At 42.7% G+C, this 576,716-nt stretch overlaps 2 protein-coding genes across 12 annotated transcripts; both read right to left on the bottom strand.

Annotated features, from left to right (window-relative positions):
• Nucleotides 1–24,905: 24,905 nt before the first annotated feature.
• On the bottom strand, nucleotides 24,906–168,573 carry PHKA2 (phosphorylase kinase regulatory subunit alpha 2). Of its 4 annotated transcripts, none has more exons than XM_073616453.1 (34): nucleotides 168,318–168,573; nucleotides 167,494–167,694; nucleotides 128,407–128,565; nucleotides 114,729–114,776; nucleotides 111,936–112,104; nucleotides 110,378–110,460; nucleotides 107,388–107,468; nucleotides 102,392–102,490; nucleotides 100,545–100,691; nucleotides 100,221–100,274; nucleotides 99,305–99,427; nucleotides 92,838–92,933; nucleotides 92,614–92,721; nucleotides 90,678–90,756; nucleotides 89,524–89,658; nucleotides 87,220–87,329; nucleotides 84,721–84,865; nucleotides 82,899–82,977; nucleotides 81,554–81,729; nucleotides 77,006–77,182; nucleotides 69,786–69,874; nucleotides 68,063–68,196; nucleotides 64,163–64,319; nucleotides 63,973–64,052; nucleotides 59,845–59,923; nucleotides 57,830–57,959; nucleotides 57,556–57,657; nucleotides 55,294–55,412; nucleotides 53,167–53,196; nucleotides 49,401–49,448; nucleotides 41,654–41,827; nucleotides 36,334–36,387; nucleotides 35,329–35,529; nucleotides 24,906–30,829 (listed from the first exon to the last, which is right to left on the bottom strand). In XM_073616453.1, exons 2-34 carry the CDS (start codon nucleotides 167,569–167,571, stop codon nucleotides 30,656–30,658), a joined length of 3,717 nt encoding a protein of 1,238 aa, XP_073472554.1. In that variant the 5' UTR covers nucleotides 167,572–167,694; nucleotides 168,318–168,573; the 3' UTR covers nucleotides 24,906–30,655. The 4 variants fall into 4 exon arrangements, with proteins under 4 accessions (XP_073472554.1, XP_073472555.1, XP_073472556.1 ...); XM_073616454.1 differs by having other exon boundaries at nucleotides 167,494–167,716; XM_073616455.1 differs by lacking the exon at nucleotides 49,401–49,448.
• A 13,323-nt stretch (nucleotides 168,574–181,896) lies between these two features.
• On the bottom strand, nucleotides 181,897–418,800 carry ADGRG2 (adhesion G protein-coupled receptor G2). Of its 8 annotated transcripts, none has more exons than XM_073616458.1 (34): nucleotides 417,688–418,800; nucleotides 380,931–381,049; nucleotides 358,850–359,449; nucleotides 301,518–301,547; nucleotides 290,335–290,385; nucleotides 269,041–269,094; nucleotides 266,267–266,329; nucleotides 264,886–264,969; nucleotides 263,546–263,611; nucleotides 261,125–261,208; nucleotides 258,840–258,923; nucleotides 257,521–257,595; nucleotides 252,462–252,542; nucleotides 242,728–242,772; nucleotides 239,861–239,905; nucleotides 233,426–233,448; nucleotides 231,485–231,504; nucleotides 229,917–229,967; nucleotides 221,900–222,009; nucleotides 219,097–219,139; nucleotides 213,200–213,681; nucleotides 207,454–207,583; nucleotides 205,382–205,538; nucleotides 203,782–203,925; nucleotides 202,462–202,590; nucleotides 202,305–202,344; nucleotides 200,420–200,532; nucleotides 199,868–199,992; nucleotides 198,353–198,624; nucleotides 195,663–195,762; nucleotides 194,167–194,447; nucleotides 190,417–190,518; nucleotides 188,292–188,444; nucleotides 181,897–186,282 (listed from the first exon to the last, which is right to left on the bottom strand). In XM_073616458.1, the coding sequence occupies exons 1-34, from the start codon at nucleotides 417,708–417,710 to the stop codon at nucleotides 186,119–186,121; spliced, it is 4,143 nt and encodes a 1,380-aa protein (XP_073472559.1). In that variant the 5' UTR covers nucleotides 417,711–418,800; the 3' UTR covers nucleotides 181,897–186,118. The 8 variants fall into 8 exon arrangements, with proteins under 8 accessions (XP_073472559.1, XP_073472558.1, XP_073472560.1 ...); XM_073616457.1 differs by lacking the exon at nucleotides 417,688–418,800 and adding an exon at nucleotides 417,471–417,617; XM_073616459.1 differs by lacking the exons at nucleotides 290,335–290,385; nucleotides 417,688–418,800 and adding an exon at nucleotides 417,471–417,617.
• Between the last annotated feature and the right edge of the window lie 157,916 nt (nucleotides 418,801–576,716).

The raw sequence follows: 576,716 nt of genomic DNA on the forward strand, positions 1-576,716 counted from the left end.
GTACTGCCCAAGTCTGTATAAAGTCAACCATAGATGGGTCGAATCTCATTCAGTTTAGCGGGGACCGGCCAACATTCAATCTATGTATGGGCTGGCTGGTTTTACTGAAGCCAATCCATTGATCAACTTCAGTATAACCAACCTGTTTTTTTTTTTTTTTTTGCATGCGATCACTGCTGGTGGCTTTAGCTGGTGGCAATGATCATTGTACCGCTGCAGGAGGAATTCCTCCATCAACACTGACTGTGTTGATGGGGAAATCAAGCAATTTTCTTTCCTTCCACCTGTGGTGAAGCAAATGATAGTAAATGTTTCCCACTGAAATAAATGTTTATCTGCAATAGTCCAGGAGTTATGCTATGTCTGGTTAGTACAGGTGTAAATTTTACTTAGCAGGGTTCTACTTTTAGGTTGGGTTCACACCTATTCGAATTAGATGCAGGTTTCTCCCCATCCAATTCGCATAGCGGGAGAATGTGACCGGCTCTCTATGGAGCCGGTTCACATGTCTCCAGGACGACTGCGGAGTGCACTGCACAGAAATGCTGTGCGTTTTTGCCTCCGTTTCAGGGCCAAATTCAGGCAAAGATTCTGCCCTGATTCATCCCTGAAACGGAGAACAGGGACGGACAGCGTTGGTGTGAACCAGGCCTAAATGTTTCTGCTCATAAAAGTGCATGTCTAATGATCCTGCTTTACACTCTGTAGTGGTGGTGAGATTCAACACCTGGCAAAAATAGACTCAGGACCCTGTGTATTTTCCTTTCTATATCACTTTCCTTCCCTCTTTTCTTTTGCTAGTTTGTTGGTTGCTAATTTCCTTTAAGCAACTATTCTTGGACATCATATGGTGCCTTGGATGCTGTCCCTGCGCCCAGCTAAATTTTAATCGGCCCAGTTGGGAACAGTGCCCAATTTCTTGCATTTACGCAGCTAGTTGACATGCTTTGTTGATTGTTGTTTTCTGTAGTTGATTTGGTCACTGGTTCTTATGCATATCTTTTAACTATGCGTCTTTAGACTACTAATTGATTAAGGACTTTAAATGTCTGATATCTCATCTTTTGTTGTTATGTGGAAAAAAATCAATAAAAACTGTTAATTATAAAAAAAAAAAAAAAAAAAAAGAGCATGTCTAGAATAAAGTTAGAGATTCTAAACCTGAATACTTGTTTGTATATGAACTCATGCCCTTAGGTGTTCTCCAGTTTATTACCAGGCTGTGACCGGTGGGGGAAGGTTACAGCTATTTATCCAGTTATGTAGAACATGCTAGGCAGCTCCACATTTATCCTTGTCAGTTCAAATTCAGACCTGTGATTAGGAAGGAGCAATTTTACTTCAACACAAAAGGTAGCAGCAGCAGGCAACCTGTCTGGTGCAATGAAGTTGTTCTAACTATAATCGGATCTGTTTAGCATAGGACATAGAACTATTCTCAGCAATGACACATCTATAGCCTAAACTGAAAACCACAAGACATCTCTGGTCAACTACAACGATGGATGCCAAATATTCACTGGAGATACCCCACTTCTTTCTGTCTATAAATGTCTTCCTGGTGATATTCAGTAAGTTTTTTCATTTTTGGTTTGTTCTTTTTTATAACAGGAAAAGTGACTTCTAAAGGGTCAATTGCTAAAACAGCTTGAGCATGTGAACCTGCATTACATTGAGACAATATGGACAGCTGAGGGGAATTTTTTTAAAAAGGACAAAGCTCATCACTGGGATTTAGATGCTAGTACAAATTTGCTGGGTTGGAGCAACTTTAGTAAGTTTCTAATCACTATGACATGAATTTCTCAGCCCTACTTGTATCTCAAGTGATATTCACCATATGATCAAAGCTATTATCACGCCTATTAGACCATATGTCATACTTGGTGTATTAAAAAGCTTTTTAAAGTCAATAGTGTTTTTTTTTTCCAGATAACTATTACTTTTCAGCCTAAAAACAAAAATTAAAAGAATGACTCTGCATTGACATTCAGATATTTTCAGAACAGAACATTGCTATTGGCAATATTTATTATCTCAAGCCTTCCTGCTATTTGTGTGTATTTGTAGCCAATAAAATTTAAGGAAACTATAGTATTCAAAAAATTGACCAAATTGCACATGCCAATGTATTCAGCTTAATGTGCATTATCAAAACTCAATTTTGATGGTCAGGAGAAACTTTAGTAAGTTTGTAATCACTATGAATCTCTACTTGTATCCCAAGTGCAGAAGGTAGACAGATAGATATATAGCTAGATCAATCAATCAAATATCATCATTAAAGTATGGAACAACAATCACTTAAACTGAAAACTTATGTAAAAAAAAATTAAGGTAAAAGTGACAATCACGACTCAAAATATGAAAACACTGTTATCTCTCCTTTATGACTATATTTGAATAGGCTATGAATGATACAACATGTTAGCTTATACAAAGGACTACATAGAACAGAACACATGCTTTATGCCTAGAAAGTGAAGCACTTTAAATTATTTCTCTGCATAGGTGGCCGGCTGACCTTGTTTCTGACCCAAATGCTATTGGAAATATATTCCTAATATTAGATACTAAAGAGGACCTTAACTCAAAAAACAAAGATTTGATATGTTATAGGGAAAGTTTAGAAATGTTAATTGCGCCTAAGCAGTACCCTGAAAAATATACCTTTTGTCTGGAATTCCTTGTACAAATAGCAGTGCGCTTCATGGTATGTGAGAGTTTGACTAGGTACTTCGTAGCTGTATACCTGCAGTGTGAGATCTAAGGTACTGCTGCCTCTAAATGCTAATCTCAGGAGATCTGGCATAAGTGTTGGCCATGTCAGTACTATGCTGCACATGGTTCTTCTTGTTGGAGGCTCTAACATAAGGATGCAAAGCTCTTCATCCACATAGATTTCCACCTCCACAGAGACACAGTACAGAGCATAGCATGATAATTCAGTAATGGTGAAAAGATCAGCTGTAAGGATCCCACAGACAATGCTGGTGACTAGTCACTTGCCTTTTTCTGCCATTTTGTAGGCACAGATTACAGAGTTTAATCCCTCTTGAATATGCTGATTGAAATAAATCAGCAATGCTACTGCACATTTACTTGTTAAAAGTGTTTTTGTGAATACCTGCATTATGCCACAGACTGAAAAATAAGTATTGGCACAATATTCACAGGGAGCATGTTGAAAGTGACCTTGTGCAGAGCCTTGGGTTTGAGTTCCATCAGGGTAAATAGTGCACTGAGTTTGTATGTTAGCCCTTTGTGTGTATGGTCATGACATTAGACTGAGAGCTTCTTCGGTGAGCAAAGACTGATGTAAAATAATCTATGCTCTGTGTACATAAATGCTGAAAAAATATGCAAATATGCATTTTTGCAGATCTCTCTGAAGCTCTGTGTCCTGGACTAGGACAGCTACAAAATGGAACAACCTTCTTTCGTTATGGAGGACTATACACCACTTTTACATGTAATCATGGGCTTAGATTACTTGGACATGTCAGTAACAGCTGTATCAGAGGAAAGTGGATGAAGCCAGTACCTGTTTGTGTAGGTGAGTTACTGTCTTTGAATTAAAGAGAGTGTAAGCTCCATAGTCCACTGCCAGCAGTATAAATGAGCTTGTGGTGTAAGCTCCATAGCACAGCCATTATTATAAGAAAGCACATGATGTAAGCTCCAAAGGACAGCCATAAATATTAGTGAGCATATGGTGTAGGCTTCATGGTTAATCCATCATTACATGGTGCAAGCATTATAACATCATCAGTATTAAAGAGCACTCCATAGTACAGCCATCAATATTAGAGCACACACAATGTAAGCTTCATAGCACAACTATCAGTAAAGTATAGATTAATAGCTACTTGTATCTTTAAAAAATTGATATACCATTGGAGACAGCAATTTTGCATTACTGCATCGTCTAGATAAACATCATAAATATCAGACACATTGAAGCAAAAGATTGGTACAAAGTTCGTACTAAGTTTTGGAGTATTCAAATGCCATACAACTATTTACAATAGATCACCACCACGGTGTACTTGGTCATAAGGAACTTTATAGGTAAGTGTCCCATCTGCCCCAACTATAACCTCTCTCCCTAGCAGTGTAGCTCTGTACTGCAGAATATCTCCCCTCTGTAGTACATCTACCCCTGCTATGTGCTGTGTCCCAAAGCTGTATTTTTGATTATCCCCTTTAGCCTCAGAAGGCCTGTGAACTCACAGGGGTGTGAAGAAGGAAATCCTGTGGCGTAGTTGAAAGTTTGGTTTAGGAACCACCCAATAGCTGACATCTGCATCAACTAATCAAAAGGCTAAATCTACAATATATGTACCAGCACTTGAGAGACGTCAACTACCCCACTGCAAGCGAACGATTACGTAACGCTAAAACCTCTCAAAGTTATCATACTGTTGTGTAGGGGGCAGTGACAGAAATATAGTATAAGGAAAGGGGACCTAACCAGAAATGTAGTACTGTGATATTAGTGCATTCTTTCTCCATTATCTCTCAAATCTGGCAGCAGTTTATGTCATGATTTTCAGCAAATACTGCTTTAACCATAGGGAAATGGAACTTGCCTTTAAATCACCTGTTTCTCTTGCACCCCTTTTCTTTTCCAGCAAATGGATGCCATTTGCCTACTGGTATTTTACATGGCAGTCTTCAAACCAGTCACAACAATGCGGTCATTACTTTCATATGCAACAAAGGCTACAAGCTATTTGGTTCTTCGTTAATCTATTGCAATGGAAAGAGATGGAACGGCACAATGCCTGTTTGTAGAGGTGAGAGATATATGCAAAAGAAACTCAAATAAACTGTCCCTTGAAAATAAATAGGTCAGTGGTGATCAATTTTCTTGATTTGATGGGCTTAAGTGTGGCCCTCAACATTACCAAAGGACCACACATAAATCTCAATGAATATTCAGTGTCAGAGCCAGTAGACACACAACAGGGTATAGTAAAAGACTAATGACATGATACATAATTGTTAGAGACTGCGGATATAATAAAAGAGATGGCCAGAGACTGCAGACATGGTGCAAAATATGGTAACAGACTGTGGACATAGTACAGGAGATGGACAGAGACTACAGATATGATACAGAGGATAGCCAGAGACCATGGACATGATACAGAGACTGTAGACATAGTACAAGAGATGGTCAAAGACTGTAGACATAATACAAGAGATGGTCAGAAACTGAAGTCATAATACAAGAGATGGTCAGAGACCACAGACATGATACAGGAGATGGTCAGAGACTGTGGACATGTCACAGGAGACTGTAAACATGGTAAAAGAGACAAGTTGCAAATTGGGCACCAGGAATATAGGATGTGGTGTGCGTTTCTACATATGTCATAACAATAAATATATATCTATATCTATAGATAGATACATCTGTCTATATATCTATATATATATCTATATCTATATATCTATATATATATATAAATGAACATCAGGTGGGTTACCCTCTTATCTTGATATCCTTATTCAATCAAGGCACCGTCAGGGTGGACTCCCAAAACTCCACCATAAAGGATAGAAGAAACACATGGAACGATGCTTGATGCCAAAAAGTGTCCTTTTACTGAAAAGTTAATTCATGGAATATTTCAAAATACAAGCAAGCCACTGTACAGTTCCGAGCACAAATCGCTCTTCGTCAGGCTTTTCAGGCTGTGTGTGAAAGGCCAAACCACACTATGTTCTTTTATCCACACCCAGTCTGATACACACCTGTGTTCACTTAACTATTTATCCCTATACAAAACACCTAAAACCATTCCAATATTTAACCCTACTGAATAGACCTACTACCCAAAAACCATCCTAAATTCCCCAATAGGGGATAATTTATAAGACAGGTTCATCATATTACATCTCAAATATCATCATCATATCACTTATGAACCAATTATATTATCTCATTTCATTAGCTCGGTGTTTTGCAAATATTTATCATGAATATACATATGTTACTATTCTTGTTCCTGTCTCAGAATTCTTCATGGATTCCAGTTGATATTCTGCTATCTATCAAAAATGGGGTTGTGACCTGTCCACTTGTGTTGTGTGCAGGCACCGACATGCCTCCATCCCATAAATTACGAAGCAATGGAGAATGAAAGCGGGACTTTGTGTGAGGCATGTCGGTGAGTGTATCCACATCACAAAACTAGTATAGTAGGATGACTAAAGACAATCCTGTATCTAGTGATGATACCGACAAAATATATTGCAAGAAGATAATGCATGATTTATTACAAAAAAAAAAATCATAAAATCAGATACATGATAAAAGAGATACATTTGGGCCACAATGGGGCATGTGGACATAAGTAGGTTTACAGACATGGTTCAAATGATGGTTATATATGTACAAAACATAGTAAAATGATATATCACATAATACAGTGAATAAAAGTATGCATCAATTGATGTTAACTCAACGCGTTTCTTGGCTTACAACCAATCGTCAGGAGTCTGATGCAGTGTAGCTGCGTTGAAGAAAATAACAATAACTATGTATCAGTGAAAGTATGAGAAAAAAATTGGCGTATACACATACAAGTTTATATTGATATACTCACAAGAAATGCATGGGTGAATGATAGCCCATACATTGTGATGCAGTGTTGGTCCGGGCACACTGAATCTTACCCGGGGTTGAGGCAGAGAGCGCGCTCCAAAAAGACCATCGGCCCCGACCGGCAAAGTGGCCGGAGCGCCTACTGGGGCCACCAAATGGGGGCAGGTGACGAGCCCCGGGAATAACTGCTGGGGATGAAAAAGAGAGAATTGGGATTGTGAGTGAATGGAGTGAAGGTAAAGGGTGGATGTGGAAGAGGAGACAGGGAGTGAAGCCAACTGGTAACAAAGTGGGGAAGGTGAAAAAGACCCATCACAAAGGGAGAGATGTATAAACCGAAGAGTGGGTGTGCAGATCCGGGAGGCCACTGCAGGTGTCAGTGGAGATGTGAAAAGTGTGCAGGAGATTACCTGTAGTGAGATAGCCGGGCCAAGTGACGTGCCCCAGATGGACATGGTGAACACTCGAGGCGCTCGGTCAGTGACGGCCGTAATATAGCCGAGGGTTAGGGGCACGCTCACGCCAACGTCATTGACGGACATAATGACGCGGCGGGGGGCGGGCGGCCAGAGGCATCAAACGGCCGATCCCCAACCCCGCAGCGCCACGGTCCTGGATGGTAAATCTCCTGTGAGCTCCGCCTATAGCAGCCAAAGGCGTCAGAGGCGGGGCGTAGGAGAGATGACGCCGATGCATCGAGGCCAGGGCCCGCCCCCGTCAGCAGTAGGGCGGGCGGCGGGTCGCGGGCTGGGCGCATCGCAACCCCGGGAAGAGAGCAGATGGGTCCCTGCAACCACTGCATCCTGAAAGTATAAAACAGATATGTGAAGAGTCAGGAAAAATTGAGTTTAAGGGAAATATAAACAAAAAAATGATAAAATGAGATAGAAAGCCTGGGAAGAGGCAGAGTTCATAGAATAAACAGGCCATATGAAGGCTTTTAGTCTCTGCCCGGATTGGAAACAGAGAATGGCAGAGAATGTATTATGGTAGCCACAGAATCTTGCAATGAATGAAATCATTAAGCAAGAGAGTGTGGATGCATTACTTATGGACTTGGATATATAGTATAACTGCGGGGATAACAGGGAATGAAAAAGTAGAGAATGGGAAACACGATGGGTCGGTAAAAGAATGAATGTAAAAAAATTATAGAACAGCTTTAGCCCTGAATTGAATCAGTTTATCTTGCCTGACTAAAGAGAAAACAAATAAAATCAAAAGATAAAAACGAAAAAAGCAAGGAACAAAGAACAAAACCACAGGACGAAAAAAAGAGACAACTTTAGCCCTGAATTAAATCAGTGTTTGCCTGACTAAAGGGGGGAACAAAACGACACAAATTTTTAGCCCTGAATTGAATCAGTATTATTATAGCTAAAAGGGGGAAATGGCAAAAATAGAAACAAGTAAAATATGCTAATGGTATCAAATAGCTGTGTTGGGGTAACTCTTGCACTGAAGTGAGTCAGTAAGCGAGAGGCGGACCGTAGGTCTCTATAACATGAATGATACCAAGGAGAAAAGGGAGACAGCAAAACAGACCAGGGATAGGGAATGAGTATAGAAGCATGAGGGGAATGGAAGAAAAAACGGGGGATGGGTAAGTAAGGCATAGTGGGGTGGATGAGGTTGAAGAGTATGAGCTAGATAGGTGGATTTTCAGGTCACAGGGAACAGGTGTCTGCCACCCTGGTATTCAAATATCAAAAATGGGGTTGTGACCTGTCCACTTGTGTTGTGTGCAGGCACCGACAATGACGTTGGCGTGAGCGTGCCCCTAACCCTCGGCTATATTACGGCCGTCACTGACCGAGCGCCTCGAGTGTTCACCATGTCCATCTGGGGCACGTCACTTGGCCCGGCTATCTCACTACAGGTAATCTCCTGCACACTTTTCACATCTCCACTGACACCTGCAGTGGCCTCCCGGATCTGCACACCCACTCTTCGGTTTATACATCTCTCCCTTTGTGATGGGTCTTTTTCACCTTCCCCACTTTGTTACCAGTTGGCTTCACTCCCTGTCTCCTCTTCCACATCCACCCTTTACCTTCACTCCATTCACTCACAATCCCAATTCTCTCTTTTTCATCCCCAGCAGTTATTCCCGGGGCTCGTCACCTGCCCCCATTTGGTGGCCCCAGTAGGCGCTCCGGCCACTTTGCCGGTCGGGGCCGATGGTCTTTTTGGAGCGCGCTCTCTGCCTCAACCCCGGGTAAGATTCAGTGTGCCCGGACCAACACTGCATCACAATGTATGGGCTATCATTCACCCATGCATTTCTTGTGAGTATATCAATATAAACTTGTATGTGTATACGCCAATTTTTTTCTCATACTTTCACTGATACATAGTTATTGTTATTTTCTTCAACGCAGCTACACTGCATCAGACTCCTGACGATTGGTTGTAAGCCAAGAAACGCGTTGAGTTAACATCAATTGATGCATACTTTTATTCACTGTATTATGTGATATATCATTTTACTATGTTTTGTACATATATAACCATCATTTGAACCATGTCTGTAAACCTACTTATGTCCACATGCCCCATTGTGGCCCAAATGTATCTCTTTTATCATGTATCTGATTTTATGATTTTTTTTTTTTGTAATAAATCATGCATTATCTTCTTGCAATATATTTTGTCGGTATCATCACTAGATACAGGATTGTCTTTAGTCATCCTACTATACTAGTTTTGTGATGTGGATACACTCACCGACATGCCTCACACAAAGTCCCGCTTTCATTCTCCATTGATTCTGCTATCTAGTATTTCCAACGGGAGCCTTTGTGATCAATCTGAAGAGAATATAACATATTCAAAATAGTCATACCTTCTAATCAATCTCGCACTGTACATTTCTAAACAAACAAAAACAAATCATAGTCTCTGTTCATACCATCAGGGTGCAGGGACTGTAATTTGTTAATCCACCAAACTTCACGTCTTTTTAGTTTCAAAATCCTATCACCCCCTCTTTTGTCATGGGGAATCTCTTCTAAAACCATAAAACGTAGATCGGTGTCTTTGTGATCCATTTCTGAGAAGTGACGCGATACAGGTAGACTTGATTGGGGATGTCTAATTGTACTACGGTGTTGTGCGATACGGTCTTTGATCTTTTGGGTTGTTTCCCCCACGTAAAGGAGATTGCAGGGGCATGTGAGAATGTAAATCACATATGATGACTGACAGGTATAAAAGCCGTTAATTATTATTTTCTTGTTAGTCCTAGGATGAGAAAAATTATTCCCTTTGATAACTAGATTGCATTGAATGCAATTAAGACAAGGGTAACAGCCTTTTCTTTTACTGCCAAGAAAAGTCATCTTTTTCTCATCCTGCCTCTCAGGTTTGAATTCAGATCGCACTAAGAGATCGCGCAAAGTTTTATTGCGCCGGTATGCCTTCATCGGAGTTAACTGAAACTCCTCTATATGAGGATAGGATCGTTTCAATATCGTCCAATGTTTTCTCAATACATTAAAGATCCTATCGCTATAACTGTTGAACTGGAAGACAAATGGAATTCTAGGTTTATCAGCTAAATATCTCTTCCTATTGGGGATTTCAATAGGGTTCAAAATTTTATTTAATTCGTATCGGGTTAAATCTTCTTGATTGCCCCGCTCCTTAAATTTACAGCACATTTCATCTAATCTTTCATCTTTAACTGTAGTATCACTCACTATTCGCGTCACTCTAAGAAGCTGGCTTCTAATAATAGAACTAAAGACATGAGGGGGATGATAACTGTCATATCTCAATAACTGATTCCTATCTGTGGGTTTCGTGTATATGTCAGTTTCAATCCGTCCCTGTTTTATGTATGCCCGTATATCTAGAAAGGGGACCGAATCTCCGCCAATATGAATTTTGAACTGAATATTTGGTGAAATACTATTAATCATCTCATCAAACGTTTTGAGTGATTCAATGTTGCCCCGCCATATGACAAAAATGTCATCTATATAGCGCCACCAAGTGGCGCAATGTTTCCGAAAAAGGTCATTCACAAAAATATGTTTCTGCTCAAAATCATGCATGAATGAACAGGCATATGGCGGGGCAACATTCGAACCCATGGCTACCCCCGTCAATTGCACATAGTACCGATCCTTAAAGAGAAAATAAATTATAAATTATAAATTATAAATTATCCCCTATTGGGGAATTTAGGATGGTTTTTGGGTAGTAGGTCTATTCAGTAGGGTTAAATATTGGAATGGTTTTAGGTGTTTTGTATAGGGATAAATAGTTAAGTGAACACAGGTGTGTATCAGACTGGGTGTGGATAAAAGAACATAGTGTGGTTTGGCCTTTCACACACAGCCTGAAAAGCCTGACGAAGAGCGATTTGTGCTCGGAACTGTACAGTGGCTTGCTTGTATTTTGAAATATTCCATGAATTAACTTTTCAGTAAAAGGACACTTTTTGGCATCAAGCATCGTTCCATGTGTTTCTTCTATATATATATATATAGATATAGATATATATATATATAAATAAAGATATACAGTATCTCACAAAAGTAAGTACACCCCTCACATTTTTGTAAATATTTTATTATATCTTTTCATGTGACAACACTGAAGAAATGTCACTTTGCTATAATGTAAAGTAGTGAGTGTACAGCTTGTATAACAGTGTAAATTTGCTGTCACCTCAAAATAACTCAACACACAGCCATTAATGTCTAAACCGCTGGCAACAAAAGTGAGTACACCCCTAATTGAAAATGTCCAAATTGGGCCCAAAGTGTCAATATTTTGTGTGGCCACCATTATTTTCCAACACTGCCTTATCCCTCTTGGGCATGGAGTTCACCAGAGCTTCACAGGTTGCCACTGGAGTCCTCTTCCACTCCTCCATTACGACATCACAGAGCTGGTGGATGTTAGAGACCTTGCGCTCCTCCACCTTCCATTTGAGAATGCCCCACAGATGCTCAATAGGGTTTAAGTCTGGAGACATCCTTGGCTAGTCCATCACCTTTACCCTCAGTTTCTTTAGCAAGGCAGTGTTCGTCTTAGAGGTGTGTTTGGGATCATTATCATGTTGGAATACCGCCCTGCAGCCCAGTCTCCGAAGAGAGGGGATCATGCTCTGCTTCAGTATGTCACAGTACATGTTGGCATTCATGGTTCCCTCAATGAACTGTAGATCTCCAGTGTCCGGCAGCACTCATGCAGTCCCAGACCATGACACTCCCACCACCTTGCTTGACTGTAGGCAAGACACACTTGTCTTTGTACTCCTGGTTTCCACCACACATGCTTGACACCAACTGAACCAAATAAGTTTATCTTGGTCTCATAAGACCACAGGACATGGTTCCAGTAATCCATGTCCTTAGTCTTCTTGTCTACAGCAAACTGTTTGTGGGCTTTCTTGTGCATCATCTTTAGAAGAGGCTTCCTTCTGGGATGACAGCCATGCAGACCAATTTAATGCAGTGTGCGGCGTATGGTATGAGCACCGATAGGCTGACCCCCCCACCCCTTCAACCTCTACAGCAATGCTGGCAGCACTCATACGTCTATTTCCCAAAGACAACCTCTGGATATGACGCTGAGCGTGTGCACTCAACCTCTTTGGTTGACCATGGCGAGGCCTGTTCTAAGTGGAACCTGTCCCTTTAAACTGCTGTATGGTCTTGGCCACGGTGCTGCAGCTCAGTTTCAGGGTCTTGGCAATCTTCTTATAGCCTAGTGTAAAAAGGATTACGCTGCGCTAGAGTGTGTTAGACATGCTACTAAATTATAGCATGATAGAACAACTGCGTCTAAATAAACGCATGTGGATGTGGGAAACACAATACCTCTACAAGGTAAGCGGACCTAATAATAGATAAATACGCAATACCTCTACAAGGTAAGCGGACCTAATAATAGATAAATACTATGAATACAAATGTGAAATATGACGAATGTATATAAACGCATCAAAGTATAAATGCAAACCCAAATGTGACATATGACAGATTAATGCATCAAAGTGCACAAGTACCAATAAGCATAACTGAATTACAGCATTACTAGATGCAGTGCAATGAATAAATGAATATAAACGCATCAAAGTGCAAATGTGCCAATATGCATAACTAAATGACAATATTACTCAAACGTGCAAAATATAAACGCAAAAAGTGCAAATAAACATACTGTAAAAAAGTCCTCAATGGAACCAAAAAATATAGTTCACCATGAAGTCCTACAAAAGATATAAAGGTGCCTAAACGTGATGTCCACTGGTGATACAATCAAACTTGCTAGTAACTCTCAAAGTGCCACAGACCATGCAATGGTGCAATTCGGTGACCCCAAAGGTAATGCGCTCACCTCAGAGCGTGTGACCAAGTCGTTAGACAAAGTCAAACCACGCTTGTGAACCACCCCAGGTTCTAAGTAGATCACAGGATCAGAGGCTCCAATGCAGTAAAGAGTATAAAGATGGGAAAAAAAAACTACATAGTATAATACCATTTTAAAATTTATTAAAAGATATAGATACTCTCCTCAAAAGGGGTACTCACAATATATAGGAGCGTCAGTGCACCGCTCTAAACATGGCAAGTATGATACTTTTTGTGAGGGTATGGTGTGTGTCTCCTCAAAAGGCAGCTCAGCTGTCTCTCGCTCCGTCCTGGCCCCTCCCCTACGCATGTTCGACACAGGGATCACGTGATTTTTTTTTTACACATGAACTGTGTGACACCAAATTACTTTTTGTTTTGTGTTTTTTTGCACTTAGCACTTTTTACATGCTCATATATATATTTATATTGTAATAAGTATGTTTATTTGCACTTTATGCATTTATATTTTGCACATTTCAGTAATATTGTCATTTAGTTATGCATATTGGCACATTGATCTAGTAATGCTGTGATTCAGTTATGCTTATTGGTACTTGTGCACTTTGATGCGTTAATCTGTCATATTTCACATTTGAATTTGCATTTATACTTTGATGCGTTTATATGCATTTGTCATATTTCACATTTGTATTCAGAGTATTTATCTATTATTAGGTCCGCTTACCTTGTAGAGGTATTGTGTTTCCCACATCCACATGCTTTTATTTAGATGCAGTTGTTCTATCATGCTATAATTTAGTAGCATATCTAACACACTCTAGCGCAACGTAATCCTTTTTACATTTGTCATTTGCACGCGTATGAGACGTTTTTAACACACACAGCTGAGTAGTGTTTTACTAAGTTTTGTGTGGCTCGTAGGATCTTTCCCATCGTTCTTACAGCCTAGGCCATCTTTATGTAGAGCAACAATTCTTTTTTTCAGATCCTCAGAGAGTTCTTTGCCATGAGGTGCCATGTTGAACTTCCAGTGACCAGTATGGGAGAGTGAGAGCAATAACACCAAATTGACACATGACACCGGGGAGGGAAAATGGCTAATTGGGCCCAATTTAGACATTTTCAATTAGGGGTGTACTCACTTTTGTTGCCAGCGGTTTAGACATTAATGGCTGTGTGTTGAGTTATTTTGAGGGGACAGCAAATTTACACTGTTATACAAGCTGTACATTCACTACTTTACATTGTAGCAAAGTGTAATTTCTTCATTCTTGTCACATGAAAAGATATAATAAAATATTTACAAAAATGTGAGGGGTGTACTCACTTTTGTGAGATACCGTTACAGTATCTCACAAAAGTGAGTACACCCCTCACATTGTGCAGGTGGGGGTGAAGTAGGGGCTTGGAGGGGCTTCATAAACATGTGTTTACTTAGCTCCCCCCTGTAGTACAGTGGATATAGGCAGCGATCTCTCCTATATCCACTGACAGCTGATACATAGTAACCGCAAGTGTTAAAATGTATCATTCATTTTATGAATGAATGGAATCTCTATACAGATTCCTCATTCATTCAAGTAAAGTGTTGCAGAGAAAAGAGACTATCTTCAGTCCCTTTCTCTATCTCAAAAAAAGAGTATGGGGGTTTGTTTAGACCTCTGATTTCTCACCAAAGACCCCCACCCCCCCAAAAAAAAGAAAATTAAAAAATGACCAAAAAAATGTAAATTCTAAATTTAAAAAACACAAACATAGTAAGACCCCCAGGTCTGCCCACACTCACCCCTCCAAGGTGATGTCCCCCCCCCCCATCGCACTCACCCCCCCACGGCTTCCTCAGCTTCTCCTCCCGGCCAACCCGATCCATCCTGATTGTCCCCAAACCCAACCTTTTACAAGCCAATTAGAGCCTCAGGCTCTAATCATGTGGCTTGAAAAAAAAAACTCATACAAACGTATGACTCCGGCACCCTGCAAGGGAGCAGCACCCCAGTGCCCCTAATTGACTGGCTGCTCCTGGTAAGACCCCTTTCACATGGAGCGGACTCTGTCAAGCAGATCCGCCTGCTCAGTGGGGGATCTGTCTGCTGATCTCCGCTAAGCAGGGGGATGACAGGTCCGTGTCCGCTCCTCTGATGCAAAGCAGACACGGACACAGCCCGCTGTTCTCTATGGGGTTGTTGGATGGAAATGGACTGCCTGTCCATTTCCACTGGATACCATCTGATCCGATCTGCTAGATGGATGGGGAATGGAATCCCCATTTGTCTGTTTTTAGCAGACTGGATTAGATGCAGGCTGGTGTAAACAGACACATGTCCATTTACATCAGTCTCTCCATAGAGAACAATGGGTGGTCCGATTGGGCCTGCCTGAAAAATGGACAGGCAGACCTAATCGGTGTGCTTGTGTGAAAGGGGCCTAAGGGCTTGTTCACACAGGGCATACACAGCATACCTTTGCAGGGACGCACAGGTGTTCCATGCATTTCTGTGCAGGCCGTCCCACTGATGTCATTTGGGAAGTAGCACCTGCACGAACAGAGCCGTTCCTCCCAATTTTACATCCATGTAGGGCTGCATGCATGTCCCTGAGCTCACACTGTCTGCACTCGGGGTCATGTACCCACACCCATACGGATGTTAGATTGGGAACAGCAGCTATGCTTTGCAGCCATTGCATCCCAATTGACATAAATGGGACTGCCTGTACAGGGATGCATGGAACACCTGTGCATCCCTGTGCAGGTAAACATGGCCCTCCATGGGCATACACTTTAGTATGCCATATGTGAACCATGCTTTAGTAGTAATTTAGCAGGAATTTTGTAAGTTACGTTGTGTTTATGTGCAATGTTAATGATTTTAGTGCATTTTTAGTGAAAATAGCGATATGATTAACATTTGCGCAATTATTGCAGGGCCCAAAAAAATCAGTAGCACTTTTTTTTTATTCAACAGGTCATGTGCTTTTAGAAAATGTCTAGTTTGAGAGGTCTTTTCAAATTCTGAAAGCTGTAAGTGAAAAATGTGTAACCTCCGGATTTTTACAGTAAATTGTTGTTATTTACAGTTTTGTGTACCTTCAGTTTTCACCATTTCACAAAAAGATGCAATTTAAAATGTACAAATATTTGTTATTTATTAACTCAATACAGTTTTAACTTGTATATTTACTAGGAATTAGGATATTTACACTTTTGTGTCTGTTCAATTGTCACCATTGCCCAAAAAGGCGCAATTTAAAAATTATAATCTTTTGTTTTTTATTAACTCTATACAGGTTAAGCTTTTATATTTAGTAGGGATTTAGCAGGAATTTTGTAAAATTAACTGTGTTTTTATCTGCTTATAATGGTTTTAGTGTATTTTTTGCCAATATATTGGTTTGATAAACATTTGCGCAAATACCACGGGGTCTAAAAATTCAGTAGCACCTTCTTTGTGTTCTAGAGGTCATATGCTTTCAGAAAATATATTGTTTTGAGTGTCTTTCACAAATTCTGAAATCTATACGTGAAAAATAAAAAAACAAAGGAAAAATTGCAAAAATGGTTTGGCCACCTGATTGTACAAAATGGAGCACAGGGCCTGGCCGCGAAAGGGTTAATGTCTAAATCGCTGGCAACAAAAGTGAGTACACCCCTAAGTGAAAATGTCCAAATTGGGCCCAAAGTATTAATATTTTGTGTGGCCACCATTATTTTCCAGCACTGCCTTAACCCTCTTGGGCATGGAGTTCACAGGATGCCACTGGAGTCCTCTTCTTCTCCTCCATGACAACATCAAAGAGCTGGTGGATGTTAGAGACCTTGTGCTCCTCCACCTTCCGTTTCAGGATGCCCCACAGATGCTCAATAGGGTTTAGGTCTGGAGACATGCTTGGCCAGTCCATCACCTTTACCCTCAGCTTCTTTAGCAAGGCAGTGGTCATATAGGAGGAGTGTTTGGGGTCGTTATCATGTTGGAATACTGCCCTGCAGCCCAGTTTATGAAGGGAGGGGGATCATGCTCTGCTTCAGTATGTCACAGTACACGTTGCCATTCATGGTTTCCTCAATGAAATTTAGCTCCCCAGTGTCGGCAGCACTCATGCAGCCCCAGACCATGACACTCCCACCACCATACTTGACTGCAGGCAAGACAGGCTTTTCTTTGTGCTCCTCACCTGGTTGCCACCACACATACTTGACATCATCTAAACAAAATAAGTTTATCTTGGTCTCATCAGACCACAGGACATGGTTCCAGTAATCCATGTCCTTAGTCTGCTTGTTTTCAGCAAACTGTTTGCAGACTTTCTTGTGCATCTTCTTTAGAAGAGACTTCCTTCTGGGACAACAGCCATGCAGACCAATTTAATGCAGTGTGCGGCGGATGGTCTGAGCACTGACAGGCTGACCCCCTACCCCTTTAACCTCTGCACCAATGCTGCAGAGGTCATACCTCTATTTCCCAAAGACAACCTCTGGATATGACGCTGAGCATGTGCACTCAACTTCTTTGGTTGACCATGGTGAGGCCTGTTCTGAGTGGAACCTGTCCTGTTAAACTGCTATATGGTCTTGGCCACTGTGCTGCAACTCAGTTTCAGGTTCTTGGCAATCTTCTTATAGTCTAGGCCATCTTTATGCAGAGCAACGATTCTTTTTTTTCAGATCCTCAGAGAGTTCTTTACCATGAGGTGCCATGTTGAACTTCCAGTGACCAGTATGAGAGAGTGTGAGCGATAACACCAAATTTAAGCCACTTGCTCCCCATTCATACCTGGGACCTTGTAACACTAATGAGTCACATGACACAGGGAGGGAAAATGGCTAATTGGGCCCAAATCGGACATTTTCACTTAGGGCTGTACTCACTTTTGTTGCCAGCGGTTTAGACTGTGTGTTGAGTTATTTTGAGGGGACAGCAAATTTACACTGTTATACAAGCTGTACACTCACTATTTTACATTGTAGCAAAGTGTCATTTCTTCAGTGTTGTCACATGAAAAGATATAATAAAATATTTACAAAAATGTGAGGGGTGTACTTACTTTTGTGAGATACTGTATATATTTTAAAGGTAGTTAAGTATATAAAACATTACAACAGAGTTCAACATTAACAGGAATAAAATAGGGATTAGTTACTAACAATGAGCATAAATTTAAAGTGGAAGTAAAGGCAAAACCTAACTAACTCTAAGCCTACTCTCAGCCACAATCTAAGCCTAAATTATCTAGCCCTGTAAGGAAAAAAAATCGCTATACTTACCTGTTCTGCAGATGCTCTGTTCCAGTCTCAGGCTGAGCTGTCAGTGGCAACTTCAGCATGTAGAAGTGCGCAGAAGAGGCAGCCGACAATGAAAGACCCATAATAACTCTAATGCCTCGTACACACAGACTTTCTGACAACAAAGCCATGGAATTTTGTTCGAAGGGTGTTGGCTCAAACCTGTCTTGCATACACACGGTCACACAAATGTTGGCCAACAATTACGAACGTACTGACGTACTAGACGTACTATGTGGTTTCTCAGCTCTTTAGCGCTACACTTTGGGCTCCTTCTGCTAATTTCGCGTTAGTAGAAGTTTAGTGAGTGTTGATTCGTGCTTTTGAGTTTGTTTCTGAATGGCCGTTCGTCAACCAGTACGTACGATAATGTGAACGTTAGTACACAGCTTTCGAGAGCCGATCATGACAGTCCATACAAAATTATCCGATGGGACAAGCACGAGAATCTTACCTGTACAATACCAGATTATATGATTTTGTCTGAAAATACAATACAAATAAACTACAACACATGACATCACTTCTGAGTTTTTAATCTATCATACGAGAATTTTCGTCACTTTAGTAGCCTCTTCAATTTCTACTTGCGACTAGCAAGCAAAAAAAGTCGGACGATCTGTCGTCTGATTTTCGGATCGTGTGTACCGGGCATTACGTCAGCTTGTTCAATTAAACTTTGACAACAAAACCTGGAAGCTGATTGGTTTCTATACAGAGCTGCACCAGATTATGCACTCTCTAGTTTTAGTAAATGAACTCCTGTGAGATATGATTTATCTCAAGGGAAACAACAGTAAATGGAGGAAGTGTATGTAGCTCGCATTGGATATTTCTGGCAGATTGTGCGTAATATGATTGTTGAATTTTGATTTAGGGTGTCTATAGAGATCATAAATTACCAAGTGAAATTCCACTCTTATGCCCTGTACACACGATAGGATTTTCCGATGGAAAATGTGTGAAAGGACCTTGTTGTCGGAAATTCCAACCGTGTGTAGGCTCCATTACACATTTTCCATAGGAATTTCCAACACACAAAGTTTGAGAGCTTGCTATAAAATTTTCCGACAACAAAATCCGTTGTCGAAAATTCTGATTGTGTGTACACAATTCCGACGCACAAAGTGCCACGCATGCTTGGAATCAAGCAGAAGAGCAGCACTGGCTATTGAATGTCATTTTTCTCGGCTCGTCGTACGTGTTGTATGTCACCGAGTTCTTGACGTTCGGAATTTCTGACCAACTTTGTGTGACCATGTGTATGCAAGACAAGTTTGAGCCAACATCTGTCGGAAAAAATCCCATGGATTTTGTTGTCAGAAAATCCTATCGTGTGTACAGGGCATTAGTCCAGTCAGATTTAGATGGCAGCTATCCTGAGATTCTTTATTGAGGCTCTTCACCCACTGCCAAAGGGCATTGGCAACTGAGTCGTGGGAAGTGTTGAGTTATTTGTATTGTCAATGTACATTGGGTCATGGGATGCATGCATGTTACTGGAGTATTGTCATTTGTTAACTAATCTGACCTGTGCTATGCTGATTGTCAAATGTATTTGTGACTGTTATGCCTCGTACACATGATCGGATTGTTGGCCAACAAAACCGTGGAATTTTGTCCGAAGGGTGTTGGCTCAAACTTGTCTTGCATACACACGGTCACACAAATTCACGCTTTTCTTTTCATGTTTTTCATTTAGCGCTTTTCAGTTTGCCCTTTTCATTTTGTGCTTTTCAGTTCGTTTCTGAACGGCCGTTCCGTCAACCAGCCATGTTGCGGAATCGGAGGAGATAACATGTTATTTATTATTGGCCTTGGAGTTATTGCTTTGACATTATTTTTTTGGTTGAATAATGATTTGATTTGGCATATTTTCTATATTTTTGGATACATAGAATGCACTTTTTGGTTAAGTTCTATTGGCAGATAGCATGTTTAATTTTATTTGTTTTATTTTTTTAATGCACAATAAAAAAATTATGGAGAATAATACTTGGCTATGTGTTTTACTTCAAATGACAGTTTGGGAGTAGGCAGTTATGTAAAATTGACAAGGGACAGCAACATAGTTAGATCATAGTTTGATCTTAAAAACTACGGAATATAATTCTTTATATCACTAAAAAAAAAAAAAAAGCCTTTGAAAATTTGTTTGCAATAACTCCATCAGCATCACCAACAAAGCAGCTTCATTATTATCCCATTAAAGAAGAAGAGAATTGTGCGCTGCATTTGGAGATTTCATAATTTGCCATGTCATGAATGTTAATTCTCCATTACAAACGCTAGTTTACAAGACCGACGGCTTCTGTTTCCGAGCATGCGTGTTTGTACTTTGGAGTTTTGTCTGACGGACTTGTGTACACACGATCGGAAAGTCCGACAACAGACATTTGTTGGTGGAAAATTTGAGAGCATGCTAGCCAAAATTTGTTGGTGGAAAGTCTGACAAAAAATGTCCGATGGATCATACACACGGTCGGACTTACCGCCAACAAGCTCACATCCAACATTTCCCATCGGAAAATCCGATCGTGTGTATGCGGCATGAGGGTGACGTCACTTCCCAGGCATTTCCCAGCCATTGTCGGCTTTCTCTTGCACGCAGCAGCCACCCCTGGAGACCAGACCGGAGCGGCTGAAGAACAGGTAAGTATAGTGATTTTTTCTTTACAGGGATAGATAGATTAGACTTAGATTTTGGCTGAGAGTAGGTTTACAGTTAGTTAGGTTTTCCCTTTACTTCCACTTTAAGTCTGACATTAAGTATGTAGCCTAGATAATGCTTGTGTCATGCTCGAACATCTCTTATACTTCCGACCACATCTCCAAAATAAAATTCTTATTTGACAACAATTGAATTGACAGTTTTTTTGTAGTCTTTGTCCACTTCAAGCACTCAGTTGGGTTCATAGAAATCTAAAAACAGCATCTTACACTTAAACCTACTGAGTTCCTAAAGTGGATACAGACTAGAGGGAAACTATTCCTTCAGTAAATTATCTTCACTGTTGCCTAGGTAAAACATTCAAATGAGCCCTTTTATAGATCAGGCACACAAAATGTTTATTTTTATATATTTATTCTTTTGTAGCTAATCACTTAATTGCTTCTGCCGTTTTAGATTCTGACATGATGAGTTCCAGTCAAAGAAAAACAATTGCACAAATGAGCAGCTCAGTGATCATGAGGCACTTATCACTTTCAGGAAAGTCATCAGAGGATCTTCACAGAATCTTTTATAACACTACACAAAATGAACCTGATAACTATCACAGTGATATAAGTTCTAGAAGTGACTCCACAACCATAATTAGGATTAAGCCTATCCAGGACGAAAAGAGTTCCTACCAACACAAAGAACTGTTGACGTTTTGGGAAAATCAAAGTTCACTACATCTGACACCTGGAGACAAACTAAAGTCAACAAATAAATCCAGTGCTGGAGAACGCTACTCTTCAATATTTTCATCTATACTAGAGTCACGTACAGAATCGCCTAAGATAAATGTCACCAACTGGTATAACTTATCAAACGTGGTACAAACTGAAAGACAAACAACAAAATGGACAGAGAATAAAACATTAAAAATGGTAACCATCCCATTTTCAACAACATTAAATAATTACACACTAAGATCTTTGGTTCCCAAGGAGCATGATCCAAATACTGAAAATTATGTATCGTCTAAGAATGTTTTTACAAGCTTATTTATTGGTCCCTTATCTCACCTGAGAACAACGCCATCCAAGGTAGAAGGAACAACTCGATGGACACAGCCTGGGGAGGTCTTTACCAATATTAATCACACACTTCAGTCGCATTCAGTAAGTATTCAGTCTTCCATTTTACATTTACTACGTTCACTTGTTGAAACAGTTATACCAGATGGCACCACAAATAAATCTTCTATGTTAAGGTCAACATATGGGTCACCAAAACATGTCACCACCAGTGCAAATCTAAAATACATTACAAACCATTCTGAATATGTCAACATTGAGGAGAAACCAACTGCTATTATCCCATCAATAACTCTAACAAGTATTACAGCCATCAAATATACTCAAATGTTACCTGTATCTTTTCACCAACAACTAACACAAGGTTCAATTTCTCAGACTAACAGTACCACACATGACAAACAGTATAAATACAATAAAGCTGTTTATGAAGTTACTGATAAGCTGCCAACACAAAGCTTGCTTTTAGCAAAAAAGCCCAGCAAAACCATTCATGGAACTGAGGAGATAACTATAACCACGCCAAGAGTCACATCTTCCACACATATTCCACATACAACTAAAGCCAATAGAAATCAATTACACCATGGTGCTCTCAAGAATGCTTTGAAGAGAAGAGTGCGGTGCTTTTATCCTCCAGTACCTACTTATGGAACTTTCCGGTTTCTTACTTTAAAGGATCCTCTCCCAAACCAGTATCAATACTACATTCAGTACTACTGTTATCCAGGATATACTATGACCCAAGGTGATGTGTATAGCTTCTGCATGGAGAATGGAACTTGGAGTGGAGCTACACCAATCTGTGAAGACCTTTAGAGAATATATAATGTACAAACACATGCATTTTTTTTTACAATTGTAAAAAGCAATAGTCAGTAAAATAAAATTTTGGTTATTATATATTATTTGTGTCCACGCTCATTTCTCAACAGCTGCACTTTATTGTCAAAAGGAAGACTGTCCTTCTCCTTGGCCTTCTTGTCCAACATCAGTGTCTGACCTCACAAATGCGCTTCTGGAAGAATGGTCAAACATTCCTGTAGACACACTCCTAAACCTTGTGGACAGCCTTCCCAGAAGAGTTGAAACTGTTATAACTGCAAAGGGTGGGCCAACTCAATATCAATAAGACCGGGGTACCATTAAAGTTCATGTGCCTGTAAAGGCAGGTGTCACAATACTTTTGACAATAGAGTATATCTATGAAAGTAACCATGGTTGTTACATAGGCCTGACTTCAAACGTGTGCCTTTGTTCATCCCTATTACATGGTCAATTGATGGGACATGGTGGAAAATAGGGACATCATGGTAGATTACTCTAAGTGACAAGGACACTTCTTTTCTGACATAATCCACAGGTTTGTGCTGTGCTTGCTAAAATTGTTCTTAGCCTGAAAACGAAAACAAATTAATTCAGCTACCACATCTAAGGACTGGTAAGCTGCAATATAGTACATTTGTTGGCCAACAATTACCAACGTAGTGATGTACAAGAGGTACGTGATATCTCCATTACGAACTCTAGTTATATATTTGGCTCGTACTTGATTCTGAGCATGCGTGGACTTTTGTGCAACGGGTTTGTGTACACACAATCGGAAAGTCCGACAACAAACATTTGTTGGCAGAAAATTTGAGAACCTGCTAGCCAACATTTGTTGGCGGAAAGTCCAACAACAAATGTTCGATGGAGCATACACACGGTCGGACTTTCCTCCAACAAGCTCTCATCCAACATTTGTTGTCGGAAAATCAGTTTGTGCGTACGGGGCATTAGAACAGTATCTCTTAATTCAATAAAGCTATAATATTAATACAATATACTTGCTAAAATACATATTATTATGTTATAATATAACATAAAAAAGTAAAATTATAATATATCATATTTTAAAATATATTATTTTAAATGAATACTGTCCGCTGTTTTTTTATGATAAGCATATCTGCAGTTAAATGCTACAATATCATTACCAGTGCACATAAGACCAAAATATTAAAATTAATACAGTACAGTTCATCCGTCACTGTTGCAGATCAATAGGAAATTAGGGCTCTTTCACACGGGGCGGATCAGTGATGATCCGCCCCGTGAACACCCGCTTGCTCAGCGGGGATCGCTCCGCCAATCCCCGCTGAGCAGAAAGATGACAGGTCCGTCGCTGCACACTGTGCAGCGACGGACCTGTCAGAGCGCCGCTCTCCCCTATGGGGGATCGGATGATGACGGACCGTAGATTCCGTCGTCACCCAATCCGAAAACGGATGGAAAAGTAGGGTTTTCTTCCGTTACACTTTTCGGATCAGAGCGGGTCGGATGTCAGCGGACATGTCACCGCTGACATTCGACGCTCCATAGGAATACATGTATGTACGTTTTTCATCCAAAAACGGAAGGATGAAAAACGGACATAGGGATCGTCAGTGTGAAAGAGCCCTTAAGGTAACACAAAGAACAATATTGTGCAGCAATCAGAACAGCTGGCAGATATACAAATATTTATTTATGCATTTATCAGAAGAGAAAAAGACCCAATTGACTGTATTTTTAAATGCAACTAGTATATGTTAAAAAATATATCTTAATAGCCTACTGTAATGCCATTTGCAGCAGAACTCTAGGGAAGGGACAAGCAGCTCTATAAGGCAATCAAGCTCTGTTCTGTGCTGAGCGAACATGCCGACAGAAGAGAACAGATTGAGGAGCGGGCTGACCTCATCAGGGTGCTGCTGCTCCTTTGTCCAATCTGACTCAGGACATGCTTTTGATTAAGCTGTTTAACTCCTGAAATGGCCATTGATAGTTACAAAACCCTAGTCATATAAAATATTCCCCATATATGTATTTCCACTGTGTATTTATGTGCTGTCCTGGAGTTCAGCTTTAAATAAGACAAATAGGGAATAAAATAAAAGCAGACACAACATGGGTAATATAGCTTTTAATGTAGGCTAAATTATAACATATTTCCAAAAAAGCATACATGATTCATTGTTTCTGAATGAAAATAACATTTATATACCACACCGCCCTAGGAAATGACCAGTAGCTAAAATATATATTCTTTTTTTTGTTGTTCATACATTCAATATACAGTACTTAAAAAAACAGCAGAGTAAAAGATCTACATTCAGAGTGACAGGCAGGTTGCAGATAGAACAAAGACATTTATATATAAGCAGCAATTTGAAAGACTAGAGCAAAGCAGCATCTTTTTACCTGACATCAAAGTGAGGTCTATGAATAAACCCATATTAAAGCAACCGCTACAGAGCACCAGTGAGAATTTGTCATCTGAATCCTATTTGTTGATCTATGGATTGCTGCCAGGGTGCAGACTCTGATACTATCTTACTTTATTGCTCCCTGTAATCTGTTAGCAATGTGACCTAAACACAGTCAGATACTACTCATGTTAGATGAAAGGTCTGACCAGGACAGGTCCCATTTAGGCGACTAATAACACATATTAATTTAAAACTCAAAAAAGCTCCCTAGCTGTACACTATTATTGTACCAGGTGAATTTCACTTTGCAGCAAAAAGGGTCGCTGGTTCGAATCCCAACCACGACACCATCTTCCTGGAGTTTGCATGTTCTCCCTGTGCCTGCGTGGGTTTCCTCCTGGTACTCCGGTTTTCCCCCACACTCCAAAGACATGCTGGTAGGTTAATTGGATCCTGTCTAAATTAGCCCTGGTATATGTATGAATGTGAGTTAGGGACCTTAGATTGTAAGCTCCTTGAGGGTAGGGACTGATGTGAATGTACAATGTATATGTAAAGCTCTGCGTAAATTGACAGCGCTATATAAGCACCTGAAATAAATAAAATAAATAAATAAATTGTGGCCAAACTACAGCAAGCAGCAGTTTAGAGACATGCTGTCAGATGTATTGTGTACAGACTCTTTGCTGACAATAGGTAACAATATATATTTTATGAATGTTTTCATGCAACAAAGTGAATGGCTTATAAATGGTCCCAATTAAAAAGCCACATGTCCCCACTACCTTTGTAAAACCAGGGCTATGTATAATCAGAGTTCAATGTGCCCATTCCCTTTAATAGAAAAATAGGAGGAAGACATTTTTTTCAAGGGAAATGTTAGTTGGCCCTACTGTTGTCCACAAGCTGTGGGCGGTAAAAAGAGTTCCTTTTACCTGCACCAGCTGAAGAAGTGGAATGCTTGAGGTAGTTTTAGCATGTTCACATTTCCTAAAGTAAAACACATTCTAATGCATGAAAATGCATTTCCACTAGTAATCCCATCCCAATCTATGTAGCCACATACTGCAGCTCAGCGTGTTTATGAAAAGCATAGCATGCAACATTTGTGTGCATTTATGCATGTTAAGCAAACCCACTGAAATCAGTAGTAATAGTAGTAGTAGTAAAGCACAAAGAAAACAATGACCACATCTGCACCATGAAAAATATCTATGCTGAGTGTTTTTGGCTCACTTGCCATAACGCATGTACAAAAAAATTGTATTAAATGCACAAAAACACATGATTATAAATGTAAGGCTCACACATGTGCATAAACACATGCAGTAATGTGTTTACAAATTGACAAGTGTAATAGGCCCATAAATACTTAGGAACAGCTTTGTTAGGTTGCAGACAAATTTTCCATTCTTTGCCTTCACTTTTTCCTGGCACCATGATCAAAAATAATTGTTGATCTGTCCAATTTAACCATTATAAAATTGAATGAACGTTTCGGGAACTAACATTTTTTGAGCAAAATTATAATAATAATATAATAATAATAATATAAACTGTGTATGGCCATCTTAAGCACCGTATATCTGCAGTTAAAGTGTTACTAAACCCAGGACCCTGCATTTACTATATCTGGCCCACAGTACACAAAACATGGAAATGCAATTATTTTAGTAAATATAAACTGCTATAAATACCTTTTCTCATCAGCAGTATCTTATGACTTCTATCAGTGTCCGACACAGCACTGGTTAAAGCTTGTAGGAGGAGTTGTCATTCTCCTCTGACTGCCTATGAGGCTGCATGACCCCTGACCCTCTCTTTGGAAAGTGCTGATTGGCTCTGTGCCGATCACATGCACCTTCTCCCCCCCAAAAAAAAAAAAAAAACTCTCTAGCAATACACACCAAACTGAGAATGTGCAGAATGCCTCCTAGGGCTTTGTACTCAGTAGATGGGTTAGGGACTGTAGAAGAAGGGGAGGATCAGAGAAGACAAGATCAAACAGCATTTTTACACAATGCAGAGGATTAACTCCTTAGGTTCCATAGTGAGTATAACAAGCATGCTTTGCTGAATATACAGATTTTACAGTTGTGAGTTTAGTGACACTTAAATAATTCACTGGTATTCTTAGAAGAGTTGATTACTCAGTAATGAACTACATGTGTAGTACTTTTATCCTTTTCTAGCCCTCGTCCACAGCAATTTTGTAGTAGATCCTACTAAACCTATTTCTGTGAGCACCTCCTTACCAAGCCCTGCACAGTGTACCTCCCCAAAGTTATGCAGAATATGTGCACTGCATACTCTATTCTCTACAATGGAAAGTCCAAGCCTGTTAGCCTTATAGACTTTCCATTTAGCTAAATGTGCATTCAGATGAGCTGACCATACCTGTTTAAGAGACCACCAGGAAAACCTCTGGACTGTTGTCCAAATTAGGCATCCTTAAAGGGGACAAAGTGAGATGAAAGATGAAACCTTTGATCACAAAAGTACGGGATAAAGAGAGTAGGACATACAAATAAACCCTATCCTTTGTTTACTTATATCGTAAGATGAACTTACATAGATGGGAAGATCCCTAATCTTTATGCTCACATGCTATGTAGACTACTGTCCATCTGTTTTATGAATGAAGATTCATGTACGACAAAGGTGACCCCAATAGTACTCATATCAGTAGACCAAAAATACAAGTGTATTAATTTTTACGCCATCTATGCACAAATTTGCCCCATCATGTGCCATTTACTGCAGGTTTATAGCACAAAAGTCCAAAGACAGCTGGTAATGAATGTCAAAGTCAACATATTACCGCAAAGATCACAGATTTACGTGCTTCTGTAAGCATACCCCATAGACTTAACTAGGTCACATAGCAGTATGACTGCATCTACAACCTGAAAATGTTTATGGCAAAAATAATGGGATATTTAAACACAAAACTATTGTATGAGGTCACTATAGGAAGAAGAAAGGAAAACAAGCCAATATCACCTCATCGACTTAGATTGTGCTCTGATAATACACTTTAATATCTTTTACCCACAGACCTCAGAATATGTTCATAGAGTCGTAACATGAAGCACAGCCTTCCTTAAAAGCATACATGCACTTGCACAACATAAATCTGTATGTAACTGTAAATGAATAGTTTTTAAATAAAGTTTACTGTGGTCATCATTATATTAACTATTTACATTAATTTAAAATAAATAAAAAAACACGAAAATTGAAATAACATACAGGCAGTAGTCCAGTCAAATTGTATGCTGTAAAAGTAACATAATAATAGGCACAGAGTTCATACAATTTACACAGACCAGTAGATTAAATAAAGTATGACTTCAGTATCCCAATAAAATTGCTGACTAATTTTAAAATAGCTTTTCTAACAAGATTCTCCTAAGGACATGCTTGACAGATAGTAATAGTATTGATAGCCCTCATTTACAAAAACTACTGCAGATGAATGGGGAAATACTGTTCAAAGCAACCAATGCAATTTCAGAAGGTATGTCTTCAGTAGAGGTCACAAAATGAAAGGAAAACTTTGGTTGCTACAGGCGGTAGAACAATGTTCTGTTTCAGTGTTTCTTGTCGATCCACTACCTCATTAGTGATGCACTCATAAAGATACCAGCAACATTAGTTCTTCACCCATAAGGACACTAGTTTCTTAGGTTCTATGAACAGTTTACTAAATCCATACTATGTACCATATAAGTAGACTGGTAAAATCTGCAAGTCTTCAACATTATAGGAAAATCTCACCCTATTAAAATATTGGTCTATTACATTACTGTACCATGTTTTACAATTATAATACCACAAACGACCCACATCTATTCTGGGTAGAAAGTCTTCTATGTTTACAAAAATGCTATACTTTACACTACCAGTTTTTAACTGTTTAGCTGTAGGGGAACCCTTGAATTAATTTTCAGGTCTCATGGAACCCCTGCTAAAATGACTTCATCAGGGACCAGTGTGAAGAATGCCTCTTACAATGGTTGTCAGTGTAAAGAGTGTCCTCCTTTCTTTGGAGATGTGTTTAAATTGCCTTTGTATTCATATACTGGTACTGATGTTGGGTACTTTCTATGCCACCCTTCATTTGGTGTCCTTGTATACCCATGGCCTGTGCCACTGTTTATTTCAAAAATCCAATAAAACTTTTGTAAAACAAGTGTCCTCCTTACAGTGGTGGCCAGAATGCCCCTTACATTGGTGGTTGGTGTAAAGAATGCCCCCCTTAGAGTGGTGGTCAAAAAGGTCACTTTTACAGGTAGTTAAAAAGATGAGAGGTACCATGATCGAGCTCTTTCATATGGTGTTGGCCCTGGAACTATGCAGACACCATGAGATGGGCAGTCAATCAGCCACAGCTCAAGGATCCCCAAGCAATCTCTGGAGGAACCCTAGGGCTCCACGTAATCCTGGTTGAGAAAGGTTGCTTTACACCTTAACGATTATGCTAAGGTGCATTGTGGGCTTCATAGAGTAGACTCTATACTAGTATTTTTTGCTAGAGAATAATTATCCCCAAAATTAAATGGTTCTCAAGATACTAATAAGGTTTAAAAGAGTCAAGAGCTCCCAAATAATTAAGAATATTGCCATGCATTTAGTTTAGTTTTGCAATGCAGGCAAAATTAATGGACAAATAAAATTGCATTGGTGTTTATTTACTCAAGGAGTAGAGCGTGTTTAATTTGCAAAGTGGACTTTCACTTACCTTAGTGAATAAGGTTAAGCTGTGCTGACTTCACACATTCAATCATGTGCAAGGAAAAATCCTTGCACGTAATTGAGCATTCTTTGCAAAGTTAATTTCTTCTTAGCTTCATCTGATTCACTAAGTGAAAATTAATTTTGCAAAGTGAACCTGCTCTACTCCTGTAGTAAATAAAAACCAATGTGTATTTTAACAAAGCTGTTGTACATTTTATGTTGTGAGCAAACCCGAAGTTCTGTGGGGCTGTGTTCCTAAACATAGCAGACTTTTTTCAGCAATTCCCCTGAACCTGTAACATGCCCAAAAATGACTAATTTGATGAAATAAGTACCGTATTTGCACTTAGTTACAAAGGAAAAGCTGGTACAGTGAGGACTATTTTGGGTTGTAGGAAAGCATTGGACTAGTTCAAGAGTTAACTTTTTCTAAAGTTTGATGCTATGTAAGTGAAGACATATTCTTCTGAAATGTAGGAAATATTGCAATAAATATTGTGTGTAAACTGAATTTTTAAATGACATTGTTCCCACGGCCCATGCTTTTACAAGAATAGTTCTTGGTTCATGTTATAATTAAAAGATTCCATTTGTAACAAGAATAAACAGGTAACCTTACTGAAATGCTTCTGAATGTGAAGTAACAGCTGCCCAGCCTTTTTCCTTTTACAGAAACAGACCAACTCATCCTATATGGTAGACTGACCTCTCACTGCATCATACAACTTGTACTGGGTAAAAAGTCATGTAGGTAATTGGCCACAGCTTTGGTCAAGTAAGTCATTGTACCAAAAGCCCCACTGGGAGCACTGTCATAGAGAAAGTTGCAGATCCCTGTGGCTGGATCTTGGTCGAGGTAAAAATCTCCAGCTCCAAGAGCTTTCTGTAAGAGAAAATAACAGAAGGTTTACAGTTTAACTTTAAACAAATCCGCATAAAGCAGGAAATGTATACCTAGAAGCAGGGCTTTTTTTCTCAGAGAATAGATGCAGGAACTCAACCATGCCCGCCACACACACATACCTGCCAAATGGCATCAAATAGTGCATACAACTCCTCCCTCCACTGCCCTCATCTTCTCCCCCCTCCTTAAAAGCTCCACCATCTGTCATATTTCTTACCTTTGTTGCAATATTAAGCTGAAGCACCTATCTGGCTGTAGTACCTCCCAGCATGCTATACTATACTACAGTCACTTGCAAGGTTGATCATGCAGTAGGAGCATCAACTGGTCACCAAGGAAAAAATGGAGACCACAGAGGGTGCAGCCTACCACGCACCCTCTCCTGCCGATGACTGCACTGAACCCTGGGCACCTGTTTTGTATCTCCCTTGTGCCTGTCCGGCACTCAGTGGGATCTGCGCAGGAGATTTGACCTGTGGGAGCTACTGGGGGATAAGCTATCACTTGTAAACGCAGAAGCTGGACTTCAGTGTTACCAAGTGATAGTGGTGAGCAGGGAGCAGAAGACCTGAGCCAGAGGTGGTGGAACTGAGTTCCCCCTAGTTCCTGCTGAAAAAAAGCCCTGCCTAGAAGTAGTATATTTAAGGCATATCATATAGACAGCCCAAAGATAATTTATTTGGAGTTTAGAATTACCCTGGAAGACAGGTTATACAGTGCCTTGAAAAAGTATTCATACCCTTAGAAATTTTCCACATTTCATGTTACAACCAAAAATGTTAATGTATTTTATTGGGATTTTATGTGATAGACCAACAAAAAGTGGGAAAAAAAAACAGATGCTCTCCATCCAATCTGACAGAGCCTGAGCTATTTTGCAAAGAAAAATGGGCAATAATGTCACTCTCTAGATGTGCAAAGCTGGTGGAGACATTCCCAAAAAGACATGCAGCTGTAATTGCAGCGAAAGGTTGTCCTACAAAGTATTGATTCAGGAGGGCTGAATACAAATGCATGACACATTTTTTACATATTTATTTGTAAAAAATTTGGAAAACCATTTATCATTTTCCTTCCACTTCACAATTATGTGCCACTTTGTGTTGGTCTATTACCTAAATTCCCAATAAAATACATTTAAGTTTTTGACTGTAACATGAAAAAATGTGGAAAATTTCAAGGGGTGTGAATACTTTTTCAAGGCACTGTATAATGCTGCTTCTTGATTTAAAATGTGAATTAAGGTCCCATGATATCTATTTGTTAATAAAATCTGCCATATTAAAGTGACAAGTGGTAGGGGGCTCTAGAGAACTAGAAACCTCAAATTGATAATATCAAAAAATAAGAACTACTAATCAAAGCAATTAAAGTGCATCATGCTGAGTAAATAACAATTCATAATAATGGTGATATAATCATAGATCAATTTTTCAAAGTCCAGTAGTAATCTTTTGTGCTGTGAATCTTATCTATAAGACCGTCACCAAGGCAAATCTTGTGAATATCACCCGATGGAATGTGAGTGAATTGCCTACTCACCAAATGGACACGACCTCTTTAATTAAAAAGAAAGGTTGCAACAGGCTGTTTTGCATGTATCTGTGGGTTTTGCTGGTCTGTCTCTGGAGCTGTAACTGGAAACCTTTAAGATTCTCCTTTCCACCGTGGGTATGCCATTAAGCAATAAACATAAAGCGGGACCACAGCGTGATAACGTTTAATAAAAACAATAATATAAAAACAATGCCACACTGGTTGCTCATATTTTATAGTGCCTTGTCTCGGCACTAGAAATGACAGCAAAAGCCACCATGTGGTGAAGTCCGCAGCCGCCCAGCCTCCGCTCGGAGTCTGGCGTGCGTTCCAACGTTGTGGTGTATGAAACCGGAAGTCGATGACCGGAAGTTTAGTGACTGGGATGCGCCTCGACATACGTTTCATTTTACCTCATCAGGAAGCGTCATCAGGAAGCGTCACTTCTGGTCACCGACTTTCGGTTTCATACACCACGACTGTGGAACGCATGCCACACACCAAGCGGAGGCTGGGCGGCTGCAGACTTCACCACATGGTGGTTTTTGCTGTCATTCCTAGTGCCGGGACAAGGCACTATAAAATGTGAGCAGCCAGTGTGGCATTGTTTTTATATCATTGTTTTAATTAAACGTTATCACGTTATGGTCCCGCTTTATGTTTATTTCTTAATGGTATACTCACGGTGGAAAGGAGGATCTTAAAGGTTTCCAGTTACAGTTCCAGTAACCATAGCGTGATAACGTTTAATAAAAACAATAATATAAAAACAGTGCCACACTGGCTGCTCACATTTTCTAGTGCCTTATCCCGGCACTAGGAATGACAGCAAAAAACACCATGTGGTGAAGTCCGCAGTCGCCCAGCCTCTGCTTGGTGTCTGACGTGCGTTCCACCGTCGTGGTGTATGAAACTGGAAGTCGGTCACTGGAAGTGACATCACCGGGATGTGCCTTGATGTATGTTTCATCTCACAACGTCATCAGGAAGCGTCATCACGTCAACGTCATCAGGAAGTGTCATCACGTCAACGTCATCAGGAAGTGTCATCGCTTCCTGATGACGTTGTAAAATGAAACGTACGTCGAGGCGCATCCCGGGTCACGTCACTTCCGGTGTCCGACTTCCGGTTTCATATACCACAAAGTTATCACGACATGGTCCCGCTTTATGTTTATTTCTTAATGGTTTCCAGTTACAGCTCCAGAGACAGACCAGCAAAACCCAGAAATACATATAAAACAGCCTGTTGCGACCTTTCTTTTCAATTACAGAGGTCGTGTCCATTTGGTGAGTAGGCAATTCACTCACATTCCATCGGGTGATATTCACAAGATTTGCCTTGGTGACGGGTCTTATGGATAAGATTCACAGCACAAAAGATTACTAATGGACTTTGAAAAATTGATCTATGAATGTATCACCATTATTATGAATTGTTATTTACTCAGCACAATGCACTTTAATTGCTTTGATTAGTAGTTCTTATTTTTTGATATTATCAATTTGAGGTTTCTAGTTCTCTAGCGCCCCCTACCACTTATCACTTTAACATTTAAATGTCAGCATATTACACTTTTCAGGGGAGCAGCTCCAACACTAAAATGACTTAGTTTAACACTTAAAAAAATTGATAGCGTGAGGTCCTTAACACAATTTAAAATCTACCATATACTAAAAATCATTCAAACTATATAAAAAACTTGTCAGGATCATGCTGAGATTTCAATTATGTTTTCCTAGGCCATTTTAATTGTGACCCCAGGATACTTTCATTGCTCCATTTCCACTTTTCTGTACAGCTGAAACAATGTATTATAAATAAGTAAATGGTCTTCTTTATATTTTTTTACTTGAAAGATAAGACATATGAAATAAATAATTGTTGCAATAAAGGCATTCTGTCACCACCCCTACCTCATTCCTTAAATTCAAGCCTAGTGATTTCTTAAAGTTTCTTAGGGCCCTTTCACACAAGCAGTCAGTCTGGATACGTCTGTCAGTTTTCCAGACAGATCCAGACTCAACCACAATATATGTCTATGTGCAGGTGAATGTAAAGTGACATACATTCGCTTACATCTCCGTCCGAGACAGAAAAGGTCTGCATCCAATGACAATTTTCCTTAACAACTGAGAAAAAAATGGACGTATACAGATGTAAACTGAACTGAACTGAAGACAGATGTACAAACTTATGTAAACTAATGTAAAAGGATGCAGTTTTCATTCTTTTTTTTTATCAGTTTACATGACGGAACAGATGATGCTTGTGGGAAAGGACCTTAATAAGTGATTAACATAAAATGGTCCTCTTATTGACAAAATGAGAAGGAAACAATCCAGCACTCGAGCTGGACCGTGCCAGGAGCTAGAAGAAATATATTTTAATAAACCATTGGAATCTTTCTTTAGAATGCCAATATGACATCTTTTAAGCCAGGCAACCTAATGAATATATATTATCAGTGGAAGAAATCCAGAGAAGGTATATTAGCTGCAGAGGGAAGACAATTTTCTTGGGGAACAATGAGAATCAACATACTGTTGAATTCCTCTAAAAGTAGACATGTCGACTATTATAGTATATTCTACTTTCATCTGTCACCTGCTGTTGCTTCTGCCTCTCCACTTACTTGTTGCCAAATGCATAATAACTCTTTCAGATTTGGAGATGGGAAGGAATGAGGTTTTGTATAAGGGTATATAGGCTTGAGGAGAGTTTAGCTGGTGGTAGGGTTCCTAGGATCAGAACTAAGAAAACATGTACATGTTGTAGATATCAGTCTGTGCTGTATAATCAGCTATGGTTAAGGACAAGCACACATCTAATTTTACACTGAAGGCTCTAAGACAGGCAATACTGGGAATTAAGATGTAAGAATGAAGAGAAAAAGAGGAACAAGTTTTGTTTCAAAGGCACAAGAGAAAGTATTCCATACCTGGTCCTGAAGGAACAGATCACTGGCCATGTGCACAATACGATCCACATGGATGATGCCTCCAATGCTATTCACTTCCATGTCTGACACTAAAGTGAGAACATGTATGGCCTCTACTAGCAGCTGCCTGTACTCAGGCTGAGGAACATGATTGAGGACAGACTCCACATGGACAGCAAACTTTATTTCACAAGCTGTCATCTATAAAAAAAATAAATCCATTATAAGGTGTTTGTAAAAATAATAGAATAATACAAATATCTATAAACGACAACAACAAGCTGAAAAAAATCAGTGTTGTGTTTTTTTTTTTTTGCACTGGTAGCCCTTAACAATACAGGTATCAAGAAGTCAACTTCTGTACACTTCTCAAATATAGCACCAGGTGGGACTATAGAATCATTTATAATTATTAGCTGCCATGAGAAATACAATAATTTGCTGCATATGGTCGCCACAAAAAACAGCTTATAAAAAGGAATGTTTTTGTTTGCTTAAATCGGAGTTCAACCCAAAAGTGGAACCTCCGCTTAACTGACCCCCCACCGATGCCACATTTGGCACCTTTCAGGGGGGAGGGGGGAACAGGTACCTGTTTTTGACAGGTACCTGTCCCCACTTTTGGGAGAAGGGGTCGGGGCGCCGTCCCTCGGAAGTTTGGCACCCTCCTCCTTTCCCCACTCCTGAGCCAAATAGAAAGCGCAGCGAGCTTCACACATGCGCAGTAGGGAACTGGCCATGAAGTCGAAAGGCTTCACTGCTGGGTTTCCTTACTACGAATGGCAGCGGCAGCACCCGATAGCTGGTCCGAAAATCAGCTGGGGTGCTGTCATCTGCCTTGGGCAGGTAAGTGTCCTAATATTAAAAGTCAGCAGCTACAGAACGTGTAGCTGCTGACTTTTAATTTTTTTGTCGGGGCCTGGAACTCCTCATTAAAGCTATATACTTTTTTAGTTTTATACCGTAATTTTAATTGTATTATTTACATTTTAGTGTTTAGTATACCTCTCTTGTGCTTGAGGATGGAAGAACATATCCATCAATTGACAATCCATGACACTGTAAAAAAAGTAATAATCACACAGTTAGAAGGAAAAGGTATAATAATAATATGTATAATTTTAAAGTATGAATTCAAACTAGATGTATTATCTTCATCTCATTTGTATTCTCTACATAACCCTTTGCATTGGTTTGACATGATTCATACATAACTAGAGATCATTTTTCTTACCAAAACTGCAAGATGTACCGTACCCACTAACATTAATACACAAGCAGAACACCAGCACATTTATCTTCTGAACCACTCTGATAATGGAAGATGTATAGCCATTGAAGGTTGACTAACTTTACTTAAAAGAGAAGTATGGCTTTTTTTAAAGAATCATACTTACCTAGGTGGTCTTATTCTCCATCTGTCTCCCGCCGGCTCTAACACTGAGAACCGAGCAATCAAACACCGCCGATCACTCAGTTCTCAGAGATCCCTGAGCAGAGAGCTGGTGACTGTCAGTCACCGCTCTCTGCTCCCCCCCCCACGCTTACTGGTGCTCTGGGCTGTTGAGAGGGCAGGAGCGGCCGGCTCAGGCTCTCAGAGGCCGGTCCAGGCTTGTGGGTGGATCCCACAAAGCTGTCAATATAGCAGAAAATTACTCTCCATTTTCATGCTACTCACGATAATTGGCTTATCTGCTTCATCTTCACACATGTCCTTTTTTTTAAATACAGCACCAGGTATGCTACTTATCATGAATGAATAGTGTCCCATGAACTGCTGGCTGTTGTGTTAGGTTGAAATCTTCTGTCCTCATCCCCTGGATACTCTCAAAGTGGTGCTATTCCAGTGCTGTGGGGATTGATATGAGTGGCTGCAGCTGTGACAGGCACTCAAGTGCTGATTATGCCCTGACTATACACCCTTCGTGCCCCCATGCTATATACATAAAATCTGTACTATTGGTCCCCACAATAAAAAGCACTCTATAATTAGAGGTTGGGTAGATGAATGGAAGATATACCTCCTCCATTCAAGATCTTCAAAATAGTCCTAAAGACCCCAACGAACACCTTTCTTCTTTTCATTTAATGACTTATTCATGACATCATCGAAGATATGCAGGAAGAGCATTAGAGACATCAAACATACCTGCCTGATGCTGAAAATTACAGCAAAGACCTCAAATACATTTCTCTTATGTTTTACATGCACTTAGAAATTCCTAATGATTTACATAAGAAGGATTCACCATTAAGGATGAGCCAAACACCCCCCGGTTCTGTTCGCACCAGAACTTGCGAACAGGCAAAAAATTCGGACAAACCCGAACACTGTTAAAGTCTATAGGACACGAACATGAAAAATCAAAAGTGCTCACTTTAAAGGCTTATATGCAAGTTATTGCCATAAAAAGTGTTTGGGGACCCAGGTCCTGCTCCAGGGGACATGTATCAATGCATTGGGAGCAGTGATTTTAATAATGCTTAAAGTGAAACAATAAAAATGAAATATTCCTTCAAATATCGTGCCTGAGGGGTGTCTATAGCATGCCTGTAAAGTAGCGCAGTTTTTCCGTGTTTAGAACAATACCACAGCAAAATTACATTTCTAAAGGAAAAAATTGTCATTTAAAACTGATCGCGGCTGTAATGAATTGTCGGGTCTTGGCAAGATAGATAAAACTCAATGAAAAAAACGGCATGGGTTCCAGGCCCTTTGGGGTCTAGTATGAATATTGAGGGGAACCCTGCGCCAAAATAAAAAAAATGGTGTGGGGTCCCCCCAAAATCCATACCAGGCCCTTCAGGTCTGGTATGGATTTTAAGGGGAACCCTGCGCCAAATAAAAAAAAAATGGCGTAGGGGTCCCCCCAAAATCCATACCAGACCCCTATCTAAGCACGCAACCTGGCAGGCCGTAGGAAAAGAGGGGGGGACGAGAGAGCGCCCCCCCCTCCTGAACCATACCAGGCCACATGCCCTCAACATGGGGGGGTGCTTTGGAGTCACCCCCAAAGCACCTTGTCCCCATGTTGATGGAGACAAGGGCCTCATCCTCACAACCCTTGCCCGGTGGTCGTGGGGGTCTGTGGGCAAGGGGCTTATCGGAATCTGGAAGCCCCTTTAACAAGGGGACCCCCAGATCCAGGCCCCCTCCTAGGTGAATTGGTAACGGGTACATTGTACCCCTACCAATTCACACAACAAAAGTGTCACGTGAGATCAGAGGAAGGTGGGGTCATTGAGTGGCCCCACCCTCAGCTATATAACAGCTGTCGTCGAGAAGAAGTGTCACTCAGTGGGAGCCTCCCATGAAGGCGGAGCTGTTGTGGCTTTTTTTTTTCTTTTTTCAGTCGGTGTGAGATGGATTATCATCGCGGGAATTTCTTTTTTTTTTAAATAAAGGACTTGTCCCAAAGTGTCTCTTCTCATTTTTACAATTTTTGACACTTTTTTTGTGAATTGGTAGGGGTACAATGTACCCCTACCAATTCACATGGGGGGGGTGGGATCTGGGGGTCCCCTTGTTAAAGGGGACTTCCAGATTCCGATAAGCCTCCCGCCTGCAGATCCCCACAACTACCGGGGTTGTGGTGGTTATCCCACAACGCAAGGGTTGTGGGGATGAGGCCCTTGTCCCCATCAACATGGGGACAAGGTGCTTTGGGGGTGATTCCAAAGCACCCTCCCATGTTAAGGGCATGTGGCCTGGTACGGTTCAGGAGGGGGGCTGCTCTCTCGTCCCCCCCTTTTTTCCTGCAGCCTGCCAGGTTGTGTGCTCGGATAATTGTCTGTTATGGATTTTAGGGGGACCCTACACCCTTTTTTTTCAATTTTGGCACAGGGTTCCCCTTAAAATCCATAACAGACTTGAAGGGTCTGGTATGGATTTTAGGGGGACCCCTACGCCATTTTTTTAAAATGTGGCACAGGGTTCCCCTTAATATCCATACCAGACCTGAAGGGCCTGTTTATGGATTTTGGGGAGACCCCCACGCAATTATGCCATTTTTTTCAATGATTTTTATCTATATAGCCAAGACCCGACCATTCTTTACAGCCGCGATTTGTTTTAAATTACTTTTTTTCCTTTATTATTATTATTATTATTATTATTATTAATAAACAGGATTTATATAGCGCCAACAGTTTGCGCAGCGCTTTACAACATGAGGGCAGACAGTACACTTACAATACAAATCAATACAGGAGGAGTCAGAGGGCCCTGCTCGTTAGAGCTAAAAATCTAGAGGGGAGGGTCAAGTGGAAACAAAAGGTAATAACTGTGGGGGGTGAGCTGATGGAGAAAATTAAAAAACAGTTGTTAGGTGTGGGTTTTAGAAATGTCATTTTGCTGCAGTACTGTTCTAAACACGGGAAAATGTACCACTTTACAGGCATACTGTAGACACCCCACAGGCATGATATTTAAAGGAATATTTCATTTTTATTGTTTCACTTTAAGCATTAATAAAATCACTGCTCCTGAAAAATGGCAGGACCCCGGTCCCCAGACACTTTTTATGACAATAACTTGCATATAAACCTTTAAAATTAGCATTTTTGGTTTTCCGTATTAGCGTCCGATAGGCTTTAACGGTGTTCCGCGGCTTTCGAATTTGCCGCGAACACCGCATAATGTTCGCTGTTCGGCGAACACCCGACTCGAACATCGTGCTCATTCCTATTCACCATCCATGACCAATGCCTCTTCATAGTTCATAAACAGAATATATTGGGTTGAAATTGAATCAGAGATGTCAAAAATGACAACAGTGTAATAATGCATCTTCAGCTTTCACTGTCCCTAAATTGCCCTTCCTGTGGAGTGCAATCAATAGATTTTTCTTCTATTCATCAGCATCTATTCCCTTTACTCAATTCATCTGTAGATGGGAAGAGGGAGAACAGTCAATAAAGGGTTGGCTTCAAGAATACACAAGGTTCTGAAGGCAGATGAGGCTCTGAAGACCTCTGACACTCTCTTCATCTTTGTAGAAGGTGAGCTTGTATGGAGGTTATAAGTGGCATTTTTAATGTTTATTTCCTGCTGGTGTCCCATTTTTCCCTTTAGGACCAGCAGAGAGTAAGCATGTTGGTAATTGAAATCTGGATTTCTGCCATAGGAATGTGGTGATTGCTGCATTTTCTTCTTATGGCAATGTGGATTTGTTTGTTGATGGGTCCAATATTAGTGCATATCTCAATAAATGACTCTGTTGTTGTAAGTTTCCATCCCCAAGCCTTCTTAACCTATTGCACTCCCCCTTGCCTAGGCAATAGGCCTGTTTGTGCATTTCAGCATTAGTAATTATTCGTAGTAGTTATCAAGGCAACATTGTAAATTGTGATAATGACTTTTCCTTTGCTATTATACTTTTTTATTATACTTTTCAATTGCTATATTTCTAAAATTATCTTAGTTCAGCATGAGGCTGCTCTTAGCAGACCTACTTAGCAGGCACCCCTGCTGTGCCTTCGCTATCTTCTTGCTCATGTACTAAATATAACAAATTATTACCACTATTGGCAATGAACTCTCTACTACCATTCCACCTTGTTTTGCTGAGACCAAGGATCTTAGTGTTACAACAAGGTTCAATGTAATTTGACCAGTGCTAATTCTGAGGCTTGTCTTTAGTTCTTTTATTATTACTTTAAGATGCGTGGTCTATAAGGCCTTGGTATCCAAATCTGTTAACTGGAATGCTGTCTAAGGATGCAGGCAGTTCAGTCATATATGGGATCATCACCATCATCACTGGTCATAGGATTTCAGTATTACAAATCTTATTGCTGCGTTTGGCTTCATTTACTTTTTCAAATCATAACATCATCATATGTGAGGACTTGACACCCTGCTAAGGTTTGATGATCTTTAGTCAACAAAAAAAGAGATGCTAAAAGGAGCAACGCAACGCACAGAGGTTTATTGAAATGTTAAACACAGATACACTGGGGAAAAAACAGCTAAAGCCTTGATGCATTTTGTACCAGCAGGTGCTTAGTTATATGGTCATATGATTAAGCATTATGATTAAGGACCTGCTGATGCGAAAAGCATTAGGCGTTAGCTGTTTTTTCAGATGTATCTGTGCTTTAAATTTCAATAAACCTCTGTGCATTGCATTGCTGCTCCCAGAAATGTTGAACAACTGCAAAATAGTGACATGGCCAAAAACATTGTTATGTTATGAATAAGCAAACAATACCATGTACTATATAAAGTATTTTAATATAAGTCTCTAGCCAATTTCTTTTCTTTCATATACTATTGTACTGTTCTGATATGCTCGTAGAAAATAGATTCATTTCTATTTCTTACCTTTTGAAGGAGGCTCCACACTTTCTGGTAAAAACCCATTGGTACCCTGTTGATGGCTCCATCAAGTCTTCTCCTTCTTAGCCACTGACCTTGGTGATCATCCCATATAAGCTGGGGTCCACTAGATGCTGTTGGAGACAAAGTTCCAGTAGGAGATGAAGGACTGCTGCATCTCTGAAACAAAACGTGAAAGCCCCATCAGTTATCAGCTTATATATAGACATGAAATCCAAAGTTCCGGGTTAGTAGGATCATCCAGGATTAGTAGTTCCATGAAGAAAAGTAAAAACTGTGATTTTCTGCAAGATAAAAAAAATTAACACACTGAAAAAGAAGAAAAGGAGAAAAGTATCATGAATAGTCAACCTGTGGCTTCCCAGTATTATGGAAGTACAAATCCTAGCATATCAGGTTAGGTAACTTATGGCACTGAAGACTCTAGAAGGCTAAATGCCAGCATGTCCTGATGTTTGGAAGGTCACATGATTATTTCCTCTTTACACACTGCATACACACTGCATAACATGTACTTCCTCTATGTACACAACTACACATTAAAGCGGTGTCCCCCCCCCCCAAAAAAAAATAAAAGCCAGCAGCTACACCTACTGCAGCTGCTGGCTTTTAACAATAGGATACTTACCTGTCCTGGAGTCCAGCGATGTTGGCACCACAGCTGATGTTTCCATCAGCTGTCGGGTGCTGCTGCCGCCATTGCGGATAAGGGAACCAGGCAGTATAGCCTTACGGCTTCATGCCGGGAACCCTACTGCGCATGCGCAAGGCCCCGCTTCTCTCTCCTACTGACCCGGTGACAGGGAGAGGAGGAGGGAGCCCCCTGGGGTCATGTCATGGGCCGCGGCCGGACTCCCAGAAGTGGGAATAAGATACCTGTCAGAGACAGGTATCCTGTCCCCCCTCCCCCCCGAAAGGTGCCAATTGTGGCACTGGAGGGGGAGAGGAGACATATGAGCGGAAGTTCCACTTTTGGGTGGAACTCCACTTTAAATGTAAGTAATGTAAGCTTTCTATACAAAAACCATCACTGAACCATATACTAAGGCTCCTTTCACACTGCCGTGACTTGAAAGTCGTGGGATTTTGCCGCGATTTTAGCGTGTTTTTGCGCGATTTCAGGGAATGCCTGTGTAAACTTGAGGTCTATGAACCTCGACTCACATTAAAGTGAACCTCGACTCACATTAAAGTCGGACCAAAGTAGTACAGGGATTACTTTGAAGTTGGTGTGACTTGAAGTCGCACAGATATGAATGGTACTCATTGGAAATCATGAGGTAAAACTTGTCATGCGACTTTGCAGTCCCAAGTCACAGGACAAGTCGCACAAGTGTAAAAAGGGCCTAAATCACACTCTGTAGCCAATTTTATCTTAATTACAGTTTTATTATTGCTATAAGCATATGTTCTAGGTTCAGTTCACAAACCTGTCTTTCTCTTGTTCAGCTGTTATTTCTTTTATACCGCACCTTAGTTACTTCATAACTCTCAGATCTCAATTCTCAATTCACAAACACATAACATTTTAAAACTTCAAGTAGATCTATGGGCAAAATGTTTTTTTTTTCATTTTGGATAGAGTAAGGGAGGGTTATAACCCCTGTCAGATTTTGTTTAGCCATCTGTGTCCCATTGCAGAGGTTTCTCTTCACTTTCTGTCCCACTGCCAAACAGGAAGTGAGAGGAAATCCCTGCAAATTAACCGGTTTTCGACCTCCCTACGTACATTTACTGCAGTGGGCCAGCCTCTCTGCCCAGAATCACATACTGGTGCATGATCCTGCACTTCCGTGTCTGGGGCGCGCATAACGCTGTGCATTGCACTGCCCCTGAGATTAGACACAGCGGAAGCCAATCGGCGTGTCGTTCAGGACACAAAAAGAATGGCAGTCTGCCTGTGTAAACAAGGCAGATTGTTGTCCCGTCAGACGGGAAGGTACTGATCCTGCGTTTCTGCTAAGCAGGAACACGAATCTTTGACTACCCCTAGTCAAAGCACCTCCCAAACAGTTAGTAAGCACAACTTAAGCATACATTAAACCCTTTAATCTCCCATGATGTTAACCCCATCCCTGCCAGTGTCATTAGTACAGTGACAGTGCATATTTTTTAGCACTGATCATTGTATTAGTGTCACTGGTTCTCGCAGTCCCGATATAAGTCGCTGATCGCCGCCATTACTAGTAAAAAAATAAGAAGAATAAAAAAAAAATTTCCCATAGTTTGTGGACACTATAACTTTTGCGCAAACCAATCATTATACGCTTTCTGGGATTTTATTTACCAAAAATATGTAGCAGAATACATATTGGCCTAAACTGATGAAGAAATTATATTTTTTACATTTTTTTATTGGGTATGTCTATAGTAGAAAGTACAAAATATTGTTTTGTTTTTTTTTCAAAATTGACATTTTTTTTTTTTTAATAGCGCAAAAAATAAAAACTGCAGAATTAATCAAATACTACTAATAGAAAGTTCTATTTGTTGGAAAAAAGGACACATATTTTTTTTGGGTACAGCGTCACACGCCTGCGCAATTGTCAGTTAAAGTAACGCAGTGCCATATCGCAAAAAATGGCCTGGTCATGAAGGAGGGTAAATATTCCAGGGCTGAAGTGATTAAAGGAATTTCTTGGGGACCACTAGGTCCCCAGATCTACCGTCCCTATTGGAAGATTTCCCCTCTATTACTTTTCTGGGGACAACCCAAAATTTGTGATTTTCGTTTACTTTCACTTCTAATGATAATGGTAAACAGGATAAATAGAGAGGGCGAATCTCCCTAATAGCGGCTCAGATAGCAATAGAAACCGACAGGAGTTCTAATCCCTCTCCACTCCATCCAAAGCTAAATTCTAAGACTTTAGTTATACTTTCAGCTTTGTAAGCGTTATTTTGCTGCTACTTGTACTATCACCATAAGTGATAATTTATCATCCCAAAAAGAAATCAATGTAAAAGTAAATTCACAAATATTACCACACAGGTCATCACCCTTTAACCCTTTTGCTGTCACCGACGTATGGCATACATAATCACCAATGGGGGGGTGGATAGAGGTTCAATGTGTGCAAATCTGACAAGCCAACTGTCAGGTGGACATCCCAGGTCCATTCTGTGTTTTTCCTTTGCAGTGCATTTTCAGATCGAAGGCATAATCGCAGCGATTCTGCCACAATCCCAAATCACCCAGGTCTGAATAGGGTGTTAAAGTTTTGCCTATGGATAATGTAGGGTACTTAAGTTTGTCACCATTTCAAGGGCACACACATAGTTTTAAGGTTAGAGATGTTAGGTATCGATTTATTCGGTGCAACTTCAACTTGTGTATTAAAAAAAAAAATGGGTAATGGATAATGGATTGCTTCTGTGTGCCCTTTATTTAACCTTAAGACCCCTTTCACACTGGGACGTTTTTCAGGCGCTGTAGCGTTAAAAAAAGCGCTTGTAAAGCGCCTGAAAGAAGCCTCACCTGCAATCCCAATGTGAGAGCCCGAGTGCTTTCACACTGAGACCCCTTTCGCACTGGGGCATTTTTCAGGCGCTTTAGCGTTAAAAAAAGCACCTGTAAAGCGCCTGAAAGAAGCCTCATCTGCAATCTCAATGTGAAAGCTCGAGTGCTTTCACACTGGGGCGCTGCGCTGGCAGGGAGTCAAAAAAAGTCCTGCAAGCAGCTTCTTTGCAGCGCTTTTGTGTTTTTGTCACCGGGCTGGGTGCGCCAATGGCCCGAGCCCTTTTACAACTGCCAGCACCTGAAAAAGGCCTGAAAAACGCCCCAGTGTGAAAGGGGTCTTAAGCGGCGCTTTATCAGCGTTTTTCGGGCGGTTGCAGTGTGAAATGGCTCAGGCTTTCACATTGGAGTTGCAGATGAGGCTTCTTTCAGGCGCTTTTTTTAACGCTAAAGCACCTAAAAAACGCCTGAAAAACGCCCCAGTGTGAAAGAGGTCTAATGCCCTGTACACACGGTCGGATTTTCCGACGGAAAATGTGTGTTAGGACCTTGTTGTCAGAAATTCCGACCGTGTGTAGGCTCCATCACACATTTTCCATCGGATTTTCCGACACACAAAGTTTGAGAGTTTGCTATAAAATTTTCCGACAACAAAATCCGTTGTTGGAATTTCCGATCGTGTGTACACAAATCCGACGCACAAAGTGCCACACATGCTCAGAATAAATAAAGAGATGAAAGCTATTGGCTACTGCCCCGTTTATAGTCCCGACGTACGTGTTTTACGTCACCGCGTTCAGAACGATCGGATTTTCCGACAAATTTGTGTGACCGTGTGTATGCAAGACAAGTTTGAGCCAACATCCGTCGGAAAAAATCCTAGGATTTTGTTATCGGAATGTCCGATCAATGTCCGATCGTGTGTACGGGGCATTAGTGTATTTTCTACTGAAATTTTGCACTTGATATATTGTTGAGCTAATGTCGTGTGACATAAAATATTGTAGCTTCCACCATTTTATCATTTTACTCTCCAGGGTCTCTGGTTTTGGAAATATATAAAACATTTTGAGGTTTTTAGGTAATCTTCAGTTTTCGAAATTATTTCTTTAAAGAAAAAAAAAAAAAAAAAGTGGTCCTGGCAGCAAAACGGTTAAAATAACACCAGGGTGGTAATAACTAAGAGCTTTAATATCTGCCTATGGAGAAGAGACAAAAAATGAGCTGTTTGAGGTCGTGATAAAATAACATTTTATGAGATAAAATAACGAATTCTGAGAAAATGGGGACAGATTATAGTTCACTTCGCAAATGATGATTATCTTATCTTTGTGAATTAAATATTTTCAGGAGAAAATTATCATGCCATAAAATAAATAGTGATGTTATGATAACGCATTCATTTTGGTGAATCAACCCTGTTGCAGTCTAATGCCGCGTACACACAGTCAGAATTTCCGACGGGAAATGTTGGATGTCAGCTTGTTGTCGGAAAGTCCAACCGTGTGTATGCTCCATCGAACATTTGCTGTCGGACTTTCCTCCAACAAATGCTGACTAGCAGGTTCTCAAATTTTTCGCCAACAAAACTTTGTTGTCGGAAAGTCCCATTGTGTGTACACAAGTCCGTTTGCACAAAAGTTCACGCATGCTCGGAATCAAGCAGAAGGAGCCGCACTGGCTATTGAACTTCCTTTTTATCGGCTCGTCGTACATCTTGTACGTCACCGCATTCCCACGCTCGTAATTGTTGGCCAACATTTGTGAGACCGTGTGTATGCAAGACAAGTTGGAGCCAACAACCTTTAAACATAAATCCACGGTTTTGTTGGCGGAAAGCCCGATCGTGTGTACGGGACATAAAAGTGTACATGTTCTCAACAGGACAAATGTACAGTAATTACAGTATATCCGAAGGTGCTCAAATTCAGTTATTTTGAGTTGTTGAGTGATATTCAGTTTATATCTGTGAAAAATCAAACCACATGCATTTTGGTCTGTCTTAACTGACTTTCTTGAGCTTGAATCAAGAAGAATGTAATCAAAGAGGATAAAACGATTTGATTGTTTGCGGCATGGCATAATGATGATTGTATTATATCTTTTTTAAGAATAAAAGATCAACTGTTTTAAAGTTATTATTTGATCATAATACTGGTAATAATACTAATTTAAAAAGTGGGCAGTTTTTTGGCCCCCTTTTTTTTTCTTTTCTCTCTCTTTCTTGAGGTTTTTCTATTTCTTTAGAATGTGGTGGATACCTATCTTCTGTTCTGACACAGATCAGATCCATGCCAACCCAACCCTGTTCCTAAACATACATGCCTTCTTATCCTCTTAACTCATATCCATTCTAATACTCGACAGACTATCATGATATGGGCTGCCTTGCCCGGTAAGACACCCTGTCCTAGATCGCTAGGTTTTACACAAATAGGAATGAATGGTATGAGACCATCACGGATCCTGAAACAGGCCCTCTTCCACCTTATACTAGCTTTGGATACTTTCTCTCCTTAATTCTTTCTCTACTGTACCCTTATCTTTATCACAGGGATATATTGTATTGTTAAAATATACTTCACCCTGTAAAGACCACTATGTAACAATTCAATTTGTATTTGAATAATTATAAATGAGATGGAAATTTTACATGTGAAGTTTCAATAAAATCTTTAAGGATAAAAAACAAACGTGTGTGGCAATGAAAATGCCTCTAAATAAAATTAAGTATTTTCTTCAATTTCTAAGTAAATCTGTAATCTGTCTTTGAAAAGCTGATGAGCGCCCTAAATACTTGTAAACTGAACTTACTCAAGCTTACAAGTAGTGTCAGTGATGAAGGAAGAAGGTGTCAATGATGAGAAGATGAGGTGTCAATAATCAGTAGGAGGTACAATAGAAACCGGGGCAGATCGATTAATTGAACAGCCCAAGCATCTTCTTACAGGGACTCCCCATATATGAGCTTCTCATCTCTTGTTTATGGGTAGCGCTAGTCAAATATGGCCCCTCTAAAGGAAACATATATGAATATGAATAGAGACAATGTAAATATAAAATAAATGCAAGTCCAAGTATCTTTTTGCAGGAACATGAAAGAAGAGGAAAACTTCAAAGGTGCATCTGGCTCTTTGATGTTTGGATATTGCCAAGAAAGATCTCCATATTCAGTGATGTGTAGTCTTATTAATTTCCTTCATTGAGATTCAGTGCAGATAGTGCCAACCGCTTTATTAAAGATATGGAGGGAAAGGGATGTCATACAACTCACACATATACCTGTCGTAGGTCAGATTAGCCCACTGTAGATTGATTCTGCCAGTAAATGGTCAATATATAAGAAGCGCACACCTCCCGAGTTTGAATAAAATCTATGTGTATATTGAATAGGCATGTTAAAACAGTATCATAATCACAAATGGCACCAAAGTACACACTGAACACTTATTTATGCTGGCCATTGAAATGAATTAACACTCAAGAGCTAAACACCCCTAGAGTTAATGCACATTTTAGACGTGTTTACAAACGTCAAGCGTTTTTCTGCCAAAACGCTGCTGCTCTTAGATGCCCTGGCAATGTTTTTTTTTTCTGCCTCTAAACTCCTCTAAATGCGTGCATGGATACATAGGCTAACATGCAGGGGCATTTAGAGGCAGAACAAAAATGCCAGACACCCCTAACAGCCACATAAAAAAATGCTCACTGTACATGAGACCTAAATATGTACCATGCCTTTCATTTTTTGTCCAGAGTACCTACGTTGCCTCTATGTTACTCAATACATATACCTCTTGGATTACAAGAGCACTGCAGCTGCTGAAAATGCATGGACTGCCTGGAAGGGCAAGGAAGACTCAGTTACAATAAGTTACTTGACTTAAATCAATCTCCTGTCAACTATTCCTAACGGTTCTCTGACAGATCAGAAGTTTTGGCTGGGTGCTAAACATCTGGTCTGCAGAGTATAACCATGTATCTGTATGAGAGTATCACGTGATATCACATGATTTAAATGTGTAGAGATATACTTTCATTGGTGGTGTGAGAAGTGGTGCTGCTTCTTCTCACGGTTGCATGATGTGCTGCCTATCCCCTATCCTTCTTGAATGTCATATTAACAGTCATATTTAGAATGAGACTTGCTGAATGAAGCCTATTAAAAGTATTTTTGCCTATAAAGTCAGAAAAAGAATACAGAGCCGATGATGGATATGCTGTATATTGTAAGTGACAGAAAAAGACAAGCCAGGAGAAAAATGATGAATTTACCGTAGACCTTGATGAATGGATGCTGCTTACAGTATGCCCATGCAAGAACTACAGAGGAACACAAAAATAAAGGGTGTAAACAATAATAGTACTAGACATGCCATGGAAGCCAATGGAACGCAGACAAGAGAAGGACACATAGACAGTAAGTAAGGGTTAGTATGTTAGCACAAAGACTAACATAATATCCATGCACTTGAGGTCACAGAATAACTTCAGCTCTCATTATTATCTCATGCTACTAAGGATAATTGTATATGGGTAACCCAATGTTACTGAAAGCAGGTCGATCAGAGTTGCATTAATGGTAGTGTCCATGGAAGCTGCTGAGCACGGGGGGATGAAAGAGAATGGAACAAGTGGTATTCTTTTTCTTTGTCTAGTTTTCAGCAAAACATTTATATGGAGAAAGCATGGTGTCTGTCAATTAAATATATAAAATATCAAACAGCGCAGTTCTGCTATGTTGATCCTGATGCTAGCATATCTTAAAGTGTTACTAAACTCAGGACCCTGCAATCACTATATCTGGTCTCTCATAGTACACAGAACATGGAGATGCAATTATTTTAGTAAATATAAACTGCTAAATACTTTTTCTCATCAGCAGTATATAGCAGTCTTTTGTCTTCTATCAGTGCCTGGTTAAAGCTTGTAGGAGGAGTTTTCATACTGCACTAGCTGTCCTATTAGGCTGCATTACCCCTGACCCTCTGTCTGGACAGTGCTGATTGGCCCTGTGCTGATCACTTGCACTCTCCCAAAAAAAAAAAAAAAAAACTCTCTAGCAATACACACCAAATTGAGCATGTGCAGCCTGACTCCAGTAACTCTCTTATCCAGACATGTTTTGGAGTCAGTGGAAGAAGAGGAGGATCTGTGCATACAGGATCAAACAGCCTTTTTTACACAATGCAGATGATTAACCCCTTAGGTTTCACAGTGAGTATAACTAGCATTCTATACTGCATATACAGACTGATTTTACTGTTGTGGGTTTAGTAACACTTTAAGAGAATCTGTCAGGAATGATCATTTTTAAGAATCTGAATAAACACTGCTGATAAAATAGCACATCTTATTTCTCAGGTCAGGTGTTTCTGCTGTTATTTAGCTTGTGAAGGCAGCTCAGTACCAAGCTTATAAAGCTTCCATGGAGGTTGACTTGTCTCTTGCTGCAACTTAGTTCTGATAATAGACACTCTGTCCATGCTGCTGGAAAGGGACACAACTGTCAAATAATAAAGCCTTTAGATTACTTTCAAGGAAACATGACAACACTTTTGTTAATACATAATTTTTTGATTGTCTGTTATGAGCACTGAGCTTAGGCAGGAGTTAGGAAGTCAATGAAGAAGGAAAATATGTCTCGGGAGCTGCACATCACACAAAACCCTCATGTAAAGAGTGGACTCCATCCAGGCCATGCCCCCATTATGTTTCGCCCCATCCACATGTCCTAGTCGTGGGATTCCCATGCTTAAGTCCCGTGGGTGGGGAAAACATGTTAGGGGATGTCCCATTGGTGGGGCAAAACATGTTGGGAGATGTGGCTCAGACAGAGTCTGGGCTGAGGCTGCTTCCACTCTTTACATGAGGGTTTTGTGTGATGTGCAGCTCCCGAGCCTTCTTTTCCTTCTTCACCTTCTTCTCCTTTGACTTCTATGGAACTGAGACAAGCTCTTTTCCTGCCTGCATTCTGAGAGGTTATCAGCATATAAGGACTTAATAGAGCCTTAAGCGGCACCCTCAATTTCTTTGTATGGGTTCACAGGAGTTAGGAAGGCCTTACTGCCAGACACACACTTAGCCTGCGACTCCTGCCCTAGCAAGGAGAGCATATGAGAAAATAATAAAACAAGTTTTAAGGGCACTATTATAAAAACTCAAGAATGAGGATGCAGACTGTATACCCAATGGTAACTAATTCTCTTAAAAAAATTTGAGTGAAATGGCTTTATTTCCTTCACCGATATCAGAGAAATTTAATTTGGTATTACATGCCACAGTTCTTAATTAACAATATACTGTATACGATATGGAAACCCCTTGCCTAACCTTTTTTACATACGGTATACGACAAAGACACAATAACTTTAAAAATACAATAAATGTCTTAGTGTGCTGTTCTCCTTAAATGCTGGATAACAAGGCCACTGGAGCAGATCTGTACAGCACATTTACTAAGGGTATGGGTGGGAGAGCAGGTGCCTCTCATCATGTGGCTGCTATTAGTAGATGGTGTGTCAGGGGACAATAGTTTGACTCTTGGGAGAACCTGAGAGTCCTCAGAGAGTAAAGACTAAGAGTGTATCTCATACAGTAAACATGCCCGAGGAGAGCATTGTAAATGAAAATCATGTCAGGTTTAACTAGCAAAATCCACAGAGAAACAAAAGTTTTCAACAAGCCAGCAACTTTGATAAAAACACTGGTGGGCATACAAGATATCCATGAACTAATAAATAGTCTTGATAATGCGTGTTTTACAATATCTTGACTGCAGACTGGACACATATGTTAAAACTTTTCAATCATGTTAACTGAAAAACAATACTTTGAAATCTACATATTGAACAATATGAGTGAAGATTTTCCCAGTTCTATTTGGCCACCCAAAATGACAACAATAAAGTTTGTCTGAGGAATTGCCAGTCTTACGAAGGCCATAGACAGTTCGAATCTTGACCGGTTCAGCAGGGACTGACCGATATTCAAACCATGTATGGGCAGGCTGAATGTACCCGAGGTGATCGATCGATAAACTTGGGTACAACCAGCTTGCCAGATTTTACATGTGATTATTGCTAGCGGCTATTATAGGTATTGAACCTGGAAGAACAGCAGGCTGAGATGTCAGGGGTGACAACCGAAGATGTCACATCGCTACAGTGGAGTTTACTAAAGTAGACGTTAGTTTAAATAGATTGCACTTCAGATCCCACTGCAGCTGGAAGGCAGCAGTCGTTACTGCAGGCTAAAGACTTATTTTGTCAATGGAGCCTTCAGCCATCTGTCATACAGTAGATGACACAATGATCACATGACCAGGAACCACACTGGTTTGTGATCATCAGTGACAGCCAGGACTGAGAGCCAGTAGACACATAAAGTATCAGCTGCTGGTTCTCAAAGGGAAGATGACTATTGACAGAATAATACACTGCGTTAATAAACAGATTGCAGACAGGAATAGGAAACTTCCTTATATCCCAAATTTAAGGCTGGCTACAGATTAACTGAAATTTCAATCCATCAACTGGCAGGCTGGCTGTACTGAAGTCGATACATTAATCAACTTTAGAACCACCAGCTTGTCGTTTTTTTCACACAATCACTGCCAGCAGCTATAGCCACCATCAGTGATCATTGTGTTCTGCCGGTGGGATTGTCTGCCCATGCTCCCCGCTGGCAGAACACAATAACGCTCAGTGTTTATAGGGAAATTGAGCAATTTTCCATAAAATGATGCACAATTGCATAATGTATGGCCTGCCTAACACTAAGGATATAATAATAAATAGTCAAAATGGGAAACTATACAATTATTAGGAATATAAAACATGTTAAAAATTAGATACTACGGATGTTTTTGGAGACAAGCTTGTTAAATCTAAAAGCACAAAATGATGTTAAAAGTAAGAACTCCACACCACCAGAAGAAACAAAGAGTGGAAGACAGGAATTAGGCCCAACAATAGATATTTAGAAATATTCACAATATTAAGAACACATCAGAAGTACAAAGAGCCTTATCAGAATTCACCTGATCATCAGCACTAAACCTCCTATCCATCTGAAAACAGAAAAAGTAACAACTTCATTACAAGAAAAAAATTAAGTAAAAATGAAATAAGAAAAAAAATCCAGCATTATTTAGATTTAAAATGGTAATATAACATAACTCTAATGACATTTTCGAAAAAGCAGCTGTTTCATCTCTACAGTCCCTGACAAAAGTCTTGTCGCTTCTCTATTTTGTAGAAACTCCTGCTATTAACCTGACTTTTAATTAATCAATTGGTGTTAGAAATAGCTCATATGAAAAGCTAAAGCCCTCTCAAATGATGTTTAATGCACTGAAATAAATTAGTTTCACTGAAAAAAAAGATTTATCATTTAATCAAGACAGGCAGGTCAAATTTTGGCAAGACAAAAGTTTTGTCGCCTATACAGAAATTGAACAACTTTACTGAAAATCCAAAAATATGTCAGCAAATTAAGTAGTGGTGCTGTGAGATCCAAATTTAATATCTTGTATGACTTCCATGAGCTTGAAGGACAGCATCCATGCGGTTTGGCAAGGATTCATACAATTTATTGATGAAGTCATCGGGAATAGCAAAGAAAACAGTCTTGCATGCCTCCCAGAGTTCATCAATATTCTTTGGTTTTGTCTTCCATGCTTCATCTTTCATCCTACACCACATATGCTCAATGTTGTTCATGTCTGGTGACTGGGCTGGCCAATGCTGGAGCATCTTGATCTTCTTTGCCTTAAGGAACTTTGATGTGGAGATGGAAGTATGCGATGGAGCACCATCCTGCTGCAAAATTTGGCCTTTTTTATGGTTGGGAATATAAGAGGCAGCTAAGATTTCTTGGTATTTTAGACTATTGATGTTGCCTTCCACCCTGCAGATCCCTCGCACACCCCCATACTGGATGTAACCCCAGACCATGATTTTGCCTCCACCAAACTTCACTGTTTTCTGGGTAAATATTGGCTCCATGCGGGTTCCAGTAGGTCTCCTGCAATATTTGCGGCGACTGTGGTGTATTTCAACAGAAGATTCATCTGAAAAATGCACCTTCTGCCACTTTTCCAGAGTCCATCCTTTTAGCAGGCTGTGGCCCTTGCCAAATGCCACACTGTTTTTCAATTGTCTTTTGTTTAGTGCTGGCTTATGGGCACTGATTTGACCATGGAGGCCATTTCGAGACAGAATCCAACAAACTGTTCTGGTTGACACAGGGACTTCAGGTGACCAGGTCTCGTGGAGCTCTGCTGCAGTGGAAAATGGGCTGGCCTTGGATTTTCGAGCCAACAAACGGTCCTCTCGAGCAGTTGTCTTGCGGGGTCGGCTTGACCTGGCCTTGTCCAAAACGTCTCCAATCTCTTCAAATCTTTTTTTTATCCTCTGAACTTGACGCTGAGACACATTGAAGGTGTCTGCCACATCAGCAGTGGATCTGGTCTTCAGCCTCTTGATAATCAACACTTTAGTCTCCGGGTGAATCTTAGGCATGTTTGCAGAGGTCTAGTTGCAGTTGAGAAGGTCTAGTGTACTGGTGTTCTTTTTATACACACCTGAGACCTAATTGATCCATTATTAGTCACAGGTGAAGCTCATATAACAAGGCGACAACACTTATGTCTTGGCAAAAATTGACTCAATGGGCTTTACCAAGCTGTGAATATTAGAATACTTTTTGTCAGTTTCGTTTTGCACTGAAACATTATTACAAAAGCTGTTGGGATTAAAATGACCCATTTCTTGTAACAAAATCTTGATTAGAAATATATTTTAGCGGCACTTCAGTTCAATTTGTACACAAGCGACAAGACTTTTGTCAGGGACTGTATATTGCTCTCTCTGCTGTATTATCAAATAAAGTCTAATGCATGACTGGTTATTTTTACACATTCACAAACTGCCCACAAATGCCACTTTATTTCTGTATTTGGTGTCTTTCTTGGGACACTAAACATCTATGCTTTATGACAATTTAGCCTGACAATTCCAGGAGAGTGGCTGTGGTTGCTAGGGAACACACAGGAGGAAATCCCATAGAGATCACTGATCCCTTTATGTATTCATGAAATGTGCCACATTTATTACATATTTATGATTTATTAAGGAGAAATAAATAGCGAAAAAACAAAACTCACTTGTTTCATTTCACTCCGTAGCTTAGTAATCCCGGATCTTTCAGTCTTGGTGACTCCTGTGTGTCCCATCTCATGGATTGAAATAGCCGGGCTGGTTGCACTTGAATAAATCGGACGCACTAAGGAGGTAGCAACAGACAATTATTCTGAGACAGCAAATGTTGCAGAACACTCTTTTAACTTTACTACCTTTACTATCAAGTAGACCCAGCAATCCTTATAGAGCGACACTAATAAATTGGAATAGGGCACCCTGCATCAATGTAAGCTGGCATTAAGGTCCAACTCTATAATTTGCCTATTCCTCCCTCCCACAGACGTCTAACCCATCTTGTCAGTTGTTCAATTTTCTTACCTGGTTAAAGCCAGCCATAGATGGTTAGAATCTCAGCCAGTTCAGCATGGCAAGTTTTTTTTTCTTTCAACTCAGCAATCAAATGGGGTGGAAAGGGAAGTTAATTTTATCCCAGAATTGGGCTTTAAACTGCATAAATGATATCTAAAACATTTTTCATTTTGATAGAGTTAGAAATGATTAAAATTCCATTTTTCTATTGTTATTTACGTCCCATTCAAAGATTTCCCTTCACGCTTGTTCCTGTAGGCACAACAGAAAGTAACCAAAAGTCTCTCTAAAGTGAAGTAAATCCCCTCATAGACTGTTGGAAAAATAGATTTCTCCTCTGTTCTGGTGACTCCAAATTTAGTATTACCCCTCACTTTCAGCCCCAGCGGTCACCAAGACAAATATAGAAGATGATTCCTTCAAACAGGGAAACAGACAGCAATAAAACCCTTAAGAAAACAAGAAGACGAGCACAGGAACCCTCAGAGTTATTCCATTAATATAAGAGTTGTGGTGGTATTTCGACAGAGTATCTGGATTCTGGACTAGCAGCTTCTTCAGACCAAAGGATTTCCAGTTTCCTTGGTTTGTAGCTAAATGAGTCTTATGCCCCGTACACACGGTCGGATTTTCCGACGGAAAATGTGTGATAGGACCTTGTTGTCGGAAATTCCGACCGTGTGTGGGCTCCATCACACATTTTCCATTGGAATTTCAGACACACAAAGTTTGAGAGCTTGCTATAAAATTTTCCGACAACAAAATCCGTTGTCGGAAATTCCGATTGTGTGTACACAAATCCGACGCACAAAGTGCCACGCATGCTCAGAATAAATTAAGAGACGAAAGCTATTGGCTACTGCAGCATTTATAGTCCCGACGCACGTGTTTTACGTCACTGCGTTCAGAACGATCAGATTTTCCGACAACTTTGTGTGACCGTGTGTATGCAAGACAAGTTTGAGCCAACATCTGTTGGAAAAAATCCATGGATTTTGTTGTCGGAATGTCCGATCAGTGTCCGACCGTGTGTACAGGGCACTAGACTGAAGCACAAAACTAAAAATGAATCACCCAGATATAAATTTATTCCAGTAAAAATGGGGTAAAATACATTGTCATAAAGCCAAAACTTTTGGGAGGCCATACAACTTCCCCTTCATCAAGGCTTGAAGATAAGGAGTGAATAAACAATGTGAATTAAACAGTATTAGAACTGGACAAGTTCAGAGTTTGTCAGCAGTTGTTAGGCGCTACACATTGAATACGGGTAGTGTGGTGTGAACAAACCCTTAAGCCCCATACACACGGGCAGAATTTTGGTAGACATTTTCCGGTTAATAAAAAAAAACGTCCGACATTCTGGTTGTGTGTATGTCGGTTGGTCTGTCTGGGCGGCTTCTGTCGAACGTGCATACTGGAAAACCGACTCCCGATTAGCGCTCTCAGCCAATGGCAGAGAGCGTTGATCGGAGTGTTCTGGTGGTGGGGGGGGGGGTCCCCAAGTCAGAACACAACAGCTCAGCAGGGGAGATCGCTGGACCAACTTTGCATGGGTAGTATGGGTTCGCATGGGTCTCCGGCTGGAGCTGTCGGGTTTTTTTCCTTCAAACCGATGGGTTGCATGAAAAAAAAACTGTAGTGTGTACCAGGCTTTAAACTGGCCACAGAAGTGGTTGCAGGAAAGAAAATCGAGCGATGAGGGGGGAATCCCTCTCGCAGAGCCGTCGTGTTCTCCCGGAAGGGGGGGGGGGTGAACACCTTGAATATTGCTAGTGTCTATCAAAAAAACAGAAGTGGGTGGACTGGACCTTGCATCCATTCATCAATTGCCTTTTGGACCACTCATTAGTCCACATAGTGACCATGCTTATTTATATCACTATGATTCAACATTGACGAACATATTCACTTACTGCTCCGTTCCACACCAAACTCCTTTCCACTCAAGATGTGATGAAGAAGATTCTTCATGTCAAAAGGACTAAGACTCATCAGGCTTTCTGAAGCCTCTTCACCTGAAATCACAGAATGCAGGACACATAATAAACAGACATGCCTGGGAAGGTTTAACATTTTTACTGTTAATGCACATCTAGTTATGTATGAAGCCTGTTAAGAAGTTATTTTCGTAATATCAGCAGTAAAACTGAATTAAAGCAAACTGGAGATTAAAGGCATGTGACTAACCTGAACAGTTTAAGCTGCGGGCTAGCTCCGTAGCCATCACCTGGATGATTAGACCAATCCGAAGCCGGAGCATTTCTCCAAAAAGAACTGGCTGGGAGCGGACATACATGGCCAGATACAGCATGATCTCCTGCAAAATGCACATATTAGAGTCTATTGGCTCTGAATATACTTATGCCGTGTACACACGGGCGGACTTTTCGACCGGACTGGTCCAACTGAACGAATCCGCCGGACAATCCGACCGTGTGTGGGCTTCATCGGACCTTCAGCTGACTTTTTCTGTCGAAAATCAGATAGACTTTAGATTTGGAACATGTTTCAAATCTTTCCAACGGACTCGAGTCCGGTCGAAAAATCTGTTTGTCTGTATGCTAGTCCGATGGACAAAAAAGGACGCAAGGGCAGCTATTGGCTACTGGCTATGAACTTCCTCATTCTAGTCCGGTCGTACGTCATCACGTTCATACCAACAGAATTTCGAACGGACTTTAGTCTGTTCGTGTGTGGGCAAGTCCGGTCGTCCGAAAGTCCGTCGTAACTCTGTCGAAAGTCCGTCAGACGTTTGATGCTGAAAAGTCCTCCTGTGTGTACGCGGCATAAGGTGTCTCCTTTATTAGGAGTGTCATAAAAAATACACATATACACCTATAATGACAGTAGAATGTATATATATTTTTAAGTAAGTAGTTGACATTTAAGTTATTCTTTTTCATGTAGGGTGCAATCTTTTAGTTATTGCAGTAAAGATTTTTTGAGCCCACCCAAAAAATGATAGGTAAGGTCAGAAGAGGTAGTAATTAGTCATTTAGTAAAATAAATCACCATCTTGCTTATTTCTAAATGACAAACAAATACCCACTATTTTAGAAATGATTCCTAAGTATCTATTTCAAATATGGGGCAACTCTGTTGACCTTATCTCCAATTTTTTGGGGGGAATCAAAAATCTGAATTCCACTTCATACCCAGAACAAACAACTGCACTGTGCAAGATCATTCAAACCACCCTGAAGAGGTGGTCATTGAGCATGACCACTTACTGTATCCAAAAGAATACATATTATTATTACTATAGGTACCTGCAGTATACAGCACTGACAATTTACGCAGCGCTTTACATATATATTGTACATGGGCTTCTTGCAACTGTACAGATGTATATAGAGTATATGCAGCAGAATTACTTTGATCACTTTAAAACTGCATCCTTTTTTCCTATTAAATATTACATTTGTACCAATCTCCTGCATGGCATTTTATCCCGCTTTTTATTCCTCTCCCAATCTTCTGAAGAAATTTTGCTTTTAGTTTTGGATATTATTCTTTACCTGCTGACTTTTCTTTTGAATCCTTGAGTGGCACATGTGCCGAGTGAGTAACCCCCTATGTTTAATTAGCAGCAGGGCAGCTACTTGACACGGGACCCGGAAGCTAGCAGCAATCACTGTAGAAGTGGTGCCGACTACAGTAATTTCCAGATTCAGGCCACATACATACTTACATTGATCCAAGCTGGGCCAATCTTCCCTGCTGGCTACTGTATTCTGACAGCCAAGGGAACGGTGGCTGTCAGAATACAGTAGCCAGCAGGGGAGATTCCCCCATCCATGCTGTTTCTCTTATTCAGCCTGTGGAGGTTAACTAGAGAAACTTAACATGTATGTCAAGCCTAAATCAGCAGCAAACAAGCAAAATCTTCCTTCTATTGTTTTAATACTGTGAGTGTTTTTATACCATATATGTATGCTCATTACTTTCTCAGTTCAAAATTACCCTTGTTTTCAATACATTTTCATGGTATTATTTTTAGTTGAACACTGCATCTGATTTTATTCAGTCACTTTTCCCCCAAGATTTTTCTTCCCAGCTTCTTCTGATTTTTAGATCAAAGTTGTTGGAGCCAGGTAGTGCTGCATATGGCATATCACATACCACCAAAGACACCTCGCGGACGATTGTATAATGGGGTACATTGCTTTCCCAGCACGGGGAACTCTCCCATGATGTCCTACCTGTGTGAGTACAGCAATACTGATATCCTGTCCACTAGCTTCGTAAATCAAGGCAGCCAGCTCTTCTGGAGGTAAAGGCCTATGTGGGAAAAAGTAACATACGCATGTTTCCAAGACACTTTCCTTCTCAACACCATACTTTAGCTTTATACAATTTACATTTCCAATGTATTATTGAGCTAATCATTTCTTCTTTTATTACACAACTCAAATGATAAAATACTTGCACAAAACCTCCATTTTTTTCTCCCTGATCGCACCCTTATATTTTACTGGTGTGTGATGTCTATTACAAACGGAATTTAAAATATTCCTGCACACTATATACAGGGATGTGGGAAATGATTATTACTCAAGTAATACACAGGTTGAACAGGATGGACTGTTGTCTTTATTAAACCTTACCTACTATGTAACTTAAAGTGGTTGTTAACCCACTTTCACTACTTCATATAATCCTTTCTGTTTCCTAATGACAAGTGCTCCTGTCTGTGTTTTTTTATTAAAAAAAAAAAAAAGCCTCCTTTACCGTTTTTCAAAGCGATTCAGGTGATCATGTGACTGGCCGGTTCTCTCCTCTGCCCAGCTGACAGCTGCAGCGGCGGGGCCGAGAGTCCCCCGCTGACGTCAGTCGGGATGCAAGAAGGAGCGAGCTGGCCAGTCACGTGATCGCGGGGAGCCGCTCTGAAATACGGTAAAGGAGCCATTTTATTTATAAATCACACAGACAGGAGCACCTATCATTAAGACACAGCGAGGATTATATAGGATATGAAAAGTTATTTGAGCAGCAGGAGTGAAGGGGGTGGGCACTGACACGAGCAGACAGGCAGGGAGGGAGAGGGGGAGAGAGCACAGAGGAGGACAGAGCAGGGCTGCGGATGATGGACGCACGTAAACTGACCACGGTGTCAGGGCTCAGCCGCCATGATAAACCGTGGTCAATTTAAAGAGGGGAGGGTATAGCCAGGCAGGATCAGCCAGGTTTTTTAGGTGATACAGGGAGCCAAATGACACAGCACAAGCACTGCGCTGTGTAACATGCTTTAAGGGAACAGGATCAATCTTTTTTTTTTTTTTTGGGGGGGGGGGGGGGGTTAACAAGTGCTTTAATATACTTTCTTACTGACAGTGAAAATCCTTCAAGCAGGAACTGAAGGCTATACTTTTATAACTACATAAATGTAAAGTATCGCACAGATACACAAGGCTGTAACAGCTGTATTGTGGTTCTGTAAATAGCTATTTCAGACATGTACCTCGACTCCCTTTATTTTACATAAAGTAATTTGGACGTGTTGGCAAAACACGATAATTTATTAGGCTTTGCAGGTTTATGTCTCTTTAGAGAGAAATGGGAAGAAGAGAGCCGACAATATGCAGTGGAAAATGGGAGCTACCAGACAAGGAGGGGGAGATTTAATAAAACTGGTGCGCTCAGAATCTGTGCAGCTCTGCATGATAGTCAATCAGCATCTAGTGCCCCCGGTACACAGGATCCGAAAATCAGATATAAAATACCACTTTTGAAGCGATCGTACGATAATGTGAATGTTAGTACACAGCTTTCGAGAGCCGATCACGACAGTCCATACAAAATTATCTGATGGGATAAGCACGAGAATCTTACTTGTACAATACCAGATTGTACGATTTTGTCAGAAAATACAATACAAATAAACTACAACACATGACATCACTTCTGAATTTTTAATCTGTCATATGAGAATTTTCGTCACTTTAGTAACCTCTTCAATTTCAACTTGCGACTAGTAAGCAAAAAAAGTTGGACGATCTGTCGTCCAATTTTGGATCGTGTGTACGGGGCATTACGTCAGCTTGTTCAATTAAACTTTCACAATATAACCTGGAAGCTGATTGGTTTCTATGCAGAGCTGCACCAGATTATGCACTCTCTAGTTTTAGTAAATGAACCCCTGTGAGATATGATTTATCTCAAGGGAAACAACAGTAACTGGAGGAAGTTTTTGACAGTTGCCGATTGAAATTAGTGGGCATTCACCAGACTGGGAATTGTTTGTTTGTAGATCCCTCTGCAATGGATGTTATGTACGTCCGAGTTAAAAGCACACATATTCATCCAATATGAATGCATCTAGCTCGCAATGGATATTTCTGGCAGATAGTGCGTAAAATAATTGTTGAATTTTGATTTAGGGTGTCTATAGAGATCATAAATTACCAAGTGAAATTCCACTCTATTGCCCCGTACACACGATAAGATTTTTCGATGGAAAATGTGTGATAGGACCTTGTTGTTGGAAATTATGACCGTGTGTAGGCTGCATCACAATTTTTCCATAGGAATTTCCATCACACAAAAATTTGAGATCTGGTTCTCAAATTTTCCGACAAAAAAATCTGTTGTCGGAAATTCCGAGTGTGTGTACACAATTCCGACGCACAAAGTGCCACGCATGCTTGGAATCAAGCAGAAGAGCCGCACTGGCTACTGAACTTCATTTTTCTCGGCTCGTCGTATGTGTTGTACGTCACCGCGTTCTTGGCATTTGGAATTTACGACCAACTTTGTGTGACCATGTGTATGCAAGACAAGTTTGAGCCAACACCCGTCGGAAAAAATCCCATGGATTTTGTTGTCGGAAAATCCTATCGTGTGTACAGGGCATTAGTCCAATCAGATTCAGATGGCAGCTATCCTGAGATTCTTTATTGAGGCTCTTCACCCACTGCCAAAAGGCACTGGCAACTGGGTCGTGGGAAGTGTTGAGTTATTTGTATTGTCAATGTACATTGGGTCATGGGATGCATGCATGTTACTGGAGTATTGTCATTTGTTAACTAATCTGACCTGTGCTATGCTGATTGTCAAATGTATTTGTGACTGTTATGCCTTGTACACACGATCGGATTGTTGGCCAACAAAACCGTGGAATTTTTTCCGAAGGGTGTTGGCTCAAACTTGTCTTGCATACACACGGTCACACAAATGATGGCCAACAATTACGAACGTAGTGACGTACTACGTGGTTTTTCAGCTCTTTAGCGCCAACCTTTGGGCTCTTTCTGCTAATTTCGTGTTAGTAGAAGTTTACTGAGTGTCGATTTGCGCTTTTCTTTTCATGTTTTTCATTTCGTGCTTTATAGTTTGTTTCTGAACGTCCGTTCGTCAACCAGACATGTTGCGGAATCGGAGGAGATAACGTGTTATTTATTATTGGCTTTGGAGTTATTGCTTTGACATTATTTTTTTGGTTGAATAAAGATTTGATTTGGTATATTTTCTATATTTTTGGATGCATAGAATGCACTTTTTGGTTAAGTTCTATTGGCAGATCGCATTACTAATTTTATTTGTTTTCTTTTTTTAATGCACAATAAAAAAATTGTGGAGAATAATACTTGGCTATGTGTTTTACTTCAAATGACAGTTTGGGAGTAGGCAGTTACATTTTAAAAAATACAATGTAAAATTAACAAGGGACACCAACATAGTTGTATCTTTGATCTTAAAAACTGCAGGATAATGGTGTTGTGGTAACTTGCACAAATAAAAAAAGAAAAAAGCATAATAATATTATTCTTGATATCACTAGAAAAAAAAAGCCTTTGAAAACGTGTTTGCAATAACTCCATCAGTATCACCAGCAAAGCAGCTTCATTATTATCCCATTAAAGAAGAAGAGAATTGTGCGCTGCATTTGGAGATTTCATAATTTGCCACGTCATGAATGTTAATTCTCCATTACAAACGCTAGTTTAGAAGAATGACCGCTTCTGCTTCCGAGCATTCGTGTTTGTACTTTGGACTTTTGTCCGACGGACTTGCGTACATACGATCGGAAAATCCGACAACACACATTTGTTGGCGGAAAATTTGAAAACATGCTAGTCAACATTTGTTGGCGGAAAGTCCGACAACAATTGTCCGATGGAGCGTACACACGGTCGGATTGTCCGCCAACAGTCTGTCATCGAACATTTCCCTTCGGAACGTCCGATTGTGTGTACGGAGCTTTAGCTTCACTGTATTCCTTGTGTACTTTTTTTTTTTTTTTTTTTTTACAAATTGTACACTGTGGTTGTGGAAAATTAAAAAAAAAAGTTGATTTAAACAAATTTTGTGAAATTCTATTTATCACTTACGATGTAATGGTCTTTTCACGAGGTTCAGGGGGAAGACCCACTGTTAGCTGCTTTTGGTGTGACAGGATATCAGTGCATGCCTAGTGGGAAGGAAAGTGGCTGTTATATTATCTTTACAACTACAGAATCTGATTTGGTAATGTTTGGAGAAGTCATATAGTAGTAATAAAATAACAATGTTCTGATATACCTCAGCAAGCACTTCCACTCTTTTTTTCAGCAGCCCAGAGATGTAACGGATCAGACCCCACTCTCGGTTAAGTCCGGCTTTGCTGTATAGCTCACTCAATAGGCAGTGCAGGGTGACTCCACATTGTCCATTCAGATTGGTATCCCAGTCTAGTCCTCTGTATGGAATTAAAACAGTCTACTATTATAGGTGTACTATGTGTTTTAACCAACATTCTACAAACACTACTAAAAAAAATGCATTATTGCTTATTTGCACTGCTGCTCCTTGCTAAAAACAAATCCCTCAATGTTTTTTTAGAATGTAGATAACAATGAATAATGAAAACCGATGGGTTGGAGTATGTAAGAATAACAATGGATAATGAAATTTGATGGGCTGGAGTATGTAAGGAATTGTGAAATAAAAATAGGTGACATGCTACTTGAAGCACACAGAAAGCACCTTTAAGGTTCTGAATACTGTATTTATTGGTGTATAACACGCACTTTTTCACCCTGAAAATCGGGTGCAAATAGCGTGTGCATGTTATACGCCAATACTTCAATTTTAGCTGCCTCGGAGGGGACAGGGAGGGGGGCGGGACGAGTGCCGTCAAATTACATACAGTGAAAATCCCCTGTCTACTTGGCGGCCTCTGTAATAGGAAGTCCTGTCTCCTGGGAAGCCATTGGACCACTGTTCTGTCTATAATAGGAGATTCTCACTGTATGTAATCTGTCGGCGCTCGTCCCGCCCCCCTCCCTGTCCCCTCTAGGCTGCAGATGGGCATCAATCAGACTGAACTGATGGCAATGGTAAAGGCTGCTGCATTGAGACAATGGTGAGGCTGCTGCATTGATGTCAACAGTGAGGCTGCATTGATGTGCACTGATGAGGCTGCATTGATGGCACTTGTGAGGTCACAGATGGGCACTGATCAGGCAGCATTGATGGCAATGGTGAGGCTGCAGATGGGCACTGACCCTTATTTTGCTTCAAAGTTTCTTATTTATAATTTATGTTTTTTTCCTGAAACTTCCCTTTTAAAATGAATGTGCGTATTATACGCCTGTGCGTGTTATACGCCGATAAATACGGGTACGTATACGTGTGCATTTTATGGAAAGGGCCAGGGTTTTTTTTCTGGTTTTTGGTTCTATAATCTTTAATGGATTAAAAATGTGTATTGAAAAACGCAAAATGCACCTGGAATATGCAAACTGCATGTGTGTGTGAACCAGACCTTAAAGCGAGAGTAAACACTGGTTGCTCACTTGTACCTACAGGTAAGCTTTATTATAAGCTATTAAGTACAAGGAATATCTCCTAAACTTGCACCGTTTAGGAGATATTCACTACCTCTGCAGTTGGTGACGTCACCAGCACATGTGCACTGTGCTCTGAAGGGATGGCATGTTGTCCCTTCAAAGTGCGCCGACGCGACTGTGGTTCCCGTGTACATGTGCGGGAATGACATCATTGTGGTTTGGCCATTGAAGTAGACGGAACCCACGAACCTGGAAGGAAGACTGGATGAAGATGGCAGCCCTCTCAGCAGTGACAGCATGCCCCTCGAGGGCTTTGTTTTAAGGTAATTCTCTACTAATGTGCTTGTATGCGATGCCTACTAGTACATTATGCCATTACCTTGCAGGGGGAAAGTTTTTTTTTCCTACTTTAATATCGCTTTAAAGTGTATGTATAGCTAAAACATTTTATTTTAGTCTTGGATAGAACAGGCAAGGGTTACACCCTTGTCAGTTTATGGTTTGTGGTCTGTGGCCAGTTGGGGAGATGCCCCTTAACTTTCTGTCCTGAAGATGTAACATGAAGTAAAAGAAACTCCCTACTATGTCAGGGGAATTCTATTCTAAAGCTTGGTATACACAGATTTTTTTTTTCTTTTCATTCAGCCAGGATAAAAATTAACAGATGCCCCCATCCATACACGCGAGGTAAAAGAAGGAATCCTCTCGGCTGTGTGATTGTATTCTGACAGCGGGACTCCTCCGTTGTCAGGATACACTGATCAGCACTGCAGCCAATTGGCTGCAGCAGCTGATCGAATTTGAGTTTTTCAGCATGGCTGTTAGACAGAAGTCAATCTACCAATTGACTTCTGTCGAACAGAAAAGACTACACAAAGATCTAAATTCAGCTGGTCCCTGTTAAGCTGGGCAAATTTTGACCTGTCTGTACCCAAATTACAGCAGATGTTACTGGAACAGGTGTTCCCACTAGAAGACTACCCTCACTTTTTGTTCTTGTAACATTTTTACTTTTCTATCACTGTCCCACTGGCAATGGTGACCACAAAAACAGAGGGGCGAATCTTTCCAAAAGGACACAGACAGCAATAAAAAGTTGGCGGGGGTTTTAATCCTTACTTACTCTTTCCAAATCTAAAAAAAAAGCTGCCATAGCAGGTGCTTGTCTCTGTCTCAACTAGGCCACTTTGTTAAAAACTTGCTGAACCATATTTTCATGATAAATTTGTAGGTCCTCATTTTTGCTATATGACAGATAGTGAAATCAGCATCCTTGCTAAATGAATGAATGAAAGCTAATTACATAATAATCCATCAACTAAGTATAATGCTAAAATTACAATGTATTTTCAGACTTCTGACCAAAGACTGTACTGAGGAAATGAAGATAGCATTTTCTTGGGTGTCATCTAGTTTGTATATTAGCAACCCTCATAATTTCTGAGCTCACACTCACATTTATAAGTAAAATCTCTTGGAAGAATCTAAGGCAGGGGTAGGCAACCTTAAAGTGGTGGAGATCTACCTGAACAATGTGGGAGAAGTCAAGGATCACCGGCCACACAGTCACCCAGTGTCCCCTCCTTACACCTGTTTAAACCTCTAATTGCTGTACTACTGAGTCACATTTGCGTGCATTGCATGGCAATCAGGAGTTTAAATTGGGTGGTGAGAAGGCAATATATCTCCTCCTCGCCACCTGTCAAAAACACTCGGATCACTTTTCAGAGGAGCAGCAGTGCTACCTGCACTTGTGAATGAGCCCTTCATTGCATTTGGCAGCGGCACCCTTAGGGCTCCTTCACACATGAAGTTGGGGGGCCTCATTCACTGGAAGGGGTTTAATGCTTGGCAGCTGCTACACCCACCAACCATGACAGGGTGTATAACTCCTGCTGTTGCTGTAGCATATGCACAACCTTGGCCACTGTAGCTAAAGGTTGTGCGGTTGGGGCGAATGTGATAAAAACACATCTTATTATGGAGTTTTACCACCCCCCAAAACTGCAAATGTAAATGAACCCTTACCTTACTTACTTACTGTTCTGAGCCCCCTATAAGGCAGCTTTCACAATGATGTGCTGTGGTTTACCTGCACTGTGGGTGCAGCGCAGTGAATCTGCATTGGTGTGAAAGCAGCCCTATACTATTATTCCCAGTGTATTTCTTCACATTGACCTGAAGATCTTTGCTGCTGCTGGCACCAATCTGGAGACCAGCATAAGAGGTGGGGTGCAGTTGGTATCACTCCGCAGGGGACAGGAGCCAGCACTACAGAGGAGGCATCAGCTTTTGTGGCTTTTGCTCCCTACTACAGCTCCAACTTTACAAGTAGTCCCTCTGCATTGCACTCTAATGCTCTGGAATTAGCGGGTCGTCAAGCACAGTCGGAGATCTAACAATCACCTGTCCGCGATCTACTGGTCACTGACCCCCCGATCTAAGGCTTCCAACCAATACTATTTTCTCTTTCCTTTGTAACATTTAGCACCTGGCTAAACAACTAATCTCATAAAATCTACAAATTCTTTTTCAATAATTTTTATTATAGATTAACAGAAAGGTACAATAAGTACAGCATCCATTGCTTGGTCAGTCATGACATATAGGGGAAAATCTACAATTGAAATGGCAGTGTGTTGTAACTTACTTTATGACATAGAGTATGTACAGTATATCTGCCTGATCCTGAAGGGTAGGGCAATCTTTAAGTTGTTCCACCAATTTCTGACAGTCGACATTACCATGCGAATCCCTGGGTAAGTTTAGCTCGGGTTCTTTATTCTGTAAAGAAATCAAACAGTAAACTGTGTAAGCATATTGATCTTAGTTTATGTGTTGTTTATTGTAGTGGTTCTCAACCTGAGTCTTCAAGTACCCCCAACGGGCCATGTTTTGTGCACTTCCCTTAGATAAAAGAGCTCTTATCAATACCATGTCATTGATATTGATTTAAAGCAGCTGTGCACAGTAAAGAAAAACCTGAAAACATGGATGGTTGGGGGGGTACTCAAGGACTGAGGTTGATAACCACTGTTTTAATTAACTAAACTCCAACCAGCTATACTTGCATGCTGATAGTCTAGATGGGTATCACAATGAATTTTATAATATCTGCCCACCCTTGTACAGAGGCACACTCCGCTGCAGAAGTGAGAAGATCGCATTATAAGGGGTTCTGCATTTTTTTTCTTTTTTAATTCAACATACAGACATCTCACTAATTCAAAAAATACATTAAAATTCAATGTAATATATATATATCATAGCCCCCTTTCAGATACAAAAAAAGAATGCTGAACTACAACTCTTGCTAATTCTTTTAGTAAAAAATGTACTGCGTAAAACAGATATTTTCAATCATTTGCCTGTGCAAACACTCAAATCCGCATTAAGAGGTTCTCTGTTTTTTCCCAACACATAATTGCATGCCTGTGTTCACTTTACTGCACTGTACTAGACTTTTTACTGACTTCATACTTTAGCAAATACACCCTATAGCTTGAAGACTTTGGAAGAAAACTAAGTTAGTGAGCGTTAAATTATTTATGGGCAAACAAGTTGATTAGTACATTTTAAGGTAATTGCAGGAGTACCAGGGTTATTACATGCAACTAAATCTTCTGTTACAAGGGAGACAAACTCACCTCCAAGCCAGCAATGGTTCATGGTCTATCACTTGCCTGTTCATCAGTTGACACTCCTAAAGAAACAGAGCACACACTTTGGGGAAGATTTACTAAAACTGGAACACTCAGAATTAGGTGCAGTTGTGCATAGTAGCCAATCAGCTTCTAACTTTAGCTTGTTCAATTAAGCTTTGACAAAAAAAAACCTGGAAGCTGATAGGTTTCTATGCAGAACTGCACCAGATTTTGCACTTTTCAGTTTTAGTAAATCAACCCCAGTATGTCCAGGCATATACGACATTAAGAACCTTGACGTGTTTCGCCCATACAATTTAATCATAAGGCTGCCTGATGATTAAGCTCTGTATGGGTGAAACACATCAAAGCGTTTTAATGTGATAGATCTGTTGCTGATCTGTTAGTATCTCCAAGCCCAGATATGCTACAGTATGTGCATATTGTCTGTTTCTTTTGGACTGTCAAGAAGAAGCAGCGAATTAGTAAAGCTATACAGGAAAAGCTGCAAGTATACTAAAATAAGAAATATACCCTCAAATGACCTTAATCCCTGTAAACCACTGCAACCAGAATCCTGAAAGTACCCTACAGATTTATTACGAGTGTTCAGAAGCCTGTGCATTGTGACTTTTTTTTAAATTGTGCATTCTGTATGGGAATGACAGTAGGAAGCCCCCAGTGGAGGTGTTGTCCGGTTAACAGTCTGGCAAACACAACTGAACTTACCTGAGGTTTGTGCATTTGGGGAACTTCTAAAAGATTTAAAGAGCGTCGGTGACCGCTCAGATTTTTAGCAGGCAGGAACAAAGAAGAGTCTGAAATGATGAAATCATTATACAGGTTGGTATTGTCATACAATAAAAACAATACATAAATGATACATAATTAGTATCTTAGTAAATGGTGCCTATTTATCAACAATTTTTGATACTGCTATGAACATTTCAAAAATGTTGTCCCTCTTTATTAAGCTCAGTTCACACTAGTCTGACTCCAAAGTCGCACGACTTTCAGTGCAACTTTGAAGGTCGACTTTGATATGATTTTGATGCGACTTTTTACACTTTGTGGCATTGAAGTTGTATCAAAGTAGGACCAAAGTACTGAAGGAACCTTTTCTAAAGTCGGACAGACATGTGTAGTATCAGTTAAGACAGTTCTCATAGGGAAACATTGAATTTCCCGTCATCCGAGCTGGCGTCTCAGAAGTCGAATCCCATGTCACACCAGTGTGAACTGAGCCTCAACCCTATTTGCCAGTGTATAATAAAAGATCTTTCACTCTTCCTCAATCAGATTCCTCCCATCATTCTCCTTTACAGTGAAGGAAACTGCAATCTTGTTTGATCTGCAGTTGCCATATGCACATGTGATCGTTATGGCACCGGCCATTTTACAGTTTGGTTGGGAGGACAATCAACTGACAATTCACATTTATGGCATGCCTTGAATGTAACTGTTTTGAGAAACAGTTAGGGCTCATTTACACTTGCTTTGGCTTCAACACACATTAAAGTGTTTACGGCTTCAACACGTTTTTATGCTGTGTTTTTGATGCTTCGGTGGTGCTCCAATGAAGTTTCGGTGGTGCTTCGGTGAAGCTTTAGTGACGCTTCAGTGATGCTCTTTTGTTGAAGCTTGGTAGATGCCCTGTGTGTGTGTGTATATCTCATACCTGCAAATTTCTCCTAAACAAAGTGAAGCTAAATCTGAATTAAGGGCTAGTTTACACTTGCTTCAAAACAAGGCTTCGGACAGGCTTTGTTAAAGCTCTCTGAACGCCAGTCAAAGCTCCTGTCACTAAATAAAACGGTTAGCTTACAGTCCTGTTTACACCTTGCTTTTGCTTTGCTTTGTTTTGGCTTTGCTTAAAAAATTATACCCCATGTCGCTTTAGTGGGGCTTCAAAGCCTCCATAGAATTCTATGACAAAGCTCGCTTGAGGTACCTGCAGATTTTGAGAGGCTTTAATTCTGTTTTAGCTTCCCTTTGTTTTGGAGAAATTGCAGGCATGAGATATCGACACACACACACAGGGCATCTAACAAGCTTCAAAAGAGCATCACCGAAGTGTGTATTGAAGCTGAAGCAAGTGTAAATGAGCCCTTACTGTTTCAGACATAAGACCTTTAAAGGGATAGTTCACCTTTATCACAAATCTGCCTATGCAGATAAGGGGCATCTATAGATAAAAACAAAGGGTGCAGCGTTGACTAAAGTTGAATAAAGCCCTTGCCTTATATACCTTATGAAACTTGACGGGAATACTCCCAGAATGTTGCTAGGTACTCTCAGGACATTGCTAAGTGAGGCCTAGTCATCCTCCACCATCACAGGAATGAGCTCTCAAATGCTGAGCTCAAAGCTACTGCATCAGGGGAGAGAAAGAGTATGTGAGAGGGTTTGAATCAGAGAAAGAGCTCACTCCTGTGATGGTGGAGGTGAGCAGTGACGACTAGGCCTCACTTAGCAACGTCCTGGGAGTATTCCAGTCAGTCTCCATAAGGTATGTAAATGACCCACACCTATAGCAAGGGTATTATTCATTTATAGTCAGAGCTGCACAGTTTGTTTTAATCTACAAGCTTCCCTTACCTGCATAGGCAGGTTTTTTGTAAAGGTGAACTATCCTTTTCAGGCTAGGTTCACACTGCTGCGAATTCTATTGCGAATTTGAGCCGTTGCGATCGCTCAAATTCGCAAGTCATTTAAATTACATAGATTAACATTAGTGCCGTTCACATCGACGCGTTGCGAATATAACCTGCGTGAAAAAAAGATCCTGTGCGAGTTTACTGCGTTGCGTTGCGAATTTAGTCTCCATAGACATCAATGTAAATCGTTCTTGAATCGCATTGATTGGTTCACATATGTGCGAATTCCACCACACTACTCTCCACAAAAACCAGGAAGTACACAGGAAGTTAAGACCCTTTTTTTTTTTACATTATGATTCCATTGGCTAGACTATCAATCGCAGCTATATCCAACTCCTGAAATTCGCGGTAAAATCGCGGTAAAATCGCGGTAAATTCGCGGTGAATTCGCGGTAAAATCGCGGTAAATTCGCACTGCAGCAGTGTGAACCTAGCCTAAGCCTTATTCACACCAGTGTGCAGAGATGTGAGTTGTTCTGTAAGGGCACAACGAAAATAATTGTTTTTTATGTGCCCTGTTCACACCACTGGTTTTACATCTGCAACGTGTATAAAACTAATTGAAACTCGTATGAAAACTGATGTAAACTTGAGTCTCTGCAAGTGAAATCTGCGCATTTTTTCCATCAGTTTGTCTGCGCGTATGGTGTGAATGAGGTCTATTACTACATTCACACTGGCGATTAGGGCCAGTGTAAATTGTAGCGGCAGGAATCTTCTGATTCCTGCTGTGGCTTTCAGCGGCTAGGTGCACATACAAAGTGCATCCAGCAGAATCACCGCAGGTAATCACTGGCTGTATGGACAGCCGCAAATACCTGCAGTCGCATTACAGTGAACAGCTGCTGAGAGTCGCAGCAGGTATCGCTGGTGTGAATGTAGTCTAAAGCTCTACTGTACTTTTAAAAAACTGTAAGCCACAAACTGATGATAAATGAAAACATCCTATGCCCCGTACACACGGTCGGATTTTCCAAAGGAAAATGTGTGATAGGACCTTGTTGTCGGAAATTCCGACCGTGTGTAGGCTCCATCACACATTTTCCATCGGAATTTCCGACACACAAAGTTTGAGAGCTTGCTATAAAATTTTCCGACAACAAAATCTGTTGTCGGAAATTCCGATCGTGTGTACACAAATCCGACGCACAAAGTGCCACGCATGCTCAGAATAAATTAAGAGACGAAAGCTGTTGGCTACTAACCCGTTTATAGTCCCAACGTACGTGTTTTACGTCGCCGCGTTTAGAACGATCGGATTTTCCGACAACTTTGTGTGACCGTGTGTATGCAAGACAAGTTTGAGCCAACATCCGTTGGAAAAAATCCATGGATTTTGTTTGTTGTAATGCTCCCTCATCCCAATGGAAAACTCTGTGCCAGTCTCAATGCTGCAGGTAAAGACCACTGTACTATGCATGAGAGAAGTGGTCTCTCTAAGTTTACCATGACTGCTACCATGTTACTGCTACAATGCTCACACTCTCTGCTCATTTGCACACTGTACTTGTGACAATATGAGGAGGGTGCGTTGGATCTCAGTACAAACTCCTCTCATACAAATCAAAACAGCGGCCTTATGACTAGCTTTGAATTTTGAGCTGTAGGAAATGTAAAGCTTACTATTATCATGCACTCTCTGTTTAGGCTCTGTTTCCACTAGTGCGACTTTTCATGCGACTTGGGACTGAAAAGTCGTATGACAAATTGTATCCCATGATTTCCAATGAGTACCGTTCATATCTGTGCGACTTCAAGTCGCAGCGACTTCAAAGTAGTCCCTGCACTACTTTGGTCCCACTTTGATGCGACTTGAGGTCCATAGATACAGGCATTGCTTCAAATCGCGGTAAAAAGTCGCGGTAAAAAATCGTGGCAAAATCGCGCGACTTTGGGGACGCACTAGTGGAAACATAGCCTTATTGCTAACAATATTTTTTTTTTTATCTCAAAGCTAACAATATTTTTTAATGACAAATTGGGCTTTAGGCTATGTTTCCACTAGTGCGTCCCCAAAGTCGCGCGATTTTGCCGCGATTTTTAACCGCGATTTTACCGCGACTTTTTACCGCGATTTGAAGCAATGCCTGTATCTATGGACCTCAAGTCGCATCAAAGTGGGACCAAAGTAGTGCAGGGACTACTTTGAAGTCGCTGCGACTTGAAGTCGCACAGATATGAACGGTACTCATTGGAAATCATGGGATACAATTTGTCATGCGACTTTTCAGTCCCAAGTCGCATGAAAAGTCGCACTAGTGGAAACAGAGCCTTAAAGGAAACCTGTACTGAAAGGATGTGAAAATGTGGAAGCCCCTATTGCTAACATGCCCTCTCAATACTTTCCAAGGCATCAGTCCAGAACAAATAAGCAGATCAGGAGATCAGACCTTCTGCTAACTTTCCTTTCTGCAAGCTTGTTCCAGATCAGTGACTCAAATTAATGAAGTCAGAAACAGCCAATTAGCTGATTATAAAAAGGAATGCAGCAATGGCAGACCATATATGCCAATCAATATGTTTCCTTTAAAAAGAATGTTTCAGCTTATGTATTTATTTATTACAGGTACTTATATTGCGCCATCAATTTATGCACATATTTATTATACAGAGGGGAAAATAATTATTTGATCCCCTGCAGATTTTGTAAGTTTTCTCACTTACAAAGAAATGAAGGGTCTATCATTTTTATAACAGGTGTATTTTAAATGATAGAGACAGAATATCAACCAAAAATCCAGAAAAAACACATCATACAAATGTTATAAATTTAGTTGCAGTTCAGTGAGTAAAATAAGTATTTGATCCCCTACCAACCAACAATAATTCTGGCTCCCACAGACTGGCTATAGTATGTGCTCAGGTGGTACACAGATAAGTCCTGTCAATTTAAGAAGGTGCTCCTAACGACAACTCATTATGTGTATAAAAGACACCTGTCCACAGAATCTCTTTCTTCCATTCAAACCTCACCATCATGGGCAAGACCAAAGAGCTGTCAAAGGAAGTCAGGGACAAGATTGTAGACCTGCACAAGGCCGGAATGGGTTACAAGACCATCAGCAAGAAGCTTGGTGAGAAGGAGACAACTGTTGGAGCGATTATTTGCAAATGGAAGAAATACAAAATAACCATCAATCGCCCTTGGTCTGGAGCTCCATGCAGGATTTTGCCTCATGGGGTAAGGATGATCATTGTAAAAGTGAGGGATCAGTCCAGAACTACACGGAGGAGCTTGTGAATGATCTCAAGGCAGTTGGGACCACAGTCACCAAACAATCCATTGGTAACACAATATTCCGCCATGGATTGAAATCCTGCAGCGCCTGCAAGGTCCCCCTCCTCAAGAAGGCACATATACAGACCCATCTGAAGTTTGCCAATGAACATCTAAATGATTCAGAGAGGGATTGGGAGAAAGTGCTGTGGTCATATGAGACTAAAATTGAGCTCTTTGTCAATAACTCGACTCGCCAAGTTTGGAGGAAGAAAAATGCTGACTATGACCCTAAGAACACCATGCCTACAATCAAGCACGGAGGTGGAAACATTATGCGTTGGGGCTGTTTCGCTGCTAAAGGTTTAGGCCGACTTTGCCACACTGAGGGGCCAATGAATGGGGCCATGTATTGTAAAATCTTGGATGAGAACCTTCTTCCCTCAGCCAAAACACTGAAGATGGGTTGTGGATGGGTCTTTCAGCATGACAATGACCCAAAACATAAAGCCAAGGCAACAAGAGAGTGGCTCAAGAAGAAACACATTAAGGTCCTGGAGTGGCCTAGCCTGGCCTAGTCTCTAGACCTTAATCCTAAGGAAAATTTATGATGGGAGCTGAAACTTCGAGTTGCCAAGAGACAGACAAGAAACCTTAAGGATCCATGGAGAAAATCTGTAAAGAAGAGTGGACCAAAATCCCTCCTGAGATGTGTGCAAATCTGGTAACCAACTACAAGAAATGTCTTACCTCTGTGCTTGCCAACAAGGGTTTCTCCACCAAGTACTAAGTCATGTTTTGCTTGGGGATCAAATACTTATTTTACTCACTGAACTGCAACTCAATTTATAACATTTGTATCATGTGTTTTTTCTGGATTTTTGCTTGTTATTTTGTCTTTATCATTTAACCTCCTTGGCGGTATTCCCGAGTGTGGCTCGGGGTGAAATCTCAGTACCATTAGCGGTAACCCCGATCCACACTCGGGATTGCATCACTGGACCTGGAAGAAGTTACTTACCTTGTCCCCATGATCCTGCGATGTACTCGCGCTGTGTCCGGCGACCGGACCTTCTGCCCGATGCTCTGTGTGTCCTGGCTTCCGTTCCCTACGAGCGTTGCGACGCAGAGGGGTGGAACCGACGCCAATTTTAAAATGTATAAAACATAACACACACAATACATTGTAGTCTTATTGGATTACATTACTTTTTCAAATCATTTGACCTCAGTTTGTCCCCAGTGCTTTGTCCAGTGCCCTGCCTGAATCCATGGCATCCAAAAAGCGTGCTTCTACATCAAAAGCGGTTTATGACCTGCTTGAAAACAGCGATAGCGATACAGAATCTTTTTCAGAATTGAGTGATAGCGATTCGTGGGGAAATTTGTCATCAGACACAAAAAGTGATTTCAGCGACGATCCTGCGACTGAGCTCAGTGATGTGCTGACTTGGTGCTCTATTGACTGCGATACAGATCACGCAGCGCCCCCAAGATTCCCATTTACTGGAGAACCTGGTATGAAAGTGGACGTTGAAGATGACAACCCCTTGGCATACCTACAACTATTTCTGACCGATGAGGTTATTGAAAAACCGAGACAAACCGGTACCAAGAGCAACAAGCTACTACGCATCGGAAGTTTTCAAGAAGTAGAAAGTGGGAACCAGTGACCAAAGATGACATTTGGAAATTTCTGGACCTAATAATACTTCAGGGAGTGGTGGGGAAACCCTGCAGAAATGGTATTGGACAATGAATAAATTACTTGCCACCATTCTTTGACACGGTCATGTCAGAGTAAAAATTTTCCCTGAAAATGAAATATTTGCACTTCGAAAACAACAAAGAATTTGATGAAACTACTCATCCAGCACCAAAACTCAAGAAAATTTGGGAAGTACATCAAATGATTCTGAAGAATTTCCAGGCAATAAGATAAAGCTCTATTTTAGTGCAAGTATGTTTGCTCCGTCTGTTTATTTATTTGTTATCATCACGATTGTCTTGGGATGTGAATGCGCCTTTGTTGGACCATTTTTAGAACAACACTCACCACTCGAATCACTTACTTGGAACTTCAAGGCCTTTAGATTTGGCCATGATAGAGAGAATATCCCGGGTGGAGTGCAGGGCACTGAAGGCAGACTGATTTGATGAATTAGCCACTAAAGGGGGCAAATGAGTGGTAGAAGCCACACTTTGCTGTAGTTGATTTATGTACTGGTCCAGCTCATCTTGTGTTTCATCTGAAAAAAAATAGTCAACATTTACTTTTCCAAAAGGCAATACTGCTTTTGTGATGGGACTGACATATAAAATTAGAGGCAAATAAATATATATTTTTCACAACAGTCTGCTGCTCCGAAACCACCCAAATGGATGGCAGTAGCCCCAAATACACTTTGTATTGTTATAAATCAGTCTTGTTTGCATCTAATGATGGTGATTCCATTATCTTCTTGATCAGAAAAAAGCTAAAATAACTCTGGATGCCCAATTTACTCTTGAGGACCTGGTAACGGAAAGAGGCATCTAATAGTAAAGCACTGGGCCCTGGTGGCCTCCCTATTGAGATAAAAAAAAAAGGAGCCTTCTTCCAAAACTACTTAAGACCTTGGAGGGGGCATTAGCTAAGAGAAGCCTCTCCCAATATGTGTACCGCCATAGTGATCTTTGATATAACAGGGAAAAACCAACTGGATTTTACTACCCCAATCTTACCGACTTATCTTACTACTGTGCAGACAGTAAGGCCCCATTCACACCCGAGCGTAGCGTTTTTGAGCGTTTTGTCACATGTTTTGTCGGGCGTATTTGCGTGTTACCATGCAGCGCTTTCCGGCGTTTTTGAGCTTTTACTCTTATTTTATTAGCCAATAAGAAAAATTATCATCTGTTTCATCATTTGTTGCTATGTTTTTAGATTTTGTCATCTGCTTCCTGCTCCAAAAACGCCCAAATCTGCCCGATTCGAGCGACAAAAAAGGGTCCAGAATTTGTTTGAGCTTCAGGCGACTTGGAGTGGAGATGTGAACCATCTCCATAGAGAATAATGGATTTTTTGCGTTTTGTAGCTTCAGGCTTCAGGCTTCAAGCTACAAAACACTCAGATGTGAATGGGGCCTAAGGTTTTTCTGACAAATCGCTTAGTGACAGAAATTTTCTAGATTTTCCACAAAGACTAATCCGAATTCAAACCCAACAGTTCAACTAAACATTGGTAGGGCTTTCCAAAATTTACAGATACCACATTGAAACCCTGGCAACAAACATTGTTTCCCTCTACGCCGTAGTATTCTACACAGATTGAATTTAGGCATTATATTTATAAAATGGATGCAAATACTTGAGCATTGGACTCATTAAAGTGTCACTATACCCAGGACCCTGGATTCACTATATCTGGTCTCCCACAGTACACAGAACATGGAAATGCAATAGTTTTAGTAAATATAAACTGCTAAATACATTTTCTCATCTGCAGTATATAGCAGTCTTGTGACTTTTATCAGTCTCTGGTTAAAGCTTGTAGGAGAAGTTTTCATTGAGGATGCAGGACCCCTGACCCTCTGTCTCGACAGTGCTGATTGGCCGAATGCTGATTACATGCACACTCCCAAGAAAAGAAAAAACTATCTAGCAATACACACCAAACTGAGCATATGCAGCTTGTCCCCTGGCTCTGTATTATCCAGAGATTGTTTGGGGACAGTGGAAGAAGGGGAGAATCAGAGGAGACAGGATCAAACAGCCTTTTTACCAGTGTTGCCAACCGCCCGTTAATTTACGGGCAGCCCGTAAAAATCACCCCATTTTCGGGGCGTCCGTGAATGCCCGTTACGGGCAGCCGGTGCCCGTAAAAAAGATGGCTGCGGGCCGGCCATGCAACTGCGCATGCGCCGTTCCGAAGCCTGCAGGACTCGGGAAAGATCGTACAAGCTCGGCAGGCCGGCGCATGCGCAGTCATGTAATGACGCCGCCTGGCGCCATTTTTGAACAGAAGCCGCCGGCCGCCGCTCGATCTTCAGTTCTCGGCGGTTCAGCGGGGGGAGCAGGAGGAGCCATGTTACCGGGCCCGGCCACGGCAGGACAGGTAACAGTCACTCTCTCCTCCCCTCTCCCTGGATGCTCTCCCCTCCTTCTTCCCCCCTGCCCGGAGCTCTTCTTCTGCTGGTTCCAACTTCCATATACACCCGATCACCCGGATTCCACTCTCCGTCTCCGGTGAGTACATCCCAGCCTGCCAGCTTTGTCTCCGGCGCTCTCTCTCTCACTCTCTGCGGGGTTACCCACTATCAGGTGGGCACCTGGCACTGCCCATGTCTGCTGCTGCCTTTTGTTCTGCCAGCCATGCCTGCAGTCCGAACCAGTGCGGCGTTCCCCACTGGGTGGCCGGGGCTGGGGTGACCGATGTGTGCCGGGGATGACCGGGGCTGTGCGGTGTTCATGTCTGCAGAGCACACTGTGCATTGTGATGAAGTTACTCTGATAACGGGATCCGTTGTGTGTGTGCTCATGGCTGTCACTGTGCATGGAGATGTGTGTGTATGTATATATATAATGTGTCTGTGTGTATATCACAGTGAGTGACAGCCTCTGACCATCTCCTGTGCCCGCAGCCTCTGACCATCTCCTGTGCCCGCAGCCTCTGACCATCTCCTGTGCCCGCAGCCTCTGACCATCTCGTGTGCCCTCAGCCTCTGACCATCTTGTGTGCCCGCAGCCTCTGACCATCTTGTGTGCCCGCAGCCTCTGACCATCTCGTGTGCCCGCAGCCTCTGACCATCTCATGTGCCCGCAGCCTCTGACAATCTCGTGTGCCCGCAGCCTCTGACCATCTTGTGTGCCCGCAGCCTCTGACCATCTCGTGTGCCCACAGCCTCTGACCATCTCCTGCCCAGTGCCTGCAGCCTCTGACCATCTCCTGTCTGCAGCCTCTGACCATCTCCTGCCCAGTGCCCACAGCCTCTGACCATCTCATGTGCCCACAGCCTCTGACCATCTCGTGTGCCCACAGCCTCTGACCATCTCGTGTGCCCGCAGCCTCTGACCATCTCGTGTGCCCACAGCCTCTGACCATTTCCTGCCCAGTGCCCGCAGCCTCTGACCATCTCCTGTCCGCAGCCTCTGACCATCTCCTGCCCAGTGCCCACAGCCTCTGACCATCTCCTGTCCGCAGCCTCTGACCATCTCCTGCCCAGTGCCCGCAGCCTCTGACCATCTCCTGCCCGCAGCCTCTGACCTATTCCTACATCATGTCTGCAGTCTCTGAGGTAGAGTCGGGAAAGGAGTCAAGAGTGGGAGCGCCGCCGGGATCATGGGGTCACGGGAGAAGTCAGACGTGTGTGGACTGTGGAGAGGAGACCATAGGAAAACCAGAACCACCAAGCTGGAGCCATCTGACTGAGCCCTGCACGATGCACCTGAGAGGAGGTCAGTGACAGCACTGGCAAGTCAGTCTAGGGGGGTTGCTGATGTAAGGGGGAGTGAATACAATAATGTAAGGGGCACTGATATAAAGGTTTCCCCCTAAATTAGTAACTCCCCTTACCTTAGTGTATTCACTCTGCGGAAGGTGGTCTCTGGTCACCAGAGTGCCCACCACATCAGAGTTCCTGGCATTCCCCTTTACATCAAAGTCTGCAGGATTGCCCCTTACAGTGCAAAGGGGAACTCAATCTGCGGACCCTGATGTAATTGGGAACTCTGATGTAAAGGGAACACAGTGGACTCTGATATAAGGTGGTCTCTGGTCACCAGAGCCTCCCCTTACATCAGAGTTCCCCCATAGATCATGATCTGCAGCGTTCCCCTTTACATAAGAGTTCCCTTTCACTGTAAGGGGGATCCCTACAGACTCTGATGTTAGGAGGGAACCTAGTGCTAGCTGGGTTATAGTAACCTGACCTTCATGTCAATGGAGAAATATGTTTTTTGACTTTTGTTTAGCTTAAACACATTGCTAACAGCACTAGCTATATGTTTATAGTTCAAATATGTATCCTTGCACTGTTTAGCACTGAAAATAGTAATTTTAGGTACTTTTTTGCAGTGCCAGTAAAAAATGCAGATCTGCCAGAAATTTTCATGATTTTTGCCAGTAAAAAAGTGGTGCCGTTTGTAAATTTTGTCATCCTGCCAGTAAATTTCACTTCAGGGGGTTGGCAACACTGCTTTTTACACAATGCAGAGGATTACCCCTTAGGTTCCACAGTAAGTATAACAAGCATGCTTTACTGCATATATAGAATGTTGTGGCTTTAGTAACACTTTAAGTTTAAGGAAACTTCATCTGGGCTGCAGATTTTGTGATGTTGTGTTTGTAAAACAATGGGAAATGTGTACAGATCCTGTATTTCAGTGCTGTGATTTCATACATACTTAGTTACCCTTTCCCTTTTTTACATTTATAATGGTGTTGGAGATAGACTGTAAGCTTCTTTGGGTCAGGTGAACAGGGACATAAGTGACAGGTTAAATGATCATTGTAAAGCAGTGAGAAAGATGTCAGTCCGATCTGAAGAAATAAAAAATGAGCTCCAATGCTGAATACACAGACCCACAAAAAAAATGAAACACTGTTTCTCATAACAGGGAATAAGGATGCCATTTCCTACCATTTTCTGTTGGCTCTGCTTGAAATCCAGCCAATTCATATTCATAGTCATTGTCTGGGCTATAGTATCCCTCACTATCTCCATCGAAAAGCTTTTCATCACAGTCAATATCCAGGAAACTCAGATGAGTGAAGAACGAGGTGGTAAGGAAATCAGACAATTTCCCCTGTTTTACCCTGAAATAAAAATTATTTTATGAGTTAGACCTGGAGAATCTTATACATGTATCAAGGGCAGAAGGCAAAACCAGATTATGTTAGCCAATGAAAAAAAATGTCAACAGCGCTATCCTGTCTACAGTATAAAGTCAACCTTTCATGAGGGGCTGCAATGGCTAATTCTTCTGAAGATGCTAGTTGCCTGGCTGGCTATGCAGATCCTCTGCCTTCCATACTTTCTGACCACTGACCTAGAACAAGTATGCAGACCAGGTAATTCTTAGAAAAGTTACTTTTAGATTTTTCTTGTTCCGTTTTCAAAAGAAACTTGCTTCCACCATCCATGATAAACAGCGTGGATGGAGGAATCTCCTCTGCCAGTTATGCCACATACACACGAGCGAACTTTCCATCAGAGTAGACTCTGACAGTCTTTTCGACGGAGTTCCGCTGAAACGGACTTGCCTACATACGATCACACCAAAGTCCGATCGTTTAGAATGCGATGACGTACGACGGGACTAGAATAAGGAAGTTCAATAGCCAGTAGCCGATAGCTGCCCTTGCGTCATTTTTGGTCCGTCAGACTAGCATACAGACGAGCGGTTTTCCCGATAGGAACTGAGTCCGTCGGAAAGATTTGAAACATGTTCTATTTCTAAGGTCTGTCAGAATTTTCGAAAGAAAAGGTCCGATGAAGCCCACACACGATCGGAATGTCCGATGGAATGATTCCGTCGGACCTTTTCTGCCGGAAAGTCCGGTCGTGTGTACGCGGCATTATTGTATTCAAGCAGCCAGGACACATGTGAATGCCTGAACATTGACTGCAACTGATAAGATACATTTACTATTCAATTGAGAATTTTCTACTCAGCTCAATCGATTTTTGCCGACAGGGCCACTCACACTTTGAATTTAAACCAATTTCACAGGCAAAATTCAAGCAGTGTATGGCTAGATTTATTATCTGAAGCTTCAGCCTTATTTACAAAGGCATCTAAAAGGAGTCTGTTATCGCTTGTTACAGCAGCTAATAAATGTCTCCCTTTTTCTGCATTGGGAGATCTATAAAGAAAATCTGAGTAGTTGCTTTTGATGGCGATAGCTACTTTCTAAACACATCATGACAAACAAGGCTTGACTTTATGTTTGTGTAAATACATCTTTAAATGCAGGTTATGTACCTTGCTCCTCCAAAATATCCATCATCAAGTTTTCTAATAGTTGACAGAATAGCGGGGTCTATGTCAGAGCCATCCTCATCTAGAGAAAATATACAAAAATGTATTTTTTGTTCATTAAAAAAATAAACAAGATTCACAACAAATGTACCTAAAAAACCCACTTAATTTACTGGGGGAGATTTACTAAAACTGGTGCACACAAAATCTGGTGCAGCCGTGCATATTAACCAATCAGCTTCTACCTTCAGCTTGTTCAATTAACTGCTTGCCGACCATCCCATGCAGATATACTGCTGCGGGGCGCCCGCTCTGCGCTGGATCGTGTACAGTATCTGGTATCTGCCCCGGCTGTGCTGCAATTTGTTACAGCACAAGCCAATCAGTGGATCCCAGACAATGACTGATCGACAGGACCTGCTGATCAGCTCCGCCATTCAAGGAAGGGAGCTCTGCGTTGTAAACAACACGGAGCTCCGAACACTGACAGGTGACAAAGCAGGGAAAAAAACAGCAAGATCGCTTAGTAAAAGCAGCACATAATACACACATTACACATTGTTAGACACACATTTAGCCCCTTGATTGCCCCTAGATGTTAACCCCCTTCCAGCCACTGTACACTAGTACAGTGACAGTGTATAGCAGTGGTCATCAACCCTGTCCTCAGGGCCCACTAACAGGCCAGGTTTGCAAGATAATTGAAATACATCACAGGTAATATAATTTGCTGCTCAGTGATTGCAGTATTCTAGTCTGCATCTCTCCAAGGTAATATAGAAAACCTGGCCTGTTAGTGGGCCTGAGGACAGGGTTGATGACCACTGGTGTATAGTATTAGCACTGATCACTGTATTAGTGTCAGCATTGATGTCAGTGTCAGTTAGTGTACCCCCCCCCCCCCCAGCCAGCATCAGCTAGTGTCAGATTGCCCGCCATCACTATCACAGTCCCACTATAAGTCGCTGATCACCACCAATACTAGTATAAAAAAAAATCCCAATATCTATACCAGATGCTATAACTTTCACGCAAACCAAATAATATACACTTATTGGGTTTTTTTTTTACGAAAGACATGTAGCCAAATACATGTTGGCCTAAATTCAAGGTGAAATTAGAAATTTACATTTTTTATTGGATATGTTTTATAGCAGAAAGTAAAAAATATATGTTTTTTATACCAAAAATTTCAATTTTTTTCATTTATATTGAAAAAAATATAAATATATTACAACAATGATAAATATCTAATTTGCATACAGTGTTGCACGACTGCGCAATTGCCAGTTAAAGTAGCACAGTGCCGAATAGCAAAAAATGATCATGAAGAGGGTAAAATCATCCGGAGGTCAAGTGGTTAAGCTTTGACAATAAAATCTAGAAGCTGACTGGTTACTATGCACAGCTGCACTAGATTCTGTGTGCACCAGGTTTAGTAACTCTTCCCCACTATGCCTAGCCACTGATTCCCTAAACTATATATCCAAAAGGAGCATCAAATTAAGTAACACTGCAAAGCTCTGTGTTGTAGAATCTCTAAAAAGAAAGGCAAGTTACCCAAAACCCAGCATATAACTTAACTAAACTGTAATGTAATCTGAATAGAGAATCCATGAGCAAGAGTGAGAAACCTTTGTAATGCTTGAAGCCATTATGAATAGTAAGTTTACTGTAGGATCTATCAAGCATTAGTAGAAGCCAGCAGGCAATTCAATGTACTTCACCCACTGATATATATATACACACACACACACACAAACACACAAACCAGTTATTAGTATTAATACCAGTTTTGTTAAAAAATACTTATGAGAGTAATTACTGAGCATGTAATGGGTAATGGGAAACGTGACGGTAGGTCTTCCTGTCATTCTCCAGCAAGAGGTCAAGTAAGCCAATTCAGTTCGGAGCATCTCAACAACCATTTTGCTGTCCAAAGCTAGATAGAAGTGGTTCTGGTCTGTAAACTGTGGAAGGAAAGAGATGTCATAGAACGCTAACAATGCACTGTACAACCTAGTTCATGATAGATATAAAATGACCAATTTTGGTAGACTTCATCTGTTGATGCAGTCATATCACAACCACTTCAGAAGCCACCTGCATGATACTAAATTACCTCCGTCAGGAAATACACGTGTATAACAAAACTTGATAAAGAACCTACAGCCTAGTAATAAGGAGGAAAGTACAAAGCCATTGATGTATTGACGTCAGCCTCATCCATCTCATAGAACCCAGTTTCCCCATTAAAAACCCAAAATTGCAAGACCAAACACAAATTTGGCTTTGGTAAAGCAGACCATACATGGATTGACATTTTGCTGAACCAACCAAATTTTGATCCATTTATGGGCAGGCTGGTGGTACAGAAGTCGATCTACCGATTGACTCCTGTAGAACCACCCTGTCAGGTTTTTACTGTTCGATTAGTGCCACCGGCAGCGCCGATCAATGTATTCTGAAGGCAGGGAAGTCTCCCCACAATACACAACACAATGACTCAAAATTCTATCAAGAAAGCCTAACTGTCCAAGTGATGTACAGGTGCCACATCCCAGTAATATAGACAAAGAGCAAAATGGATTGGGGTGGGAACATTTGAGGCACCAACAAAACACTTTAACATTTGACTGAATATATGAAAATGTTTTATTGATACAAACATGTTAAAATATTATGTGAAGATAAAACATGTTGCAGACACAAACATTTCATATCTACAACAGAAGATTGCGATATAGCCTATTCTGATTCAACATATCATCACAGCAATACCCCTACAGGTTTCGACTAAAGGCAAGTCTTCTTCAGGGGGTTCTTTTTGGAGCAATACAATAAATTGGTGAATATTTTTGTAGAAAAAACAGCTACAGATGCTGGTACCAGCTCAACACACATCCAAGAATCAGGTGTAGAGCAGTAATCAACCATGTGTTACAGGGGGGTGCTCACCCCCTGTAACACATGGAGGATTGCTGCTCTACACTTGAAAAGACAGATTCCTTTTGGCCAACATTATCCATCTGGAATTGCGTTGCCGTCCCCACATGAATTTGCCCTGCCCTACAGTGGGCCATCTGTGATCCTTTTAGGGACCAACAAGAATACCTTACCTTGAATTCCCCCCTGATTCTTGGCTGTGTGTTGAGATGGTACTGGCATCCGTATCAGTTTTTTCTACAAAGATATTTGCCTATTAATTTATTCCTCCACAAAGAACCCCCGAAGAAGACGTGCCTTTAGTCGAAATGCGTAGGGGTATTGCTGTGATGATATGTTGAATCAGACTAGGATATATCTCAATCTTCTGTTGTAGATATGACATTTTTGTGTCTGCAACATATTTTATCTTCACATATATTTTAACATGTTTGTGTCAATAAAACCTTTTTTAATATATTCAGTCAAATGTTAAAGTGTTTTGTTGGTGCCTCAAAAGTCCCCTCCCCAATCCATTTTGCTCTTTGTCAATACAATAACTCAACGTGAATCGGGCCGCTGGTTGAACAAAAAAATAAAAAATAAAATAATGTATGGGCTGTCTTATGCCACGTACACACGATCGGACTTTCCGACAACAAAACTGTGGAATTTTGTTTGAAGGGTTTTGGCTCCAACTTGTCTTGCATACACACGGTCACACAAATGTTCGCCAACAATTACGAACGTGATTACGTACAAGATGTACTATGTGGTTTTTGAGCTCTTTAGCGCCACCCTTTGGGCTCCTTCTGCTAATTTCATGTTAGTAGAAGTTTTGTGAGTGTTAATTCGTGCTTTTCTTTTTGCGTTTTACATTTAGCGCTATTATTATTATTGATATCACTTGAAAAAAAAAGCCTTTGAAACCTTGTTTGCAATAACTCCATCAGTATCACCAGCAAAGCAGCTTCATTATTATCCCATTAAAGAAGAAGAGAATTGTGTGCTGCATTTGGAGATTTCATAATTTGCCATGTCACAAATGTTAATTCTCCATTACGAACGCTAGTTTACAAGACTGGCCGCTTCTGCTTCTGAGCATGCGTGAACTTTTGTGCAACGGACTTGTGTACACACGATCGGATAGTCCGACAACAAAGTTTTGTTGGCGGAAAATTTGAGAACCTGCTAGCCAACATTTGTTGGCGGAAAGTCCAACAACAAATGTTCGATGGAGCATACACGCGGTCGGACTTTCCGCCAACAAGCTCACATCCAACATTTCCTGTCGGAAAGTCCGACCTTGTGTACACGGCATAAGACTTTTGTAACTTTTGACTTGGTTAACATAATCAAAACTCTAATTATACAGATATACTTGTTTTTTTATACCCACCTGAGGAGTAAAAGTGAAGATCTGATTCCTAATTGTGTACAGTTTAGATGTGCCCAGGACTCCAATGTGGCGGTAAGGACGTCCACTCAGTTTCATGGCCCTATTAATGCCTGTAAACGTGGGCAGAGTAAGATTTTTACTACATGCACAATATTACTTGGTTTACGACCATTGGCAAAATCATTTCTCAATGGTCCATTAAACTAAAAGAACACAAGCTGCTTTATTGCTTATTTCTGTCAATTTACATGAATCAACCTGCATATATAGAGGCTCATTTACTAAAGGGGTTGAGAAGCTTCACGCAGTAAACTGTGTTCACTTTTTCTTCAGTTATCCAATCAGATAGAACGCACATTCCTCTTTACCTATTTCATCTGCACATGATTGGATAAATGGAGTGAATATTCAGACAATGTATTGTGTAAAGGTTCTCAGCTCCTTTAGTAAATCAGCCATGTGCATCGATGAGCATTTTCTGTGTTTATTGAAAGGTTGCCTATGATGTCTACTTGTGGTAGAAAAGTGTTTAACCACAGAAGGAGAAAGGAGGGAGCATGTCCCCATTAGACCATTTGTACTGCTGTCCTGCCTGAAGACCCAAGGCTGTTAACCACTACAGTGCCGGAAGATTAGATACAGGAAGAGGACAGGCATTCCCGCAGTGATGATGTCTTCAGAATCCAGATGCCTGCACAATTTGAGTCATACTTCATTACAGGTAAGTGATGTGACTAAAGTTGTAGGGATTTTATTTTATTTTTTTTGGAAACTTCAGCATTAATGCAGCTCTGTGTTAATTTAATTAATAAATCACAGAGGACACAGAGGACAGTCAGGGATGATCGGTTGGACAGTTGCAAACACCGATCTCCATGTATAGCTTTTTAGCTGACAGCCACAGGAGTGAGAGGAGGAGAAACGTCTGTCAGCTGCTTCACTGAAAACTATACAGGGGGATCAGTGTTTGCAACTGTCTCCCCTGCCGCAACGATTATCCCCAACTGTCAACCAGGGACAATCATCCATTGGTGTAGTGTGGGTCACAGTGCCCCCCCCGGGGCCCGTGTACAGTGAACACCCTGCACACATGGATGATACGCCACTGGCTTTAATCCTTCAATCATCTAATCAGGTGCAATTTAAAAAAATAGTATTGTTTTGGTATTTGCATTTTTGATATTAATAAAATTAGGAAATATTTTATACTGCACTGTGTCCCATGAATTACCGTATATACTCGAGTATAAGTCGAGATTTTCAGCCCTTTTTTTTGGGCTGAAAGTGCCCCCCTCGACTTATACTCGAGTCACCACCGTCTGCCTACATGATCAGCGTGTCATGTAGACAGACGGCGGCCAGCGTGTGAAACATACCATTCGGCGGCCATTCACTGTTCAAAAGCCCCGCCTCCTCCTCGTCTGTGATAGGCAGAAAACTCAATTTCCCAGCAGTCAGTGTACAGCCTATCACGGACATTCTCTCATCTTCACCTGGGTATGAGGATGAGAGAATGTCCGTGATAGGCTGACCGCTGAGAAATTGCAGCTTTTGTACAGTAGAATGGCTGAATTGTATTATGACACGCTGATCGGTGCAGAGCGGCACATGGAGGCATGCACAGGATACAGGTAGGATGCACACATACACAGGACACATGCACACATACACAGGGACACATACACAGGGACACATGCACAGGACACAGGTAGGTGACACATACACAGGACACATGCACACATACACAGGGACACATGCACAGGACACAGGTAGGTGACACATGCACAGGACACATGCACATATACACAGGACACATGCACAGGACACAGGGACACATGCACAGGACACAGGGACACATGCACAGGACACAGGGAGGTATACAGCTGCAGATGGGCATTGTTGACCCTCTTTTTCCACTTACAGTAGCTGCTGCATTTCTCACCCTCGTCTTATACTCGGGTCAATACGTTTTTTCCATTTTTTTGTGGTAAATTAGGGCCTCGACTTATACTCGGATTGACCTATACTCGAGTATATACGGTACATATTTCTGCACCACACACACAGAAAGTATGTAAGAAGCCAATATTACAGGGTCTCTGATTCCTCCTGTATTGAATTGTATTGTAACTGTACTGTCTGCCCTCATGTTGTAAAGAGCTGCGCAAACTGTTGGCGCCATAAATCCTATATAATAATTATAATAAAAATGATATGATTGCTGATGTGACTGTGACCTGCACTGCGTGTAGAATGTTTACTGGGCCAATAAAGGGCACTGTAAATATATTCCCTACCACTTACCCAATTTTGCATAGAGATGACTCAGAATTCTTGCAGGCTGCACTCGGAAGGGTCGAATATCACTGAAACTTTGAACATCAATGTCATGTTTCTTTAGCATTTGCTTTATTTCTTTGGATTCAGCCAGAACAGAAACTATAAAGTTAGAAAGATAAGACAAAAACGAGAAGCAGTGATATTTAAAAGAATAATATTGTGCAAAAATAGCTTACTTAGAACCCACAGGTGTGTGAAAAAACATCTGCATCCCTTATACCATGCCCATTGGTTGGCAGTTCCATCTAAATGTGTGTATACGGGTCCCCTACTTGTGTGCATTCAAGTGCCTTAAGGGAATCCGTGAAATATGGAGGTTGCTGTTACTGGCTACCTTCTCATTTTTAGTGCTGCAAGCAGCACTTCCTGCTTTCTTGCCTAGGTGAGAATGTTGTAAGGCCCCCATTCTCTCCTGGGATGTCCACGTCACTTCCTAGAAGGCAGCAATTTCCTGAGGGGCTTATGGCAAGATTCTGCACATGCACAGATGTGCTATAGGTCTCTAAGCCCTGGCCAAGACCTGCGGCACAATCTTCACAAGTGCTGGGAATAGCCACGAACACGCACACATAGCTAGTGTTTAAAAGGTCCCAGATACCAGAACCCAGCTCTGTGTGTGCCCATGTGTGGGAATTCTCTGCGTATGCACAGATCTGCTGACAGGTCCGAAAGACCTGCCAGAGACCTGTCACACATCTGCTCATGTGCAGAATATGTAAAGATGGTGGCACAGGAAAGGAAAAGCATGAAAGGTCATTGCAGGAGTGCAGTTCCTCTTTAAAGTACTGAAGCAAAACAGTCAGCATAGCAACCAGGCAACTAGCACCTTTTTTTGAGGAAAAACTAAATAATTCATTAATTGTATTAATTCCAGATTATTTTTTGTGCAGATTATGCAAAGCATAAAAAATGTGCAGACTGTAAAATATAAACATCCTTACTAATAAACCGCTAAACTGGCGCATATCTTAGATTGTAAGCTCTAATAAGCAGGGCCCTCCGATTCCTTCTGTATTGCATTATATTGTAACTGTACTGTCTACCCTCATGTTGTAAAACGCTGTGAAAACTGTTGGTGCTATATAAATCCTGTATTATAATAATAATAATAATAATACCTTGCACTACAACATCAGGCTTAAAAGCAGTTGAAAATCTTCTATTTAGAGGGTCAATTTCTCCAGGAGCTAAAAATCCCTGGAAACCAAGAGCACAAACAGACCTTAACAAATGAACTGAATATTTAAATATTTATATTATATATATACAGTCAGGTCCATAAATATTGGGACATCGACACAATTCTAATCTTTTTGGCTCTATACACCTCCACAATGGATTTGAAATGAAACAAACAAGATGTGCTTTAACTGCAGACTTTCAGCTTTAATTTGAGGGTATTTACATCCAAATTAGGTGAACGGTGTAGGAATTACACTAGTTTGTATATGTGCCTCCCACTTTTTAAGGGACCAAAAGTATTGGGACAGATTAACAATCAAACTTTCACTTTTTAATACTTGGTTGCAAATCCTTTGCAGTCAATTACAGCCTGAAGTCTGGAACGTATAGACATCACCAGACGCTGGGTTTCATCCCTGGTGATGCTCTGCCAGGCCTCTACTGCAACTGGGTTTCTTCCCTGGAGATGCTCTGCCAGGCCTCTACTGCAACGTCTTCAGTTCCTGCATGTTCTTGGGCCATTTTCCCTTCAGTTTTGTCTTCAGCAAGTGAAATGCATGCTCAATCGGATTCAGGTCAGGTGATTGACTTGGCCATTGCATAACATTCCACTTCTTTCCCTTAAAAAACTCTTTGGTTGCTTTTGCTGTATGCTTCGGGTCATTGTCCATCTGCACTGTGAAGCACCGTTCAATGAGTTCTGAAGCATTTTGCTGAATATGAGCAGATAATATTGCCCGAAACACTTTGGAATTCATCCTGCTGCTTTTGTCAGCAGTCACATCATCAATAAATACAAGAGAACCAGTTCCATTGGTAGCCATACATGCCCACGCCATGACACTACCACCACCATGCTTCACTGATGAGGTGGTATGCTTTGGATCATGAGCAGTTCCTTTCCTTCTCCATACTCTTCTCTTCCCATCACTCTGGTACAAGTTGATCTTGGTCTCATCTGTCCATAGGATGTTGTTCCAGAACTGTGAAGGCTTTTTTAGATGTTGTTTGGCAAACTCTAATCTGGCCTTCCTGTTTTTGAGGCTCACCAATGGTTTACATCTTGTGGTGAACCCTCTGTATTCACACTGGTAAAGTCTTCTCTTGATTGTTGACTTTGACACACATACACCTACCTCCTGGAGAGTGTTCTTGATCTGGCCAACTGTTGTGAAGGGTGTTTTCTTCACCAGGGAAGAATTCTTCGTTCATCCACCACAGTTGTTTTCCGTGGTCTTCCAGGTCTTTTGGTGTTGCTGAGCTCACCGATGCGTTCTTTCTTTTTAAGGATGTTCCAAACAGTTGATTTGGCCACACCTAATATTTTTGCTACCTCGTTGATGGGTTTGTTTTGTTTTTTCAGCCTAATGATGGCTTGCTTCACTGAGAGTGACAGCTCTTTGGATCTCATAATGAGAGTTGACAGCAACAGATTCCAAATGCAAATAGCACACTTGAAATGAACTCTGGACCTTTTATCTGCTCCTTGTAAATGGGATAATGACGGAATAACACACACCTGGCCATGGAACAGCTGAGCAGTCAATTGTCCCATTACTTTTGGTCCCTTAAAAAGTGGGAGGCACATATATAAACTGTTGTAATTCCTACACCATTCACCTGATTTGGATGTAAATACCCTCAAATTAAAGCTGGAAGTCTGCTGTTAAAGCACATCCATTGTGGCGGTGTATAGAGCCAAAAAGAATAGAACTGTGTTGATGTCCCAATATTTATGGACCTGACTGTATATATATATATATATATATATATATATATATATATATAGAGATAGATAGATAGATAGATAGATATATCTATCTATCTATCTATCTATATATATATATATATCTATATCTTTTTTCTGGATACCTCAGCAAGAAGAGATCCCAGAATATACAGAGACTGTGCCCACAAATGTGGTGTCTTCCCCAAGGGAATACGATCAACTGTATGGGGGTTGTGATGCTCCTCTTCAATCTAAAGAAACAACCAATAAGATCAATCGTTAATAGTGGAACCGTCATCTGCAGTGAATTATACTGTTTTATTTTATTATAATTCCATGAAAAAAATGTTTTTAATGTTTACATTACCTTGTCATATGGGACTGCATACAGTTCAGGCATCAGATGAATTCCATGTTTACCTCGAATTATTATCCCTTCTATCGCCTCTCTGTATTCCTGCACCTGAAAAGCATAAGGGAGAACACATGAGTGAGCACAGCTCCCTCTCTTGCGCTGGCCGAGGAGATTGGCCCCAATATTTTCAACTACGTCATTTTTATGATGGATTGGGAAAGGAGCAGCTTTGTGGGGATCTGACTATGTTTGAGGAGCCGTGTCTTTCTGACCAAAAATGCCCACTTGTTCTTTCTAAAATATATGGAAGCCTTCAGTCACATGCATTCCCCCACTACCCTTTTTATACCTGAGACTGGGAGCAAAAACTAGGCAATGAGTTGGCTCCTGTGGAATGGGATAAAGTCTTCTCTCTTTCATTTAAATCAACTTTAGCTTCCCATTCCCAGGAGCGAAATGATAAAAACATAACAAGATGGTATCGCTGTCCGGCCCTATTAAATAAAATGAATCCGGTTATACCAGACCAATGTTGGAGATGTGCTGAGCCCAGTGGTACACATCTACACATGTGGTGGTCCTGCCTGGTAATAAAACCATACTGGTCAGCTATATTTCACCTTAGCCACCTGATTACGGGTAAGATCTGGCCAGAGACCCCAGAGGTTGCCCTTTTATCCTTGATTCCGGGATCAATTACATCAAATACAGTAATACCTCAGATTGCGAGTAACACGGTTTACGAACGTTTCACAATACGAGCTATCACTTTTTTAAAATCCTGACTTGGTTTGCGAGCGTTGTCTCGCAAGATGAGCAGGATTCAAGCCAATGGGGTGTGCAGTACCGCATTTAGCCAGAGGTGCGGGGGAGGCGGTGACACTCGGAGCTGCTCGGAGACACTCTGAAACACTCCGTTCCCGTTCCCGGCGGCTCAGAGCGGTCTCCGAGTGTTTCCAAGTGTCTTCGGCACCCCTCACCTCTGGCCACATGCGGTACTGCATACAATAGCAATCACTGTGGAACGAATTATCTGAGTTTCCATTGACTCCTATGGGAAAACTCGCTTAGGTATATGAGTGCTTTGGATTACAAGCATTCTTCTGGAACGAATTATGCTCATAATCCAAGGTACCACTGTATATGTGAATGGGTGGAGGAAGTAAACTGTACCATGCGAATGTAAGAGTTGGTAGCTACAGCCAACAAAAACGATTCTAAGTTCAGGGAGGTTTGGACCACGTGGGTGCTTTTTATGGAATCCCCTATATTTCTGTCTTTTATGAGTTAAATGGACACTGGCACCCCTCCTCAAATAGTCATAGCTGTTCGACCTTCTTGGTCAGACACCCTGACTTACCAGACATTAATGTGCATGCATATAAATCTGGAAGCCTGGTTTGGCTGTTTCCCCCTTATTGGACGCCTGCTAACTTTTTTTCTCTTTCTTCTCTCTCCTCTTTTTTATTTTTATTAATTTTGATACATACATAATTTTGAAACATCTAGAGAAGGGAGGGTAGAATAGGTGCCTGTAAACTGGGCTTGTAGCGTGTGACGCACTTGAAGGAAATGGAATAACATAAGGTTTGGAAGACTGAACTCAGCCTTCAAGCTATCAAATGTTTTAATATCTCCATTGTGAATAACATGGGACAGTAGGTAAATTCCTTTAGAAATCCAAAGTGCAGAGTCAGGTACCTGGAGAAGTTCCGGTAGTAGCTTGTTGTGCCATAAAGGGGTATTACTGTGCAGTAACGGACAGTTCATCTTGGACATTGCCAGATCCCACACCCACCTATGCTGAAATAAAAGGCCGGCTCGATGCGGAGAAACCAGTGAGCCCTTCAAGCGTCTTAATACATCACAAAAGGGGTGTGGGAGCTGCGGGTCCGCTGGACTATACACAAGGGCTAAGTATATGTGTCTGTCAGATTTGTCTAGATGATAGAAATGAGATAGCTGTGCTGCTAAGTAGTAGGATCCAAAGTCTGGGGCAGCAAGGCCCCCCCAGTGACGTCGGACGTCAGAGAACCTTCCAGGAGAGTTTGTGCCTACTGGGCCCCCAGATAAACGATTGCAGCAGTGTGTCTATCATTTTAAAGTATTTATATGGAATATATATCGGCGAATGCCAAAGCACATATAAAAAAATTGGGTAGTAGTATCATCTTAACTAGGCCGAGAAGGCCCATTACTCCCATCGGCAGTCTTGCCCAGGTTTGGGTCTTAGATTTGATAAGTGGGAGCAATGGTTCCACATTCAATAAAATATAATCCACTATGGATCGGGAGACCTGGATTCCTAGATGTTTAAAGGTGTTAACTCTAACCAAAGGTAGGTCAGCCTGGTCCCGTGAGGGGGGGGGGGCACATCTAAGGGGAGAATCTGGGACCTGTCCCAGTTCATCTTAAGTCCCGAAAATCTACCAAAGTTTTCGATGATCTGTAGTGCCATTAGGAGGGATGGGCCAGAGTCGTTTAGGTATAATATCATATCATCTGCGTAGAGTCCCACCCTCTCCTCCACCGAACCAGCCGTCAGCCCATCGATATCTGGAGGTGCCCTGAGGGCGACCGCCAGAGTCTCCACCGCCAATGCATAGAGGAGCGGCAAAATGTGGCATCCCTGGCGCGTTCCCCTTGAAAGCGGAAAAGCTCCAGAAGTCCAGCCATTGGCCACCACCCTGGCCTGTGGGGCGGCATAAAGGATAGTGAGCCTCTCAATAAAGTTGGGGCCGAACCCGAAGCAGCGAATAGACTGCCATAGGTAATGCCACTCAACTGAATCAAAGGCCTTGGCCGCGTCCAGAGAAACAATTACTCTAGATCCGATTCGTTGGTGGGAGGCTTGAATATTCAAAGACGCCTGGTGTTAAAGGCTGTATTTTTGGCTGACATAAACCCCGTTTGGTCTGGATGAACCAAGGAGAGAATGACCGTATTTAGACGCATAGCTAGGATTTTAGCTAATATTTTGTATTTCAATATTTTTATTGAAAAAAATAAACAAATTTCAAAGTAAACAGACACATCAATAGAACAAAGTCGATTTCTTAGATTGTCAACATGGCAATACAGAAGTACAAAAAATGGGGATTCAGTCAGCACAAAAACAATAACCTAACTGTAAAATACAAGCAGCTGGACACTGAAGGTAAACATATAAACCCTTTACAAGTACAAAATAAATAAGCAGTACAGCGCTAAAAGTGTAACTAGAGGACTTAAAAAATGCTCATAGCATAAATATATTGAAAGTCCCCTTATAATGAAGAAAATGGAAAGAGAAGAGTTGACAGAGGAGATTCTTTCTGTCAACTCTTCTCTTTCCATTTTCTTCATTCTAAGGGGACTTTCATTATATTTATGCTATGGGCAATTTTTAAGTCCTCTGGAAGTAGAAGGATGCATTTTAGCTACCCTAGTAAGTACAAGGTACCAACGCAGGAGTGTTTTGTAGTTGGCCTCTATAAGGGTGGTATTGATGGAAATTTTGGATAGCTTATAAGCGATATCTTGCCACTGCCAAATCAAAGGTAAGGTTCCCTCTCCCACTGGTCCATATAGGTAAGTTTCGTATCTGTCTCAGTAAGGGAAGCGTATATCACAGATATCTGCTCCCTCTGTAAGCCTCTGGCTTGGCACGACAACTCAAATGTTGTGAGTGTAAGGGGTCTCACCCGTAGATTAAGTTTAGATCTGGCGAAGGATGCCATTTGATTGTATCGGAATATTTCACTAGGAGGCATTTGAAACGTGTCCTTAAAATGCTGCATAGCATATATCTGATCTCCACTAAGGAAGTAGCTGATTCTTAGTAACCCCTTATTAAGCCACCATTGGAACAGTCGTGGAGTCAAGCCAGGTGGAAACTCCGGGTTACAAAAGATGGGAGCTAGTGGTGTATGTGGGGATGATAAAGGACTGCAGTGGCGTGTTCTGTTCCAGATTGCTAAAGAATGTGATAAAGCGGGGCATAACATAGGCGGGCGTAAATGACTAGGAAGCCACATTAAAGATCCTATAGCAAAGGGATGGCAGGAGAGTGCTTCAATGTAGACCCATAGGGGGACTGAGCCTTTACCAGTGGTATAAGCTAACAGGGCAATCTGGGCTGCTTGAAAATATGCCTGTAGATTGGGAAGACCAAGTCCACCCACAGGTTTAGGTGAATAAAGCGTTCGTTTTTGTATCTGAGGCCCCTTGTTACCCCCACACTAAGCGCAGGACTTCAGCCTGCAGACGTTGTATGTCTCCCCTCGGGACTGCCACCGGTAGAGTTCTAAAATAGTAAAGGAGCCTAGGTTGGAACGTCATTCTTATTGAGTTGACTCTGCCAAACCATGCGAGGGAATAATCTGCCCAGCAATGAAGATCCTCCCTAAGTTTTTTAAATAGTGGAGGGTAATTTGCCTTATAAATAGTGTCAATAGAGGATGTCAACCGGACCCCTAAGTATGGGAGGGAGTGGTGAGTCCATTGAAAGCTATAAGTATTCTGAAGAGTCTGTATTATAGCAGGGGGTAGTGAGATGTTAAACGCTATTGTTTTTTGGTTATTCAGAGACAGGCCAGAGAGTTGTGAGAAATTGTCTAATAGGGACAGTAAATTAGGCAAAGTTAACATGGGCTTTAGTGACGTACATAAGGACATCATCGGCAAATAATGCACATTTATGTTCCTGTTGTCCGCAATTAATTCTGTGAATTTTAGGGTGTGAACGAATCGCCATAGCTAGGGGTTCTATTGCCAATGCAAAAAGCAAAGGAGAAAGTGGGCATCCCTGCCTTGTGCCACCCTTAATAGGGAATGACAATGATTTATGGCCTCTAATGGAAACTTTGGCTACTGGGATGCTATATAATGTTTTCAGTAAGGAAAGAAACGAAGGGCCAAACCCTAGGGTCTCTAGAGTAATAAAAAGGTAGTTCCAATTTAGGCTGTCAAAGCCCTTATTAAGATCCAGTGAAAGAGGCAAGAGTTTCTGGGCCAGTGGAGCATCCCAATCGGAACGCACCGCTGAGATCAATGTTATGGATCTACAAATTTGATCCAATGTCTGACGTCCTGCTATAAATCCCGATGGGTCCTTATGTATGCACTGTGCTAAGAAAGTATTAAGGCGAGAGGTCAAAACTTTCGTTAGGATCTTTAAATCGCAATTTATTAGCAAAATTGGGCGGTAATTACAAACGTCAGTAGGGTCCCTGTTGGGTTTAGGAATGACACTGATATAAGCCTTATTTTCATCGAAAGGGACTGTACCTCCATCCCGCAAGGAATTAAAATAAAGAGCCATATGTGGAACCAACTGTTCAGAAAATTTTTTGTAATAAGGGTTGGGAAGACCATCGGAGCCGGGAGATTTATGGAGTGATAGTGTTTTGATAGTGTTGTAGATCTCCTCACCCGTAAAAGGCTCATCCATAAAGTCTCTATGATCATCCGCAATGGACGAGAGGGGGAGATTCTCCAAGAATTCCCTGATGGATGGAGGGGTAGCATCCCGGGGGCTTTCATATAATTCAGCATAAAAATTATGAAACTCCCTAAGAATCTTTTGGGGGTCTTGAGAGAGATGGCCGAAAGTCTAATTTTAGGGAGTGCCATGTGTGAGTGTCTAGGGGTAAGCTTATGTGCTAACAAAGAACCTGGGCGATCTCGCCAGGTGAAAAACTTGTGGTTAGTCCAACGTAATTAGCTAATATTTTGATGTCAGTTTGTAAGAGCGAGATGGGCCTATATGATTTGGGCAGCTGGGGGTCTTTGCCAGGTTTGGGAATGAGCACTTTAGTAGCTTCATGCATTGATTCTGGAAGGGCAGATGACTCAAATATTGCCCGTAGAGGGCAAGGAGCCTGGAGACTAATGTCTCAGAAAAGTGGATATAGAATTCAAAGGGTAGGCCATCGGAACCCAGGGCTTTGGCTTTTGCGAAGTGTGAGATAGCAAGGTTAATGTCATCTGCCGTGAGTGCAGCCTCCAGCATATCTACCTGCTCAGTGGTTAATTTGGGAAAGCGTGAGAGTTAACCAGCCAAATTAGTTAATTCAGGTGATATAGCCCGGGGGGTTCAGTTTTAAAATTCTGCAATTATAGACCCCAAAGCTATAAATGCTATTTTAAATAATATTAATAATTGTTATCATCATATCAGCCACAATCCAGGATATTGGAGCTGAACCCTCATCTACTTTACAGCCATGGAACAGATATTTTAGACTCTGTTTGATCTGCAGTTGTCCTGGTGCTGCACATGTGATCAGCTATGACACCAGCCATTTGATGGCTTGACAATTTGATTGAACGCTAAAATAAGCACACTAGTAACTGTAATAATTATTATCAAGGGCATGCCTTCAATGTAACTGTTTTGGGAAGCAGTTAAATTAGCAGGTTTCATTTCGCTTTATTGAACATTTTAGAAAGGGTAATAAGAGGTGTTCACCGTTGAGATGAAAACTTTTTTTTCTTACCTGAACTTGGTCTCCATTAAAAACTCCATCAATGACTAGGTATGTCCAGAACACAGGCCACTCACACTCAATGTTCTCAAACAGCTTCAGTTCTGTGGAGTCGTAATGTAATCTGTTTGGGTCCTGAGAATATTTAAAATAAAAAAATCGCTTATTTCTAGACATGGTCCAAATGAAGTTAAAGCTACTGTTTTGGTTTTTTTTGCTTAAAAAATTGTAGTGGCCATTATTTTATGGCATAGACGTGCTTCTAGTCTTCCATTTAGTGGCAACACCACAGCATTTGACAGCCAAATAGGTCTGGAAATGAAAAATAGCTTAGTTCCCATCATACAGTACAAGCTTTTTAGGCAATGTTTGATGAGGTTAAGATAACACAAAAGATATAGGGGCTAATTTATTAGGCCTTATACACACAGACATTTAGAAGTTCAGATAAGCTCAAATGTTATATTCACAGTGTTTCTATGTGCCCAGAAGCTGCAGGTGGTGCCTACAGCCAGCCATATAAGTGAATGGCTGTACTCATGTACAGTAAATGCAGATGATCCTGTGCATAGGCGTTTATCCATGCATGTGTGTATTTCCTGAAAGTGCAAAATCTGCTTTGCTGGATGGCAAGCCAAACATGCAACAAGCAGGATTTTCTTTATGCGCTTAGACTAAAATGTAGAGGCATGAAAATAACCTTATAGAGAAGCATCCGTTCAAGACCTAAATTCCTGTTCATCTTCCCACCAGTAAAGGAAAGATACCAGTGTATGCATGGATGAAACAAATAAATATCCTACTCTGATCTGTCCCTTCCTCTGTGTTTGTCTTGGACGGCCTTAGGAATACAAATTGTTTTAGCTTAATGAAATATCACACACATTGCATTCTAAACAAAGACTATCACATTTAATCTTTAGTTTACCTCTCTTGGAGTTTTATATCCGTCACGCAAAAATCTACAGCAGCCATATCTTCCCTATGTAAAAAATAAAATATTGATAATGACAAACATACAACTGTCAATTGTTTTATAAAGAAAGGCTATTTTAAATAAATGGATGTGGCAGCTATAACAACAGCTATAACAACAGGCAACACTAACAGCAAGGAACAAAGAATAAAAAAAAAACAAAACGTATGCAGTAATGCAATGTATTAATATTGGATGAGGTCAATAAAATGCACATGCAAATGCACACAAATGATTGCACAATTATAAAGATTGAATATTCTACATATATCATACTTGCAGCTTTGTGAGGATTTCATTTTTGGTCGCATTCACAAGGGTTATATCTTCCACTGCAAATGCTGGATATGAAATGATAGACAGCAGACCAGCATCGATCTCTTTGGAGGTGGATGCTCGAGGTAACATAGAGTACAGAATAGACTGAAAAGAACAGGACACATATGTGTAAGCTCACTTTCCATGGAAAAGGTATACTTTACTCACTATGGAACTTTAACAATATAAAGGACACAAAAAAAAATCAAAAATATACACTAACTTTAGTTTTATTATTGTTACTATTATAAATTTGCATAAAGCCAATACCTTCCACCAAACTGCATAAATTAATCAATAGGGGGGTTTAACAATAAAGGTAGACAAAAAACAGATAAGAATCTTGCCCAAAACAGTTCACAGACTAAAGTACAAATTGTATTCTTGTGGAGGGAAAATCGAATTCTTGTAGAAGGTAAATTGTATTCTTGTAGATATGTACTAGGGTTGCACCGATACTGATACTAGTATCGGTATCGGTGCCGATACCGAGTATTTTCCCGAGTACTTGTACTCGGGTAAATGCTCCCGATGCTTCAGCTGATACCTTTCACATACAGAGTCTCCCAGAAGTCATTGGGCGGAGTGGGTGGAGAAGTCGGAGCGCGAGTCCTGGCACTGGGAGAGCAAGTCCTTGCAGCGGAAGGTAAGTTTATGGAGCAGGGGTGTGGGTCGCAGCCGCGGCCTCTATGTTGCCATAACTAACAGCTCTGAGGTCATCCAGTGCGCCCGATACCTGTAGCTCTGTTTGATTCCCCCGGCTCCATTCAACAGCAGCTGGACACTCCATCCTACTGCCTGCAGCTCGGTGCAATGACTCCCCATGACTAGCCCCTGCATGTCATAGCAGCCTGCAGAGTGTCTGCTGTTCCATTGTGGTCCCCTCTCCGGATACCGACAGGACCTGGTTTCCACCTTATAGACCGGGAGATGATTAGTTCCATCTCTCGTCCATCGAGCAGGTTATCGTTCCCCATATGGTTTAGGTCGTCCATTCTCCACGTCCTATGAATAAGCCACCTGGATGATATTAACCCCTCCATTCCTGGATGTCTGTGTGGTACCACTGCTACATGCTTTCATGCCTGACTGATTGCTGTTACCTTCCTAATATCCTACAGTGTTTTATAGACTTTTATAGTACCATACCAGTGCCACCTATCAGTGCCACCTATCAGTGCCGCATATTAGTGCCCATCAGTAAGTGCCACATATCAGTGCCCATAAGTGCCACCCATCGTTACTACAAATCAGTGGCCATCAGTTAGTGCCACCTGTCGGTGCTGCAAATCAGTGCCCATCAGTTAGTGCCACCTATCAGTACTGCAAATCAGTGCCCTTCAGTCTTTATAATTATAAAAAAGATATCGTTAGTCTGTATTGTGCTTTGAAAACCTTCACTTGACATTAAAAAAAGTATTGGTAATCGGTATCAGCGAGTACTTGGAAAAAAAGTATCAGTACTTGTACTCGGTCGTAAAAAAGTGGTATCAGTGCAACCCTAATGTACTTATGGGAAGCATACGACTGTCTAGTTTTTAAAGATGGTGGTACTTTTGCACATCTGAAATGTATTCATTCTTAAGTTTAACAAGATAAAAACATTTAGAGTGGATGCTAATTCTAGCAAGATGCAAGATTTTAGCACTTTTAACCTGGGAGTGTTTGACATCTTTTTGTAAATTTTTACTGTGCCAACCAACAGACTACACCACTCTGTAATTGAAAGGGGCTGGTTTTGCTAGGAAAGCATTATGGTACAGTATGTCTCATAAGCATAGTATATAGGGTTCTGTAATGTTTACCTGGCAATGTTCTACATCATCCGGTAGGACATGGATCACTGATCTAGGACCTCCATGAGCACCGAACAGGTCAAGTTCATCAATAGCTTCAAGAGCAGCCTACAAATGGAAATAAATCAATTAGATCAATGAAACTGTATGCCATAAGCTGGTGACACGTACTACAATATAAAGCCTATACCATGCATTAGTAAATTAGAGCTGCTTTATACAAAAAGGAAACAGCGGAGTATTGCCATCGAGGTAACAGTATTTTTCTAATACATTAAGGAAATATAAAGATAACAATGGTTTGCATGAGAAAATACATGTAATTCTGTTTCTTTCAATTGTAGTTCAACATAGGAATGATTCTTTTTACATGGTGTCCACAAAATAAGCCCTTGCTGGACACATGAGGAACCACCAGGGGTGATTTACTAAAGGACAGTAGAGAATGTTTACTTTAAAGGTGAATTTTTACTTTGCAAAGAGAATTTTTACATATGTTAGTCAATAAGGTAAACCAGGTGAAAATTCATTTTGCAAAGAGTACCTGAATATGTGCAAGGAAAATTAGAGAACTGGATATTTACTTGCAGGTGTATGTAAATATTTGCTTAGTTTTTTGCTGTCTCTGTCCCTGCTGGGGGACTCTTCCCTCTATTTGTTATGGCAATCATTGTCACAAAGACAGAAAGTGTGGGGAAATCCAAAATCTGAAAGTTTGTACCAGAGCACAAAGGAAAATGCTTCAATTTGGACACCTGTGGATATAGTAACTCCCTAAGGTAGGAATTCCATTCACTTTTGAAGAGACCACCCCTCATTTTCTGTTGTTTCTTCAAGACCGCAAGTGAAGGACAATTTCCCCAGTGAGATACAGTTAGCAAAAAAAATAATAATCTGTTCAGGGATAGTAAATGTTTAAAACATAGGTTAAAGCTTCAACCCTAAAAGATGTTCTTACATGAAGCTAATTACAGTATGTGACAAAGAATTGTTTTTTGGCCCTACAGCCTCCCTTCTTTTTCCCAAGAATGACTGCAGATGTCATAGCTATCTACTGTTCATCTGGTATACTAAAGAAACTAGCAATGCTTTGTATTGTACAGCAAATATTAAGGTGGGTCTTTAATGAGTTCACAGCTCACCAGTTCACAATTCCTGATTTGAACCTTTGTTTAAAAGAGAAGTGTGGCTAAACTTTTTTGGTCATACTTCTGTTCTAGGTCACAGAAGTGCACTAATTTCTGCACTCTTGTGACCCAGATTCAGCTGAGAGCGGGCTAAAGCCTGCTCTCGGTTAATGTCACAGAGCCGATCCAGGCTCTGCAAGAATCCTGACTTTAAGATTCGGATCTACCCAGATGCCTGATCGGCAGCTGCCTGCCTCTTAGCATGCCACTGAGAGCCTGAGCCAGCCGCTCCTGTCCCCTCCAAATTCTAGCACTCAAGTGAGTGTTGGAGCAGAACAGAGACAGTGGTGATTGACAGTCACCGCTCTCTGATCAGTAAAGCCTGGAAACTGAGTAATCAGCAGTCATGTGGTTGCTCAGTCCTTGGTTTTAGAGTCAGCAGGGGACAGCTGCAGCATGAGACCAATGCTTCTGCCATATACAGTGCCTTGAAAAAGTATTCATACCCCTTGAAATTTTCCACATTTTGTCATGTTACAACCAAAAACGTAAATGTATTTTATTGGAATTTTATGTGATAGACCAACACAAAGTGGCATATAATTGTGAAGTGAAAGGAAAATAATAAATGATTTTTATTTTTTTTTTTTTTACAAATAAATATGTGAAAAGTGTGGTGTGCATTTGTATTCAGCCCCCTTTACTCTGATACCCCTAATTAAAATCAAGTGGAACCAATTGCCTTCAGAAGTCACCTAATTAGTGTCAGACTAGGAGCAGATAACAGGTAACAGTTCAGATGTGTTGATTGTGCAAAGAGTTCAATAAACAAGAGCACAGAGCAGGTCAGCTGGAACTTGTAGTTCACTGCTGCAGATGAAGGTAGAGGGGGGCTGGTGCTTGTGGTTCACCGCTGCCGATGTAACAGGAGGTTGGTTGGGCAGCCAAGTAGTAATGCTGAGTGTGGCACTACAGTAGAATCAGGCAAAGCGTAGTCTAGACAAGCTGGGTCATACACAGGTATGACAGTACCGAATCAGAAGCGAGCAAAGCAGGGTCAAAACTAGCCGGGTCATACACGATATAAACAGAGTGGATATCAGCTGGGTCAAGCAGGAGCACACAAGGTAACGCTATCACAAGCACTGGTGGTATGCTGATACAGGTGATTTAAAGGTGAGCTGGCCAATCACCGTTGTTTCCCAGGCAAAGGCTGTGTCAGGTGAGTTTTGCTGGGTCTTAAAGGGATCCTGGTACTGACAATTAGTAAATAGAGTCCACCTGTGTGTAATTTAATCTCAGTATAAATACAGCTGTTCTGTGAAGCCCTCAGAGGTTTGCTAGAGAAACTTAGTAAACAAACAGCATTATGAAGGCCAAGGAACACACCAGACAGGTCAGGAAAAAAGTTGTGGAGAAGTGTAAAGCAGGGTTAGGTTATAAAAAAAATATCCCAAGCTTTGAACACCTCACGGAGCACTGTTCAATCCATCATCCAAAAATGGAAAGAGTATGGCACAACTGCAAATCTACCAAGACATGTCCATCCACCTAAACTGATAGGCCGGGCAAGGAGAGCATTAATTTAGAGAAGCAGCCAAGAGGCTCGTGGTAACTCTGGAGGAGCTGCAGAGATCCACAGCTTGGATGGGAGAATCTGTCCACAATATAACTATTAATCGTGCACTCCACAAATCTGGCCTTCATGGAAGAGTGGCAAGAAGAAAGCCATTGTTGAAAGAAAGCCATAAGAAGCTGCGTTTGCAGTTTGCGAGAAGCCATGTGAGGGGCACAGCAAGCATGTGGAAGAAGGTGCTCTGGTCAGATGAGACCAAAATTTAACTTTTTGCAAAACACTTTTTTCAGAAAACTAACACTGCACATCACCCTGAGCATACCATCCCTGCCATGAAACATGGTGGTGGCAGCATCATGTTGTGGGGATGCATTTCTTTAGCAGGGACAGGGAAGCTGGTCAGAGTTGATGGGAAGATGGATGGAGCCAAATACAAGGCAATCTTAGAAGAAAACCTGTTAGAGTCTGCAAAAGACTTGAAACTGGAGAGGAGGTTCACCTTCCAACAGGACAACGACCCCAAACATACAGCCAGAGCTACAATGGAATGGTTTAGATGAAAGCATATTCATGTGTTAGAATGACCCAGTCAAAGTCCAGACCTAAATCCAATTGAGAATATGTGGCAAAACTTGAAAAGTGCTGTTCACATATGCTCTCCATCCAATCTGACTGAGCTTGAGCTATTTTGCAAAGAAGAATGGGCAAAAATGTCACTCTCTAGATGTGCAAAGCTGGTAGAGACATCCCCAAAAAGACTTGCAGCTGTAATTTCAGCCAAAGGTGGTTCTACTGAATACAAATGCACGCCATACTTTTCATATATTTATTTGTAAAAAAAATTTGAAAACTGTTTATCATTTTCCTTTCACGTCACATTTATGTGCCATTTTGTGTTGGTCTATCACATAAAATCCCAATAAAATACATTAACGTTTTTGGTTGTAATGTGACAAAATGTGGAAAATTTCAAGGGGTATGAATACTTTTTCAAGACACTGTAAGTGAGCATTTATGTTTTTTTTTTTAACTTCCCACACTTCTCCTTTAATACTTTTAAAATAGTATATACTTGTCTCTCCACTTGTTTTCTGATTTGCTTATTTTTTTCTACTTTTGAATCTGACACCTAAAAGTCACGCACTTCTTCAAGCAGAAATGTAATGTCTATCAACAAGGCAAGTTTTAATAGCTTTATAATATAAGGTTACAGAACACAGAATGCATGAGCAGCATTTCCCTTGGAGGAGGTATTCAGATTACTGAGTTGTTGTAACATCCCCAAAGTCCTTGCAATTCTGGCTTATGGCAAAAGAAAAACAGTTCCAAGAAGCTGGCAGAAGAGATACTCTGTAAGGGGAAACCTACTCTTTTCCTCCTTGTAGGGTTCCACTCCCTAATGCTGCCTGTACTCTCTCCCTAACAAGTCAAGCTCTATTTCTGACCTATTCCCACACTGCAGGCACATGCATAATGAAAAAGCAGGTATTTTAGCACAATTCACAGGATTTAGGAATCCAGTAGAGGATGCTGACCTCCCCAAGATGGCCTCCTAGAGCCCATAATTTGGGAAAAACATGTCTCCAATGGTTTCCTGCCAGCCTGAAGAAGCAGCACAGTGCCATCTTCAGGTCAGCATTCAAACTGCAGCCCAACAACTGCCTACGTGCAGGTGACTCTGGATAGACAAAAAGTCACTTTTGTGCATTAGTGGCCACAGCTCCCAGCAAAGCCTCAAGCTGTTCCTGACAGCGCTGAGCTGTCTACAAACGCTCTCGCACTGTCAGTATCACTATATCACCATCAGGCCTTTCCTGGATCCCCGGCCACTACAGCACAAATGTGACTCCCAAATGCCTCTGGTGCTGTCCGCAAGTGGGGCTCCTGACTGTCAGACTCAGTGCAAGGCTTCGCTGGGAACTGCTCAAAGATCCAGGTGACTTAGCAGCCTAAGGAGGGAGGGTGGAAAGCAGATAGTGGGATTTGACACTCATGGAGGTGTTGGATACCTAACAACTTTGCTTTACTGCAACAAAAAAAAAACCCCCAAAAAACTAAAAAAAAAATAAGAAAACAAGTTTGTACACAAGTATGTATTATTTTTGCTGTAATGAAAGATGGGTTCAAATTAAGAAGTGTAAACTGGTAACGGGGTCTCTTTAAGAATCATGAGTCCAATCAACTGTAGTTTATTTGAAAATTGCATTCAGGTTTAGGATAATAGGGTTAAGGATTCTTTATCGTGCAGAAGTGGCCTGGGTGTACTGGTTGTCTAAACTTTATTAAAAACAATCTGTCTTACTTTGGCCATTCCTACAGAGCTGGCATTGAGCTCAGGAATTCCTTGGTTTGTTTTGTCTCCTCTTTCCCACATTCCATAATCCTGAGGATGACAAAATTTAGAATTGTTCATTAGCAGAAGCACAAATCAGGACATTCTGATTATAAATGATTTATTGTTAAGCAGCAAAATATAATAACGCATAATGTGAGAGGAGAAAGTATACTTGTAAATTATGCTATTATATATTGTCATTTTTCCTCTCGTTGGCTTTGTTATATTATTCATTACAACCAACTTCTGTTTCTTACAATAAAACTACCATATTTTTGCCTTTAACCAAAATGTTATGTGGTACAATATTGCAATGGACTCTTGATGTACCTCTATGTGACATGCGTAGCTATATTTACCCTGCTGCAAATGCAGCAAATGAAATGATCTAAAGATCTCGTGCATGTTAGCTTGCTTGGCTAAAAAAGCAATTGCATAACAGGAACCTACTAAAAACCTGTCTTTTATATGGATGATTTTAATCAGGCTCTACTTACATTCCCTGGGTTCCTCCACCTTTCCCATCCACTTCCAGGCTATACAACATGCCCAATATTTCAGTGTAACCTTCAACTTGCAAAAGGTTGGTGGCTGATTAGTGAAGTAAGCGAACACGCAGAATGTGGGTAAATCGTGCTAAATCAAGCCTCCTGTAAAGAGAACCTATCACTTTGCAAGTATGAGCAAAATAAAGGTTCACTTTAATGGAAACACTTCTATGTATTTAATAAAACCACTTCCCATGTAGCTCTAAAGTTCCACTAAAACCATATACAACTACCAAAGTTCTAGCTTATTTAGAGCTTACTTAAAGTGGATGTAAAAGCTAAAAGTTTTTTTTACTTCTCTCTGCTTTTGGTGAAGGAACCCAGATGAGAGCACTGAGCATATATAGTATAACATCTTTATTATTTTAAGAAAAAAATAAATTAAAACCTTTGCAATCACTTTAAGGATACAAAGTTAGACTAAGCTGATTTTCATAGACATTAAAACTGATTTCGTCATCTCAGTGGAGGGCAACCTAGCAAATGATAACGAGTATGAATGACGGTCAGAAGTAGTTAGAAAATCTCTGCAATCAATGATGGACCATTCTCTTCAGTGACCAGGAAAACCTTTCACTTGAGTTGACATAACTAAATATACAAAGCAAATGCTGAGAAGAGAAGTATTCCAAATTGATGGAAATTGATGGACCAGGTTTTTGCTTTGGGTTTCTCTTCATAAAAATTATCTTTTTTGGCAGGTAAAAAGTAAAATCGAAATCATCGTACACACGATCGGACTTTATACAAACTTTCCCGTGGATTTCTGTCCAAAGGGCGTTGGCCGTGAACTTGTATTGCATACACACGGCAGGACTTTTTAGGCAACAAACACAAACGTAGTGACGTTTCAACGTACTGACGACACTTCAAAAGAGGACGTTCAAATCTCCGGCGCCAGCCTTTGGTCAACTTCTGTATTTTTGTCTGATCTTTTGCATTGGTTCTGAGCATGCGTGTTTGTACCTTGTACTAAAGTCCGATGGTTTTGTGTACACACGATCGGACTTGCCGACGTCGGACTTTTTTTGCCGCCAAGTTTGTCTGTTCGCACAGCCAACATTTGTCCGATGAAAACCGAAAAAGTTTGTCTGATGGAGCGTACACACGGTCGGATGTTGCCTTAAAACAGCTAATTTGCATGTTTGTTGTCAAAAAGTCCGATCGTGTGTATGGGCCTTAAGACTGAGCATATATAGACAATATAAGCAGGCACTGAGAGGTGCACAGAGGTAAAGAAAAGAGAATTTTATAGCTTTACTCAAACATTATAGCACAACACCGGCATGCTGAAAAATATATTTGAGAACAATGGCTTATTGCTCCTTTGTCTATAGGGAAATGGAAACAAAAAGCTGCATCCATCTTACCAGTCATGGCAAGTATCAGTCTTCATCTGAAGACACAAAGGTATTTCTTAGACCATTATTCTTACGAAGACATTTAGGAATTTAAGCAGAAAAATTCCAGACCATCATAGTTAGCCCTGGGAAGTACTGGAGATGTTGCAAAATTGACTTCTATGACAAGGATCTGGAAAGAGGTTAGGAGCACCCCTTGTGTGACCCCAACTAAGGGATAAATGGACTGTCTTGGTACCCAAAGATTACAATGGTATTTAAAAAAAATATATAAAGTTTTAATAAAATATAGTTAAAAAAAAGAGACATAGGTCCATAGAGATAAAACGCATCCGTTTCAAAGAAATGTCAAAACTTCTTAACATTCCTTAACATTCTAGGACAAGATGGGTAATCAGTGTGAATAACTACTTTATTGTGCCAAAGGTCATTCTTTCACAAAGTCTTCACAAAGTCTCATCTTCCTTCCCATAATTATTGTCCAATGAAATTGTAAATGCAACTCTGGTGCAATTACACCTATATTGTACCTTGGTCTGCCGCCGGCCCCCACTGTAAGTATTATACTCACATGTCCTCGATCCATTCACATATCACTGATGCTGCAAAGTACCAGGAAACTTCCAAGCTCTTCTTTCAGCCCTATGGAGAGTTCATACTGTTTGCTCTGGCAAAGCAAGAACTCTGCATAGAAGTTTTTGACTAGCTGCTCTGTGGCCTCAAGGGAGATATCTCGCTGGATCAGGGGCACATGAGTATTACACTTCCAGAGGGGGCTAAGGCCAGGTAAAGACACAATATAAGCGTAATTTTACCAAAGATGCAGATAAACTTTAGGCATGCTCTGTGGAACCAATACATAGACACACACATACACACCAGGTTGACATACTGTACTGCTGTGAAATATGTTGGTTAAAAACTCAACTTGTAAATGAATAAGGTTTGTAGTGGTTTGCACATATACTCACAATATATAAGACTAGAAAGTGCCCTTTACTAAATACATGGTCTGATATATTTGAAAGATTTGAAAACGTTTACTTACAGCAACTTTATAAGCAGCTTCTATATAAAATACAAGATTCTGTATAAAGGCCACTTCATCCAGTGTAAACACAATACGAAGACCTGTACCATGGAGAAATACATTAGACACACTATTAGACAATAATTATTATGATATACTATGTAGGGTTACTTTACAAATGTTCTCATTGTGGCTATACTAGCTACCCTGCACTGCAGTCTAATGCAAATCTCTGTAAATTAGCTCAACAACTAAAATGCCATTTATTATTAAACTCTTGAATACATGTAAAAGTCATAATCGTCTTTTCCGAACAATTGTAGGTCAACTGGAAGGTCTACTGATATGTCTTATTTTCAGACACTATATACTAATATATATTAGAATGATCCAAAAAGAATGTGCTAGATTGCATCAAATGAACGTAATTAATAACTAAACCAGAGCTTTTGTGTTTTATGCTGTACATGCACCACCCCTCATCCAAACTGCTGACGACGCAGTGAAAGAAACAGCTTGGCTTTTCAGTTCAGCTTTGGGTTTCACATTCTGAAATTTATTGATTTGTGAACTGGTAATTCAATGGAAATCCTATAAAGATTAATGGTAAGGCGTTTTTTATCCAGGTTCCCAGAGGGGAATGTTTTTTTCTCAACAAAAGTGGAGTTATTTTTTAACTTCCGTTCTGTCAAAGGCATTAAAGGAGAGTCCTACCGTGTTTCTCCAAAAATAAGCTCAGGCCTTATATTAATTTTGTCAACAAAAAGACAGTAGGGCTTATTTTCGGGGTAGGTCTTATAATGCCATGTGTTGTCTTCTCTCCCCCTCTCCCTCCCTGCCTGTCAGGAATCTCCAGAGGAACCATATAAAAGTGCTTGTAAAATACTAGAATCCACTCTATTACAGTATTATATAATGTATACTGTATGTTTCTGTAATCTAATTGTGCCACATACCTTCTTATAGCACCGGTGGGCGCTTTCGTGACCCACCGGAGCTCTGCAGAGGGAGGGGGCCCGAGATTCCCCGCTGACAGCTTGGAGAAGAGGAGAGCAGTGGGAAATCAGCTGAGCACCGAGTGGCACTATACTGAAGGTATTTGGCACAATTAGAGTACATAAACATACACAGTTTACATTTTATACTGTTGTAATAGAGTGGATTCTAGTATTTTACCAGCACTTTAAACTAGGGCTTATTTGCGGGGTAGATCTTATATTGAATATCTCCCCGAAAATCACAGTAGGTCTTATTTTCAGGGTAGGTCTTATTTTCGGGGAAACACGGTATGTAAGCAACAAGGCATCAAGGTACTTCCTGTGTAACAGTGATGTATAATTGCATATTTGCTTCGAAGACCTTCTAAATCCATGTAGTACATAATTAAAAGTTAAAAAGATTTTTACTTCTAGTAAAGATAAATAAAACCTCATTCTGTGACCGTAGTCCATTCACCAAGGCAAACTACTGTACCGCCATTTTTAAAAAAATAACCCCTGGAGTGCTCAACACTAACTTTCTAAGTTTTTATCTGTGGAACTAACAATGTTTTCCAAAGAAAGTTGATTAATACTACCTGCAGCTGTCATTTCTGCTAGGCAAAGCAGGAAGAGTGAGGTAGCATCAACCTGTAGATGTCCCCATTGGTCATCTCCAACAACAGTACTACACGTAGAGGTGTTATACTTGGCATGAAGACAATCTTTTGTACTCTGAGAGTGCTTAAACTTTTCAACTTTATCAACCTAATAAAAACAAATCATCATAAAACATTAGTTCATAAACAATATTTTCTAACCAAGTACATAAGGATCTTTGAGTTCTGGTAGGTTAAAATGTACTGTATGTCTAGCCATTTTTTTTTTTTATTTTAGTTTTTACATACAGTTAAGAAATTCTGTCAGTTTCTATTGCTGCGCCTCTGCTGGAAAGATTCACCCTATCTAATTTATCTTCCAAAAAAGAAAATTTTGGGATTAAAGAATTTTACAGTTGTGACCTGAAAAATTAGTGAGGGCAGTCTACAGCTGGACATACATGCATAGATTTCTTTGGTTCAACCTCAAGATGGAGGAATCTCCTCCGTTGTCAAGGGCACCCAAAGATTGAATTTCAGATGATTCAGCGGTAATTGGCCGAAATTTGGGCTGTGTGTGTGGCAGCCTTAAGAGGGTAGTCCTTATCACTTTGGTAAGATCTCCTTCTCCTTTTCTGTTGTGTGTCCACAACAGGAAGTAAATGGAAATCTCCTCAATGGGACACAGACAAAAAAAAAACTGTTGATGAAGGCTTTAACTCCCAACTCAGTCCAAAACTGAAAAAAAAAGTTTTTGCTATAAAAACACTATTATGTTGGAAATAATTGCAAAACAGAATACAGAAACATTTGTGAAAGTAATCCTTGACATATTACCATCATAAACTCTACTTTTTACTCGACAATAAAACATCTACTTATAAAAACTGGAGAAAATGAATTTAAACAATTTAAAAGGAAAAAAAGTTTGTATACAAATACAGATTCTACAATAGCAAAGATGTCAGTGACGATTTTGTCAATACACAAAAACCAGCTCAGTTTGGAAACACAACAAGAGGCATAAAATAGTGCGCCATATGTAAATTGAAACCACTGTTTTACAAAGGGGTTGATTTACTAAAACCGGAGAGTGCAAAATCTGGTGCAGCTCTGCATTGAAACCAATCAGCTTTCAGGGTTTTTTTTTTACTTTGAAAGGTTTTTATTGTTCCAGGTTTTTATTGGCAAAGCTTAATTAACCAAGCTGAAGTTAGAAGCCGATTGGCTACCATGCACAGATACTCCAGATTTTGCATTCTTCAGTTCTAGTAAATCAACCACATAGTGTACCCCATTTCGAACACTCTGGGGTTGATTTACTAAAGGCAAATCCACTCTGCACTACAAGTGCACTTGAAAGTGCATTAGCTGTAAATCTGAGGGGAAGATCTAAAATCGGGAAAGCTCTGCTGATTTTATCATCCAATCATGTACAAGCAAAAATGCTGTTTTTTTTATTTCCCTTGCAAGTCCCCCTCAGATCTACAGCGACTGTACTTCCAGGTGCACTTGTAGTGCAAAGTGGATTTGCCTTTAGTAAAATAAACCTCTCTGTGTCACTCACAAGAGCAGTTGGAAGGCATGGCTTGCATGTTGACCAACATATTAAAGAGTAACAACCCTTTGTTATTAAGTACAATTGGTGCAGTGCAAATGATCAGTGGTAAGAATTCTAGCCTTACTTGCAGTGTTGTTCCTGAGTTAAATCTCTGCACAAAGCTATAACTGCATGGAGTGTGCATGTTTTCTTTGTGTTAGCCTGTTTTGGTTTCCTGCCATAAAACAAGTTTTTCAGCTTCCACTTTGGTAGCCTATGTGTACTGTAAAGTTTTTTGTGTATTGTGTTGGCATAAATTAGCCAAGTAAGTAGTGCGTTCATGATTCCCTGCAATTAAAATCTGCGTAGCTCAACTAAACCTTCTCCCAGCACTGAACTGTCATCTTTCCGGCCTTCTAATCTCTACATTAAAAACATAGCAGGAGATCTGGGGGGAGCATAGTGAGGAGAGAAGACTGAGACAACTTGGCTCTGTGCTAACCTCTAAATCAGCCATTCTCAACCAGGGTTCCATGGAACCCTAGAGTTCAACTGGAGGTTGCTAAGGGTTCCTTGAGTGTGGCTAACTGTCCTCCAAAATAATGGTGCCTGCATAATTCCTGGCAGATCTTTTTAGCTGTCTGGAAGGGTGGACATTTGACCACCAGTGTAAGGAGGTTATTCCCCATGACGATGAATGTCGGAGGCATTTTCTCCCATAACTCCTGGTGAATTAGCAGGGGTTCCGAATTCTTTTAAGGGTTCTTCGGGGGTAAAAAGGTTGAGAAAGGCTGCTCTAAATCAACCCTTCCTCGCTGTGGCCCCTACTTGCAGTATTTTATGCTTTTTGTGCTTTCATCCCCTTTGAAGACATCAGACCAGACATGTGCTCCAAGCTGGGAGGTCCTCACCGATGCAGAGCAGTGCTGACATGGTGATGTCAGTCCACTCTATGGACCAGTAAACTAAAAGAAAGACACCGTGGCAAATCTTCCACTGGGGGATACTAGTTCTGGTGACCTGGGGGTCCCCAAAAAACCCCAAAAGGGATTTTTCACTTCCTGTTTGGCTATAGGACAGGAAGTGAAGAAAAATCTCCACAATGGGACACAGATGGCAAAAAAAATGTTGACAGGGATTATAACCATTCTTTACTCAATCCAAAAATCACAGGCATTATCCATTTTTCTGCAACAGTTATTTTCTGCCATTCAAAACACCATCACAAACAGAAAACAACAGAAGTAAGTTACCTGTCTGAGCATGCAGTGCAAAACCCCACGCATCAGCTTCACTACACTCTGTGAAGGCAAACAAAAGATGCTTTAAAATGAAACAGTGGACCATTATATGATAATATGACAATTACTCCACATCTGCAAACACCATAACCAGTACAGTAATAAGAGTTGTAAAAAAAAATATTATTACATATGAAAATCCTATATGTACTTCCCGGTGCTCTAAAATACCATTTAAATGTTAACTATAAACATGGTAATTGTTATAGAGTGATTATTCCCATTTATAAGTAAAGAAAAATGATTAGTTCAATATACATAATGTTATTGAGGTGTTTGACTGCCCAATATGTGTCCCAAAAATCATGGCAGTCAAAGGGTTAAAACAAGCTCATAGCAGCGAAGAACAGCAGCAAAACCATTGCACAGAGCAGGTAAATATAACATGCTTGTTATTTTATTTAAAAAAAAATGAAGTTTTAATATCATCAAAAATCTGCAGCTTCTGAAAATCAGTTTGAATGAATAAGAATTACTAAGTCTTCGTCAGGAAGTGTATCAGGTATGAAAGCAAATAATTAGAAATTAAAATTATACTCTGTTAAAATATACCCTAATTAAGCAATAAACATTTCTAAGCTGATCAACCCTAACATAAATGTTGAATACTTGTTAACTTAATAACATTATTTCCAGGAATTAAACATAAGCAATCATTTTATTTCACATTCAGCCCCTCTAGTTTATTATACTGAGCGTCTTTTTTTCACTTTAAAAAGTATAAGGCAGAATCAAGTTGTTCTGTTTTTTCTGACATCTAGACAGTGTTAATTTTGTTGACTAAAATTTTTTTCGTCGACTAATTAAACACTATTTTAGTCGACTATAATACAACTTAAACTAAAACAATTCAGATCACTAAAATATGACTAAAACTAAAATGGCATTTTAGTCAAATGACTATGACTTAGGCTCGGTTCACACATATGCGATGAGGGAACCAGTGCGATTCCTGTGCGGGTTCCCGCACGTCTCACGCAGGTAGTTCACACTGCCCTATGCGGACCGCTGCAGGTGTGTCAATACAAAGTTGATTGACACCGCAGATCAGTTTGCAGATCGCAGTGCAAACTGTGAAATGGTACAGGAATCAGATTACATGGGTGTGAACACCCATGTGATCCCATTCCAGTGCGGACCAAAAAAAGGGTCCTGCGCCATTAGTGTAAACCCAGCCTAAAACTAAATTGAATTTTGATGTCAAAATTAACACTGCACTACCACATAAGAAAAAGTAGGGGGCATCTACTAAGCTGCTGAAAGAAAGAAATTAAGAAAAAGGCTTTTCTTTTTTTTTTCTTAATATTTAATGCTGGTAATATATTCAGGTAATATGTGCAAGGGCAATACAGCCAATAGAGTTTACAGTTTTTTGGTGTTTTTTTTATATATATATATATATATATTTTACACTTCTGTTTGTCAAAAAAGCAAGATTTGTGTATGTGTTCCATGATACGTGGTTTTATTTATAAAGACCATAAATAATAACATGTTATTAGATTTTTACTCCAAGTATATAATGAGTTTCTAATGCATTTCTAACAAGTATTGGCAGCACAGTGGTGTAGTGGTTAGCACTTTCACCTTGCAGCAAAAGGGCCATTGGCTCAAATCCCAACCACAACAGGAGTTTGCATGTTCTCCCTGTGCCTGTGTGGGTTTCCTTCGGGTACACTGGTTTTTTCCCACCCTCCAAAGACACGCTGGTAGGTTAATTGGCTCTTGTAGAAATTGGCCTAAGTATGTGCATGTATGAATGTGAGTTAGGGACCTTAGATTGTAAGCTCCTTGTACAATCTATATGTAAACACTGTGGAAATTGACAGCGCTGTATAAGTACCTGAAATGAATAAAAGTTTGGAAATTCTAGAGAAATGCTTAAATAATGCATTACAATTTGACTAAACCCATTAGATTTTAGTCAACTAAAATACAACTTAAACTAAAATAGCATTTTAGTCAAAAGCCTATGACTAAAATTAAATTGAAATTTGACGTCAAAATGAATACTGCATCTGGAGAAATATAATCTGTATTCTACTGCTTATACTACATGATGTCAGAACCTTCTGTTTGCATGTATGGAAAAAATACTTTAACCCCTTCCCGACTGCCGCATGTCGATATAGGTCGGCAGAATGGCACAGGCAGGCAAAAGGGCGTACAGGTACGTCCCCTTTAAGATACGGCATTGTGGGCGTGTGCACCGGCCGCATGCTCCATGTCCGCCGGGTGCCCGCGATCATGTCCCGGAGTGGAAAAATGGGGAGATGCCTTTGTAAACAAGGCATTTCCCCGCTCTGCCTAGTGACATAACAGAGATCACTGCTCCCTGTCATCGGGAGCAGTGATCGCTGTCACGTGAGTAGTAACCCCCCCCCTTAGAATCACTCCCTACGACACACTTAACCCCTTCATCGCCCCCTAGTGTTTAACTCGTTCCCTGTCAGTGTCATTTACACAGTAATCAGTGCATTTTTATAGCACTGATCGCTGTATAAATGACAATGGTCCCAAAATAGTGTCAAAAGTGTCTGATGTGTCCGCCATAATGTTGCAGTCACGATAAAAATCGCAGATCACCGCCATTACTAATAAAAAAAATTACAATAACAATGCCATAAAACTATCACCTATAACTTTTGCGCAAACCAATCAATATACGCTTATTGCGATTTTTGTTACCAAAAATATGTAGAAGAATACATATCGGCCTAAACTGAGGAAAAAAATGGTATTATAAAGGAGAGGGGAGGAATCAAACCAAAGCACCACACCACAGTCCCCTTTTTTTTTGTCTGAGGAAAAAAATTGTTTTTTTTTTATATATTTTTGGGGGATATTTATTATAGCAAAAAGCAAAAAAAATTGCTTTTTTTCAAAATTGTTGCTTTCTTTTTGTTTATAGCACAAAAAATAAAAACCGCAGAGGTGATCAAATACCACCAAAAGAAAGTTCTATTTGTGGGGAAAAAAAGGACATCAATTTTGTTTGGGTGTAACATCGCACGACCGCGCAATTGTCAGTTAAAGCGACGCAGTGCCGAATCGCAAAAAGTGCTCTGGTCCTTCCGGGGCTGAAGTGGTTAACAGGATGCAATGAGAACTTTCTGTGCTGTCCTATACATTATATATCCTACCAACGCTGTGCTGTATACTCTCTTCTACTTAATCATTATGAAACATTTCAGCAAGTGCACTATAATTGCCTTTCTCACCATCTACAGAATAGAAGCAAGTAAGGATATGCAATACTGCTTGCAAGAAAGGATAACAATATATAGTGATGATTTGGATGGGACTATTTTTCTTTCTCAGCAAAAATGTGTCTTTCCAAAACCAGCATGTGGTTTAGATTTACAGATTCTTTTTTTTTAAAGAAATCTGTATGACTCAACTATGGCACTGGTACGTTCACACAAGCAATTCCAATTATGAATTGCTGTTTAATGAAGTGCAGAAACAATATTTAAAAGTAATTTTTCCATATGAGTATAACAGCGAACACGCACAGTGCATATTTTCTTAGAACATTTTTTCTCCAGTACACTCACACCCTAAAGCCAAACACAGACAGCATAACAGCGAGCCAGGATCCCATTGCCAGAGACCTTAAACACAAACCAATATTTTCTAGGGTTTGGATAGAGTTTAGGAAGTGTTAAGGTTCTCAGAAAATATTCTGTCTGTCTTACTCCCAGCATATGCAGAGTGTAAGCTTGCCACCTCAACCTCCGCAACATCTCCAAAATACGTCCCCTCCTAACCAATGACACCACAAAGCTCCTAATTCACTCCCTGGTCCTCTCTTGCCTCGATTACTCCTTACTAACTCCCTCCTCACTGGCTTACATTTAAATAGGCTATCCTCTATTCAGTCCATGAATGCTGCTGCCAGACTCATTCACCTTACAAACCGCTCAGCGTCTGGTACCCCTCTCTGCCAATTCCCTCCATTGGCTGCCACTCACCTAACAAATTAAATTCAAAATACTAACAATAATTTACGGAGCAATACACAACTCTGCCTCCAGCTACATCACTGACCTAGTCTCAAAATACCAACCAAATCATTAACTCCCAAGACCTCCTGCTCTCTAGTTCCCTTGTCATCTCCTCCCACGCTTGCCTCCAGGACTTCTCCCAAGGCTCTTCCATCCTTTGGAATTCTCTACCCCAATCTGTCCAACTATCTCCTACTCTGTCCACTTTTAGGCGATCCCTGAAAACTTTTCTCTTCAGTGAAGCCTATCCTGCCTCCACCTAACAACTGTGCTTTTATTTTAATTCACCACAGTCATTATCTTTTGTATAACTTGACCCTCCCTCCTAGATTGTAAGCTCTAAGGAGCAGGGCCCTCTGATTCCTCCTGCATTGAATCGTATTGTAACTGTACTATTTGCCCTAACTTTGTAAAGTGTTGCGAAAACTGTTGGCGCTATATAAATCCTGTATAATAATAACAATAATAATAATAATACAATGCTTGTTTTGTCTAGAGAGGATCTAAGTGAGAGTAATACTTACCTTAATCTATGGCCAATTCCCTATCTGGTTGGTTATGTCGCTGTCCTAACTAGTGTCATTATCTACAATACAGGACCGCGGCCACCTCTAACTTTGCTCTGAAGGTGACAAGACTGAAGGCCCACCGTATTCTGGGGCAGAGGAGCTCACAGGACTGTGAATTATTCTATTACTTTTTTTAGACCTATCCTATACAAAACAAGCATTATATCATACATATGTGTTTGGACCAGCCCAGAGATCATCTTTTAAACCTCTGCAAAGTTTTTATTGTTATGAGATTACCCTCACTTTTTATTCTGGGGACAAATGTCATCAGGATAGAGTGAGGGGACATTTTATATTGTACAGTTCTTACTGGAGCAGTAGAGGGAATATATCCCAATGGGGACTGCTGTTCCAATGACAACTTACAAGGGACAGATCTCACTTCATTTCAGATTATTCCAACGGTGGTGTCATAGATACAAGAAGTAAGGGAAAAATGCCTAGTGAACCATGATAGCAGTTAAAAATTGAATCTGCTTCAAGATTCTGAAAGCAGTTAAATGCTAATCTGCTTTAAGATTCTGAGAACTTTCCTTGACCTGCCTTTATAGGTTTGTCTGTCCATTTTTACTACTCTGACACCAACCAAGCAAACCAAAGGGTTACAACTGTGGGTTCAACGCATATTGTTCCCACAAAGCCTTAGCAGAATACATCTTTCAGTATCGTTCCCTAAGTAGAAATTACAATTTAAAACTGTCCATACAAGGGGCGTGGCCAGCGCGGCATGTGAGCAGACGTCTAGTCACAGAGCTCCCGCAGTGATCCTGATTTGATCCGGTTACCGGCACTCTATTACCCCCGTTTTCGGCTAGATCGAACGTGGAGAACCCCCTGCACATTCCGCGCCCGCTCCGGTGTACCAGAAGGGCATGATGACCCGTGGACAGAGAGGAGAAGGCTCCAGGATGGATCCTCAACATGGCGCCGCTCCGCCGTCCACACAGAAACGTGACAAGCTGAAGGAGGGACAGCACAAGCAGCTGAAAGGCTCTAAGGATGGCTCCGCTGATCACCCTAAGGACATGAGGTACTATGCTCAAAAACTGTCTGAAAAACCAGGCCTAGATGCAGCACAGTCACTAAATGAATGCCCTGACTTTAATAACACTGAGGAGGAAGAATGTATGGAAGCACAGGGAGCAGGGGCCATGTTGATGCAGGGAGAGGATAGTGAGGCTATAACTGATGAGCCTGAAGAACATGAGGAGGAGGAGGGGGGTGCACAGCCCACACTGGCAGACATTTTAAAAGCAGTTAACAAATGTACAGCCTCTGTAAACAATCTACAAGTAAGATTTGGCGGCCTCAAGGAGGAGGTTAGTCTCATCAGACAAGATATCCAGAAAATTCGAGAGCGTACCACTGCTGCAGAAAGCAGAATAAGCGAGCTTGAGGATAAACTACCTACACTGATTAGAGACTCCCAATCCACCACACGTCTAGCAAGAGCTACGGATACCCGCGCTGAGGATTTTGAAAATCGCCTCAGGCGCAATAATGTGCGCATAGTTGGCTTACCGGAAAAGGTGGAGGGCCGTGACCCCACGCAATTCATAGAACAATGGATGGCTGAAATATTCGGCAAGGAGGCTTTCACTCACTTGTATGCGGTGGAAAGAGCTCACAGAATACCTGCCAGACCTCTCCCGCCAGGAAACCCCCCCCGCCCAATACTGGCCCGTCTCCTGAATTATAGAGACAGGGAAATTATCCTGAAACTAGCCAGAGAAAAGAGGAATGTCCAGTACAATGGCACGCGGATTTCATTCTACCCAGATTTCTCAGCGGCAGTCCAGAAGAACCGCGCGCGGTTCTCAGAAATTAAAAAACGCCTGCAGAGAGTACAAGCCTCTTATGCAATGTTATATCCTGCAAAACTCAAAGTTACATTGAGAGGCAGAGCATATTTCTTTGAACACCCGGCGGAGGCTGCGGATTGGCTAGATGCTAATGAAAATGAGCTTCGTCAGGATAGGAGACCAGAAGCGGAGATAGACTGACATCCCTAACAAAGGCCCGGGGGTCTATCCTTTTCTTTTCCCCTCAGAGGAGGGTTGTGCCGGAAACATATATTGATTCACTCTCCACAAAAATGCGAGTTCGATGACAAGATGGATCATGGCATTGTACTTCCCAGCAAGTACCAGAAAATATGTCATTGTTGTTTGGAGGGACCGGTTGTCCCACACAGTTTCGGTATATCAGTTGACACACCGGTGTCGTGGATTACAAAAAAAAGTTGCCTTTCAATGCGACAAGTGCATATTGATGGATAATCCAGGTCAGAAGAGGCACTTTTGTTTGATTTATGCACCGTTGTGCATTTTACGATACTTCTACACACAAGTTTGTTCCAGAGCAATCGAGGTATTACGGTCCTTGGATAGAGCGGTAACTTTCTTTTTCTTGCATTGGCAGTCTCGTCACTTCTTGGCCCCTGCTGGGTACTGCGTGGTGGTCCCCCCCCCCCCATGGGTGGGAATCAGGGGGGCTCTATGTTGCTTTACCCTGTTATTTTCCAACTAGACACCCAACAATGACGACAGTAACTGTCCTTTCTTGGAACATTCGGGGTTTGCAGGACCCCCTAAAGCGGACGATGGTATCATCCTTATTGAGGAAACGTCTCCCGGCTATATGTGCTTTACAAGAGACCCACCTTACTGCTGATTCTCTGTCATGCATTAATTTTAGATGGGTGGGTAGGGCATACCACTCCACTCACACCTCTTATTCTCGGGGTGTGAGTGTACTGGTGCCTGGCTCCATAGATTTTGTGGAGTTAGATTCTGAGTTGGATGATGAGGGGAGATATGTATTTTTATGTTGTAAATTGTTTTCCTTTAAATGTATACTGGCATTTGTATATGTACCCCCGCCATACAATAATCTGGTGTTGAGGTCCCTGGTGACGTTCCAAATGAAGTATCCGGAGACACCACTGTATGTCTTCGGGGACTTCAACAATTATACAGACGCAGTACTAGATAAGCACCCGCCTGTGATGGGGGGGGGGGGAGTACACCGCACGGCTCTGGGGAAATTTATTGAGGAGGTGGGATGGAGGGACCCATGGAGAGCCAAAAACCCGGGGGTAAAACAGTTTTCCTGTTTCTCAAAGAGTTATGCATCACTATCAAGGATAGATTTATGCCTATGCTCTAGTGCAGCTGAACGACACATCTCTGAGGTGACTTATGCTCTTAGGAGTGTGTCGGATCACTCCCCACTGATAGCAACTCTAGAGGTGCGCCCCCCTTCCACGATGGCAAAAGCCCCATGGAAAATGAACGCTTTTTGGCTGAGTCTCTTCCCTTCCCATGAGCAGATAGAATCTCATATAATAGATTTTTGGCGCCTACATGAGGCTGACGACCAATGGCTTGTGAATTGGGAAGCCTTTAAGGCTGTCCTGAGAGGCCTATTTATAACTGAAATTCAAGCTGTTAAGAGAAAGACACATGCTCAGAGGGAGGGAATTGAAAACATGGCAAAAGAACTGGAGAGCAAATTTATCACAGATCCAACCCAGAGTAACAAAGAGGCGTGGCTCTCTGCGCAAGATGCGTTGTATAAAATCACGACATCTACAGCAGAGAGAAAGAGATTTTTCCATAAAGCAGCATATTACGAGGAGGGGGAGCACACTGGACGCCTGTTAGCAACCATTGCCCATGCCCATCAAACTTCCCCCTCAATTGGGGCGTTACGTACACATCTTGGTGGGCTGACCAATGCCCCGGACCAAATCTTAGCAGAACTAGTGGAATTTTATTCCTCCCTCTATGAGTCTAAACAAACATATACCCTAGACTCCTTAACTGAATATCTGGATAATATTCAGCTCCCCTGTTTACAAATGGCAGCTAGGGAGGAACTTGACGCCCCTTTGACTGTTGAGGAACTGCAGTTGGCGACCAGTTTGTTCCCCAATTCCAAGGCCCCGGGTGACGATGGACTCCCCATCGAGGTATACAAACAATATGGCGAGCTTATACTTCCACGTCTATTGAAGGTATTTGATGCAGCGAAACAGAGTGGCAGCCTCCCTCAATCAATGACTAGAGCAAATATAGTTTTGATACTAAAACCCAATAAAGACCCTCTCGACCCGGGATCATACCGCCCTATATCTCTTTTACAAACTGATGTAAAGATATTAGCCAAAGCATTAGCAATCCGCATGAATAAAGTCATATCCAGTATAATCCATTCGGATCAGTCCGGATTTATGCCCCAAAAGTCGACCGCAATAAACCTCCGCAGACTTTTCCTCAATATTCAATCCCAGGCGGACAATAGGGGAGATAGAGCGCTGCTGTCACTGGACGCCCACAAGGCGTTTGATAGCGTCGAATGGGACTATCTATGGGCAGTGATGCGAAAATTTGGAATTGGGGAGGACTTTATCAAGTGGGTGCAGTTACTCTACTCGTCTCCTATAGCGGCCATTAGAGAGGGAGGAAGGATTTCATCACCCTTTAAACTATACAGGGGTACGAGGCAGGGGTGCCCCCTGTCTCCGCTCCTGTTTGCTATGGCTATAGAGCCCCTAGCGGCTACGGTACGCGCTAATCCCTTGATACAGGGTTTTAAATACGGAGACATTCAGGAGAAGGTAATTATGTACGCAGACGACACCATGCTGCTACTGGGTGATACATCTAACTCACTGACAGAGGCAATGAGTGTGATTAAACAGTTCGGGAAATACTCAGGTTTAGTTATTAACTGGACCAAGTCCTCTCTGCTGCTTCTAGACCGTGACCCGCCCACAACCCAACAAAATATGCAGGATATACCAGTCTCGACATCCTTTAAATATCTGGGTATACAGATTACAGCCCATATATTAGACTATGTGAATCTTAATCTAACCCCATTGATCAATAGATGTCGGGATCGGGTCAAAGTGTGGAGTAAATTAAAGCTGTCCCAAGTGGGCAGAATAAACTTAATAAAGATGATTCTTATGCCACAACTACTATATGTGCTCCACAATTCTCCAATGGTTATTACTCTGAAAAAGTTTAGAATCATCAACTCCCTCTTCCGTTCATTTATATGGCTTTCAAAGCCTCCTAGAATTAAACTAGAACAACTACAACGTCCTAAAGACAATGGAGGTTTGGCATTGCCTAACCCCTGGGTGTATTATTTAGCCTCCCAGCTACAGCACATTGCTAGAGCCATAGGCCCCGGGGAGGACCTGGAGATGAACCTGAGAGACCCTTCGGCCCACATACTCCGGTTCACTTCCAGGAGAGAGGTTGCGGATGGATTAGAGGCCTTACAATATAACAAATCTAATAAACTTTTCCCAACTTATGCACTTATGCAGAAAATCTGGAACAAGGTCAGGATGCTACAAGGGGTGGAGGGCTTTACCAGGTATAGCCCCATCTGGGAAAACAATCACTATTCAGAAATAGCTAAAATACCCTACGGACCCAAATGGCAACAATACGGGGTGTCCCATATGGTACACATAATTGGAGACGGTAAATTGAGACCCTTCTCGGAGCTCAGGGAGGCCTTTCAATTGCCGGGCTCTATGCTCTTCTATTACAGACAACTTAAACATGCAATAGATGCACAAAGGGGCCCCGATATTTGGAACCTGCAACCCACTCCTATTTTCAACCACCTACTTGCCATAACCACCTATAGAGGTTTTATATCTGACTGCTATACCATGCTTCTGAACCTTTTCCTAGGGGACGCGCCTCTGAGGGTCGTGTCCCACTGGGAACAGGATGTTGGCTCCTTTGAGGAGGAACAGTGGGAGGAAGCCCTGCTGGCGGTTTCCACGTGTTCATTAAATGCTGCTCAAAAGCTCTCACAGCTCTATATTATTTCCAGAGTGCACTATACACCGGCTAGACTGGCCCGTATGGGTTTGGGCACTGATCCCACCTGCACCAGATGCTCCAGAGACCATGGAGACCTCATACACCTCCTGTGGAGATGCCCAAAATTGCACCTCTATTGGAACGAGGTCATTAACACCATTAATAGAGTTTTCCAAATAGTGATACCTTTGGATCCAAAGCCATGTCTGCTGGGGATTGTGGATGATCTACTGACTGAGGATATCCTTAGACAGGCTATCAGAAGAGCTTTGTTTCAGGCCCGCCTACTTATCCTCAGGCACTGGAGGTCCACGTGTCCTCCCACGGTACAAGAATGGATTACACAAATGGGGGCCACTATTCGTATGGAAAAAATTATTTACCAGCATAGGGGAGCGACACAAAAATATGAGAAACTATGGGCTCCATGGTTGGATACACCAGGTCTAGCGCCAATAGATTTGATATATGATCGCTTATTCTAAAAGCGGCCCTCATTAACCTCAATTCCTATGGGATATATGTTATGCACTATATAATTAGTCAGTATGCTAAGAGGTAATAAGCAAATGATCCATTGGAGGAGTGTGGATGGCTCATGGAAGGATTTTCCTGATGAGAGGATGTGTTTTCTCCTTTCTCCTCTTTGTTTTCTCTTTATCCGATGCAATGGAGTATGTTCCCCCTTTTTTCTGTACTTATTTTTATATATTGTTTCCGCTCCTTACCCTAATACATATGTAAAATGTGACTTCTGCCATGTAAACTACTGTATGTGCTCTGGAACTGTATACACTTATTCAATCTTAATAAAACTTTTTGTTTGAGAAAAAAAAAAACTGTCCATACAGGCATCCAATATGGCTGGCTCAGCAGGGACTGGCTGAATTTCGATCCCCTGTTGGAAAATTTCTGCTCGATTACACTGCAGGCCACTGATAAGTGTATTTTGGCAGTAGGGAAATCTCCCTGCTGTTAGAATTAGGGTTGCACCAATATGGCACTAGTATCGGTATCGGTGCTAATACCGAGCATTTGCACAAGTGCTTACTCCGATACCTCTTGAAAGTCAGTGGGGGAAAAGAAGACAGAGGGGGCCAGCGCGCCATCAACATTCAACAATACGCTAGCAGGTAAGCTGTCTGGGGCAGGGGTGCAGCCGCTATTTTTTCCCAAGAAGAATTATTCCGTCAGGATGGGCGACCTGACTTGGTAAATAAAGGGACGCTCTGTCAGAACACTGCAACGCCCATCTTGGCACGCCCTGCACTAAGCCGCAGTAGGCCTGCAGTCAGAAGATGGGAACTGACATCTTGTTACACCCAGCCCATATGGTGAAATAATTTCATGGGGGCGTTGCGGTGTTCTGATAGAATCTGACGGGTCGCCGATTCTGGACTATTTGTCTTGGGAAAACAACATAAAAAATATATTATAATATTTATTATTATTTATTTTATAAGTTGTAGTGAGGCCAATCTGTGCTCATCAGTTATGCCAATCAGTGCTGCCTTTCAGTGCCTGCCCATCAGTACCACCTATCATTGCCCATAGGTGCCGCCTATCAGTGCTCATAAGTTCCACCTACCAGTGCCCATCAGTCAGTGCCACCTATCAGTGCTCATCAGTGCTGCATTTCAGTGCCACCTATCAGTGCTGCATATTAGTGCCTCCTCATCAGTGCCCTTCAGCGCCGCCTCATCAGTGCCCATCAATGCCGCCTCATTAGTGCCATTAGTGCCACCTATCAGTGCCCATCAGTGCTGCACATTAGTGCCTCCTCATCAGTACCACCCCATCAGTGCCCTTCAGTGCCGCCTAATCAGTGCCACCTATCATTGCCCATCGGTGCTGCATATTAGTGCCACCCTATCAGTGCCCTTCAGTGCTGCCTCATCAGTGCCCATCAGTGCCACCCCATCAGTGCCCTTCAATGCCGCCTACCAGTGCCCATCAGTGCTACATATTAGTGCCTCCTCATCAGTGCCACCCCATCAGTGCCCTTTAGTGCCGCCTCATCAGTGCCCATCAGTGCTGTCTCATCAGTGCCACCTATCAGTGCTGCATAAGAAGGTATCATTAGTCTGTATTGTGCTTTGAAAACTGTCACATTAAAAAAAACGGTAATTGGTATCGGCGAGTGCTTGAAAAAAAAAGTATCGGTACTTGTACTCTGTCTTAAAAAGTGGTATCGGTGCAACTCTAGTTAGGATACAAAGACGCAGTGGGGAAGATTTCCCCATCCACAGTGTGTGTGTGGATGGGAAAAATTGCTTCAGATCTTTCGCTCAAACCACTGGTTGAACGAAACAAAGGACTTCTCTATGGCCAGCCTTATGCAGGGGCTTTTACGTACAATGGATGATGCAAGCATGTGTTCCTCTAATAAAGAATAAGGCTAACACTGCTTGTCTGTGAAGTCCTATTGTTGCACTGAGGCCTGGCCTACACTAGGTTTGTGAAGCACAGAACACTGTCATCTGTTGGTGCGCACGCATTCTTTAGCGCATAGTGTTACCTATTTATTTTTTAATATATATCTCTTAAATTCTATGGCTGGGTTCACACTTATCCGATGCCAGACATTGCATGTAAATCGTACCGCATTGCTGTGCACATCACATGCGATGTCTTTGCGAAGCAAACTGAACTTTACAGTTTGTATGGCTGAAATTGCATCGCATTTCCACCAAAATGGTGCAGGACCCTTTTTTTGGTCCGCACTGGAATCAGACCGCATGGGTGTATAGACCCATGCGATCCGATTCCACAATCCACACTGCATTCCGCAAACTGATTTGGGGGTGTCATTAACTTTATGTTGACACCTGCAGCGGTTCGCAGATGTCAGTGTGAACTGCCTGTGATTCAGATGCGATGCGGGAACCCACAAAGGAATTACACTGGTTCCCGTATCGCACCATATGCTGAATATATTTTATACATCTCTTAAACTCCAAATAATACAGAAACACAAAGTACCATACGTCATTCATGTAAGTGAATCTCTGGCACAGGCTTTTGTCTCGGTTGAGAAGAATTATTAGAATACTGCTTACAAAATAATAACAATATATAATTACTATTCAATTTTATCACTTTCTATTTTATTCCCTCTGTGATTAAACTATTGGGACAATTTCCCATTGTATGCAAACATTAGTGGTAAATTTATGCTGAAATTTTTTTGTTGTACCTGTTCTAGCTCATAGGCTTTGGCTTTATCTTCATCCCGGTCGGCATTCTTCCTGTAGGCCATTCCCAGGCCCCACACAGACAGGATGCTGTACACATTGTCTCGTACCCAAGCATCATTCTGTTCCTTACTAGCAGGGAGCAGTCCAGTAACTGGATTCTATGGAAACACAAAGAAAACATATATTAAAGTTAGGACACAACTTGCTGTTTTAATTGCCATTTAAAGTGGACCTAAACTCAAACCATGAAGAGATGTTATAGGAAACATCTGGAAATGTTAATTGTGCCTAAACAGTATCCTAAAAATTCAAGTTAAAATCAAAGCTCTGCCCATCACAATGTACTATAACCATCACAAGTTTGTTATGATTCCCAAAGCTTTACCATTTTTTCTGTTTTATAAATTTTTATTGAGTTTTCAACATTTTACAGATAAGAAAACATTGAAAGCATAGAAAGCCACACAAGATTATCATTCAACACAACAAGGCGAGTTAAGGGCCATACACACGGGCCGAATATCGGGCGGTATTAGCTGGTTCAACAGAAACCAGCCAACATTCGGCCCATGTGTACAGCAGTCGGTCCGACAGAAGCCGGCCGAACGTCTTTTAAAGGGGCATGACCAAAAATGGTCTGCAGATCGGCATCCGGTCAGCGCTCTCAGTCAATAGTTTGTTCTGTTCAGAACACAATAGCTCAGCGGGGGAGATCGCTGTACTAACTAATAGTACAGCGGCTCCTCCTGAGCTCTTCAGTTTTTCAGCAGGCTGAACGAAAAGAAAACTGCTAGTGTGTATCAGACTTTATTAATTTGTTACAACAATCAGAATGTGCACTACAAATAACAATCCCAAGAATATTTTATCTTGGAACTGTAGCTAGGGACAGATACAACCTCTGTGGTAGGCAAACAGAAAAAAGAAAATAAATAGTATCTAGAAAAGATCAGCAGAAGGAAAAAGGGGGAAGGCCAGGCAGGGGAACGGGTAGAAGTAGGAGAGGAGAGAAAAAAAGGTGGTGATGGTAGGGGGAGTAGTATGAGAGGAGAGGGAAGGAATAACTAGTGGTCACTGGAATGGGGTCTCAATGTTGAGGGTCTTATTAAGAAAATAATATTGACAAGGGTACAGTCAAAGTCTACGGGTAAGTAGTATGTAATCCAGGGCTCCCAGAGTTTGTGAAATTTTGGATAGGCTATCATCCAGTATGGTCAACATTTTCTTATATGTCATGCACAAGTTAATACAAGGCTTAAGCTCCTCAAAAGAGATATTTGTCTGTCTCCAGGACCTAGCTATGGTTTGTTTTGTGGCAGTAAAATTATGGGTAAGAGACTACACACTCCTGAATATTGAACCCTTGTACACTCTGATCAAGACTAAGACACAACATTGGGCTCGACTACCCCTGGGTGTCATGGGACGCATCAGTCTAGTCAAAATGATACTTCTCCCAAAAATACTCTATCTGGTGTGGCATGCTCCCCTGTATATACCACAAAAATTTTTCAAGACAATTGAATCTATTCTCAATTCGTTTATATGGGGACACAGCAGACATAAATTATCCTGGAAAATACTTAAGAACCCAGTGACATTGGGAGGAGTTGCTCTTCCAGATTTTCAGGACTATTATCTTGCCTCACAATTATCCCACTTCTATCATTTTGACAAGAACGAGCTACCAAGGTACCAACTACTAATCTGTGAACACCCTAATAACCCTGCTCATACCCCACTTCAGTCAGTCCTAAGGGCCCCATCGACAGGACATACCCCCCAATACAAAGCAGGCATGTTGACACATCATCGAAGGGTGTGGCGGTTGGCACTACAAAAGCTTGGGACTCCGCTGATTCATTCCCACACCCCCCTTTGGTTCAACACACGCATGCCTGAGCTGTTGTCTATCCCAGACCCCGAGGTTTGGATACGCAACGGAATCTTGTATATTCACCAGATTATGACCACCACGGGACTTAAAACATTCCAAACACTAAAAGATGAATTCTCACTTCCCAACCACCTCCTTTTCAGGTACTTACAACTTCGCCATGCTATAGAAACTCAGTTTGCTGGTTCTAACCCATCCCTTATAGTCCCCTCCATAGTTGACACGATTACAGGTGCCGAGCCAGCCAAACTAATCTCTACTCCGCCATCCGTCTTCCCAACTCCGTAGCCTTGGCCTATAGTGCTAAGACTGGATGGGAGGCGGACGTTGGACTGATTGAGGATGAGGATTGGGATGAGATCTTGGAAGACGTTAAAAAAGTTTCCCCTAAACTGTCAGACCGCCTAACACAGTTATATATTATACATAGGACATATCTGACTCCTCAGAGGTTAGTGCGCTTCAAACCCATGTATAATCCAGGATGCCGACTATGCGACTACACCCCGGGCTCCTTCTATCACCTCATATGGTCCTGCCCAACTATTCAAGCGTATTGGATACAAGTAATACGCTTCCTGCACGATCAAATGGGCTCCCCGGCTACCCTAGATCCTAAGATGTGTCTACTCGGCCTGCTACCTGACTTAGATGCTGACAAATCCCTCCGTACCTTTTTACATGAAACGCTATTCTTGGCGAGAAAAGTTATTGCCCGTAAATGGATGCAGGCCCTACCCCCCACAATCCAGTGTTGGAAAAAAGAAATCAATGCCACTCTCCCATATAAGAAGCTGATTTATGTACATAGAGGATGCCCGCTTAAATACGAGCAGGTCTGGAACAGATGGTTGGAGGATGGTGAAACATGTACTTGAAATGTTGTCATGTTCATCTCTTATCTTCTCCTCTCCTCTCCCCCCCCCCTTTTTTTCCCCCCTCTTCTCTATCATGTACCGGCTTCATGTCCGATGGATATGTTATCCTATATCATGTAGATGACTTCATCTACTCATGTATATATTACTGATTTGGCCATGTTGGCTTATGTTATTCTATGTACCAAGCATATATTTTCTTAATAAAGTTGGTTTTCTAATTAAAAAAAAAAAATTATGGGTAAGTAAACAGATTTCTAATTTAGTAAATTCAAAACATTTTTTTGATTCAGAAGGGCTTCCATCTGTTTTTTTTCATTGGGGTCTATCTAGAATACTATAAATTATCAGGCAAGTGTGACACCAAAAACAACAGTTCTTCAGAGAGTCCCACTACATTAGTCTAAATGTGCCCTCAGCACTGCACCCACTAAAGCACCAGGAGGAATACCCAGGTATCGTGTGTGAAAGACGGAAGGGTACCAATTAACATGACATTAACAAATTATAATTGGCTTCAGTGGCTAGGACGTTAATAGAACTCTTTGATTTGTTGGACTAGATTTCTTGTCAGCATTTTTTCTCTAAAATTTCCTCCCCATGCACCCCTGACATAGGCTCCTTTCCCTTAAATTTCTGCATGTGTGAGCAGTGCAGTACTGTATCTTGTGGCCATGTGCTCCACCCTCCTGAAACTATAATCCCATCTATCTACCCGTTGCATTAACTGCGCACGCATCCACTTTTTGTTGAATGGCCATTTTCTCTGTTCTTTTGACATGCCAGCGCTGGATGTGTTTTCATGTAATACTGTGGTACATGCTGGGAGCAAGAAGAAGAGGATGGCTGTGTTTCCACATACAGCGGGACCATTTAGATTGAAAGTAGCCACCCTAATAAAGGAAATGTCGGCTGAAAATGTTTAAATCTTATTTTCCATGGCTATAATGTCCCACACCCCTGTTAGAAGGACCACCGATAGCAAAAAATACAGGTACTAAGGCCTCATGTACACAAGACGCTGTCATTCTCTGCTCTGCAGACGCTTCTAGACGCAAACGCGGTAAAACGCCGCTAAACGCGGCATGCAAATGCGGCAAAACGGGCGTTTCCTAAAAGCCAGTTTCAGCTTTTAAAAACATGTGTTCAGCAGAGTTTGCACCGGCGTCTCGTGTGCATGAAGCCTAAAGCCTAATTTTCTTTAACTTGCGTTTAGTGTCACTTTAAATCCCTCTTGGAAAACAGCAGTGCACTTCCTGTGCCTGGAGCCTAATAGATGTAAATCTGCATTGCATCCAAGACTGTTAATCTTACCAGATTTGGAGAGAGATCTGGTCAATTCACTATTGAAATCTGATAAATACCTTTTAACTCCCAAACACCCATTATACAACCCAGTCCGAATGTCAAACTTCCTTTAAAGTAGAAGTTCACCCTAAAACTAAAATCCCTGCATCTACTGACATCCATGATCTAACACTAACCTATCTAGCCCTGTAAAGAAAGAATCAGTATACATACCTTTTCTGAAGCCGCTCTGACCTGGTCCCACGCTGAGCTTTCAGGCGTGGCTTCGCTGTGGAGGCGGGAGCAGAGGACACAGCTGACAATGGAAGCCCCGTAGTAACTCTATGGGTGACGTCACTCCCCATTCATTTCACAGCTGTTGTCAGCTGTGTCCTCTGCAGAGCTTCCACCTCTGAAGATCGGGTTGGATCGGCTTCAAAAAAGGTATGTATACTGACTTCTTCTTTACAGGGCTAGATAGGTTAGTGTTAGATCATGGATGCCAGCAGATGCAGGGATTTTAGTATTAGGGTGGACTTCTACTTTAAATCTAATGCCTAGCATACACGGGATGAATGTCAGCAGACATCGTCCAGTTCAATAAAAACTGGCTGACATTTGGCCCGTTTGTATGTCAGACGGTCTGTGGGATGAGCATGCTGGAAAACCAGCAGCCGACCAACTCCCGATCAGACTGGGGTGTTCTGGCGGGGGGGGGGGGTGTGTGTCTCCCTGTTAGAACACAACAGCTCACCGGAGGAGACTGCTGTACTAGCAAACTATTGTGTGTACCAGGCTTTATGCTGAGTACAGATGGCTCAGTTTTTTTTTTCGTTCAACCAACAGGTTGAATGAATAAAACTGGCTTGATTCCCCCCCATCCACACACTTGACATACATGGATGGGGTAACCTTCCCCCGCTGAGCTATTGTATTTTAACAGCAGAGGGACTTCCCCACCATCAGAATACACTAGAGCTGCACGATTCTGGCTAAAATGAGAATCACAATTTTTTTGCTTAGAATAAAGATCACGACTCTCACGGCGTAACATTTTCTTTCACATTATACAAAAAAATTTGGGCTAACTTTACTGTTTTTTTTTTTTTTATTAGTAATTAAAAATGTATTTTTTTTTTTTAAATTGTGTTTGAAAAACCACTGCACAAATACGGTGTGACATAAAATATTACAACAACCAACATTTTATTCTCTAAGATCTCTGCTAAAAAAATATATATATATATATATATATATATATATATATATATATCATGTTTGGGTGCTCCAATAAATTTTCTCGCAGAAAATAATGATTTTTACTTGTAAGCAACAAATGTCAGAAAAGGTTTGGTCTTTAAATGGTTAAACTTCCCTCATCTACACGCCAGATTTCTTTCCTTTAAAATAAGAACGAAAAGATACATTGTTTCTTCTTATTCATTGTAATAAAACTTGGCAGGCTGCCCGGATTTTATTTTGTCCAGCTGTGAGAACTCTCTGCAATTGTTAGAAAGATCGTGACATGCTGTTTTGAAGATCGCGAAGGGAAAAAGATCGCGATTTTGATTCTTAAAGTGGATATAAACCCAATGTCATCCTTTCTAAACTACTGCCATAGGGGTTATCTATGAGGATATACATGCCTACTGCATGTATCTTTACCTGTCAAATGTCTCCCCTCTGTCTGTTATGAGACCCGAAAAACTGCAGATTCTGTGGGTGGGTCTGTTGTCTGGAGCTCGGTGGGTGGAGTCCTGATGTCAGTAGACTCCCCGCCCACCTCTACACTCTCCTTGTCAATATGCATTTTCTCCTGTGTATTTATAACTGAACTTCTGCTATGATCTCGAACATCCAGTGAAAAGACAGGAAAGTAACCACATGACTTCAGCATGCCCAATCATGCTGAGGTGTGGAACAGCCAATCCTGGGAGAGCTGCTGAAGAAAGGAGTGGGGGAGGAAATTAAAAAATAATGCATGTCTTAGGCTAGTGTACGAGATGTAAATCACCTGTCACTCACAGCAAGGGGGAGGATTTGACAAAGTTTTTCTCAGTTTGTCAAGATTTATCTCTCTGAACAATAAAATAGGATTGCTCAGAGATGGATTAACTCTTTGTGGCAAGACTGGGCTCAAATGATAGGAAATCTTATACTCTACATTATGACATCAAAAAAAAAAAATTCGGGTTTACATCCACTTTAACGAATAATTGTGCAGCTCTAGAATACATTGATCAGTGTTGCAGGTTGTAGCCTGCGGTGCTGATCGAGTAGGAAAAATCCGATATGTCAGAGGTACAGAAGTCAATCAGTAGATTGAATTCTGTAGGACCTCCTTGCCCATACATAGATTGAAATTTGGCTGGTCCCTGCTGAACCAGCTGAATTTCGATCCATGTATGGCCGCCATAATACTTTTAAAACTTGAATTTTTCTAAAGGTCTCAACTTATCCTATTTAATAAATCCAGCAATTCTAGGTATAGATTTTTTTAAATGTGTGATTGTTTTGATAGCTTTAATCAATCATTACTATATATCACAATCTTCAGGGTTTCTTCAGTGACGCTCGTTTATGATTATTAACTCCATTTTCACTATTTAGATGCATTGCAGGTGCGTTGGTATTACTGTCTGGGCCTATTTTAGCACCTCTGGAGCCTGTAGGTGCACCCCGCATTTAGGACGACTTCTTCAAAACAAAATGTTCTTGTTTTCCTGGTTATTATTATTATTATTATTATTATTATTATTATACAGGATTTATATAGTGCCGACAGTTTATGCTTTACAACATGAGGGCAGACAGTACACTTACAATACAATTCAATACAGGGGGGAATCGGAGAACCCTGCTCGTTAGAGCTTACAATCTAGGAGAGAGGGTTATAATAATAAATTCTGTATAATAACGCTTTTTAATATTGGGCGAAGGTGTGAAAAACCTTGTAGGAGAAGATTATTCCTACTAATGAACAAGAAAAAATTGCACATAATTATACAGAAAAAAAGCCACCTTTTTACCTGTGTTGTCTATAGGCATATACTGTACCTACTGTGCCCAAACCTGCCCTGGAGGACACATTATTGGTATATTGTATCCAGACTAGGAATATACCAGCAAGATATCTTTATGTGGTCTTATTCATTATTAAAGTGGATGTAAACCCGAATTTTTTTTTTTTTATATATCATAATGTAGAGTATAAGATTTCCTATCATTTGAGCCCAGTCTTGCCACAAAGAGTTAATCCAGCTCTGAGCAATCCTCTTTTATTGTTCAGTGAGAGAAAAACTTTGTCAAATCCTCCCCCTTGCTGTGAGTGACAGGTGATTTACATATCTCGTGCACTAGCCTAAAACATGCATTATTTTTTAATTCCCTCCCCCACTCCTTTCTTCAGCAGCTCTGCAAGGATTGGCTGTTCCACACCTCAGCATGATTGGGCATGCTGAAGTCATGTGGTTACTTTCCTGTCTTTTCACTGGATGTTAGAGATCATAGTAGAAGTTCAGTGTTAGAAATACACAGAAGAAAATGCATATTGACAAGGGGAGTGTAGAGGTGGGCGGGGAGTCTACTGACATCACGACTCCACCCACCGAGCTCCAGACAACAGACCCACCCACAGAATCTGCAGTTTTTCGGGTCTCATAACAGACAGAGGGGAGATATTTGACAGGTAAAGATACATGCAGGAGGCATGTATATCCTTATAGATAACCCCTATGGCAGTAGTTTAGAAAGGATGACATTGGGTTTACATCCACTTTAAGTAAAATTGCAATAAACCACCAGCTCGATTTCTACAGGGAGCTATTCTTCACTATGAATGGCTATAGACATGGACTGAATTGCTGAAAGACTAAAATGTTGAAAGCACAGTTCCCTCTGATTCTGCCACAAATGATACTTCCCATGCTCCAACAATAACAATATATGACCTCAAGATAAAACATCAATACACAATGGCTTCCTTGTGGTCAGGAATGCAAAATGTTCTAATCCTTCTCTGGCCGTAGGCAACGTTCTGTGGCTTTGTAGTCAAGTACATTTTTCCAGACATTTGACTAACATCTTACTTCCAAAAAAAAAAAAAGAAAGAACAGAAGAGTACTAATAACATTGTAAAAAAGGGATAATAGCAAATGCAGCATTGCATTGTTCAATTAGTTTAGTAAATAAATGAATACAAAAACACTGTTTTCACGTATTGTTTCCTATGATTAATTCAAACAATGAGATCTTTTTATCTGGTAACCTAGGAACAGTACTAACATTGAATCCATTAAGGTTCGCGGAGCTCAACCACACCTTGTTGATACATTTGTTACTACAAAGCTGGCTCTACATGGATCAGGATTTCAATGCATGTATGGACAGGGAGGTTGTACATCTACAGGATCAACTTCTGTTCAACCGCCCTGTCAGATTTTCCATGCTCGATCTGCGTTGTAGGCTATAGCCTGCAATGCTGATCAGGGTATTCTGATGGCAGGGAAGTCTGTCCACTGTAAGGCCTCATGCACACTGGACATTTTTTGCCATTTTTATAGCAGCTGTTTTTGGCTGTAGACATTTTTTTCTACAGTCATTAAACTCCCCATCATGTTATCCAATGTGTCCATGCACACATAGGCTGTTATCAGCAGTTTTGGGCAGTGGTGTTTTTGAGCAGTAAAAAAAAAAAAGCCAAAAAAAAACAAAACTAGTGGGTATTGAGAGACGTTTTTCAGCTTTAAAAACGCTCTAACGCTGAAAAATGTCGATAAACGTTTAAAAACGTCACTAACGCAGAACAACACTAAAAACGCTAATAAACGCTAAAAACCTCTATTGCAAAAATGTTGAAAAAAGTTGAAAAACTCACTGCAAAGCTACTGACGTTTTTATAACGTTATTTTAATGTCCAGAGTGCAAGAGGCCCCAGAATACAAAAGCTCAACTGGGAGGATTCCCCCAATTCATATTGAGTGTGTGAAAGAGTCTGTTTTTTTTTCGTTCAATCAGCAAAAAAAACTAACTAACAGTTACCGTAATCTATAAATCTCTCTGCATCTGGGCTGTATGGGCTGTAGCAACAATCACAAGCTGAACACTGGAAATAAACACATAATAAAAAGATGAAAGAACAATCATCTTTGTCTGAGCATTGATCTACGTTTGTCCCAAGCATGTTTGAATTGAAATAGTATTAAAGCAGAACTAAAGGCAATTTTTTTCATTTTGGATAGAGTAAGCCCCTATTAGGTTTATTTTTGCCATCTGTGTCCCACTGGGGAGAGTCCCCTTCACTTCCTGTGTTATTTCCAAAACAGGAAGTGAGAGAAAATTCCTCCAAAGTGAGAGAATCCTTCATTATCACCGGGGTTGCCAGAACTACAGTGTATTCCTATTTCTGTTCTGGGGGGAACCCTAAAACCAAAATTTGGGATCTTCTTTTACTTTCACTTGCAGCCTGGGTTCACACATATGCGAACACAGACATTGCATGTGACTCGCACCCACATTGCTGTGCCAATCACACGCAATGTCTGTGCAATGCCATATCAGTCATACAGTTTGCATGGCTGAACTCGCATTGGATTCGCACAAAAAAGGTGGAGGAACTTTTTTTTTCCCGCACTGGAATCAGATTGCATGGATCTGATTCCGGTCCGAATCCACAGTTCACACCGCGATCTGTGAACAGGTCTGGGGTAGGGTGACCACATTTACAAACTGCTATTCAGGGACAACCCCCCCCCCCCCCCCCCCAGCATGCACCAGTCGGTGATGTCACAAGGGGGTGGTGCCATCATCGGGTGGCCCCGCCCCTTACCTATTTAAGAAATGTCACTCGCAGTCGGCGGGTGGCCGTGCTTGAGAGTGGAGCAGGGTTTATATGCTACTTAGTGCCTTAGATAGAAAAAGCATTTGTTTCATGTATGTGAGCTCAACATTGCAGTTACAGGCGGCCACTTTGTTTCAAAAAGTGTAATTGTTCTTTCAATGTCAGGCTAAGATACATGAAACAAATGCTCTTTATATCTAAGGCAATAAAGTTGCATATAAAAAAACCCTGTACTTTACACCACAAAAGGAATACAAATGACCTGAGGGATCTGGAGTAAACACTGGACATACACCGACCTACCTGTCCACTACACTAACCTACCTGTCCTCTACAATGCCCTACATGTCCAGTACACTGCCCCACCTGTCCACTACATTTCCCCACTTGTCCCTACCTGTCCACTACATTGTCCTACCTGTCCACTACATTAACTTACCTGTCCACTACACTGCCCTACCTGTCCACTACATTGTCCTACCTGTCCACTACATTGTCCTACCTGTCCACTACATTAACTTACCTGTCCACTACACTGCCCTACCTGTCCACTACACTGCCCCATCTGTCCACTACACTAACCTACCTGTCCACTACAATGCCCTACCTGTCCAGTACACTGCCCTACCTGTCCACTACATTGTCCTACCTGTCCACTACATTGTCCTACCTGTCCAGTACATTAACTTACCTGTCCACTACACTGCCCCACCTGTCCACTACACTAACCTACCTGTCCACTACACTAACTTACCTGTCTCCTACACTGCCCCACCTGTCCACTACACTGCCCTACCTGACTACTACACCAACCTACCTGACCACTACATTGACCAACTTGATCTCTACACTGACGTACATGTCCACTACACTGACCTAACTGACCACTACACTGACCCACTACAAAGACCTACCTGATCACTACACTGACCTACTTGACCCAGTACACTGACCTACCTGACCCACTACAAATACCTACCTGACCCCTACATTAACCTAGCCGTCCACTACACAAACCTACCTACCCACTACAAAGACCTACCTGCTCACTACACTCCTTCCTGCACTACTTCCCCACACATGTACAATCCAGGTAGATCGGTGGATTTTGCTCACCAGTCTCCAGGGCCCCCATGATGATCACCCATCGGATGAGTGCTCTCCCCCAGCCGCTCCTCGTTATTCCCCGCCGTATGCTCGTCTGCACTAAGCACTGCCCCTCCCCCTCATGCACACACGGGCCACCCGAGTCCCGCACCTGAGGAATCATGGGGAACAGGCTCTACCACAGGAGTCCCTTTGTGGGGGGAGGGTGCTGCGTAGCAGTGCCTAGCCCCAGGATATGCCTTATTGAAAGTGTACAGTGGGGCTGGAGGAAGCACTAGTTGGCACAGTTGGGTCACTCTTGGGAAAGCAGTCATAGCAGCACAGAAATGATGTTGCACTCGGAAGAGAGCACTGGCTGCCCCCCCACGCTACACTATTGGGGCTGCCCAGGCCAGATGACGTCATCAGCAGATGCAGAATCGCGGACGGGCTGCATCAGTTTCATTCCAGGACACTGTATTGCCTCCGAATGAAGGTGCCCGGGACAGACCTGCCAAATGCGGGACTGTCCTGGGCAATCCGGGACATCTGGTAACCCTAATCTGGGGGTGTCATTAACATTGTATTCAAACAAACATTGACATCATTAACATTGTATTGACAGTAACTATATTTCAAACTGAATGGGTTGTTTTACAAAGGTGATCATTTCCAATCACTTTAACTTTCCTAATTCCACTAGATTCTGTCTATGGTTTTAGTCAAGGTGGGAGAGAGAGAACGCAACCCAAAAGTTTATAGAGGTTTGTTTCAGAATCCACGAAAAAATTAAAAAATGTTTTGGCCGGAGCTGCACTTTTCTTTAATGATCTCATGTATGACATCAGACCGGCACAATGTACAATCTACCTGCTACTATCAAACCTGCTTTAGCATTTGCAGCTATTCGTTTTAATTTTAGACTATAATCTTTTTTGGACATAGACGTTTACATTTTTGTGGGGTTTTTTTGTTTGTTTTGTTTTTAAGCTCCTTTACGTCGTTAGAATGTGCAGGGCTGTAGAAAAAGCTGGTACAATATAAACCTATAATAAATACATGGAACTAAATCCTTTACTGTACATTTTAATTTGTGTTTCACAAGAATATTATATCTGGAAGCCAAATCAATTGCAGGGATGCCATTTTCAGACTGACCACAAATCATTCCCATTTCACCAATTAAAAATGCTCCAGTAATTTTTAAGTATTTGTTTTGTTTCAATCCGCCCTTTTGTGACTTTGCTGCACATTGACAGCTGACAGCTGTTCCAGTCCTCCCAAATGTATCTGTATCCAGGCTTTATCGCTTGAGCTTCTTACTGGTCTGACAAGCTCTTGTTAATACACCAGTAGATCATAATCTCCTAGTTTATGGTAAATACACTGGCTTTGTCAGCCACACAAACCTTGTATGCAATTAGTCAATTAATAAAGGAAAAAAACAAAAATGTTTAAGAAAAAAAAGGTATATATCTACTGTAGCAAAAAACTGTTTTTGCTGTACTCAATTTTTTTTTTCTTCTCATTTTAGATGTTGGTGCAATGTTCTGGTAGACTACGGAGTAGATGTTGGTGCAATGTTCTGGTAGACTACGGAGTAGATGTTGGTGCAATGTTCTGGTAGACTACGGAGTAGATGTTGGTGCAATGTTCTGGTAGTCTATGGAGTAGATGTTGGTGCAATGTTCTGGTAGTCTACGGAGTAGATGTTGGTGCAATGTTCTGGTAGCCTACGAAGTAGATGTTGGTGCAATGTTCTGGTAGCCTACGGATTAGATGTTGGTGCAATGTTCTGGTAGCCTATGGAGTAGATGTTGGTGCAATGTTCTGGTAGCCTACGGAGTAGATGTTGGTGCAATGTTCTGGTAGTCTACGGAGTAGATGGTGGTGCAATGTTCTGGTAGCCTACGGAGTAGATGTTGGTGCAATGTTCTGGTAGTCTACAGAGACCTCAGCTGTATGACATTTCGCAGTAAGCAGATGTTATCGGTTACCTCCGTCCAGCTTTAAACATCAATTTTACCTTGATCGGTCACCTTCTTAGTATCAAATGATGGGCATAAATGTCAGCGACTCTATATTCAGGACAAGGTACTTTCTTGAACAGAAGAAGAACGTTCCTTCCTGTCGAATGGGAAACATAGCCTGCTGGGTCCTGTGAGATCCTGTTCTCCCGTTGTGTACAAAGGGACCCTGAAACTGGTCCTACATGGCTCAGTGTTTTTTGTTCAGCCTGCAGGCTGAACGAAGAAATCTGAATCAATTGCCTCATCCACCTCAAACGTGTGGAGGGGGGAATCCTCCCCACTGTGCTATTGTATTCTGACAGGGGGGAGACACCTCCGCTATCAGAATACACAGATCAGCACGGCACCCTATTGCCTGCAGCACTAAATGAGCGGTTTCTATCTAAAGCCTTGTACACACGATCGGATTTTCCACCAAAAAAAAAACGTGTAATTTTGTGCGAAAGGCATTGGCTCAAACTTGTCTTGCATACACATGGCCACACAAATGTTGGCCAACAATTATGAACGTAGTGACGTACTACATTGTTTTTCAGCTCTTTGGCGCCACCCTTTGGGCTCCTTCTGCTAATTTCGTGTTAGTAGAAGTTTTTGTGAGTGTTGATTCGCGTTTTTCATTTTGCGCTTTTCAGTTCATTTATGAATGGCCGTTCGTCAACCAGCCATGTTGCAGAATCTGAGTAGATAACGTGTTACTTATTATTGGCCTTGGAGTTATTGCTTTGACATTATTTTTTTGGTTGAATTTGATTTGGTATATTTTCTATATGTTTGAATGCATAGAATGCATTTTTTTCTATTTCTGTTCTATTGGCAGATAGCATGTCTAATTTTTTTTTTTTTAATGCACAATAAAAAAATCGTGGAGAATAATACTTGGATATGTGTTTTACTTCAAATAACAGTTTGGGAGTAGGCAGTTACATTTAAAAAAATACAATTGTAAAATTGACAGGGGACACCAACATAGTTCTTTGATCTTAAAAACTATGAGATAATGGTGTTGTGGTAACTTGCCCCCCCCCAAAAAAAAAAAAAAAAAAAAAAAAAAGCATAATAATATTATTCTTAATATCACTAGAAAAAAAGCCTTTGAAAATATGTTTGCAATAACTCCATCAGTATCAGCAGCAAAGCAGCTTCATTATTATCCCATTAAAGAAGAAGAGAATCGTCTTTGTTTCTGAGCATGCTTGTTTGTACTTCTGTACGACGGACTTGTGTACACATGATCGAAAAACACGACAACACCCATTTGTTGGCGGAAAATTTGAAAACCTGCTAGCCAACATTTGTTGGCGGAAAGTCCAACAACAATTGTCCGATGGAACATACACACAGTCGGATTTACCGCCAACAGCCTTACACCGAAAATTTTCCATCGGAAAATCCGATCGTGTGTATGAGGCTTAACAGTGTGGGTGAACAGAAGTCTATCTGTAGATCAACCTCTGTTCAACTACAGTGGGCACTCATTGATCGAAATTCTGCTGGTCCCTGCTGAACTGTACAATATTTCAATCTATGTATGGCCAGCTTAAAGTGAATTTCCACTTTTGCAGCCAGTAGGGAAAACACCAATTTTATATTTGTTACATTTATTTATTTCAAGTATTTATATAGCACCGACAATGTACACAGAGCTATACATATACAGTAAATTGTACATTCACATCAGCCCCTGCTCTCAAGGAGCTTACAATCTAAGGTCACTAACCCACATTCATACATACACATACTTGGACCAGTTTGGACAGGAGCCAATTAATCTTCCAGCATGTCTTTGGAATGTGTGAGGAAACCAGAGTACCCGGAGGAAAACCACGCAAAATCCATAGTTACATAGTTAGGTTGAAATAAAGACACAAGTCCATCTAATTTGACCTATAATTCAGACAAGTGGAGCTGGTTTCTCCTGAGATTCCAACCACGTATGAGCAGGTGGAATGTACCCATCGACTTGGGTGCAACCAGCCTGCCAGGTTTTACAAACAATTATCGCTAGTGGCTGCTTTAGCCAACTTCCCCCATCCCTATAGTTGCAAGAAAGAAATTTGCTCTGTGCATGGCCTGCCTAGTGTCATGCTTGGGATTTGAAAAGACAAGCAGGTGGAAGCACTAACCCCTTAGATACTGTGCTGCCTATGTTCCCATTCACACAGCATTACTGCAAAAAAAATAGCAAAAAAAAAAGAATAATAACAAAACTGTTGCTTACATTTTTATCCACTCTTGTAAAAACGAATGTGTTCCCCTTGTAGACAATGTTAAGGACAGGGCTGGGGAGTTGACGTTTACCATAATTAACACTATTGTTACTATGCTGGCAGATCTTATCAGTTGTAAAATAGATGTAAACACTGCCTGTCCTAAGAAAGGATTATATAGCTCAGAGTTTTGGTTCTGCATTGTACGTTAATGAAAAAAAAACAAAGCTGGCCTTATATGGCTATTTAAAAAAAAAAAACTAAAGCAAGCCATAGATATACCATTTCCTCAATTCCCCCATCAACACAGTCAGTGTTGATGGGGAAATCCCTCCTGCAGCGCTATTGTGTTCTGCTAGCGGGGAGCCTTCCCTACCGGCAGAACACAATGATCACTGCTAGCGGCTATAGCTGTCAGCAGCGACTGCAGGCAAAAAAATCAGACAAGCTGGTTGTACTGAAGTCGATCGATGGATTGACTTCAGTACAACCAGCCTGCCCATAGATGGATAGAATCTTGGCCGGCCCCTGCTGAACCATCCGAGAATTGATCTCTCTATAGCCAGCTTAACAGATTCCTCCATCCACATGTGAATAGGAACAACAGAATAAAAAAAAAAAAACATAGTGAGGTTTTCTTAAATTTGACTGCAAAAGTGGAAATACACTTTAAGGTTTGCACTCTGTAAAAGACAAGGAGAGCGGCAATCCTTAAAGTGATTGTAAACCCTTACAACACACTTTTTCTACAGGTAAGCCTATAATAAGGCATATCTGTAGCTACCCTGGATTTCTTCTAAACCCGAACGGTTTAGGAGATATCCCCTGTATTTGCATGTGCCAACGTCATCGGCACATGCGCACTGAAGCAAACTGAAGCAATGGCACGTACGCGGCGTTGCTTCAGTTAGACTGTGCCATTACCGGCGGCTTCTGCGCGCATGCGCGTCATCGCGCCTCTGGCCATTTATAGCGCCGGAGCCCCGCGTTACCCAGAAGCAACTCTGGGAGCGATGTCACCGGCCGGAGCGGTGAACGAGGACTGCTGTGGGGGCTTTGAGTTAAGGTAAGTAATACATATCGAGCTAGCATGCTATGCATACTAGCTCATTATGCCTTTGTCGTGTAGGTTTTTTTTTTTTTTTTAATTTATGTTTTTGGGTTTACAACCACTTTAAACTTTTTAGAACAGAATCACTGATAGAATCAACATGTGCCTGTTGAAACAGAGTGACTCATCTAGCGATCTTGAGTGCCTGATCACTGTACAAAGCATGTCTAAATATTAGACGACCTTGGAGCAGGTCCACATTCCAACCTTTAACATCCCCCATGCAAAAAAGATTCCGGGTGGAATTCAATAAATCATTTATCACACTTTTCCAGTGGTATTGGCCCTTTAAACAATCTTATTTCCTGAAAGCCTTGCGATGGTTCTGCAACCTATATGACAGATTCGGGCAGATCTTATTTGCATTACTATAACAATGTGTAGCTGGGGGTGCAACAAATTCAAAAAGAATTACTGCCAGTTCATAGATAACAAAACTAGATAGGACCAACTCAAACAGGCCAGAGCTAATGCCCAGTACACACGATGAGAAAAATCGGATAACAAAAATCGCTTTCGAAGCAATCATGCGATAATCTGATCGTTAAGATCTGGACAGTTCATCCAAGAATATCCAAAGGCACAAGCACGAAAACTTTTTACCAGATCGTACGATTTTTGTTTAATCAGTATTTATTTATTTTATTTCAGGTACTTATATAGCGCCGTCAATTTACGCAGCGCTTTACATATACATTGTACATTCACATCAGTCCCTACCCTCAAGGAGCTTACAATCTAAGGTCCCTAACTCACATTCATACATACTAGGGACAATTTAGACAGGATCCAATTACAGTATTAGTTTTAAAAAAATTGGAAGACCAAGACTGCATATGCTCGGAACTGAAAGAATACATTACAATACAATACAACACATTACATCACGACACCTCCTGAAGTTGTATTCTGTTGTAACTTTAGTTACCTCTTCATTTTCGATATGAGACTAGCATGCAACAAAAAACAGTTGATCGTTGTTATCTCATTTGTACGAGGCTTACAGGGGGTTTCTTTCATTAGTAATGTATTTACTCCATTGGCTGCTAGGATGCAGGCCACCAGTGTCCTACTAACCAATTCTGTGGGGGTGAACACTGCAGTGGGCGAAAGCCTTATTGGGATGTTTACAGACTAGTTCCCCATCAGGTCTATCACCGTTGTAATTGACAGTGGAAGGCAAAGAGTTAGTCCCTGAGATTTCCTCATTATTATTATTATTTTTTAAGGTACTTATATAGCACCATCAATTTACACAGCGTTTTACATATACATTGTACAGTCACATCAGTCCCTACCCTCAAGGAGCTTACAATCTAAGATCCCTAACTCACATTCATACATACTAGGGACAATTTAGACAAAAGCCAATTAACCTACCAGCATGTCTTTGGAGTGTTTGAGGAATCTGGAGTACCCGGAAGAAACCCACGCAGGTACAGGGAGAGCATGCAAACTCCAGGCAGGTAGTGTCGTGGTTGGGATTCAAACCAGCGACCCTTTTTACTACTAGGCGAGCGTGCTACCCACTACACCACTGTGCCGCCCATAAGTCTCTGTCCACCCAACTTACTGGCGCAGCAACCATGGAATTGAGTTGTTGGATGGGTGGAGCCTGATGGGGGGACTTTACACATTAGTAAAGTAACATTACAAAAACATATGCCATTGCAATATTCACTTTTGGACATCAAGCTTATATCTGGATGGCTGGATGGTTTCTGATGAAGACGTTAAAAAAAAAAAAAATCAAGGAACAAACTGCGCTACTAGCACACCTAGGGATAATATCTACAGAGAGGATCGGGCAGTTTGTATCTTCCATTGCCTGGAGTTTAGCTTTTAAGCCCCATACCACACATACAGCTAGCCCCACCTGCCTCTAACCTTTGCCATCAACCCTACATCATTTTCATCCACCTAAATCTGCGGGTTCTGCAGTCCCAAGTCTTTTTCAGGTATCAACGTCACTGCCTGTGTGATATAGTCATTACCTATTGGTTGTCCAGTGGCAGGAACCTATCAGGATCAACAATAGGTATCTTAGTGGTGAGGACAACGCAGGGGGGCGTGGTTGGGGACCAGCCTATGCAGGCACATCTCCGCTGCTTGACAGATGGGTCAGTCTTCCAGCATCTGCCAGTATTGTATGGACTGACCCTTTCACCCCCAGCTGTTCAGAAGGATGTTCTCTCTTAGAAAGGCCTTCTGTAGATTGCTCATTCCAAAGCTACCAATAAGATCTAATCAACAGGGGCACAAGCTATTTCCAGTAGGCAGCTTGGTCCTAATGTGTAACTGGAGCATCTATTATCAGCACTAAGCATCTATTTATATACAAAGCCGGCTGCTATTTGCTGCTAACATCTCTTATTTACACGGCACACAGGTCAAATTTCAAGGAAGGTACGTGAAGATTAGTGAAGAGCTCGCCAAAAACTCCAGCCAGAGGTTGTGTATGCCAAACAATCTTTCATTTGAATGACAGCAACACACACAAACCAAAAGAAATACGAAAGGTTGAGTAACATACAGCAAAAAAAAACAAGCAAAGGTTCAGATTGCTTTAAACTGAAAAAAGTTTAACTACAACATGACAGCCTTAGGCACTTTATTTAATACACAGATATACTGTATATACTCGAGTATAAGCCGAGTTTTGCAGCACATTTTTTTGTGCTGAAAGTGCCCCCCTCGGCTTATACTCGAGTCAAGCACTTTTCTGGTGCAAAGAATGACATTTTCCGAACCGACTTTGGGGCCCCTTATCTCGGGGCCACTTGGTGCTAGGAACCCCAGATTTGGTGTGCAAACCCAGTGGTACCAGCACTACAACATATTCAGTTGGGGTTCCTGGCACCAAGTGGCCCCGAGATACGGGGCCCCAAAGTCAGTTCGGAAAATGTCATTCTCTGCTGCAGAAAACTGCTTGACATTTTCTGAACCAAATTTGGGGCCCCGTATCTCGGGGCCACTTGGTGCTAGGAACCCTAGCTTTGTTGTAGTGCTAGTTCCTCTGGGTTTAAACAACAAATTTGGGGTTCCTAGCACCAAGTGGCCCCGAGATACAGGGCCCCAAAGTTGATTCGTAAAATGTCAAGCAGTTTTCTGCAGCAGAGAATGACAAAGCTGGGATTCCTAGCACCAAGTGGCCCCGAGATACAGGGCCCCAAAGTCGGTCAACTGTGTCCAACTGCAGCAATGTCATTTCGGGACCCTTTGGGTCCAGAGACCCCAAATTTTGGCTGCAGCTAGGGGGCATCTAGGAACCTTTAACTACCAAGTTTGAAGTTCGGGGGACCTATGGCTGCACAGTGAGACATGCAAAAGGGTACAGTGAGGCTGCAAATGGGCATTGTTGACCCTCTTTTCCACTTACAGTAACTACGCATTTCTCACCCTAGGCTTATACTCGAGTCAATAAGTTTTCCCAGTTTTTTATGGTAAAATTAGGTGCCTCGGCTTATATTCGGGTCGGCTTATACTCGAGATATATACGGTACATATAATACACTAAAAACAGGTTTACAGAGGAACTTCACTCCCATCCATGTTTTTTTAACTCGTTGTCCTGGGTCTTCCGCAAATTACATACTCACCTGCCCAGTGGATCCAGAGCTGTCCTGCTGTGATCCATCATGCTTCTGCCGCACACCTTGCCCCACATCACCATCTTTGTTCCTGACGTCATCTGGAATCATGTTGGTTTAGGCAGCCAACCTCAGTGCTGATGGGCACCAGGCCTGCCCTCCTCCAACCACTGTGATTGTACAGTGAAGCCTCCTGGGATATGGGGCATCTCAGGAAGCTTCAGAGCTGCAGATACACCATTCTCACCTAGAATGTTGGTCAGGGGGCCAGGCAAAACAAAAGTAAACAAAGGAAAAAAAACTTTCATTTTAGATTGCTGAGGTGGGGAGGAGAGCAATAATGCCCAAATAATGCCCAGTGCATCCAGGGGGTGAAGGTCCACTTTAAGTACCCAGCAGACACAGTCAGCACTGCTGTTAGTAGTAATGATCTAGGCCAGAGTTATATGGCAATATTTGTAGCTATTGCAAAGCCAAGAATACTAATTATATATATTGGAATCCTTAGATGTGGTAGCTGTATTCATTTTCAGGTTAAGCACATTTTCTGCAAGTCCAAAAGAAATGCTAGCTGATCCTTTGTGCAATGTGAGTAGTATATTTGAGCGATCGGTCTCCTATGACTGCCCATTGTCACAGTCATAAATATAAGAGATTGATCTTCTTTCTTCTCCTCCATTGACTTGAATAGCAGTAGCAGGTTCATCACTCAACAACTGCTCATTTAGGAAAAAAGTAAATAAATTAAGTGAATTTATAGATAAACTCTGGGATGGTAATGAAGTCATGAAAACTGCATATGTATTTTTTTTTTTTTTTTTTTTTATTAAAATGTCACAGTTTAGTAAAACACATACTGGGGAAATGTACTAAACTAGAAACAGAATCTGAAACATCTGTGCATATTAGACAATTCGTTTTTAGCTTCAGCTTTTTCAAATAAGCTTTGAAAATGTAAACTAGAAGCTGATTGGTTGCCAAGCACAACCGCTCCTGATTCTGGCTGCTCCAGTCTTAAAGTGATACTAAAGTCTTTTTTTTTTTGCACAGGGCAGCCTGGATCCTCCTCTTCTCGGGTCCCTCTTGGGTGTTCCTGGCCTCTCCCTCCTGTTGAGTGCCCCCACAGCAAGCAGCTTGCTATAGGGGCAACCGAGCCACAGCCCTGTGTGTCTATTCAGACACGGAGCTGCGGCGTGGCCCCACCCCCTCTTTCTCCTCATTGGCTTAGTGAAGTTGATCTACAGCAGCAGTAGGCAATGGTGTTTCGCTGCTGTCCCAGCCAAGGAGAGTCCCGGACAGCTGAGCCTCTCGTGCAACATCGCTGGATTGAGATGGGACTCAGGTAAGTATTAGGGGGGCTGAGGGGGGCAGCTTCACACAGAATACAATAAGATAAAAAAAACAAAAAACCCTTCAACCACTTTAATACATTTCCCCCACTGTTTAAAAAGTGGTGAAATTGTAGCTGCATATGTAAGAATCTGTAACCCCTACGCACTGGAAGGAGGTATCTCAGAAGCGGCAATATAATTTACTATGGGCAGGACGTGTGTCTGGTGCCATTAAAGGGGGCCTTTAGGTCTGAGACTCCAAGGTCTGCCCACTAAAGCAAGCTGTGACATACATACATCACTGCTCGCTTTCTAAAGAACTAAAGTGGGACAAGTACAAGACCGGTGGTCAGGGGGATGGCAGGCATAGTGGCCATCCATCTTATGAATCAGATCTAAAGGGAACATAGGGCTTTTCCTGTATCAAAAAAACTGGCTGACCTGGATGACTTTGAAGTATATTTATAGAATGGTCGCTGGATGAATGTTACAAGCATTCACCCTGCTGTAACAAATTTCCCTGGATTTTGCCTATAGGTCTATTTCTCATGATCATCAATTCTATCTAGTGGACATAATGTGGTACTTTCCTGAAATGCCTCAACTAGGATGCAATACTGCATTATGCCCACTAGATGGAACTGACAATCATAAGAAATAAACCTATTAGACAAAATATGGGGAAGATGCAGTCTCACAAGAAAAAAATATTTAAAGGCATGGAAGCAACTTTATACTCACCTAATAAAAGTTCTGCCAGGAGCTCAGCTTTATAACATGTATGTATCAGTAACAAACAATCAAAATATTTGTTCTCATTTGGTCAGCATATTTTTGACTCTCGTAGGCTAAATGGTGCACAGAACATTATCTACTAAGATCGTAGATGATAAATGCCACCCAGCCAGACCATTTTACAGTAAAACTGCGTTCTCAGCTTTCATTGTGTCCTCGAATGAACTTTTATTTTCTTGGCTCCAAGCACAAAGCCATGACTCAAGGCACACAAAGCATATTGATTTCTCCTGAATACTCTGGAAATATTCTGCACTTCTATCCAATATACCATGCAAGCCAAGCACCAGGAAAAGACATGGACCACAGGAGAAAAAATCTGCAACATTAAACTACACAAAATGTAATGTGGTTGCTCAAATATTTCCACCCTTAAACAAATACTGTGTTGAAACACACTTTTGAATTTATGACAGCATTGAGTCTTTTGGGGGTAGGAGTCTATCAGCAAATCTTTGCCCACTCTTACTTCCAAAACTACTCCAAATTTTTCAGATTGTGAGGGCACTTCCTGTGCCCAGCCCTCTTCTGGTCACCCCACAGATTTTCTATTGGATTCTAGTCTAGGCGCCACCTGGGCCATTCCAATACATTTAACTTTTTTTGGTGAAGCCATTCTTTTGTTGATTTGGAGGTTTGCTTTGAGCCATTGTTGTGCTGAAAGGTAAAATTACTCTTCATCTTCAACTTTTTAACATGGGCCTCAAGGTTATGTGCCAAAATTGACTGATGTTTGGAACTGTTCATAATAAGTCCTTTCACCTTGACTAAAACCCCAGATCCAGCTGAATACAAATAGCTCCAAAGCATAATGCTGCCACCACCATACTTCACTGTGAATATGGTGTTTTTTGGTGATGGGCAGTGTTGGTTTTACACCAAACATACAATACTTTTTGGAGTTATGGGCAGTGTTGGTTTTGCGCTAAACATACAGTACTTTTTGGAGTTAATCAGACCATAACACATTTTCCCAAATGCTTTTGGCAGACTTGATGTAGGTTTTTGCAAAATATACCAGGCTTGGATGTTTTTCATCCATTCAACCAATACTAACCAGAAATGTCTGCAGCAAACGCATACAGGGTGTGTTTGGGGACCCACACCAGTGCTCAACCACATATCATATTAGGAAATAGCGGCTGTGTCCTTGTAGCTGCGTGTCCCAATAGAAATGAATGGGACACCAGTACGGCGATGCACCTTTGTATCCAAGATGGTAGCACCAGCGACCTGCAGCGGTAAGAAGAACCGACAGCGGCAAGACAGCGCAGGACCCCAGGCATTGGTAAATACGGTACCTAATTTTTTTAAGTCAGCAGTTACGGTATTTGTAGCTGCTAATTAAAAAAAAAAAATCAATCTGGATCCTCTTTAAGTCAATCAATTTCAAAAGAGCAAAAAAAGTAATCCAGACCTGCTAGTTGAATATAATTTCAGATGTATTAAACAGTTTTTGCTTTGTGCTTAGAACATACACAATACAATATGTACAATTTTTCCTGAAATAAAACCACATTCACAATTTTGTTCGTCTGAGAAAAATTCTCCATCCTGCGCCTTCAAACGTTCTCATCACAGCGGTCAAAAGTGATTATTGATTTTAGCCCACAAACCATTAGAAAATCGAACGTTTTGTATATAAAGATAATGATTGAAAGAAATTCTACTGGTGTATGGCCAACTGTGGACCCCAGCCCAGAAGCAGCTGAATTCCTTTTTGACGTTGTCATTGTCTGAAAGATAGGGAAAGGGAATGTGCTGCGGGGACATCTTTTTGGCTGGGTTTTGCTGTACTGAGTTGGCTTGAACAGAAGGTGGATAGCAGAAGCCAACATCTCAGAGGGTTTCCTAGAAATCTTTTGGCGCCCCTCACACTGCTCTGCTAGCAGCCTGGTTGTAACTAGTACCAGATACTAGAGCAGGCAGCTTGTCGATGTCATGGCACCATACTCTCCATTATCCTTTTAATAAAGAGAAATATTTGGGCATCAGATACTTTGATTCTAGGGAGCCCACATCTGTAGGCAGTTCTATTATGTGTGCAGGTGCCAACCTGTATCCCTGCCCTCACATCTAGGTGGCCAAATATTCAGGCCTGGTATATTCCATTAACAAACATTTGTACTGAAGATTAGGGGATTTGTGCTACTGGATTGTAAGGGGGGGGTATTTTGTGCTGGGTGAGGGGATTTTGAGGAAGGAGAGAATTTGTGTTGTTGTGCTAAAAGGATGGATTTGGGAGGGGGATTTAGGGGAGATTTGTTCTAGGTGGGGAAATTTGGGGAGGGGGGGATTTGAGTTGGGAGGGGGCAAAGATTTGTGCTGGGAGGAGGGAGAATTTTTGCATTTTTGTTTGAGTAGAATTTTGGCTTACAAAGGGAATTTATGCTTGGAGAATGAGCATGCAGATTGGTGCTGGATTATTTTTTTAGGGGGAGGGGATTTTCACTGAGACTTGAATTGATGCTCACACATCAAGTGGGGGGGGGGGGGGGGGTTGCAGTTTAATGACCTTGTCCAGGCACTGCTAACTACTCATCTACTCATATGAGGAGACTTTTTATCTGATAACCTTTTGCGACTCGCACTTAAAGACCAACTCCAGCCAAAATACTTTTTTTTGTGGTTTTGAATAAAGTGGTGAAGGGTTACAACCACTGACACTTATTTATTGGTGCCAGTGATGCCGTTTGCTCGAATCCAATTTCAGTTAAGTCTAAATTTATTCTAAATGGGACCCCAAACACAGTGCGATTTTGCCACGATTGTCGAAAGACAGAATCATGCATCAAAACGCGCCTTTAAAAACCACATGAAGCTTGTTGCCCAAAAAGGAGCAAGAGCGTTTTTTGGCTGACAAATGCGCAAAGGCCAGGCCATTCAAGTTAATGGGCTGCCCTATGTGTGATACATGGAATCACCTGAGAATTCCAAAAAATCATCAGGGGGAACGCTCGTTCCTTCTATGTGAATGGGGCCTTAGAGGTATTGCTGCAAGGTACATGTTATATGATTGCTCTTCCATATGCTTGTTCTTTGAAATGTGAAGATTTACAGATTAGACATTATATGCAGAGTGGATTAAAGTGAACTCCCCCTCCCAAACCAACAAGTGCACCTACATATGTCCATGTACCCTTCTGTCTATGTTTCACCCTTTTCATGCTTCCTCTGGTCTGCCTGTCCCCTCTCTTCTGTGCTGCCATTTTTCAAAATAACATCATTGGTGGCTGGTCCCCTTCCTTGCTCCCTGCTGGCCCACCCATGGTGTATACGCCTCATCCCACAGCATTATGAAGATGAAGTGCTTGGTGTAATGCACCATGTCTTGTGCATGTGCCACTCGACATTACATTCATCTGTTGAAGCCTTCTGTCTGAGATCTCGCAAGACCTCGGGGGTAACTTTTATTTTCTTTTATAAAGGTTTTTTAATTTTTTTTTATTAATTCTTTATTTAACAGGATAGTGTCCAACACACCCCATTCAAACATATTTAATGACAAGATCACATTACAGAAGATGTGTAAGCAGAAAAGTCACCGTACATCATACCAGAAATGATAATGTACATGAACAGAACAAATGCTGATGGGAACGTAGGACTAGATGCGGACCACAACATTTTATATTAAATAGAAATTGGGAAAGGGTCAGGGATATGAAGGTAGAGTGGGGGAGAGAGAGGGGGTGATAAAGAGAGAGGGGGTGAGTGAGAGATGGAGAGGGGAGAGATAGAAGGGGGAAAGAGGTGGGGGGAGAGAGAGGGGAGGGAGTGAGTGAGAGAGAGGGGGTGAGAGAGAGATGAAAGTGGGGTGAGAGAGGGGGGTGAGAGAGAGATAGAAGGGGGAAAGAGGTGGGGGGAGAGAGGGGGGTTGAGAGAGAGGGGAGGGGGTGAGTGAGAAAGAGGGGGTGAGTGAGAGATGGAGAGGGGAGAGATGGAGGGGGGTGAGCGAGAGATAGAAGGGGGAAAGAGATGGGGGGAGAGAGGGAGGTTGAGAGAGAGGGGAGGGGGTGAGTGAGAAAGAGGGGGTGAGTGAGAGATGGAGAGGGTAGAGATGGAGGGGGGTGAGCGAGAGATAGAAGGGGGAAAGAGGTGGGGGGAGAGAGGGGAGGGGGTGAGTGAGAGGGGGTGAGAGAGAGATGGAGTGGGGTGAGAGAGGGGGGTGAGAGAGAGAGAGGGGGGGTGAGTGAGAGATGGGCTCCCCTATCCCACCATACTACACCAGGAGACTCTCCCATCCCCCACTCAAAAAAACCTACACCGGACTCGCTCCTTTTTACCAGCTGTGTGCAGCGAGGCTGCTGAGGCACAATCACAGGCCGGGACTCCAACTAGTTCTGCCATTTGAGCTACTTACAGGGATTGGAGGCTGCCGCCATCACTACCTCCTGCTTCTGCTTCACTCCCCTATCACCAAACGATTTGTCCAAACACCTGATGTCACCCCTCTGGCGGGTGTCACCTGGGTGCGGTCTGCACCTCCCGCACTGACGTCACTGCTTCTCTGCAGTCCTTGCAGTGTCCCTTCCTGAAAAATGCTGCCCAAGGCAACACCTGTGGATGGGGATCAGGTAAGTATTAGGGGACGGGGAGGCTGCTGCACACAGAAAGTTTGTTACCTTCATGGATAGAATGTATGAAGATAAAAAGCCTCGAGCCTTTACAGTCACTTTAGTTGAACAAGCTGAGTTAGAAGCTGATTGGCTACTATGCACAGATGCGGCAGCTTTTGCACTCTTCAGTTTTAGCAAATCAACCCCATTGATTTGCATTGTGAGAAGGAACAGTAAAGCATAATCATTGTGTATCACTGCAAAGCAGTGTAAGCAGTGTAAGAACCACAATTTGACTTGGTATCAGCCTTTTGCAATCTACTGCACAGTAGCGTTTAGAGAGGGGGATCAGCAAACAAAAAGCCAGTCAGGTATGCTTCTGTGCAAGGAGCATGATGATAGGAGGAGAAAGCAGAGTGACAGGGAGATGAGCTCATCAGTGTGCTGCTCCACCTTTCACTGTCCAGTTACATGGCGGGGTGGAGAGGAGGGAGCCCTGGTTCACACCAGTGCGACTTGTCATGCGACTTGACAGTTCAAAGTTGCACCCCATTTGTGGCAATGGAACTGTTCAAATTGCTGCGACTCAAGTTGCAGCGATTTTGAAAAAGGTTTCAGTGCTATTTCTGTGCGATTTCAGTGCAACTTGCATTGACATCTATTAAATTAAGTTGCACAGATATCAGCAAGCTCAACATGAAATCGCACTGCTTTGAAGTCGTGCGACTTCAAAACTGCACTGGTCTGAGCCAGGGCTGAAAGTGAAACTGCAGCAAAGAACGATCAGGTCCCTTGCCCTGACATGCCTGACTTTACTGTGGGACAGAGCTGTGTTCATTTCAGGACTGGAGAGGCAGAAATACAAACCCTTTGGCAGGTAAAACTGCTCTCATACATGTATTTCCTCCATGTATGTGGCTATATGTCTGAAGTCCATCTTAAAGTTTGTTAAAATGACATGAATAGCGTTCTGGAAATGATTCTAGCTCCAGATAAGACGGATTCACTCACCACAAGCAAAGTTACTGTACATGCACCACATTTCTGAGACATCACATCGTATATATTATTAGACACTTCTCAGCTGTCACTTCACAGAGACGTGGCTGTCACATGACACTTTAAAATCTACACAAAAAAGGGCGTGGGTTTGGAATTGCTAACTTCAGTTTAGAGCCCATAGTGTATTACAAGGGTATACCATATGGAGCTACAACAACAGTTTTTAGTAAAAAATCTAAGGATGAGCTTATGTTGGGTCTGAACCTGGATGTTAGCTGCCATTTCTGGGTCCCATGTGCCCATATAAGGTCAATGACATCATGAGGATCCTCCGTCCCTTTGTGCGTGTCATTTTCCGGGTGGGGAATCCTTGGCTGCAGCTCGTTGGTCAAACAGTGACCGGTAACTTCCAAATTCGGAGCAAACCCAAACGCATCACTTGTACAGTGCCCTGAAAAAGTATTCACACCCCTTGGAATTTTCCACATTTTGTCATGTTACAACCAAAAACGGAAATGTATTTTATTGGGATTTTATGTGATAGACCAACACAAAGTGGCACATAATTATGAAGTGGAAGGAAAATGATAAATGGTTTTCCAAATTTTTTACAAATAAATATCCGAAAAGTGTGGCGTGCATTTGTATTCAGCCCCCTTTACTCTGATACCCCTAACTAAAATCTAGTGGAACCAATCACTTTCAGGAGTTACCTAATTAGTAAATAGAATCCACCTGTGTGTAATTTAATCTCAGTATGAATAGAGCTGTCCTGTGAAGCCCTCAGAGGTTTGTTAGAGAATCTTAGTGAACAAATAGCATCATGAAGGTCAAGGAACACTTCAGGGATAAAGTTGTGGAGAAGTTTAAAGCAGGGTTAGGTTATAAAAAAATATCCCAATCTTTGAACATCTCACAGAGCACTGTTCAATCCATCATCTGAAAATGGAAAGAGTATGGCACAACTGCAAACCTACCAAGACATGGCTGTCTACCTAAACTGACAGGCCGGGGAAGGAGAGCATTAATCAGAGCAGCCAAGAGGCCCATGGTACCTCTGGAGGAGCTGCAGAGATCCAAAGCTCAGGTGGGAGAATCTGTCCACAGGACAACTATTAGTCATACACTCCACAAATCTGGCCTTTATGGAAGAGTGACCAGAAGAAAGCCATTGTTGAAAGAAAACCATAAGAAGTCCTGTTTGCAGTTTGCGAGAAGCCATATGGGGGACACAGCAAACATGTGGAAGAAGGTGCTATGGTCAGATGAGACCAAAATGGAACTTTTTGGTCTAAAAGTAAAACACATGTGTGACGGAAAACTAACACTGCACATTACCCCAGTGGAGTAGCGTGGGGGTTGCGACTTGGACCGTGGCCCCGGGCGCAACATTTGGGAGGGCGAAATTCCGCAGCTGTGAGACTGTCACCCCTGGCTCTGTCCTAATTTCAATCTCCTGTGTCCTCGTGCTTTGGCTGCCATGTTTAATCTCAGGCTGGCCCCTGGCGCACTGCGATTGGGCAAATGGGGTCACGTGCAGCGCTGGGGCTGGCCTATCCTCGATCGCTGGTGAGTAGGGCTGGCCTCAGCTTAGCTTTGAGCCACCGCTGTCTTCTCCTCCTCCTCTCCTCCGGACCAGATCCCAGATCGTTTTCCCGTGATGGCAGGCAGTGTGGTAGCCCGCAGGGGCAGAGCGCAGATGGAAGAAAAGCAGGTGAGAGATACCCTTGTGAGTCTTGTTGCTGGCCTGGGGGGAGTGGACACGGTCTGGGGAGAGGGAGCAGACAGCCAGCCAACCTGGAATCAGGTAAGTCAGTGTAAGAATCAGGTAGGTTAGTGTAGTGGTCAGGTAGGTTAGTGTAGTAGTCAGGTAGGTTAGTGTAGTAGTCAGGTAGGTTAGTGTAGTGGTCAGGTAGGTTAGTGTAGTGGTCAGGTAGGTTAGTGTAGTGGTCAGGTAGGTTAGTGTAGTGGTCAGAGTGTAGGAACCAGGCTGGTCAGCACTAATGTAGGAAGGGAAGGGACTTGGGGAGTGCTAAAAGTCCACAGGTTAGGGGGTGCAAATTTCTTGCCTTGCCCTGGGCACTGACAACCCACGCTACGCCACTGCATCACCCTCAACACACCATCCCCACCGTGAAACATGGTGGTGGCAGCATCATGTTATGGGGATGCTTTTCTTCAGCAGGGACAGGGAAACTGCTCAGAGTTGATGGAAAGATGGATGGAGCCAAATACAGGGCAATCTTAGAAGAAAACCTGTTAGAGTCTGCAAAAACGTGAGACTGGGGTGGAGGTTCACCTTCCAGCAGGACAACGACCCTAAACATACAGCCAGAGCTTCAATAGAATAGTTTATATCAAAGCATATTCAAGTGTTAGAATGGCTCAATCAAATTCCAGACCTATATCCAATTGAGAATCTGTGGAAAGACCTGAAAATTGCTGCTCACAGACGCTCTCCATCCCATCTGACAGAGCTTGAGCTATTTTGCAAAGAAGAATGGGCAAAAATTTCACTCTCTAAATGTACAAAGCTGGTAGAGACATCCCCAAAAAGACTTGCAGCTGTAATTGCAGTGAAAGGTGGTTCTACAAAGTATTGAGGAGGGGGGCTGAATACAAATGCACGCCACACTTTTCACATACCGTATTTATCGGCGTATAACACGTGACGGCGTATAACACGCACCCCAAGTTTAGGAGGGAATTTTAAGGAAAAAAACTTTTTAAGGAAAAAAAAATTACATTCAAATGCCCATGAATGCAGCCTTATCAGTGTCCGTCTGCAGAATTTCAGTGTCATTTGCAGCATTTCTGTGTCATCTGCAGCCTTTTAGTGCAGTTTTTAAATATGGCGTCGGTCCTGTGTCTCTCCGCAGCTCTCGGCTGCTTTCGGCTCCTCTCTTAGTGCTGTGGGCGGAGCCGAGCACCGCCGACATACATACATACATACATAGTCGAGTGTACTCGGCTAGGTTCGGCTAGCTCCGCTCACAGTCACGCCCAGTCCCTGTGTTATGTCCATCATAGGGCGGGACTGGGCGTGACTGTGAGCGGAGCTAGCCGAACCTAGCCGAGTACACTCGGCTATGTATGTATGTCGGCGGCGCTCGCTCCTCCGCTCACAGTCAGTGGGGGATCGGCGTATAACATGCACCCGCAATTTTCCCCTGATTTTAAGGGGAAAAAAGTGCGTGTTATACACCGATAAATACGTTTTTTTTTTTTGTAAAAAAAATTGAAAAACCTTTATCATTTTCCTTTCACTTCACAATTATGTGCCACTTTGTGTTGGTCTATCACATAAAATCCCAATACAGTAAAATACATTTACGTTTTTGGTTTTAACATGACAAAAGGTGGAAAATTTCAAGGGGTATGAATACTTTTTCAAGGCACTGTTAGTAGGCCAATGTCACTTTACTGTTAGTTCCAGGGAAAGCTCTAAGTGAAGGTTTAGACATGTGACCTCAGACTAAGCTTAGAAAGTCAGGCCCAGAGAAAAGAGTAGACGAAGGGACAGCATTACTGGGTTAAAAGAGGAGTGGTGGACTGGTGTGGAGAGTTGGTAGGATGCAGGAAGGAGTGGTACTGACCTGACTGGTGAAGTGGGTGGACGAGACAGGTGGGGTCTGTAGGGGGTTGTATCAGGGTGGTCTCAAGAAAGTTTCAGTAGGAAGACGACAGACATCAGAGACCCCCCCCCCCCACACCCACCCACTGCTGTATTTAGTGGTGGTTTTTGTTCTTACGGGTTTGACCTTTTTGGGGATTGGGGATCTGTCATGAAGGCTGGTGGGGTTCAAGGCCCTAGAAGTTAGGCAGTAGTGAAGGTCAATAGGTTGAGACCCGTCTTGGGTAAGGCTTCCCCTAATTTTGAACCTTTATGGCAGTAATTGAGTACCTGGCCCTGTCTCCAAATTGGTGGGGTGCAGATGGAGGCCTACTTTATGGGTCATAGGTATAACTTAATTGCCTACAAGAGCCTTGAGACTCCAGTATGCATTCAATCTCTTACTGGTTTATGTTATGCATATTTAGTATTTATATTGGTTATTTTATTTTGTTATTTTCTATTTGTTAAATAAAGTGGCTGCTGTGGCTATTAAATCCCAGTTGGTGTCAGAGTGTCTTATTTGGTGACAGGGTTGGGTAGTGCAGTGGCCAGGCAGCTTGGGAAACCCTGAACTTCATTTTTTATACCCTATTGATGCCGCTCAAAGCCAGGGATTCTATTTCCATGATCCACAGAAATGAAGGGGGCCCATCCAGAGCAAGTGAGGATCAGTTTCAGCCTACATGTCTCCACCAAGTAACCAAAGCCCCCCCCCCCATGCATTTTGCCCCACCCACCAGGGCTTAGGCCTACGTTTAGCCCCCAACCACTCCTCTGAAGAGCGATCTGCATTCAGATCGCTTTTCAGAGGCTAATGGCAGGCGGCAAGGCGGAGATGTGATGCTCGTTTTTGCCGGACAAACACATTGTGATTCTTTTTGGATAGTTTGACATGACAGCACCAAACCACCTCTCCATCTCATCCAATTAGGGAACCTTTTGCCAAAGCTTTATCTGAATGGCGCCATGCCAAATGTTCATAATCGCTCGGCATGGGACGCTGAAGCAAGTGGAGATGACTGGAGTAGCAGTGTCTATTTCCGGCTTTCCAGGGGCATTGGCCAGGTATGGTCTAAGCTGGGCCAATGTAACTATAAATAAATGTACAATGCCTGGAATTCTTCTTTAATACAGAAATGCAATGGCGTAAACGGCAGGAGGTGGTGAAGTGAATGAGACCGTACCACAACCACATGCAATGCAAGTGGTCAAGGTGTGGTTGGTTGGGAGGGTTAAAACAGTCAGTAAGGAGGCTCCTCTTCACCACCTGTCAAAGGTCCTCACTTTTCACAGGTATGGCTGCATATCCACACGTATGAACGAATCCTTAAGCTACAGAAAACAGGTAAATATAAGGCTGTGAACTGTGAAGAGGCCATGAGTCTCTCTACTGATTTGCTGAAAATAGAACTATGACAGAGGCCTCCTCCAAAGGAAGGAGAATGTTTCCCTGAAGGAACCCCCGGGAAGGTAATCCTGGCTGGAGCCGGTCTTCAAGTTCTATAAAAATCAGCAGTGTCATCAGAACATCAACAACAACACAAGAACAGAGTCACCACAACAGAGCAATCCCATTCTTTTCACTTAATGATAAGCTCATCCTTCATGTTTACATTTTAAACAAAGAATAAACAAGATTAGGACTTTATATGGGGACACAGGGCGTCCCAAGCCCAGTGCTTCCATCACTATTTACTGGACGTGGGAGGAGAGTATATATGCTCTCCTTCCAGTAGATCCTTACATTCCCCATGGCTAACACCCCTGCGATCACTGTGTACTATTGGACCTCAACTATTCACCTAGATACTGTAGGTAACTTGTTGTTAGCATTCCCCCCCTCCTCCCTCCCCCCTTATACTTCATTTCATTTTTTTCACAGTTTGCGGTTCACATGTTACCTTGGTCTTTCACTATATTTACTTTATATTGCCCTTTTATATTGGGGCCAAATTAAGTCACCTATATCACCTTTATCTGCCCTTCATTTATATTCTTCAGATCTGCGCTTTAGCCGAATGACGGCTACAGCGCGGACCTACTTTGCCAGGAGGGCGTCAATAGACGTCCTCCCATGCTCGATTGACCTGCGTGCCCCCTGCAGGGCGCACGCGGCGTTCTCTGTGATCAGCAAGTCTATGAGACTCGGCTGATCACAGATTGGAGTAAAGGGTCGATCCTGACCCCTTACCACGTGATCAGCTGTCAGCCAATGACAGCTGATCATGTGATGTAAACAGGGCCAATGAGGAGAAACAAAAAAGCCGATCACCAGCGGCTGTCAGAGGGACATCGGTCCCGATCAAGGAGAGCTGCCGCCAGCTCATCTGTGCCACCTGCCAGTGCTACTTACCAGTGCACAACAGTGCCGCCTACCAGTGCCCACCAGTTCCACCTACCAGTGCCCACAGTGCCACCTATCAGTGCACACAGTGCCACCCATCAGTGCCCACAGTGCCACCTATCAGTGTCACCAATCAGTGCCTCATTAAAAGTTCTGCCCATCAGTGTCACCTACCAGTGCCCATCGGCGTCACCTACCAGTGCTCATCAGTGCCACCTATCAGTGCCACATATCAGTGCCCATCAGTGCCATCTATCAGTGGTACCTATCAGTAACACCTATCAGTGCCCTTCAGTGCCACCCATCATGGTCCATCAGTGGCATCTTATCAGTGGCCATCGGTGCCTCCTTATCTGTCCCCATCAGTGCCGCCTTATCTGTGCCTATCAGTGCCGCCTTACCTGTGCCTATCAGTGCCCACCAGTGCAGCCTATCAGTGCCCACCAGTGCCACCTCATCAGCACATATCAATGAAGGAGAAAAATTACCTGTTTGCAAAATGTTATAACAAACTATGAAACATGATTTTTTTTTTTTAATTTTCCATCTCTTTTTGTTTGTTTAGCAAAAAATAAAGACCCCAGCTGTGATTGAATACCACCAAAAGAAAGCTCTATTTGTGTGAAAAAAATGATAAAAATTTAATTTGGGTACAGTGTTGTATGACCGTGCAATTGTCATTCAAAGTGCGTCAGCGCTGAAAGCTGAAAATAGGTCTGGGCAGGAGGGGGGTTTAAGTTCCCAGTAAGCAAGTGGTTAAGTACAGATTTTCATTATGGTTTGGTCCCAGCACTAGCAACACTCCCTTCATTTATTAGCTACTCTGTTTTATATCTTAATTTATAGTTTACACTTTTCTATACACATTTTTTATAGATGGTTAGGCTCGTATGAATCCCATCTATTTCGAATATCCATGGCGATTAACTATCGGGGACTGCTGTTTTCTCCTCGTATTCCACCATATGTGTCGGGGTTTCCCACCTCAGCTCCCAGGGCTGAGTGCCCTTTCCTGGCCGGCCTCCAGCCCTCTGCGCTTGCGCCCAGTCTCACTAGCATGTCTGTAAGTAGCATTTGATAATATTCTCCTCCTCTGCCTATAGACAGATCTTATATTACACAATTTCAACTCTTAGTCATTTTAACAATTCTTGTAGACACCTATCCTGCATCTGCTCCTGAAGAGTGGCAGAAGCCACGAAACGCGTCGAGCTATTAGATGTCCCCTGTGTAGACATCGCAAGATTTTTTATCATTCTACCCTTCATACAAATTTGGATTGTACCAACTAAGAAAGGCTTTGTTTATTATTTTGTGGAGGCACGCAACAATGAGTTTGGTTTTTACAATGTCTATAATATAAACTAATATGTTACTATACTATTATGTCACTAAATCATTTGTATACAATAAATCTTATCGACTGTATATTGTTGTGCATCATGCAATGTTTATAGTTCTAAACATATTATGTACCCGCCAGACACATTTTTGTTGTGATATCTCCCTGGTTGCATGCTTCACACAAATCCCCAACCTTTCCTCCCATGTACATTTTAACCACTTCCGGACCGCCGCACGCCGATATACGTTCTAAATGTGGGGAAGAGGAATATCGTTATTGTGGCAGCAGCTAGCGGCCATAACCCTGGTATCCTCTTTTTTGGCCGGTGGTCCGCTTTCTGATAATAGTGGACTCTGCGGCGGATTCACCACAAGATCACTTTTATCGGCGGTGGGAGAGAGGCCACCCCCCCTCCCGGTGTGCTCCGGATTGGATCCTCTAACATCAGTGGCATGGAGACGAGTGAGAGGAAGATGGCCCCCACCCGTCTCCATGCCATTGCAGGGCAGAAGTGACGTCAAAACGTCACTTCCGCCCATCGCTCTTAAAGGCCATTTTTTTTTTTTTGAAATGACAATTTTTTTTTTTTTTTTTTGAATTTTAGTGTAAATATGAGATCTGAGGTCTTTTTGACCCCAGATCTCATATTTAAGAGGTCCTGTCATGCTTTTTTTCTATTACAAGGAATGTTTACAATCCTTGTAATAGGAATAAAAGTAACACAATTTTTTTTTTTAAAGAACAGTGTAAAAATAAAAAATAAAAGGTAAAATAAAAAAAAATAAAAAATTTTAAACGCGCCCTGTCCCACCGTGCTCGCATGCAGAAGCGAACGCATATGAAAATGGTGTTCAAATCACACATGTGAGGTATCACCGCGATCGGTAGAGTGAGAGCAATAATTCTAGTCTCCTCTGTAAATCAAAACATGCAACCTGCAGAATTTTTTAAATGTTGCCTATGGAGATTTTTAAGGGTAAAAGTTTGTTGCCATTCCACGAGCGGGCGCAGTTTTGAAGCATGGCATGTTGGGTATCAATTTACTCGGTGTAACATTATCTTTCACAATATCAAAAAATTGGGCTAACTTTACTGTTGTCTTATTTTTTAATTTAAAAAAAGTGTATTTTTTTCCAAAAAAGTGCACTTGTAAGACCACTGCACAAATACGTTGTGACAGAAAGTATTGCAATGAACGCCATTTTATTCTCGGGGGTGTTAGAAAAAAAAATGTATAATGTTTGGGGGTTCTAAGTAATAATCTAGCAAAAAAAACTGTTTTTAACTTGTAAACAACAAAGCCCTTAAGTGGTTAAATAAACCACCTTGTGCTAAGTGATCTTTGCTCCTAGACGGGATTTCATGAATCATTTCCCTGACTCCCTGACAAGGCTGATTCTGTTGTGTTCAGGTCTGGAAAACTGGTCATACATGGTTCGAAATTCAGCTGCTTCTGCAGGAACTGGTCGAATTTCGATCCATCTATGGCTGTTCCCGTTCATGAGAAGTCAGTCAATAGATTGACAATCATAAACCTGACTTGGAAATGTTTTGCTTTGATCAGCGTATGGAGCCAATCATGTGCAGCACTGATCAGTGTATTCTGATGTCGGGGGGAAGTCTCCCCACTGTCAGAATACAATAACACAGTGGAGAGGATTCCTCCATATCTACCCTGAACATGTGGATGAAGGCATCCGTTTAATTTTTTTTTCGATCAGCTCTCTAGCTGAATGGAAAAAGCTGAGCCATGTATAGCCAGCTTTACAATAACAACACTAATTGTGTTGTGGTACCCATACACATTTCAATAAATAACTGTTTTCTTTTCCAATTAATCTTCCCTAGAAGGAATAATCAATCGATCTATAGTAGACAACTCAATCAACTGATATGCCACAAACGGTAAAGTGAATCAGTCGATAGTTAGGATCAGAAGTTATTATTTGTTTCTCTGTTTCTACATTGATCGAATAATATTTAAGCACTTTAGGACTGTCCATCTGCATTGTACTGCGGACGGGCGTCTCCTACAGGCACCGCTGGCTTCTTCCCTGTTTAGGGCGCCTGTACCTGTGCCCCCTGGTGACTGATTTTGTTGGCAAATCCCAGCCAATGATTCCTGGCCTGGAACTGCTGATTGGCTGTGTCCAATCACAGCCCAAAGCCCTGTGCTGACAAACAACACAGGGCTCTGTACAAAGGAAACAATCTCTTTATTTCTTCTCCCTGCATAGCAGGGAGAAGGAACAAAGAGATTTTTAGTAACAAGCAGCACATATTACACACATTAACACTTGTTAGGCACACACCTAACCCCTGGATTACCCCGAGATGTTCACCCCTTCCCAGCCAGTGTCATTAGTACAGTGACAGTGTATAGCAGTGATGGAGAACCTTGGCACCCCAGATGTTTTGGAACTACATTTCCCATGATGCTCACCTACACTGCAGAGTGCATGAGCATCATGCGAAATGTAGTTCCAAAACATCTGGGGTGCCAAGGTTCACTATCACTGGTGTATAGTATTATCACTAATCACTGCATTAGTGTCACTGGTGATGTCAGTGTCAGTTAGTCAGTCCCCATCCAGTGTCAGTTAGTGTCAGATTGGTCATTGTATTATAACAGTCCCACTATATGTCGCTGATCGCCGCAATTACTAAAAAAAAAAAAAAAAATTACAGTATAGATATATGTATATATATATACCATAGTTTGTAGACGTGATAACTTTCACACACACCAATCAATACACACTTATTGTGATTTTTTCTTTTTACCGAAGACATGTAGAAGAATTAATTTTTGCCAAAATTTATGATGAAGTAAAAAATATTGTCTTTTTTTCCAAATTTTCAGTCTTTTTTCATTTACATAATAAAAAAAATGCAGAGGTGATCAAATACCAACATAAGAAAGCTCTATTTGTGTGAAAAAAAATGAAATAAATCTTGTATGGGTACAGCGTTGCATGACCGCACAATTAAAAGTTAAAGTAGCACAGTGCTAAATAGCAAAAAATGGCCTGGTCATGAAGGGGGTAAAACCTTCCGGAGCTCAAGTGGTTAAACTGACCGCACACTATACAATCTGGTTGTACAATCTCCTTCAGATCTACCATCACCTATGTAGTGTAAGGCTGACTATACACAGTTTTCATTCAGCCAGTTCAAACAAGGTGACTGGAGGAATTCCCACCTGCTACGACTTGGCTGCAGCAACTGAGTGAGAAACTATTTCCAACATCTCCCTTTAACAGAAGTCGATCAAACGACGGCCATGATGGGGACATCCACACACTAATCTGACTGGTCCCTGCTGAACTAGCTGCATTTCGATCAGTGTATGGCCAGCTTTGGGGCCTGCCTGATTCAATACATATATGATATATATATATGTATTATTGTTTAGGTTTGTCCCATTACAAAGTTTTGGTAAATGTCAAGGATGATGTTCTATGATTGTACAATCAGATTGCATAGTGTATGGCCAGATTTATGCATTTGCAACCCCATTCTCCAAACATAAAATACAGCATCGGGATAAAGCTGGTCATAGATGGATCAAAATGTGGCTGGTTCAGCAGGGACAGGATAAATTTGGATCCGTCTATGGCTGTTTCTGCAAGAGAGATGTCCATCTTATGATCCGTTTCTCCTGAACTGGAATGCTGTACATTTTTCATTCGATCGATCAGGCTGATTGGCTGCAGCACCAATCAGTGTTTTCTGACAGTAGAGGAGTCCTTGCTGTCAGAATACAATATCGCAGCAGGGGGATTCCCTTATCCACCTCCAATGTGTGGATGGGGGAATCTGTTCGTATTTTGATTTTGTTTTTTTGATTAGCCATCTGGCTGTAAAATAAAAAAAATAAAAAAAAATCCTTCTCTGCTCAGCCTATATTATTATTATTTATTATTTCACACTGCAGCACACTCCTTGGTGAATTGCTTTTCAGAGTGCAGCTAAGCAGCGGCTTCCAAGCTTTAAGGAGGTGATCTTGCCATCTCCTGAATGCTTTTTTGCAGAGTTTTCAACAGGACTAACGAGCCACAACTACACGGCAAGCATTTGGCTAATAATAGGAGTTATTACATACCATCCTGGCATCAGCCAGTGCCATCTTCTGAATGAGACAATGAATGTATATAGAGCTCCCTTACCTGATTGCAGAGAATGGTTTGTTGGATTAGCCTGGCGTAACCGTCCAGCCGAACCCCAGAGTTGCTCCGACTCCTCATGTTGGCAGGCAGGCAGATCCCTTGTCCGGGGTCATCTACTGAGCTACGCCCGATGTCCTCTGCCTCTCAGGGACCCGTCCCCATTCATTCACCACTCAATGACAGTGGGAGGCAACTGGTGACCTTGTTCCAAAATAAACAAGAGCTGTCAAGAGGGGGCCAGGATTAGTGCAGCCGCCTGTGCCTGTAGCCTAGTAATCATCACACTACCCCAGCACACCATGGAATTCTTGGAAAGCAGCCTACAACATAACCTGAGCGACCTGCCTTTATTTATTATTTATTAATAATCATCCTGCCCTGGTGTCACTGAGCCCATCTATTATTATTTATAATCGTCCTGCTCTGATGTCACTGAGCCCATCTATTATTATTTATAATCATCCTGCCCTGATGTCACTGAGCCCATCCATTATTATTAATAATCATCCTGCTCTGATGTCACTGAGCCCATCCATTATTATTTATAATCATCCTGCCCTGGTGTCACTGAGCCCATCTATTATTATTTATAAAAAATGATCCTGCTTTGGTGTCACTGAGCCCATCTATTATCATTTATAAATAGCCAACCTGCTCTGGATTCCATCACTACAATGGCATGCAATGTACAGCACAGCTGATCACTATATACAATGTATGCTCTCTCACTCTTATCCATGTATTTTTAATAAAGAACACAGGATTAAAGCACAAATACCTAGGAAACTATCCAAACCTGGATCTGCCATAGAGGAATGTCTTACCTGGCATAGCACAGGGTGACAGTTCAGAGCTCAGCTGTCATACAGGTTCTGTGTACTGCCCAGTCCCATCATACACCCATCAGGAGGACAGGGGGAGGACTGCCATACACCGATCGTCACCCAGGATGTATAAAACACAAATGGTTTCCTGTGATCGCTCTGTGTCTTCCTCCTATGGCTCAAGCTATGGCCGCTGCTGTCATCACTTGTCTGTGTTCGGTGCTGTTCCACACTTGGCCAGAAGAGGGCGAAGGTATGCGATGACAATAATCTACGTGACAATTTTCTGTAGGCTGAGGTCCTGGAAGGGAGATAAAGAGGAAGCGAAAGTGAATGGTGGGGGAGGGGCTGGAAGGGGACAATAAACAGGTGTCTGATTCATGGAGTGTCATAAGGCACAGACTGCTTTATTTGAAGGGACAACTTCTCTGTTTGTGGCTTGGGACTGATGTAGGTTTGGTGTAAAATGACATTGTAGCCAAATAAAAGTATTTGAATTGATGCATAAGCTGTACTTTGTGCACACAGGGGTTCATTGTAATCCCCCATTCTCCACTCACCTGTCCTTAACCACCTGACCTCCGGGAGATGTACCCCCCTTTATGACCAGGCCATGTTTTGCGATACGGCACTGCGTTACTTTAACCACTTCAGTTTTACCTAGAGTTGCCACCTCATCCCTTTAAACCCGAACACCTTTGAATTACACAGATTCTGAGGCTAATTAAATGCAGATAAGGCACCAAGTGAGTTTAATTACCACCTTAATCAGCCACAGAACCTGTGTAATTAATATGTGTTCAGGTTTAAAGGGATGAGGTGGCAACCATAGTTTTACCCCCTTAATGACCAGAGCATTTTTTGTGATTCGGCACTGCGCCGTTTTAACTGACAGTTCGCGGTCGTGCGACACTGTACTTGAACAAAATTGCCGTATTTTTTTCCCCACAAATAGAGCTTTCTTTTGGTGGTATTTGATTATTTGTTTGCGCTATAAACAAAAAAAGAGTGACAATTTTGAAAAAAAAAAACCAATATTTTTTACTTTTTGCTATAATAAATATCCCACATTTATTTTTTTAAAAACAAATTTCTTCCTCAGTTTAGGCCGATATGTATTCTTCTACATATTTGTGGTAAAAAAAATTGCAATAAGCGTATATGGATTGGTTTGCGCAAAAATTATAGCGTCTACAAAATAGGAATTAGACTTATGGCATTTTTATTATTATTTTTTTTACTAGTAATGGCGGTGATCTGCGATTTTTATCGGGACTGCGACATAGGGTTACCACATCATCCCTTTAATCCAGGACACACATTAATTACACAGGTTCTGTGGCTGATTAAGGTGATAATTAAACTCACTTGGTGCCTTATCTGCATTAAATCAGCCTCAGAACCTGTGTAATTCATATGTCCTGGATTAAAGGAATGATGTGGCAACCCTACTGCGACAGATCAGACACTTTTGAGACTTTTTTGGGACCATTGACATTTATACAGCGATCAGTGCTAAAAATAGGCACTGATTACTGTGTAAACGTCACTGGCAGGGAAGGGGTTAACACTAGGGGCGATCAAAGGGTCAACTGTGTTCCCTGTGAGTGTTTCTAACTGGTGGGGGGGGGGCTTACTGGGACAGAGATCATTGTTCCCAAACACTGGGAGCAGTAGATCTGTCATGTCACCTGTCAGAACGAGGAAATGCCTTGTTTACATAGGCATTTCCCCGTTCTGCCTGTGTACAGGGCAATCGCGGGCCACCAGAGGACATCGAGTCCTCCCGACCCGCGGGCACACTCCCATATAGCTATGGCCGGTCTTAAAGCTGTTAAGGCTCATTTACACTTGCTTTGGTTTCAACGCACATTAAGGGCTAGTTTACACTTGTTTCAAAACAAGGCTTCGGACAGGCTTTGTTAAAGTTCTCTGAATGCCAGTCAAAGCCCCTGTCACTAAATAAAATGGTTAGCTTACAGTCCTGTTTACACCTGCTTTTGCTTGGTGCTTCGATGAGGCTTTGATGAGGCTTCATGGGGCTTTGGTGGAGCTTGGGTGAGGCCTCAGTGAGGCTTCGTGGAGCTTCAATGAGGCTTCGGTGGGGCTTCGTTAAGGCTTAGGTGGAGCTTCGATGAGGCTTCAAGCGAGCCTTGCCATAGACTTCTATAGAGCCTTTGAAGACACTTTGAAGCACCACTGAAGCTACATGGGGTATACTTTTTGAAGAAAAGCCAAAGCAATGCAAAAGCAGGTGTAAACAGGACTGTAAGCTAACCATGTTATTGACAGGAGCTTTGACTAGCGTTCAGAGAACTTTAACAAAGCCTGTCCGAAGCCTTGTTGAAGCCAAAGCAAGTGTAAATGAGCCCTAACGGCTAGTTTACACTTGTTTCAAAACAAGGCTTCGGACAGGCTTTGTTAAAGCTCTAAAATGCTGGGCAAAACCCCTGTCACTAAAAAAAAAAAAAAATGGTTAGCTCACAGTCCTGTTTACACCTTGCTTCAGCTTTGCTTTGCTTTGCTTTGCTTCAAAAATTATACCCCATGTAGCTTTAGTGGTGCCTTCAAAGTGTCTTCAAAGCCTCCATTGAAGTCTATGGCAAAGCTCGCTCGCTTCAAGCACCACCAAAACCTTAACGAAGCTCCACCGAAGCCTCATCGAAGCACCAAGCAAAAACAAGGTGTAAACAGGACTGGAAGCTAACCATTTTATTTAGTGACAGGAGTTTTGACTGGTGTTCAGAGAGCTTTAACAAAGCCTGTCCGAAGCCATGTTTTGAAGCAAGTGTAAACTAGCCCTAACCTAATTGCGCGGTCTTGCAATGCTAAAAAACCTTGAGCCTTTATAACCTCTTTAACCACTTGTCCTCCGGACGATTTACCCCCCTTCATGGCCAGGCCACTTTTTGCAATAAGGCACTTCGTTACTTTAACTGACAATTGCACGGTCATGTGACACTGTATCCAAATAAAATGTATGTAATTGTTTTCCACAAATAGAGCTTTCTTTTGGTGGTTTTTGATCACCTCCACGGTTTTTATTTTTTTGCGCTAGAGACATAAAAAGACCAACAATTTAGGAAAAAAAATCTACATTTTTTTTTTTTCTGCTATAAAACATATCCAATAAAAAATGTAAACAATCAAATTTCTTCGTGAATTCAGGCCAATATGTATTCTGCTACAAATTTTTGATAAAAAAAAAACCCAATAAGGGTATAATGATTGGTTTACCCGTACGTAATAGCATCTACAAACAATGGGATATATACTAGAATGTTTATTTCTTTATTTTTTATACTAGTAATGGCAGCGATCAGTGACTTATAGCGGGACTGCGATTTTACAGTAGACAACTGGATACTAACTGATACTTTTGACACTTCGCCTGGAACCAGAGACACTAATACAGTGATCAGTGCTAAAAATATACATTGTCACTGTACTAATGACACTGGCTGGGAAGAACAACCTCAGCCCCTCCAAGAACAACTTCAGCCCCTCCAAGAACAACTTCAGCCCCTCCAAGAACAACTTCAGCCCCTCTGACACACCTGGTTAAATAAAATTACTGCAAACACATTTTAGGACACATGTGGTAAATACTGTTATCCTGGCTGTGGATTATCACCAAAAATAGACACACACCTGGTAGTGATAAACAAGTTGAATATATTAGCACGGTTTAAAACATATGGAAACTTACAACACTGTTAAACCTTGCTACAAATAACTAATACATTAGAAAAGACAACCTTCAATATTTAGCAACTGCAGGCATAGAAAGGGCAGTAATCTATGTGCCCTTAACACAGGCGCTGAGAGGGAGGAGCAAAGACTTGTTAACTTCTCAACTCCTTCTGGGCCGCAAAAAGGGGTTACGCAAGTACAGTAAGCACAGTTCTGTAATGTTGCAGGTTCTGAGGTGATGAATACTAGTGTCTTCTGCTAGCAAACGGTGGGGCCCTTGTTTTAAGAGTAGGTTTATACAAGCTTGCATGGAGCAGTAATCATCTAGTATGTTCCGTTAGGTAGAGATTTAAAAGGGCAAACTTCTAGAGATGGCAGCTCCAAACAAGCATCCCGTGACACTAAAAAGGGAAATTGGTGTCTGCATGCAGTGTCAATACGGTGTCAAGAAGGAAGTTGGGTTTACACCTGCTCACCAGTCCTCTGTGCGATGACACAACAATAGTGCCAGGTGCTGGTTCAGGCTCCTGATGCTCCTAGCCATGTTGTAAGGCACTGGATCTCTTGCTGATGGCCGATCGAGATGACTGGTAGCGAAACTCACAAGGTGAAGAAGCAGCGGCCGACCCGATACTCGGATGGGTATCTCAATCCCTGAAAGGCGTGGGTCATCTCTGCTGAGCTGAGTGGTGCTGGGCTGCTGAGTAGGGTCCCTGGACTAAATAGTAGTGGACCACGTGGCTGTCTCTGCTCCTGGCTCCCCTCAGGCATCCTCACTCCTCCGTCTCCAGGCAACACTCTCCTGGCAGTCTCTGGAAAAACTTGGCTTTCTCCCCCTCTGATGCTGCCAGAGTCTCTCTCTCAGTCTCCTCAGTCTCAGCAGTTTTCCTCACACCTGTCACCTCACCACACTCTCTCTCCCTCTCTCTCTCTCTTCAGACCGCTCTCCTTATTTTCCTCACAGACTCTTTTTTTCTGGGCTTCAGAATATTCCTCCTCCTCTGTTGGGGCACACAGTCCTTGGTGTCAGCGTGTGCCTCTCTCTTCACTCTGGCACCTCATACACTCCTCCTATCCTCACTGTTAAGTGTCACTGTGTCCCAGAAAAGGACTTTTTGAGCCTTGGTATCTCCCTCTCTTTTAAGCAATCTCCTCTCCTCTGTCTCCTGTCAGCACACTCTCTCCCTTTTACCTCAGTACTTCCCTTATCCTCTGGAGTTCACCAGAGCTTCACAGGTTGCCACTTCCACTCCTCCATGATGACATTGCGGAGCTGGTGGATGTTAGAGACCTTGTGCTCCTCCACCTTCCATTTGAGGATGCCCCACAGATGTTCAATAGGGTTTAGGTCTGGAGACATGCTTGGCCAGTCCATCACCTTTACTCTCAGCTTCTTTAGCAAGGCAGTGGTCATCTTGGAGGTGTGTTTGGTGTCGTTATCATGTTGGAATACTGCCCTGCAGCCCAGTCTCTGAAGGGAGGGGATCGTGCTCTGCTTCAGTATGTCACAGTACATGTTGCCATTCATGGTTTCCTCAATGAAATGTAGCTCCCCAGTGCCGGCAGCACTCATGCAGCCACAGACCATGACACTCCTACCACCATGCTTCACTGCAGGCAAGACACGCTTTTCTTTGTACTCCTCACCTGGTTGCCACCACACATACTTGACATCATCTAAACAAAATAAGTTTATCTTGGTCTCATCAGACCACAGGACATGGTTCCAGTAATCCATGTCCTTAGTCTGCTTGTCTTCAGCAAACTGTTTGTGGGCTTTCTTGTGCATCACCTTTAGAAGAGGCTTCCTTCTGGGACAACAGCCATGCAGACCAATTTGATGCAGTGTGCAGCGTATGGTCTGAGCAATGACAGGCTGACCCCCCACCCCTGTCCTGTTAAACCGCTGCATGGTCTTGGCCACCGTGCTGCAGCTCAGTTTCAGAATCTTGACAATCTTCTTATAGCCTAGGCCATCTTTATGTAGTGCAACAAATGTTTTTTTTCAGATCCTCAGAGAGTTCTTTGACATAAGGAGCCATGTTGTACTTCCAGTGACCAGTAAGAGAGTGAAAGCGATAACACCAAATTGAACACACCTGAGACCTTGTAACACTAATGAGTCACATGACACAGGGGAGGGAAATGGCTAATTGGGCCCAATTTGGACATTTTTTTGTACTAATTTTTGTTTCCAGCGGTTTAGACATTCATGGCTGTGTGTTGAGTTATTTTGAGGGGACAGTAAATTTACACTGTTATACAAGCTGTACACTCACTACTTTACATTGTAGCAAAGTGTATTTTGTTCAATGTTGTATTGTATGCTGTTATATAAAATATATACAAAAATGTGAGGGGTGTACTCACTTTTGTGAGATACGGTATCTGCCTTGTTTACATTGGCAGATCCCTGTTCTGTGTTGTTTACTGACTACCGGCGGGTGGCAGAGGACATTGAGTGCCCGGCACCTGCAGATCAGCTTCTGCTGTGAATATTGCCTGCAGATCAGCTTCTGCTGTGCACTCCCTACAGGTGGAGGTCCAGAATCACGTATATATACAGTACGTGATCTGGTGCACGGCTGCTGCTCTGTAGCAGTAAAACTGCCATAGGGTGATCAGCAAGTGGTTAATGTACAACTAAAGGCAAACTTTTTTTTGTATAGTGTAAGGGAGGGATATAACCCCTGCAAGGTTTTGTCATCTGTGTCCCATTGTGAAGATTTCCATTCACTTCCTGTCCCAGAACAGGAAGCGAGAGGAAATCCATTCAAAGTGTGCCTGGAAATTTTACACTCTATTTCTGTTCTGGTGACAACCCACTCTCTTTGATAATCACCAGTTCCACCCAGTTCATACAACTGCTCTGGGGTGGTGTGGGGGCGGTGTGGGGATGGCGTGCACTGAATAAAAGTACTTGCATGCAGTATCTTTTTTCAGCGCAGTGCAAAGCAATCCACCGCCTCGCACTATGCAACGGCCAATGGAACTTCATGAAACATAGCTCCCAACTGTCCCTGATTTCAAGGGATTGTCTCTGATTTAGAAAAAAAGGTCCCTCTCTCCCCTTTCCCTCCTCATTTGTCCCTCTCTGCTCAGGAAGCTTTAAGAACCGAGCGATCAGCGTTGTTTGAACGCTCGGTTCTTAGTCTTAGAGCCGGCAGGGAACAGATGCAGCTTTGGACCGATGCTACATCCACCTAGGTAAGTATGATTATGGAAAAAACAAGTCTGCATACAAGTTTGTATACCCTTGTAGGTTTTTGAGGGGTTTTAGGTCTAAGTGGTCTATTTATAAAGCATGCGTTGGAAGAACGCCACAAGCATTCATCTAGACTGCACAAATTTCCTCGTATTTCCGCTAATAATAGGACTTCTTATGATTGTTAGCTCCATCTAGTGGCCATAATGTGGTACATTTTTCTGAAATATCTCAATAAGAAAATACAGTGGAACCTCGGATTACGAGCATAATCCGTTCCAGGAGTATGCTCGTAATCCAAAGTACTCGCATATCAAAGCGAGTTTTCCCATTGAAATCAATGGAAATGAAAATAATTCGTTCCTCATTGACTTCAATGGGATGCAATACCGCATGCGGCCAGAGGCAGGGGGGCGCCGGAGAGCCTCGGAAATGGCCGAAAAGGCCCGAGGACACTTCGGCTGACCTCGGTAAACCTCAGAAAGACTTCCTACCCGAGATTTGCCAAGGACAGCACGGCCTTTCCATGCATTTCCAAACGGCGCTGATTGGCTGAATCGGCCTGAATCGTGCTCGTTTTGCGAGACAACACTCGCAAACCGACTTACGATTTTTAAAAATACAGTGCTCATATTGCGAAACGCTCATTAACCGCGTTACTCGCAATCCAAGGTTCCACTGTATACAGCATGTCGGCCACTAGATGAAGCTGATGATCGTAGGAAGTCATAGTATTAAAGAAAATACAAGGATAAAATGTGCAGCTGGGGTGAATGTTTGTGACATTTGTACAACAAATGTATGTATGGTAACTCATATGCTTAGGTTTGAATAGGTCCATAGAGTTTCCCTTTCACATTAAACTGCAGTGCATAGTTGTAAGGCAGGCCATACATGAATCATTTTTTTTTTTCATTCAACTGGTTGAATGAAAAAATATACCCAATTCCCCCATCCACATCAAGTGCCAATCAATCACTCCCACTTAGTTATTGCATTCTGACAGAGGGAACTTTCCCACCATCAGAACACCTTGATCAGTGATGCCAGCCACAGCCAGCGGCACTGATCATTTGGGAAAAAAACAGGCTAACAGGCTGGTTGGACAGAAGTCGATCGGTAGATCCAACCAACCTGCCCATACATGGATCGAAATTCAGTCGCTGCCTGCTGAACCAATGGATTTAGACCCATTTGGGGTCAGATTTGTCCACCGCAATGTCGGAGTCCCGCTAAAAATCGCAGATTGCCACCATTACTAGTAAAAACAAAAAAAAATCTAGATCTAACCCGTAGTTTGTAGACACGATAAGTTTTGTGCAAACCAATCAAAATACTCCTATTGCATTTTTTTTTTTTTTTACCAAAAATATGTAGAAAAATATATATCGGCCTAAACTGATGAATAAATTTGTTTTTTTTATATATATATATTTTTTGGATATGTATTAAAGCAATAAGTACAAATAATCGTTTTTTCTAAATTGTCGCTCTTTGTTTATAGTACAAAAAATAAAAAACGCAGAGGTGTTCAAATACCACCAAAAGAAAGCTCTATTTGTGGGAAAAAAAAGACTTCAATTATGTTTGGGTACAATGTCGCACGACCGCACAATTGTCAATTAAAGCGACGCAGTGCTGCATCGCAAAGAATGGCCTGGTCATTAAGGGGGCAAATTCTTCCAGGGCTGAAGTGGTTAAATATAGTGTCTGGGGGGATCCTCTTAGTCTGCCTGAAAAGTGGGTATAGAACCTACTGTAGCAAAACTGATATTTCTAAATATCACATTTAAATTGCCGGCAATACCATTGCCAGCAATAGAAAAATGTTTTAAAAAACGGCGTGGGGTCCTCCCCAAAATCCATTACAGACCCTTATCCGAGCATGCAGCAGGTCAGGAAAGGGGGGGGGGCAAGCAAGTGCCCCCCCTCATCCTCCTGATCCATACCAGGCCACATGCAAGGCTCTGCCCCCCATCACCCCAAAGCACTTTGTCCCCATATTGATGGGGACGAGGACCTCTTCTGGGCGGTGGTCATGGGGGTCTGTGGGCAGAGGGCTTATCAGAATCTGTAAGCACTGGAAGCATCTTGAAGGTTGTTAAGGATGTAGCGGCTGGCTTCAAGGTCCCGCTCCTTAACAACCAGCCATTCACTGCTCCCTGATTGGGCAAAACTTTGCCCAATCAGGGCTTAGAATGCACTGTGCAGCACGCAATTTTGGGTGTTCACCGAACAGGTGAGCAGGCGATGTGCAGGCCAAATGTCAGGGCTGGTCTCTCAGCCCTCCCTTCCCAGTGCTCAGGTTGCTCAGCTGTCAAGTTAAGTGTCAGTAGTCATCGTTCCACAGTGGCTCACCTGGTGATCATTTCCTGCTTGTCAGTCCAGCATACAGCCAGCCCCGTTTGGCTATTTAAACTGCCTGGTTTATTTCTTCTGTGCCTTTGCCTTGGTCAAACAGACTCTCTGTTGTGTTCCTGTTGAAGACTTGCCTGGCTGACGTCCCTTCTGGTTTCTGATCCTGTCTGCTGCCTCCGACTACCCTGATTTATGACTTCCTGATTTACTACCTTGTTCTGACTACCCACTCTGGTTACCGTACCCTGGCTTTGACTACATTTACTATTTGTACCATTTTTACCATTATAATAAAAGGTGTGATTTTTACGGCATTTTCTGTCTCCATCTGATTCATGGTTCCTGACACCAAACTTTTGCTCAGCCTGAACCATTCACCCAACTCTATACATTACTGGACACAGAAGGCTGCCACCTTCAGGTGAATGGACACTATCCAAAAAGGCAGGAATCCCAACCCCTCAGCTCAGCTAATCCTCAGTTTTGTAGCAAGCAAAGATGAACATAAAAGGGGGGAGGGGGGGGGTCTATGTGCCATGAGGTGTATTCCAAGAAAATAATTTTACAGGTAAATCAAAAACCCAAAATTTGTAATCATACTACCAGTGGCAGCTGGTGGTATATTTCTGGGGGGGGGGCAGCAAACTGTGCACTCACAGACACCCCCCTTTCGGTCGGTTGGATGGTTCCCAGCCCGGAATTTACCCCATATATGGCACGGGCGATGGCTTCCCCTTGTGTCTCCTCCCTCCTCCTCCTAGGCCAATTGGAAAGCTTCTCCTTTCGGCCAATAGGGAAACGGGTCTCTCTGATTGGCCGGGAGGAGAATCGTGTGACAATAGCGAATATTCATTCACTTTTGTCACACAACTGGGTGGGTCGGGGGGCCAGTGCTCTGCGCCGCCGAGCCCACCGTTTTTTGAAGACTATTAGAGCCTCTGGCTCTAATCACGTGCTTCAAAAGAAAAAAAAAACCAACTGGAATCCACGCTCCCAGCGCCCTGCATGTAGTTTAGAGGGCCGGACGCATGTATAGGGGGGGCGGTGCCGTGCGCCCCGGATAGACAGCCACTGCATACATCACAGAGAATATATGAAATAGTGCTGCACAGTACTCAACCACAGTATTATAATATATTAATAGTATATTATATAATATATATAATGTAATAATATTCCATATCTTGGAGTTCAGTAAAGGACACAGTGACTTTATTCTTAGACCATGGGTTATATGCCGTTATCGTTAGGTAATTGGATAATGGCAAAGCTTTGTTGGGAAAGCCCTCTAGAGAATCTATATAACCCCGCCCACTCCGTGAGATTCCAGTTTTGTCAGCAAGCAGTAACATGATTGTGAAGGAAAAGAAGAGAGGTACTTGTGTCCTGTACTATACTTCAAGGTATGGAATTTATAGGTAAGTCAAAATGACTATTATCGTAAAGTGGAATTTCAGTAATTTTTCATCTTTCCATCTATTAAATCCTCTGCCCTTGTTTTAACTTGGGATAGTAAAACATTTTTTTTCTGCCAGTAAATACCTTATACAGCCCACTTCCTGATTCTTGTCTGGTAAAAGAACCTAGACTTATGACATCATGCTCGCACGCGAGAGAGTTTACCAGGATGGGAGGGGGATGAGTTATAAGAGGGCCAATGAGAGCTGCAGAGCTGGAGGTGTGCCTCTGTGTAAATCCAGGAAGTGAACAGGCAGCAGCTTCAGCTGCCCACAGTTAAAATGGTTGCAGCCAGACTCAGAGGAGGGAGATTTCTGCAGCATATTTGGCAAGTACAGAATCACAGTATATATAAAATAATATGCAAAGTGGTTGGAAGAAGGCTTCAGAATTTCAAAGATGTTTTTATTACAAATTATGTGAGCAGACTGCAGTTCCTCTTTAACAATGCAAGACACAGGACCTTTATTCTTAGACCATGGGATGTCCCCAAGCAATAATCTGAGGGGTGGGTAAACTGGGTCAACAGACTCAAACAAATAGCAACCCTGCAAAAACGTTTTGAAAATGTGAACAGAGATGGTGGTCCCACAACTTGTGAAAAAAACAGGTGCTTGATGCTGAATAGGCCCAGAAAAACCTTGACATCTTAGGGTGAATGGACCCAGGTAGGGAAGGAAGAACTCATTCTTAGATGGCACACACCCTAGCAAGCCAAGATATCCACTCAGCTGGGTGGAAGAGAAGGGAGGAGTTCCATAGAGGGACCAGACTGGAAAAGAACTGAAAAGGAATCAGTTCCAAAGGAAGACATGGCAGGTAGGCAGAGATGACCATTCTGATGCCATCCATAAAGTGAATCAGGTATTTATAGACACCCCAATTTTTGAGGACATTTTGTCCTCATGTAGCATAGGAAAAATAGATGGCTCACAGAAGTAAGGGGAGTCCAGGCAGAGCTACAGCTGCAAGGGGCCAGAAGGAGAATAAGGCCCTATTTTCATAAAGAAATCTTATATTGAGTTAACGCCAAGGTTATGAAAGGGAGCACTGTAATATGGGAAGAGCACTTAATAACGTCCCATAGGGATACAGAAGGCTGCAACAGGCAACAAGGAGAGCCAACTTTGTAACATAGGGCAAATAAGCCAGGATGTTAGGAAAAGATTCACCTGGCCAAATAAAGACCTGCATACAACCCAGGGCTAGGTGTTTGGCAATCCCAAGCCAAGGATGCTTCATGCTGGTAAATGGAACCAATTTCCGGGTAGAGTTTTCAACTAAATAAGTAATTAGTAACTATCCCACATGTTAGATTGTAAAGTATGGGGGAGAGATATGCAAGCTTCTCTGAAGGAGTGGCACCAAACCAAATGTTGGAATGTGTTTCACTGGTGATTATCAGTGAATTAGAGATGATGGTAGATCAGCTATACAGCAGAGGGTGTTTTGTAAGCAAGCTAGGCAAGTGCCAATAGACTGCATGTGGAGGGAAAAAAAGATACTTAAAGAGGGTATTTGACAAAAAAAACAAGGGCAATAAGACCCCTACTAAGCCAGTGAATGGAGTTGACCATTATAAAGGATCATTTCTTTAAGGCGGCAAGAGCAGAATGGCTTCTCACTCAGCTCATAAGGCAAGCAACCTGATAGTCTGCAAGCCTTGTACACTAAGAAAGGCATATTTAAAGATAAGAGCAGTGTCTTAAAGTCATAGGCAAAGCTTATAAGTGTAAAATGGCGTCCAAATAATGAATATAACCTCGCTATTTAATGAGGAGGAGGGTACATATGACCGTGAGTGGGAAAATTTCAAACATTGTCTGTCTCCAAGAGTTTGTCAGCATAATCCAAGAGGATTTCTGAAATGGGAGGGGGGGGGGGGGGGAATGTGAGCATGTTCTTGAACACGGGGTCAGCCACAGAGTCTTTCTGAAAGAGACCTGAATAGGAATGATGTGAGGTACCATTGGCAGTACAAGTGCATGTGCAGGAGTCCGAGAAAGATGCTTTTGCCCAGTTCTTATAAAGGCTCCAAAAAGGAGGATTTGAAACTTGTTGTAGCTCTCTTATAAAATGTTGCTAAAGGACTAAAGATTTGTTCAATCTGGAGATAACTTAAGTATATGGGTCAAAAAGTTAGACTCCTATAAATCTTGACCTCATTGTACCAAATAAAGCCATGTCAGTAGATGTCCTAGGGTGAAAGAGAACCTGAGTCAGCAGAAGGTTTCTAAGTTGATCCAGTACACCTAGAGGGTTTATCACAAACAGATGGCCTTGCACCCGAATATGATGCCTGAAGGGGGCGAACAGAATGTTTTTATAAGGTAGAGGTGGACATGTCAATAGGGAGGTATGGATTATAGATAATGAAGTTGGAACCCCCCTTCTCATGATCGCCACCTCAATGTATTCCTCAAGGGAATTTCCAAAGAATAGTTAATCTCCAATGGGGGTGCAAAAAAGTCAACTTTCCTGAGCAGGGTTAACAGACCAAGCTCTAAGCCATAAATGTCTGCACATATGAAAAAATAAGAAGATACATTCTGGTCAATCATAGTCTCCATGGTGTCTACGCAGAACTGTAGGGCCAATAGCAAAAGCTGTAATCTTGCAGAAAGCATAGGGTTGTCTATATCAAGAGACAGTTCACTATTAAGTTCTCCAGCCCAGTTCGCCTTAGTTTGGGAAATAGATAAGGTGGCAATAGTTCCTTAGTAAGTGAGGAGATTCATTAGCTAAAGTATAACATTAGTTGTCAAGTTACATATTGCACCTCCTCTAATAAATCTGCTTGTAGGTGCACAGAAAAAAGCCATGTATTTCCACTTTAAACTAATCAAATCATTTACAGAGACTTAGTAACTTTAGCCACATAAGGCAAATTAAAATTTATTCAGCAGCAACAAAACAAAAGTTAAATAGATACTCCAGCTGTTTAGATAGATTTCACTAACTGCATTTTCCAACATTGATTTTAACAGTTTTTCTATGCAACGATTTTGAAAAAAAAAAAAAAAAACATTTATTTATTCAGTCATCAGCATGCCATGTCTGAGTATGAACAAGTCCATGGATGAATATACTTGATACAAAGGTTGAGTTGTTAAAGTGCTAATTCCGAAAAAGTCAACTTTCAGTTTAAAATAAAAAAAAATTCCAAATTGATCCATATGAAGTTATAGGCCAGTATGACAAATTTCAGGTGTTGTGCAGCCAGAAGGCATATGGGGTACAGACAGTCTGAAATTATAACCCCAGAGAATGTTGTCTGATGAGATCCATTAGGTAGGAAGTCTTCATTTGGTTCTTTATTGCTAGCACAGACATAAGCCAGAGGCACGGTTCATTACTTTAGGTAGCTTGTCTGCCTTATGATTGTCAGATGAAGAGAAAAGATCTTTAAAGTGTTTGATCAGTCCAAACCTTTGCATTGGCCGGTTCTGGATACAAATGTATTACTGATAAAATTAATAATACATAATAAAATATTTCATGTAACAAAATTAGTAACAGCATTTAATTATTGTAATGATACATAAATATTATATAAATAACATAGGACAATGCTTTAGGACTGCTGAAAGAGTAACTCCACTTTTTGAACACTTTTTTTGGCTAGGCCGATATTCTTAGCCAGGACATTCAAATAGTCTCCTTTGCAATTAATAGTTATTGCCTATATTTGTTATGTTTATACAAGGCATTGGAGTTTCTACTATGACCAGCTGATAAGATTCTATTAGTAAGTATAAGAATCAGTCATCAACAGTTAAAACCCTACTCTAGTCAAAAATGAGCATCTAACAATTTATTGGTAATAATGTATCTGTTTTCTTTGTGCATTCTGCAAAAGCACATTCATTCATACTGAGGACGGGGGCATTTTTTGGTGTATCCCCTGACACACCAATTTTCACATACTGAGGAGGACGGGTCACAATTACCCACTCTTTATTCTTAGGGGGAAATGTACCCTCACTTGCCCCTGTAGTCTTCACCACTCTGGCCCTGGCATAATCCTGTCATTGTGCAGAGACTTGTGGGCAGGAATATAATAAGCCTACCTGCTCTATTACCAGCTCTGCTTCCCAAACTACTCAGTTCATGATTGCCCAAGGACAGGAATAAATTGCCAAGAATCATTGAACATGTAGTCCCATGCAACAGAAGGAAGGTATAGCAGTGAAATCAGTGGCTCGAGAATGACATCACAGGTAGAAATATTCTGTCTCAGATTCAGAATACTTTATTAATCCCAAAGGGAAATTATTAATATACTCAATTTATTATTTTTTTTCAGAGAGCAAAATAAAAATGTGTAGATGTACTACACAGGATCAGAAGGCAGTGATCCCAGAATTGGGCTAACAGTTCACTATGGAGTGTTAAATCTGAACACCAAGTATGTTTTTATTGCATACAGTAACATTGGTCCAGCTTGGACAAATGTAAGTATGCATATCTCAGACCTCATGAGGGATCATTGGAGAAGGTGACAATCACAGATAACACATTATAATGTTTTTACAGTTTCCATGAGGCAACAAGCAAAATTCCAAGACTCTCAACTGTCCCCAGTAGAAACTTTAAGTCCCTGTATAACCGTGATAAACCAATAGATTACAAAGTTGATCATTTTACTGCCCCGGACCAGAATATCAAATACAAAAATGTGTATAAAAATGCAATTAGCTTTTAAGTTAAAATCCCATTATTATCTATGGTATCTGTTACATACCCCTAGCAGGCTCAGGCAAAGCTAAAATCATAAAACTTCATTCCTATTGACTGAATGGTGCTTTCTTTAAATGTTGCTTAGATAAAAACATTATAACGGTATACAATGTTTTTAGGAATGTGGTGCTATTGCTGACAATGTAGAATGCTCATATGTACCAGATATTAGCCTAACATTTATATGTGCAAATATGCAAATACAGTTTGTGTTTTTTGCACACAATATCCCAAACAAAGACCTTGCATCTTTTTTATCGTACCAATATTTTTTACACATCTAACTCCCAAATCACTAATAACCATTTATGTAAAAAGATATTAAACTTTCTGGTAGATGGCAGTGTTGGTTTTTGTTTTACCTGATCACTTCAATCAGGTACTTGATTGCAAGTATTAAGAAAAAAAAAATAAGAAGGCCTACATATTATCACTTAATATTACGAAGCTTCTGATAAAAATGAACATGCCACTACTCCTTCCATAGTAACGTCTGGTGAACATCTCATAGCAGGCACCTCAGTGTACCTGACTATGAGGTTGATTTACTAAAATTAGAGAGTGCAGAATCTGGTGCAGCGGTGCATAGTAGTCAATCAGCTTTTAACTTCAGCTTCATTATTTAGGTTTGACAAAAAAAAAACTGGAAGCTGATTGGTTTCTATGCAGAACTGCACCAGATTTTGCACTCTCCATTTTTAGTAAATCAACCCCTATATCTTTATTTTGTGTCATATATGTTTCTGTGTTCCATCGGCATAAAACTTCTTACTTTAAATTATGCAATGTAAAGGGAGGCAGGGATTATCACAGCATTTAACTTTGTAAGTGCTTATTTACATTTAGCATGAGCCAGGGCTATTGGTTGTTTCCAAGGGGGCACATAGGTGCCTGCCATCATCAGAAAAATTATAGGCATTACTTTATTAGGAATAGTGACAAGTTCACTTTAAAGGTAATCCGTATTGAGATAAAGAGGCTGTCACTGCTGACTTTCTTGTGAAAATGATAGTCACCTGGCTGTTTCTCACCTCATTACTTTAATTCACAGCCCTGACAAGCATGATCCAAATAAAACATAGATCAACATAGGTATTGATTTACTAAAGGCAAACAGACTGCTTCACCTCATTTACTAAGCTCTGGAGCAACTGCCCTTGCAAATTGCATAGTCTATTTACCTTTAGTAAATCAGCCACATAATATCTAGGCAAGTATCATTTTGAAAATTCAGTAATGACAGACTACGTTTTTTCTGGGTACAGGTGGTTTGCTATAAAGGTGACCCTACATGGAAGGTCCGCCTTAATGATAGCTCCACACCGCCTGTATGAAAAAATGTTACCTAAACACAAAATAGAACATTTTAAGAATAACAAATGCTTTGGAACTCAGCTTCCGATGCTTCTGGGAGGTGCAAGTGACGTCACATGCCTCATTGGTGGAAATTGAGAGAGCTGGGTCATGAGATCCCAGAAAAATATGTCCATCACAATGAAGAAGTACATTCTTGTGGGATCTGGAGCACTGAGCTCTCCTGTTATGCAATGGTGACCCACAATCAATTCACCTGTGCCTCCCTGAAACAGCAGTAGCGGAATCCCAAGATCTATGATTTTTTTTCAATTTTTAACCATTTTTTTTCCCAGGGGGTGCAATGCTGTCATCTACTTTTTTGTAGAAGGCCTGCTTCAAAGGATATTGCTACCCAGATTAATTTTGTCTTGTTTTCAGGTAAGTAGGTACTTTAGAAAGCAGGTGTACATTCCCCCTAGATAATCATTTTCACGATGAATCAGGTTTCCTCTGCATATTTTGATTTTCTTTTTAAAATGACAGGCAGTTACAATTACCACACAAGAGGAATGCACCATGCTGTGTCAATTGCAACATGTAAATGATTGCCAAGGGAGAACATGCACCTGTTTCCAGAGTAACTGAGTTTTAAGAAATCTGCAGTTGGATTAGAAACTTTTTTGGCTATTTCATACATCTCACAGATCTAGTTTTCAACATGAAACTGTACATCTATAATAAAACTGACAATATATAAATTAAATATATATATATATATATAAACAGTAAAGGAGAATATTATGCGTTGAGCAATGCATCAGACAAGCAACACAGACACAAATGAATATGTCCATGTCTTCTGTCCACCTTGGCTAACTCCAAAGACACTTAAAAAAAAAAAAGAGGAGCGATTGTCCTATCCAAAAAAAGTGAATTTCAGCTGTTCTTGATAGTCCAAGGCAGCTACGTTCAATGAATGTAGAAATAGGACAGCCAATGTTTCTCACACATGGAGAAATAACATTTCAAGTCATAGGAGTAAAAAGTAAAACTAGATTTGATCAACAAAATGCACACTGCCACGGTTAGTCCTTCTCATAGAATTTCTCCGGTCATCTCCATTTCTGGTGGCTGGTCTTCCTGGAAACTCCTGCAGTTGGACTTCTCCATTCTGAGGCATGAACGTAACTCCATTTCTTTCTTTGAAAACATTGCCTTTAATGATAAAATATATGCTTGTGAAAAGACAAAACTTTAGGGGTCTTTATAAATGTTTTAATTCAAGATTTACACATCATTCACCCACAGCTGCAAACACAGAACACAAATAGGACAGTGAATGCCATTGTAAGTTGGCAGTTTCAAGTGGCACCCTAGTAAGAGAACCAACATGTAACCAAAGTAGGTAATGAAGAGGGATTTGGAATTATTTTACTGCACAAGGGAGAGATGCTGTGTATTTGATGTCCACCATTTACAGGTTTCCCTGTTACTCAAATTTTACAACATTATCCCATATTCATAAATGCAAAGCTGAGTAAATTTCACATCTGCTATTAACGCCATGTAGCCTGTATGCCGACTGGATTGGCTGTGTGCTCAATCCCCCCACTCAACTCCCCCTTCATCAGCCTCTCCCCTCCGCAGCTGGCTCTGTGCAGGCGATTGTGTGTGTGAGCATTCTGCCCCCTTCCACCAGGTTGTGCCTTCTGCAATGGATTATGGAAAGTGTAGTCCAGAGGGGCCACTGTACAATAGAAGCTAATGGGACTGCAGACTCTAAGGCCCACAATTCCCTGCCACAAGGAGGAGGAGGGCACAAAACTTTTCCCTGGATAATTACAGGAGATTGAGGCACACAGTACAGGGAAACCTGTGCATGTGGACCTGTTTCTGTGCATGCCTAAACAGAGAGCAGAGCCTGGTGTGTGGGGACTGGAGCTGGGCATACTTGTGTTCACAGAGTCAGAGGACAGAGCCTTTGAGGACCAGAGCATCAAACTGAGCCACAGAGAGTCGCTGTAATTTGGGACCAGAACAGGCTAGACTTGTTGCTGTGTGTGCCTACCTCAGTGAGGACCTGAGGACTTGATTTAGAAGACCTGATCATGGGGACTGAGACTTCAGGGATAGCAGAACACAAAGTGATCTGGACCAGAATCCTGTGTTCCAGGAGGGGTGAGCTGAACCATCTGTGCTTAGCTCAACATTAACACAGTCAATGCAGAAGAGACTGCCTCTTTTTCCACAGGCTATCAGCCATGCATTGCACACTCTTAAATGGATAGCTACACATGCACCATCTTACAGAAGGGCCCCAGCGACAGCTGGCTTCCATTGACAATTGGGTGCCAGGTACTTGTAGACACCTCCAGGGTTACCCTTTTGTCAGGAATGTATACATCCACCCGATATTGGAGCTTTATGTGTAGTGTGCACACGAGGACCTTTATTTCTGGGTTAATTGATGCTGATACTTTTAACCCTGTTTACACCAGTTAAATATTGGGATAGCATCACTACAGTTCAACTGATTGCCAGCGTATGGATCAGCGCTCATTTTATCTAGTACAGCATCTTTAAACCTGTTCGATTGCCTGTTTATTCATGAATCCATGCATTATTTAACTGAATTTCCTTAAAACTTCCTTTCAGTCTACTATATAGTTGCTTGTGGCCTGTTTTCTATGCATTGTTATAGAGTTGTAGCATACTAATGTTTAGGCTTCATGCACACTGGACGATAAAATAATGTTATAAAAACACCAGTAGTTTTTTCAATGTCGTTTATTAGCGTTTTTTAGCGTTTTTTTAAATTTTTTTTTTTAATGGATCAAAAATGTTAACCGCTGGTGAGCCACGGTTTTGAGCGTTTATCGGTGTTTATGAGCGTTTGGAATCTTTTGTGGTCAGAAAAACGACTCCTGAACGCAATTTTATGGCGTTCAGAAAACAGCCCATAAACTCCACTGCTGATAAACGTCCAAAAACGTGCACGGACACATAGGATAACATAGAGGGGAGTTTATGGGCTATTTAAAAAACGCCCTAACTCCCAAAAACGGCCGTTTATGAGCTTCAGTGTGCATGGAGCCTTACGTTACACTTGTGTGTGAGTGGGGTCCGAGCAGCTTAAATAGTTGTGGCAAAACAAAGAACCCAGCATAGCTAGCGGTTCCTGCAGGGGTAAGTGTTACAACCAAAAAAAGTATAAAATGACTTACCATTGCCATTGGGGTGCATTAAGTATTCATTGGATACTAGCAAAGTCGTTGAGTTTGAGTTACTTGTTGACTGAATGGAGTTGCTGGAACTACTGGACACTCCCTGCTTGGAAGTTTGTTTCTTTAGTTTATTTGTTGCTGTTTTACTCCAGTCTAAATGCAGCAAATACAAAATGCTTATGTTACAAAAAAGGAAATTTTGTAAAATGATATGAAAACTATTTAATATATGTGTGTGTATAATTTTATATATATATATATATATATATATATATATATATATATATATATATATATATATATATATATATATATATATATACTGTATATATTCTTTTTTTAATGGAATATAATATTTTCTTAGCACCAACACTATCTCTCCTTGAATTTTGACCTCCAACCCTTAGACCTTACTGAAACTCCTCCCAGCTGACCCTGATAATTTACAAGGACCCCCCTACCCCCTTGACCACAGACCCCCTCACATACCTATCCTACACTCCTCTCACCTTCCTATTATTTCTTTCCTGCTAGGCCTCTCTCACAGCACTCCCCACTATACTGGCTATTTACAGCACAGTGATGATATCACTGCTATTTTTACAAGGTAATATTTAGGTTTGCAAAGACATTTGTGCACACATAATTAGTTTGGGTCTATTGAGGATTAACAGTTATATGAATGTTTTTGTGCTTGGAGTTTAGCTTTAAAGTCAGCAAATCCATGTTTAATTTCCTTTAGATTTTCAAACATTGTAACTGGATATGCTTTTATTGTGATATTTTTGAAGGAAAACTCCAGCCCAATCTTTTTTTAATCTTTAATCAGAGTGATGAAGGCTTAAAGCCTCGTACACACAATCGGATTGTTGGCCAACAAAACCGTGGACTTTTGTCCGAAGGGCGTTGGCCCAAACTTGTCTTGCATACAAACGGCATGGAGTTGTCGGCCAACAAATACAAACGTAGTGACGTACTTGTACTTGTTTTTAGTGCCACCCTTTGGGCTCCTTCTGCTAATTTCGTGTTAGTAGAAGTTTGGTGAGTGTTGATTCATTTTGCGCTTTTCATTTCGCGTTTTTCAGTTAGTTTCCGAACAGCCGTTCATCAACCAGACATGTTGCGGAATGAGAGGAGATAACGTGTTATTTATTATTGGCCTTGGAGTTATTGCTTTGACATTATTTTTTTGGTTGAATAATGATTTGATTTGGTATATTTTCTATATTTTTGGATGCATAGAATGCACTTTTTGGTTAAGTTCTATTGGCAGATAGCATGTCTAATTTTATTTGTTTTCTTTTTTTAATGCATGTGGAGAATAATACTTGCCTATGTGTTTTACTTCAAATGACAGTTTGGGAGTAGGCAGTTACATTTAAAAAAATACAATGTAAAATTGACAAGGGACACCAACATAGTTGTATCTTTGAACTTAAAAACTAGGGGATAATGGTGTTGTGGTAACTTGCCCAAAAAAAGAAAAAAAAAAAAAAGCATAATAATATTATTCTTGATAACACTAGAAAAAAAAGACTTTGAAAATGTATTTGCAATAACTCCATCAGTATCACCAGCAAAGCAGCTTCATTATTATCCCATTAAAAAAGAAGAGAATTGTGCTCTGCATTTCGAGATTTCATAATTTGCCGTGTCACGAATGTTAATTCTCCATTACGAACACTAGTTTACAAGACCAACCACTTCTGGCTCGTCCTTGCTTCCGAGCATGCGTGTTTGTACTTTGGACTTTTGTCCGACAGACTTGTGTACACATGCACAGAAAATCCGACAACAGACATTTGTCCGCGGAAAATTTTAAAACCTGTGATCCAACATTTGTCCGTGGAAAATCCGACAACAATTGTCTGATGGAGCATACATGCGGTCGGATTTTCCGCCAACAGCCTGTCATCATACATTTCCCGTCGGAATATCTGATCGTGTGTACGAGGGCTTAAGCCTCTTTTTTTTTGCCTTTGTCACCATCAGGGAATTTTTATGCCCACTTCCTGTTCTGTAGACAGATACAGCAATGAAAACAGCTCTAACCAGCCCTGCTCTATCCAAAAAAAAAAGTTGTCTGGAGTTGAAGTTTATGTATTTCAATCAGTTAAAACCTTACCAGAGTTTTCAGCCAGTCTGAGCTTTCCACAGCAAAGATATCGTCTCCATTGTTTTCGGACATTTTCCTTTGCCACACAGTAGAAGAAAAATATGAAGAAACCTGAGAAAAATATGTTATTGTTATATGATAAGAAGTTTCTAGGGGCTATAGTATTACCTTATTACCTCAAGGAGTAGTGATCATAAAATAGGGGCGTGTAACATTGTTTAACAATTTTAGAAATTTAGAAGAAGGCAATCTTATGTAACAAGAGCTATAGTGTTAAAGAATATGTTCTCAAGATAAAGGCATTTACCTCCGTAGATGATTAGCTTGCACTGCCTATGCAACTGGGGCTTTGAAACCTGCAATCTTCCTCCCCTTCTTTCCTTAGGGACACCAGGATGGATCAGAATGATTCAGATTGGTCAAAGTGGTCACGTGCCAGTGCTCAATGCTCTGATCTGCCTGGGCATCCCAAGGAAAGAAGGTGAAGAAGGTCACAGCTTTTAAATCCCCTGACTGCTGTACTGACTGAGTGAAAGCTAATCATCCACTGAGATAAATGCAGCAAAGATCAGGGGCTGTTTTATAACCAAATATGGGTTAATTGTTGGCAAATTCAACCTAACCATCCAAATGTGACAACCAATTAGCTTAAAGGAAGGTTTTTAAAAATAAACTTCCTAACTAAGGTTGTCCATACATTATACAATCTTAAGGGATAAATTCACCTTTTAAAAAAAATAAATACATGCACATAATATTTTTTATTACATTTTTTTTTTATCTAGAGCCTGTAAATCATTACGCCCATGATCAGTAGATCGCGGGTGCCATACAGGACTCCTGTAGACCTGTCAGTATATCTATATGCTCTTACCTCGTATGGCCAGGCAGATACACACTGACAGGAAAAGAGAATGATTTACCACAGTGCTCAGCAGCACCATAATAGTTAATTGAGTACTACAAGCCAACAGTAGCAAAGGCTGTTGGGAGTTGTAGCTTTCTAAATCACAGAACACTGAATGCATAATGTGGCCGGGCAAGCAGAGCCCCACTCAATCACATTTTCTTCAGATAATGGCAGCGAGTGGGGGGAAAAGATGGGCTGGGGCAATTGTAACATGTAATACCCTGAAAATGGGTATAATATGTTACAAAAGGTGGTGGCCAGGGTTGGTCTTGAAAGCCTATGGAGTAGTGCCCCTGGAGCGGCAGCCCAGGTGTGCCATAAAATCACTGTGAGTGGCAGTCACTTTGATTTGAGGCACCACAGTCACTGCACTATAGAACACGCTTTTTTAGTACCTGCCTCTTGGGCTGGGCCTTTTGGCTAGGACCAGAGGAATTTTTATTCCTGGCCGGAGGGCCTGGTCATTGTTTTACACAATGGCCACCTTTTTCACCCTCCTCTCCACTATTCCTTTCCCACTTTTTATTTATTTTCTTTCTTTTTTGATTGAATCCTATGTTTTGTCACGTCTTGTACACGTTTGTCTCACTGTGTGACGAGTAAGGACGGGTCCTCGGGCCAGCCCTGAAAGTCTTGGGAAGGGGTGGACATGGCCTTCTGGCTTAGTTCGCCCTCTCTCATGGGGTCTCCCTTTGGGGGAGCCCCACCTAGTACTTGGGTGGGTTCTGTTTCAGCAGTCCCTCCAGAGAATGGGGTCTGTCTGGTTTCGGCCATATAGACTATTGTAAAGTACCTTTGTCCCCGTCTGGAGCCTAACGCCCTGGGGGATCAGGGAATTGGCACGTCTGTGTACCCGTTGCACTTTTTTCTGACCACTCTTTATGTGTGTGCAAATTTTTTTGGCACCGGGTGAAGTTTTTTGGGTGTGTTATGCACACCATAGGCTTTCAAAAAAAGAAAAATAATATGTTACAAAAGGTGAACTTATCCTTTAACCACTTCAATACCGGGCACTTAGACACCTTCCCGCCCAGGCCAATTTTCAGCTTTCAGCGCTGTCGCAATTTGAATGACAATTGCGCGGTTGTGCTACACTGTACCCAAACAAATTTTTTATCATTTTGTTCCCACAAATAGAGCTTTCTTTTGGTGGTATTTGATCACCTCTGCGGTTTTTATTTTTTGCGCAACAAATAAAGACCGAAAATTTCGAAAAAAAAAAAAAGTTTTTCTTTGTTTCTGTTAAAATTTTTTGTAAATAAGCACGTTTTCTCCTTCAATGACGGGCACTGATATGGCTGCACTGACGGGCACTGATACGGCGGCACTGATGGGCACCAATGAGGTGGCACCGATGATGGGCACTGATAGGCGGCACTGATAGGTGGCACTGGTATGCGGCACCGATGGGCACTCATAGGTGGCACCGATGGGCACTCATAGGCGGCACCGATGGGCACTCGTAGGTGGCATTGATTGGTACATATGGGTGGCACTGATGGGTACGGATGTGTGGCACCGATGGGCACTGACAGGTGGCACCGATGGGCAATGACAGGTGGCACCGATGGGCAATGACAGGTGGCACTCATAAAACATATTGGGGCATTGCTGGAACATAATGGTGCCAATCAGTGCCCATTTGTGGGCACTGATTGGCACAGATTGGGCACATTGGGCACATGTGGATGGCCCTGGGGTACATACCTGGCCATCCACATGTTGCCCCTTCCCTGGTGGTCCTAGTGGCGATCCCTGGTGGTCCAGTGTGGTGATCTGAGGTGATCTGAGGGGGGGCTGCGCTGATAAACAATCAGCGCAGACCCCCCCTGGCAGGAGAACCGCCGATCGGCTCTCCTCTACTCGCGCCTGTCAGACGCGAGTAGAGGAAAAGCTGATCAACGGCTCTTCCCATTGACAGCGTCATCAGCCGTGATTGGACACGGCTGATCACGTGGTAAAGAGCCTCCGCCGGAGGCTCTTTACCAAGATCGGTGGAGCGGTGTGTCAGGCTGACACACCGCTCCACTAATCGCCGCGATGCGCGCCCCCGGGGGCGCGCAGCGGCATGTTATCCTGCTGGACGTCATATGACGCCCAGTCAGGATAACGGAACCACTTCCCGGACATCAATCCGCTATAGGGCGGGCGGGAAGTGGTTAAACTACCGTATGTAGTGCAAGGGCCTGCCTGATTGGATACAAATTGAAAGTGTTTAGGTTTGACCTCATATTATATAATTTTTGGGAATTCTAAAGGAAAATTGACAAGACAATTGTATAATAAATGGCCAGCCTAAGAGTGGACACTTCTAGATGCCTAGTCATTAAAGCCGTCCATAGACGGTTCGAATCTCAGCAGGAACCAGACAAGATTTAAACCATATTCATTGGCAGGCTGAATGTACCCAAAGTGCTCGATCAATCAACTTGGGTATAACCAGCCTGTTGGATTTTACATGCAATTATTACTAGTGGCTATTTTAGACAGAAGAGATGTTTCTGAAAAATAAGGTGGCATATTGTGGTATCTGCTCTTAGCAGGACTTTTGAAAGTTTGAAATGGAGTTTAATGAGGAAGTAATATATTTAAAACCATCCTTTTGTGAGTTTAGTCCAATGATGCAGACATTCAAATTCTCACATTTTTTTTATTTTTTTTGTTTAAATATTGTTAGTATAAATGCTGTCTTTGCAGAGGACAGAGGTGTATGACTCACAAACCTGACTTAGCAGAATTACACATACATTGGTTTATAAGAACATCTCAATTATAAAGATTGTAACTTTGTACTGTATTAGTTGCAAGGCCCAAGGTTTTCACACTCGAAGAACTGTAGATGAACAAACCTTGCAATGAGTTGAAGATGGCGAACAAGTACTGGATGACAGTTTTCCCTGGTCCAAAGGAAAAGAAGCCAAGGCCCCATGTAATACCAAGAAGGCAGGTAATGCCAGCCACACTGCGAACATCTTGGAGCATGGTTTTTCTCTGGTAGCCTAGCTGCTTCTGTTTTTTAATGCGGCAGAGTTGTATAAGCACCACCACAAACATGCTGACATTCAGCAGGAATATTATGCAAAAGTATCCAACCACTGTGATCCAGTATATAATGCTTTGCATCCAGCAGCTGAAATGAGAGGAAACACGTGGCATTTGTGCTATTATTGCATGTAAAATTATCATTTAAACGGATGTAGAACTGTGTTTTTTTATATAAATAATCTTACAAATTAGAAAACTGGTACCAGCCCATTGGTGAAATAGTGAACCAAATGCCTAATTAGCTAATCAACAACCAGGTCAGCCATATTCTTTTCTGGAATTATTCTGAATATTGAAAAACAACAATATTTCCAGATTTTATGCACTGCCCTGGAAAATATAGTATTTACCCAAATACTGTAGGATTTCCATCCTCCTTTTCTTGTTGTAAAGGGGTCTTTGGATACCTACTTGATGGGGACATCTACTCTAAGGGTGACCAAAGATTGATCGGAATTCGACCGGTTCAGCAGGGACCAGCCGAATTTCCATCCATGGACAGACTGGTTGTACAGAAGTTGATCTATTAATCGACTTCTGAACAACCAGACTATTGGGTTTTCCCCTAACAATCAGTACTGCCAGCTTTAGCTTGGTTAGCTGTTAAATAAGTTACTGTCATCACTATTTGCTTTACCGAGCTGTTCAGCAATGTGCTGACATCCCAAGTACTGATGAATGACTTTTCTAAGGCCTGCCATAGATGGTTCGAATCTCAGCAGCAATAACAGTCAGGCTGTACCAAGTTGATAGATCGATCAACTTGGGTACAACCAGCCTGCTGGATTCACTTGTGATAATCTCAAGCAGCTGCTATAGCCACTAGCGATAGCCACTTTTTTTCTCCTGGCGGGGGCTATTAAACTCAGTATACAACATTTTTTTTCATCAAAGCAAATAATACATGAAAAGAGCCTAAAGCCTTAACTTGCTGATTGGAAAAGGTCAAATATTCATTCATACTAATATTTAATTTATTTTGGGTGCATTTAGTTGCTTATATACAAACAAACTCCAAACCTGAGTTTCCAGGCCTTGAGTGAACTCATAGTTTCTTGAGTTGAATTATTATTTACCTGAATAACAATAGTTTGCAAAAATGTATTTTTTTTAAATTATAACCATATTAAGGAAAAGAAATACAAAATCAATACATTCCCTTTAGCATACCTTAGCCAAAGAAACAAAAACAATACAATTCTACATATACATAAGACTTTTTGTTTTACTGAAAATGTATTCAAACTTGCACCGCTAGTATAAGCGCAATATTTAAATTAAACAGATTTTCTGTACTTACAAATAATCTGCTGCCCCATTTGGATATGGTTCACTTATTTGAAGCTCATACAAATCTTTGTTAACAGCAAGGATAATTGCCACCACCACAGCAGGAGCTCCTGGTACAAACACAAATAGTAAGTGTAAAGATCAAATGCAAACCTAATATATCTTTGTATGTTTCAAGGCAATGCCATAACAATTTCTTATAAAATGTGCATGGTTGTTTTGGGTATGAAAGTAAATAGGGAGCATTAGCTTTACTAATTGGTGTTAAACCTCTGCGGAGAGATCACTGCTTCCACACAAAGAGCATGGGTTCTTCTTTGTAGCATGCTGGCACAGGACAGGCTTTTCTACTCAAGTAAAATGTATGATTTCGTACATCTTTTGTTTTGACGCAACTGAATTGTATTTAACTGCTTTAACCAAGAAGTTCAACTGGGCTTTAAATGATTTAGGGACAGGTAACTTCCTATTTCCAAAAAAAAAACCAAAACAACACAGTACTGAGAGAAATATGAACACTGTCACTTAAAGCACTGAAGCCATTGGAGTAGCATTCAAGATGGACAGCTAGCTAGCATGCTCAGAAATATAAGGAATAGCAGTATACCAATTTTGTTCAAGCTGAAGTCACCAAATACACAACTGATACACATATATGGGAGCTGTTTTACCTGCTAAATGACCTGTATTTTTGTCCATCCAGTTCTGAAATTTACACAAATTACCCATCCAGCACAACACTGTCTGGCTGGGCAGGTAAACACATTCAGGGATGAAATGTGAATCGATTTCAGCCTTTAACAGCCAAGAAATTGGCTGGTAAACTGTAATTTCCTGAAATCGTAAGTGACGCCATTAATGTGACGTCACCAAAACTGGAAGTGGCCTTACACACCTTTCTTCTTGACTTTTTTGAGTTGTAAGCCTTGTCACATCCATTTTGGGACTTTTGAGCTAGTTTTGACACCTTTTCTGCCTCCCTGAGCATTGAAACGAGAAGCAGCACTTACATGAGACCACCTCTCTGTCACATTGCTCTAACCTCCTATCAGCCTCCCCCATGTTAGACATACTTTCTGGTGTATTTTCCCAAAACCAAGTCATCAGTTTTACCAGGGAGACAAGATGTCTGACTATGTATTTTAGGTAACATATAAAAGCACTGATAGTGGACCAGAATGGTCTAATTTTAGTGCACTCCCATACAACAAGGAGCATTGTAATAGTCAAGCTTTTGAATCAGAGGTCTGTATCCCCAGTTTCCATGTTATACAGCCTCAATGGGAATATCCCAGTTGCATTACTTTTTTTTATAGCTGAGATTACCATGATATAGTTTGTCTTTCTGACCTGCTTCTAAGTATTCCACCTTTCCTAGGCTCAATTAAAGTCCTTTTAAGAGGTTGCTGTGCTCAGGCTGTTTTTCATAGTGAAGTGCAAAATATTTGAAAAAATCATGCCCAAAAACAGCCAAGCACAAGAGACCACTGCTAAAATAATTAAATTAAAGTGATATTAAAGAAAATTTTTTAAAATAAACATGTCATACTTACCTGCTCTGTGTAATGGTTTTGCACAGAGCAGCCCGACCCTCCTCTTCTCAGGTCCCCCACCAGTGCTCTTGGCCCCCCAAGCACTTGTTCTGGAGGCACCCAAGCAGGCTTGCTCCTGATTCGCTACTCTGCTTGCCTATCCATACACAGAGCTGTGGCTTGGCCCTCTTGCTCTCCTCATTGGCTTACTGAATGTGATTGACAGCAGCCAATGGCTCCCGCTGCTGTCTCAGCCAATGAGGAGGGAGAGTTCCTGGAGAGCCAAGGCTCTTGTGTACATCTCTGGATCACGATGGGGCTCAGGTACTGTAAGTATTAGGGGGGCTGGAGGGCTGCTGCACAGAGACGTTTTTGAGCCTTGAGCATTTAGAACCACTTTAAACCTATAAGCAGAAGGTCAGTAGCTCTTGCTGTTCAGAGCAGGCAGGGCTTAGCCATCAACACTAGCTACTAAAACTGAATTCAAGGCATTTTCAAAAAATATCAAATAATGCAGTTATATATTAAGCTATAAATACATATATTATAAATGCAACAGCAGGAAATAGGAGAGGTAGACCAAGAGAGGATCTGGGAGTCAGAGAAAGCTAAAGCGGGTAGCAGATCCAGGAGGCTGGAGGAAGTCAGGAAGTCTATGAAAGTGTGAGCATACCTGGGGGGAGCTAAAGAACCCTATTTGGAGACCAGGAGTGGGCCCGTCCAGTGAGGTACTGCAAACGAGGCTGAGTGAGCCTCAAAAGCTTCTATTTGTTTCTATTTCTCAACCAAAGTATTGCAGAATTATACATATAAAAGTGGTATAGCAGCCTCAACATTGCCCATATATTATAAGCACTTTGTTGGACCCACTTGAAGGCTGCTAGTCGTGGTGAAAATGTGTCTTTAAAATAGTCTCCTTGTGAAGCTACACATTCCACCAAGGAAAGTAACTAACTGAGCAACTTTCCCTATAGTATCTGGCCCATGGAAAGACATTTTCTGAAAACTACTAATAACATTTAGTAGTCATTTACTGGTTCAGTGTTTCAGTTGGATACAACTCACATTTACTAGAGTATTAGCCACAGGTACACAAAGATATTGATAACTCATAATTTACAACCTTCACTGTTAGCCTGAAGATAAGTTAAGAGTACAGATTACATACCCCAACCAATGATGCAGAACTTCAACATGTATTTCCGTATATAGGTGTTGAAGACTTTTACTAGAGACAGATACATGTGGAAAGCTTCAAGACCCATCCAAGTGATAGAAACCAGGAGAAAGTAATGTAGAAATGCAGCTACAGAGATACAGAGGCCTGGAACCTCACTGTACATTGCAATCCAGGGATCCATCAAGAATGTCAGATTCAAGCCAATAAGGGCAGCACACAGCTGAATTAGGATTTTAGATGGGTAATCTCTGCGTATTTTCCTTGAAAAAAAAAATACATGGTTAATGCAATACTTTCAGTTACAGTTAACAAGATGAAAGCCACATATTTATCAGACTGCCTGTTTTTGTTTTATAACATGGGGATTCACTTGCATAGAATTTCCATCTTCACATTGGTTATATATGGCTGCCCATACATTATACAATCTTCTTGTACAATTTTCCTTTAGATTTACCAAAACCATAAAACATGAGGTCAAACCTAAACTCACTTTCAATTTGTATGCAAGCAGGCAGGCCCTTACACTGCATAGTTGAAGGTTAATCTAAAGAATATTGTGTAATGTATGGCCGGCTAAATGAGGGTTTGTTTTTTAGTGATTCGTAGTTATAGTTTGGTAGCGCTGCAGTTACAGTCATTGAATATAATATTAGTATTTCTTTCATGCATTTACGGTTTGAGCTATAGTTGTAAAGAATGGAAATGTTACATTAGAATTTATAAGATGGGAAAGGGTTAGAAAACCTATTTAGGATATTATTACTGTGATCCCCTTGGGAACATTTCCCCTCCGTCTGGTCGTTGATATAGGAAGAACAGTAAAGAAAAGCAAAGTCTTTCCAACACTGTTTAGTAGAACTAGGAAGGGCTGGGGGGCTCACAGTATAAATAGTTACACTGAGGTGTAATTATTAAAGCCAAATACACAGTTCACAATCACAAACACGTGCAGGAAAAATAAAAGTAAATGTTTGCACATGCTTGCACATGATTGGATGATGGAAGTAAGCAGAGCTTCACATTATTCACCAAGTTCTTTGATGAATTTCCTTGCAGAGTCCAGGCAGCACAGTGGCTAAGTGGTTAGCACTTCCGCCTAGCAGCACTGGTTCAAGTCACAACCATGACACTACCTGCCTGGAGTTTGCAGGTTCTCCCTGTGCCTGTGTGGGTTTCCTCCGGGTACTCCGGTTTTTCCCCCACACTCCAAAGACACACTAGTAGGCTAATTGGCTCCTGTCTAAATTGTCCCTAGTATGTGTATGTATGAATGTGAGTTGGAGACCTTAGATTGTAAGCTCCTTGAGGGCAGGGACTGATGTGAATGTATAACATACTGTATATGTAAAGTGCTGCGTGAATTGACAGAGTTATATACAGTAAGTACCTGTAATAAATTAATAAAATAAACTGTACTTGCAAAGGGAATATTTTATTTGCCTTTAGTAAATCTACCCCCTTTCTCCTTCTTTTAGGTTTTCAGGTAGGTCCATTACTTACTCGAAGGCAATATAAGTTACAAGAGTCACAGAAAGAAATATGGCAGAAAGACCACAGCCAATATATGTGATGAAAGTCAAAATCAATTTGTCCTCTGGGCTTACAGGGTTATTAGGAGTCATGTCCTGAAAAAAAATAAGCACATATCAAAATATAAGAATAAATAGGAAATCGAGCACAGTTAGACATTTAGGCACTCTGACTAAAACTAGCGGAAGACTTAGAAACAGGCTAACTCATACAACATCAGCAGAAATGTAAGGAGGATTATGACCGCAAAGTCCTTTTTTGCCTATCCTACCTGTCCCAAACTGTGTTTACACTGCTCTCTGGTTTTGGGGTAATAAGGGAGGATCACATAATCAGTGCAGTCATGAATAGCTTAGCTATTCCCAGGTGGCAATAAATCATTTTAATAGATCATAGCTTTAATAATTGTATAATCTGTCACAATTATGAGAGCAGAAAGGGTCCCAGATCAACAAAACGTATAGATCTCACAGGATGTATAAAAGGAAATGAGGTGCAGTATATCACATAATCATTCCTTACCAATAGTATACCAAAGCTGGTTAGATGGTTGCATTTACAAACTGTCTGGCTTTGATTATTCTGTGTTGTACTGTTCAATGTACAGCCCTCTGATGACCAGCCACCATTTCCACCTGTGAACAAAGAGTCATTAATGCAAATTTTGTCCCAGATAGTCACTTCATGCATAACTCGATAAACTGCAGTCTGGAAATAAAAAATAGGACATGGCAGTTATTGTTTTGAAAGATGGAAACACAATCTCTAAAGCTAAACTTTCCAAGTCAAAAAGTAAAAAAGCCAATCCACCAAAAACTGATAATCACATTTTGATCAGAAGCTGAAGCATTAAGCTAAATCTATGACCTGGTTACTCCCCTCCTATCTCTCAGATCTGACATGCTCTTGTTACCCATACTTTCCTGTTCCCTGCCATACCTCTGCTAAGTGATTTTTTCCTTGCACTTCTTTCTCATGCCCGTTGGTTCTATATCATCTGTGTTAGTTGTGTCTGTCTACCCCTCATATGTTGCTTCCAGTGTTGAGCCATACGCCCTTGCAGTGCCGGTGCTATCACTAGGCAAAGTAGGCAGCTGCCTAGGGCGCCAGGCCATTGGTGTTCCTACTCTCTTCTCTCTGCAGCAAGCAACTAAGTCTCAGCATCAGCAGGCAGCCGCTGCTCCGTTCGCATATAGTGTCAGAGGCGCAGTGGTGGCGGAGGACTGTGTCTGTGTCCCGACTCCCGAATAAATAGAATCAAGCAAACATTCATTGATGGGTGCTGGTAAGGCTGCATTGATGGGCGCTGGTAGGATGCATTGATGGGTGCTGGTAGGCTGCATTGATGGGTGCTGGTGACACTGCATTTAATGGGCACTGGTGAGGCTGCATTGATGGGTGCTGGTGAGGCTGCATTTGATGGGCGCTGGTGGGCTGCATTGATGGGCGCTGGTGAGGCTGCATTGATGGGCACTGGTGGGCTGCATTTGATGGGCGCTTCATTAAAAGGTGGGGTATACTTGGGCAGGGCAAAGGGGGTGGAGTCAGGGGTGGAGCCAATGGGGGCAGCAAAATTAGGTTTAGCCTAGGGCAGTGGTGTCCAAACTATGGCCCTCCAGTTGTTAAGGAACTACAACTCCCATCATGCCTAGTCATGTCTGTGAATGTCAGAGTTTTACAATGCCTCATGGGAAGTGTAGTTCCGCAACAGCTGGAGGGCCGTAGTTTGGACACCCCTGGCCTAGGGTGTCAAATATCCTTTCATCAGCCCTGCGTCCTACAGGCAAACACAAAGTCTAACAGCAAGGGTGTTTCTATAGGCCAAAGACTGTCCCAGAAATAAAACCTCTGCTTAGACCCATGGTTGGATGCCAAATCTCTATTTCAATTTTTTTCAATTTTTTTATTTTTTTTTACTTGTTGTGCCTATTGATTTTTGGTTATAGCTTGATTTAGGGCTTAGCTGATGAAACTCTTTGACACTCAACCATAGCTTTCTCCCAAGCTGGTTATTATAACCCTGACCGAATTCTAGACTATGAAATGTGCTATCAACAGTACACTTTCATTTGTGACTACATGCTCAGAAGATGTGGAGGATAAGGGGCATCAACAATCAAATCATATCTACCAGACACCATGCTCTTTATAAGGCAGAGAACTTAACAGGACAAATTACAGTAGGAACGTTCTGGCCAGATGGGCAGGTTGTCTGTGCTTACCTACTTTGTTGTGTCTATTCCTATGCCTTAGTTTCAATAATATTTCCACCTTTTGATGAACTTAGCTGTAATGACTAGCTACCCACTTTTTCTTCCATGCCTGAGTCGGTAAAAAAATAAAACCAGGTGCAACCATCCGGAAATTTAAAGCAGCTTGCTAAATATGAAATAATTTGACGACTTACTGTTTTTGGTGAAGTCCCAGAACACACACTTTAGTACACCCTGTTAAAACAAGAATAGAAATAAAAAAAAATAAAAATAAATAAAGTTGTTTTTTTTTTTAAAGTGGAACTTTTTATAAGTATCAATAATTCAGGTATTTAAATGCTTCATACTTACTGAATCATTACGGGTTGAAGTCTCCAGCGTTACAGTAACATTCTGCTTTAAATTAGTAATTGATAGATTTGCAACACTTGCTGATATCACATTACTAACCAAGTACTGATATCCAGTGAGGGATGAGTCCTGGTCCAAAGAGAACACAAACATGTATAAGATTTTTAAATCATCCACATTTATTAATGATGAAATCTATTGGAATGGTCAGTTTACTAAAAAAAAATGTTTTAATAACTGGTCTCTATGACGGCTTGCCCTATTTATATGTAGTCACAAGATGTTCAAGAAATACAAGACATTGACTTTTAATAGGTGCTTGTCTGGATATGAAAATATCAAGGCAAGTTGGACTAGATTAGACTTACGTTTTTTACAATTAGGTGACAATCCCTAATGTGTTAAGGGGAACTAAAGGTGGTCTCTCTTGTCTCAAATCTTTAGGATATTTAATAGGTAAAAATTACAGTCACTATAGTTTTTCTTTAACATTTTCAATTTAGTTTCCAACATACTTTATCAGGAACAAATTAATAATAAAAAGTATTTTCTTGATAAAGAATATGCTTTCCTGAAAGCAGCTTCGGCATCCCAACTTGTGTATCTGGGTCTACATGCCCAGTACAGCAAAAATGTTAACTACTGGTATCAGTGACACTTGGGGTGGTACTGAAACCACAGGTACAAAATGATTAAATGCTTTAAAAAAAAACAGGTCTTACTTAGCCTGGAATTTCAGTAGGTGTTCGGAGCCAATGACAAATATTTAGAGACAACAGTCTTTCTGACTGCCAATGTGCCTATTTCTGGCTATACAATACAATTTTAGGAGGTTTTGGGAGCTTTCCATACATTTGCATTCAAATAAACTTATTTCAAGAATTTAACCAGTTATAGCAATCTAAAACCCACTTTTTGCAATCAGTTCCCAGTTCCAAAAAACAGTAGACCAAAATGGGGGTGAAAATGCCTTTTCAGTGGAACTGCCATGAATTTGATCAGTTTCCAACAACTGACTCTCTCTGATATTGCTAAGTACTGTAGTGTGCAGGCCACTTATAGTGCTCAAAAGTATAAAGAAACAGGGAAAAAAGCAAAGGCCTTGTCACTATGGGGAGTATTATACAGCACAGAAGATTTCTGCAAGTGCTGCCTCTAGTATCCAATAGGATTACATGTACAACAGCTCTATTTTGCTTTTGTCAAGTGTTACTAAACTAGAAAGAAGGTAAAACAATTGATTTTTTTCTTAGACTGTCTATGCAATCTTTACTATTTAGGGAGTAAATTGAAATGAATGATGGGTTGCCAAAATCTTACCACAAAAAATGAAGCCTTTGCAAAGTAGTTAAACTGTACTCTAGAAGCTATATCTTTATCAGCAGCCGACAAGTCATTTAGTAAGGTGGCAGGGAGAAGGACGGATCCAGTACTGTTTTCTGGCAACCGAGAATCCAAAGTAACCTTTGAAATAAAGAGTGATAATATAAATATTACTAAACGACACTTATTAGTACAAGTCAGACTTTGTTAAAGGGCAAGTTCACCTTTTTAAAAAAAATTATAAATGCACAAATTTTTGCAGGAAAAAATATGTGTATTTATTATTTTTTCCATGGGAGCCTACAGAGTATTGCACCTACCCGCAGTCACAGGTGGAGCATGTTACACGTTACAGTCCAAATATGAATGTTACATGTAACATGCTCGAAAAGTGAACTTATCCTTCAATTTTTTTTGTTAAAATTCATGTCTGGGCAAAATAAAAGAAAGTGATGCAGTACATGTCTGCAATAAATGCGCTTCCCATGATTTATTCTTTTAAAAACAATGCAGTACAGAAAAATGCCTGATGACCCTGTCAGAAATCAAGTGAGCTCTTAGCTTCCTGTTGATTGAAAATGCTTCCTCTGCACCAAGATGAGTTTTTAGCCCTGCCTGTTCGTTTCCCAGCAAAACAATGCTGCTGTAGTGATTCTCAAGAGGCTGCCTATAACTGTGTGTATGGAATAGACTATTGGGAAATGTAGTCCTGGGGGGGAGTGCATGCCTACATGAATAGGAACTGAATTTCTAGCAGCTGCCCTTCTAGCAAAATTATTTAACACTGTAGCGATGACATGAATTCAGAACATATGTGGTATGGGCTGATTTTTTTTTTTTACCGTTTTTACAAATTCAAGCAACCCTGATTAACTTGTCTGATCTGTGTAGTGACATTCTCCTTTGCCTGGGTGTAGTAGCAAATGACTCCAATACTTTGTAAGTCTAATGCCCCGTACACACGATCGGACTTTTGGACAACAAAATCGTGGATTTTTGTTCGAAGGGTGTTGGCTCAAACTTGTCTTGCATACACACGGTCACACAAATGTTGGCCAACAATTCTGAACGTGGGAACGCGGTGACATACAAGACGTACGACGAGCTGAGAAAAAGGAAGATCAATAGCCAGTGCGGCTCCTTCTGCTTGATTCCGACCATGCGTGAACTTTTGTGTGACGGACTTGTGTACACACGATCGGACTTTTCGACAACAAAGTTTTGTTGGTGGAAAATTTGAGAACCTGCTAGCAAACAATTGTTGGCGGAAAGTCTGACAGTGAATGCTCGATGGAGCATACACGCGGTCGGACTTTCCGACAACAAGCTCACATCCAACATTTCCCGTCGGAAAATTCGACCGTGTGTACGCGGCATAAGACAAAGTATGTGCGCAAAGCATAGTAGTAAGATAACTAGCATCTTCAAAAAGATGTCAGCAAGCACAGCCTACATATTTCTCTGGATATAGGTGTCCTTTAAATTATTATAATCAAGTTATGAAATCATAGTTTTTATACGGAACAATCAAAAATGATTTATGATTTTAAGCCCATGCTAGGTGGTATATAATTAGCTATGCACGTGAATATCCTACCTGTAAACCAGAAGAAGACTCAACACCAAATGATGTTTCAGGAAAATCGCTGGCATTTACTTTATTTACTGCTAGAGCCAAGTACTGAGAGGTCAGATTTATTGATTGCCCAGGAAAGTTCAGCTTTAAGCCAATTTTATCCACAATTTTGATTAACCTATGAGATATAAAGAAAGTATAATCAGAAGGGAGAAAATGGCAGCATGGACACATTATATTGATTAAACAAAATTGCCTCAGTACTCTTTGCCTTGAGAGATTTTTTTTAGCCAGATACTTTAAATAGTTGAAAATCCATTGTAAATTTGGTGTGCATTTGAAGGTTCTTTACTGTCATCAGGGCCAGTTTTAGATAAAGTAGGGCCATAAAGTAAAGTATGCAGGGCAAGTTGCATGTAATTCAATTGAGTTATTAAGCAGACCATAGTTTATTTTTTTTTTTTTTTCGGTCTACTAGTTGTTATAACCCTTCCTTACCCTATCCGAAATGAAAAAAAAAGTTTTGCCCTCAAGTTACTGGGTCCAGCCACCTGTGGCCATTATGAAGGGTTCTTACTTTCCCTTTTGGATTCTATGTGTATCATTATGGATAATGCAGCAGGAGGAGCTGAAGAATGCAATGGTGGGCAGAAACTCCCGAAACTTCTAGGTGGACACAGAGTCAGGAGTATCCAACACTTATAAAAGCCCAGGCACCATATATAGGATATCACTTTTAGGTGTACTGACCCTTTACACTTGAATCAATATCACAATTGCACTTCTCAGAGTAAATAAGACTACATTTAATCCTGCAAACCCTAAGCATTGTTGTCTGGTGTGTAAGTCAACTTCTATGGGCCCTGGTGCATACGTCCTCATTTTTGAAGATTGTATCCGAGTGCTTTTTCCACATATACAAGTTTGATATATTTCAAAAAGATAGCTCCATAGCTCGAGTTTCAAGCAACATATGACTCCTACGTTTACTCTGCGTATGTGCTATCTGCAATGAGGAAGGGTAAGCTGGCTGCCTCAAGCAGTGTACTTATTCACCAATGTTATTCTATGATCACCTTCCCTATTCAACAGGCCTGTGATCCTGTCAGGGTATATATTATTTTTCTGGTTCAATAGTATTTATTGTTTTAAAGAAAATACAGCACAGGGTGAGCCCATGCAGTCCAAAAAGGGTATGTATTATTTGTATCTATTGGGGGCTTGGAGAGTATTCCAAACCCCCACTCAGCAGACCTGAAATCCCAGGGAAGACCCAAGGAAGTGATGTCTCTTTTGAGTGCAACAGGGTAGCGGGAAAACCCAAGGTTGCCTGATTGAGGGATTGCAGCAAGCATTGTACCACCAATATTTACCACTATACACTATTATGTATTCGTTTTTTTGGAAAAGAAACATCTAAAATGTATCTGCATGATGAAGAAGGACCTTGATCAACATTTCATAGGTTTTTGGGTATATGTCATGTCATTGTTTCCATGGCATATATAATGATAGATTTCATCTTGCAGAAACTTTCAAGAGCCTTCTGCATTATAAAAATCTATATGACATTGACATACCCAAAAATGCAGTTTATACAGTAAGATGGTAGAATATTATTGGGTCTATGGTAGGGTTGCCACTTTTTCTTTAAGCCAAACCCAAAATCTTAAGCGACACACAGTAAACTTTTTTTGGTTTTAGTATACAGTACACTATAGGATTGTAACAGACCTCGGACACTATTGGGTACTCCAAAGAGAATAGTAATGCTGGGCACATAGTGCCCCCTCACCCTCCTGTCAAGCCCCGTTGCGAGCCACATTCTTGTCTTAATAATGTGTCCGGGTTTCAGGTGGACTGAAACCCTGACATGATTCAAAACCCGGACTGTGCAGGTGAATCCCGGACAAGTGGCAACCCTAGTCTGTGGCTAGTAACTAGCCCAGATTTTCCAAAAATAGTTTTTCAGCTGTGCTGCTGGTAATAGATCTGTGCTAAGTGAATTTAAAGCCAATATGCAAAACCATGGTCCTCGGAAAAACAGTTTTGGGACTAAGAAACTAACTAGCAAGGGAAGCTGGAATAAATACCTCACGGAGTCGCTTGAAGAAAAATTCTGAGATCTGCTTAAAATGGAGTTCAAAATTCCAAGCATCTCTTTTGCAACCTCAGAAGTTACTTCTCCGGCTAATAAGTCTTCCATGTGTGTCAAATCCTTGCCTACAAATAGACAAATTCAGATTACTGGAAGTCAGATGATTGTTCTGCCTGTGAATCTCTTCTATGGAACAAATTATTTAAAAAGCAATACAGTCACATTTCATCTACATACTGTAAAAACTGACATGAAAAAACGAGTTACTGACACAAAAACACAAAAAGTAGAGTAGAGTCACCTATAAAAAGGTTGTGTAGGAAATAAGAATGTTGTCAGATGAGCCTTGATTAGATCTCATGTACTTTCTGAGTGCTAGAATAATACCTAAAGGGAACCTGTCATATGAAAAAAAAATGAAGGCTGTCACTGCTGAGCACTTCTTCTGGGAAGTCTAGTTGCCTGGCTGTGATACTGACCCCCTTCATTACGTAACTTTCAGCCACTGACCCAGAGTAAGGGTGGCCATACATTATACAATTTTCTTCTAAAATTTTCCTTTAGATTTACTAAAACCATATAATATGAAAAAAAAAAAACTTTGGGTGTGTATATATATATAATATATATACATACAGTGGAACCTCGGATTGCGAGTAACGCAGTTTACGAGCGTTTTGCAATACAAGCTCTTTTTTTCTTGAAATCCTGACTCGCTTTGCGAGCGTTGTCTCATAAGACGAGCAGGATTCAAGCTGCTGGGGTGTGCAATACCACATTTGGCCAGAGGTGCAGGAGCGCCGGTGATGCTTGGAGACACTCAGAGACGCTTGGAGACACTCAGAAACACTCGGAAACACTCCGTACCTGAGTGTCTCCGAGCTTCTCTGAGTGTTTCCAAGGGTCTTTGGCGCCCCCACACCTCTAGCCACATGCGGTACTGCATAGACAAGCAGTGACTGTGGAACAGATTGTCGAAGTTACCATTATTTTCTATGGGGAAACTTGCTTTGATATAGGAGTGCTTTGGATTACAAGCATTCTTCTGGAACGAATAATGCTTGTAATCCAAGGTATTACTGTATATATATATATATATATATATATACAGTGAGCAAAATTATAAACGCAACACTTTTGTGTTTGCCCCTATTTATCATGAGCTGAACTCAAAAATCTACGACTTTTTCTATGTACACAAAAGGTCTATCTCTCTCAAATATTGTTCACAAATCTGTCTAAATCTGTGTTAGTGAGCACTTCTCCTTTGCCAAGATAATCCATCCACCTCACAGGTGTGGCATATCAAGTTGCTAATTAGACAGCATGATTATGTCACAGGTGTGCCTTAGGCTGGCCACAATAACAGGCCACTCTAACATGTGCTGTTTTACTGTATTGGGGGGGGGGGGGGGGGTCAGGGAGGTCCGAAAGCCAGTCAACATTTACCACCATTTGCCTCACGCAGTGCAGCACATGCTCCTTGGCCTGTGGAATGTTGGTCCATTCCTCTTCAATGGCTGTGCGGAGTTGCTGGATATTGTCAGGAACTGGAACACGCTGTCATATACGCCGATCCATAGCATCCCAAACATGCTCAATTGGTGACATGTCCGGTGAGTATGCTGGTCATGCAAGAACTGGGATGTTTTCAGCTTCCAGGAATTGTGTACAGATCCTTGCAACATGGGGCCGTGCATTATCACGCTGCAACATGAGGTGATGGTCGTGGATGAATGGCACAATAATGGGCTCCAGGATCTCGTCACAGTATCTCTGTGCATTCAAAATGCCATCAATAAAATGCACCTGTGTTCATTGTCCATAGCAAACACCTGCCCATGCCATAACCCCGCTGCCAACATGGGCCACACGATCCACAATGTTGACATCAGCAAACCGCTCATCCACACAATGCCATACATGCTGTCTGCCATCTGCCCTGTACAAAAAACCGGGATTCATCTGTGAAGAGAACACCTCTCCAAAGTGCCAGACACCATCGAATGTGAGCATTTGCCTACTCAAGTCGCTTACGATGACGAACTGCAGTCAGGTTGAGACCCCCGATGAGGACGATGAGCATGTAGATGAGCTTCCCTGAGTTTCTGACAGTTTGTGTAGAAATTCTTTGGTTATGCAAACCGATTGCTGCAGCAGCTGTCCAGGTGGCTGGTCTAAGACGATCTTGGAAGTGAAGATGTTGGATGTGGAGGTCCTGGGCTGGTGTGGTTACACGTGGTCTGCGGTTGCGAGGCCGGTTGGATGTACTGCCAAATTCTCTGAAACGCCTTTGGAGATGGCTTATGGTAGAGAAATGAACATTCAATTCAAGGGCAACAGCTCTGGTGGACATTCCTGCAGTCAGCATGCCAATTGCACGCGCCTTCAAAACTTGCAACATCTGTGGCATTGTGCTCTGTGATAAAACTGCACATTTTAGAGGGACCTTTTATTGTGGCCAGCCTAAGGTACACCTGTGCAATAATCATGCTGTCTAATCAGCATCTGGATATGTCACACCCACATGTGAGGTTGATGGATTATCTCGGCAAAAGAGAAGTGCTCACTAACATAGATTTAGACAGATTTCTGAACAATATTTGAAAGAAATAGGCCTTTTGTGCACATAGAAAAAGTTGTAGATCTTTGAGTTCAGCTCATGATGAATAGGGGCAAATACAAAAGGTTGTGTTTATAATTTTTCTCAGTATATATATATATATTTATATATATCTATATATATAGATAGATATATATAGATTATATCTATATATATCTATCTATATATAAACACTTTTTTACATTGTTTTTTAAAAATTCCTGAAATCGTCTTTGATTCACCTTTTGTAATTACCAGAAATCTGTCTGAAAAGTGATTTGTCACACAGTTTTTTGAAGTTAAAATTAATCTTGCAATTCGGCTGCCTACTCTGTAACCTGAAAGGAGGCAGGATAGTGCCAAGAAGAGCCTGATTTACTAAACCATATGCTCATAATCTATGTTATTTTACTAAAGATGATGTAAAAAACTAAATGTAAAAATGTCAAAGTCTATGCTGCATGGTACCAAAATGCTCTGGCAGCACAAGTCTTTCTGAGCTTTTCCTTTGTTTTCCCCTAATCAGAATATAAAGCACAAAACCAGCTTTATTTGTAAATTTTTATGTTATGTAGGCATCTGGATTGCTGGATGTAGAGTACACCTGCACACACATAAATTGCAAATGTACAAGATATCCTTATAGCAAGTTCTCTCTACTCTTTTGCTTTTTAGTACATCAGGCCCAGAGTGTGCATAATTTCAGCTCCGAAAAATCATTATAGTTCTTTTTTGTCTTTTTATCTCTTGTAACTAGCTGCCTTGTGATTGTCTACCACTGAATGATTACTTCTTTCATTTTTCATGTTTTTTTTTACATGTTCGAAATAACCTAAAACAAACTAATTAAAAATTACACAGCATGCCAGGGATGAATGCTTCACTGTTTGAACATAGCTTTATAAACTGTCTGGTAAGTTAAAAGCTCACAAATACTGTATTATGTGTTGTAACTGCCGCTACATACGTAACTACATAGCTTGAGTTATTGACGTGGTAAATCATGAAAGCTGTTCAGTATGTGCTTTACAAAATGGATTTCAGATCTTGTTTTACTATAAACAAGGCAAAAAAAAAAAAAAACACCAGCATTTACTGTATGTCTGAAATACACTACTTTTTTTTGCACCAACTTTACTACTTATTCAAACAGTATGATGCATGTATATAACCTAATTATAATTTTTTTTTTCACAATTATAACATAGCATAACTTTTAAGCCCATTTCAAATGGGCATCATCCATTCAGTCACGTTTTTTCTCATCTAAAACAGATTCAGTTTGCATCAGTTTGGATCAGTTAACGGCAACCTTCCGTTTAGTTCTGTTCTATTTACATCCGTTTTTCATCAGCTTCTGTTTTTTTAAATGAAATTAAAGTGCAGACTTGTTCTGTTTAAAAAAATGAACCTTGACGAAAAAGCTGATGTAAATGGAAAACATCAATTTAAATTTGTTTGCCCATAGGAAAGCATTGCTGTCCATTTTGTATCTACAGTATTAACAGATGGATAAAAAAACAGAGCGCCCAAATAAAAGGGGCCAAAACCAGTTTTGAAATAGAATTTTTTTTTTCTTATGCCCCATACACACGAGCGGAATTTCCGCCAGAAAAATCTTGGATGGTGTTTCCGACAGAATTCCGCTCAAGCTTGGCTTGCATACACACGATCACACAAAAGTTCTCTGAACTTTTGACCGTCAAGAACGCGGTGACGTACAACACTACGACCAGCTGAGAAAATGAAGTTCAATGCTTCCGAGCATGCGTCAAATTGTTTCCGAGCATGTGTGGTTATTGCATACAGAAGAACAGAATTTCTGATAGGAACTTTTTCCGACGGAAAAAAAGAGAACCTGCTCTCAATCTTTTGCTGGCGGAAATTCCGCCTGCAAAAGTCCGATGGAGCATACACATGGTCGGAATTTCCGACCAAAAGCTCACATCGGACTTTTGCTGGCGGAATTTCCGCTCGTGTGTACGGGGCATTACCGTAAAAACCTTTTCTCTGCTTTCATTAGTGAACACAGCTCTGCTTTAGACAATCACCAACTGGGTATAGTCCCACCTACAAGAGTAGAACACTAATTGCTTACAGCTTCTGAACCTCCTGCAGGAACTTTCAGCCACCATCACATCATAGCAACTGAGCACTTGGCCACAGCTCCTATCTCTGGCATTCTTCTCAACCGCAGCCCAGCAGTAACCTCACTGCGAGAAACCCCGGTGTCCTATTTGCTCCAATACATTTATCACCAGTGCAATGAAGAGAGGGAGCAGGGGATGGGGCATGAGAGGATGAGGGGCAGAAAGAACACTACTCACCACACCTTCAGCAATAAACTTGCCACCAGTTACAGCCTCCGCTGCAGTGACTGAAGACCACCACCAACCAGAGCCGAAGTGCTGAAGGCCTGTGAGGGGGCACTATAACTGTCTATCAGGCTGGCCAGTTATATGTGCCCTTCAGGACAAAAACCCTGCTAGATGCCCCAATGGGTGACTGCAGCTGAGCCTGCATGTGGCAAGAAACTGCATGTGCTCTGTGGTTGCAACTAGGGAGACTTCGAGGATCTATATTTTTTGGCCTGTCACCCAGACAGTAACTTGCATATAGTAAAACTGAAGAAACTTAGGATTTCCCGAAGGAAATTTCTATGTCCTACTCTGAAACTCAGCAAGAGAGCAGAAAGTCGCACACCAATGATGTTAGGTCACTTCCAACTTTAGTAAAGCCAAACACAGCACACAACAGCCCTGCCTAGGATGGCCCCTCTCTAATGTTTTATTCACTACAGGCTTGATTGGGAGGGGCAGGGGGGTAGGTTTGACCATCAGCAGGGGCTGATCCCTGGGCTGTCTTTTGTTTTTTAGTTACACCTAGTCTCCTGCAGGTAGCACCATACCCAGTTTGTGATTATCTAAAGCAGTGCTGTGTCATCCAGTGAACAAAAAAATAATATTTATAGACCAGCTTTTAAAATGATTAATATTTAATTCTACTGTTACCTGTCTAATGATTAAAACAAAGAAATCTGACATCAATTTAGTATTTCAACCAAATAATAAACAATAATAAACACACTCGTATTGTTTTTTTGTTTTTTTTACTCTTAATAGAAAATATTACTATTTACCTAAATCTACTGATTGGTTTGTAGTGCCGGATGAAATGCTGAATTCAGGTAAAGTTGTACGAAGCCCAGTGGAACCAGTCCTTTTGGGATAAGTACTAGACTCATTACTGAGAGATGTTGTAGGCACACTGATAATTTTTGGGCTCGATATTCTGTTAGATGATGTAGTAGATCCTTTGTTGCCAGTTGTTTTAGTGCTGCTGTTAATGATTACAGTAGTTTCACTGTTAATCGTTCTATTAGAATCAGTAGAGGTTATTGAAACAGATTCAGTATGCCATACTGTGGTGTTAGGTCCATTTTTATTAGTTGTAAAAGGTTGACTGTTAACGGTTGTATGTGTAATATTATTAGTGGTTGTACTAGAACCACTGGTAATGGTAACAACAGTGTTGCTGTAGCCTGTAGTTTTAAGTCCTGTGGTGGTGATCCCAGTGCTACCAGTGCTGGGTTCTTTACAGGTAAAGTTCTGTGTTCTAAAGCTGAGAAAAAAACAAAAATTTAGGGAAAAAGCATGTTGTTAGCAAACATTATGCAAGATTAATCAAATTTTTTCCTTTGTAAGTTAAATTTTAAAGCAGAACTGACGTTTAACTATAAGGAACAACGAGTAGGCAGGCTTTTATTGCAGAAGAAAAATGCACTGCAATAAAATACCCCTACCTGACCGCTCCCTGTCTTCTCTGGTGCTGCAAACTGAGCTTCGCATACACAGCTCAGTTTATAGTGCTGGACAGTCTCTGAGTGCCAGGATGGCTAGCTACAGTGCATGCACGCCCCCCCCCCCCCCTCCCATCCCCAGCAGTATATGAATAGACCCAAAAACCAGCACGCAGAAGACGATACACTTGCTTTAACTAGGGTTTGCATAGTCTTTAGGGTATGTGAACCAAAATATGGGGCTATGAAAATGGATCTCTCAATAATTTAAAATATAACTGACATGACATGTGATTATTATCAGTAACTGTACCTTGATTCTATGGGGTTAAATTACTAAAACTAGAGAGTGCAAAATCTGGTGCAGCTGTGCATGGTAGCCAATCAGCTTTCTAACTTCAACTTGATCAATTCAATTATAACTAAGGGCTCTTTTTACACGGGGCGGTCCGCCCGACGGACTGCGTTTTGATCAGGGGATTGATCCGCTGATCCCCGCTGACCAGGCAGATGACAGGTCCATCTCCGCTCACTGTGCAGAGAAGGACCTGTCAGAGCCCCGCTCTCTATGGGGTGATTGGATAGCAGAAGGTGTTAGCGGACATATCACCGCTGACATCCGCTGCCCTATAGGAGTGAATGGAGGCTCCGATCAGGTCCGCCTGAAAAACTGACAGGCGGACCTGATCGGAAAACCTATGTTAAAGGGGCAAAACTTTGTTTTTAGTTTTGTATAGAGTGGAAGGAGAACGTTTGTCAGTTTTTATTTCTGTTTATGTCCCCGTTACAAAGATTCACCCTCTCTAATTGTCCTGTTTACCATTATCATTGAAAGTAAAAGAAAATCCCAAATTTTGGGTTAACTCCAGAAAAGTAATAGGGGAGAAATCATACAATGGGGACACTAGTTCTGGTGACCTGGGGGTCCCTAAGAAATGTCCTTCATTTGTAGGGATTTCCTCTCACTTCCTGTTTGAGACAGGAAGTGAGGGGAAATCTCCGCAATGGGACACAGATGGTGAAACAAAATCTGACAGCGGTTAAAACCCTTCTTACTCTATCAAAAAAAAAAGTTCTACTTTGACAATAAATCCTGGAAGCTGATTAGTTTCTATGCAGAGCTGCACCAGATTTTGCACTCTCTGGTTTTAGTAAATCAACCCCTAAGTTTGGATTGCATAAAGACATCAGCAAAAAAAAAATCACACTAGTTGTACCTAGCTGATGTATTTGTGATTACCTTTTTAAATGCAAATAAATAGACTAAAATCCTTTATTTCCCCATTAAGTTGTTCTGTATTGAAATCATATTCGTACCTAATAGGACTGGTGACGATGATGAGTTTGACAGACTGGTGAAGAAGCTATGGGAACCTACTTGGCAATCTATTGAGGTCTATAATTGTAAAAAGGTTGAGAGCCCCTGCTCTAACTTTTCTTTTTCTTTTACTATTTAGGAAGGGGGATGATTTCTCAAAATCAGCCATGTTACCTAGAAGGGTACTTTTTTGTTGTATATATTTACAAGGAAAACATGATGATCCAAGGACTGGTGATGTGCTGTGCACAACCTGCATGGAGGTATTTTTTTTTTCTTTCAACTTGGTGTTAGATTTTTCCCTGCTCCAAAACATACTGTTAACACTGTATACTTATATTTTAAACCGTCTCTACTGTGCATAAAGTAGGGGTGTTAATCTTTAAATGGAATGGAATAGAATTACTTAAAGTGTTACTAAACTCCGGACCCTGCATTCACTATATCTGGTCTCCCACAGTACACAGAACATGGAAATGCAATAATTTTAGTAAATATAAACTGCTAAATACCTTTTCTCATCAGCAGTATATAGTATCAGTGCCTAGATAAAGCTTGAATGAGGAGTTTTCATACTGCACTGGCTGTCCTATCAGGATGCATGACCTCTGACCCTCCGTCTGGACAGTGCTGATTGGCTCTGTGCTGATCACATGCACCCTCCCAGGAAAAAAAACTCTCTAGCAATACACACCAAACTGAGCATGTGCAGCCTAACTCCACTAACTCTGTCTTATCTGGACCTGTTTTGGAGTCAGTGGAAGAAGAGGAGGATCTATGCATACAGAATCAAACAGCCTTTTTACACAATGCAGAGGATTAACCCCTTAGGTTCCACAGTGAGTATAACAAGTATGCTTTGCAAATACAGAATGATTTTACTGTTGTGGGTTTAGTAACACTTTAAAGTATATTGCTAGCCAACAAAATAATATTTTTTTTCTTGATAGTGCAAGAAATTGTTGGATGCCTTGTCAGTTTTTTTTCCACTTCACTTCCTTTCCCGGAAATAGTAGAGAAAGTGAGTGCACATCTCCCCAAAGTAAGCAGAAATCCCTTTTTAGACAATTGCCACCAGGGATGGTGAGTTTAGTGGAAGATTTCCCCTTTTCTTCTGATCTGCTGACTATGACTTCTCTCAAAAGACCAAAAGCACTTGGGTCATCTACTCACACTGCAACGGGATCATCGGTTGCCTCCTTCCGATATCCACCGGGCACTTTCCAGTGATGGAGTCTCACTCCACCAAAGAAAAGCTGGACACATTTCCCCCCTGGCACTGTCCAGTAAGCTTCACCAGACCCACACCAATTACAGGACTGGGCCCCCCAGCCGAGAACGCTGCAACTCTTCTAAACACCTTTCTCCTGGCAGGGGAAAGCAGCATTAAAAACGCTCCTAAAGTCGTGTTTTTTTCAAACACATCTAAGTGCGTCAAACATTTTGACGTTCATTCATTTCATTGGCCAAAATAATATTTTGTTCTGGCTGTTGAAATAAATACACCGAGCTCTTAGGTACATTTAGACGTGTTTACACATGTTGTTTAGGGACATTTTTTTGCGGCAAAAGTCTCTTCCCCTGAGGGGGGGTTCCACGTTGGTCCTGGGGGTTTTTTTTGCCAAAAACAACCCTGCTTCTAAACATCTGTAAACACCTATGTACGCATGGACACATAGGCTAATATAGAGGGGCATTTATAGGCAGAAAAAAAGTTAAGCATTGTTTTTGACACCTACTCCACAAGAGGCCAAATAAACAAAGAAAAACCTCTAACATTTACATAATATATTTGCCAACATCATGGGTCAGCATGCCTGATCAGCTTTCTGTAGACCACCATTGCTCTCCTAAAACCTGGGGTCCAAATAATGAACAGCTTTTCTGGTAAAGAGTCTAGATCTATCCCCTCCCACCACTTGTGCCTCACTATTATTCCATTTCTATCGCATGATGGGCAGCCTTATTGACCAAAATTGAGGCGTGAGAGGCAAAGAACCACAGAATATGGGGAACACACAGTGCTTTATAGGAAATATGACTAGGTGTGAAGGCACCTGGAGATGGCTCCATTCTATGTAACTGGTTTAATATAACTTCTTTGCACATATGCATTATTACCTGTTCAAAAATTTGGCATAGACAGGAATGGTGTTGAGAAACTGACACATAGTTAAAGATTAGGCGTCTAATGGCAGTAAAATACTTACCAGACTGTCAATGCTGGTCAAATGCTAGTGACCTGGCTGCCATACTAATCCAACAGCTATAATACTTTATGAGCCATTGGTGTGGCAGAGCAGGAGTTCTGCCATCACTTTCACAAAATTTGCTGTCCACTTGTTCTAGGTCAATGACTCAAGAAGCTGAAACAGCCAGGCATTTTCAGACAGAAGTTACCAATGACATTCTGCGTATTTATTTTCAGTATGTTTACTTTAAGGCTTTGCGTACTTTAAATTAGCCCCATTCACATCGGTCCAATTTGACATGCGATTCGACAGGTCAAATCACATGGCAAATCTGGGCCTATTGCCGGCAATAGGAGTGTCCCAATCAATGTGACGTTAACTTTGCAGCGCCGCACCGATTTCCAAAAGTAGTTCCTGCACTACTTTTGGCGACTTCGGGGATGATTTCAATAGATATCTGTGCATGAACCTGCACAGATGTCTTTCAAGTCGCCCCCGAAGTCGAACTGAAATGCAGCTTTGAAATCGTGTGAGTTCAGATGAAGTCGCACGATTTCAAAGCTGTGTTCAGTGTGAGCGAGGGCTGAATCTTATTTTGTATATGCAAGTCTGAAAAGCATAAGGTCCAGCAGGCATTTAAAACACATTTATTTAGTTTTGAGTTAATAGTGTGTTTACCTACAGTCAGCACTCCCATTAGGATCTGTATACAGCGCTACCAGACTGAATCTAAACAGAGTTTCAAAGGCTTTCAGAAAGCTTATCAAGGCATCAAACTTTTTATAAATTCTTAAGCCAACAGGGTGAAAGGAAAAATATAACAGATTTCTCCATCAGGCTGTGGTGCCGGCTATTGTATTCTGAAGGCTCCTGGCAGTCAGAATGCCCAAACAGTTCAGTGTGCTGTTCAGCAGACACAATTTTCTGCCTGGATACTGGCTACTTTTTTCAATTGAAGGATGTCGGCTGAGAGGGGCCACCTACGCAGTAAATTTTGGCTGGTTCATCATGCTTATGATGATTATAGAGTACTGCTTGGACCTTGAAGAAGGGGGTACATTGACAATACTCAATTGTTTGTTGCTGGTTCATCAGGAACCAAATGAAATTTGCTCAGTGTATCACCAGCTTTGCTAAAACTCATTCAGATTGGTGTTCATGAGCTGACATTTACTAAAACCTGAGAAAATTATGAACTCTACAATTTCTTACCTCTTTTTGAAAACGCTACTTCTGGACTGCCCCTGGCTTCAATACTTTGAGACATACCCAGAACAAGCATGCAGATCAAGAGTGCCAAAGAGTGAACTTAGAATCTTAACCTGCATACTTGCGCCAAGTCAGGAAGTTAGAAAGTACCAAATCCACTGAACCACTACAACAGCCAGGCGGTTCAGGTAAGCAGTGCCCATTTGTATTAGTCTGCTGCAGGAGAATCAATTTTTATATATTTTTTGTATTTAATCATAAATCCATGCAAATTTCTTGGTAGTTCCCTTAGTTACCTTAAAAAAAAAGTTTTGTGCCATTTCACATCCATGATCAGATATACTAAGATTGAGAATTTGCAGCCAAAAGTTTATGTACATCTGATGCTACCTTGTCATTTATATAAACAATAATCAATAATTATATTTTATCCTATCTATACAAAGCTGATTTTTTTTTGTTAAATGATCTTCAAATTGCACAGAAAAAAAAATCTGGAAAAGCGTTGAGAGACTCACCACTCAGGTGACTGTCTGCATTTCTCATCACAGCAGCAGTATTCTAAAAATGAGATATTAAACATTAAGGCAACACTTGTCTACAGCCATAAAGCTATTTAGGATTATTTGGTACAACATGAAGATTTGTGTAACCCATAGACACCCTATTTTTTCCATCATCAGATTATAGCAACCTGATCTCTGATTAGTTGGTATGAGCCGTTGTACACTGTACTGCACTTTTTATCTTTTCAAATAAGCCTGGGAGTTTTAATTTTATCCTACATGTGCCTAAATTTAATTGGCCTACAAGTAAATATGTAGTAATGAATATATTCAGGGGTTTGGAGGCTAAAGGTTTCTACAGACAATAGAGAATGTTTGCCCCATCTGGTCATGTAGTTTCATAAGTCCGTAGGCCTTCCACAATGATCAAGTCTGCATGGAGTAGAACACATTGACCGGGATAAGTTTTCCTGTCTGAGGCTTTTTTCAGCCATAATTTAACTCCATACAGGGACCTTTGGCACAGTTAACAGCATCTCCGGCACAGGTACTTGATATATAAGTACTGGTGCTTGAGGATGTGGCTGGGTCAGCAGGGGCTGCTGCCTGCCTGTGTTCTCCATCTCAAGTTCCCCCTCCTTCAGTCTCCAGTGTAAGCCAACCCTCCCCAACCCCATCAGCCTCAATTCAAACTAGAGAAAATCCATAGAAACCTGCTCCGCCCTTCTGCCTCTTCCTCTGCCTCGCCATGCTGGAATCAGATGGCTCCAGATGTGAAAGGTGCTTTGGGATGTGAAGGGAGGGGGGTCCTAATGTAAAGAGGGCTTCAGATGTGAATGGTAGGCTCCATATGTGAATGGGGTTTTCAGATGTGATGGGGGCTCTGATGTGAAGGGGGATAACCTGATGTGAAAGGGGGGGGCTCCAGATGTGAATGGAGCTTTTGGATATGAAGGGGGACTCTGACGTGCAGGGCTGAACCTTGATGTGAAGGAAGGCTCTAGATGTGAATAGATGTGAAAAGATAGGGGGATCCTCATTTTCACAATTGGTTGCTAACCACTAACGCTTCTGACCAAAAATGTCCTTGTCTCAGCAGTTACTGACCGACTTTTTAATGAAGATCTTTAGAGTAGGCTGAATGGCTTATGTAAAGGAAGAGTTGCATTTGTTAAATAATTGTGTTCGGTATTTCACCATGTCCCCTTTTAGCCCTTAACATTGTTAGTTCAATCTGGCCAAATCCACCATCTGGTATCAAAGCATCAGACTATTTTTTATTTGGGGGGGGGGGGGGGCAGTGGGGCGGGTAGTGGGAGGTGTAGAAAAGGGTCATGTTGGGAGGTACGTAGAGAGGGGAGACAAGAATGGGGGGAGGGGGTCTAGGAGGAGGGAAGGTGGTGGAGTAACTACATCTATTTTCTGAGAAATAAAACCTGATTACAATTGCTTCCTGTGAGTCAGGGTTGTGCTCGCAGACAGAGCTCCACCATCCTCTATAGCCTCAAACTACACTACACATGCTTCTTATAGGAATTTTTCTGTCCTTTCAACATTTGTTTGCAATAACATTAATTTGGCATGCCTGACAAGCATAGTGTTTGCAGGCATCTTACTGATTTTTAATGCAAACACCTAGCGATATATATCAATAACCTGTTATCTTGTTTCACTTGTTCTTGTGTCTACAGGCCACAAAATACACTATATTGTCAAAAGTATTGGGACACCAGCCTTTACACGCACATGACCTTTAATAGTATCCCAGTCTTACTCCATCGGGTTCAATATTGAGTTGGCCCACCCTTTGCAGTTATAACAGCTTCAACTCTTCCAGGAAGGCTGTCCACAAGGTTTAGGATTGTGTCTATGGTAATGTTTGACCATTCTTCCAGAAGTGCATTTGTGAGGTCAGGCACTGATGTAGGACGAGAAGGTCTGGCTCGTAGTATCGGCTCTAATTCATCCCAAAGGTGTTCTATTGAGTTGAGGTCAGGACTCTCTGCAGGCCAGTCAAGTTCCTCCAACCCAAACTCGCTCATCCACACTTGCCAAAAGTATTGGGCCACCCCTCCAAATCATTTGGTGGAGGGGGGGTTATGCTGTGGGGTTCTTTTTAGGGGTTGGGCCTGGCCCCTTAGTACCAGTGAAGGAAACTCTTAATGGACCTTGCCATGTCTTTATGGACCTTGCTTTGTGCACAGTCCACAACAGGAACAGGAAGGAGCCATCCCAAACTGTTCCCACAAAGTTGAGAGCATGAAATAGCCCAAAATGTCTTGATATGCTGACACCCTAAGTGTGCCCTTCACTGGAACTATGGGGCCAAGCCCAACCCCTGAAAAACAACCCTGCACCATAACCCCCTCCACCAAATGATTTGGACCAGTGCACAAAGCAAGATCCATAAAGACATGGATGAGCGAGTTTGGGATGGAGGAACTTGACTTGCCTGCACTGAGTCCTGACCTCAACCCGATAGAACACTGTTGGGATGAATTAGAGTGGAGACTGCAAGCCAGGCCTTCTCATCCACATTAGTGCCTGATCTCACAAATACGCTTCTGGAAGAATGGTCAAACATTCCCATAGACACACTCCTAAGCATTGTGGACAGCCTTCCCGGAAGAGTTAAAGCTGTTATAGCTGCAAAGGGTGGGCAAACGCAATATTGATCCCTACGGACTAAGACTAGGATGCCATTAAAGTTAATGTGCATATAAAGGCAGATGTACCAATACTTTTGGCAATATAGTGTATGTAAAGTGATTAGGCAGAATATTTAACAGATCTCAGAAGGAAAACGGATACCTACCAACAATATTCGTTGCATTTATGGATAGGCTGAGGTTTAGGTTAAGAAAAATAATCTCCAATTTACAAATGGAAGTATTGTCATTGATTAAGATACTGCATCCACCTTGGCTGAAAGACAAAGAGAAGCAAGATAATCCGTTTTAAAATAATATAAAAATAAATACGTCAGCTTGAGAGGAATTTGAACAAAAATACAGTGGCACATGCTAAACTTTTCCATTCAGTGTCTCAAATCTCTGTTTACCCCAGGTTCAGAGTGCAGACAATTTTCCTATCTCATACAAGACAGACCTTCCTACATTGCTCTACCATGAACATAGAAAAAAATGAGGCTGAAGCATGTATGCAGTAGGCAGAGGTCCTGGCCAAAACTGCAGGTAAATTGGTTTTCAATTTGCAATTTAGATGTGGTGGTAAACCCCTCACAAGGGCACCTATCACTCCACACTATGGAAAGTATACCTAAACTGGCCCATGTACTGACGGTGAAGTAAAAACTACTCAGTTACTGGACTCTCGCAAGAGATGCAAAAAACACACATGAATGCAGCTCTGTATTTCATAATAAATCATTACCTGTATTCTTAAATACTACTAATGTAAGTAACTCAGTTTGATTTGGTATCAGTCTTTTGCAATCCATTGAAGAGCTGACTGATAGAGGAAGGGGGAGCGCAAGAAGACAATCAGGTGTTCCAAATGCAAAATGCTGGCAGGGAACATGCTGATAAAAGAAGAGAGCAGAGGGCTGACATTATTGATCTCATGCTGCTCCTTCACCGTCTAACCAACAGGCTAGGAACAGGGTGAGATCTTCAGTATATAACTTAAAGCAGTAGTGAAGTCTTAAAAAAACAATAAAGTAAATGGCATAATGTGGTAGTAAGCACTGCATACTATCTCATTATGACAGACTTACCTGTATAAGGTACCCCTTCCATCTTCACCCAGTCTTCCTTCTGGGTTTGGGGGCTTTGGCAGAGCCGTGATAACGTCACTCCTGTGTATACACACACAGGAGTCACGATCGCGACACATTGCTCTGGATTGACGGCACATTCATTTTGCCCTGAATTCAGAGCACAGTGTGCATGTGTTGGTGACTTCACTGGCTGAAGAAATTGTGAAAATCTCTTAAAACGGTGCACGTTTAGGAGATATTCATTGTACCTACAGGTAAGCTTTATTATAAGCTTATTTGAAGGTACAAGTCACCAAGTAGTGTTTACTACCACTTTAATGGTTACTGAGAAAGTGGTGTAACAGGACTGTGGTGTCTAGTAGGGATGGGCGAACGTTTCGGCCTGATCATAAGTTCGGGCCAAATTTTCGTTGTTCGGTCGTTCGGAGAACAGCAGAACAAACGGGTCGTTCGACCATTTGTTCGGCCCCCCGAACCGACCACAATGCTTTGCGGCGCTGAACAGTGCATTGCAATCCCTGATTGTCTGAAGTAGTGAAAGCTTTAGCCAATCAGGGCACAGAGCACTGGCATCGTTTTGTGTGCGTTACTGCCAGTTTAACGCCAGATAGTTCTGTGCGTCATTGTACGTTTGGCACATTATATTGCAGTAGATTATAGTGTATCTGTGGAGTGTGTTTGTGTAGTGTGAGTACTCAACTTAAAGTGCACCAAACACCTGTTTACATTGATTACAGTGCATCTACGTACAGATTTCAACTTCTTCTTTACATTTGCTTATAAGGACCGTCCTCTCCCTCCCAATAATGTCTGGGAGGACAACAAGGAGAGGCAGACGTTCCCTTGGCACTGTAAGGGGGCCAGCAACAAATATGTCCACAGGCAAAGGTGGACATGGTGGTCAGTCCTCAGGAAGGGCATCATTTCCTCTGTTTAGTGAGTTTGCCCATGCTATCCAGCCACAGCATGCAGAAGAGGTGGTGGACTGGCTTAAAAAAACCTTCCTCATTCTCCTCATCCTCTGTCACGCAAGCAGAACAAGTGTGCAGTCCCCTGCAGTTGCCAGAGTGGATAAACCTGCCTCCTTGTCCACATGTATTCCTGTCATAGCCCCAATATCAGCCATTGAGGAGTCAGCTGAGTTATTTGACCACAGCGTCAGCCACTTGCTCCTTGATGATGCCCAGGCATTACTGGATTCAGATGTTGGTTCTGAGGTTGAGGATGACAGAAACATGAGCCTAGAGAGAGGGAGAAACACTGGTAGACAAATTGGCATTCATGTTCACCAAGCCGCAGTGTATTGCCAAGTTATCTCCAGTGGTAATGATGAAGATCGAGGAGATGGAGATTATGATGATGATGATGACGTCACTGATGTTACTTATGTGCCAGATAGAGCAGAGGAGGAAACTGAAGGTGAGGCAGCACAACCCCAAGGAGGCCGACATCAAGAAAGAGTAGAGAGCAACCACCCTATTCCATCACATTCTGCAGCTGTTATCTCCCGGCCCACTCCCCAAACCTCAGCTGTCTGGGCCTTTTTCAGCACATCTGCAGCAGATTGCACTGTTGCTATCTGCAAACTGTGTCTCAGGCACATCAAACGTGGCAAAAACACCAACCATTTGCGTACCACATGCTTAACAAGGCATTTAATGTCCAACCACTCGGCCCCTTGGCAAAAGCCACACAAAAGGGGCACAAATCTGTCCCTCCTCCTACTCCTTGCCCACTTCAGTCTGCCCCTGTGATACCGAGTCATTACCTCTCAGCAGCCTCCACTGACAGGGATGATGGTATAGCACAGGGTGTCCCAGATCCTAGCAGCACATCTCCAGCAGCACACCACCAGCTGTAGACTGTAACCAGCAAATTTCTCTGCCCCATCTGCTGCAGCAGAAAAAAAAATACAGTCCCTGCCACCCACATGCCCAGCGTCTGAATGCAAGCTTGTCAAAGCTGTTGGCTCTCCAAATTCTGCCTTTCAGCTTGATGGATTCTGCCCACTTCCGTGAATTCGCAGAATGTGTTGTACCACAATGGCAGGTTCCCAGTCGCTACTATTTTTCACGTAAGGCCATTACATCTCTCTACCATCACGTGGAAGGGAATGTTCTGGCATCCTTGGGCAAGGCAGTCAGCCGTAAAATCCACCTTACTGCTGACAGCTTCACAGTACACTGGGTAACGCTGCTTGCAACTCGAAAGGATGCAGGACAGGGCTCGGTGCTGCAGCTTGTTGTGCCCCCACGTCTCCATACAGCTGTTGGTGATGATGCCAGACCTGTGAGCTCTACCCCCTCCTCCTCCTCCGCCACCTCCATGCCCTCCTCTGCAGAATTGTCATATGAACATCAGGTACCCCCTAAGCGTTCAAAGGGCTATTCCCAGAGTCAGGCTAAAAGGTGCCATGCAGTGCTTCAGCTGGTGTGTTTAGGGGACAGGAACCACACCGGAGCAGAGATTCTTGCAGCTCTGCAGGGACAGGCCCAAAGGTGGTTCACACCACGCCAGCTGGAGCCAGGAATGGTGGTGTCCGATAATGGCTCAAAACTTCTGTCCGCCCTTAGACAGGGAAAGTTGACACATGTGCCATGCCTGTCACATGACCTCAATTTGGTGGTGCAGCATTTCCTAAGTATGTACCCAGGGTTGCAAGATGTACTAAACCAGGCCAGAAGAGTTTGTAGCCATTTCAGGCGGTCATACACAGCCAGTGCTCAGTTGGCTGAAATTCAGTGGGAATTCCACCTGCCCGTAAACCGCCTGAGTTGTGAAATGCCCACCAGGTGGATCTCAACTTTGGGAATGCTGCGGCGGCAATACATGCAGCAGAGGGCCGTCAACGAGTACCTGTGCCAGTACGGCACAACGACAGGCTCAGGCCGCCTTTGGCTTTTTATCCCCGCGCCAATGGCTGATCATTAAAAATGCATACACTGTATTGTCACCATTTGAGGAGGCCACAAGGATGGTGAGCCGTGACAGTGCATGCATCAGTGACACAATCCCTGTTGTGTTCCTGCTGGAGCAGACTCTGCATGGCATTATGGACATGGCACTGGAGGCAGAGCAGCAGGAGGAAAAGGAGGACTTCCTTTCCTCTCAAGGCCCACTTTATCCAGACACCATCATCCCTATGTCACAGAACACACAGGAGGAGATAGGGGAGGGGGGTGAGGAGGATTCTGGCACTGTCATAGGCTTCGAAGAAGAGGAAGACATGCGTCAATCTGTAAGCGATGATGTTCCAGCCCCAGGACCCTTGGGAGTAGTACGTGGCTGGGAGGACGAAGCTCCAGATGCTGTCATCCTGAGTGACCCCGAGGAGTCTGCTTCTCAAGCCTCTGCAAATTAGAGGCTCATGGGCAACCTCATGCTTCAAAGCCTGCGAAAGGACCCAAAAATACGTGGCATAAAGGAGAAGAATGATTACTGGTTGGCAACCCTCCTTGACCACTGTTATAAGGGGAAGGTCTCAGAACTCATCCCGTCTCCACAGAGAGTGCAGAAGATAAAATCTCTTGAGGACACGTTAAAGAGGATTTTATTGAACATTTTTCCTGACTCCAGTAGGTTACAGTGTTATGGAAAACATAGTTTTGAGTCTTCTGTTGGTCAAGAGAGGAGCGTTGGAGAAGGCGCCCACCTAAGTGAGGCATTTCGGAATTTTTTTAGTCCTCACCACCCAGGGCTGTCAGCTTCCACATCCCATCGGCAGTGTCTACATCACATGGTGGACGATTACCTTGGGGCCAAAACAGAGGTGGGAGCTTTCCAGCTGATGATCCACTGACTTACTGGGTCATGAGAATAGACCACTGGCCAGAACTTGCCCAGTATGCTATTGAGTTGTTGAGCTGCCCTGCATCCAGCGTGCTTTCAGAACAGGCATTCAGTGCTGCAGGAGGTTTCGTTACTGATCATAGAACGCGGCTGTCCATAGACTCTGTGGACTGTTTGACTTTTTAACAATGAATCAGTCCTGGATTACCAGCTATAAAGCCCCTGATGCCGATGTCACTGATTAAGTCTTTTTGGGGTGTGGAATCTCTGCAGGACTTTGAGGCTGCCTAGCTTTGAGGGTGTTCAATCATTTCATCTGGAAGAATGTTTTTGGTATAGGTTTCATGTGCACAATTAACACCCAAAGACCAATTTTTCAGCACCTGGTTGACAGGTGCATATCATTGCAATTTTTTACAGCAAGACCAATTCTTGCTTTTATCAAGAGTACCTTTATAGTGTTATGGTGGGAAGGTGCCCCCGACACCCAAAGAGTAATTTTTCTGCACCTGTTTGACAGGTGCATATCATTGCAATTTTTTACAGCAAGGCTAATTCTTGCTTTCATCAAGAGTACCTCTATAGGGTTATGGTGGGAAGGCGCCCCCGACACCCAAAGACCAATTTTTCTGCATATGTTTGACAGGTGCATATCATTGCATTTTTTTTTTACAGCAAGGCCAATTCTTGCTTTCATCAAGAGTACCTCTATAGGGTTACGGTGGGAAGGCGTCACCGACATCCAAAGACCAATTTTTCTGCACCTGTTTGACAGGTGCATATCATTGCAATTTTTTACAGCAAGGCCAATTCTTCCTTTCATCAAGAGTACCTCTATAGGGTTATGGTGGGAAGGCGCCATTGTTGTCTCATCATACACGCTGGCTCCCCAGCTGTTGCTGAGCAAAATAAAGGCAACTTGCAGGGAAAATGTCTTTTCTTTTTGGCTTTATAAATGCAATTATTGCTGCAGTAGATTCTAGACATGGTACAGATCTGCCACTTTACAGGTAGACTTTCACTTTAAAAATAAAAAAATCACTGCTCATTTAAAAATGAAGTTTTTCACAAACTTTATTTTTATTGATACATGTCCCCCGGGGCAAGACCCGGACCCCTATAACCATTGTATGCCCAATTACTTGCATATAAGCCTTAAAAATTGGCACTTTTGTATTTTGACGTTCGGGTCCCATTGACTTTAATGGGGTTCGTTTTTCGGGTCCAAACTTTTACGGCGTTCGAAAGTTCTGGTGCGAACCGCACAGGGGTCCGTTCAGCCCATCCCTACTGCATAGCAGGGCTGTGTAAATCTTAGGACTGAATAGATTGAAATGGTAATCCTTTAGCAGATAAAACAGCTTGTTTATATACATTTTAGATGTCTGCATTGAATTCAGCTTTAAATTCACTTTCCTGAGTGGTGAAATACTCAGGAGAACACATAGGTCAGAACATGCACTTCAACCCAAAAAAAGATAAAAGTCCTTTTATATCTGTTGAAATATGAAGCAAGCTGGGACGGATGGACTGACAGCTAGGACTAACAGTTGGCTTTTGTCTGTATGGCCCTAGTTGATATCTCTCAGCAATGCTTAACTGAACAGAATCACAGCCTACTAACCTACAGCGACTAAGAGAGTAGCATCTTTGCCTGGGGCCTTGGTGCGGAGGTTGGTCAAAAAAATGCCCCAGCCTCCTCCCTATTGCTAAACGTGTACTCAGCAGTGTGAACCCTCTTCTTCCCTCCAGCTGCCACTAGCTAAAAACAGAGATACTTGTTGCTTGTGTGTGTTGCTGAAAAAGAAAGTTAGCAAGCCTCACCAATGAACAAAGAAAAGAGTGCTGGAACCCATATGCAAGTGCTGGAACCCATACTTGTTGTTAGGACCAGTACCTCATTAATGCTTAACTGAACAGAATCACAGCCTACTAACCTACAGCTGAATCGACTAAGAGAGTAGCATCTTTGCCTGGGGCCTTGGTGCGGAGGTTGGTCAAAAAAATGCCCCAGCCTCCTCCCTATTGCTAAATGTGTACTCAGCAGTGTGAACCCTCTTCTTCCCTCCAGCTGCCACTAGCTAAAAACAGAGATACTTGTTGCTTGTGTGTGTTGCTGAAAAAGAAAGTTAGCAAGCCTCACCAATGAACAAAGAAAAGAGTGCTGGAACCCATATGCAAGTGCTGGAACCCATACTTGTTGTTAGGACCAGTACCTCATTAACGCCACACATTTGTAGTAAGGCTATGGCAAAAATATTGTGCTAAAGTAGATCTGTATATATATTTTTTTTAATTTAAATAGAGTTGGGGGTTAGCTTTTCTGTCGGGTTTTTATTTGTGTTTGATAAGCATTTCCATCACTAGGATAAGGAATGGGGGAAATCCTTTTCAACAAGAACACATATGAATAAATCACACTGTTAGCAAAGTAAGTAAAGGTGGCCATAGATGACAACAGGACTTTTTCACTGTGAGAATACACTGATCAGCCATTGCAGTCGATTGGCTATAGCTGCTGACTGAAAAAAAGTTGGACAAACATTACTCGGAAGGGGACTTTGTAGGCACCAATTACCATAAAAGTATATAAAAAGTACAAAATTCTTTATTTAAACATAGGTTAAAAACATTGAGCAGAAATATAAATCAACATTTTCAATATGTGAGAATAACCACACATTTGGAGCTCTTAATCTGTCACAGGGGCAACAGAGCCCAATGGTAAACCCTACGCGTTTCAACTCATAGAGTCTTCTTCAGGGGCTTCTAGTGGACAGAAACAGTAGTGGATTAAAAATCAACAAAGGATTAAGCATCTTTAACCCCGCTAGTAAGTATCCAGGTGCCCATATAGCACTAGGAAGCTCAAGGGATAGGAGCTCAATAAGGAACCAATAGCCAAAAGGTCTGAAGTTATTTGTTATGCACAGCTCGGCCAGAGACAGATATCATTCAAGGATGCATCCTAGAGGTCATATAGTCAGGGGATCATACACTACATAAAGCATAAGGCCGGATCTGATGTGCAAAACCTTTCAAAGAATGGTCTCAAAATGAGCCAATCCTTGCTGAACTGGCTGAATTTTGATCCATCTATAGCCAGCTTTAGGGGAGGATCAGTGCTTATGTCACTGTGCATGTAATGGTTTCATTGTTACAACAAAGGTGTAAAATGTAAACATATATACATGTTTCACATATTTAGATGTTTTAAAAATACAAGATGCATACAACTTTTAATCACACATGAGAGTGCGGAGCAAGAAACATTTTGAAAAAAAAAGGAACAAAATATACTTACAAGGGGAGCAAAGTATAGTTTATTCGCATAGCCACAAGCAACTTTTCTCCACTAAAAACACATAAATACATGAAAAATATTATTAAGCTTGCAATGCTAATCAATATACAATATTATACAATACTTAAAGAGGTCCCAAAGCCCTAAAGTATTTTTTACCTTAATGCATTCAAAAAAATTGCACAGAGCAGGTAAGTATGACAATTACAATTGAGTATGACAATTTTAATTACCAAAAAATTGGAGGCTTTAATATCACTTTAAATTAAAATGGAAAGTAAAAACAAAACTGCAAATGAAAATGCTGATAACTCTAGTTTCACCAAACAAAGCCTCATTCACATGGATGCTTAACATCTCCTTTGTGCTGAGGTGTAAAATCCCCTGTGCTTTCTGAGAGCTTTTCCAGGGAGCTGAATGCCTCCAAAAAAAGTGAATAACTATATGCAGCCGTGCTTGGGGAAATGCCAATGTCTTCTACATCAGCATTTACCCACAGATGCATGTATGGTGCTTCTCCCCAAACAGGAAAGTGGTGCCTTTGGGGGGAAGCACCAAATATGCTTGTATGGGTAAACAACACTAATGCAGAAATCTTCAGCGGTTACCCACGCACTGCCATGTATGGAAATTTCCTTGAATTAACAGCTGTACGCATCAAGTATGGCTCCTGCCAGAAAGATCCAGGTATTTGACACCTCTTTACACAGGAGCTGCTAAGTGTCCATGTGCATGAGGCCTAACTCTTTCCTGTAAAGACCTTCAGAAGTTCAGGGGAGTAGCACTGAAAGAACAGCAGCCAGCAGCACTGAAAATTGTAAACTGCAAGTGCTGGGGAAAGCATTTTCACAAATAGTTTACTCAGGAATGTTTATTTTATTGTGCTCAAAGAATGCTGAGGGTTTAATACAACTTTAAATGCTTCACAGTACCAGCAGCTAGAGAAGTAAATGAGGGCTTGATTTAAAAAGTCTTTTACTGCTTGTCATATACTGTATATGTAACTGTATTAGGCTTGAAGCTCCAAAATTTTCGACCTCCAAAATCCCATGGTGGCTGTTCGCACATGAGCACTCAGGCACCTGTAGCTCAATACCTGATATTCTCAAAGCTACATGAGCTATTTTTCAGGCAGATTTGGCCCCATAAACTTAAATGGAAACCTGCTAATGCTCAAATTGAGTTTTTTGGGTGTTTTTCAGGCATTTGTTTTAGTTTGCCTGTAAGAACTGGTCTTGTCCTACTACTGTTTTCATTGGCTAAAAACAAAATGCCTGAAGCTCGAATACACATGTACAATACTAGCAATACACTTCTAAAATCACTTGTATATGCATGCAAAAAGACTCCTGAAAATGCCTACAATACATTCTGCTCAGGGGTGAATGCAGCCTTAATGTCCATAGTCTGTGCACAGGGCACTTTAATATCTGAAAATGCTAATCTGTATCATTTTTTTTTTATACAGTTTTCCGATATATATAATTTTGCATTAATAGCTTTTTGACATCACCTAACTTTGGCAACTGGAATAAGCTACTGAAACGGGAATAAAAATATGTACTTACTTTTTTTCATCTGTACAGTTCTGCAACAAAAAAATGTATATTAGGTATAACTGTGAAAGTTTGTATCATATTGTGGTTTGATAGTGCTGCGGTTATAGCCTATATGTGTGTATCTATTTGTGTTCCGCACAAGCTACAGAAAACATAGAACAAAATATTTCAATCTTTGCAGACAAATAAAAATAAATGGTGTACAAAATGTATAAAGCTCGAACACACAGACTCCTGTAGTGTATCAGGCATTTACAGGAATTCTACAGTTCTACAGCTCTACAAAAGTTCGGGATGAGGAAACTCACCTGACAGTGGTAAAAGGGTTGGTGTGATTTGAAGCCCAACTCCAACCAAACTTTATTTTTTCAGTTTCAAATAAACTGGGAAAAGGCTAAAGTCTCTATCAGGTTTTATTGTCGGTGTTATTGTTGGGGAAGTTCCTTCCTGTGGCCCACAGGAAACCACCAGCACCTCCTTTAAGCTAGCTGAAAGCTTGGCAAATGCTTTGTTTAATATTACTGTACACTGCTTTTCAGTCAAAGGTTTAAAGACGAAGCTTATGTAAACAAGGTCCAAAATATGATGGTCATGGCACCGACACCTGCAATCTCTTTCTCTATCATCTCTGCCAAGCCATCTCACCCCGTTGTTGGATAACCCATCCTTTCCTGTAGGTCCCCATTCAGATGCTTTTCTAAGCTGGGATAAATCTTTTTTACCACAAGTACGGCATGTTCTGGATGCAGACTCCCTCATCTAATTTTTACAGCTATCAGCCCTACATGGGAACCCTAGGGGCCTTTGGTTCACATACCTACAAGTGCAAAGCTTTTACTGCTTTCTTGCACCTAAAACTGATATTCATCGCTCTCTTACTCTGTTCGAGCAGCTCTGTATTTCTCCTACTTCCCCTGACCACTCCAATTCCAAGATATATACCTTGCTTTTTTCAAAAATAACACTCAAACTATCCATTTCTTGCACCATTAAAGAACATATTTCAAACTGAAATTACTCACTACCTCACCCCTTTCAGAATACACCATATTTTCCCATATCACTTGGACTCTTGTTTGCACTGTAAGGCCTCCACGGGCCCTTATTTGCATGTCTGGGGGGTCTGTCCATAACATTTGGGACTCTGTGATTCATCATTATAACATTATAACATCTTTTCTCAGGAATTGGTCTCCAATACTCCTGAACTTCCCCTTTTAACCCTCCTTCCCCTATTGTTTCCTCAAGTGAAGAACTCTCTTTTTTATTTTTAGTTAGACAATTGATCCCTATGCATTGGAAATCTTCTACCATTCATTTGTTCCCTGAATGGCTTAAAACTCTCAATGATATTATACATATAGAAGAATTGGTTGCTAACAATGATGATACTTTAGAGAAGTTTACTCAGGTTGGTGTGGATCATGTTTAAGGACCCTACTCCACTAAAAAACTTTTTGGAGGACCTTCATTGAAACCTGCTGTTATGGTCCTTTTGTTTGATTAATGTTTTTGGTCAGTGATGTTGTTCATGTCACTGTGCAGACCTGCAAAAGTTTGGAGTACATTTTGGACTTATGTGACTCTGCATAAACTTTGTCTATTCCTGATCTGCACTTCAGGTCAAATTTAGAGTTGTAGAAATTTATTGGCATGATCATTGTTTTGGAAAAGGTGAAGATCCAACTACTAATGTCTTCAGCTACTAACTCGTCGGCAGATAAAACATTTTTTTTTTTAAATCTTTGAATGCTTGATCTGGATTTGTGAGGTGCCATCAAATCCTGATCTTTCCCATCCTCTATTTTCATTTTATATATTTACCCATAGTAAATCCATACAAGTTGTCATTTATACAATGATATTTGCTTTTATACTTTTCCAACATATTGTATAGAGAGTGCTTTTACCGATACTTTTTGAATAACAAAAGAAGAAAAATACACTTACGCCTTGAAGAATAACTTCATAAACTGTTGAGAAACGAAAACACACTATCAGCAATTTTGGTAGGCTTTGATGACAATTCTTCTCCCTAATCTAATTTTACAGACTGCACGATTTGATGGTCCAGCCCACCTATTCAAATCACCATTGTTTCCTCCTAATAGGTTGAAATTGAAACCCCTCCCCTCACATATACTTCCATATGGTTAATAAAGATATCTGTGTATTGCCATCTGCATGCATTCCTGCTAACGCAGGTTCTTGGTACTTCTAAGGAGATCAGGGCAGATGCACCATGGTCACTACCATTGAGGGAAATGAAACATTTAGTCAGATCTGTGTATTTAATCACCTTTAGCCACATTTGTTTCAATCAGGACTGGATTAACGTAGGGGCTATTGGAGCTGCAGCTCCAGGCCCATACCTTAATATAGGCCCAGCCACCCAAAAAGAACAGGCCACGAAAGGAAAGCAATGGACCGGCAGGGAGAGATCTCCCCTGACTGACCCTGCATTCTTCATGCACTGCCTAGGCTGGGTGGCAGGATTAATTACACGCGCCAGGCGACAGAGCCAGGACAAGAGGGGCAGAATGGGCACCTCTCCCGGGCGCTGTATTGAGGGGACAAGCTTCCGTATTGGCCGCTCCTCCTGTTCCTCATTGACATGAGTGACTGCAGTGTCACTCCTGTTAGAAGGAACAGCAGCTGATAGCTGCTGCTGGAGGGAGGATTCAGCTTTCTTCTCCCTCCAGCCTGCATGGGGGGGGGGAAAGAGACACAGAACTGTCCTTAGTCTCAGCGCAGTGCTGCTGAGGAAGGGGGGCAGACTGTGTCTTTTTTCCTCTCTCCCCCTGTCATGTTACATGATTGGAGAGCGGAAGGAGATGCTGTAGGTACCGATCTGACAGTACAAGGCGAAGGGGGGGGGCAACAACCTGATGTAAAGAGGGATCATTTTGGGGATACCTGATGTAAACGGGGACTCTCCTGGGGACTGCACTCTGTGGGGGGGGAGGTGTAAGTCACTATGTTTCCCCTTCCTAATGGAAGCCGGTATTCGGCTTCCATAGTGCTGTGTTAGGCTTGGGCGGCTGCACCCTTCCACCTTACCACACGGCGAACTGTGCCCACCGATGCAGGACTCTTACAGAAGCCTGGGGCTTCCGTAGCATTGGGCTTTTGTGACTGCTCTCTTTCCCCTCGGGGCATATACCGATGCACGGCCCTTACAGAAGCCTGGCAAATCCTGATGTTACGCCTTTGCAGCTGCGGCCTTTCAAGTTTGGGCGCATGCCAGCACAGGCTCCTGGAAACCCAGGAGGGAGGCCAGTAAGAGGAGAGCTGGGATTACGTTACTTACATCATATTTTCATATCCCTGCCACTCCTAAACCTGCTTCACTGCCGCCAGGCACCAGCAGGTAAAGGGCAGACTATATACCTGCCCCCTGTCTGAAAAATAACAATAATAATAATTATAATGATAGTACATAGTCCAGACTCACAGTAAAGCAAAAATAATTGTATTAAAACTTTTATTTGTTAACTAAACAGAGGGTCATCACTAAAAACACATTTTATGGCAATAGGATAGTTATTATAAAATTGTATACCTCTCTTTGCTTATATCACTACACCCACAGTACATCAAATATAAATGAACATTTGCAGCATAAAGGATATAAATAATAATGATATTGCGTCATAATAAATTGATGCACTGTGGGTGTAGTGATATAGGGCAAAAGAGGAATATATTCTTACAATATTATATTATACATCTCATATTGCAAAAAATGTATTTTTAGTAATGACCCTTAGCATGTTACTTAACCCATAACAGTAAAATCAGTCTGTATATGTAGTAAAACATGCTTGTTATACGCACTGTGGAACCTAAGAGGTTAATCGCCCACATTGTTTAAAAAGGCTGTTTGATACTGTCTTATCTGATCCTCCCCTTCTTCCAAAATCCCCAATCCATCTGCTGATAGCACAGAGCCCTAGGAAGCAATCTGCACATGATCAGTTTGGTGTGTATTGCTAGAGAATTTTTTTTTTCTTGGAGGAGTGCATGTGATTAGCACAGGGCCAATCAGCACTGTGCAGGCAGAGGGTCAGAGGACAGTCAGAGGAGAATGAAAACTCCTCCTAAAAGCTTTAACTACTTAAGGACCAGCCGCCGTCGTTATACGTCGCTACTTTGACGTTAAATACCGTTGTTATGGCAGCAGCTAACTGCCATAACCCTGGTATTTTTAAAAACGTCGGACTGTCCTCTTTAGGATAAAAGTTGTCTCTGCGGCGGATTCGCTGTGAGATCACTTTTATCAGGGGCGGGAGAGGGTGTCAAGAGGGTGTCAAATGTCACTTCTGCCAAATGCTCTTAAAGTGGAAATTTAAAAAAAAAATTTTTCAAGTGACAATTAATTATTTTTTATTGCATTTTAGTGTAAATATGAGACCTGAGGTCTTTTTGACCCCAGATCTTATATTTAAGAGGTCCTGCCATGCTTTTTTTCTATTACAAGGGATGTTTACATTTTTTTTTTAAAAGGACAGATCAAAATAAAAAATAAAAAGTAAGAAAAAAAAAAATGTAAGCGCATCGTCCCGCTGAGCTCGCATCCAGAAGCAAGAGCAATAATTCTAGCCCAAGACCTCCTCTGTTACTCAAAACTGGTAACCTGTAGAAAATTTTAAATATCGCCTATGGACATTTTTTATGGGTAAAAGTTTGTCGCTATTCCACGAGCGGGCGCAATTTTGAAGCGTGACATGTTGGGTATCAATTTACTCGGCATAACATTATCTTTCACAATATAAAAAAAATTGGGCTAACTTTACTGTTGTCTTATTTTTTAATTAAAAAAAGTGTGCTTGTAAGACCGCTGCGCAAATACGGTGTGTCTGAAAAATAGGCCTGGTCCTTAAGTGGTTTAACCAGTGCTCGGCCAGACACTGATAGAAGTCACAGGACTGCTATATACTGCTGATGAGAAAGGGTATTCAGCAGTTTATATTTACAAAAAAAATAATTGCATTTCCATGTTCTGTGTGCTGTGGGAGACCAGATATAGTGAATGCAGGGTCCTGCATTTAGTAACACTTTAATGAACAAAACAAATAACAGTTACATTTTAATAAATCATTTTTTTCACTGTTGGGACTATTTACTATCATCATTCTTTTCTCTAGTTCCTATATTTCCAGTGGGTAACAAAATCCTCATCACCAGACCCATGCTCTTAATCCGGTCCAGGTTTCAATTGCTATTGCTGCTTTGCTATTGCAAATATAACCAAGCAAACGTATATCTAAAGCAGTTTAGTGTGTGAAACTAGTGAAAATTGGTGTACTACAGTTTGCATTTTGTATCTATTAGATCCTTACATATGCATACCTCCCAATTTTGAAACTTGAGAATGAGGGACACTATGGGACGAAGAAGTGAAAATGGACATGGCTAAAATGTGCAGAATATTGGGATGGCTTAAAAGAGCACATATGGAATACACTGTACACAGTCTACTGTGCTATGGGTGAGAAACTAACTTACTTAAACCTACACTAAAAAAAAAGCCTGCCATATATACACACAGATACAGTTAGAGGCTGAGAAATACTTAAGAAAGTATACTTAGTCCCCTTTTATATGAGAGTCCCCCCATGACACCAGAAGTCCGCCTTTCACATCAGCAATTCCTCCTTCACACGAGAGCACCCTTTCACATCAGGAGTCTCCCCTTCACATCCACTTTATATCTAACAGATTGGCGCTAGAACTCTGTATGGTGTAATACAAACACACAGAACAGACTCACGCTATATACACTGTGCATTGCCCTTTAGAAGAAATTTGCTCTTTCCTCTTTGGGTGCTCTTCGGGATCAGCATGGTGATCTGTCCCAGTATGCAGTGAATTAGAGTTGTAGTTTCTGGTGACTGTGTAGTATGAACAGACAGCATACTCCGAGGATGAGGCACAGGAACTGGACTACACAATGACACTGATGGCACCTGGATGTGTGATAGGAGTTGGGGACGAGAAAATGCGATCAGAGATGGGGGCCTGGAAGTGTGATAGGAGATGGGGACCTGGAAGTGTGATAGGAGATTTAGACCTGGAAGTGTGATAAGAGAGGGGGCCTGGAAGTGTAATAGGAGAGGGGGAACTGGAAGAGTAATAGGAGAGGGGGGCCTGGAAGTGTGATAGGAGAGGGGGGCCTGGAAGTGTAATAGGAGAGGGGGAACTGGAAGAGTAATAGGAGAGGGGGGCCTGGAAGTGTGATAGGAGAGGGGGGCCTGGAAGTGTAATAGGAGAGGGGGAACTGGAAGAGTAATAGGAGAGGGGGGCCTGGAAGTGTGATAGGAGAGGGGGGCCTGGAAGTGTAATAGGAGAGGGGGAACTGGAAGAGTAATAGGAGAGGGGGGCCTGGAAGTGTGATAGGAGAGGGGGGCCTGGAAGTGTGATAGGAGAGGGGGGCCTGGAAGTGTAATAGGAGATGGGGACGAGAAAATGTGATCAGAGAAGTTGACCTGGAAGTATGATAGGAGAGGGGGACCTGGAAGTGTGATAATAGAGGGGGACCTGGAAGTGTGATAGGAAAGGGGGGCCTGGAAATGTTATAGGTGACGAGACCAGAGAATGTGATCAGAGATGGGGACGAGAAAATGTGATCAGAGAAGTTGACCTGGAAGTGTGATAGGAGAGGGGGACCTGGAAGTGTGATCAGGAAGGGGGACCTGGAAGTGTGATAGGAAAGGGGGGCCTGGAAATGTTATAGGAAATGAGACCAGGGAATGTGATCAGAGATGGGGACGAGAAAATGTGATCAGAGAAGTTGACCTGGAAGTGTGATAGGAGAGGGGGACCTGGAAGTGTGATCAGGAAGGGGGACCTGGAAGTGTGATAGGAAAGGGGGGCCTGGAAATGTTAAAGGAAATGAGACCAGAGAATGTGATCAGAGATGGGGACGAGAAAATGTGATCAGAGAAGTTGACCTGGAAGTGTGATAGGAGAGGGGGACCCGGAAGTGTGATAAGAGAGGGGGACCTGGAAGTGTGATAAGAGAGGGGACCTGGAAGTGTGATAGGAGAGGGGACCTGGAAGTATGATAGGAGAGGGGACCTGGAAGTGTGATAGGAGAGGGGACCTGGAAGTGTGATAGGAGAGGGGGGCCTGGAAGTGTGATCAGGAAGGGGGACCTGGAAGTGTGATAGGAAAGGGGGACCTGGAAATGTGATAGGAGATGGGGATGAGAAAATATGATCAGAGAAGTTGACCTGGAAGTGTGATAGGATAGGGGGACCTGGAAGTGTGATCAGGAAGGGGGACCTGGAAGTGTGATAGGAAAGGGGGACCTGGAAATGTGATAGGAGATGAGACCGGAAAATGTGATCAGAGAAGGGGAACAGAAAATGTGATCAAAGAAGGGGACCTGGAAGTGTAATAGGAGAGAGATACCTGGAAGTGTAATAGGAGAGGGGGACCTGGAAGTGTGAAATAAGAAGGGGACCTGGAAGTGTGATAGGACAGGGGTACCTGGGCAATGTGAAAGAAGGAAGGCACCTGGGCAATATGACACTTAGCTAACACCTGTGCATTGTAACAGTAGAGTGGCACCTGGGAACTAAGACAGGTGGAGGGCAACTGGGCAGTGTGACAGAAGGTGGGAGTGTGACAGTAGAAGGAGCCCTGGGCACACACTATACCCGGCAGAGAAAATACTGGATTCATAGGTTACTGGGCAGAAGTGGTCCTTCTACATCACCAGGTGAGTACAGCCTGGTGAGGGAGGGGTTCTCTTACATTGCTTGGCGGGAGCAGCCTGGGGTGGAAGCGGTCCTTCTATATCACTGAGCGGGAGCAGCGTGGGGTGGGAGCGATCCTCCTAAATCACCGGGCGGGAGCAGCCCGGGGTGGAAGTTTTCCTGATACATCACGGGGTGGGAGCCCATATAGAGTTTTACTGAACTGGATGAGCGGCCTGGGGACAAGAAGTGGGAGCCGAAGCCGGGAGGGATGGAGTTGGGAGGCGGAGCAGAGCTGCACAGTAGTGGTTTCCTCCTGATGTGCCCACCTGCAAAGTGTTTCATTGGCAGCTAGGACGCCAGCGGTCCTAGCAACCAATAACTGCAAAAGGGAGGGGAGAAGCAGAGTGCAGGCATACAGTGCTGATAGGAATCCTCATGGTGCAGTATGTGAGAGCACACATTGCATCCATTAGGGATGCAACAACTGAGTGGATCCCAGTACCTCAACTTGTTCCAGCAGTGTGTTCTGGGACTCCAGCCCAGATCCGCGTGACCCCAGGACTTACTTGAAATTACGGGACAGTCCTACGGAATTCGGGACAGTTGGGAGGTATACATAGGAGAGCAAAATGCGATTTCATTAAATGTAAACATTTTCAAAGAGCAATGAGAAACTGACCTGTGCCTTTACATGAAAAATTTGAATAGCAGATATTACTGTACACTATAAAGAAACACAAAAAAAAGATATATTACTAGACATATTTAAAACTTCTAGATTTACAAATTATATAATATATCAAAACTACTCTGTAGCAGAGCTCAATCCTATTCGACATTCAGGGTAGTGCCATTTTAACCTTAGGACAGGAACACTTGGGTAAGTCAAATCACTTCACAACAAATTAAAAAATTATATGTATTAATATAATCAGATTTGGTAGTGTATAACTATATCTGTCTAGATACAGTAAATATGCAGCTAGGCATTCCATAGAGTAGAGTATAATAAAATGCTTGTCTCCTTTCAGTCCTAGGAAGAATGGAAATCCATTATACTCTGTGGGGTTGATTTACTAAAGGAAAATAGGCTGTTCATTTTATGATTGAAGTTGCACTTTGCAAGGCGAATTTTCCCCAGAGCTTAGTGAACAGGGAGAAGCTTTGCCGACACCATCCAATCATGTGCCAGCTAAAATGCTGTTCTTTTTTTTATTTTCCTTGCACATGATTGGATATTCTTTGCACGGTGAAATGGCACCACATTCACCAAGTTCTGGGAAAACTGCTTTGCACAGTGCAACTTCCATTGCAAAGTGAACAGCCTATTTGCCTTTAGTAAATCAAACCCTATGACTTAGAGTGTAGTATTGCAGAATTACCAGTTGTCACATGGAGGAACACGGTCCAGCTGTTGACAGATCACACTGTTTAGACAGGCAGGCTGGTTTGGAATCTGAAATGTTTATCAACCCTTTGCAGGAAAGGATCAGAAAGATGGGTAGAAGCATATGGAAGTTTTTAATTTCTAGGTGCATGTCATGCCGTCCATCACCATAGAATCTATGGCATAGATTGTGGTAAACAACAGTACTGCTAACTTATTGTTTCTTTAATTGTAATTGATAATAATGGACAGAGTGTAAATGCAGTAATTATTTTTTAGTGATCAGAAATTGTTTTGGAGTGTCTTGCTTAAAATTACCAGGTGTATAGCTAGTATTACTTTTTAACCAATGTGTGGAAGTAATGAGCAAAAGATAATGCTGCTGTTAGATCAGTGTCTCTGAAAGAAAAAATAAGGGATGAGCTGTTTTTATGGCTGAAATCAATCATTCAGATTCATTGAAAATGGAAGCTTTCTTGAAACATCCAATCACATGCATAATGTATAAAATAGAAACTAAATTCTTCATTTAATTTGAAGCAAAATTCACTTTCTATCAGCACCTAAAGAATATGTAAACCTAAAATGTCATATTTCTGATATGTGCCTGCTGTACGGGGCTGGTGCGGGGAGTTTTGTCTACTCAGATGAAGGTGCATTTTGCTGCTCCAACACCCTCCACTGCACCTCATTCATGTGCAATTCACATGCGCTTCTGTGCAGTGCGATTAAAGCCAATTTTGAATGGACTCAAATTGCCGTGTAGCTTAAAAGTGCAGGCACCTTTTTTTGAACCAAACTGGACCCGGCTCACGTGTTTTTTTGTACCATGCGATCCGGTTCAGGCAAACGCACTGCATTTGTGACCTGCTTTTGGAGTGTTGTTAACTTTGAATTGACACCTGCAGCAGATCGCAAAACACTGGGTTTGCAGTGCGGTGCAGGAAATGCACAGGGATCGCAGCGTTCCCCATACTACACATGTGTGAGCCTCTGAATTGTATACGAATTGTACAGGAACCGCTCTGCATTCCTGTGCAATTCACATGTGATTCAGTGCTGTGCGATTTGAGCCTATTTATTTTGAATGGGCTCAAATCGTGCCACATCACACGAAAGTCGTGCATGCACCAGTTTTGGAACCACGCTGCAACTGGATTGCATAGTTGTTCTGTACCATGCGATCCGGTGCAGGCAAACACACTACATTTGTGACCTGTATTTGGGGTGTCATTAACACTGACACAAGCTGCAGATTGCAAGGGCAGTGCAATTTGAATGCGCTGTGCGAAAAGCGCATGGATCGCGGATTTTCTGCACCGCGTTCTAGTGTGTGTGAGGGCTGGGTCTGCCTATTACAGTAATCAATGGGCAGGATAGACAGGATAGATCCCTGGACCCCTCATCCTTGTGTACTTCATGCCCGGCTGGTGATCAAGGATGGTAGATCAATGATTTGTACAGTCATGGAGGGATTCCTCCTCCCTGCTCATACAGCTTCCATGCTGCACAGGTAAACCTGATAACACTGTTGCCTAACACCTCCCACAGCCCCTTCCTTTCTGTCAAGATGCGGGATCGTCCACTGGCAGAACCTTTCCCGGGACTGGAGATTCAGATTTTCATGCCTCCTCCCCTCAATCCTGGCGCCTAAGCCGCTTACTGTATACGCTGGCGCCGGCCCTGCTGCTGTACCATGTACTTGTATGAAAAAGTATCCTGTTCTCTTTGTATTGCTTCCTTTGTGCTCCTGCCAGTCCCTCTGCTTTCCTATCAAAAACTGACCACACTAGGCAGGAGGGGACAGCATTGTCAGTTCTCTAGCTGAGCTGAGAATTTAGCTTGCTCTCCTCCAATGATCAGACTTCTGCTGATATCCCCCATCCCTGCACAGCCATTCACTGGAAAGATTAGTGTGCCATTGTTTCTCCTCCCTGAGCTCCTTATGGAGCTGAGAACAGAGATTGAGATCACTTATAAAAAAAAGGGGTAAAATAACATTTTTTTATATGTATACACAAATGTTTTGCCTTTCTTTTCTATTTTAAACTGAATGAGTTGTTTTACAAGGTGAGGGTTCACATATACTTTAAGTAACAAGGTTTTTCTTCAGTTATGTTAAGCCCATTTATGATTTATTTAATAACAATGATACTTACAATTCTGAACTTCAGTGCTGTAGTTTTGTACACAAGTCATATTTACTGAAAAGAAATGTAACAGTTTTAAACAAATGTTCAACATGGATCACCATCTTCAAACTGTTTCAAAGACAGGGTTGTAAAATCAAAATGATGTTACGTGGCCATTTTACATCAAAACGATATGTACTAGAGTTCTTCTCTGAAGCAAACCTTTGGATCTTCTAGGTGCCAGAATGCACAGTAACTTGACAAACCACCCTAGTATCCTCATAATCGGGGAGGCTAATGATCAGGCCAGTGGCGTATCATCCATTTGTGCAGGGTGTTCACTGCACATGGGCCACGAGGGGGGGGGGGGCACTGTGACCCACACTGCACACATGGATGATCCCCAGGTTGACAGTCCAGATGATCGGTGTGGCGGGGGGAAAGTTGCAAGCACAGACCACCCTGTATGACTGTTCAGCTGACAGCATCTTCTTCTCCTCTCCCTCCCGTGGCTGTCAGTTGAAAAGTCATACAGGGAGATCTGTGCTTGCATCTTTCCCTCGCCACACCGATCATCCGGGCTGTCTCCTGTGTCCTCCTCCAGCCCCCGTGTACTTCTCCTCCTCTGGCCGCTGTGTCCTCCTCCTCCAGCTCCCCTCCGTGTCCTCCTCTGCCCCCCCTCACCCCCCGCAGGCAACTTCCCTCCTCTCCAGCCGGATGCAGGGGATCTGTCAGGATGGAGAGCGGAGGAAGGAGTCGGTAAATATGTAATTTACAGGCTCATTCCTTTTCTGATATAGACATAGATGGCTTCTGTGTCCTGTAATAACACACAGAGTAAACTGTGTGTTACTCTGCTTCAGTTTATGAATGAACGGGAGATGCTGTCTCCTGTCCATTGATCTTCAATGCTGAGGCTGCTGAGAAAGGGACTGGGGAATCTGTGTCCTCAGTCCCTTTCCATGTCTCAAAGGGGAGATGTCAGGGGTCTAGATCCCTGATATATCATCAAAGCCCACCAACAGGGCTTATTTAAAAAAAAAAAAAGAATGCAATAAATATTTTAAATAAAAAAAATAGACAACTACTGACACCCCCCCCCCCCCCAAACCCCCCCACCCCTACCCTACCAACACTGTCCACTGCCCCCAAATACTAATTAAATAGTAAAAAAATAAATACATTAAAATAAAAAAACTACTGACACCATCCACTGCTCTACTGACACTGTCCACTGCCCCATAACACCCCTCCCCCCCAGAAGTACTGTGAAAAAAAAATATTTAGAAAATAATTTAAAAAATAATACAAAAACAAATTGTAAAAAATAATAGATAATAAAAAAAAAAAATACTGACACCGTCCACTGCCCTATTGACACTGTCCACTATCCCCATCACCAATCATTGTGAAAAAAATATTACAAAAATAAATTTGTAAAAAATAATAAAAACATAATTGGTTAAAAAAATAATAAAAATAAAAGACATTGACACTTACACCATCCACTGCCCTACTGATACCATCTACTGGCCCTAAAAAAGCATTTTTAAAAAATAGAAAACAAAAGTGCAAAAAAATTAAATTGTAAAAAATAAAAAATAAAATAAAGAACCAATGACACCATCTATTGCCCTACTGACACCATCCTGCACATACTACCCACCGCTGTACACTCCGCAGTCTGCACTCCTCACCTGCACATACTATCCACCTCCATACACACCGCACTCCTCTCCTGATCATACTACCCACAACCATACACTACACACTACTCTCCTGCACATACTACCCACCACCGTACACTCCATACTCCTCTCCTGCTCATACTACGCACCTCCTACACTTAGCACTCCTCTCCTGCACATAATACCCACCACTATACACTCCATACTCCTCTCCTGCACATACTACCCACCGCCGTACACTCCGCACTTCTCACCTGCACATTCTACCCGTCTCCATACACTCCGCACCTGCACACACTACCCACCTCCATACACTCCACACTCCTCGCCTGTACATACTACCCACCTCCATACACACTGCACTCCTCTCCTGCACATACTACCCACCTCCATACACTCCACACTCCTCTCTTGCACATACTGCCCACCTCCATACACTCCACACTCCTCGCCTGTACATACTACCCACCTCCATACACGCTGCACTCCTCTCCTGCACATACTACCCACCTCCATATACTCCTCACCTGTACATACTACCCACCTCCATACACGCTGCACTCCTCTTCTGCACATACTACCCACCTCCATACACTCCTCACCTGTACATACTACCCACCTCCATACACGCTGCACTCCTCTCCTGCACATACTACCCACCTCCATACACTCCACACTCCTCACTTGTACATACTATCCACCTCCATACACCTTGCACTCCTCTCCTGCACATACTATCCACCTCCATACACTCCACACTCCTCTCTTGCACATACTGCCCACCTCCATACACTCCACACTCCTCTCCTGTACGTACTACCCACCACCATACACTCCATACTCTTCTCCTGCACATACTACCCACCTCCATACACTCTGCACTCCTCTCATGTACATACTACCCACCTCCATACACTCTGCACTCCTCTACTGTACATACTACCCACCTCCATACACTCTGCACTCCTCACCTGTACATGCTACCCACCTCCATACACTCCACACCCCTCTCCTGCACATACTACCCACCGCCGTACACTCCACGCTGTACATTCCCTATTTAACATTACCGCATTCTGCACTATGACTCTATTAAACCACACCCCCTTTAAGCCACACCCAATATTTAGCACAATTTAAGCCATGCCCACATTTCGCGTGCCACATTTTTTTGCCTAGGGCCCACTTTTTATCTTGCACACGGGCCCACTGATTTCATGATACGCCCCTGGATCAGGCCCAGCATTTTTGGGCTGTAGGCCATACCTTTCTATCCTTCTGGCCTCTCTAAATGCCTATAAATATACCTTTCATTCTCAGTGGCCAATGGGCGCTAAAAAAATCACATTGCTTTCTTACTCGATAAAAACATTAATTAAAAAAATGCTGTCTGCTTGCCGGTAAATATGTTTTTAGGGTTTGTTGCAACGTATGTATTGACAGTAGTCGTGGAGCTATTGAATACACCACTACTGTAAGAAGTAAAAAACAGCAAACTGTTATTATAATTTTACATTTAACGTTAGCATTTAAGGACATTACATAATGTGTGATAAATTCCAGCTTCCAACTGAACACGACAATTGTTTTAACTTTACCTGTAGTTCTATAATGACATACTGAGTCTGTATATATTTATATATATATATAGATATATATATATATATATCTATAGATATATATAGATATATATAGATATATCTATATATATATAGATATATCTATATATATATCTATTTATGGTCGGAGCCCTATGTCCGATATGGACATAGATAACACTTATAGTAAAGATAAGACTTACCATCGGAAATAGACCTGGAAGTGTGGACTTACCATATGAAATGGACCTGAAAGTGTGCCTTGGTCTAATGGCCGGTATGCCAAAATAAGGGGGCATACCCTGGTTTAAGAAATGATTATTCTGAAAGAGAAATGAATGAAATGAATAGTTGAGAAATGCTGTGAAATGGGGATGGGAGGGTGGGTATCGCGCACAGGAAACCGACAAGCACCACAGGTGAGCGGGCTGCTTAAATACCCCCGGGCTCCTCCCATAAATTCAGGCCACCATACTGGCCTTCCTACTTATGGTCGGAGCCCTATGTCCAATATGGACATAGATAACACTTATAGTAAAGATAAGACTTACCATCGGAAATAGACCTGGAAGTGTGGACTTACCATATGAAATGGACCTGAAAGTGTGCCTTGGTCTAATGGCCGGTATGCCAAAATAAGGGGGCAAAAACATTCAGGTAGGGGTATGATATATTATTGGTTTTCAGGTATTCATTGAGCCAATTTGGAGAATGCCTGTGCCATCTCTACTTGAGGATTGGGTATATACCGGGCGAAGCAGGCTGATTTCCATCTGCCTAGTTTTTTGATGATGTGGTCTGGAACCCCCTGGTGGGTTGCTGCGGAGGCTGCTCCGATGCGGAAGGAGTGTCCGGAGTACTGACTGGGGTTAAGGTGAAGATTGCGGAGAAGTATCCTTATGTGTTTTACAAACTGACATGCGTTTAAGGGTTTAACTGGGAATGGTAGAAGAGGACTGGTGTCCGATTGTTCAGGCAGGAGTGAGAGGAGACGTTTAAGTACGGTGACTGGACACCAGCTGTTATTGGTTCTGTAGAGGTGAATGTCCACTCCAGAGCCTGTTTGCTGGGTTTTAGAAACCTTGAGGTGAAGGATGAAATGGTCTTGGTGGCGAAGCAAGTGCCGTCTGCATAAAACTTGGTCTGTGGGGTGGTTATAGGTGAATTCGCCAGGTCGCAAGAACCCTTAGTAAGCCAACTATATGGCTGCTTGTAGGCCGTGCTGGGCAGCAGACCGAATGACGAAGTAGCCAGAATAGTCGACATATCCCTGAAGATGGGCCCCGTAATGGGTAAGCGCTTAGTACTGATCACTGGTTGTTGTTTCTGGATGCCCCTTAGGATGGCTCGTTTAGCGTGTGATGAGAACAGTGAAGATTTTGTGGGGTCTTCCAGGGTCACAAAATGTCGTATGCCGGCTAGGTATAGCCGAATGGTATTGTAAGATAAGCCAGCTGAGTGTGGCAGTATGAAATGAAGGCCAGTACCTGTTTGACATCTATTGGTCCTTTACGGCAGGATGTGAGAAATTTATTGAACGCCTTCCAAGCTGTCTGGTAGGCTTTGAGTGTGTTATGAGAGAGTGAGGGATTGATGAGCTGCGTTGCTCCTTGTAATGTTGAACTAGTCCAGGGTCAGTTGTGACCAGGCAGGGATAGGGGCCGACACTGGATCGGCTCCGGGAACCTGTTTGAAAAAGGAGGTGTAGTTAAAACGTGACAGTGCGTCAGCAGCTAAATTGTATCTGCCTGGAATAATGTACAGTGTATGTTAAACTGATGCTGTAAGGACAGTTGTACCAATCTGCGCAGGAAGGACATGACTGCTAGGGAATTGGACCTGCCTTTGTTGATGATGTCTGCCGTGGCATGATTGTCGGTGGTGAAGATTACTGTTTGCCCTGTCCAATGGTGACCCCAGAGTTGTGCAGCTGCCACTATGGGATAGAGTTCGAAGAGGGAAGATGTTTGAATAAAGCCGGGTATCAACAGTATCTGTTGAGGCCAGGGTCCTGAAAACCAATGATGGACAAAAATTGCCGTGAAACCTGTGGTGGCTGCAGCATCTGTCACCCCTGGGGTGACAGGGCTGAAACCATGGGTATAATTAGGGATATACCATTCCGGGAGGACAGGAATTCGTCCCTCATAGATAGGTCCGCTATTGCTGCGGAGTCTAGATTTAAGATCTGATCGGGGTCTTGTGTTTCTGGCAGGAATCTCAGCAGGCGTGACACGAAGGTGCGGCCTTGTGGAATAATTCGCATGGCGAATTCAGCATTCCCAGGAGAGATTGCAACTACTTCTTGGTACGCCCCTTGGTGTGGGTGAATTTGTGAAGGACCGCCTTAATGCGGGTTAGTTTGTCGAGGGGGAGACTGGCTTGCATAGCGCAGGTGTCTAAGTTGACCCCGAGAAAGGTGATGTTATGTGCTGGGCCTTCTACTTTGTGCTCGGCGATGGGAAGATTGAGTTTTCCGAATATCGCTCTGAGTTTGTTGAGGTCTCCTGGGGGCTTGCTGGGAGGTTCTATTAGTAGGAAGTCGTCCAGGTAATGGATGACTTTTTGTCACTGAGCCTTGTGTAACCGTATCCAAGCAAGAGACTGAGCGAATGTGTCGAAGAGCCAAGGCTACTCTTCGAACCGAACATCAGTTTTGTGGCCAAATAATATGCCTCCTTCCATTTGATGCCATGCCAGCACCAAAGGGATGGGTGGATAGGCAGGAGCTTAAAGGCATCCGAGATGTCGGCTTTGGAAAGCCAGGCACCTGTACCTGTTTTGATGACTGCTTGTATCGGCATGTCTACGGAGGAATATTTTAGGGAGAATTCTTCGGAGGGAATCAGGGAATTGAGACTGGGGATGTGGGAAGAATGCGGCGCAGACAGGTCGTACACCAAACGTAATGTATTTGTGAATTTGCCCTTGACAAGCCCCAATAGGGCTGACTCTCCAAGTGCTGAAAGGGGGCTGAGTGAAAGGCCTATAACGTACTCTCGGTCTAGTTCTGTTTGTAAGAGCCGATCTATGGTTTGTTCGTCGATGGCTGCTGAACGAAGATTCCCACATTCGTACGTACTGTGGGGTAGTGAAATGAGGCCTGTGTGAAAGCCTACTGTGAAGCCCTGAATAAGGTAGGTGGCCAGAGAGGGGGTGGGATGTGAGGTGAGGTAGAGTCTTAGCCATAAGACGTTGATCCGGCTTAGTCATGCCCTCTTCTGTTGTTTGACTTTGCACAAGTTCCTTGGGTGCGCTCTTTGGCATAAGGTGCAGATGTGGAGTAGGCGACACTGACTGATGTTGCAGGACCCGCAATTGTAATTATTGCAGATGGCTGCCCCTCCCACGGTTCGGAGTGGGCGTCCAAATTTGTCCACCTGAGGCATTTGTTCAGGGGCCGACTGACCCTGAAGTGCACCGGAGGTAGAGGGAAATTTCGAAAGGACGTTTGATAGTCGCATTGGCGCACCAGGTGGCAGTGTGGATGGAGGTCTGGCAAATCGCACCTAGGGGTGAGCGTAAGCCGGCAAAATGGCGGCAGAAGAGCTCTGTGTCCATGAGACTCCAATTTGTTGTTGTTTGGAACTGTGTGAGTCTGGCTGCAGCCTTTGCGGAAAAGGAACGGTGGTAATCGTAAAAGGAAATCCTCCATACTTGTAGCCCAAGTCTACTACCGTATGGAGGTACAATCCAGCTCTTCCCTTCTGCTGGGGGCGGCGGAGCATGGGACGTCTCTCAGCATGCCGAAGGGCAAGGTGAATTCTGGGACAGATAACTTGCGGTTCAGTCTGGGGTCTTTGGTTTTAAGGACCACCGATAGCCGCGGTCGGTCGAGCCTCCAGGAGTGCCACCCTGGTTTATATGTCTGAGACCGAGGTAGACAGGGACGACACCATCGTGTGAAGTTGTGCGATGGCCGAAGATATTGACTGAAGGGATGCCTGTTGGGTACTGGGTCCTGCTGCTGGTGGGGGAAAAAGGAGCTTGAACAGTTCGCCTTTCCTCGCTGCGGCGGGGAAGGGCACACCTCTGCGTCTTAGCTCCGCCGTCAGTTTGGGGATAGTCCATCCCCTGAGGGACTGCACGCTGCCGCTCTCTGAGACCGGGGAAGGTGACAGAGGGGCCGTGAAGTCTTTGCTGCCGGCCTGTGACATGATTGATCTGATGAGAATATCCTGTCTTTGAGCTCGTATTTTTTGGTTGACTGTAACCTATTGGGGGTGACATGAATTTCAAGTTTTTCCTTTGATTCTCTAAGTCGTACTTACCCAACTTATTTCTTGCCATTTTTTTTTTTTTGGTGATAATTCGTGAAGGGTTTGCTGACTTCCTTGAAGCAATGACTTGTATGGTACTTGCAATCTTGTGACAATGAAATGATTTTGAAATGTTTGCCTTGATAATGAAATGAGTGAACTCCATGACAGAGGTCCGGCTCGGTCGTGTCGTGATTGAGCCGACCGAAAACCGGGCTCTGGAGCATGTACTGAAATGAGGCAATTGAAAAACAGTGGTGCACACCGGGACGAATCGGTGCATGATTGATGCATCTGGATTCGAATCGGAGCGCAGTGTGAACGAAATGAGAGAAATGTATTTACCTTAACCGAGGCTCGCATTGGTTGTGCCGCATTTTGCGACTAGCAACTAACCGAGTTCTGGTATAGGTATGGATACGGCCGAATCAACTGCAGCATTCCGTGACGAATCGGTGCATGTCGGATGCGACTGTTTTCGAAACGGTGATGCGCTGTGGGAGTGAAATGGTAGCAATTCCCATGACAGAGATGCGGATCAGTCGCCCGATATCTGCGACTAGCTGTGATCCGGACTCTGGAGCATGTTTCTGAAATGAGGCCGAGCCCTGGGGCACGCCGTAACGAATCGGTGCATGGAGGATGCGACTGGATTCGAAGCGGAGCGCGGTAAGTGCAGGTGTAACATATTGTTTTGCCATGACAGAGGCGCGAATCGGTCATGCTGCTGTAGCGACTGACTACGAATCGGACTCTGGAGCATGTACTGAAATGTGGCAAATACCTGGGGCACGCCGAGACGAATCGGTGCATTTCCATGCGACTAAATTCGTATCGGAGTGTGCTACGTGGCAATGAAATGATAACCATGACAGAGGTACGAATCGGTGAGTCGATATATATATATATATATATATATATATATATTTTTTTTTTTTTTTTTATCGACTGCTTATGACGTGACTCTGGAGCATGTACTGAAATGAGGCCGTAACTACTGGGGCACACCGGAGCGAATCGGTGCATCTTTTAGGTGCGACTGGATTCGAATCGGAGCGCGGTATGTGACTGAAATGAGAAATGATTTTGAAATGGTTTGAAATGATAGAAATGTATCTAGAAATGTTCAGAAATGAGAAATGATTGGTATCAAACTGACGTGGTTCGATAAGATTGTGAACTGCGAATCGCTATGGCTGTCTGCTGACTCATGTTTTTAGCAGTTTAGACATGCCTGAAATGAAGCGACGCACGCGTCGCGGTGGTTTCCTTAAATAACACGAAATGGTTACATAACGATAGTGCGAGTGATATACATTGCGGTAACGTACGTAAAAGTTGCGGGAGCTTCGTAAGTTTGATATCACGGTTTAGTGACATGATATCTAACAATGCGTAAAAAACAAAAGTCCGACGGGACCCTACCTGCGACAGCCAAGCCAGACGCGTGGTACGAACGATACGAATTGGTAAACACTGACACTCGAGCACGAAAATAGCAATGCGGGAACTTCGCGAGACAACAACTTGCGGACGTTGGTATTCGAATAGTCGGCCTAGTGACGTAACGTATCGCGCACAGGAAACCGACAAGCACCACAGGTGAGCGGGCTGCTTAAATACCCCCCGGGCTCCTCCCATAAATTCAGGCCACCATACTGGCCTTCCTACATATATCTATATATATATAGATATATATATATACACACACACATGATCTCCAATGTACTCCAAAGGCCTCTACATTCACCAGATCTCATTCCAATAGAGCACCTTTGAGATGTGGTGGAATGGGAGATTCACATCATGGGTGCGCAACCGTCAAATCTGCAGCAATTTCATGATGCTTTCATATCAATATGGACCATGGCCACGGCCCTGAGGAATGTTTCCAACAGCTTGTTGGATCTATTCCACAAAGAATTAGGGCAGTTCTGAAGGCAAAGGGGTCCAACCCGGCACTAGCAAGGTGCATCTAAGTGTCCGGTATGTGTATATTTCCTTCGAACGCAGACTGTCATGATAGAACCATGGCTGGAACAACTGAAGTCAATACTTCTGATCTGCCAACATCTAGTTCACTAGCATACTGAGTTGGAAGCTGGGATCTACCAAACATCAAGTAACATCCTTACTCAAAAAAGACATTAATAAGAAAACAGTTGATATGTAAAGTGGAACAGTCTGGGTAATGTAATACTATAAAGTCTGCTTACCACCACTAGTTGTGCTTTTAAAGTCTGTTCTGCCATATGTTTCGTCAGGAGTTCCGGGGCTTACATCACTTACTGTAGGACCTAAAATCAGCAGAAAAGGGAAAATATTTAAACATTTATTAGTATTTGTTTTACTACTAGAATTACATTTCAGATATTTCACAATTTGTACAGTATATTTCCTTTGAACCCAGACTGTCATGATAGAACCATGGTTGAAGCAACTGAAGTCAAAACTTCTGATCTGCCAACTTCTAGTTCACTGGCATACTGAGCTGGTAGATGGAATCTACCAAACATCAAGTAACATCCTTACTCAATAAAGACATTATTATAAGACCTGAAAACAGCAAAAAGGAAAATATTGAAATATTTACTAGTATTTGTTTTACTACTAGCATATAATTTTCAGATATTTTACAATTTGTACAGTATATTTCCTTTAAATGCAGACTATCATGACAGAACTATGGTTTAAGCAACTGAAGTCAAAACTTCTGATCTGCCAACTTCTAGTTCACTGGCATACTGAGTTAGAAGTTGGAATCTACCAAACAATAAGTAACGTCTTTACTCAATAAAGACATTGGGATTGATTTACTAAAATTGGAGAGTGCAAAATCGGGTGCAGCTCTACATAGAAACCAATCTGCGTCAATGTTTTTATTTGTCAAAGCTTATTTGAACAAGGTGAAGTTAGAAACTGATTGGCTGCCATGCACAGTTGCACCAGATTTTGCACTCTCCAGTTTTAGTAAATCAACCCTATTACTAATAAATCACTTCATATGTAAAGTGGAACAGTCTGGGTAATGTAATACTGCAGGGCCGATCCTACCCAGGGTGCGAAGGGTGCTTTGCACCCAGGCGCCTGCAGAGGTGGGGGCGCCGAACAGCCAGACTTCTCCCCTCCCTCCTTCTCTCCTTGTGAGTGTCCGTCCAGAACTCCAGTGTGAGCGTAGGGCAGCCCGTCCAGCCTGGCAGTGCTCGGGGGAAGGGCGCTCCTCTTCCTGACATGAGGGTTCTAGTCAGTGGATGCTGATGTGCTGGAATAAATTCCTCACACTGGGATCCCGCACTGTCTCTACCAACTCCAGTTGGAATGCCTCCCCCTCCCATCTCTATCTCGGGCTGCACGGAGAGAGAACTGAGGTGAGTCAGTGTGCTGTGTGTAGGAATGGCATCCCCTACACACCTTTAGATGTGCTCTGGGCTGCCCCTGCTAGGAGATGTTTTATGGAATGATAGATTACATAGGATACACAGACCCTGTCCCTTCCTGCACCTCAGTAGTTCATTTACAGATGTGATGTTTAATGAGATGTACTAAGAGCCCTTTCACACTGACAGTGCAGGGGCATCGGTGGTAATGCGCTGCTACTTTTAGTGGCGTTTTACCGTCACTTTAGAGGTACATTTAACCCCCACTAAAGGGTTCAAAGGCGCAACTGCTGAGGCGCTTTGCAGGCGCTGCCCATTGATTTCAATGAGCAAGGGCGCTTTAGGAGTGGTGTATACACCGCTCCTAAAGCACCTCAAAGAAGCTACTTGCAGCAATTTTTTGGACGTCCTGCCAGTGCTCTGCTCCAGTGTGAAAGCATTCGGGCTCTCACAGTGGGATTGCAGATAAGGCTTTTTCCAGGTGCTATTTTTAACACTAAAGCACCTGAAAAACGCCTCCAGTGTGAAAGGGGTCTAATGGACCATCTCCTGTACTATGTCTGCAGTAAGGATGAGCTCCGGCGTGTTCGCAAGCTGCACGTGCCGAGCCCGCCAGGAACTGGGCACTGCACAGTGCTAATCACAAACAGTGAGACATTTCCTAAGGTGCGGCTGCAGAGATCGAGAAATGTCTCACTGCTTGTGATTAGCGCAGCGCATTGCCGACTTCCTGGCGCGTGCAGCTTGCGAACACGCCGGAGCTCATCCTTAGTCTGCAGTCTCTGACCATCTCCGGTATTATGTCTGCAGTCTCTGATCATCTCCCGTACTATGTCTGCAGTCTCTGATCATCTCCTGTATTATGTCTGCAGTCTCTGACCATCTCCTGTACTATGTCTGCAGTCTCTGATCATCTCCTGTACTATGTCTGCAGTCTCTGATCATCTCCTGTATTATGTCTGCAGTCTCTGACCATCTCCTGTACTATGTCTGCAGTCTCAGATCATCTCCTGTACTATGTCTGCAGTCTCTGAACATCTCCTCTATTATGTCTGCAGTTTCTGATCATCTCCTGTACTATGTCTGCAGTCTCTGACCATCTCCTGTATTATGTCTGCAGTCTCAGATCATCTCCTGTACTATGTCTGTAGTCTCGGACCATCTCCTATATCATGTCTGCAGTCTCTGACCATCTCCTGTACTATGTCTGCAGTCTCTAACCGTCTCCTATATAATGTCTGCAGTCTCTGACCATCTCCTGTACTATGTCTGCAGTCTCTGACCATCTCCTGTACTATGTCTGCAGTCTCTAACCATCTCCTATATAATGTCTGCAGTCTCTGACCATCTCCTGTACTATGTCTGCAGTCTCTGACCCTCTCCTGTACTATGTCTGCAGTCTCTGAACATCTCCTGTACTATGTATGCGGTCTCTGACCATCTCCTGTACTATATCTGCAGTCTCTCACCATCTCCTGTACTATGTCTGCAGTCTCTAACGTCTCCTATATAATGTCTGCAGTCTCTGACCATCTCCTGTACTATGTCTGCAGTCTCTGGCCCTCTCCTGTACTATGTCTGCAGTCTCTGACCATCTCCTGTACCATGTCTGCAGTCTCTGACCATCTCCTGTACCATGTCTGCAGTCTCTGACCATCTCCTGTACCATGTCTGCAGTCTCTGACCATCTCCTGTACCATGTCTGCAGTCTCTGACCATCTCCTGTACTATGTCTGCAGTCTCTGATCTTCTAGTGTACTATGTCTGCAGTCTCTGATCATCTCCTGCACTATGTCTGCAGTCTCTGATCATCTCCTCTATTATGTCTGCAGTCTCTGATCATCTCCTGTATTATGTCTGCAGTCTCTGATCATCTCCTGTACTATGTCTGCAGTCTCTGACCATCTCCTGTATTATGTCTGCAGTCTCTGACCATCTCCTGTATTATGTCTGCAGTCTCTGACCATCTCCTGTATTATGTCTGCAGTCTCTGATCATCTCCTGTATTATGTCTGCAGTCTCTGATCATCCCCTGTATTATGTCTGCAGTCTCTGATCATCTCCTGTACTATGTCTGCAGTCTCTGATCATCTCCTGTACTACGTCTGCAGTCTCTGATCATCTCCTGTACTATGTCTGCAGTCTCTGACCATCTCTTGTAACATGTCTGCAGTCTCTGATCATCTCCTGTACTATGTCTGCAGTCTCTGATCATCTCCTGTACTATGTCTGCAGTCTCTGACCATCTCCTGTACCATGTCTGCAGTCTCTGACCATCTCCTGTACTATGTCTGCAGTCTCTGATCTTCTAGTGTACTATGTCTGCAGTCTCTGATCATCTCCTGTACTATTTCTGCAGTCTCTGATCATCTCCTCTATTATGCCTGCAGTCTCTGATCATCTCCTGTATTATGTCTGCAGTCTCTGATCATCTCCTGTACTATGTCTGCAGTCTCTGATCATCTCCTGTATTATGTCTGCAGTCTCTGATCATCTCCTGTATTATGTCTGCAGTCTCTGACCATCTCCTGTACTATGTCTGCAGTCTCTGATCATCTCCTGTATTATGTCTGCAGTCTCTGTCCATCTCCTGTGCTATGTCTGCAGTCTCTGATCATCTCCTGTACTATGTCTGCAGTCTCTGATCATCTCCTGTACTATGTCTGCATTCTCTGACCATTTCCTGTACTATGTCTGCAGTCTCTGATCATCTCCTGTACTATGTCTGCAGTCTCTGATCATCTCCTGTATGATGTCTGTAGTATTTTTGGGGGCTTTTTCTAACAGACTCTCTAACAGAAGCGCTCTCTGTCTCCATCAGCGAGGCCCCCCTCCAGGTCCCAATAAAGTACTCTTGCTTCTCTTCCTGTAATTTGTTTATTGTACCTGTAAGGATCCCAGGGTAATGAAGACTTCGTGGTGGAGCATCTCTGTGGTTGAGTCGCTGCCATAGAAATATTTGTAAAGGGGAGGAGTTACTAAAATGACCACGCCCATGTGGGGGCGCCAGAAATATTTCTGCACCCAGGCGCCTGTGACCCTAGGATCAGCCCTGTAATACTGTAAAGTCTTTATGTCCTTAGTGGTAATCCCGAGTGTGGCTCGGGGTGGATTTTCAGCACCAAAAGCGGTAATCCCGAGCCACACCCCGGATCGCATCGTAGGATCCAGGCAAAGTTACTTACCTTGTCCCCAGGATCCTGCGATGTCTCCCCACTGTGTGTGCGGGACGTGTCCTCCGCCGGATCTATCACAGTGCCGAGCTCCGTTCCCTGCGAGCGTTGCGGTGCCCGGGGACGAAGCACGGCGCCAAATTCAAAAAGGTAAAAACACACAATACATACAGTACACTGTAGTCTTACAGATTACATTACTGTATCAAATTATTTCACATCCCTTTTGTCCCTAGTGGTTTGTCCAGTGTCCTGCATGCAGTTTTATATTATATATATACTGTTCTTTCTGCCTGGAAACTAGAGATTTCCATGGCAACCAAAAAGTGTCCCTTTACATCAAAAGCGGTTTTAAACCAGCTAGAAATTGCAGAATTGAGCGATAGTGATTTGTGGGGAAATTCGTCATCAAACACTGAAAGTAATGACAGCGACAATTCTGCAACTGAGCAAATTTCAGTGTTTTTGATTTTATTACATTATTGAATAATAATTATTATTATTATTATATTATTATTTGTTATAATTATTTATAGTTATTTATTATATTATAATTTATGGTTTCGTGTTTCAAACTTTATCATACCCGAGATGTCTACTAGACTCTTGTTTGGACAGATTTAAGTGTGTTATTACTAAGAATTACAGGCCTACAATATAAAACGCCAAATTTCCATGCAAAACAATGTACCGCTTTGAGCATCAAAAATCTGACATAATCATACCGCCAGGCAAGTAAATGTCTGTTGTGACAGGAGTATCGTTAGCAGTTCTGGGGCTTACATCACTTACTGTACGACCTAAAAACAGCAAAAAAAGAAAAACGTTTAAACATTTATTAGTATTTGTTTTACCAATAGTATTACATTTTCAGATATTTCAAAAAATCTGCAAAATCTGATGCAGCACTGCATAGAAATCAAATTAGCTTCCAGTATTTTTTGTACTTGATTTGATTGTAGCCGTTAATCTGCAAATCTGCTTAAAAATTTGTGAATCAGTACTGCTTGGACCTTGAAGAAGGGGACATACCCCGAAAGCTTGTCCTGAAAAATTGTATGTTAGTGCAAATAAAAAAAGTATCACGGACAGTACTCAGTATTTTTTGTCAAAGCTTAAAGTAGAACTATGGGCACATTTTTTTTTCTTTCATTTTGAATAAAGTAAGGGAGGGTTATAACCCCTGTCAGATTATGTTTCGCCATCTGTGTCCCATTGCCAAGATTTCTCTTCACTTCCTGTCCCATAGTCAAACAGGAAGTGAGAAGAAATCCCTGCAAATTAGGGGAATTCTATTGGAAAATTTCTCCGCTATTACTTTTCTGGCGACAACCCAAAATTTGGGATTTTCTTTTTCTTTCAATTTCAATGATATTGGTAAATAGGACAAATAGAGAGGGTGACTTTCCCTAACAGGGGCACAGACAGCAATGGAAATTGACAGGTGTTCTAATCTCTCTCCACGCCATCCAAAACTTAAAGAAGTTTTTTTGCCTTTAGTTATACTTTAATTGAACAAGGTGAAGTCATACCTCCCAATTTTTTGAGATGGGAATGAGGGACAACATGTTATCAGCATAAGTATGCAGGCATAGAACACACCCCTTGCCACACCCCCTTAAAGGAGAATTGTAGAAAAAAAACAAGATTGGTTAAACCCAAAAGTGCTTTTTTTACCACGACTATTTCTTTATATTGTCCTTTGGAATTTACAAATGCAGCAATTTAGAATTCAGATGAAAGGTTTAGCGCTGGAAAACACTTTTTGATAGATAAAAAGTGCATTTTATATACATCTATATAGATCAGACCCAAATGAGGGACAAATGAGGAGGAAAGAGGGACAGAGGGACATTGCTCCAAATCAGGGACAGTCCCTCGAAATCAGGGACTGTTGGGAGCTGTGGGTGAAGTTAGAAACTGATGCACAGCTGCACCAGATTTTGCACTCCCCAGTTTTAGTAAATCAACCCCATTAATAATAAAACAGTTGATATGTAAAGTGGAACAGTCTGGGTAATGTGACACTATAAAGTCTGCTTACCGCTAGTTGTGTTTTTAAAGTCTGTTGTGACAGGAGAATCGTTAGGAGTTCTGGAGTTTATATCACTAGATGTAAATGTAAGACCTAAAAAAAAAAAAAAAAAAAAGGAAAATGTTTAAACATCACTACATACTAATATTTGTTTTATCACTAGCATTTCATTTTCAGATATTTCACAATGCTTACTTTGTCATGACAGAACCATGGTCGAAGAAACTGAAGTCAGAACTGCCAGCTTCTATTTAGAAGATTGAATTGGAATTGGTGTTGGAATTTCTAAATCTTCTTAAGAGTGCTTTCACACTCACAGCGCCCGGCGTCGACAGTAAAGCGGCCCTATTTTCAGTGCCGCTTTACCACCGTTATAGAGGCGCTATTCGGCCGCTAGCGGGCTGCTTTGCCAGCGGTATGGCAGCGCTGCCCCATTGATTTCAATAGGCAGGAGCGGTGGAGGAGCAGTGGAGGAGCAGTGTATTCACCGCTCCTACACTGCTGCAAAGAAGCTGCTGGCAGGACTTTTTGTGACATCCTGCCAATGCAGTGCCCCAGTGTGAAAGCACTCGGGCTTTCACACTGGGTTTGCAGCTGAGATTTTTTTCAGGCGCTTTACAGGTGCTATTTTTAGTGCTAAATCACCTGAAAAACTCCTCAGTGTGAAAGGGGTCAAAGAGTGCTTTCACACTCACAGCGCCCGGGCGTCGGCGGTAAAGCGGCTCTACTTTTAGCGCCGCTTTACCGTCGTTTTAGCGGCGCTATTCGGCTGCTAGCGGGGCGGTTTTAACCCCCGCTAACGGCCAAAAAAAGGGTTAAATCCATCCTCAAAATGCCGCAGTAGCGGCGCTTTGCTGCCGGTATAGCAGCGCTGCCCCATTGTTTTCAATGGGCAGGAGTGGCGGAGGAGCGACGGAGGAGCGGTGAAGGAGCGGTGTATTCACCGCTCCTTCACCGCTGCAAAAAAGCTGCTGGCAGGACTTTTTGTGATGCCCTGCCAGCGCAGTGCCCCAGTGTGAAAGTACTCGGACTTTCACACTAAGTTTGCAGCTGAGGCTTTTTTCAGGTGCTTTACAGGCCCTAATTTTTAGCGCCGCTTTACCGTCAATTTGGCGGTGCAATTCGGCCGCTAGCGGGGCGGTTTTAACCCCCGCTAGCAGCCGAAAAAGGGTTAAATCCGCCCGCAAAACGCTGCTGTAGCGCCGCTTTGCCGGCGGTATAGCAGCACTGCCCCATTGTTTTCAATGGGCAGGAGCAGTGGAGGAGCGGTGGAGGAGCGGTGGAGGAGCAGTGGAGGAGCAGTGTATTCACGGCTCCTACAACGCTGCAAAGAAGCTGCTGGCAGGACTTTCTGTGACGTCCAGCCAGCACAGCGCCCCAGTGTGAAAGCACTCGGGGTTTCACACTGGGTTTGCAGCTGAGATTTTTTCCAGGCGCTATGCAGGCGCTATTTTTGGCGCTGTAGCGCCTGAAAAACGCCTCCAGTGTGAAAGGGGTCTAATTCTAGGTCACTGGCTCATTAAGTAGTTGTTTGAAAAGGCACCAGCTGTATTCATTTAATTGTAGCCAGCTGGAAGAATGGGCTGTGTATGTCTGCCTGCTCTCAGTCTCTCTCCTCCTCTCCTGCTGCTGCACTGAGACAGAGCGGGCCCTGTGTGTGAAATCCCCCGCTCATACCACCTCCCTCCTGGCAGCTGTGACCCTGTGAGAAGGAGACTTGATGATGCTGTAGGGAGGAGGATCATGGGACATGTAGTCCCCAAGGAGCACAGTACAATGTGAATGAATAAGACTGTGGACTTCATTACTCAGACTGCCATGCACACAGGCAAGGAGAGCTGTTAGTACATTCTGTGGTTTACCAAGAGCAAGGCATTTCCTGGTAACTAGTCCTTAAAAATGTACATTTCAGATCATACTTGTCTATTTAATAGTACAGAGAAGTCCCGTGGCCATGGCAGTACAGAATATCTTCATGAAACCACCTATGGAAGTGGTTATTCTTTTAATATTAGAGTGAAACATGAGTAATGCATAGCTCCCAACTGTCCCTGATTTCGAGGGACTGTCCCTGATTTGGAGCAATGTCCCTCTGTCCCTCATTCATCTTCATTTGTCCCTCATTTTGGTCTGATCTATATAGATGTATATAAAATGCACTTTTTATCTATCAAAAAGTGTTTGTCGGTGCTAAACCTGTCATCTGATTTGTAAATTGCTGCATTTGTAAATTCTAAAAGCCAATATAAAGGAATAGTAATGGTAAAAAAAAGCAAAAGCAAAAGTCTGCTTACCGCTAGTTGTGTTTTTAAAGTCTGTTGTGACAAGAGAATCGTTAGGAGTTCTGGAGTTTACATCACTAGATGTAAATGTAAGACCTAAAAAAAAAAAAAAAGGAAAATGTTTAAACATCACTACATACTAATATTTGTTTTATCACTAGCATTTAATTTTCAGATATTTCACAATGCGTACTGTATATTTCCTTTGAACTTTGTCATGACAGAACCATGGTCGAAGAAACTGAAGTCAGAACTGCCAGCTTCTATTTATTAGATCAGGGAGGCTAAAATCTTGAAAATTGGTGTTGGAATTTCTAAATCTTCTTAAGAGTGCTTTCACACTCACAGCGCCCGGGCGTCGGCGGTAAAGCGGCGCTATTTTTAGCGCCACTTTACCGTCATTATAGCGTTGCTATTCGGCCACTAGCGGGGCGCTTTTGACCCTCGCTAGCGGGTGAAAAAAGGGTTAAATCCGCCCGCAAACCGCCGCTGCAGTGGCGGTTTGCCGGCGGTATGGCGGCGCTGCCCCATTGATTTCAATGGGCAGGAGCGGTGGAGGAGCAGTGGAGGAGCGGTGTATTCACCACTCCTTCACTGCTGCAAAGAAGCTGCTGGAAGGACTTTTTGTGACGCCCTGCCAGTGCAGTGCCCCAGTGTGAAAGCACTCGTGCTTTCACACTGGGTTTGCAGCTGAGGCTTTTTTCAGGCGCTTTACAGGTGCTATTTTTAGTACTAAAGCGCCTGAAAAAGGCCTCAGTGTGAAAGGGGTCAAAGAGTGCTTTCACACTCACAGCGTCCGGGCGTCGGCGGTAAAGCAGTGCTATTTTTAGCTTCACTTTACCGTTGTTTTAGCGCCGCAATTCGGGTGCTAGCGGGGCGGTTTTAACCCCTGCTAGCGGCCGAAAAAGGGTTAAATCCGCTCGCAAAACGCCACTGCAGCAGCGCTTTGCCAGCAGTATAGCAGCGCTGCCCCATTGTTTTCAATGGGCAGGAGCGGTGGAGGAGCAGTGGAGGAGCAGTGTATTCACCGCTCCTTCACTGCTGCAAAGAAGCTGCTGGCAGGACTTTTTGTGACGTCCAGCCAGCACAGCGCCCCAGTGTGAAAGCACTCGGGTTTTCACACTGGGTTTGCAGCTGAGATTTTTTTCAGGCGCCATTTTTAGCGTTGTAGTGCCTGAAAATCGCCTCCAGTGTGAAAGGGGTCTAATTCTAGGTCACTGGCTCACTAAGTAGTTTGAAAAGGCACCAGCTGTATTAATTTAATTGTAGCCAGCTGGAAGAATGGCCTGCGTATGTCTGCCTGCTCTCAGTCTCTCTCCTCCTCTCCTGCTGCTGCACTGAGACAGAGCGGGCCCTGTGTGTGAAATTCCCCGCTCATACCACCTCCCTCCTGGCAGCTGTGACCCTGTGAGAAGGAGACTTGATGATGCTGTAGGGAGGAGGATCATGGGACATGTAGTCCCCAAGGAGCACAGTACAATGTGAATGGATAAGACTGTGGACTTCATTACTCAGACTGCCATGCACACAGGCAAGGAGAGCTGTTAGTACATTCTGTGGTTTACCAAGAGCAAGGCATTTCCTGGTAACTAGTCCTTAAAAATGTACATTTCAGATCATACTTGTCTGTTTAATAGTACAGAGAAGTCCCGTGGCCATGGCAGTACAGAATATCTTCATGAAACCACCTATGGAAGTGGTTATTCTATTATTGTAATGCCCCGTACACACGGTCGGACTTGGTTCGGACATTCCGGCAACAAAATCCTAGGATTTTTTCCGATGGATGTTGGCTCAAACTTGTCTTGCATACACACGGTCACACAAAGTTGTCGGAAAATCCGATCGTTCTGAACGCGGTGACGTAAAACACGTACATCGGGACTATAAACGGGGCAGTGGCCAATAGCTTTCATCTCTTTATTTATTCTGAGCATGCCTGGCACTTTGTCCGTCGGATTTGTGTACACACAATCGGAATTTCCGACAACGGATTTTGTTGTCGGAAAATTTTATCTCCTGCTCTCCAACTTTGTGTGTCGGAAAATCCGATGGAAAATGTCCGATGGAGCCCACACACGGTCGGAATATCCGACAACACGCTCCGATCGGACATTTTCCATCGGAAAATCCGACCGTGTGTACGGGGCATTAGAGTGAAACATGAGTAATGCATAGCTCCCAACTGTCCCTGATTTCGAGGGACTGTCCCTGATTTGGAGCAATGTCCCTCTGTCCCTCATTCATCCTCATTTGTCCCTCATTTTGGTCTGATCTATATAGATGTATATAAAATGCACTTTTTATCTATCAAAAAGTGTTTGTCGGTGCTAAACCTGTCATCTGATTTGTAAATTGCTGCATTTGTAAATTCTAGAAGCCAATATAAAGGAATGGTAGTGGTAAAAAAAGCAAACGCAAAAGTCTGCTTACTGCTAGTTGTGACAGGAGTACCGTTAGGAGTTCTGGAGTTTACATCACTTGATGTAATTGTAAGACCTTAAAAAAAAGAAGAAAAAAAAAAAAAAAGAAAAAGGAAAATGTTTAAACATCACTACATACTAATATTTGTTCTATCACTAGCATTTCATTTTCCGATATTTCACAATGCGTACTGTATATTTCCTTTGAACTTTGTCATGACAGAACCATGGTCGAAGAAACTGAAGTCAGAACTGCCAGCTTCTATTTAGTAGATCAGGGAGGCTAAAACCTTGAAAATTGGTGTTGGAATGTCTAAATCTTCTTAAGAGTGCTTTCACACTCACAGCGCCCGGGCGTCGGCGGTAAAGCGGCGCTATTTGTAGCGCCGCTTTACCGTCGTTATAGCGGCGCTATTCGGCCGCTAGTGGGGCGCTTTTGACCCCCACTAGCAGGCGAAAAAAGGGTTAAATCCGCTTGCAAACCGCCGCTGCAGCGGTGCTTTGCCGGCAGTATGGCAACGCTGCCCTATTGATTTCAATGGGCAGGAGCGGTGGAGGAGCGGTGGAGGAGCGGTGGAGGAGCGGTGGAGGAGCGGTGTATTCACCACTCCCTCACTGCTGCAAAGAAGCTGCTGGCAGGACTTTTTCTGACACCCTGCCAGCGCAGTGCCCCAGTGTGAAAGCACTCGGGCTTTCACACTGGGTTTGCAGCTGAGGCTTTTTTCAGGCGCTTTACAGGTGCTATTTTTAGCGCTAAAGCGCCTGAAAAACGCCTCAGTGTGAAAGGGGTCAAACAGTCCTTTCACACTCACTAAATCCGCTCACAAAACGCCACTGCAGCAGCGCTTTGCCAGCGGTATAGCAGCGCTGCCCCATTGTTTTCAATGGGCAGGAGCGGTGGAGGAGCAGTGGAGGAGCAGTGTATTCACCGCTCCTTCACTGCTGCAAAGAAGCTGCTGGCAGGACTTTTTTTGACGTCCAGCCAGCACAGCGCCCCAGTGTGAAAGCACTCGGGTTTTCACACTGGGTTTGCAGCTGAGATTTTTTTCAGGCGCCTGACCGTGTGTACGGGGCATTAGAGTGAAACATGAGTAATGCATAGCTCCCAACTGTCCCTGATTTCGAGGGACTGTCCCTGATTTGGAGCAATGTCCCTCTGTCCCTCATTCATCCTCATTTGTCCCTCATTTTGGTCTGATCTATATAGATGTATATAAAATGCACTTTCTATCTATCAAAAGTGTTTGTCGGTGCTAAACCTGTCATCTGATTTGTAAATTGCTGCATTTGTAAATTCTAAAAGCCAATATAAAGGAATAGTAGTGGTAAAAAAAGCAAAAGTCTGCTTACCGCTAGTTGTGTTTTTAAAGTCTGTTGTGACAGGAGAATCGTTAGGAGTTCTGGAGTTTACATCACTAGATGTAAATGTAAGACCTAAAAAAAAAAAAAGAAAAATGTTTACACATCACTACATTGTAATATTTGTTTTAAAGTAATAGTAGTGGTAAAAAAAGCTCTTGTGGGTTTAACCAATCTTGTTTTTTTGTACAATTCTCCTTTAAGGGGGCATGGCAAGGGGTGTGTCCTATACCTGCATACTTTTGCTGATAGGTGTCCCTCATTCCCATCTCAAAAAGTTGGGAGGTATGGTAATGACTATTGTTTAAATATTTCTTCATGTATTTCTAGCTCAAATTTAGGTATTGAATTTGTACTGCACTCTTGTTATGACAGTAACATAAAACTACAGCATGCCTTAAGATACTAATTGAAATATTGAGAAAAATGAGAACCCTTGGAGCAAATCTGATCATTGTAATGCAATGGGGGGTATTTACTAAAACTGATGTGCACAGAGTCTGATAGTAACCAATTAGCTTTTAGGCTTTATTGTCAAAACTTAACCACTTACCTACCGGACACTTTCACCCCCTTTCCTGCCCAAAGCCAATTTTCAGTACTGTCACACCTTAAATGACAATTGCGCGGTCATGCAACACTGTACCCAAACACATTTTTTATCATATTTTTTTAGACAGATAGATCTTTCTTTTGGAGGTATTTAACCACCACTGAGTTTTTTTTTTTTTTTTTTTTTACTAAATAAACGAAAAAAAGACCAACAATTAAAAAAAAAAATTCTTAGTTTTCTGTTCTGCACTAATGAGGCGGCACTGATGAGGCCGCACTGATAGACGGCACTGATGGGCACTGATAGACGGCACTGATGGGCACTGATAGATGGCACTGATGGGCACTGATAGGCAGCACTGATAGCCACTGATGTGCACTGACTGGCAACATTGGTGGGCACTGAGTGACAGAACTGATGGGCACTGCTGGGCCCTGATGATCAGTGCAGATGTCCCTTTTCGCACTAGATGGTTACCGGCTCTCCTCTCCTCATGTCAGCGTGAGGAAAGGATTGCCGATAACCGATAAATCCTGTTTACACTATGATCAGCTGTGATTGGACACATGGTAAAGAGCCTCTGTGATTGGCTCTTTACCCCAATCTGTGATCACTGCTGAGCGGTCCTAAAGAGGTTAATTGAATAAGCTGAAGTTAGACGTTGATTGGTTACTATGTCCAATTGCACCAGAATATGTGTGCACCAGTTTTAGTAAATCCCCCCCAATATTACCATACTGAAACAGACATACTAGTGCACTGTAACTGTAAAATATTAACAGAATAAATTAATCAGAGAATCACGGTATCCACTCTTACCATTTGTTGCTTTTGATGATGTCTGTGGTGTATTGCCAATGGATGTATTGTTTATACTAGGTGCTGCAACAATTAAAAAAAATAAGTTATCCTAATTTCACTTCAGCACAAAAAAAATTTTAATACAGTTTAGCATCACAAATTTAGCTTAAAATCTAACATAAATGAATGATTCAGTCCTACCACTACTCTATGATTTTTTACACATTGGCCTGTTACTTATTTAGGATGTGCACATGGCTGGTCTCAATTGTACCAAAATAATGGGTATTGTTAGATTCATTATAGGCACTGAAGCATAGCTCCCAACTGTCCCTGATTTCGAGAGACTATCTCTGATTTGGAACAAAGTCCCTCTGTTCCTCTTTCCTCCTCATTTTGGTCTGATCTATATAGTTGTATATAAAATGCACTATTTATCTTTCAGAAAGTGTTTCCCAGTGCTAAACCTTTCATTCAGTTTCTAAATTGCTGCATTTTTAAATTTCAAAAGCCAGTATAAAGGAATAGTAGTGGTAAAAAAAAAAAAGCAGTCTTGGGGTTTAACTAATATTTGTTTTGTTTAATTCTCCTTTAACCGATATATGTCGGCAGAAGGGCACGTACAGGCATATTAATGTACCTGTACGTTGCCCCTTAAGCGGCTTGCGGGCACACGCGCCCGCCACGTGCTCCGTGAATGTGATCGCGGGTCCCACGGACTCGATGTCCGCTTGGATACCCACGATCGTCTCACAGAGAGGAAGAATGGGGAAATACTGATGTGAACAAGTATTTCCCCGTTCGGCCTAATGACACTGTCACTGATCATCGCTCCCTGTAATCGGGAGCGGTGATCAGTGTCGTGTCACACATAGCCCCTCCCCCCCACAGTTAGAATCACTCCCTAGGACACACTTAACCCCTACAGCACCCCCTAGTGGTTAACCCCTTCACTGCCAGTCACATTTACACAGTAATCAATGCATTTTTAATGGCACTGATCACTGTATAAATGTGAATGGTCCTAAAATGGTGCCAAAAGTGTCCGATCTGTCCATAATGTCTCAGTCATGATAAAAATCGCTGATCGCCGCCATTACTAGTAAAAATTAAAATATTAATAAAAATGCCATAAAACTATTCCCTATTATGTAGACGCTATAAATTTTGCGCAAACCAATCAATAAACGCTTATTGCGATTTTTTTACCAAAAATATGTAGAAAAATACGTATTGGCCTAAACTGAGGAAAAAAAATGTTTTTCTCTATATTTATTGGGGATATATTGCGTTTTATTTCAAAATTGACGCTCTTTTTTTGTTTATAGAGCAAAAAATAAAAACCGCAGAGGTGATCAAATACCACCAAAAGAAAGCTCTATTTGTGGGGAAAAAAGGCGTCAATTTTGTTTGGGAGCCACGTCGCACGACCGCGCAATTGTCAGTTTAAGCGTCGCAGTGCCAAATCGCAAAAAGTGCTCTGGTCTTTTGCCAGTCAAATGGTCCGGGGCTTAAGAAGTTAGGGGTTGTAAACCCTTGTTTATTTTTTAAATTTTTTTAAAATAACAAACATGTCATACCTCCACCATGCAGTTCGTTTTGCACAGAATGGCCCCAATCCGCTTCTTCTGGGGTCCCCCGCTGGTGCTGGTGGCTCCTCCCCGCATTGGAGAAGCGCTCTCCTTGGTGGACACCCATGTGGGAGCGCTCCCGAGTCCTACATCTGTGTTCATTCACACAGAATGCAGGACTCGGCCCCACCCCCGGCGCAACGTCATTGGATTTCATTGACAGCAGCGGGAGCCAATGGCTGTTACTGAAAAATCAACTAAATCAAATCAGCAACTTTTAGACACTATCCAGGAGGAGTAACTATAGTGTAAATGCAAGAGGCATGTGTATTCTTACTTGAATCGTGGTGTGCTTTGTGTTTACTTATGTATTTTATTCTCAGATCTGTGCAGTAATCCAGTGTGAAACTTTACCTCTAAACAGGAGCTTCCTGTAATAAAGACCAGTCACTGCTGCTCTCTCTCCTTGTGCGGGGTGACTAGTCTGGTCTCCGCCCCTTCCTGTCATTTTCTGCAGGCAGCCAGTAGTGGGTAGACAAAGACAATTCCATAGCTCAACTCACCAACCAGTCTGCTGACCAACCAAATTAGCCTGTCTAACCGTATGTTAAAAGCAGGGGTTTAGTTAGCACACATTTGCAAACGCATGTGAAAGCTGCAAGGCCTTGCAGCTTTCACATGCGTTTGCAAATGTGTGCTAACTAAACCCCTGCTTTTAACATACGGTTAGACAGGCTAATTTGGTTGGTCAGCAGACTGGTTGGTGAGTTGAGCTATGGAATTGTCTTTGTCTTACATGTATATGCCCTCCATGTGCTCCTTACTGTGATGGCCAGTTATGGGTGTGGGCGGTGGCCAGTGTTTTGTTACAGTAGTGGGTAGAGCCTGCTAGGCCCCTCTCTACACAGGCTATGAAGAGCACAGTGAAGGTGTCACTGATACATTTACAATATCTGGGTTTGCAAAGGCATTTGGTGCACACAAAATGGATTTATATACTTTGTGACTATTATGGGATATATTTAAAGGAACATATTTGTGCTCAAGGTTCAGCTTTAAGGTATGGAATCATACACCCGGGAGGCAATCTGACATTTACTTTTAGTTTGTAAATCTTTTTAAAAACATAGGTAAGAGGTTCTGTTTTTATACGTAATATTAGAGTATAATATTGATGATTATTAGCTGGTTACACTTTGACAAAGGCTTTACAGTACATACCTGTGGTAGAGGTGGCAGGTTGGACATATTCCTGAGTCGTTGAAAAACCTGATTCTGATTTAACAAATCACAATGTTAGAGCAAAGAGGTAGTGATAGAATAAGGATTAAAAGTTATATTTGCAGGATGTAATCACCTGACAGTCTGTGAAAAAAAGTAATAATAGATGAACCTTGCGAGCCACTTACGGATAAATGCCCAAAAAATCAAATCAAAATCAAAATCGTGTATAACCAATCCTGTGTAACCAATCAGCTGCAAACACTCAATCACGTTTCATAATCGTGTAAGTGACAAATAGAAAAAATGTGTCTGCGCTAGATAAAAATTATCGTTTCAATAATAAATCCAAAAATCAATAAATACGTAAAAAAAAAAAAAAAAAATGTTATAGCTAACCAATAAATCAAAAAATAACCATAAGTACATAAATTTGTAAAGTGCCCAGTGCCATATCAAACATGCAGTAAAAGTGCTCAATCAGAAAATAGAATATCAAAAAATTCGATATAAGTGCTCAATCGAAAATTGAATACAATATAAAAGGGAATATCTATTGTGAATCTAATAAAGTCCAAAACAATGTGCATCCAAAAATGTAAAAGTGCCCAAAAATATTGTCCATATTCAGTGAAATCCACACATCTTTCCTTCTGAAGGTGTATCACCATAAAACGTGCTAAAGTGTCTTCCAGTGTTCCCCACAAGCATGTATGCTCACCTTCTTGCGTGTGACACAGTGGTTACACTCTGTCAAACCAAGCTTTGGAGACACTCCTGCGCTCTAATGGAAACCGCTGTGTAGATCTCCAATGCTCTCAATCAAGGTTATATATGCAAAAAGAAAAGAGACTCCATAGTGCAACATTGCATGATGTAATAAAACGTTTTATTGAGAAAAGACTAACTCCCCTTGTGGGGGTACTCACATACTGAGGGTGCGTCAGTGCACCATCCTAAACAGATTAAAAACGGCCGATCTCGTGGTATGGCGTGCGGTGCGGTGTGTCATACGAACTCTCCCTCTCTCTCTCTCTCTCTGCTGACAGCTCCGTCCAGGCCCCTCCCCTACGCGTGTTCGGCACCGGGATCACGTGCCTTCATCTACACAGCGGTTTCCATTAGAGCGCAGGAGTGTCTCCAAAGCTTGGTTTGACAGAGTGTAACCACTGTGTCACACGCAAGAAGGTGAGCATACATGCTTGTGGGGAACACTGGAAGACACTTTAGCACGTTTTATGGTGATACACCTTCAGAAGGAAAGATGTGTGGATTTCACTGAATATGGACAATATTTTTGGGCACTTTTACATTTTTGGATGCACATTGTTTTGGACTTTATTAGATTCACAATAGATATTCCCTTTTATATTGTATTCAATTTTCGATTGAGCACTTATATCGAATTTTTTGATATTCTATTTTCTGATTGAGCACTTTTACTGCATGTTTGATATGGCACTGGGCACTTTACAAATTTATGTACTTATGGTTATTTTTTGATTTATTGGTTAGCTATAACATTTTTTTTTTTTTTTTTTTACGTATTTATTGATTTTTGGATTTATTATTGAAACGATAATTTTTATCTAGCGCAGACACATTTTTTCTATTAGTCTGTGAAAAAAAGTTAGCCCCCGTTCACACCTGTGGGAATTATATGCGGCTTACACAGCATCCAATTTGCAGGACATTTTAAAATACATTCATATGAATGCATCTGGTTCACATATGTGCATTGCATTTGCATTGCGCATTGCACAAAAAACGTGTGCGTTTTCTGGGCATTGCGGTGCGAATTACAAGCCCATTATCTTCTATGGGAACGCATTTGATTCGCAGATGCATTGCGTTCTGAACATGGATTTTCTCCTTCTCCTCACTACACCTCCCCCTCTCCCCCCCTCTCCCTGCTCACTGATCCGGAGCTAGAATGCAGAGGAATCTCTGAACAACTGATTTTTATCTTCCCAGTGAAACCTGAGCTTCATTTCGCACCGCACATGTGTGAACCCAGGCTTAAGTGCTAGTTCACACCAGATGGAGTTCCGTGTGCTTTTTTTCTGCACTAAAAATGCATGCACAGTGTTTTCCATGTATTCCAATGGCTCTAGTTCACACTAGTGCAGTCAGTTCCAGTCGGTTTCCGCTGCAGAAAAAAAAGTAGAGCATGCTGCATTCTTTCTGCACAGAACTGTACTGGAACATAGCAAATTGTATTAAAAATGCAACTGCGCTGGAGCTGCGTGCGGTGTAAACTGTAAGCAAAAACTGATCTGGAATGTATCCAGAGTGCATTTTTGTGGTGTGAACCGGCCGTACACAGTGTTTTTCCATGTATTCCAATGGCTCTAGTTCACACCAGTGCAGTCAGTTCCAGTCCGTTTCCATTCAGTTTCTGCACAGGAAACTGACTGCATGGTGTGAACTAAAGCCATTGGAATACATGGAAAACACTGTGCATGCATTTTTAGTGCAGAAAAAAAGCGCACGGAACTGCATCTGGTGTGAACTGACCCTAAAAGTGATCATCAGACCTTTGTTGACTTGAAATTGAGGTGTATCACCAGGCAAGTGCTGAATTGGCCTTAAATTTGTATTTGATATGTTGTTGGGGGCGAGGGTGACACAAGTAACATGATTGCAGGACATGAACCAGAGTATGGTTCGTCACAATAGAAATGAGAATATTCAGCAGCTAATAAAAACATAAAGACTGAATTCACAAATGAATTTGAGCAAATTATTGCTGGTACATAGCTTGAGGGTCCAAGTTCCACCCCAAAATTATCCATAGGATCGAATGTAGACTCATTTGGGGATTGATTTACTAAACATGTAGAGGCTGATCACCTAGCAAATTGTATAATCACTTTGCAAAATCAATGTATAATGAACACAGGGAAGCTTAACCGTTTGCCGACCGGTTCATGCCGATATACGTCGGCAGAAGGGCACATACAGGCATACTAACGTACCTGTATGTTGCCCTTTAAGAAGCGGTTTGCGGGCACGCGCGCCTGCCGCAAGCTCCGTGAGTGTGATCGTGGGTCCCACAGACTCAATGTCCGCGGGGATACCCACGGTCGTCTCACAGAGAATAAGAACGGGGAAATGCTGATGTAAACAAGCATTTCCCCGTTCCGCCTAGGGACAGGACACTGTAATCGGGAGTGGTGATCAGTGTCGTGTCACGCGTAGCCCCTCCCCCCCACAGTTAGAATCACTCCCTAGGACACACTTAACTGCTTCACTGCCCCCTAGTGGTTAACCCCTTCAATGCCAGTCACATTTACACAGTAATCAATGCATTTTTAACCACACTGATCTCTGTATAAATGTGAATGGTCCCAAAATAGAGCAAAAAGTGTCCGCCATAATGTCGCAGTCACGATAAAAATCGCTGATTGCCGCCATTACTAGAAAAAAAAATATTAATAAAAATACCATAAAACTATCCCCTATTTTGTAGACGCTATAACTTTTGCGCAAACCAATCAATAAACGCTTATTGTGATTTTTTTTTTTTTACCAAAAATATGTGGAAGAATACATTTGGCCTAAACTGAGGAAAAAAAATGTTTTTTTATATATTTTTGCGGGATATTTATTATAGCAAAATGAAAAAATAATGCTTTTTTTTTTTAATTGTCGCTATTTTTTTGTTTATAGCGCAAAAAATAAAAAACGCAGAGGTGATCAAATACCACCAGAAGAAAGCTCTATATGTGGGGAAAAAAGGACGTCAATTTTGTTTGGGAGCCACATCGCACGACCGCACAATTGTCAGTTAAAGCGACACAGTGCCGAATCGCAAAAATTGCTCTTTTGCCAGCCAAATGGTCCGGGGCTTAAGTGGTTAATTCTGTTTAAATGCTCAATCATGTGCATTGGGAAATAAAAATAAAATTAAAAAAATTATTTTTATCTAGCACATGAATATTTAATGTAAACACATCTTAATACTCATACCCTGACAAACATAAAGTGAACATGTACTTTCTAAGTGAACAGCTTCTACTCTTTCAGTAAATCAACCCTATTGCATATGCATGTGTGTTGAAAGTGAACCCGTCAGCCCTTAAAATTGTTCACTCTAGGCCTCATGCAACCTGGACTTTTTTACAGCTGCTGTTTTTGGCTTCAGATGTTTTTTTCTACAGTCAATAAACTCCCCATCATGTTATCCTATATTTTTTTTCCAGCTCTTTTCAGTTAAAACACGTCAAAAAACACAGATAAATGCTCAAAAACGTGGCTCACCAGCAGTTTTTTACGTTCTTGTTGAAAAACTCAATGCAAAGCTACTGGCGGTTTTATAACGTTATTTTAAAGTCCAGTGTGCAAGAGGCCTAAAAGTCATCAAAATTAGATTTCACATGTTTTAAAAGGTTGAAAGGTACACTTTAATAAATCCTTCCTAAAGTAAAGATTTTTCTTTTTGCACACTGAATGTTAAAATAACATTATAAAAACGGCAGTAGCTTTGCAGTGAGTTTTTTAACATTTTTTGCAATAGCGTTTTTTTCTTAGCGTTTATTAGCAGTTTTATCTATTTATTTATTTTTTTCAATGGATCAAACACGTTAAAAAAAGCAATAAAATTTTTTGACGTTAGAGCGTTTTTACAGCTGAAAAACTTCTCTCAGAACCCACTAGCTTTGGGGGTTTTTTACAGGCAAAAAACTGCTGATAACAGCCTATGTATGCATGGACACATAGAATAACATGATGGGGAGTTTATTTACTGTAGAAAAAAACATCTGAAGCCAAAACAGCAGTGTAAAAACATCCAAAAAAGTCCAGTGTGAATGAGTGAGCGAATGAATGAATGAGTGACTTGTATAGCGCTACCTATGCGAACTGAATCGCCTCAGGGCGCTTTTGCCGCGGGTGTCCATCTGCGGTATAGCACGGCCCTTTGCCCCATGGGGTCCCGACACGCTTTGAGTGTACATGAGGCCCTAATGGATGTATGGTACTAGGCTGCTTAGGCAGGCCATAGACGGTGCACATTTTTTTCCTGCAACCACGGGTTGTATGGAATTTGTTAATGATAACAAGAAAAGCAGTAAATTAGATCCTCTGCAGCCAGTAACAATAGATCCTCCCAGCAATAATAGATGCCCCTAGCAGCAATAGACCCCCAGCAATAATAGATACCCCAACAATAGATACCCCAGCAATAACAGATAACCCCAGCAACAATAGATCCCCCAGCAATAATAGATACCCCCAGCAACAATAGATACCCCCAGCAATAATAGATACCCCCAGCAATAATAGATAACCCCAACACTTGACCCATCCCAGCAACAATAGATCATCCCAGAAACAATAGATCCCCCAGCAACACTAGACCCACCCCAGCAAAACAGATTACCCCAAAACAATAGATCCCCCACACAACATTATAACCCCCCCCCGGCAACAATGGGCCGCCCATTACAAAATACCACCCAGCGACGATAGAGCCAGCCCAGCAACAATAGATCCACCCCTGCAACAATAAACTCCCAGCAACAACAACAGATTTCCCAGCAGTCAGCATCAATAGACCATCCAGCAGCCAGCAACAATAGACCCCTCCCTCATCAATTGACCCCCCACCACAATAGACCTCTACTTCAACAATTGACCCTCCCCCAACAACAATAGACCCCCACACAAAAATACATTCCTGCCAGCATCAATAGGCCCTCCAACACAGTACCTCTTGCCATTACATAAATTTAGTGCTGGAGGTGCCGGAACTGCGTCTGTCATTTACCACTGTGTATATGCCCACACATGTGACTCTGTAGTCATGTAGGCTGCACAGATAAGAAAAAGGAGGAAATGAAGAGCTTGGAAGGGAACTGAGATTGGAGCATACTCCATAGTGGACACCAGCTGGTCTACATATTCTCAGACTGTGGGAACACAGAGAAGATGGGAGGGACAGCTGAAGGCAGGATCAACCATGTATGTTTCACTCTACACAAAATGAATGCTTTATTGGCTTTGTGAGTATGAACACTCTGGGGAGATTTACTAAAACAGGTGCACGCAGAATCTGGGGCAGCTGTGCATAGTAACCAATCAGCATCTAACTTCAACTTGTTCAGTTAAAACAGTAGTAAACCGCAGCCTTAGAACGAAGCCCTCCAGCAGCGTGCCGACAGGGTTTTCATGTTCACCCGGTCTTCCTTTAGGCAGGGTTGCTCACAAATTTACTCTACCAGGTAGTAAGTGTCCTGGCTAATTGTTAGAAGATCCACAATTTTTTCCCTAAATCAGGGTTTGCTTCACTTCTCTCTTCTGTCACTGGGTGGAACTGTTGCCGGTGACATTGGAATGATAATGTGATGTTTACACACAGAGATCCCAGTTCTCGCCATGTTACGAGCAATTGCGGGAGCCCGGCGGTCGCATTGGCTGCGGGGACGAGCAGCGGACGCACGCACCCCTAGTGGCCGCCTTAGGAACCGACATAACATAACGGCGATTCTCCTGCCTGTGCCATTCTGCTGTCATACAACTGCTGCGGCTGGTCGGCAAGCGGTTAAACTCTCCAGTATATTCCCAACTATAGAGGTTACACTAACTGGTTTGTAGTTATTAGTTAAAGACTCGTGCCTTTTTAAAATATAGGCACCTTATGCCAATCCAGTGGTGCTATTCCAGTCATTAAAGAGTCCCTAAAAATTAGAAGCATTGACAGAGTTCAGTTCTTTTAGGACACATGGGTGCATTGCATGTGGCCCAGGGGCTTTAGTTACCTCTATTCTGAACCATTTCTGAACCATATCAATTTCGAGCCATAGTGGTTCATTTGGGGCTATGTCAATATAATACTCATTATGGATTTGAGCTTCCCCATAATCCTTTGTATACACAGAGCTGAAAAAGATATTAATATATTTGCCCTCTTTTTTTCCCCAGTTACCCACTCCAGATTATTTTGGAGTTTGTCCTGCTCTCTTTTGCAAGCTGTTGTTTGTTTTGCATTTTTGTGGCCTTGATTTCCTTTTTACATATTCTGTTATATTCTTTGTATTTTGAGGACACAGAAATGGGGGAGGCTCTGATGGGGACATAGATATGCAGGGAGGCTCTAATGGGGACACTGATGAGCAAGGAGACTCTGATGGGGACACAGATGTGTGGAAAGGCTCTGGAGGGAACACAGATGTGCAGAGATGTTCTGATGGGGTGACAGATGTAGGAGAAGTCTCTGATGGGGACACAGATGTATGGAATACTCTGATGGGGACACAGACTTCGGAAAGGTTCTGATGGGAACACTGACATAAGGGGGGACTATGATTGGGCTCTGACATGAGGAAGGACTCTGATGGTGACTCTGGTGTAAGAGGCAATACTGATGGGTGCATGGACATAAGCCAGGAATCTGATGGGGACTCTGCTGTAAGGGGGACTCTGATGTGAGGGTGAACTCTGACGGAGGCTGACATGTAAGGAGGACTCTGATCTGGATTTGGATGTAAAGGTAAACTCTCAAATCTTCCCTTGTTCAGATATCTCCTTCAGTTATGGAAGGAAAGAAGAAAAGTGGACAGTGAATGCAGCCTGTTTAATGAACAATGGAGCATAAAGTACTTTTATGTACAAGCAGGGGATAAAGCCTTGTGTCTCATATGCAACAAAACGGTTTCAGTTTTGAAGGAATTTGTGTCAGCACTATGAGACCAAACACAAAGTTATTTCAAATCCACAGGAACACAGTATTCGGAAAAGTTTCAATCTATGCAATCTATGCTTTGCTTTCCAAAAAAGCTTTACTCATTCGTTTATAAATAACAGACTTTTTATGCCAATGAATATTTGTAAAATCTACTATCTGGTCCTCGTAGTGAAAAGTTTGGAGACCCCTGCCATAAAGGATAATCTGGGGAAGTTGGTTCCAAGTGACAAGGAGAAGGCAACTGTATTAAATACATTCTTATCCCCAGTTTTTACAAAGGAAAGGGAAAGGGATAATAAAGACTTTATAGTTAGTAACACAACACAAAATGTACCCTTGTACTAACAGAAGTCAGTGTTCAAATAAGTACTTGAAAAACTTAATGCAAATAAATTACTAGGGCGAGGTGGCTTACGGTCGAGAGTAGAGATAGGAAGGCTTAGGAAAGAATCTGAAAAATTGGAAAAAAAAAAGTTTTTTTTCCTTGTTTTTTAACCACTTGCCGACTGCCTCACGACGATATACGTCAGCAGAATAGCACGGGCAAGCAGAGTAACGTATGGGTACGTTACTCCCCTCCCGCAGGGCCCGAGGCGGTCAGCATCGTTGCAGGAGCAATCCGTCCTGAGGGTGAGGCCACTGATTCATGGCCTCTCCCTAACGATCGCTCCTGACGAATGGGAAGCTTCCCCTGTTTCTGAAACTGTAAACAGAAGCAGAGGAAGTGATGTCATCTCTCCTCGTGGAGCCTTTTCGTTCTGGCTCCCGAGGAGAGACGACATCAATGTGAGTTTGCACCAAAAGCACACTAACACCAGCACACATAGGCACACAAATCACCCCCGATCATCCCCCCTGCACCAGTGATACCAATAGCAGTTTTCATTTTTTTACTGATCACTGCATTGGTGTCATTTTGTGACTGTTATAAGTGTTAGAGCAATTAGTGGTAGGCTCCTTTAGGTCTAGGGTACCCCCCTAAGCCCCCCTAATAAAGGTTTAACCCCTTGATCACCCCCCAGTTAACCCTTTCACCACCTGTCACCAGTGTCACTAATCGATAATTTTTCTGATCGCCATATCGGTGTCACGGATGACGCTAGTTAGCCTGTTAGTTATTTAGGTTCACCATCAGCTTTTTATAGTGTCAGGTACCCCCATATACTACCTAATAAAGGTTTTAACCCCCTGATTGCCCCCTAGTTAACCCTTTCACCCCCTGTCACCAGTGATCACCGTAGAAGTGTCATGGGTGACGCTATGTAGCCAGTTAGTTACTTAGGTTCACCGTCAGCTTTTTATAGCATCAGGTACCCCCTTATACTACCTAATAAAGGTTTTAACCCCCTGATTGCCTCCTAGTTAACCCTTTCACCAGTGATCACCGTATAAGTGTTATGGGTGATGCTGGTTAGTTAGTTTGTATTTTATAGTGTCAGAGCACCTGCCGTTTATAACCCAATAAAGGTTTAACCCCCTGATATCACTTAGGTTTTAGGGTCAGTTAGGGTCTGCGTCGCCTCAGGCAGTGTCAGGTTTGTCCCAGAACTGCTAACACCCACGCACACAGCATACGCCTCCCTTAGTGGTATAGTGTCTGAACAGATCAAGATCTATACTAGCGTCCCCAGCAGTTTAGGGTTCCCAAAAATGCAGTGTTAGCAGGATCAGCCCAGATACCTGCTAGCACCTGCATTTTGCCCCTCTGCCCAGCCCACCCAAGTGCAGTATCGATCGATCACTTTCACTTACAAAACACTAAACACATAACTGCAGCGTTTGCAAAGTCAGACCTGATCCCTGAGATTGCTGATAGTTTTTTTGGTAGCGTTTGATACAGTTGCTGACAGCCTAAGAGCTTTTTTACCTGTGAGTCTCACTACTGTACCAGTAAATTTAGAGCCCAAAATGTAAAATTGAAGGTACAGTAGTGAAGAGGCCTACACGTTTCTGAGCATGACAGAAGTCACTCATCTGTCAGATTCAGGCTCAGAATACGATCCTGTAGACCACAGAGGCTCCATGACAGATAGCTCTGAGGACGGAGTTGTGGTCCCTGCCAAGGTCAGGCGTACCAGACCCTGATCTTCTTCTGCTCTTGTTGAGGTGCAAGAACCGCAGGGCTCTCGTATGGAGCAGAGAAGTACCAGTGCCGCTCATCCTTCTGGTGAATTGGCAAGCACCAGCGGCCTAGTACACCCTGGTCGTACATTCAGCACTGCAGTATCACGTGGTGACGTGGCGAGCCCCATAAGTGCAATTCAAGCTGGCGAGGTGGCAAGCACAATAGTGTCCCACTGCCACCAAGTAGACAAAGACAGGCCCATCGTGCCCATAATGTCCTTCCTGCAGAATTTGCCAATCCTAATTGGGAGCCCACCACTTCTACAGCACTCGTACTTCCCCCATTCACTGGCCAACCTGGAATTCAGGTGGAAACAGTTGATTTTACGTCACTTGATTTTTATTCAGTGTTTTTCATGGAAGATCTCTATAGATCTATTGTGGGCCAAAGTAATTTGTATGTTGGTCAATTCATCGCCACTAATCCCCAGTCCTCCCTTGCCAGAGATTGGAAAATGATTACAATTTCCACATTTAAGACCTTTCTGGGCCTATCCCTCGACATGGGCATAGTTAAAATGAGTACGTTGCGGTAATATTGGTCCAATTACCCAATTTACCATATGCCCATGTTCTCTGCCTCCATGACCAGGGCACGATACGAGCATATCTTGCAGTTCATGCACTTCAACAACAATGAACTCTGTCTTCCTCGTGGAGACCCTGGATACGATCGGCTCTACAAAATTCGTAATCCACTTCAACAAACGTTTTGCAGACTTGTTTACTCCCCATCAAGTTGTCTGCGTTGATGAGTCCCTGATTAAGTTTTCTGGTCTCTTGTCATTCAAACAGTACCTTCCCAGCAAGCGTGCCAGATACGGGGTCAAGATGTATAAGCTCTTTGACAGGGCCACAGGCTATACATATAGTTTTATGGTTTACGAGGGAAGAGATAGTCACGTAGAGCCGCCAAACTGCCCAGATTATATAGGGAGCGCTGGCAAGATTGTGTGGGACTTATTCAGAAAGGGGTACCATTTGTATGTGGACAATTATTACACGAGTGTGCCACTTTTTAGTCACTTGTTTGATCATCAGATTGGCGCATGTGGCACCGTGCAATCTAATCGCTGGGGCTTACCCCAGAGGCTTGTAGATTCCTGTCTTAGGCTGGGGGAGATAGCCTGCTTGAAGTGTAATAACTTGCTTGCTGTGAAGTGGAGGGATAATAAGAATGTTTTCGTTCTGTCCTCCCTTCATGCAGACATGACGGTCCAAATTCCTACGGCGACTGGTGCTGTGGACAAACCCCTCTGTGTCCACGAATATAACCAAAATATGGGAGGGGTGAACCTCAACGACCAGTTGTTGGCGCCGTACCTAGTTGCCCATTAGGCCAGACGCTGGTACAAAAAAGTGTCTGTATACTTATTTCAATTGGCTTTGCTGAACACTCATGTGCTATACAGAGCTTCAGGACGGACTGGATCCTTCCTTAAATTCCAGGAAGAGATTATCAGAGCCCTTCTGTTTCTAGATGGTGCTTCACCTCACCTTCCCAATCCAAATGCAATAAGGCGGCTGCATGAGAGGCATTTTCTGTATGTCCTTCCGAGTACCCCTACCCAACGAGCCCCCCAAAGAAGATATTGTGTCTGTAGCAAGCGCAGATATAGGCGTGACACCCGCTATTATTGTCCCTCCTGTCCTGACAATTCTAGTCTTTGCATTGGTGAATGTTTTGAACGCTACCATACACTAGTGGAGTTTTAGCATAGGGTACAGCACTGCACAGACTAGGACACACATTCACAGGGTCTCCCAAGATGCCATTGCATTTTGAGAGACCCGAACCTGGAACCGAACCGTTACAGTTACAGTTACAAATAAAAGTGTAAAAAGAAAAAAAAAAACACAAAAATATATATAAAATAAAAAATAGTTGTCATTTTATTGTTCTCTCTCTCTATTCTCTCTCTCTCTTCTCTTGTTCTGCTCTTTTTTTACTGCATTCTATTCTGCAATGTTTTATTGTTATTATGTTTTATCATGTTTGCTTTTCAGGTATGTAAATTTTTTATACTTTACCATTTACTGTGTTTTATTGTTATTCATTTTTTTGTTTTCAGGTACGCCATTCAGCAGCAGCGCGGATTTATTTATCTTGCAACAGCATTTGCTCCCATGATACATAAAGCCGTGACTCAAGCGCTGTAGGAGGTGATTTCACCAATACCGTTAAAAAAAAGAGCATATATGCCAAAGCATGGGGGCAGCAGGTGTGGAGGAGCGATTTGCTCCTAACTTTTGGGGCGGAAGCCCCCATGCTTCCGCATGTATATATTTTAGGCACAGATTGCGTTAAAAAATGTTTGATACATAAAGCCGTGACTCAAGCGCTGTAGGAGGTGATTTCACCACCACAGTTAAAAAAAAGAGCATATATGCGTAAGCATGGGGGCAGCAGGGGTGGAGGAGCGATTTGCTCCTAACTTTTGGGGTGGATGCCCCCATGCTTCGACATATATTTTTTAGGCCATTCAGCTGCAGCACTGATTTATTTATCTTGACAGCAACAGCGTTTGCTCCCACGATACAAAAAGCTGTGACTCCAGTGCTGTAGGAGGTGATTTCACCACCACAGTTAAAAACAAAATGGTGCATGTATGCCCATCATTAGAAGGGTGGATGAAGGGAGGTATTCTAATGGTGGGCATACCCACCGATCAATCTCTTTTTTTTGTTCAGCCCACAGGCTGCATGAAAAAAAAGATTACAATATATGCCCAACAAGGACCAGAAACATACTGGTATGTTACTGGACTTTGAGTGGTTATACCAGAATGATGCCTGCGGGTTTAGGTATCATCTTGGTATCATTTTTTTCAGCCAGTGGTTGGCTTTCATGTAAAAGCAATCCTAGTAGCTAATTAGCCTCTAGACTGCTTTTACAAGCAGTGGGAGGGAATGTCCCCCCCACCATCTTCTATGGTTTTCTCTGGCTCTCCTGTCCCAACAGGGAACCTGAGAATGCCGGTGATTCAGCCAGCTGACCATAGAGCTGATCAGAGACTAGAACAGCTCCAATCATCTCTATGGCCTACGAAAATGGAAGCTACAAGCATTTCATGACTTAGATTTCGCCGGATGTAAACAGTGCCATTGGGAAATTGGGAAAGCATTTTATTACACCGATCTTGGTGTGGTCAGATGCTTTGAGGGCAGAGGAGAGATCTACCCCTCAGCAACCCCTCACAGATACTCTAGTTGGAGTGCAGGAACGAGTCCTGCTGCAAAGTATTGCATCAAAAATTGTAATTACACGCTCCTGTTAAACAGGGGCTGAAAAATTGGGCCTTAGGCACTGGTGCTGGTGCCACAACACTGCAACCCCTCACAAATACTCTAGTTGAGCGCAGCAACGAACCCTCCTTGCAAAATATTGCATCAAAAATTGTAATTACACGCCCCTGTTAAACAGGGGCTGAAAAATTGGGCCTTAGCCACTGGTGGCGGCGCCCAGAACCAAAAATATTCTTACAAGCTATCAGCATGATCATTGAGGAGGAAGAGGATAGTCACTCAGCATAACAGGATAGTCACTCAGCATCAGCATAGGCAGCCTTGAAGGGATCTGACATTTCAAAAAAAATATTACATCAGCATCAGGTGCTTGGTAGCTGGTGGTGATCCAAGACTGATTAATTTTTATGAAGGTCAGTCGATCGACCGAGTCGGTGGACAGGCGCACCCTGTGATCGGTCACAAAGCCTCCAGCAGCACTGAATGTGCGTTCCGAAAGAACGCTGGATGCAGGACAGGCCAGTAGCTCAATTGCATACTGAGCAAGCTCTGGCCAGTGATCCATCCTCAAGAACCAGTAACCCAGAGGATTTTCTGTGGGAAAGGTGTCCAAGTCAGAACTTGCCCCTAGGTATTCCTGCATTATGTAAAATAGACGCTGAGGATGATTGCTGGAACCGATCATACCTTGGGGCTGCGGACTAAAAAATTTTCTGAACGCATCGGTCAGACGGCCACCTTCTCTACCGCTCCTTCTTTGACTGACCGAAGCCTCAGCAACACATTGTCCAGGAACAGGAGTTTGTAACCTCCCAGTCTCTGGGAACGCATTGCACAGACCTTTCTGCAAGGCCTGCCGAAGATGTTTCATCCTCTGCTCCCTCTGCGACGGCAAGATAAGGTCCGCAACCTTACCCTTGTAACGTGGATCAAGGAGGGTTGCCAGCCAGTAACGATCCCTCTCCTTGATACCACGAATATGAGGATCCTTCCGCAGGCTTTGCAGGATCAGGGAGGCCATGCAGCGTAGGTTTGCTGAGGCATTCAGTCCGGAGTCCTCTGGGTCACTAAGGACGACATGATCCACAGCCACGTCCTCCCAGCCACGTACAAGTCCATGGGTTTCTTGGGACTGTAAATGATCCCTTGAAGACTGCTGCTGATGCTGAGTGCCAGGCTCCACCTCCATGCTGACACAATCCTCCTCCTCCTCCCCCTCCTCCTCTTCCTGTGTGATTGGCGGTCACGCAGGATCACTGTCTGGATAAAGGGGGCCTTGAGAGGTAAGGAAGTCCTCTTCCTGCCTCTGTTCTGCCTCAAGTGCCCTGTCCATTATTCCACGCAGCGTGTGCTCCAACAGGTGGACAAGGGGGACAGTGTCACTGATGCATGCACTGTCACTGCTCACCATCCTCGTGGGCTCCTCAAATGGTGACAGGACAGTGCATGCATCCGTGATCATGGCCCACTGGCGCGGGGAAAAAAAAACAAGCTCCTCTGACCCTGTCCTGGTGCTATAGTCGCACAGGTACTCACTGATGGCCCTCTGCTGCATGTGCAGCCGCTGCAGCATGGCCAACATTGAGTTCCACCTGGTGGGCATGTCATAGATTAGGCGGTTCTTGGGCAGGTTAAATTCCTTTTGGAGGTCAGCCAGCTGAGCACTGGCATTATATAATCGGCAGAAATGCACACAGACTTTCGTGCCTCAGGACATCCTGTAAGCCTGGGTACCTGTCCAAAAACTGCTGCACCACCAAGTTAAGGACGTGAGTCAAACAGGGCACATGGGTCAGTTGTCCCTGTCGGAGGGCGGAGAGGAGGTTGGCGCAATTGTTGCAAACCACCATTCCTGGCTGAAGCTGGCGTGGCGTCAACCACCTCTGAGCCTGCCCCTGCAGAGTTGACAGAATCTCTGCCCCAGTGTGGCTCCTGTCCCCCAAGCACACCAGCTCAAGCACGCATGGCATCTTTTGGCCAACGTACATGCGTAGCCCCTTGAACGCCTACGGAGCACCGCTGGTTCCGAGGACAAAGCACAGGAAGAGGCCATGGAGGAAGAAGAAGAGGAGGCGGTGGAGGAGAGAGGTGTGTCAGAATCACCAGTAGTAGCATTTTGGAGGCGTGGTGGCGGAACAACTTCCAACACTACTGCACCTTGTCCTGCATCCTTCCCAGCTGCCAGAAGAGTCACCCATTGTGCCGTGAAAGCTAGGTAACATCCCTGTCCATGCCTGCTGGACCATGAGTCAGCGGTAATATGCACCTTACCGCTGACCGCCCTGTCCAGCGAGGCCAAGACATTGCCTTCCACATGCCGGTAGGGAGCTGGAATCTCCTTGCATGACAAAAAGTGGAGTTTGGGAACCTGCCACTGAGAAACCGCACATTCCACAAACTCACGGAAGGGGGCAGAGTCTACCAACTGAAAAGGCAGTAGTTGAAGTGCTAGCAATTTAACCAAGCTAGCATTCAACCGCTGGGCATGTGGATGGCTGGGAGCGAACTTCTTTCGGTGGTGCAGCAGCTGGGGCAGGGAAATTTGCCTGGTACAATCTGATGTCGGTGTACTGATAGCAGATTGCCCGCAAGTACTTGGCTGTGACACACCTAATTCTACACCTTCATTCCTCTCAGTGGAGGTCTCGGAGAGTACTGAATGTATAGTGGGGTAGGAGATCCCAGCTGATGAGGAGCAAGGAGAGGTCCTCTTTGTTCTTTGGTGTGGGTCTTTTAGGTACGCTTGCCAACTAACTGCATGGCAGGTCAACATATGTCTGGTCAATCATGTGGTGCCCAAGCGGTTGATGTTTTGGCCATGCGAGATACGCTTGAGACATATGTTTCAAATAGCAGCAGTGGGATCTGATGCACTCGTCTCAAAAAAGGCCCACACCAAAGAACTTTTGGAATAACGCGCAGAGACAGCAGCGCCCTGCACATGCGGAGCTCTGCGGTGTGATGCAGTCAGTGTGCTGCACTTGTCTTCAGGTAGCTATAGGTGCAACTGTGCTGGGTACACAGTACACTAACTGTAAACACTTCAAGAGCCTGCCTGTGCTATTAATAGGATCAGAAGAATAACACAAACACTTATCTTCAGGTAGCTATAGGTGCAACTGTGCAGGGTACACAGTACACTAACTGTAAATACTTCAAGAGCCTGCCTGTGCTATTAATAGGATCAGAAGAAGCACACAAGCACTTGTCTTCAGGTAGCTATAGGTGCAACTGTGCAGGGTACACAGTACACTAACTGTAAATACTTCAAAAGCCTGCCTGTGCTATTAATAGGATCAGAAGAAGAACACAAGCACTTGTCTTCAGGTAGCTATACTGTAGGTGCAACTGTGCAGGGTACACAGTACACTAACTATAAATACTTCAAGAGCCTGGCTGTGCTATTAATAGGATCAGAAGAAGAACACAAACACTTGTCTTCAGGTAGCTATACTGTAGGTGCAACTGTGCAGGGTACACAGTACACTAACTGTAAATACTTCAAGAGCCTGCCTGTGTTATTAATAGGATCAGAAGAAGAACACAAGTACTTGTCTTCAGGTAGTTATACTGTAGGTGCAACTGTGCAGGGTACACAGTACACTAACTGTAAATACTGTAAAAACGCCTGCCTGTCAGTATATTAGGAAGAGAATAACAAGAACAGATCTAGCTAAACTGAACACAGTGTGTGTGTGTATATATATATATATATATATATATATATATATATATACACACACAACACCAGGGATGCATATATATATATATATATATATATATATATATATATATATATATATATATATATATATATATACGCAATACACTGTAAGTGCAGCTAACTGACTCGGCCTACTCTATCTAACTTAAATCAAATGACACTGTCTCTCTGTCTATCTATCTCGCTCTGCCGCCACAAAACACTACACAAGGCCACCGCGCAGGCGGCCTTATATAGTGTGGGGCGTGTACTAAACCCCCTGTGCCATAATTGGACAAAGCCACTCTGGCTTTGGCCAATTACGGCCCTCTGTACACACGGCTTTGTGATTGGCCAAGCATGCGGGTCATAGTTCATGCTTGGCCAATCATCAGCCAGCAATGCACTGCGATGCCGCAGTGAATTATGGGCCGTGACACGCCACTCGAATTTGGCGCGAACGACCCATATCGTTCGCAATTCGACGAACGTTCGAACAGGCGATGTTCAAGTCGAACATGGGTTCGACTCGAACTCGAAGCTCATCCCTACCGGTGAGTATGGTGGTCATGCAAAAACTGGGATGTTTTCAGCTTCCAGGAATTGTGTACAGATCCTTGCAACATGGGAACGTGCATTATCATGCTGCTACATGAGGAGATGGTTGTGGATGAATGGCACAACAATGGGCCACAGGATCTTGTCACGGTATCTCTGTGCATTCAAAATGCCATCAATAAAATGCACCTGTGTTCGTTGTCCATAGCATACACCTGCCCATACCATAACCCCACTGCAACCATGGGCCACACAATCCACAACATTGACATCAGCAAACCGCTCACCCACACAATGCCATACACGCTGTCTGCCATCTGCTCCTTACAGTGAAAACCGGGATTCATCTGTGAAGAGAACACCTCTCCAAAGTGCCAGACGCCATCGAATGTGAGCATTTGCACACTCAAGTCGGTTATGACGACAAACTGCAGTCAGGATGACACCCCGATGAGTACAACGAGCATGCAGATGAGCTTCCCTGAGATGGTTTCTGATAGTTTGTGCAGAAATTCTTTAGTTATGCAAACCAATTGTTGTAGCAGCTGTCCAGGTGGTTGGTCTCAGACGATCTTGGAGGTGAAGATGCTGGATGTGGAGGTCCTGGACTGGTGTGGTTACACGTGGTCTGTGGTTGTGAGGCCAGTTGGATGTACTGCCAAATTCTCTGAAACACCTTTGGAGACGGCTTATGGTAGAGAAATGAACATTCAATTCAAGGGCAACAGCTCTGGTGGACATTCCTACAGTAAACATGCCAATTGCATGCTCCCTCAAAACTTGCAATATCTGTGGCATTGTGCTCTGTGATAAAACTGCATTTTAGAGTGGCCTTTTATTGTGGCCAGTCTAAGGCACACCTATGCAATAATCATGCTGTCTAATCAGCATCTTGATATGCCACACCTGTGAGGTGGATAGATTATCTTGGCAAAGGAGAAGTGCTCATTAACACAGATTTAGACAGATTTCTGAACAATATTTGAGAGAAATAGGCCTTTTGTGTACATAGAAAAAGTCATAGATCTTTGCGTTCAGCTCATGATAAATAGGGGCAAATACAAAATTGTTGCGTTTATAATTTTGCTCAGTGTACTTTATGGAATGAAATGATAAGGGCCATAATGAAAGTGCAAGTAGCTTTTCCCTCCTGAGTTCTGATTCGAGGATCACTCTTTCTGCTGCTTCTGTATCATCACAAAGTGTTTCTTCACCAGGAGCATCTTCAAGGAAGGTAGTTTTACAAACCACTGCCTCACAAAAATACACAATGAGGTTGATTTACTAACACTGGAGAGTTGCAAAATCTGGTGCAGTTGTGCACGGTAGCCAATCAGCTTCTAACTTCAGCTTGTTATGATAAGATTTGACAATAAAACCTGGAAACAGATTGGTTTCTATGCAGAGCTGCTCCAGACTTCGCACCCTCCAATTTTAGTAAATAAACCCCAATTCTTTCATTTAGAGCTAAAATTACACCTGAAAATCAGGAGAACATCAAGCTCTTGCAAGATCAATATATGCTTCGAGATCAGCATTGCCAGTAACTAGAAATGCATGTTGGCAGGAAGCTTTTAAAATATTACGAGGGGAAGGGGGTGGTTACCTGTTCTCATGTATAGTTGAAATGTCCTTAACATATACAGTCCTTGTTATTCCATTTGTAATAAAAATACAATTTTAAAAAGCAAGTTTAGTTCATTTACTGAAAAAGCTGTACTTTTATTTTTTATTTCAAGCAGAATACTTTTATGTAGACTGCATTTCACATTCCCAGTGTAACAAAATTACTTTCAATTTGTAAAACTATTCCACACTGATATTTTTATTTAAATTTCTCCAAAATTTCCATTTTTTCTGTAAATTTTACATCTCCATTTAAGAGTCTTTAAAGAACTTAGCCATGTTATAGCCAAGACAGCTTAGAAACTGAAATGGTACCAGCTGATTGATGAAAAGCTAACGTGGTACCAATATTCAAAAAGTGATAAGATAAATACCTGGAAACTATAGACCAGTCAGGCTAACATCAATAGTATGTAAACTATTGAAGGGGACCATAGACAAGATTTTACTAATGAAAAGGGTATCATGAAGGATTGCTCTTGCCAGACCTACTTCCTAACATTCTATAAGGAAGTAAGCTGCAATCTGGATAGAGGAATGCTTTTGGATATAGAGGATTTTGCCAAAGCATTTAATACAGTTCCCCAAACTGAGGTCTGCTTCCATTGACAATAGTGTATGTACCTGAATAGAAAACTGGTTGCAGAAGGGTGTCCAGAGGGTGGTGATAAATAGTGTATCTTTTGAATGTTATGGAGTTGCAAGCGGTGTACTCCAAGGCACTGACCTGGGGACCAATTCTGTTTAATTTGTTCATAAACGATATAGAGATAAATAGTTGAAGCACAGTGTTCGTTGACAATACAAAGCTAAGCAGGGTAATAACTTCCCAGCAGGATATAGAAATTTCACAAGAAGACCTTGATAAAATAAGGTGTAGACAACTACATGGCAAAAGAGGTTTAGTATCGAAAAATGTAAACTAATGCATTTAGGGGCTATAATTTTGAAAGCAAGTTGCTCTCTAGGGAGATAACCTCTGGGTAAATCAAGAATGGAAAAGGATCTGGGGGTCCTAGTAGATCACAGGCTCAGCAATAGCACACAATGCCATGTGGCAGCAAGCAAAACTAGAAGACTATTAGCATGCATTAAAAAGGGTAAATACTGTACCCAAGAGACAAGACTAGCTGTACAAAACTCTGGTTCAGAACATCTTGAGTATGCTGTCAAGGTCTGGTCACCAGTATTCAGAATGATGTGCTGGAACTGGAGAGAGTCTAGAGTAGGGCAACAAAGCTAATAAGGGGGCTGGAGGACCTCAGTTATGAGGAGCCTTTACAATCATTAAATGTATTTTCCCTAGATAGGAAATGCTTCGGAGGAGATATGATTGCAATATACAAATATCTAAATGGTGATTCTAGCATAGGGAAAAAAACTTTTCGGTCTCAGGTCGCTTAAGAGAACTCTCAATCAGGTTGGATGAGAAGCGATTTATCACAAACTGCATAAAAGGGTCTATACTGTTAGAGCAGTAAGGATTGTGAACTCCCTTCCATAGTTTGTGGTGTCAGTGGTGACTGTTGATATTTGCTAAAATCTTTTAGATGGGCATCTTAGTGAATGCAATATGCAGGGATATGGGAAATGGTTGTGACAAACACATACAAACACACAGGTTGAACTGGATGGACTGATGCCATTATTCAACCTTACCAACTATGTAATTATGATGTCATATGGGCAAAGAGAATGATTATAGTGCTTCAGGGATCAGGAAAGTAAAAAAAGGGCATTTGTGTGTTAGAGATTTAAGGATGTAAGCCATGACAGAGATACTTCTAAACTGCTATAATATACGACAATACTTTTTATATAAAATAAGCAAAATGATACTAAAAAAAGTGGACTGTCACCTAGTAAGAGTATATAAAACACATGCCTCTCTGTTGTGTGAAATCTTGCAGCCCTCTCATTAGTGATGATGAACTGGGTGACACCCAGAGTGATTAACCAAGGATGAAACATATGTGCTGTTTTTCATGCAGTATGCCCCAAGAGAAGGCAAGAGCTGACCCAACTGTTCAAACCTGTGCAAGCAGGTATTTAGCTGCTCCTTATCTGCCCATACTTTTTAATGGCTAAGGAAATTAACCATTTAACACAATTTTAGATACACCCTGGACTTTCATGATTAATGAAACACTTTTATTTTAGTTTTTTTTCTTTTCTATGGCATACATAGGAAACTAGCACACAGTAGTCAGTACTGTGCGTCATTGGACAATAAAACCATACAAATTTTAGGATAAGTATTTATATGTTTTCGTGACTGATTAGAAAGCAAATAAATCACTCTATTATATGGATTCTAATAAAGGTCATAAACAAAACATGAATGTATTACCGTTTGTAGCTTTTCTTTTGTGCAACAAGTGAAAGTGTTTGCTGATCTGACCTGTTTCGTAGAATAATAAAAAGGTTATTAGTATTTGCTTTTTTTAATCAGAGAGTTGGTTGCAAATTAACTGTAAATGCTCTAATAAGAATTAGAAAAATAATATCTAATTTATAGTTTATCGTGAAAATGGTCCCTGCACCCACTCCACCAAATACATTTAGGCTGGCTTAATTTCTATATGTTGCGGTAAAATATGTTTTATCGCATATTACCACGATACACAGTAACACATGATCTGCGGTAAAGTGATTTGCAGTGCCATTCGTTTTCAATGTTACCCCAGTTCACCTTGCCAGTGTACCTTAATGCACAGGCACACAACGATGCTTAGCCATTTGTGTTTTTAAAAAAATGATGCATATCTAGTTTTATGTGTGTTCAAAATGAATGTGCTGCCTTAATGCAATTCACGTTAATGTATGTGCGTAACACAACCTGCTGAGCAGGAATGAAGGGGTCCTAAAAAGCAGTTACATTAAAATAGGCAGACGCCTTTTAAGAATTCATCAGCCTTGAACACATGGCCACATGATCAAAACCAAAACTAGAGGGTGTTTCAATCTTTAGAACAGTTGTGCTTTTTTATAATATTTTTGTATTGTGAATTACTAGTATCAAATACAGTATCAAGACAATTCGATACAGCAATTTTTGCTCGTATGCAAATAAGAAAGAAGTTACTGTAATCCTTTGGGCAACAAAATTAACAGGTATGTTTTTTTTAACATATTAATCCATATAATATTACCATTTGCCCAGTGTTTATTGAAACACTAAAAATGCATTTGTTAATATAGGTCAGCTTTAAAGCAGAAATATACCCCTGTATTAAAAAAAAACACTGACAGGTAGGCTTTTTATGTCAGAATAGACTATGAATGTCTCTTCGGTCATAAATCCTTCTCCTTACCTGTCTGGGAAATTTTATTTCTGAGTGTACACTGAACCGTGCATGTGCAGCTCAGTTTACCGTCTCAGCACGATTCTATTCTAAGACAAAGTAAATCCTCAGCACATGAACAGGTGTTATCTCATTCTGGCCCTGTCAATCACCATGACCAAAGACCCCAAACCAGGAAGACAACCAGGTGAAGATGGAAGTACTGGCCATGGGGAGGACTGTGGAAGGGATTGCTTTTCTAGGCAAGTGTGTCATAGTTTGCAAATTTGCTGTGAATACTTGCACATTATGGCAAAAAAGCTCCTGGGGCCACAAATTTTACGTTTACAGAGGCAGTTTACTTCTGCTTTAAGCGAGTAATTATTAAATCTCACAAGCATTTTTAAACTGATCTGTGACAATTATTTTACATTATTTTTTAAAAATGTTTAAAATTTTAGTTTTGCTTTGGAAGTTTGCATATTGCGCTGCTTGAATTTGCCTTACAATTAAAGACAATAAATCCTTTATGTGTGTGTGTTGGGTGTCATTGAACATTTTTCTAAAGGAATAGTTTTAAAGAGAGGTATGGGATTTGTAGCAGGGCGTCCCAGAGAGAGCCAGGAACTGTTCGGGGTTTATATGTCTCCCAGGCTCCGCTCATACGCGTTTAGGGATCTCTGATCCACGTTCCAGTTCGGATCTTGGTCCTTTCCCCCAGGCCAATTTAAACTCACCTGTGACAGACAGCCTTCGCTCTCTGCCTGGGAAACACAGACAACACTGGTCTGTGAGAGCAAAAGGTTGGTAAAAAGCTGTTAAGCTGTATCTGTGGAAGCTGACAAGCTGTAGGCTTGCTCAGCCTGGTAGTTAGGGCCTGTATATATTGTGTAGTTAGTGCCAAGACACGGCTAGGTTTTTTGATTGGCTATTTTTTTTTCTGTTTGTTTTTCTGAAACACTGTACAGCACCTGTACATACACTTGTATATTTCACCAATAAACACCGCACTGTTTGTCACTACCTCACTGGATTTGGTATCTGTGCCTGAAAGACTGCTCATTCCAGGGAGCTTTGTACCTGCTACCTATCCCCCAGGTTACAGGTTCTAAAAAAATATATACTGTATGTGTATACTCACCTAGATGGATGCAGCATTGCTCCAAAGCTGCATTTGACCCCACTGCTTCAAAGACTGAAAACTAAGTGATCAAAGACTGCTGAATGCTCAGTTTTCAGTCTTCAGTGAGCGGTTAGTCACCGCTCTGTGATCTGCCCTTCCAGCGATCACTGGATCGCTGGGCTGTGGAGGGGGCGAGAGCAGGTGGCTCTGGCTCTCAGCGGCTCGCTGAAAGGATGAGCTAACTGCCAGTCCAGGCATCTGGGTGACTTCAGCCAACAGTGGACCTGAGCCTGATGAAGTCAGATGAACCACACTCCTGTGTTTCATAGGAGAAGTAATGCCTTGTACACATGCCAGAGCCAATTAGAAATAAAAAAAAACAATAAGCAAAAATATGCATTTGGCAAGCTTCAGATTCTTATTTTAGTTTGCACATTTTTGGGGCTAAGGACAGCTTTTCATCAAATTTCTTCTTCCTACTCTGAACTCATGCTGAGACATAACAACCACAGAAAGATATTCAAAGGCCCATAGCAAGATACTGGTTTTCGGCTGGCTGGACATTTAAAAAGAAGACATCTAACAATCCTATTTAGATAACAAGAAATACTTTTTGCAGTCTACAACCTAGGTAATCTACTCCACCAAAAACACCGGGGTTAAATTACAAAGTAAAGTAAATATCACTAAATATTATGAGACAGTGTTCACTTTGAATCATGTGAATGGGAAATGAATGAAAATACTTTTCCTAGCGGGAATGGTTAATTCAAGTGAACACTGACAGCAGCAGTTAGATCCCACTGCTGTCACCAGAATATGACGATTGCACTCTCACCCTGCACAGAGATATTCCAGCTTCTGGGTCCACAATCTAAGTGCCAACAGACGGATTGTGATCATTACTGGAGTCCATTAACTCCACAGTCAGCCCTTTACACTCACAAACCGCAGTCACCACCACTTGTTTACTCTAGCAATTACGAACTTTCAAAATTGCCTGTGGCATTCACAGATCACATTACAAGCAGTGTAATTAATGAAAGAACGTTTCACAATGGAGGAGGAAAAAAGAGGGTGTGTGTCCCTGATGGACCATCCTTACATCTGTTCTTCCTGAAAACTTGACTGTACGGTTACCAGAAGTGAGGCATCACGATCAACCAGAAGTGACATTCCAAGAAGCAGGAACAAGTGGTCAGGTGAGATGCAGCTGACCTTGTTCCCCTTCACTGTGTTAAATGTTCGTTTAGTGATGTAGATGATTTAAAGCATTGTATATTTTTGTGACATGTGAGTTAAATGGGAGAGATTTTCATTTTTAATAAAGTTTTGAAACGTTAGAGCACTAATGGAGTTCTCTTTTCTTCTTCCCCCATATGAGAACTCACCTTAGGTATTGCTTACTTGGTCTTGAAACCGCCATGGTTGGATTAATTAACCCTAAGAAAATCAAAGCTTATTTGGCGAGCATTTGACTCCTTTCACACTGAGGCGCTTTTCAGGCGCTTTCACGCTAAAAAAAGCGCCTGAAAAGCTCACAAAAAACCCATTTCCATTAAAATCAGTGAATGCTTTCACACTAGGGCAGTGTGCTGGCAAGGCGGTGAAAAAAACACCCCTCTCCATTGAAATAAATGGGAAGCTCTACAAAAGCGCCTGAAAAGCTCTTCAAAAGCGCTCAGTGTTTTACTGGTGGTTTATCAGCGCCTCAATGTGAAAGGGGCCTTAGAGTATGAGCCAAATCTATTTGGTGAGTGTACACCTGATGGGGAAGTGGTGACACACTTTCACTTGGTGCGGTGCGACGATTGCATATTTGAATGGAAGAGGATTTTATATTGAAACACGCTAAAGATCACAGTGATTAAACTTTTACTTTGAATTTTGATATGGACTTTCTTTGACGGATTCACTTCACATTTTAACACTGGGTGTTTACATATTTATACAGTGCCTTGCAGAAGTAAACACCCACCTTGGCATTTTTCGTGTTTTGTTGCCTCACAACCTGGCATAATATGGATTGTTTGAGAATTTGCATCATTTAATTTACAGAACATGCCCACAACTTTAAAGATGTTTTTTTTTTGTGAAGCAAACAACAAATAGGACAAAATAACAGAAAAAGTCAATGTGCATAACTATTCACCCCCCTAAAGTCAATACTTTGTAGAGCCACCGTTTGCAGCTATCACAGCTCCAAGTCGCTTTGGATAAGTCTCTATGAGCTTGCCATATCTTACCACTGGGATTTTTGCCCATGCCTCCTTGCAAAACTGCTCCAGCTCCTTCATGTTGGATGGTTTGCGCTTGTGAACAGCAATCTTTAAGTCTGACCACAGATTTTCTATTGGATTGAGGTCTGGGCTTTGACTAGGCCATTCCAACACATTTACATGTTTCCCCTAAAACCACTCAAGTGTTGCTGTAGTGTGTTTGGTCATTGTCCTGCTGGAAGGTGAACCTCCATCCTAGCCTCAAATCACACACAGAGTGGTACAGGTTTTGCTCAAGAATATCCCTGTATTTGGCACCACCCATCTTTCCCTCAACTCTGACCAGTTTCCCAGTCCCGACTGCTGAAAAACATCCCCACAGCATGATGTTGCCACCACCATGTTTCACTGTGGGGAAGGTGTTCTTTGGGTGATGTGATGTGTTGGGTTTGGGCCAGACATAGCATTTTCTTTGATGGCCAAAAAGTTAAATTTTAGTTTCATCAGACTAGAGCACCTTTCTCCATACATTTTGGGAGTCTCCCACATGCCTTTTCGCAAACTCAAAACGTGTCATTTTGTTTTTTAATTTGTGCTGGGACCTCTGCGCTACTAAGTGAATGTGCAATATAAGGTTCCAATGTGAACAAAACTAACAAATAGTGATGCTGCAAAATCAATAGTGCACACTGTAACACCATAAAGTAAATGTTGTGAATGGGATTTCGCGCAAACACATATAAATCAATAATAATCATACACAAGTGTTGGCTGGTGTGTCACGTGGTCTGTGTGTAACCATTAATATAGAAAACATAACAAGTGTCCAATGGTGGTGAAATAATAGATACTGGCTCCTGGCTCCTAGCCAGGTAATAAAGTGATCAACCAGCTGTGTGACGTGGCTTGGTGGTGGTGTTTCCAAGAATATAAAATACACGGCTAGACTCGTTCCCTCTATGTGAGTGCTCCCATTGCCCTTACCTGAAGGGGCTTAAGATAAAGCCTTGACGTGTGTGGTCTGGGGATGTCTCTTCTCTAAGTTGCCAGGTGGTGTCCTCTGGTTCCAGGTGAAAAAGATACCTTGGCTGCTTCTTTATGAAGTTGATTCTATATCCTTGTCTTCAAGCCAACAAAAATGAGAAAAAAGAGAGGGGGCTCCCAATGGTGTATTACGTTTTTTAAAATCCAATTTATTTAGGTAAAAATAAGTATAAAAGGATAACATACACACTGTGGGTACAGTGTGGAGCTGTGACAGAAAAAAGATGGCGGCGGAACGCCGTCACCTGGTGCAAAGCTTCCGGTTCACAGGAGCAACACCCGGGGGTCACCCTGATGAAGTCATGAGGTCACGTGACGCAACGCGTAGGATCCCGCTAGCCTATCACGTACAACATCCGACGCTGTTTTCGATCCCGGGTGTTGCTCCTGTGAACCGGAAGCTTTGCACCAGGTGACGGCGTTCCGCCGCTATCTTTTTTCTGTCACAGCTCCACACTGTACCCACAGTGTGTATGTTATCCTTTTATACTCATTTTTACCTAAATAAATTGGATTTTAAAAAACGTAATACACCATTGGGAGCCCCCTCTCTTTTTTCTCATTTTTGTTGGCTTGAAGACAAGGATATAGAATCAACTTCATAAAGAAGCAGCCAAGGTATCTTTTTCACCTGGAACCAGAGGACACCACCTGGCAACTTAGAGAAGAGACATCCCCAGACCACACACGTCAAGGCTTTATCTTAAGCCCCTTCAGGTAAGGGCAATGGGAGCACTCACATAGAGGGAACGAGTCTAGCCATGTATTTTATATTCTTGGAAACACTACCACCAAGCCACGTCACACAGCTGGTTGATCACTTTATTACCTGGCTAGGAGTCAGGAGCCAGTATCTTTTATTTCACCACCATTGGACACTTGTTATGTTTTCTATATTAATGGTTACACACAGACCACGTGACACACCAGCCAACACTTGTGTATGATTATTATTGATTTATATGTGTTTGCGCGAAATCCCATCCACAACATTCATTTTGTTTTTTGCTGAAAGTTATGGCTTTCTGCTGGCCACTCTGCCATAAAGCTCAACTCTATGGAGCGTATGGCTTATTGTCCACCTATGTACAGATACTCCAGTATCTGCTGTGGAACTCTGCAGCTCCTCCGGGGTTACCTTAGGTCTCTATGCTGCCTCTCTGATTAATGCTCTCCTTGCCCGGTCCATGAGTTTTGGTGTGCGTCCGTCTCTTGGCAGGTTTGCTGTTGTGCCATGTTCTTTCCATTTGGTTATGATAGATTTGATGGTGCTCCTAGGGATCATAAAAAGATTTGGATGTTTTTTTATAACCTAACCCTGACTTGTACTTCTCATTGTCCCTTACTTGTTTGGAGAGTTACTTGGTCTTCATGGCAGTGTTTGGTTAGTGGTGTCTCTTGCTTAGGTGTTGCAGCCTCTGGGGCCTTTCAAAAAGGTGTGTATATGTAATGACAGATCATGTGACACTTAGATTGCACACAAGCGGACATCATTTCACTAATTATGTGACTTCTGAAGGTAATTGGTTGCACCAAAGCTTTTAATGGGCTTAATAACAAAGGGGGTGAATACATACGCACATGCCATTTATCAGTTTTTTTATTTCTGAAAAATAGTTTTATGTATATATTTTTCAAATTTTACTTCACCAATTTAGACTATTGTGTTCTGATCCATCACATATAATTCAGATTAAAAAAAGCATGGAACTAAAGGCTGTAACAGATGTAACAGAATAGATGAAAAGCCAAGGGGAGGGGGGGGGGAATATTTTTGCAAGGCACTGTAATTGATTTTCTATACTCATTTTTTACTCAGTTTACACTTTAGTCTTTATTTAAGTCACTTTATTGGTGTTTAGCACTTTGTTTTTTTTTTATTTTGGTGATTTTAATTTTTTCAAAATATTGGGCTAGCTCGCTCTAGATGGGCGTTGCTGGGTTCCAAATGGACTATCCAGTTGTGTTGCTGTGTCCAGAGGAAGGTAAAGATTTGCTGACTTTCATTATCTGTTTCCACATGCAGTTTTGCTGTGTTAATACAGGATAACTCTTTTTAGGATCCTATGTCCATCTACTTCAAAAGAGCTTTTGGCCCTGAACACTTTTCAGTCCTTTTGCCGATATCTAAATACTTCACAATTATTGGGTAGGGAGTATTTTTACCCGGTTTCTTGATTTGGTAAATCTTATTCCTCCCCAGGCCTAGTGCTTCAGGCACTGTAATTAATAAGCCTCATAATGAGCAATAATCCACAGAAAATAGTTACTCATGCAATAGTGATTTTATAAACCTAAATTTACAGGACTAGACTGTACCCTTGTACCAGACTGTACTCTCCAGCCAACAGAAACGCTAAAGCCCCAGAGGAGCCCCAGATCCAGGGAAACGTTTTAGCGCATGCTGCATATATCAAGTACATTTTGGCACAGTGCAGGATGCATGCCTCAATTAGCCCCATTCCCTGCTTTAGCACTGTTCTACTGTTTTTTTCTCAGAGAATAGGTGCAGGAACTCCTACCTTCCGTGTCACTTCTTATCTCCGCCCCTTACCCACCTCTGGGCAGCACCCTCCCTTGGTTCCACCCCTTACCCACCTCCCAGTAGCACCCCTTTTAGAGAATACAGAGCCAAGTAACATTTTGTGGTGCTAAATAATTTGTATGGAATTTGTTAATGATAACAAGAAAAGTAATAACATAGACCCCAAAGCCAGCAGCAATAGCACTCCCCAGCAACAATAGATTTTCCCAGAAACACAAGACCCCCAGCAACAATGGACCCCCACAACAAAATACCACCTCAGCAGCAGCAAAATATCTCACAGCAGCCAGCATCGATAGATTCTCCAGCAGCTAGCAACAATGGACCTCCTCCCTCAATAGTAAATCTCTTCCAGCAACAATAGACCCACCAAAAGCAACATTAGATCTCCCCAGCAACAACAGACTGCCATGTAAAAATACATTCCCTCCAGCAACAGTAGATCACTAGCAGGCAGCATTAATAGACTCTCCAGCACCCCTTGCCATTACATACATTCAGTGCTGGAGGTGCTGGTACCTCACCCCGCTGAAAAAAAGCCTTACATGGGAGGATAATGGAAATGGGCTGGCAAGTGGTACACTGGTGAAAAAACATTGGGAACCATTGTTTTATAACCATATCAGTGCATAGTCTTCTGGAAAACCTGGGTCTAGTGGAGGTGAGATGTTGACTGACTCTCAAACTAGCAATCTTACAAGTACAGATATTTCAGAGTTTTATTAGTGCACAATGATACACCAGAATTGGAAGCCACCAAAGATTTTTTTTATCATAACCCTATTTCCAGATCCACAATTGCCATTAAAGTGTATGCAAAACCAAAATGTTTTGTTTTATTTATTTCAGGTACTTATATAGCGCTGTCAATTTTACGCTGCACTTTACATATACATTGTACATTCACATCAGTCCCTACCCTCAAGGAGCTTACAATCTAAGGTCCCTAACTCACATTCATACATACTAGGGACAATTTAGACAGGATCCAATTAACCTACCAGCATGTCTTTGGAGTGTGGGAGGAAACTGGAGTACCCGGAGGAAACCCACACAGGCACAGGGAGAACATGCAAACTCCAGGCAGGTAGTGTCATGGTTGGGATTTGAACCAGCGACCCTTCTTACTGCTAGGCGAAAGTGCCACCCACTACACCACTGTGCTGGTTTGGATAAAGTTTTGGATAAAGTTTTGGATAAAGTAGGAAAGCATTATTAATATTGATTTCTTTGACCCCACTGGGGAGATTCACCTTCTCTATTTGGCCATAGAAAGTGATGGGGAAATCCAAAATGTTCAAGTTGGCAGAGAGGGTAAATCTTCCAAATCCCCCTCACTATATATGCCAATATTGATGATTAAAGACAAGCCAGAGGAGTTTTGGAAGGCTTGTATGACCACCTATAAACTAGTGGTCCATACCTTAGGGTAAGAGCCCAGGTGTGCTATGGTGTTGGTGGAGGAGTGTCATTTCACCTACAGTATATTATATCTTTATGGACCTTGGGTGTCCCCTAGGACCTATGGACTTTTACATATAGAAAGGAACGTTTATTTCTGTTATACATCCCGGGAGTTCCTATTGATTGTGAACTTTTTTACGAATGAACTTTTAGGCGCTGCATTTTCTATTTTTCTAGCAATTGTTACCAGCAATTTATGCTAGCTGCTTTATATAACCTAAGCGCAGAGAAATATTTTTTTATATTTATAAATATGTTTAGCAATGCAAAAAGAGAGAACTCTAACCCTAGGATGCATTTATAAATGAATCCATTCACAAAGAAAGAGTGATTGTAACATTTACCATCATGTAAAAAACAAAGAGACTGTAGCCATGACTTATTTAAGTGTGGATATTATAGAACATTAAGTAATGGAAAATGCAGGTGCCAGGTAGATAGAGGGTGCCCCCTCCCTATGTGTAGTGACTAAGAAGTACTGCTTTATTTGTTAGGGCCAATGTGTGGGCTTATTTTACCTGGTCCTCCACCCGATTTACTGTGTCCGGCTCCGTTCCCTGCGAGTGTTGTGATGCACGGGGACGGAGCCCCGCGCCAAATTCAAAAAGTGCAAAAAACAAAACACATACAGTACACTGTAATCTTACAGATTACATTACTGTATCAAATTATTTCACATCCCTTTTGTCCCTAGTGCTTTGTCCAGTGCCCTGCATGTAGTGTTATATTATAAATACTGTTCTTTCTGCCTGGAAACTTGAGATTGTCCATGGCAACCAAAAAGTGTCCCTTTACGTCAAAAGTGATTTTAGACCAGCTAGAAAACAGCGATAGTAAATTAGAATCACTTGCATAATTAGGTGATAGTGATTAGTGGGGAAATTCGTCATCAAACACTGAAAGTAACGACAGCGACAATTCTGTAACTGAGCAAATTTCAGTGTTTTTGATTTGATTACATTATTGAATACATTTTATTATTATTTTATTATTTGTTATAATTATTTATAATTATTTATTATATTATAATTTATGATTTCGTGTTTCAAACTTTATCATACCCGGGATGTCTACTAGACCTTGTTTGGACAGATTTAAGTGAGTTATTCCTAAGAATTACAGCCCTACAATATAAAACGCCAAATTTCCATGCGAAATAATGTACCGCTTTGAGACGCAAAAATCTGACATAATCATACCGCCAGGGAGGTTAAAGAAGGCACTACTAGATGCCTGCAATATTCACAGATCACTTCCAGAGCAACCTCAGGATCCAAAAACCCACCTCTCCAAATAGCAATGATAGCTGGAATTGTTATGCTATAGTCATCTCCTCCCAATTCCCATGACATCCCTCTGGCTAATACATACAATGGGTGGCCTAAATGGCCAATAGGAAAGAACGGAGGGTTGGGAGGAGCTGAACCACAGAATAGGGTACATGCCAGTTTTGGCTAATCTTCAAATACCTGCAAGTGTCTTGCAGAGCCTGCACTAAGGAACTTAAACAACTTTGCTAGGAGATCCCAGGGATTTTCTGCATGGGTAAGCCACTATCTACATGTTGCTCTGAAGTTCATTGACCTGTTACCCATTTTACTTCTGTGCAACTAAGACCAATTAACGTGTAAGCAGGGGCTACTGATAATTATTCAGATTCATCCAGCATTGTTGGAAGATTTCATAGCCATATAACATGACTTGTTATTTGTGTTAAATTCAGGTTAATACAGTAAAATTCCTGTGTTGGGTCATTCCACATTAGAACTCCACAAAACTTCCTATGACATAGACCTATTACATTTTAACATAATATATAATATTACTAAATTTTATCACAAAGAAAACACTTACTGTTTGCTGGGTTTTCTTTTGACTGATTAGCTGTTGAGAAAGAAAATTACAGCATTAAAATAAAGCATAAACCTTGTTTCCCAGAAGGGGGCAACCTTTGTCCAATTCTAACTGTGATTTCCTTCAAGGCTAAGGAGAAGTACACTTGAAATGCTTGTTGCAGTTTTAGCAAATACATGACAGTTAGGTGGAGAAGAACAGAAATTATGTCAGGGAGATGTATAAATTTTACCTTTTTATATTCATCCATATTCAATTTAAATGTAATTGCTTGGTGCTAACTTTTTTTAAAATCATTTAATAATTCTGGATATTTTTTAATATTTCTGGGTTTATTTCAGTTTTTATTTTATTTTTAATTTTTTTTTTTAATTTTTAGCAGTCACAAGACCTGTACTGCATTAAGGTGTAACTTGAGCCAGAACCGTAATTTCCTGTCCTGGTGAGAACTTTGTCATTGGGATCAGAAACAAAGTGACAAAGGGGAACACAAACACCCAACAAAAATAATAAATAATAATAAAAATTATGGAAGTTCTAACTATTCCCCTCTATCTAAAACAAAAAAAAAGTTTTAGCTTCAACTTTATAATTCTACAGAAATCAATAGTATGAATACAGTTCATATAACAGACCAGATTGTAACTTTAACAACTGATATCCCTTCTCAGTGGTGGTCCACACATTGCTAGCAAGATGAAGATAAAGTGGCATATTTATCCTACATAATTGCAAAGGCTGATTACTTGTTTTATTGTTTCATTAAGAAACGTTTATTTTTTTTAAATGCTAGGCTTTCTATATACAGAGCTTTGTTGCAAAATATTACGTATAACCAGCTTCTCATTAACATGCCAAATTAAATCAGCAGTTTTAAGCCTTGCCATTTTCCATTTGAATCATTCATACTCCTTGAAAAAAATGTGTTTCCAACTTTATCTGTTTGATGCTCCCAAAGCTAAGAAAACAAGAAATATACAAGGGATTTCTGGACACTTGATCATGCTTTATAGGAGTTTCCTACTTTTCTCTGGGATTTTTAAAGCTGCAAGGATTTTTGAAGGAATCAGTCACAAAGAAAAATACCTGCTGGGGATACCTCCAATTTAACACATACTAATTCTCGGGCAATGACTTTGAAAATGCCCCAGGACTAACAAACTTTAGACTAGAAGCGTTTACACTTCTTACACCAATATTTTGCTTTGACAGGTCCAATCTAAAGATAACCTGTCACATATTTTTATTTTGGGCAATAAAAAAAAATATTTAAAAAAATAGCATTTTATTTTGTGACTGAACATTTCATGAGATTTCCTAAATTCCATATTACCTGATGCTGTCCCAGCATGGGACTCAAAGCTGCAGCTACCCTATGACCTTTTCTTTGCACTTCCATGATGTCAGACATCATAAAATTTCATGAGCCCCTTTGTGACATTTACACTCTCAGCCTCACCCCGCACAGAGGTTTCCCAGCTCATGAGACAGCAATCTGAGCACCTGCAGGCTGAGAGCGAACATCACTGGTGCAAGTCAACTAAGCAGTTAACACTTCTCAAACATGGTAGCCATCACCATGTGCTTTAACCACTTCAATGCAGGGCACTTTCACCCTCTTCTTGCCCAGGCCAATTTTCAGCTTTCAGCGCTGTCTCATTTTGAATGACAATTGCATGGTCATGCAACACTGTACCCATATGACATTTTAATAATTTTTTCCACAAAAATAGAGCTTTCTTTTAGTGGTATTTAATCACCACTGAATTATTATTTTTTTTAGCTAAACCAAAAGGCCGACAATTTTGAAAAAAGTTTTTTTTCAATTTTGAAAAAAAGTTTCTTAATTTTTGTTATAAAATGTTGTCAATAAGTATTTTTTCTCCTTCACTGATGTGCATTGATGAGGCTGCACTAACGGGCACTAATGAGGCTGCACTAAAGGGCACTTGATGAGGCAGCACTGATGGGCACTGATGAGGCAGCACTGATGGGAACTGATGATGAGGCACTAATATGCAGGACTGATGGGCACTGATAGGTGGCGCTGATGGGCAGCCTTTATGGGCACTGATAGGCGGCAATGATGGGCACTGATAGACGGCACTGACAGACATCACTGGCAGGCTCTGAAAGGCATCATTGATGGGTACTGATTGGCATCACTGGTGGGCACTGGCAGGCATCGTTGATGAAGTTGCACTGATAATAATTGCACTGATTATCAGCACAGATCCACCCTATTCACTGATGTGCACTGATGAGGCTGCACTAACGGGCACTGATGAGGCTGCACTGACGGGAACTGATGAGGCAGCACTGATGGGCACTGATGAGGAGGCACCAATATGCAGGACTGATGGGCACTGATAGGTGGCGCTGATGGGCATCCTTTATGGGCACTGATAGGCAGCAATGATGGGCACTGATAGATGGCACTGACAGACATCACTGGTGGGCTTTAAAAGGCATCACTGATGGGTACTGATTGGCATCACTGGTGGGCACTATCAGGCATCGCTGATGGGGCTGCACTGATAATCATTGCACTGATTATCAGCACAGATCCACCCTGTCAGAAAAGGGTCTGAGGAGAGTGCTGTAGATGTATGGAGTATTTTATTATGCCCATCGGACACACCCATATTGCCAACTATCCTGGATACATCTATATTTTCATCTGACAAAGTTTCACTATCCAAAAACCAGCATATTATTTAGCAGAAATTAGGATTTGTTAGATACCAAATATGACAGGTCCGTGGTGCGTCTAACTTCTAAGGGGTTTCATGTGCTTTATTGGCTTTTGGACCTGTAATAATTGGTGTGTTTAGTATTCAACTCAATAATATCTTTTTTGTAAGCTAAAGTAGCCACTTTTTAGGAAGGTAGCTCCATTACCATAGGAATTATAGAATATGAAATTCAACTTGAGAGTTTCAGATGTATATGTGTCAGCTCTAGGTCAACACAGGTCACTACCCGTCTCACAGATGTTTATTCTTTCTACTGCTCTCCAGACCATTTACAACAGGGACTCCTCACACAGAAGTCTTTTGAAAACTAGTTAATATTTCTACATTCATCCTGTCTGGATTGGGCTTTGTCAAATGTGTCACCTTCCACAAATGCCTAGCACAGACACAAGCTTTTGATCTAACTATCTTGTTGCTGACTTGGGGAAAATGGAGGGTGGTATTATGTTCAGTACCATATCTGATTGGGTCAGAGAAGTGAGAAAAGGTTGCTCCCTCAAGATAATAACATCCACTGCTAGGGACAATGTCAGGCCATAAAAGAGATGTAAGGCTGCCACTCTGGGAACAGAGTTGGGATAAACGCTCTGACCAGCAGAGAAGCAAGCAATTAGAACTGAAGACAACCGAATCCTCAGTTAATGATCAGTTACATAAATATTACACAATAGAAATAAATTATATTAGACCTCTTTGATATGAATATGCTCCTATATACATGTATGAAAGTATTCCTGTTAACTACCTTCATGTGTGAATATTCCTTTAGGTCATTATTGATAGCTATATACAAAAAAGGCTGCGCTGCCACTAGTAGGTGAGTGAAAAAGTGAATCACTTAGATAACTGCAGCTTGTGCACCCATATATAATGAATAAACAGTGAAGAAAAAGTTAAAATTGAAATTAAAATATAATAATAAAAAAATCAACATGAATCACATAAAATAAAACTAAAAAAACTGAACATGAGAGGTCAGAGTCAAAGCTGGATGGAGCAAACAAAGTCCATAGAATAAAAAAGTTCATTGATGGGAAAGTCTTTCAAAGGAGGAATACACCAGTCATCCAAGTGATGTGAGACATGCAATATTGTCACCCTGAGGAGCATGATGACAGGAAAGTTCCTCCACCTCAAAACCAACTGCCCCTTACCAGATCGAATGATCTCTGCTGGGAGCGGATCCCAAAAGTATCACCTCTCAAGGGGTCCTCTAGATGGTACATAAACGCTCATTCCCCATGGACTGTCTGTGAGTCTGTGTTGTGTCTGTGCTGGAAGACCAGATGCAGTGTCAATGTACCTGTTCTGTACCTGCTAAACTGTGCAATGCTAAACTGTGCAATGTCCTGACTTTCCATGCATTAATTTGATTATACGGATTGTAAATGACTGTTCTAACTGTAGCACCCTGATGTTTAGGCAGGGTTGCTAGTAAATTTACCTGCCATGTATAGTTGCCTTGACCAATTGATAGGAGATCAATTGATTCCGCCCTAGTTCTGGAATTGCTGCACTTCTCTCTTCTGTCACTAGATGGCAGGGTATCTGGTGGCATTAGATAAGACTAAGGCATTGCAAGGACAGATTAGGAATAGATGGGGTATCTCAGCCAATGGGCAGGAATCTTCTTGGGTCCCTTGACCTGCTAGGAGAGCCTATTTATTTGGGTGAGGTCAGGTGATCGGGGGTTTTGTGCCACCTGGGTGGCTGTCTGGGTGAACATGTGTTGTACTGCCCCGGGCTGCTAGGCCAGAGCCTGAGGCCTATCCCGGGGACATCTGGCTGCTAGCTGTCTGAGAGCCTATCCAGATGCAGGAGAGCAGTGCAGGGTTGGGACTGCGGCTTGCAATCCAACCAGAAGTGGCAGTTCTGCCGGCCAGAGAACCTGTCGTGGTTGGAGGTAGGGGGTCGTCGGTAAAGCACCACTATTTTTAGCGGCGCTTTTTGGCCGCTAGCGAGGGTGCTTTTAACCCCCGCTAGTGGCCGGAAAAGGGTTAAAAGCACCCGCAAAGCTCCACTGCCAAAGAGCTTTGAGGATGGCAACGCCCCAAAGATGCTGCTTGCCTGAGTTTTTTTCCTGTCCTGCAAGCACACCGCCCTAGTGTGAAAGCACTCGGGCTTTCACATTGGGGTGGCAGGGGAAGCGTTTTTCAGGCGCTTTACAGGCGCTATTTTTAGCCCTTTAGCTCCTGAAAAACGCCTCAGCGTGAAAGTATTAAGGGTTGTTTTTACTCTGGGTATGAAGGGGTTAAAAAAAAATGTTTTTAAATAAATCTTTTATATTCACTGTAAACTACACTAGTGACAAGTTTACTTTAAGGCTGGGTTCACAAATGCAGCAATCTGATTTTGATTTGACTTTCGGGCTGGTGTTGCACCAAAGTAGTACAGGAACCTTTTTCAAATCGCGCCAGTTCTGGCTTGAATGGAACCTAAAGGTCATTAGATTGTTTTTCAGCTTCACCCATTACGTATCAAAACAAGTAAACACAATCTGAGAGAAAGAAAACTAATAATGGTAATGTTATCCTCATTTTATTAAAACTATGTTTTTTATATTTGATCACAAAACAATTTTAAAAGCCTTGACTATTGTATAACAGATGTATCTAGTTTCCCTTTAATATCACACCCTTTTAAACCTGCTACGTACCCCCATCCCTATTTACCCCAAATAATTGAGACCACACCCATCTGGAGTAAAATATTGGCCGTAGCAGCCAATTATCTTTATTAATAATAACCAATAAAATTAATTTCAATATCAACTTAACGTAACTGTATAAAAACACCTGACATATCAGTTAAATACTCCCGTTGGTCTTTGCAGGGAAAAACCCACCAATCTTAAACTCGATCCAATCAGGCACTGCGGTACCTTAACTAAAATAGGCCTCCAGCTGACATGCTAGCTCGGAGACAACAAACCAATTGACCGCAGTGCACCCAATAACCAATTCCAGCTAAAACCTCCGTTAGCTGGAATACCACCAACGGGCCTCATACTACTGATGGGTCCCAAACTTTACCATAACTCGGGTTTAATCCTTCAGCCGCAAAGACCAACATCACGCCACTGCCACGACATTCCAACATTTGAAATTGTACCAACAAAATCCATATAGACCATACTTACCAATTTTAGGGAGGGAGGGTGGGAAGCTCTCTCTTCCAGACCAACTGAGCTGGGAAGGGACCTTGCCCCCTGTTCAGTTAATTTTTGCTCCACCCCTTCCTAATAACCTACCAATCCCAATTGTTCTAACATAAACATCCCTCAAACTATGTTCCACTGTTAACTCTGTCATGCCCGCCCTTTGCTTATTATTTTTATTTCTTTGCTCCGGGCTTTCTTGACTATTGTATAACAGATGTATCTAGTTTCCCTTTAATATCACACCCTTTTAAACCTGCTACGTACCCCCATCCCTATTTACCCCAAATAATTGAGACCACACCCATCTGGAGTAAAATATTGGCCGTAGCAGCCAATTATCTTTATTAATAATAACCAATAAAATTAATTTCAATATCAACTTAACGTAACTGTATAAAAACACCTGACATATCAGTTAAATACTCCCGTTGGTCTTTGCAGGGAAAAACCCACCAATCTTAAACTCGATCCAATCAGGCACTGCGGTACCTTAACTAAAATAGGCCTCCAGCTGACATGCTAGCTCGGAGACAACAAACCAATTGACCGCAGTGCACCCAATAACCAATTCCAGCTAAAACCTCCGTTAGCTGGAATACCACCAACGGGCCTCATACTACTGATGGGTCCCAAACTTTACCATAACTCGGGTTTAATCCTTCACCCGCAAAGACCAACATCACGCCACAGCACACACCAGGGTAAAGCCTTACCCTTGTGTGCCCTGCCAAACCCTCAATGTTCGCTTTATCCCATCCTGTATTCCCAAAGCCCACATCGTTCAGGTGTACCCCATCTCTCCGCAAGTAAACGCCATGTATCCACCTCTAACACCATGTGCCTGATAGCCAACCCACCATTCCTGACCACGAAACCACTGACTTCCTTGTTAACCATCTTACGGGCCCCGTTAACCTTGTCCACCGACCTCGCCAACCTCCACGTAGTACGTGCCACTATGTCCGACCACACAATCAACATGTGTGGAAAAGCCATCCTAAGTTGCCAAAATCAAATTTGATGTCTCGCACCAAATCTAACATTGACCTGAGCCCCAGATCATTGCCGCCAACGTGTAACACCCACCCGTCAAGAGGCCTATCCATACGTGCAAATCTACGCACCTACGACACCGTTCTACCCCATAGCATACCAGGCCCCCCAACCACCGGAGACAGGCTTCCTGTCTGGAAAAACCCCAACTGTCTCCCATCCCTTCTGGCATCACCTCTCCTCGCCCCCCAACACATATAGGGGTGGCCCACTGTCCAGACCAGGCACTGCATTTGACCTGAAAGAAAAGAAAAAACAACAAAAAAAAAAAACAAACCCCCCAATAAATCAGATAGACACCCCAACACATATAATCTTTTCAATGTACTCGTAGCCACCCTTATCCTAAAGGAATGGGATGAAAACTTTTTTTTTTTTTTTTTTTTTTTTTTTTTTTTTGATCCCCCAAACCAAGTGCCTTAAACATTTATTGAAAATTTCAATGAATTGAAAAATGCGATAACGACAACCCATCCTGATGTACCAAAAGGGGGGGACCACCCCACCCCCCCGGGCGTATGGCAAGAAACCCCCCGCACCAATTGTACTGGGCACAAGGGAGAACCTGGCAGTGAAAAAAAAAAACCTGCACCGTTATTCCCTTGCCCCGCTGATTCGTTTTAGATTTTGTAACCAATATGGACAATCTGTCCTCCCCACAACTGACATCCATTACACCCAATCCCCCATTTTTCTTTTTAGAGGGGCTGACTGATTCGCTAATTCGAAACGCCCCGAAAAACGCCAAGGCGAATGCCACCTTAAACAAAACTACCTCATAACCTGACGAACAAGTAATGTCTAACTGCGCCACTGTCCTACCTAATAGCTCGAACGAAACCGGGCGCCTAGCGTCCCTCCCCAACTTAGAACGCCAGTAAACCTTCAATGCCTGCCCAACCCAAAATTCCTTAGTAAAGTCAGATAAACCTTGAAGTTTTAACCAAAACGCCAGGCCTGCCAACTTCTTTTTCAACCCAGACACCGACACCCCATCCTCCAGATTCCGGGAAACAAAATACAAAAAACCAACAACCAGAAATCTTGTTCCTCATGGCCTTCCACCACCTGTTGCAGCATTGATACCCAATCCTGCCATACACTGTTGTAAGCTGACCACGTCGCCTCGCTCACTGACTGTCTAATCCATCCCGCTACTCTTCCAAGGCCATCCTCCACAGCCGCTCGGGACAAGGGACCCCGTTCTGCTCCGCCCCTGGTACCAAATCCCGCAATCTGTCGCACTGAAAGCGAGATAGTGCATCAGCAATGACATTTTCCACACCAGAGAGGTGCACAGCATAGATGCACACATTCCGCTGCCAGACAGCGCAATACAAGGTGTCTGAGCAACCTTACCACCGGCGGTGATGCAGCTGAAACCTTGTTAATTACCTGTACCACCCCCAGGTTGTCCCCGTGAAATCTAACTTTCAAATTCCTGAAAGATTCCCCCCACAACTCCACTGGTTATACCACAGGGAACCGTTCAAACAGTAACATGTTCTTTACTAAACCTGCCTCCTTCCACGACTGAGGCCAAGGCCCTGCACTCCACTTACCTTGGAAGAAGGCTCCAAAAAACCGCAGAAACCACCGCATCTGTGTACAGCTCCCGATCCAAATTGCTAACTGGCCCTGACATCCACAACGCACTGCCATGAAAATTAGCCAGGAGCGTGTGCCGTACCTACAGGTCTTCTCTATGAGCCTTCACCAAGCGCACATAGTGCTTGGGGGACGTAACCCCTGCCGTACTTGCCGACAGCCGCCTGCAAAATACCCTTGCCATGGGCAAAATGCGACACGCCAAATGTAACTTACCTAATAAGGATTGCAGGGTGCGCAGCCGTACTTTGCAAAATCCCATTATTCCCTGAATCTCTGCTTGCAAAGCCGTCAGCTTATCTTCCGGCAGCCTGCACTCCATGTCTAACATGATGCCTAAGAAACTCAACACCGTCCGTGGACCTTCAGTCTTCTCTGGGGCCAATGGAATACCAAACTTATCTGCAACATGTTCCAGCGTAGCCAACAGGACCGCACCAAACTTCTGACTTGGGAGGGCCCACGCAAAGGAAATCGTCCAAATAGTGAATGATTGAATTTATTCCCGCGACGTCACTCACCACCTACTCTAGTAAGGAACTAAACTGTTCAAACAATGCGCAGGATATAGAACACCCCATAGGTAGCCAGCAATCTACGTAGTGTTCCTACTGCCAACAACAAACGAAAAACTCTCCGGGTGAACCGGTAGCAAACGAAAAGCCGACGCTATGTCAGCTATCTCCCTAAGTGCCCCCCGCCCATACACCCAAACTACCGCTGCATCAAACGACGTATATGAGACCACGCAGACCTCTGGGTCGATGGCATCATTCCCCGAACCCCCTTTAGGGTAGGAAAAATTCTGAATAAGCCTAAATTTGTTAGGCTCTTTCTTCGGCACAACGCCTAGCGGTGCCACTACCAAATCCGATATTGGCAACGCAGGAACATTCCCACTTATGCGGCCTAACAAAATTTTCTTCCCCAGTTTCTCCTAAACCATGTCAGCATGTTGTAAGGCTGACCGCAAATTGCATGACAGCGGGGGAGTATCCATTAAACGTGAAGGGATTCTAAAACCCTCCGCAAATCCCCGCCCAAGTAACCGCGCTGCCTCCCTGTCTGGGTATCTATCTAGGAAAGGTTGCATCTTTGCCACTTTCACCGGCGTTCTCCCCTTTTTCCCCCAGGGTCGCCGGTACGGCCCTTTCCTTGTTTAAAAACACCGGGACACCATGTGTCCCCCTCCACAACCTGAACCTTCATGCTTGTACTTGCACGACCCCCCAAATCTACAGGAACCCTTATTAAACTGCCACCCCTTGAAACAACAGAGCCGTCGGCCTAGCCGAGGTCATAAGGCGCATCCATAAGCTGATGTCCTTATGATCCCACTTCAAGGACAGGCGTATAGCCCTCCGCTGCCTAAAAACTGCTCGTCATACCGCAGCCAAGCTGTTCCCCTGTAACTCTGAATGCCACACCTATAGCGTCCAAATAGCCCAAACAATGACGAGCATTGCTCTGGGTTCTTTTCCCCAATAACACTTGCCAATACTGCAACGGCCTGCAGCCAATTCGCAAAAGTCCTGGGGATAAGCCTCTACCTCCTTTTCTCCTTGTCCTCCTTCTTGTTATCCTCCGGCTTAACCCTATCTAAGATACATTTTACCAGCGGTAGGAGCGCCAAAATCTCCACGTATTCCCCTTTCCTAATTTTTCTCGAACTTCAGGTTTTAGGTGCGCTCCGATGGGCCCCTCAAAACCCACCTAAACCTCACATTTTTCTGCATCTGCCAGTCTCACCAAATCTTGTTTTTTTGCCCCTTCCCCTGTCCCCCCCCCCCCCCGGCGGCTTAGGCACCACCTCCTGCACTGCCACCCCAGCGACCTCCGTCGCGGGCGCCGCTTGTTCCGTAGCAGGCACGGGGGGAGTCCCCGAGCCCGTTGACCACCCGACCCTTGCCCCCCGACCCCAGGATCCACCCACCGCCGCAGGAAACTGAATCCCAATTGTCCCCAGCTCAAATTTTTTACTAAATCCTTCAAACCTGCTCAGAATTCCTGCAACCCCAATTCCGCCGTAGCGCGGCCAACCGCCCACGCGGCCGGAGTGGGAGGCACAGTCGCATCCGACTGCCCCGCTGCTCCCTGACCCCCACTGTTAATCTCGCCCCCTTCACCCACAAGATTACCAACAACACGTGAAGGAATAAACATGGACTTACCGAGATGCCTGGGAAGGGTCCCACCAGCCGAAAGTCCCGTCTCCACTGCAGCATGACGTCCCTGCTGCCCATCATCATCCGACTGCGACAGCTCTCCTTCTGACCGGTCTTCTCCTATCTCCGCTTCAGTGGCCGACAGTCCTCCAGCAGACACCTCCCTGGCCGCCGGGGATCCGCGGTCCTACAGCGCTCCTCCTCCGAGCGCCGGATTCACCCACTGATTTGTGGGTCGCTTTTTTATGGGCCCAATGACATCTATCCCACAGTGCCTCACCAGGCCACTGCCCGCTTCTGTCCTCTCTCCCTCCCCTCTTACGTGCCCCCCAGCCCCAGCTTTGGGGTGCCTGGGTGCCGTTGCTGCCATCCTCCCATGCTGAAGCCCCGCCCCTGCTGTGGAAACGCCAGGGGCCTGTCTCCCTGCTCCATCTTCGCTAGGCCCAGCATCCGCCTTGGAACTGCTGGCGCTACTCCTGGATGCTCCACGGACTGATGGCCTCTGCCCCCCCTTCTCCCCACCTCATGTGCCGCCGTGCGCTTCGCGGGAGGCCCAGAAACCGGCCTCCCTGCCCGAACCTGCTGTCTCTGCTCTCTGGGAGGGAGGGGGATAGAGGGATCTGGCTGGGAGCGAACCCCCCCCTTTCCTGCGCCACCGCGCGCTTCGCGGGCGGCCCAGAAACCGGCCGACCCGCACGGAGCTTCTGACTCTGCACCCTGGGAGGGAGGAGTAGAGGGGGATCCGGGGAGAAACGAGCCTGGCGGCCTGGACCGCCGCGCTCGCACCGACTCACCCACCGCTGAAATGGCCGCTGAGGCACTGTCACCCAGCGCCGCATCCAGGCTGCTCTCAAGCCATCCAGGTCCCCTGGACGCAGTCCCGGCCTACAATCTTGCAAACAGGGATTCACAGCGGCCATGCTGCAAGCTCTCTCTTCCAGACCAACTGAGCTGGGAAGGGACCTTGCCCCCTGTTCAGTTAATTTTTGCTCCACCCCTTCCTAATAACCTACCAATCCCAATTGTTCTAACATAAACATCCCTCAAACTATGTTCCACTGTTAACTCTGTCATGCCCGCCCTTTGCTTATTATTTTTATTTCTTTGCTCCGGGCTTTCTTTCTGAGTATTTTTTGTGAATGTGACTTTTTGCAGTGTAAGGTTTAATGGATAAAGATCTAATGACTTGTATTATCCAGCACACTGTGCTGTACAGGCAATTTTATAAATAAACCCCATTTTCATCCAGCACCATAAGAATCGTGATTTTGACCTTTTAGAAGAGAGCGATAAGAGAGAGCGATAAACAATATAGCAGTGAATGGTCACAGACAGCTCTGGCGAAGGAGATAAGAGAAGCAGAATGAGTGGGATTGTTTGTGCATTTTGAATTTCCCTTTTTTATAGAGGATAAATATAGTTTTTAGAATCAATGCAATTTGTCTTTAGTCATCTGTGCATATTGTAGATGTCTTTTTTTTTGTTATTACACGTTTTTAATTTATAAAACTGACCAGGCAGCTAAGAATGGTTATAACATTCTGGCCAGAGACGTGACTGTAGCCCAATCCTGCAGATTTTACAAGGATTAAGCTTATGAGCAGCAGTCAGCCAAGCTTGGGAGGAAAGATTTACTAAAGGTCTAGAAACCTTGTGCAATTGCTACTGTTACCTCTGAGATAAGTCACCCCCCTCCCCATAGGCATATGCCTGTACTCCTTTCTCTTGTTTTGTAGGTATAAGTATGTACTAAAACACTGGTGTTTATTTCTCTGACTAAATAAAAAATGCATCTTTTAAAGTTCCTGAGTATCTAACTGTCCTTTAATGTTTAACCACTTCCCGCCCGGTCAATAGCATATTGACGTCCGGGAAGTGGTTGCGTTATCCTGACAGGGCGTCATATGACATCCAGCAGGATAACATGCCTGTGCGCGCCCCGGGGGGCGTGCAGCGCGGTGATCGGGCGCGGCGTGTGTCCCTCGGACACAGCGCTTCCCCGATCTAGGTAAACAGACAATTTTATTGGCTGTTTACCCCGTGATCGGCTGTGTCAAAGTCACATCCGATCACCTGTCACAACAAACTAGGCATCCAGAGCAGGGATCGAGGAAGGCGAGTGTCCCTTGGACACAGCGCTTCCCCGATCAGGGTAAAAAGCCAATGAAATTGGCTGTTTACCATGTGACCGGCTATGTCCAATCACAGCCGGTCACAAATGTAAACAATGTGTAGCTGTTACTATCTGATCCCTGCTCTCTCCTCACACACCGATCGTGAGAGGAGAGAGCAGGGATCAGTGAGTGAAATCAGTGTCTGTCTGACATTTTATTGTATTGTACTGTGCACAACACGGCCCCCCCCAATAAAGAGGACCTGTCACACAGCCCAGCCAATCAGGGGGACAGGAGAATCAGTCTGTAAATACTGAGACCGGTGGCTGCAGCTCTGTAGTGTCTGTGACACTTACACAGCCCAGCGAACCATCACCTCCCCCCTCACTGACGGGAGATCAGGGAGGAATACAGCTCCTCCCACCTCTGCTCCTCCGCCCCGCCCACACTATCCCCGACGTGCACATGTATCTGAAGAGAAGGGATGTGTGGGCGGGAGATATGAAAAGCTGCAGAATCCTGTGTGCCAAAGATGCCTGAGCTTCCAGCCTGGACCTGGGTGAGTCATGTGCCCACTGCAGTACACAGTGATCACTGAACTGTCCTTATCCCCATCTTCCCCCCCTCCCCCCTCATGTTCTTTCAAGACATTCACTAACTTTCACTTTCACTTTCAGTTAGACAATAGATGGTACAAATTTCTTTCCAGTAACCACAGATTGCCTTTTGCTGAGCAATTGTATTGTCCCCACAAACAGGGCCGTCTTTAATATTGATTGGACCCTGGGCAAAACTTATCTTGGGCCCCCCCCCCCCCCCCCCCATGCAGTTTCGCTCTCCACCTGCTCTGAGACATACAATAAATAGCAGCTAGACTCAAAATCAGTTTACTGAATCAGATCAGGCAACTATTGCGATTGGTTGCCAGAGGTTACAGTCTATCTTTACCGCTCACTGACTGGTTGCTAGAGGTTACAGCACATGATTTCTGCTTGTTGATTGGTTGCTAGAGATTACTGTGGATATGACCTCAGGGGGGCATGATATACATATCAATGCCGCTGGCCGTCCCTATTTACATATGAATGCCGGTAATTTACATGTAAACACAGGGTCTGCAGGTGAGTCATCTGTACACAACAATAGGGCAGAGCTGGGCAGCATTAGTAGCAGCACTTCACACTGAGATATCGGGACACAGCACAGGACTAAAACCTCAAGGGACGAGGGAAATTAAACCAGGATAGTTGGCAAGTATGAGACAGCTGCTTTGGGCCCCACAACAATGACAGGGCCCAGGGCATCTGCCCCTTTTGCCCTGCCTTAAAAACGGCCCTGCCCACAAACAGTGATTATCACTAGCAGATATAGCAACCGCTAGTGATAATCATAAGAGAATCCGGCAGGCTGTTTGTACCCAATTTGATCGATCAACTTGGTACATTCAGCCTGCCCATTAATGGTTCTAATCTCAGCCAGTTCGCACTGAAACAGCCGAGATTTAACCACTTGCTTATCGGGCACTTAAACCCCCCTCCTATCCAGACCAATTTTCAGCTTTCAGCGCTGACGCACTTTGAATGACAATTGCGCGGTCGTACAACACTATACTCAAATTAAATTTTTATCATTTTTTCCCACAAATAGAGCTTTCTTTTGGTGGTATTTGATCACCTCTGTGGTTTTTATTTATTGTTAAAAAAAAATGTAAAAAGACTGAATTAAAAAAAAAAAAATGTTATTATATTTTGTTATAAAATTTTAAAACAGGTAATTTTTCTCCTTCATTGATGTACGCTGATGAGGCAGCACTGATGGGTGGCAATAATGGGCACTGATCAGTTACACTAATAGGCAGCACTGCTAGGTGGCATTGATAGGTGGCACTTGTGGGCATTGATAGGTGGCACTCATGGGCATAGGTAGGTGGCAATGGCAGGTGGCACAGATGAGGCATAATGGCCTCTTCCTCTTTGGGACCAATGTCCCTTGCAGATGAGCCGGTGATCAACTTTTTTTTCTCCTCGCGCTGTCAGCGTGAGGAGAAAAAAAAAAATGATCACAGAGCTTTTGTTTTGATCATGTGATCAGCTGTCATTGGCTGGTGGCTGATCACATTGTAAGGGGCCGGGACTCAGTGACTCGGTGATCACAGCGTGCACAGGGCACGTGCACTCCCGGAAATTCAGGTCCGCGCTGTGGCCGTCATTCAGCAATAGCGTGGATGTCAAGAGGTTAAACTATCTTAGTGTTAGCTCTTGGGCTGCCCATACATTGATCATTTTTTCATTCAACTATTAGGTTGAATGAAAAAAAAAGAATGTTCCAATTCCCTCATCTACACATTCCAGGTGGAGGGGGGAATCCTCCCACTGTGGACCAGTGGTGGAATCCATTGTGGCAGTGTATAGAGCCAGAATTGTGTCAATGTCCCAATATTTATGGACCTGACTGTACATATAATTAAAAGGTGTGAGTTAACTCTGTTTCTATCGCATTAAACCTAATTGAATTTGTATTGTTTTAAGTATATCCTTGTTTTGAAATAACATTGATTCTTTCTTAAAAATGGGGGGGGGGGCGCAGTTTGCCATCTCTGCCCTGGGCACCAAATGGCCTTGTCCCAGCACTGGCTACCAGTATCGCCACTAGTGCCGCCATCGGTACCACCACCACCCGTACCACAGTCAGTACCACCATCAGTACCACCACCACCCATACCGCCACCTGTACCGCCATCACCACCTGTACCGCCACCACCACCCGTACCGCCATTGGTACCACCACCTGTACCGCCATCGGTACCACCACCACCTGTACCGCCATCGGTACCACCACCACCCGTACCGCCACCGGTACCACCACCACCACCCGTACCGCCACCACCACCCGTACCACCATTGGTACCACCACCACCCATACCGCCATCTGTATCACCACACAGGCCTGCCACTAATACCTCAATCGGTACCACTACCACCAGCAGTACCATTACACAGGCCAATAAGCATTGCCATAATGTCCCAAAGGGTTTACACACCTGAGGAGGCATATGAGATTCTTGCCATGTCGGATGATAAGAGCAGCGGGGAGCTCACATCATCTGGTTCGGAATACGAGCCAGTGGAGGATAGTGGATCAGAGTCCGAGTCCGCGGAGGAAACCGTCCCTCCCAAAAGAATGAGATCAGGACCAAGATCAGGAGATCTGCCCACCCCCAGCAGCGCCAGACCCCAGGAAGAGGAGCCCAGTACAAGCACTGGAATTACCCGCCCAACCCGAAGAACCCAGCCCCAGTCCTACCTTCCCGATGCCCTGGCAAACCCCTTATGGTTGCCTGCCAACTCAGGATCCGCTATCATCCCCCCTTTCACCGCACAGCCAGATGTGCAGCCAGACACTACAAATTTTTCTGAATTCGATTATTTTTCTTTATTTTTCCCACAAGATTTTCTGCAGAATATGGTGGATCAAACTAATTTGTATGCATCCCAATTTATTGCTGCCAACCCCAATTCTTCCTACGCCCGCATGTTCCAGTGGCGATGTGTCACACTGGATGAATTTAAATCGTTTTTGGGCCTAACGTTCAATATGGGGCTTACAAAAAAGAACGAAGTCCATGCATATTGGTCCACCCACCCCATCCAACACATGCCCATATATTCCGCTGTCATGTCCAGGACAAGATACGACATGATTATGCGTTTTCTCCACTTCAATGACAATTCACAGTGCCCTCCCCGAGATCATCCCAACCATGACAAATTGTACAAGATACGCCCCCTAATCAATTCCTTTTCCCAGCGATTTAGAGAAGTTTTCATCCCAGACCAAAAAATTTGTGTGGACGAGTCACTCATACATTTCACTGGCCGACTGCACTTCAAGCAGGATATACCAAGCAAGAGAGCCAGGTATGGGCTGAAGTTAAATAAATTATGCGATCGAGCCACTGGATATGTCTTCACATTCCGGATCTACGAAGACAAAGACTCCCAGCTCCAGCCCCATGATTGCCCCACATATATTGGAACCAGTGGGAAAATTGTCTGGGAGCTGGCATACCCCCTATTCGACAAAGGATACCATTTATATGTCGACAACTATTATACCAGCCTGCCCCTTTTTCGTCACCTTTATAGTAAAAAAACCCCGGCCTGTGGTACCTTAAAAAAAAACGGTAAGGGATTCCCACTAAATCTGTTGGCAAAGAAATTACAAAAGGGAGAATCGGCATTCATGAGGAACAAAGAGGTGTTGGCCATGAAGTGGAGGGACAAGAAAGATGTCCACATCCTCTCTACCATCCACAATGACACCATGGTGGAGATCCAAAGAAGACATGGCCCCATTGTAAAGCCTGTTGTGGAAAATTTTATATTAATGTATTGTCATAAGTCTCCCAGTGTGTGTTCAATCGCAGCCCGCTCTAAAGAGCTGTCTGGGGCAGACTGACGCTGGCTGAGACCTGTTAGGTAGTGGAAAACTTCCTTGTGTTTGGAGAGAGGTGTTTGCGGAGAGAGGACATGTCCGCCAGGGAAGGGCCCCTGTGCAATGCACAGAATGATCGTCTGGTGGGGGTGTGCTCGCTCTGCAAAGACATTATCGGTTGTTTCCTCTTGTCACCCCGATATATGCCTGATCAACATGTTTGGGGTGCCATGACGTACACCTGCAGATAATCCCCCTTGCAGGAGGAACTCTAGTCATCGTCATTTGGTTGTATGTATGTATTGTGTTGTGTTGTGAAATCCTTATATGGTCATTGATATCCTGTGAGGTCATATCCTGTGAGGTCACAAGCTTTATAAGAGGTGTGTTTGGCTGTTGGAGGCTGAACCCTCGAGCTTTGGGGACTTCCTGTTATGCTAATAAAGAGTGAGCACACAGCTGAGCAGGCAGTGTGATCGTGGAACTGGAACCGTAAACATGTGTTTTGTCTAGTTGGATGGCTGGGGCACACACCAGAGGATGGATACGATCAAAAGGTGAGATGCATTTATATCATTAGACGAAATTGTTATGATTAGAAACAGGAGATTTGGCTGTGTGCTTTGCGTACAACCAAATTTCGCTGACAAGCCCGAATGTGTCCACGACTACAATATATATATGGGGGGGTGGATTTAAACGATCAGATGCTACAGCCCTATTTATCAAACAGAAAGTCCCGTTACTGGTACAAGAAAGTTGCCTTTCACCTGTTTCACATGGCCCTTTTTAATTTGTTTGTCTGCTACCAAAAAGCAACTCAAAACCAACAAGTCACCTACCTCAAGTATATTGAATATATTGTCACTGCCCTCATTTACCAACAAGGTCCCGCCCCAGGAAGCATTCGCTCGGATAATGTGAGTCGACTTCACGAGCAACACTTTTCCTATAGCATTCCCCCCACAGAATCTGGAAGAAGACGCCAATTGAAATGCCGTGTATGCAGCAGAGGAGGAGCAAGAAGAGATTCCAGCTATTATTGTCCCCAATGTTCCTCCCAACCTGGCCTGTGCATCGGAGATTGCTTCAAAAATGATCATATATCCATCCAATATTATTTCCCTGTATTATTACCAGACTGCCATTTCCCCATTTGCCTGCTACCATGTTAATTAACTGACCCTGGCCTGTTTACCGACGATGTCTTTGCTTGCCGATTTAAACCACGTTTCTGACTTCCACGTGCACCAACCTCAGCCTGTTTACCGACGATGCCTCTGCCTGCCGATTTAAACAACGTTCCTGACTTCCACGTGTACCGACCTTGGCCTGTTAATCGACCATGTTTTTGCCTGCCACTTGGACTGATCTTTTGGCCATCTACTTTAGTACACAGGGGTCTCACATATGTGAGGGGCTTCAGAATAGCGTTCTGAGTAGAGAAAACCAGTTTTTCATTTTCTGTGCTCCCAGAACAGGGTCTGGTTGCCCGGAGGCTTCAAAGCGATTTGGGTGGGAGAAGCCTCTACCCCTGTTCCCCTGGCCCTAAGCTTGATGGTCCTTCCTGCTGCCTGGACCAATACTTTGGCTGTGCTGACCATATTGCTGCCTGTAAAGACCCCTGACATTATGGACCATGTTTCTTCCTGCTGTTTGGACCAATACTTTGGCTGTGTTGACCATATATCTGCCTGCTGCCTCTACTGACTTTGGACAGTATTTCTGCCGGGACACCTCTGCCTGCTACCTGGACCTGTGCTTTGGCTGTGCTCTGGCTGTGCTTTGGCTGTGCTCTGGCTATGCTGACAGTATCTCTGCCTGTACGAACTATGGACAGTATTCCTGCCTGCTGCCTGGATGTTTGCTTTTGCTGTCGCTGACCTCATTCCTGCCTGCTGCCTGGACCGATGCTCTCCTCTGTGGACCACTGCACTTCTAAAACCACAGGTAATCTTTTGTTATTTTGTATGTACCTGCTATGTGTTAGAAATATGAAGGGCCTTCAAAAATGTGATCGGTAGTCAGAAAATGATATGTGTGATTAATGCTGCTAGAATGCCTGGAGGTGCTACTTGGATTTTGGGCCTCTGTATGTGGCCAGGCTGTGTAAAAGTCTCAAACATGTGGTATCGCCATACTCAGGAGGAGTAGCAGAATGTATTTTGGGGTGCCATTTTTGCTATGTACATGCTATGCGTTATAAATATCTTATAAAGGGACAACTTTGTGTAAAAAAAAAATCATTTTCATTTTTTTCCACATTTTCCAAAAACTTCTGGAAAAAAATTAACCATTCAAAAGACTCATTATGCCTCATAGATTATATATTGGGGTGTTTTTCTTTCCAAAATGGGGTCATTTTGTGGACAATTCCATTGTCCTGGTGCTCCAGGGCCTTCAAAAATGTAATAGGTGGTTGAGAAATGAGATGTGCAATTTATGCTTGTAGAACGCCTGAAAGTGCTACTTCAATGTTGGGCCTTTGTATGTGGCCAGGCAGTGTAAAAGTCTCACACATGTGGTATCGCCATAATCAGGAGGAGTATTGGAATGCATTTTGGGGTGTCATTTTTGGTATGTACATGCTATGTGTTAAAAATATCTTATAAATGGACAACTTTGTGTAAAAAAAATGCATTTTCATTTTTTTCCACATTTTCCAAAACCTTCTGGAAAAAAATGAACCGTTCAAAAGACTCATTATGCCTCATAGATTATACGTTGGGGTGTGTGCTTTCCAAAATGGGGTCATTTTGTGAATAATTCCATTGTCCTGGTGCTCCAGGGCCTTCAAATTGTAATAGGTGGTTGAGAAAGGATATGTGCAATTTACAGTGACTTGCGAAAGTATTCGGCCCCCTTGAACTTTTCAACCTTTTGCCACATTTCAGGCTTCAAACATAAAGATATAAAATTTTTATTTTTTGTGAAGAATCACCAACAAGTGGGACACAATTGTGAAGTGGAACAAAATCTTTTGGATTTTTGAAACTTTTTTAACTAATACAAAAATGAAAAGTGGGGCGTGCAAAATTATTCGGCCCCCTTGCTTTAATACTTTGTAGAGCCACTTTTTGCTGCGATTACAGCTGCAAGTCACTTGGGGTATGTCTCTATCAGTTTTGCACATCGAGAGACTGAAATTCTTGCCCATTCTTCCTTGCAAAACAGCTCGAGCTCAGTGAGGTTGGATGGAGAGCGTTTGTGAACAACACTTTTCAGCTCTTTCCACAGATTCTCGATTGGATTCAGGTCTGGACTTTGACTTGGCCATTCTAACACCTGGATACGTTTATTTGTGAACCATTCCTTTGTAGATTTTGCTCTATGTTTGGGATCATTGTCTTGCTGGAAGATAAATCTCCGTCCCAGTTTCAGGTCTTTTGCAGACTCCAACAGGTTTTCATCCAGAATGGTCCTGTATTTGGCTGCATCCATCTTCCCCTCAATTTTAACCATCTACCCTGTCCCTGCTGAAGAAAATCAGGCCCAAACCATGATGCTGCCACCACCATGTTTGACAGTGGTGATGGTGTGTTGAGTGTGATGAGCTGTGTTGCTTTTACGCCAAACATATCGTTTTGCATTGTGGCCAAAAAGTTCGATTTTGGTTTCATCGGACCAGAGCACCTTCTTCCACATGTTTGGTGTGTCTCCCAGGTGGCTTGTGGCAAACTTTAGACGAGACTTTTTATGGATATCTTTGAGAAATGGCTTTCTTCTTGCCACTCTTCCATAAAGGCCATATTTGTGCAGTGTACGACTGATTGTTGTCCTATGGACAGACTCTCCCACCTCAGCTGTAGTTCTCTGCAGTTCATCCAGAGTGATCATGGGCCTCTTGGCTGCATCTCTGATCAGTCTTCTCCTTGTCTGAGCTGAAAGTTTAGAGGGACAGCCAGGTCTTGGTAGATTTGCAGTGGTCCGATACTCCTTCCATTTCAAAATGATCGCTTGCACAGTGCTCCTTGGGATGTTTAAAGCTTGGGAAATCTTTTTGTATCCAAATCTGGCTTTAAACTTCTCCACAACAGTATTACGGACCTGCCTGGTGTGTTCCTTGGTCTTCATGATGCTCTCTGCGCTTTCAACAGAACCCTGAGACTATCACAGAGCAGGTGCATTTATACAGAGACTTGATTACACACAGGTGGATTCTATTTATCACCATCAGTCATTTAGGACAACATTGGATCATTCAGAGATCCTCGCTGAACTTCTGGAGTGAGTTTGCTGCACTGAAAGTAAAGGGGCCGAATAATTTTGCACGCACCACTTTTCAGTTTTTTAATTGCTAAAAAAGTTTAAAATATCCAATAGATTTTGTTCCACTTCACAATTGTGTCCCACTTGTTGGTGATTCTTCACAAAAAATAAAAATTTTATATCTTTATGTTTGAAGCCTGAAATGTGGCAAAAGGTTGAAAAATTCAAGGGGGCCGAATACTTTCGCAAGCCACTGTATGCTTGTAAAACGCATGAAAGTGCTACTTCAATGTTGGGCCTTTGTATGTGGCCAGGCTGTGTAAAAGCCTCACACATGTGGTATCGCCATACTCAGGAGGAGTAGAGGAATGCATTTTGGGTTGTCATTTTTGCTACGTACATGCTATGTGTTAGAAATATCTTATAAATTGACAACTTTGTGTAAAAAAAATGCATTTTCATTTTTTTTTTCCACTTTTTTCAAAACCTTCTGGAAAAAAATGAACCGTTCAAAAGACTCATTATGCCTCACAGATTATACGTTGGGGTGTGTGCTTTCCAAAATGGGTTCATTTTGTGGATAATTCCATTGTTCTGGTGCTCCAGGGCCTTCAAAACTGTAATAGGTGGTTGAGAAAGGATATGTGCAATTTATGCTTGTAAAACGCATGAAAGCGCTACTTCAATGTTGGGCCTTTGTATGTGGCCAGGCTGTGTAAAAGCCTCACACATGTGGTATCGCCATACTCAGGAGGAGTAGAGGAATGCATTTTGGGTTGTCATTTTTGCTACGTACATGCTATGTGTTAGAAATATCTTATAAATGGACAACTTTGTGTAAAAAAAAATGCATTTTCATTTTTTTTCCACTTTTTTCAAAACCTTCTGGAAAAAAATGAACCGTTCAAAAGACTCATTATGCCTCACAGATTATACGTTGGGGTGTGTGCTTTCCAAAATGGGGTCATTTTGTGAACAATTCAATTGTCCTGGTGCTCTAGCGCCTTCAAAACTGTAATAGGTGGTTGAGAAAGGATATGTGCAATTTATGCTTGTAGAACGCCTGAAAGTGCTACTTCAGTGTTGGCCCTTTGTATGTGGCCAGGCTGTGTAAACGTCTCACACATGTGGTATCGCTATACTCAGGAGGAGTAGCAGAATGTATTTTGGGGTGTAGTTGCAATTATGCATATGCTGTGTGAGAGAAATAACCTGTTAATATGACCAGTTTGTGTAAAAAGAAAAAAAAATCTTAATTTTCCCAAGAATTGTGGGAAAAAATTACAGCTTCAAAAAACTCACCATGCCTCTTAGTAAATACATTGGACTGTCTACTTTCCAAAAAGGGGTCATTTGGGGGGTATTTGTGTTTCCTGGCTTGTTAGTGTCTCAAGAAATGAGATAGGCCTTCAGGTGAGATAGTACATCAGGTGTGATCAATTTTCAGTGATTGGCACCATAGTTTGTAGACTCTATAACTTTCACAAAGACCAAATAATATACATTAATTTGGGTTATTTTTACCAAAGATATGTAGCAGTATAAATTTTGGTACAAATTTATGAAGAAAAATTACTTGTTTGCAAAATTTTACAATAGAAACTAAAAAAAAGTATGTATTTTTCAAAATTTTCGCAGTTTTTTTGCTTATATCGCAAAAAAATGAAAAACCCAGTGGTGATTAAATACCACCAAAAGAAAGCTCTATTTGTGAGAAGAAAATGATAAACATTTTGTTTGGATACAGTGTAGCATGACTGAGTAATTGTCATTCAAAGTGTGAGAGCACTGAAAGCTGAAAATTGGTCTGGACGGGAAGGTGCATAAGTGCCTGGTATTGAAGTGGTTAAACATACAAAAAAACAATCAGCGCAAACCCCACAAACACCTCTTGAATAAATACCAGTCTGTATAAAATTCTCTTGGTCTAGGTTTTGCAGCTCTCCTGGAAATCCATTGGGTGGCGGACTAAAATCTGTAACACATATGAAGAGAAGGAGAGTGCACGGCTGCCCTAGTGTGATATCGTTTTATTGATTAAAATGATAGGTATAAAATGTTTCACTCACAAACGGAGATAGATTCTCGCATTAACACCAATAGGTAGCCTCCTCTCCCGGCCTGTGTATATGGATGGTTGGGCTCCAAGACCCGATGGGCTGTGTAGGATGTTGTTAGGATCCTGGCTGCAGCGTCCCGCTGAAAGGTACAAAGAGCCACGCATGCGCCCAGATCAGTCAGCGCTGCTCATGGCCGTGATGGGGAGTGGTGGAAGTGAATTGTCTCCTCGGGCGGGCGGTTGCTATGACTACATGTTATGGAGGCGCGGCCTCCTTCTTTAGCTCACTCCTTCTTCAGCTCAATGCATTTTTCTCTTAGGCGACTAAGGGCAATAAGACTTTTTACATTTGTTGCCCGTCTATATTGCCCCTAAACGCCTAAGAGAAAAACGCACCTCAAAGGCTGACAATATCCCCCAATATTTTAATATTACAGGATGCTATAAGTGCAAGCTGTGCAAGTTCATTGGCCAAAAAAGCTTTACCAATAGAGATGGACGTATTTACCATATAAAACAGTTAATTTGCTGTAGCACCCAATTCGTTATATATGGGTTGAGGTGCCCTTGTGGGTTTCTCTATGTAGGCAGGACGGCACGAGCCATGCGTACGCGCTTTGGCGAGCATCGTAGATTTATAGAGAAAAAAATTGAGCAACACAGCATTCCACGCCTTTTTAAACATAAACATAGGGGCAGTACAGAGGGTCTGGAATTATTTGGCATAGAGTCAATATCTATGTCAATTTCAGAAGGTGAAAGGATTACCCGTTTGTGTAAACGGGAGCTCTTCTGGATATTTACTCTAAATAGTATGACACCTGAGGGGCTTAATGAGGAACTAGAGCTAGGTACCCTGATTTAATGATTTATTAATTTAGTTGATTTGATGAATAATTAATTTAAATTGTTTTGGGGTAACTATATCAACTAAGCAATTCATCCACTACAAATCAATTAATCGATTGATCAGTTAGTTTATCGAATTAGTAATCTATTAAATTAATAAAAATTAATTTATCATTTTTTTTATTATAGTTAGAATTATTAATAATTATGAGTTATTATCTTTCTACATAAATTAATAATAATTACTATTATTTATGTTTAATCATATCATATTATATAAAATTTTACAAGTATACACCAAAATTAATACCACCTTAATGGATTATGGATGAGTTTTGAAAAATGAAAAAGTGTTTTTTTCTGTAGATTTAAATATGTGTGTGTTTGCGCTTCAATATGTTTTATGTGAATATTGTTAATAATGCTATTGCAACCTTGAACGTGATTTTATATATTACATTTTAAACTCCCTTTGGTAGAGTATGTGATCATCCTTATCAATTTTAAATCAACGTTTAATTAATTTATTAATAATGTAACCCAGGCCTGTTTGTTAATTATCTGCCCCCCCCCATATCTATCATTGTGAACTCCATACTCCCGGCCTGGACAGCGGGAGAGAGCACTACTAAGAGACTCCAGGGAGGACAACAGGTCGCAGCCAGGAGGGCTGGTGAGTGAGGCACAGTCAGACTGGGGAGGAATGCCTGAGAGGACTGGGAGCTTGCAGTCTGAGATGGGTGCAGAACCAGAAGTGTGGACTGTGGTGGAAGGGGCAGTGGAGAGAGGAAGGCTGGCAGGGCCTGAAGATGGGTTACTGGGCTCAGTAGCCACGTGTAGGACAGCTAGCACCAGAGACTTTTGTTTGCTACACTAAAGAGGCCCATGGTCTCTGCCTGCAAAGGGCAATTGCCAAAGTCCTGACTGAGCCAGTGTCAGGCCTATCCGCTTTGTGCTAGCTGCGGCTGAAGATTAGAGAGGAAGCGATATGCTGGAAGAGAAAGAGCTGAAGATAAGAGAGGAAGTGATGTGCAGGAGGAGTGTATATACTGGACTGTATATAGTTGTCCCAAGCAAGTGCTACCAATTCTACTGGGCATCCCATATTTCCCTTACCCCATCGAAGTTCAATCCCCTCAATAAAAGAAAAAAACAAAGCATATGGACTGTTCTATGTCTCTGAGAGGTGAATGCCAGGCTGGGCAGGGTGACAGACAATTCAAAATTTCAGCAGCCCCTATGGGGGTACCTCTACAGGCGTATTAACAAAGCATTGTCAATCTACAAATTAACATATGAGGCAAGGGGATGCCCTTGGAAAGGTTAATAAGGTATGGGCTCAAGGCTAGACACTAAAGACACAAGTGATTCTATGATAGCTTTGATATCTGACCCCGTTTAGGATTGTTCTGATCTCTAGAGTTTGATATATCTGGATGTAGAGGGCTCAATGCCCATTTTCCTGATCTGTATGATTTGTTGGGTGATGAAAAGTGTATTAACGATATAACCTATGTAGGGTTACACTTGTTTAAAGTTTACACATGCAGGTGTTTTTCTGCAGTGTATTATAGTTCTACGTTAATTTCTATTTTCCACAAGTCTCAAGAATAGAGAGTGTATTTGAGATATTGTACTGTATCGGGTTCCGAGTGTCCTGTTTCCTTTTTATAGTATGCCAGGATACTTATTCAGTGATATCCTGTATGTATTACTGATATTAGCCTGAATTACTTTGGCTGTTTTTTGTATGGTTGACATTCGATCTTGTGTTTGTACTCTTGTCCCATGCTTAATGTGCATACTTTGAATAAAAAACTGTTAAAATTTTTTTTATATACTGTGAACCTCCTCTGGGCTCCATGAGTGCTGCTTCCTTGTGCTGGGTACCATATAGCTTGCCCGTCTACACTTGTTTCTTTTTTCAATTAAAAAGAAAACAGTATTTGAAGTGATTAAATACAAAAAATAGCAACTTAATGCAAACAAGATACAGTATTTGGCACATCTAGCTTATCGTTTTTTTATCCAAAGATAACTTTTCAACTTTAACTTTTTTGCAGTTCAGTTCTTTTACACATTAACCTACTAAAATGACGGAGATCAAGGTGTAGTGCCAGTGCCATTCCCTTGCTCGCCATTCATTGAGTGCTAGGACTAGGTTGATGAATAATGTGCATCCATGGTTTAATATTGGCAAGCAATGGAACCACCTTAAGCATTAGTTGTGATAATCATGCCATTAGGGGGCTAACTAAAGAGTGGCAGTGAATACACGCCTGCCTTATTAAAAAACACTTAAGAGTCTGGTTAATCGTTCCTGAAGTTCCTCTACAAAACCACACATCAGTCCTTAAGTACCTTCACTGCAAAATTCCAAACATAGCAGACTGATACTGCAAACCACTCTTATCCATACTTCAGTATTTTAGAGTACCTTTAGTGTTGCACACGGGGGGGGGGGGGGGGGGGGGGCGGTTACTAAAACAGATGCCCACAGCATCTGGTGCAGCTGTGCATAGAAACCAGTCTTGAACCAATTGAAGTTAGAAGCTTCTGTGTCCACCAGTTTTAGTAAATCTTCCTCATAGTGTATGAATCATTAGGGATTTTCTGAATGTGTTCATGAATGTTCTCATTTCTTTCTTTTTTTATTTGGTTGCATCTGTAATAACTCAAGTTAGCCAAGTTAGCCAATAAAGGACACCACTTAAAGCTGAAGTTTAGATATGGCCATTTTTACATAGTTACATTGGTCCAGCTTGGTCCAAAGTAGGTATGTATGTGCCATACCAATGGCACCACTTCTACAGTGATCTCCACTACCTCCCATGTTCTGTGCCGAGCGGCTGCCCTACTGCATTGTGAACACAGGAGGTAGCTTGCTCAGCATTGGCATTTTCTCAATGAATGCAAAACATTCTTATGATTGAATGAGGTGGGGCGATGATCTCACAATCTCCACCTCATCCAATCAGAGAAGACTTTGCTTTTATTGAGAAAATGCAATATGTTCCCTGAATTGCACTTTTGCTTACCAAGCAACCTTCTGTGTTCAGTAAGTAGAGGGGCAGCCTGAAGACAGCAGCGGTTACTGTAGTAACAACATTTCCAGCTTCCAAGGGGATCCCACAGGTACATTCTTAAATCAGTCTAAGCTGGATGTAAAAAGTGTAAGCTTTAAATCAAACCACTCCACCTAGTTTTGTCGAAAGTGTCGTTTTAATATATAGCTTTGATTTTATTTTATTTTTTTAATATCACTTCATTTCAAACTTGCACCAAAATGTTGTTTGTATAGTGCAATCTAATAAAGTTCATGAAAAACTTAAACCCATTTTTGTTTTTTGAAAGCCAAGGTTTACATTGTCTTCTCCAGAGACTTTCTCATCACATCACATAGTAACTTGACCACTCTGCCTTGTATCAAACAGCTGTTTAACTATTCCCCAGATGATTATTAGCTCATATCTTAATCGCATCTTCTAAAATGCTTCACCCATCAGCTTCAGTAAGGAATCAAATGTTGAAGCCAAAACAAAGCAAGTGCATTAATGTTTTTAGTATGTGCATTTAAGTACATACGTATGTGAAAATATTAGTCCCAATCTATTGTTCACACATCGAAAAAACAGACAGCCTTTGAATTAACACAAAGTTAAAAAGAAAGCTGATGTGATAATGCAACAATAAAACGGATTCACACTTCTGTGTTCCTCTGTGGTAAACCTCACTGAAGGGGAAACTGCAGTTCAAGTCCAAAACAGGCTAAGTCAACTAGTGTGTGGTAAAAGCACACGCATTTAGGGTATGTTTAAGGCGTTTCTTACCCACAAAACCACTTGTAATGACAGAAAAGACAAGGCTTTAAACATAATTATTAACATAATGGAGACAAATACAAAAAGGAAAAATGCACAAAGATTCACTTACCAATGCGTGCTTTATGAAGTCCAAAATATTTTTATACCAAAAGAAAAGTAAGCCCTGGTTCACATTGGTACAATTTGACATGCGATTTGACATGTCAAATCGGCGGCAATTGCCAGCAATGGCACCATCCTAATCGGTGCAACGCTGCATTTGCATCGATTTTGAAAAATTTGTTTCTGTACTACTTTTTGCGATATTGGGCTGCGATTTACATTGGCATCTGTGCAGAAACCTGCACAGATGTCTCTGAAATCGCAGCCAAAATCGGGACTGACATGCGGGAGTGAAATCGTGCGAGTTCAGCTTCATTCCCGCAGTTCAGTGTGAACCTGGGCTAAAGTTCAAAACACACAAGTGTAATGCATTGCTGTTTCATTTTATTAATCGCTTCCGGACTGCCCCACGTACATTTGCTGCAGCAGGGCGGCCCTTCAGCGTGAAATCACGTACCTGTACGTTATTTAGATTTCCGCGCTTGGGTGCACACACCGCCAGTGACCTGCTGTGTCCAATCACAGTGGGAACTAATCAGCGGATCCGGTGGACCCGATGTTTGCCGGCACCCATCGATTGTTACCGAGAGAGGCAGGACGGCGGTCTGCCTATGTAAATAAGGCAGATCGCCACTCTGTCAGAGGGTAAGATGAAGATCCTGTGTTTCTGCGAAGCAGGAACAGGGATCTCTGTCTTCCCCCAGTCAAAGCACCCCCCATAGTGACCAAGCACTCCCAGGGAACACATTTAACCCTTTGATCACCCCTTATGTTAACCACTTCCCTGATAGTATTATTAGTACCGTGACAGTGCATTTTTTATAGCACTGATCACTGTATTGGTGTCACTGGTCCCCAAAAAGTGTCACTCAGTGTCAGATTTGTCCTGTTAAAAATCACTGATCGCCACCATTACTAGTAAAAAAAAAAAAAAAAAAAAAAATACATAAATATATCCCATAGTTTGTAAACGCTATAACTTTTGTGCAGCCCAATCAATATACGCTTATTGGGATTTTTTTTTTACCAAAAACATGTAGCAGAATACATATTGGCCTAAACTGATGAAAAAATTTGATTTTTTACATTTTTTTAATGGATGTGTTTTATAGCAGAAAGTAAAAAAATTTAGTTTTTTTCAAATTTGTTGGTCTTTTTTTGTTTATAGCACAAGAAATAAAAAACGCAGAGGTGATCAAATAGCACTAAAAGAAAGCTCTATTTGTGGGAAAAAAATGACATCAATTTTAATTGGGTACAGCGCCGCATAATCGCGTAATTGACAGTTAAAGTTACGCAGTGCCGTATCACAAAAAATGGCCTGGTCATGAAGTGGGATGAACCTTCTGGAGTGGAGGAGGTTAAATTAATTTGATAAGGATTAAAAGACCGTTACTCAAGAGCATCATTCATTCACCCCTTTGGATCCCTTTCAAGTGAACCTGTGACCTATTGGCATCCAAATTTTTCATTTTTTTACCAAACGGCAAAATGTGCTCTCAGTAACCTCTGTAGCTGCAGGCACTGTGGTGCAATCCATTCTCATGCTTCACAGTAGAAGCACTGATGTTGTTATTTTGGCAGCTCCCCCTGCTCACCCCTCTCAGAGCACCTGCTCTGTGTTTTCATTAGAGATTAGAAGGCTGCTAAGTCACTGCTGGGAGAAGGGAGCAGGGTGAGTTGAGCTGGCTTAGGCAATGGTGTTAATTTACTAAAAGAGTAGTACTTGACTAGCTGACTGCTCACAAGTTCACCTTATTTACTAAAGATTACTTTGCAAGGTGAACATTCACTTTGCTAGGTGGACAGTCTCTACTACTCGAGTGCATAAACCCCAATGACTTCAGTATGGCTGATATATACTTACTGAACCCACAACCGTAAAATCAGTCTGTATATGCTGTAAAGAAGGCTTGTTATTCTCACTGTGGAACGTAAGGAATAATCCTCAGCATTGTGTAAAAAGGCTGCTTAATCCTGTCTTCTCTGTTCCTCCCCTTCTTCCACAGTCCCCAAACCATCTCCTGATAGAACAGAGGCTAGGGTACTCTCCTTGTGAGAGTGCATGTGATCAGCACAGGGCCAATCTGCACTGTCCAAACGGAGGGTCTGGAGTCCTGCAGCTTTATAGGACAGCCAGAGCAGAATGAAAACCCCTCCTACAAGCTTTAACCAGTGCTCGCCGAACAGATATAGACGTCACAAGACAGCTATATACTGCTGATGAGAAAAGGTATTTAGCAGTTTATATTTACTAAATCTACTGAATTTCCATGTTCTGTGTACTGTGGTATAGTGAATGCAGGGTCTTGGGTTTAGTAACAGTAAAGTTTCCTTTTCCTTTTTTTACTAACACTTTAAAGGATGAATTATTCCACATTGACTGAAACTACAGAGGTCAGTATTTCAAAAATATTTAAAGCTTGTTAAGAGTATGCAAATAGCTGAATGTGATTAGTCTGGCCACAGTTATGCTTTAAACAACAAATGTACTTTCAAACAAAGTACACCTATTCTTTTTGCCCAATTAACCACCATTCATGCTAATATAGACCTCATCCCCAGTTATTCTTTAAGGTGCCCAAAGATATCATAGAATGCTTGTCCAATTTTTACATTTGCCATACTAGGACATTATGGTAAAAGCCCAACCCCAATTAGCAATTTAGTTTGCTTTAATAACAAAAAAAAATCAATGGTCTCTGGCATGGTTTGCTATAGTGATGAAGCCGGTGGCAATGGGTAGGGTAGATACCTTGGTTAAAAAGATAGCTATGTATGCAGATGTTCTTATCCTGTACCTGAATGACCTGGGGCCCTCCCTTAAGGAGGCCTTACGAATTTTGTCTGAACTCTCTGTTTACTCAGGACTAAGAATCAGTTGGGGGGAAACACAAATCCTACCTATAGATAGGGAGGCTTGATGCAGTGCTGATCCTACCCTACCTCATCTATGGACAAGCAGTATTAAGTATCTTGGTATTGAGATCTCCTTGGATCCCTCAGATTATTGTGCGTTAAATTTAGTCCCACTTCTTAACAACATGAAGTCTAAATTAAAGGCTTGGGCTAACCTCCCTCTGTCCCTGATAGGGCGCATAAATCTATTTAAAATGAAATTGTTACTTGGGTTTCCTATATGTACTAAGACATGCACCAATATGGATCCCTATATTTTAGTAATAGTATTTTAAAATGATAAATTCCAATGTAACTTCTTTTATTTGTGCTCACAACAACCAGGGTCTTGCAGCAGCCGTGGTTGCAGAGGAGCTTGGCGTGCCCTGACCTTCATAAATATTTTCTGGCCGCCATGCTAACACAAGAATGATTCTATTGTTGCGGTAGTGCTAGAGGCATCCTGTGTAGGCTCCTTTGAAGCTCTTAAAAACCTCATATACAGAGAGGCAGCCACCTCCCTGCCCCTGACTGCTGCCATGAAAGCTGTCTTAAAAGCATGGTCGATGGCCCAAGCGCTACGTCCTACCCCCCCGGACACATTTCCCAACATACCCCTTTATAACTTAATCCATTATTACCAGAATTTATCTCTATACCTGGCCCCCTGATTTGGGCGGTAAAGGGCATTAAATCTCTGGAACAGATATGTGTAGGTGGAGAATTGAAGACTTTTGATACTCTAAAAACACAGTTTGACCTTCCTAAACTATACCTTTTTAGATACCTTCAATTGAGGCACGCTTTCAAACACAATTCGGCAGCAACCAGTAGCCTTCTATACCTCTACCCTCAAAGATGTACTTAGAGATGACACCCTCACCAAACCACTTTCCAATATACAGTATTTCACAAAAGTGAGTACACCCCTCACATTTTTGTAAATATTTTATTATACCTTTTCTTGTGACAATACTGAAGAAATGACACTTTGCTACAATGTAAAGTAGTGAGTGTACATCTTGTATAACAGTGTAAATTTGCTGTCCCCTCAAAATAACTCAAAACACAGCCATTCATTTCTAAACTGCTGGCAACAAAAGTGAATACACTCCTAAGTGAAAATGTCCAAATTGGGCCCAAAGTGACAATATTTTGTGTGGCCACCATTATTTTCCAGCACTGCTTTAACCCTCTTGGGCATGGAGCTCACCAGAGTTTCACAGGTTGCCACTGGAGTCCTCTTCCACTCCTCCATGACAACATCACGTAGCTGGTGGATGTTAGAGACCTTGCGCTCCTCCACCTTCCGTTTGAGGATGCCCCACAGGTGCTCAACAGGGTTTAGGTCTGGAAACATGCTTGGCCAGTCCATCAGCTTTACCCTCAGCTTCTTTAGCAAGGCAGTGGTCGTCCTGGAGGTGTGTTTGAGCTCGTTATCATGTTGGAATACTGCCCTGCGGCCCAGTCTCTGAAGGGAGGGGATCATGCTCTGCTTCAATATGTCACAGGACATGTTGGCATTCATGGTTCCCTTAATGAACTGTAGCTCCCCAGTGCCGACAGCACTCATGCAGCCCCAGACCATGACACTCCCACCACCATGCTTGAGTGTAGGCACACTTATCTTTGTACTCCTCACCTGGTTGCCAACACACACGCTTGACACCATCTGAACCAAATAAGTTGATCTTGGTCTCATCAGACCACAGGACATGGTTCCAGTAATCCATATTCTTAGTCTGCTTGTCTTCAGCAAACTGTTTGCGGGCTTTCTTGTGCACCATCTTCAGAAAAGGCTTCCTTCTTGGATGACAGCCATGCAGACCAATTTGATGCAGTGTGTGGTGTATGGTCTGAGCACTGACAGGCTGACCCGCCACCCCTTTAACCTCTGCAGTAGGGATGAGCTGAACACCCCCCTGTTCGGTTCGCACCAGAACATGCGAACAGGAAAAAAGTTCGCTCGAACACGCGAACACCGTTAAAGTCTATGGGACATGAACATGAATAATCAAAAGTGCTAATTTTAAAGGCTTATATGCAAGTTATTGTCATAAAAAGTGTTTGGGGACCCGGGTCCTTCCTCAGGGCACATGGATCAATGCAAAAAAAAGTTTTAAAAACGGCCGTTTTTTCAGGAGCAGTGATTTTAATAATGCTTAAAGTCAAACAATAAAAGTGTAATATCCCTTTAAATTTCGTACCTGGGGGGGTGTCTATAGTATGCCTGTAAAGGAGCGCATGTTTCCTGTGTTTAGAACAGTCTGACAGCAAAATGACATTTCGAAGGAAAAATTCCATTAAAAACTACCCGCGGCAATTGCATTGCCGACAATACACATAGAAGTTCATTGATAAAAACGGCATGGGAATTCAACACAGGGAAACCCTGAACCAAAATTTAAAAAAAAAAATGACGTGGGAGTCCCCCTAAATTCCATACCAGGCCCTTCAGGTCTGGTATGGATATTAAGGGGAACCCCGCGCCAAAAAAAAAACAAAAACGGCGTGGGGTCCCTCCAAGAATCCATACCAGACCCTTATCCGAGCACGCAACCTGGCAGGCCGCAGGAAAAGAGGGGGGGACGAGAGTGCGCCCCCCCTCCTGAACCGTACCAGGCCACATGCCCTCAACATTGGGAGGGTGCTTTGGCGTAGCCCCCCAAAACACCTTGTCCCCATGTTGATGAGGACAAGGGCCTCATCCCCACAACCCTGGCCGGTGGTTGTGGGGGTCTGCGGGCGGGGGGCTTATCGGAATCTGGAAGCCCCCTTTAACAAGGGGACCCCCAGATTCCGCCCCCCCCTGTGTGAAATGGTAAGGGGGTACTTACCCCTACCATTTCACTAAAAAACTGTCAAAAATGTTAAAAATGACAAGAGACAGTTTTTGACAATTCCTTTATTTAAATGCTTCTTCTTTCTTCTATCTTCCTTCATCTTCTTCTGGTTCTTCTGGCTCCTCTGGTTCTTCCTCCGGCGTTCTCGTCCAGCATCTCCTCCGCGGCGTCTTCTATCTTCTTCTCCTCGGGCCGCTCCGCACCCATGGCATGGGGGGAGGCTCCCGCTCTTCTCTTCATCTTCCTCTTCATCCTCTTCTCTTCTTCCTTCTTCTCTTCTTCATTTTCTTCTCCGGGCCGCTCCGCACCCATGCTGGCATGGAGGGAGGCTCCTGCTGTGTGACGGAGTCTCCTCGTCTGACGGTTCTTAAATAACGGGGGGCGGGGCCACCCGGTGACCCCGCCCCCTCTGACGCACGGTGACTTGACGGGACTTCCCTGTGACGTCACGGGTAATGCCACAGGGAAGTCCCGTCATGTCCCGTGCGTCAGAGGGGGCGGGGTCACTGGGTGGCCCCGCCCCCCGTTATTTAAGAACCGTCAGACGAGGAGACGCCGTCACACAGCGGGAGCCTCCCTCCATGCCAGCATGGATGCGGAGCGGCCCGAAGAAGAAAATGAAGAAGAGAAGAAGAGAAGAAGGAAGAAGAGAAGAGGATGAAGAAGAAGATGAAGAGAAGAGCAGGAGCCTCCCCCCATGCCATGGGTGCGGAGCGACCCGAGGAGAAGAAGATAGAAGACGCCGCGGAGGAGATGCTGGACGAGAACGCCGGAGGAAGAACCAGAAAAGCCAGAAGAACAAGAAGAAGATGAAGGAAGATAGAAGAAAGAAGAAGCATTTAAATAAAGGAATTGTCAAAAACTGTCTCTTGTCAATTTTAACATTTTTGACAGTTTTTTAGTGAAATGGTAGGGGTAAGTACCCCCTTACCATTTCACACGGGGGGGCGGGATCTGGGGGTTCCCTTGTTAAAGGGGGCTTCCAGATTCCGATAAGCCCCCCGCCCGCAGACCCTCACAACCACCGGCCAGGGTTGTGGGGAAGAGGCCCTTGTCCTCATCAACATGGGGACAAGGTGTTTTGGGGGGCTACCCCAAAGCACCCTTTCAATGTTGAGGGCATGTGGCCTGGTACAGTTCAGGAGGGAAGGGGCGCACTCTCGTCCCCCCCTCTTTTCCTGCGGCCTGCCAGGTTGAGTGCTCGGATAAGGGTCTGGTATGGATTTTTGGGGGGACCCCACGCCGTTTTTTTTTTTTTTTTTGGCGCGGGGTTCCCCTTAAAATCCATACCAGACCTGAAGGGCCTGGTATGGAATTTAGGGGGACTCCCATGTCATTTTTTTTTTTTAATTTTGGTTCGGGGTTTCCCTATGGGGAATTCCCATGCCGTTTTTATCAATGAACTTCTATGTGTATTGTCGGCAATGCAATAGCCGCGGGTAGTTTTAAATGGAATTTTTCCTTCGAAATGTCATTTTGCTGTCAGACTGTTCTAAACACGGGAAACATGCGCCCCTTTACAGGCATACTATAGACACCCCCCAGGTACGAAATTTAAAGGGATATTACACTTTTATTGTTTGACTTTAAGCATTATTAAAATCACTGCTCCTGAAAAAACTGCCGTTTTTAAAACTTTTTTTTTGCATTGATCCATGTCCCCTGGGGCAGGACCCGGGTCCCCAAACACTTTTTATGACAATAACTTGCATATAAGCCTTTAAAATTAGCACTTTTGATTTCTCCCATAGACTTTTAAAGGGTGTTCTGCGGCATTCGAATTTGCCGCGAACACCCCAAATTGTTCGCTGTTCGGCGAACTTGCGAACAGCCAATGTTCGATTTGAACATGAGTTCGACTCGAACTCGAAGCTCATCCCTACTCTGCAGCAATGCTGGCAGCACTCAAACGTTTATTTCCCAAACACAACCTCTGGATATGACTCTGAGCACATGCACTCAACTTCTTTGGTCGACCATGGCGAGGCCTGTTCTGGGTGGAACCTGTCCTGTTAAACCGCTGTATGGTTTTGGCCACAGTGCTGCAGCTCAGTTTCAGCGTCTTGGCAGAAATTCTTTTTTTCTAGATCCTCAGAAAGTTCTTTGCCATGAGGTGTCGTGTTGCACTCCCAGTGACCAGTATGAGAGACTGAGAGTGATAAAACCAAATTTAACAAACCTGCTTCCCATTCACACCCGAGACCTTGTAAAACTAATGAGTCACATGACACTGGGGAGGGAAAACGGCTAATTGGGCCCAATTTGGACATTTTCACTTAGTGGTGTATTCGCTTTCGTTGCCAACGGTTTAGACATTAATGGCTGTGTGTTGAGTTATTTTGAGGGGACAGCAAATTTACACTGTTATACAAGCTGTACACTCGCTACTTTTAATTGTAGCAAAGTGTCATTTCTTCAGTGTTGTCACATGAAAACATATAGTAAAATATTGGGGTTGGAGACTCTTAAATCTAAATGGGCACTTAACTTCCCTAACTTAGAGGATGAAGATTGGGAGGAAATGTGGGAGTGTTCCTTTCTGCAGCTAGTTTCTGCAAGGGATAGGTTGATTCAATACAAAATCCTACACAGGATTTACCTCACGCCTGCACGTTTACACAGAATATACCCATCCGCTCCTGTGGAGTGCTGGCGGTGCTCAGCAGACCCAGCGGACTTTATTCACATCCTTGGCAATGCCCCCATACATCTGTAGCTTCAGTAATACACTCTGTGACCACTATCTGGTTACCCCGGACTGTGGAAGTATGTTTGCTGGGTCTCTGGCCTTTGCTGGACACTCTGGCCTATCTTTGGGCCTCCAGGACTCTGATAGGATTATTATTGTTCTATGCAAGGAAAACTATTCTGCTCCAGTGGAAATCCCCATTGATATCAACTCTAACCCTGTGGAAAAAATTAATCAATGCTAGTCTGTCATTATACAAAGCCACTTATTTAGCGAGAGGGTGCCCCAAGAAATTCCACAAAGTTTGGGGCATTTGGGTCTAAGATCCTTCCACTAATACTGACCCTGAACCTACCAGTTAATAAATTACCTTGCAAGGCACTAAAAGACTATTTAAGTATGGTAGAGAACCATACTTACATACATACTCCAGGGAACTGTGACTTCCAGCTTACCAGGACAAGGCTCAATAATAACTTTAGTAGCTGATACCCTACAACATACAAATATATATATATATATATATATATATATATATATATATATATATATATATATATCAGTATATGTGCCAAGCTTATTAATGTATCTTAAAAATTGAAACTGAAATAAAAAGAATTTTCAAAAAAAAAATAACAAAAAAAAAAAAATGCAGGACACACAAAATTGTCAGGTCTACTAAAGTGTGTAAACTTACGATACATAATAGGTCATCTTTGAGAAACTTGCAATGATTGCTAGTACCTGAACCTGTCCACAGTTCAGTTCTTTTGTGCCTGGGAAGATGCCAGGACTTAGGCTCAGATTCCCAGGTTTTTTACAGAACTTTGACTTCTCTACCAGTTTACATTAAGACTATCACCCTTCTACTATAAAGCTGGCCATACACCAGTAGTTCTATCCTCTCCTGACCCCTAACAGAATTGAATGTGTATTTAAATTGTTATGTAGTGAAAATACTTTTTTTGGGGGACCCCCAACCCACACTTCCTTATTTCTGGCCTAGGTCAGAATAATGTTTACAGTGTCTGCAGCCTCCTGGGATATCCACGTAATGGGCCCCAAAAGTCAACAGAGTACTGTATGGAGCACAATCAAAAGAAATTTTGCGCTGTGATTAGTGCTTACTTATAATCTCATACAAAAAAATACAATAAATCACCCTTATAAGCTCTATACCACCATGAGTCCAGTTACACTAATTGAAAAATCCCTTCCATCTCTTTCAAGGGTGGGATATGTGGGAACTACTTAAAACACACTAAGAAACAGGTTTGGAGCATAGAATCTTGCTTGTGTTAATAAATCAAATAAAACAAAAAATATCTCTATAGTGCATGTGTTCCATCATTGGGGGGGTCTAACTGATTAATTATTTTTGCAGCTGCCCCCCCTGACAATGCACCGCATGCACTGCACACCCGTAAGAGACAGCTGGCCTCCAATGGAGATGCCAAAAGAAGAAGGTGGTGTGGGAAGCAGCAGATGCCTAGAGAATACCGCTGGATTGCCAGGTGTGTGGACTATGCTTTTTTTCACAGCATGGCTAAAAAGGGGAAGGGGAGAAAATAGAGAGTGGATTTAAGTTCCTCTTTAATGAGGTTTAATTGATGATCATTTTTGACTGAAGTAATGATACAAATCAAAGCAGGAAGGAATTTTTTTCTTAAACGAATTACATTTTTTCTCGAACAATAAATGTGGTTTTCAGGAAATCTCATTCATTCCAAAATTGAATGTTGAATACAAACAAAATTTTGAAGTGGTCTTGAATAACATTTGTCAAGTCACTGATGACATTATTGAATGTGCTGATGAGATTTGTTTGTACGAAGCTTGTAGGAAAATCTACCAATGTATGACCTACTAAAGACTTGTGTCATATCACAAATGCAACTCAGCATCCAATAGAGGTTTTGACATAATATTAGCTGAATGATGGGGTTGGATTTAAGAGGAAACGCTGGCTTTGATTTACATTGGGCTGTACTCACCCTGCAATAGAGGTCTCTTTTTTTTAAATATTTTTTTTAATTATAAAGCATTAAAGTAGAAGTCCACCCTTATGCCGTGTACACACGGTCACACATTCCGACAACAAAATCCATGTTTTTTTTCCCGACAGATGTTGGCTCAAACTTGTCTTGCATACACACGGTCACACAAATCTTGTTGGAAATTCCGAACGTCAAGAACGCGGTGACGTACAACAAAATGAAGTTCAATAGCCAGTGCAGCTCTTCTGCTTGATTCCAAGCATGCGTGGAATTTTGTGCGTCGGAATTGTGTACACATGATCGGAATTTACGACAACGGATTTTGTTGTTGGAAAATTTGAGATCCAGATCTCAAATTTTGTTTGTCGTAAATTCCGACAACAAGCTCCCATCGAACATTTCCTGTCTGAAAATCCGACCGGGTGTACGCGGCATAACACTAAAATTTCTAAATCTACTGGCATCCACGATCTAAGACTAACTTATCTAGCTCTGTAAAGAAGAAATCGCTATACATACCTTTTTTAAGCTGCTCCGGTCCGGTCTTTAGAGGCGGAAGCTCTGCAGAGGAGACAGCTGACAAAGCCTGGGAAATTAATAGGAAGTGACATCATCCATAGAGTTACTATAGAAGTTCCGTTGTCGGCTGCCCTTTCTGCACCCGCCTCCATGGAGATGCCACCGCTGACAGCTTAGAGTGGGACTGGACTGGAGCTGCTTCAAAAATGGTATATATACCGATCTCTTCTTTACAGGAGTAGATAGGTTAGTCTTAGATCATGGATGCCAGTAGATTTTGAGATTTTAGTGTTAGGATGGACTTCTACTTTAACCTGAAGGATGCAAAGGAAAAATGGAGCCCCAACTCCAAGTCTGCTAGCTCCTATATTAGTACTGAGCATCCTATCTTTGGAGGTTCATAGGGCACGCTTGGCGCGTCCTTTCCATGTCAGCGGTTTTGGTTTCAAACCAAGTGCATTTGCTAAAACTCCTAATTCTCTACATGTTACCTCACTGTTTGTTTCAGCTGGTATAGTTTACAGATTTAACAGGATTCAGTCCTCCAGGCAATTGTAGTATTTCCAATTTAAAACATGTTCTTAATATCCTATAATAATAGCAGCTATTTTGGTGTAATCCAAAAAATGATAAATAAGCCATTTTCTCTCAATAAACATTATATTTAGACATTTAGAAAGTATAATGTAAGGTCGTGGAAAGATTGTATATAACTGGCATCAACTTTCAATTATACAAATTATGGCGTTGGTCTAACATTTCCTTAGGCAATAACAATTTAAATCAAGCTGAATTGCATATTTAAAGGGTGTATCTGTTTTGAAAGCACTTTTTGTCATAACTGTAGCAATAATCATTTGGGAAAATTACCCTTTTTTTAAAGACCACTTCTAACCAAAACTTTTTTTAAAGATTAGATATAGCTAGGAAGGGCTGTAAACATCTGTTAAGTATATACTGTATACCTGACTGAAGAGATTTTACTTCTTGTGTCTGTCACAGGACAGGAAAATATCTCCAACACAGGCAGTTACAAAACCAAGAAAGGGTTAAAAATGTAAAAAATGTTACTCTATTATTGCTGTCTGTGTCTTCTTGTCATGGTCAGGTTTCCTTACTTGTTGTAGAGCAGGAAGTAAGGACAAATATTCACAAATGGCAGCAAAAAAAGAGATGTTCTAACCCCCAGTACACAGAAAATTGCAATTAAATTATTTTAGTATATATAAACTGCTAAATACTTTTTCTCATCAGCATGATTTAGCAGTCTTGTGACGTTTATCTGTGCCTGGCTGAGCACTGGTTAAAGCTTGTAGGAGGAGTTTTGCATTCTGCTCTGACTGTCCTATGAGGCTGTATGACCCCTGACTTTGTCTCTGGATAGTGCTGATTGGCCCTGTGCTGATCACATGCTCCCTCCCAAAAAATCAAAAAACAAACTCCCTAGTAATACACACCAAACCGAGCATGTGCAGAGCGCCTCACAGGCTCTGTTCTACAAGCAGATGGATTGGGGACAGTAAAAGAAGGGCAGGATCAGAGAAGACAGAATCAAACAGCCTTTTTACACAATGCAGAGAATTAACCCCTTTAAGTTCCACAATGAGTATAACAAGCATGCTTTACTGCATATACAGACTGATTTTACTGTAGTGGGTTTAGTATCACTTTAAGCTGGGCATAATGTGTATAGCAGCAGAGCCACACTGTCAGTGAAGGTTGTATGTGTATGAATTATTGGCAAGTTCCTGTATACATTGTGAAGCATTTAACATAGCACTGGGGGTGTTCTTTGAATGTGAGTAGATTTTTTCTAGTAGATTTTTGAGCAAACGTGCTTAGGAATACTCGCATGAACATCCATATGATAATTCCCAGTACATTACATGACTTGACAAATGTCATTAAAAAGTACTTCAAAATTTTGTTTACTTTTAACATTCGATTTTGGAATGAATGCAATTTCCTGAATGGAAACCACATACACTGTTAGAAATTTGTTCTTTTGAGAAAAAATTTCTATCCTGCTCCTTCAAAAGTTCTCATCACTGTAATCTAAAATAAACATTGATTTGACTAACGATTAGAAAATCAAACAAAAAATTTGGAATTAAATTCTACTAGTTCATGGCCGCCTTTACTCTATACAAAACTAAAAACAAATAGTGGAGCTCAGTTTCAGTTCAGTAAAAAGAAGAAGACAAATTTTAGCCCAGATTCACACTACTGCGATCACAGACATCGCATGTGATTCACATATTAGCCCACTCACCACTACATGTGGCCCCCAATCTTGCATAGGCATTGTTCAATATTTGGATGTGTTCCACCAGCGTCAATACATTTCTATGTATGAGTCAAACATTTTATTCTGAGACACATTATTTGTTAGAAATAACGTTGTTCAATCACTCCCCAGGGTTATATAAGAATCAATTTGCCAGCGTTGCTCATAACACACTCAGAATCTATTTGGAGTGTGCTTTTCAAATAAATCCCTTTGCTTGGAGAACACAGACCATGCCTGCTGGATACGTGTGATTACTGACGAACTGCCAATCTATTTACTGTTGAGTTTTTTTGGCCACCCATAAATTCATATTAAACAATACTGTCACTAAACTTTAAGGCTGGGTTCACACATATGCGAATTTGATGCAGGTTTCCCCGCATCTAATTCGCATTACAGGCGAGTGTGACCGGCTCTCAATGGAGCCAGTTTACACAGGTCTGGGACAGCTGCGGTCCGGATTTCCCGAAGGGTCCTGTGCATCTTTGGGTCCGGTTCATTTGCAAATTCAGGCAAAAATTCTGACCTGAATCGCACATCAACCGTTGTACAGGAACGCACTGGACCTCATATGTGAACCGCAGCCTTAAGAAACAACACATATCTATTTAAGAATCCTAGCTTATGTGAATTTACTAGGTATATATTTGTAAATGTTGCTATTAGTATAGTGGTGAGAAAAGTACAGGGACTAACACTGCTGACTTCTCTTTTATTAATGTTAGCTCCTTGGCTGTCATGCTGATGCTTTGGCGTCAATGCTTTCTGAATTTCCAACCTGGAGCAAATATAGAAATAAGGAATTCTGACACTTTTTCCAACAGGACCCATTCAGATCTATGCATTGTGTTGCATGTTCCGGCTATAGTGCAAGTTTTACATGATATTTTGGAAGTAATTAATAACACAACGCAGATGTACCATGTGAACCACAATACTGTACAAAGAAAGGCTGCGCTGCTGTTAATTAGGTGAGTGTGATCATGAACCATTTATATGACTACAACCTGTGCACCCATATGTGATGAAAAATAATAAATGTTAATTAAAGAAAGAATATAAATTACTGGAACAAATGTTAAACTTGATTTCCACAAATTAAAACATATGTGATTACTCTATAAATATGAACAATCAGACATCCAGCATAATATGCAAAGTCCATACACAAACGTTGCTTGCTGAAAATGTCTTTCACCAGTAAAAAGAGAAAACACCACTCTTCTGATGATGTGAAGCATGCAATGTTGTCACCCTGAAGAGTGTGATGATAGGAAAATTCCTCCACATAAAAACGATCTGCCCCTTACCAGATCATTTGATCTCTTGTTAAGGAGATCGTATGTGCAGCCACTGGGTCTCTGCTAGAAATATGGCTCCAAGCGTCACCTCTCAAGGTGTCCGCTAGATGGTATACTGGCACTCAGATCCCAAGGGTAGATATAAAAGAAAAAGCTCCATAGCGTAATACTGATAATATTTATTAAAAGAATTGCAAGAAATACACTTACAGTGTTGTAGCTTTCAAATCGCGTGTGTACACAAACTTATGCCGGCCGGCTCACAGCTGCTGCCCGTAGCTTCCGGGATCAGCGATGGATGGTGGTGACGTCAGCACGTCGCTCCTCCCTACGCCGTTTCGACAAATCTGTCGTCTTCCTGGGGACTAGGACAGACCACAATACTGTCTGCTAGGGTTGGTGGAGCAGTTGGCTGTGAAGGTGGCCAAGAGAACCCTGGTCAGCCTCTTGCTATACTATGCCCGTAAAGCAATTACTATGTGCTGGACACAAACCTCCCCTCCTACATTGTCCTTCTGGAAGCGGTTAATTGATACTAATCTGGCTCTTTACCGAGCCAAATATACCAACAGAGGGTGCCCCTGCAAATTTCAAAACACCTGGTCCTGTTGGCTGGAAGATACCTCCACTGTTGAAATAGTGACTGCTGATGCACATTAGAGTCTAAGCCCTGGCACAGTGTCTCACTTAGGGGAGCGATGACCTGTTCATTTTACTTTACTCCTTTGTATACTGTTTGAGCCTAAAGATGCCTGAATAAGCCCCACCTCCCCCTATAGGGTTGTTTTCTTGTTTAGTAAGTTATTTGGTTGTTTTTGCATTGTTTTTTTCATCGTGGGCTCTTTAGTGACCCTGCCCCATGCATGAGCACTTTTGCACTACAGTCTATGTATATATGCTAAAATTCAATAAAAAGATTAAAAAAAAAAATACTACATTGTATTAGGGGCAATCCATTCATTTTGAGCAGGTTGACAACTAACCACAATGCAGACAAAGACAGGCATATACCTTATTTTTTTACACCAAATGCGCATGCCAAGCACTGTATTGTGTTGCAGTATGGGTACCTTGAGGTGGGATTCAAAATTAATGTTTTACTGAAACCCTTTTCTGGTTCTGAGACTCAACAGCCAGGCAACAAGCATTTTCAAAAGAGCACTTGCATTGGCAGCCCGCATACTTGATTGGGTCATTCAGATCTTCAAGCAGGGGTTAGGGATGCCCATACATTCGGAAAATTGACTACATTCAGTATAGCAGGGTGAGATTGTGGTAAGTAAATGTAATGAGGGGGATTTACTAAAACTGGAGCATGCAAAATCCGGTGCAGTTCTGCATAGAAACCAATCAGCTTCCAGGTTTTATTGTCAAATCCTAATTGAACAAGCTGAAGTTGAAAGCTGATTGGCTACCATGCACAGCTGCACCAGATTCTGAGTGCTCCGGTATTAGTAAATCTCCCCCCAATGTGTCATCAAGATGACGATGTTCTCCTTCTGCCTGGACCTGTACTTCTGACATTTAGAGGGCTTTCACACCGAGCCGCCACTGGCATTAGTGGTAAAGCGGCACTATTTTTAGCGCTTACCTTCGTTTTAGCTATGCTATTTGGCCGCTAGTGGGGCGGTTTTAACCTCCCGCTAGCGGCCGAAAGGGGTTAAATCCGCCCGCAAAACGCAGCCGGAGCGGCGTTTACCGGAAGTATTGCAGCGCTGCCCCATTGATTTCAATGGGGAGAGGCGGTGGAGGAGCGGTGGAGGAGCGGTGGAGGATCGGAGAGTTCACCGCTCCTTCACCGCTCCAAAGAAGCTGCTGGCAGGACTTTTTGTGGTACCCTGCCAGCGCACCGCTCCAGTGTGAAAGCCCTCGAGCTTTCACACTGGAGTGAATGGAGCCACTTTTTTCAGGCGCTATGCAGGTGCTATTTTTAGCTCTGTAGCGCCTGAAAAAAGCCCGCAGTGTAAAGGGGTCTAACAGTATTCCTCACAGTTTTCCAATTTTTAGTGTAAAATAAAAGCACCAGGTACAAATTGTGCATTCACAATCTAAAAAATCTTCTAACGTCAAAATGTCATGTACTGGGTGGGGACCTTGAAGACGTACTAGGTGAAAAGTCCCAGGTAAAACCTTTGATGTTAGTCTAACCTTTGCTATTCGATGAATATCACAATTCCTGTTGCGTCCACTCACATGTACATACCCAGATTACAATTGCATAATATACAGTAAAAAAAAACAAAAAAAAAACACCCACATACACAACTGATTGATTTGTGGTGTCTTTTCATTCCCCGGTGTAGTCTATATAGGACTGCACTGTATGTGGAAACACATGAGAATTGCAAAATGTTGTTTGGGGACTTTGCTAAGACTAGATCAGAAAGTAACTGAAGCAGCTGAGTATGACAACCAATCAGCTTATAACTTTAAATTTCAAAGCTTTAACTTTACTCAAAGTTAAACTCTGGGATTAGCAAATATTCTCTAAATACCAGAGGCATATACTGTATTTTCTTTTATATTCTTACTTATTCTTCTGCAATAATCCAGTGTGAATAATTCATCCTGCAGTTAAGGCTGGTTACTACTGTTCTCTTTTGTGCAGGGTGAATGGTCTTGTCTCTACCCCCTCCTGTAGTTTTCGGCAGACAGCCTGTAGTGTAGTGTGTGGGGCCAACCACTCTGGTCTGTTACAGCACAATGAACTACAATGTCACTATTACAAGGTAATATCTGGGTTTGCAAAGGCATTTGGTGAACACAAAGGGGTTTTATAAAGGGAATGTTTTGTAACCAATGAGAAATATATTTACATAAAGATAGAGAGTTCGGTTTTAACCACTTGCCGACCAGTAACGTACCCGTACGTTGTAGGCTTTAAGTGGTTATACTGGGATGATCAGGCATCATCCCAGTACCGTTTTTTAAGGGCTGATGGTTGGCTCTCTAGTGAAAGCAATCCTAGAAGCTAACTAGCCACTGAATTAATTTTACAAGCAGCAGAAGGGAGCGTCCCCCCTCCTGCCGACCTCTACGGCTTTACTGGGATCTCCCAACCCACCTGGAGTCCTGATCAACCAACTGGCACTTCCACCGGCTGGTCATAGAGTTGAACAAAGACCAGATTGGCTTTGTTCAACTTGGTGATGACTTGGCATCATTTCAGGTTTACCCGGATGTAAATGGCGACATTTTTAAAAATGAAAAGCTTTTGATCAAACCGAACTTGGTGTGATTAAATGCTTTTAAGGGCAGAGGAGGTATCTGGGGGTCTTATAGATCCCAAATCTCTCCATAGAGTCACATGCCTATTTCTGTTACGAGGGATGTTTACATTCCTTGTGACAGCAATAAAAGTGCTGAAACCTTTTATTTTAGAAAAGGACAGTGTAAAAAAAGAAAAAATTAAAATTAAAATTAAAAAAAAGTAAAGTCCCCCCGTCCCCATTTGCTCGTGCGCAAAGGTGAACACATGCGTTGGGCCCCGCATGCACGCAAACAGCAGCCGTCCCACACATGTGAAGTATCACCACGAATGTCAGATCATGGGCAGTAATTCTAGCAGCAGACCTGAAAATCTAAAGTGGTAACCTGTAAAGGCTTTTAAACGAGAAGTATGGGATTTTTTTTTATCCTATATTCCTACTTACCTAGCTGGATGCAGCATCTGTCCCCCGCCGCCTCTGCACTGAGAACTGAGCCACCGAATACCGCTGATCGCTCGGTTCTCTCACCTCTCCGAGTCAGCATTTCTCCTGCTCTGCTGCTTTACGCTCATTGGAGCACTGAGCTTTGGAGGGACGGGGAGCGGCTGTCTCAGCGGTGAGCTGAGAGGCTGAGACAGCCCTCAGTCCAACCACCTGGCGAATCCAAGCTTTCATTGTCGGAATGACATGGTGCCTGGACTGATCTTGGTGACGTCAGCAGAGAGCGGACTGCAGACTGCTCTCTGCTGTAAACAGGTCACAGGAGTACAAAACAAATTGCACTCCTGTGACCCATAGGAGAAGCACAGCCGAATGAGCTCAGGCTAGACTTCTCCTTTAAATATCGCCTATGGATAGTAAAATGTATGTCGTTTGTTACTGTTGCACAGGTGTGCGCAATTTTATAGCATGACATGTTAGGTATCCATTTACTCGGCGTAATGTCATCTTTTATATTTTACCAAACAATTAGGTTATGCATTGTTTTTTTTTTGCATTAAAATTTAAAAAAGTGTATTTAAAAAAAAATTGCACTTGAAAAACCGCAGAGCAAATATCGTGTGACATAAAAAATTGCAAAACCCACCAATTTGTTCTCTAGGACCTCTGCTTTAAAAAAATATATAATGTTTGGGGGTAATAAGAAACCGTCTAGCAAAAATTACAGATTTTTACATGTAAACAAAAAGTTCCAGAAAAGGCCTGGGAGTCAAGTAGTTAAATATTTGCAAACAGGCAGTATTTTTAATGCAGAAGAGACATACTATGTGTAATTTTGGCACCTGTTGAGACGAATGACCTCCCATGCGTGAGAGTGACATCACCCTGGGTCCAGCCCGGCCAATCAAAATGGCCAAAGTGCAGAACTCAAAAGAAGACCTGCTAAGCATGTCAGCGGCCAGCAAGGCACAGCATCACTGTAGTGGAGGTGAGTCTAGTTCCACTTTAAAGTGGTTGTAAAGCCTCAAGGTTTTTCACCTTATTGCATTCTTTGCTTTCAGGTGAAAAAACTTTCTGTGCTGCAGCTCCCCCGGACCCCCCTTTTTCTTACCTGAGCCCAATTCGATCCAGCGATGTGCAGAAGCGCAGCAGCTCCAGCCGCTGTCTCTCTCCTCATTGGATAGGTGTAAAGCAGCAGGAGCCATTGGCTGTCAATCAAATCCAGTGACACGGGAGCAGGGGGCAGGGCCGAGTGTCAATGGAGACAGCAGCGGGACTCAGGAGCGAGCCCACACGGGGTCCGCCAGGCAAAGTGGCTTTCCCTGGGGGCACCCGATGAAGAGAAGGGGCCTGGAGCGCCGTCGGGGCACCCCAGAAGAGGAGGATTGGGGCTGCTCTGTGCAAAACGATTGCACAGAGCAGGTAAGTTTAGGCATGTCTTTCATTTTTATTACAAAAAAAAAAAAAAGGTGGATTTACAACCCCTTTAAACTAAAAAGTTAAGACTAGATGCTGATTGGGTACTATGCTCCAGATTCTGTCTGCCCCCGTTTTAGTAAATTGGCAGAGAGGTGACCTGAAAAAGTGAGGGAGGTGTGGACTGCAATTAGAGTTTACCTAACAATAGGTTTTAGGGCTCATGCACACGAAGTTTGAAAAATGCAGATTATACAGGCATTCAACATTTCAACGAGTAGTTGAAGAGGAGTGTTTACAAGCAGCAAAAAAATCCACTTTTAGACCCCTTTCACACTGGAGGCGTTTTTCAGGCGATTTAGCGCTAAAAATAGCGCCCGCAAAGCGCCTGAAAAAAGCCTCATCTGCAATCCCAGTGGGAAAGCCCGAGTGCTTTCACACTGGAGCGCTGCGCTGGCAGGATGTCAAAAAAAGTCCTGCAAGCAGCTTCTTTGAGACGCTTTAGGAGCGGCCCCGATAGTGCTCGAAAAGCGCCGCAAAAACAACAGTAAAGTGCAGCTAAAACTAACGGGTGCTGGCAGTGTGAAAGGGCTCTTAAGCAGAAAAAAAATCGCATATGCGTTTAAACACACATAAAAGTGTGCGTATGCATGTAAATGTATTAATTGGCTAGAATACATTTTTTTTACATATTGAACGCGTTATGCGCACACATACATGTATACATATTATAACATTAGAGGTGGTTTTTCTGCCAAATTCTGTCAGAAAAAGATTCTGCTTATTTTTATAAGTTTGTGTGCAAGAGGCCAAGCAGTCTGTACTCACTTTTGCTTTGTTCTCTTGATCTCTCACAAGGCTGCCATAGCTCTAAACCACAATCAGGTCACACATTTTTCCCCATGCCAAAGCAAGCACTTCGTCTTCCAGGCCTCAGGGCCCAGCCAGTGCACTTTGCAAGGCCATTTATTTATTTTATTTATTTTCTCCCACTGTTTGTCTTAACTTTTACTTGTGTGTGTGTTTTTTTCTCACAAGGATGAAGGGGCTTGCCCTGACATCTAGGGGGAGGACGTGTGGCCTTCTGGTTTCTTCCTCACCTGTCCCTGGGGGGTCTCTCTTCGGGAGAGCCCCTCGACCAAGTATTCGATGATTGGCTTTGGCTGACCTAGAAGAACGATGTCTACCAGGCCTTCTGGCTAGGCAGGCCATGGAAATCCTTTGTCCCTGTCAAGAGCCTTGTGCCATAGGGGATTAGGTGAGAGGTCCTACCCCTTCGTGTGGGTGGACTAAAGCACTCCCTTAAGTGCAATTTTTAGTGTGTTTCACATGCACAGTTTTGTTCGCTTAATGGTTTAACAGTCTTTATTTTTGCACCACCGCGGACTTAAAAAAAAAAAAATTTCCTCCATGCCAAGTAATTCTAGAGCATGAGAGAAAATAAAACACTATCCTGTGGTCAACTGTGTTATCAACTTCCAGGTTGGAGCACTGCTATGTGGCAGTGGTGGGATTGTATGTATTTCCGTACAAGTTTTGACTTGCTTAAAATTTTCAAATGTGTATAGGAATTTAGGGCGATCTTTCAGCAGATTAGGATGCAGTGACAAAAAAAGCACAGCATGCTTAATAGTGGTCAGCTATGGTGATAGCAACTCATATATCTGTAAGATTTGGGAGCTAGAGATATACATTTTAAAACTTAAAGTGTTTGTAAACCCTAAAAAAAAGATCCCCCCCCAAAAAAGAACCTGCAAGACAAAGGCATAATCAGCTAGTGTGCATAGCATATTGGTTGATATGTGTGAATGCGCTACTCCCGTAACTTACCACCACCTACAATGCTTTTTAACTAAAGCTTCCTGATGACGCATTTGATGATGCGAAACGCGTAGAGGCTGCTGGGAGAGTTTTTTGCATCACGTGACCGGACGAGAACGGTAACGAGGCTTGGAGCGCAAGCCGAGCATGGAGGCCGCACATTATCACCAGGCGGACCATGCTAACAGCCATTTACCCGTCCGTAACTGCTGGATAAGCTTCGTGCCGGCTCGAGGGCACTTTTTAATGTGAGTGATTATTTTACACTTTGTATTTTAAAATAAATGGTTTAAACATATTGCGCTATGATCGCCTTTTGTCCCTATGCTTTCCTATGAGGAGCATTAGAGTCCATGTTTTAGCCGGTGAGAAGTGGTGCCTAGGTGGAGTGGTTATCCCTTGAATGAACCAAAGGCGTACCTCTAGTGAAGTATCTGGTGAGTGGCCAATCTGAATGGTGGAGGGTCCCACTCAGTCACATATGAGTATTGAAGCAACATAGGAGCACGCCAGTCACGTTAATGGTTACAAGATTTTGCAGCACGTTTGAAGGATTTTTTGTTTTATGTATATGTATTGAATGATTATATGGTTTATTGATCTAAAGTTTTAAAATTTCATGCACATGAAAAATTTATGAGTAATAGTTAAAAAGCATTGTAGGTGGTGGTAAGTTACGGGAGTAGCGCATTCACACATATCAACCAGCATTTCCTACCCATCTAAATGAAGGGTTTTTTTTTAATGCAGCACCCCCAATAGTTATATTGTAATATTGTTTGAGCAATTAGGGGTTGTTTTGCGCCGGTGACACACACACAGTTTATGCATAGCATATTAGCTGATTATGAATTACTTACCTGAGATCGAAGGCCCCGCAGCGGTCCTCGTTCACCGCTCCAGCAGCCGACATCGCTCCCGGGGGGTTACTTCCGGGTATCGCGGCTCCGGCGCTGTGATTGTTGTTTTGTTGTGTCCTACTTGGAGATATTCCCTTACTTCTTGTTCTGGAGGTGAGTGGATATTTTCTCAAAACAAGGGGAAATGCCCTCTTAGGCTCGGTTCACACTGCCACGACTTGGGATCCGACTTGTGAGACTTCAAGTCCCGTGACATGTGAAATCCCATTTTAGTCAATGAGTGCTGTCTTAATTAGCACTACTGAAGTTGCTCTGACTTTAGAAAGGCGACTTCTAGCCGACTTGTGACCTTAGACTTTAATGGAAGTCGCCTCCAAGTCGGATCCTCCTCTTGATTAATGTGATTTGGATCCGACATTACAGGAAGATTACCTAGGCACCCCCTGAAGTTGCTACAAAGTTGCTTCAAGTCGCTTCAAAGTTTTATCAAGTCGCATTGAAGTCACCTGTCAAAGTCGTGCTGTAAGTCGCACGACTTTCAAATCGCGGCAGTGTGAATCATGCCTAATGCCTAGTACGGAAGATGAGATTATTGGACAAATGATCATCCATTTTTTTTTTTACATGCTAATCTCATATCGAAAATGAAGAGTTTACTAAAGTTACAAAAATTCTTGTATGACAGGGATAAAACTTCGGAAGTGATGTAATATATTGTAATGTATTTGTAGAGTATTTTCGAAGGACAACTGTACTGATTAAATGAAAATTGTACGATCTGGTATCCTACAATAAAAATTTTCATACTTGTCCCTTCGGATAATATCAGATTATCATATTATCGATTATCGTACGATCGCTTCGAACGTGCTATTTTTCAAACGCTAGTTTTATCTCCGGCTCGTACTTGATTCCGAGCATGTGTGGACTTTTGTCCGACTGACTTGTGTACACATGATCGGAAAGTCCGGGAACAAACATTTGTTGGCGGAAAATTTGAGAACCTGCTAGCCAACATTTGTTGGTGGAAAGTCCGACAACAAATGTTCGATGGAGCATACACACAGTCGGACTTTCCGCCAACAAGCTCACATCCAACATTTTTTGCGGGAAAATCCGATCGTGTGTACAGGGCATTAGTCTAGGCATTGACATGAAAGACAGTTGGAGTATCCAACCTCTGAAAAAAATCAAAGTTACAGTGAAATCAGAATATAACTTCCCACTTTAAACTTTTCTTGCTAGAATCGGTAAATAGTTCAATATAAAAAATTAGCGTTAAATTGCTTTTAGAGGGGGAAAAAAAAACACATTGTTTTTAAACAAGTCTACCTTAGAAAATAATGGACATTTTTGACCTCTGCGTATATTTGAATTTATTCATGTCAACTATGTAACACATAGACATGTGCAAAATGACCAATACTGAATATATTCTCCCCCCCCATAATATCACTTCTCCATTTGCTCTCCCTGTCAAAGAGAGTTTTTGAGCGCAGTCTGGTTTTAATTAGTAATGTTGAGGAAGGATATCGTCACTGTGGTTTTAGAATGTGGTCTGCTGAGCTGAAGCAAAATATACCTTCAAGAACCATGTCTGTTGTAATAACTAAAAAGAAATGTATATCCTTAGAATTTACATTACATCATATGAAAAATTAAAATAATTACAGCAAAGGATCCATTTTTGTGTAACATAACATGATTTCATGCTGAAAATGTTTATTTGTATTTACACTAAACAGAATCTTTATGTAGCCCTCAAATGAATAGGTCTTGACTGATTTATTCTTTATACAGTATACTTGTGCATCTTCCTTATGGTTGTATGTATACTTTTCACTTGACATTGTACTGCCAATGATGAGTTTTTCCACTACATAAATGAAGTGTGATTAAAGTAGAATTAAAATAAATAAAACTCTCCATTAAGCTTCAAACCCCTAAGCTGAACGCACCATTTATTCGGTTTCAGCCTGGCCAAAGCTGAGTAGTGTGTTTCAAAAGCTCGGAGCCTGTGGATTATATCACTTAAATAAATTTGCCAGTAAAAGAAGTACCTGTAAACTAAATAATAAATACTTACCTCTTCCGCTACCCACGGCGCCAAACACTGCTCTGTTAAAGAGAAATTTCCCACTGAAGTTTCTCCTGAAGGTTAGTATATGCTACTAAATTATAGCCGATTACTAAAAAGAAGAAAATCTTTTACAAAATACTTAGTAGACTGACAATCAAATGTAACATGTACTTGGAAGGACTGGGAATTGTAGTTTCACTTACTGTATAACAGGCAAATTGGTTTATTTATTAAAGGTAAAGTGATAGGCAATGTGTATTAAATAATTGAATATCATTTCTAAATAAAGTAAATTAAAATCTGATTGGTTAAATGGGTTGAATTTGAAACAAAGTAGTGGACTAGTAGACAAGTTCACAGAGTTGTGAGGCCTATTTATGCCCCGTACTTCTCCTAGAATTGTGCTGCTACCCATAAATAGCCCTTAATAATAAACAGGATGAGATGGAGACTCATGTGCTTGGATAACCCCAGTTCTCAGGCATTCAAATGTCCAATATAAAAGAAAAAATCTGGCATGTCTTAACAATAAAACATATACGATTTTATTAGATCCATCCATTAAAAGGAATCAATACCTGTAAATATTGACACGTTTCAGCCTCGTACATAGGCCTTAGTCATAATACATACAGTGGTATTTAACCCAAAAAAATGGGGTTGATTTAATAAAAGAGGAGAGTACAAATTTTGATACAGCTCTGCATAGCATAGCTTCTGGGTTTTTTGTCAAAGTATAATAGAGCAAGCTGAAGTTAGAAGCTGATTGGCTACCATGCACAGCTGCACCAGATTTTGCACTCTCCAGTTTTAGTAAATCAACCCCAATGCTCTACATTGCAGCTTACCAATTCTTAGACGTGGTGGCTGTATGAGTTTTCTTTTTTAATATATTTTCTTTATTTTCACCTGCCAGTAAGTCTGTTATTTTTCATTCTCTTTTAACAGACCCAGCTGTCCAGCAAAAGTTGCAGTTAGAGGATTGATTAAAATCATTTAACACTGACAGGTATGCATATAATGGTTGGCTTTTATTAATTTATGTAAAAACTTTATGTCAAAAGGAAAACATTTGTTTGCTGTATTGGCTGAAAAAGTGTTAGCTGGAATTTAACTTTCATTTGTTAGAAGTACTAGCAGATTTAGATGTAGTTGACTAACACTGCTGACAATGCTGCTGTCCAAAGGTGATTCCATTACACCTTCTTCCAGACACCCTAAGACAGGAAGGGGTTGATTTACTAAAACTGAAGCATTCAGAATCTGCTGCAGTTGTGCATGGTAGCCAATCAGCTTTTAACTTTAGCTTGTTCAATTATGCTTTGACAATAAAATAGGAAGCTGATTGGTTTCTATGCAGAGCTGCACCTGATTTTGCACTCTCCAGCTTTAGTAAACTACCCCCACAGTGTGTTACTGGCTGGATCACCAGGTAAAAATAAAATAAAAAGCCTTTAAGAAAGAAATCCAATACATTTAAGGACTGGTAAGCCACAATATATTACATTTTTGTTTTCATGTTTAACACTACTTTAATGGGCCCTCACACTCCTTATAGTGGTTTATCGCTTCCAACTACTGTATGTCCCTTCTACATTAAAAGTTACTTACCTGCCTTTCCACCCCTGTACACTGCGCTGCTCACAAGCAGCTCATTGTACAATTCTGCCAATGCCAAGATGAATGAACTCCCCCACATTCACTGGAGTGAAGTCATCCCAGCCAATGAAAGGGTCTGGTGATTAGTACCCGAAAGCCGCCTGCTCAAAGATGTCGGTAGATGGCTGGGAGCTCCAGGGCACCACATCGCTGGACTGAAGGTAAGTATAGCTCTGCTTTAACAAGGTCTAAGTCAGACCTAACGCTTCCTTATTTCACATTACACTCACTTGGGTTTTTAATACGGGGAAGTGAGATATGTATGCTAGAGTGTTTAGCACATATGCAACATAGATGGCATGAATACCAGGGAAAGGAAGTTTGCTGGAATGCAGTATTTATTGGTGACATGGATACTTGAGAGTAACCTGAGTGAGCTGGAGTGCAGATTTCATTGGTGACATGAATACCATGGATTCTGGGGAGTGAATTGTTTGAGATGGAGTGCAAACCTCACAGGGAGGTATAGGTTCCGAGGTTCTGAGCTCTGTATGCTGGAGTACAGATGCCACTGGTGAGGTGGATACTGGAAATTGAGTTGCATTTGTATTGAAGTGCAGTCCTCACTGATGGCATGGATACTGGAGTGTGAGCTATGGAAAAGATCTCATTGAAGGCGATGATATTGGTTCGTGAGCTAGGTTTACTGGGATGCAGTTTTCACTGCGGACATATACATGGACTGCATGGCATGAAGTATACATTTAAATGATCTCTACATACTGTGTGAGAAGGAAATCTATAAATATACTTCACCTTATATGATTGTACTGCTTCCATATTGTCCACGTATATTTTTCTCCTGGAAATGAGTGACTTTTCTGAATACAGTACTATAGATAAGTACTGTGATAAATTGTTGCTGATTTATATGTTCTTTGCCTTTTTTTTTGTGATATCCTTTTCGGATTACTGCTCTCCTTTCAACATATTTAATCCTTAATGTTCATTAACTGGATATGTTTTCTGTTTTCTGATACTGTGAATGTTGATATCCCATATATAACCGATTGTAAAAAATGAACTATTTCATTAAATAAAGAATTATAAATATTTATAATAAATATGGGGTCTGAGGAGCCTCGTGAATGGTATTAAATAGTAGAGGACCAATAAATTTGTTTTACTAGATTATCTATATCCTTGAATAAATGTAAACAAATTCACAATAGGGCAAACACATCTCCATAGTTCACTAGTATAATAAAAGTTACAAAATATTCAAATCATTTATTTGTGTATTAATTATTTGTTACCTGTCAGCTTGTGAAGTTCCTAAAATGGCACCATCATCGGACAGAATAAATCTATCAGCGCTAAGTACTATTAGTCAGATGACTAAAGTTTTTGAATTCCTAACAGTGCAATAAAACATGAAATGGCTGGCTTCATAAAACACATTAACCCTTTTTTTTTTTTATCTAACTAGACAGATCTTTTATGAGAGCTGCCTTCTGGCAAAAATGTCTTTTATGTGACCACCTTTAAGATAAATGCTTTATCTGAGTCACACAAATCCCAAATTGAAATAGTACACAGTATTTGACACAGCATATGAAGTCAACCTTAAACACTATAACAATTACACCCTATAACAATTTACAGAGCTATGCATACCTCATCTGTGCAACCTTCTGATTCTAGTTTCAACTTGGTATTAAGTGCTTGATTACCTTGACTTCCCAACCCATCAATTTGCCTGTCCAGTGAAGGTACTGTTTTTGGCCATAAATTGTCTCAAATTGCATCAGGCTAAAGGGAAATGCTAAATTCCCCCAATTGGACAAGTCAGTCTCAGGGGTGCATTTAAGAGGCTTTTCTGGGTAAATAAGGTAATAGCAGGCAACTTGCTTCATATTTAGATAAAACATTAAAAAAAGTAAAATGAGTACCAGTTCAAGGAGACAATTACTCTGGCCACTAGGAATTCACGTCTAATTAACTGTGTCTCAGAAGCAGCAAAGGTGGACAGGAAAATAAAAAAAGCTACTGCAAAATACAACAGTCATTGCTAAACTTTATGTAGTCATAATGTATTACTGATATGTAGTGATGGTGCAGCTCTGAACTAAATAAAGTCCATGATAAATGAACAGTTCATAAATATTCAAAGTGGTGCTCTTATGCTGTGTAACAGTGATAGATTGAAACAGTCACCAAAACCCGATCACACTGACTCTTACCCTAAGGTAAAGACATATAGGCAATAATGTCTTTACCTTAGGGTAAGAGTCAGTGTGATCGGGTTTTGGTGACTGTTTCCATCTATCACTGTTACACGAGTATGGACATGAGTATCATGTCCACCACGACATGATACTCATGTTGTGGTGGAAGCTCTAATTGACATTCATGTGGGCTGTTGGTGGAATATACTCCTGAATTTGGCATCCATTACCTGATTATTGGTGCTAGTGAAATCTTGCCCTGGAGGAGGTAATATCCTTGGAGTGGAGGATTTCTGAGTTTGCCATTGGATGTTACTTATTGCCTATATGTTTTTACCTTAGGGTAAGAGTGAGCGTGATCGAGTGTTGGTGACTGTTTCCATCTATCACTGTTACACAGCATAAGAGCACCACTTTGAATATTTATGAACTGTTCATTTATCATGGACTTTATTTACTGTAGTTCAGAGCTGCACCATCACTACATATCACTGTTTATTGTCTCCAACAATACTGTGCTAGCTGCTGTATGTTAGGATTCCTGTAATAACCCAAGTGCAATAGATTTGAATGTCATAGTGTATTACTGTTGCACCTCTTTTTGACTAAGTGCATCATCCACACAGACCGCAGAAACATTTGTTGTAACTGAAAATGTTCTACAGAAATTATATTCAAGCTTACATCAGTGTTCAAACTTTAGCTTACCTTTTAACAAGAGTTTAAGTTTACCCAATTACTCCTCTGAGCCTATGCATAGCTCAAGGGAATGTACATAATAATAAACCATAAATGAAAGAAAACTTACCGCAGTGGAGAGTTAGATCTTGCTGTACAACATCTGGAATGTAGATCCAGTGTCCAATGTCCCATTTTATAACATCCCCATCAATGCACTTTCGAAAATAACCAATGTCATTTTTTCCCCACATCCTAAACATGTACAGTTCCCCTACCAATCCTACTGATATCGTAGAATTTGTTTCAATAAGGTCTGAACAGCCAAGAACCACATTGCCACCTCCTTGCAGCTCTGTGTAGTTTTCCAGTGTGCGTTTATCTTCAAGAGTACCGTCAATATAGAAATCCATGTTTTGGGTTTGGGCACTCCAGGTAATACACATTTCATACCATGTAAGCAAGTTTAGGCTTTTATAGACATTGATTGGAGTTCCAAACATCCAGAGTTTTATACTGCTGCTGTCACCGAGTAAACCAATTTCATATACATTGCTTGGAGAGGATTTCAGCTTGTAGGTGAAAGCAGTCCAGGGATCAGAAGAGTCTAGCTTTATATAGGTGCACAGAGTGAATTCTGTTAAGTTGAGGACAGGGGAGCTCAGAGTCATGACTTTTGTACATGGTTTGTCGAAGACTGCTTTGAATTCTCCAACATTTGCTGCCTGAGCTACAAAAAAAGAAAAAAAAAAGGATTTTAGCAATAAATAACACAGTATATGCATTAGTCGTTTCACCATCTTAGTAGTCCACTAAAGATAAAATATAAGCATGGTCTATTTAAGTCAGATGGGTCAACTATTCTCATGCTTTGAACTCCAACACAGTATACCATGCACCCCCAACAAGTTGTTCCTGGGCAAAATAGCTATCAATCCTGCTGGTTCACTTTGGATTATTGCTGCTATCCCCAATATTGGCTGGAGCAGGTGGTGCCTAGCCACACATCCCTGCCTGTCTCTAAAAGCATAAACATGCATACTTGGAGAAACCCAATCTATGCATTTATGTTCATGCATGAAATACAGTATATCTAAATAGAATATATATATATATATATATATATATATATATATTACACCTTTGCACATAGGTGTGCGCAGCCTCTTGCATTAGGGTGTGCACCCCAAAGCTCAAATACATATGCATGTGTATATGTACTGATGGTGTCAGTAGGGCAGTGGACAGTGTAATTTTGTTAATTTTATTTTACCAAAATGTTTGGCCTTGTGTAAAATTTTTTTTGGGGGGATGAAATATCAGTGGTCTAAACAGGGGGGAATATGCAGCACACAAGGAAAATAGGGTGTGCCCAGGCACACCTGGCACACCCTGTGCGCACGCCTATGCCTTTGCAGTCCTTAGATTTGGTGGCTGCATCAGTTTTCTTTTTCTGATTTATTCCCTTTTTCCATCTAGTGATCCTTCTAGTAACTGTGGGTTGACAATGCTCACTGACTGTACTTATCTAAGGAGGAGCAGCACTATCACCTTAGGAAGTGTTTTAGAATTAGAGATGTAAAATTAATAATAATAAAGATAAATAAAGATAAGAAAAAAAATTGTCACACAAATTCACCCACTTACCTGTCAATTATGGCCAGAGAGGACAGAAACTATCATCTACTTTATCCCTACCTACAATAGGAGGTACAAGATGGAGCCCACAAGCAAACTAAACTGGAGCCTTTCCCTGAAGTGCCTCCTAATGACAGAAATGCATAATTCTCTTGTTTGAGAACTGCATTGAGAAGTACAGTGTTACATGAACTGTATTCCAGGATTTGCTTGTTTTCAACAGAGAGAACTTTCAATATTTAAGACTTTACATAAAATCTCAATAATTTTTCATCAAGGTCTTCATGTTAAATAGTTTGAATATAATGTCATAGATATAATACTTATCATTGTAAAAGAGCATATCCCACGCTTCATTCTTTAACCAATTTTTCAAGAAAGAAACAAAACAAAACAAAAAAGAGCTTTGAAAAAAAAGGGAACAAAATCTGTTTTTTTTTTATCTCAGACCTTTTTCAGCTTTTTTCCCCAGACCTTTCCATCTCTATTTAGGACTACAAAACACCTCCTACCTTGCTCCATAACATAGGAAAAATGTGTTCTGTAGTCCACAGATAAAGACAAAGTTGTGAACTCTATTGAGGCAAAGTATACAGGAAGTTATAAGCTTACAAGATATCTGGCAGGATTTGTTTCCACTTAGTTAACAGATACAACACACACTGTCAATGCTATATTTTCCAAACTGAAAGGGTGAAAATAAGAGAAGTTGATTGTTAGCATTTACATATACTTTAAAAGGAACCTGTTATGACAGAAATTTGGAAGCTTCCATTGTTGGGGCCATCGTGGGGTCAGAGGTTACCTGAAGTTTGACAATTGCTGGTTTGTCAACCTACTGACCTTACACATTGCTTCAATGTGCTGTAGGTAAGGTTAGGCAGCTGATGGGAAGCAAGTGTCAAACCTCAAGTGATATCTGATATTGCAACTAATGTCCCGGATTCAGACAAAGTAAGTAAACTACTAATTCCTACATAAGCCCAATCATAACTAGTTTGCTGTAAGATTAGGACATTATCATATCCTTAGAATTAATGAGAGTCAATGAATAATAGTAATATACACTTATACATTATAATTTTTTAAAACATATACATTTGTTTTTTTACATCAGCATTTATCTATTTACATACTCAGAACACAATGACTTTAAAATATCTATCTTTATGGAGAATGGTTTAAAAGATACATTTCAACAGACATCTGTTACTAAAAAAAAAGATAAGGTCTCTCTATTCTCCTGCAACTGTGCTTATTGTAAAGCATTTATAAAAGATCAAGTTAGCAAAGCCTTGATGTGTTTCCTGTGTTAGCACTTAAATCTGAACTCTGGGTATGATCTTTATTGCATACTTACATTGGTCCAGCTTGAAACAATGTAAATATGTGTGTGTATCTCATACCTAAAGCCTAGTACACAGCACTGACAGCTCTGGTCGTAGCTGCTGTACTAACAACCCGATGTTAGTACAGCAATCTCCCCTGCTGTTCTATTGTGTTCTGACAGGGGAAGGCCCGCCCGCCAGAACACTCTGGTCAGTCATTGGTTGAGAGTGCTGATCAGGTGCCAGTCGGCTGCTTTTGTCAGACTAGCTGCTATACACACGGACTGAATGTCAGACAGTTTTTATTGAATCGACCAATGACGCCCGACATTCGGTCAGTGTGTACCAGGCTTAAGGGGCTGCTGGGGAAGCTGACAAATACTGCAGTAGCTGGTGCTACTGCTAGTAAGAACCACAATCTTCTGGGTCCTGCCGCCATTCACAGAATGCCTTGTATTTTTTTCAATGAAAGCAAGACATTCTCTGATTGGACAAGGGGGGAGAGAAAGACTGATGAGGTCATGATCTCCCCCTCGTCCAAACAGGTGCCTGAGAATTGTGGCTGTGCTCAGCAAGCAACCTTCTGTGGTTAATGTGTAGAGGGGAAGCCGCTCGGTACAGGACTTGTGGTTATCACTGTAGTAGCGGTGACTACAATGGTGATTGTCACCTCATCAGCTGAGCCTCAGGTATGAGGTATACATACTTACATTGGGCCAAGCTGGACCAATGTAAGTATGCAATAAAGTCCATCCCCCGCCCGTTCTAGGTAGGTCGGTCGGTGGTCAGGTCACCCGTACCCCCACCCCCCGGTTGGTCATCAAGCGGGTGGGTTTGCATGCTACTATGTGTGGCAGGCAGCGGCTCTTGTGTCCTCTCCTCCTCTTCTGCATCATGGCGGCTTCCGCCGTGCGTCTCCTCCCTCCTCCTCCTAGGCGTCCAATAGTCTGTCCTTTCTGCCAATCGGGTGACGGGTCTCCCTGATTGACCAGGAGGAGGATCAGTGTGGCAATAGCGACTATTCATTCACTATAGTCACAAAACTGGGAGGGCTCGGAGCGCTGTACTTTGCGCCCCAAGCCCACCCTTTGTAAAGCCTATTTGAGCCTCTGGCACTAATCACATTTAATCACAATTAAAAAAAAAACACCCCCCCCATTGAAATCCATGGTCCGGCACACTGCAAGTAGGTGAGAGGGCCGAATACATGGGTGGGGGGGGCGGCGCCCGTGCGCCCTTAATGGACGGGCCACCACTGCTTGGATCCTGCAATGGGCCTACAGGTATGGTGCTTAAATTAAACTCCAAAGTTAGCTACAATTTGTTTCTAAAAGCACTGGGATCCCTTAACTGCGTAGTGCAGTAGTACAACGTGAACGTAGTCTTTAATCATAAGGAACAAGGCTTTCGCTGTTATTAGTTGGAAACCAGTTATTTTGTTTCTTGAGAAACTTCTATTGTCTTTGAACTTTTGTTGAATTTCGTGAAAAACCTGCTTGTTCATGGCCAACCTAATTGTAGCTAAAGAAAAGAAAGTATCTTTACTGTAGATTTAGACTTGATTGCTCTTGCATCTGCTGGTTTACGATGCATGAACAGCTAGCAGTAAGTGATGATCTCAGCTCACAAACTTCTCCTGAAAAATCAGTTGGTCATCTTTGAGAATTTTGTATGTTCACTACCTTTTAAAACAAAGTTAACATAAGCATATGAATCAATGTCACTCAGGCCCCAATCATGCCCTGCAGTGAAGGGAGAGGAGGTGTGTAGTTTTTCCTTATACCGCAGAAACGTCAGCATCCCAGGAGGCTGAAGCAGTGTGAAGAAGCAGCTTTCAGGAACGTCAGAGTATGTTCTTGGATCTCATAAAGCTTACTGTACAGATTCCCTTTTGGCCTAGAACCATTTTCTCTCGGTAATTAGATAGTAGGAGAGCAGATATTTTGATGCAGAACTAACCACCCCCCTCCTAATATTGGATATTCATCTGGCAATCAATTACATTTTTCAAGCAAAAGCTGAGTAAATTATACAAATGAATTAATTTTGTGAAACTGATGGTTCTGCAGGTTTCACTCCAGCTATTATTTTCTCACCCAAATACCGCAATTAGGTGGAATTAAAAGAGTAGCGTTTTTTTGTTCTTTTATAACTTTTTTTCTTTAAAGACACTTGATATGGCAGGTTTATACCACACTTTGTCATTTCTAGCACTAAACATGCTCCCAATGCATAGAGAGCATAACAGAGATTTAGCAGTCTTCTGCAGTCAGTTATAAGGTAAGTGGTAAATTCTAGCACATGCACTATTTTTTAATGTTTTGCACATTTATAGAGAGTACATTAAAATTAAGTTGTGGGTTTCTGATTTTTAAGGCTTTTTGTCCCACATGGTTCCTGTAAAATAGTGAACTTTGCATCGACAATATATCTGCCAGCACCATCTAAGCCACAATTCTTGACATACTACAGTTTGCATAATGCTATAAGTATATATTTTAGTAGAATATCAGGCAGTTAAGGAAACAAAATAGACTAGAATTTGTGGATGTACGTCATATAAACACAAAAAAGGAATACATTTTGCTTGCTTCTAAACCAAACCAGACATCGCCATATTAAGGTTAATTCTATCTTCTGTAAACATGTTTCATGTACAGTATACATACTATACATGTACACTGAACACCGCTGAATTAGTCTACTGGATACAGAGTCCTAAAGAAATGTCTTCATATATCAAAGAATCATTCATTCATGAGAAAAAGTCCTGGGTCTGGAATGGAAATTGTAGATTAGTACATTTATTTTAATTTGCCATAGCTGGATCCAAAAGCCACATGGTGATTGAAGGCTGTAATTTTAATGTTTCCTTTATAAATGTGGTGTTTGGCTTTCACCCAAGTGATGACAAATTCCAACTGAACCTGAAAATTATTAGTTTATTATAATTAGATTCTGATGAATCTGGTGAAGGGAGCAAGTTTTTACAACGTTCAATGTGTACTTTAAAGAAAGAACTGTGCTCAGGAAATGGATGTCATATAATGGATGTTATAGGGTATGTGAACCCTTTCTTTCTTAAAAGGTTAAAGGGGTTGTAAAGGTATACATTTTTTCACCTTAATGCATTCTATGCATTAAGGTGAAAAAACTTTTGATAATACCGCCGCCCCAGCCCCCCCCCGTTTTACTTACCTGACACCTCGAAACTCGGCCGCTCGTTCCCGACCTCCATTCAGCCGATCAGCCTGGTCACTGATTGGCTATAGTGGATGGATTGAAAGCAGCCATTGGCTCGCGCTGCTGTCAATCACATCCAATGACGCGGTGCGCCGGGGGCGGGGCCGAGTGATACAGCGAGCGGCTATAGCCGCCGGATGTATCACGGGAGCGCGCCCGCAATAACTAACCACCATGCGAGGGAGCTCGCATTAAGGTGGTTAGTTATTGCGGGGAGGAGCTGAGACAGCCGCCGAGGGACCCCAGAAGAGCAGGTTCAGGGCCACTCTGTGCAGAACGAGCTGCACAGTGAAGGTAAGTATAACATGTTCGTTATTTTTAAAGATAAAAAAATGTACCTTTACAACCCCTTTAAAACAATGTATTTTGCCAAATCTAAGGTAAACCTTTTTTTTTAACAAAAAACTTTGTAAATATATTTACTATTGTATGCAAGTGGTCACATGGCCACTATGCAGGAGAGTCTGCTGAGGCTCCAAGTGGTGGTGGTAGGTAGGGAAACCAGCTTCCTCTGGCATCACATATCCCAGCCGCTATCATTTAAACTAGGTGGGGTTGTGTCAGCAGCAGTCTGACCATGAGAGAGCAGGCATGCTGTGGGTAGGCAAAGCATCCTGTAACCTCTAAAGGCCTGTAGACACGATCAGAATATCATACAAAAAATACCGCTTTCCAAACGATCATACGATAATCTGATTGTTAGTACACAGCTTTCGTCCGAAATTTTCCGAAGGGACAAGCGCAAATTTTTTTTTTGTATGATACCAGATTGTATGTTTTTTGATTAAACAGTACAGTTTTATCTGAAAATACAATACCAATACACTACAATACAATACATCACTTCCGAATTTTTATTCTGTCATACGAGAATTGTCGTACTTTAGCAACCTCTTCATTTTCAATATGGAGACTAGCATGCAAAAAGAAAACGGATGATCATTCATCCAATAATATCATCATGTGTACTAGGCTTAAGCAGATGGCAGGGTTAAGCAGGCGGGGGGGATATATGATCAGCAATTCTAACCATACAGATATAGGGCTCGCTGTGCATGTGCACAATTACTTGTAGCTCCCAGGAAGATGGCAGCGGTGAAAACTGACCATGCAAGGATGCATTAAGAACACATTAATGGAGGGGACTGGCAGAGTCAACTAGGTGTGTAAAGTCTAAAACTTGCTTTAGACTTACTATGAATATGGGGATAAAGAAAACCAATCCCCAATTATATACGTTAAGGTGCAAATACACTTTAGGTCTTCAACATGTATTTATCTTTATTAAGAGTATGTTTTGCAGAGCCAATAAAAGCAAGAATATATTATTCACACAACTTATAAAGCCAAAAAATGTGTTGCTAACCAAAACTAGCTGAATAACTTTGGGAAACAAAAACAAAATGTTTACACAGGAACTTGAAAAGTCCTTCCTCTAAATCAGTGGTCTCCAAACTGCGTACCCAGAAGGCGGATGTGGCCCTTTGACCACAAAACACCCTCCCAATGTTGAGGGCATGTGGCCTGGTATGGTTCAGGAGGGGGGGGATCACTCATCCCTCCCCCTATCCTGACCTCCAGGCTACATGCTCAGATAAGGGTCTGGTATGAATTTTGGGGGGGACCCCCACGCCAATTTTTTAAAAAATATTGCCGTGGAGTTCCCTTCAAAATCCATACCAGACCCAAAGGGCCTGGTTTGGACTGGGGGGGGACCATACGCTGTTTTTATTCCTTGATTTTTCATCTATATTGCCGGGAGCTGGCAATATATTACGGCTGCAAACAAGTTTAAATTAAATTTTTTCCTTTAGAAATGTCATTTTGCTGTGGCACTATTCTACCCAATTGCACAGATGCGCCCCTTTACAGGCAGACTAAGGGGCCCCCCAGGTATGATATTGAAAGGAATCTTTCATTTTTAGTGTTTCACTTTAAGCATTATTAAAATCATTGCTCCTGAAAAAAAGGTAGTTTTAAAAACTTTTTTTTGCATTGATACATATCCCCTGGGGCAGTACCCGGGTCCCCATACACTTTTTATGGCAATAACTTGGATATAAGCCTTTAAAATGAGCACTTTTGATTTTTCATGTTCGTGTCCCATAGACTTTAATAGGGTTTGCATGTTCGCTAGAACCTTTCGCCTGTTCACATGTTCTGGTGCGAACCGAACTTAGGAGTGTTCGGCCCATCCATAGTTGAGAAAGGTTGGTTTGTTCTTGGAGTGAAAACATTGTTTAGTTTACAGGGCAGGTATGGTGTATTATCAGCAAGCACGTTTTTAGGTATTGCAATTATTCACACTTTTGCATATTTCTTTCATTATTTTGTATTGTTTTTTAATAAACTATTTCATGTTTCCATTTTTTTCTTTAAAGCTCACCCTCCTAAACCCACTTATACTTACCATCCATGCCACAAAATACCTGGTGCTTCCAGGTTTGGTGGGGAATGTAACACCCTTCCACGACTCAATGCTTGAGCCTAAGCAGCTAATCACCGTTCCCAATATCCATAACTGTTCATAAAGTGGAACTAAAGCTGCAAATACCTCCCCACCAACGTTCCAACATCTGCGAGGTCCCATCTTCTCCACGCCTTCTTACCGGTGTGGGTTGTGGGGGTTTTTGGTCGTTTTGATTAGCCACTGCTGGAATTCATTCCACAGGCACAGTGCCAAAAATGTACACAAGCTGTAAATGAGCAGCTCCGTGGGAATTGTAAAGAAGAATGGGAACGGACAGGTAAGTTTACTTTATCACAAAAGAGACAAAGCTTGTTAGTTTTTACCTTTAGCTTCATTTTAACATAAAGTATGGTAAATCGAGGACAGGAAGCGGGAGAGCTGTCAGCATAGTCAGTACACTGCTAGGGACCGATAATTGGTATAAAAGTTATACATGTTGTAGCAATAATTACAACAATAATCATAATGATATTTTATAATATGGTAAAATGACTACCCTTGCTCCAAATTACTCCATAACCCTAATACAAACTTTGTTAAACTTTAGCTTCTTTATACATTTTTGTAAAACTACAAACCACAGCCGTCCTTTAAAGCAGAGTATAGACGCTGGGATTTTTGACTGCATTAGGCATACAGGATTAATTTTAATCTATAGCAGAAGTTCATGGGGCAATAAACCTACACTGTAAGACAGATAAAGCAACTGCACAGAGGGGAATCTGTGACTAAAGTCAATCCTGAGGTCTGACTTCAGCACCTCTATACTAGAAACTTCACACTTTAGTTTTTGTTAACAGCCTCTCTAATAAGGTCTCCTTCTACCCCAGGTACATAGCTGCCCAGTGGGTTGCTATGACTATTGTTACACCACAGGTACAATGTCAATGCTATTTAACCTATGTATGTAGTACATCGCTCCTCTGCCTTTTAGCTAAGATCAAGTGTAGTATCTGTTTCTATTAATGTCCAGGATGGGTGCTCCGCCGTCATTCTGGCCTTTCAGCTGGGATAGCTGGCTGTATAGTATCCCTAATAGAAGAAATGGCTGCACTCTGTGATCAATCAGAATGATTTTATTTAGAACATCCCAAGTGTTGACAAAAACAGAGAGCTGGTAGACGCGTTTCACACACTTCAGGTACGCTTAGTTATTACACAGAAATAGCAGCATAACCATCCTTATAAAGCCCCACCTAATTGTATGGCAGGTGACACAAATCACTTATTTGCCGACGTCTTGTTGCATAATGATTCACGTAAAACTACAAAGAAAAAAGCCATAAACAAAAGAAATACATCTGCACAATTTCCCCATGTATATATGCACTTATATACATTTATCAAGGTATAGTAGAATATAGGAAACACAGATCTATGTTAATCAATTATGGTGATTATAATGTTTTTATGGTGAGTGTTCTTGAGTTCAACTTTTCTATCTGTTCTTCTATAGCACATAAAAAATGTTCACCTGTTTGTTTATACATATACATATGTGATATGTGCAGATATATATATGTCTTTTGTTTATGGGTTTTTTCTTCTTGTAGTTTTTACGTGAATCATTATGCAACAGGAAGTCTGCAAATCAATGATTTGTGTCACCTGCCATACAATTAGGTGGGGCTTTATAAGGATGGTTATGCTGCTATTTCTGTGTAATGACTAAGCGAAGTGTGTGAAACGCGTCTACCAGCTCTCTGTTTTTGTCAAAACTTGGGATGTTCTAAATAAAATAATTTTGATCGATCACAGAGTGCAGCCATTTCTTCTATTATTGATTGCATGAGGGATGGGCACCCGTGAGATCATCAGGCTTCCTGTCTCAGGAGCAGCGAGTCCGGGACTGACCACCAACATTTCCATCATCAGTGCTTTCAAGATTTAACAATAGGGAATCATATTCTGGGCAAAAAATATGAAGCCTGCCACCATAACAATCTAGACTCTTTTGAGCAGGACCCTACACTATCACTAACTGCACTACCTTTTCAATGCACCCAATCTATCCTTCCCTAAGAGATCTAAGAAAACAAAAACAACTCCAAAACAACAAATATATTTAGCAGAGACAGCCAAATCCAGCAAAGAAACATCCCCATATATTTAGAAAAAAGACATTCCTATATATTCAGCAAAGAGACATCCCCATATATTCAGCAAAGAGACAACCCAATCCAGCACCTGTACACACTCAGCCCCCCCACACCTGTACACACTCAGCTCCTCCTCACACCTGTACACACTCAGCCCCCCACACCTGTACACACTCAGCTCCTCCTCACACCTGTACACACTCAGCCCCCCACACCTGTACACACTCAGCTCCTCCTCACACCTGTACACACTCAGCCCCCTCACACCTGTACACACTCAGCCCCCCACACCTGTACACACTCAGCTTCTCCTCACACCTGTACACACTCAGCCCCCTCACACCTGTACACACTCAGCCCCCCACACCTGTACACACTCAGCTCCTCCTCACACCTGTACACACTCAGCCCCCCCACACCTGTACACACTCAGCTCCTCCTCACACCTGTACACACTCAGCCCCCCACACCTGTACACACTCAGCCCCCCACACCTGTACACACTCAGCTTCTCCTCACACCTGTACACACTCAGCCCCCCACACCTGTACACACTCAGCTCCTCCTCACACCTGTACACACTCAGCCCCCCCACACCTGTACACACTCAGCTCCTCCTCACACCTGTACACACTCAGCCCCCCACACCTGTACACACTCAGCCCCCCACACCTGTACACACTCAGCTCCTCCTCACACCTGTACACACTCAGCCCCCTCACACCTGTACACACTCAGCCCCCCACACCTGTACACACTCAGCTCCCTCACACCTGTACACACTCAGCCCCCTCACACCTGTACACACTCAGCCCCCCACACCTGTACACACTCAGCCCCCTCACACCTGTACACACTCAGCCCCCTCACACCTGTACACACTCAGCCCCCCACACCTGTACACAATCTGCTCCCTCACACCTGTACACACTCAGCCCCCTCACACCTGTACACACTCAGCCCCCCACACCTGTACACACTCAGCCCCCCACACCTGTACACACTAAGCCCCCTTACACCTGTACACACTCAGCCCCCCACACCTGTACACACTCAGCTCCCTCACACCTGTACACACTCAGCCCCCTCACACCTGTACACACTCAGCTCCCTCACACCTGTACACACTCAGCCCCCCACACCTGTACACACTCAGCTCCTCCTCACACCTGTACACACTCAGCCCCCCACACCTGTACACACTCAGCCCCCTCACACCTGTACATACTCAGCCCCCCACACCTGTACACACTCAGCTCCCTCGCACCTGTACACACTCAGCCCCCTCACACCTGTACACACTCAGCCCCCTCACACCTGTACACACTCAGCCCCCTCACACCTGTACACACTCAGCCCCCTCCTCACACCTGTACACACTCAGCTCCTCCTCACACCTGTACACACTCAGCCCCCCACACCTGTACACACTCAGCCCCCTCACACCTGTACACACTCAGCCCCCTCCTCACACCTGTACACACTCAGTCCCCTCCTCACACCTGTACACACTCAGCTCCCCCTCACACCTGTACACACTTAGCTCCCCCTCACACCTGTACACACTCAGCTCCCCCTCACACCTGTACACACTCAGCCCCCTCACACCTGTATACACTCAGCCCCCTCCTCACACCTGTACACACTCAGTCCCCTCCTCACACCTGTACACACTCAGTCCCCTCCTCACACCTGTACACACTCAGCCCCCTCATCACACCTGTCCACACTCAGTCCCCTCCTCACACCTGTACACACTCAGCCCCCTCATCACACCTGTACACACTCAGTCCCCTCCTCACACCTGTACACACTCAGCTCCCTCACAACTGTACGCACTCAGCCCCACTACATCTGTACGCACTCAGCCCCACTACATCTGTACGCACTCAGCCCCCGTCACACCTGTACACACTCAGTCCCCTCCTCACAGCTGTACGCACTCAGCCCCTCTCAAATCTGTGTATATGTCAACCCCACAAACACACACATCTGTAAATACACAAATAGCTCTGGTCCCCCTGTACACTAACAGCCCCCTCCCTTCACTTATACACACAGCCCCCACTTGTAAAGTTGGCCTTCCTATTCCCAGCTCTTGTTTACACATGTTGTGCATTCAGCCCGCTCCTCACACTTGTACACACTCAGCTCCCCCTCACACCTGTACACACTCAGCTCCTCCTCACACCTGTACACACTCAGCTCCTCCTCACACCTGTACACACTCAGCTCCCCCTCACACCTGTACACACTCAGCTCCCCCTCACACCTGTACACACTCAGCCCACCCACAGCTGTACGGACTCAGCTCCCCCTCACACCTGTACACACTCAGCTCCCCCTCACACCTGTACACACTCAGCCCCCCACACCTGTACACACTCAGCTCCTCCTCACACCTACACACACTCAGCCCCCTCACACCTGTACACACTCAGCTCCTCCTCACACCTGTACACACGCAGCCCCCCAACACCTGTACACACTCAGCTCCTCCTCACACCTGTACACACTCAACCCCCTCACACCTGTACACACTCAGCTCCTCCTCACACCTGTACACACGCAGCCCCCCCACACCTGTACACACTCAGCTCCCCCAGCACACCTGTACACACTCAGCTCCTCCTCACACCTATACACACTCAGCTCACCCTCACACCTGTACACACTCAGCTCCTCCTCACACCTGTACACACTCAGCACCCTCCTCACACCTGTACACACTCAGCTCCTCCTCACACCTGTACACACTCAGCCCCCCACACCTGTACACACTCAGCCCCCTCACACCTGTACACACTCAGCCCCCTCACACCTGTACACACTCAGCCCCCTCCTCACACCTGTACACACTCAGTCCCCTCCTCACACCTATACACACTCAGCTCCCCCTCACACCTGTACACATTCAGCTCCCCCTCACACCTGTACACACTCAGCTCCCCCTCACACCTGTACACACTCAGCCCCCTCACACCTGTATACACTCAGCCCCCTCCTCACACCTGTACACACTCAGTCCCCTCCTCACACCTGTACACACTCAGCCCCCTCATCACACCTGTACACACTCAGTCCCCTCCTCACACCTGTACACACTCAGCTCCCTCACACCTGTACGCACTCAGCCCCACTACATCTGTACGCACTCAGCCCCACTACATCTGTACGCACTCAGCCCCCGTCACACCTGTACACACTCAGTCCCCTCCTCACAGCTGTACGCACTCAGCCCCTCTCAAATCTGTGTATATGTCAGCCCCCACAAACACACACATCTGTAAATACACAAATAGCTCTGGTCCCCCTGTACACTAACAGCCCCCTCCCTTTACTTATACACACAGCCCCCACTTGTAAAGTTGGTCTTCCTATTCCCAGCTCTTGTTTACACATGTTGTGCATTCAGCCCGCTCCTCACACTTGTACACACTCAGCTCCCCCTCACACCTGTACACACTCAGCTCCTCCTCACACCTGTACACACTCAGCTCCTCCTCACACCTGTACACACTCAGCTCCTCCTCACACCTGTACACACTCAGCTCCCCCTCACACCTGTACACACTCAGCCCCCCAACACCTGTACACACTCAGCTCCTCCTCACACCTGTACACACTCAGCCCCCTCACACCTGTACACACTCAGCTCCTCCTTACACCTGTACACATGCAGCCCCCTCACACCTGTACACACTCAGCTCCCCCAGCACACCTGTACACACTCAGCTCCTCCTCACACCTATACACACTCAGCTCACCCTCACACCTGTACACACTCAGCTCCTCCTCACACCTGTACACACTCAGCCCCCCCACAGCTGTACACACTCAGCTCCTCCTCACACCTATACACACTCAGCTCACCCTCACACCTGTACACACTCAGCTCCTCCTCACACCTGTACACACTCAGCCCCCCCACACCTGTACACACTCAGCTCCTCCTGACACCTGTACACATTCAGCTCCCCCTCACACCTGTACACACGCAGCCCCTCCTCACACCTGTACACACTCAGCTCCCCCTCACACCTGTACACACTCAGCCACCCCCACACCTGTACACACTCAGCTCCTCCTGACACCTGTACACACTCAGCTCCCCCTCACACCTGTACACACTCAGCCCCTCCTCACACCTGTACACACTTAGCTCCCCCTCACACCTGTACACACTCAGCCCCCCCCACACCTGTACACACTCAGCTCCTCCTCACACCTGTACACACTCAGCTCCCCCTCACACCTGTACACACTCAGCCCCCCCACACCTGTACACACTCAGCCCCCCCACACCTGTACACACTCAGCTCCCCTTCACACCTGTACACACTCAGCTCCTCCTCACACCTGTACACACTCAGCTCCCCCTCACACCTGTACACACTCAGCTCCTCCTCACACCTGTACACACTCAGCTCCCCCTCACACCTCTACACACTCAGCTCCCCCTCACACCTGTACACACTCAGCCCCCCACACCTGTACACACTCAGCCCCTCCTCACACCTGTACACACTCAGCCCCTCCTCATACCTGTACACACTCAGCTCCCCCTCACACCTGTACACACGCAGCCCCCCCACACCTGTACACACTCAGCTCCTCCTCACACCTGTACACACTCAGCTCCCCCTCACACCTGTACACACTCAGCTCCTCCTCACACCTGTACACACTCAGCTCCCCCCCACACCTGTACACACTCAGCTCCCCCTCACACCTGTACACACTCAGCTCCTGCTCACACCTGTACACACTCAGCTCCCCCTCACACCTGTACATACTCAGCTCCCCCTCACACCTGTACACACTCAGCCCCCCCACACCTGTACACACTCAGCTTCTCCTCACAAATGTACACACTCAGCTCCCCCTCACACCTGTACACACTCAGCTCCCCCTCACACCTGTACACACTCAGCCCCCCCACACCTGTACACACTCAGCCGCTCCTCACACCTGTACACACTCAGCTCCCCCTCACACCTGTACACACTCAGTCCCCCCCACACCTGTACACACTCAGCTCCTCCTCACACCTGTACACACTCAGCCCCTCCTCATACCTGGACACACTCAGCTCCCCCTCACACCTGTACACACTCAGCCCCCCCACACCTGTACACACTCAACTCCTCCTCACACCTGTACACACTCAGCTCCCCCTCACACCTGTACACACTCAGCTCCTCCTCACACCTGTACACACTCAGCTCCCCCTCACACCTGTACACACTCAGCTCCCCCTCACACCTGTACACACTCAGCCCCCCCCACACCTGTACACACTCAGCTCCTCCTCACACCTGTACACACTCAGCCCCCCCACACCTGTACACACTCAGCTCCTCTTCACACCTGTACACACTCAGTTCCCCCTCACACTGTACACACTCAGCTCCTCCTCACACCTGTACACACTCAGCCCCCCCACTCCTGTACACACTCAGCTCCTCTTCACACCTGTACACACTCAGCTCCCCCTCACACTGTACACACTCAGCTTCCCCAAACACCTGTACACACTCAGCCTCTGTTCACACCTGCACATACTGAGCCCCTTCCACATAACTTGTACACATCCAGCCCCCCTCACACCTGTACACACTTGGCCCCCTCACACCTATAAAAACACAGCCCCCCCCACACCTGTACAAACTCAGCCCCCCTCACACCTGTACACACTCGGCCCCCCCTCACACCTGTACACACTCAGCCCCCCCCACACTTGTACGGACTCAGCCACATCCTCACACCTGTACACACTCAGCCCCCCACACCTGTACAGACTCAGCCCCATCCTCACACCTGTACACACTCAGCCCCCCCACACCTGTACGGACTCAGCCCCATCCTCACACCTGTACACACTCAGCCCCTCTCACATCTGTATATATGTCAGCCCCCTCAAACATACACATTTGTAAACACACACACACAGCTCTGGTCCCCTTGTACACAAACAGCCCACTCCCATTACTTATACACACAGCCCCCTCTTGTAAAGGTGGTCTTCCTAGTCCCAGCTCTTGTTTACACATGTTGCTGAGAAACAGAGAGAAACTGGATCCAGATACAGTCCAGAGTACAGAACAGACAGCACACGAGGCGTGCTCCTGCAGGAAGTAGCCAGAGGTGGCAGTAATGAGCCTAATGGGAGCTCAATGACACAAAGCAGCAGCAGGTGCTGACTCTTCTGTAGTGAAAAGAATATAGAAAGCCAGCACAGCCACAAAGTGCCCCTGCACCAGCCCCTACCCACTCCCAGCCCTACCAGTCAGCCAGGCCCCTTGGGATGCCTGGGCCCCCTACAAGTATATGGGCTGTCCCCCCCTGATGGTGGCACTGTAAGCACCCCCTTGGAGTGACATCCCTGGGGTGCTCTGTCTATCACTATGGGTTTTGGGTCCTCATTGTGAGAAAAGACACTTTGGCCACACCTTTTGGCCAAGACCAGGGCAATTTTTGTTACCAGGCTTCACTTTGGTACTTATATGTTTTACTCACTGTCTGTCACGGTGCCTTTTTTGTGTCACCTTTTCAAGTATTGTAGGATGTGGGCCCTGAAGCCTAGGGGGAGGATGTGTGACTCCCCTACCCAGTGCTCGTTACTCAGCTTCAGCTGATCGTAGGGAGCAGGGTCTGATGGGCATTGTGGATAGGAGGTCCTGAGTGTGCCTTATCCATGACAGGAGTCCTTCTCTCGTCGGTAGTGAACGATTTGACACACTCTAGTGAACTTTTGTGTGTGTGTTCCCATGCAATTTTGGTTCACTTTGATGTTTTGTTTTTGTGCACCAAACTGCAGGCTCAAAAAAAAAAAAGTATTAGTATAAAATGATTTCACAACACATGAAATTTTGAGTGAAATAGAATATCAAAGTTATATGTATCATACATTCATTGGTTATGTGTTCATTTCTTTTCTGAGGGATTCCTACAAAATAGGATTTGGACTGTATGTATGGTCCCACCCCATAATAACTAACATTTACACTAAACACAGCCGCATTCCAATGCTTCTGAAACATTCAGAAAGGATACTTTCATAACAAAGCATTGTCTGCATGTGACGCATTTTTGATGTGTCAAGAACCTGTGTTTCTGCGTAACAGTAACCAAAGCTGTACACACCTGTGCATTGTCTGAGAATAATGGATTCAGTATATTTAGTAGTAACCGTCCAGATGAGTATGATGATGAGACAGTTCTGAAGCCGAAGGTTTCCACCTTGCACTGAGGAACTAACATACTTACATTTACTAGCAACATTTATTTGTTCTGTACTGCATTGCATCACAGGCTTCTATTTATTAGTATATCCGTTCTATATTTTTCCTGAAGCTCTTGCTGAATAGAAATAATCTCTGTCTGCAAATATTACCTAACAGACTGGCCAAGGTTCAACAAGATATTGATTAAGCACATTACCGCACCTTAGCACTTCTCAACTCTCCTCAAAGCAGATTGCTCTACATTCTTCTGTAGGGTGTATACAGAATACTGTTGACGAATAAAATGTACATCTGAGCCAGGTATTATTATTTTTAAAGTGTTATTTATTTATTTTAATTTTTTTGGATAAAGAAAAGAAGAGAATTCTGTAATGTTAAAATTGCCGCCTTTAACCCCATTGTGGTAGCCCCCCTTTATTTCCTGCACCTGTGACCCCAGAACAAAACATTTAGGGGAATGGGAGTCACCAGCACAGAAATACAGACAGTGATGAAAACCTGACAGAGATCATAACCTTTTCCCACTCTTTTATAATATGGTATTGTTATCTCTGCTTTGGAAAGATTTGTTATCACTGACTGTCCCTGGGACAGTAAAGCCTCGTACACCAGATCCGATTTTCCGACAGGAAATGTGTGATGACAGGCTGTTGACGGAAAATCCGACCGTTTGCACGCGCCATTGGACAATTGTTGTTGGATTTTCCGCGGACAAATGTTGGATGGCAGGTTTTAAAATTTTCCACGGACAAATGTCTGTTGTCGGATTTTCCGAGCGTGTGTACACAAGTCCGTTGGACAAAAGTCCAAAGTACAAACACGCATGCGTGGAAGCAAGGACGAGCCAGAAGTGGTCGGTCTTGTAAACTAGCATACGTAATGGAGAATTAATATTCAAATTTATGAAATCTCGAAATGCAACGCATATTCTTTTCTTCTTTAATGGGATAATAATGAAGCTGCTTTGCTGGTGATACTGATGGAGTTATTGCAAACAAATTTTCAAAGGCTTTTTTTTTCTAGTGATATCAAGAATAATATTATTATGCTTTTTTTTTTTTTTTTTGGGCCACAACACCATTATCCCGTAGTTTTTAAGATCAATGATACAACTATGTTGGTGTCCCTTGTCAATTTTACATTGTTTTTTTTTTTGTAATGTAACTGCCTACTCCCAAACTGTGATTTGAAGTAAGGCTCGATTCACACCTATGCATGTTGCTTTTGAGCGTTTTTGGAGGTTTTTTTTTCATGCTTGCCATGTTTTTGAGCCGCGTTTTTGCCGCGTTTTTGCCGCGTTTTTGCCGCGATTTGCGTTTTGCGTTTTTTTTTTTTTTTTTTCATTTTTTTTTACAGTCTTAAAAAAAAATTACAAAAAAAAAAAAATAAAAAAAAAACGGCAAAAACGCACCAAAAACGCACCAAAAACGCTGCAAAAACGCTGCAAAAACGGTGCACTTGCGTTTTTGATGCTTGTCCATTGAAAACCATTACATGCAAAACGCTGCTTTTTGCATGAAAAAAAGTCCCCGACCCTTTCCAAAAACGCAGAGATACAAAAAAGCATTGATGTGAACATGTTCCATAGGAACCCATGTTAAAAAATTCCCGTGCATTTCTGCAAAATGCAAAATGCATCAAAAAACGCGCTAGTGTGAATGGGGCCTAAAACATATAGCCAAGTATTATTCTCCACAATTTTTTTTATTGTGCATTACAAAAAGAAAACAAATAAAATTAGACATGCTTTCTACCAATAGAACTTAACCAAAAAGTGCATTCTATGCATCCAAAAATATAGAAAATATACCAAATCAAATCATTATTATTAAACCAAAAAATAAAATAAAAGCATGCGTCCTGCTTCTTAATATAGGGGGTCAGCAATGCCAAGAGTTGGTGAAAGCAGGGGTCCGTTATCCGGAGATAATTCCAAAAATCATGTGGATTATTCTCCTGGAGCTCCCACAGCAAAGGCAAATTACATAATTGGTTACGATTAATAAAGCAACCAATTTTTGGTCCAAGAAATCCTCCTGTTCCTGGACTGGACTTGGGTCAAAGCAATATCTCCAAGGCCAATAATAAATAACACGGTATCTCCTCCGATTCCACAATATGTCTGGTTGACCAACAGCCATTCAGAAACGAACTGAAAAGCATGAAATGAAAAGCGCGAACTGTAAAGTGCTAAATGAAAAGCACGAACTGAAATTGCGAATCAACACTCACCAAACCTCTACTAACACGAAATTAGCAGAAGGAGCCCAAAGAGTGGCGCTAAAGAGCTGAAAAACCACGTAGTACGTCACTACGTTCGTGTTTGTTGGCCGACAATTCCTTGCTATTTGTATGCAAGACAAAATCCAGGCACACGCCTTCGGACAAAAGTCCAAGGTTTTGTCTGCGGAAAATCCGATCGTGTGTACGAGGCTTAAGAGTGAGGGTGAATCTTTCCAGTGGGAAAAACACAGCAACAAAAAAACAGAGGTTCCTCAGTCTATCCAAAGTTAAATTAAAATTGGCTGGGGTTGTACACTGAACTAGACTAGCAGATTCAGCCCTACAGAGCAAATATTTGGAGCGTGTGGTGACCCTTAAAGTAGAACTACTGGCAAAAATGCTTTTCCTGTATAGTATAATTAAAGACAAGGCCCTCTAGGATCGGGACTATATAAGCACTAGTAATAATCAGGAGAATATATATAAAAAAATATATAATTTTTTATACAAAAAGTTTAAAAAACATGTACTAAAATATAAAATACAACCATAGAATTGCAAATATATCGATATATTACAAAAAAAGAAATATAAACAATTCGTGACACCTCAGGTGTTTTCTTTTGTAACATCGTTATATTTGCAATTCTGTGGTTGTATTGTATTTTTTCAGTACATGCTTTTTAAACTTTCTGTATAATAAATTACCGGTATATATATATATATATATATATATATATATATATAATATATATTCTCCTGACTATTACTAGTGCCTATATAATCCTAGAGGGTATTGTCTTTAATATCAATATTAGGGGATGATGACACTGCACTATATCCAGATCTATTTACTAATCTTTTGTATAGTGTAAGGGAGGGTGATAACTCCTATCAGTTTTCTTCCCATCTGTGTCCAGTTGTGATACATTCCTTTCAGTTTCTGTCCCACAGAAACACCAGGAAGTGAGAGGAAATCACTCCAAAGTAAGGGAATCACTGGTTGTCACCAGAGTCACCAGAACTAGTTTCCCAATTGGAAAATTTCCCTTCTACTACTGTTCTGCTGACAACCTAAAACTCGGCATTTTCTTTCACTTTTTCACTTTCGTCAATAAGAATAACTAGGAAAAAGGAGAGGGGGAATCTTCCTAATGGAAGCATAGACAGCAATAAAAACCTGACAATGGTTCTAATCCCTCACCACTCAAAAACTAATTAAAAAAACTTTTGCCTTTAGTCAGGGCCACTGATAACCGGACCTCCTGTATCGGGCTCGTACCCCATCAGTTGAAAAGGGGGGCCTGGGCACCTGTCAAGCAGGAGGGCTGGCTGTACTGCCTAAATTGCTGACACTGACCCCCTTGTGACATCCCCTGCAGCGGTGCCAGTTTCACCTTCTCACCTTCTCTCCCTCTGGATGGGCTGCAGGGGGATCCATTCAAGTATCTGTGCCTCCACCCCCCTGATTTCGGGGCCCCCCGTGTGTCAGATGGCTCCCGCCACATAAACAAACCACCGATTCCCACTGTACAGGAGGCCACAGCACCCATGTAAACCAGACCCATTTATACACAGAGCTTTATTTATTAACTAAATACAATTTTATCTTTTAGTTTTAGCAGGAATTTTTCTGTGTTTGTGTCCACTAATAATATATTTAGTGTATTTGTAGCCAAAATATAATTAGATATTTTGGGTGGGGTCACAAAATACCCAGGGTACTTCTTTGCCTATAGCCACAATTCTACTATGCCAAATGCTAAATCAAACCTTGGACACAAGACTTGGTTATGCTCTCTCAGAGATGGTTCCAGACCCATAATTGCTAAAATTCTACAGCTGACATGACTTGGTGCCATGTATAGATTACTTCACCTTTCGCTGTAACAACGCTTTGAGCATTATCATGTCAAATATATATATAGATGACTTTCTTGTGACTGAGCTTTGTACTACTTACCTATTCCTTGGGTTGTCAAAATGTACAATAATATCCATATTGGCTGAATAGATTTACATTTCACAAGAGGATATTTGCTTTTCCCAATAAATGCATGCAGAAAGCCATGTAGCAACATCCTGAAAGACACAAACAGTTATAAATGAATTAGTACTTGCCCATTTCAAAATGACCTATGTTACAAATTGATCAATAAAACCATACATCCCACAGTGCAATCCAGTACAATCAGAACAGACCAAGCATTGATTGACTTTATGGTTCCAATGGAAATTTCCTAGCCATTTATTGCCCCTTCCCCTCCCTATATATGGTAAAGTGTATGTAAAGACAAACATTTTTTTTGTCTTGGATAAAACGCTTGTAGGTTTAAACCCCTGCCAGGTTTTTCATTTTACTATCTGTGTACCACTGGGGTGATTTCCCATCACATTTTGTCCCAGGACAACAGGACTTTGAAGGAAATCTCCCAAAGTAAGAGGAATTCCCTCCTTAGACAGTTGTCCTCAGAACACATTTCCCCATGTGTTTCTATTTGACATTTTCCCCCATCACAATTTCTCCTGAGCTCTTGTTCTGGGCACAACTCTGAAATTTGGGATTTCTTCTCATTTTTTTTCTTCATCGGTGACAGAGGTCCCCAGTAACAATAGAAAGATGAATCTCCCCAATAGACACACAGGCAGCATTAAAACTTGAAAGAGGGTCAAAAGGTGGCCACATACTGTAAACAGCTTGGATGGAGGAACCTCCCCTGCTAGCTATTGTGGTCTGACAGCTGGCACCCGCCAGAATACCCAATCAGTGGCTGCATCTGATTATATGCATCCGTTGTTTGGCCAACAATTTTCCAACCCAGCTCCTTCGATTTTCAGATCAAAGGATGCCTGGTGGTAAGGTACCAACAAGGCCACCCATGACTTGAATTTTGCTCGGTTTGTCAGGAGCTGGACCAAATTTACTCCGTGTGCAGTCAGCTAAACCTTCTTCAGTCTACCCAAAACTAAAAAATAGGTTTTGCTTAGACATACATTTAAAATGTGTATTGAAAAGAAACTGTACTGAATGCATATTAAACAATAAGGGGCTAATTATAAATGTCAAGATTCCCATATTTTTCTATTTGGAGTCAATTGAAAAAAAAATTGTGAATCCTGGGTGAAAGTTTTATGAATCCTGTGTGAAACCATTTTTACATAGACCCCTAAGTTTTTAACAGTTTAACTAATTCCTAGCAGTTAATTGTATTGGCTTTTGCCTATATTATACTTTTAGAAGAGAACTCTTCTCAATGTAAACATCCCTTGTAATAGAAAAAAGCATGATAGGACCTCTTAAATATGAGATCTGGGGTCAAAAAGACCTCAGATCTCATATTTACACTAGAATGCAATAAAAAATAAAAAAAAATTGTAATTTAAAAAAATTATTTAAAAAGAATGGTCCTTTAAGAGCTGTGGGCGGAATTGACGTTTTGACGTCGCTTCTGCCCAGCAATTGTATGGAGACAGGTGGGGGCCATCTTCCTCTCACTCTTCTCCATACCCAGATACCGACAGGACGCGATCGCCTCCGCCGCTGCCGACGGCTCCGGTAAGCTGTGGAGGGCACTGGATCGCGACGGGGGGGCCCTCTCCTGCCACTGATAAAAGTGATCTTGCGGCGAATCCACCGCAGAGACCACTTTTATCTTGTAGCGGACCGCCCGCTGAAGACGGGGATACTGGGGTTATGGCAGCTAGCTGCTGCCATAACAACGATATCCTCCTTCAAACAGCTGCCGCATAACGACGGCAGGCGGTCCGTAAGTGGTTAAATTAATGGGATTTTGCTTGTTGGGCGTTTTGGAACTTTTGAGATGAGTGTTTTATGAGCTGAAAACGCTCAGGTGGGAATGGGCCCTTAGGCTCCGTTCACATCTCTGCGTTTCGAATTGTAGGCAGAATCGCCGTGATTCTGCCCGCAAATCGCAATAGTGGCAAATTGCGGGACGCCCGTGCGTTGCCCGTTGGTTCTAATAGCACCCCAAACATAACAAGATTTTCCCACGATTTGTCAGGCGACAATCGCGGTAAAAACGTGCGAACAGAATCGCGGAACGCCCGTCACCCAAAAGAAATACAGGAGCATCTTTTGGGTGATGGGCGAGTGAACTCACCTGACCAATAGGGAATCTTAAGGCACAGAAGGTAGTGAGATTGAGGTTGTTTTTTTATGGGAAAAAAGCAATATACTGTACATTATGGAGTTGGTTTTATCTCTGGATCTGCTAGTCGTTATAAATGGCAGTGTTAATTTGAAACGTCGAATTTTGATTTAGTTTTAGTCATTTTAGTTTTAGTCATATTTTAGTCATCTAAATTACGACTAAAACATAAACAATTCAAAGGACTAATTTTTCCAGTACATTTTAGTCTACTAAAATCTCCAGTACGTTTTATATAAGCTAAAATCTAATGGGTTTACTTAAACTGTAATGCATTATTTAAGCATTTCTCTAGAATTTCCAAACTCATTATATACTCCTGGAGTAAAAATCTAATAACATGTTATTATTTATGGTATTAAGGTTTGAACATGCACTACAGACACAGATTTAGCAGTTGTGATATATAACATCTTTATAAATAAAACCAAGGTTCATTAACAAACAAAAATATTGCTTTTTGACAAGCAGAAAATATATAAAAAATAAATTTAAAAAAATGTAAACTCTATTGGCTGTAATGCCATTGCACATATTACTCAGAAATATATTGCCAACATTAAATATTAAGAAAAAAACAAGAAAAGCCTTTTTCTTAATTTAATTTTTCTTTCAGCAGCTTAGTAGATGCCACCTACTTATTATTATGTGGTAGGGCAGTGTTAATTTTGATGTCAAATTTCAATTTAGTTTTAGTTATAGTCTTTTGACAAAAATGCCATTTTAGTTTTAGTCGTATTTTAGTCTTGCCGACCGGCTCCTATACATATACGTTGGCACTTTGAAGATGGATATCTCGGTAATGGCAGCAGCTGCTGCCACAACCGAGGTATCCATCTCTTCAGGAGCCGGTTGTGTTTAAGATAATGGTGGTCACTGCGGCAGATTCACCACAAGATCACCGTTATTGGCAGCGGGAGAGGGGCCTCCCCTCCCGCCACTCTCCTGCGCCCTCCGCTGCTTACCGGAGCCATCGGGAGCTGCGGAGGTGATCAGGTCCTTATCATGGCTGGGTATGGAGACGAGTGAGGGGAAGATGGCCCCCACCCGTCTCCATACCATAGCAGGGCAGAAGCAACGTCATAATGTCACTTCCGCCCATACGTCTTAAAGGGCCATTTTTTCAAATGACAACTTTTTTTTTTTTTTTGCATTTTAGTCCAAATATGAGATCTGAGGAATTTTGGACCCCAGATCTCATATTTAAGAGGACCTGTCATGCATTTTTCTATTACAAAGGATGTTTACATTCCTTGTAATAGGAATAAAAGTGACCCAATTTTTTTTAAAAAACAGTGAAAAAATAGATAAAATTAAGTAAAATAAATAATACATTTTTTTTTTTTTTAAAGCGCCCCGTCCTGACGAACTCGTGTGCAGAAGCAAACGCATACGTGAGTATGAAAACGGTGGTCAAACCACACATGTGAAGTATCACCGCGATCGTTAGAGTGAGTACAATAATTCTAGCCCTAGACCTCCTCTGTGACTCAAAACATGCAACCTGTAGAATTTTTTAAACATCGCCTATGGAGATTTTTAAGGGTAAAAGTTTGACGCCATTCCACGAGCAGGCGCAATTTTGAAGCGTGACATGTTGGGTATCAATTTACTTGGTGTAACATCATCTTTCACAATATAAAAAAAAATTGGGCTAACTTTACTGTTGTCTTATTTTTTTATTCAAAAAAGTGAATTTTTTCCAAAAAAAGTGCGCTTGTAAGACCGCTGCGCAAATACGGTGTGAAAAAAAGTATTGCAATGACCACCATTTTATTCTCTAGGGTGTTAGAAAAAAAAAACAATATATAATGTTTGGGGGTTCTAAGTAAATTTCTAGCAAAAAAAAAAAACAGTTTTAAACTTGTAAACACCAAAATCTCAAAACGAGGCTAGTCCTTAAGTGGTTAAGTCATATTTTAGTAATCAGAATTGTTTTAGTTTTAGTTGTATCTTAGTCGACTAAGATAGTATTAATTTAGTTGACAAAAATATTTTAGACAACAAAATTAACACTGATAAGTGGTAAACTCTGCACATGTAAGTTGTTCCCATTTGCTCAGTCCGAATTGCCCAGGGTAGGTACTAATTTTCTGCTTCCAGCAAAGCTCAACTACACTTTGAAATGTGCATCCTGAATTGTATGACTCCTTTAGCAAATGCAACGTTGTAAATGATCTAAGTGTTTTATTACAGTGATCTCTGAAACTTCCATGTAGCTGAGTAAGATCAACCTAATCCAAGATATCTGTTTAGTCAAAGCAGCCAGTATTAAAAAGTTTGGCGAGCTCTCATGAGCAGTGTCATCACTGGCTACTGTTTCCGAAGAATTCAGGCACAGGTAAGCCCAGAACAATAAGTTTTGCTAGCAGCTGGTTTATAATAGAATGTTTTGTAATAGAATGTTTCTACACAGAGATAATCTCTGCTATTCAGGTCCTCAAATTGAATAGGTAGGTAACAAAGACCGACTGTGACCCGAATGGGCGCCTCAAGCAATGGTCTTGCTTGAAAAGAGAAAAGGAAATGAGAAGCTCCATTATATTCCTCTTCTTTCTGGCACATAATTACTAATATCTAATGTAATAATAGCATGGAATCATTGTGTTATTAAACTACTTAATACTAAGTAATAAAATAGCTTTCATCAAGCAAGTCTTTTTTAATCCTGCTTTGAGACAAAACGAATAGCTTGAAATAAATACATGATCTGAAAGTCCACGGCTGAAATTATGTGAAACAATGCGGCCTATTTATAAAAAAAATCTGCATAGCAATTCACCCATTGGAATTTTACATTTGTTCTGTGCAATTGAACGTTATTAGGCTATTTCCTGTGTTGGTTGAATGATTTTCATAGATGTAAAATGGAAAATACTGTATTTGGAAACTAAATGGTGCTAAGTATCATAGGAATGTCCTATTTCACAAGCTGCAAGAAGCCAACTGAAACTCAACTTTAGAGTCATTGTTGTGATCTTTAACCTCTTGCCAGCCATGTAATCCATGTGTGCAGAAGCAGGAAGGGTGGGTTTTAATACCGACACATCGCATATGTGACCATATGAGGTTTCTGTGCTGGGAGTGCATTTACTGTGTGCAGTGTTTGTGATCAGGAACCAGAAGGACAAGCTCTCGATCATGTGACCACTGTGACAGCCAATCACAGTGATAATGTAAGCAGGAATTTTGTCCAACCTCTAAGCATTAACCTCCCTGGCGGTATGATTATGTCAGATTTTTGCGTCTCGAAGCGGTACATTATTTCGCATGGAAATTTGGCGTTTTATATTGTAGGCCTGTAATTCTTAGGAATAACTCGCTTAAATCTGTCCAAACAAGAGTCTGATTTCTTATCGCTGTTTTCTAGCCGGTCTAAAACCACTTTTGACCTAAAGGGACGGTTTTTGGTTGTCATGGACAATCTCAAGTTTCCAGGCAGAAAGAACAGTATATATATATATATATATATATATATATATATATATATAATATAAAACTGCATGCAGGGCACTGGAAAAAGCATTAGGGACCAAAGGGATATAATACAATTTTATACAGTAATGTAATCTGTAAGATTACAGTGTACTGTATGTGTTTTGTTTTTTGCACTTTTTGAATTTGGCGCCAGGCTCCATCCCCGTGAGTCGCGGCGCTCACAGGGAACGGAGCCCCGCACACAGTACAACGGGCGGAGGACACAGCCCGTTGACACAGCGGGAGGACATCACAGGATCCTGGGGACAAGGTAAGTAACTTTCCCAGGATACTGCAATGCAATCCAGAGTGTGGCACGGGTTTAACGCTTTTGGTAATGAAAATTCACCCCGAGCAACACTCAGGATTACCGCCAGGGAGGTTAAGCATTAAGTTAAAGGGCTACCAGGAGAGGGTGAAAGGGAGTTAAAGATGGAAGATGGAGATGGGAGATGGAATGCGAGGGTACAATATCACCCACCTGGTTGGAGAGGGACACGGAGAGACCCTTACGGTCCTCAAAGAAGAGGCCCACCATTTGGTATGAACAGGATACAGAGGACGAATGGACATCAAGATTACCCATCCCCACAACATCCACGTATGAATTCGGAGAATGGAAGGAACAGGAACCTAGAGAGAAAATCAGGATACCTGCACAGAGGCAACGAAAGAAACAGACCAGAGGAAAACGAGGAGGGATGCAGAAAAAGAAGAAGGGAGTATTAGGCCAGGGAATTTTTAACCTAAGTGAAGCAATCTTTACGGATGATGAAATGAGGATATTGGATCTCGGACTGAAATTTGCACCAGAAAAGAGCATTGACAAATTTGAAGTTTACATCAATTTACAGAAATTTATTAGGAAATTGAAGATAAAAAAAATTATGCTTTGAATAATAAAGTCACCATAACAACTGAAACTGATGGTTATGCTCACACTAGACTTAGGAATAACTCCATCTTCAACCCCAAGGTCCCGGGGGACCAATGTATAGGTGCATTTAAACGGATCGTGGAAAATGACTTGGCCAAAATGGAGAAGAAAAAATCTAAAAGTTCGTACGTCTGGAAAACGATCAAAGAAATCGGTAAGAGAAAGGAAGTGGTGATAAGACCCGCTGATAAGGGGGGTGGACTAGTTATATTGAAAAAGGATGAATACGAAGAGGAGATGAAGAATTTGCTGAGAGTTGAAAACACTTATAAAAAACTGAAGCGTAATCCCAAACCACAATATGTAAAGGGTTTAAAAAGATTGGTGAAAAAGGGTGGAGAGGCAGGCATTCTGAATAAGAAGGAAGCCAGATACTTGGTTACGGAATCTACAAAAACTCCTGTTATATACTACCTGCCCAAAATACACAAGCGGCTGAATAAACCACCGGGTAGACCCATTATTAGTGGAGTGGATTCTCTGTTCTCGAGACTAGGAGAATATATTGACCAGTTTTTGAAACCACTAGTAGTGAAAGGTAAATCTTACCTCAGGGACAGCACTCAACTCATTAATGAACTGAAGACAATCACTGGGACTGACCATTGCTTATTGGCAACGATTGATGTCAATTCCTTGTATACGAGTATCACCCAGAAGGATGGGTTAAAAGGGGTTGAGAAAGCCTTGTATGAAGGTTCAGATCTCAAGCATGAACAAATTCAATTTATCTTAGAAGGACTAGAATTGGCAATGGGGATTAACTACTTCTGGTATCAGAAAGAATTTTTTTGTTCAGAAAAAAGGAGTTGCCATGGGTGCCAAGTATGCCCCAACTGTGGCGAACTTATTTATGGACCTGCTGGAAGAACGTTACATATATGGTATTAGAAGACCTGGAGTTCCTAGATGGACTTAACCAAAATGAGTATGGTATTTCTTTTACTGGCAAGTCTCATTATGACTCGATAGAGTACCTGGATTTACAGATTTTCAAACAAGGTGGGGAGTTGTCTACAAAGACTTTCTTCAAATCTACAGACCGTAATGGGTATATACCCACCTCTAGCTGCCACCATCCAAAATGGAAAAAGAACATCCCTAAGGGACAGCTCTTGAGAATATTTAGGAACTGTCGAAACATCGAGGATTATCGGAACCAGTCCGACACCCTAATAAAGAAATTTGAAGATAAAAGATATCACCGAGATTCCCTGGTAAAATTACGAAATGAGATACAAGAACTTGACCGAGATTCCTTGTTGATAAAAGAGGGTATTAGTAGTAAGAACTCTCCGGTGGATATTTCTTTTGTCACAGGCTTCAATAATCAATATAGGTCCATTGAGCATATAGTGAGGAAGTACTGGCCTATTTTAAAATCTGACAGGACCCTAGGGAAAATCCTCACGAAGAAACCCCGGTTCATCTAAAGGAGCGCACCAACTCTCAGGAACCACCTGGTCCATAATGTTATCGACCCCCCCTAAGAATGTAAAACTGTTTTCCAACATGAAGGGCTTCTACAGGTGTCAGAAATGCTTGGCCTGTAGAGTCAGCAAAAAACAACCTAAGAAGAGAACCTCCTTTAAGGCAAGGAATGGTAAAGAGTATGAGATCAGGGAATTGGTCACCTGCAATACCACTCACTATATTATCGAATGTCCGTGCCGACTGCAATATGTGGGCAGGACCACTAGACCTCTATGTGTACGTATTAGGGAACACATTAATAACATCAGAAAGGGGTTCCCTAAACACAATCTTTCCAGACATTTTGATGAATTTCACCACAGGGATCCATCTGGATTGGTTTTTTATGGTATTGACACTATCAAGAACCACTGGAGGGGGGGCAGTAAGAAAATTCTGATATCGCGGAACGAAACCAGATGGATACAATGTTTAGACTGTCTGGTTCCGAGGGGACTAAATGTAGAAATAGATTTAAATTGTTTTTTATCTAATTTTTAATTTCCACCGTTCCCCACACCCCTTTCAATGTGAACACTCCCCACCGCTGTCTTTTCTGCGGTCTTAGTGTGTACAACGCTTTACCCTTAGGCTATATGCCTTATTCATACAGGCCTTAATCCTAGTATATACCACTATTTTTTATACTCTTTTTACCTTTTTCTTCTTTTTTTTCCCTTTGCAGATGTTTTCTTTTTTGTAGTTTTTTCCATTATTTTCCATGTAGTATTTCCCATACACAGCTTCCAATAGAAAAGTTTGGGGGCTGAATTTTCCCATTGATATAGAACCGCCCATTGGTCATTAGATTCCAGATGTCTGCTTTTTCCACCAGAGCCATTAGACCTTGGGGAGTTATATAATTTATAACCCTCCTCTTGATACATTTTATTTATAATACATATTTTGGTCTTCTTATACATATATTACAAATACATTTCTCACCATTTATATATGTATATTTATCGTTTATGGATCTCCTACAGTTTACTAAGTATTCATCAATAAGATATACATTTTTTACTTTATTCTTATTTTTATCATTTTTTATTTTATTTTTTTATTTATTATTTTTTAATATTTTGCCCATTTTTAATATATATATATATATATATATATATATATATATATATATATATATATATATATATATAAAAAATTTTTTATATTATATATATTTGTATATATTTTTTATTATATGTTTTTATATGTATTTATTCCTTCAGTGTTTTCCCCTCTGTTTTCCTCCTGTTGATTGACTGGAGATAATGCATCGTTAATTTTTAATAGGCCTTTGTTCATTGATCTGTATTGTATGATTAATGGAGGTGCCTAGTATGTGATTCAACAATTGGTCCACTAGATGGTGCTCGGGATATATTTGTGTACGATATTGAGGTTCACTCATTCGTCAGGAGGGTGGGATAGTACGTTTTGATTGGCGATCACGGCACCTCCATTGACTTAAATAGACGTATGGAGTACCAAGATGGTCGTGCCTCAGATGACGTCTTGATGATGAAACGCGTACGTCTTGATGACGAAATGCGTAAGGCGTGGCCACGTGATACGCATACGTCAACCTCTTGTGCTTTGATTCTTCCGGTTTCAGGCAGGCGGGCGGTGGAACGCACGATATACCACGCTGCCCAATAGGCTTTGAGCCGGCTGGCGGAGCGCTGTCAGCTCCTGTTTTTAAAGTTTTATTAGTTTTCAATAATAAATCCATATATTTTTTTCGGATTCACGCTATGAGATCAATTTCTTTTTTGCTACATATGGATGTTTAATGCTGGGGACACCGCTACATCAAAGAAGGGAAAGACAACCACTGGGCTGAGGACCCTTACCAAGGTTCATCATCGCTGGATTTTGTCTGCATGCCTTTTACCCCTGCAGGGGTTGGGCAGTCCGGTGAGTGAGGGCACGAGTGGGGGTGCAGTGGAAGACGGGGAACACTTGCTACATTGAGAGTACCGCCTTTCTATTGGAGGGACACATCCAAAGAATTTTTTCTGAACTCAAATTTTTTGGGACATTGTTTTCATTATATAATAATAATATTTCAGCACATTTTTATCACTTCTATATATTTTTATCACTTGGTTTATGAATCGGACTTTCCACATATTAACGCTGAGGACTTTATTGTAATGGTTTAGATTGTTTTTAACAATTTTGTACCAATATTTTTTTCTTTTCATCACTATTTTGGAATGTTTGCAGATTTTCATTTTTATAGACAGTTTTGGGTATATTTGTTCTAGCACGTTGCACTTTATTGTATAGGATATCGTTGTAGGAGCATTTACTTATTTTCAGCTCCCTATTTTCACCACATTTGTTGCACTAATTTTTTTTTATATGTATTTATACATGAACAATATCCAATGCACATATAGTCGAACAGCGCCAATTCCCTTATTTTAGAACTTTTGTTGATTTGAATTTCACCTAGGTGATATTCTGTGTCAGGGGGGCTTCAGCTCTTTCTTTCTCCTCTTTTTTTCCTAAGCGCGGAACTACTGTTCCTTAAAGATATTTGGGAATGAATAACTGCACAGTACAAGCAGACAGTAAAGTCAGGGATGGCTTTTTCAAAAGAGAGGTTCGGGAATTAAAGAAAAAGAAAAACTTCCATAATCACCTAGGTGGATGCAGCATGGGTCCGGTGCCACATCTGTTCCATCCCGCATCTAACACTTAAAACTGAGCGATCAAAAACTCTGTCTTCAATGAGCCCCTCTAGTGCTCACTGAAGCTCCAGACTGTGGAGGGGGCAGGAGCATCTGGCTCAGTCTCCCAGTGGCACGCTGAGAGGCTGAGCCAGCTGCCGCTCAGGCATCGGGGTGGATCCTGACTATAAAGTCGGGATCTCTCCAGAGCCTGGACCAGCTGATTGACGTCAGCAGACAGTGGACTTTAGCCTGCTGTCGGCTGAATACGGCTCACAGGAGTGCAGAACTAAGTGCACTCCTATGACCACAGGAGAAGTAGCCCAAATTAGCTTTGGCCCTACTTCTCCTTTAATGCATCTGTTCTGCTTGTTAAGAATATTTAAAAGCTTTAATGCTCATAGTCTGGGCACAGAGTATGCGTTTACTAAGATGAGTAAACAATTACTGTGTAAGTAAATGTTCACTCATCTTTGTAAACGCATCTTCATTATATACATTAGACCAGTGTTCTTGAACAGAAATTCCATTTGGGTTCCAACCGGGGTTACAAGCACGGGACCCAGTTTGCCCTGGATCTGCATCATAAGTTATCATGGTATGGGCAGGCTAGCCACCAGCACCATAGCAATGAATGACGCTCTAGGGCAGGATGCACTGCATCAATCATTGCTATAGTAATAGCAGCCAGTCTGCCAGCAGTAAGGCAACCCATGACTCTGATCCAGGACCAGTGGCATACACCCCCAGCATTCAGAAGAGGATGGACAATCCGCCCCCTCATGACCTGCTCCAGCTCCTGCTGGAGAGAAAAGGTTTGGCTCTGAAGTGATGAGGGGACTGTGTGACTGGGTTTGGGGGGGGGGGGGACGACTTTGTGATTGGGGGACTCTGTGGTGATGGGCAGACTTATGTGATGGTTATGTACTTTGTCATGGGGCTCCTCTGATATGATGGAAGGACCTCTAATGCAAAGTTAATTTCATCAAGGTGGTTGTGTCCCAGATTTAGGTTTCCTATTGATTAGTAACATTTATGTTTTTTATATTTTTGGCTGGGGTGCCTTAAAATGTTGCATACATTGAGTCTGGATTCACACCTAATACCTATGCTGCTCCCAGCAGGGGTCCTGTGCGTCCCCGTTCACCGTTTCAGGTCCGATTTCAGTCTAAATTTTGTCTGAATTTGAACCTGAAACAGACCAAAAGACGCACAGGGCTCCTGTGCAAATTCGGACCGGAGCCGTTGTGGAGATGTGTGAAATGGTTCCATAGAGAGCCAGTCAAAATGTCTTGTTATTGCGAATTGAATGCGCAATGGTGTGAACCCAGCCTGAAAGGGTGCCGCAACTGAAGAGGAATTGAAAAACACTGCATTAGGCTACAGTGAAATGTGGTCATAGGGACAGGAAGGCACCAACGAAAACAATGTTAAATATTCAAACCCTTCCACTCTACTTAAAATGTGTTTATTTATGTGTTTTACCTATATTTTTCTTCTCCTAACAGGAGTGAAGAAATTCCCCCAACAAGAAGATAAATACCACTAAAATCATGACAGAGGTTCTAACCTTTCCCTACTGTATCCAAAATTAAATGAAACTTGGAAGGAGTTGGGCTTTAGGACAATTTTGTTGCAGATCATTTTGGTACTAGTTGAAGAATGTTGCTTAAAGCCCTTCAGAAAATTAGAAAAACATTGAGAAAACTTTCCATTTAACAAACTATTATTAACAAAGGCTTGTTTGTTAAAATAGTAACTTAAAGCTATTATCCCGTTCCCTTAAAGCATTTTATACAGCACAGTGCTTGTGGTGATTAATTTGGCCCCTTCTATCACCTAAAAAAACCTGACTGATCCTGCCTGGCTATGCCCTCCCCCCTGTAAACTGATCACGGTATATAAAGGCTGCTGAGCCCTGACACCTTGATCAGTTTACGTGCCTCCGTCAGCCGCAACTCTCCTGTCTTCTGTCCTCTCTCCCCCCTCCCTCCCTGCCTGTCTACTCCTGTGTCAGTGCCCAACCCCCCTCCTGCTGCTGAAGTTTAATTTTAAAGTTTTACCCCATTCTGTCTGTTGAATAATCATATGTGCCCTGTACCTGTGTTTTATTAAAATAAGCTATTCAGGATGGGATAAAGTAGATAAAGTGGCTTAACAACCACTTTAAGTAGATTTCAACTTGGAAAATTGTATAAGGCAAAGCTTTAAAAAGAAAAAAACTGTAATACTGTTATTTCTTAAGAATGAAAATACCTATTCTCTGTGCTGTTACTTCAGAATAGTTAATCATTCATGAGCTCTTACTTTATTTAAGGTATGTCATCTAAATATTAATGGAAGATGATTGGATGCTGTAAGCACAAAAAAGACCTTAATTGAGAGTGAAAGACTTGCATCGGTGTCACGCAGTACAACAGGGAAATAAAAATCCAAAACCTGAAACTATCATATGTAAATATTTTAAGGTGTAAAACTAGTACTATGGAATTTCTGTGCCTCACCCAGACTTGCCCTAGCACCTGAGCTGAAGATCACTTAAAGGTAGTAAATAATGATTCAGCATTTGTACAACTCGATCGTGATACATTGCCAAAGCATTCTATATGTTTATGCAATTTCCTTTTTTTTATATTTTATATATATATATATATATATATATATATATATTATCTCACAAAAGTGAATACACCCCTCACATTTTTGTAAATATTTAATTATATCTTTTCATGTGACAACACTGAAGGAATGACACTTTGCTACAATGTAAAGTAGTGCGTGTATAGCTTGTACTGTATAACAGTATAAATTTGCTGTCCCCTCAAAAATAACTCAACACACAGCCATTAATGTATAAACCGCTGGCAACAAAAATGAGTACACCCCTAAGGGAAATTGTCCAAATTGGGCCCAAAGTGTCAATATTTTGTGGGGCCACCATTATTTTCCAGCACTGCCTTAACCCTCTTGGGCATGGAGGTCACCAGAGCTTCACAGGTTGCCACTGGAGTCCTCTTCCACTCCTCTATGATGACATCAAGGAGCTGGTGGATGTTAGAAACCTTGCGCTCCTCCACCTTCCGTTTGAGTATGCCCCACAGATGCTCAATAGGGTTTAGGTCTGGAGACATGATTGGCCAGTCCATCACCTTTACCCTCAGCTTCTTTAGCAAGGCAGTGGTGGTCTTGGAGTTGTGTTTGGGGTTGTTATCATGTTGGAATACTGCCCTGCGGCCCAGTCTCTGAAGGGAGGAGATCATGCTCTGCTTCAGTATGTCACAGTACATGTTGGCATTCATGGTTCCCTCAATGAACTGTAGCTCCCCAGTGCTGGCAACACTCCCACCACCATGCTTGACTGTAGGCAAGACACACTTGTCCTTGTACTCCTCACCTGGTTGTAGCCACACACGCTTGACACCTTCTGAACCAAATAAGTTTATCTTGGTCTCATCAGACCACAGGACACAGTTCCAGGAATCCATGTTCTTAGTCTGTTTGTCTTCAGCAAACTGCTAGCTTTCTTGTGCATCATCTTTAGAAGAGGCTTCCTTCTAGGACGACAGCCATGCAGACCAATTTGATGCAGTGTGCGGCGTATGGTCTGAGCAATGACAGGCTGACCCCCCCACCCCTTCCACCTCTGCAGCAATGCTGACAGCACTCATATGTCTATTTCCTGTGGATTTGACGCTGAGCACATGCACTCAATTTCTTTGGTTGACCATGGTGAGTTCTGTTCTGAGTGGAACCTGTCCTGTTACATAGTTACATAGTTACATAGTAGGTGAGGTTGAAAAAAAGACACAAGTCCATCAAGTCCAACCTATGTGTGTGAAACCGCTGTTAAACCGCTGTATGGTCTTGGCCACTGTGCTGCAGCTCAGTTTCAGGGTCTTGCCAATCTTCTTATAGCCTAGGCCATCTTTATGTAGAACAGCAATTCTTTTTTTCAGATTCTCAGAGAGTTCTTTACCATGAGGTGTCATGTTGAACTTCCAGTAACCAGTATGAGAGAGTGAGAGCGATAACACCAAATTTAACACACCTGCTCCTTATTCACATCTGAGACCTTGTAACACTAACCGAGTCACATGACACCAGGGAGGGAAAATGACTAATTGGGCCCAATTTGGACACTTTCACTTAGGGGTATACTCACTTTTGTTGCCAGAGGTTTAGACATTAATGGCTGTGTGTTAAGTTATATTGAGGGGACAGCAAATTTACACTATTATACAAGCTGTATACTCACTAGTGCTTTCACATGAAAAGATATAATAAAATATTTACAAAAATGTGAAGGGTGTACTCACTTTTGTTAGATACTGTATATAAATATAATTTCATAAAAAAGGAAATTGAAAAGGAAATCAACCCCACTGTATGTTCTGTATATACAGTATATGTCTTTTTTAATTATTTGAAAGCTGTGTGGAATAGGTATTCTTAATGATAGGTAAATCAGCCTTATTTGCATTATAAGCGGCATTGCGGAAGTGCTGGGAGTGCGACTTATCCCCAGCACAGCTCCTAGTCTCAGACTAATAAATTAAGAGCCAGGAGGACCAGCTCCCTATCTTGTGATCACTGTGAATGGAACCTGCCCCTGTACTGTTTCTCCTCTGCAAAGAGAAAAAGTTACATTGTATCCTTTTCTCCTTGCTAGGAGCAAAAATAGTTGCATAAGAGGCTTCATCCAGGTTACAGTAAGGCAGGCTATACACGGTGCAAATTTCTTTCCTGAAATCACAGGTTGCAGAAAAGAAATTCTCACGATTCCCCCAATAACACTGGCAGTGCTGACAGGGGAATTAGCAGGAATCAGGGGAAGACAGTGATTACTGCTAGCATCTATAGCAGCCGACTGATCGATCGGTCAACTTGGTACATTCAGCCTGGCCATTAACAGTTCAAACCGTGTACGGCTGGCCTTAGGCTCCATCCGCATATGTGCATTCTGTGAAAACCCATGTTTTTGTGAAAGTTCACGGACTGCACAAAAAACTTGCATTAATTATTAACGGCAGCCTAAACATGACCAGCTAATTTGTGTTTTCACTTGTGCTAAAATGTATTGTAAAAATCCACAAAGCTCTATACCTGCGCACTTTTGGCACATTTGTCGCACATAGGGCAGCCCATTCAAAAGAAAACACACAATCATACTACTCCTAGGATAAAAAAGATTTTATATTTAGTTTTATATTTAGTGTCATTGCCAGTGTTATTGCCAGTGCTGGCTATATACCGCGTGGATTTTAGTTGGTTCCTGATAAACAGGGTGAAATTCACTTTAAGGGTGGCCCCTTCTGCCCAACCTTCTTCAATTGAAAAATCGAAGGAGCAGGGCAAAAAATTGTCGACCGAAAAGTGGCTGTATCCAATCAGGTGCAGCCACTGTTCAGGCATTTTAACAACCTCCAGCAGGATGGATTCGTCCACATGTGTTAGATTACTGCAGGCTGAACAAAAGAAAAATCTATCAGTTTATGGCCAGCTTTAGGGTCATTGCATTTACAGAGAATAAAAGAATAAAAGCAAAATGCGCACTATAGTTTCTGGGCCCTCCTACATGAATGTCAGGATTGGGAAAATTTATTTTGGGTTGTTCTTTGATGGTGGGTCATGATGGCAAGAAATATACCGCTATATGTATTTATTTATTTTATTTATTTCAGGTACTTATATAGCGCCGTCAATTTACGCAGCGCTTTACATATACATTATACATTCACATCAGTCCCTACACCCTCAAGGAGCTTACAATCTAAGGTCCCTAACTCACATTCATACATACTAGGGTCAATTTAGGCAGGATCCAATTAACCTACCAGCATGTCTTTGGAGTGTGGGAGGAAACCCACGCAGACACAGGGAGAACATGCAAACTCCAGGCAGGTGGTGTCGTGGTCGGGATTCGAACCAGTGACCCTTCTTACTGCTAGGCGAGGGTGCTAACCACTACACCACTGTGCCGCCCATATTTTAAACAGAACGTCTATAAACCACTTTGTTCTACTTAATCTAAATTATTAACAAGAACAAATGGCAACATATCTTTATTAGAGAACATCTGAGAGATCCTAGTTTATTGGAATGTACTGGTGTTGTTTATAAATGCATGTCATTCTAGTCAAAGCTGTTTGGCTGTACTTCTCTTGTAGGTCACAAGAGTTGTCGGCTGACTTCACAGAGCAGGTCCAGGCTCTGAAAAAATCCCAACCATATGGTCGGGATCTGCCCAAGATCAACAGCTGACTCAGCCTGTCAGAGATCCGTCAAGAGCCTGAGCCAGCACCTCCCACCCCCTCCACAGCCTAGCGCTCCTGTGAGCGTGGGGGAGAAGGGGCAGAGCAGACAGCGGTGACTAACAGGCACCAGCTCTCTGCTTACAGAACACTGAGAACTGAGCGACCAACAGTGTTTGATCGTTCAATTCTCAGCCTTAGAGACGCCGGGGGAAAGATGCAGCATCGGACCAATGCTGCATCCACCTAGGTAAGTATGATTTCTAAAAAAAAAAATCCCAAACTTCTCTTTTAATAATGCGAATATATATAGAGCATTTACTTACAAATAGAAGACAAAAACAAAAGATGTTAACATCTTAAAGCCCAACTCCAGAAGTTGCAAGAAATCTACCCTTGCTGTGGGGCACCCCCCCCCACCCCCACTGCAAGGGCTAAATGCTTGTGTCTAGGAAATGCAGGAACATTAAGCATTATTTAACCTACTCCCTGCTCTGACTACCTCTGTCGGTGCCCTCCTCTCCTCGAAGCCTGTGTATGCTCCTATGATATCACTGCGTAAAATGCGGGGCTATTAGCCCTGTATTTTATGTGGTGGGGCAGCATTGTGACCGTGGCTGGGAGCACCTTGGAGAGGAGGCTGCAGAAGACTAGTTGCACTCACTAGTTGCTGTAATAAGGAACAAGGCAAGGATTTCTCCTTATTCTGTCACCCTTAGACATAACAAGCATTTAACCTTTGCAATGCGGAATGTGGGAGGGGGTTTCTAATCATTGGACTCAACCTATGCTCTTCCACTGTAAAGGAAAGAAGGTAAATAGCTCAAAGCATATTACAGTATTACAATAAAAAGAATGTTATTACTTTAATTAGTACATGCCAGGCATCAAAAAAGTCTCTGTAACCCATAGATGTCCTGCTCCGTGGAAATTCTAGTAAAGGAAAGAATTATATGATATGAAGACAAACAAGAGCAGTTTTTAGATCTGTTTTTATTTTCACATTTTTTCAGCTTGTTTCTAAATGTATTTCTAAAGATTTATTTCTAAGAGGTTGTTAAATGTTTCTGCACTTTGCACCCTGCTCACAGCCTTTGTAAGTAAGTCAGAGATAAGGCTAAGGGCACGCGGATGTCTTCAGACATAAAATATGCCTACTGTAAAAAAGATGAAGTTTTCCCACATTCACGGAGCCAGCGGTGGGAGGTACAGTCGGCCATTGAAGTGAATGGCTGTAAACCCTTGTGCTCATGTAAAGATGATGCTCCTGTGTATTGGCGGTTACCTGTTTATGCGTGTACAAGCATGCACAGCTTCCACATTCTAGAAAAAAAACATTGTACGCGCATGCATGGGTAAACGCAAGCACAGAAACATTATTGTTTACACGAGTACAGGAGTGTACAGCCATTCATTTCTATGGCTAGCTGTGTACCCCCACCCTGTGGCTCCCCAGGCTTGGGAAAACACCATGTTTTTTTACGCTAGCCATATTTTATGCCTGAGACATTTGTGTGCATGAGGCCTTAAACTGGCAAATATATTAGCGTGATTTGACTACACTTTCACTTTTTAACAGATAATATACAGTCTGCATAATTCTCTAATAAATATACAACTTGGTACACAGAAAACTATTGTGGTTCATGTATGCTTCCTGTTCCCTGATGTAAAAAAGCATCACTGTTACCAATTATCTGTCACTAAATCCTCTGGTGAAACACGTTGCAATATGAAGGAAAAGTCGGCCAATTTAAAAATTAGGCACACCCCGGAGTCTCCCAGCCGACAATGAGCCAAGACAAGCTGCTCCTAAACAAACCAGACTGTGCTGTATTTGGAAATATATCTTATATTTTATAAACTTCAAATCTTATCTTATAAACATATTTATCAACCAGAATAACAATCAATCACATCAAAGCACTCCAAGTTTTTCACATTTCCCGATTTCCTGCACTGAAGGATCAACTGTTTGAAACAACCTTGGCGAAATACCAGAATGTTCACAAAAAACAGCTTTCTTGTCTTTTTCTTCACTCCAACTAGGCTATAATTCTTTTTAAACCAGTATTATTATAATATTTTAGTCTTTAAATAACTATTATATTATTATTATTATTATTATTATTATTATTATTATTATTATTATTATTATTATTATTATTATTATTGTTATTATTATGATTATTATTATTTTTATTATTATTATTATTATTATTATTATTATTATTATTATTAATAATAATAAGAATAACATAAAATATATAAGAATAATAACTACTATGAATTATTTATTATTATTATTATTATTATTATTATCATTATTATTATTACTATTATTAATAATAAGAATAAATTAAAAATAATAATAATAAATAATTAGTAGTAGTATCATATGCATTAACTGTAACAACCAAGCAAATGTCAGCTTTCAGCGCTTCATAGAAATTAGAATAAGAAAAAATGAATAGATGAGTACTAATTAGTTGCAATCGGTATAGTACATTGTATATCACTATTTGGATCATGCACTTGCCTTCTGCTGTTGTCTCATGCCCTTAAAGCGGAACATCACACAGAAGGAGAAATTCTGCTCGTTTGCCTCCTCCCCCTTCTCTTTATCATTTGGCACTTTTTGGGGGGGAGCGGGTACCCACTTCGAAGGTCAACCCCCTCTTCTCCCGCAGCACATCAGAGGTCCCAGAAGACTGCGGGACCATTCACAAAGTGCAGCGCAGCTTGCTTATACGCAGTAGGTGTACTGCTGTGAAGCCACAAGGCTTTCCAGCTGGTTTCCCTTAGTTAAGATGCCGGCACTAGGGACCCCAAGCCCAGTGAAGAACAGGCTCATGTGAGGACAGAGCTGGACAGGTAAGTGTCCTTATATTAAAAGTCCAGCTACATAATTTGTAGGTGCCGACTTCACATTTTTTGGGGGGGACTGAAGCTCCTCTTTAAGGAGCTTAGGGGTATATATATAAAAAAAAAATCTGAACAGCTGTTTATCCCTCGAAAATATATGGATCCCACATTAGATCCTACAGTCCCGGTAGTTTAGCAATTTGAAGATGAATGTACGTGGGCGAGCCTATTGTGGACCTCTGACTGCGGGAATCCTGTGGGCCTGCTCCACCACAAAATGGGGGGAGAAGGAACCACGAGGCAAGAGGGAGCGCAGCAGCTGCTCTGTGAAAAGAGTAGTGTCGTTCCCCTCAGCCCCCTCAGGCAGCCCAATAATACGCAGATTGTTGCGTCTGTTTGGATTTTCAGCATCTTCAGCGCGCAATTCTAGGTGTTTGACTCTGATCTTTAGTGAATGGAGGTCAGTCGCATGTTCCCTCTGCACATCTTCAGCTGCAGACATGCGGTGCTCTACCTCTGTCACCCTGCCCCTGAAGGCATCAATGTCTCTCCTGATCAGGCCCAGTTCAATATACACACTGTCTATTTTCTCAGTAAGGGCCGTTTTACACACATTGATAGCTTCCAGGAGTGCTGTGTGCTCTGGGGGGGCCTGAGGAGCTGCAGCCCCGTGACTCAACTCCTCTCCCTGAGCTGACATGCTGATGGGGACAGCTGCTGCCTGCTCCACAGTGTGCTGTGCGGTCCCGGGTCTTTTGTGGCTCTGTTGGCGTGCTGTTCGCCCTCTTTTGTATCCGGGCATGGGCAGGCATTGCCAGGGGCCAAAACTGAGCTGGTGTGGCAGCAGATGGGCTCCCAGCACCCCGGGATTGCAGGATTATGGATCCTGATGGCGGAGCGGAGCTAAAACACATCCACTCCCATCGCCATCTTGGACATGCCCCCATTTTAGTGAATTTAAATCATTTGTTTGGACCAAGCTGGTTTAAACAAACAATTTGTTTCACTAACACATGCAGCGGCTGTCAGCGATGTATAAGCCTCAGCTACATACAGTATACAATGCTGTGTTCTGGCAGCAGGATGGGGACTTTCCGGAACAAAATCTAGTCAGGCTGTGCACTGCTCAGTAATTCACAGGAAGCTTTGTATTTTCTGAATGAATGCAAGGCTTCCTCTTATTGGCTGAGGTGGGCGAATGACATCACAATCGCTGCCTAAGCCAATCCGAGGAAACTATCTATTCTTTCCCACTGTTGGAACACAGCGCTGTCTACTGTATGTAGCTGAGGCTACTGTCACGGTCAGGGGTCAGGCTTGGAGGCCAGTGGCTTTAACAGTGGAAAGGCTCATACAGAAATCAGCAGAATAAATACATGAGTAGATTCCCCTGGTGGGTCATGCGGACTCAACCAAGACATGGGGTCAAAGCACTAACCAGTATTCACCAGAGCTTCTATAGGTGGAGATGAATTTTGCTGCCTTCTAATACCAGGTTGTGGTCCTCAGGATTGCCCCACCAGGAGGTGAACAAGCCAGGGTGCCGTAGCAGATGCAGGAGGTAGGGATAAAGCAAAAACAAAGTTGGTAAACAAGCCAGAGGTCAGTAACAAGTGGTTGCAGGTTGGGATCAAGTGTAAGCATAGTCGAGGAACAAGCTAAAGGTTGGTAATGAATGGTAATAAAGATTCAGATGGCAACAGGAGCATAAGGAGCAAGATGTCGGCTGAAGAAGAGCATGATAATCTGGCAAACAGGAAGTGCAAAGGAAAAGCTTAAATAGGAAGTTCATGGGAGGAGCAAGGAGTGTAAGGTTCACCAGAAACAAGATAGAAAGTAACTTTGTTCAAGGGATCAAGCAGGGAGCTGTCCAGAGGTGGCTTCACTGGAAGAGCTACTGCCAGACACAGCCGAGGTCCTAAGTTCAGATACAGGTTCTGACTGCTACAGACTGTACACATTATACAGTGCTGACAGCTGCTTCATTTGGTAGTGAAGCTAATAGTTTGTTTAAACCAGTTTGCTCCCCATCCTGCTGCCGGAGCACAGTGCTGTATACTGTATATAGCTCAGCTTGGTCCAAGCAAACTATTTAGAGTTCACTAAAACATGGAGTTAGGCTTTAGGTTCTATCCACACTGCAGTGTTGGGGTGCAGTATTTTCAGCCCCAGCCTGCTGCACTGAATAAAGTACTGCACTCAGCCCTTTCTTTCAGCACACACCACCGTCACACAGTGTTGGCGCTGCGCTGGGCAATGATGCCCAGCAAATTCCAACCTAAGCACTGTGCATAAGCCACTTTATCCTCTTAGCGCATTCTGCAACGCTTATGGTAAGAACAGACAATGAGAATGGGTCTTTTTTTTCGGAAAATAAAATGGAAAATTTGAGATAACATCTAAAAAACAGATCACAACGTTTGGAAAGTCTGGACAGTTGGGAATAATTACAAGACTGAGCAGAAAGTTATGATAAACTTAGTTAAAATAGTACACCACTGCTGAAAAAAGTAGGAGACCTATTAGGTACCATTTCTATAAACACTCCACAGCTCTGCTTCAGACAAAAAAAAAAAAAAAAAAAAAGGTTTTTGGTTTCTTCTGTGAGTGCTTCAAGACCACAACTGAAATAATTATAAACCCATCAGGTAGTTGAAATATGAGAACAACATGTTGGGTGGTGGCCACAGACTCTGTGAGTGACTCATGGCTATGAGGAATGGTTTGTGACTGTAGGACGTGGAAATGCTTTTTCTGTGAGTCACAATAATGAATATGCTTAAAATCCATTTTTTTTCTTGTGTTAAATTTAGAACGTAGTACAGCTTAATTGTTTAATATAGAAATCCTATCAATTTAACCTGAACTTATGATAAACCACAATTTTTCCCTAAAGCTGTACTATAGACAAACAGCTAAACACACAGCTTAACCACTTGACCTCCGAAAGATTTTACCCCTCTTCATGTCCTAGACATTCGCTACCCTCAATTCTTACTCCATTTTCGTACTGCCACCAACTATGACTTCCGTGAGCTCCAGCCCTCTTATGCTGCATACACACGATCAGATTTTCGGACAACAAATGTTGGATGTGAGCTTGTTGGCGGAAAATCCGACCATGTGTATGCTCCATCAGACAATTGTTGTCTGACTTTCCACCAACAAATGTTGGCTAGCAGGTTCTCAAATTTTCCTCCAACAAATGTTTGTTGTCGGACTTTCTGATCGTGTGTACACAAGTCCATCGGACAAAAGTCCATGCATGCTCGGAATCAGGTACGAGCCGGAAGTGCTCGGTCTTGTAAAACTAGCGTTCGTAATGGAGATATCACGTACGTCTTGTAGGTCACTACGTTCGTAATTGTTGGCCAACATTTGTGTGACCATGTGTATGCAAGACAAGTTGGAGCCAAAACCCTTCGAACAAAAATCCACGGTTTTGTTGACGAAAAGTTTGATCGTGTGTACGGGGCATTACTCTTTAAAACCTATAACTAGGAAAGAGAAGACCCCTAAAGAGGAAAAACGAAATGGTACCCCAGACCAAAACATGCACACCAAAGGGGTCCTACACCCATACAAAACTGATTTAAAACATTTGGTTAAAAAACTTTGGCATTTAATGCATTTACCAAACTTCTATGAAAATATCATCACAAATATGTTATAATCATATACCATCATATTGATGTAAACAAACAAACCTCTGTAGGCTCATGTGAAATAGGCATATTATTATGTGTATAACAATTTGTAAAAATCTTATCCAGCCATACCTGCTGCATTCTGTGGTTTTCAGTAGGAATATTTTCATTATCAATCATTACGTAAAGCTCTATGTATTTGGGAATTCGTCCAGCTAAGTAAAACAGGAAAATCTTGACAGGTTGTCAGCAGGGATTATCTTTCAATGAGACTGAACTAAGTGACTCGGGAAGTGAAGTACATCATAGGGAAATAACCAATTGACACCTTATGGTATTTCCCTTTTCATTGGAGCTGTGTTAAATATGTTGGATAGTTATGCTAATTGGTAGTTATGTATATTGTACGGAATCTATGGTACAGTGATTGGAAACGGGAACAAGCAAAGGATGAGGAAGTTTCATAAGCAAATGATATGCCAGAAAGTGACATACACATACTTCTGAGAAGACTTGGAAACATTAGCAGAAACATTTGGGGATGCACCCACAGATCAAATTAGTCACAGGCTCTTTACAAATTGGATTATAGGCAACAGGCAATGGTAACACTTTAGGAGTTACAGTAGGCTAGAATATGGTGTGAATCATCAGCTTTGTTGTTAAATGTAAACATAGATACGCTGTTGCAGTACCTCCAAAACTTAAAAATACAAGGAAATATCCATAGGCGTTATCATTTTTTTTTTTTATAGTATTATTGTTATATTGGTTGGTAATAGTATTATACCCATCAAATGAAGAAATAATTCTGTACTCACATGGAAGCGGTTGCTTTTACTAGCGAATGAGCATTTGGAGAATATGTCTGTCTCCATCCAGACCCTTTGGGGTTGATTTATTAAAGGCAAAAAAAGGCTGTTCACTTTGAAAGGGAATTTTTCCTTCTCTGTGGTAAAAATTCACTTTTTAAAGACTACCTAATTTGGCGCAGGGAGAAAAAAAAAAGCAGTATTTTTGTTTGCACATGATTGGATGATGAAAGTCAACAGAGCTTCATCTTTTTCGTTAAGCTAAGGGAAAATGCCCTTGCAAAGTGAATAGCGTATTTGCCTTTAGAATATCAACCCCCTTGTGTTTTACACTAGGTAACTCTCAAGGCATGCAACAAAAACTTATCACCAGGTCAGTCCAGACTTCAGCCTCAGTCCAGTGTCAGCTGTTCTATAAAACCCTCAGAGGTTTGTTAGAGAACCTGAGTGAACAAACAGCATCATGAAGGCCAAGGAGCACACCAGACAGGTCAGGGATAAAGTGTGGAGCAGTTTAAAGCAGGGTTAGGTTATAAAAAAAAAAAACCAAACTTTGAACATCTTACGTAGCACTGTTCAATCCATCATCAGAAAATGGAAAGAGTATGGCACAACTACAAACCTACTAAGACATGGTCGTCCACTTAAACTGACAGGCCGGGCAAGGAGAGCACTATTCAGAGAAGCAGCCAAGAGGCCCATGGTAACTCTGGATAAGCTGCAGAGATCCACAGCTCAGGTGGGAGAATCTGTCCACAGGACAACTATTAGTCATGCACTCCACAAATCTTGACAATGACCCTAAACATACAGCCAGAGCTACAATGGAATTGTTTAGATCAAAGCATATTCATGTGTTAGAATGGCCCAGTGAAAGTTCAGACCTAAATCCAATTGAGAATCCGTGGCAAGACTTGAAAAGCTGTTCACAGACGCTCTCCATCCAATCTGACAGAGCTTGAGCTATTTTGGAAAGAAGAATGGGCAAAAATTTCACTCTCTGGATATGCAAAGTTGGTAGAGACATCCCCAAATAGACTTGCAGCTGTAAATGCAGCCAAAGGTGGTTCTACAAAGTATTGACTCAGGGGGGCTGAATACAAATGCGCGCCAAACTTTTCAGATATTTATTTGTAAACAATTTTGAAAACCATTTATCATTTTCCTTCCACTTCACAATTATGAGCCACTTTGTGTTGGTCTATCACATAAAATCCCCATAAAATACATTTACGTTTTTGGCTGTTACAAAATGTAAAAAATGTCAAGGGGTATGAATACTTTTTCAAGGTACTGTATACTGCCCCAGTTGGGTCCACATTACTCTGCCCATACAGTGGTTGACAGTCCAGCTCACCATTAAGGCATCAAATGGTGGATGACTGCACTCCAATATAAATCCTCCTTTAAAAATCCTGCCAACGAGTTTCATGCTATAGAGTGTCTAATCCTAGCATGCTAGGATTAAGCGCTCTGTAGCGTAAAAAGATTTGGAAGTCACTTCTCTCATGCCATGCTGTATTGTTTCATGGATTTATTACAATAAAGGAGGACTTTTATTGGAGTGCAGTAATCCACCTATATTCTTTTGAGGAAGATTTTGAGTTTGTATCAACTCCTCAAAGATGTGTGGATTTAAAAATCCATACCTTTACCTAATAAAATACAGTGATGATTTTACTGGAGTACTAAGAACAAGGTGGGCACTTCATGTAAGTGTTTGAGGCAAGTAGTGTCAGGACATCAAACTATTATTGCTGAGCCACCAATAAAGGGATGATGGTGCTTTTTTGACACCTAAAGTGGTTGTAAAGGTTTTTTTATTTATTGTAGCACCCTCTAGTGCTCAGTCTAGAATAGAAAAATGTATCTCTGGCTCATGGTAGTTGTGTTTCTGGTAATTGATTAGGGGTTACTGTAGGTCAGGCTGGAGAGCTCTACAGGTCAAGCCTCTGGTACCTCCCCCTGGTTCTAGAAGCTTGGAGTTTCTAGAAGTTAGTGGGTGGAGGCCAGGAGGTACTGATGTGCATATTTATGGTAATAGAAGGCCTATAAATATGGTGGAGACTGGCCAGCAGGGTAATCGGGTGGAAGATGGTGTGAGGATGCTGTGTCGTGTAGCCAGGGAGGGACTGAGGGGGCGCTGCCAACAGGCTGGGAGCTAAGAAAAGAAAAATGACAGAGGGATCTCCACTACCCTAAGGTCTCTTCCAGGAGACACCCTGGCTTGCAAGGAAGGACCTGGACAGCAGGAGGCCTGAACAGCAGTCTCTTGTGAAGCAGCAGAATTTCCCAGGACAGTGTGAGTACCTCGACACCCCCAGGGCCTAAAAGGGTTAAAGCTACAGGATGTAATATCCAACAAGCTTTTCTGGGACTGTGCTAACAAGCTATTACCCAATCCCTTGTTCTGGGACATTTCGCCAAGTAGCCAGGTGGGCTGGTATTTTCAAGAGAGGGGACATAGGGCTCCTACAACATGGGACTTTACTAAAATTCTACCTAGAGGGGACACAGAACTAGAAGGCCAAGTCCAGAAAAGACTGTTGCTGTCCTGGAGGGAATGCAGCCAGTCAAGGATTTGTTCGCTTTTGTGGTGTGCATAGAGAAGGAAGTTGTCCTCATTGTTGTTCTTTAAGTTAAATTTGCCATCCCATAATCCAAGTTATTTTCCCCAATAAAATAACAAAAGTAAGCTAATGGACTGATTCTTGTCTCTAAATGAGTGAAAAATGCAAGTTGCTTGGTTGTGCAGGAATAAGGGGACTCACAAATCCAGAGGCCCTCCAGGGGGTGGCACTGCATTAAAATACAAAAGAAGGTAAACATACCTGCTCTGTGCAATGGTACCCGCTGGTTGAACGAAAAAAGCTGACTACTCTATATCCTGCCTAAGTGCTGTTATTTAAATAATTCTCTGTGGTGTGCAGAAAAAGCAGAACCGAGTCAAGTGCTTTGACACAAGAAACCTATTTTCAGCTGATGGACTGCTGCCCACACATACAGAAGCATCTAAGGGTAAATGCTATTACTGACCAGCTTTTAAAACGTCCTCTCCCCCTTTCCCCCTTTTCCTTGTTTTGTTGCATATTTGACCCAACTCTGCTTTGGTATTGTTGATACAACTGTACTATCACCATGTCTGACAACAGAGTGCTACAGATCATATTGTATACTTATATGCTTTTTCCGCAGCACTTTGCATTTTTATGTGTAACACTGTACAAAATAAATAACACTTTCAGTTAAAAAAAAATGTTATTTTTGCTTGATTATTTAGAAAGGCACTGTGCCTGATTTACTAATGTGAAGTGCAGTGAGCTAAGGTAAAGCATACCTCCTTAACTCTTCTGGGATGGCTGTTCATAAGGTTTAGGAGTGTGTCGATGGGAATGCTTGACTATTCTTCCAGAAGCTCATTTGTGAGGTCAGGCACTGATGTTGGACGAGAAGGCCTGGCTTGTCTAATTCATCCCAAAGGTGTTCTATTTAGTTGAGGTCAGGACTCTGTGCAGGGCAGTCAAGTTCTTCCACCCCAAACTCTTCCATCCATGTCTTTATGGACATTGTTTGTGCACTGGTGCGCAGTCATGTTGGAACAGGAAGGGACCATCCCCAAACTTTTTCCACAAAGTTGGGAGCATGAAATTGTCAAAAATGTCTTGGTATGCTGGAGCCTTAAGAGTCGTCTTCACTGGAACTAAGGGACCAAGCCCAACCCCTAAAAAACAACCCCACACCATAATCCCCTCCACCAAATGATTTGGACCAGTGTGCAAAGTAAGGTCCATAAAGACATGGATGAGCGAGTTTAGGGTGGAGGAACTTGACTGGCCTGCACAAAGTCCTGACCTCAACCCGATATAATACCTTTAGAATGAATTAGAGCGGAGACTTCGAGCTAGGCCTTCTCGTCCACATCAATGCCTGACCTCACAAATGTACTTCTGGAAGAATGGTCAAACATTCCCATAGACACACTCCTAAACCTTGTGGACAGCCTTCCCAGAACAGTTAAAGCACTAATAGCTGCAAAGGGTGGGCCAACTCAATATTTAACCCTATGGACTCAGACTGGGGTGCCATTAAAGTTCATGTGCGTGTAAAGGCAGGTGTTGCAATACTTTTGGTAATATAGTGTATATGCAGCCACTCAGCAAGTGGGCCTTAACGCTGAGTGGCCGCATATATGCAGCCCTGAAAGTGCGCTTCCTGCGTGCTCCCAGCACAGTAACCGGCGTGTACCGGAAAGCTCTCGATGCATACTAGCGATCAGGAGCTCTCTAATCAAGTGACCGCTACGACAGCCAATCACAGCGGTCACATGACCCGAATGTGCGCCCCCTGGCTTTTAGAATCCTTAAGGGGCTGGGAAGTAGTCGGCAAGAAGGGGTTAATTATCTAACCATGCGCAGTGGAAGAGGGTAAATAGGAACTTGCTTTTTCCCATCATCGGCGAATTGAAGTGAATATGCACACAATATAATATGTGAACATTCTCAACTTCTTTAGAAAATCGGCCTCCATATGTCACAATGTTTTGTACATGGTAGATTCTCTTTATATAAGTAGTACATTTATTTATTAATCATAACCATTAAACTGTAGTTGGAAAGTAAATACATTGGCAGCCATTGCTCTGGATATTGGGATGAGGTTTGGAAACTTTGCCTCTCGATGCCAAAATGAGTCCAGGCATGTTGTCAAATATGCACACATTTAATGTGATACTCCTACATTGTACAATAAGTGAGATCCCAAAAATGTGTTAGTATTGTATAGGAAGTGAAGGAGCAGATCATCAGTCGGCCCAGTTCTGACCAAGTTGGCTATGTATACGTGGACCATTTCTTATCTTAGAGACTGGAAAAAAAACAAAAAACAGGAAATTGGTCTATATGCACAGACCGATCAACGCTGCTCCAGGTTCTATATACTTGGCACACTGTCCTTCAATACAGGTGGTGCCACCCCTACTCGCAAAACAGCATGAGAACAAGGAAGGATAAACCTTTATTTCAACATATTCTCAAAATCACAAGCAACAGCACAGAAACAACAGTGGGAGACTGAAATTGACACGTTTCACGCCTGTCTCAGTGCTCAATCATAACCTGCTACCGTAGACGGATCTTATGGCTACTCTATAAAGGAGAACCACCTCCATTCAAGTGCTGACAGGTCCATCCAGAAAAGGTAGATCAGCTACTTTGTTGGCCCCATGTATTTAAAAAACAAAAAAGGAAACAAAGTTTAAACTTAAAACCTAAAAGTAACATTAAACACCACTCACTGGCAAAGCAGAAAATACAATACACATAAAATACATCAAAAACAGTCCATAAGCCTATGAGAAATCCCCACATATAATCCAATTTTTTTTTTCAAAAATAAAAAATATAAATAATACATTATCATTTTAGGATGTTCTACGCCAGCAAATTTATACATAGCAGTGTGTGAGAACCCATTTGAAGTTGACCTGTCAGGTATACGTATCTGTAAATAAAATATCTAGTAAACCTCACATTTATATAAAAACCTGAACGAGTTGCCTACTCTTTTGGGACTCAACACCTTTTCAATACCTTGGATGCGGAGGGCTAAAAGATCACCGCCATGACACACATTAAAATGTTTTGCTGTATTAGTAGAACTTTTTGTATTTTGAGCTTTTTGTATGTTATATATGTGGTCATGGAGGAGATTTCTCAGCCTTCTTGTTGTTCCTCCCACATATTATTTAAAGCCAAATTTTTTTTTCCCATGCAGTGGGCTGTGCCCACACTGCATGGATAAACTAGATTGTAAGCTCTAACGGGCAGGGCCCTCTGATTCCTCCTGTATTGAATTGTATTGTACTTGTATTGTCTGCCCTAATGTTGTAAAGCGCTGAGTAAACTGTCGACGCTATATAAATCCTGTATAATAATAATATAATAATAATAATAAACTGCCTCTTTCGTATGGTGGTGAACACAGTGCCTATACTCACTTGAACCTTTGATCCTCTGGAAAATGGTGCCCCCCACATCCAGCAGTGAACTATTCCTGATGTCTTCATGACCAGAGTCAGTCTATGAGCGTGATGACTTCAGGAACAGGCCACCACACAAGACCACTAGAATGCACTTGAATGGGGGAGGGGGGGCTGGTCAGGAGCCGCAGGGACTGGTCTGGTGCTGGGAGGATCAAAGTATTAGGTGAGTATATCTCTCTCTCCAATCTCAAAAATGAGCAGTTAATCCATGCAGCGTGGGAAATAAAATAATAAAAAAAAAGGCAAAGACTTCAGGTAATGAGGTAGATAACATATCTCATGTTACAGTTAATGGAGGTCTTAATTTTAAACTCTTAATTCCTAACTGTAGACACAAAGCTGTCACCGCTGGAAATATAAGGACAGCATGGACATTTGTCCTCCCCGCTCCTGTATTTGCCTTTCAAGTGAAGCCAACTGCCACCCCACATTGTTGAAGAAGAGAAATAGCTACGGGAGAGTCAACCACCCAAAAAGGGAGCCCACCTAGAAACGGTTTAAATTCCCTTACAATATACACGCATATTTGCTGTAGAAAAAAAAGGTGTCCTCCTACAGATGGTTTGGGTGGGTGGGACTTTTTTCAATTAAATATCTTTCTGTGGTTTTAGCTTTGTTCATAGCTCAACTAGCTATTCTGGATAACCCTGCTGGAGAAATCGCCTATACATCAGTATGAATTCCAACCCGAAATCCTCATTACTGCTACATATCCTTGGACGTCTCAAAAACTGTCCTATAGGAATGGCCCTTATAGTGTGCCTCGGATGACTTGAATCTGCTCGCCGGATATTATTACCAGACAAGGGCTTTTTGTACAAACAGTGTGATCATCCTGGCCCTGGAGCAGTACATCCAGAAAGCTAATTGAACTAGTACTCATCTGACCAGTGAATTTTAGATTCAGTTGGTTGTCATTGGGGAATGGGGTTTGTCAAAAAGGCATCCGAGTCCCTCAGCTGTTTAGAGAAAACAAACAACAAATCATCTATATAGCGACAAAAAAATATTATGCAAGGGCAGAAGGGGTTCACTTGTCCAAAAATGCAGGCCCATATATAGGTTGGAGAGAGAGGGTGAACATTCAGGAAATTAATCTTATGGTATAGATTTTGCAGAGTATACTTGGGGAAAAAAAAACTGCCCATGAATACCCTAAATGAGCAATTTTTGAGCCATTATTCTTTTTCTCCTATTCACGTCGGTGAAAGAGAGGATGGGAAATAAATCCCTAACAGTGCCTGCTAGAAAAATCTCTTTGAAGTAGCTGTTATTAAAGGTAATGTAATACAAATAAGGTGATCGAGCTCAGAGATATTAATAGCGTGACTGAGCTATTAAAATCACCTGTGTAGTCTTAGCCTTAAGCTGGTCACTCAGGTTTTGTTTTTCTATTGTTCAAAGAGAGAATGAATCAATTCCCCATCCACGCCAAACTGTATAGATGGAAGAATCTCTACTGCCAGCTGCGACATTCAAATACCCAAACAGTGACTACATCTTATAGGATGCGATCCTTCTTAGACTGAGAATTTTTCACCCAGCTCAGTCAATTTTTAATTTGATCTTTGTCAAACCAGGTGGTGTCATCAAGGCTTCCCATGGCTCTGGTGATTTAGCAGGAATTGGACAAAATGTGGGTCTTGCAAGCCAGCTTAAAGAGGAGCTCGGGAGGAGGTTACTGTACTAACTATGCAACGTTAGTACAGCAATCTCCCAGCTGAGCTGTTGTGTTCTGACAGGGGAACTGCCCCCCCACCAGAACACACCGGTCAGCATTCACATTCCATTGGCTGCCAGTGCTGATCAGATGCTGGTTTTTCAGCATGCCCGTTCAACAGAAGCCGGACGTACGGCCAGCTTCTGATGGACAAGCTGATGTACACTGGGGCCAGATGTTGACCGATTTCTGTTGAACCAGCCGATACTGGCCAATATTCTGCCCATGTGTACCAAGCCTTACTTGTCTATATCTGTTTTGTGATTTGTACAAAATCTCATTTAATGCAAATTTTTTCTGAATCAGATTTTTGACAGTCGTGGACAAATTGGATTGACATGCTGACATCTTATCACAATGGGACATCCGGTGATCGTAATAACTGTTAATTAGTTGCTAAATGATGTGTAATTCACACAAGCTGCAAATTCATTTCCAACCGACACCACAAAGGAGTAATTAAAAAGGATAAAATTAGATTTACACCTCCACTAAGACCAATGTGAAGAAGAGTGAAAACAGAAATAGTGACTCATACAAATTACACCTTTCTTTTTCTGGTACAGCAAGTTGTTTGAAGTAATAACTCTCAACATTAAACAAATTAACTTGACACAGAGCAATAAAGATAAAACATGAATACAATTGTGCATAGCAGGCATATACAAAAAAAAACAAAAACTGGGCAACTCACAGCCTAATTTTTAGATACAATATATAATATATAGATTATATTATATTACATTGTATATACAATATATTATATATCTTTTTAGCTAATGTATATTTTAATATTTGTCAAATAGTAGTAAATATGGCAAAATGAGTAATGTAAGTAATGCAACTTTAACATGAATTCATTGAATTTTACCATAAATTATTATTCATCTGCAGCTTTAAAGCTTGATTCAAAAATCACCTGGCAGTATGGGATCTAATTTTGGAGTGGCTTGACATAGCTTTCCCTATGAAATAACAGCCTAGCATAGCTGAAAGATGTCCAGTTGGATGATAATATTATTATTGCATGTGTTTGAATATGTTTTGCATTACATCTTTATAAACAGGTAACCAAAACACCATAAGGTAGCAAACACCCAACACGCGGAGGTTGATTTACTAAAACTGGCGGGTGCAAAATCTGGTGCAGTTGTGCATGGTAGCCAATCAGCATTTAACTTGAGCTTGTTCAATAAAGCCTTGACAAAAATACTGGAAGCCGATTGGTTTCTATGCAAGGCTGCACCAGATTTTGCACTCTAGTTTTAGTAAATTAAACCCATTGAGATAAGCTACAGGCTGGTTGGCATTTACTCTACTTGTGTGTTGGGGTGCTATTCAGGATGAATGGCAACATACCACATGGACCCAGATGTGTCCCCCCCGCCGGTCAGATAGCCCCCCGTACTGCCCCCGCACCCCGATCCATCCCTGCTCCGAGCGCATCTCTCCGTCCCTCCCGACGCTTGTATCTTCTCCCTGCACTGAGCTGTCAGGCTGGAGATCGCGGCGGGGGGAGGGGGGAGGAGCGGTGTGGGTGGGGGTGAAGTTGGGGCTTGGGGGGGCTTGATAAACATATGTTTACCAACCCCCCCTGTACAATGGATATAGGCAGAGATCACTGATATATCCTCTGACACCTGATACATAGTAAACCGCGAGTGTTACTATGTATCAGACTGTCATTTTATGAATCAATGGAATCTCTATACAGATTCCATGCATTCATTCAATTAAAGTGCTACAGAGAAAAGGGCTATCTTCAGTGGGTACCTGGTTTTGACCGGTACTTCCTGTCTGACTTCCCCCTTCCGTCGCCTCGCCGCCTAGGAGACTCCTCCTCTCCCCTTAGGTGGCCCCTCACTCTCTGAAATCTTCTGGGACATGTCAAAGGTCCCATAAGATTGCCTGGCCACTAAGAGAGCGCAGCGCGACTCGCGCATGCACAGTGCACACCCGGCTGTGAAGCCGCAAGCTGTCACAGCTGGGTGCCCACACTTGCAGTGACTGCACCACAAACAGGAGGGGGAGAGGAGCGAGGCTTCGGGCGGCTGCATATTTTTGTAGCTGCTGACTTTTAATAAACTTACAAACCAGTGGAACTCTGCTTTAACCGGTTCCCGACCGCTGCATGTACTTATACGTCGACAGAATGGCATGGCTGCACAAATGGGTGTACCTGTACGTCCCTTTGAATTTGCCGCTGTGCCATCGTGTGCGCGCCGCCGCTCGCACCCGCCGTGAGCAGGTTCACGGGCCCCGCGGAGTCGATGTCCACGGGGATACCCACGATCGTCTCACAGAGAGGAAGAATGGGGAAATGCTGATGTAAACAAGCATTTTCCCGTTCTGCCTAGTGACAGGACACTGATCACAGCTCCCTGTAATCGAGAGTGGTGATCAGTGATGTGTCACACGCAGCCCCTCCCCCCACAGTTAGAATCACTCCCTAGGACACACTTAACCCCTACAGCGCCACCTAGTGTTAACCCCTTCACTGCCAGTCACATTTACACAGTAATCAATGCATTTTTAATCGCACTGATCGCTGTATAAATGTGAATGGTCCCAAAAATGTGTCAAAATTGTCCATAATGTCGCAGTCACGATAAAAATCACTGATCGCTGCCATTTAAAAAAAAAAAGTTATTAATAAAAATGCCATAAAACTATCCCCTATTTTGTAGACGCTCTAACTTTTGCTAAAACCAATCAATAAACGCTTTTTGCGATTTTTTTTTACCAAAAATATGTAGAAGAATGCGTATCAGCCTAAACTGAGGAAAAAAAATGTTTTTTTATATATTTTTGGGGATATTTATTTTAGCAAAATGTAAAAAATTATGCGTTTTTTTCAAAACTGTCGCTATTCTTTTGTTTATAGCGCAAAAAATAAAAACTGCAGAGGTGATCAAATACCACCAAAAGAAAGCTCTATTTGTGGTAAAAAAAGGACGTCAATTTTGTTTGGGAGCCACGTCGCACGACCACGCAATTGTCAGTTAAAGCGACGCAGTGTCGATTTGCAAAAAGTGCTCTGGTCTTTGGCCAGCCAAATGGTCCCGGGCTGAAGTGGTTAAGTTGAATATGTAAGCTGGAACAGGTGAATTTTTTAAGTGTAACTCCAGCCAAAAAAATAATGTTTAAAATTTTTGGATAGCATAAGGATGGGTTAACACCCCTGTGAGTAGAGATGCACTGAAATTTTGGCCATTGAAACATATCAGCCGAAAATTGTGTCTTTGGCATTTATAATGGTGCCGAAAACGCACGTGATTTTTGCCGCGATTTTAGCACAATTTTACTGTGCTTATAGTGTGTTTTTCATAGATCATGTACCCTTTAAAAAACGCATCACAAATGCTATTGATGCGTTCTTGCTGCCTTTTCAATGCATTTCAACGGGCAGGTGCGATTTGGGTGCGTTTTTTTTTTTAGCTGACCAAAAATGCAGCAAGCAAGATTTTTAACACCACAATGGAAGCGCAACGGACCAGTGTGAAGACTTACATAGAATTTAAGGGGATGCATTTTTCTTGAGCTTTTCTTGCTCTAAAGGTGCCGATAATGGCCGACAATAAATTCATTAAAATTCATGATATTAATTAAAAAGTTGAATATAATACAATTATATGTACAAATATATATATTTTAAAAACTGCCATTTTTCCATTTTTCGGTTTCGCTTTCTGCTCCAAAATTTCCATCCGGCTCAACCCTACCTGTAACATTTGCTTTGCTGTCTGTGACCCTGTTCAGAAGATTTCATCTCACTTTCTGTTCCTGTGACAATTAGATTTTGAACGTTTTGGGTTGATGTGGAAACAAGGATTGGTGATAAAGCTTCAGTAGAGACACCTTTTTCCATGAAAAGGATTGAATTTCCCTTCCCAGGGGTAGATTTCCTCTCATTTCCTGTTGTCTCCCACCGTTTGTAAGTAGGAGTCGCAAGTAAGTCGGATGTTTGTAACTTGGGGACTGCTTGTATTTAGTAAATCACACATTGGGGGTTATTTACGAAAGGCAAATCCACTTTGCACTACAAGTGCAAACTACAAGTGCAAAGTGCACTTGGAAGTACAGTCGCTGTAAATCTGAGGGGAAGATCTGAAATGAGTGGAAGCTCTGCTGATTTTATCATCCAATCACGTGCGAGCTAAAATGCTGTTTTTTATTGTCCTTACATGTCCCCCTCAGATCTACAGCGACTACACTTCCAAGTGTACTTTCAGTGCAATTTCAAGTGCACTTTGCACTTGTAGTTTGCACTTGTAGTGCAAAGTGGATTTGCCTTTAGTAAATAACCCCTACAGATGGGGAACAGATTGCTATGAAGATGTTCATTTAAAGAAGAAAAAAAAAAATGTTAGTATTTTGTACTAACATTTTTGAAGTGTCAAAAAATGACACTTCATTCAAGTCACGTCGCAAACCCACCTCAAGGCAGCGTTGTGGTGTGAACAGAGCGCATAGAAAACGATCATTGCAGATCAACACAACTCAGCGGAGATAGTGCGAGGCAGCCCTAAATCAGAAAGGCTCTCATTCATAGTAATAATACCGACTGCTTACTCCGCTTTCCCAGAAATAGAATCAAAGGTCAATCAGAAATCAGATCCTAAATAAAGTAAACAAAGTCACGTTGGGAACTAACCTGACAGGTGACATGTCCCACATTGGTATAAATCAATCCATTTCTTCGAAGCGCTGGCTGAGTTTTCTTCTAAATGACACGAAGCAGTTTTATCTCCAGTGTATTACTAGTATTAAAGCTATAGTATGCAGGGTATATTGGTAGTTGTGTGAGTGTGTATTGTGCGGTGTGTGTGATTGCCCCTTCGTAATGTGGCTTCTGTAGCTGTAGTGTAGTATGTGGATGGCGTTCCTGTGCAGAGTTCCCTTCTGAGCAGCTTTACAGTCCAGCAGCTGGAAGAGCAGTGAGGGGAGGTGCAGGGTGTGCCTAATACTACAGTCTCCTCTCCACTCTCAGTACTACAGAGAGCTGACACCATGACACCATGCTAAGATTTCAGCAGAGGGCACCTTCCCTCTCCTCTACTCTCTCTAAACACCTGGGAAAGTGACTAATGCCACATTAACACTTAGAAAGAAGTCCCGGCTCCAATAACCTAGGTTCTATCGGAATAGGGAAAGCTGCTATAGTTCTTTTTGCTAGCATTGTTCCTCTCTGTCCCCTGTTTAAAAAATGTAATATATTGTAGCTTACCGTTTATTAGATGTGGCGGCTGTATTGTTTTTTTTTAGGTTTTTTTTTTTATCCCAGTGTATTTTCACCTGTTGGTCTGGCACTTCTTGTCCTAGGCAGGCCATACATGGGTCGAATTTCGAAAGAATTTTCTTTCGAAAATCTTATCTAAGAATTTTCGTTCGTATTTCGCACCATTAGTGGGCTGCAGCAGCAGCCGATTTTCATGCGGCAATCAAATTTCAGTAATCGGACATGTTGGAAATTTTGAAAAACGAACGATTTTCTAATCAATGATGGGAGAATCATGCGAGAAATGTAATCAAAAAAGAAATGCGCATGTGCAAGAAAAGAAAATTCCCAGAAAGAAAAGAAGATTCCCAGCCACGAAAAATCTTTTCTGTAGCAACATGAGGTGAAATTGAAGGCTTGAGGGGCCGAATTCTGAAATCAATGGTGGCACTATCGGATCACAAAACGCACAAATTTTCTGATTTTCAAAAGAAAATTCTTTCAAAATTCGACCATGTATGGCCAGCCTTAGGTGTGTCTCCACTCTGGATGGGGGAGCAATGGAGACCTTTGGACAGCATCACTGTCAATCTATGGAGAGAGTTGTGTTAGGTTGGCCATACATTATACAATTTTCTTGTACAATTTTCCTTTAGGCCTGATTCACACCTATGCAGGTTGCATATTCCGGGTGCATTTTGCGTTTTTCACACGCTTTTGATCCATTGAAGTCTATGGGACCAAAAACCAGAAAAAAAGTCCCTGGCCCTTTCCATAAAATGCACAGATGTGAACTACATCCATAGGAAACCATGTTATATGGACTGTGGTGTGTTTCTGCAAAACTGAAAACACACTAAAAAATGCATAGGTGTGAATCAGGCCTTTGGTTTACCAAAACCATATAATATGAGGTCAAACCTAAACACTTTCAATTTGTATGCAATCAAGTAGACCCTTACACTACAAAGTTAAAGGTAAATCTAAAGGAAATTTTATAAGAAAATTGTATAATGTATGGCAAGCCTAATGGCCCGTACACACGATTCGAAAATTGTACGAAAAATATCGCTTTCGAATCGATCATACGATAATCTGATCGTTAGTACAGAGCTTTCGATAGCCAAACACGACAGTGCATCCGATATTATCCGATTGGACATGCGCGAAAAATTTCCTCGTATGATATCAGATTGTACGATTTTCGTTTAGTCAGTACAGTTGTCCTCTGAAAATACAATACAAATACACCACAAAACATGACATCACTTCTGATTCTTTTTTTCTGTCGTACGCAATTTTTTTTTGTGATTTTAGTAACCTATTCAATTTCTACTTACGACTAGTAAGCGAAAAAAGTCAGACGATCTGTCGTCCGATTTTCAGATTGTGTGTACGGGGCATTAGTCTGCAGTCACACCTGAGCACAGCTGAAGCCCTTTTTACAGGAGAGATCTGATTGGGTCCGTCTGTTCATTTTTCAGCCGGACCCAATTGGACCCTCCACTCTCTTCTATGGAGCGCTGGATGTCCATTTACACCTGGCTACCCCTGGGTCCAATGAGAAGAGAAGAACGGAAGGGGACCCGTTCCCTTCCGGCTGGCCGGATCAGATAGGAGGGCAGCCGGGTTTAACCACTTATAGGGCACTTTCACCCCCTTCCTAACCAGGCCAATTTTTTGCTTTCAGTGCTGTTGCTATTTGAATGACATTTGCGTGCTCATGCCACTCTCTACACAAACAAAATTTTAATAATTTTTTTTGCAACAGATAGAGCTTTCTTTTAGTGGTATTTAATCACCACTGGGTTTTTTTATTTTTTTGCTAAACAAACAAAAAAAAAGTTTTTCTTAGTTTCTGTTATAAAATTTTGTGAATGAGTAATTTTTCTGGTTCACTGATGTGCGCTGATGAGGCTGCACTGACGGGCACTGATAGGCTGCACTGATGAGGCAGCACTGATGGGCGCTGAAGAGGTAACGCTGATGAGGAGGCACTAATATGCGGCACTGGTAGGTGGCACTATTGGACACTGCTAGGCGACACTTATGGGCACTGATAAGGCAGCACTTATGGGCTGCACTGATGATCAGGGCGCGGACTATCAGTGCAGATGTCCCCACTGAAGAGAGTCGGTTATCGGCCCCCCTCTCCTCACGCGCTGTCAATGTAAGGAGAGGAAAGCTGATAACCGGCATTTCCTATTTACACTGTGACACAGCTGATCACATGGTAAAGAGCCTACAGTGATACTGTATTTTGTAGACGCTATAACTTTTGCGCAAACCAATCAATATACGCTTATTGCGTTTTTTTTTTACCAAAAATATGTAGAAGAATACATATCGGCCTAAATATTTTTTGGGGGATATTTATTATAGCAAAAAGTAAAAAATATTGCTTTTTTTTTTCAAAATTGTCGCTATTTTTTGTTTATAGCGCAAAAAATAAAAAACGCAGAGGTGATCAAATACCACCAAAAGAAAGCTCTATTTGTGGGGAAAAAAGGATGTCAATTTTGTTTGGGTGCAACGTTGCACGACCACGCAATTGTCAGTTAAAACAACCCAGTGCCATATCGCAAAAAAGTGCTCTGGTCAGGAAGGGGGTAAATTCTTCCGGGGCTGAAGTGGTTAAATGGTAAACCCAGCACACAGTAACCATTCTCAAAGCAAACACCTCTCTCTCTTTATTTGTATCAATTTCCAACTGCGGCTACTTTGAGAGCTTCTGCTGTGAATCACTTATTATATTCAAGAACATGCTGTGGCTTTCCTCTGCAAATAAGACGGCACTTCTTATCCCAGGGTACAGAGATCAATAGAAATGGAGGTGGTATGTCTGTGCTTAATTCCACATAGCTTACATAACAAATATATATATTTTACATATATGAGATGCTAAAGGGGTGTGACCACACATGACCACTAAAAATTCTGAATTAACCCTTTGTACAAAAACAGGGATACTTGGGGGGTTATTTACGAAAGGCAAATCCACTTTGCACTGCAAGTGCACTTGAAATTGTACTGAAGGTGCACTTGGAAGTGCAGTCGCTCTAAATCTAAGGGGTAGATCTGAGATGAGGGGAAGCTCTGCTGATTTTATCATCCAATCATGTGCAAGCTAAAATTCTGTTTTTTATTTTCCTTGCATGTCCCCCTCGGATCTACAGCGACTTTACTTCCAAGTGCACTTGCAGTGCAAAGTGGATTTTCCTTTCGTAAATAACCCCCACAATCTCCATCCATTATTTTTTTTTTTTTAGCAAGCATTACACAGTTGGCCTGATTTACCAAATAATGCGCACGTACACTGCCACATCATTTGTGCACAAGCAAAACTTATGCAAAGGATTTAGTGGAAGTTAAAGTGTATCTATGGTCAAAATTTTAAATTTAAGGACCAGCCTCGTTTTGGATTTTAGGTGTTTACATGTTTAAAAGAGGTTTTTTTGCTAGAAAATTACTTAGAACCCTCAAACATTATATGGTTTTTCTTCTAACACCCTAGAGAATAAAATGGCGTTTGTTGCAATACTTTTTTTGCACCGTATTTGCGCAGCGGTCTTAAAAGCGCACTTTTTTTGGAAAAAATTCACTTTTTTGAATAAAAAAATAAGACAACAGTAAAGTTAGCCCAATTTTTTTTTATATTGTGAAATATAATGTTACGCCAAGTAAATTGATACCCAACATGTCACGCTTGAAATCTGCACCAGCTCGTGGAATGCCGTCAAACTTTTACCCTCAAAAATCTCCATAGGCGACGTTTAAAAAATTCTACAGGTTGCACATTTTGCGGTATAGAGGAGGTCTAGGGCTAGAATTATTGCTCTTGCTCTACTGGTCATGGTGATACCTCACATGTGTGGTTTGACCATCGTTTTCGTATGCGGGCGCTACTCGGGTATGCGTTTGCTTCTGCGCACGAGCTCGTCGGGACGGGGGGGGGGGTTAAAAATTTTTTTTTTATTTTTATTATTTATTTTACAATATTTTATTTATTTTTACACTGTTTAAAAAAAAAATAATTGTGTCACTTTTATTCCTATTACAAGGAATGTAAACATCCCTTGTAATAGAAAAAAGCATGACAGAACCTCTTAAATATGAGATCTGGGGTCAAAAAGACCTCAGATCTCATATTTACACTAAAATGCAATAACAAAAAAAAAAAAAGTCATTTAAAAAAATTACATTTGAAAAAATGTGCCTTTAAGAGGCGTGGACGGAAGTGACGTTTTGACGTCCCTTCCGCCCAGCAGTGTCATGGAGACGAGTGGGCGCCATCTTAGCCTCACTCGTCTCCAGGCACAGGATGGAGACAGATGCGATCGCCTCCGCCGCTACCGACGGCTCCGGTAAGCGGCGGAGGTCACCGGATCGCGGTGGGGGGGCCCCTCTCCCGCCACCGATAAAAGTGATCTCGCAGCCAATCCACCGCAGGGACCACTTTTATCTGAAAGCCGGCCGCCGCACGAAAACGGGGATACCGGGGTTATGGCAGCTAGCTGCTGCCATAACAACGATATCCCCGTTCAAAGTTTGGACGTACATCGCTGTGCGGCGGTCGGTAAGTGGTTAATCTGAATGATTTTGAAGCATATAAACGTACTTTCTGAAGATCCTCACACATTCAGGTCCTTGAATTCTGTTACATACTCACTATGCCCTGTGAGTAGGCACTGCTGTGTCACACATTCCACTGAGCCTGCCTTCTGAACTACAGAGGTGCTGAGAAGAGGGGTTTCAGGAGGTGGACTCAGTACAGGAATCACTGCTTGCAGACAGCATGGTGCCATGGGATATGCGGGATGAGACCAGTCTGTAAAGTCCCCCTGAAAAGGGGTGCATATGGGCTGTGTTACGTGACATTATCCCATACAGGGCACAAGTTCACACGAGGCTGAGTGGTAGAGCTAGGACCAGCAGTAAGAAAGACCTGTATCTGGGCGCTGGGAGACAGCACTGGGAAATGTGTTACTGGATTTATGTGTTTTTAAAATAAAAAAGTATTTCATGCTATGGCATTCCTTTTTGTTTTTCCTGTGGCCTGCATGAGTGTATGTGAGAAAGGAGAAGGAGATATTAAAAGGACCAGCCCTGAACCATTGAAGGGGAGGTGGATGACCTTGGTAAATATGGAGTGGAGGACTGGTGAAAACCCTTGTTGTTTTCTATGAGCGCCAGTTGACGCAGGGCTGAGTGGCTCAAACTATCTGGTGAGTGAGGAGTGAAGGTGGAGGATAGCCACATGGTGATGGACAGCAGAAGGGAGAACACAATAAATGAGCACTTTATTTTTGAATCTTAATACTGAAAGTGGAAATTTGACCATTTTATGACTCATGAGTAACACTGTGTACTTTAAAAAAAAAAAAAAGCACTTTATTTGTAATAGCACTTTATATATGTAGCGCCTCCTAGATAGGTGCTAGGAATGAGATATGTTAGAATTAGTTGTGTTCTTAAAAGGTAAATATAATTGCCACACTGTAGGCAAAAGCATATTCTGTTTACTGTAATCGGTGAAGCTGCAGTCTGCTAGTCAGGCCTGCTCAGTGTGTTCAGTCTAGTCTATAGATTCCTCTGTATTCAGGGAACTGGAGAAGTTTCTGGATGATAGTTGTGAAGCTGTACAGATGGCAGTGTGATTATTGATACAGTCCTGGCCTATAGCAGAGAGGCAGACCCTGATGGCATGCTGGATAACTGTGTATATTCAGTGAGCACACTGAGCTCTGGGTCTTTTGCCCAGAGTGGATTAGTCCAGCCTGGGGGGCACATTGTCCTCCCAGGCAGAAGCTGCTGTTGGTGATGCCTCGGGTGGGTGACCTGAGGGGCTTGAATGCTGAGACCCAAGAGATAGGCCCAAGGACAGCTGGTAGCCTCCATCCAACTTGACTGAGGGGGGCTGTCTGGTGAAGATCTGTCTGGTATCACAGGAAGGTTTCGATTGGAATTTGGATGGAGGCTACCAGCTGTCCTTGGGACTTGTGAATACAAAAGCTTGGCGTCCTGAAGAACTTTGTCCATTTAAACTCCTTCTTAAAAGGGACTCTGTTGTTGTGGCTCTAACTTCTACTACTAAGCTGAAGTCTACTGTTTGTTTTAAGCCCAGACTTCATTATAGCATGCTCTGAGGAATACCTAGGTCCTAAGATGTACATAGTTCTTGTTTTTGGAGTATCCCACCACTACCTTCAACCCTATCCAAGTTCTCCAAAAATAAAAACAACATCCCATAGACTGTTTATTAAAGAAAGGTGTGAATGAGCCTGTGTACCTGGCTGCTGTGCAAAGCCTGTGGCTAAGACCTGGAAAGTATCCCTGTGACTCCTGCGGGAGTAGCGCTACATATATATTCGTATTTGGACACATATGAGTTTATATAGAACATTTAATTTATATATGGACACATGAAGTTTTATAATATATTTATTTATTTATGATATCAAATGAATGTATATGTTTGCACAAACTTAAGAATTTAAAAGGTTGCCTACAGTGTTAATTATGATGTCAAATTTCTATTTAGTTTTAGTCATAATCTTTTGACTAAAATGCCATTTTAGTTTTAGTCGTATTTTACTCATCTAAATTGTTTTTGTTTTAGTCGTATTTTAGTCAACTAAAATATCCTACATTTTAGTCGACTAAAATTTCCAGTACATTTTAGTCGACTAAAATTATTTTAGTTGACTAAAATGTACTGGAGATTTTAGTGGGTTTAGTTAAATTGTAATGCATTATTTATGCATTTCTTTAGAATTTCCAAACTCATTATATACTCCTGGAATAAAAATATAATAACATGTTATTATTTATGGTATTAAGGTTTGAACACGCACTACAGATACAGATTTATCTGTTGCGATATATAAACAGTGTTAATTTTGACATAAAATATCAATTTAGTTTTAGTCTTAGTCTTTTAACTAAAATGACATTTAATTTTAGTCGTATTTTAGTCATCTGAATTGTTTTATTTTTAGTAATATTTTGGTTGGCTAAAATAGTGTCAGTTTTGTTGACGAAAATATTTTCGTTGATGAAATTAACACTGGCTGCCTACTGGGTATATTTATTTAGTTATCGGCTGCCCAGGTTGGGAGGGAAGGGGTTAATGCTTACGCCGACTTTTCTTATGTGTTTGTGGGTTTTCCCTCTGATGTCCAGCCTCCCTCCTGAATTCTATGTGATAAAAAGAGAAGAGGCCTGGATCCTGGAGGGGACTAAAACCAATTAGTACACACAATGTCAGTTACAACAGCTCCCAACCAGCTCCCAATCAGCGGCCTCAGCCATTGGCTAAGATTGACCAGACCGCTCTGGCGGGGTGGAGGTGTCCCACATTTAGAACACAATAGCTCAGCAGGGGAGATCACTGTACTAACATTGGATTGTACAGCGGCTCCGACCTGAGCTGTGGGATTTTATTTTGTTCAACCTGTTGGATTGAACGAAAAAAAAACTAGTGGTGTGTACTAGGCTTAAGAACAAGTAGGGAAAATACCCGCAACAAGCGAAGGGACCTAGAACAGGCTCAGGATGTATGGAAACCAGAGCTATGTCTTAAGAAGTTTACAGGTCAGCAAGCCCCAAGGACATGAACTCCTTGCTCAAGTTATCACCAGTTTCGACTCCTCGCAAAGATGCTACAGATGCGTACAGGTAACCTGGGGCAGCCACTGTTAGGTTTAGTTAGGGAAAGAATGTTACTGCATGTTGTACATGTTCTGCTGAGAGTTCAGTAAAGTTGTTTCCACTGCTGAAAGCCTGGTCTAAAGTTGCTTAAGGGGCATATGTGGGGTCCTGGCATCTCTCTAGGGAACCAGGGTCTGAAATAGCACATTGAGGTCTGCGAAACATCACCACAACAAAAGGTTAACTTGCAAGGAAGTTACTATGGGTAACCTGAAATGAAGAACAGCAACCAGTCGATGGCATGGTACCTGAATAAGTGACAGGTTCTCTGGTAGTGAGGGGATTCGGTGTTCGGCTCCCTCCCTAGCTGTGTGTCTCTGTCGGTCACCAGGGGAGGATTAGCTTTCTGGAGATCTAATACTTGGCCACTTGGTAAGGTGGAGCATTCATGAGGTTCATGCTATGTGCTCTGTGGGCTGCCATTCTGTTACTGGGACTGAGGTAGCAGAGGTACGCTGACTGGTGAAGTGGGCATAGGCTCTGTATGTCCCTTCTAATGCAACACATACAAGTGTGTAGGACAAGGGACAACATCTTCTGGAGGAACTCCACATAAAACACTACACACAAGTGGCTCATCTATGAGTTTGGGGACTCCTTAGTGTTTGACTTTCACTTGACAGTGGCCCCTGCCTGGTCCCAGGACATTGGTGAGCACGCCTTTGGGAAAGGTATTATTCCTATGCTAGGACGAGCGACTCTGTTCCTCGCCTGGCAAAACCCAAAAGAACCCACCCTGGGGCAGCCATTCTATATGACCCTCACTTGGCACCCAAGGAGTTAATTAGGAACATGTAGGAAGTATCACCAGCCTGCCCCTACACGTTATATATATTTGAATAAATTGAGAAACTGAAAAGAGTGGAAGCTGTAGCACATGCAGGGAATCCAGAAAATTGTGGAAAGAGATGGCCAGCAGATAGGCAACACTCACAACATGAAAGGAGATTTTTGAAGTACGCTTATATTGGATTGTCAAATATAACTTTTGTTGCTTGTTTCACTATTACAATGCAGATATTATAAAATGAAAGTCTATGCTGTGACCCCCAGACCACCCTTAAATGTGTCTTGATAGCAGCGTACTGTAATCCCCTGTGAAGCAGGATGCATGCTGGGAGAAGGAAGGAAAGCAATAGAACCCATCAGGTTGCATTGCAGTGCCCATACATTGCTGACCACAGAGAACAAAGAGAGCAGAGGAATGACTTAGTCAGTATACTGTTGCTCCTTCATTGGCTAATCAGCAGGCTGTGGGGCGTTCTTGAACAAGCTGTGCTGATGCAATGACGGTTAGGCCCCTTTCACATTGGGGCGGTTTGCAGGTGCTATTGCGCTAATAATAGAGCCTGCAAACCGACCTGAAACAGCCGCTGCTGTCTCTCCAGTGTGAAAGCCCCGAGGGCTTTCACACTGGAGCGGTGTGCCAACAAGACAGGAAAAAGAGTCCTGCTAGCAGCATCTTCAGAGCAGGGAAGGAGCGGTGTCTACACCGCTCCTTCCCCGCTCCTGCCCATTGAAATCAATGGGACAGCGCGGCTATACCACCGGCAAAGCACCTCTGCTGAGGCGCTTTGCGGTGGTTTTTAACCCTTTCTCGGCCGCTAGTGGGGGGTAAAACCGCCCCGCTAGTGACTGAATACCGACGGTAAAACGCTGCTAACAATAGTGGCGCTTTATCACCGACGCCGCCCCCGCCCCAGTGTGAAAAGGGCTTAAAAGAGGGCTTAACCACTTGCCGACCGCCTAACGCATATATACGGCGGCAGAATGGCACAGGCAGGCAAAATCACGTACCCATACGTGATCTGCCTCCCGCGGGTGGGGGGTCCGATCGGACCCCCCCCCCGGTGCCATAGGCGGTCGGCTCTCGTTCGCGGGCGATGAAAGGTCAGGGGGAGGCCATCCATTGATGGCCACCCCCTCCCGATCGCTCCCGGCGAATGAAAACGCTTCCTTTCCCTCTGTAATGTAAACAGAGGGAAAGGAAGTGATGTCATCTCTCCTCGAGTCGGTCTTTTCGTCCCGGCGCAGAGGAGAGAAGACATCCAAGTAAGTGCACCAACACTACACTAACAGTAGAACACGCAGGCACACTTGTCACCCCCCTGTCACCCCCCGATCACCCCCCGATCACCCCCCTGTACCCCCTGTCACTCTGACACCAGTAGCAGTTTTTTTGTTTTTTGCATTGGTGTCAGTTTGTGTCAGTTACAAGTGTTAGGGCAGTTAGGTTAGCCCCCTTTAGGTCTAGGATACCCCCCCCTTAGGTCCAGGGTACCCTCCTAACCCCCCCCTAATAAAAGTTAACCCCTTGATTGCCCCCCGTCACCAGTGTCGCTAAGCGATCGTTTTTCTGATCGCTGTATTAGTGACACAGGTGACGCTAGTTAGGGAGGTAAGTATATAGGTTCGCTGTCAGTGTTTTATAGCGACAGGGACCCCCATATACTACCTGCTAAAGGTTTTAACCCCTTGATTGCCCCCTAGTTAACCCTTTCACCAGCGATCACCGTATAAGTGTTACGGGTGACGCTGGTTAGCTAGTTTGTTTTTTGTAGTTTATTACAGTTTATTATAGTTTATTATAGTTTTAGGGCACCCGCCGTTTATTACCTTATAAAGGTTTAACCCCCTAATTGCCCGGCGGTGATATAAGTTAAGTTTTTAGGGTCAGATAAGGTCTGCGTCGCCCCAGGCAGCATCAGGTTAGCGCCAGTACCGCTAAAACCCACGCACGCAGCATACACCTCCCTTAGTGCTATAGTATCTGAACGGATCGATATCTGATCCGATCAGATCTATACTCCCCAGCAGTTTAGGGTTCCCTGAAACACAGTGTTAGCGGGATCAGCCCAGATACCTGCTAGCACCTGCGTTTTGCCCCTCGGCCCAGCCCAGCCCAGCCCACCCAAGTGCAGTATCGATCGATAACTGACACTTACAAAACACTAAGCACACATAACTGCAGCGTTCGCAGAGTCAGGCCTGATCCCTGCGATCGCTAACAGTTTTTTGGTAGCGTTTTGAATCAATCGCTAACAGTCAGGAGCTTTTTTGCCTGTGAGTCTCACTAGTGTACCCCTAAATTTAGAGGCCAAAATGGCAAATCGAAGGTACACTAGTGAAGAGGCCTACACGTTTCTGAGTATGACAGATAGTGAAGAGGAAGTCACTCATCTGTCAAGTTCAGGCTCAGAATACGAACCTGTAGAGGACAGCGGCTCCATGACAGATAGCTCTGACGACGGAGTTGTGGTCCCTGCTAGGGTCAGGCGTACCAGACCCCGAACTTCTTCTGTCCTTGAAGTGCAAGAACCGCAGGGCTCTCGTATGGAGCAGAGAAGTACTAGCGCCGCTACTCCTTCTGGTGAACTGGCAAGCACCAGCGGCCTAGTACACCCTGGTCATACATCCAGCACTGCAGTATCACGTGGTGACGTGGCGAGTCCCATAAGTGCAGTTCAAGCTGGCGAGGTGGCAAGCACAAGTAGTGTCCCGCTGCCACCAAGAAGAAGACGAACACAGGCCCGTCGTGCCCATAGTGCCCTTCCTGCTGCATTCGCCAATCCGAATTGGGAACCCGCCACTTCTGCAGCACCCGTACTTCCCCCTTTCACTGGCCAACCCGGAATTCAGGTGGAAACAGTTGACTTTACGCCACTGGATTTTTATTCGCTGTTTTTCACCGAAGATCTCTATAGATCTATTGTGGACCAAAGCAATTTGTACGCTGGTCAACACATCGCCACTATTCCCCAGTCCACCCTTGCCAGAGATTGGAGACCAATTACGGTCTCCGAATTTAAGATCTTTCTGGGCCTTTCCCTCCTCATGGGCATAACCAAAAAGAGTGAGTTGCGGTCATATTGGTCCACTGACCCAATTCACCATATGCCCGTGTTCTCTGCCTCCATGACCAGGGCACGATACAAGCAGATTTTGTGGTTCATGCACTTCAACGACAATGAACTCTGTCGTCCTCGTGGAGACCCTGCATACGATCGGCTCTACAAAATTCGGCCCCTCGTAAACCACTTCAACCAACGTTTTGCAGACTTGTTTACCCCCCATCAAGTTGTCTGCGTTGATGAGTCCCTGATTAAGTTTTCTGGCCGCTTGTCCTTCAAACAGTACCTTCCCAGCAAGCGTGCCAGATACGGGGTCAAGATGTATAAGCTCTGTGACAGGGCCACAGGCTATACATGTAGATTTATGGTTTACGAGGGCAAAGATAGTCACGTAGAGCCGATCAACTGCCCTGACTACATAGGAAGCGCTGGCAAGATAGTGTGGGACTTGGTGTCACCCTTATTCGGAAAGGGGTACCACTTGTACGTGGACAATTATTATACGAGCGTGCCACTTTTTAGTCACTTGTTTGATCATCAGATTGGAGCATGTGGCACCGTGCGACCTAATCGCCGGGGCTTTCCCCAGCGGCTTGTAGAGTCCCGTCTTAGGCTGGGGGAGAGAGCCTGCTTGCAGTATAATAATTTGCTCGCTATGAAGTGGAGGGACAATAAGAATGTTTTCGTTCTTACCTCCCTTCATGCAGACACGACGACCCAAATTACTACGGCGACTGGTGTTGTGGAGAAACCCCTCTGTGTCCACGAATACAACCTTAATATGGGAGGGGTGGACCTCAACGACCAGTTGTTGGCGCCGTACTTAGTTGCCCGTAAGGCCAGACGCTGGTACAAAAAAGTGTCTGTTTATTTATTTCAATTGGCTTTGCTGAATGCTCATGTGCTATACAGAGCTTCAGGACGGACTGGATCCTTCCTTAAATTCCAGGAAGAGATCGTCAGAGCCCTTCTGTTTCCAGATGGTGCTCCACCTCACCTTCCCAATCCAAATGCAGTAAGCCGGCTGCATGGGAGGCATTTTCCTTATGTCCTCCAGAGTACCCCTACCCAACGAGCCCCCCCAAAAAAGATGTCGTGTCTGCAGCAAGCGCGGATTTAGGCGTGACACCCGGTATTGTTGTCCCTCCTGTCCTGACAATCCTGGTCTATGCATTGGTGAATGTTTTGAACGCTACCATACACTAGTGGAGTATTAGCGTAGGGTTCAGCACGGCACAGACTAGGCACACTAACACAGGGTCTCCCAAGATGCCATCGCATTTTGAGAGACCCAAACCTGTTACAGTTAAAAGTTAAAGTTACTAAAAAAAGTGTTAAAAAAAAAAATAAAAATAAAAAAATAAAAATACAAAAAAAATATAAAATAAAAAAACCAAAAATAGTTGTCGTTTTATTGTTCTCTCTCTCTATTCTCTCTCTATTGTTCTGCATTCTATACTGCAATGTTTTATTGTTATGTTTTTATCATGTTTGCTTTATAGGTATGCAATTGTTTTATACTTTGTTTTTTTATTGTTAACCACTTTGTTTTCAGGTACGCCATTCAGCTGCAGAGCGGATTTATTTATCTTGACAGCAACAGCGTTTGCTCCCACGATATATAAAGCCGTGACTCCAGCGCTGTCGGAGGTGATTTCACCACCACAGTTACATACTTCAGCATATATGCCGAAGCGTGGGGGCAGCAGTGGGTGGAGGAGCAATTTGCTCCTGCCTTTTGCGGGAGGATGCCCCCATGCTTCGGCATATATATATTTTAGGTAGGCACAGGTTGCGTTAAATGTTTTATTTTTTACTATGTTTTTTTTGTATTTGCTTTGCAGGTATGGTAAGTATTACTGTTATACTGTAATGTTACTTTGTTTTTTTGTTAACCATCATTTGCTTAGCAGGTACGCCATTCAGTTGCAGCGCGGATTTATTTATCTTGACAGCAACAGCGTTTGCTCCCACGATATATAAAGCCGTGACTCCAGCGCTGTCGGAGGTGATTTCACCACCACAGTTACATACTTCAGCATATATGCCGAAGCGTGGGGGCAGCAGTGGGTGGAGGAGCAATTTGCTCCTGCCTTTTGCGGGAGGATGCCCCCATGCTTCGGCATATATATATTTTAGGTAGGCACAGGTTGCGTTAAATGTTTTATTTTTTACTATGTTTTTTTTTGTATTTGCTTTGCAGGTATGGTAAGTATTACTGTTATACTGTAATGTTACTTTGTTTTTTTGTTAACCATCATTTGCTTAGCAGGTACGCCATTCAGTTGCAGCGCGGATTTATTTATCTTGACAGCAACAGCGTTTGCTCCCACGATATATAAAGCCGTGACTCCAGCGCTGTCGGAGGTGATTTCACCACCACAGTTACATACTTCAGCATATATGCCGAAGCGTGGGGGCAGCAGTGGGTGGAGGAGCAATTTGCTCCTGCCTTTTGCGGGAGGATGCCCCCATGCTTCGGCATATATAAATGGTGCATGTATGCCCATCATTAGAAGTGGGCGGATGAAGGGAGGTATTCTAATGGTGGGCATACCCACCGATCAATATCTTTTTTTCGTTCAGCCCACAGGCTGCATGAAAAAAAAGTTTACAATACAAGGACCAGCAACGTACTGGTATGTTGCTGGACTTTGAGTGGTTATACCAGAATGATGCCTGCAGGTTTAGGTATCATCTTGGTATCATTCTTTTCAGCCAGCGGTCGGCTTTCATGTAAAAGCAATCCTAGCGGCTAATTAGCCTCTAGACTGCTTTTACAAACAGTGGGAGGGATTCCCCCCCCCCCCACCGTCTTCCATGTTTTTCTCTGGCTCTCCTGGCCCAACAGGGAACCTGAGAATGCAGTCGGTGATTCGGCCAGCTGACCATAGAGCTGATCAGAGACCAGAATGGCTCCAATCATCTCTATGGCCTAAGAAACCGGAAGCTACGAGCATTTCATGACTTAGATTTCGCCGGATGTAAACAGCGCCATTGGGAAATTGGGAAAGCATTTTATCACACCGATCTTGGTGTGGTCAGATGCTTTGAGGGCAGAGGAGAGATCTAGGGTCTAATAGACCCCAATTTTTTCAAAAAAGAGTACCTGTCACTACCTATTGCTATCATAGGGGATATTTACATTCCCTGAGGTAACAATAAAAATGATAAAAAAAAAATAAAAATGAAAGGAACAGTTTAAAAATAAGAAAAAAAATTAAAAAATTAATAAAGAAAAAAAAAAAAAAAAAAAAAAAAGCACCCCTGTCCCCCCCTGCTCTCGCGCAAAGGCGAACGCAAGCGTCGGTCTGGCGTCAAATGTAAACAGCAATTGCCCCATGCATGTGAGGTATCACCGCGAAGGTCAGATCGAGGGCAGTAATTTTAGCAGTAGACCTCCTCTGTAAATCTAAAGTGGTAACCTGTAAAGGCTTTTAAAGGCTTTTAAAAATGTATTTAGTTTGTCGCCACTGCACGTTTGTGCGCAATTTTAAAGCATGTCATGTTTGGTATCCATGTACTCGGCCTATGATCATCTTTTTTATTTCATCAAACATTTGGGCAATATATTTTTTTTTAGTGCATTAAAATTTTAAAAAGTGTGTTTTTTCCCAAAAAAATGCGTTTGAAAAATCGCTGCGCAAATACTGTGTGAAAAAAAAAAATGAAACACCCACCATTTTAATCTGTAGGGCATTTGCTTTAAAAAAATATATAATGTTTGGGGGTTCAAAGTAATTTTCTTGCAAAAAAAAATAATTTTTTCATGTAAACAAAAAGTGTCAGAAAGGGCTTTGTCTTCAAGTGGTTAGAAGAGGGGGTGATGTGTGACATAAGCTTCTAAATGTTGTGCATAAAATGCCAGGACAGTTCAAAACCCCCCCAAATTACCCCATTTTGGAAAGTAGACACCCCAAGCTATTTGCTGAGAGGCATGTCGAGTCCATGGAATATTTTATATTGTGACACAAGTTGCGGGAAAAAGACAATTTTTTTTTTTTTTTTGCACAAAGTTGTCACTAAATGATATATTGCTCAAACATGCCATGGGAATATGTGAAATTACACCCCAAAATGCATTCTGTTGCTTCTCCTGAGTACGGGGATACCACATGTGTGAGACTTTTTGGGAGCCTAGCCGCGTACGGGACCCCGAAAACCAAGCACCGCCTTCAGGCTTTCTAAGGGCGTAAATTTTTGATTTCACTCTTCACTGCCTATCACAGTTTCGGAGGCCATGGAATGCCCAGATGGCACAAACCCCCCCCAAATGACCCCATTTTGGAAAATAGACACCCAAAGCTATTTGCTGAGAGGTATAGTGAGTATTTTCCAGACCTCACTTTTTGTCACAAACTTTTGAAATTTGAAAAAAGAAAAAAAAATATGTTTTTCTTGTCTTTCTTCATTTTCAAAAACAAATGAGAGCTGCAAAATACTCACCATGCCTCTCAGCAAATAGCTTGGGGTGTCTACTTTCCAAAATGGGGTCATTTTGGGGGGTTTTGTGCTATCTTGGCATTTTATGGCCTTCAAAACTGTGATGGGTAGTGAGGAGTGAAATAAAAAATTAACGCTCTTAGAAATCCTGAAGGCGGTGATTGGATTTTGGGGCCCCGTATGAAGCTAGGCACCCAAAAAGTGACACTCATGTGGTATCCTTGTACTCAGGAGAAGCAGCAGAATGTATTTTGGGGTGTAATTCCACATATGCACATGGCATGTTTGAGCAATATATCATTTAGTGACAACTTTGTGCAAAAAAAAAAAAAAAAATTGTCACTTTCCCGCAACTTGTGTCAAAAAATACAATATTCCATGGACTCAACATGCCTCTCAGCAAATAGCTTGGGGTGCCTACTTTCCAAAATGGGGTCATTTGGGGGGGTTTTGTGCCATCTGGGCATTTTATGGCCTTCAAAAATGTGATAGGTAGTGAGGAGTGAAATCACAACTTTACGCCCTTAGAAATCCTGAAGGCGGTGCTGGGTTTTCGGGGCCCCGTACGCGGCTAGGCTACCAAAAAGTCCCACACATGTGGTATCCCCGTACTCAGGAGAATCAGCAGAATGTATTTTGGGGTGCAATTCCACATATGCCCATGGCCTGTGTGAGCAATATGTCATTTAGTGACAACTTTGTGCAAAAAAAAAAAAAATTGTCACTTTCCTGCAACTTGTGTCAAAAAATAAAATATTCCATGGACTCAACATGCCTCTCAGCAAATAGCTTGGGGTGTCTACTTTCCAAAATGGGGTCATTTGGGGGGGTTTGTGCCATCTTGGCATTTTATGGCCTTCAAAACTGTGATAGGTAGTGAGGAGTGAAATCAAAAATTTATGCCCTTAGAAATCCTGAAGGCGGTGCTTGGTTTTCGGGGCCCCGTACGCGGCTAGGCTCCCAAAAAGTCCCACACATGTGGTATCCCCGTACTCAGGAGAAGCAGCAGAATGTATTTTGGGGTGTAATTCCACATATGCCCATGGCATGTTTGAGCAATATATCATTTTGTGACAACTTTGTGCAAAAAAAAAAAAAAAAATTGTCACATTCCCGCAACTTGTGTCAAAAAATAAAATATTCCATGGACTCAACATGCCTCTCAGCAAATAGCTTGGGGTGTCTACTTTCCAAAATGGGGTCATTTGGGGGGGTTTTGTGCCATCTTGGCATTTTATGGCCTTCAAAACTGTGATAGGTAGTGAGGAGTGAAATCAAAAATTTATGCCCTTTGAAATCCTGAAGGCGGTGCTTGGTTTTCGGGGCCCCGTACGCGGCTAGGCTGCCAAAAAGTCCCACACATGTGGTATCCCCGTACTCAGGAGAAGCAGCTAAATGTATTTTGGGGTGCAATTCCACATATGCGCATGGCCTGTGTGAGCAATATATCATTTAGTGACAACTTTTTGTAATTTTTTTTTTTTTTGTCATTATTCAATCACTTGGGACAAAAAAAATAAATATTCAATGGGTTCAACATGCCTCTCAGCAATTTCCTTGGGGTGTCTACTTTCCAAAATGGGGTCATTTGGGGGGGTTTTGTACTGCCCTGCCATTTTAGCACCTCATGAAATGACATAGGCAGTCATAAAATAAAAGCTGTGTAAATTCCAGAAAATGTACCCTAGTTTGTAGACGCTATAACTTTTGCGCAAACCAATAAATATACGCTTATTGACATTTTTTTTTACCAAAGACATGTGGCCGAATACATTTTGGCCTAAATGTATGACTAAAATTGAGTTTATTGGATTTTTTTTATAACAAAAAGTAGAAAATATCATTTTTTTTCAAAATTTTTCCGTTTATAGTGCAAAAAATAAAAACGGCAGAGGTGATCAAATACCATCAAAAGAAAGCTCTATTTGTGGGAAGAAAAGGACGCAAATATCGTTTGGGTACAGCATTGCATGACCGCGCAATTAGCAGTTAAAGCGACACAGTGCCGAATTGTAAAAAGTGCTCTGGTCAGGAAGGGGGTAAAACCTTCCGGGGCTGAAGTGGTTAAAAGATCTAGTTATTTTGTTTGGCAGGATTGCCTGAACCACAAAACTAATGTGGTAAAGAAGAAACCCCATTTTGAGAAAAAAAAAACATTCCCCTCTGGGTGATTAATGTACATTGCAAGGTTTTTAGCAAATATTGCTGCAGACGCCTAACTTTTGTTTTTCTACAGAAGTAGCTGTTTGTTTGTCTGTGTCCATGTTCAAAGTGAATGTGAATGGGAGTGACTTTGTAATTATCAATGAGCTGCTGCACTTGCTAGGTTCGAAAGAGGTAAATGACAGGGTCTGAATCCCTTTAGACATCATTGATTAACCCTTTGGGAGTATCTCACCAAAACTGATTTGTATCTTAGTGCAAACTTCAGGGAAAATCAGTGAGCCAATCACATAAGTAGAAAATGATATTTCTGGGGTGGGAGGGCCTTCCATAGACCGTCTGACAACAGAACGCCTCCAGGCAGCCATATTCCATACACCATCTGAGTACAGAATGCCTCCAGGTAGCTATATTGCATTGCATTTTACAGAAAATTACAGAGCTGCAGGTTGAAAAGGAAAGATAGTTTTAAATAGTGTTACATTACAATATGGCTTGTGTCCCGATTATATGTGCAATATTATTATTTTTTTTTTATTTGTGATATTTTTTCCCATGAAAGTGAAGTTACCTTTTAAGCTTCCTGCCTGAATTTTTTTCTTTATTCCAGTAACACTTAATATATCAAAACACTCAGAAATGTATGTTCTTTGGCTACTTCAAACTTTTTTGCATTTAAAAATGTGAAAGTTGATTTTCATTATTGCTCAGGTTAGTTAAACAAGTTGTTCTAGTGTCTGCACCTTTACTGAGTGCATACATATTTAAACAAGAACTGGAGGACAAGTCAATTGTGATCAAAGGTAATATGAGCTGGTGTGGGGCACACAGAACAGCTCAGTAATGCTGTGTAGGCTGCCTGGACATTCAAGAAATAAAGAAATATGAGAGAATGTGCAATCTCAAGCAAATTAAGTGGGAAGATGACCAACATGCAAGTGGTGAAAAAATTGGGGTTTGAAATGTGTGCTGTTTAAATAACTTGATGTGGATTTTAAAAAGATGTAGTTATAATGGGAATTTAACTTTGTATAAAAAGTATAGATTTAATATGCACATATCTAAAAGGCGAAAGAACACCCATCCCACATTTTATTCCCTGTAGCAAGAATTTGCTCCAGCCTTCAACTGTTTAACAGCAAAATAGATTCCAAATAACATTGGATCAAACAATGACTGTATGTCTGTGAGCATTGTACCATTTATGCAAAAAACTTCTTGTAATTGCCCTTAAAGTGGTTTTAAAGGCAGAAGGTTTTTTATCCTAATGCTTTCTATGCAATAAGATAAAAAGCCTTCTGTGTACAGCAGCCCCCCTCAGCCCTCCTAATACTTACCTGCGCTGTCCATAAGTCCCTCGGCCATCTGGGAATCTCCATCCTGATTGGCTGAGACACGGCTGCGGCGCCATTGGCTCCCACTGCTGTCAATCAAAGTCAGTTAGCCAATCAGGAGAGAGAGAGGGGCGTGGCTGAACCACAGATTCATGTCTGAATGGACACAATTTGCTGTGGCTCGTCACAAGTGCCCCCATAGCAAGCTGCTTGCTGTGGGGGCACTCAACAGGAGGGAGGGACCAGGAGGCGAGGGACCCGAGAAGAGGAGGATCCAGGCTGCCCTGTGCAAAACCACTGCACAGAGCAGGTAAGTATAAAATTTTTGTTATTTTTATAGAAAAAAATGGACACTTTGCAATTACTTTAACCACTTGCCGCCCGCCCACCGTCAAATGACAGAGGGGCGGTGCGGCTCTCGTTCTGGGACGATGATATATGATGTGCTCCCAGGACGGCCGCTCTCGAGCGCCCGCGGGGGGTGTGCAGTGCGGCTATCGTGGGGGCGTTGCAGCTATCGCGGCCGTGTTGTGTTGCTAGGACATGGTGCGACCCCGATCTCTGGGCGCGGCTCTTTAACCATGTGATCGGCTGTGTCTAGTCATAGCCGGCCAAATGTAAACACGGAGATGCTGATAATCGGCTCTCATCACCTCACACTGACAGAGTGTGTGGCGAGGAGAGCCGATCAGCGGCATCTCCTCACAGGGGACATCCCAACATGTAATCAGGGCACTGATCATCAGTGCCCTAATTACAATACAGCGCCACCAGTGCCAGCAATCAGTGCCCACCAGTGCCAGCAATCGGTGCCCATCAGTGCCAGCAATCAGTGCTCACAAGTGGCAACAATCAGTGTCCATTAGTGATGCCAGTCAGTGCTGGCTATCAGTGCCGCCTATCAGTGCTGCCCATCAATGCCCATCATTGCTACCCATCATTGCTGCCCATCAATGCCCATCAGTGCCATTCATCAATGCCCTTCATTGCTCATCAGTGCCATTCATCAATGCTGCCTATCCATGCTGCCTTTGAGTGCCCACCAGTGCCACCTATCAGTGCTCACCAGTGCCACCTATTAGTGCCCATCAGTGCCACCTATTAGTGCCCATCAGTGCCACCCATCAGTATCACCTATCAGTGCTCATCAGTGCCACATAGCAGTGCCACCTATCAGTGTCCATAAGTGCGGCATATTAGTGTCTCCTCATCAGTGCCACCTAATCAGTGCCCATAAGTGCCAGTTCATCAGTGCCCATCAGTGCAGCCTATTAGTGAGCATCAGTGCCGCCTCATCAGCACACAGCAGTGAAGGAGAAAAATTACTTATTTACAAAACTTACTGACAGAAACTAAGAAAAACTTTTTTTTTCAAAATTTCTGTTCTTTTTTTTTTTTTTTTAATAAAAAATAAAAAAAAACAGCAGTGATTAAATACCACCAAAAGAAAGCTCTATTTGTGTGAAGAAAATTATAAACATTTCACATGGTTACAGCGTAGCATGACCATGCAATTGTCATTCAAAGTGTGACAGTGCAGAAACCTGAAAATTGGCCTGGGCAGGAAGGGGGTGAAAGTGCCCAGTAGGCAAGTGGTTAAGCCGGCCATAGATGGTTCAAATCTTGGCCAGTTCAACAGGAACCGGCCGAGATTCAAACCATGTTGGGCAGGCTGAATGTACCCAACTTGATCAATCGATTGGGTATAACCAGCCTGTCAGATTTTACATGTAATTATTGCTAGTGGCTGTTATAGCCTCTAGCAATAATCACTGTGTTCTCCCTTCTTCCGGGAGAACATAATGGCTCCACGAGAGGGATTCCCCCATTAACCCATGGTTGCAGGAAATAGCTATCTATTCTCTATAAAATATACTGTAAGTAAATAAACACAACTCATTTGTGTATGCTGGTTTTCCAGAAAACATTAGTGTTGGTATAAAAGTGATAATTATAAAATAGATTTTTAGTAGCATTTGTTTTTTCAAAATACATATAGACAACTATCAGCTGAACCTCAATGTAGCTCTGACAGATTGCTCTGCCAGCATCTTCTGATGCCACAAAAGGTCCTTTAAAAGTCCTGACCTTCTGATAGCTGTAGGGTCTGTAGTGCCCCTACTCTTTACAGTTTGTGTATAGAAAGTCACATGGGTTTTTCTTACAAATATGTGTCATTTCTGTTTACTGCTTAGCTTATCTGGATAGCGTTATTACCAATAAAGATTATATGTACAGATTTTTTTGCATGGTTTCCTGAAATGTCTGTCTATACTTGTTTTTATAGTTTTTCATACGCAATTTTGGTTTCCCTTGAAACTTCAAGGAAGCTAACGTAAATGTGACTTTGCTAGAAGGAAGTGATAATTCGGTGTTATTTGAGATTGTGGGCTGGTACAACAAATGTGTTGCCTTGCGGAAATAAGATATCCAACGATTGTACTTGACGGTAGCTAAAATATTAACTCATGACAGTAGTCAATGCAAGCATCATAGAAATAGCACAAAATTTCAGGATTTTGGCTGGACAAAAAACAAACAAAAAAACATATGAAGTACATCTCCCCTTTGTTTTCTCTTTAACGAGGAGCTCCAGAAAAATTAAAAGTCAGCAGGTACAAATAGTGTAGCTGCTGACTTTTGGACACTCATCCAGGGATTCAGCGCTGTCCTTAACTGAGCCGATTTTTCAATTGGCTTTGGGTCCAAGGACTGGCATCTGGAGGGAGAGGGTGGGAGGGACCGGATGTGGACGCTGTGTCGGAGTGGCGGCTGAGCCAGTGAAGCCCGCAAGTCTCCCCCCTGGGATGGCCGACTAGGGAAGGGCCATCTCGTGTCTCCTGACTCTGGCCGACCCCCCCCCACCTGTTGCCTGTATTATCCCGCTGCAGGCGACATTGCGGTAATTGTGGTCGGGACGAGCGGAGGATCCCCGTCCTTCAGAGTGCTGGGCGTGCGCCTGTCCCCTCGTGCTTCCAGCACACTAGGAGAGCCGTGCGGAGCCATAAATCCAGCTGAGGGGACTCGGCACTCGAGGCTAGGAGCCTACACAAGCAGAGGGAAAGACTGAGAAGGCTGCTCGGGAAGGGAAATTGACATATCAAAAACCGCAAGTAATATTGGCACTGTTTATATGTTAACCTCCCTGGCGGTATGATTATTTCGGATTTTAGGTGCTGAAAGCGGTACAATTATTTTGCATGGAAATTTGGCGTTTTATATTGTAGGTCTGTAAATCTTAACAATAACACACTTAAATCTGTCCAAACCAGAGTCTAGTAGGTATCCCGGGTATGATAAAGTTTGAAACACAAAAACATAAATTATAATATAATAAATAAAAATAAATAATTAAAAAAAATTTAAAAAAATAGTAATAAAATAAATTTCCCCACAATTCACTATCGCTCAATTCTGCAAGTGTTCTAATTTACTATCGCTGTTTTCTAGCTGGTCTAAAGCCACTTTTGACGTAAAGGGACACTTTTTGGTTGCTATGGACAATCTCCAGTTTCCAGGCAGAAAGAACAGTGTATATCATGTAAAACTGCATGCAGGGCATTGGACAAAGCACTGGGGACAAAAGGGATGTGAAATCATTTCATACAGTACTGTAATCTGTAAGATTACAGTACTGTATGTGTTATGATTTTTACTTTTTTTTTAATTTGCCGCCAGGCTCCGCCCCCGTGCGTCGCGCCGCTCGCAGGGAATGGATCCTGGCACAGAGAGGCTTCGGAGGAGGACGGAGCCCTCGGACACTGCGGGTGACATCGCAGGATCCCGAGGACAAGGTAAGTAACGCCGCCCCAGGATCCTGCAATGCGATCCCGAGTGTGGCTCGGGGTTACCGCTAATGGGACTGAATTTTAACCCCGAGCCACACTCGGGAAAACCGCCAGGGAGGCTACGGGACCAAATATTAAAACCAAAGCAGTAATGTGATATTAATACGGGACCGACAGATATAAGTGTTTGGTGTATGGTGAGCCTGGGATATCAAAGGTGCTTGGCATGTGATTAGACGGCCACAGAGTTTCCTACTGACACTGACACGCTGACACACTGATTGCAAAGCAAATTTGGCGATGGTATAATGGCCTTAATTAGATACCCCTGCCACGAAAGGCGCGAGTATTAAAACTGTGTTGGGAAAACCGGAATAAAATAAAAAAGGAGAGAAAAGGGTAAAGGTGTTTTTGCAGCAACATAGAGAATCGTTTACACCTTAAAACCCAGAGACTTGTGCACACCCAAAAATAGTGAGACTCGCATATACCTGAAAACTTCTTTGCAGGCAGTGGAGTATAGAGACAATAAACATCTATGAATGCATAGACTTGCCGGCATTAGTGGATGCTTATAGGTCGGTTTCACTCACATAGAGTCTAAAATAAAGTATTTTGACGGTACAGTGTTCCTACCTGGAAGTGGAGACTAAATTAGGAGCCACCTGATAAAATCATCTTAATTAATACGCCCGTATTAACTAGAAATGAGAGGTAAATCAGTGAAAGGGGCCGCAGTGAACCCTCCCCACCCTTCCAGGTTAAGCGCAAGCCCAGGAACTATTAAAAAATATATGGTACAAGAAGGGAGTAAAGAAAGCCCGGGCAAACAAGTGGCGGCTAAAAATAAAACAACAGAAGGCAGCCAAAAGACTGGAGTAAGAAAGCAGTTTGAAGATGCAGATACCAGTCTAGCGGGGAGCAAGGTACCCATGACAGCAGAGGAAGAAGCCAGAATGGAACCCAAACAAAAAAAACATCTACCAACCAAGAGTGAAATGGCAGAAATGTTTGCGAGATTGGAAATATTTATAAAAGGAGAGATAGCAACCCTCCATGAAGATATGAATCATATAGTAAAAGGGTGGAAGACACTGAAGTCAGGCTGGACACGCAGGGAGAGGAGATAAAAAAACTCAAGGTACAATTAAATGAGATGTAGAAAGATCAGAGGCATATATTATACAAAGTTGAAGACCAAGAGAACCGGAGCAGAAGGAAGAATCTCAGGATTAGAGGTCTCCTGGAGATACAAGGAGAAAAGGAGGAATTGCAGGAAAAAATGGACAAAACCTTTGGGCATATGGTAAAGACATCGAGTACAACCAGTAAAATCAAGTTTGAAAGAATACATCAGATCAGAAAACCCGCTGAGATTGCTGGGGATGTCCCAAGAGATGTCATTGCAAGATTCCATAACTTTCAAGACAAAGAACAGATTAGGGTATGCCTGAAAAACAACAAACGGCGATATACGGAGAGACAACCCTGCAGATCTTCCCAGACCTGGGCCAGGAGAAGAATCCTGCAACCCCTGCTTGTCCAGCTTAAAGCACATAATGTCCAATACTCGTGGAGCTTTCCTGCCTGTTTAACAGGATGCAAAGAAGGCTGCTCTGCAGTGTTAAGATTCCCAGAAGATACACTAAAATTTTGTAACCGCTTAAATGTACCATTAATAGGAATCCCGGGCTGGTGGGAAAGAACTGAAAATATAGATGGCCCTGAAGTATTGCAAGCATGGCAACCTGTCCTTAAACCGAAAAGACCAGAAGGGAAGAAGAAGTAATAGTTAAATGAATTTGAAAATTAGTTTAGGAGCATAAATTGTGTCTGAAAAGGCTAATAGGAAGGGGGCTTTTGGTACGGGGGGGGGGCTGGGAGGGAGGTCGGGGGGGAGGGGAATGGGCAGGGGAACCTACAAAAAATCTGGGGGGAGTATAGGCTCTGATGGTGGCTGATCCGAGTTCAACCTCCTTGGGGCTAACTGTGGGGTCGGGAGGAGTAAGTGGGGCCTCGGTTTGCTGGGTCATGGGGAGACCTTTTTCCCCCTGGTGGGAGGGTAAGGATGAGGGAGGGTGGGAGAGGGAGGGGGAGGCAGATGTGAATGGGGGTGGGAGGGGTGGGGGGGAGATAGGTTAGAGAGGACACTCACTATATCGACTCCTACTCCTACGGTTGGTTTGGAATTGAAAATCTATTTCTATAGTCAGAAAAGATGTCTAGCCTAAACATAATATCATACAATGTAAGGGGTTTGAATTCCCCCATAAAGCGTGCCAACATAATGGGCGAATTGAAATATTTGAAAGCAGAGGTGGTATTGTTACAGGAGACACACCTTTTTCTTGGTAAGAGTCAAAAAAAATTTTCTAAAGACTTTCCAGTTTGGTTCTACGGAGTTTCTCCGATTAGTTGTGCAAAAAGAGTCGCTATAGGGTTTGCCAAGGGGGTAAGGTTTGAGTTAGAAGAGAGAATGACTGACCCTGAGGGTCGTTATCTTTTCTTAAGAGGCAAATTAAACGGATTTGAATGCTCACTGGCAAACATTTACGGCCCTAATAAGAACACAAACAGATATCTACTGGGGGTTTTGGTGAAGTTTGAGGAATTTAAGAAGGGGGGGGCCATAATAACAGGGGACCTTAATCTCTGTCTCGAACCAGGAAGCGATAGTACGTCCCATGCATGGGGGACAGGAGGGGTTTGGATGAATAAATTGAAAAAGAAGTTGCATCAGTATCAACTTGTATTGAGGATGTAACATAATAATGTAAGGGATTACACATTGTACTCCCCATAAATGCGACATACTCGAGACTTTTTTTCTAGTGGAGCACTGGCTACTTGAGGCTGTAATTAGTACAAATATTGGAACAATGACCTTCTCAGACCATGCGCCTGTGAGTTTACAACTGAAAATGGGGGAGCGTCAAAATCAAGGCAACAGTTGGAGGCTAAATGAGGACCTCCTCCACAACAAAGAAATCGATAAGCGAATTAAAGAAGAATTAGAACTGTATTTTAAAACAAATGTGCCAGGGGAGATCTCAGAAGCCACAGTCTGGGAGGCTCATAAAGCCTATATCAGGGGTATTCTAATGATGGTTGGAGCTGAGAAAAAAAAGAAATGAGAAAGATAAGTTAGCCCTGACAAAAGAAATCTACGATTTAGAACAGTAACATAAGATAACTGATGACGAGGAGGTGTTGACAAGGCTACACAGGAAAAGAGAGGCCATGTGGGACCTAGTGGAACAAGAAACTCGCAAGGTATACAATCTAATTAAAAAAAAGATATATAGGTGGAAATAAACCGGGTAAATTCCTGGCAAAGGCTTTGAGAAAAAGAAAACTATCAACTATATAGAAAAAATAAAAACAATGACAGGGGACATCAGACATAAAACCAGAGATATCGCTAAAATATTTCAAGACTACTATGGGGGGTTATACGCAATTAACAAGAAAGATACCCAAAGGATAGGGAAAAAAAACAAGAGAAGCTTATCTAAAAGATATTGGATTATTTAAAATTGCGGAAACTAAACAGAGTGTCTTAGAGGCCTCCATATCAGAGGAGGAGTTAAGAAAAGCACTCCAGGAAACACCAGTTGCCAAAAGTCCTGACCCCGAAGGGTTGACAGTTCTATATTACAAAAAATACTAGGATCAATTAATCCCCAAAATGTGCTCTTACATGAATGGGATTGGGGATAAATGGGAGATGAGGAGGGAAGCGTTGGAAGCCAATATTGTCATTATTTTGAAAGAAGATAAGGATAGCACGCTCTGTTCCAGCTACAGGCCAATATCACTCCTAAATGTAGATACAAAACTATTTGCCAAAGTCCTAGCCGAAAGGATGAAATAGATAATAAATGAGATCATACACCCAGATCAGGTGGTGTTCATACCAGGAAGAGAGGGGAGGGATAATGGTTTTAAAACGATTTGGCCGTGCAGAAAATCAAAGACAGTGGAGCCCCAGGACTACTCCTGCCAATTGATGCTGAAAAAGCTTTTGACAGGGTAGACTGGGGCTTTATGCTGTGTACATTAGAGGAGATTGGACTCGGTGACAGAATGATCAGATGGATAAAGGCATTATACTCCCGACACACAGCAAGAGTGAAGGTAAATGGTTTACTCTCGGAGCCATTTGAAATGTTCAATGGCACAAGACAGGGGTGCCCACTTTCCCCATTGTTGTTTGTGCTGGCTCTCGAACCCCTTCTTATTAAGATAATGCAAAATCCGTACATTAGTGGGTTAAAAATTGCCAAAGAAGTTTACAAACTAGCCGCCTTTGCGGACGACATTTTATTTTATGTCACCCGCCCAAGGACCACCCTTCCAAATCTGATTTCTACCCTAAAAGAATACAAGAAGTTCTCTAACTTTAAGGTCAACCCGGCCAAATCTGAAATGTTAGACATTAATAAAAGCAAACTAGGGGACTACACATATCAAAAGCATTTTCCATTCATATGGGGGAAAAAGAACTTATTTAGGAGTTAAAATAACTACATCAAAAGAGACATTATTACAGGTTAATTTTATGCCACTCCTTAATGAGATCAAGAAAGAGCTGAATAGAATCTCAAGAGGTCAGTTATCATGTGGAGGAAGAATTAATTTATATAAGATGTTAATCCTACCCAAAATTACATATAAGATGCAAATGCTCCCATTTTCACTTCCACAAGCCTACCTTAAAATTTTGGCAAATAAATATGTAAAGACCGCGCCAATCCAAACCATCAAGGTAGCAGCCAACACTACAAAACGACTAATTTGTGCACAATAACTAAGTAATATAAGTGTAGCGCTAAAGTGAAAGGGAAATTTTAAATAAATTTGAATAAATAATGTAGGTAAGGGTGAAGGATGGAAAGTAGTCAATCTATGTCTAAAAAGACGAGTGACCCCATTCAATCCTAGACACAAAAAATGTGTATGATGAGTGATTATAAAAATAAATTTAACCACATCTAAAAACACGTGAGACACTCTTTCTTCTCAGAGAAAGTACAGAAAATCACAATGTATATGATAGATAGTGACGACAAATTCTATATTAAAATATCCAGATTTGTGAAAATAAATTTGCATAAATAGTAACAAAAGTGTCCGTAATATTGGTGGGGAGATATGACTCCCAAGTGAACAACATAAATATGACGAATTAGTCCATATAGTGCAACCAGTAATTGGCCCAACTTGAATCCAAGGCAGATATCATCACAATAGACATCCAGATCAAAGTAAGGGATAAATTACTCTTACCGACTTCGGTGGACTCACAGGCCGTGGGCGGTGAGTCAGATAGGCTTGTACTGTCTTAGGATGGATGACAGTGTGAAAATGGCTTGTACATCAGATGGAGGGCTGGGGACCTGCCCAGACGGTTTCCACGGTCAGCGTCTTTGTCAGCAAACATGGACCACGTGTAAAGAGAAAACAGGGAGCCTCCACATAGTGTAAATCCAAAGATTATTAAAAAATGATGTTTATTAGATCACTCAAGATCGTCAAACAATCCATAAAAAACTTTGTAGAATCGATTCAAATTGCAAAAATGGGTATGAAAACAATAAGCGTGGTATAGGTGGCTGGGTACAGCAAGAAACCCGACCGGTTTCGTCCACAAAGACTTCGGCTGGGGTGTATGCCATCCTGCCACCTCCACGCTTTTATATATATATTGTAATACTCAACTGAAAACAGCTGTTACAGCGTCATGATTCAGGAAGTAAGTCTGCATGACGCTGTAACAGCTGTTTTCAGTTGAGTATTACAATATATATATAAAAGCGTGGAGGTGGCAGGATGGCATACACCCCAGCCGAAGTCTTTGTGGACGAAACCGGTCGGGTTTCTTGCTGTACCCAGCCACCTATACCACGCTTATTGTTTTCATACCCATTTTTGCAATTTGAATCGATTCTACAAAGTTTTTTATGGATTGTTTGACGATCTTGAGTGATCTAATAAACATCATTTTTTAATAATCTTTGGATTTACACTATGTGGAGGCTCCCTGTTTTCTCTTTACACGTGGTCCATGTTTGCTGACAAAGACGCTGACCGTGGAAACCGTCTGGGCAGGTCCCCAGCCCTCCATCTGATGTACAAGCCATTTTCACACTGTCATCCATCCTAAGACAGTACAAGCCTATCTGACTCACCGCCCACGGCCTGTGAGTCCACCGAAGTCGGTAAGAGTAATTTATCCCTTACTTTGATCTGGATGTCTATTGTGATGATATCTGCCTTGGATTCAAGTTGGGCCAATTACTGGTTGCACTATATGGACTAATTCGTCATATTTATGTTGTTCACTTGGGAGTCATATCTCCCCACCAATATTACGGACACTTTTGTTACTATTTATGCAAATTTATTTTCACAAATCTGGATATTTTAATATAGAATTTGTCGTCACTATCTATCATATACATTGTGATTTTCTGTACTTTCTCTGAGAAGAAAGAGTGTCTCACGTGTTTTTAGATGTGGTTAAATTTATTTTTATAATCACTCATCATACACATTTTTTGTGTCTAGGATTGAATGGGGTCACTCGTCTTTTTAGACATAGATTGACTACTTTCCATCCTTCACCCTTACCTACATTATTTATTCAAATTTATTTAAAATTTCCCTTTCACTTTAGCGCTACACTTATATTACTTACTTACCTTAAAATTTTGCACACTATGTTTCTAAGGTTTATTTGGAGAGGGAAAAAACCTTGTATAAATTTCACACAGTTAACTAAAGATAAGTTGAAGGGGGGGTGGGGGGCACCAGATATTAGAAAGTATTATGAGGCAATTGCCTTATCACGAATAATAGAATGGGTTAAAAATAATAAAGGAAAACAATGGGTCAAAATGGAAAATATAAAGTGAAGCCAGGATGGGCAGGATAGTTTGGATTCCACCATATTTTAGAAAACTTAGCACGGAAACAGGACATTACAAGACACGCACTTACAATTTGGGATAACCTGCACAAAAGGGAGCACTGGGAGTTTATTTCACCCTTAATCCCACTCAAGGATACAGAATATTTTGTACCGGGGATAGAGGACTTGTTAGGGAAGTGGATAATAGAGGAGGACGCTCAATTAAAGGACGTCATGAGACAGGGTAAAATTTGCACATACCAGGAACTAAAAGATAAGGGTGAACTGCTAGTCATAGACCCATGGCGGTACAATCAACTGAATCATTTTATTAATACACTCCCGCAGCCAATTAGATCGGCCGAAAATCTACGGCCCTTGGAGAAAATTTGCATGGAGAAAAAAGGGAAGGGGGGATCTCTCAGATCTATAGAGTATTAATAGAACTGGGGGGCATGGACATCCCTCCATTTATTAAGAAGTGGGAGAAGGAACTAGATATCCAGCTTAAAGAGCCGGAGATGTGGCAGATATTGAGAAGGGTTAATGCCACATCAGCTAACTGCAAGTTATTGGAGTTAAACTACAAATGCTTGGCGAGAATGTATATCACTCCCGATAGAGCACATAAATTTCAGAGCGAAACATTGCAACTCTGTTGGCAGGGATGTCAAGAGATAGGGACAATGGTGCATTTGTGGCAGTGCCCAGAAATTAAAAAATATTGGGGGGAGGTAAGGAGAACTATTAGAGAGATTACTAATACTGTAATCCCAGACGACCCTTGGGTGTTCCTATTTCATGGGAGAGAAATACCCATGAAGACATACCTGAAAACGTTAATACCACAGCTCACTAATGCGGCCAAAAGACTTTTACCTAGATACTGGCAAGGGAAAGGAAGATCCACGTTGCGGGATTGGTTTGATAAAATTCAAAGCCTAGAATACTTAAGGTTCAGTGAAGGGACGGGAATGGAGGATTTTGAAATGGAGGAACTGGGTAGAGTACAAGTAAGTTAACTGGGTAGAGTACAAGTGCTCATTGAGGTGTGCCGAAGTGGTGGGTATATAGTTTGAGGCCCCAAAGTAGTAAAGGGTAGAGTACAAGTGCTCACTGAGGTGTGCCGAGGTGATGGGTATATAGTTCGAGGCCCCAAAGTAGCTAGACTGATAATACTAGAGAAGGAGAGAAGAGTGGCGATTAGATCCGATAGGAGTAAAGGGGAGCAGGAGTAGGAGCTGGGTATGAAGTGAGAGAGGCGAGGGTGGGGGCTATGGGAGTTTCTATGAGGGAAAAAAAAAGGGGGAAAGAAATTGTAACGGGGTTTTTTCTAATATATTACGAACGATTTGTAAAAGACAGACTAAAATGCCACAATGATGTGATGATGTGAAGGGACGAGATTGAACTGTAAAGTTGAAACAAGACCCCCAGAAAAAACTTTGCTAAAGTGGCAAAAAAAAAAAAAAAAAGAAAAAAAAAGGACTGGCATCTTAAGTAAGGGATACCTTGTGGCCTCACAGCCGCTTTTCCACTGCACATGCACAAGCCGCGCTTTATAATTGGCCCTGCAGTATTCTGGGACCTGTGAGGGGAAAGGGGGGGTGAATTTCCACTCAGATTGCTGCAAAGATCCAACCAGACGTGGGTTCCTGTCAAAAGCAGTTACCTGCTCCCCCCACTACCTTATAAGTGCCAATCATTAAAGGGGGGGTTGTAAACAAGCGGAACTTCCCCTTTTTAGGTGGAGTTTCACTTTAATAACTGTGCAGGTACAGCAAAATATCTATTGCTGCAGTTGATAACAAGCCTTTTTAGCACTGATTTCGATAGTCTTGGGAGGGAGAACTCAAATAGGGTTGACAACACTTTGTGGGATTTTAGGCCCTGTGTACACAGGACGCTACTAAACACACGTTCAGAGGCAGTTGGATGCTTTTTTCAACTGCCCCTGAACTTATTCAATGTTATCCTATGTGACTATGTACACAGTCTTGTTTATTGCTGTTTTTTTGCAGTTGCGTTTAACAGCGTTTCAGCAAAAAAATGGGTTCAGACGCAGAAATTTTTCAAGTTTCAGACGCCAAACGTGGCTAAACATGGTAGCGACGTTTAGCCGCATTTTTGTTTATAAGAGTTTTTAAAGGTGCCCTATTTTTTTGACATTAAAAATCTCAAAAATGATGGCAAATGATGAAAAACCATTAAAAAAAAAATCTTAAAAACTTGTAATTGCTTGCAATGATTCATAGACCATTTATATACCCCAATGAGCACTTGATCCAATCCAATACACCACTAGCATTGCTCTTATCCAAAGTATAATTGGAATTTGACCCATATGTTATTAGATTTGAACAAGCAACTTGTGGCTGGTGACGTGGCAAGTGGACAATCCACAACTTGTGGCAGGTGATGTGGCAAATGACAATCCGCAGTGACGTGGCAAGTGGACAATCCACAACTTGTGGCAGGTGACGTGGCAAATGACAATCCACAACTTGTGACAGATGACGTGGCAATTGGACAATCCACAACTTGTGGCAGGTGATGTGGCAAATGACAATCCGCAACTTGTGGCAGGTGACGTGGCAAGTGGACAATCCACAACTTGTGGCAGGTGACGTGGCAAGTGGACAATCCACAACTTGTGGCAGATGATGTGGCAAATGACAATCCGCAACTTGTGGCAGGTGACGTGGCAAGTGGACAATCCACAACTTGTGGCAGGTGACGTGGCAAATGACAATCCACAACTTGTGGCAGCTGAAGTGGCAAGTGGACAATCCACAACTTGTGGCAGGTGACGTGGCAAGTGGACAATCCGCAACTTGTGGCAGGTGACGTGGCAAATGACAATTCACAACTTGTGGCAGGTGACGTGGCAAGTGGACAACCTGCAACTTGTGGCAGGTGACGTTGCAAGTGGACAATCCACAACTTGTGGCAGGTGACATGGCAAGTGGACAATCCACAACTTGTGGCAGGTGACATGGTAAGTGGACAATCCACAACTTGAGGCAGGTGACTCTGGACCTCTCACGCAATTTTCTACCTCATTCCAGCCTCATCAAGAGCAATGTCAGGAGCATTTCCTCACATATGCTCATTATTGGATCCATTGCAAAAAAAAAGCACAGGAAAATAAAAGTAGATAACTGCTCTATTTGCTGCTGCTACTCACTCTGGTCAAAATGGCTGAAATAGTTAACTAACAATGTTTTTTGAGCTTGGGGTGGGTCTTAAATGAGGTAATCTTAATAAACGCTTTTAGACGCAAACGCGGTTAAACGCAGCATGCAAACGTGGCTAAACAGGCATTTTAAACGCCAGTTTCAAGGTGTCAAAAAAATTCATTCAGAGGACTTTGCCTCAGCATCCCATGTACATGGGGCCTAAGCCATTGATTCATCCCAATTAACATGAATGGGACTGCCTGCATGCAGATGCATGAATCACCTGTGCATCCCATGCAGGAAAAACACAGCACTCACACTTAAAGTGATATTAAAGCTTTTTTTTTTTTTTAGTTAAATTTTACATTTTAAATTGAAGCTTTTTATTTTATATAGCACTATTATATTCTTAACCTCCCTGGCGGTTTTCCCCAGTGTGGCTCGGGGTTAAAATTCAGTACCATTAGCGGTAACCCCGAGCCACACTCGGGATCGCATTGCAGGATCCTGGGGCGGCGTTACTTACCTTGTCCCCGGGATCCTGCGATGTCCCCCGCAGTGTCTGAGGGCTCCGTCCTCCTCCGAAGCCTCTCCGTGCCAGGCTCCGTTCCCTGCGAGCGGCGCGACGCACGGGGGCGGAGCCTGGCGGCAAATTCAAAAAAAGTAAAAATTATAACACATACAGTACTGTAATCTTACAGATTACAGTACTGTATGAAATGATTTCACATCCCTTTTGTCCCCAGTGCTTTGGCCCATGCCCTGCATGCAGTTTTATATGATATATACTGTTCTTTCTGCCTGGAAACTGGAGATTGTCCATAGCAACCAAAAAGTGTCCCTTTACGTCAAAAGTGGCTTTAGACCAGCTAGAAAACAGCGATAGTAAATTAGAACACTTGCAGAATTGAGCGATAGTGAATTGTGGGGAAATTTATTTTATTACTATTTTTTTTTTTTTTTTAATTATTTATTTTTATTTATTATATTATAATTTATGTTTTTGTGTTTCAAACTTTATCATACCCGGGATATCTACTAGACTCTGGTTTGGACAGATTTAAGTGTGTTATTGTTAAGATTTACAGACCTACAATATAAAACGCCAAATTTCCATGCAAAATAATGGTACCGCTTTCAGCACCTAAAATCCCAAATAATCATACCGCCAGGGAGGTTAACAAATAATGCCTGTGTTACTTAAACATTCAGATATCAACACATTAAACAAAACAATAACCTCATTTTTGTGGCGATCAAAAAAACATGTATTGCTTTAGCATAACTCTGTCTCCCAAAGAGTGAAGGTGGAACAGGATTACCAAATAGAAGAAACTATAATCTCTCTTGTCTGTTTAGAATTGGTTTAGATTGGCTGATGAACAACTCTTCATAAACCAACAACACCCTGGAAACAGCTTTTGCATCTCCATACAATTTACCAGGAATTCTGCATAGTATATAAAATAATATACCCAATCACTTACAACAGAGCCTATTGATAAGAGATACGCTAGTTGCTTGGCGTACTGTTAGGAGATCACATGGACTATCTGCAAACATCTGTAAATACTTACCTTTACAAGACAATCCCATGTTACTCACTAATGTGAGTTGTGAGGAATTCGCAATCTGGAGCTCCAATGGTCTTCATTTGGCATATTCTATCTTTAAGTCAAACTCTACTCAGTTAAAATCCTTTGATGAATTATCTCAGGAATTTCATCTGCCTCCCCACCATGTAACTCTCTATAAAAGTCTAACAAACTATCTTAAAAGGTGTTTCAACCTCTTTTCAACAATCATTGATTGACCAAGCAATAGAGTATTGCTCTTATTGCTCTTATATTATATTAGAATTATACTCACCCCTTAACTTTCATTTTTACATCGACAGAGGAATACTCTTCTAAAAAGCTAGCAAAAGGATTCTATGGTCGAAGAGTTATCAAAAAAAAAATTGGTGGGTTATCTCAAAACTAGACATCTAATCATTAGTGAATACTGGAGAGAAAAACAGTTTAAACTTATGCACAGGACGTTTATACCCTTTCCTAGTGAATAAAACGGATCTGTCTATCTCCACCTGTTCCTGGTGTGGTTCATTCCGTCCAACTTTACTACACCGGATTTGGGAATGTTCGAAAATCTCAGTATTTGGGACCAAATACTGAGATACATTTTTGGAATTGCATCAGTGCATATTCCCAAAAACAAAACAACTTGCCTATTTGGCCACATCCAAAAATCAGACATATCCGAAACACCTTGCAACTCTTACATCCCCAAGTGGGCTATGTTATGCCTTTTAGCTGCTCGTAAAGCGAAATTAAAAATTTGGCAATCATTTACTTCATCAATGATAACGACAGTCAAAAATGATCTAAAGGCTCTATCGTACATCGAAAGGTTAGACACGATAATCCAATCCTTTGGCCCAACCAGTCGTTTCTTTACAAGATGGAAACTTTTTATAGAGCAAAAGCTGTCAACTTCAGAAATCACACAACTAATGACATTGTTTTGATACACGGACTGGTTCCACAAAGCAACCCTCTCAAACTCTTTGGGCAGATTGAAACTCCACTAAGTCATCTCCCCCCCCTTAATTCAGAAACAATTACATTTAATAATTCATAGTTACAGTTTGAAATTAAAGAGACTCTAATTTGTATTTCTTTTTCTCCTGGGCAAACTAAACCATACTTTGATTGTTTTCTTTTTGTTTTGTTTTGTTTTTCGCGTATTTTTTGTTTCTCGCTTATTTAATGTAATTTTTGTGGCTCTTATGAGCATTCTGCTATAAATGCCTTACTAAAACAATCTTAATATTATGGTATGTTACTTTAATACATTATTCTTTCATGCTTTGAGACTAAACATAGTAATATCTTCAAAATCAGATATTATTTTGGTACCTAAACCTTTTTTAAACATAAAAAGGAACATATATTTGTGCTTGTACTGTCCGATTTTGTTGTTATAGCTTCTTCTTTGTAATTTGATTATATTTTATTCTATTTTCTGTTTGCTTATATTACTTTGTAATTTCTTGGACAATAAAAACAATTACAATATACAAATACAATATACAAAAAAAAAATCTCCTAAAAATAGTTACAAAAAAACTAAAAAATACCTAAACATGTTATACTTACCTGCTCTGTGCAGTGGTTTTGCACAGAGCAGCCCAGATCCTCCTCTATTCGGGTCCATCACCAGCGGTCCTGGCCCCTCCCTCCTGCCCCCACACCAAGCAGCATGCTATGGGGGCACCTGACCTGAGCTGCTACTCTGTGTGTCCATTCAGACATGGAGCCGTGGCTTGGCCCCACTCCCTCTCTCTCCTCATTGGCTGACTGACTTTGATTGACAGCAGCGGGAGCCAATGGTGCCCACTGCTGCGTCTCAGCCAATCAGAGGGGAGAATTCCGGACAGATGAGGCTCTCGTGCAACATCGCTGGATCGAGATGGGGCTCAGGTAAGTCTTAGGGGGGGTGAGGGGGGCCGCTGCACACAGAAGGTTTTTTTATCTTAATGCATAGAATGCATTAAGATAAAAAAAGTCTGCCTTTAGAACCCCTTTAAGTACACCCGTGTGAATGAGGCCTAACTATTTTAAGTCAAGACTTAGCTTAACAAAATATATTTCATTAGGTGAAGAAATTACATTTTTAAAGCTCTTGCTTACTGGTCTTGGTTTCTAAATTTAACCAGGGAAAGAAGACTGACAGACATCTATTAAAAAAGGTATTCAATCTTACCTCCTCCCATGCCCCCCCCCCCCCCCCCCATGTCACACCCCAGTGTCTCCTGCATTCCTTTCTTTTCACCAGTTTACTATAGTCCTTACTCCTCTATCTCCTTCAACACAAGAGTTAACCTGCCCCACCCATTTTATCTTTATCCCTTATCTGGCTAAACATATATTCCCTACTTGTTAAAGTGTTTTTTTCTCAAGCAAACATTACGATTGTATTAAAATTATTATACGGGATTTATATAGCGCCAACAGTTTGTGCAGCACTTACAACATGAGGACAGACAGTTCAGTTACAATACAATTTAATACAGGAGGAATCAGAGAACCCAGACCATTAGAGCTTACAATTTAAAATTGAGGGTTAAGTGATACAAAAGGTAATAACCGTGGTGGATAAGCTGATGGAGAAAATAAAAGTGCAGTTGTTAGGCAGGAGCAGGATAGGTTTCTCTGAAGAAATGGGTTTTCAGGGATTGCCTAAAAATGGCCAGGTTGGGAGATAGTCGGAAAGATTGAAGTAGGGAGTTCCAGAGGATGGGATAGGCTCATGAAAAGTCCTGGAGTCCAACATGGGAAGAGTGCTTTATACATTTAATGTACAGAAGACCACCTTTCATGCTTTAAAACTTTCTGTAATTGTATTCTCTACCACTGATGAAGCTCTCACAAGACTGGTATGCTCAGTGTTGTATTCAGTAAATGAATACAAACATTTTTAAAAAGAATTTCCAGAAAAAGTTAGTCAAATGTTGAAGACGTTGTCCTCTTAGAAAAAAGGTTGGTGTTTTTAAGGATGTTGCATGAGCTTTAAATCAACCATGGGGATCTCTTGCCAGTACAGCTCATGATTTCTGCCAGAGCTTTGTTTTCCTGGGAAAAAAGCTTTACAAATCTTCATTGATCACACATTTGCAAATATATTTCTTTCCAGACTGTGCTTATGTGACTATGGAAAATTCTTGATTAAAAGATATTGATTATTTCTCTTTTTCTCTTGCCAAAGAAAAGAACACACTACTTTACAGCATAAAAAAAAATTGATGTAGCGCTCCAACAAAGTCTCATCTACTGATCTGGGGCAGAACTATTCTTCCATGAAGCAAGGTAAAGTGGTTGTAAAGGCTGAAGATTTTTTACCTTCATAGAAACTATTGTACGCTTGATGATGCATGTGTGCGCAAAACAGCTGCAGAGGTTCACTTATATTCATCACCTGAGTTCCGGCCGCCATTCTGTTCCGTGCATTATGTACGAGTTTACCAATCAATTATGCACATTGTGTGATGACTGAGGTCCTGCCGCCATTCTCCTCTGTTGGGTTGGCGGCTATCTATGTAAGTGCATTATACCATCATCTTCTTTTTTTTTAGATGTTTTCATGTTTATATATACTGGTTTACCAATAAATACTGCATCATGAGATTTTCTCCTCTTTGTTATTGGTGACTCTTATTTTGGATGGGATGGTCTGAATATTAAAGCACATGAAAAGGACAGTCCTTTGGATCGTAATTCACATATGCAAGAACGTTTAAAGAGACAGCCCCTTTTGGATTGGAAATCATTGGAGGTCTGGGGAAAAGTTAACAGCTTACTTCTTAAGAACTAGATCCTGTAGTATGCGAGATTTGCTGCACTACATCTTAGACAGCAACTATATCTGGTGAGTGCGACTTTTTACTTTTGGTGTAATTATTACTTCCAGGGGAGGACCACCTTGGACACATTACCTTATTATTTTGCACAAGATTCACGTTCAGATTTTTTTCATATTTTGCATTTTGAACTTTTCTTACGAACACTTTGGGTGTTTGCATATATTCTTAGTGTTTCAATTTTTTATGTTACTTATTGTTTTAGTGTCTTGTGTATGTCTGCACTAATTGCACGTGGCTGTTTGCGCCATTAAGTGCTAACATAACACTTATTTCAATAACAGCCAGTGAGAGGGGCCATATGGACACACAGAGGTGGCTCAGGAGCGAGCATGAACAACTGCCCCCAGAGCAAGCAGCTTGCTTGGGTAACACTCAGCAGGAGGAGCCAGGAACACCAGTTGGAGACCCGAGAAGTGGAGGATCAGGGCTGCATTGTGCAAAACCATTACATAGAGCAGGTAAGTATGACATGTTTTGTTTTTTTGTTTTGTTTTTTAAAAGCTGAACCTTTAGTATTACTTTAAGCTACTTATAAATGTGCCCATTATAACTTGTATGTGTGAATGGGCCCTTTACCATTGTGTGCTCCTTCAAAACACTGCCTTTCATTTAGTTATGTAAACCCACTGCCTTTCATCTAGCCATAGAAACCCATTGACTTTTGTCCAGCCAAGGAAATCCACTGTCTTTCATCCAGCTATTGTAGCCCACTACCTTTAATTCAGCCAAGAAACCCACCTAATTTCATCCAGTCATCGAAATCCCACTACCTTTCAACCAGCCATGGAAGCCAACCACCTTTCATCCAGGCATGGAAACCTACTACCTTTCATCCAGCCATGGAAACCACTGCCTTTATTTCAGTCATGGTGACCCACTGCTTTTCATTCAGGCAAAGAAATCAACTGTTTTTGATCCAGTCAAAGATACCCATTGCTTTTCATCCAGCTATAGAAATCTATTGATTTTAAATCCCCTGATGCGGAACGAATTAGCTGTATTCATGGGAATCGCTGTGGGTGTGTCTGTTAAGTTAACTGCTTCTGGACTGGCCACAACACGTTTACTGTGGCAGGGCAGCCCGGCTGCGTGAAACAACGTACTTGTGCATTGTTTCGGGGTCTGGGGCGCACGCCGCTGGCAACTGGCTGTGAGGAGACAGGAGGATGTCAGCTGGGCTTTGCAAGCACTCTGGGATTTTCATCTAGCAAACGTGGATGGGACTTCAGTCTCCACCTGTATACCCAAGGGATGCTGGGCAGTTGGCCCAGATCACCAACAGCATGATGGAGGGAGCCCAGCCACCTTGTCTTCTCTTTGGGCATTGGGGGACTGGAACAACAGACTAACTTTGAAGTCAACCTATTTGGGGTCTCCTTCTATGTTCGTCTTCTGCCGAAAGGGGAGATGTGTGACGGGAGTCACTTTAGGCTGGGGGCTTGTGGAACCCAGCTTACCTTGGAGTGCACTGAAATCTCCTTGTCCAGCTCCCCCAGCCCCACCTCTGTGTAAGTCATCCTGTGTCTATTAGGGGCACAGGGTGACCGAGAACCCCAATCTGATATGCACTAGTCAGACTCACTGTACAACCACACTGGAATATTATATATATATATATATATATTGTATATTGTCTCATATGCTGGTGTAGACGCTTTACTAGATCGTTTGAGGTGTGACTGTATTCCATTGTTCTATTGTTTTTGTCTGCCTTGGGAGAAACCTTTTATGGGATGTATATGTCTCTGTGGATTAGCTGTGAGAGGAGAGAGGGGGATTTCTCCAGCAGCCCCTCCCAAAGATAGTCTATTGATGAGAAGTTTGAATACATCTGTGTCATGCTACTGGTGGAGGAAAAGTCTACTCCGCCCTGTTTCATTATGCAAAGAAGGGGAGATTGTCCCTGAGTGTATACCTCTGTGTGCCTTTGTTCAAATAAAAAGTTCATGTTCCAGTTCAGCAGCCAAAACGAGTACTGCCTCGTTCTTGGTTGCAAGAGGCTGTACAATCTAATATCTATATTCAGACTGGATGAAGTGGCATATGACAGAAGCACTCAAGCAGAGTGTGGGATGTTCTGTTTTCTGTTTTTTTATTTTTTAAGGATCTGGATGGACTCAGATGTAGGCGGGTGTAAACAGATACAAGTTAATTTACATTAACCTGCCCAGAGACCCACATAGAGCTGAAAAACGGACAGGCATACCTGATCAGAAAGCCTTTGTGAAAGGGCCCTAATGGGGAACACCTGCTTACACTTTGCTTTCAGAAATCAGGGTTTTAACACATCTTTTGGCCTAAAATATAAACTTTAAAATGTGTGTAAAAATGCAAAAAACCTCTGGCAGCGATACGTTTGAGGGCTCCTTCACACTTCATTTTAGGGCGCGATCAGCGGTAAGTTTTTAAGCCACCGCGAGGGAGAGGTGTGATGAGTGTTTCAGCATTTAATTTATTCTTTTTTAAAACTTTACTTGAAGAGCACAAAATGAAACTTCATTTATGTCTTGTACTGCTGAGCAGTGACTACCTGTGCACTGCGGTAAAACGTTACATGTCTGCATTTTAGCACAGTTCACTGCACTGCACTGGCCTACATTACAGTGTGAATGGGGCACATAGAAAACATTTGTTTTCTATGCGCCCTAGCAGTGACTGGCACTTACCCAATGCTGAAACAAGCCCTAAAACATGACACAATTTGATATTTTGTAGAGTAGAGTAAGGACTGGCCAGATAGGGAATGCATTGGTCAGCTTGAACATGTATTGCAATATATACAAACCAAGGGGTTGATTTACTAAAGGCCAATAGACTGTGCACCTTGGAAAGTGCAATTGCACTTTGCAAGTGCAGTTGCTCCAGAGCTTGGTAAATGAGGTAAAGCTTCACTTTGCAAAGAATACCCAATCATATGCAAGGAAAATAAAAAAAACAGCATTTTTGCTTGCACATGATTGGTTGATGAAAGTCAGCAGAGCTTCTGCTCATTTACTAAACTCTGGATCAACTGCTCTCTTTTTGCCTTTAGCAAATCAACCCCATAGGTTGGTGGTGCCGGAAGCATCAGTTCAAGGATAACCATATTTAAGTAATGTATAAAACCACTATACGCTCCCAAGTACAAGAGTTGTCTGCATTAGAACAGTTTCAATCAGATTACAATATTCAGATTACAAATTCATCAGTGATTGCCCAGCATTTATCTAATGCTTGTACGTATTTTAAATGCAGAAACCTATTTAGTGGGTAAGTAAACCATGGGCTTAGTGCAGAAATGTAATTGAATTAGATATTTCAAATAACATTTCTTTTCATGTGTTCAAAAAAATTAATGTGTTAGTAGCACTGCAATAGTACAATAAAATTAATATATTAGGATGTGCACTATTATTTAATCTGATTGTTTATATACTATCTTTTACATAAATGGAATTGTTTAAATAGACCATTATTAAAAAAAAGCTCATATTAAGGTAAATATGATTAATCTACAGAATGTGTAGATGGAAAATGTCTATTTCTGAAGTCTTTACTTCCTGGCGTTTGTTTACTAGAAGAGGACCAGTTTGCAGTAGACACAATGGGGGTTATTTACTAAAGGAAAATCTACTTTGCACTGCAAGTGCACTTGGAAGTAAAGTCGCTGTACATCTGAGGGGGACATGCAAGGAAAATAAAAAACACCTTTTTAGCTTGCAAATGATTGGATGATAAAATCAGCAGAGCTTCCCCTCATTTCAGATCTTCCCCTTAGATTTAGAGCGAGTGCAATTTCAAGTGCACTTGCAGTGCAAAGTGGATTTGCCTTTCGTAAATAGGGATGAGCCGAACACTCCCCGGTTCGGTTCGCACTAGAACCTGGGAACGGACCGAAAATTCACCCGAACGTTAGAACACTATTGACGTCTATGGGACTCGAACGTTCAAAATCAAAAATGCTCATTTTAAAGGCTAAGTTGCATGGTATTGTCCTAAAAAGGGTTTGGGGACCCGGTTCCTGCCCCCAGGGGACATGTATCAATGCAAAAAAAAGTTTTAAAAGCGGCCGTTTTTTCGGGAGCAGTGATTTTAATGATGCTTAAAGTAAAAAAAAAAAAAAAAGTGAAATATTCCTTTAAATATCGTACCCGGGGGGTGTTTATAGTATGCCTGTAAAGTGACGCATGTTTCCCGTGCTTCCCGATTGCCCCATCAAACTCCTGTCAGGGGCTGCAATTCCATTTGGTCAGATCTTCCCTCTGTCCGAAAAGTAACTAGGTGCTCTGAAGAAGTACATTGATGAGAGTCTTCAAAAGGGGTTCATCCGCCCCTCTACTTCACCCGCTGGGGCGGGAATATTCTTTGTGGAAAAGAAGGACCATTCTCTACAGCCGTGCATAGATTATCACAAACTAAATAAGATCACGGTGAAGAACCATTATCCCCTTCCCCTGGTTCCAGAACTTTTCCAAAGACTTCACTCTGCTTCTATCTTCACCAAACTAGACTCGAGGGGAGCCTACAACCTTATCCGCATACGGAAGGGAGATGAGTGGAAGACTGCCTTTGGCACCAATTTTGGCCATTACGAGTACCTCGTCATGCCATTTGGTCTGTATAATGCGCCAGCTACGTTTCAGCACCTCATTAACGACGTCTTTAAGAACTACCTAGACATCTTTGTTATTGTTTACTTGGACGACATACTTGTGTTCTCCACTTCTCTTGCAAGTCATCGCGAACATGTCTCCGCTTACATGGACTCTATGCCAAGCCAGAGAAGTGTGAGTTTGAGCAGCGAAGTATCCAGTTCTTGGGATTAATCATCTCCACTGGTGGGATTGAGATGGATCCCCAGAAAGTCTCAGCAATCCTGGCCTGGCCAGCCCCCACTGATAAGAAAGGAATCCAGCGATTCGTGGGGTTTGCTAATTTTTACCGCAGATTCATCAAAAACTTTTCGGCTATCATCACACCCATCACACAACATACCAAATAGGGTGTCCGTTTCACTGGTCCCCGAACCCAGGTTGCCTTTGAGACTCTTAAAAAACTGTTTACGTCTGCCCCCGTTCTAAGCCATCCAGATCCAGCGCTTCCCTACATTCTGGAGATAGACGCTTCCGAGAGTGCTGTCGGAGGGGTTCTGTCCCAGCGTCAAGGTCTAAAGAATCTGATTCACCCTGTAGCCTTTTTCTCTCGGAAGCTCGCCCCTGCTGAGAAAAACTATGATGTCGGCGATTGTGAACTTCTTGCCATAAAAGCCGCCCTCGAGGAATGGAGGTATTTGCTAGAAGGGGCAGCACACCCAATACTGATATATACGGATCATAAGAACCTTGAGTATTTACGGACTGCCAAACGGCTGAAACCTCGCCAGGCCTGTTGGGCACTTTTCTTCTCAAGGTTCCTGTTTCATATAACCTACAGACCTGGGTCTAAGAATGTCAAGCCTGACGCGCTGTCGCGCATGTTCGAAGATCCTAAGGACTTGCCAGTGTCAGACACCATTCTGCCAGCAGGAAACTTCCTACTACTACAGACTGACTTGGTGTCTCAGCTAAGACAAGCTTCCACAGTTACCCCTGCTCCCACCGGGTATACCCTTCAGGCAAGGGAGGGTCTTCTTTGGAAGGGGGACCGAGTTTTTGTTCCGGAAGGAGTTCGGTTGCCGGTGTTGGGTTTTTGCCATGATCATCCCTTAGCGGGGCATTTCGGGATTCGCAAGACAACAGAGCTGGTGCAACTCACTTTCTGGTGGCCTAATCTGGAAAAAGACTGTAAAAGCTATGTAGGTGCATGCACAACCTGTATCCGGACTAAGAGCACCCGAAACAGGGCATGGGGCTTGCTCAGACCTCTGCCTGTGCCCGACAGGCCTTGGTCCATGATTTCGATGGACTTTATAGTGGAATTACCACCTTCTGAAGATTGTACGGCCATCTTTGTTATTGTGGATTGCCTGTCCAAGATGGCCCACTTCTTACCCTTAAGGGGTACACCATCTGCTGCAAAGACGGCTCGAGTGTTCATCATTGAAGTTGCGAGACTCCATGGGGTACCTGTTGATATCGTATCTGACCGAGGGGTCCACTTTACATCCAGGTTCTGGAAAACACTCTGCAAGACCCTGGAGATCAAACTCTCTCATCTCTCATCCGCATACCACCCACAGTCTAACGGACAGACCGAACGGACTAACCAAACCTTGGAGCAATATATCCGTTGCTTCACATCTTTTGTCCAAGATGACTGGGTGTCTCTCCTACCATTAGCCGAGTTTGCTTATAATAACTCCTGTCATTCAGCCACTAAACAGTCTTTGTTCTTCACAAACTATGGCTTCCATCCCACCTTCTTGCCTGACCTTGTCTCCAAGCCCTCAGTTCCAGCCATCCAGAATACAGTAGACTTCTTCAGTCGTAACAGTAATATGTTGCAAGAAGCCGTACCAAAGTGCAGGAAGATAATAAGAAGGCTTTCGACAGAAGGAGGAGGGGAGAACTGATCCTGCAGCCCAGTGATCAGGTGTGGTTAGCCACAACCAATCTGAGGTTGGCTTGCCCATCAAAGAATCTTGCCCCAAAGTTTTTGGGACCGTTCCCTGTAAAGAGGAAAATTAACGTTTCCTATGAGCTATCTTTACCGGATTCCTATAGGATACATCCAGTGTTCCATGTATCTTTACTAAAACCCACAGTGCCGGATCCCTTTGCTAATTGGGGGACTATACCGCCTGAACCAGTGATCGTCAGTGGGGATGAGGAGTTCGAGGTGGAAGCAATTGTAGACTGCAGGAGGAGAAGGGGTCTTCTGCAATACCTGATTAAGTGGAAGGGCTATGGGCCAGAGGAAAACTCCTGGGAACCTGAACAGGATGTGCATGCTATGGACTTGGTTCACGCCTTTTTCCGCAGTCACCCCCAGAAGAGGAACCAATTGGGCATCCTGAGGCTGCCCATAAGGGGGGGCAGTGTCAGGGAAGACGTCTGCAAAGTACTACTGTTGTTTCCAGGCACATACCTGTGCACAGGCGCCAACCAAGAATGTCCAGAATGACTGTGGGCGCTTGTGCGAACGGGACCGCGCGTTGGCGCACGCTTGCGCGCACCTGTTACCAGAACTGCCGCCAGTCGGTCTATTTAAATGGAGCTTTAACACTGGCTGGTTGCTGCTTGGTCTACAGCATTACCTGAATCCTGATTCCTGTTTGTTTGTTTGACTTCTGCTACCGATCCGGCTTGTTCCCTACTACAGCTGCCTGCTTCCTGCCCTGACCCCTTGGCTTTCCACGGACTATTCTCTGTCGCCAGTTCCTGCTACCCAGCACCTGTTGCCGAACCTGCTTGTGACCCGACTACGCCTCTGCCTGCTGTCTATGCCTGATTTGCCCGTCTGCCTGATCTGCCTGTGTGCTGCCTACCCGATTTGTCTTACCCTGCTTCTGGCTGATTCAAGCTCCTGTGTCCAGTGGTGCATTTCTACCCATCTCCTGCCAAGTGTGCCAGCCATCTGCCACCTCTCCTGCCTGCTACCTGCTGTGTTCCGGCTTCCTGCTGCGAGTTCCTGGCTTCCGCTGATATACTTCTGGACTGATCCTAGGCACTCTTACCCCATCATGCTCCTGAGCCTTCTGTCCCACTATCAGGGGCTCTCGAGCCGGAGCTGTACGAGAGACCTTCCTCTACACGTCAGGCTCACCCACCAGGTACGTTGCAGGGGGCCTTGAGAGCTAGGGAAATCCTCCTCTTCCTGCCTCTGTTCTGCCTCAAGTGCCCTGTCCATTATTCCACGCAGCGTGTGCTCCGACAGGTGGACAAGGGGGACAGTGTCACTGATGCATGCACTGTCACTGCTCACCATCCTCGTGGCCTCCTTAAATGGTGACAGGACAGTGCATGCATCCCTGATCATGGCCCACTGGTGTGGGGAAAAAACCAAGCTCCCCTGACCCTGTCCTGGTGCCATAGTCGCACAGGTAGTCATTGATGGCCCTCTGCTGCGTGTGCAGCCTCTGCAGCATGGCCAACATTGAGTTCCACCTGGTGGGCATGTGACAGATTAGGCGGTTCTTGGGCAGGTTAAATTCCTTTTGGAGGTATGCCAGCCGAGCACTGGCATTATATGACCGGCGGAAATGCACACAGACTTTCCTGGCCTGCCTCAGGACATCCTGAAAGCCCGGGTACCTGCCCAAGAACCACTGCACCACCAAGTTAAGGACGTGAGCCAAACAGGGCACATGGGTCATTTACATAGTTACATAGTAGGTGAGGTTGAAAAAAGACACAAGTCCATCAAGTCCAACCTATGTGTGTGATTATGTGTCAGTATTACATTACATATCCCTGTATATTGCGGCCATTCAGGTGATTATCTAATAGTTTCTTGAAGCTATCAATGCTCCCCGCTGAGACCACCGCCTGTGGAAGGGAATTCCACATCCTTGCCGCTCTTACAGTAAAGAACCCTCTACGTAGTTTAAGGTTAAACCTCTTTTCTTCTAATTGTAATGAGTGGCCACGAGTCTTATTAAACTCTCTTCTGCGAAAAAGTTTTATCCCTATTGTGGGGTCACCAGTACAGTATTTGTCCCTGTTGGAGGGCGGAGAGGAGGTTGGTGCCATTGTCGCAAACCACCATTCCTGCCTTAAGTTGGCGTGGCGTCAACCACCTCTGAACCTGCCCCTGCAGAGCTGACAGAACCTCTGCCCCAGTGTGGCTCCTGTCCCCCAAGCAAATCAGCTCAAGCATCGAATGGCATCTTTTGGCCTGCGTACTTGCGTAGCCCCTTGAACGTCTACGGAGCACCGCTGGTTCCGAGGACAAAGCACAGGAAGAGGCCATGGAGGAAGAAGAAGAGGAGGGGGTGGAGGAGAGAGGTGTGTCAGAATCACTAGTAGTGGCATTTTGGAGGCGTGGTGGCGGAGCAACCTCCAACACTACTGCACCTTGTCCAGCATCCTTCCCAGCTGCCAGAAGAGTCACCCAATGCGCCATGAAACTTAGGTAACGTCCCTGTCCATGCCTGCTGGACCATGAGTCAGTGGTAATATGCACCTTACCGCTGACCACCCTGTCCAGCGAGGCAAAGACATTGCCTTCCACATGCTGGTGTAGAGCCCGAAATCGCCTTCCGTGAAAAAAAGTGGCATTTGGGAACACCTGCCACTGAGGAACCGCACATTCCACAAACTCACGGAAGGGGGCAGAGTCTACCAACTGAAAAGGTAGCAGTTGAAGTGCCAGCAATTTTTCCAAGCTAGCATTCAACCGCTGGGCATGTGGAAGGCTGGGAGTGAACTTCTTTTTGCGATGCAGCAGCTGGGGCAGGGAAATTTGCCTGGTACAATCTGACGTCGGTGTACCGATAGCAGATTGCCCGCAAGTACTTGGCTGTGTCACACCTAATTCTACACCTTCATTCCTCTCAGTGCAGAGAGGACTGAAGGTATAGTGGGGTTGGAGATCCCAGCTGATGAGGAGTATGGAGAAGTCCTCTTTGTTTTTTGGTGTGGGTCTTTTAGGTACGCTTGCCAACGAACTGCATGGCAGGTCAACATATGTCTGGTCAAGCATGTGGTGCCCAAGCGGGAGATGTTTTGGCCACACGAGATACGCTTGAGACATATGTTGCAAATAGCTACGGTGCCATCTGATGCACTCGTCTCAAAAAAGGCCCATGCCAAAGAACTTTTGGAATAACGCGCAGAGACAGCAGCGCCCTGCACATGCGGAGCTCTGAGGTGTGATGCAGTCAGTGTGCTGCCCTTAGGCTGGCCCCTGGAGGGCATCCTGCCTCGTTGGTGATGTGCCTCCTCCTCCTCCTCCTCTCTCCTATCAGGCACCCACGTTGAGTCAGTGACCTCATCATCCCCTCCCTCCTCATCACTGGAGCAAACCTGGCAGTATGCTGCAGCAGGGGGAACATGACTGCCAGATTGCTGTCCTTCTTGGGCACCCCCTCTGTCCGTGCTCACGTTACTGCTTTCATCTAGCTCAGTATCATCATCAGAGCCTTCTAAACGCTGGGCATCCTCCTGGAGCATGTACCCAACACTGTGGTCAAACAGTTCGAGGGACTCCTCAGGAGGACATGGTAGGGCTAGGGAATGAGTCACTGATGCCATTGAGCCAGGGGAAGAGGCCGCGTTGGCAGCTGCTTTGCCAGACAAAGTACCCTGAGCATGGGTGAGAGAGGATGAGGAGGATGATGACGGCTTGGTCATCCACTCGACCAAGTCTTCCGCATGTTGCGGCTCAACATGGCCAGCTGCCGAAAAAAAGGCCAAGCGTGTCCCACGGCCACGTGCTGATGAGGATGCACCGTGTCCACGACCAGCACTGTTGCCTCTAGACACAGAGCTTGCTTGCCCTCTTTTATTGGCTTGTGACTGTCTGCCTCACCTTGTTGGCCTTCCAGACATACTAATGGCCTGCAGTGAGATGTAGCTGCACTAAGTAGTGATAGGATCAGGAAAACACCACCAACCTACTACAGGTAGCTTTAGTTGAACACTACAGAGGTCACAATACACTAACGTGGAAATAATGTAGCTGCCTGCGGTAGTGATGGGATCAGGAAAACACCACCAACCTTCTACAGGTAGATTTAGTTGAACACTGTACAGAGGTCACACTACACTATTGTGTAAATAATGTAGCTGCCTGAGGTAGTGATAGGATCAGGAAAACACCACCAACCTTCTACAGGTAGCTTTAGCTGAACACTGTGCAGAGGTCGCACTACACTAACGTGTAAATAATGTAGCTGCCTGCGGTAGTGATAGGATCAGGAAAACAACACCAACTTTCTACAGGTAGCTTTAGCTGAACACTGTGCAGAGGTCGCACTACACTAACTTGTAGCTTTAGCTGAACACTGTGCAGAGGTCGCACTACACTAACTTGGAGCTTTAGCTGAATACTGTGCAGAGGTCGCACTACACTAACGTGTAAATAATGTAGCTGCCTGCGGTAGTGATAGGATCAGGAAAACAACACCAACCTTCTACATGTAGCTTTAGCTAAACACTGTACAGAGCTCGCACTACACTAACATGTAAATAATGTAGCTGCCTGCGGTAGTGATAGGATCAGGAAAACACCACCAACCTTCTACAGGTAGCTTTAGTTGAACACTGTACAGAGGTCGCAGTACACTAACGTGTAAATAATGTAGCTGCCTGCGGTAGTGATAGGATCAGGAAAACACCACCAACCTTCTACAGGTAGCTTTAGCTGAACACTGTGCAGAGGTCGCACTACACTAACGTGTAAATAATGTAGCTGCTGACGCATAAATTTAATAAAAATGAATGTATTACCTAAATTCACATATTTATTTTGACACTCTCCCCAGTGGATCCCTAAATCTTTCTTTGCAAGGCTACATCGTATTCTCTCAGCATTCATATGGAGATCAAAGCCCCCTAGGTATAGCTGGGCGACATTGGTACACCCGACCTCCCAAGGTGGCCTGGCATGTCCAGATTTCCATAAATATTACTATTATTTCTCAGCTAGTAACTACGGCCTGGTGGCTTAACCCAGATACCTCAAATTCCGCTACTAAGGTAGAAGCAGCAGTGCTGGGATCCCTAGAGGCGCTGAAATTTTTGATCTTTCGGGGCCCTGGTGCTCCATATTCATTGACACCATCTATGCTTACCACGCTACGTGCATGGGGAGGGGGCCTCAAAATTGAACGATATCCCCTACAGGCAGGGCTGGACTGGGACAAAAATTTGGCCCTGGACTTCCTCATGACTGGCCCACTTTAATTTTGAGTGTCCCCAACAGCACCCCCCTTACAGAGTGTCCCCAACAGCGCCACCCTTACATCAGAGTGTCCCCAACAGCGCCCCCCTTACATCAGAGTGTCCCCAACAGCGTCCCCCTTACATCAGAGTGTCCCCATCAGCATCCCCCTTACATCAGAGTGTCCCCAACAGAGTCCTCCTTACATCAGAGTGTCCCCAACAGCATCCCCCTTACATCAGAGTGTCCCCAACAGCGTCCCCCTTACATCAGAGTGTCCCCAAAAGCGTCCCCCTTACATCAGAGTGTCCTCAACAGCGTCCCCCTTACATCAGAGTGTCCCCAACAGCATCCCCCTTACATCAGAGTGTCCCCAACAGCATCCCCCTTACATCAGAGTGTCCCCAACAGCATCCCCCTTACATCAGAGTGTCCCCAACAGCGTCCCCCTTACATTAGAGTGTCCTCAACAGCGTCCCCCTTACATCAGAGTGTCCTCAACAGCGTCCCCCTTACATCAGAGTGTCCTCAACAGCATCCCCCTTACATCAGAGTGTCCCCAACAGCATCCCCCTTACATCAGAGTGTCCCCAACAGCATCCCCCTTACATCAGAGTGTCCCCAACAGCGTCCCCCTTACATCAGAGTGTCCCCAACAGCATCCCCCTTACATCAGAGTGTCCCCACCAGCAGCCCACTTCACATCACAGTCCCCACCAGCAGCCCACTTCACATAGCAGTCCCCACCAGCAGCTCACTTCACATCAGAGTCCCCACCAGCAGCTCACTTCACATCACAGTCCCCACCAGCAGCCCACTTTACATCAGAGTCCCCACCAGCAGCTCACTTCACATCAGAGTCCCCACCAGCAGCTCACTTCACATCAGAGTCCCCACCAGGAGCCAACTTTACATCAGAGTCCCCACCAGGAGCCAACTTCACATCAGAGTCCCCACCAGCAGCTCACTTCACATCAGAGTCCCCACCAGGAGCCAACTTTACATCAGAGTCCCCACCAGGAGCCCACTTTACATCAGAGTTCCCACCAGCAGCCCACTTCACATCACAGTCCCCACCAGCAGCCCACTTCACATCACAGTCCCCATCAGAGAGCCCCCATCAGCAGCCCTTCACATCAGTGTCCTCCCTCTCCTCCCCCTCCCACATGTACTCACCGTTTTGAAGGCAGCTTCTCGTTCCTCTCTCCAGTTATGTGATAAAAAGGGATAGGGGAGAGAGGAAGGAAAGTCTGCCGTTGGTCTATCTGCCCCTGCAGGCTGGAGGGAGCATAACGCCTAATGGAAGGAAGCTTCTCCTCCTGACAGGAGTGAAATTGCGATCACTCACTGTCAGAGAGGAGCGGCTCCAGGACTGCACCTGACTGGCCCACTGAGCCATCAGCCCACCGGGAATCTCCCTGTAGTCCCTATGGCCAGTACAGGCCTGCCTACAGGCAATATCACCTAATGCTCCCCTCTGGTTAAATCCCACTCTGGAGCATTTCTATTCACTACCCGACCCCTATGCTTGGACTAATTTTAAGATAAAAACAGTGACACAGATCGTTTTGGATAAATCTTTGATGTCTTTTTAGCAACTAATCTCCGACTTCAATATTCCTAAGTCGTATTCTTTTTGTTTCCTTCAACTCTCCCATGCCTTCAGCTGTCAATTCTCTGGCTCTCCTATACAACTAGTTCAATCCATCTTAGAGAAGCTTCTTAGGTCGGATTGTACAAAGAATGCTGCATCTAAATTGTATTTTCACTTCACAACTGCCTCTCTCCCTGATTTAGAGAAATTAAGATCAAAATGGTCTAAGGATATCCCTGAACTTAATGAGGATGATGGGATAATATATGGGACTCTCCCTTCAACTCTCTCATCTCCTTGAGAGACCGACTTATTCAGTTTAAGATAGTCCACAGGGCATATTACACCCCCCATATATTAAATAAAATTAATTCAGACTCTGCTCCTGGTTGTTGGCGATGTGGGAAGATTCCTGGAGACTTTACCCATATATTCTGGATGTGTCCAGCTATCGTAAGGTATTGGGAAGAAATACTAGCTTTTATATTCAAAATAACATATATCCCACTGCAATGATTAATGCCAATATGTATTCTAGGTCTGATAGAGCAATTTATTCCTACGACAGCAGGGCGTACTTTGGTGGGGCTGCTTTTGTTCTGTGCTCGTAAAGCTATAGCTCTCAGCTGGAAGAAAACCACCCCCTCATCGCTGATTTTGTGGAAACAACTCATTAATAATAGCTTACCATTATACAAAGAAACATATATAAATAGGGGTTGTCTCCTCAAACATGAAAAGGTTTGGTCCAAATGGCTCACGGACCTCTCTACAGCCTCAATAGTCTCCTAGAGGAATATGACTCTTGGCAATCTCTCCATTAGTTATTGGGCAAGGACTCATGATTATGTGAAAACTCTAGGTGTACATATGTAACATGGGATAACACCTTTCTTTAAAATTAAACTGGCACAGGAACCAGGTATGACCAATGTATGTATGTATATATGCAGGGTTTTTTTTTTCTGTTGTGTGTTTTGTTTTCTATGTATACAGTTTCTTTAATTGCTGAAAGTATTCATTTTTGTTTGTTGTCTGTTTTTTGAATCAATAAAAATATATATTTAAAAAAAAAATAATGTAGCTGCCTGCGGTAGTGATAAGATCAGGAAAACAACACCTATCTTCTACAGGTAGCTTTAGCTGAACGCTGTGCAGGGGTCGCACTACACTAACTTGTAAATAATGTAGCTGCCTGCGTTAGTGATAGGATCAGGAAAACAACACCGACCTTCTACAGGTAGCTTTAGCTGAACACTGTGCAGAGGTCACACTACACTAACTTGTAGCTTTAGCTGAACACTGTGCAGAGGTCGCACTACACTAACTTGTAGCTTTAGCTGAACACTGTGCAGAGGTTGCACTACACTAACGTGTAAATAATGTAGCTGTCTGCGGTAGTGATAGGATCAGGAAAACACCACCAACCTTCTACAGGTAGCTTTAGCTGAACACTGTGCAAAGGTCGCAATACGCTAACTTGTGGCTTTAGCTGAACACTGTGCAGAGGTCGCACTACACTAACTTGGAGCTTTAGCTGAACACTGTGCAGAGGTCACACTACATTAAATTGGAGCTTTAGCTAAACACTGTGCAGAGGTCGCACTACACTAATTTGTAGCTTTAGCTGAACACTGTGCAGAGGTCGCACTAATTTAACATGTAAATAATGTAGCTGCCTGCGGTAGTGATAGGATCAGGGAAACACCACCAACCTTCTACAGGTAGCTTTAGCTGAACACTGTGCAGAGGTCGCACTACACTAACGTGTAAATAATGTAGCTGCCTGCGGTAGTGATAGGATCAGGAAAACAACACCAACTTTCTACAGGTAGCTTTAGCTGAACACTGTGCAGAGGTCACACTACACTAACTTGTAGCTTTAGCTGAACACTGTGCAGAGGTCGCACTACACTAACTTGTAGCTTTAGCTGAACACTGTGCAGAGGTTGCACTACACTAACGTGTAAATAATGTAGCTGTCTGCGGTAGTGATAGGATCAGGAAAACACCACCAACGTTCTACAGGTAGCTTTAGCTGAACACTGTGCAGAGGTCGCAATACACTAACTTGTGGCTTTAGCTGAACACTGTGCAGAGGTCGCACTACACTAACTTGGAGCTTTAGCTGAACACTGTGCAGAGGTCACACTACACTAACTTGTAGCTTTAGCTGAACACTGTGCAGAGGTCGCACTACACTAAATTGGAGCTTTAGCTAAACACTGTGCAGAGGTCGCACTACAATAATTTGTAGCTTTAGCTGAACACTGTGCAGAGGTTGCACTAATTTAACATGTAAATAATGTAGCTGCCTGCGGTAGTGATAGGATCAGGGAAACACCACCAACCTTCTACAGGTAGCTTTAGCTGAAAACTGTGCAGAGGTCGCACTACACTAATGTGTAAATAATGTAAAATAAAAAATATTAAACCGCGCTAAGTAATAAAATAATGTAAATGATTGATATGGTGGAAATTTTCACTGCCACACACAAAAATATATATTGAAAAAAAATTTTTTTTGAAAAAAATTTTTAAAAAACAAAAAAATCAAATGTTAATGAATAAAGGAAAGTCCAGATATCTCCTGAGATGGGATCAATCACCAAATCGCCAGAATAGATACCAGTCCAAAGATCAAAAGATTATATTGCCCTTACCAGAACTTCAATTAAAATGGACGGATGGCTAAAACCCAGCCAGGGCCTTTGGGGTGGAAACCAATCTGCTCCGTCTGGTTTCAAGATGTAATTCCCTCAATGAATACAGGAAACAAAATGACACAAAAGACTGGCCATAGTGTAGTATCGTCAGATGTTAACATGGACATACAGATATACAAACACCCTGGTGAGCACACAAGAAAAAAAAGAAAAAAAAAGGGGGGGGGTGAAAAACCCACCACCGTGGCTGTAGATTGCGCTTACCGACTCACAGTGGTAACCAGGCTCTATATCATACTATAAGCTGATCGATGGAAGACAGAGAACGATTGATTCACCCGCTGTAGCCAGGAATCCATGCCATCAGTACATGACCCAGAATAAAAATAAACTCTCCATGGTGTAATACGTTGAGAATAGTTTTAATATATAAAGTAATACACTTACAGAATAGAAGGATGTATATCGCATAAAATACAAGACGCCGGCCGGCATAACAACATAAAAACACTCGTCCTACTTCCTGGTCACGTGGTAGCGTCGCTGCGTGCGCACCCAGACGCGTTTCGTCATCAAATGGACGTTCTCAATGGGGACGAGCAGCGCAGTGAGCCACCACCATTATATAAGCACCCAAGCCTCCTTCTGAGGTACAAGCACAAGGACGCCATCTTAGATATGGTCAAAAATGCCCTAACCTCCACTGGAATGTGTGGATGATTAAAAATTACGTAGCCCAAATGGAACGACTAACTGCACCATGCTGGATGTGGGCATTCGCCCAAACTACCACGAGACGTACAGACAGTACGTCCCTTCAATGGGACGCACGGACAGCACGTCCCGGAAGCATGTCCAGCGACTCCGTTGCTAAAAAAAAAATATACCAAAATATGACATGTGATAAAAAATGATAATTAAGAAAAAACATATATAAATGATTAAATTCTATTAGACATGATGAATATAATCGTGTATGCTCAAATATGACGCAAATGAATAGTGAATAGACACTGGAAAATTTAGTCAATCTTATCAAAAAAAAATAAAAAAATAATTTTTTTACTAAATAGTGTATATTACCCAAATGTGAAAGTGAATCAGGTGGAAAACCCAAAATATAAATAAAAAAGGAAAAAAGTGATAAATATCAAAAATCATTGTTTATAATGATTATATGGTGTGTTATGTATCCAAAATATTTATTAATATAAACCTAAATAATAAATAAATAAAAAATGTGTACCAGACAGACCAAAAACTGTATGGTGGTACAAAATTTTTTCAATATTATACATACCATTAGTATGATATATATAAATAGTAAAAAATTCAACGGTTAAAAATCCATCAATATATGAATTTATACACCATAATGCCCTCTAGCAAGTACCTCAGAACGAGTTCACATCTTAATATAAAAATACAGTCAAGATTAAAAAATTAAGAATTGTCAATAAAAGCATTAACATCCGTATCGATGTTTAATCCATGGGGGGCATAGGTCCTCAACCGATGGATCCAACTCATCTCTAATTGGGATATCTCCCTGATCAATGAACTACCCCTCCAATGGGGTTTAAACCTATCTATCCCCATAAAAATAGTTTTGGAGGGATTCCTATCATGTACCAATAAATAGTGTTTAGACACTGAATGGTTTTGTTCAATCTAGCTTTCTTAACCTCCAGTTGGTCTAAGTCTCTAAGTATACCATCTCTAAAAACCCGTAGTGCTGGTGCCAGTGTGCCTGGGGGGTTAAATAGGGAAGCATTTCTCAACCCTGAATGGATAATAGAGACTTAGACCAACTTGAGGTTAAGAAAGCTAGATTGAACAAAACCTTACAGGAGGGTTTGGATTCCCTGTGTAACAACAGAGAATTAGTTATTAGGCCAGCTGACAAGGGGGGGGGGGGTTGTCGTTTTGGATCGACAAGATTATATGCAAGAAATGCATAGGATTCTAGATGACAATTCCACTTATACACTTCTCCCCTCTGACCCCAAAGCTAAATACTTGAAAGCACTTAGGCTAATAGTAATGAGGGGTCAACAGATGGGGATTCTTACAGAGAAGGAGGGCCTATATTTAATACCCACGGCCCCACGCACCCCCACTATTTATTACCTCCCAAAAATACATAAGAGTCTTGTCTGCCCCCCGGGACGTCCTATTGTCAGTGGCATTGATTCATTGATGTCCCGGGTGGGCAGATATATTGACTTCTTTCTGCAACCCCTAGTACAAAAATTGCCCTCATATGTTAAAGATTCCAGACATATCATTCAATTGCTTGCTGGAGTTCAGTATTGTACAGGGATGTGGCTAGTCACTGCTGACGTGACATCCCTGTACACCAACATCTCACATGTATTGGGTTTTCAGGCTGTTGAGCATTTTCTGAATAGGGATTCTGGCCTTGTTCAGGCCCAAATAACATTTTTGATGAATTTATTAAGGTATGCCGCCTCCCACAACTATTTTTGGTTCAACAACAATTTTTATAGACAAGATGTGGGAGTGGCTATGGGGGCTAAATATGCCCCCAGCCTGGCTAACCTCTTTATGGGGAAATGGGAGGAGGATGTCATCTATGCCCAGGACACCCCCCAGCTGGTCCTGTGGGCTAGATACATAGATGACATCCTCCTCCTATGGGATGGCGAATTCCCGGCCTTGCAGAGTTTTTTGTCTGCCCTTAATGCCAATTGTATTGGGATTAAACTGAATTATGAAACGAGTCAGACCACCATCAACTTTTTGGATCTAAGGATCTCTTTGAACGGTGACAAGTTGGTCACGTCTACATTTTTCAAAGAAACTGATAGGAACTCATTCATACCAGTTGACAGTTGCCATTACCGCCCATGGCTGGAGTCGATTTCAAAGAGTCAGTACCTTCGGATTAAGAGGAACTGCTCCAGCCATGTGGAATTCATTGCACAGGCTAAGGTTCTTACCGAAAGTTTTTTACAAAAGGGATATTCGAGGGATTCCCTTGAAAAAACTCTCGAGACTGTAAAACGTTTCAACAGAAATGATTTGATAGTCGAGAGAGGCCCCAATGTTAGGGATAATTTTGAGTTGGGTGTTCCTTTTGTTACGTCATTTTCCTTACAGCACAACAGTATTAAAAATTTAGTATACAAACACTGGCATGTCATTAAAAGTGATACGATTCTCAATGACATCCTGCCAGATAGGCCTCGTGTGGTCTTTAGGGGGGTGCCCTCAGTACAGAATCAGTTGGCCCCTAATATTTTGAATCCTCCAATTACAAGACCAACCTTCTTTGACCAGCTAACTGCGTTTTACCAATGTAGGAAATGTAGGGTCTGTACTCTGAATGCATGTTCCCATAGACGTACCACCACCTTTATTTCTACCAGTACACATGAGACACATATCATTAAACCGTTCATTACTTGCACCACTGAGAGAGTTGTCTATTTGTTGCAGTGCCCATGTGGCCTACAATATGTGGGCAGGACAAAGCAACCCCTCCAGGTGCGACTTAATGAACACATTACAAACATTTTAACAGGTTTTAGGAACCATTCAGTGTCTAAACACTATTTATTGGTACATGATAGGAATCCCTCCAAAACTATTTTTATGGGGATAGATAGGTTTAAACCCCATTGGAGGGGTAGTTCATTGATCAGGGGGATATCCCAATTAGAGATGAGTCGGATCCATCGGTTGAGGACCTATGCCCCCCATGTATTAAACATCGATACGGATGTTAATGCTTTTATTGACAATTCTTAATTTTTTAATCTTGACTGTATTTTTATATTAAGATGTGAACTCGTTCTGAGGTACTTGCTAGAGGGCATTATGGTGTATAAATTCATATATTGATGGATTTTTAACCGTTGAATTTTTTACTATTTATATATATCATACTAATGGTATGTATAATATTGAAAAATTTTTGTACCACCATACAGTTTTTGGTCTGTCTGGTACACATTTTTTATTTATTTATTATTTACGTATATATTAATAAATATTTTGGATACATAACGCACCATATAATAATTATAAATAATGATTTTTGATATTTATCACTTTTTTCCTTTTTTATTTATATTTTGGGTTTTCCACCTGATTCACTTTCACATTTGGGTAATATACACTATTTAGTAAAAAAATTATTATTTTTTTTTTTTTTGATAAGATTGACTAAATTTTTCCAGTGTCTATTCACTATTTTTTTGCGTCATATTTGAGCATACACGATTATATTCATCATGTCTAATAGAATTTAATCATTTATATATGTTTTTTCTTAATTATCATTTTTTATCACATGTCATATTTTGGTATATGTTTTTTTGTTAGCAACGGAGTCGCTGGACATGCTTCCGGGACGTGCTGTCCGTGCGTCCCATTGAAGGGACGTACTGTCTGTACGTCTCGTGGTAGTTTGGGCGAATGCCTACATCCAGCATGGTGCGGTTAGTCGTTCCATTTGGGCTATGTAATTTTTAATCATCCACACATTCCAGTGGAGGTTAGGGCATTTTTGACCATATCTAAGATGGCGTCCTTGTGCTTGTACCTCAGAACGAGGCTTGGGTGCTTATATAATGGTGGTGGCTCACTGCGCTGCTTGTCCCCATTGAGAACGTCCATTTGATGATGAAATGCGTCTGGGTACGCACGCAGCGACGCTACCACGTGACCAGGGAGTAGGACGAGCTCCGCTCTTGTGTTTTAATGCTGGCCGGCGTCTTGTATTTTATGCGACATACATCCTTCTATTCTGTAAGTGTATTACTTTATATATTAAAACTATTCTCAACGTATTACACCATGGAGAGTTTATTTTTATTCTGGGTCATGTACTGATGGCATGGATTCCTGGCTACAGCGGGTGAATCAATCGTTCTCTGTCATCCATCGATCAGCTTATAGTATGATATAGAGCCTGGTTACCACTGTGAGTCGGTAAGCGCAATCTACAGCCACGGTGGTGGGTTTTTCACTCCCCCCCCCCCCTTTTTTTTCTTTTTTTTCTTGTGTGCTCACCAGGGTGTTTGTATGTCTGTATGTCCATGTTAACATCTGACGAAACTACACTATGGCCAGTCTTTTGTGTCATTTTGTTTCCTGTATTCATTGAGGGAATTACATCTTGAAACCGGACGGAGCAGATTGGTTTCCACCCCAAAGGCCCTGGCTGGGTTTTAGCCATCCGTCCATTTTAATTGAAGTTCTGGTAAGGGCAATATAATCTTTTGATCTTTGGACTGGTATCTATTCTGGCGATTTGGTGATTGATCCCATCTCAGGAGATATCTGGACTTTCCTTTATTCATTACATTTGATTTTTTTGTTTTTTAAAAAATTTTTTCAATATATATCTTTGTGTGTGGCAGTGAAAATTTCCACCATATCAATCATTTACATTATTTTATTACTTAGCGCGGTTTAATATTTTTTATTTTCCATTTAGTGTTGTCGCACTGTTTACTGCTGCTTATGTTTTGTATTTTGTTCTAGCGCGGAATTTTTTATTATACAGTGTAAATAATGTAGCTGCCTGCGGTAGTGATAGGATCAGGAAAACAACACCAACCTTCTACAGGTAGCTTTAGCTGAACGCTGTGCAGGGGTCGCACTACACTAACTTGTAGCTTTAGCTGAACACTGTGCAGAGGTCGCACTACACTAACGTGTAAATAATGTAGCTGCCTGCGGTAGTGATAGGATCAGGAAAACACCACCAACCTTCTACAGGTAGCTTTAGCTGAACACTGTGCAGAGGTCGCACTACACTAACTTGTAGCTTTAGCTGAACACTGTGCAGAGGTCGCACTACACTAACTTGGAGCTTTAGCTGAACACTGTGCAGAGGTCGCACTACACTAACTTGTAGCTTTAGCTGAACACTGTGCAGAGGTCACACTACACTAACTTGTAGCTTTAGCTAAACACTGTGAAGAGGTCGCACTACACTAACTTGGAGCTTTAGCTGAACACTGTGCAGAGGTTGCACTACACTAACTTGTAGCTTTAGCTGAACACTGTGCAGAGGTCGCACTACACTAACTTGTAACTTTAGCTGAACACTGTGCAGAGGTCACACTACACTAACTTGTAGCTTTAGCTGAACACTGTGCAGAGGTCGCACTACACTAACTTGTAGCTTTAGATGAACACTGTGCAGAGGTCGCACTACACTAACTTGTAGCTTTAGCTGAACACTGTACAGAGGTCGCACTACACTAACTTGTAGCTTTAGCTGAACACTGTGCAGAGGTCGCACTACACTAAAAAATAATGTAGCTGCCTGCGGTAGTGATAGGATCAGAAAAACACCACCAATCTTCTACAGGTAGCTTTAGGTGCACACTGTGCAGAGGACGCACTACACTAACTGTAAATACTGTGGCTAATAGGACTAATAGGATCAGAAGAACACCAGCAATTTTCTTCAAATACTGTAACAACACCTGCCTGCCTGTCAGTAGGAAGATAATAACAGGAACGGATCTAGCTAAACTGAATACAGTGTATATATATATATATATATATATATATATATATATATATATATATATACACAACACCTGGGATGCATATATATACACAATACACTTTAAGTGCAGCTAACTGACTGACTGTCCTGCCTAATATATCTAACTTAAATCAAATGACACTGTCTCTCTGTCTCTGTCTCTCAACGCTGGAACACACTACACAGGGCCGACGTGCAGGGGGCCTTATATATTGTGGGGCGTCTACTAAACCCCCTGAGCCATAATTGGCCAAAGCCACCCTGGCTTTGGCCAATTACAGCTCTCTGTACAGACGGCGCTGTGATTGGCTAAGCATGCGGGTCATAGTGCAGGCTTGGCCAATCATCAGCCAGCAATGCACTCGAATTTGGTGCGAACAGCCCATATCGTTTGCAATTCGGCGAACGATCAAACAGACGATCTTCGAGTTGAACATGGGTTCGACTCGAACACGAAGCTCATCCCTATTCATAAATAACCCCCAGATTCAGTGATTGCTAAGGTTAAGCATTAATTATACCAACAAATAAAAAAAATCTTAATGGAATATATGTCAAGATCAACGGCTCAACTATCAACCCATCTCCCCACGCCAAGGTCCTAGGTGTAATCCTGGACTCTGAACTAACCTTTCGACCCCACATTCTATCACTATCCAAAGCTTGCCGCCTCTGTCTTCGCAACATCTCCAAGATACGCCCCTTCCTAACCAATGACACCACAAAGCTTCTAATCCACTCCCTGGTCATCTCCCGCCTTGACTACTGCAACTCCCTCCTCATTGGTTTACCTCTAAATAGGCTATCCCCACTTCAGTCCATCATGAACGCTGCGGCCAGGCTCATCCACCACACAAACCGCTCAGCATCTGCTACACCCCTCTGCCAATCCCTCCATTGGCTGCCACTCAGTCACCGAATTAAATTCAAGATACTAACTATAACTTACAAAGCCATCCACAACCTGGCCCCTAGCTACATCTCTAACCTAGTCACAAAATACCAACCTAATCGTTCTCTTCTCTCGTCCCAAGACCTCCTGCTCTCAAACTCCCTTGTCACCTCATCCCATGCTCGCCTTCAGGACTTCTCCAGAGCCTCCCCCATCCTCTGGAATGCTCTACCCCAATCCGTCCGATTTTCTCCTACTTTATCCACTTTCAGACGATCCCTGAAAACTCATCTCTTCAGAGAAGCCTATCTGGCCCCCACCTAACAACTGTACATTTATCTTCTCAATCAGCACATCACCCACAGTTATTACCTCTTGTATCTCTTGACCTTCCCTCTTAGATTGTAAGCTCTAAGGAGCAGGGCCCTCTGATTCCTACTGTATCAAATTGTATTGTATTTGTACTGTCTACCCTCAAGTTGTAAAGCGCTACGTAAACTGTTGGCGCTATATAAATACTGTATAATAATAATAATAATAATGTACACAGTGGGTGTTATTTACTAAAGGCAAATCCACTTTGCACTACAAGTGCACTTGGAAGTGCAGTCGCTGTAGATCTGAGGGGGACTTGCAAGGAAAATAAAAAATAGCATTTTAGCTTGCACATGATTGGATGATAAAATCAGCAGAGCTTCCCCTCATTTCAGATCTTCCCCTCATATCTACAGTGACTGCACTTGCAAGTGCACTTTCAAGTGCATTTGCAGTGCACTTGTAGTGCAGAGTGGATTTGCCTATAGTAAATAACCCCCAGTATATTTGAGCACAGAGATTTAGATTCAGTGATTGCTAAGGTTAAGCATTAATTATACCAACAAATAAAAAAAATCTTAATGGAATATATGATAGTATTTTTTTTTTTTTTTTGCTTTAAGAATGAATTATATTGTTGATTAAAAAAAGAATAATTTTGTTTTTATAGCAAGCCTGTCTGCTTTAACCACTAGGGGAAAAGGGGAAGCTGCCAAAAACCCGTCCATGCAGGGGTCCTGCCAGAGATTTGGAAAATCCTCCAATGGTACCCTTGTTATCTAAGCATTGCAGACTGGGACCCATACTAGTGAAGCAGCACTTTCTAAATAAGAAAAAAGAGCAGATCTCTCTTGAGACCAGGCACCATTAGATAATGATGGAACAATCTCCTTCTAGCCTTATTTTCTGGAACTATGACTTCCTGTCCCAGTGACCACAGGGAAGGGCAGGGCAAGCTCTCCAACAGGAACGCAGACTACAATGTAAACCTGACAGTGGCTCAAACCTTTTCCTCTTCTATCTAGAAAACGTTTTGGATAGACAAAATAACTAGTATGCTGGTCCTGACATGCCACTTCAGCTTGTAGACAGACTCACCACATGCTTCATTCATTGTTGGTGTTCTATTAAAATCATCCCTGGTGTTTTTTCAGCTTCTTGTGTTTCAGCAACACTTCAATTCAGCAACACTAATACTTCTGTCTTAAAGTGGTCACAAAAACTTGCATTAAGCTAGTCAAATCAGTGGCCTCAGGTTATCAAAACAGAGATTAAACAAATCCTCCTACATATGTTGTACCTGTTTACCTGCAGCCATCTTTTCTCTACTTCAGTTCAGAGTGCACAGTTCAGATAGCATTTCAAGCATTTCACTCCCAAATCCTGTCCACCAATCAGCTAATCTGCTGACTCCTGCTGTGTAGCTGTTTAGAAAAAAACACGCTGTGTTCAGTGGGGGCCTGGGGACAGAAAGCGGACTATTTCAGCACTTTCAGCAGCGCTCCTGGCCGGTTCCAATTGTACTGATATAGCACAGACTGGCCTTTACCTACTTAAGGACCGGGCCTATTTTTCCAGACTCTGTGTTTACAAGTTAAAATCTGTTTTTTTTTGCAAGAAAATTACTTATAACCCCCAAACATTATACATATATATTTTTTTCTAACACCCTAGAGAATAAACTGTCGGTCATTGCAATACTTTCTGTCACACTGTGTGTGGTTTGAACACCATTTTCATATGCGGGTGCTACTCACGTATACGTTCGCTTCCACGTGTGAGCTCGGCATGGTGGGGTGCTTTAAATTTGTATTTTATTTTATTACTATTTGTTAAACTTTTTATTTTGACACTGTCCTTTAAAAAAAAAAATGTTGGGTCACTTTTATTCCTATTGCAAGGAATGTAAACATCCTTTGTAATACAAAAAAAAACATGACAGGACCTCTTAAATATGGGATCTGGGGTCAAAAAGACCTCAGATCTCATATTTACACTAAAATGCAATAAAAAAATGTAATTAAAAAAAAAGTTCTCCTTTAAGAGCATTGAGCGGAAGTGACGTTGCTATGGAGCCGAGTGGGGGCCATCTTCCCCTCACTCGGCATCCAGGCAGTGAGGGGAGCGAACGTGATTGTCTCTGACTCTACCGACGCCTCTGGTAAGCGGTGGAGACAACTATAACGTGCTGGGGGGCCCTCTCCCGCCACCGATAAAAGTGATCTTGCTGCGAATCCACCGCAGAGACCACTTAAATCCTAAAGAGAAACGGACACCGTTCCTGAAAATACCGGGGTTATGGCGGCTAGCTGCTGCCATAACAACTGTATTTAGCGTCAAAGTACTGACGTACGGGTAGGGCAATTTGCGTGAAGTGGTTAACTGTGTAATGCGCTGCTGTGGATTAATTCGCCCAAACCCGAAAGTGATTAAATAGTCCACTTTCTGTCCCCGGCCCCAACTGAACACAAGGGGCCCGCTCTACCTCTGCTGTCACTGAAACCAGCCCACTGAGCCATCGGTCCACCGGGAAACTCCCGGTAGTCCTGATGGCCAGTACATGCCTGGCTCCAGGAGAAAGGGGGTGGGGAGCTGATGTCACTCACTGCATAGCTCAGGAGCAGAGGAGAGCTCTGAGAGCTTATTGGAGTGAAGAGGCACACCCCCCATCCACACTCCAAAACATAGGAAACATGTACAGCCCAGTCTATTAACCACTTGACTTCTGTAAAGTTTACCCCCTTCATAACTGGACCATTTTTTTTGCTATTCAGCACTGTGCTACTTTAACAGACAATTGCACAGTCATGCAACACTACACAAATGACATTTTTATAATTTTTTCCCACAAATGGAGCTTTCTTTTGGTGGTATTTGATCATCACTGGGTTTTATTACATCAATGAAAAAATAGCAAACATTTAAAAAAAAAAACAATATTTTCTACTTTCTGTTATAAAACATATTAAATTAAAAAAAATCTAATTTCTTCATGAATTTATTCCCAAATGTATTCTGATATCTTTCTTTGGTAAAAAAAAAAAAATCTCAATAAGTGTTTAATAATTGGTTTGTACAAAAGTTATAGCGTCTACAAACTATGGTATATATACTGGAATTTACGCAGCAATAGACGATATACTGTAATGACGGTGATCAGCAACTTATAGTGTGACTGTGATAGGGCGACGCATATCAAACAAAAACAAAGAAATATTCCCAACTCAAAGTTGAGCTGGGAACTTTTCTTTGTTTTTGTTTGACTTGCATCATCCTTCCATGTGCTCCTTGCTGTTAAGACCAGGTTGGAGCAGTTGGCCTTTGTTTGTACTGTTGGTTATTTAGTAAGGGGGCGCACTGGACACCTTTGCTGCCATTGGGCTATTTGCTGGGTGCCCAGTGCACCCTTGTGCCTTTAAGGAGTGGGCTCCCTCCAGACAAACCTGCCTTCAATCTATCCATTACAACAGTGGATATAAAAAGTTTATACACCCCTGTTAAAATGTCAGGTTTCTGTGAAGTAAAAAAATGAGACAAAGAAAAATAATTTTAGAACTTTTTCCACCTTTAATGTGACTTTTAATAAACTGTACAAATCAATTTAAAAACAAACTGAAATCTTTTTAGGGGGAGAAGCAAAAATAAAAAAAATAAAATAATGTGGTTGTATAAGTGTGCACACCTTCTTATACCTGGGGATGTAGCTGTGTTCAGAATTAAGAAATCACATTCAAACTGTTAAATAGGAGTCAGCACACACCTGCCATCATTTAAACTGCCTCTGATTAACCCCAAATAAAGTTCAGCTGTTCTAGTAGGTCTTTCCTGACATTTTCTTAGTCGCATCCTACAGCAAAAGCCATGGTCCTTAGAGAGCTTCCAAATCATGAGAGGGATCTCATTGTTAAAAGGTATCAGTCAGGAGAAGGGTACAAAAGAATTTCCAAGGCATTAGATGCACCATGGAACACAGTGAAGATAGTCAACATCAAGTGAAGAAAATATGACAGAACAGTGACATTACCAAGAACTGGACGTCCCTCCAAAATTGATGAAAAGACAAGAAGAAAACTGGAGGAGCTGCAGGAATATCTGGCAAGTACTGGCTGTGTGGTACATGTTACAGCAATCTCCGTATTCTTCATATGTCTGGGCTATGACATCCAAGTCCTGCTAAATTTTGTAAAAACACATCAAGCATGTGGGAAAATGTGTCTGATGAAACCAAGGTTGAACTTTTTGCCCATAATTCTAAAAGATATGTTTGGCGCAAAACAACACTGCACATCACCAAAAGAACACCATACCCACCGTGAAGCATGGTGGTGGCAGCATCATTGTCAGAAACCATGAAATCAGGCCAAGACAGAAGTACATTTGTGACAGACTCACCCAGGACAGAGGCTTTTGGAGGGGACTGAATGCTAGCCTCCTCCCTACCGACTATGGGCCCTGGCATTTAAGGGAGCTACAAGAATTTAGGAAGATATTCTGTTATGTAATGCAAAAGGACATTATTGACCTCCCTGGCGGTATGATTATTTTGGATTTTAGGTGCTTAAAGCGGTACAATTATTTTGCATGGAAATTTGGTCGTTTTATATTCAGACGACGTCAGAGTGTGACGAAACGTACGTCGGGCGTGCTGACGTGCTGACGTGCTGCATCCACAGCCTGTAGGACGGGCGTTCGCTTCTAGCCGGCCGGCTTATGTGTTATTGTTTACCTTTCTGAATGTAAGTGCAATTTACTAGTTTTGATTTTAATAAACCGTGAAAGCTGGATTACGCTATGGTGCTTTCCCTCTTTTCTTGGTACACCTCTCTCGAGGTTTATCCCTAGCCAGGGGTACATCTCCATAAAACAGTGATAATTGGTGGTGAGCGTGCTTAATCCAAGCGAAGGTGATGTGTGTTTTCCTTTGATGGTTCCATCCTGAAAGGCCCCGACCGGGTTAAGGTCGCAAGCTTTTTCAAGCTTGCCGTTTGGTAAGCGCGCATTTTTATCAATACCACAGTGGTGCGGTGAAGGACATATTGATGTATTTGGATTTCTACCTATCTACGCTTCCTATTTTGTCTACTACTTATGATTGATCTTGGATAGGACTTTTTCTACCTATTTATATGAACTTTGGTACCTATTGCAAACTTGGGTCTAGTATTTACTCATTTATTTATTTATTTGATTTGGGTATATCACATATACTTTTTCACTTTCTTTGTCACAGCGCTGCTCCTCTTTTGTATTTATTATGTAATGTGTGTATCCCATTTTTAGCAGCTGCTTTTACGTTTTGTTTTTGATCAGTGAATTGTCACCTTGGTTTTTCAATTTTATTTTTTTCAGTATGCATTTTATGTATCAATTTTATTATAGCGCGGTGATTTATCTTTAGTCGTTTTATATTGTAGGCCTGTAATTCTTAACAATAACACACTTAAATCTGTCCACCAAGAGTCTAGTAGATATCCCGAGTATGGTGAAGTCTGAAACACAAAATCATAAATTATAATATAATAAATAAATATAAATAATTTGAAAAAATAATATAATAATAATAAAATAAATTTCACCACGATTCACTATCGCTCAATTCTGCAAGTGTTCTAATTTACTATCGCTGTTTTCTAGCTGGTCTAAAGCCACTTTTGATGTAAAGGGACACTTTTTGGTTGCTATGGACAATCTCAAGTTTCCAGGCAGAAAGAACAGTATATATAATATAAAACTGAATGCAGGGCATTGGACAAAGCACTGGGGACAAAAGGGATGTGAATTAATTTCATACAGTACTGTAATCTGTAAGATTACAGTACTGTATGTGTTAGGTTTTTTACATTTTTTTGAATTCGCGCCAGGCTCTACCCCCATGCGTCGCGACACTCGCAGGGAATGGAGCCTGGCACAGAGAGGCTTCGGAGGAGGACAGAGCCCACAGACACACCGGGGGGGGACCACGCAGGATCCTGGGGACAAGGTAAGTATACTGCACCAGGATCCTGCAACGCAGTCCCGAGTGTGGCTCGGGGTTACCGCTAATGGTGCTGAAATTTAACCCTGAGTCACACTCTGGAATACTGTCAGGGAGGCTACGGAGGCCATGATGGTCTCTGCATCCTTGGGACCCATATAGCAGATGTATGTGAAAGGAATGCTGATTAATCAGATCTGGAAAGCCCTGGGTCTCCTGTTGTCTACTAGTGTGGCTTCTAAGAGTATTTCACCCATTGTTGTTTGTGCTAATTAACCCTGCTATTGTATGAAGGAGTTCTGTGTTGATGTTTATGATAATGTGTATTGTATAGTCAGTGAGCTAGGAGACGTGAAGTCTACCCTAAAAGGTTATATATCTGAGTCACCTAGTCTGGGTAAATGATTAGATAAATAACTCATGTTAATTAGGTTTCTGGTTACAGTTTTTATTGTAAGCCTGCTGTATATATTTGTGTGTCATCTCAAATAAATCAGTCTATGTTCAGCAACTAAACAAGTATTGTCTTGTTTTGTGCTTGTAAGCGGTTGGAAAATCTGATATCTATATTCAGACTTGGAGGAAGTGGTATATGACGAAAACACTCAAGCGGAGTGGGGGACGTTTCGTTACATTGGTGGCAAGCAGTGAGACGCTTCCTGCAGTCTGGGACATCCAAACTTACACCTGGATCCAAGGTCTGGATAGCAGGAGAGAATAGGAGAGGTACAGATACCAGCCACCATGGAAGAGGAATTCAGAAGGAGGTTGCGAGAGATGCAGATACAGCACAGAGGACCAGTATCAGAGCAGGTCCTGCTGGAATGGTTTGATTCTATCCGCTCCGAACTCTGGAAGGAAGCACTAGCCCGTGAGCAGCGACACCAGGGAAAAGTTCTCCCCTCCATCCAGGAAAGGTACTGGTCGCAGTATGGATTGCAAGTGCTGTTTTTGGGAGTAAAAGGATCAGACAGCTGAATTAAGCAGGCTGGTCTAGGCAGAGATGCGGCTGGATGAGAGCTACAGAGCCCTCGGGTGACATGTATCCCAAGCATGCCCTTGGATAGCGGATGACAGCCCAACGGAAGGCTTTGGCTATAGCGGCCTGGGACTGTTGTATGTGAAGCTGAGAGGGGACCCTAACTTTGGGAGTGATTTGGAGTGGCGGTTGGAAGAAATCATGGATTTTAGAGAAGGGCTACTGAACGTCTCGGAAGTGCACTGGGCACTGGAAGATATAGATTTTCTGGCCATTCAGGAATGGGAGCTGGAGATCGCCTACAGACAGCTGCTAGACTCTGCTCAGTGCCAGGGCTGGGCTCCCTTTGCCTGGGACTATCAGGAAATACCAGCAGACAGCTCTGAAATCCTGCAGCAAGTGCTGACTGACCTTGACAAACTTGTTTCTGCACAAGACGAGGTTGGATAAAGGAATGTGCCTGTCCAGCAGCACGCCAGAGAATCAGCAGTGGAAAATCTGGAGATTGCCATCCCCAAAGCTGAAGTGCTGACAACAGGGCAGAGCTCTGCTAACCTCTGCCCAGCACCGATAGCATCTTCTGGGTTCCACGTACAGGAGATGGTGAACCTCTATCCCCAGACACCAGTTATAGAGATTGGGGATTTGATAGACTTTTCTGCTGAGGAAGAACAACATGGTGAGCCTCCAGCAGAAGAGCTGGTATCAGGGCCAAACTCCACTGAGCTCTGCCCAGCACCAACAGCAGTATCTGTGGAGTTACAAGGAACTTCCCCGGCTGAAGAGCTGGTCACCGGACAAAGGGTCCAAGACCTCTGCCCCACATCTGTGGCAGTTCCGGAGGCTAAGGGTAAGAAGGTGGTGATCACTTCCCAGCAGCAGATACAGGGGGAGAAGGGAGAGGAGGTGGTCATCGTCCCTCCCCAACAGTCGGCCAGGGTGGAGGAAGCAGTCTTTGCTCCCCAGTAAAGATCCGTGTACCTGGGAGACAGTACCACAGACATGTCGTCCCAGCAGCAAGATGAGGGAACGGAAAAGGAAGCAGCTGGCTCACCACCCCAATGGCAGCTACACAGTTTGGGAGTGGAGGAATCCAGCCTCCTGCCCCAACGGTTAGCCGAAGTGGATGATGTGGAGTCCCCAGCAGAAGTGCTGGCAACAGGGCAGAGTGCTACCAACCTCTGCCCAGCACCGGCAACAACTGTGGAGTTCCAGGGAGGCGGGGCAGGGTGAGAAGATGGACAGATTGCTGGCATGGCTTTCGAAGGAGAAGAACCCCATGACACACATAGCCAGAATCCTGGGTGATGAGGCACAGCTGCTGACAGACCCAGCTCAAATTAATGCCTGCTTCACTTTTTATTACAGGCAGCTGTACTCCACTAGAGCCCACCACACCTTAGATGAGTTACAACAGTGCCTCTAACAGATCGAGTTCCCTACACTTAGTTCTCAGGCCAGGTAAAATTTGGATGCACCTATCATGTTTGATAAGGTTAGGAGAGCTTTGTCCTCCCTGCAGGCTGAGAAAACTCCTGGGGCGGATGATTTACCCGCAGTATTCTTGGGGCAGCCCCTGTCTTCCCCATCTTTGTTTGGTTCCAGGACCCGTGTTCTGGGCACAGATTGGTATCACCACTCTTAAGCATATTATTTTGGATGGTTCTCTTCTCTCTTCTAGTTTGAAGGCAGAATTTCATCTCCCAAAGGGCCCTTTCACACCGAACCCAGTGGAGCTTTGGCTGCAGCTGGATGCATTCTGAACTGCACTCCAACTGCAAAGACAGCCCAAAATCAAGAGAATCTTATGGGCATAGTTCACGTCATTGCAGTGCAGTGCAGTTAAAAAAAAGTAAAGAATGCTTTTTTTTGCACTGCAAATGCAGGGAACACGCTACAAACACAGTTTAAATGACTGCACCGCGCCCCTTTGAGCCAAGAAAGCCAAGCCCAAAATTGCATAGTAGAATGCACTGCAAACGCAGCACAAAGTGCATGCAAAACGCATTCAAGTGTGCATCAAGCACGCTTCAAACACGTTTCAAATGCATGTAAACATGCAGTGAAAAAACATGCAGTTACAGTCAGGTCCATAAATATTGGGACATCAACACAATTCTAATCTTGTTGGCTCTATACACCACCACAATGGATTTGAAATGAAACAAACAAGATGTGCTTTACCTGCAGACCTTCAGCTTTAATTTGAGGGTATTTACATTTAAATCAAGTGAACGGTGTAGGAATTTCAACAGCTTATATATGTGCCTCCCACTTTTTAAGGGACCAAACGTAATTAAACAGGATAACAATCATCCATCAACCTTTCACTTTTTAATACTTGGTTGCAAATCCTTTGCAATCAATTACAGCCTGAAGTCTGGAACGCATAGACATCACCAGATGCTGGGTTTCATCCCTGGTGATGCTCTGCCAGGCCTCTACTGCAACTGTCTTCAGTTCCTGCTTGTTCTTGGGGCATTTTCCCTTCAGTTTTGTCTTCAGCAAGTGAAATGCATGCTCAATCGGATTCAGGTCAGGTGATTGACTTGGCCATTGCATAACATTCCACTTCTTTCCATTAAAAAACTCTTTGGTTGCTTTTGCAGTATGTTTCGGGTCATTGTCCATCTGTACTGTGAAGCGCCTTCCAATGAGTTCTGAAGCATTTTGCTGAATATGAGCAGATAATATTGCCCGAAACACTTCAGAATTCATCCTGCTGTTTTTGTCAGCAGTCACATCATCAATAAATACAAGAGAATCAGTTCCATTGGCAGCCATACATGCCAACGCCATGACATTACCACCACCATGCTTTACTGATGAGGTGGTATGCTTTGGCTCATGAGCAGTTCCTTTCCTTCTCCATACGCTTCTCTTCCCATCACTCTTGTACAAGTTGAACTCTAATCTGCCCTTCCTGTTTTTGAGGCTCACCAATGGTTTACATCTTGTGGTGAACCCTCTGTATTCACTCTGGTGAAGTCTTCTCTTGATTGTTGAGTTTGACACACATACACCGACCTCCTGCAGAGTGTTCTTGATCTGGCCAACTGTTGTGAACGGTGTTTTCTTCAGGGAAAGAATTCTTCAGTCATCCACCACAGTTGTTTTCCGTGGTCTTCTGGGTCTTTTGGTTTTGCTGAGCTTACCGGTGCATTCTTTCTTTTTAAGGATGTTCCAAACAGTTGATTTGGCCACACCTAATGTTTTTGCTATCTCTCTGATGGGTTTGTTATGTTTTTTCAGCCTAATGAGGGCTTGCTTCACTAATAGTGACAGCTCTTTGGATCTCCCTTTTATCTGCTCCTTGTAAATGGGATAATGAGAGAATAACACACACCTGGCCATGGAACAGCTGAGCAGCTAATTGTCCCATTACTTTTGGTCCCTTAAAAAGTGGGAGGCACATATACAAACTGTTGTAATTCCTACACCGTTCACCTGATTTGGATGTAAATACCCTCAAATTAAAGCTGAAAGTCTGCAGTTAAAGGACATCTTGTTTGTTTCATTTTAAATCCATTGTGGTGGTGTATAGAGCCAAAAAGATTAGAATTGCATTGATGTCCCAATATTTATGGACCTGACTGTATATGCAGTTTCTGGTGTAAATGGGCCCTAACAGGATGTTTTTCAGATACCTCCAGCTGTAGCATGCAGATAGGGCACACTTTCTTGTCTCTGTTACTTTAGCATCCCATTCTATGGAACACTTTCCTACCTGTAAAAATGCTGATAGGATCCTCCCCTCCCTTTATAGGCGGATATCGGGAAAAGAGACCTGGCAGAGCGATTTACATGGTCTTTCGGATGATTACTCGCTCATCCATGTCTTTATAGTCATGTTGGAACAGGAAGGAGCCATCCCCAAACTGTTCCCGCATGCTGACGCCTTAAAAGTTCCCTTAAGAAAATTGGGCAGGGCTGTCACTACTCATTCAACCAAAAATGCTGTGTTGTTAACCCATAATAAAAATTAGGTACTAAATGCATTTTGCCATGATGTACATTTTAAGGGCTATCCATATGTAAAGGAACCTGTCTTCAAAAATGAGCTGCAGGTTATGGGCCTCGCTAAAACCCTTACTGGAATGATGCTAAACCTACTACTTCTGTAACCAATCATCTGTTTTATCAGCTTAGTAAATGCAACTTTTAATTATTTCTAATTGTAAGTGTGTTATTCACTACCATTATATCCTGAGACTAAACTTTTATCTGAGTGGGTTATTTGTTTAGTGTTGTATTCAATGGTTTAGTCTGGCTATTTTTAAAACCGTCATACATTACTCTCCCTCTACACACCCTTCACATATGGAACTACCTTCTTCTTATTATTCCTTCTAGTCATCCTAAACATATGTGGTCATTTACAGAAACCAATGAAACATTATTTCCTATCATTTTTGTTAAATATGTAACATTATAACAGGCGGTAACTCACACATTGTTTCATGTAAAACAGTATTTTGTGATGTTAACATAAATCATACTAAGTATGATATCAGTATAATTGAAGCAATATGATTGTATTGTAGGACTTGAAATAGTCATGTCTGTGCTACTGATTATAGTATCCTGTATTACAATTACTCAGATTTCTACATTATGTACTATATACCTGCTTTGTGATGAGGCCATGTCTGCTGGTATGAGCATATGCTTCTCTTAACCTTTTCATGCAGAGGATCTTGAACCTGTTACACAAGGGCAGTTATAATGCTTTTGTTACTACACAGGAGCCCTGTGGCACAAGGGGTCTCATATACTACATCAACAAGGTCTAATCCTCAAGTAAGCTATCGTCAGTTTTCTGGTAAATCTCAATACTGCTCACCTCCCATGAGAGTAGAGAAAATTCATATTGTTTTTTTGGGATGAGAGAACTGACAGTCAATGTCTAAGCAGATATAAAGACACAAATAGCCTAGCACTAAAGGTCATTTTTTTATCATTATAGATAAAGGGAGGGTTATAAAGCCTGTAACTTTTTTTTCCTATCTGTGTGCCATTGGGGAGATTTTCCTTCACTTCCTGTCAGTTAGCCAAATCAGGAAATAAAAAGAAATCCCTCCAAAGTGAAGGAATCCCTGGTTGTCACCAGGGTCACCAGAACTAATATCCCTGTTGGAAGATTTCCCCTCTATTACTGCTCCCAGGACAACCCAAGATCTGGGATTTTCTTTCACTTTCACTCTCGGTTAAGGATGAGCCAAACTGCCCTGGCGTCGGTTGGAGTAGGGCTTAGCAAGATGAATCTGTCAATGAAAAATGCTAATTTTCTGGAATAATAGGCAAAGGGGATGTCAAAAGAAATAGCAATGAGGGACACTGCCCTGGAGAACATGTACCAATGCAAACATTTCTTTTTAAATTTCATTCGACCAAAAGCAATGATTTTCTAAATACTTAAAGTGAAAAATTAAAAACGCCCAATTCCTTAAAAATACCTTCCTGGGATGACCTAATTGCAGTGTCCATGAAATCATTACAAAAAATTGTGAATAAATCTAGGAGTTAGGAGTCAAATCTAGGTTGAGGTGATTGTAGCCATATTAGTGCACTTGCGACAGAAACAATTGAGTACTGTCCATGATACTTTTTTATTTGCACTAACATAAAATTTTTCAGGACAAACTTTTGGAGTATGTCCCCTTCTTTAAGGTCCAAGCGGGTCCAAGAAGGTCCAAGCCTTCTTTAAGGTCTAATGCCATGTACACACGGTCGGATTTTCCGATGGGAAATGTTGGATGTGAGCTTGTTGGCTGAAAGTTCGACCGTGTGTATGCTTCATCGATTATTGTTTTCAGACTTTCCGCCAACAAATGTTGGCTAGCAGATTCTCCAATTTTCCGCCAACAAAACTTTGTTGTCGGAATTTCTGATCGTGTGTACACAAGTCTGTTGCACAAAAGTTCACGCATGCTCGGAATCAAGCAGAAGGAGCCACACTGGCTATTAAACTTCCTTTTTCTCGGCTCGTCATACGTCTTGTACGTCAGCACATTCCCATATTCGTAATTGTTGGCCAACATTTGTGTGACCATTCTTATGCAAGACAAGTTGGAGCCAACAACCTTCGAACAAAAATCCACAGTTTTGTTGTCGGAAAGTCTGATCATGTGTACGCATAAAGGTACTGCTAGGATAAAAAAAGTATCATGGACAGTACTCAATTGTTTCTGAGTTAAAATCTAGAAACTGAAAACAATGTTATCACAAATCACAAAAATCAGACCTTTATTGGTTTTGACTATATATGGCTAGCACAAATAATCAAATAAACATCAAAACACCACTAAAAGATCTAAAGTCAATTGAAAAAAAAATGCATATAATATATGATATCAAGTTCCCCTTATAGGACAGACTCACTTTAGCCAACTTTCCCTAAATGGAACCCTTAGCAGAAAACAAAATGAAAATGAAACTATAATAGATTTTTGGTCGGCACTGTATCTTTGTTAAAGTTTACATGTTTATATTACAATTATTGCAGTGGAGTCTTGGTGCTGATGTCACGCTGCTGCACAATCCTGGGTCAGCAGCAGCCATCTGTGTGAGTTGGATTGCTTTTATATTACCTTTTATTGAGTGTACGATTGTGTACTATTGAAGCCCAATATTTTTAATAAAATAATGCACTATGGGCGATATCTTTTGGCTCCTGGTGAGTTTTATTTATCATAGCTGGAACCGGACTTGGGTGCCATTGAGTGGAGGATGCTTGAGGCTGGTACAGGAACGATCCTTATTGTAAGATGTGCGATTTTGCAGCTTACATGTTTGCTGAGTTTGCATTTCTCAAGATGGTGGTGGTTGGTGTTTTCTCTGACACATAGAAGATTGGAGTAATTTAAAGTGGTAGTAAGCCCCAAAAAAAACAAAAAAACTGGGTCCTCTACAGGTCTAGGCCATAATGTGCTAGTATGCTGCATACTAGCACATTATGACACAGTTACCTGCACACGGAGCCCTCCAGCACAGCATTGTCACTGATCCCTTGATGCTTCCATCTTCACCCGGTCTTCCTTCTGGGTTCTGGCTTTTTGAATGGACGGGGCCATAATGACATCACTCTCGTGCATGCGCGTGGGATCCCTGGCCACGGTATGGCGCTCTGCATTGAGAGGCATACTGTATTCCCTAAATGCAGAACGTCACTGCACACGCGCAGGTGACATCATCGACTATTGCCAATGTGAATATCTTCTAAACAGTGCATGTTTAGGAGATATTCATTGTACCTACAGGTAAGCCTGATTGTAAGCTTACCTGTAGGTACAAGTGAATAGAAAGGACTTTACTACCACTTTAAGAAGTTGGTGGAAGACTTATCCTCTTACTCTTCACACTGGAAGTGATTTTTGAGACTTTCTATTTCGTTTTTTTGGGACAAAAAAGACATTGATTTTGGATTTGTAGTGTCTGATATTGCAATGGATACTCCAAATCATTTATTATTATTGTGTTTTTATCTGTGTGGTGCATTCTATCAGACTTGTCAAGACGCATACTAAGCCACACCAGAAAGAATTCCAGAGGATCGCAATAACACTGGGTGTTGGATTGGCAATTATGGGATTTAGTGATAATTCATAAAACGAATTAATTTCCCCATCAATAATATTATTATTGGCAGTCAGAATTCCCATGGTTTAGACAGCAAAAATGGCTTAAGACTTTGCCTTTGTTTTTAGTGGATGTTCTAGATTTTTATACTCCTTGACCTGCATCTGGATCCTGAGTGTAAATACGTGGTTCTCCACGTGAGTGTTGACGGCCTGCCCCTATTACTTGTGGGATTGTACAATCCTCCTCCAGGCTCCATTGGAGTCCTCCATAAGATAGCACAGATACTGGCGTTCCATTCGGTCGCAGGCTGTGATTATAGCTGGGGACTTTAATATGGTACCGTGCCCCAATATGGACAGATTGTCTCCTGACCCAGCCATGGACTCTCCACTCTCCTGTTGGGCAGCGACATTAAGCCTCACGGACGTTTGGAGATGGAAATACCCAGGGATAAGAGGCTACACCTGTAACTCTGCCACATACACAGCTATGTCGCGTATCAACCTCATTTACGTCAGCAGCCCAGTCTTGGCTAGGGTACAAGAAATCTCTGCTCTCCCTAGAGGGATCTCTGACCACACACCTATCCTCCTAAAGTTACACACGAGAGTAGCCCCGGGCAGCCACCTGTGGCACCTATCCAGATATTGGATTTCAGATGAGCGTGTCAAGCCTGTGATGGAATCGGCCATTATGGAGTACTGGGCTCCTGACCCTGAGGGTACGGAGACACTGGCCAGATGGAAAGAATTTAAATTTTATATCAAACAGCAATACAGATCGGGTATTTGATCATAGATCAAATGGTATTTGAGCAGGGTGAGAGATTGGGCCGTATGCTGGCCTGGCTCTCTAGAGAGCCTACAGACACCACCCATATTGCTAACATTAAGGACGAGTCGGGGAGGTTGCTATCAGAGCCGAGTGACATAAATGCATGCTTTGCACTAATACAGGGGTTTGTACTCCTCCAGAGCTGACTACACTTCAGCGGAACTCCAATCCTTTCTAGGTAGCCTACACTTCCCCACTCTTTCGGAGGATGCACGTACGCAACTAGAGGCCCCAATTACTCTAAGGGAGGTTCAGATGGCGATATCCTCTATGCAGCCCAGTAAGACTCCAGGGGATGATGGCCTCTTCAAGACACACTGTGCCTCTTTGGCTGCAAGACTTAGGGGAGTCCTCTTAACGTCCTTTAGAGCAAATGCTCTGCCACCCTCTATGATGAGAGCTGTGATTGTGGTCATCCCCAAAAGAGGGAAAGGCCCGGAGCTTTGCCCGTCCTATAGAGCAATTACACTGTTAAATGTCGATGCAAAAATTTTGACTAAAGTACTTGTCAATCGTCTTAATGCAGTGATACTTTCTTTGATACATGAGGATCACTCTGGCTTCATGCCAGGAAAAGGCACAGATATCAATCTAAGGAGGCTATTTACAGTGATTGATCGGGTGGCTGGGGGGGGGGGGGAGATGATAGCGTTGTTAAATGCTGAAAAGGCCTTTGACTCGGTGGAGTGAGACTACCTGTGGAATGTACTCCAGAGATTTGGCCTGGGTCCAACTTTTACATCCTGGCTTCGGATGCTATACTCGGATCTGACAGCTAGGGTTCGGACAAATGGCCTACTTTCTGCTCCGTTCCCGCTCCACTGAGGTACAAGGCAAGGGTGCCCTCTTTCCCCAGCCCTGTTCGCACTCGCCATTGAGCTCCTGGCCATCCTCCTCCGGTCATCAAGGGAGATTGCTAGCATATCAGTGCACCCCATTGTTGAGAAAGTGTCTATGTATGCTGACGATACTCTCCTCTATCTTAAAGATCCCCACCACACTCTGTCGGTGGCCCTGGAATGAATTGATTTATTTGGCAAATTTTCAGGTATTAGAATCAACTGGAATAAGTCAGTCCTCTTCTCCCTGCACCAAGGTGGGCCCCCTCCCAGCCTCCCCGCCCCTCTCCAGTGGGTAGATAGTTTCAAATATCTGGGTGTCCAGATTCATAGAAACGTGTCCAAGTACCTAGAATCTAATGTATACCCGATCCTTCAGAAGCTCATACAGAGGACCTCTGTCTGGAAGAATTTACCACTCACCCCTATAGGCCGAGTTAATTTAGTCAAGATGTCCTTTCTCCCTAAATTTCTTTACTTCTTTAGAAATACCCCCATTAGCATACCTAACTCCTTCTTTACAAAATTAGAGAAAACGGTCACATCATTTATATGGCGGGGGTCGGTACCGAGAGTAGCAAGGTCCAAGCTTCAGCTTGGATTGTCTGAAGGTGGCTTAGCCCTCCCCAACTTTAAGAAATACTATTGGGCTGCGATTCTTGCATCAGTGTGGTGGTGGTTCACACAAGACCAATTCAAACCTTCGGTTAACCTTGAGGCTGCTATACTGGGTTCCTACTCTGAGTTAAGTAACATAGTCTACAGAGGGCCTAGATCCAACACGCAAATCACTACCCCCATGAGGACTACGGTAAGGGTGTGGAAACAAGTCTCAAAGCATATAGAGGAACCACAGACGTTCTCTTCCCTTATGCCCCTATGGGGCAATCTGTTATTGCCCCATCAGCGGACGGTGCCTGATCCCCAAGTCTGGGCCAGATATGGAGTAAGAACCCTGAGGGATGTCATGCCATGCCATGTCATGGCGTTTGCTCCCTTTTGGAGGGCTGAAGAGTAAGTCTGGGCTTCCCCCCTGGATGTACTTTAGGTTTCTACAGTTAAGACACGCCCTCAGGGCACAGTTTGCCTGACTCTATTAAGATCGAACCACACTTGGTAGAGAGGTTGCTTACATCTTATGTCATAGACAGAACACTATCTTCTATCTATCTTAGACTTACTTGGCTCTGGGGCCACTAGGGCCTTTTCAGCCTGGCAGCGTGACCTTCCGACACTGACTGAGGAGGACTGGTCTGAGGGCCTACAACAGTTTATTCCTCTTATGATATCTGCAAAGGACAGATTTGTACAGTTAAAATTCCTTCATAGGGTGCATTACACGCCCCAAAGGCTAGCATTAATGTATCATACATCTGATAAGTGTCCCAAATGCAATGGAGATATTGGCAACTACATACATATGGTGTGTCTCTGCCCACGAATACAAGAGTTCTGGCAAAATGTGGCTGATGATATCACTTCGATAAGTGGAATATCTGTCGGGATCGATCCCTTGATCCTACTGCTGGGTATCACAGACAATCTGCCCGCAAACACCCATAAAAAATTGTCTATCTTCTATATGGCTTTCTATGCCAGGAAAACAATTTTGCTCCAATGGAAAGTAGCAGAACCACATTGGGCCTGCCACCTGGCGAGACTTGGTGAACACTGCCCTCCCCCTTCATAAACTGACATACATAGGCCGTAACTGTCCCAAGAAATTTGATAAAATATGGTCGGCATGGGTAGAGGCCAGACGTCTCACGGTGTAGGAATGGATGGAGATCCTTCCTCACCACTCCTATCCTTACACCTATGGGAGGTCCCCACTGGCTCCCCCTGTCCAGTAAACTCAGATGGTGCCACAAATGTCCCCCCTCCCTCCTCCTTCCCCTATACCCCCTCTCCCTATCCTTTCTCCCCCACCAACTATATCAACTGTTCTCGCTATTTTGAGTTATTTAGCCTTGACAGGTATATCATATCCAATATCTAACCTACCAAACAGGATAAGGTTTCCTCGGGCTTGACTTTGGAGTTTAACATAATTTCAGACCATTCCGAGATATAACCCTGAGGTAACATACTTAATGGACATATCTTGCTCTCTCTCTGCAGTCCTATCGCATGACCCTTTTGGGAAGTTATACTGTCTATTGTTCATCATTGTAACCTGTAACACTTGATATGCATAACATGTAACTGATTGAATATTTCAATAAAAATTCCTTCTGTTAAAAAAAAAAATGAATGTATGAATATATTTCAGGCTATTTGAGGGTGAACTTATGTAGTGCTAATTAAGCGTGTCAGCTCGGGCAGCCGCTCCAGTTTGCATACTAATTAGTCTACAAGGTGACAGTTCTGATTTTCTAAAAAAAAGAGGGGTAGTTCTGGACATTTTTTTTAACATGCTGTATTAGTTTAAGTTGGTTGTTAAGGATAGCACAGCCACTGAAAATTATTTTTTAGATGTCTAGTACATCTGCTGAATGCGGTTATACTCTACAGCTGGTTGCGGAAATGATATACTTCTGAATACCTGGTATGCTGCTGGTTGTGGGAGGATAATATAACATTATCTATAATTGGCTGCTGTGCAGCATACCTTGTACACAATTTTTTCTTACCCTGGAAATTATTATGAGGTTGACCCTACTTTGGTATATTGACAACTGTTGGAGAATAGAGGTTTGCTGCTGATCTGAGAATTTGGTATGCTCATGGTTAAAATATAGCCAAGTTTTTAGTTTAGTTTAGAATAGGGAGGGATTAATGGAATAGGAGACGAGAAGGATATTTAACCACTTCAGCCCCGGAAGGATTTACCCCCTTCCTGACCAGAGCACTTTTTACAATTTGGCACTGCGTCGCTTTAACTGCTAATTGCGCGGTCATGCAATGCTGTACCCAAACAAAATTTGCGTCCTTTTGTTCCCACAAAGAGAGCTTTCTTTTGATGGTATTTGATCACCTCTGCGGTTTTTATTTTTTGCGCTATAAACGGAAAAAGACCGAAACTTTGGGAAAAAAACGATATTTTCTACTTTTTGTTATAAAAAAAATTCAATAAACTCAATTTTAGTCATACATTTAGTCCAAAATGTATTCAGCCACATGTCTTTGGTAAAAAAAAATGTCAATAAGCGTATATTTATTGGTTTGCACAAAAGTTATAGCGTCTACAAACTAGGGTACATTTTCTGGAATTTACACAGCTTTTAATTTATGACAGCCTATCTCATTTCTTGAGGTGCTAAAATGGCAGGGCAGTACAAACCCCCCCCCCCAATGACCCCATTTTGGAAAGTAGACACCCCAAGGAAATTGCTGAGAGGCATGTTGAGCCCATTGAATATTTATTTTTTTTGTCCCACGTGATTGAATAAAGACAACAACAAAAAAAACATTTACAAAAAGTTGTCACTAAATGATATATTGCTCACACAGGCCATGGGCCTATGTGGAATTGCACCCCAAAATACATTTAGCTGATTCTCCTGAGTATGGGGATACAACATGTGTGGGACTTTTTGGGAGCCTAACTGCTTACGGGGCCCCAAAAACCAATCACTGCCTCCAGGATTTCTAAGGGCGTAAATTTATGATTTCACTCCTCATTACCTATCACAGTTTCGAAGGCCATAAAATGCCCAGATGGCACAACCCCCCCCCCCCCCCAAATGACCCCATTTTGGAAAGTAGACACCCCAAGCTATTTGCTGAGAGGCATGGTGAGTATTTTGCAGCTCTCATTTGTTTTTGAAAATGAAGAAAGAAAAGAAAAATATATATTTTTTTCTTTTTCCAATTTTCAAAACTTGCAAAATACTCACCATACCTCTCAGCAAATAGCTTGGGGTGTCTACTTTCCAAAATGGGGTCATTTGGGGGAGGGGGGGTTGTGCCATCTGGGCATTCCATGGCCTCCGAAACTGTGATAGGCAGTGAGGAGTGAAATCAAAAATTTACACCCTTAGAAACCCTGAAGGCGGGCTTGGTTTTTGGGGTCCCATATGCGGCTAGGCTCCCAAAGAGTCTCACACATGTGGTATCCCTACTCAGGAGAAGCAACAGAATGTATTTTGGGGTGTAATTTCATATATTTCCATGGCATGTTTGAGCAATATATCATTTAGTGACAACTTTGTGCAAAAAAAAAAAAAGTGTCTTTTTCCCGCAACTTGTGTCACAATATAAAATATTCCATGGACTCGACATGCCTCTCAGCAAATAGCTTGGGGTGTCTACTTTCCAAAATGGGGTCATTTGGGGGGTTTTGAACTGTCCTGGCATTTTATGCACAACATTTAGAAGCTTATGTCACACATCACCCACTCTTCTAACCACTTGAAGACAAAGCCCTTTCTGACACTATTTGTTTACATGAAAAAATAATTAATTTTTTTTTGCAAGAAAATTACTTTGAACCCCCAAACATTATATATATTTTTTAAAGCAAAGGCTCTACAGATTAAAATGGTGGGTGTTTCATTTTTTTTTTTTCACACAGTATTTGCGCAGCAATTTTTCAAATGCATTTTTTAATGCACTAAAACACACTATATTGCCCAAATGTTTGATGAAATAAAAAAGATGATCTTAGGCTGAGTACATGGATACCAAACATGACATGCTTTAAAATTGCGCACAAACGTGCAGCGGTGATAAACTATATACATTTTTAAAAGCCTTTAAAAGCCTTTACAGGTTACCACTTTAGATTTACAGAGGAGGTCTACTGCTAAAATGACTGCCCTTGATCTGACCTTCGTGGTGATACCTCACATGCATGGTGCATGGTTGCTGTTTACATTTGACGCCAGACCAATGCTTGCGTTCGCCTTTGCGCGAGAGCAGGGGGGGACAGGGTTTTTCAGCATTTTTATTGTTATGTCAGGGAATGTAAATATCCCCTATGATAGCAATAGGTAGTGACAGGTACTCTTTTTTGAAAAAAATGGGGTTTATTAGACTCTAGATCTCTCCTCTGCTCTCAAAGCATCTGACCACACCAAGATCAGTGTGATAAAATGCTTTCCCAATTTCCCAATGGCGCTGTTTACATCCGGCGAAATCTAAGTCATGAAATGCTTGTAGCTTCCAGTTTCTTAGGCCATAGAGATGATTGGAGTCATTCTGGTCTCTGATCAGCTCTATGGTCAGCTGGCCGAATCACCGGCTGCATTCTCAGGTTCCCTGTTGGGACAGGAGAGCCAGAGAAAAACATGGAAGACGGTGGGGGGGAGGGGGGGTGGGGCATTCCCTCCCACTGCTTGTAAAAGCAGTCTAGAGGCTAATTATCTGCTAGAATTGCTTTTACATGAAAGCTGACCACTGGCTGAAAAGAATGATACCAAGGTGATACCTAAACCTGCAGGCATCATTCTGGTATAACCACTCAAAGTCCAGCAACATACCAGTACGTTGCTGGTCCTTGTTGGGCATATATTATAATCTTTTTTTCATGCAGCCTGTGGGCTGCACGAAAAAAAGAGATTGATTGGTGGGTATTCAATCCGATATTCCAATCGCACACGTTCCGGGTAAAATGGCACAAAAAATAATAATGGGTGCTGTAGCGATTACCAGTTGGGTTCTGGATCAGCAAAAAAAGTTGTCCAAAAAAGTTTTTTTTTAATGACCGTTGCACCTCTTTTGTGTTGTAACTTTTTTCCATTAAAAAAACCTTTTTTGGGTGACTTTTTTTGCTGATCCATGGTGTGCTGGCGAAGATGTACGTTTGATTGGTGGGTATGCCACACCATTAGAATACCTCCCTTCATCCACCCACTTCTAATGATGGGCATACATGCACCATTTATATATGCCGAAGCATGGGGGCATCCGCCCCAAAAGTTAGGAGCAAATCGCTCCTCTGCCCCTGCTGTCCCCATACTTCGGCATATATCACCTCAGACAGCGCTGGAGTCGCGGCTTTATGTATCGTGGGAGCAAACGCTGTTGCTATCAAGATAAATAAATCCGCGCTGCAGCTGAATGGCGTACCTGAAGACAAAAAAATGGTTAACAATAAAACACAGCAAACAGTAAAGTATAAAAAATTGCATACCTGAAAAGCAAACATGATAAAACATAATAACAATAAAACATTGCAGAATAGAATACAGTAAAAAAGTGCAGAACAATAGAGAGAGAATAGAGAGAGAGAGAACAATAAAACGACAACTATTTTTGTTTTTTTTAATTTATATATTTTTTTGTGTTTTTTACACTTTTTTTGTAACTGTAACTTTTATAACTGTAACCGGTTCCAGGTTCGGGTCTCTCAAAATGCGACAGCATCTTGGAAAACCCTGTGAAAATGTGCCTAGTCTGTGCAATGCTATACCCTACGCTAATACTTAACTAGTGTATGGTAGCGTTCAAAACATTCACCAATATAAAGACCAGGATTGTCAGGACAGGAGGGACAATAATAGAGAGTGTTACGCTTATATCTGCGCTTGCTGCAGACACAACATCTTTTTTGGGGGGGTTCGTTGGGTAGGGGTACTCGGGAGGACATGAAGAAAATGCCTCTCATGCAGCCGACTGCATTTGGTTGGGGATGTGAATGGGGGAAGTACGGGTGCTGCAGAAGTAGTGGGTTCCCAATTAGGATTGGCGAATGCAGCAGGAAGGGCACTATGGGCACGACGGGCCTGTGTTTGTCTTCTTCTTGGTGGCAGCAGGACACTACTTGTGCTTGCCACCTCACCAGCTTGAACTGCACTTATGGGACTCGCCACGTCACCAAGTGTTACTGCAGTGCTGGTTTGACTACGACCGGGGTGTACTAGGCCATCGGTGCTTGCCAGTTGCTGCCGGTGCTTGCCAGATATTGATCCGTTCAGATACTATACCACTAAGGGAGGTGTATGGTGCGTGCGTGGGTGTTAGTGGTACTCTGACTAACCTGACGCTGCCTGGGGCTGGTGCTTGCCAGTTCACCAAAACGCTACTAAAAAAACTGTTAGCGATCGCAGGGATCAGGCCTGACTCTGCGAACGCTGCAGTTATGCGTTTAGTGTTTTGTAAGTGACAGTGATCGATCGATACTGCACTTGGGTGGGCTGGGCTGGGCTGGGCTGGGTGGAGGGGCAAAACGCAGGTGCTAGCAGGTATCTGGGCTGATCTCGCTAACACTGCATTTTGGGAACCCTAAACTGCTGGGGACGCTAGTACAGATCTGATCGGATCAGATATTGATCCGTTCAGATACTATACCACTAAGGGAGGTGTATGCTGCATGCGTGGGTGTTAGCACTACTGGCGCTAACCTGATGCTGCCTGGGGTGACACAGACCCTATTTGACCCTAAAACCTAACTTATATCACCACCGGGCGATCAGGGGGCTAAACCTTTATTAGGTAATAAACGGCGGGTGCTCTGACACTATAAAAAATAAACTAACTAACCAGCGTCACCCGTAACAGTTATACGGTGATCACTGGTGAAAGGGTTAACTAGGGGGCAATCAAGGGGTTAAAATCTTTATTAGGTAGTATATGGGGGTCCCTGATGCTATAAAACGCTGATGGCGATCCTAAATACTTATCTCCCTAACTAGCATCACCAGTGACACTAATACAGCGATCAGAAAAACGATTGCTTAGTGACACTGGCGACGGGGGGGTGATGAAGGGGTTAAAACTTCATTGGGGGGGTTAGGGGGGTACCCTAGACCTAAAGGGGGCTAACACTACCTGCCCTACCACTTCTAACTGTCACAAACTGACACCAATGCAGTAATCAGAAAAAAAACTGCTATTGGTGTCACTGTGACGGGGAGGGGGGAGCAGGGGGTGATCAGGGGGTGATCGGGGGGTGATGGGGAATGAAAAGTGTGCCTAGTGTGTTTTTCCGTAAGTGTAGTGTTTGTGCACTTACTCAGATGTCTTCTCTCCTCGGTGCCGGAACGGAAATTACCGACCCAAGGAGAGATGACATCACTTCCTCTGCCGCTGTTTACTATACAGCAGCAGAGGAAGATTCTCATTTGTTGGGAGCGATCACGAGGGGGTGGCCACGAATGAGTGGTCTCCCCCTCAGCCTGGATCGCTCCCCTAACGAAGCTGACCGCCTCAGGCACCGGGGTGGGCACGATGCGCCCCCCCGCCTGCGGGAGGCAGATCACGTACCAGGTACGTGATTTTGCCTGCCCGTGCCATTCTGCCGCAGTATATCTGCGTTAGGCGGTCGGCAAGTGGTTAATAGAATCTCAAAAGAAAGATATCAGTGGGGAAATAAAGCGGGCAAATATTTAGCAAGAATGTTGAAGAAAAAAAAAACAGTAAACTACATAGAAAAAATACAAAACAACAAAGGGAAAATGGTATATTGGACAAAAGAAATAGCGAAAGTGTTCCATAACTATTATAGGGTGTCATACTCGGTAAATCAAAAGGGGCAACAGGAGATAGAAAGAACAGAAAAGATAAAATAATTTCTAAAAAAATCTAGACTACGCCAAGTGATAGAGAGTAAGCTACCTACCTTAGAAAAACCCATAACAGATGAGGAGATTAACATAGTGTTAAAAGATTCGGCTTCGGGAAAAAGTCCAGGACCAGACGGGTTTACGATTTATAATTTTAAAAAGTTTAAAGAAATTTTAGTACCAAAATTATGTTCATATATGAACAGACTGGGAGCAAAATACGAGATGAGTAGGGAAGCCTTACTGGCCTCGATAACAATCATTCCGAAGGAGGGGAAAGATAGTACCTTATGTCCAAGTTACAGACCAATATCTCTGTTGAGCGCCGACACAAAATTATTTGCGAAAGTCTTAGCTACAAGGATGAAAGACTTAATGACCGACCTGGTACATGCGGACCAGGTGAGTTTCAACCTAGGAAGAGAAGAGAGAGACAACGGTGTGAGAACATTGCTCTTACTTCAGAAAATTAGAAAGGGAGCTACCCCTGGCCTACTCCTGTCGATAGATGCCGAAAAGGCATTTGACAGTGTGGACTGGGGATTCATGATGTACACATTGGAAACTATGGGAATAGGCCCAAGGATGATCCAATGGATCAAAGTACTATATAATGATCCCACTGCAACTGTAAATATCAATGGAGTTGCATCCCCATTCTTCGAAATGTATAGTGGGACGAGACAGGGGTGCCCCCTCTCACCACTCCTATTTGTGCTGTCATTGGAACCCTTCCTAGCAACGATCCTAAATAACCCAGACATAGGAGGCATTAAGATAGAGGAGGGGAAGCATAAGTTAGCGGTGTTTGCCGACGATGTGCTGTTTTACATCTCAAACCCTAGGAGTACAATGCCTAACTTACTGAAGACATTACAATATTAATAAACTCCCCTAATCAGAGATCCTAAATATAAATATAAGCACACAGGAAGAACAGAGCTTACAGCAGAAATTTCTTTTCCCATGGAGGAAGACGGAATTTAAATATTTAGGGATAAGGCTAACAGCATCCTTAGGGCAAAATACTGTATATCAAGCAAATTATATGCCATTACTAGATGAAATAAAAACTGAAATGAAAAAAATAGCAATAAGGCCCCTCTCATGGATAGGACGAATAAATACCCTAAAGATGGTAATATTACCTAAAATCATGTATGAGGTTCAAATGCTACCTATTGCTTTACCTCAGACATATTTTAAAGTGTTAAAAACTATGATAACTACGTTTATTTGGCAGAATAAGAAATCAGGATCTCATTTTCGGTGTTAAGGAAAGATAAAAAGCAAGGAGGATTAGTAGTACTAAATTTAAAAAAAATATTATAATGCATTGTTGCTATCACGAGTAGTGGAATGGGTAAAAGAAAAAAAATGAAAAAAGGTTGGTAAAATTGGAGAAAACAATGTGTAATGCACGGTTAGGGAAGATAATATGGATCCCACCACAATGCAAGACACTAGGAGAGAACACACATATAATGACACGAAATGTACTTAGAACTTGGGATTTAATACACAAACAAGGTAAATGGAAATATAATTCAACATTAATTCCACTGAAGGAAAACAATTATTTTACACCAGGGAAAGGAATAGCAGGTGGGAATTGGATAAAAATGGAATATGCACAACTCAGAGATATAATAAAAAAGGGGAAAATATGCACATTTCAAGAATTACAACACAAAAACAGATTTGATGGTGGTTAATGAATGGCGGTATCTCCAGTTGAAGCATTTTGAAGCGACTTTTGCCTCAACCAATAAGATCAGGGGATGATTTAACCCAGTTGGAGTGGTTATGTACAGCGGAAAATACAAGAAACAGCATATCCCGGATCTATAAAATCCTAATGGTAGCAGAGGGGCTGGAGATTCCCGCATATATAAAAAAATGGGAGAAAGAACTGGGGACACGAGGGAACAAGCAAATTATAGGAAAGATTTTGAAATTGGTACACAGTCCTGCGGTAGACACAAACACAGCCAAAATGAATTACAAATGTCTGACAAGGTGGTATATAACACCAGATAAAGCATGTAAATACCAACCAGGGAAAGCCCCGGAGGGCTGGTGAGGTTGCATGGTAGTAGGAACTAACACCCATATCTGGTGGGACTTTTCAAAAATAAAGAAATATTGGAAGGAGATCTTACAACTCACGAAAGAGATTACCAACATAGTAATACCTGAAGAACCGTGGACGTGTTTGTTTCATGGGGTGGAAAGTCTAACAAAGCAATATAGAGAATCAGTGATACCTCATATTATGAACGCTGCTAAAAGTTTGATACCCAAAAAGTCGCAAGAAATAGAAATTCCCAAAATAAGGGACTGGATTAGTAGAGTAGAAGAGACATATAACATGGAATACCTGAGATATAGTGAAGAAGAAGAAATGGAGGGATTGGCAAAGAAATAGAAAGATTGGAAGATGTTTAAGAAGACAAGGAGATATGTTGAGGCGATAAGTTGCTAGGTGAGGTGGAACCAGGTGAAAGGGTATGAAAAAGATAAAGGTTAAAGTGAGAGGAAGGGAAAGGGGAGAGGGATGGGAGATAGGGGGAGGAGAGGTTCAGGGAAGGGGGTGGGTGGGTTTGTAATTGCATTTAATATTATATTTAAGGTTGAACTTTGAAGGAAAATTTTGTATTTTGTATAAAATTTTTGATATAATGAAAAAAAATTAATAAAAAATAAATAAATAAATAAATAATTAAAAAAAATAGGGAGGGATAAAAAAACCCTGCCAATTTACTTTTTTTGTGTACCTTTAGGGAAATATCCCTTCACTTTCTGTCTCAGAGACAGGAAAATTCCCATAGTGAGGGGAATTCCCCTCTTAGATTGTTATCCCTTTTTGGAATATTTCCTTTTACCTCTTTTTCTGGAGTATGGCCCCTTTCACACTAGCAGACCGATCAGATCCACCTATCCGTTTTTTTAGGCAGACCCCCATTTTTGAGGCGGCATCCAAAACACAGTGCACTCTCTCTATTTCTTGTGTTTTGGCAGTTTCCAGTATCGAGAGAGCAGCAAGGCTTTGCAGACCCAAGAGACTTAACCCTTACTTTGATGGATTTTTATTGGGACATTTGGAACTACTGTCCACAGGTTTACACAGACTTTAGCGCAATCACTGGAGTTTATATTTGTTGGCCCATTTACATCCCCCTGCCTCCAATCCGTTTTGGGCTGCCTAAAACAGACGGATGGGGATAGTTTCCCATCCGTCTAGTGGGTGAGATGACAGTTGGATGGAAAGGGACAGGTGGTTCGTTTCCATCCGACCTCCCCATAGAGAACAGCGGTCTGTGTCCGCTCTACATAAGCGGAGCAGACATGGATCTGTCATCTGCCTGCTCCTCAAGGATTAGCGGACAGAACCCCGCTGAGCAGGCAATTCTGCTTAACGAAGTACGATCCGTGTGAAAGGGACCTAAACTGTAAAATTCTGTATTTCCCCTAATTTTCTTTCTTGCTGGAAGTGGCCACCAGTCTAAATAGAGCGCTGAATCTCCCTAAAGGGGACACATACAGCAATTAAATTTGACAGAGTTTATGTACCCTGGTCTGTCTTAAATGAAAGTAAAAAAAAATAAAAGGTTTTGTTTGGAGATACACTTAAACATTATCATACAGAGGTTAAAATTGAATCATGTACTGTTAAAAAAAAAATCAGTGTGCTCTACAGCAAATGCCCACTTTTTTCTGTAGAGCACAGTAGGCCAACACCACAGGCCTATCACGATGCATGGATATATTGCATAAACACTAACAAAATTGTGGCTTGAAAAATAACTGTTGCAATAAGATGTAATGCTTTTCAGATGGTGCCTCTAATGCTAAAAAGCAGAAAATAACAGGGGGCCTATTTATACTTCCAACTTAAACAGCTAGTGGTCGTGTGCAAAAGTCAGTCTCAGAATGGATTAAAGAGGCAAAATGTTTGGCTTTAAAGTGTCAATTAAATATAAAAGCAAATGCTAAGCTCTGCAAAAAGTTTATCTCTTCGTAAGCATCTCTAGGTATAAATCTTTTTGTTCAAGTCAGTTGGAGGACCCTGATCTCAATTTAAAAAAAAAATAGACTATTACACAAGTAACATGACCAAATGGTCTTAAACTGAGCCCAGGATATATCTTTGTCCAAATAATAAAGGTTGCTATGGGGGTTCCACACCAATTAAATTGTCATCTTTTATTCCATCATCTCCATTTAATAAACACACATTGGTTACTCTTGAATTGCACAGGCCAGGTATTTACCATGGGTCAATGCACATTTCAATTTTAATTACAGATTATTTTCAGAATGTTAATATGTGCAAAGAGTAATGTTACTGTCAACTATATGTCATCTGAACCTAGGATCTTAATTGTATTTGACAGCTTCTGAACTCCACAAAATCACTGTTAGTGTCTGGAGGGCTACAGTGGTTGTTCAGTGCATGCAAATATGGCACATTTTAAAGTAAACAATCCTCAAGCCATGTCTAGACAAATGTCAGAAACTACACTGCAACAATGTTTAAACCCGGTCACTGTTTAAAACAACAGGAAGAGATAGATGAAGATAGCGAATGGTTCTAAAATCAAAAGTAGGTCTAATACATTTTAACATTTGAATGTTTGTGTAAAAAACTTGTGCGCTGCTATTTATAAACACAATTAGTGCATAAATTAAAATATAAAAAATGATTGATCAATTGATACCTGCTTGTGTTGAATTAATGCATAAGTGTGTGAACAGCTGAGACCATTTAATTAGTGACCGCACACCCAAAAAAATAATAAAATAAAATAATGGTGCGCTTATTCACCACTAAAATATATAGACCTCTATCTAAATCCATTCATAAGTGAGTCAAACATATATACAGCAATAAGTGCGTCTCCACACACAAATAATAAATAAACATAAAGTGCAGTAGTGATAACTTGAAAGTCCAAATCTCTGACTATCATAAAATGAGTAGGTAACCCTCCCACTCAAACAATATATTTCAATTCGTGCCAGAATAACATAATTGATTGCAATTTCCTCCACCATCCACCTCCGACTGAATTGGCCGTTCACCTTAGGAGAAGACCCATGGGGTCTAATCACGCCTTGAGTAAATATATAGGGAGATCTTCAATTGTCAGGAACACCACCTCAAGTAATTTGGAGCGTATACCTTATATGGAAATCACTTCTTGATATTGCTCAGGATATATAAAAAAAGTTCATTGCGCAATACCGTTTAAAATCATGTTTATTTAAAACATAAACGCATTGTGCACTCACATTTTCCATAGCTTGTGACTTTGCAAATACAATCTCCAAGATGAGAGCTACTCGCTTCCTCAGCGCTGATTCTGAGTGTACAAGACACCGGAAATTATGTCACTGGCTCCAACCGTCGCGTTGCGTCACCTCTCACATGACTGCTTTAAGGGATAGGAGCCTGGTGACATTATGTTATTCTGGCACGGATTGAAGTTTATTGTTTGAGTGGGAGGGTTACCTACTCATTTTATGATCTTCTGCAATTGGACTTTAACTTATCACTGCTGCACTTTATGTTTATTAATTGTATGTTTGTGGAGACGCACTTATTGCTCTATATATGTTTGACTCACTTATGAATCAGATTTAGATAGAGGTCTATATATTTTAGTGGTAAATAAGCGCACCATTATTTTATTTTGTTATTTTAACATGTTAATGTAATGTAGCTCCCACCCCTAAAGGAGACCCCTGTTCCTGGTGCCCAGGACTTTAGAGAGAAGTACAACACTCCCTGACACACCTGCAGGTTTAAATGGGAATTAATAAACAGACAAAAGCTCTGCAGGGAAGAAATGAGTGGAACAACCAAGAATGATAATACAGCTCAATAGAACATCTAAAGCGGCACACAATTGCAACAAGAGACAATATGCAAACCTGTGGTAGAGAAAAGCAAACCATCTAGGTGACGACTGAGAGTTAAAGACAATGCTGTCTAAGCCCTTAGCCATTGGGTGGGTCTAAGTACAGTTAGCCGGCTTTGGGGCCCTGGATTTCCTGTTGGATTGCTCATTCTCTCACACCACCCATATGCCACTGCTCCTGTCCCTCTGTCAGCTGCAATGAGGGGCCAAAGAGGTCTGGAGCAGAGGAGTAACAGAGACAGTGTAAGTTAAAAGCCCTGTCCCTGCAGCCACTTTTCCACTGCCAGAGTTGCAGATCGGGCTACAGTAATTTCAAAAATGATTTCAAATAATTTTTTTTACAATTTCTTTATTAATTTTCTTTATAGCAAATATATATCAAAAGATAAAAAAGACACTTTTCAAACACCATCACAATTTGCAGTGATTATACTCCCCCATCTCACCCCCCCTCCTTCCTCTCTCTTCCCGCCTTTTTTTACTTAATGTCTGTCGTGTCTCCCAGCCTCACCCCCTCGTCCACTCCCATCATTTCTACGTATTGTTATAGGAGGCCAGAATATCTGTAAATGACTTTGCTGGACACAGGACTCAAATAAGGGAGTTTTTAATCCACTTTGGCCAAAAGTGGACACCTGACCCGACTCATGTCTGGATGCCAAGTGTCCCAATTACAGCTTACACAGTGTAAAAAATCATTTCAGTATATTGCGTCACAAGCGAACATTTCCGTTATACAAACATTTTAACCCTTTTAAAAATCAACCTAAAATCAACCTATGCCTCTTAAACCAGACAAGTTCTGCAAAACATGTATTTTAAACTTTATGCAAAACTTCAGTTTTTCTGCAGTTTGCCCTTTGCGGTTTCTTTATCTGTCTTAAATAATTTCAGCAAGCAAGCTTTTTGCACAGAAAGGGGAACATAGCAGGTTTCTGTGATGGGGAGGAATGGGTGAATTCAGTGTTTAACCGCAGCCTGTCACAAGTGCACTGAACATGAGATGTACAGAATGCTTTTTAGCTGAAACTCTAAATCAGTCTTACTCCACACATAACTATGGCCACATAAACTGACCCTCGTTGCCACTTCAGTATCTCCTTGTCTGTCTAAACTCTCTCCAGACCTTCCACTTGTTTTAGAATCCTTCCACCCCTCCTCTCCACAAAACCTAAGATATTCCATATTATAAGTTTTGTTTATTTTCTTGCTCCAACTCCCCATTGTGGGGCTTTCTGTCTCCTGCCACTGTCGGGGTATTAAACTTTTGGCTGCATTCATTATCTGGGGCACCAATGTTTTCAGGTATTGTTTAGTTGGCATACTAACCCCATGGAACAAACACCTCCAAGGTTCCTCTGCTATCTCTATATTGATAATCTCCTTAATTAACTGCAACACTTCTCTCCAATATCTTTTGATTTTTGGATACATCCACCATATGTGATCCATGGTTCCCACTGTACTGCATCCCCGCCAGCATAACCGTGAAACCTCCTTCTGACATTTGTGTGCCTTATTGGGTGCTATATACCAGCGTGCTAGACATTTAAAGTTCATTTCTGTGGTGTTACTCTCTATTGCCGTGGTATGTGTCATCTTAAGTATTTTGCCCACGTCTTGATCTTATTCTCGCTTTCCCAGTTCCTCTTCCTACTTTACTATGAATGGTGGTATTTCTGGCCCCTTCAGTCCCACAAGCACTTTATAGATCCTAGAGATCCCCCTCCCTGTTCCTACTGCTGTACATAGCCGCTCAAACGGCCGTAGGTTCTGCTCGGATCTTACTGGTTGCGGCAGTGATGTAAGGAAGTGCTTCAGCTGGGAATACCACCATTCATCAATTACCATTAACTCTTTTTTAGTTTTTAAATCCTGTAACGTGTGTATTTTACCTTTCCCCATGATGTCTTTTAGTTGTGTATTTTCTTTTTTTATCCATTCCCCAAAAATTTCCCTTTCCCCGGTGGAAAAAAATTATTATTATACAGGATTTATATAGCGCCGACAGTTTACGCAGAGCTTTACAACATTAGGGCAGACAATACAAGTACAATACAATTCAATACAGGAGGAATCAGAGGGCCCTGCTCGTTAGAGCTTACAATCTAGGAGGGAGGGTCAAATTATACAAAAGGGTAATAGCTGTGGGGGATGAGCTAATGGAGAAAATAGTGCAGTTGTTAGATGGAGGCAGGATAGGCTTCTCTGAAGAGGAAAGTTTTCAACTAGTTTCATTAAGTGAAATTAGTTTCACTTAATAGTATCAGGGGTGAGTTGAATTCCCATTTTTCCTTTATTTGCATCAAATCCCATGTTGCCAAAACTTTCTTTGTTATAGCGTGTGTATTTTCACTCATTTCTCTATACTCCGGTGGTATCCATATTATTTTCCCTAGTGCTACATTAATAATTGTGTTTTCCAATTTAACCCATCTTTTTTCCTTATTCTCCTTTACCCATTCTAATGCCCCGTACACACGGTCGGATTTTCCGATGGAAAATGTCTGATCGGAGCGTGTTGTCGGAAATTCCGACCGTGTGTGGGCTCCATCGGACATTTTCCATCGGATTTTCCGACACACAAAGTTGGAGAGCAGGAGATAAAACTTTCCGACAACAAAATCCGTTGTTGGAAATTCCGATCGTGTGTACACAAATCCGACGGACAAAGTGCCACGCATGCTCAGAATAAATAAAGAGATGAAAGCTATTGGCCACTGCCTCGTTTATAGTCCCGACGTACGTGTTTTACGTCACCGCGTTCAGAACGATCGGATTTTCCGACAACTTTGTGTGACTGTGTGTATGCAAGACAAGTTTGAGCCAACATCCGTCGGAAAAAATCCTAGGATTTTGTTGTCGGAATGTCCGAACAAAGTCCGGCCGTGTGTACAGGGCATTACACTTGTGAAAGTAATATTGCGTTATAGTAATTTTTGATATCCGGCACCCCCAGCCCCCCTTGCTTTTTATCTCTAATCAATACCAGAAGGTATTCTAGGCTTCTTTTTCTGCCATATAAACCTTAGTAATTAAGGCGTTAAAGCGTTTTTAATGTCTTAAAGTGTATTTGTGGGAGGGGAATTGGCAACATTTGCATTTTATACATAATCTTTGTCAAAATTGCCATTTTAACCACTTTAACCCCCGGAAGATTTTACCCCCTTCCTGACCAGAGCACTTTTTGTGATTCGGCACTGCGTTGTTTTAACAGACAATTGCGTGGTTGTGCGATGTTGCACCCAAACAACATTTATGTCCTTTTTTTCCCACAAATAGAGCTTTCTTTTGGTGGTATTTGATCACCTCTGAGGGTTTTATTTTTTGTGCTATAAACAAAAAAGGAGTGACTATTCAGAAAAAAAAAACGCAATATTTTTTACTTTTTGCTATAATAAATATCCCCCAAAAATATATATAAAAAGCATTTATTGATTGGTTTGTGCAAACGTTATAGCGTCTACAAAATAAGAGATAGTTTTATGGCATATTTATTATTATTATTTTTTTTTTTATTAGTAATGGCGGCGATCTGCGATTTTTATCAGAACTGCAACATTATGGTGGACACATCGGACAATTTGGACACATTTTTAGGTCCATTGGCATTTATACAGTGATCAGTGCTATAAAAATGCATTGATGATTACTGTAAAAATGTCACTGGCAGGGAAGGCGTTAACACTAGGGGGCAATCAAGGTTTTTACTGTGTTCCCTGGGAGGTGATTCTAACGAAGGGGGAGAGGACTGTGTAGGGGAGATGACAGAGTGCTGTATATACTCTGTATGAACAGACGATCTGTCTCTTCTCCCCTCAGAAAACCGGAAACTGTGTGTTTACATACACAGATCCCGGTTCTTTGTGTGTCAGCGGCGATCGCGGGAGCCGATGATGATCCTGACCTCTGGGCACTCGCATCGGCTCTGGGGGCAAGCAGCGTAGTGGCAACGTCGATTCGCCAGCCATGCCATTCTGAGGCAGTACAACTGCGGCGGCTGGTTGGCAAGTGGTTAAAGATGTTTATTCTCCCTAGCCAAGAGAGGTATCTTGTTGCAGTTTTATTGATTTCAGTTTTTATTTTATTCAGAAGTGGGATAAAGTTTGTTTGGTATGTTATCTCCTCATCTGATGTTATTTTTACTCCTAAATATATATATATTTTTTAACAATCAGGAGTGCTTTATTGAAAAGAAATATTCACAGTACAAAAACAAAGGTATACAATTGTCACAGTGTCATGCAGTTTACATATGAATCTTCTAACGATATCTTTCCTCACTAGATATCTATCTCACACCGTCTAATTTAAGAAAATAGAATTACCTTGATGCAATAGGAGAATGTCACATTTATAAATCATACCAGTCAGGGTAGGAGGAGGACCCTGAGGGGGGAACAGGGGTGTAGGGACATGGGTGAGGAGATTAAGGGGAAGGGGGGGGCATATAGGAGGTGGCGAGGAAAATATTGTTCGGTCCCTATATGGCTCTCGGAATTTCCAACAAAGCAGCAGTTATGCATAGTACTAGAACCTCCCCACTAAGTAGTCCAGGGCAACCAGACTTTATCAAACTTCCAGGGGCAACCCCGACTAATGTATGTCAACTTATACAGAGGCAGGGCAGCATTAATTTTATTTTCCCAGGACGAGAGGGTGGGGGGGCTGGCAGAAGACCACTTACAGAGGATTTCTTTTTTGGCATAGTAGAGGAGGAGCGAGATTAGAAGCTTATTGTGGTGTGGTCTTTGTTCGCCCTCATGTATTCCCAATAGGGCCAACTCCGGTGTTCTGGGGACAGACAAGTCCAACCATATATTTAATTGCTCAAATACCCCTGACCAAAAAGCCGAAGTAAGTTTAAGGGGAGTCCAGACCATGATTGACATCTCTCCTTGAGGAGACGGAGCAGAGGGAGCATGTTAAGAATATAATACTGGGCAACATCCCTGGTCACCCTAATCCTGAGATACTTAAATTCCGATACCCATGTCAGAGGCGCACTGCTAGCCACCAGAAGCCCGGATGTCCAGGGGAAAGAGGACCGATTTTGACCAATTTATACAGATCCCTGACAATGTGCCAAATTTGTCAAAAAAGGTCCAGGGCAGCTGCTAAGGATGGCCCTGCATCATTTAAATAGAGCAGTGCATCGTCCGCGTATAGGGATATTTTCTCTTCAAGTCTGCCTATCTGCAACTCCCTGACCTCCAAAGATTCCCTAACCAATATTGCCAGGGGTTCTACCGCAAGGGAAAATAAACTAGGTGACAACGGACATCCTTGACGAGTGCCTCTGTGGAGCGGGAAGGGATCAGAGATCCTATCATTCGTGCGTACCCTAGCCCTTGGTGCCCGGTATAGCAACTGGATCCAACTGAGAAATCCAGGTCCAAAACCAAATTGTTGCAGCACACTCCAGAGATATTCCCACTCCACAGAGTCAAACGCCTTCTCAGCGTCAAGAGAGGCGATCACCCTATTTCCAGTAATGTCATGTGTTATGGACAAGTTGAGGAAAAGACGTCTTATATTGATATCCGTGCCCTTGTATGAAACCCGTCTGATCAACATGGATCAGTGTTGATATAACCGACGATAGGTGTGTGGCTAGGATCTTGGCCAGAATTTTTGCGTCCACATTGAGTAATGAAATGGGCCTATACGACGCACACTCCTGGGGATTCTTACCGGGCTTAGGGATCAGAACAATGATCGCCTCTTCCATAGATTCAGGCAGAGTTTCCTCGCCAGCAAGTCCAGAGAAGGGATGTGAGTCTAGGCGCAAGGAGCTCAACATTCTGGGAGTAGAACTCCGTAGGCAGTCCATCCACTCCCGGGGTCTTTCCAATCTGGAGACCCCCAATAGCGGCTTGAACCTCCTCAAGGGAGATGTCCTTGTCCAGCATTGTCCTATGTGCTTCAGATAAAGTAGGGAAGGGAATAGTATTCAGATATTCCTGCAATTCAGAGGGGGTATTGTTAGCCCTAGAAGTGTATAACTCTTGAAAAAAAGGAGAAGAATCTATCACTGACATCCTCCGGAGAGGTCAATAATTCACCCTGGGCATTACGAACACCTGCAATATGTGTGGATCCTGTTGGGCCAGCCAGGCCAACAGCCTCCCATTTTTATTGCCGTATTCGAATATCCTTTGTGTAGAGTGCAGCATAGATTTTTTGGTTTGATCAACATTATATAAGGAAAGTTCCCTTAGGGCCCTTTGCCATATTTGGTGGTTAGGGATAGTTGCACACTCTATATATGCCGCCTCACATCTTCCAGCCTCCTCCTCCAATAACTCTAAGGACCGAGAAGCCTCTCTCTGCAATGAAGATATACGAGAAATATATTATCCCCTAATCCATGCCTTAAATGTGTCCCATAAGATTGAGGGATTAGCAGATTCTTTGTTTCGCAACCAAAAATTACAGATAGCTTCCGACATTGCCTCCTGAATACTTTCATCCATTGCCCAAAACCTTGACAGCCGCCACAACCTCGGACCCGGGGATCTATCCAGGGAGATGGTGAGATTAAGGGGAGCATGATCTGATATTCCCCTTGGCAAATGCTTAACCTCCCTCATCCAGCATAGCGCACCTGTGGACACGTATACCAGATCTATTCGGGAAAGGGCTTTATAAGAGGCAGAGTGACAAGTATATTCTCTATCATGAGGGTGCAGTCTGTCCATCTCCTGAGAGGGTACCAAATTAAAGTCTCCAAAAAGAAAAACCTCCTGAGTATGATAACCCATGACAACTTGCATAATATCATAGAGAAGTTGTACCCTCGCAGGGGGTGGAAGGTAAAGGCCCACCAGCACCAGCTGTTTTGCATACACTGTCATATAGATAATCACATATCTTCCCCCAGGGTCTGTTCGGACATCAAGAACATGGAATGGGAGGGACCTGTGGACCAACACACTCACACCCCTGGCGTAGTTTGAATAGGTAAAGTGGTAGTGTGCTCCCACCCAAGCCCTTCTGAGACCAATGATTTTAGAGCCAATTAAGTGTGTCTCTTGTATAATGCATATATGTGGGACGGACTTCTGTAGAAATTTAAAAATAAGAGAATGTTTAATGGCTGAGTTTAACCCTCTTACATTCCATGAGATAATGGAGATATTAGCCATATGGCAATTGGCAAGAGAGAAATGATCCTGATCCACAAGCCCCAACCACCACCCAGTGTGGCCTCACAGGCAAATGATCCCTACAGTACATATCCTCCACTCCACCCACCAGCTGAATATTTCTTAATGTGAGAATTATCAAGCAAAAAAGTACATCTGCAGGAAAGAATTGTATACATAAGAGGCACCAGGCCCCCATCATTTGCAAAGCGACTCCAAACTCAAACAATATATATACATTTCCCCAATATCTGCAACGGCAGAAAACATTCCCCCCTCCCCCACATCCCCAATGAAACTGGTGATGCATAGAAACCTAAAATGCCAACTGTCACAACTTAGTAGGGGCGTGAACTTTTAGCAAGAGGTGTTGTCCAGCATGACAACAGAGATGCTGGTGTAATAGCGTAGGCATATATCTTTCTCCTGGGCGATTCCAGGGGCACATAACTTAGTTGCAAACTTTACTCCCCCCTCGACTTGTGTTTCAAGCACATGGACCTATTCATAAGAACAGTACCGGTCATTAATCTAGTAGCAGATTCAATCCCATTAGGCCCCCTAGTATTAGCAGTTTAGTGTCAGAAGTATGTGGCAGGAGTCCAGCAACTTGATCCAAGAGCTTTCTCCTTGGCAGGAAAGTGTGCATTCGTCCTCATAGTGCCCGTAGTTCCTGAGGCAGATGGCACCCATCAGAGCAAGGGCATTTGAAAACATGTAGACATGGTTTTTTATATAAGATATATCTTTAACAGTATCACCTAAGCAGGCAAGTAGCATTGGCACCACATAAACAGCAACAAGCAGTGTTTCTAGGATAGCTATGCAACTGTAATCCTTGCTACCAATCCATGCCAAGAGCAGACTGCTGCACCTCGCCGGGTGAAATATTAGAATGTATCCATGCCTTATTGAGTCCCCTGCATTACCTATCCAGGCTGCATACAGTGTCAAATCACATTGTTTGCAGGAACCGCATGGTGGGCAATAGCAGACAACAAGCATATTAAACTGTATAGCAAAGCAACCAAGTACAGGACTCCAGTGGCCACATGTATGATCCAGCACTAGAGCAGCCATATCATCAGCTTAAGTACAGTTTTACCTGTCAAGAGTGACTTCAGGAACTTTACAAGTCAGTGACGGGCGGGCTGTAGTTAAGAAGGAATACCTCCATGGTCAGGAACAAATCATCCAGTCGGGGGGAGATCCAGGCAGTGATCCAATTAGCGGTGGGGTGGTGGGGCTTCCAGCCAGGTGGCAGCTTCCCGAGGGGAGGTAAAAAAACCTCACCGTCTCGCCATCCTGAACCCTCAGCCTGGCCGGGAATAGAATACTATATTCAATATTCCACGCTTGCAGCGACACTTTAAACTGGTCAAAAGGCCTGCGTAGCTTTTGAGTCTCAAAGGAATAATCGGGAAAAAATAGCAGGTTTGCATTCTGAAACTTAAGCTCACCAGCCCTTCGCGCCTCCCGGAGAACCTCATCCCGATCTCTGAAATTGAGCATCCCGAAGATCAGGGTGCGGGGATTGGAGCCGGGTGGTCCGGGAACAGGAGGGATCCGGTGGGCGCGCTCGACAGTGAAGAAAGGGGAAAACTGAGCAGCCGGCAGCAGCGATCTCAGTAATTCTTCCACAAAGACCGTGGGGTTCTTCCCCTCAGCCCCCTCTGGCATGCCCACGATCCGGAGGTTGTTCCTCCGGGTTCCTGTTTTCCGCGTTGTTCACTTTATATTCCAGGGCGCGGACCTTTGTTTGTAACGTACGGATAGATGCTGTGTGATCTGTAACGGTGTCCTCCGCCTGTTCCACTCGCTGCTCCACCTCCGTCACCCATGAACGAAGCTTGTCCAGATCTTGTCGGATCAAGCTCACATCAAGCTGCACCGCCTCAATCTTCTTCGTCAAGGAAGCTTGACAGGAGGCAATAGCAGCCATCACCTCCAGGAACCCAAGCTGCGGCGACTCCGCCGAGTCGTCGGCTTCCGTCTGCAACGCCATGTTTGAGAGCAGCTGGGGAGAGTCCACCACGTGGAGGTCTGCAAGCAGGGCTGTATCCTCCGGGAGCTGCGGGAAACAAAGTTTTTTCGCCTTCTGCCGTGTCTTGTATGGCATCCGGATTATTTGGGTTGTTAGCCAAGTGGGAAAGCAGCCAGGAATCAGGATAATTGCACAACGGCCAGCAGAGCTCCGACTCACACGTCCTCCTAGGTTGCCATCTTGGACACACCCCCCACTCCTAAATATTTTAGTTCTTTTTTTCTCCATATAAATGGGAACTCTTGTTGAAATATCTGCATGTCCTATTTCCTCACATTCTTATTGAGAATCTCTGATTTAGAGGGGTTCATCTTAAAATGTGATATTTCTCCACTGGATTTTAATACCTTCATTAAGTTGGGCAGAGTTACCCTAGGCTTGGTAACAGAAAACAGTATGTCATCGGCATAAGCCGCTAGTTTATGTTCCTCATCCCGTTTTTTAATCCCCCTATATCTGAGTTCTGTCTTTTCCCTGCTAAAAGTGGTTCCAACGACAGAACGAACAATAAGGGGGGCAGAGGGCAACCCTGTCTCATTCCATTATGCATCTCAAAGGACATAGATACTGTCCCGTTAACCTTTACCCTAGCTGTGGGGTGGTTATACGGTGCTTTCATCCAGTGGGTCATCTTTGGACCCACTCCCATTACCTCCAGTGCCTTCAAAATAAATCCCCAGTCTACCCTATCAAACGCTTTTTCAGCATCTATTGAGAGTAGTAGCCCTGGGGATTTACCTTTTTTTAAATTTTCTGCACTAGTAGCAACGTTCTGACCCCGTTATCTCGCCCTTCCCTTCCTGGAATGAATCTGACTTGATCCACATGTACCAAGTCGTTCATCACCACTTTCCACCTACTAGCTAATACCTTGGCGAATAGTTTTGTGTCTGCATTTAGCAGTGAAATAGGTCTATAGCTTGAGCATAGCGTAGCATCCTTTGCTTCCTTTGGGATGATGGTAATAGCTGCCGCTAGAGCCTCACTTCTCATCTCCCAGCTTGTTCCTATCCCATTCATGTAGGTACATAACCTGGGGATTAATATTTCCCTGAACCTCTTGTAGTAAAATGTCGTCAGCCCGTATTGGCCTGGGCTTTTCCCTGAGGCTGTATCTTTTAAGGTACGACTAATCTCTTCCTCTGTTATGGGTTCTTCTAAAGTACTTATACCGTGTACACACGGTACGGACTTTTCAACCAGACTGGTCCGACGGAACGAATCCGTTGGACAATCTAACTGTGTGTGGGCTTCATCGGACCTGCAGCAGACTTTTTCGGTCGGAAATCAGACGGATGTTTCAAATCTTTCCGACGGATTCGAGTCTGGTCGAAAAATCCGTTCGTCTGTATGCTAGTCCGACGGACGAAAACTGACGCTAGGGCAGCTATTGGTTTCTGGCTATGAACTTCCTTATTTTAGTCCGGTCGTACCTCATCATGTACGAATCCATCGGACTTTGGTGTGATCGTGTGTAGGCAAGTCCGTTTGTCCGTCGGAAGTCTGTCAAAAGTCTGTCGAAAGTCCGTCAGAAAGACCGTCGGACCTTTGATGCCGAAAAGTCTGCCCGTGTGTACACGGCATAAGTTTATCTCCTGAAATTTTGTTTAGGCTGACTTCTCTCAGAAAGGCTTTTATTCCTTCTGTCCTATCCTTTACACCCTCTGGTGTCTCTTTCTGTTTTATTGAGTCCAGTTCTCCAAAGTATCTTTGAAATAACTGCTGCTATTTCCTTTGTTGTGTATACCTTTTTCCCAGTGCTATTTGAAATTTTCTCTATATAGTTTGCAGTTTTTTTCTTTTTTAGTATTTTTGCCAGGTACTTCCCTGTCTTATTCCCTCCAAGGTACCTCTCTTTCTTAATTATATTAAAGGTCTTACGGGTTTCCTGTTCTATTAATTCTTTTAATTCGCCCCTTTTTAGGGTGAGCGCATGATATACTTCTTGCTCGCCTTTTTTTTTGTGCTGCTGTTCTAGCTCGTGAATTTCTTTCGTTAGTAACTCCCTTTTTCTTACACTCTCTAAAAAACAGAAAGTGACCCAAGTCAGCCCAACCATAGCAGAGACATGCCTCCATCCCTAGAAAATATATAAAAACAAAATAAAAGAGGTGAATGCAGGACTTTAAGTGAGGTGTGTCTCTGTGGGTAGAGGATATTGTAACTTTGATATATTGGTAAAGACTATTAATTGTAGCCAGTCCCCAATGGATAGTCCCTATAATGAATACTAAATAAATATTTCTTGGGTACAATATAGGCACGATATAACCACAATCAATGCACAATAGTCACATATTTAATATTTATACATAAAAGGACATGCTTGTTAAAAAGGATAATAATAGAAAAAAGTATTATACATGATTGTAATAATAAGCAGTACATGATAAAAAACATGGCTCACTGGCTATGAGTGACAGAAGCGGAAGCCAATAGCTGTCTCAGCCAGTGAGGAGGGAGAGACCTGGGAGAGCCGAGGCTCTTGTGCACATCGCTGGATCAAGATGGGGCTCTGGTAAGTTTTTTTTTTTTGGGGGGGGGGTTGGTGCACTGCTGCATATGGAAAGTCTTTTACCTTCAAGCATAGAATGCCTTTACAACCTCTTTAACCGGTTCCCAACCGGCCGCTGCAGTTATACTGTGGCAGGTTGGCTCCCCTGGGCGAGCCGTCGTAGCTGTACGTCAGCCCTTTAAGACGCTGTAGGAGGCGCACACGCGTGTGCCCGGACCCAATGCGAGTGCCTGGCGGGCGCGATGACCACCGGGCACCCGCGATCGCTCATGACAGAGCGAGAACTGGGATCTGTGTGTGTAACGAACACCGATCTCTCTCCTCCCCTAGTCAGATCCATCCCCCCCACAGTTAGAACACACCTAAGGAACACAGTTAACCCCTTGATTGCCCCCTAGTGTTAACCCCTTCCCTGCCAGTGACATTTATACAGTAATCAGTGCATTTTTATAGCACGGATTGCTGTATATTTGTCAATGGTCCCAAAAAGTGTCAAAAGTGTCTAATTTGTCTGCCGCAATATCGCAGTTCCGATAAAAATCGCAAATCACTGCCATTACTAGTAAAAAAAATAAATAAATAAAAATGCCATAAATCTATCCCCTATTTTGTAGACGCCATAACTTTTGCGCAAACCAATCAATATACGCTTATTGCGTTTTTTGGGTTTTTTTTATCAAAAATATGTAGCAGAATACATATTGGCATAAACTGAGGAACATTTTTAATTCATTTTTTTCTTTAATTGGGATATTTATTATAGCACAAAATAAAAGATATTGTGTTTTTTTTTTAAATTGTCGCTCTTCTTTTGTTTATAGCGGAAAAAAAAAACACAGAGGTGATCAAATACCACCACTGGGGAATAAAATGGCGTCTTTGTTTACCTCACAATATTTGCGCAGCCTTTTATTAAATGAAAAATTTTTAAAAATTTGAGTAAAATTAATTTTAGTGCACACAAACACAATATAATATCCATTTTTTTGGTAGAATATAAAAGATGATGATGTGCCAAGTAAATACCTAACAAATATGTCAAGATTTAAAACTGCACACACCCATGAAATGACGATTAACTACACTACCTAAAACTGTCCATAGGTGATATTTTAAACGCCTTTACAGGTTATCACTAGAGATAAAAGAGATGTATGGGTTTTTTGTTTTTTTTTAGAACCATACTTACTTAGGTCGATGCACTATTGGTCTGATGCTGCATCTGTCCCCCGGTGCCTCTAATACTGACAACCGAGCAATTGAATGCCACCGATCGCTCGGTTCTCACAGCTCCCTGAGCAGAGAGCTGCTGACTGTCAGTGACCGTCTCTCTGCTCTGTCCCCCCCCCCCCGCACTCACTGGAGCGCTGGGCTGTGGAGGAGGCGGTAGCGGCCAGCTTAGGGTCTCAGCGGCTTGCTGAGAGGCTGAGACGGGTGCCGGTCCAGGCATGTGGGCGGATCCAGACTCCATTGTCACGATCGGCTCTGTGACGTCAGCCGGGCTGAAAACGGGTCACAGGAGTGCAGAACACACTGCACTCCTGTGATCCACAGGAGAAGTACAGCCAAATGAGCTGCAATGCAATTTCAAAAGTTGTTTTCGATCTTCAGCTTTCAATAAAATAATACCAAGTGATCTTGCCATAAAAGTCCTTTTTCAGGCACTTTCTGTTATGTGGTGACAACTGTCTTCCACTCCTGTGTTGTCACCCTGTCAAATGCACCCCCTGGTGGTGACTACATGTGGCAATACCACACACATTACGCAAATAGCCTGGATAGTGCTGCTTGTAATGTAAGTGCCGGCTGTCAGAATACACGAACAGTGACTGCATTTGATTGGAAATAGTTACTCTTTTTTCCAAACAGCTCATTCAATAAAAGTCATATAAAAAAAAATCAACTTTTGTCAAGCTGACAGGGTCACTCACAGCTTGAGTTTCAGCTGATTCAGCAGAAATTGGTCATAATTTGAGAAGTCTATGTCAACCTCTAGGAATTATTTGTATCGCACACCTACTTCGCAATTCATAGAATGCATTGTATTTTGTGCAATGAAAACAAGGCATTCTCTGTTTGGATGAGGTGGAAAGAAGAAGTGGTGATGTTACAATGTCCCCCTTGTCCAATCATAAAATGCCTTAACTGACAAAATGTATTAATTGAAAAAAAAGATGTTGTGTGAGGTATGGCAAAGCAGAGCGAGCGACCCTGTGTTGTCAGCATGCAGTGGATAAGATCCTGGCTATCACAGCAGTAGCACCAACTATACCAACTACCAGGCAGAGCCTAAGATTCACGGACAGAATGATTGTATGGAGCAGTATTCCAGTTTGGTATATTGAGCGTTTTTTTTTTCATAGCATTATGTGTTCTAACTCTTTTTAATAAAGTTAACTATACAGTATCACACTTTTTGAGGTGTTTGTCCATGTTTTTTATGTTTACATACTTTGCACTCTGTACAAGGAGAGCAGAGGAGGTCCTATCTGGATTGCTGGGTTGACTGTTTGGCTGAGTCTGGGTGGATGCCTCTCTTAAGCGCATGCGACGATTCATAGTCTGAGGGTTAATAAAATCTGCACACATTTGGACTATAATAGTTCACCCCTTATTGGGTTGATGGTGCACAGATGTTCTTGACATTATTTATTTATGCAGTGTGATGAAATTACCTAAAATATTAAATATACTGTAACCTGGATGGTTGCTACGTGTCACCAATATTTGGGGTATGGTCCCTTTAAGAGAAATGTTTTATGTACTCAGGGGTCTCACCCGTGATGGGTGAGGAATTCCAGGATAGTTACTTAAAGCAGAAGACTGACTTGTAGTCCTCTTGGCATTAGTAGTGACTTATTTCGGACCCAGAATTTTAGAGGCCAGAAGTGAAATTCGGGTGGGAAAAGGACCTCCACTCCTCACTGCAGTCCCTACTGGGATAAGCAATCTCCAGGAAGCAGCACATAAAACAGGAAGCTCTTAGTATTAGGGGCATGTTCTCATATTTTTTAAGTATATTTATATTATAGATTGTCAGGAGATTTTGTAAATTATAAGTCTTTACACTTTTTACACATATATTAGTACTTTGTATAAGAGTACAGTGTTAGCATTTTTCAATGTTGTTTATTCCAAGAACAACTTATTTATACATCTATAGTAGCACCCACTACTACAGAGGTTGTCAGCTTCCCAGGCAGCCCATCAGGTATTAGTTATGCATCCTTATATTATGCCAAACTGGACCCAGGTTAGAATGTAATACAGACCTCTCCTGGAGTTTACCTTTGAATGTCAATGTATGAAAAAAGGGAAGACACATATGGAAGAGATAAGAGAAGCTCCACACCCCGGAATTAGATTAAAGAAGAATTGTTTTCCCCGTGGGGCTTTAAAACAGCGATGTACACGATAAAAAGGAGGTTCTTAATAGATGTATAAAATATTTTGTCCAATATCATGGTTTATTGAAGTACAGTAGATAGAAAATCATCTGGTACAGTAACACAACTCATATTCCTCAATGCAGTAACAAACACATAGTAATACACATTGTTAGATTACATAATGTTACATAGATAGCAAGCCCCGACGCGTGTTTCGACCTGTATGCGGTCTCCTCAGGGGGACAGTTGGATCTAAAGAATAATTACATAAATCGAATTAAAATACATAAATATATATGTTGTTGAGCATCACTAGGATTATAACAAGTTAATATGTTTTTACCGCTCAACGGTGGGATGGGTTTTCTATAATCCAGGATGGTTACTGAGGGCCAATGAGGACACCGGAGGGCTCAGGGGCCACCCTCAATCTCCCAGGAGAGCCAGCCCCAAGGAGCTTACAAGGAGCCACACTGTTGCACGCCCCCGGGGGGGAGGAAAGGGGAAAAAAGGGGGAGGAGCCCACACCTGCAACAGAAACCCAAGAATAGCCATATATTAGTTAGAGGAAGTTTAATAGTTAACTTAGTAACATATTGAGTGTTTCCAATTATCTATGTGGAGACTGACATTGGATTGGATTTTTACTGTGTAAATATATTAGGATATTATTTCCGTCCCATAAATATAATCAACAAGATTTAATGATCATATGATCCAACAATGCAGTAGTGTGGTAAGTCTTTGTAAATCATAATGAATGGGTAAATTAAATAGGTGAAATGGGAAAAAAAAAAAAAGGGGGGGAAGAGATGTATGTGTGAGAAACAACAATTATCTTAATCAAGAAAAGTGCATAGTGTGCAAGAGAATAATGTGATTGAGATGGTGCATGAAGTGGTGATATGACATAGTGCCTGCTTAGTGCCTACTGTGTGAAAAACAAACACAAGTGTGAACTAGGAAGTGATAAAGTCTAAAATTGAGTAAAGGCCAATCAAAATGTGAAAGTGTGTGTGGGATGATGTGAAGTGCTGTGTGAAGTGGTGTGAACTAACAAGTAGTTTACCTTATCAATGTTGTAGATCGTGTAGGCTGGAGGTTGTATTGGACTTGTAAGTAGGTTCAATGTAGTAAATTTGATGGCAATCGTGCAGGAGTAGGGACTTTAGTATTGAAAAAATATGGCTGCAGTAGCATCCATCCTGGCCTGTATGAGATCATGATCTGATTCTCAGGCCTCCAGTCTCCCAATATATCCAAATTCGGGCAAAAGGGATGATCGTATGCAGATGCAAGCCCCCCGCCCCCCCATCCCCCCACCCCCAGAAGGCATGGCGCAGGGACCGCTAATGGAGCGGCCCACGTGTGGCTCCCTCGGCATCCAGGAAGGCCGTACGGCCCCGACCGCTGTTGTCATCTCCGCCACAATACGCGTGACGTCATGACGTCTCGCGCACGCCGGACCCAGGCATGCGCACTCCGCCAAATGATCCGGAGATGAACACGGGACGCCGCCAGCAGGGTGAAGCTCACCTTGGCCACAAAGATGAGCAAAAAAGGGGGCATGCAAAATTGGCTTGCATGCCCCCCATCCTGCCGGGAAGCCGCGAGGGGCCAAACTCACCCCGAGGAGGAAGAGGAGGCACAACCAGCACCCGCCAGTTCAAAAATGGCCCTCAAAACAAAAACAAGACACTAAGAATAGTGTCTTATAGCTATCCTGGGAGATTGAGGGTGGCCCCCTGAGCCCTCCGGTGTCCTCATTGGCCCTCAGTATTCTTAGTGTCTTGTTTTTGTTTTGAGGGCCATTTTTGAACTGGCGGGTGCTGGCTGTGCCTCCTCTTCCTCCTCGGGGTGGGTTTTGCCCCTCGCGGGCAGATGGGGGGCATGCAAGCCAATTTTGCATGCCCCCTTTTTTGCTCATTTTTGTGGCCAAGGTGAGCTTCACCCTGCCGGCGGCGTCCCGTGTTCATCTCCGGATCATTTGGCGGAGTGCGCATTTCTTGGTTCCGGCGTGCGCACAACGTCATGACGTCACGCGTATTGCGGCGGAGATGACGACAGCGGTCGGGGCCGTACGGCCTTCCTGGATGCCGAGGGAGCCACACGTGGGCCGCTCCATTAGCGGTCCCTGCGCCATGCCTTCCGGGGGTGGGGGTGGGGGATGGGGGGGCGGGGGGCTTGCACCTGCATACGATCATCCCTTTTGCCCGAATTTGGATATATTGGGAGACTGGAGGCCTGAGAATCAGATCATGATCTCATACAGGCCAGGATGGATGCTACTGCAGCCATATTTTTTCAATACTAAAGTCCCTACTCCTGCACGATTGCCATCAAGTTTACTACATTGAACCTACTTACAAGTCCAATACAACCTCCAGCCTACACGATCTACAACATTGATAAGGTAAACTACTTGTTAGTTCACACCACTTCACACAGCACTTCACATCATCCCACACACACTTTCACATTTTGATTGGCCTTTACTCAATTTTAGACTTTATCACTTCCTAGTTCACACTTGTTTTTGTTTTTCACACAGTAGGCACTAAGCAGGCACTATGTCATGTCACCACTTCATGCACCATCTCAATCACATTATTCTCTTGCACACTATGCACTTTTCTTGATTAAGATAATTGTTGTTTCTCACACATACATCTCTTCCCCCCTATTTTTTTTTTTTTACCCATTTTACCTATTTAATTTACCCATTCATTATGATTTACAAAGACTTACCACACTACTGCATTGTTGGATCATATGATCATTAAATCTTGTTGATTATATTTATGGGACGGAAATAATATCCTAATATATTTACACAGTAAAAATCCAATCCAATGTCAGTCTCCACATAGATAATTGGAAACACTCAATATGTTACTAAGTTAACTATTAAACTTCCTCTAACTAATATATGGCTATTCTAGGGTTTCTGTTGCAGGTGTGGGCTCCTCCCCCTTTTTTCCCCTTTCCTCCCCCCGGGGGCGTGCAACAGTGTGGCTCCTTGTAAGCTCCTTGGGGCTGGCTCTCCTGGGAGATTGAGGGTGGCCCCCTGAGCCCTCCGGTGTCCTCATTGGCCCTCAGTACCCATCCTGGATTATAGAACACCCATCCCACCGTTGAGCGGTAAAAACATATTAACTTGTTATAATCCTAGTGATGCACAACAACATATATATTTATGTATTTTAATTCGATTTATGTAATTATTCTTTAGATCCAACTGTCCCCCTGAAGAGACCGCATACAGGTCGAAACGTGTCAGGGCTTGCTATCTATGTAACATTATGTAATCTAACAATGTGTATTACTATGTGTTTGTTACTGCATTGGGGAATATGAGTTGTGTTACTGTACCAGATGATTTTCTATCTACTGTACTTCAATAAACCATGATATTGGACAAAATATTTTATACATCTATTAAGAACCTCCTTTTTATCGTGTACATCGCTGTTTTAAAGCCCCACGGGGAAAACAATTCTTCTTTAATCTAATTCCTGGTTTGTGCAGCTTCTCTTATCTCTTCCATATGTGTCTTCCCTTTTTTCATATCTCAATTTTGGGTGGTTAAACACCTCTTCCCCACCTTGACACATTAGAGATAAGACATGAGCTGTGTGTTTCCTTTTCTTCACGAATCCTGCACATTGCTAATCAATTTTTCCCACTTCTTTAATTTTCAATGGTCCCATGCATTAGGAGGAATCTAATTAGACTCCTATATTGCATGATGCTCAATTGCCCTATATGGCATTTGTTGACAAACTCCATTTACATTTACATATTGACATTCGATGCAGGAATGTGAGGACTTGGAATCAGCACACAGCCCATGTATAAAACACTAGATCATCAACATCTTTTGAGTGCTATGTTGGCGATCCAATGAAGTCAGTTACCTAATGTCCTATTGACACTATTCTTAGTGTCTTGTTTTTGTTTTGAGGGCCATTTTTGAACTGGCGGGTGCTGGCTGTGCCTCCTCTTCCTCCTCGGGGTGGGTTTTGCCCCTCGCGGGCAGATGGGGGGCATGCAAGCCAATTTTGCATGCCCCCTTTTTTGCTCATTTTTGTGGCCAAGGTGAGCTTCACCCTGCCGGCGGCGTCCCGTGTTCATCTCCGGATCATTTGGCGGAGTGCGCATTTCTTGGTTCCGGCGTGCGCACGACGTCATGACGTCACGCGTATTGCGGCGGAGATGACGACAGCGGTCGGGGCCGTACGGCCTTCCTGGATGCCGAGGGAGCCACACATGGGCCGCTCCATTAGCGGTCCCTGCGCCATGCCTTCCGGGGGTGGGGGCGGGGGGCTTGCACCTGCATACGATCATCCCTTTTGCCCGAATTTGGATATATTGGGAGACTGGAGGCCTGAGAATCAGATCATGATCTCATACAGGCCAGGATGGATGCTACTGCAGCCATATTTTTTCAATACTAAAGTCCCTACTCCTGCACGATTGCCATCAAGTTTACTACATTGAACCTACTTACAAGTCCAATACAACCTCCAGCCTACACGATCTACAACATTGATAAGGTAAACTACTTGTTAGTTCACACCACTTCACACAGCACTTCACATCATCCCACACACACTTTCACATTTTGATTGGCCTTTACTCAATTTTAGACTTTATCACTTCCTAGTTCACACTTGTTTTTGTTTTTCACACAGTAGGCACTAAGCAGGCACTATGTCATGTCACCACTTCATGCACCATCTCAATCACATTATTCTCTTGCACACTATGCACTTTTCTTGATTAAGATAATTGTTGTTTCTCACACATACATCTCTTCCCCCCTATTTTTTTTTTTTTACCCATTTTACCTATTTAATTTACCCATTCATTATGATTTACAAAGACTTACCACACTACTGCATTGTTGGATCATATGATCATTAAATCTTGTTGATTATATTTATGGGACGGAAATAATATCCTAATATATTTACACAGTAAAAATCCAATCCAATGTCAGTCTCCACATAGATAATTGGAAACACTCAATATGTTACTAAGTTAACTATTAAACTTCCTCTAACTAATATATGGCTATTCTAGGGTTTCTGTTGCAGGTGTGGGCTCCTCCCCCTTTTTTCCCCTTTCCTCCCCCCGGGGGCGTGCAACAGTGTGGCTCCTTGTAAGCTCCTTGGGGCTGGCTCTCCTGGGAGATTGAGGGTGGCCCCCTGAGCCCTCCGGTGTCCTCATTGGCCCTCAGTACCCATCCTGGATTATAGAACACCCATCCCACCGTTGAGCGGTAAAAACATATTAACTTGTTATAATCCTAGTGATGCACAACAACATATATATTTATGTATTTTAATTCGATTTATGTAATTATTCTTTAGATCCAACTGTCCCCCTGAAGAGACCGCATACAGGTCGAAACGTGTCAGGGCTTGCTATCTATGTAACATTATGTAATCTAACAATGTGTATTACTATGTGTTTGTTACTGCATTGGGGAATATGAGTTGTGTTACTGTACCAGATGATTTTCTATCTACTGTACTTCAATAAACCATGATATTGGACAAAATATTTTATACATCTATTAAGAACCTCCTTTTTATCGTGTACATCGCTGTTTTAAAGCCCCACGGGGAAAACAATTCTTCTTTAATCTAATTCCTGGTTTGTGCAGCTTCTCTTATCTCTTCCATATGTGTCTTCCCTTTTTTCATATCTCAATTTTGGGTGGTTAAACACCTCTTCCCCACCTTGACACATTAGAGATAAGACATGAGCTGTGTGTTTCCTTTTCTTCACGAATCCTGCACATTGCTAATCAATTTTTCCCACTTCTTTAATTTTCAATGGTCCCATGCATTAGGAGGAATCTAATTAGACTCCTATATTGCATGATGCTCAATTGCCCTATATGGCATTTGTTGACAAACTCCATTTACATTTACATATTGACATTCGATGCAGGAATGTGAGGACTTGGAATCAGCACACAGCCCATGTATAAAACACTAGATCATCAACATCTTTTGAGTGCTATGTTGGCGATCCAATGAAGTCAGTTACCTAATGTCCTATTGACACTATTCTTAGTGTCTTGTTTTTGTTTTGAGGGCCATTTTTGAACTGGCGGGTGCTGGCTGTGCCTCCTCTTCCTCCTCGGGGTGGGTTTTGCCCCTCGCGGGCAGATGGGGGGCATGCAAGCCAATTTTGCATGCCCCCTTTTTTGCTCATTTTTGTGGCCAAGGTGAGCTTCACCCTGCCGGCGGCGTCCCGTGTTCATCTCCGGATCATTTGGCGGAGTGCGCATTTCTTGGTTCCGGCGTGCGCACGACGTCATGACGTCACGCGTATTGCGGCGGAGATGACGACAGCGGTCGGGGCCGTACGGCCTTCCTGGATGCCGAGGGAGCCACACGTGGGCCGCTCCATTAGCGGTCCCTGCGCCATGCCTTCCGGGGGTGGGGGCGGGGGGCTTGCACCTGCATACGATCATCCCTTTTGCCCGAATTTGGATATATTGGGAGACTGGAGGCCTGAGAATCAGATCATGATCTCATACAGGCAGGATGGATGCTACTGCAGCCATATTTTTTCAATACTAAAGTCCCTACTCTTGCACGACTGCCATCAAGTTTACTACATTGAACCTACTTACGAGTCCAATACAACCTCCAGCCTACACGATCTACAACATTGATAAGGTAAACTACTTGTTAGTTCACACCACTTCACACAGCACTTCACATCATCCCACACACACTTTCACATTTTGATTGGCCTTTACTCAATTTTAGACTTTATCACTTCCTAGTTCACACTTGTGTTTGTTTTTCACACAGTAGGCACTAAGCAGGCACTATGTCATATCACCACTTCATGCACCATCTCAATCACATTATTCTCTTGCACACTATGCACTTTTCTTGATTAAGATAATTGTTGTTTCTCACACATACATCTCTTCCCCCCTATTTTTTTTTTTTACCCATTTTACCTATTTAATTTACCCATTCATTATGATTTACAAAGACTTACCACACTACTGCATTGTTGGATCATATGATCATTAAATCTTGTTGATTATATTTATGGGACGGAAATAATATCCTAATATATTTACACAGTAAAAATCCAATCCAATGTCAGTCTCCACATAGATAATTGGAAACACTCAATATGTTACTAAGTTAACTATTAAACTTCCTCTAACTAATATATGGCTATTCTTGGGTTTCTGTTGCAGGTGTGGGCTCCTCCCCCTTTTTTCCCCTTTCCTCCCCCCGGGGGCGCGCAACAGTGTGGCTCCTTGTAAGCTCCTTGGGGCTGGCTCTCCTGGGAGATTGAGGGTGGCCCCCTGAGCCCTCCGGTGTCCTCATTGGCCCTCAGTACCCATCCTGGATTATAGAACACCCATCCCACCGTTGAGCGGTAAAAACATATTAACTTGTTATAATCCTAGTGATGCACAACAACATATATATTTATGTATTTTAATTCGATTTATGTAATTATTCTTTAGATCCAACTGTCCCCCTGAAGAGACCGCATACAGGTCGAAACGCGTCGGGGCTTGCTATCTATGTAACATTATGTAATCTAACAATGTGTATTACTATGTGTTTGTTACTGCATTGGGGAATATGAGTTGTGTTACTGTACCAGATGATTTTTTATCTACTGTACTTCAATAAACCACGATATTGGACAAAATATTTTATACATCTATTAAGAACCTCCTTTTTATCGTGTACATCGCTGTTTTAAAGCCCCACGGGGAAAACAATTCTTCTTTAATCTAATTCCGGGGTGTGCAGCTTCTCTTATCTCTTCCATATGTGTCTTCCCTTTTTTCATATCTCAATTTTGGGTGGTTAAACACCTCTTCCCCACCTTGACACATTAGAGATAAGACATGAGCTGTGTGTTTCCTTTTCTTCACGAATCCTGCACATTGCTAATCACTTTTTCCCACTTGTTTAATTTTCAATGGTCCCATGCATTAGGAGGAATCTAATTAGACTCCTATATTGCATGATGCTCAATTGCCCTATCTGGCATTTGTTGACAAACTTCATTTACATTTACATATTGACATTCGATGCAGGAATGTGAGGACTTGGAATCAGCACACAGCCCATGTATAAAACACTAGATCATCAACATCTTTTGAGTGCTATGTTGGCGATCCAATGAAGTCAGTTACCTAATGTCCTATTGACACTATTCTTAGTGTCTTGTTTTTGTTTTGAGGGCCATTTTTGAACTGGCAGGTGCTGGCTGTGCCTCCTCTTCCTCCTCGGGGTGGGTTTTGCCCCTCGCGGCTTCCCGGCAGGATGGGGGCATGCAAGCCAATTTTGCATGCCCCCTTTTTTGCTCATTTTTGTGGCCAAGGTGAGCTTCACCCTGCCGGCGGCGTCCCATGTTCATCTCCGGATCATTTGGCGGAGTGCGCATTTCTTGGTTCCGGCGTGCGCGCGACGTCATGACGTCACGCGTATTGCGGCGGAGATGACGACAGCGGTCGGGGCCGTACGGCTTTCCTGGATGCCGAGGGAGCCACACGTGGGCCGCTCCATTAGCGGTCCCTGCGCCATGCCTTCCGGGGGCGGGGGGCTTGCACCTGCATACGATCATCCCTTTTGCCCGAATTTGGATATATTGGGAGACTGGAGGCCTGAGAATCAGATCATGATCTCATACAGGCCAGGATGGATGCTACTGCAGCCATATTTTTTCAATACTAAAGTCCCTACTCCTGCACGATTGCCATCAAGTTTACTACATTGAACCTACTTACAAGTCCAATACAACCTCCAGCCTACACGATCTACAACATTGATAAGGTAAACTACTTGTTAGTTCACACCACTTCACACAGCACTTCACATCATCCCACACACACTTTCACATTTTGATTGGCCTTTACTCAATTTTAGACTTTATCACTTCCTAGTTCACACTTGTTTTTGTTTTTCACACAGTAGGCACTAAGCAGGCACTATGTCATATCACCACTTCATGCACCATCTCAATCACATTATTCTCTTGCACACTATGCACTTTTCTTGATTAAGATAATTGTTGTTTCTCACACATACATCTCTTCCCCCTATTTTTTTTTTTTTTTACCCATTTTACCTATTTAATTTACCCATTCATTATGATTTACAAAGACTTACCACACTACTGCATTGTTGGATCATATGATCATTAAATCTTGTTGATTATATTTATGGGACGGAAATAATATCCTAATATATTTACACAGTAAAAATCCAATCCAATGTCAGTCTCCACATAGATAATTGGAAACACTCAATATGTTACTAAGTTAACTATTAAACTTCCTCTAACTAATATATGGCTATTCTTGGGTTTCTGTTGCAGGTGTGGGCTCCTCCCCCTTTTTTCCCCTTTCCTCCCCCCCGGGGCGCGCAACAGTGTGGCTCCTTGTAAGCTCCTTGGGGCTGGCTCTCCTGGGAGATTGAGGGTGGCCCCCTGAGCCCTACCGGTGTCCTCATTGGCCCTCAGTAACCATCCTGGATTATAGAACACCCATCCCACCGTTGAGCGGTAAAAACATATTAACTTGTTATAATCCTAGTGATGCACAACAACATATATATTTATGTATTTTAATTCGATTTATGTAATTATTCTTTAGATCCAACTGTCCCCCCTGAAGAGACTGCATACAGGTCGAAACGCGTCGGGGCTTGCTATCTATGTAACATTATGTAATCTAACAATGTGTATTACTATGTGTTTGTTACTGCATTGGGGAATATGAGTTGTGTTACTGTACCAGATGATTTTCTATCTACTGTACTTCAAAAAACCATGATATTGGACAAAATATTTTATACATCTATTAAGAACCTCCTTTTTATCGTGTACATCGCTGTTTTAAAGCCCCACGGGGAAAACAATTCTTCTTTAATTGAATGTCAATGTATTTAATAGCAGGGCAGTTTATGTGCAAGTCTGGGTTATACAGTATCTCATAAAAGTGAGTACACCCCTGACATTTTTGTAAATATTTTATTCTATCTTTTCATGTGAATCAAATGTGCATCACACAAATTAAAAATCATACATAAGCATGTGTGGGTAAGAGTAAATGATAAGTCTCTGAGGTGGGGACAGTTCATATAATCAAATGGAGACTTCTTGGAACATAGGTATCTATCTCAAAATGACATTTGTTGCTGGATTCCTCCAGTGATCAGCCTGGTGTAATAATATAAAATGCCCTTACCGGACGCGGTGGACTCACAGGCCGTACAGCGGTGAGTCATACGAGCTTGAACCGTGTACCACGGTAGAGTTATAGTTGTTCCTGGTCCACCATCAGATGATCTTGATAGAAAACTCCAATCATAAACGGTCTCCCGGTTCGTCCTCCAACACTCACTTTGGTCTCCGACAATTCAGGATAGGGACAATAGGAGAAGAAAGGCTCCACATAGTGTGAATTCCGAAAGGATTTTATTGCATAAAAAATTCCAGCATAAAAATTCCAGATAAAAGCAAAATTTATAAAAACATGAAAAAATGTAATAAGCGCAGTAGATAGATGGTTTGAGGTAGCGTCCTACACCCGAGGCGTTTCGTCTGAGAAGACCAACTGGATGTATTTTCTGTTTCTTTATTCATTGTCACAATTTGTCTAATTGTTGGTGTTGGCTGCTTATTGTTTCACTAGATTTCATTTTCACTTTTATTGGTTTGTTGGGTTGGCGCAGCAGTTTCTCTTCCTTTTTTTTTTACTTTATGCTATCTTTTCATGTGACAACACTGAAGAAATGACACTTTGCTACAATGTAAAGTAGTGAGTGTACAGCTTGTATAACAGTGTAAATTTGCTGTCCCCTCAAAATACCTCAACACACAGCCATTAATATCTAAACTGCTGGCAACAAAGTCAGTACACCCCTAAGTGAAAATGTCCAAATTGGGCCCAAAGTTTCAATATATTGTGTGGCCAACATTATTTTCCTGCATTGCCTTAACCCTTTTGTGCATGGAGTTCACCAGAGCTTCACAGGTTGCCACTGGAGTCCTCTTCCACTTCTCCATGACGACATCACGGAGCTGGTGGATGTTAGAGACCTTGCGCTCCTCCACCTTCCATTTGAGGATGCCCCACAGATGCTCAATAGGGTTTAGGTCTGGGGACATGCTTGGCCAGTCCATCAACTTTACCCTCAGCTACTTTAGCAAGGCAGTGGTCGTCTTGGAGGTGTGTTTGGGGTCATTATCATGTTGGAATACTGCCCTGCGGCCCAGTCTCCGAAGGGAGGGGATCATGCTCTGCTTCAGTATGTCACAGTACATGTTGGCATTCATGGTTCCCTCAATGAACTGTAGCTAATCAGTGCTGGCAGCACTCATGCAGCCCCAGACCATGACACTCCCACCACCATGTTTGACTGTAGGCAAGACACACTTGTCTTTGTACTCCTCACCTGGTTGCTGCCACACACGCTTGACACCATCTGAATCAAATAAGTTTATCTTGGTCTCATCAGACCACAGGACATGGTTCCAGTAATCCATGTCATTAGTCTGCTTGTCTTCAGGAAACTGTTTGCAGGCTTTTTTGTGAATCATCTTTAGAAGAGGCTTCCTTCTGGGACGACAGGCATGCAGACCAATTTGATGCAGTGTGTGGTGTATGGTCTGAGCACTGACAGGCTGACCCCCCATCCCTTCAACCTCTGCAGCAATGCTGGCAGCACTCACATGTCTATTTCCCAAAGACAACCTCTGGATATGACGCTGAGCATGTGCACTCAACTTCTTTGTTCAACCATGGCGAGTCCTGTTCTGCGCGGAACCTGTCTTGTTAATCCGCTGTATGGTCTTGACCACCATGCTGCAGCTCAGTTTTAGGGTCTTGGCAATTTTGTTATAGCCTAGGCCATCTTTATGTAGAACAACATTTCTTTATTTAAGATCCTCAGAGAGTTCCTTGCCATGAGGTGCCATGTTGAACTTCCAGTGACACCTGCTCCCCATTCACACCTGAGACCTCGTAACACTAACGAGTCACATGACACCGGGGAGGGAAAATGGCTAATTGGGCACAATTTGGACATTTTCACTTAAGGGTGTACTCACTTTTGTTACCAGCAGTTTAGACATTAAAGGCTGTGTGTTGAGTTATTTTGAGGGGACAGCAAATTTACACTGTTATACAAGCTGTACACTCACTACTTTACATTGTAGCAAAGTGTCATTTCTTCAGTGTCGTCACATGAAAAGATAGAATAAAATATTTACAAAAATGTCAGGGGTGTACTCACTTTTGTGAGAAACTGTAACTTTACGAGGATCCTGAAAAAGAAAAACGAATCAAAGAGGAAATTGTTAACAAAGCAAACAAAAAGCAGAAGTTTCTGTTGAAAGGCAGACACTCATTTGTTTTCTCCCACCCAGAAGGTAACAGACTACAAAATGAGAATAAAATGTTTCCAGCGCAATGAACAACCCGGTCTGGGCAATGCATAAAAGCAAAACTGAATTGCCTCAGGATGATTTGGTTAACCTAGATCTGGAAATTCATCAGTTCAAGGTGATTCCAAACCTTTGTTGTCTTGTCCACACAGATGAGGAGCCAGTAGACACCACGTCATCAAATCAATATCCCAGGCGACCAACTTAGTGCTGGAGGAAATAAAATGCTTAGTATTTTTATGTTTAGTGTGAAGGGAAATTGTTACTCACGTGTGTTTTTACCTTTGTTTAAAACGTTTCAAGGAGTCATGAAGATAAGATTGGATTTTGCTAAGAAGTGCCGTTCCAAAGATGTTTCTTTCATTTGACTTTATTGCATTTTGGGAATAACTCTTATATTTTGGGAAAAGGATGCCACTTAGGAAGTTATAAACTGACATTAATGCTCCAAGTTATGCCTGTCCTCAAAACTTTTTTCATGCCATATAGCCAATGCAACCATTGTTCCCAAATAATTTTTTGCACAAGCTTAGTCAGAGAGTAGCATACTGAAAAAGCTTTAGTTGAATTCCGATTTGGTCATTGGAATCTATGCCAAGTCCCGCTATCTGAAGGTAAATAAATGTCAAATGTCGTAGTAAGCAGAGCAAATCTCAGTGGACAAAATCATTCCAAGTATCTTTGAAAGATGTGCCATTATACTGTAGATCAGAACAGTTAGTAATTGCTGCATGTGACGGGAGGGCCCGTGGAACTCAGATTCCCTTGGAAAGTAGGGGATGCCCTTGTTTCAGCTCCCCATACACCTCTTATGTCTAAGTCACCCTGTGCTATCCTGGCACAGGGTGAGTGAGAAAATATATCTTGGACTACTTAAAATGGGACAGTAATATTTATCCCCAATATCTCCCAGGATATATATGTAAAAACTATTATTGGTTTGTGTGATTCTGAACTCAACATGTTAATTGAGTGAGCTGATCACATTAGCCTCCAGGACTGGCTAGGAGACGAACAGTCTACTCCTACTATAGTTATTGATGACTAGGCTGAGGAGGGGGGGTTCCTCCAGCAGCCCCCTGCTGATAAGACTGATTCATACTGTTGGGACACATACTGTGAGGAGATGCTAGTGTCATCATCTCCAACTACCTGTCTTGTTGTCTGCTATAATGTGTTTAATGTAAATGAGTCTAGTTTAGCTTACCACAGGTTCTAAGGGTATTCCACACATTGTTGTTTGTTCTAATTAACCCTGTGTTGATGTTTATGGTAATGTGCATTGAATAGTCACCTAGTCTGGGTAAATGATTCAGTAAACTAGCTCACGTTAATTAGGTTACAGTTGTATTGTTAGAGGAGGTTCCAACGGCATATAAAGTCTTATAATTTTGATTCTAAATAAAATAGTCCATGTTAGCATCTAAGCAAGTCTCGCCTTGTTTTGTGCTTGGGAGCAGTTGGAATATCTGATATCTGAGTCCAGACTGGGAGGAAGTGGTATACTGACGGAAGCACTCAAGTGGAGTGAGGGACGTTCCGTGACATTGGTGGCAAGCAGCGGGACGCTTCCTGCAGTCTGGGACATCCAAACTTCCACCTGGATCCAAGGTCCGGATAGCAGGAGAGGAGAGGAGAGGAGAGGTACAGATACCAGCCGCCATGGAGGAGGAATTCAGAAGGAAGTTGCGAGAGATGCAGATACAGCACAGAGGACCAGTATCAGAGCAGGTCCTGCTGGGATGGTGTGATTCTATTCGCTGCAAACTCTGGAAAGAAGCGCTAGCCCGTGAGCAGCGACACCAGGGAAAAGTTCTCCCCTCCATCCAGGAAAGGTACTGGTCGCAGTACGGATTGCGGGTGCGGTTTTTGGGAGAAAAACCGCACATGGAGCAGACAGCTGAATTAAGCAGGCTGGTCTGGGCAGAGATGAAGCTGGATGAGAGCTAAAGAGCCCTCCGGTGGCATGTATCCCAAGCATGTCCCTGGATAGCGGATGACAGCCCAATGGAAGGCTTAAGCTACGGTGGCTTGGGACTGATGTATGTGAAGCTGACAGGGGACCTTAACTTTGGGAGTGATTTGGAGTGGCAGGTGGATCATGGATTTCAGAGAAGGGCTACTGAACATTTTGGAAGTGCACTGGGCACAGGAAGATTTGGAGTTTCTGGCCGTTCAGGAATGAGAGCTGGAGATCGCCTACAAACGGCTGCTAGACGTTGCTCAGTGCCAGGGCTGGGCTCCCTTTGCCTGGGACTATCAGGAAATACCAATTGACAACCCTGAAATCCTGGCTGAAGAGTCGGCAATGTGGCAGAGTAATAGTGTGCCTTGCCAACCTGCACCCACAGCTATGGAGGCGGAGGTCTTATGGCGGATGCAGCAAGTGTTGACTGACCTTGATGATCCTGTTTCTGCATGGGATGATCTTGGATGGAGGAATGTGCCTGTCCAGCAGCATGCCAGAGAATCGGCAGTGGAAAATCTGGAGATTGCCGTCCCCAAACCTGAAGTGCTGACAACAGGGCAAAGCTCTGCTAACCTCTGCCCAGCAATTATAGCATCTTCTGAGCTCCATCGACAGGAGATGGTGAATCTCTATCCCCAGACACCAGTTGCAGAGACAGGGGATTTGATAGACTTTTCTGCTGAGGAAGAACAACCTGATGAGCCTCCAGCAGAAGAGCTGGTATTGGGGCCAAACTTCACTGTGCTCTGTCCAGCACCAACAGTAGTATCGTGGAGTTACAAGGAACTTCCCCAGTTGAAGCACTGGCAACCGGGCAGAGTGCTACCAACCTCTGCCCAGCACCGGCAACAACTACAGAGTTCCAGGGAGGCGGGGCAGTCGGCCTCGCTCCCCAACATTTAGCTAGAGCAGATGGTGTGGGGTTTCCAGCAGAAGGGCTGGCAACAGGGCTGAGTACTGCTGGACTCTGCCCTCAACTAACAGAGGATGGATTTCCTGTGAAGGTGGATGGGACTTCAGTCTCCACCTGTATACCCCAGGGATGCTGGGCAGTCGGCCCAGATCCCCAACAGCATGACGAAGTGAGCCCAGTCACCCTGTCTTCTCTCCAGCGGCAGAAAGGACTCCAGGGAGAAGGGCCAGTCCAGGCCTCTCCCCAGCAGCAGATATGTTCTCTGAGAGAGGCAGAGGTTGGCTGGGTGAGTAATGCTTTGTTTGGAACAATTTATTTGGGGTACTGTGTGGGTACAGGCATTAGAGGACTGGAACTACTGACTAACTTCGGAGTCAACCGGTCTGGGGTCTCCTCCTGTGTTAGTCTTCTGCCGAAAGGGGAGAGATGTGACGGGAGGGCCTGTGGAACTCAGGATCCCTTGGAATGTAGGGGATGCCCTTGTTTAAGCTCCCCATACACCTCTTATGTCTAAGTCACCCTGTGCTATCCTGGCACAGGGTGAGTGAGAAAATATATCTTGGACTACTTAAAATGGGACAGTAATATTTATCCCCAATATCTACCAGGATATATATGTAAAGTCTATTATTGGTTTGTTTGATTCTGAACTCAACATGTTAATTGAGTGAGCTGATCACATTAGCCTCCAGGACTGGCTAGGAGATGAACAGTCTACTCCTACTATAGTTATTGATGACTAGGCTGAGGAGGGGGGATTCCTCCAGCAGCCCCCTGCTGATAAGACTGATTCATACTGTTGGGACACATACTGTGAAGAGATGCTGGTGTCATCAACTCCAACTACCTGTCTTGTTGTCTGCTATAATGTGTTTAATGTAAATGAGTCTAGTCTAGCTTACCACAGGTTCTAAGGGTATTCCACACATTGTTGTTTGTTCTAATTAACCCTGTGTTGATGTTTATGGTAATGTGTATTGAATAGTCACCTAGTCTGGGTAAATGATTTAGTAAACTAGCTCATGTTAATTAGATTACAGTTGTATTGTTAGAGGAGGTTCCAACGGCATATAAAGTCTTATAATTTTGATTCTAAATAAAATAGTCCATGTTAGCATCTAAGCAAGTCTTGCCTTGTTTTGTGCTTGGGAGCAGTTGGAATATCTGATATCTGAGTCCAGACTAGGAGGAAGTGGTATACTGACGGAAGCACTCAAGCGGAGTGAGGGACGTTCTGTGACACTGCATATATTGGGCAAAATGGCTCATGAAACAATTGGATATTGAATAGAGAGCATGGCAGATAACAATGTCTAGAGATGATGCAAATACATAACATTTGCTTTAAATTTGTTTCCTAAAATATTGATGCAATTTTACTAGTGCTTCTGATACCTCCGTAGCTGGGAACTTGCTGCTTTTGGCGAGACATTTGGCCTACCGTTCTCCTAGAATCCGTCAGTTTTTTTCTTCCATTGACAACCAACACTGGGGCATTTTTTTTATTCCCACTGATCCTTAACAATGGGGCAATCCTTTCTGTAATCAGGAAATGGCAAATAATTAAATTAATGGTTACCGATCACTAAAAGATGTAAGTATAAGCAGGGCTTACTCTGGCTTACAACTACATTGATACAATATGCAAAGAAAGACCCTTGAGTGAGTTTGTAGCCTTCATAAACATTCATATACATTGAATAAGGCAATCTTTTGTCCTTTGCCCTTAATGCCGAACTCCTGCTTTCTGTCACTTTAAAATAGTTAATTTGGACCAAGCTGGACCAAACAAACTATTTTAAATTGACAGAAAGCTGTGGCAAATCCGTCAGGAGTATGCAAAAGCAGTAATGTGGCCATACTGAAGACACTGACATACAACGGGCAAGTTAAACGTTAGTTTATTATGACAAAAGCAAACAGAGCAGCAATGTGAGCAAATAATGAATATAGCAGTAGAGATAATGAATGAATAAAGCAGTAGTGAAGAAACCAATAAGCACATTATGAACGCAAAATACTGAACTATATATAATAACCTAAACTAGAATGACTTAGCAACAAACTGGGTAAGGGAATGAACTACCAATGTCAAAGAACTGAGGGCCTATTGAAACTTATGCCTTGCGGTAATGCACATCCCACTGTGTTGCCTTGTAGCACTATTTATTTTGAAGAGCACCACAATATACTGTACAGTAGAGGGCAACGCTTTTACCAAGTGTTCTCCTTGTGCCTGTTTTGTCTTGGCTGTGATGTTATTGAGAGGAGGGCACAGGACATTGATACTGCAAGGTAAGTCTCACTGAACATTAATGCAGGGACACAATTTCACATTGACACAGGGACATTAGCTCTCCCATTGGTAGAGGGGCACTATTCCTTCCACAGATACAGGGGCATTTATTACTCACACTAAGGCATGGGGCATTCTTTACTCCTACGGACTACTGACATGTGCATTTTTTACTGACCACTAATTAAAAAAAGTTTGAGGACCCCTACACTAAAGTGAGCTCTAAAAACGTAAACACTCCAACTCTTAATTGCTTTTTCCCATATCAAAGGCACGGATTACTGATATCCCAACACCAGAAGAAACTGCTTTGATAATTAAATGTATTATTTAGTCAATTAAATACTACATTAGGACAGTTCTGTTCACAACTCTGATCGCAGGGAATTGCCCAAATTGGTGCAACACTAATGTAGTTTTAGTTAGTGTTATGCAAATTATGCCATGATGTATGATATGATTGTTAAAAAAGTTAACATTTCCCCCTTCTTAAGCCGCGTACACACGATCGGACTTTCCGACGGGAAATGTTCGATGACGGACTGTTGGCGGTAAATCCGACCTTGTGTATACTCCATCGGACAATTGTTGTCGGACTTTCCGCGGACAAATGTTGGCTAGCAGGTTTTAAAAGTTTCCGCGGACAAATGTGTGTTGTTGGATTTACTCTTGTGCTGCTTCTGTATGGCAATGAACAAATATAACATTGACCAGGATTGGTAGTAGTCCTGACATTTAGGCCTCATGCACACTTTGTCGTTTGCCCAGCTCCTCTGAATTTCTTTTCTCCTGGCAGGAGAAAAGTACCATAAAAAACACACCTAAATGCATTTAGGCATGTTTGGGCAGGTCAAGCATTTGGGTGTTCATTCATTCTATTGCCCAGAATTTTAATTTGTTCTGACTATTGAAATAAATGAACATTCAACAGCTAAACGTGCTTAGCATTTACACGCGTTTAAGCGCATTGGAGCATTTTTTTTCTACTCAAACACTCCTCTCCTGAACAAACACGTGATATGTGAGATGCATTTTCTTTCTGGTGTGGTTTTTCTTCTCTTTTTTCTTCATCTCAATTCAGGACATCTGGGTTCTGGTGCATTTACATCCGATATGGTCTGTTTTCCATGTTACATAGTTAGTCTGTTTGAAAAAAAGTCCATTTAGTTCAACCAATAAAAGGGAAAAAAATATACAATCCTATAAACACAATCCTTTACCCACAGTTGATCCAGAGGAAGGCAAAAAAATCCAGCAAAGCATGAACAATTTGCTCCAGCAGGGGAAAAAGAAGCAATCAAATATTTACTGGGTCAACTTTACCTATAAATGTTAGTATCCAGTCATATTATGTATATTTATGAAAGAATCCAGGCCTTTTTATAAAGCAATCTACTGGGCTGGACAAAACCAGCTCTTGTGGGAGTCTATTCCACGTTTTCACAGCTCTTACAGTGAAGAAATATTTCCGTATTTGGAGATGAAATCTCTTTCCTCCAGATGTAAAGCGTGCCCCCTTGTCTTCTGTGATGACCTTAAAGTGAATACTGTAACTCAACATCAAGTTCACTATATGGACCGCTTATGCATTTATACATGTTGATCATATCCCCCCTTAATCTCCTCTTCTCAAGAAAGAAAAAAATGACCTTCAACCTGGTGACATACCCACTTGTGTCCGGGTTTACCCTTTGTTGGTCTTGAAGGATAAGGCCATGGAGAAGTATGTTGCAGACGCACTTTCTCAAGGTTTAATCCGCAAATCCTTGTCTCCTGTTGGTGCTGGTTTCTTCTTTGTGAAGAAGAAGTGTGGTGAACTGAGACCTTGTATTGATTATAGGGGTCTCAATCGTTTCACGATTAAGAATGCCTATCCGATTCTGTTGATTCCGGAATTATTTGACCGCCTCAAGGGAGCAACGGTTTTCAAAAAGCTTGATTTGAGAGGGGCATACAATCTCGTAAGGATTAAGGAGGGTGACGAGTGGAAAACTGCGTTTAATTCCAAAACAGGCCATTATGAGTACCTCACAATGCCTTTTGTCTTTTGTAATGCCTCAGCAGTTTTCCAGGAATTTATTAAGAATGTCCTCCGAGATTTGTTGCAGTTATGTGTGGTGGTTTATCTCGACGATATCCTCATATTTTCCAAGTCCCTGGAAAGCCACCACACAGATGTCTGTCGTGTGCTTCAGAAACGTATGTCCTGTACACACGATCGCACATTCCGACAACAAACTCCATGTTTTTTTTCCGATATTGGATCAAACTTGTCTTGCATACACACGGTCACACAAAGTTGGTCGGAAATTCCGAACGTCAAGAACGCGGTGACATACAACACGTACGACAAGCCGAGAAAAATTAAGTTCAATAGCCAGTGCGGCTCTTCTGCTTGATTCCGAGCATGCGTGGAACTTTGTGCTTCGGAATTGTGTACACACGATCGGAATTTCCGACAACGGATTTTGTTGTCGGAAAATTTGAGATCCAGATCTCAAATTTTGTGTGAAATTCCTATGGAAAATGATGGAGCCTACACACAGTCGGAATTTCTGACAAAAAGGACTCATCGAACATTTTCCGTAGGAAAATCTGACCGTGTGTACGGGGCATTAAGACAGAACAATCTCTATTGTAAATTGGAGAAGTGCGAATTCCATCGTGAACAGGTTAAATTCCTGGGTTATGTCATTTCCACTGCTGTTTTTTTTTTCGATGGACCCAGAGAAACTTTCAGCAGTCCTACAGTGGCCCCAACCCGTGGGTTTATGTCCTCTGCAGCGTTTTCTTGGCTTTGCCAAATATTATCAGAAGTTTATTCATAACTTCTCGTCTCTGGTCAAGCCCCTGACTGATATGACTAGAAAGGATGGTAACCCAAAGAGATGGTCTCCGGAGTCCATTAAGGCCTTTGAGAGTCTCAAGGCTGCCTTTGTTTCTGCTCCTGTGTTGGCACATCCTGATCCAACGTTACCTTTTATGCTTGAGGTTGATGCTTCTGAGACTGGAGTTGGCACCCTTCTGTCTCAATGTCCTACCTCTGAGAGCGCTATGCATCCTTGTGGCTACTTTTCCAAGAAATTGTCACCTGTGGAGTGCAATTACGAGATTGGTGACAGAGAGCTGTTAGCAATCATTTTAGCCCTGAAAGAATGGAGGCATCTCCTCGAAAGGACCACTGTGCCGGTTCTCATTCTTACTGACCATAGGAATCTCAAATTCTTGTCTGAGGCTAACTGCCTCTCTCCCAGAAGAGAGCAATGGGCTCTTTTCTTGTCTAGTTTCAATTACATTGTCTGATTCTTACCCGGTACTAAGAATGTAAGGGCTGGCTCTTTGTCATGACAATTTTCCTCCACTTCCAAGATGGAGTTGGTTCCAGTTCCTGTGATTCCTCCTGATCGTATTCTGGCTACGGTCCACACCAGCCATACTTCTCCTTTGGGTGACAAAATTTTTGCTGCTCAGGTTCATGCTCCTCCTGAGAAACCTTGTGACCGCTGCTTTGTCCCAGAGTCTCCGTACTGCTGTGCTCCAGACTTACCATTCTCCCAAGGCTGCTGGCCACCATGGGAAGAATCTGGGCCATTTCCCAAAAATTCTGGTGGCCTAGTATACGTGCTGAAGTAACTGCCTTCGTAGCTGCCTGTTCCATGTGTGCTCAGAGTAAGACTCCAAGACACCTTGCAGTGAGCCTCCTACAACTCAAATCCAATGTAGAGAGGCCCTGGACCCACCTGTCTATGGATTTCATTGTGGAGTTACCCAACTCCCAGGTCAAGATAGTTATCCTTATGGTGGTTGACCAGTTCTTGAAAATGTCTCATTGTATTCCACTTAAAGCGGTTGTAAAGGTTCATGTTTTTTCATCTTAATGCATTCTATGCATAAGGTGAAAAAACACCTGTCAGTGATGGGCCTCCCAGCCCCCCCTTTTTATTTACCTGAACCCTCGAATTTGTCTCACGGGGATGCGCTTTCTCTCTGGCTGGGGTTCTCAGCTCTTGATTAGATAGATTGATAGTAGCGCAGCCATTGGCTCCCGCTGCTGTCAATCAAATCCAATGACGCTGGCGCCGGATGCCCGCGTCATTGGATTTGATTGACGCTGAATGCTGGACTCGGGAGCGCGCCTGCAAGGTAACCCCCGGGAGAGTGCTTCTCCCAGGGGGTTATCTGATGTGGGGAGGAGCCCGAGAGCCGCCGAGGGACCCCAGAAGAGCAGGTTCGGGGCCACTCTGTGAAAAACGAGCTGTACAGTGGAGGTATGTACGATATGTTTGTTATTTTTAACAAATAAAAACCCAAACCTTTAGTGTCACTTTAAGAAGTTGCCCACTTCTAAAGAACTGGCTTCCATTTTTGCTCGGGAGATGTTTCGCTTACATGGGCTACTCAAGGTGATTGTCTCAGACAGGGGTAGTCAGTTTGTGTCCCCGTTCTGGCAAGCCTTTTGTGCACAGTTGGGAATTCAGCTTGCTTTCTTCTCTGTGTATCATCCGCAGTCTAATGGGGCCGCAGAATGAGCCAATCAGTCCTTGGAGCATTTCCTACGTTGTTATATTTCTGACCATCATAACAACTTGTCAAACCTCTTACCATGGGCGGAGTTTGCTCACAATAGTGCCTAGAATTCTGCTTCCCAATTGTCCCCGTTTATGGCGAACTATGGTTTCCAACCTTCCATGTTGCCTGACTCATTTGTTCCGCAGAGTATTCCTGTGTTAGAGCAGCATCTCCATGGTCTTTGTTCCACTTGGGCACAAGTCCAGGAGGCTTTGCGACATGCTAATGATAGGTACAGACTCCATGCTGACCGCAGACGGCTGCCTGGACCTTCCTACCAGGTTGGGGACAGGGTCTGGCTGTCATCTAGCAACCTCCGACTTCATGTTCTCTCTCTGAAGTTCGCACCTCGGTTTATTGGGCCTTTCCGTATTCTTCGCAGGATTAACCCAGTGGCTTACGCATTAGACCTTCCTTCTAATTTGCGTATCTCAAATGTATTTCATGTCTCCTTATTAAAACCTTTGGTCTGCAACTGCTTTACCACCTCGGTGCTTCTTCCTCACCCTGTACAGGTTGAGAACCATGAGGAGTATGAAGTACAGTCTATTGTTGACTCCCGTAGGTTCTTGGGTGCATACAGTACCTGGTGCATTGGAAAGGGTACTGTCCGGAGGAACGCTCTTGGGTCTTATCCTCGGACGTACATGCCCCTAACTTCCTCCGTGATTTCCATTAATGTTTTCCCCTCTAGCCTGGTGGTCCTCCGAGGGGGAGGGCTCATTGAGGAGGGGGTACTGTCAGGGCTGGGCTCAGCCCTTCCTTCTCTGAGCTGGCTGCTCACCTGTCGGCTAATTGCCAGCTCCTATCTTTCCATAATGACTCACCTGTTGATGATATTCTACTCGTCAGTCCTGCCTACTTAAGCTGTCCAGCCCAGATGATCTCTGCCTTCACCTTGGCCACATCTCTAGAGCCGCTGTCCTGTGTTCCTGTATCCATTCCAGTTCCTGAACTCTGGCTATGTTTTGACTACATTTACTCTGTTTACCTTTTTTTATTATTAATAAACAAGTGAGATTTAACTGTACTTCTGTCTCAGTCTAATTCGGGGTTTCTGACAGGAAAAGATGGAAATTCAAGTTCCTGAAAACACAGTCTCTCCTCAGCTTCCTGAGGTCACAGTGGAACCCTCTGTTACAGAAACGTCAGAGCCAATAGATCACGGGGTTAAGCAAAATATCTTTCCTACTGTGGAATCAATGAATGAATCTAGAGAGAGTAGTTCTGCAGAAGTCATCACCCAAAGCCTTTGTATCAGTAAGTGACACCCCCTGCCCTCTACCCAACACACCTCGTGCCAAATTCTGTGGCTTATGGCTAGAACAGATGTTCAACTCTGGGTAAATGGTGGGATGCTCCTTTGCCTGCCTTCTATGAGAACAAATGTTATTTGGTTCCCTGTCAGTGTTCGTCTAATGTTTAGTTGTTGTTTAAACTAAAACATTTGTTCTTTGAAGGATCAAAGATTCATTAGTGGGGGGAGAATGTAACACTGGGCTGGGTATAGGAGATGGTGATTGCGCTGTGATAAACAAAGGGGGAAGGGAAGTGGATGAGACTAACTAAAGTGCATAAAAAATATATACCAGATGACCTAAATGCATGAGCCAAACACATATAAGGGCTTTTAAATGCTAAAAAGAAATAGTAAATATATAATGATACATATAAGGATACATATAAACACATATAAGGGCTCTTAAATACTAGAAAGAAATAGCATATATATAATGATACATGAAAGCAATGCTGGCATCAGCATTGGCTGGCATTAGAAGTGTAAACAAGAAATTCAGGATAAGTGTGTATACCAATATCAAGTGAGTTCATAAGCCAAGCAAGCATTAAGCTCATAAATATTGAATGGATCAAAGTGCCGACATAAGTGAAAAACACTGCAAAATAGTAACACAAAAAAATTAAAATGCAAATAATGAAACATAAAATGAGTCCCAATAAGTATGGGCTAGTATCACACTAGCACATAAGTAGCAGCTTGAAAGAGCTGTAAGTGACAAGTCCACAAAGGTGAGACAATATCAATCCCACCACCAAATAAAACACTCCCAAATGAAAAACAGTTCCAATAGTGGAGGGGGGGGGGTACTTCAGTGAGGGCACCTCCGTGTTCGCAAGCCGCTTACCTTACTGCTGTAAGGTATACAGCTTGTGTTGCAAATGGCCAGCAAGCATGGATATCCAGTTGTACAGTTGATAACGATGGTTAAGTGTGCAAGGTGGAATGTAAAAAGACAAAAACGGACAGCATATAGTATAATTCCGTGACGTCCAGAGTGGAGGGGTAGCAAGACACAGAGAAGGGGGAGTTACATTCACTTGTTTGAAATGAGTGTGGGCATCAACTCACGAGTGCCAAGCTCGTATGCCTCAAACGTAATCTTTTCAGTCCTCAATCTGTCCCCGCTCCCAACTCCTCAATGCTCGTCAGGTAAAAAAATGTGTATGATGTAAAAGAAGAGAACGCACATAGCGTGATCCCGTATATAGATTCAATTTATTATATAAAAAAACAATCCAATAAACTTACATTTAAAACGGCTGAAGTGTAAAACATCCACGAGCGCCGAGCTCATCTCAAACTGCTGGTCTGTGGCAGTGTCCCGTGCTCCAATCCTGACACGTATCGTCACGTCACGTGACTTCTTCAGAGGATCACGTGACGTGACGATACGCATCAGGACTGGAGGATCCATTCAATATTTATGAGCTTAATGCTTGCTTGGCTTATGCACTCACTTGATATTGGTATATACACTTATCCTGAATTTCTTGTTTCCACTTCTCATTGATGCCAACATTGCTTTCATGTATCATTATATATATACTATTTCTTTCTAGTATTTAAGAGCCCTTATATGTGTTTATATGTATCCTTATATGTATCATTATATATTTACTATTTCTTTTTAGCATTTAAAAGCCCTTATATGTGTTTGGCTCATGCATTTAGGTCATCTGGTATATATTTTTTATGCACTTTAGTTAGTCCTATTCACTTCCCTTCCCCCTTTGTTTATCACAGCGCAATCACCATCTCCTATATCTATGTTTAATTTATCTGTTTGGATCAGTCTACAGGTGTTGCAGCAGTGTTCTTCTAGTACAGGCCTTTTTTACTGCGCAGGAGTTATCACTTTCACGTAACACTGGGCTGGGCTTTTGAAATTTTTGCACAGCAGTGCTGACAAATTAAAAACAGAAAGGATTTATTTTTCTTCTCTCCTGTGATGGATAGCTGTAGGGAGAGAGGGGGCTGGCCTGTTCTCTAACTGGCTGTTGGCACAGCTGAAGAGGACCTGCCCCGGGGGCATGGCCTGGAGAGCAATGGAGTAGGTTGCAGGTTGAGAGAGCTCTGCTGACCCATACTCCGATTTTAACGCCGCCTGAGACCTCCGGATCGGTACTAGCCCTAGGAAAGGCCGCGTCTTCGGCCTAGTCTCCGGAGTGGCGGCCACCTTGCTTTACCCGGCGGGGGCCTGGACAGGTGTTTCGGGCCTTCCCGATGGCCTAGCACAGGCCCATCTTCTAGAACCACCTCCGGACTGCCTGAGGCCCTGATTGCTGTGCACCCACGCTCTCTGTTACCCCCAGGACAGGCCGCGGCTTCGGCCTACCTCCCAGAGTGGCGGCCATCTTGCTACACCCAGTGGTGGTCACAGTGTTTTCTCCTGGCTCTCCTGTCTGAGCTACGCTCTGCTCCATCCTAGAGGGGCCTTCAGACTATCTGCACCCACAGCCCAGGCATACCCACAGCCTGCAAACATCTTGGAAGAGGAGCGTGGTTCCAGCCTAACCTCCAGAGCAGCGGCCATCTTGCTCCGCCTGGGGAAGGCCAGGTGACCCCCATATGGAGCAGTGAGGAAGCATGTCTCCGCCGAAGAGAACCTCCGAGACGGTGGATAAGCTGGAAAAATACTGCCATCAAGATCAAGATCCGCAGACCAAAGATGGCGATGGTACGTGCTCAGCAACGGACCATCAAAGCGTAGACACAGCTAAGGTCTTGGATGCCATTGCGACGCTGCAGGGGACACTCATCGCCAAAATAGATGAAGTCAAGATTGACATTTCCCTGCTGCGTCAGGACTTATCTAAGGTAAAGGATAGGGTAACTGAGGCTGAGACACGCATTGGAGCAGTGGAGGATATCCTGCATCCCCTGAGCCACACCACGGTGGACCTGCAGCACCAGATCCACCAGCTCCACGCTCACCAAGATGGTATGGAGAATCGTTTGAGATGATGCAACCTCCAAATTATCGGTTTACCTGAAAAGGCTGAAGGTGCCAACCCTGCTGAATATTTGGAATCCCTCCTGATCCAACATTTTGGAAGAGAAGCCTTCTCAGTCATGTTCGCAGTGGAACGGGCGCACTGCATCCCAGCTAAACGTCCACCGTTGGGAGCCCCCCCCCAGGACTTTCATTGCCAAGTTCCTCAACTTTAAAGATAGAGATAAAATCCTGCGGCTGACCAGTGAGAAAGGTAACATCACCCTGGGCAACGGCCACGTTCCCTGACTTTTCTAATGAAGTCCAAAGAAAGCGTGCACAGTTCCAAGATGTCAAGTGATGACTCAGGGTGGCTAAGTTGTTCCTGGCCAGACTGAAAGTGGAATAGGATGTCAAGGCCCTATTCTTTGAAGACCCAAAGGCAGCAGCAAACTGGTTGGACCAGCGCGGATGCCCGGATGGATGATCGGGCACGCGGCCGGATGCTGTGAGTACTGTTGCCATTGGCAGAAGATGACAGGCCCCATTTTTTCTTCTAATTGTCCCCTTTGCTGTGAGGGGGTAATTTCACCTCACCATTTATTTTTTCACACAAAAGATCGAAAGCCTCCCCCTCCTTCTGTTATTGCCCCCCCCCCTCATCCTTACGACCCACGCATTACTGAATGTGAAACTGGAGACTTCCCCTCTTGAGGTTAGGGGGTCCGTTCCTCTTACTGCATCTCTGGGGGGGAGGGGGAAACCCTCAGTTTGCTGAAACTCCTGGGTACATGGCTTTGGACCTGCAGATAGTTGGAATATGGAGAGTATCACCCTGTGTATTGTACTGCCCCCACAGCACATTTATGTAGATATTAAAGGGCTAAGGCCCCAAATCTCTAGCACACCAGGATGACTGTATATTCTTGCAGCGAGAGTCTCACTCAGACAGAGCAAGAGACACATAGGACATCCCTTGTGCCCTATCCATGCCTCACACAGTGAATAATCACCCCTGTTTTGTATGCAACCTCTATTTTTATCTTCTCTTTTTTATATTGCACTTTCCAGCTCGTAATACCCTAAGTACTGCACCTCCAGCCAACGTTGATAGCTGGACACTAACTCATATAAAGGTTGCTGGTTCAAGTAGAACACCTTCAGTCAGTTTGGAAGGCTGGAAGAAAATCTGAACACTGGTTCATGGGTACAGTATGCTTTCACCAAGTTGGGGAGGTGAAAAGCTGGGAGGGAAGGAAAATGCCAGATCAGCAGATCAGAGCATTGGGAAATGTTGCACTGTTGCAATCTTGAAACACCCAATACGAGGACAATATGCGACCGGTCTAAACTATGTGGCATGTTCACCAATGCCAGGAGCCTGGCGGACAAGATGGGTGAACTAGAGATACTGTTGTACAAGGAGGATTTGGATTTTGTGGGAATTTCAGAGACCTGGTTCAACAGCTCTCATGATTGGCTGGCAAACATTCAAGGGTATACCCTATACCGCAAGGATAGAGAGGGTAAAAAAGGGGGAGGGGTATGCCTATATATCAAGAATAATGTACAAGTGAATGTGAGAGATGACATCACTGAGGGGGCTAGGGAGGAGGTGGAATCTTTATGGGTAGAGCTCCAAAGGGATGAAGCTAAGGGGAAAATAATACTGGGAGTATGCTATAGGCCCCCTAACCTGAGGGAGGAAGTGGAGACGGATCTCCTATCACAAATTGGATTAGCAGCAAGGATGGGAAGTGTTATCATAATGGGGGATTTTAATTATCCAGACATAGACTGGGCGGAGGGAACCGCGCATTCATTTAAGGCTCGCCAGTTCCTTAATGTCTTGCAGGACAATTTTATGGGTCAGATGGTAGACGCACCAACTAGAAATAAAACATTACTAGATCTACTGATTACCAACAATACAGACCTGATAACAGATGTGGAAATACGGGGCAATTTAGGTAACAGCGATCACAGGTCAATTAGTTTCAGTATAAATCACACAAATAGGAGACATGAAGGGAACACAAAGACACTGAATTTCAAAAGAGCCAACTTCCCTAAACTACAAACCTTGCTAAAAGGCATAAATTGGGATAAAATATTAGGAACAAAGAATACAGAGGAGAGATGGGTTTGCTTTAAGAGCATATTAAACAAGGGCATTAGCCAATGTATCCCATTGGGTAATAAATTTAAAAGAGCGAACAAACATCCTGGATGGCTTAACTCCAATGTAAAAATGCATATAAAAGCAAAGGAGAAGGCCTTCAAAAAATACAAGGTTGAGGGATCATCCACAGCATTCAGAATTTATAAAGAATGCAATAAGAAATGTAAGGGTGCAATTAGGATGGCTAAGATAGAACATGAAAGACACATAGCGGAGGAGAGCAAAAAAAATCCCAAGAAATTCTTTAAGTATGTAAACAGTAAAAAAGGGAGGACAGACCATATTGGCCCCATAAAGAATGAGGAAGGACATCTGGTTACAAAGGATGGGGAGATGGCAGAGGTATTGAATTTATTCTTCTCCTCAGTATTCACGAGTGAATCGGGGGGCTTCAGTAACCAAAACTGCAGTGTTTATCCTCATGACACAACACAGGAAGCACCTACATGGTTAACAGAGGACGGAATTAAAATTAGACTTGAGAAACTTAACATTAATAAATCACCGGGACCAGATGGCTTGCATCCGAGGGTACTTAGGGAACTCAGTCAGGTGATTGCCAGACCGTTGTTCCTAATTTTTACAGACAGTCTATTGACTGGAATGGTGCCAGCTGATTGGAGAAAAGCCAATGTAGCACCAATATTTAAAAAGGGCCCAAAAAACATCCCTGGGAATTACAGACCAGTTAGCCTAACATCAATAGTATGTAAACTCTTGGAGGGGATGATAAGGGACTATATACAAGATTTTAGTAATAAGAATGATATCATTAGCAGTAATCAGCATGGATTCATGAAGAATCGTTCTTGCCAAACCAATCTATTAACCTTCTATGAGGAGGTGAGTTGCCATCTAGATAAAGGAAGGCCCGTAGACGTGGTGTATCTGGATTTTGCAAAAGCATTTGACACAGTTCCCCATAAACGTTTACTGTACAAAATAAGGTGCGTTGGCATGGACCATAGGGTGAGTACATGGATTGAAAACTGGCTACAAGGGCGTGTTCAGAGGGTGGTGATAAATGGGGAGTACTCAGAATGGTCAGGGGTGGGTAGTGGGGTTCCCCAGGGTTCTGTGCTGGGACCAATCCTATTTAATTTGTTCATAAATGACCTGGAGGATGGGATAAACAGTTCCATCTCTGTATTTGCAGATGATACTAAGCTAAGCAGGGCAATAACTTCTCAGCAGGATGTGGAAATCTTGCAAAAAGACCTGAACAAATTAATGGGGTGGGCGACTACATGGCAAATGAGGTTCAATGTAGAAAAATGTAAAATAATGCATTTGGGTGTCAAAAATATGAATGCAATCTATACACTGGGGGGAGAACCTCTGGGGGAATCTAGGATGGAAAAGGACTTGGGGGTCCTAGTGGATGATAGGCTCAGCAACGGCATGCAATGCCAAGCTGCTGCTAATAAAGCAAACAGAATATTGGCATGCATTAAAAGGGGGATCAACTGCAGAGATAAAACGATAATTCTCCCGCTCTACAAGACTCTGGTCCGCCCGCACCTGGAGTATGCTGTCCAGTTCTGGGCACCAGTCCTCAGGAGGGACGTACTGGAAATGGAGCGAGTACAAAGAAGGGCAACAAAGCTAATAAAGGGTCTGGAGGATCTTAGTTATGAGGAAAGGTTGCGAGCACTGAACTTATTCTCTCTGGAGAAGAGACGCTTGAGAGGGGATATGATTTCAATTTACAAATACTGTACTGGTGACCCCACAATAGGGATAAAACTTTTTCGCAGAAGAGAGTTTAATAAGACTCGTGGCCACTCATTGCAATTAGAGGAAAAGAGGTTTAACCTTAAACTACGTAGAGGGTTCTTTACTGTAAGAGCGGCAAGGATGTGGAATTCCCTTCCACAGGCGGTGGTCTCAGCGGGGAGCATTGATAGCTTCAAGAAACTATTAGATAATCACCTGAATGACCGCAATATACAGGGATATGTAATGTAATACTGACACATAATCACACACATAGGTTGGACTTGATGGACTTGTGTCTTTTTTCAACCTCACCTACTATGTAACTATGTAACTATATGTTGTGCGCAAGTTATTGTGTTGGAAAAGGAGCCCGAAAATATATGGTTATTGTGTGAATTGTAGTGATGTTCTTAAAATGAATATGAAATATATGTTACTAGGACACGCTACCCTGTCGGTATATGTACCCCCAGTAAGCCATGACCAACGGGACAAATATTACATTTATGAAATGGAATGTGCGAGGTATGTGAGATAAAATTAAATGAACAGCTATACTAACATTTCTTAAAAGACAAAAGGCAGATATTGTTGCACTGGTGGAGACGCATGTTACTGGGCACTTGCAGGCAGCGCTAAAGCGCCCCTGGGTGGGATGGGCATATCACAGCACCCATACAAAACTTTTCCAGGGGGGTCACGGTTTTAGTGGCTAAATCCACCCCGTTTTAATTAATTGCTCTGGAGACTGACCGGCAGGGTAGATATATCTTTATACATGCTCTTGTTGGAGGAACCCTCTTGCTAATTATAGCCAGCTTTATCCCCCCCCCCATATAAATCTGTTGTAGTTACAGAGGGCCTAGTGTTTATAGCGCAACACTCGACAATACCAGCAATTTGGATGGAAGACTTTAATAGGACAATGTCTCCATATCTAGACCGACCGACACAAATAGGGGATACACTGGGTGCACCCATGCAGACCAGACTATCTCGCACCATGACGGAGTTTGCCCTAGTGGATGTGTGGAGGCCAGGGGCGGACTGACAACTCATGGGGCCCCCGGGCAATAGAAGATCATGGGGCCCCCTGTGTCTCCGCCCACATGCAAGCCGCACCTACACAAAGCCCCACTTACATGGGGCACACAGTAAGGCACATCACATGGCACACTGCAGAGCACGGGGCACATCATGGGGCACAGGGCATGGGGCACACAGTAGGGCACATCACAGGACACATAATGGGGCACCCAGCAGGGTTTATTATGCTGTACACATCAGGGCACATTATTGAGCACAGCATGGTGCATCACAGAGGGTACAGGGCACATCAGTGGGTACACAGCGGGGCACATCACAGAGCACATCAGGAGATACACAGCAGGGAACGTGCTGCACATCACAGGGCATGTGGCAAATAGTAGGGCACACAGCAGGGCACACAGTAGGGCACATCCTTGGGAACAGGACACAGGCGGTACACATCAGGGCACACATCCCAGGGCATGGGGCACACAGAGCACATTACAGGGCACACAGTAGAGCACAACAGGCGGTACACAGCAGGGCACATCACAAGGCACATCACAGGGCAAGGGGCACAGAGTAGGGCACATAAGGGGGTACACTAGCAGGGCACATCACAGGCCATGGGGCACGCAGTAGGGCAAATAGCAGGGCACAAACCAAAACACAGGGCACACAGTAGAGCACTGGGATCCTCCAGACTTAACACAGTGTCTTTCAGGGTAGCCATCAGGGCGGAAGGCGACACAGTGGGGGTGGAGGACACAGGGAGACACCATGGGGGGGGGGTTGGAGGGCACAGGGGGACACTGTAGGTGGGTGGAGGGCACAGGGGGACACTGTGTGTGAGTGGCACAGGGAGACACCATGGGGGGGGGATGGAAAACACAGGGGGACACTGTGGGGGGTGAAGGGCACAGGGAGATACTGTGGGGAGGTGGAGGGCACAGGGGGACACTGTGGGGAGGTGGGGGGCACAGGGGGACACTGTGGAGGGGTGGAGGGCACTGTGGGGGGGAGGTGGGGGGCACAGGGGGGCACTGTGGGGAGGTGGGGGGCACAGGGGGACACTGTGGGGAGGTGGGGGCACAGGGGGACACTGTGGGGAGGTGGAGGGCACAGGGGGACACTGGGGGGGTGGAGGGCACAGGGGGGCACTGTGGGGAGGTGAGGGCACAGGGGGGCACTGTGGGGGGGATGGAGGGCACAGGGGGGCACTGTGGGGAGGGGGGAGGTGGAGGGCACAGGGGGGCACTGTGGGGGGCACAGGGGGACACTGTGGGGAGGTGGGGGCACAGGGGGACACTGTGGGGAGGTGGAGGGCACAGGGGGACACTGTGGGGGGGGTGGAGGGCACAGGGGGGCACTGTGGGGAGGTGGAGTGCACAGGGGGACACTGTGGGGAGGTGGAGGGCACAGGGGGACACTGTGGGAAGGTGGGGGGGCACAGGGGGACACTGTGGGGAGGTGGAGGGCACAGGGGGGCACTGTGGGGAGGGGGGAGGTGGGGGGCACAAGGGGGCACTGTGGGGGGCACATGGGGACACTGTGGGGAGGTGGGGGGGCACAGGGGGGCACTGTGGGGAGGTGAGGGCACAGGGGGGCACTGTGGGGAGGTGGGGGGGCACAGGGGGACACTGTGGGGAGGTGGGGGGCACAGGGGGGCACTGTGGGGAGGGGGGAGGTGGGGGGCACAAGGGGGCACTGTGGGGAGGTGGGGGGCACATGGGGACACTGTGGGGAGGTGGGGGGGCACAGGGGATCACTGTGGGGAGGTGGGGGGCACAGGGGGTCACTGTGGGGAGGTGGGGGGCACTGTGGGGAGGTGGGGGGCACAGGGGGACACTGTGGGGAGGTGGGGGTCACTGTGGGGAGGTGGGGGGCACAGGGGGACACTGTGGGGAGGTGGGGGTCACTGTGGGGAGGTGGGGGGCACAGGGGGTCACTGTGGGGGTGGAGGGCACACAGGGGGGCACTGTGGGGAGGTGGGGGGCACAGGAGGACACTGTGGGGAGGTGGGGGGTACAGGGGGACACTGTGGGGAGGTGGAGGGCACTGTGGGGAGCACAAGGGGCACTGTGGGGAGGTGGGGGCACAGGGGGTCACTGTGGGGAGGTGGGGGGCACAGGGGGACACTGTGTGGAGGTGGGGGTCACTGTGGGGCACAGGGGGACACTGTGGAGAGGTGGGGGTCACTGTGGGGAGGTGGGGGGCACAGGGGGTCACTGTGGGGGGTGGAGGGCACAGGGGGCACTGTGGGGAGGTGGGGGGCACAGGAGGACACTGTGGGGAGGCGGGGGGCACAGGGGGACACTGTGGGGAGGTGGGGGTCACTGTGGGGAGGTGGGGGGCACAGGGGGACACTGTGGGGAGGTGGGGGGCACAGGGGGACACTGTGTGGAGGTGGGGGTCACTGTGGGGCACAGGGGGACACTGTGGGGAGGTGGGGGTCACTGTGGGGAGGTGGGGGGCACAGGGGGTTACTGTGGGGGGTGGAGGGCACAGGGGGCACTGTGGGGAGGTGGGGGGCACAGGAGGACACTGTGGGGAGGTGGGGGGCACAGGGGGACACTGTGGGGGCACAGGGGGACACTGTGGGGAGGTGGGGGTCACTGTGGGGGGCACAGGGGGACACTGTGGGGAGGTGGGGGTCACTGTGGGGAGGTGGGGGGCACAGGGGGTCACTGTGGGGGTGGAGGGCACACAGGGGGGCACTGTGGGGAGGTGGGGGGCACAGGAGGACACTGTGGGGAGGTGGGGGGCACAGGAGGACACTGTGGGGAGGTGGGGGGGCACAGGGGGACACTGTGGGGAGGTGGGGGGCACAGGAGGACACTGTGGGGAGGTGGGGGGGCACAGGGGGACACTGTGGGGAGGTGGGGGGCACAGGGGGACACTGTGGGGAGGTGGGGGGCACAGGAGGACACTGTGGGGAGGTGGGGGGCACAGGGGGACACTGTGGGGAGGTGGGGGACACTGTGGGGAGGTGGGGGGCACAGGGGGACACTGTGGGTGGGAAGCTGTGCAGCAACTTTCTAATAGCAGCACGTGGTACAAGCTGCTGCACTTTCCTTCCTACATGCAGAGTAGCGCGGGAAGCGGCTGTATACAGACCTCTCGTGATGCGCTCCTCCTCCTCCTCGCCGGCCCCTCCTCTTTTCTGTCCGTCCGAGGTGATGACAGATACAAGCACCTGGGGTGGACGGGAGGGAAGGAGGGGCCGGCGGGGAGGAGGAGGAGCGCATCACGAGGTGTGTGTATACACTGCAGTCTCTTAGCAGTGAGCAGAGACCCGATCAGCCCGTCAATCACAGCTAGCTGACGGGTAGATCGGGTCCCGAAGTGGAAGCTGCCATGGGGCCCCCTACTGGCCACGGGCCCTTGGTCAGCGTCCGAACTGCCCGATGGTCAGTCCGCCCCTGGTGGAGGCACAACAACCCTACAACTAGAACCTACACATGCCATTCCACAAGCCATAATACCTGTCTAGCCATGTCTAGAATAAACTTTGTACTGGTGTCCCAGGTTCTACTGCCTAAAGTCATGGGGTCAGGGATTGCACCAAGGATGTTATCAGATCATTCCCCTTGCTGGGTGACAGTATCTCTGGGGAATGCCCCCCCTATACGCACATAGAGATTGAACCCCCACTGGCTGTCAGCCCTTACAGACCATGACTCCATTGAAAGAGAGATTAAATACTTCCTGGATAGACCTAGAATCACACCCTCCATCAGCACATTCTGGGATGAATTTAAGGAACAGGCCCGATGGATTCTTACCACCAGAATAAACATCCAATCCAACACTACATTTAACAACTGATAAGCTACAAGGGCTGGAAACAATTTATAACTCCAATCCCACCCCTGAAAACCTAGACAGGGTAAAACTACAGTCCATAAATGGTAACACAATTATGCACTGAAAAGGCCAAGCAAAGTATATTTTTCTGTAAGCAAAGAGTGTATGAGCAGGGGGAGAGGGCAGGCAGGTTATTAGCCTATCTATCTCACATGGACGATAGGCCCCCGGTAGTAGTCTCCCTAAAAGACACTGAGGGAAATAGCATTACAGACCCCTTTCAAGTAGCATCCCAGTTTTTACAATTCTATAAAAACCTATATAAATCCCGTACAACGCATACACAAACGGAACTTCAGGCGTACCTAAACACTATCCAATTCCCTAGATTAAAACCAGAACAATTGAAATTACAAGATGCACAATTACACAGGGTATTACCGATGCGATTGCCCAACTGGCCAAGTCCAAAGCTCCAGGACTAGATGGACTACTCCTGGAGTTCTATGCAACATATTCGGAAACGCTCATACCTAAACTCAAGGATCTTTATCAATCTATATTTGACACAAACTCGCTCCCTTTATCCATGCAGGAGGCCCAAATAATTGTACTCCCCAAGCTGGGCAAGGACCCCCATTACCCTGAGTCATATAGGCCTATATCACTCCTACAGGTGGATATTAAGATACTAGCTAAAATACTGGCCAATCGATTGAACAGAGTTATACTTACGTTAATACATCCTGACCAAACAGGCTTTATGCCAGGAAAAAACACTGCCATGAATATTAGGAGATTATATATGAACATACAGGCTCAACATGACAATTCCGGAACCAGGGTGGTGGTAGCACTTGACACTGCCAAAGCCTTTGATTCCGTAGAATGGCCGTACCTGTGGGAGTGCCTACACAACTATGGCTTTGGTCCACAGTTTATGCAGTGGGTTAAGCTTCTTTACCAGACACCTAAAGCAAGGGTATTTGTTGACGGCTGGCTTTCAGGGAAATTCCCTCTGGAAAGGGGTGCAAGACAGGGATGCCCCCTGTCTCCCCTACTATATGCCTTGGCAGCAGAGCCACTGGCAATTGCCATCAGAGCAGACACTAATATAAAGGGACTGAGAAAAGGACATACAGTAGATAAAATAGGTCGATATGCTGATGACACTGTTTTGTATCTGGCAGACCAAGGACCTTCACTACAGGCTGCACTTGAAATTATTGAAAAAATGGGTAGCTACTCGGGATTGCGTATTAACTGGGACAAATCTCAAATCCTCCCGCTGGACATCTTTCCCCCCCTAAAACAAACCCAACTCTTCCATTATCCAGAGTATCCAAGATTAAGTACCTGGGGGTGGAGGTCACCAGGACTTTGACGGACTACACACACCTAAATGTTACACCCCCTATTTGACTTGATAAAGTCCAAAACCCAGACATGGTCCAGGCTGCCACTGGGGGTGATGGCACGTATAAATATAATGAAAATGATTTTGTTACCCAAAATACTATATATGGTTTGGCATGCCCCTCTCTATATCCCTTTAAAAGTCTTTAAACAAATGGAAGCCATTCTAAACTCATTTGTATGGGGTAATGGCAGACACAAACTGGCCTGGCATGTTTTAAAGAACCCCACAGATAAGGGAGGAGTGTCCCTTCCTGAACTACAAGATTATTACTTGGCAGCTCAACTCTCCCATATATACCAATTTAATAAATAGGAAATGCAACGCTATAGATCCCTAGTATGTAACAGACCGGGTCACCCAGCATTTACCCCGCTCCAAGCTATCCTTAGAGGGAAACAAATTACTAAAAAACTTCCAAGGTATAATATGGGAATGCTGCTCCATCATCAAAGAATATGGGAAACCACGCTGAAAAAGTGAAACACTGGGAAAATTCATTCCCACACCCCACTATGGTTTAACAAACACCTACCAGAGTTAGAATACCTCTCAGTTTTGACAGTATGGGCTACACATGGCATAATATACATCCATCAGTTGCTATCTGACTCCAGACACAAGCAGTTTCAAGTGCTTAAGGAAGAATATACACTACCTAACCAGATGGCTTTTAAGTACTTGCAACTTCGCCATGCATTAAAAACACAACTATGCAAGTAGTGTCGGATTCTCCCCCAGTCCTGGATGTAATACTGGGAGAGGAACCTTCTAAACTCATATCGACCCTCTACCTAAAGATTAGAAACCGTAGGTCAAATGCCACTGCACAAAAGGCAAAAATGGAATGGGAAAAAGACATAAAAGATACAAGGCCCCATAGAGGAGGAAGACTGGGGTGAAATAATGGAAGGGACCAGATTGACGTCCCCTAAGTTATCAGACAGACTGACACAAATATACATTATACACAAAGCCTACTTGACTCCCCTCAAAAAGGCAAAATGTCTCCGTACATATGACCCGACATGCCATTTGTGCCACGCAGCACCAGGTACGTTCTTCCATCTCATATGGAGCTGCCCAAACATTCAGACATATTGGAAGCAGATTGTCCAGTTCTTACATGACAATATGGGATCCCCAAGTGGTATTGGACCCCAAATTATGTCTTTTGGGACTTCTGCCAGATGTAGAAATTGACAAATACCAAGCTACATTTCTAGATGAAACTCTGTTTATGGCACGTAAGGGCATAGCCAAGGTATGGATGCAGGCTCAGCTTCCTTCCATACGTCAATGGAAAAGGGGTGTTAATGAAGGGGACCTGCCCCTAACAACTTTGGGGAAGGAGGACTTCTGATTGGCTGCTTGAGCCAGGCTGACTCCCGATTTGGCTGTGGGACGTTTTTAGCCCTACCACCACTGGGAGAAGCAGGAGATTCACTTGGTGCCTGGCCAGTAAACATGTGCATAGTGGCATGAAGAACCGTGTTAGACATAACATACTTCCCAACTTTTTGAGATGGGAAAGAGGGATGACTTTCAGCATAAACTTTGTAGGCAAAGTACACACTCCCTGACATGCCCCCAAGTTATGTGTTCCCTGATTAATTAATAAGCAAAAAATAATCGGCTAAACCCAAAAGTGATTTTTTTTCATCACTATGTTTCCTTTATACAGGCTTTTTAAAACAATATCACTAATCTACTAACAGACATATCTGTCTGGATGTCACACCACTTTATTAGATCAACCTGTCCAAAACCAAGCTCATAATATTTCCTCCCCATGTGCCTCTTCCACTGACTTCTCTGTCAACAGCAATGGCACAACCATCAACCCATCCCCCCATGCCAGGGTGCGAGGTGTTATCCTGAACTCTGACTTCTTCTTTTGGCCCCACATCCAATCACTTTTCAAAGCTTGCTGCCTCAACCTCCACAACATCTCCAAAATACGTGCCTTCCTAAGTTCTAGCCAATGAAACCACAAGTCTACTGAATCACTTCCTGGTTATCTCTTGCCTCGACTACTGCAACTCCCTCCTCATTGCATTACCTTTACATAAGGTGCCTCATCAGTGCCTGTCAGTGCAGCCTATCAGTGCTGCATCATGAGTGCACATCAGCAAAGGAGAAAAATTACCGCATTTATCAGCGTATAACACGCGTCGGCGTATAACACGCACCCCAAGTTTAGGAGGGAATTTTAAGGAAAAAAACTTTTAGGAGGGAAGTTTAAGGAAAAAAAATTACATTTAAATGCCCATCAATGCAGCCTTGCCAGTGTCCATCTGCAGCCTTGCTGCCTTGTCAATGTCATTTGCAGCCTTGCAGCCTTGTCCATCATTGCCGCCTTGTCAGTGTCCATCATTGCAGCCTTGTCAGTGTCCATCATTGCAGCCTTGTCAGTGTCAATTGCAGCCTTGCCCCTATGTCATTTGCAGACAGTCTGTACACTGTCAGTACCTTGCCATTTAAAAATGGTGCCGCCGAGATACAGAGCCGGATGTCCTGTATATCTTGGTGGCGTTCGGCCGATCTCGGCAGCTTTCGGCGGCTCTCGGCTCTTGAACAGCCGAGAGCGGCGGAAAGCCGCCTAGAATGGCCGAGAGTGGGCGAAAGCCACCGAGAACGGCCAAGAGCGGCGGAAAGCCGCCGAGAGCAGCCGAGAGCGGCCAAAAGCCGGCGAGAACAGGTGAGAGCGACCGAAAGCCGCCGAGAGGCTCACAATCGGTGGGGGGTCGGCGTATAACACGCACCTATGATTTTCCCCTGATTTTAAGGGGAAAAAAGTGCGTGTTATACGCCGATAAATACGGTACTTGTGTGCAAAATTTTATAACAAAAACTTAGAAAAAAATAAATTTTTCACATTTTTAAAAATGTTTTTGTTTAGCAAAAAAAAAACAGCAGTAATTAAATACCAACGAAAAAAAGCTCTAGTTATTAGGTAAAATTATTAAAAATGTCATATGGGTACATTGTTGCATGAACACGCAATTGTCATTTAAAGTGCGACAGCACTGAAAGCTAAAAATTGGCCTGGGCAGATCTAGTGACAGCAAGCGGAGGATCTTCTCCCTGAACTCGCTGTCTCTATTTTAAAAAATATATAGTTTAGACCTGTGCGCCACCACTTAGGTTAGAGGAAATAATTGGATAGGAGGGGATGTTTTTATTTTATGGCACTTTAATGGTAATTCAAATATTTGATTTGTGTCTAACAAAAAGTTGTTTGCATTTTCATTATGTTTATATCTGTAAAAAGGCTCCCGAAATCCTCAGCACCAGGCCCATGATGCTCTTAACCTGGCCCTGCCAGGAATGACTACAAACGGTTCTCCCAAATGGTATACAATGGAGCTAATTAGCTACCAGGAAGCAAGCAGTATTTCATTTTGGGGAAATTCCCTTGATGCCATTTGTACCAGCCACTATTTTTCATATTGAGGTGTGAACGCTTTCTAGCTCAAGTAAAACAATGATATCTCAGAATGCTGTGTAATCTTTTGGGAAAATGTGTCACCTTGCTAAATCTAAATGACTTGATAAATAGTGTAATAGTGTTAATCAGGATTCAATATTTACTAACACAACGGATATTATACATTCAAACACGGGATTAAAGCACTCATAACAGATAAAGTATACACTGTGGATATAATGGAGGTTGATAGACTGACTGCTGATTGATTGCTCAGATTGTTCAAGAACTTTGCAAGCTAATACCTACAGATAAGGTAATGTGGCCAGACAATCCCTGGTGCCAACCTTATACAGGGCTTACACTCGTGGTTGTCTAAAAGGATTTAACAAGAACAATCACTATGAACCCATACAAGAACCAAGGGTGCTGTCTGTTTCTGTTGTCAGCCGTTGAGAGTTCAGGCAGGGTAAGAGCTTGTCCCAACTCCGTAGACATCAATGAGAAGAAAAGGAAAGTTCTGAAAGCCGCACATCACACAAAACCCATGTGTGTAAAGAGTGAAATCAGCCTCAGCCTAGACTCTGACCAGGCCACACACCCCAATGCGTTTCACCCCACCCATGGGGCTTAGTCATTGGGATTGACTAAGCTCCGAGGTGAAACACCTCAAGGGTATGGCCTGGATGGTATCTAGGCTGAGGTTGCTTCCACTCTTTGCACACACAGGTTTTGTGTGATGTGCGGCTTTCGGGACTTTCCTTTTCTTCTCATAGAACAATCACTAGCTCACCTAAGCATAATTGACAAGGATTTCTACCCCAACATGAATATCATCACACAGTCCTGTGAAAATTGGGCAGACCAAGTGAGGATCGTTCCATTTCAAATGATACATTTAGAATCCTAACATCAAACAACCAAAATGTTTCAGCTACAATGCATGTGCACAAAAGTGTTTCAACTTTAATCCACTAGGAACTGATAGTTCTGGTAAGTGCCAGATAAGTAAAGTAGCAATCCATCCAAAACTTTTGATTTAGCTACGGTGGGGAAGGGTTAGCACCTCTGTGAAGTTTATTGCTGTGTTCCCAGTAGTATTATTTCCTCTCTATTCCTGTTCTTGTGATCCCCAGGACAATTCTTCAAGCCAAACCTCGTGTTTCCCATCTATGGTGTGAATTATCCATATATTACTATGGAAAATCCATTAGATAGGCAGTGACACTATGACCAGTCTTTAATAATGCTTCAGTGGACAGTGTACTCCCGAGATGGAAAACAGGACATTTAAAGAATTGCCCTGGATGCAGTGTTAATTTCGTAGACGAAAATACTTTAGTCATAATTTTCGTCAGCTGCATGTTTCCAGTGGCGAAAACTAAACAAAAATTACCCCAAATTTTCCTCATTTGACAAAAACTATTCCAATTTTTGTCAACTAACAAAAAACGAACGATAATGTGAATGAGGGACTTTTACCCATGTGAACTTCCGGTTTTCTTAGTGCTCCACCCGTGAAGCCCATGCGCAAGGTAGCGACATTAGAGTTTTTAGTGGTGTGGCATGCTTAGCGCTATGCAGCATTACAGGCCTCCTCAGACGACCATCCAGAGCACTGTGTGCATTACAAGCCTCCTCAGACCATCCAGAGCACTATGCTGCATTTACAGGCCTCCTGACCATCCAGAGCACTGTGTGCATTACAGGCCTCTGCACCTCAGACCATCCAGAGCACTGTGCAGCATTTACAGGGCTCCTCAGACCACCGTCCAGAGCACTGTGCAGCATTACAGGCCTTTTCAGACCATCGTTCAGAGCACTGTGCAATACAGGCCTCCTCAGACCACCATCCATAGCACTGTGCAGCATTTACAGGCCTCATCAGACCACCGATCAGGGCCCTGTGCCCATCACATTCCGCCTCTGGCCCGTCCAGAGCAGCACAGTGTTAATTTTTTTCAATGTAAATATTTAGACTAAATTGACACTATTTTAGTAGACTAAATTACGAATAAAACAAAAATGGTATTTTAGTCAAAAGACTATGACTCTAAATGACACTAAATCGAAATTTGACGTCAAAATCAAAACTGGATGTCAAATGGACAGGAAATCTCTTTCTTTTTTTTAACTTTATAGTCTATATTGAAACATTTTGCAAAAATCATCTTTGACATACAGACAGCCATTACCCCCTCCCCCTCCCCCCACCATTTTACATACACAAATACAAAATTAAAATATATAGCGTATTCACAATAAGCCTTTCAAGTAATTGTTCTGTGGTGGGTCCATCCCCCTCCCTTACACACCCCACTCAAACCATTAGACCTCTTTCCATCTCCTTGGTCACAATCTTAGTGTCCTCTTTCAACCATCCCCATTACCCGACTTCACACCTTTCACTCTCAGTCATGCTTCCCTGCCAACTCAGTATGCCACATCCTATCTTTATTATCCTTATTCTCCCCCTTTACTAGATATTGGTGCCTCTACCCCTGCCATCTCCTCTTCCCCTCCTTATCCTCCTTTCTTAATAAGATGACTCCTGACTCGTTCTATCTTACACCTTATTCTAAGGGGGGTATCCCTTCACATCCCACCTGGGTTTCCAGATCGCTTCATATTTCTTTATACAGCCCTGTCTAATATATACCAATTTTTCCTTCATTATCGTCTCATTCATGCCCCGTTCCCACTCTCTGCTGGATGGGGGTAGGACTGATTGCCATCTTTGTGCTATCCGTTTCCTTGCCTGGAATAAGCACCTAAGGATTGTGACCTGGGTGCATCCAGGGCTTTCCTCTCCCTCTACAAAACCCAGTATGCATAGCCTTACGTCCAGATTTGGGAGCCCTCCAAATACCTGTAATGGACAATGAGAAGAGAGAAGGTTTTTACTTTTCTTCTTTTTTCCTTTTCTTATCCATTCATTAACTATTTTATTAATTATTATTTACACACACTTTATGTATTAAAATATATATGGTGATATTACATCTGAACAATCATGTTTCTCTTTGAATTCTTCATATTTTTGAAAAGGTGTTTCTGCTCTGTGGCTGTCATGCCTGGCCTATTGTATGATCGCGGGGGATACCCCTCGTCCCCCCAAAGGTGTGTGGGGGTACGTGGGTCTTAAAAGTCCCCTGTGCGGTCTTTGGTTCCTCCCTTTGCATTGCCGGATTGCTGGCCCCTCTCCTATGGGTTCCTGTGCTCCCCTGTGTGTCCTTGAGACTCCTTCCTTGAGCCCCTTACACTTATCTATCACTGGGGTGCTGCCGTGGGTGTGTGCGTTCTGAGCCATCACTGGGGGATCTTGAGCTGTTATGGACACCTTGGCTGTATGGACACCCAAGGGCGATGCTGCTTCTATCAGCATTCGCCCGCTTTTTGCCACTGTTTTGGAGAGGATCCTGTACCATCTCGGTATCCTCCAGTGATTGGCGGCTCTGTCTAATGACAGGTTGGCCGCCCACTGTGTTCTGCGCTGCATGTATTGTATACGGCAGCATCAGACTCCCTCGCATAGCCCCCTGGACCTTGTAGGCTTACTGGGTCAAGGCTGGGCGCATGCGCAGTGGCGACTTTCGTCTGCTCACACGCCGCGGTGACGTCAGACGCCGGATGTGTGTGGGGGCTTTAAAGGCCGGTGCACCCGGCCATTCCTTTGCTGGTGTTCGCAGGGCACCCATGTCTGTGCTGCACTTAACGAGGTATGTCATCCCCTTAGCGATGCGATTCTCTTGAACCTCCCTTTTGCTTCATCATCTTATTGCTCCATTTTGCCTTTTTGCAGAGCGATCGTTTGTGATAAAACTGCCTCTATCATTCCTTGTTCCATTGGTTCCTCATTGGTTTGTCAGCAGTTTTGGATTCCTTGGTGAGTTAGCCATCTCTGGGTATATACATAGGCTGTATAATAACTAGCAATGCAGAAAATGTTTTTTTTCAAAACCCAGCGCAATAATTACTTATCTGATTGCTACTTTTTCTTCCTTATCTCTCCATCTTGTATTTAGAGTTATTCCCATCTGCCATTCTTGATTTAAACAAGCCAGCATACTGGGTGCCCTGTTCCTTCTCTTTTCCCATTACCTTGCATAAATAGTAAGTATGTTTTTGAGGCCATGTTAGCCCTAGATACTGTTGGCCTGGGTATCCAAAAATGTTTGGGCCTTATGCCATAACCTTTTCATTTATATTGAAAATTTCTTTTCCAGGTCCTTTTTTGCCCCCTGCAGCCTTCTACTGTGTTTGAAGCTCTTGTATCCCCCCTTTGGGTACCCACGCTTACCCACCGGGTGCCCTTTGGTAGGTATTTTCCATCATTTGTTTGAGTGGCTCTGGGTGTGCCTTGTGGGACAACGCTGGGTGGGGTCTGGGACGCTTGGTAGATGGGACCTGCATTCCGGTGATTCTGTTATGGGAGGATTCATGGTAATGCATGACAGCCACATAACATTATATCTATTTCATACAACTCTGTAATTACAATTGTTACCATTGTAGTGTTTGATTGTTGTCACTCTTTGTTATAGAATTCCAAGATAAGAGCACAGGTATTGTCAGAGAGGTTACCTGGTTGGGCGCCGGGGCACGCCGGGGCGTGTTGGCGCTCGCGTTCCTGTCCGTGCTGGGGCGCGTGTCCCTGGGGGCGCTGGTGTGTCTGGGCTGGCCGACCGTGGCGTGCGGGGTGGCGTCCGGGCGTTCGTGCGTACGCGCGTTCGCGCTAGCGCGCGTTCGCGTTAGCGCGCGTCCGCCTGTGGGCGCTGCTTGTGACGCGACCCGGTTCGGTGGGCGTGCACGCCGGTGTCGGGGGCGCGCTCGGGCGCGTGCGGGGGCGCGGCGCGCTTTGGCGAATCGGCGCGTGCACGTGCGCGGCGTTTTGGCGCCAATCGGCCTATTTAAGGCTTGCCTCTATGCTGACCCAGTGCTGCCTGATCAAACAGCTCTGTACCTTGTCCGTGATCATCCTGAGTTCCTGTTTCCCTGTTGTGCTTATCCGTTGTGACCCGGCTACCCCTTTGGACTATCCTTGATTGCTGCCTGAACCCGACCCCGGCTTGTCTGACCTTGTTTCTGCCTCACCCTCTTGTACCGCTGCTGCCAGCCCGTTGCCGACCTCTGCCTGTGTGTGACCAGCCTGATCAGTTCCTGCTCAGCATCTGCTCTACCCAGTCTGAAGACCTACCGGTTGCTTGCCAGACCATTGTGCTCCAGGACCCTACTTCAGGCCCTCATACCACTCCGCATTCGTGGCCTCCTGTCTACTCTACCAGGGGCCCCGAATCGGATACGTAAGGGAGCCTACCCTCTGCCCAAGCGGACTCACCTGTCTGGTAAGTGTGGGACCTGACAGTATCAGGCAGCCATGACTGAGTCCGGGCAGGGGGCCTCCCCCATGGATGAACTGTGCAGGCACCTAGCGGGCCTCACTCAAGCCGTTAAAAGTCTGCAAGAAGGCTACACTAGATTGGAAGGGCAGGTCCAGGCCCTCTCAGTCTCTCCTTCAGGAGCAGCGTCCAATTCGGCTTCGGCACCCTCTGTAGTGATGCTTCCACCAGAGCCCAGAGTACCTCCACCCGAGAAGTTTTCTGGAGATCGCAGTAAGTTCCAAGCGTTCCGCAACGCTTGCGAACTGTATTTTGCCCTGCAACCCCGTACATTCTCCCTGGAAGCTACTAAAGTGGGGTTCATCATATCCTTGCTGACTGGTGAACCTCAAACCTGGGCCCACAATCTGCTGAAACAAAAGGCTCAATCTCTTGATTCCGTGAGTGACTTCTTCCTAGCCATGTCCCAACTGTATGAGGACCCTCAGCTAACGGCAACGGCTGAAGCCACTTTGCACTCCCTCCAACAAGGTCGCAGAGCGGCTGAAGATTACGCCGTGGAGTTTAGGCGTTGGAGTTCCGACACGGAGTGGAATGACGCTGCCTTGCGTCACCAATATCGGCTGGGATTATCTGACCCTCTAAAGGACGAGCTGGCACGAGTGGGGGTTCCCCAGACACTAGAGGAACTCATTAATTTATCAATCCAAATTGACCGTCGCCTCAGGGAAAGACGCTCTGAAAGATCAGTTGGTCATCCACGTCTTACCTGGATGTTGCCCAGGGTCCCTAGTGCCCCGCACCAAGCTCCATTGGTCTCATCCGCTTCCGCCCAGGAAGGCTCGGAGCCTATGCAGTTGGGACTGCTCCGTCCCTCTCTGACTCCAGAAGAGAAGACACGAAGACGTACACTCAACCTGTGCTTGTACTGTGGAGAGCCCGGTCATTTTGCAAGAGCATGCCCCAATAAAAGGCGTAAGTGTCTACCGTCTTCCTCATTGTGTGCACCTGTCCTACCTAGTACCGGTAGCCATTTAACACTCTCCATTGTCTTGCAGTTACCTGGAAGGAGCATCCCAGTACCGGTCATCGTTGATTCAGGGGCATGCAGTGGATTCATTGACCGGACCTTCGTTGAAACTCACCATATCCCCACTCAAACTAAAGCCCAAGGACTGGCAGTCTTTCTAGCAGACGGTTCCACCCTCCGTTCCGGACCCGTCACCCAAGAAACGGTTCCTCTTCTGGCCACCATTGGCCCGGAACATCAGGAACTATTACGCCTAGATGTCATCTCCTCTCCTCTCTTCCCAATTATCCTAGGGATACCTTGGCTACAGGCCCACAATCCTAGCATCAACTGGGCTACGGGCAAGGTTCAGTTTTCCTCTGAATATTGCAGACAAAACTGCTTACGGGGAATCCCACCAACCTCTTCCCAATGTCTGTGCATGGACTCTGAAACTAAACTCTACCAAGATCTTCCTGAACCCTACCGGGATTTCCTAGACGTGTTCAGTAAGAAGGGGGCAGAAACCCTTCCAGCACATAGACCCTATGACTGCCCAATAGAACTTCTACCGGGTACCGAAGTCCCCTTTGGTAGGATCTTTCCCTTAACTGAGCAGGAGCTGGGCACCTTGAAGACTTACATTGACGAAAACCTGAAGAAAGGGTTCATTCGTCCTTCTACGTCTCCAGCTGGGGCGGGCATCTTCTTCGTAGAAAAAAAAGATCATTCCCTACGTCCCTGCATTGATTACCGGGAGCTTAACAAAATTACCATAAAGAACAGATACCCGCTACCCTTGGTTCCTGAGCTGTTTCAGAGGTTAGGATCTGCTACCGTGTTTACTAAACTAGACCTCCGTGGAGCCTATAACCTGATCCGTATAAGAGAAGGAGACGAGTGGAAGACAGCTTTTCGTACCCGATTTGGTCATTATGAGTACCTTGTCATGCCTTTTGGTCTGTGCAACGCACCGGCAACATTTCAACATTTTGTTAATGACGTCTTTCATGATTTACTGGATTTATACGTCATCGTTTACCTAGATGATATCTTGGTCTTCTCCGCCTCTCTGATGGAGCACCGCAAACATGTACGAACTGTACTCTCCCGGCTAAGACAGCATGGGCTCTACGCCAAACTTGAGAAGTGCGAATTTGAGCTCCAATCCATCCAATTCTTGGGTTTAATCATCTCTCCTGATGGCATTAAAATGGATCCTCAGAAAGTATCCGCTATTCTGGAGTGGCCTGCACCGACTGACAAAAAAGGGGTTCAACGTTTTATTGGCTTCGCCAATTTCTACAGAAAGTTCATCAAGGGATTTTCTTCAATCATAGCTCCCATTACGGAACTTATTAAACAAGGGTGCCGGTTCCACTGGACCCCTAAAGCACAAGAGGCCTTTGGAAAACTCAAAGCGTTGTTTACCTCAGCCACTATTCTTAAACATCCCAATCCTGCCTTGCCTTTCGTCCTGGAGGTGGATGCCTCCGAAGTTGCAGTCGGAGCTGTACTGTCTCAGAGACAGGGTGCCAAAGCACTCCTGTATCCAGTGGGATTCTTCTCACGTAAGCTCTCTCCGTCCGAGAAAAACTATGATGTGGGTGATCGGGAACTTCTGGCCATTAAGGCAGCTCTGGAAGAATGGCGTTATCTCCTGGAAGGTGCAGCACATCCCATCTTGGTCTACACAGACCATAAGAACTTAGAATACCTAAGAACGGCCAAGAGATTAAAACCCCGGCAGGCCAGATGGGCACTTTTTTTTTCTCGATTTATTTTTCACATCACGTACAGACCTGGATCCAAGAATGTCAAATCCGACGCCCTTTTCCGAATGTTCCTTGACTCTGAAAGAACCCTGTCCCCAGACACCATTCTCCCTTCTGGAAATTTCCTCGTTCTACAGGAAGACATAATTTCTCAAATCAGGCGAGCTTCCTCGAGAATGCCCCCACTTGCTGAAGCCTGTGCCAAGGATGGACTACTCTGGTTCAAGAATAGGATTGTGGTTCCTGAGGAGCTGAAAGCACGGGTACTAAGCTTGTGCCATGACCACAAACTTGCGGGTCACTTCGGCACACGGAAAACAATTGACCTTGTCCAACGCTCCTTCTGGTGGCCTCATCTTACCAGGGATTGTAAGGCATATGTGGAGTCCTGTGATACGTGTGCCAGAAATAAGACTAGCCGGTCAAGAGCATGGGGCCTACTGAAGCCATTACCAGTCCCAGAGAGACCTTGGGCCATGATCTCTATGGATTTCATCGTGGAGCTCCCACCATCAGAGGGTTTTTCATCCATTTTTGTTGTAGTGGACAGGTTGTCTAAAATGGCCCATTTCCTCCCCATGAAGGGCACCCCCTCAGCCATGGAGACCGCCGCTATCTTCATCAAAGAAATCGTCAGACTACATGGAGTTCCGACCAATATAGTCTCGGACAGAGGCGTCCAGTTCACCTCCAGATTCTGGAGATCCCTTTGTGGTGCCCTTGAGATCGAGTTGTCCTTTTCCTCGGCCTACCACCCTCAGTCCAATGGACAAACCGAGAGGACGAACCAAACCTTGGAGCAATACATCCGCTGTTTTTCAGCTTTTTCCCAAGATGACTGGGCCTCCCTGCTTCCCATCGCAGAGTTCTCTTATAATAACTCTTTACATTCAGCGACTAATCAGTCTCCGTTCTATGCCAACTATGGTTTCCACCCATCCTTCTTACCTGGAGCATTTCCTGAATGCCCTGTTCCTGCAGTTTCCGAGACCTTGAATTTTTTCTCCAATAACAATAAATTGCTACAGGAAACCATGACCAAGGCTCAGGAAGACTATAAGAGGATCTTCGACAGAAAGAGACGAGGGGAACTTATGCTAGAACCTGGCAATTCTGTCTGGCTGTCCACCGCAAACCTCAAGCTAGCTTGTCCATCCAGGAAACTGGGTCCCAAATACCTGGGTCCTTTCTTGATCAAAAGGAAGATCAACAATGTGGCATTTGAATTGGACCTCCCCAATTCCCTGAGAATTCATCCAGTATTCCACGTTTCTCTCCTAAAACCGGTCACGCCTAATTTCTTTCCTGGTCGTTGCATTGGTCCACCCAAACCGATCAAGGTTGATGGCGAAGAGGAGTTTGAAGTGGAAGCAATTCTTGATTGCAGAAGAAGGCGCAATCAGGTACAATATCTGGTGAAGTGGAGGGGCTACGGTCCCGAAGACAATTCGTGGGAACCAGAAAACAATTTACACGCTAACGATCTCCTTCAATCCTTCAAAACCTCTCATCCCGCAAAGATGGCCCAGCTGGGCATCCGGAGTCTGCCCTTGAGGAGGGGGCACTGTCAGAGAGGTTACCTGGTTGGGCGCCGGGGCACGCCGGGGCGTGTTGGCGCTCGCGTTCCTGTCCGTGCTGGGGCGCGTGTCCCTGGGGGCGCTGGTGTGTCTGGGCTGGCCGACCGTGGCGTGCGGGGTGGCGTCCGGGCGTTCGTGCGTACGCGCGTTCGCGCTAGCGCGCGTCCGCCTGTGGGCGCTGCTTGTGACGCGACCCGGTTCGGTGGGCGTGCACGCCGGTGTCGGGGGCGCGCTCGGGCGCGTGCGGGGGCGCGGCACGCTTTGGCGAATCGGCGCGTGCACGTGCGCGGCGTTTTGGCGCCAATCGGCCTATTTAAGGCTTGCCTCTATGCTGACCCAGTGCTGCCTGATCAAACAGCTCTGTACCTTGTCCGTGATCATCCTGAGTTCCTGTTTCCCTGTTGTGCTTATCCGTTGTGACCCGGCTACCCCTTTGGACTATCCTTGATTGCTGCCTGAACCCGACCCCGGCTTGTCTGACCTTGTTTCTGCCTCACCCTCTTGTACCGCTGCTGCCAGCCCGTT

Source organism: Aquarana catesbeiana, linkage group LG02 (assembly GCF_042186555.1).
Source record: "Aquarana catesbeiana isolate 2022-GZ linkage group LG02, ASM4218655v1, whole genome shotgun sequence".
NCBI lineage: Eukaryota > Metazoa > Chordata > Amphibia > Anura > Ranidae > Aquarana > Aquarana catesbeiana.

What these genes read in the sequence shown, in the direction of transcription:
- PHKA2 (XM_073616453.1), bottom strand. Translation starts at nt 167,571, where the DNA reads ATGAGGAGTCGGAGCAACTCTGGGGTTCGGCTGGACGGTTACGCCAGG. An exon ending in TCATCTCTATGCAAAATTGG is followed by an intron (nt 87,330 to 89,523) that starts GTAAGTGGTAGG and finishes CCACGTTTACAG; the next exon opens with GCATTAATAGGGCCATGAAA. An exon ending in CGTGAAAAGACCATTACATC is followed by an intron (nt 59,924 to 63,972) that starts GTAAGTGATAAA and finishes TTTCCCACATAG; the next exon opens with GCCTTTACCTCCAGAAGAGC.
- ADGRG2 (XM_073616457.1), bottom strand. Translation starts at nt 417,517, where the DNA reads ATGATCGTTTTCTATGCGCTCTGTTCACACCACAACGCTGCCTTGAG. An exon ending in CAGCACTGAAGTTCAGAATT is followed by an intron (nt 239,906 to 242,727) that starts GTAAGTATCATT and finishes GTTTCTTTATAG; the next exon opens with TGTACAGTAATATCTGCTAT. An exon ending in AACTGTACAGATGAAAAAAA is followed by an intron (nt 229,968 to 231,484) that starts GTAAGTACATAT and finishes ATGTGTTTTTAG; the next exon opens with TGGAGAAAAGTTGCTTGTGG.